Source organism: Podarcis bocagei, assembly GCF_964188305.1.
Source record: "Podarcis bocagei genome assembly, chromosome: 2".
Lineage (NCBI taxonomy): Eukaryota > Metazoa > Chordata > Lepidosauria > Squamata > Lacertidae > Podarcis > Podarcis bocagei.
The window spans coordinates 91,845,519-92,357,611 of NC_138126.1; the positions used below are offsets into that span (position 1 = coordinate 91,845,519).

Below are 512,093 nucleotides of genomic sequence, written 5' to 3' on the forward strand. Positions count from 1 at the left end.
TTTCCATTATTTGGCGATATTGAAACCAATTTTCTACTTTGTGCTTCAATTTCTCCTGACTTTGTAGTTTAACCTTGTCTCCATCCTGTTCTAAAATTTCCCAATACTTCGGCCATCCGACCTCCATATTGAGTTTCTTCACTGCTTTAGCCTCCACTGGTGACACCCATCTAGGGGTTTTATTTTCCAATAAGTCTTTGTATCTTATCCAGACATTAAATAATGCTTTTCTAACAATGTGATTTTTAAAGGTACTGTTAACCTTGTCATACCAAAGATATGCATGCCAACCAAAAGCATTATTGAAGCCTTCCAGATCCAAGATGTCTGTATTCTCGAGGAGCATCCATTCTTTCAGCCAGCAAAACGCTGCTGCCTCATAGTACAATTTTAGGTCCGGCAGGGCAAAACCCCCTCTTTCTTTAGCGTCAGTCAGTATTTTGAATTTAATTCGGGGCTTTTTGCCCTGCCAGACAAATTTCGAAATGTCTTTGTGCCACCTCTTAAAACATTCCATCTTATCAAGAATCTGCAAGGTCTGAAACAAAAATAACATTCTAGGCAATACATTCATTTTAATTACTGCAATTCGGCCTAACATTGACAGTTTCAGATTTGACCATATTTCTAGATCTTTTTTAATCTCTGACCAACATTTTTCATAATTGTCCTTATACAAATTAACATTCTTACTCTGGCTTCTCCTCAGATCGTATAAATCTTTCGCCTTTTACAAAAGCTGCATTCAGCTCCAGCTGTAAAAAAAAATACCCCGCCTCTGTTGTTATGGACTCGTTTGTAGGGCAGTAAGTACCATCATCATCATTTTTTATTTGTATGCCACCTTTCCACAGTTAAAAAAAAATGCTCAAAGGCGGCTTACAGCATAACAAGATTTACATAATTACAAAAGTTATAAACAATAAATAAACCACATCAAAAAATACACAACCAAATGGGAAACAATTTCCACATAAATCAAAATCTAAAACTAAGAATATACCATTCATATCAGAATTTAAAATGGCATAGGTAAAAAACAAAACAAAACAGAGCCCTCTCTGCCCAGCAGCAGTAGCGGCAGCAGTCCTTTATAGAGCCCATCAGGCCCCGCCCTGGGCAGGACTGTGAGTGGCAGGACTGGGGCCCTCAGGCACTGAGCAGGGGAGTCCTCCTGGGTGGTAGCCACAGCAGCAGTTCTTATAGGTCTGTCAGGCCCTGCCCTGGGCCAGTCCCATCAACAATGCCCTGTTTAAAAGGGGGAGCAGACAGCTGCAATTCTCTCGCTCTCAATGAAGTTTTTCAATGGTTTAGCAGAAACTGGCCAGTCAAACCCTCCAACTTCTCTGCATTTCAGATGTGCCCCCATCACGTCCATGCCATGTCATCTGCAATCTCTCTCTTTCTCTCTCTTCAGCACTCATGGAGAAACCACAGATGGTAGATATTCTTTCCCCTAAAAAACACCAAACCCTTTCATATTCCAGGCGTGTCAAGTGCCTTGTTTCCCAGTTCTGGGAGGACTACCATGCCCTGCTTCTGCTGAAGCCAAACTATCCAGCATGGGCAGGAAGACGCATGCCATGGGTTTTCCTCTTTCAGTGGAGGTCCATCTCCATTGGATGCCTGGTAGCACATTTGATCAGCACTGGGAGTTGGAAGCCGTTCACTCACTCCATCCTTTCTGACTCCCTAGGGCAGTGCCCCACTGAAGGTGGCAATGGGTAAGCAGAGAAGAGAGCAGAAGTCAGAGGAATTTTGGGTAGGGAGAAGTGAACAGGGGTTCTCCTCAATGCAGGGCTCACTGATCTTGGGCTTGTAGCATGCAGAGACTTCACACCTGTGAATACAGCAGGGCATTGAGATTGAAGCAGAAGTTGATTTATTGAGGAGACACAGACACATTTAAGTGCATTATTAACTCTGAGCAAAGCTGCAGCACACTGTTCAGTCAATAGGTGGGCGTACTGGTACAGCTGCCTAGCAGAAATACATAGGCCCCTGTACCTGTAGATTGACTATGCAGTGAGGTGGACTCTGCTGCTTGGAAAGAGCAGATATACAAAGAGTATATCTGGATGGATTTTATCCTAGATTGTAAGTCCTGATCCCCATTGCAACCCAGATGTTTGGCCTGCTCAAGTACACAAAGTGAATGGCACCCAGCTTGGATCCTGAAGATCACTGCAGAAGTCTCCTGTGAGAGAGTTTTCAATTGTGGACTAATCCGCATAATCAGGAGTGAAGGGTCACTGTTGGATAAAGTAGACCAAGCTTAAGGCTATCCACAAAGAATATTCAACACTACATACTTTTTAATGGACTTAATCTAGAGGGAGACGACTGACAGGCTGCCCCCAAACCAAATGACCGTAAAGGGCTACTTGGGTCACCCTGAACAATCTAAGCAGCTGAGGATTAGAGAATATGTTCCCAAAACTAACTAAACCTTCTTACAGGATCTGCTGGAACTTGATGGGAATGAAGAATTTGCTCCAACCCCCTTTTCACCACAGGGACACGGGTGGCGTCAGTCGTGACTGACTCTGGGGTTGTGGCACTCATCTCACTTTATTGGTCGAGGGAGCTGGCGTACAGCTTCCGGGTCATGTGGCCAGCATGACTAAGCTGCTACTGGCAACCAGAGCAGCACATGGAAATGCTGTTTACCTTCCCGCCGGAGCGGTACCTATTTATCTAGGTTGGCAGGAGCACGGACCGAGCAACGGGAGCTCACCCCGTTGCGGGGATTCTAACCGCCGACCTTCTGATTGGCAAGTCCTAGGCTCTGTGGTTTAACCCACAGCGCCACCCGGGTCCCTAAATTCTTAAATTAGATATACCCTAATGTGAAGGTCCAGTATTCATCTTTGGTCCTGAGGCTTTGGAACTAGAGTGGCTTACCTGTAAATCGGGATGGACCAAGGGGGGCAATGCAGTTTCCCTATCCACCCACCCCCATCAAAGAGCTCAATTACAACTATGGGGAAATGTCCTGATGTCCTGTCCCCCCCCCATGTTTTCCCTACCTGGTGACACTCTGCAGAATCTTCTTCTCATCCTGGTCCAGGCACATAGCAAAGGAACAGTTCACCCCAATAATCTGGACCTTGTCCACTTTCATCTGAGACACACTGATTTGCTGCAGAAGAAAAATCAGTCAAATTATTGGCGGTTGTTGCAGCAGCAGCAGGGAAATTCACCAAGGCTAAAAGCATTCTTGCCCACCCAACAACACCATGAGATGAAAATAAGACCCACAGGTCAGGCTACCTGGTTGAAACTCTTCTTGGACTTGGAACTCTGCCTCTTGATTACCTCTGTTGCAGTGAGAGTTAAGCATTCGGTTTTTGAATCTGGAAGAAACAGGAAAGGAGCTATATTAGTATATGGAACTTTGATAACAACACCTTCCTCACGGTAAAGTCAATTATGGTCCCTCCAGACATCCTTTTTATTGTGCATTCATGATTATTTGTGTTCTGATTGTATCAGGATGGTTATACAGGATCGTGCTTTAAATACTCTCTGTGCCTGCAGAGGTTTCAGGGCAGAAATGTTTCCAACCTGTGCATGTTCCATAGCTACCTACTGAAAGCCTGTCACTTTTCATACCACACATGTCCTGGAGGTGGGTGATGTCTCACTTTTGTTGCACTTTGTGCAAGAGTGCCCCTCCAGACGTCAATAATGCAGCAGTGTGAGAAATTGATATGAAAGCTAAGAGCTAAATGGCACCCTAAACCTAGGTTATGGGCACAACAATTGAATGTCTAGGCATGCTTCTGTGTAACAAGAATACAAAGCTGAAAATTAATGAACTGCAGCTAAAATATTATGTTCATTTTTCACATGGTCTAGTCCTTCCCCTGCCTGCCCACCCCCCTAACATTCTTAAGAGGGTCTCTTCTCCAGTCTTCAGAGAGTAGCTGGAAGTGGGGAGGCAGAAAAAGGTCCTCCTTTCCTTCCACTCTGCAGATTTAATCTGAAATCTCAGGCATGGTACCGTGCCCAGAGATCAGAAACTGCATGCGCTAATGAAATTTATTGTCACAAAATGTGCCTATAACAATGGGAGTTACTGTGATGCAGTAACACTGGGAAATAACAACTAGTAGAGCTGAATGATGTGTGGATGGTCCAGCATCAACATGCCACTAATGCACTATTACTGCACTAGTAACACATTGCAGAATGCACCCTCAAAAAAGCACCAGTCTGGAGGGACCCTTAAGAGCCCATTATAAAAGAAGCCACACATAGTTACATTTTATGGACAGCAGGGCTGCTCTGCAAAAGTTCTGAAGCTTCAGGAAGAAGTCTATGAAGGGTGCAGTCCAGTGGCTACAGTTTCTGCAGCACCTCGATACACCCCTCTCCTCATTCCCTTGACTCCAAAGCTCATCATATTTTCATCTCCCATCCCTCCTCCTCCTCCTCCTCCTCCTCCTCCACCACCACCACCACCACCACAGTATCAAATAGCAATGTGTTAGTTGTCTTAACCTCAATCCCTTTCCCTGGCACATAATTAGGGGGCAAGGCTGCACGCAGCAGACACTTGCCCGCACTTTTCTGCAGTGCCTCCCCATTTCACACCTTACAAAATCCAAGAACCAATCTGCGATGTTGTGCTAGATGGTTCGTAAAAATGTATTTCAGTGAGGAAACCCCACTCAGTCTATGCAAGCAATTAAGAGTATTTCAAATCGAAAGCCAGTTGCTTTAGTGGGCTAACAACAGATTTTCTTTAAAAGAGCTGGACCAGAGTCAACCCTGAGTTTCATGCAAAAGGTGAGCCAGAGTCCTTGCAGCATTGGCCAGAAAGTTTGTGACACCTTGTGGCCAAGTGTATTATTGCATGACTCTAGCAGAATAGTTTTGTTTTTAAAAAGCAAAAGGGGAGGGATGAAAAAGGAAGTTGCAGCATTTGGTCAACAGAAATGCAACAGGCAGAAGCAGTAATCCAGGTGGGTGGTGGTTTGGAGTCTGGCCTACATTCCTGTGCCAACTGTCCCACTATCTGTAAGAGATTTTGAAATCCCCAAGGGGCTAACTACACATGCAACAGAGCCAGATTGTGTGGATTTTGTGTGCTGTAGCCTTTTTCTTGCCTGGCAGAACTGGCATAACTCCATTCCAAATGTGCATGTCAGCAGCTTCCCTTCAATATGCTTCAGCAAAACAAGGAACCATCAGAACAAGATGACAGCATATATATATTTATATATAAATACACAAACGTGACAAAACAGCTTGCACACACACACACTGAGAAGAGCATGCTCATCTACATCAGGAGCTGCTTCTGTTGCACAGGGCTTCTCCAAATCACCTGGCCCATTCTCCACCTAAGTGCTGGGAGAAGGTAGCAAAAAGTCATGTTCACCCTAGCATAAAGACTCACCAAGCTCTTCTTGTTTCTTACAGGTCTTGCTGAGATTGATGGTCGTGCAGACTTTCTGAATGTCATTCCAGCGGCTCCGTCCACTGACTGCTCTCTGGAGGGATCACACAGCACCCCAGTTATTCTCTAGTCTGTGGAAGCATGCAAGAAAGGGGGGGCAACTGATGCTCAAAGCCCCAGCCCCATCTAATTAAAACATTCTCCAAAAGTGCTTCCAGAGTGCAAGTCTTTCGCTCACATGTGGCCTATTCATTCCCTGCATTTTGCCTCTCTGCAGCTGGTCCTCTCCTTTCCAGCCCAGCTAAAGGCCTAGGCTTGAATATTAGAGGCAAACATCAGCAATAGGAGCAAGCAGCAGCCGCTACCTCTGAATTACCTTGCTGTAGGCGATCTGTAGTGTTAGTGGGATTGCTTCTCTGTCTCCATCTATGCCCAGCCGCTTGCAACCTGGACCTGCACCCAAAAAAAGGGGAAAGAGAGGAGGTAGTACAGTGGCACCTCGCAAGACGAATGCCTCGCAAGACGGAAAACTCACAAGACGAAAGGGTTTTTGGTTTTTTGAGTTGCTTCGCAAGACAAATTTCCCTATGGGCTTGCTTCACAAGACGGAAACGTCTTGCAAGTTTGTTTCCTTTTTCTTAAAACCGTTAATACAGTTGCGACTTGACTTCGAGGAGCAACTCATAGCACGCGGTGTGGTAGCCTTTTTTGAGGTTTTTGAAGACTTTGGTGATTTTTGAAGCTTTTCCAAAACTTTTCCAAAACCGTGCTTCGCAAGACGAAAAAATCGCAAGACAAAAAAACTCGCGGAATGAATTAATTTCGTCTTGCGAGGCACCACTGTATTTTGTTACAGACAAGGGCTATGTAGTGCAGAGTCTCTTGTAATGTATCCCAGGACATTATACTCAAGAGCAAAGGGGAAGACAGGCACAACATAAGAGCAAGTTCTTCAGCAGCAGAACATGGAAGGCTTCTCAACAGAACAAACAGATGTGCAAATAAAAAAACTGAAAAGCTGCCCCAGTCATCAGCATTGCCTCTTGAGGCAGGCTGCATGTCCTAGGCTCGCCACTCCATACTCTGCTGCCACATTCCCCAGTTCAGCTGGAAGTAACTTTGCAGGATTGATCAACCTACTCTACATAGGTGTCTGAGACAGGAAAAGAACACACCCCATCCTGTGAAGATATAAAGAAAACCAGGCTCTCCACTCTGTTGCATGTTGCAGAGGGGGAGGAGAAGGAGCGGGTGATCCTCTCGTTTCTGCTGCTGTCCACAGCTTTGTTAACTTTCCCCAGCAGGAGGAGATGGCAGCAGAGGCTACCAGATAGACAGATGAGTCCAGTACAGGCAACAGGCCTCAAGCAGAGGAGGAGAGGCAAGTCCAGCGTTGGGAGTTCCCAGTAGCATGCATGTCTGTCAGTACAACTGCAAAAGGTCCTCTTGTGTAATGGTTAAGAATGGTGGACTCGTAATCTGGTGAACCGGGTTTGCTTCCCCGCTCCTCCACATGCAGCTGCTGGGTGACCTTGGGCGATTCACACTTCTCTGAATTCACACTACTACTACAGTGTTATGTCTGTATTCACCAAGAGTCTCAAAGGTGCCTAATCCTAGCAGTGTATTAATAGGAGAATACCCATCCCAGCAGATCATCATGCAGTCCAAATTCTCAATTTGCTGCTTTTTCTATGGGTTAGGAATTTGGTTTCCTCCTGCCCACCTCTGTTCTCCCCTTCACTTTCTAGGGGAATAGCTGTGTTAGTTTCTTGCAGACTAAACAGCACAAAATGATGTCACAGAGAACCTGCTTTCAACATTGATCAGATGCATACCTGAGGCTTTGATGGCCCGTGTGGCTGCTGAGTGGCCCAGCTCTAGGGAGTGGATGAAGATCTCTGTCTTCGTCTGTCCTCCAATGAAGGTGAGCTGTGGAATTGAGGAAGGAAGAGGTCAATCCAGCATTTCTTAGACACCCTATTCAGCTCAGCCCTTCTTTAGGTCAAACATTTTCTAAAAACAACCCAGTAGCTTAGGGGCAAAAAATGGGATTCTAATGAACAGAGTACCAATACACAACTTTTAAAACACAGACCAGGTCCTTTCAAAGGCATCACTGAAAAGAAGAACACAAGGACCCAGAGTTATATGCTGCTGAGGAAGTCACTCTATGCGGCATATCAAATAGGCCTGGAGGAAGGAAGCCAGCATCAGTGTGTGTGTGTGGAGGCCACACAGAGTTGGCTTCAAGAGGAGCCACAAGCAGAAGATTGTGTCAGGCAGCTGGGTCGTATTTACACAGTGACTTCATTCAGATTGTGGTTCAGTCATCAGACACTTACAAAGAGTATCAGACACTTATGTCCACCCACTTTTTCATTTCTCATTTCACGGTAAACCAGAGTTTGTTATCTTGTCTGAACTGGGTAAAATAAGATTATGACAAACCATCGCTTGCCTTAAACTACAACAGGAAGCCTCAGTTTGAACTGGGTTTCCAGTCCTGGATTGGAAATGAGCTGTGATTTGCCTAAAGATCACATGAGCCTGACAACCATACATCTGGGTCCTCTCCAAGAGCAGACAATTGTTCTCTTATGGGACCCATATCAATTTCCTATGGAGGGGTTTCCAATTTCCCTGTCATTAAGGCACACACAACATTTTTAGTAGACAGGAGTACGTGTGCGTGTGCGTGTGCGTGTGTGTGTGTGTGTGTGTGTGTGAACTGATAGTGGCCACCACATTGCAAGTTATCTATATTTGACAAATGTGACTGTTACAGAGTGAAACCAATGGCTCAGATCATGGAGGCCCAGCCTGGCCAAACACAAGGCACGGGACACGCAATTGCTTCTCATCTCTCCAGCAAATATGAAGTGAGTCTTTAGCTGCTTGGACAATCCCATGGGGCTTTAGGACCAAACTCACCTCTACCTGATAGACCTGCAGCAACACTGGGCGGGTAGCAAAACGACAGTAATAAAGGATCATGTCAGCAAGGATGGGGAGCTGCTCTGCTGTATCTTCTAGGGGCTCACCCTCAGGTTTGGCAGATTGCTATGGAAAGAGCAAAAAGTGAACAAACCCCTCATTCACACACACACAGGTCTAGGCCAAGGATGCCCTGGTGATTCAATTGCAGCACCTACTCTAGTAACTCTTTCTTCAGCAACATAAGCAACTTCCTTATCCCAAGTCAGACCATTGGTCTCTCTAGCTCAGCATTGTCTAAACTCACTAGCACTGGTTTTCCAGGGTTTCAGATAGACATCTCTCCCTGGGACTTGCTGAGGACTGAACCCATGACTTTCTGCATGCAAAGCAGGTGTTCTACCACTGAGCTCTGGCATCCTCCAAGAGCAAGAGAGGAGTCAGCATTTGAGCACCCCGTGGCTATATGCCTGAAAATGTGCACCGCTTGGTCGCAACAATTCTGTTAAAAACAGAATCGCCAACCACTGCAGAAAAAATGAGAATAGCATAAGCATTCTCAGCAGCTGCCTTCTCTTCAGTGCTTTGCTTTGAAGAAGGACTCCTTCTTCAGGCAGATACATGTAGATGGGGAGAGTGCTCCATACAGTCCCATAGGAACCCAGCACCAATAGCAATAGCTGGTGAGTTGGTGGGTGGTGATGGCAACATCAGTGAGTGGGCAGCTAGTTGGGATAGCTGAGGAGATGGCAGCGGTGATGGCAATCTGTAGCCTTGAGCATGGCCCTAGACCCACACTGACCAGCACCTAAGCTCCAAGGATGGGGGAGATGACTGAGTGTAAGCTCATAGGACACTGCTACACCACGCGGCCTGGATCTTACAAAAAGAGAGCACTGCTGTTTTAGAGTATAAGCAGTATAGAGTTCAGGACCTACCTGGCATAGAACATTTGTGGGAAGGTTCATTAGCCCAAGAACATTGCGCTCGTACCATGGATCCAGCATACCAATGTAGACCGAGATATCATTTGTGCTGCTCTCCAACCCTGCCAAACTGGGATCCTGAAAATCAAAGAAAGAAGCATAGCCCATTAGCTAGCTTGCTGCTATCAATGGCCAGGTCTTACCAGAATCGTAGCAAGAGGATGCCCAAATTGCTCCCAACATCCAAAGAGATCAAGGTTGAAATTCCTGCTGTGAAAGGTTCTTGATTCCTAGGGTGGAGGCACACAAGCCAGGCTACCCCCACTATCTCAGATAATGCAAGAAGGTTCTTTCCAAAATAAGGCACCCAACAAGCACCAGTAATAGCTAAAAGTGAAGATATTGTGTGTCCTGGTATAATGGAACATGCTCCCTGGAAGCCTGCCATTCCCCAAATGCATACCATTGATCCACAGGAACGAGAATGTGGATCTCCTGGAGAAGGAGGAGGGTAGGTCAGTGCAGATGAGGTAGAGCTACTCCTCTTCACGGGGACATAGTAAAACTGCAGTTTGAAGTACCGAGTTAACCAGGGGCAGCTGCTTTCCTGAGATCTGCAGCGAATGAATAGGACACATGGAAAACAGTAAGATGGAGACCACCTTGCTACAGTCTTCAGTCCACAGCCCTAACTAATCCCAACAAGCCTCCCTATTTGTCCAAGTCACACCCACCTGCCCTACGCCTGGCCACCAGGGCTTACAGAATGCTGTGCCTTTGAACACATGGTTTGATCTGAAACCCAGCAGGCAAAACTGGTTCACCTGACTTCATTGCAATTTCAGCTGATTGAAACATGGGTGGTCATGACTACCTATCAAACTCAGCCCGTGGGGAGGGGATATGGATCCAGACAGACCCAGTTCCCCACCCCTGTGCTACAGTCTGCTAGCATCCATCAAAAGGTATAAAAGAAGGGTACAGTACTGTAGTAGTTAGGCATACTGCAGAGCTCAGAACCCATTTCAGAGACCATTTTCATGGCATATTGGTGGCATGAAAGGGTAAGATAGGATATGAATTGATGGTGTGATGTGAAACTCCAGAGGGGACCTTATCACCCACCCCCTTGGGCCAAAGGTAGGTAAGTGGGTTGTTAAGAGGAAATCCCTCCCGTGTCTGCCTGCTGATCCCTTAACAGGGACTCAGCAAGTAGAGGAGATCACCAGCAGCCAGGAGGCTGTTCTGCCACTCACTTAAGATTGCTGTAAGCCCGGGCCACTTTCCCAGAGATGCGGTCAGAGCCAAACACGACCACCCGCAGCGTCGAGACCTTGGTGTCCTCGTCACAGCTCAGGAAGGGCCTGCGCTGGACACAGGCATTCTGTGGCACCCGGGTCTGGAAAAGGGTGGCACTCAGTGCATGCTGCGGCAGAGAGAGTGCACGCCGTGAGCGTGTGGGGATGCGCTCTTTGACCACGGGGTTGTAGAGGCTCTCGGCTCGGCGCAGCGGCAGTGAGAGCGACGCCACCTCAGAAACGTCCCGCAATTCCCTGCCCAGGATGAGCTGGCTCTTGCTCTTGAACAGCTTGATTATCCTGTTGCTCAGGCGATACCGGTGTCTGGGAGATGCCTTCTCCTCCTTTGGATCCAGGCGGCCCATCGGCTCAAGGGAGCTCTCGTCACTGTCCTCCACATAACCACTGTCCGTGTAGTCCTTCAGGCTGGAGACAAAAGTCTTCAAGGAGTTTTTAGAGGCCAACAAGAGCTCAGAGTCTTTGGAAAGGGTGGAGAGGACTGGTGCCTGCGAGTCATGGGGACTGACTTCCGACAATACGGAATACACAGATTCCTTGGAGACAGCAGCCAGGGAAGTCAACAGGGAAGTTCTTTCTGGACAGTAGCCATCAGCTTCTTCTTCCTCCTCCTCCTCCTCATCTTCCAAAACCACAGGCTTTGGGAAGTGCCCCTCTTTGTCTAGTACCTCATTCAAGATGTCTGCAAAAGGGACAGAGGTGCAAAATTAGGAATAGAAAAGGAGAAAATGTATACAGTTTTAAACTTGAGATTGCTTTTATATGCTCTGCTCTAGTAGCACCCACTGAAAGATCAGCCTTTAGATTTAGAGATGTAGTAGGGTACAAGGGTCCAACTAGAGCACAGCTGATGTTGCCAGGATTATCACCGCTTGGGAAAAAGAAAAATACACAACTGTGAATGGGAAGCCATGATGGGGCCAAGGAACATCTCCTGGAATCAAGCCAAACTTGCTTACATGTTTCCAAGCTTACCAAAGTTATCCTTATCCCATCTGTAGGTGTAACACCGGGCAACAGGGATGGGGATCAGGTGGAGTTTACAAGGCTGGACTTCCCCTAAAGAGACAAGGAACCAGAGGTTAGGAGCGCAACATGCTCCTTCAGGATGGTATGGAACTGACCACATCCAAACATGCCCAACCACACCCCAAGGAAAAACTGCCCTAATAATTTCCCACCTGTGATTTCAGGCAGCCCGGCTGCCTTTGCAATCTCCAGCAAAGCAGATTCCAGCTGCTCCTTAGCCATGGAAAGGTCATTGCTGGTGGCAGCTGCCAGCTCCTGAGCTTCTGTGGTGCTGGCAAATATCTCCATGAGCTTTTCTAAAGGTTTCAGCTGGAGAGAGAGAACAGTCAGCAGAAGATCTATCTGGTATCTTAGCATCCATTTCACACACTACACAATATACAACAGGTGGGAGGATGGGAGGACAGAGTTTAACCATGATGCATGGGCTGTGCTGCCCTTTCTGAGCAAGGAACAGGATCACACAGTTTAGGCAGGAGGATTTAAGTTTAAGTAAATATCCTGCAGTGCTGCAAGGACACACACACACAGAAAAAAATTGCTGTGGTTTTTAGGGTAAAACCAATCTACTTCCTGAACTAAATAGTCAACCTGCAAACAATGTGAGGCAAGTTATTCAGTATCCTTCCTTCTCTCACCCTTTGACCCAAGCCACTTTCTTAGCTATGCCAGTTTTGATTTATTTGCCATCAAAACGTCTGCTTCTTCAAGACTGAAAACTCCTGGAACTTAAGGATCGCTCAAGTAATCATTCCATAGAGCTATGCATCCAAGGCCCCAGGCCACACAGCTTTCCCTACCTTGAGAACTTCACGTAGTCTTGGCAGGTCACATTTGGTCCCAAAGTTAGCTTGGTAGATGTGCTCCAGGAGTGTCACCAGTACCGTGTGCTGGGAGTGCTCTGCCGTGCTCAACTTTTCAGCGACCGAGAGAAACTCCCCATCAACCTCTGAAGGGTTCAGCAACAGGACTGTTCTGTGGGGGTGGGGGATGGGGAATAGGTAAGAGAGAAGAGGCAATAGGACGGCAAGCTGTTAACAGCCCAACTCAGAAATGGAGAGACTCAACTTTTATCTGTGCCTGGGGCCACAGATGACTTTCATAATCTATGAGCTATTGGAGGGCAGGAGAAAAAATGCAGAGGCTCCATACTTCAATTAATTCACATCAAAGCACCAGCAGATGGCACAGTTTTTCTGTTTTTCTACACCCACTCCCCTTCTATGAACCAGCATGCTTAGAAAACATAGCCTGGCATTGTTGAGATAGCTAGCAGTTATAAGACTGCAGAGAAATAATCATAATCTACAACTAGCCCTCCCTATCCATGAACAACTGATAACCATAACTATATAATCTCTGATGTGGTGGTGGACTGAAAAGGGGCAGTTATAGACTTGTCTGCACCTCAGCAGACACACATCAATTTAGGATCAGACACAGGTCACTTCAGAGTCTGGGCTGATCCTGTACATATCCATTATGATCCCACCATCCACATTCCTTTCCCAAACTGTACCTATTTGAGGGGAACAGAGACCTGCTAACAACAAACCAAAATTCCCATGATTCTTTAGGGGAAGCCATGGCTGTTTAAGTGGCAGGATTCTGCTAGTGCAGTTGGGACCTACGATCTGTCAGGTCTCAAGCCTGCCTACAGTCACCCTACCACCACTGGTCTGGGAGCCATATCTTTTGTCTGGGGGGTTTCACAGCTACTCAGTAGTGATGGAAAGTCACTCTGCATACTCAGGGGACTATTTCATTTATCCTTCCTTCATATAGTCCAGGAATTTCCTCTGTTACCTAAAATAAATGCTGGGGCTGAGCCCTGGTACAAGCCAAGCCCTGAGCAACAGGAGGCCCTGGGAAATTTAAAGGAGGACAATATCCCCAAAAGCTCCTTCCCTTTCCTAACCCACAGAAAGCAGTCATGATTCCTGCATGATACTTACACAATGGAACTCTCACAGCTCTTTGCAGACAGACCCTGCTCTGCCCTAACCAGCCTTTGAAATGAAATCCCTGTTAAAAGAAAGGGAAGGTTGTTAAAACACAGTGGTGGCATCCACTTCTCACTGAGACCTCACAGAACTGGTGGGCTCAGGTGGAAGAGACAGGTGAACCCCATGGGGGCAGGGGTGAATGGAAGAAGGAATTCAGGTTGAATACCACTCTTCACCATTATCTTCTTGGATAGGGTCTAACTCCCAAACAGTTTGACACACAGTGGGTTTTTTTACCAACATTGATTTCCCCAAATGTGTAGAACTATGCAGAAGAAAGAAAGCATATACAATTTGCTTGCAGCAGTGAAACAACCCATCAGGCCAATTGCCTCTCAGCAAATCTGTTGGACTGAAGGATCCACCATGCAAGGTGAGCAAAAAGCTTAGAGCAGCTTTTCAAATTTCTCGGCCTTGGAGAAAGATAGCTTCAAGTCAGCCCACCAATGGAATTGGAAAGTTTTGCATTCCCCTGTTTAAGAGTGTTCAGCTACTGCTTCCTTTCAATAATTCACCACTGCGGAATTCTGTCTCTAGCCATTGCACATTGAGAAAGTGCTACCTACGCGATGTCCGCTACTCCAACAGTTCTTCCATGTTTCACAAATATTCTACCCATTTCCAGTGCAGCTTCTCCGCCCTTGAAACAGTCCAGCTGAAGGACATGCACCCCACAGAGCAATTCTTACTTACCCACTCAAAAACTCTCTATTGCGTGTGGTCACATGGTTTGCAAGAAAGCAATAAGATAGTAACTAGGCCCATTTCACACTGGCAACATACGTTTGAAGTGCATGGTGTCTCCGGGGTTTACACCTCACAGAGCTACAATTCCCAACACCCTTAACAAAGTACAGTTCCCAGGGTTTCTTTGGAAGGAAACTATGTGCTTTAAATGCATGGTGTGGATGAGGCACATGTTTTTTAAGGCACCAGTAGCTACTGGGCCCCTGGATATTTGCACCCTCGGGCATTTGACAGATAAATCAGATTAATGATTGGAGGCACAGCATAATGAATAAGCATACTGAACACTCTCAAACTTCAGCTTTCCTAAGAACTCCAATAGTTCAATTTAAACTGTGATGATTTACTGAAAGTCTTATAGCAGAAGCAAGGAATTGGCAGCCTTAATGAGGAAATGAAAAAGAGACACCCTGTATTTCACCTCTAATGGCATTAATAGGCTCTTCCAAGGTAGATCTGACACTGAATCTGTTGCAGGTTGAAACACAATGCTGGGCACCCAGGCACTTTCTAAGAAAGCCTCTCCATTTAATTGGGGAAACTGCTTAATGAGGAGTAACAGAAGGCTGGCTGCCAGCATGGCCTAATTAAGAAGTTTCCACTGCATAAACTTTAAGAACCCTTATGAGTGCTGATAATCAACAGGAGCAGAGTCTAAGCTCATTAAGCAGAGGCTGCACCATAGTTCACGAGCAGAGACCAGAGGTCCCAGTGTATCATATGGAAATTATCTGACACAGTTACCCATTCAAAGTCCAAGTCTACCTGAATGGATTCTCTGTTGTTACTGGAGCATTTCGATGAGCCATTCATCCCCTTTCAAGTGAAGCTGGAGGGTAGGAGAGCAATGGAGTGCAACCACATCCATTGTGTCAGGCAAATGACTTTGCACAAGAAACATTCTATCCTTGGGTGGAAACCATGGGCTTATAAAAGGTCAGAGTACTGAAAGGAGCTCTCCAGCCTCTGGTTCAAATCCTACTTCAGAAGGGGGAACCTTAGACCAGTGTTTCCCAACCTTTTTTGGGCAAAGGCACACTTGTTTGATGAAAAAAATCTCGAGGCACACCACCATTACAGCCCCGTGACGTCAGCGCGCAGCGTCACGCCGGGAGGGACGCACGAAAGTGTAAGTTTCAATTTTTTCCCTCCCCCTTGCCGGGGAACATCCAAGCTTTGGGGGTGGGGGGGGAGGAGGCAGCAAAGCGAGGCAGGAAGGAGAGCGCGGCTTGGCTGGGTGAGCTTTGGCAGGGGCAGGGAATGAGAGCCGCGAGGCGGGCGCTGCGGACGGAGGCGCTGCCCGCCGAGCTCGCAGGCAGCCAGGCAGGCAGACGGCGAGAGCCCCGCGCTGGGCGGCCTCTCCTCGCCGCCGCCACCGCCCCGCCTCTCGCCGCCCAACTCACCCGCCTCCCTCCAGGCAACATCTCGCGGCACACCAGGCAACATCTCGCGGCACACTAGTGTGCCGCGGAACAGTGGTTGGGAAACACTGCCTTAGACAAACCACTGTACTCCCATTCTTAATCCCTACAGGAAGATACTACCCTTGCTGGAATGTGTCCTCGAACTGAGATACTGCATGGCTGAAATGTAGCCTATTGTCCAAAGGTTGACACTGCATCCCTTGTTTCACACTTCGTTTCTTCTTTCTTTTCACCTCTGGCCCTGCCTACTTTTACCAGCACTGGTATGTGGCCCTTGGAAGGTTGCCATTTAGGGAATTTTGCCCTTGGGCAGAAAAACATTCCCCACCCCTGATATAAAATGCTAAAAGAAGAGTGGCACCTTCCAGATTAAGAGATTTATAGTAGCACATACTTTTGTGTGCTGGGGCTTTATTTCAGATGTGGACAGTCCATCAGCCCACCTGGATTTCCCTCGGTGGGTTAAAGTGCTTTCTTCTCTGAAATTAATATACCATATTTTTCGCCCTGTAGGACGCACCGGCCCATAGGACGCCCCTGGAATATTTTTGGGGGGGGGGGAATAAATGGGAAAAAATTTATTCCCCCCCCACCCAGGCACGGGGCTGGGGGCGGGTGAAGCCCGAGCATCCCCCGACCCCAGCCCCCAGAACGGGAGCCAGAGCGATGCCGAAGCTGTGCACAGCTTCGGCATCGCTCCGGGGGGTTGCGCGGAGCTGCGCCGAGCCTGGGAGCGCAGGCAGCTCTGCGCAACCTTTGGGAGCCCTGCGAGAAGCCGGGCTCCCTAAGGCTGCACAGAGCTTTCTGAAGCCTGGAGAGGGGTCGGTGCGCACCGACCCCTATCGCTCACCAGGCTTCAGCAAAAGCCTGTATTCGCTCCATAGGATGCACACACATTTCCCCTTCATTTTTGGAGGGGAAAAAGTGCGTCCTATAGGGTGAAAAACACGGTAAATGGCTAAACAAGTCTGCCTTGGATGCTGAAATTCCTGTATTGCAGGGAGTTGAACTAGATGACCCCTGGGGTCTCTTCCAGCTCTACAATTCTATGATTCTATTAACCATTATTTGATGGGCCTTGTGTAAATAATCCATCCAATATGGTCTATAATGCATCTTGTTTCAGAACCAATACTGTTGATATGCAAGCACTGAGTAAGCTTCTTTCATCAGGATACAGCCTTAATGCTTTTGCCCTATGTGCTGGCACCATTTGCACACCATGCAGCATGCCAGCAGGCTTATGGTGTGGGATGAAGCCACCACACTCATATAGGCATGTGCATGAAACACCCTCCAAAAATGTTGTGCTTGCTGTAGAGAGTGCCTCTACATGAACACATATGGCTACGAGTGTTTTAAAAATCAAATATCAGGATCACTGTCTTGACTATAATTGCATTGTTGGCAATAACCCTTGCCACGATGTATGCAGCCCACTCCAGTTCATAGCACAGTGTTAGCTTCAATGCCTATATGGCCCATAAATGTACTGGTGCAACTTTAGGTTTCTCAGTTATTCATCAACACCAAGCACCCCCCCCCCAAGAAGGAAGAGTCAGCACCACAGAGGGCTGAAGGAACCCTGCTGGGAGCAGACAATCTGGATCCCTACCTGGGGCTTTGAGTTCATTGCTGATGAAGGTCAGGAGCTCCTGGCAGATATTGCAGTATGGCACAGGCCAGGTGAGGAAGTCACAGTACGTTCTCATGGCTCTCAGAAGGAAATCTGACTCTGAAGGAAAGTGTGGTGTCTATAAAGAAAATAGCAGTGGCATAAATAGACCAAGAAGTGGAGGCCAGCATCTCCTTATCTTCTTCCAGATTTAGGAATTCAGCAACTTTAACCATGCACATTTCCCACTGCCAGCTTCAGCTGCCAGCGCTGTGATCAAGTTCCTTCAGCAAAATCCCCCCCGCCCCCCCCCGCCAAGGAAGCCATTGGAGAAAAAGAAGATGGGCTGATGCTACATGGGCTTAAGTTCAAGTTTCCCCTGCTGAGCAACAGTGCTGAATGCTTTGAGTGATAGCCCCAAAAGATGTGCACACACCACCAACAAAGAGGAAAGCAAAGCATCAAGGTGAAACCCAAAGTGTAATTTGACTTTGCTGTTAGTCATATAATGAAACAGAACAAATAAATAGGGGTTTTTTTGGGGGGGGGGTTCACACACATATAGAATTCATCAATGGATCCTTGCAGCACTCAGTTTGCAGTCAACAGTTAGAACTTCCTCTGTTGAAGAGTACCAATAATTGACATCAGGTGAGACAGAAGCTCTTTGGTGGTGATCAAACCGATCATTCAGTGTTACAAGTCAGCACACAATGAGCATGCATGTGTAAACCAGCACTCAGTATTTAGCTAGATAAAAATATCCCAACTACCAATGGTTCTCCTAAAAATCAGGAATACAGAGGTTGACCTGAGTCAGTAGGGAAACTCAAAGTTTAATCTATGTTTTAATTTTGTATGTATGAATTTCTGTGAGCTCTTTTGAGTCCTACATGGTGAAAAGCTAGATATAAATTTTTAAACAAAAACAAAAGGTTTTCTCATCAACTTTAACAGCCACAGAGCCAATGCCTTCAGCTATTCGTACCAGCCATGCTGGGACAACTTACACACATAACAGCTGAGCTGAAGAGCAGAGCCAGTGGAGCAAAGAGATCATAGTTGCATTTCTCTTGGACCTGCAGAGGAAGAAAAGAAAGCACAAGAGGGAAGTGAGATTCTGGTAAAACTACTCAAAGAAATGCTACCCAAACCGATCACCTGGAAGCTTTGGAGGAGAATTGATGTGTGACTTGACAAGATTGCTATTTGCTTCTCTCTAGGTAAAGTCTACTCTCCAGGTGTTACTTGTTGCAGTGGCAAGTCACTCCTCCATGGTGACTCTGAGCCCAGTCACATCATTCTTGGGTTCTTCAATCACCTTCTCCAAATGGCCCTCACATTTCAGAAGAGTGTCATGATTTCCTAGCCATTCTAAACAATTTTTTTCTGTATTTCCCTTTTTGTATATAGAAGGTGTGCCTGGCACACCTTAGTAAACATTCCTAACAATATGATCTTTTTTGATCCAGTGGTAGAATATCATTGGGTAAGCTGAGAGAGAGAGAGAGAGAGAGAGAGAGAGAGAGAGAGAGAGAGAGAAGAGGGGGAAGTTCTCACACAGTTCCTCTTTATCAAGAAGAGAAACCAAGCAGCATTTCAGCAACCAAACATGGTATATTTGCATCTTTAGTCAGAACAGCTGCAAAGGCTGCAAGTTGCACAACAGAATACAACAGAAGCTGTGTGACAGGGTCTCAGTATCACCCTAGCACAGGTAAATTGATATCAAGATCTCCAGGTCAAATTTCTTATGCTGTGGTTTTCTTACGTAAGCCACTGGAAAGCAATAGTCAGACTGCTCAGCCAGTAGAGAGAATCATCCGCTTTAAGATGTAGGACTCTGAATACTACTGCTACTACTAATCATACTAATTTGTGGTGTGTTTTTTATTATGTGGAACTCAGCGTAGGGCTAAGTGGGGCATTGCATGAGTAGAATAAGGTCCACTTACTCAAGAAGACTTCCCCGCACTCCTCCTCACATGTGCCTCCTAAATTTGTTCTGGGGTTTCCCCAACTCTCTAGAGCAGATTTAGTGGGTGCAGAGGGGCACCGGGGGGGGGGGAGTCCAATTGCACAAGGGGACCTTGGTCTGTGAACAGAACAACTTAGGTGCATCCTCCTCATTACTAATATTATTTATATCACTATCATTTTATTAATTATTACTATTATATATTTTTTATAACTGAAGTATCTCCTAGAGAAGGAAGAGAGGTGGTTAGCTCCATGAAGAGGGGAACAACCCCTCTATGGCCCTTTCTGCTCTTGCAAGGCCCTATAATGATGCTGTGGCACATAGTACCTCTAAGTGCAGTACATTTTCTTCTTGCAGGCTCTCAACAGCTGCAGATTTGTGCATGTTGAGCCACAAGACTATTTTTAGGCCAAAAATTCCTCAGAATAGCCAGGGCAGGGCTTCCATTAAACCTGCCAGGAAGTTATACTGTCTGACAACAATTTAAAAAGAAAGGGCGGGGGGAAACAGCTTCTAACGAACGGGTTCACAGGAAAACCTGCTGCATTCATTCTCTGGGCAGCAACCTTGCTGTGACCCTGTTTCAAACAAGAGTCCTGGAAAGCCTTTTGCATGCCACAAGCTGGGGTCTCCCTTCCTCAATTCCCCACTGGCCTGCCATCACAATAGCTGGGAAACAATGGAGGCAGGGAGCTCAGCCTGCCAAGCAGCTCCCAACATTCTGCCATGTGAGAGACAATTGCTCCCTAATGGGGAGGTGTTGGACAAAGCAGGAAGTAGGAAATCTCCACTTGACTCTGACAGTTGCTGACCCAGGTGTTCTAACTCATTCATTGTCCTCTTTTTCCCAGCAGTGAAATTCAAACCTCCAGATCCAGCATAACAGAGAGCGGAGCTGGGCTCAAGTCAACCCATGATGCTCAAGGACTCTGAATCCCATAGGATCCCATGCACAGTATCTGCATTGCCACATAAACAGCAAGGTCAACACCGGCTCAAGACATTCTGCTGCAGGGTGGGGAGGCAGTGGGGAGCAGTAATACAAATGGTGTCTTGTGCCCACTCCTTGCAGCAATGTGCAAAACAAAGTAACTGGCAAACTGCTGTCCTTTAAAAGTTCCCAGAGACTGCTCCTGAGGCCAGAGTGTTGTTTAGTCGTTTAGTTGTGTCCAACTCTTCGTGACCCCATGGACCAGAGCACGCCAGGCACTCCTATCTTCCACTGCCTCCTGCAGTTTGGTCAAACTCATGCTGGTAGCTTCAAGAACACTGTCCCACCATCTCGTCCTCTGTCGTTCCCTTCTCCTTGTGCCCTCCATCTTTCCCAGCATCAGGGTCTTTTCCAGGGAGTCTTCTCTTCTCATGAGGTGGCCAAAGTATTGGAGTCTCAGCTTCAGGATCTGTCCTTCCAGTGAGCACTCAGGGCTGATTTCCTTAAGAATGGATAGGTTTGATCTTCTTGCAGTCCATGGGACTCTCAAGAGTCTCCTCCAGCACCATAATTCAAAAGCATAAATTCTTCGGCGATCAGCCTTCTTTATGGTCCAGCTCTCACTTCCATACATCACTACTGGGAAAACCATAGCTTTAACTATACGGATACCTCACTCTAAAAAAGGGGGTGAGGAACCTGAAGCCCTCCAGGGACTCCAACTTTCATCCGCCTCACCCAACATGACCAATGGTCAGGGATGGTGGGATTTCTGCTCCAGCAACATCAAGAGGGCCACAGGTTCCTTGTCGCTACCCTAAAGACATGGCTGACTCCAAGCAGGATTCAACCAACATCAAGTACAGGGGCAGGTTGGTTGGATGGGGGTGAGATTACTGCTTGGTTTATTAGTAGATAGGTAGCCGTGTTGGTCTGCCATAGTCAAAATAAAAAAAAATTCTTCCAGTAGCACCTTAAAGACCAACTAAGTTAGTTCTTGGTATGAGCTTTCGTGTGCATGCACACTTCTTCAGATACACTGAAACAGAAGTTGCCAGATCCTTCTATATAGTGAGAAGGTGGGGAGGGGTGTTACTCAGAAGGGTGGTGGGAATGGGAGATAGCTGAGAGAGCCTGTTGACGACTCTTAACGACTGTAATAGGTCTTACAGGAAAAGGCAAGGGGTGAGAAGGTGAGAAATGGTTTAGTGAGAAATGGTTTTGCTGCCACATACACCCGGACAACACCATTACTGGCCCCAACAACATCACACATACCATCTCGGGACTATTTAATTGCTCATCGTCTAACATTGTGTATGCCATCAAATGCCAACAGTGTCCTTCAGCTCTTTATATTGGACAAACAGGCCAAACCTTACGCCAAAGAATAAACGGACATAAATCTGACATCAAGAATCACAAAACAGAGAAACCAGTAGGAGAACACTTCAATCTCCCAGGACATTCTATACAAGATCTCAAAGTAGCTGTTTTACTACAAAGGAATTTCAGAAATAGACTGGAAAGAGAAGCTGCTGAATTACAACTCATTACCAAACTTAAAACCATGGAAAGACCTGGGCTGAACAAAGACATTGGATTCTTATCTCACTATACATGACTAAACCATTTCTCACCTTCTCACCCCTTGCCTTTTCCTGTAAGACCTATGACAGTCGTTAAGAGTCATCAACAGGCTCTCTCAGCTATCTCCCATTCCCACCACCCTTCTGAGTAACACCCCTCCCCACCTTCTCACTATATAGAAGGATCTGGCAACTTCTGTTTCAGTGTATCTGAAGAAGTGTGCATGCACACGAAAGCTCATACCAAGAACTAACTTAGTTGGTCTTTAAGGTGCTACTGGAAGGAATTTTTTTATTTTGTGCTTGGTTTATTATTACCTGTAAAATACTAAACATTTAAAAAGTGGGACATATCCACTTATGTGTGGGTTCCCAGGGTGCAAAAGGGGGGGGGGAGCAATTCTGTGAGTGACAAACTGACCTAAACACCAGATTCTGTTTCCAACATACAGAGCAATGAGTTACAAATGGCCACAAAAACTAGCAACTTCCTCCAGGACATGTTGATGCCATTTTGGAAAGAAGTACTCCCATTCCAAGGTATTGTGTGCATCTACTCTCTTGCCTTAAATTGTTTTAACATGTTGAAACACCATGCAGAGCACAGAACTTGGTCAAAGGCAAACTGAAATCAGCAGCAAGCTGGGCTGATGCACAAAGCAACCAGCCACTTTTCATTCTTATTTGTGCTAGAGGTATTCCAGATTCTTAGAGAGAGAGAGCGCACATCAGACTGAGCAAGAATTCCCTTTGTACAAATATTCTTTCCTCTTGCCCTCTTTGATTTACCTCTTGGGTCTTTTGCAAGATTTTCTCCAGAAGGATGAGGTAGTTCCCTGCATCACGACTGACCAACTCCTGGAGACTCCAACAATTCAGACAAAGCCCAGCTGCCAAAAAATGAAGAAACAGGTCACGTTCTGAGCATGGCACGAATTCCAGAGCACTCAGTGTCCTAATTGCAGAAGACAGATGTTCATTGAAATTTTGAGCTAGATGGGATATAGGCAAAATGAAAGAGATTCATGGACCATAATGAAAGATACGAGATGTGTGTGGAGTAATTTAAAAAAAAAGATACAGTGCATGAGCTTTCTTTCTCAGTAGTCACCTACTATCTGGATCCAGTTCTTCAAGAGAGAAAATGTATTTACCACCCTATTAGGGATAAGAACAACCTGGAATACAGCATTAGGGAAACAATGTATTTTTGACCTACACCAAGTATTTCCAGTTGTGCTTAATTCATTAGCCTGCAACATTTCCAACAAATCATGTGCACTAACTCTTAGGGTAGAGCTGCCTCAAAGTTTCCTATGGCAACATGTCCAAATAATATAAGCAATCCATAATATACATAATTCATTGAGTCCCTGAGGTGAAGCAGTAAAAGCAAAGAGCCATTGCAGCCCATAGACAATACTACTCCCCATCTTCTTCCTGCTACAGGATCGGTGGCAAAGTTTTGCATCTCTTTTGCATCTTTGCAGTTAAACTGCTGGTCCTACATGGAAGGATTCAAAGCGAGAAAGAGACACACACACTGATGCAGTGTGTGCAAACCACACAGGGATGGGCACCACTGTGGCAGTGGCATACAGGTTAATGTGGTTAGGACTGGGGAGACCCAGGTTTAAATCCCCACTCAAACATGAAGCTAGCTGGGTAGCCTTGGGCCAGTCACAGTCTCTCAGTTTAAATCAACCTCACAGGGTTGTTGTAGGGATAAAATGGAGGAGGTGGAGAGAGAAGCATGTGTCCCACCTTGAGCTATTGGGGGGGATTTAAGTATTAGAGAATAAGAATCTAAATGGTAGATAAGGGCTTAGCAACTTGGCAACCTCAAGATAATTGGAAGGACGCAGCTGTTACTTGTAATTGCTTTTAGAATGTTGTAACTTGTACTTGTGTTTAGATGTTTTAAATTATAATTGTTTTTAGAATGTTTCAATCTGTTTTTGCTTTGTTTTTGTTTGTACATTGTTTATCTGTTTGCTGCTCTGTTTGCTCCTTAGGGGGGAAGGGCAGGGTATTACGTTTCCGAGCACAATTCAAAGTGTTGGTGTTGACCTTTAAAGCCCTAAACGGCCTCAGCCCAGTATACCTGAAGGAGCGTCTCCACCCCCATCATTCTGCCCAGATGCTGAGATCCAGCGCTGATGGCCTTCTGGCGGTTCCCTCATTGTGAGAAGCAAAGCTACAGGGAACCAGGCAGAGGGCCTTCTCGGTAGTGGTGCCTGCCCTGTGTAACGCCCTCCCATCAGATGTCAAAGAGATAAACAACTACCTGACATTCAGAAGACATCTTAAGGCAGCCCTGTTCAGGGAAGTTTTTAATGTGTGACATCTTAGTGTATTTTTTGTTTTTGTGGAAGCTGCCCATAGTGGCTGGGGAAACCCAGCCAGATGGGCGGGGTACAAATAAAAAATTATTATTATATTATTATTAATTCAATTATTATTGTAATTCATCATCATCATCATCATCATAGCAGGGTCAGCATGGAAGGCAAATTCCAGAGCAGCTGGCTACGCTCCTTGCTGTCTCTTCCTTAACTTCTGGTACCTTAGTCCTCCCCCTCTGGTTTAGCAAAATAGTGCTAGATCAGCAACAGAGGAAATTGACACTGCAAGGCTGTATCCAGATGGCAACACACTGCAGCAGCACAGCTAAAAAAAAGTTGGGTGGCAGCAGCACCCACATTTGCGGCTGGCAGCTTAAGATGAGCTTCAAGAGATGTTTTTCTTGGAAAAGAAACAGTGAGTTCTCTTCTGAGGACTGCTTGCCTTCTCCAGCAAGTGCTGCCTGCGTAGGGTGGCACTGATGGTTAGCATTTCCTCTCTCAGTTCTCTGAAAGGCAAGGGCAGCTCATGGCTTGCAACCAGCAATTGCTGTGAAACATTACTGAGATGCTGTAACCACCATGGCTCCACGTGTGAGCTGCACATGCCCCATGCCCACCAAACCCTGGAGCAGGCCAATATAAAAATGTGAACCTATAAAGCTGCTTTCCATTGCATCAAGTGGTATCACAGCACTTTCAAGTGTTGCATGGTGTAAAGTAAAGGTAAAGGGACCCCTGACCGTTAGGTCCAGTCGTGGCAGACTCTGGGGTTGCGGCGCTCATCTCGCTTTATTGGCCGAGGGAGCCGGCGTACAGCTTCCGGGTCATGTGGCCAGCATGACTATGCCGCTTCTGGCGAGCCAGAGCAGCACACGGAAACGCAGTTTACCTTCGGTACCTATTTATCTACTTGCACTTTGGTGTGCTTTTGAACTGCTAGGTTGGCAGGAGCTAGGACCGAGCAACGGGAGCTCACCCCGCCATGGGGATTTGAACCGCCAACCTTCTGATTGGCAAGTCCTAGGCTCTGTGGTTTAACCCACAGCGCCACCCACGTCCCCCCTTGCATGGTGTAAATGTTGCCAAATATCTTCCTGCCCTCCACTCTGTTGTAAGAAAGAGGTTGGAGCAAAAATCAAGAATATTGAGGCTCAACTCCCCCCCCCCATCCATAAAAGCCATGTTGAAAACTAAAAATTGAGGCTGTAGGATCAGTAAATTGGCAACATGGCTGCATAGCCCCAGTTAGCTTCAGACTTCTTTTGAAGCAACTTCGCAAGCTTCCACTCCGAAGCAGCATCTTCCTCTGCTGCCCTTTGGAACTGGTTTTTGTGATAGCCCTGGTGCTTCTGAAAACATGTTCCATCATGTGGGGCAAGAGCTCAGCGCAATGGCCTGGTTTCCACACCACAGTAAGTCAGAGCATAGCTTAGCAAGACCACATGAGAATACTGGCTTCCGGAGATCAACATGCGCTCATTTGGCTCCTCTTCCCATGCTTTTTAGGTCAATGGAGGAAAGCAACAAAACCAAGGTTAGGCTTAGCAAGTCTTCCAAACCCAGCATTGTGGTTAAGGTCTCTCCACCTCAACCACAATCTCCTATAGTTTAAGGCCATGGTTAAGGAGGAGACACACAGCATTCGAGGTCAAACCTTGATGTAGCTGCTGCACTGCGCTGACCTAAAAAGCCCAGGGAGGAGCAGAGCAGCTGCAAATTCTTCCTTGGGAGCTACTGCATTTGCACTAAACCATGGTTTGCCTTAGTGTAGTGTGCTAATGTGGCCACTGTTCTACTGATACTAGAATAGTTGGGAACATCTGTGATGTTCATCTTATTCCCCAAACTATCAATGAGACATTTTTTACTAGCAGGGGGTTGGTTAGGCTTTTAAGCTCTTTCACTAGGAGGAGGAAAAATCAAGGGAGTTTGGGTAAGAAGGAGGATTAACGTCAGTTCGTTGTTTAAATGTTGAATTGCTTCCCTTTTCATTGGTTAATAGTTTGACCACACATGAGCAAACATTGCTATTGCAATAAGAATCACTAAAGAGTGGGGGAAAGCCTCCAAATATATTTCAATAACAAACTGAAGAGGAAAGAAAAATCATCCTGGTATGGTGATGGGGTTAGTAACTTACCAGTCCAAGTGCTAGCAGAGAAAGTGCTTCTGCTGAGGCCATGAAGGCACCTCTCCAGTGCATGGTGGATCCTGTCCTCTGTGCACGTCGTGTGCTGCATTTTAATTCATCTCCTGTAGATATAAAAAGAAGTAAGTCAGAGTTAGCCACACACAAGTGGTAAACATAAATCAAACCCAGTTTTTAGAATCATAGAATCATAGAATCATAGAGTTGGAAGAGACCACAAGGGCCATCGAGTCCAACCCCCTGCCAAGCAGGAAACACCATCAGAGCACTCCTGACATATGGTTGTCAAGCCTCTGCTTAAAGACCTCCAAAGAAGGAGACTCTACCACACTCATCGGCAGCAAATTCCACTGTCGAACAGCTCTTACTGTCAGGAAGTTCTTCCTAATGTTTAGGTGGAATCTTCTTTCTTGTAGTTTGGATCCATTGCTCCGTGTCCGCTTCTCTGGAGCAGCAGAAAACAACCTTTCTCCCTCCTCTATGTGACATCCTTTTATATATTTGAACATGGCTATCATACCACCCCTTAACCTCCTCTTCTCCAGGCTAAACATGCCCAGCTCCCTTAGCCGTTCCTCATAAGGCATTGTTTCCAGGCCTTTGACCATTTTGGTTGCCCTCCTCTGGACACGTTCCAGTTTGTCAGTGTCCTTCTTGAATTGTGGTGCCCAGAACTGGACACAGTACTCCAGGTGAGGTCTGACCAGAGCAGAATACAGTTTACTCCAATTTTTAGTTTACTCTAATTTTTCCAGTTGGTGTCTAGTCTGCTTCCCAATCTTCTTCTGCTCATGATCATGTAGGATTTTGAGTTGCCAGAAAAAGGGAAACAGTTGCCTTCATTTTGACTCCTCACATAACCCAACAGGAAAGCTTTGCAACAAGAGGGTAAATGAAAATCCACAACTCTGCACTTCCTATACGTTCAAAAGGCATCAAGATAAAAGAGAGGAAAGGATCCACAGCTGAGCTGTGTTCTACCATGTCGTTGCTCCTGTTCATACACATCCATTTTTTATACCAGGATTGGGGAACCTGTGTTCCTCCAGATGTTGTTGGACTACAACTCCCATCAACACCAAACAGAATGGCCAATTGAGCAGCTAGAACTCATGCAATCAGAATTTCAGGGCTACAAGAATCTTTGAAGTGACCTTTGAAGAGTCAATTTCCTTGCATTTTGACAGGAATCACTGCATCAAAGGGTTACCAATAACTTGTGCAAGTTAGACAAAGAGTACTTCCACAGGAGAGGTGCATCTAGGACAAGCAGCCAACATGCCCAGGTGGCTTAAAGGTCTCCATACACACACAACACAAGACCATCCTTCTATGGGCAAGTTTACCACTCTAAGATAGCACCAGTACAGAAGAGATTGTGTACCCAAAGGAGCTCAGGATAGAATAACTAGAAAAGGATATATGCATCCCCACGTTCTCTCAACATCTTAATCACATTTTCATGCAAATGTCAAGGAAAGTGGTGATTGAACAAGGGGCATGATTCACACCCTGAAAGTGGCCTGGAAATAGTCTTCTCTTATGTCAGTTCCTTATGGGACACCACAAAGTGTGATCAGCAGAAGGCTTTCCTTCCCCAATTGGTCACGCACTGGCAGGAAGTCTGACCAGTCCTCATAGCAAATTTGGTCTCTCTCAAAACCCTGGGTTGTGCAATCGAGAACTGACAGCAGAGATAGGACAGGACATTCCCGTAATGTGCAAAAACCACAGGATGCAGATTCTGTTCCTGTCATCGTTTCCTAACATGATGCCACCAGAGACTCCTGCCTTTACAAATCAGGAAACGGCTTAGATTTCTATATAAAACTATATAATTATATTAAAGTCATGGCCATGCTCACAAGGCTATGCCTTACTTATAATTAGTCTGCATGTAGCTTTTTTGCTGCCAATTCCCTCCTCCCAATCCCACTTCTGCTATTTTACTGCTCTGTTCTACAGATTTTTGTAAAAGAAAAAGAAAAGGTCCTGCATTGTTCTTTCCCCCTTCAGATCTTATGTTAATCTTTGCTTTTAATTGAATCAATAATATACGCACTACACACAGACTGCCAAAGGCTGTTAACGCCATATCTGAAGGTTTGGTGCACAACGAACCTGCAAGATCTGCACTGAACCTCTGTGTCATCTTCCACTACAAACAGAATCATGCCTGGCTTGGGTATCATGTTGAACAAGCATAGAAGCATTTGGCACGTGGCTTCCTGGGGGGGGGGGAGGCATTTTGCACCACACCGGCTAGCATTAGTCATACTTGTCATTGCCATCATTTCAGGCCAAAAAATAGGAATGTGACAAATTATCAGTGGGTGACTGGCGGAGGAAGGGGGTGCGGTCCACCCCAGGTGTCATCCCTGAGGGGGGTGACATTGCTGTCCTGTCCCCTGGGTTGCTCGCCGCAGGCAGCGCCCCCCTGGGATGCTAGCCCTGTCCCTGGGTGCACAGCCTGTGCGCCGCTCCGGGTGCTGGAGCAGCTAGCTCCGCCTCTGAGTATAGTTCATACATCTCCTAAGTGTGGTGGTTTCCATTTCCACCCGCCCACCTCTCATATCTATCCAGAGAAGACTCAGAAAGGCCTTATTTATACCTGAAGTGGATAGTTGCGCCTTGAGAAATAACCTCTCTGTAGTCTCCTCATTTCAAAGAGTACTGGAGCAGCATGGAACATTGTCAAAAATCTACAAACACCCCACTTCAGTAATGTGATCCATACTACATAGCACTGAAACCTATTCATCACATCTCCAGGTACAACCTGCAACATCAAAAAAGCCATTTAGAGCTGGGGTGTAAAGTGCTATAGACTCCAGCAAGTGCCTGGTTCATTCTAGGACTCAAAATTGGCAGGAACTCAATTCTGCTGCCAAATTCCAGCCAATGCAGAATTTGGCAGCATATATATTCCCAGCTAGTTACTCCCAGCACCATTCAGGGGTTACTAATTATTCATCAAGGGCAATTGGCCAGAGTTCATGCTGTTGCTAAGTTGAAAGCAACTGTCACCACTCAATCCCTTTCTTTATAGCCCTATAGAGATAGGAAGAGTCACAAGCAAAACCAAGACAAGCTTATGCATCCCTTAGTTAAAGAGATCCAGCGATGGAGCCCCTTAGATATTTCTCACCTCTGTATTATATCTTTTTAAAGCTTTTGAAAAAAGCTGCTGGAGTAAAAAGAACTAACTAGGGGTTTTTTTTTGCTGCAGGTTGTTCAAACCAAAGGGAGATTTATGTAGAGGGGAAAGGCATAAATTGGTAGTAGAGAGGTCCAGAAGGTGGCAACACTGAGAATGGGCCTTTTTGGCAGTGACTCCCTGTTTGTGGAATGCTCTCCCCAGGGAGGTTTGTCTGGCACGTTCACTATACATCTTTAGCTGCCAGGCGAAAATGTTCCTCTTCAACCAGGCCTTTGGCTAATTAATATTCTACAGCCTTTTAAGTAAGTGTGTGTGTGCGTGCGTGTGTGTGTGTGTTGGGAGGGTTGCTTTTGTTTAAATTATTTTGGGCTACTGATCTTTGGATGAAGGGTGGTATATAAATTTAATAAATAATGATAATAAACAATAAAATAGTTGTTATTATTACTACTGGGCCAAAATAAGCAGCTTACAACTATGCAATCAGTACATAACTAAAACACACAACAATTCTATTGGGGCAAAAACCAGTTACAGGGGAAGTTCAGTTCAGGGGAATGCTTGCCTAAACAGGTGGTGCCTACAGGAGCCAGCGGAATGCCAATACTGATAGGGCCCCTCTTATTTCAGCAGGGACAGCATTCCACAACACCAGTGCCACCAGTGAATATAAGTTTAGGAATATAAAGGGAGGGAGAAGCCACTAAAGTGTCTTCTGTATAGGAAGTAGCCTCAAGGGTAGGTTCACACATATGCTTTCATTATTCCATCAAGGAAATATTTCCATGTATGAAACAGTCAGATAGTTCACACTGAGTACCACCTCAAACAGAATACCCTGCTGGGCAGTGAAATGTCAAGACATGTATACACATGTGCAAAAAAGCATTAAGCGGGAGGAGGAATAAGATTGATTTTTATCTGTCTTACCCACCCACTTCCTGGAGATGGCAAGGGTAAAAAAGGGAAAGTTGTGTCATATATGGTGTGAATGTCAATTAGCAAAAGCAGGTGGGGGAATTATCCTATAATAGTTGTTATTAGACAAGATCTATCCTGGCCCATATGTCTGCCTGGGCTAAACTACATGGGTAGCTTAATTCATCAGGAATATAGCCTTGTACATACTTAAAACAACAAGAACCTTATATGCCAAAATATGGTGACTAGAAGTTATGCCTTCAAAAAGTGACACAAAAGACATGGGAATTTGTGCTTACAATGGAATTAATGGATTATATCAGAAAGAAAGAAAGAAAAATATCAATGGTAGGATTCATAACAAAGGGATCTTGTTTTCTGAATATAAAAGGATTTGCTGCTTTCAACCACTCACCTAAGTTAATATTTGACTTTATTTATTTATTTATTTTGGTTTTGGTTTTTTAAAAGAAAAGAAAACCACATGTGTGAGGAATATTATCTATCACCTTATAATAATAGAAATGAGTTATATTTTATGTTAGAAATTACTTGTATTTAGAAAAGATTGTGTTTTGTTGGTTTTCAGTTTCAATTTAATTTTTTTGCATTTACATTTACATTTCAAGTAGTTCTTACATTGAATGCCTAATGGATGGCGAGAAGAAGGAACATTGGCAGCATGACAAGTGAAAAATGGGTACTCCTGCAGAACTGTTGCAGAGCAGAATCTTGCTGATAAAGGCCCTATCTACAATTCACTTATACACGCTGATGATAAAAAACAAAACAAGGAAACCAAAACGGTACAACATAGGGCGGGTTTCAACTTTCTGAAATCAGCTAAATCAAAAGGGTTCAAAAGTCACCAAAAGGCTGGTAGAGAACAGAATGATGCCTTATATTACAGTGGTATCTTCTATCATACAAGTGTCCCTAGAAACCCAAGGGAATGTTATGCCTGATTCAAGTTTTTAAACAGTTGCTTGGTTCTGGGCAAAGAAGAACAATGTCCATACAAGCAAGCTTTCCTGAACCAAAAGATAAGCAAGGATTCCTCCAGATGATCTTTACAGCTTTCCCAGCTTTATGAATAAGTCTCTGCTACAGGTGTCTACTTTGCATTGTTTTTAAAACACTTTTGTTATATTTTTGTGCTGCTTTTAAAAGCTGTTTTTAGTTTATCCTGTACATCACTCTAAGACACATGTGTGGAAGCCGATTAATAAGAATAATAAAGTCATTCTGATCTGCTTGTACAGGTGTTACATTGTATCCAGTCTTTTTAAACATTCTTTCCCATTAGTTTGTAGGGATATTATACGACAATGAGCATTCAAGCTGCATTCATCGTTATTTGCTTGTGTCTTCATGTTAACCATTTGTTCATTCCATACTTTCCAGTGCATTTGACCATTACTTTCCCAGCTGCAAAATATCTGTTTCTTTCTTTGTGCTAGGGCAACAGAATGCTTTAATCCTCTTCAAATTGCATAAACCCACTATATTGCAATTATATGCAATATAATGCCATTACCAAGCAAATTTATTGAAAGATGGGTCCTGTTCATTGAATTTAGGAATCACAAATGAAACACCTCTTTATAATTTGTTCACACAGCCCAGGGCCTCCATACACACTGTCCAGGCTTGCACCCTGGAGAGTTCACTTCATAGCTGCTAACACAGCAAAACAATTCAGGAGGCTGCTGTTATGAGTTACCAGTCTCTGCAGCCACAGCAGGCGCTGTGATTCTCCATCCCTGGAGGCGCATTCCAGTCTCTCTCAAGGTAGTTGGATGCCAGCGACAATTTTAATTTTCTTTCACACTGAAATCACTTCTACATGTTCTTTAAAAAAAAAACTTTTCCTTGCTACTATTTACTTTTTATTATTGAACTGTGTTTTTTTAATGCATAAACTCTAATTTCCTGATATGTGCTTGAATTGCTCCCACAACTCAATACTGACATTCTAGAGGCATCCAGGTTCCCTTTCTACTCAAACCCACCTCTTTTTCAGCCACTGGTGTGCAATGAGCTAGGTGTGGGTAGTCAAGTAACAGCGGTGGACTCATTCCCAGAGTCGTTCAGTCGGTGGGAGATTATGCTCAATCCCAAAAATGTAAGACGCTAAACATGACTAGCCTGAAGAGCTAAAGAAAGAGATTACCCAAGGTTTAGCTCTTTGTGATCCCACTCATGCAGAAACTCCTGAATAATGAGGGCCAACAAGTATTCTTGGCTACTGTTCAACAATTGATGATTTTCTTTTCCCTAGGAGATTTGACCCCCCCAAAATATAAGCCTTTTCCAGGGGCAACATAAACACACCTTTGTATGTAGATTGACATTTGCTTACCACAGTCACATGCATACAGAACTCCCCTAGACTAGCTGTTCTTTTAATATTTCCATTTTTTTGCAGAGTATGCACACTCAAGAGGTTTATGAGTTCACAAGTCTAAAGTCACATTATGTTAATGCGTCAACTGATTAACATTCTTCCCTAAAGCAGGACTGGCTCATGGACAACCATGTTTTATGAACCGCACTCAAAGTACAGCCAAAGCATGTACTGGAGGATGGAGGGCAGAAATGAGCAGCTTTGGCTTTCAACCCAAGAAAGCATCACCATTGCTTTGGTGAATAGGCCATTGGCCTACACAAAGAAGACTCCTGGGGGCCACTACATTGATGCTGATTTTTCATTAAGTAACATTATTATGACATGATAGGCCTGCCATTCTGAAATGGAATAGTTAGTCTGCTGCATAACACAGGGATTCTTAAAGGGATAGGCCTCCTATAAAAAAACTGACAACAGAAGTCTTAATTCTCCTCTTATCTTTGAACTACGCACTCCCTATAAACTAGCTGTGACTAACCTGGACTCCAGCTTCCATCAATCCCAAACAGCATGGTCAGTAATCAGGGATGATGGGCACTGTAGTGCAACAATATCTGGTGGGCCAAAGGTCAGTTATCCCAATACAGTGGTACCTCGGGTTAAGTGCTTAATTCGTTCCAGAGGTCCGTACTTAACCTGAAACTGTTCTTAACCTGAAGCAGCACTTTAGCTAAGGGGGCCTCCTGCTGCTGCTGCACCGCCGGAGCACGATTTCTGTTCTTATCCTGAAGCAAAGTTCTTAACCTGAAGCACTATTTCTGGGTTAGCGGAGTCTGTAACCTGAAGCGTATGTAACCTGAAGCATATGTAACCCGAGGTACCACTGTATAAACCATGATGATTAAATAAATATACTTCACTCACAAAATATAATTTTTAAGTAAAGAAAGAAAGAAAAGAAAGTAGAGGGACTGAGCTTATTTCTAAATTGCAGCACTGGAAACCCATCTTCTGGTCAGAGATTTACTTGGAAGAAGCCATAACAACCACAGTCAAAGCCTTGCCATTTATCCCTGCTCTTGCAAATTTAGCTATCGGGAAGCAGTATTTTCCAAGTCTAGACTCCACAGCATCAGACTTGCACATGATGAATGCAGTCTATTTCCTAATTACCTAGAGTATGTTTTTGTGTGCATATAAAGTTTGCTGTCATTAAGTGAATTGAAAGAGGAAACACAACAGGAAGGAGAACATGGCTAGGGATAATATCACCACTGCATAAATTCCTTCTGCTGAAGGTAAAGCAGAACAGAACAGCAAGGCTTCAAAACTCCATACTGGCGATTAAAAGTATTAGCTCAAGGTTCAGAACCAAGTGTCTGGAAACTGCAATCTTGACAAACCAGGCGAATAGTGCACATGTGTGAAGAGTGTGTGCTACCTTCTTACAATTAGCAAAGGCCAAACCCACTAAGTAAGAGATACTGTTGATCCTTCTCTATGAAAGCAAACTCTATGGTCTCTAAGGCCAGGGTGAGAAACTTTTTTCAGATCACAGACCACACATTCCCTTCCAGGGGCCACCTGCCAGTGGTGGTTCAGGCCAGAGGAAGAAGTGGGCGGAGCAACACAGCCACTCTTACATTTGTACAGTAGGCTACATTCCAGCTACACAACACTCAATGGCTTCTATATAGCAGGGATAGTCAATGTGGTGCTTTCCCGATGTTGCTAGCAGTGGCGTAGCGTGGGTTGTCAGCACCCGGGGCAAGGCAAGTAATTTGCACCCCCTAGCCCGTGGATTTGCGCCCCCTAACCCGTGGATTTGCGCCCCCTAACCCTAACCCCCAGATGTTGCGCCCGGTGCGGCCGTCCCCCCCTGCACCCCCCACGCTACGCCACTGGTTGCTAGACTACAATTCCCAGCCTGCATGTTTTGGGGGCAGACATACAGTACTACTTTGTTTCCAGTTGATGCATGTCCTGCAGCTTCCTGCTGAAATCTTGAAACTTGTTGTACCACAAATGTTTCAGGTGTGTGTTGCTTTGAATGCACTACAGTGCAAGAGTGCCCCTCCCAATGGCAATAATGCAGAAACACTGGGCAACCATCTCAGACCAACTAATAAAGTAGACTGATAGGTGGGTGGTCCAACATAAATACTTAACTAATGCAGTATTACTGTATCAATGACATGTTGAAAAAACAAAATGAACAGCAATTTGGAGGGGCCCTAACACTGAATTGTGCCTAGAGAAAACACAACAAAAGTCACCATTGTTGACAAGGGCTAGAATAGCACCTACTCAGGAAAGTATTATTAATATAACACTATATTTGGGGTGTGGGTGTGTGCTGAGAAGCTATTTTAAATTATAACCCAAATGCATGAGACTACATGAACAACTTTTGGACATGCATGTATTATTCAACTTTTAAAGAAGCATCCAGAACACAAATCTTTTGGTTCATAATTCCTGGACTAATTTTGAGCTCTTTTGCTTTAAAAGTGAAGTGAGGGAAATGCACAGAAAGCTGTTTTGCCCCCCTTTCCCTAGCCCAGGACAAAAGCAAGGCACTGGGCCAACCGAGAAAGACTAATCAGGGTGCAAATAAGAGACTGTTCATCGCTAATCCACAGCATGGTCCATGGGGGTTGAGGGAATGGATAGGCCCCATCCTGCAAGCAGGAGACTTTAAAATAAAAAGGGACAGGATCCTTGAAACATCTCGATATGCTCTTGCCTGCTCAAACTAGACAGAGCAGTGCTACAATTGCCTTTTATTCCCACCCGCCACCAAATGGCCATCAGTCAAGATTGAAAAACCATAGGAGGCCAAAAGAGGAACCCTGAACTGTATAGCCTTTTGAGAAAAACATTCTCTCTAGATTCTCTGTAACAAGCTACTGAACTGAAGATGGTAGTTCCAAAGAAACTGACAAATGTGGAACTAAGATGTTAGGCTTTTGACCACAACACACACTCACCCCCCCCTTCTTCCCCTTACCTGTTGGCAGTCCGTCTTCAGTCTCTACTAGGTTGTTGCTACTGCAGACACATTAAGGAGAGGCTGGGTTTTGCTTTGTTTTTTTGCCTCAAAGCAAACCAATTAAACCGAATGTCTCGATACAAACAAGGCTTTGTTTATTGCCCTGAGAGGCAGGCTTTCAGTGCAATCACTCTTCTGTTCTTAAATACAAAGAAACGCGTTCATCTCTGGCATAGACTCCATTCACATCAATGGTTTATTACTAGGATTTAATGTGGCTCCAAAGACACACGGTAATGAGAATATAAGCACGCTGGTGAGATCCCTTCACCTCTCACTGGCCTGCATTTATTAGGAACAAGGACACAACGTACAAAATGTGTATCGTTTGGCTTCAGGGACTGCCGAGAGGTTTTCATGATTAAGCAGCATCCAAATAGTGTTAAATAAAATCAGGAAAGAACTGGCAATAGTGGAAACACCACCTTCTCAATGCTGTTGCACAAACTCATTGATCTGAACAGAGCATACACATGTTGCAAATACCATATGCAAATCTGTTCCAGAATCCAACCTGAAAGGAGACTTTTTGAAAGCTAGAATGAACATTAGTGGACACTGTAGCAGCTTTGGCAAAGAAGAACAGCTACGAGATATATTTCCAGTGACACAATTTGTTTCATTCATGTGCCTGCACCTGCGATGCCACCTTCCAACTAGCACAATAACAAGTATGCTCGGTGGGACAGGGCCCCACTTTTCCTCCTCCCTTCCAATGCCATTTCCTTTTGTGCTTCACCTTTTAGATTGTAAGTCTGAGAGAGTAAGGAGTATGATGCTACTGATATATGTTAAGCTGCTCTGGGAGCTTTTTTCCTGAATCATGGAGTGGAAGTATTTTAGCTTTGATTCCTGCATTGCAAGGGGTCAGACTAGATGGCCCTTATAGGATTCAAACAAGCAAATAAGCGAAGGGTGAGGATGGGTGCCAGACCCCACCATTCAGACTTTGCAGCATATGCACAATGTTGAGCAAATACAGCTGTGCCTCATGGATCGTCCTCTGTTGGCTTTGGCAGAATAGGCAATGTCAATAGTCTTCAAGGAAGACACTTCCAAGTTCAGGTTGCATTGTTCTCTTCACGGAAAGAACCTCCTTCTTGCTTTCCCATGCAGGCATTCAAACCTTGCCTCCCAACTCTCCATGGATCAGGATGCTTGACCAAGCCAATTTAATTTACTGGATCAGGATGCTTGACCAAGGCAATTTAATTGGCTTGAAGGCCACTAGAAGGAATTAACTGGGAGGGAATATCTAAAGCAGCCTTCTCCAAGCTGGTGCCCTCCAGATGGTCTGGACTACATTAGCCATGGCCAGCTTGACTGGGCTGGCTGGGGCTGATGGAAGCTCAGGTCCAAACCACCCAGAGGCCACCAGGCAGCTGATCTAAGAGATTTTCAGCAAGACTATTCAAAACCTTAATCTAAAGACCTACCCTCCAAGGTTGCTGTCTCTCCCAAAACCTGCACTGAAAATTCCTCATTCTTTCTGTACAGCCTCATTCACATTTGTCACCTTGTTATAATATAAAATAATAATAATAATAATAATAATAATAATAATAATAATAATAATAATTGTTGTTGTTGTTATTTTTAATTTATATCCCACCCATCTGGCTGGGTTTCCCCAGCCACTCTGGGTGGCTTACAACACATAAAACACAACAAAACATCCAACATTAAAAAAACAAGATATCCTATACAAGCAACAAACAGACCAATAAAACAATAAAATCAATAACAATAATAACAAGCAGTTTACAGTTATACCCAAATTAAAGTAACCGCCAACCCCAACTAAACGTTTAACCAACACCAACCCAAGAAAAATGAAACAGAGGAACCAAAATTAGAACCATTTAAAACATTTTAAAACATTTTAGCCAGTTGCCCCAACCCAAGAGTTGTTCCAACAATGTCCCAGTGGCCTCTTTTAGCTGTTCAGGGTGAGTAGTGAGCCCCGAACCCTAGGCCAGGTGGAAATGGGCCTTTCAGCAGGGAGCAGGTCTTTCTTCCAGCACTCAGGCACCATGCTATCAAGATTTTGAAAAACATAAAACCTTTGAACAGTATTTACTTCACCAGCACACGCCATAAGCACATCTGAAACCACCCGGGGTGGTGCATACATAGTTGTGGCCAATATAGGAAGGATGAGGCTTACAAGAATTTCTTAGAAATGCAGTGCACTGTGAGCCACATACTTCTGCACTCACGATCAGTTTTATCCTCATGTTTCCTTTTCTCTCACTTGAAGAAGAGGAAATGGTTGAAAACTAAACAAATCTTATACAAGACAGAAAAAAATATAGCTCGCTCCATTTGCAGTAACAATAATGACCTACTTATCAGTGTGGGCATAAAAGACAGGAAAAGATTATAGAAAGTGAATTATGAAGTAGATCACTGCAGTCTTTTTTGTTCTGGGAGTTGAATTGCAAGGCTCAGAGACATTTGGGGGAAATACAGTCTGCAGGCAGCTGCAGCCTCTGTCACCAGAACCAGGTTGAGCATGGCTGGTTCACCACCCCAATGGAAGGGTGAAAGACCATCATCATCTGGTAAAGTTACTGTGTGTGAGCACACACACCTGCACAAATGCATGCACACGTATGCAGGCAGGCCAGTAGGCACCTTGCCAAGGATCCCCTGAGAAAATCCAGTCCACATCCAGTACATTATTTGCAGTGGAAGCACCATCAATTAACTTTGCTCAAGCTTTGAGAAAGTCTAACGTATGGATGAATTCCAGCTTTGCAACCTCTTGCATTATTCCACATCTCAAGCTGCCCAGAGACCTTAAGATCAGAGACAGAGTATCCACAGAGCCCCAAATGCTCTGTTGTTGTTCCTGTGCACTCAGAGTCTTAAATATGCTCCTTTAAACACACAGGGACCAAAACAAAGCAATCAAAAGGGCCTGTTGGAAGTTTGTTTACTAACATGCAAGTGGATTTACTCTTTCACAGATGGACCGATAACCACTATCCTGACAATATCATTACAAATGCCAAAATACATATATGTGTAGGTCCTCTAAATTAACACAAGCTCAAATCAGATGATACATCTCCCCTGGTCCAGCCCAGAGCATGGAAGGGAGAAAGCATGTGCAGCTGCTCCACATGCACTGTGTGTGTTAGCCCTGCCTCCTCCATATGGATTGTGTGAATGCCACCTAACCATCTTTCAGCCAACAAACTTGGGTGAAAAGTCATATGGACCATTTGCTATGTGAAAGGAGGAACTCAACCACATGATTTGCAGCTGTGTGTGTTGAACTGTATGCACAGATGTCAGCATTTGTATGTTCTGTTCCCATATGTAGCTCAGTGTTACGAGCATCTGCTTTGCATGCCCTGGCATCTTCAGGCAGGTGGCAAATATCTCCCATCTGAAGCCCTGGAGAGCTGCTACCCATAAGTGTAGAAGACAATAATGTGCAAGATGGACCAGTGCTCTGACTCAAGGCAGATTCGTTTGTGCATATGGGGATGGAAAAGGAAGGGCTGGCATACTGGGAGGAGTTGTGTGCACTCCCCCCTCCCCCCCCCCGTCCTCATTGAGCTGGATCGGGGAAGACATATCCAATGCATTGCACATATTGCCACAAAGCAAAAACAGAGTGCAATTTATTCCAAGGAAAGAATTGCAAGAATTAAGGAATGGGCACTGCTAGTCAACAGGGAGTCTCATTCTTAGGTGTAACCCCTTGGCTACAAAGGAAAGTTTGCCTCCTATATCCATGTGCTCCTTCAAAAACTGAGTTCTAACATGAAATGTTAACTCTTTGATTTGATGGCACCAGAGCCAGATAGCATGGTTATTTATGCATTGCCAAAAAAGGTGAAAAAGACAAAATACATCACAAAAAAATGTGTTGAATTATGTCTGGGCATAAATCTAACTTAGCCACACACCCTCTACTTATCATTCTGTGTGTCATGCCTGAAACCAACAGGTAACAGTATTGACCTCTTTCACAGAACTGAAGGAATTAATGTTTGCCAATGGCTTTGTATTTTTAATGTGCTGCTAAAACACCAGTTTAACTGATCATTAATAAACTCAGGTGTAAAGGGAAAGGAAAGATTCTGGAATCCAGAATTCAAGGTTGTTAGGGGGCTCATTTTGTTTTGTTTTGTTTTTTAAAAAAACTTGATTAAAATGTTATGGGTCATTTGAATAAGGATGTCTTGCAATAGCTTATTTCATCTGTGAACAACCAGGATGGGAGATGGTCTTACTGTGTTTCAAAACTGTGTAGCCATGAACGTTTTTGAAAGGAACTAGAAGCTGACCTCATTACCGTGCAAAAAATTATTCATGAAATTGTTTGTGAAGCTGACAAATGTGGATTAAACTTTTTTTAAAAAAGAAAACAAGCACAAACAATTTTAAAGAGGTTGCATTTAACCCACAAGAACCACTTGTCGTAACCAGAGCATCCTGCTATGGGTACCTCAGAAGCAAAATATGGCCAAATCATCAACCCATGAAGTTACTGAAGAGCTAATTGGGTTAAACAAACAATGTAAGTGCAGGGGTGGATACATGGAAGTGGGAAGAGGTATCTCAGAAACATCTGTGCATATAGAGCTTCCGTGTGAAGAGAAAATTGATTTATATACCTATAAGAAGGGGGCAGAAACCTACTTCGTCAGATGTGAAACTTTTCTGCCTAATGCTTTATTTAAAAAGTTCTTTGGATAGCTGCCCCTCCATTTTTGTCACCAAAAATTTGCTTCAATTTCTGGCAGAAATGCAACATAAAGAACAGAACAGGGTTGCTGTGGCTTAGTGGTTTTATCTGCTTATTTCTTATATAAATTTTGACTGGAAAGTAGGTTAAAATTGTATCAATGGAATAATGCCATAACCACCGCCCAGGTGACATTTGGTTGTGGGCAGAGAACTGATGATAGCACCAAAAATGACAGCAATCTATAGCAGCAATAGATGATTATCACACAAGGTTATTTGGAGAACTATGGAATAAACCCTGTAGTTTAGAGAAAAGTCCAAAACATTCTGAAGTCATGTGGAATTGTCTGAGTCAGACCATTGACCCATTCAGCTCAGTGCCGTCTACACAGACTGGAAGAATCTTTTGCATGGGAAGTAAATAATTCCTCTCTCACACAAAACACAGACCTGAGAAGCTGTAGACAGAAGATTTTAAAAGGTTATCTGTTCACTTACAGATGAGCAAAAGCATCTCTAGTTAATCACAGAAGAATCTGAAATGTCACAAAGGAGTTCCACCTCAAGGCAACATCAGGTGCCATTAAGCAATTAACTCGAGACTAGATCATCTGGGCACATCCCATTGGCAGAAAACAAGAGATGGTACCTCAACAGGGCCCACCCTATAATTTGCCATAGTAAGATGGCACCTGTCAGGCAGATGTCATGAAAAAGCAGCAAATTGTTGGGTTATTCATTATTGTTGTGTTTTTACTGCTAGAATAGGGAAGAAGCACTGGTAGGTTTTTCATCCAAATAACTTGAGTGACATTGGGTACTAGAATGAATTTGAAGGAATTAGCATTTATTGCATGGAACGCGGGTGGCGCTGTGGGTTAAACCACAGAGCCTAGGACTTGCCGATCAGAAGGTCGGCGGTTTGAATCCCCTTGACGGGGTGAGCTCCCATTGTTCGGTCCCTGCTCCTGCCAACCTAGTAGTTCCAAAGCATGTCAAAGATAAATAGGTACCGCTCTGGTGGGAAGGTAAACAGTGTTTCCATGCGCTGCTATGGTTCTGCAGAAAGAAGCAGCTTAGTCATGCTGGCCACATGACCCAGAAGCTGTATGCTGGCTCCCTCAGCCAATAAAGTGAGATGAGCGCCGCAACCCCAGAGTTGGCCACGACTGGACCTAATAGACAGGGGTCCCTTTACCTTTACCTTAACATTTATTGCAGCATTGGCTAATATGCACCTTATGTGTTGGTGGTGGGAGACTACGTTTACTACTCTGACTCAGACAGAAAAATCTCTTGCACCAGCAATGTCACAATTGCATCCCTCATGCTACCATTTTGGGGCAACACTAGCCAGTCACCAGGAAACACACAGGCATCAGCTGTATATTTTTCTGACTCACTTTCCTATGATGTGACTATAGTGTTCATAGTGGGAAGTGGGGGGGGGGGAGAGAAACAGTACTCAACAATCAGAGAAAACCCCAGGAGGAAATACTGCCATACAACAGTCAGGTTTCCTTGGTGACAGCAATGGTGAAGAAATCTTTGACTCTCTTAGTTCTGTGGATCTGACTAACTCTTCCACAAGCTGCAAGGTTATGGGACATTAGTTCTCTCATGCTCATAAACTGTTTATTGTGCTTCCATGGAGGCCCATCAAATGGTTGCTTCATCAAAAGTGATCCTACCAGCTTTCCATACTTCTGTATTTTATAAATACAGCAATTGCTCCCACATAAACCACCTTCAAGGGGAAACACCGAATTCTGTGCTGGGAAGTGTCTGTTGCAGTTTCCCAATCTGGACTATGACTTCACATCCCCCTTTGGCTCCAGCCTCTTCCAATAACAGCCTCCACTGTACCAGGCAGGTGAGGACCCATGTATTTATTAAGAAGCCAAGACTGTTAAGACTAGTCTATGGAATGTCAAAATGGCCAGTTTGGGATTAATGCATCAAAGTGCATACTTATTAGGGCAATCTTACCCACCAGAGCAGCCAACCTCTGCAGAAAGCAGTGCTTGCAGTCCGTGGCAATCCATGATATGTTGACTCACTAGAAGAGGTTCCTTCTGGAAGACAGAGACCTGGACACTGGCATCCATGCCTTAGTGATTTCCCATGTAGATTACTGTAATGTGCTGTACATGGGAATGCCTTTTATGATGGTTCAGAAATTCCATCTAGTACTGAACGCCATTACCTAACCACTGTTGGATGCTTGTTGTGTGATCACATAACTCCTATTTGAAGACATATGCAGGTATTAAAAGGTTTCTTTCCCCATGTCCAATGCAAGGTACTTGGTTTTAACATTACAATGCCTTAAGTGGTCTAGGTCCACATTATCTAAGAATCTTCTCCTATAATACTTTCCATCAAGCATGTGTATCTACAGATTCAGCTCTGATCCGGGTTCTATCTTTTCTGGATGCTATCTTCTGCTAGACTCAGGCATCTCCTAGAACAGTCAGCATTATTCTCTGTACAAATAGACAGGAGGGAAGTGTGTTTGTTTGTGTATGGAATGGAAGAAGGGTGGGCTGGGGGAATCCAACAGCAGCAACCAAATGATAATTTAACATTTTGCCCATTCAGTTCCTCTTTTTCTCCCCACTTCTGCTTTTCATTTCCAGTGCACCAACTCTGCTGACAACAAAGTTCACTTTCTCAATTGGTTTCAAACAAACGCTATCCATTCATAACTATGTGCAGCCCAAGTCCCAGATTAAGTTCTGCTGTACAAGCATCATGTGTTCTGTGGCAGATTTGACTTCTTTTCATTCTGCATCACTTCAAGGGAAGGGAACCTAAAAAGAAACTGAATTATGAGTGCCCAGTCTCAATATATGGAAAAGAGGCTGGTTGATTAAGCACCAATACAAGTTCCAAAACCTATAGCTGGATTTGGGGGAACAGGAAAGCATGAAGAAATGTGTTTAATAATTTACTGTCATAATCTGAAAGTTGTTGGGTGGAAAGGCAGCACATCAGCAGTCACAAAATCACCATTACCCATTAACTCAACACAGAAGACTCAGAGTGATCAACTCCTTAGACATTCCCATCTCCGGCTACTGGTCATAACATCTGGAGGGGATCCTGGGTTGTATTCAATCCATTAATTTCAATGGGGCTACTCTGAGTAAAGGTTAGGTATTTACAACCCCATGTTGGCTATTCCTGAAACAAAATCTTCTGAGCTATTGCCTTATCTATGCTTTTACTGTATTTCCAATTACAATTTGTTTCATTTATGCTTATATCTGTTCTTAGCACACATGCTAAGAGCTTGCACGAAAGTAATGCAGATGTGTTTCAGTAAGAATACTTGACTACCATTTGACCAACATGTCACCAGTCGGATGACCTTTCTCACCTTGTCAAGTGTTTGACTCTACTGCACAGATTATTGCAGAATAAATTAATACAACCTATAGGTGGAAATAGGGTAAGTGCTACAAGAGTTCCCCATTTTAGATCCATGAAGTGTTGGAAGGTATGACATCTCAGAAATCCACAATTGCACAAGGCATGCAAAACTGACACATACATGAACTATGTGGAAATGACTCTTTCTTGTGTAGTACATGTTCATCTTCCGTCGGATAGAGGAAAGCACAAACGTACAGAAGCAGCTCACAAACTCTGAGAGATTCTGTACACAGTGCTTTTAATCATTTTTGCACCTGGACAGCCCAGATTTTGTACCAAATGCAGCTAGATTCTACAACTTGTTTAAGTAAGGCAATTCTTTACTGAAGGGTGGTATATAAATAAATATGTTATTTTGTTTCTGTTAATGTTCTGCTGAACTCTTGGCTCAAAACATTTAAGAACAACTGAGTGTATGTAAAACACACACACACACACACACACACACACACACACCAGACATTACCAGTCTCCCTCCTTATGAACCAGCCAAGACTGCATGCACCAAATTCTACATGCTGCACTTCTGTATCACAGAGCACATTCAGCATCACAGTGATGAAGTGTAAAGATTTTACTGACTTCAATATCATAGTGTAAAGAAGCAGAGCTTAGCAATTAATCTGTTACTGGAGAAGATCCAGACATTCTCCCTCCAAAAAGCACACCTGTCATTCTATTGCTGTGAGAGATCACACCATCATTACAGGGGAAAAACCTCAGTGCTTTGTTACAGAAAAACACAATTTCCCTTCCTTTTTTATATTGCTATCGCCAAATGTTGCAGTTGTGCAAATGGCATGAACACATACTGTCTATAAGGAAAATGCGGACCCAACTCTTCCCACCTCCACATCGCAGTGGTGGTAAGATGCCATGAACACCCCCCAGCTTCAGCAGCCTTGGAAATGTTTCTAGAGGGGCACAAGCTCCCATCCTAGATGCTCCAAAGCCACAATCACCTACCTTTGAGGATTATCTGGCACTATTCTAGGATACAGGAGATGTGTGTGGCCACATCCTTAACAGCAGCCACTAGAGACACTTCAGAGGCCTGCACCCCAAGGCAGAAGCGGAAACTGGTTTGCAGAAAGAGTAGAAGCAGAAGTAGTCAAAGGGAGGGGACCAGAAAGAGTGAGAATATTACACAGATTGAGCTTTTAGATATATTCATCCAACATGGAATTTCCAGGTTGCTTCTTATTTTTCAGTGTTGCTAAAAATGCTTTTCAGCTGTAGAGGCTGTAAAGCTAATACACACACAGGCACACACATGACCCTGCGGGGAGCACGACAAATATGTTGGAGGCCTAAGTGCAGCTAATCCATAGAACCTATGAAGCACAGTCATTGTTATGCCACAGCCCCATTCCCTGCACCTGCCTGTGGAGACATTTAGTCATCATCACAAAGGCCTGTTCTTAATTCCAGGAGCAACCACGCTACCGTTGGTTCCACGATCGGATACACTGGTGGCTTTATTGCCAATAGAAGCATCTGGACACCTAACATTTAGGAGCGTGTGTAGGAGAAAGGAAGTGAGGCTGTTGTCATAAACGAAAGGAGTCTCTCGCTTCTCCAACATTCTTTAAGGCAGCCATAACAGAGAGTACCACGAGGGTTACCATGAAGAAGACAGTTCCCCATAAGGTAGGGTTACTCAAGGTTAAGGGTTTGATGACATGTGAATAGTTTCTTATGTCTTGCTATTAACAGACTAAGCCTGCTTCCAGACAGGGGACTCCTAATGCTACCCAGACATCCATTCCTCTGCTGTGATCTGCAAGTGGAATTGCAGTTGACTCTCCACGCTCTCAGGAGTGTCAAACTTTTTCTGTGTATACTTCCCATACCAGTGGGCACACCCTGGCTGCTGTGGACAAGGCCATTTGCAGTTTAGAGAACACTCACTATAACCCTGGTGGTGGTGGCTGTCATTTTATGAGCTTGTTTTTCTTGTAAATAAATATTTTAATAATGATCACCAACACACTTTTCTGGCTTTTGTAAATGAGAGAGGTTTAGGGTTGCTATAACCATACCGCTATGATGCTACAGTCTAATGACACATACTATAATAATGCTGTAGCAGGGCAGAGGGCATGGACACCTGTAGAGGAGGTGGGCTGAGGCGAAGGAAATGGGTGGGAGAGGACGAGGCAGCCAGATCAACTGTCTCACCTCGTTTCATGGGCTGCCTGGCCCTGTGCTATATATAGTATGATGGTGTTATAGTGCTATGCCTCTCTTAATAATAATAATAATAATACAGTGGTACCTATAGATACGAACGGGATCCATTCCGGAGCCCCGTTCACATCTAGAGGTAAACGTAACTAGCGACGGCACGTCTGCACACATGTGTAGCTTTTCACGGCTTCTACGCATGACGTCATTTTGAGCATCTGCACATGTGCAAGCGGTGAAACCCGGAAGTAATGTGGTCCGTTACTTCCGGGTTGCTGTGAACAAAACTCGAATGCACTCAACTCGAAGCGTCTTCAACCCGAGGTATGACTGTAATAATAAAAGTTATAGCCAAAGATGGAAGGCACCTACACCATCAGAGATCATACTTCTCTTCCATTTTTCTGGGTGGGGAAAGTCAGACTTTTTGTGGTTTGACAAAATGGGGAGGAGCCACAGAGAAAATGTAGGATGGCATCATAGGAGAACGGCATTGTGTGGATGTAAGTGAATGAAGCAAAACTATTCTACCCTGGAGTAGAAGCAACCCACATTGAATGGCAATATCTCACATCTCTCCCCAAGTATAGATCAAGACCTTCCCAGGAGAACTGAAAGGAGGAAGTAGAATTTTAATTGTTGTTGTTGGGTTATTTTGCTTTATAGTTTGCACCTTTTTATTATGCTGGGAAACTACTTTGGGGCCTTTTGGTGAAAAGCAGTGAATAAGTTCTATTAAAACACTGATTGACTTCAAACCCTTTCATCCCAGGCAGGTAAGGGTGGTGGGGATGGAAAGATGTCTCTTAATGGAAGAAGCAGCATAAAGTAAGAAATTAAGCATGTGTGCATAGATAAGGATGACGGAAGCAGATGTGTGGGTATCAGTAAGAGAAACCTTAATTTCTGCACGCAGAAATATGTACTATCACCATGAGCAGTTATAAGCCAGCAAAGTGTGTATTTTTGTTTGTGGTGGGTTGCTATGTCTTTGTGGTTAGATTAAGATCTTGTGTTTATAAGCCAATAGCATGACTTTCTTTGTCTTGCTGGGGGCCACTAGCACCCAGACAGTTGCTAAAAGCCTCAGTGCACTGCTCCCAGGATGGTTTTCTTGCATTTGTGTTACCAGCAAAACAAATTGGACAGTACTCATTCTATAAAGCAGCATCAGCTATCCAATGGGTCATGCTGGTTGTGCTCATGGAACTTGGAGTGCAACATCATCAGGGATGAGGGGGGCACAAGTTTCACATCTCTGGCCTAAATGAGCTTTTAGAGAGGTCTTTAGCAAACATCCCTATATTTTATTTTGCAAACCCATGCTTCCTCCAGACTTTTATTTATAAACCCTTTCTTCATGACCATAATGTCACAGGATTTCATGTTTTGATGCAGGAAAAAAAAATAGGGAACTTCCCCACCCCCAGACCACTGGCAGAATGAAGTAATTTCTCAGTATGCTGAAAGCGTTTCTCAAATCTTTCCCCAAACTGCATGATATATGCAAAAATCCCCTTCATCTCCTGCCTCACATAAAATGTCCAGCTTACATAGCCACTGATGCCCACCCTATAAAAAAAATTAAGTACATCCCAATGCACAAACACCAGTGATCGTAACTTAAGACAGTATTCCAAGTGCATATATTGCACTTATATTTATATATTTATACTAAGTCTTTAAGATATTAGAAGTTTTTTATTTTAAAAAATCATTTCCTAATGGTCCCTAATGTGGAATTTGTTCATTAACCACACTGGCATTCTCTCATTCCTAGTACCACCTTGCCTCAATTGCAGTCTGCATTCTAGTAGCAGAGCTTCTATTATGGTAGTTTACAACAACTTCTCCCAGCTTTATAGAGTGAGTTGTTGTTATTAATTATTATTATTATTATATTATTATTATTAACTGAATTTATATACCACCCTATAGCCGGAGGTCTCAGGGCAGTTCACAGAAAAGATCACAACATATAAAATCAGAATAAAAACAACAACCCAATAACCCTCCCTCCAAAAAAGAGCCAAATTTTAAAAGGGTATAGGATGTCCATCAGATCAACCAAAGGCCTAGTTAAAAAAGAACGTTTTTGCCTGGCACCTAAAGATGAAGGCGCCAGGCGAACTTCCCTGGGGAGAGCATTCCACAAATAGGGAGCCACTGCAGAGAAGGCCTGTTCTTGTGTTGCCACCCTCCAGACCTCTCAGGGAGGAGGCACACGAAGGAGGGCCTCACATGATGATCTCAGGGTCTGGGTAGGTTCATACAGGAAAAGGCAGTCCTTGAGGTACTGTGTTCCTGACAGTGGCGTAGCGTGGGGGGTGCCAGGGGTGCCGGCCGCACCGAGCGCAACATTTGGGGGGGCGCGTTTGGCCGGCCCTCCTCGAGGAAGCAGGAACCCCACAGTCCTCGGACCTCCTCCGAAGGCTGGTGGTGGGGCGGAGAGACCTCCTCCCGCCGCCAGCTTTCGGAAGGCTGCTCCGAAGCCTGGGGGTGGGGCGGAGAGACCTTCTCCCCGCGCCAGCCTTCGGAAGGCTGCTCCGAAGCCTGGCGGTGGGGCGGAGAGACCTTCTCCCCACGCCAGCCTTCGGAAGGATGCTCCGAAGCCTGGCGGTGGGGCGGAGAGACCTTCTCCCCGCGCCAGCCTTCGGAAGGCTGCTCCGAAGCCTGGCGGTGGGGCGGAGAGACCTTCTCCCCACGCCAGCCTTCGGAAGGATGCTCCGAAGCCTGGCGGTGGGGCGGAGAGACCTTCTCCCTGTGCCAGCCTTCGGATGGCTGTCCTGAAGACTTGTGGTGGGAGCAGTGGCGTAGCGTGGGGGGTGCAGGGGGGCCTGCTGCACCTGGCGCAACATCTGGGGGGGCGCAGAAGAGACTCGAGTGCTAAAATCCACGGGTTAGGGGGCGCAAATTACTTGCCTTGCCCCGGGTTAGGGGGCGCAAATTACTTGCCTTGCCCCGGGTGCTGAGAACCCACGCTACGCCACTGGTTCCTGAGCAATACTCGGCTAAGGGATATTAGCTGTCAATATGAATAATCAAACAACAACATATAATTGTTCTTTGTTATAGCTACACCATACATTTAAAGCACTCTTATGCCTTTTTAACTGTCAGGCTTCCACAAGAATCTTGCATACTGACCTTGCAGACTTACAATCTGACCTTAAAAGGTAAAGGTACCCCTGCCCGTACGGGCCTGTCGTGTCTGACTCTAGGGTTGCGCGCTCATCTCGCTCAAGAGGCCGTGAGCCGGCGCCATCCGAAGACACTTCCGGGTCACGTGGCCAGCGTGACGAAGCTGCTCTGGCGAGCCGGCACCAGCGCAGCACACGGAAACGCCGTTTACCTTCCCGCTATAAAGCGGTACCTATTTATCTACTTGCACTTAGGAGTGCTTTTGAACTGCTAGGTGGGCAGGAGCTGGGACCGAACGACGGGAGCTCACCCCGCCGCGGGGATTCAAACCACTGACCATGCGATCAGCAAGTCCTAGGCACTGAGGTTTTACCCACAGCGCCACCCATACACCCTTAATAATTCCTACAGTTCTCCTGACTGTGAAAGTGGTATAAGAATGCTTTAAATGTACAGTGTGGATGTGACACTTGTATGGAAAAGTTCACATTAAAAAAATATTTAGATCAGAACGATGTATTAACTGGAGAGCCAAATCACTTTCCCTTTCAACTTTCTTTTTATCAATCTCCTCATTTGAGGGAAGATTCCTCTTTAGAAGTCAAATGTGACTGTGTTGAACTTTCTTGGCAATTGCTCACCTGCATATAATGTGTTGAATTTGATAGCACTGTGGTCACTGTTCCCAATCAGCCAAAGAACACTTGCACATCACTTAAGTCCTGAGCACTGCTTAGGATTAAGTTCAAGGTTGTCTCCCCTCCTGCTCTCTTCCATTGCATTTCTTCACCTCCATTCTTCTATGTTAGTAGCAACCCTACCATTACACCTTCACTGGCTTTACAACTGTTGTCTTGCCTCTTCTAATCAGCATCCACTCCTCTTGGTTCTTGAACTTTGCATGAACCTCTAGGTAGAAAGCCTAAAGTTTGACCTATATAGCTCAACTATTAACCACTATTCTACCTCAAACCTATTGGCTGGCAGGTCATTTCCACAGCTCTGCAAAAGAAGATGAAAGTCCAGCTACTTAAAGATTTAAACATTTCTACCAATGCAAAGGAATGAGTCTGGTCCAGTTCACCATTCTCAACCCTGTGTGAGCAACACAATTATCAAACATGGGCAAAAACATGTGTTTTACTACACAGACTGCATCTCATGCCCCCATGTATTAGCAGATACTGTGAGAAGAGAAGTGTGGCAATGGGGATTAGCTAAAGAACTAGATGGGGCTGGCTAACCACCAGCTCTCCATGTGCTATTGGACTCAGATGATGGAGAGTTATAGTCCAACAATATCTGAAGGGCCACAGCCATTCCTGGTCATAGGAAGCCGTATTATAAGCAGCCAGATCACTGGTCTGTCTAGCTCAGTGCTGGTTTGCAGAAGCTATCTGGGGTTTCAGGCAAAGTTTTTTCACCCAGCTGTAGCTGAACCTTCCAACATTGGATGGACACGAGTTCAGAGGCAGGTTTAGGGAAGGTCAACCAGTTCGCCCACACTGGTGGTCACCGAGCTGAGAGGGCACCATAGGGGGCACTGCAACAATGACTAACAATTGAAAGCAAAAGGAAGGGGAGCACCAAATTTTGGCACCATTGCACACAACACCACTGAAATTTTTAAGTCCGAAGAGGTGTGGGGGAAAAACTTTTCCCTATCCACTTTCTCTACAGCCTGCATAATGTCCAGAAGAAGAAGGTGATCTAGCCTTTTCTCTTTGCAATGAGGCCCCAATTTAGTAGCCCCACAAGATTGCTTTTCATCACTGACTGTGGAAAAAATAGGAGAATATAAGCTGTACAACAGTATCAGGCAGCAGATGTCTTTCTAATAATTTTCCTCTACAGAATGTTGTTCACTGTTGGCTCTTTTGAAGGTGGCAGGACATGAGCATGTGCCCTTGTTTAGTGGCACAAAAAAGACAAAAAATGTTTCTTGCCTCAAGATGTGATTTATATAGTGCACTACTGCATTTTATCATTTTGTAGACCTTGGCAAGGACAACTCTACCATTAGACAGAGCAAGGCAACTGATTTGAAGTAAATAATAATAATAATAATAATAATAATAATAATAATAATAATAATAATAAACCCAGTGAATTGTTATTGGCCCCATCTGCACTATACATTTAAAGCAGTATCGTACCACTTTAATCAGTCAAGGTTTCCCTGCAAATTCCTGGGAACTGTGGTTTATTAGGGGGTTTCCTAAGAACTTTCAGCACCCTTAATGTTTTTATTATGTTTTTATATAGGCTGTAAACTACCCAGAGTGGCTGGGGAAACCCAGCCATATAGGCAGGGTATAAATAATAAAATTATTGTTGTTACTGTTATTATTATTAACAAACTGCACTTCCCATGATTATTTGGTGAAAGCCATGACTATTTAAAATGGTAAGCTTCTGCTTTAAATCTATAGTACAGAAGAGGCAATTTTTTTCATTTCTGCTCTCAGGGAAAGAGGGAGCCAATTGTGGGATATTCTGTCTCAGGTGCCAAAATACCTTGAACAGTTTTGGAGACTCTGAACCTTGATTTTAGGATGTGAGAACATTTGTTGCTTCACCTCAGGTAGGAAAATGTCTTGGGCCAGGGTCTGGAGCCTGGCCAGTGTAAATCCCAGATCTGCTCTCCTATGAATCGATAAACACCAGGAGTACAAGGCAAACTATTGCATCAATACATGTGAACTGTTTTTAAAAAACAGCCAATATGTTTCATGAATGCAGATGGCTAAAAACAATGGAGGAAATAGAAGGAAGTGGCACCTGGAAGGATGCTTGTTTTGTTTACACAAAGTTCCAGATCCAGGATACAATCTAAATAGATATACTATGCTGGTGACTTGGAATAACTCCTCAAGGGAACAGTCAACATCAAGCAAAAACAATGGGAGGCATTTTGAAAAATTTATAACACCGTAACTTGAAAGTCATAATTGACAGTTTACAAAATGAAGATGTGATAGCGCAGAAGAGACAATGTACACAAACCTCTGTAGCAGTGCTCTGGAATTTTTTGCTCCATTGGTTTTTGTTCTTAAATATATAGGACAAGCAGGTGAGTAGAAGACATTCCCGATGTCCAGTGAGTTTCACGGCTCCTTCCCACGAGGTTTCCCCACAGTTAAGTCCCATAGTGATGGACCTGCTCCCAAGTTGCATGCATAAGATGCCTGCTGTATTCAGGCAGCCAGATTCAATTCAAGGGCAGAGACTAGATGGTTCAGGAGTGATAGGAGATAGCTCAGCTTGCAGAGCATGAGACTTTTAATCTAAGGATTGCGAGTTCAAGCCCCACCTTGGACAAAAGATTCCTGCATTGCAGGGGGTTGGACTAGATTATTCTCATGGTCCCTTCCAACTGTATGTGTCAGGGGTTTAGGAGCAGAGGCACGGGCAAGGGAGGAAACAGAGAGCGAAGGGGAGGAGGCAGAAGAAAAGATGAGTGATGACGACGACCCGAGATCTCCTAGTCTTTCTAGTGAATCAGAGGATTCACAGAAAGGAGCACCAGTGGCCAGGGCAAGGGGGGCACCCCAGGAAGATAGAGCCAGAGGGGACTCAGGGGGGAGCAGCTGGAAATCGGGACCAGCGTCACCGCCAGGAAGCAGGGAAGAGGAAGGGAGCCAGGGGGGAAGCGCTGGCAGCTCACCACAGGAGGGAGGGCATGAGTCAGGAGTGGCCACACCTCCATCGGGGAGCGAAGAAACGGTTAAGAGGAAAGTGGAAGGTTGGGCGCGCGCGCCAAGTTCAAATGCAGAGGAAGGCGGCGCAGTAAGCAGCCCCGAAAGGGAACCAGGTCCTAAAGCCCGGCGCAAGGAGGCAGGAGGGTCCGGGTCAGCGTCAGAAGAATCCCGGAAGGAAGAAGCCCCGGGGGGTAGAGGGACCCAGAGGAGGACAGTCAGGCGGAAAAGGTGGAGCAAGGCTAGGATATTAAGTTGGTGCACACGGGGCGGAGACTCAGACGGAGCTTCGCCGATCTAGCTACTAGACGTAGAGTTTGCGCGCAGCAGCGTGAGAATGGAAACTGTAATTCAATAAAGACTTTTACTTAATGATCGCTGGCTAGCGTGATCCTCTGTGAGCTAGGATCTTCAAGCAGCTCTGACAGTAAGCTCCGTCTCATCATTGTGGGCATCTACAGCCTCGAGGAGGGGAGAGAAACAGGTGCCTACTAGCGAGCTCACGAACGGCAGACGACATGACGGCTGAGCAGCAGATAGAGGACCTCAGAAAAGCAGTGGCACAACTGAACGCCGAGGTTCTCGCATCCAGGAAGAGAGAGGAGGAGGCAGCTGCCGCCTGCAGGGATCTCCAGGTCAGGTTAGACGTGCTGACAAAGCAGACACCCCGGCAGGAGGGAATTGGGTTGGCGAGACGGACAGGCGGGCTAGTCTCTCACTTCGATGGGAACCTGCAACAGTATCCCAACTTTAGAGCCGACGTACTGTGCGCACTGCAACTGCTGCATAAAGACTTTAGAGATGAACAAGAGAGAGTGGGGTTCATCATGTCCCATCTGCATGGGGATGCGAAAGCATGGCTACGCAATTTATGGAGAGATAAGGATCCGGCGCTCCAGAATGCGGATGCCTTTATTAAAGCGATGGATGGGTGCTTTTTATCAAGTATTGACGTGGATCTTGCACGGAAGGAGGTGCATGGGCTGAGACAAGGGAGGGCCAGCGTCAGGCAGTATCATGCCCGCTTTTTCGCCTTGGTCAGTGCCCTGGAATGGGACAGAGATTCGGCTCCGGTAAGAGACCTCTTTTGGGAGGGGCTGCACAACTCGATTAAAGATGAGATCGCGAGGGGGGAGAGACCCCGAACCACCCAGGAGGTCGTGCAGAGGGCACTGGCAGTGGGGGTGAGGCTGGAAGGACGTCCGTGGAGCAGGGAAGAAGGGCGTGGAGGGCGCGAACCAGCCGGGGGCCCCTCCTTCCTTCCCAGAGAAGCAGCGCGGGCGCAATCCACGCCTCCGCCAGGAGGAGGAGCCGAACCTATGGAGGTTGGAGGTGCAAGGGCTCAGTCAGCAACCAGAGCCCTAGCACCGGCAGCAGTGAAAGCGAAGCCTCCTAGAGGGAACAGGAAGTGTTACGTCTGTGAGGAACCAGGGCATATGGCAAAAGAGTGTCCCCAGAGGCCCCACAAGCTCACTGCAGCCTCGGCAATGGTGACTGCAGCAACGCAGCAAGCAGGACCACAGCAGGGAAACGACGCAGTCTGGCTGGAGGAAGAGGCACTGGGGCCCAGCCAGACGTGTTAGTGACGCAGTCCCCAGAGATTTTACAGCCCGTGAACCCCCTCCCGCCCAAACCAGTAGTGAGGCTCACAGCATCTCTCCAGCTGCCCAATGGAATCACCATAGACGTGCCAATCACCATCGACTCAGGCAGCAATGCGGACTTTATAGGACAGGACTTTGTCGACAGGCACGCTGTGCAGTTGCTGCCGGCCACACTGCCCCTGCAGGTTGTCACGGTGGATGGCAGGGAGCTGCTCGGGGGGCAAGTGGTGAAGCAGACGCCACCAATGGTGATGCGACTTGGGAATCACAGAGAAATCATCAGCTTCAACGTCACTCAACTATCTGACACGCCCGTTGTATTGGGCATGAGTTGGCTGGACAAGCACAGCCCAACGATGGCTTGGTACCAGAGGCAGCTGACCTTCGGCTCTTCCTTTTGTGCTGAACACTGCATAGTGCCCAGGCAGGAAGGAGAGGAAGAGGAGTCACAGCTGCTGCTAGGCACGCTGCAAGCGATTCCCCACAAGTACGCTGAATTTTTGGAAGTTTTCTGCGAGAAGGAGGCAGACAGGCTACCCCCTCACAGACCATATGACTGCAAAATTGACCTGCTGCCGGGGGCGGCGCTGCCTAAAGGGAAACTGTATTCCATGTCAGAGGACGAACTGCAAGAACTCAAGGAGTTCATTGATCATAATTTGCAGCGCGGCTTCATCCGGGAGTCCAAGGCAGTGGGGGGCAGTCCCGTATTCTTTGTTAAGCAGCGGGACACGCCCCAAAAGAGACTCGTAGTGGATTACAGGATTTTGAACAGTGTGACTAGGCCATCGGACTTCCCCATGCCCCGAATTGACGACCTCCTCGCGAAGGTACGGAAGGGCAGAGTGTTCACCAAGTTGGACCTGCGGGGGGCGTACAACCTCATTCGCATGCGGGAGGGTGATGAGTGGAAGACAGCCATGTTCACGCCCCTGGGGACCTACGAATATAGAGTTATGCCTTTTGGATTGCAAAATGGCTCCCACGTTTTTCAAGCATTTATGCATCACGTGTTGGCGGGACTGCTCTACAAGACGTGCGTCTGTTTCTTAGATGACATCCTGATCTTTTCGGAGTCGCAGCAGGAGCATGACAAGCACGTCAAGGAAGTGCTGAGCAGGCTAAAGCAACATAGGCTCTACGCCAAGCTGGAGAAGTGCCAATTTGACGTGACGGAGGTGGATTTTCTGGGCTACAAGCTGTCTGACAAGGGGCTCGCCATGGACAGCGCCAAGGTTCGAGCGGTGTTGGATTGGAAGAGCCCGCGCAACCGGAAGGAGGTCCAACGGTTTGTCGGCTTTGCGAACTTCTATCGCAAGTTTATCAAGGGCTTCGCGATGCAGACGGCGGCCATCACTGACACGCTTAGCTCCAAGAAAAAGAAGTTCATTTGGACAGAGCAGGCGGAGCAGTCCTTTCAGGCACTCAAGCGTCTCTTCGCGTCGGAAGAGCAGCTGCTTCATGTCAACCCCAGCAAGCCGATGAGGGTGGAGACAGACGCTTCGGACAGAGCCGTGGGGGCGGTCCTGCTGCAGAAAGACCCGCAGGGGGTGTGGCGACCGGGAGCGTTTTACTCCAGGAAGCTCAGCAAGTCCGAGCAGAACTACACCATATGGGACAGGGAGTTGCTGGCAATTCATGCAGCGTTCAAGGCGTGGAGGCACTTTCTGATCGGCGCCAAGCACACGGTGCAGGTTTGCACGGACCACAAGAATCTAGAGCACTGGCGCACGGCACAGTTCCTGAACCAGAGGCAGATACGTTGGGCTGAGTTCTTTGCGAACTTCGACTTCCGAATAGAGTATGTCCCGGGGGACACCAACATCATGGCAGACGCTCTCTCCCGTAAGCCACAGTATCTGGAGGACGCAACACCAGCGGCCGCCATGCACATCTTCGCACCGACAGTGTGGGCGTGCGCCGCGGCGACCGTGGACCTAGAGGCGGTACGGCGAGCGTTGCAGGGGGACTCCTTCGCACAAGCAAAGATGGCAGAGGTGCAAAGGGGCAAGGCAGCGGCCGACGGTTTCCAGCTAAGAGATGGATTGCTCATCCGTAAAGGGGCCATCTACGTGCCGGGAGACGAACTTCGAGCCAAGGTGCTGCAGCAGCTGCACGACGCGCCCACGGCCGGGCACTTTGGCAAGGAGAAGACGGTGGAATTAGTAGCCAGGGATTTCTGGTGGCCTGGAATGAGAGGGGAGGTCGCAGACTACGTGGCGAGGTGTGACACCTGCCAGAGGGCCAAACCAGTGCACAAACCGCCGGCCGGACTGTTGGAACCGCTGCAAACTCCGGTCGAACCTTGGGAAAGGGTGGCCCTGGACTTTGTCACGGATCTGCCCAGCTCAAGGGGCAAGACGGCAGTGCTGGTGGTGGTGGACCTGTTTTCCAAGATGGCGCATTTCATTCCGTGTGCTAAGGTGGCCACGGCGGAGCAAACCGCCAAACTGTTCATAGACCACGTGTTCAAGGTTCACGGTCTGCCACGGTCTATTCTGTCCGACCGGGGGCGGCAGTTCATCTCGAATTTCTGGCAGAAGCTGATGGGCTTCCTGAACGTCAAGATCAACCTGGCGTCGGCGAGACACCCGCAGACCAACGGGCAAGCGGAGCGGGTCAATGCCATCATGCAGCAGTACCTGAGATGTTATGCAAATCAACAGCCTGCGACGTGGGTGGATTACCTGCCGCTTGCCGAGTTCGCCTACAACAACACGAAGCACGTGTCCACGGGGGTCACGCCGTTCTTCGCCAACAACGGGAGGCACCCCAGAACCTTCCCGGGACTGGAAAGAATGGGGGAGGGGGAGCCGCAGACAGCAGATGCGTTCGCGTCGGAGCTGCAGGAAGTCCACGATCAGCTGAGGCGCCACCTGGAGCTGGCCAAGCACGCATACAAGGTACAAGCAGACAAGCACAGAAGGGTTGGAGAAGAGCTCCACGTGGGAGACTGGGTTTGGTTAGCAGCCCACGCAGTGCCGGCCAGGTCGTTGGCCAAGAAGAAACTAGGGCATAAACAACTGGGGCCCTACCAAGTCGAAGAGCAGGTCAACCCGGTAGCTTTCAGACTGGCACTTCCGGAGGGTTCCAGAATGCATCCGGTATTCCACAGATCGGTGCTCACTCCCTACAAGGCACCGCACAGGTTCCAGGAACCCGGAACGGCGCCGAGTCCGGCCAGAGACAGAACAGGGCACGCGGGAGTGGCACAGAAGGAGCGCATCAACGAAGTCACGGAGATTTTGGACTCCAGATGGGGGGAAGAGGGGGTAGAATACTTTCTCGCCAAGGAGGGCACCCCGGCCAGTGCGAACAGCTGGGTGCCGGGCTACGCCTTAGACGAACCTCTGCTCAAAGACGAGTTTCATGCCCTCTTCCCACATAGACCTATGCCAGCAGACTTTTTCGACGACTGGCTTTTCACGCCCACGCTTTCGGCCAGCACGTTCCGGGGGTTCGACTCGGACGAGGAACCGACACGAGACGTCCGTTCCCCGGAGGGGTCACCCTCGGGATCCGCCTCAGAACCCTCGTATTGGTGGGACGATAGGCCAGAGGAGCAGTTCCGCAGAAAGTGGCTGGAATGCTCAGGACGCGCAACGCCGCCAGGAGGAAGTGAGGGAGAGACGGACATGGACATTTTCGGGGACGACCCTGGTTTCGAGCACGGCGGCACAGAGATGGAAGCGGAGGTGACCGTCGTCGACGAGAGCAGGGAGGAAGACCCGGGAGAGTTCAGATGGAGGCCCGCCACGGGAAGCGACCGATATCCGACGTTCGTCCCTTTGCAACAGCAGCCCCCAGCTCCAGCACCGGAAGGAGGGGAGGGGGGAATGGGGGGCTTCGAGGGGGGGACGGATGTCAGGGGTTTAGGAGCAGAGGCACGGGCAAGGGAGGAAACAGAGAGCGAAGGGGAGGAGGCAGAAGAAAAGATGAGTGATGACGACGACCCGAGATCTCCTAGTCTTTCTAGTGAATCAGAGGATTCACAGAAAGGAGCACCAGTGGCCAGGGCAAGGGGGGCACCCCAGGAAGATAGAGCCAGAGGGGACTCAGGGGGGAGCAGCTGGAAATCGGGACCAGCGTCACCGCCAGGAAGCAGGGAAGAGGAAGGGAGCCAGGGGGGAAGCGCTGGCAGCTCACCACAGGAGGGAGGGCATGAGTCAGGAGTGGCCACACCTCCATCGGGGAGCGAAGAAACGGTTAAGAGGAAAGTGGAAGGTTGGGCGCGCGCGCCAAGTTCAAATGCAGAGGAAGGCGGCGCAGTAAGCAGCCCCGAAAGGGAACCAGGTCCTAAAGCCCGGCGCAAGGAGGCAGGAGGGTCCGGGTCAGCGTCAGAAGAATCCCGGAAGGAAGAAGCCCCGGGGGGTAGAGGGACCCAGAGGAGGACAGTCAGGCGGAAAAGGTGGAGCAAGGCTAGGATATTAAGTTGGTGCACACGGGGCGGAGACTCAGACGGAGCTTCGCCGATCTAGCTACTAGACGTAGAGTTTGCGCGCAGCAGCGTGAGAATGGAAACTGTAATTCAATAAAGACTTTTACTTAATGATCGCTGGCTAGCGTGATCCTCTGTGAGCTAGGATCTTCAAGCAGCTCTGACAGTATGATTCTGTGATAAAGAGGTAAGGAAGGAGAAATAAACATCCAAAGAGTGAGCAGCCAATTAGATCAATTCCCCCCTGCAACACAAAGTCTGCAGACACTTGACACACAAAGTGACTGCAGCATGGAGCATTTAGGGAAGAGGGATCCAACATGAATGTACAGTTTCATGTATGGCTGGGGGAAGAGAGAGAAAGATAAATGGCAGGTGAGGCCCAGCAAACCAGAAGGAGACAACTTTGTGTGGAGTGTCAGCATCATGTTAAGATTCTCTTGCTTTAAGACCACTTTTTCTGCTTCATATGGGCAATCGTTTAGCCTGTGCACTCATTTAGGTAAAAATTGTAAGAGGTTTTCCAACACTCACTAGAGCTCAAGGTAGTCAAGAGTAGGACATAAATCAACACACCTCATATGTTCATCCAACTCAACTCTAAAATGAATGAAGCTTTTGTTCCCATGACTGTTCTCAGAAGGGTATGTATGGCTTTGACTCCCTTGAGACTTAAGCCTTTCTTTGGACTTCAAAACTATTTTCATTTAGAGATAGTGGATGTTCATCCTGCTCCCCCCCACCCCCCGTCCACATTCTTCTTTACTTACAGGGGAAACATATGTATTGCAAAAAGCAAACAAAATTAAGGCTCTAAAAAGCATTTAGAAAATTGACTTCATTCACTGACTTCCAAGGGTATTCTGTACATTTTCTATTTGCTAAATGGGGAGGGGGCGGGGGGGGGGGGCAAAACATGTGTTTTACCAACAAAGCTTCATAGAGGACACTATAAGAAGGGGTGAAGTGGGGGTGGAGGGGAGAATTGTGCTACCAAAGTAGCAGTTGGCAGCTGGGTTCTTCAGCACCATAATGGCAGTGTAGAAAACTGTCTCATTATGAAAGCAGCGTACCCTCCCGAGTTCTCGTTTCTTAATGAAAGCTCCACTTTTAGCTACTACAGAAACTCACAGCCTCCTCTGTGATACCAAAGCTTCATATAAAGCCACACTGTAATTGAAACTAGTATTGGTTTCTTTAAAAAAAGGATAGTAGCATCAGTCCATAAGCACTTGAAATGGCAAACGCCTTAAGCAAGGAAGCCCAAATTCAAAGCTTGACTGTATCGTTTATTTAACCTGATTTTGATTTCGTAGGCCCCTTACACAAAATTAGTTCTAGGTCAACTCACAAAAAGAAATTGACAACCATAACAATAAAATATGGAACACCAAAAATAAAGAGATACCTGCAAGACATCACCAGCATTAAACCAATTCACACTAAATGTAGCCCGTCACATACCACCAAACGCCTAGGAGTAGGGAAAGTAATGCTTGGGCCAAGCGAGCCTCAGTGAGGAGGAACCTTCAAACTGTAGCATCTAAAACTGTTGTTAAGTGTTTGTTTCTTAAATGCATTTCACTTCTAGTTAATATATATGCAGCAAAAGCCTGTCCATGTTTACTTGGAAGTAAGTCCTACTGTGTTCAGTGGGACTTACATCCAGAGAAAGAATGCATAGCTTTGTAGCCTCAATGTTGCAAATAGATCTTTGTTGGTGTCACATTCCAAAACTGGACAGATCAGTGGATACAAGATGATCTAGAATAACAGTAATAATAATAAAGTATCCTTGCCATGGCTACATGAAAAGAAGTTTGAAGGCATGACCCTGACTGGTATTTTAAATGAACAATAAAATACAGTATTTAAAGGAGCAAAGCGAGCTCTATATCAGGATAAGAATGTGAACTCCTCAAGAGTTAGGCAGTAAAAACTAGAAGCAAAGTCTTGGGGGGGGGGGTTGCACCCCTCCTGGAATTTAAGGTCAGGTATCTATGTGGTTTACAACCCACCAATGATCATTTGATTATATTTCAAATTAGTCAAACAACTGAGCTGTGGAGGAGGGCTGATAAAACAAGATAAGGAGCTGAGGGGAATGGGCAGGCTAGCAGTGGAAGACAATGAATGTGGAATTTAGACAAAGCACTTGAGACCAGAAAACAACACTGCATTTCACAACCTCTTAAGCAAGCTGCAAGAGCAAACCAAGCTCCGGGCACCCAGGAACAGACTGGCTAATGCAATACACATTCAAGAGTGCTTCTGTATTTTTTACACCAACCAATTGACTAAATTGGCAAGGCCAATTCCCATATTAATAATTATCACACTGCAAACAAAAAACCAAAAAACCAAACAAAAACAAACAAAAAAGCACCTTATGGCAAAGTGGGGGTGGGGGGGGCAAATATAAGAAACATAATCAACCTTTCTACAAAGTAAAGAAGTCATTATCTTTTTACCATGCAGATACATTAACAGGTATGCGTTAACATTGAATACCATCTGATTCTTCGAAGGCCACATCATGTTATTTTTTTCAGACATGTCCATCAGCCTGGTAATAAGCAATGTGATTATATACTCCCTCAATAATAAATTGCCAAAGTGAGGTTAGAGTGCAATCCTTAACCCACTTATCTGGAAGTAAACCCAACTACACTGTTAGGAACCAACAGATACACACACTTGGAGTAAGCCCAAGTGACAAACAATGAGTCTCACACCTGAGTAGACATGCATAGGATTGCACTGTTAGTGCCCACACTGGAAGTCACCACCTGCACTAACTTCCTGAGGCATATAACACAGGTGTGTGGAGAACCTGTATAGGACTCCAATTCCAATCCGCCCCAGCCAGCACAGCCAATGGTCAGGCATCCCCTGAGTTGTAGCCCAGTGGCATTTGGTGGGACATCAGTTCCTGGTATAATGGAAAGAGGAAATAACCAGGTGGTCCTTCACCCCAGATGAGAAAGTACACATCCGCACCAATCACAGTTCTAGATGCTGTGTATACATATACATATGAAGCACATTCAAAGAACTTCCCTTCCCAGCAGAAAATAATCTTGGCAATTGTAGTTTGCCACTCACAGAGCTATAATTCCCAACACCCTTAAACTACAGTTCCCAGGATTCTTCAGGGGTGGGTGGGTGTGCTTTAAAAGTCTAGTGTGTACAAAATGCAGAGTATGAAGTAGCCTGAACCTTCCATATTTTTCCTTGCACCTCTACTGACAAATAAATACACATTTGGTTACATTTTAGGGAAGCAATGTATTTAGGATCCCCCCCACAAGATATGCCCCAAGTTGATTTTGCAACACATAAGGGGGGGGGGGAGCTGAGAGCTAGAAGAGGAAATTGAAGGAAGTGCTGAATATAGTTTGCTGGGCTCTCATCAGGGCTGTAATTCTGCAGAGTACAGAAGGGGAAAACTTGGATTCTGGTTTTGGGAACAAGATTCAATTTCTCTAGAATCTTTCTTTTAAAAAGAGCGCGCTTGCAAGTTTCTAGTCCTTACGGACGGAAGGTAAGCTCGCAAAGTTTGCAGCAAACTACCTTCAGAAATCTCAGAAGGGGACATTTCAGTCAGAGGGGAGGGGCTGAAAAAAGAGTTCCGGTAGTTGTGGGGAGTACGCCCTCCGTGCCTTGAATAGCTCCTTCCTCCCTAACCGGAATAAAACGATGCAAAGCAGTAAACACAGCAAAATGGTGCGAAATGTACATTTTAAAAAAATTAAAAAGTTGTTCCCGTGGGCTCAATGTGCAAGATTTATCCGTGTCCGCGTTTCTTGAGCTAGAAACTGGATTGAACTGGTGCAGGATTCACACCCTGACCCTGACCCGTTCCCCCTCCCCAACCCGAGAGAAGCAAGTCCTCTATTGGGTTCGCAGGGAAGCACCACGAAGCGGGCAAGCAGATCGCCACCGCCGCCCCCCCCATCCATTCCCCGTTATTCATTTCCAAGAAATGGTACGAGGCAACGCTCACCGGTGAAATTATCCATTTTATATTCCCACCCACCCTCAAAAAAAAATATCTCTCTCTCTCTCTCTCTCTCTCTCTCACACACACACACACACACACACACACAAAGAGGGGCTTCAGCAGAAGTCTGGAGGAGGACCAAGGATGTTGCAAGATTTCCTCACCAAACCGGGGCTCGACTCGATGGCCTCTGCGCTCCCTTCCCAAGGCAGAGGCGGCACCCGTGTGGCCCCGAACCAACAGGACGCGTTTCTGAAACGGAGACGCCTTGCCCAGGCGACCTCAGTCAGGATGAAGCTCCACTGACAGCCGCCGGGCTTCTCAGTCCGCCTCGGAGCCAGCCAAATGCGCCCCCCCCCGGGCCCCCTCCCAACGAAGCCTTGTCACGGAGCCGAGAGACACCGGGACGCGCCCTCCCGCCACTTTGGAGTAGCCGCAAGCTCTCCAAGCCCCAGCTCAGTGCTGCCACGACGACCGACCTGCTCTGGGCGCCTCCTCCCTGCGTCTCGCCCATCCTCGGCGGCAGCCCAGCAGCAGCGGCGGCGCTTCAAGTCCTCGCCATCGCTGTCCCGCCGCGAGCAACACTCCGCAGGCGTCGAGCTCAGCTGAGGGAAGAAGAGGCGCGAAGCGGCCGCCCCGGGCTGGCCCCGCCCCTTCCCTGGGCGGCCAGGTGGCGGGCGGAGGAAGCGAGCCGGGCGCCCTCGGAGCTGCCGGTGGGGCTGAGGCGCGAGGCGTTGTTTGTTGACCGACTCGGTCGCTATCTCTGCCGCCTTCCCCCAACCAAGTAAACCCGCCCTTTACTTCCTCCTTCCCCGCCGCTGGTTTCAAAATGTCAGAGGGTGAAGTGATGTAGCGCCCGGCCTTCTTCTGAAGAAGGCTGCTGGTCGCCACAGTCTGAGGCGCACTTGACTCCGAAGTCAGCCCCGCTGAGTCCGCTGGGGTCGACCTCTCTCCTTGGTCGGTAGCGCTGCAGCCCATAGGTTTGATGAGGCCCTAAGCTACTGGAGGTAATGGCGCCCTTTATATGTCCAGCGGTCCTTTGTCAACAACAAATTGTCGCTGGTTTTTCTGTTGAATATATGCTATGTGGTGATTTATGGACCTAATCGGTATCTAAAGCCATTTGCACATGTTGCCATGCAACCAGTCCATGAGGGAGGTAAAGGGACCACAAACAGGAGTTTGCCACCCAAAATAACAGCCTTGAACTGAATTCTTCCTTTACTGTGAGGGATATAAAGGTAAACGTAAAGGGACCCCTGACCATTAGGTCCAGTTATCACCGACTCTGAGGTTGTGGTGCTCATCTCGCTTTATTGGCCGAGGGAGCCGGCGTACAGCTTCCGGGTCATGTGGCCAGCATGACTAAGCCGCTTCTGGCAAACCAGAGCAGCGCACGGAAACGCCGTTTACCTTCCCGCCAGAGCGGTACCTATTGATCTACTTGCACTTTGATGTGCTTTCGAACTCCTAGGTTGGCAGGAGCAGGGACCGAGCAATGGGAGCTCACCCCATCGCGGGGTTTTGAACCGCTGACCTTCTGATCGGCAAGTCCTAGGCTTTGAGGAAGCCAGTGATATTTTAGCAGAGCAGGCGGGGCCCATTACTTACATCACAGCAACCTACACAACACAAAACACTGTTGCTGTATGTAGGTTTTATTTTATTTGTTTTTTTATCTTTTATTTTGGAAATGTACATCCAGGTTTTTTCCCTTAAATTTTTTGGGGGCCCCCCAAGAGAGTGGGGCCCTAAGCTATAGCTTGTTTAGCTTATGCGTAAATCCGGCACTGCTGCAGCCTGAAAACAAACGTCCCTTGACGACACCAGAAAGCATTTGAGCTTTTGGTTTGGTGCCATAAGATTGCACGATGCTCTCTCAGTCGCTACACACTCTACCTTTCCCCGCAAAGAATTCTGGGCACTGAAGTTTGCATGCCAGGGGGTTGGACTAGTTGACCCTGCTGGGGGTTCCTTCCAGCTCTACAGTTCTGTGATTCTATGGTGAAATGTTGCTGGGAACACTTACCCTGAGAGGGGGTCAAACTATAGGGCCCAGAATTCTTCAAGGGGGAAGGATGTACAGTGTGTGTGTGTGTCCCCTGCCTCAAACTGAAGGGTCATGCCCCCAAGTCAGAGAAGGAGGGAGGAGGCATGTCATTCCAATGCAAAGATGATCTTGTGCTATGGATGTGGTCACCACCTTGGACAGCTTTAAAAGAGGGTAAGACAAATACGTGGAGTAGAGAATAAGGCAATGGCTTCTAGTGAGGGTGGCTGTGTACAGCCCCCAGCAGCGGAGACAGTATGCTTCTGAAGACCAGTAGGTGGTAATCATGAGGAGGAGGAGAGGGTGCTGTTGTGCTCACTTACAGCTTGTTTGCTGCTGTGAGAGCAGAGTGCTGGACTACAGGGGCCTTTGATTTGATCAATGAGGGCTCTTCTTACATGGATTGTTTAAGCCCTTATGGTGACTAAGATACGTTGAGCCTGGAAGGATGACTACTCACTGTCTTACTATGCAATAGTCCGAGGACCTCACTGCTCTGGCAACATTCAAACATATTTCATATGGGCATCAATCTTGTGTGGATATCTGCAAGGCTTATATTAGCTCATGTTTCATTTAAGATCTGTGTACTGATGTGGTCTACTGTCATTGTTAGTATTGTTTCATTATTATTATTATTATTATATTTTCTGTTGGCTCACTCTCTGTTCTTTAATTTTATTTCTTCTTTTCCTTATTACATATGCATTAAAAAAACAACAATTGAAGGATGCTGGGCCTTTGATCTGATCAAGGAGAGCTCTTTTTATGTTCCTGTGAACAATGCGGATATCATTACTTTTCTCTCTCCCTCCCTCCCACCCTGTTCAACATCCAGCCTGAGGCCTTTGGAATTTTTCAAAATAAAAATGGCAGACTGACCCTTAGCCATGCTTGTTCAATGTAACCTACCTCTTCCTCTGCTTAGCTTATTTAGTAGCGCTCTCTCTCTCTCAGCAAAGTTTGTTTATTCAGCATGGCATGTGGTGCATTGGCAAATAGCACCACAGGAGATGGTGTCATAGTCCCTACTGTGAAATAAGTAGTGGTGTTTCATCTCTACTCCACTGCACCACTGCATACCATGCTTCTGATCTGCATTGCTTGCACTTGAGCCACATTGAGGATGAGTGTTGCTAGGTGCTTAAAGGACACCATGGCAGATTTGCACAAATGTATAGGGTGCAGAGTTGTAAAGAAAGAAGGGGAGTTTTAAAACAGGGGGGAACAGGCAGGAGATCTGGGGTCAGCTCTTGGGCTTTCATGGCCACTCCCTAACATTATCACTGGTGCCAGGTCCCAAAATATCTGATTCAGTCTGCATGTGTTTCTCTTGTGTGGTGTGCAGCAGCAGAGGAACTTCCTTTAATTCTTCAACCTGTGCAACGTGAAGCTTCTAGAAAGCATGCAGTTCTGTGAGTTGTGAAGTCATGTCCTGAATGTACAGCACTGCTAGTTGCAGAGCTTTGCATGGTCTGCTCACCATAACCCACAAGTCGGCTCAAGGGAATTACTCCTTGGCAGGTTGCCAGCCGAAGGGGATTACCGAACATGGCCGTAGGCTCTGGGGGCTTCATGCTGGGAGGAAGGAAGTGCAGAACAAGGAGGAAGGTGGTTTTCCGGGCCATGTGCACTGGCTGGGAGCTTGCTGCAATTGTCAGCGACAAAAGATGTAAACAAGGTGGCATCTATCCTTAAGCTGAGCTATAGAATTGGCATGGTATGATCTGGGCTGTGTCTGTAATCCCCCAGGAAAAAACAACTCAGCAACAGAATTAGCTTCCACACCTCTACAAAGAATTATTCAAAGCAATATGCACTCCCATAAGAAATCTAAAATCAATTTCTTTTAAGCAATTCCTTCTTTCATTAAGGAGATTCCTTCTTTCATTAAGGAGATTCCTTCTTAAGGAGACTCCTTCTTAAGGAGATATATACAGTACACACACACACACACACACACACACACAAATTCCACCTGAATACTAAAGCTGGTTTTGAGTTTTGCATTTCCTACTAACACTTTTATTTGTAAATGTAAGCAAAGCTTATGAAGTTAACAAGACTGTCTTTAAGATAATGATCAAATGGCACCAATCCAGCTAAAGCTAGTAATGACTAGGTCCCACTGAAATTAACGAAAGCAGTTGCTCATGACTAATTTGCCCCACTTCTTTCAGAAGGGCTTAAAAGGAGAGTGGATGGGGGGGGGGGAGAATACGCCTTGCAGACCTTTCAATAGTGGTGCAGAAGAGAGAATTTCAGCCGTTGTGTGTCTCAGGACAAGCTATACCTCTTAAACACCCTTATTCTGCACAACCATGGCAGGTGCAGGAGTGCCATCCCGTTTTTTCACATGACCACCCCAGCCGCATCTGAGACCAGTATAAGTAACTCAAGACGTACAAATTCATCATTTGTTCCTGGTACTCACGTGGCATGGCTATTGGCTCTCTTGGCTTCTTCTTTTCCCATTGATTTCCTTGGCCCCACAATATCACAGAACCATGAATGGTATTTTTCTGTAGAAACAGATTTGCATAAAACATAGCCCTTCTCTAAGCAAACCTATCCTTAGAAATATGCAAAGTCGGCATCCAAGCAATAGGGAGAACAAAGAAGCAGCAAATATTTCCCCTTTAGTCATATTAATTAAGAGAGTGCACTGTTTTTCAAAGAGTGAGGCTGCACATACACCGTACATTTAAAGCACACACACAAATGGCGCAAGAATCCTGAGATCTATAGTTTACACTTCACAAAGCTACACTTCCCAGCATCCGTAAAAAAAACCACAGTTCCCAGGATTCTATGCAGTGGGTGTGTTTTAAATGTTATGGGAATAGCCTCAGGTGATTCTAGCATCCAGGAGGGCACCTGTTATAGTTTCTCCATGTGACTGAGCCACACTGAAAGAATGCATGTAGGGGTGGGCTTGCTTGAAAGTGGCCAACATGAAAATCTTCCTGCCATGGAAAGGAAATACAACATAGAAGAGGCCAGGCTAGATGCTTTGGCTCAAGCTATTAGCCTGTGAATGACAGCAGTGGGGTGAGGAACCCATGCCCTACCCCCCCCCCCCCCGTGTTGGACTCCCAACTTGCATAAACTGCAGCCAGCAAAGCCAATGGCCAAGAATGATGCAAGTTGGGATCCAGAAAAGTTTGGAAGGCCAAATGGCAATCCTCCCCCAATCCCTAGACAGCATCTTAAAAAGGAGAGACATCACCTTGCCGACAAAGGTCCTTATAGTTAAAGCTATGGTTTTCCCAGTAGTGATGTATGGACGTGAGAGCCGGACCATAAAAAAGGCTGATCACCAAAGAATCGATGCTTTTGAATTATGGTGCTGGAGGAGACTCTTGAGAGTCCCATGGACTGCAAGAAGATCAAACCTCTCCATTCTTAAGGAAATCAGCCCTGAGTGCTCACTGGAAGGACAGATTGTGAAGCTGAGGCTCCAATACTTTGGCCACCTCATGAGAAGAGAAGACTCCCTGGAAAAGACCCTGATGCTGAGAAAGATTGAGGGCACAAGGAGAAGGGGACGACAGAGGACGAGATGGTTGGACAGTGTTCTCGAAGCTACCAGCATGAGTTTGACCAAACTGTGGGAGGCAGTGGAAGACAGGAGTGCCTGGCGTGCTCTGGTCCATGGGGTCACGAAGAGTCGGACACGACTAAACGACTAAACAACAACAACATGGCAATCCTCCCCCAATCCCTATACAGTATGGGAGTATGTGTACTGCCTGAGTTGTATATGCCTCAAAGATGGTCCCTTTTCCTGTGCTTGCTTATGGCAGCTGCTCCATCTCCCATGTGGCAAGCAGGTCAAGCAGCAAAGACTGCTTCTCGGTGATTGCCGCTCTGTTGTGGAACAGCATTCCTCACAAAGTCCAGCTCAAGCATTTCCCAGCAGCAGCAATGCAATATCTCAGAATGCAAGCAAAGCATGTTGCGGCCAAGGATTGGGAAGGGGATTATGGTAACAGCAGGGTTTTTACAACTTAGTTAAAATGTTGTCAGCCCAGGCCGAGCTTCCTGAGACAGGGCAGGTTAAAATTCAAACACATAGATGAAAATGGGTCGAACCAAAATGCCAAATAAGGGGAATTCAGAATCAATGTAAGGGTCTCAAAACAATCAAGAAGACAGTCGTTTGATAAAATCTCTTGCACATGCCCTTTTAATATAATGTTGTTAAGCTCTATATGATGTGGGCCTTTCTATGTACGTAACTCATGGGGTTTTATGTTATGAGAGCTGACTGTCATTTCCCCCCCATTACTTTAGTGGAGGGGCAGGCAGAAGAGAGTTCAGGATCTACTTTCCCCATCTCTCTTTAGCAGGCAGAAGAGAGTTCAGGATCTGCTGCTAGCTCTTTGGGTGGTTTGCAATAGGTTGGCAAAGCTTTCTCATTCCAAATCCTTTTAACAATAGCAGCAATAAAATCACCTTTGCCAGCAGGCTGCTGAGATGAAGAAAGCTAAACAGGAATGTTGTTCTGTCTAAAAGGACCGAGAGCTTAGTTCAGAGAATAAACCCCTAGGTTCAGAATGTGCTCAGGGATACCCTGTTGTTCTTGAATACCAACTGTGCATCTTTTGCACTAGGCTCCCATTGGTAGATCTTGGCGTTCTAATAATAATGCAAGCCTGAAATCAGTCTCCTCTTCCTTTGGTAGATGGATCAGATCTAGTAAGCAGCTTCTCTCTCCTACGGGGCCTTTGTCATCAACAGTGTGTACACTAAAAGGAGGAAGCTGGTTTCACAATGTGGCATGATGTATATTTGCATAAGAGCCTTCTCTTTCAGCATTAGTCTCTTCCCTGTACTATGCAACAACTGGGGACAATCCAATATTTTTTGCTGCCTGAGTTGAAGGACCAGATGGTGATCCTTCCCTCCCCATTCTATGTATGGAAGCCAACTGGACTGATGCATGAACCTGATGAACACCTGAGGAAACACGCTAGTTTGGCGAGAAGTAAAGACATGTCATGTAGCTTACAAAACTCTTTTCTCTAAGAGAGAGCAATGGCCAGAGGTCTTAGAAGGAACAAGATGCTGCAATTACCTCTCTTTGCCTCATGGTAGGGCCAGCTCTGCAACAGTGGAAAGAAGCCAACGTTTGCCTGAGTCAGGTCTAATGAGATAATCTACTGACTGCACTGAGCATGAGTTGTTGTTGTTGTCGTCCCCTGAGGCGGAAGTGAAAGCTGCCCATGAAAAACAATGGAGAAGTCCATTCTGTTAGAATAGCTGTGACTAGGTAGCAGCCTGTCCCCTCATTTAGCCAAAGGGAGCAGCAAACACTGGAGTTTCTGTCTTCCACATTCTGTAAACCCAGAAGTTCCCCCTCTAGGCAATGGAATGAGTCACTCCGATTTTTCTTATATCTATTCCCTCACTATTTTGTAAATCTTGGAAACTTACAATGTCATTTTTAAAAACAGCAACAACAACAAGCATTTTTAAAAATTTTAATTTACAAACTATTTGCATTGACAAGATACACCTGCTGAAATTCCCCTTTTCTACAGAACAATTCAGGGCGGCTTCATTTGCATCTTCATTGGCCCTGCTTTGTACCCCCAACTCATTTTGTCTGGCTGGAATGTGTCCTTGAACTCAAATGATGCCTTTTGCTTGTCTGGATGGAGGCTAGAGAGTGTGCACAGAAAATAGCCTACAGTACAAAGGTAAAATTCCTATCTGTTGCTCCACCCACTTTTGCCTCTGGCACTGCCCACCATTGCCATTGCCTTGAAGGGAATGCAGCCCTCAGACTGAAAAAGGTTCCCCAGTCCTGTGATCAAGGGAGACCATATTCCCCAAGTTGCTGGCCGTTTCTTATATGGATTGAACCTGCCTGCTAGAGACATAGAAGTTTTGCATTTGGGTTGTTCTATTTGTATAGAACGGGATGCGGGTGGTGCTGTGGTCTAAACCACTGAGCCTAGGGCTTGCCGATCAGAAGGTTGGTGGTTCGAATCCCTGCGACGGGGGGGGGGGGAGCTCCTGTTGTTTGGTCCCAGCTCCTGCCCACCTAGCAGTTCGAAAGTACATCAAAGTGCAAGTAGATAAATAGGTACCACTCTGGCGGGAAGGTAAATGGCATTTCCGTGCACTGCTCTAGTTTCCAGAAGCGGCTTAGCCATGCTGGCCACATGACCCGGAAGCTGTCTGTGGACAAACGCCGGCTCCCTCGGCCTTTAGAGCGAGATGAGCGCCGCAACCCCAGAGTCGTCCACGACTGGACCTAATGGTCAGGGGTACCTTTACCTTTTTATTTGTATAGAACACTTTGGGTTGTTCTATTTGCTCAGCATGCATTGACAAATATTCGAGAATTTGCTTTGCTTTGTATTTCTAGTCTGTTTCATATGTTTAATAAAAAAGTAGTTTTACAAAGGGAGCAGAGCTTGCTAACAGCGGTGGAGTATCTGTCTCATGGAGTTATGGCCAGCCCCATCTATATCAATGACCCTTCCAGCTTTACAGTTCTGCTCTATATAGGAAATGTGCTTGCAGAGATGCCAAAGCAGAATAGGAAGCAGAGATTACATGATAAAGGTCGCCATCTGCTGGTACTAAAGCACTCACAATGCGTTTTCAGAAGCCCGGGAAGCCGCTATCAGCTGCTCATGTACAAGAGAAATCAGGCTCCTTCTGGGCTGCATGCTTTGCTTTCCACAGATTTATCCTGCCCTTGCCTTCCCTCCTTTCACACTTTGTTTGATGACAGGGTAACTCTGCATAGCAGCTCCCTGTTTGAGACGCTCCCTTCACTCATCCATAGATAACTGCAAATAATGGGCTTAAAGCAGAGTTGAGCCACAATGTTCTTAGAAGACATTTATTTCCCCTAGAAAATTTCTTTTCTTTTCCTTGCAAACTTTGATGGTTGCTTTTAAAAATAATAATAATCAGTAAACATAAAGTGTTGTCTTCCAAGGCAAATGCATGCATAGATGTTGAGTCTTGTATGCAGTCATCTACACAACATTAAAACAAACTTGTGAGTATTAGAATCCTGCACATCATTTATTTGTAATATATGGGGGAGCAAATTTGGAGCTACGGAAATCAAAGGTAACGTTACTAACAGTCTCTGGTATTTCTACCACTCAAGTAGCAAAGCAGCCTCAAAGGTGCTGTCCAGAGTGCTAGAGATTCAGTACTTCTCCTGCCCAGAAAGCAGAAAGGCTGAGGTGGTCAGATGGCCTTTGGGAGAGAGAAAAATTAATGTTCTACAGCCAGGTCTATACAGTCCTGGATCAAGGTGGGGCAAGTGGGGGACATGTGCTTCAGCCAGCTGGCTGGAAGACCATCAAAGGAACATCCTTCCCTGGCAATGATTCAGGCAGACAATCACCTCTTCTAATAAGTGGTACCTAAGGCATTACCAAGCATGTGACATAACTCTTTCCTCCACACTGTATTGTTTTCAGGGTATGAATCCTCTTTTATATTCCTGATCAGGCCCTGATCAGGATGCAGCATGGCTGGCTACAGCCCATTCACGTCTTCTAATAAGCAGAGCTTCTTGCTATGAATAAACTAAAGATTGTTAACAAAAGAAGTCAATGCACAGTGCAATTTCAAGCTGCCACTGAAACCCTAATGACCCCAAGAAGTAGCCCTGGTTCTCTTTCCCTTAATCTCTTTATGGCATGCTGGATTACTACATTTCTCAAACATTTGACTAATTAGTTCAAATCAACACCTGACATTGTGTGTGTGTGTGTGTGTGTGTGTGTGTGTGTGTGTGTGTGTGTGTCAGTGTCAGTCATAGACACACACCAAGTGGTTATTGACTTCTGCATTTGAATTTCACACACTGATTTTACACCAGGGGTAGGTAGAAGGTAGGTTGGAATCTCTGGGCTATTTTTCAATAGATCACCAACAATTACCAACTCTAATTTTCCCAATGAGACTGCTGAAACAAAGGAAACTTGGGGGAAACAAGGATTGAGTTTTTGTGTGAAATGACTGGGAGCCTCTTTCCAGTACTGAAAATAAACTCTTGGATTGAGAAACACTCAGAGGTGCTCTGTTCCTTAATGCTAAGTGTGTGCCTGCTCCTCTTTCTAAGCCACTATATTACACTTAACATCAGCAGATAAACCACGGGGCTCTTGGAGAAAGAAAACAGATCCCACAAGCTTGAAATCTGTCCAGTCCTTTTTTACACCAATTTTTGGGGCATGTGGCAGCTGCCAGATCCAGGCCTTTAGACCCCTAGTAGCTGTAAGAAGGGAGAATTTAACCAAGTGCTGCTTTTGGTCTTTTCCAGGTTGATGGAATGACACTAGAGGCAGTAACTTGCAAATAATAATAATAATAATAATTCAATCTGTGTGGCTCTTAGTCTCCCTTCTCAATAATGAAACACAGCTTTTCATAGGCTCTGCTTGACATGGACTCACTACAGTTTTTATACATTTTTGCCAGTCTGAGTGGGTCAGGTACCATCTGTATTGCATTTTCATTACATTCTCTCTTAATTTATAAAAGGTAAAGAGACCCCTGACCATTAGATCCAGTCACGGATGACTCTGGAGTTGTGGCGCTCATCTCACTTTATTGGCCGAGGGAGCTGGTGTACAGCTTCCGGGTCATGTGGCCAGCATGACTAAGCCACTTCTGGCGAACCAGAGCAGTTGTGATGGCCTGGGATTCCGATTCGGAGGATGAAACAGAGGAATCCCAGCCTGCACAGGAGTCCCCGCCTCCAGGGCCGGCTGAACTGGGGCAAGGCCTAGAGGCTGAAGAGCCTGCACCTGTGGCAGTGCAGCAGGAGCTGGCCCCAGGTGAAGTCCTCCTGGCCCCAGAGGAGCCTGATGACTCAGTGGCCACAGGTGAGCCTCCTCCAGGGCCCAGTAACCCTTCGGCCTCTCCTGATCTGCAGAGGCTTAGGGCAGAGAGGCGAAGGGAACTAGTTGCCCCCAGGAGGAGTGCTCGCCTTAAGGCCAGAGTAGGCGGGGCTCCTGGGGGTCGGGACCGCCCCTGACCTTAGAAGAGGATAAAAGCCCACTCATCCCGGCCCCAGGTTGCGGGAGCAACGTCGTTGTTGGCTTCGGACCTTCCTGTGATCCTGATCCTTGCTCGGCCTCCTGTTCCTGACTAACCGGTACTCCTGTTCCCTGCTCGGCTTCCTGTTCCTGACTATCCAGTACTCCTGTTCTCTGCTCGGCCTCCTGTTCCCGACCATCCGGTGTTCCTGTTACCTGCTCAGCCTTCTGTTCCAGCGTTCCTGTTCCCCGCCCGTCTCTTTGCATCGGACCTCGCCCCGCTTCGTGTGGACTCTGCTACACTCACGGTACCTTACCCCCGGGACCAGCACAGTTTGCTCCCACCCCACCCGCACTCCCCCTTCGTAGGGGTGCGTTCGGGAAGAGCCAGAGGCCATGGAGGACCAGGCGGCTGCACTGGTGACTTTGGCCCAGGAGAACCAGGCCTTAACTCACACCGTGCAGCAGCTCAGTGACGCGGTCGTGGCACTTCAGCAACGCTTAGAAGCCCTACCGGCTCCTGGGGCCGACGCCCCGACTCCTGGCAAGTACCCAGTGGCTTTGCCTGAGAAATTTGATGGAGCCCCGGCCAGCTTTCCTATGTTCCTGGCCCAGGCCAAGCTATATATTCAGGGGCGAGCCCGGAACTTTCCTGACGACCGCACCAAGGTGCACTTTTTGATTAGTTTGTTAAAGGACCAGGCGGCCAAGTGGGCGTTGCCGCTACTCAGGCAAGACTCCCCCTTGCTGGCAGACTATACGGGGTTTTGCAATCGTTTGGAGGCCGCGTTCGGCAACCCCCAGAAAGGGAGTCAAGCCAACCGGGCGATTCGGTGGTTGAGACAGGGCAAGTCCACGGTGGCCGCATACACCACAGAATTCCGGCTGCTGGCACAGGACTTGACCTGGAACGACTCGGCTCTCCGGGACCAGTATCTCGAGGGGCTTTCAGATGAGATACTGGACCAGCTGGCCATGATGGAACGCCCCACCACGCTAGACACCCTTATCCAATGGAGTCTACAGATTGACGATCGGCTAGAGGACCGGCGTCAGGCTCGGGACCGCCGGCACCTCCAGTTCTTGGCCCCAGTGTCGACCAGCAGCCCCACGGGCCCAGCTAAGTCATTGGAGGAACCTATGCAGCTTGGGGCAGTGCGGCCACACCTCTCCCCCGCAGAGAAGTTGCGGCGTCGGGAGGGGAATCTTTGTCTCTATTGTGGCGGAAGCGGACACTATGCAAGGTCCTGTCCTGGGAAACGCCAGCCGCAGGGAAACCACCAGACCCCAGTAGCTGATGGCCCTGGCTACCGGGGGTCCCAAACAGCACAGAATGGGGCCGCACCAATTGAATTACAACACCTTATGGTTCCGGTACATCTATACCCTCCAGGAGGGCCATGGATTCTTACCCATGCGCTGGTGGATTCGGGCGCAACCCGCTCTTATATGGACGCTGCTTTTGCTGCCCAGCATCGGGTGCCACTGCGGAACAAGCCAGAACCGGTGCAGGTGGAGGCAATCGACGGACGGCCCCTGCGTTCGGGTGCCGTCACTCGGGAGACCCAGCCCCTGGCCCTGTGCCTCCAGCAGCACCGTGAGATGCGAACTCTGGATATTGCCTCCATGCCCCGGTTCCCCCTGGTGCTTGGGATGGACTGGCTGGAGGCTCACAATGTGCGGATTGACTGGGTCAAACGGACTGTACACTTCCCAGACCCCAGTTCTCCGGCTGAGACTGAGATGCTAGCAGCTGCGCCCACTGAGGAGGTTGCTGCAACGCTCCCCGCTGAATACCGGGACTATCACGACGTGTTTGAGGAACGGGGGGCAGACCAGCTACCGCCGCATCGGTCTTTTGACTGTTGCATAGACCTCCAGCCCGGAGCGCCTCTACCGGTGAGTCGCTTATACTCGTTAACCGAGCCAGAGCGCGAGGCTTTACAGGACTTCTTGCGCAAGAACCTGGAGCGTGGGTTCATTAGGCCTTCTACCTCGCCCACTGCTGCGCCAGTGCTCTTTGTTAAAAAGAAATGTGGGGAGCTCCGCCTTTGCCATGATTACCGGGCCCTGAACAAAATCACCATCCCGGACCGGTACCCTTTGCCCCTTATTTCGGAGTTACTGGAGCGGGTGCAAGGGGCGCAGGTGTTCACCAAGCTAGACCTCCGGGGTGCCTACAATTTGATTCGGATCCGCGCCGGGGATGAGTGGAAGACCGCATTTGGGACCCGGTACGGACAGTTCGAATACCTGGTTATGCCCTTTGGTTTGTGCAACGCGCCTGCTGTGTTCCAACGGTACATCAACCACGTGTTCCAGGACTTGCTAGACAAGTATGTGGTGGTGTACTTGGATGACATTCTGGTTTACTCCCGTGACCCGGCGTGCCACGAAGGCCATGTCCGGACCGTGCTGCAGCGCTTGCGCGAGCATCGTCTATATGCAAAGCTCAGCAAGTGCGAGTTTCATCAGCGGTCAGTGGACTTCCTGGGTCACCGACTCTCACCAGGTGGGGTGCAGATGGATCCTGGGAAGGTGGCAGTGGTTCGAGAATGGGCGGCACCTCGGAACCGCAAGGACCTACAGCGTTTCCTGGGGTTCGCCAACTATTACCGAACCTTCATTGCGGACTATGCTCACCGCACCACCCCGTTGACCCGACTACTGCGCCCCAAGACGCCGTTTTCCTGGGACAAGGAGGCGGAGGAGGCGTTTCAAGGGTTGAAGGCCTGTTTCCAGAGAGCGCCAATCTTGCAGCATCCGGATCCTTCTCGACCCTTTGTGGTAGAGACTGACGCCTCCAGTACGGCTCTCGGTGCCGTCTTGTCTCAGCAGCACGGACCGGAAGCGCCACTTTTACCCTGCGCCTTCTATTCCCGCCAGCTCCTCCCAGCGGAGCGTAACTATACTGTGTGGGAGCGGGAACTACTGGCCATCAAGGTAGCCTTCGAGGTCTGGCGCCACCATCTTGAGGGGGCACGACATCCGGTGGAGGTGAGAACCGACCACCGGAACCTGGAGTACCTCCAGACCACCCGCAAGCTGAACCAAAGACAGATCCGGTGGGCGTTGTTCTTTTCCCGGTTCCAGTTTCGGATCCGCTACATCCCTAGCTCTCAGAATCAGAAGGCGGATGCTCTGTCCCGGAAACCTGAAGACAACGCAGACACGGTACAGCAAGCAGAACCCACCACGATTCTACCTCCAGCTGCATTCCTGGCCACCCAGGAGGCGCAGCCACTGCAGGTTCGGGTGCGGGAACAGCAGCGGGTCGACGCTTGGGCCCAGGATCGTCTCCGGGAGCTGGCTGAAGGGTCCAGTCCACAATATCCGGGGCTGGTCCTGCATCAGGGCCTGCTGCTGCACCACGGTCGTCTGTACGTCCCGCCGGGGCCACTACGGCTGGAGGTTCTCCGGATGGCCCATGATGCCCCAGCAGCGGGGCACTTTGGACGGTATTGGACCACCCATTTGGTCAGTCGGGAGTTTTGGTGGCCCCGCCTGAAGGCTGACGTGGCTCGCTACGTTGCTGGTTGTGATGTCTGCCGTCGCGCCAAGGGTCCTACCGGGCGACCCCCCGGCCTACTTCAGCCATTGCCAGTTCCACCGCGCCCTTGGCACACGGTTTCATTGGACTTTATAGTGGAATTACCCTCGTCTCGTGGCTGTACCTGCCTTCTGGTTTTCTCCGACCATTTCACCAAGATGGTACACTGCGCTCCCTGTCTATCTGTACCCACAGCCAAGGAAACTGCGCAGCTGTACCTTCAGCATGTCTTCCGCCTGCATGGACTACCTGAGCGCGTGGTGTCCGACCGGGGCGTTCAGTTCACATCCCGGTTCTGGCGAGCATTACACCAGACCCTCGGGACAGAGGTCTGCCTCTCGTCAGCCTACCACCCACAGACCGATGGCCAGACGGAACGGGCGAACGCGGTGCTAGAGCAGTACCTCCGGTGTTACTGCAGCTACCAGCAGGATGACTGGGTCGACCACCTGGCATTGGCGGAGTTCGCCTATAACAACGCGGTGAATGCGTCCACCCAGCAGACCCCGTTCCAGGCCAGCTATGGTTATCATCCACGGCTGTTTCCAGAGGTGCTGCCGGCATCCGCGGTCCCGGCAGTGACGGAGTGGCTTCAAGAGCTCCAGTCCCAGCAACAGCTTTTGGTGGAGCAACTGCACCAGGCCAAGGAAGCGTACAAAGCCCAGGCCGACCGCCACCGCCAGGTGGGGCCGGAACTTCGCGTCGGTGACCTGGTTTGGCTCTCCACTCGCCATCTCCACCCCTCTCGACCTTCGCGGAAGTTGGACGCCCGCTTCACCGGCCCGTTCCCTATCGTGGACCAAGTCTCTCCTGCGGCATTCCGTCTCCGGTTACCCGCAACCCTGAAGGTTCACCCGGTCTTCCACAGGTCCCTTTTGAGTCCTGTGGCCCCACCCGACGAGTTCCACCCGAACCGTCCCCAACCGCAGCCAGTGTTGGTTCGGGGAGAGCCTGAGTACGAGGTGGAACGCATCCTGGACTCCCGATACCGCAGGGGAAAGCTACAGTATCTCATTGACTGGAAGGGGTACGGACCGGAGGACCGTTCCTGGGAACCAGCGGCCAACGTCCACGCACCTGCCTGCCTCCGAGAGTTCCATGCAACGTACCCCGGCAAGCCGGGTCCGGACCCTCGGTTGAGGGGGGGGCCTGGGAGGGGGGATGGTGTGATGGCCTGGGATTCCGATTCGGAGGATGAAACAGAGGAATCCCAGCCTGCACAGGAGTCCCCGCCTCCAGGGCCGGCTGAACTGGGGCAAGGCCTAGAGGCTGAAGAGCCTGCACCTGTGGCAGTGCAGCAGGAGCTGGCCCCAGGTGAAGTCCTCCTGGCCCCAGAGGAGCCTGATGACTCAGTGGCCACAGGTGAGCCTCCTCCAGGGCCCAGTAACCCTTCGGCCTCTCCTGATCTGCAGAGGCTTAGGGCAGAGAGGCGAAGGGAACTAGTTGCCCCCAGGAGGAGTGCTCGCCTTAAGGCCAGAGTAGGCGGGGCTCCTGGGGGTCGGGACCGCCCCTGACCTTAGAAGAGGATAAAAGCCCACTCATCCCGGCCCCAGGTTGCGGGAGCAACGTCGTTGTTGGCTTCGGACCTTCCTGTGATCCTGATCCTTGCTCGGCCTCCTGTTCCTGACTAACCGGTACTCCTGTTCCCTGCTCGGCTTCCTGTTCCTGACTATCCAGTACTCCTGTTCTCTGCTCGGCCTCCTGTTCCCGACCATCCGGTGTTCCTGTTACCTGCTCAGCCTTCTGTTCCAGCGTTCCTGTTCCCCGCCCGTCTCTTTGCATCGGACCTCGCCCCGCTTCGTGTGGACTCTGCTACACTCACGGTACCTTACCCCCGGGACCAGCACAGCAGTGCACGGAACACCACTTACCTTCCCACCTGAGTGATACCTATTTATCTACTTGCACTTTGATGTGCTTTCGAACTGCTAGGTTGGCAGGAGCAGGGACCGAGCAACAGGAGCTCACCCCGTCACGGGGATTCGAACTGCCAACCTTCTGATCAGCAAGTCCTAGGCTCTGTGGTTTAACCCACAGCGCCACCCGCGTCCCCTCTTAAATTATAGCATGCCGTAAATTTGATATCTCTTTTCCAGAGCCATTCCCATTGGCTCATCATAATATTTTCCCCAAAATCCTGGGCCCACTTTACCATCGCTGTCTTCACTTGCTCCTCCTTTACCTCCCGTTCTAGGAGCAAATCATATACCGTAATCTGGAAATATGTTTACTTTTAGATTGGATTAAGTACTCATCCAGTCTTGAAATTTCTTTCTCAAATCCTTTTTGTTTATCTTTTGCCAATCTCTGATTAATTTGAAAATATTGCAGCCAATCATTCAAATATTTTTTAACTTCCTTATATTCTTTCGATTTAAGTTTGTTATTTTCCTCTTCCAATAATACCTTATATGTTGCCCAATTGTTATTCATATTCTTTCTCTTTACGGTCATGATTTCTAAGGGTGAGGTCCACCAGGGTGTTTTGGGTTCTAGGATCCCTTTATATTTCATCCATATTTTATACATTGATTTCCTTATAATATGATCCATAAAACTCTTGTGGACTCTCAGGTTTTCATCTATTAAGTATGCATGGCATCCAAATTGAGTGCCTACTCCCTCCAGATCTAACACATCAGTATCCTTTAATTTAATCCACTCCCTTAACCAGGTCAGACCTGCTGCAGCATGATATAATTCCAGGTCAGGTAGGGACATGGACGCTGCTTTTCAGTCTACTGCTTTTCAGTTTGGGATGCTCTGTATTCTCACCCCAACTTTAAGGTGCGCTATCTGAATCATAGTACTTCTTGAACCCAAGAAGGATTTGCAAGGCAAATGGGTAAATGGGAAGTATAAATGACCGACAGTAGTGGACTTACCCGGCTGTAGGAGCAAAGGAAAGCAAAGGAAGAAAAAGTAACCAGCCACCCTCTTTCCTCTGCAAAGGAAAGTGTGAAGCAACTTGCAGTTTACCTTTAGGTTCCTCTCCTTTTCCTTTTGTAAGCAACTTTTCTGGCCCATCTATACTCAGGGTGGAAATCAGCAATACAGCCAGAAAACACATCAATACAATGCAACACAGCAATGTCTTTTTTAAAAGCAGAAATAAATTAGAACCTAAACCAGTGCAGAACTCTACGACTAATGGCACCATACACATTTCATTTCATTGCTCAAATTGTTGCACTCAAGGCATTCACTATACTGCTATGTTGCAATGTTCCACTAGATGTCAGTGTAACCTTAGGATAAGGGGAAGCAAAGAGAGCGCTCCCCATTACCTAACAGATGTGGAATAAAGCTCTGTCACTGCTGTTTTGATCACACGGGAAAATAATGTTGCCTATGTACCCTGAAAGAGAAGTTGCTGAGACTTTATGTGATGTTGGGCCTCTTTTACTTGAATTAATATTGTGGATTTGGGGTCCAATGACCTTCTTCCTGTTATATTGTGTTTCTTGTTTTCTGTAACCATGTGAATCAGGGATGTAAATCAAATAACCTGTGGCCCTCCAAATATTGATGGACTCCCATTATCCCATCATCCCTAGCCACATCCCAATTGTTCTAGCACGACAGGTCCATTAAATCTCATACACCAAATCTTGTTTATATTTGTACAGAAAATCTTCACTGAGTTCCCTAGGAGCCAGACTTTCATAGGATACAGTCCAAAACAATTCCTTTTTGCTTAACAGTCTTTCATCACCACTGACCTTTTCAATGGATCACAACATAATGTTATTGCATTTACATTGCTCTTCAAGAAAACGTTTTACTAATTGAGGCCCCCTTCTTTGATGCTGCAAGTGGCCTAGATGTCTTTCCTCCATAGATCTGTGGGATAACCAACCTCATAGAACCAACATGCTTATGTCTAATTAATGCGTGAAGTCTAATTAATACCATGAACCAGGACTTTGAAGAGTTTGTAAGTAAACAAAATTTTAACTAACCAAATGTGTGGTCTTTTCCTATGCTGGTGGCAGAGGGAAATTATGGAACTCGCTTAAAAGGGCGTATTTCAAAGGTCTGACAGCCTAGATTTTCCACGTGCTTCTTTGCTGCATATTTTGTGACTTTAAATATCTGCTGGGGCTCTCTCACCCAAGAGTACCTGCTCCAAACCTGGGTTTTGGCATCCAGATACACACACACACACACACACACACACACACACACACACACACACACAATCTTATTGTGGGAACATGCAATCACAAAAACAACTCCTACAAGTCAGAATGGACCATGGACCTAATTTCATGGATGGTGTCCTTGTGAGCCTGGTTGTGTGAAACAGAGTGGACCGAAGATAAGTATTCTTGAGACTTCTATATTCACTATGTATCAACCAATCTTAAAGATTGTTGGTTCTTTTAAAACCACCAAGTGTTTTTTGATGTCATACGTGGCAGGTCTTGTGCTACATGCCATTTGGAACATATGTGCATTTGTAAATCTTTTTGTGACCTGGCTGAATGGAAAAAAAATACATGAAATTCTGTTGTTTGCTATTATCATGAGTAGACAGATGTTGGTCCTATTCAAGGCTGATTCTACAACCCTTGATGGGTAACCTTTATTATAAAAGTGTCATGGTAAACCTTGTGGTTCTTTCATGTTCTCCTGATTTTCAAACCATTCCAGAGCTCCTCTTCTTTCTACTGACTTTAGTGCTTCCCACCAACACCCTTGCTCATTTCAGTCTCTAACCAGGCTGGAAATCAGATTGAAAGGGGTAGAGAAGCATTTTGCAGTCATGCTGCCGGCACTGAGTGGAGCTATATGTCAGGGTAATGCTACAGATAAAGTCTCATTGTTATCTGGAAAGGCCATCAAGGAAGTGGGTGCATGGGTTCCTGCATGGAGCAAAGGTGATGTTCCCTAATCCTAGCTAAAACTCTGAGGCCACAATCCTATACTTACCTGGGAGTAAAAAGGTAAAGGAAAAAACCCCTGGACAGTTAAGTCCAATCAAAGGTGACTATGGGGTTGCGGCGCTCATCTCGCTTTCAGGCCGAGGGTGCCGGCATTTGTCCACAAGCAGTTTTCTGGGTCATGGGGCCAGCATAACTATACCGCTACTGGCTCACAGAGGACTGTGACAAATGCCAGAATGCACGGAAACACTATTTACCTTCCTACCGCAGTGATACCTATTTATCTACTTGCACTGGCGTGCTTTCAAACTACTAGGTTGGCAGGAGCTGGGACAGAGCAACGGAAGCTCTCCCGTCACGGGTATTCGAACCGCTGACCTTCCTATCAACAAGCCCAAGAGAGGCTCAGTGGTTTAGACCACATAAGCCCAACTGAACTCAATTCAACTATCTTCCAAATGGACACATAGAGGATTTTCGGCGGCCGGCTCTGCACAAGCTTTGGGGGTCTGCTCCTCACAAGCGACAGTGGCCAGCTCCTCAACAAGTCAGAGCAATCTCCCTCCATTTTCTAAATTTGGAGTTCCCAAAAATAGGGGTCGTCCTACACATGGGGGCGTCCAATACACGGGAAAATACAGCAACTTCTTAAGAGAAATGCACAGGTCTCTATCTACTCTGTAGTTCCACAAACCCATTGCTACAACACTGATGCAGCTACTGCTATTTAATAACAATGCTTGCCATTGTTTTCTAACCACATGCCTCAAGGCTCTTTTTAATGTTGTTCTCATAGTCAAGATTGGTGCATGTGTGTGTTTCCATTGCTGAGGGTTACCAGAGCAGGAAGCAGGTCTCTCTCTCCATCTCAAGACAATCTGGGGCATTGACATAACTCTCTGCGGGTCACTTGACTTGACTTGGGTTGAACCAGGTACATTCATAGAATCATAGAGGTGGAAGGGACCCCAAGGATCATCTACTCCAAACCCCGGCAATGCAGGAATCTCAAATGAAGCATCCATGCATCTATTCCTTGCATGGACATATAAAAGTAAAGGGACCCCTGACCATTAGGTCCAGTTGTGGCCAACTCTGGGGTTGTGGTGCTCATCTCACTTTATTGGCCGAGGGAGCCGGCGTACAGCTTCCGGGTCATGTGGCCAGCATGACTAAGCCACTTCTGGTGAACCAGAGCAGCACACGGAAACGCCATTTACCTTCCCACCGGAGCGGTACCTATTTATCTTCTTGCACTTTGACGTGCTTTCAAACTGCTAGGTTGGCAGGAGCAGGGACCAAGCAACAGGAGCTCACCCCATCACGGGGATTCAAACCGCCAACCTTCTGATCGGCAAGTCCTAGGCTCTGTGGTTTAACCCACAGCACCACCTGCGTCCCATGGTCATGGACATATACCTCAAGCAATTGATTCATACAGGAAGTGTTTGAGTTGAAAGAGATTGAATCCCTTCAAAATAACTTTGTCAAGCTCCTTGGAGTTTGAGTTGGCAAACAAGGCCTCTTTCAGGTGACTTTGTTGTTTTAAGGAAGATGGATCGGGTAGGACGGTGGTCCCCCAAGAAGTGATGAGGCGTGGGCAAGCTGCTGTGTTTGGGCAAGAGAGAGGTGAATAAGGGTTATCAAGCAGAGCCAGGAATGGAGCTGGCCCTTAGCAAAGGAAACAGCAGCATACTGCCAGTACAAATATGAAGCTTTTGTTCGTTCTGCTTGCCTGAGTTGCATTGGGTTAATTTGCTATTACCCAAAGTACTTGACAGCAATGATTAGCAAAGCCTGCAATAACAGTGAGAATTAAGAAAGTGGTAAAAGAAGGAAGCTAAAAAGCAGCTCCTAGATAAGGTATCATTCATAGGAAGTGGATGGCAGGATCAAGGGCTTGGGGAGTGTTTGGCAGCTAAAATATCCTGGCAAGTTGTTACCTACAGCTTTTACACATTTCATTATTCAGAAAGTGCAAATACACCTCTTCAAGCTAAAGCCACAATTATTGCTGAGGCAAAGTTAAGCATGCTTGATGGTTAATGTTGTAAAGTATAGATAAGTATTTGGTATATCCTGGGTCAAGGCTAGAGCTTTGGCAAAAACTCCCCCCTTCCCCCCCCCCATCTTTTTGTAGTTCCTGGTGCTTTGAACAGGGCTGCATTAACCATTATGCTGTCATTCCAGACAACCTGGGACCCGTTGCAATAGGATGGTTGTTTAAAATAAAAAGTTCTTTCATGTGAATTAACAAGTTTATCCTACTCCCACTGCTGGCATCCTTTAAAATTTCCCACAGCTCAGAACGGCCATCCCATCAGGCTGCCTTAGTGGGAGGGATGGGAAACAGGGCTTCTCGCATCAGCTTTGCCGAAAGACCAGCTGCATCAGGCACCTCCTACCCCTGAACTATTTCTACACCGGCTGGTCATGATAAGAAATGCTCTTTGACCATTAGTGTCTTAGTTTGCTTTCTTGGTCTCTTCCCTCCCTGTTCTTTCCCCCTTGCTTCTCACTTTTGTTAGATTGCAAGCAGGCAGGGCCTGTCTTATTTTAATTGATTGTATGAAAACCATTCTGGGAGCCCTTTTGGCTCTTCAGAGTGGGGTAAAATGCTCTGTTTAAAACAAATAATATAGGGTGGCTGTTCCTTCAGGACATCATAGAATTGCAGAGTTGGGAGGGACCATGAGGGTCATCTTCTGTAGTCCAACCCTCTGCAATGCAGGAATCTTTTTGCCTGATGTGGGGCTTGAACCCGTGAACCCTGAGATTAAGAGTCTCGTGCTCTACCGGCTAAGCTACTGCAGCATCAGTGGCCATTTTTTCTAATTGTGTGGGAAATTAAACTCTGCTTACAGAAGGGGCTGCTTGCAACTTGGCAGCAATTTTTGGACTCAGAGATAAGCAGATGTTTGACTGCCTGAGAGACTCCAGGAAGAACAAAGAGCAGCATAGGTATCAGGCAGGTCAGTGCCTGCAGAATAGGATCCCCTTCGTAAACCAGAGCGGCATGTTGGGTTCAAGTTGAGAGTTCAGTAGCATTCTTTAGTGGAATAATGGAAAATAACAAATAATGTTGCCTGACAAATTTCAAATACATAAACAAAAAAACTTTGACAATGGTGTATCTTGACTTGATGAATTCAGGGTGGACCAAGTTCCGATGCTTTTAATAATGGCATAGAAAGGGGAATTTCAGCAAATGCAGCTTCTGCTACCACTATGACAGTATCCATAGAAGTTGCACTTTCCACAATTGTTCTTTCCATGCAGTTGTTGTTTTTTAAATGAAGAAACTGACTCAGATAATCCTACCCATCCCCATCATCAAATTATCATGGTCGAAACCAGCCATTCAGGATCAAGCAACACACTGAGGCTGGCATCTTAAACATATAAGTAAATTCTATTGATTTGCAATAGATTTGCCAGGGTTTCTGATTCCCAAAGGTTTAACACAGCAGCAACAAAAATGCTCCTCCTCTCACTACCTATAAATAAATAAATAAATAAACTGCTTATGTTAAAAATAATGCATAGGTTATATTTGAAATCTCACCTCCTAAAATTATCATATATTTTAAAAAGCATACCCAGCATTATGCTGGAGAGATGCAAAGAAGAGAGGTCATACCAACATATGTGATGGACATGAACTAAGATAATAAGAATTTGGAACTATGTATTTCAGGAATTGAGCAAAATAATAGGCAAACCATTGGAGAAACTTAACAGTTATCATTACTAATACATGGATACATAGATACATTCACTGTGGATTGGTACAACTTTATTGTATACACCAACACATCCAGCAATAACAGGATAATTCGGGAAGCATATAGAAGGATTTGGACTGTATGAGAACACTAGGACCGTTCTTTCAGAACCCAACGCTGTTGAATACCCATCTCTGACAAATCCATCTGGAAGATTAAAAAAAGAATTGTATTATGAAAAGCAATAAATATCCTGTGGAAATGCATGTGGTCATTTATATGTATGTTGTTGTTGTTGTTTTGAAAACCCAAATAAAGAAATAATAAATAAGACAAAGATAACAAAAAGAATTAGACTGCTAAAATAAGGAAAGCTTGGGAAGGGGAAAATCTGGAATGGATTTCTATATGAAAGAACTGTGATGTGATGGCCTGGGATTCCGAGTCTGAGAGTGAACCGGAGGAATCCCAGTCGGCACAGGAGTCCCCGCCTCCAGGGCCGGCTGAACTGGGGCAAGGCCTAGATGCTGAGGAGCCTGCACCTGTGCCAGATCCTCAGAGGCAGGCACCAAGTGAAACCATTCTGGCCCCAGAGGTGCTGGAGGACTCAGTGTCTACAGGTGAGCCTCCCCCGGGGCCCAGTAACCCTTCGGCCTCTCCTGAACTGCAGAGGCTTAGGGCAGAGAGGCGAAGGGAACTGGTTTCTCCCAGGAGGAGTGCTCGCCTTAAGGCCAGGAGAGGCGGGGCTCCTGGGGGCCGGGACCGCCCCCGGCCTTAGAAGAAGATAAAGGCCAGGCAGCCCGGTCCCAGGTTGCGGGAGCAACGTCGTTGTGGAGTACCTGCTTTTACCCAGACCTAGATCTGCACTCCCAGTGTGCCTGTTCCACGCCCGGCTTCCTGTTTCTACTCTCCGGTGTTCCTGTTCCTTGCCCGGCTGCCCGCTGCTGACCTACCCGTGTTCCTGTTCCCCGCCTGGCTTCCTGCTGCTGCCCTACCAGCGTTCCTGTTCCCCTGCCTGGCTCCCTGTTTCGGACCTCGCGTCTCATCTAGTGTTCGTCTACCCTGCCAGTGACTCTGGACTGAACTTCAGCTACGGTATTAGTACCTCCCCCCCCCCCAGGACCAGCACATGTGAGTTCAGTTCTGACACTGAAAACAAATCCCTGGGTCAAGAGTGTGCTCTGACAATGCAGGTGTTGGAAGAAGGGAGAATGTGATTGGTGGCTACGGGATGGAGCGAAAGTGGAGTTTGCTCTGCCAATTTCATTTCAGGAAACTCTGGTGCAATATTTCAAATATGAGGGGACCTCCAAAACTTATTGATATCACAAGCTATGCACCATTTGGATCCTTTATATTGGAACATTTATCATAGCAAATTACGCCGAGTTATATAATTTACACCAACCTTTTGTCTTCTCTGACATCTCAGGATGTTTCAGAAATGAATTTTCATTTCCATACCAAAGTTATAAAGATTAAAATCCTGGTTTCCCCCTATGAAAAGCCACCACGCTAATCAAATATTTGTATATGTTCCACCAGTGCTGCGAAACCTCCTGCCCTGGCTGCTATTGGATGAGCTGCCCTGATGTCAGCAGAGGGAGTGACATCAGGGCAGGAAGCAGCAGAGAACTGAAGAAGCAGTAAGGCAAGGGATGGAGTGGTGAAAGAGGAAGAGGGTGGGAAGAGAAACAGCCACAGTAGGAAGAGGGGAGGGGAGTGGTAGGAAACACAAAGAACAAAGTTTATAGAGAGAGAGAGAGCATGTGTGTCTTGAGGAAGATAGGAAGCTGAGTCAGACAAAATGAGGTGTAGTCAGTGGCAGCAGATGTGATGAAGGTAACCCTGGTGTCATGGGAGGCAAGTGAGCAGGGAGGAAAGTGGGGGAGAAAATGAGCTCAGGAAAGAGAACACACATGTCCATTTCTGGAGGGGCAAGAAGGGCAAAACTTCAAGCATGTTGCATTATTTTATTTATTAAAGCATTCCATCCCTTATTTCAGCCCAAAGACATCTGGAGGGCATCTCACCTCCATAATATCAAAACCCATTCAATATACATTGGTTTAACATCATTAGAGCCAAATATTGGGCTACACGTCTCTGATGTTGACGTCTACATCCCAAAGCTCAAGCACAGTATCTCCTTCCCTCTTTTATCTCCAGGACAAAGGTGCGTGGGGCCAGTCATTGTCACCCCCATTTTAGAGATGAAAAACTGAGGCTGAGGAATCACTCGAAGTAATGCAGTGGCTGCGTGGCCGAGCTGGCATACACTTCCTGGACCAACACATTCACTCCTGGATTTCATTTCCACCTGGACCGAGCCAAAAAGAAAAATGAAAAATCGCCTCTCGAAGAGTGACTTTATTAGTCGCTGTCCTCTTCCTGCCGTGCTGATGGGACCGTCGAGCTTAGTCTTCTTACCTGTTCACGAGGTGGTTTTATAGACCTACCATTAACTGATGATGCGCCTGATAATGTGATGAGGATCCTTCCCGCTGCCGAGGCTGATAAACCAGCTTAGGGTCACGCTTAAAACGAAGGTAATCTGGGAGTCGAAAGGGTGCCACTGCTCTGCTTTTGCTTTTTTTCTGATGCAAAGTATGTACCTGAAAACGCAGGCGCGTTGTTATCGATCCTTGAAGGCACTGCGGCCTCACGCCCTGATCTTCGGGAGCATCTTTAGATCTCGGATGCATCTTTGGATTGCATCCTGCTAATCCCCTGCTGGTCTAGCCCCAGGTGGCTTCCTTTCAGGAAAAGCAACGTCGGGCTTCCCTCTGGCCCTTGCGATTGTTTTCCAGGCTTTCTAGGCCACCGGGTTTTTGGGGTGTGTGGGTGGGGGGTGAAGGAGAGAATCAGCACAAGACCGGAAGGGCTTCCTTGATCTCGCCGCAGCCCCGACTACCTGCGCCTCCCCTCCCCCGCAATTCTCAAGGATCATTCCCAGACTCCCCCCACGATTTCAAAGAGGTGAGAAAATGACCCCGACGTAGAGGCCCCGACTGAGAGTGGCTTGTTGCCAGACCACCCAGCGAGCCACGAGGACAGGCGAGGATTCGAACTCAGGATTCCCCAGGTTCTAGTGATTCGTCTGTTGATCCAGCTTTCCGGGCCCCCTCTCTCTGTCTCTCTCTCCCCACCCGCCCGCAATTTCTGCAAGAGGAAATCGTGGGGAGGTCTGGAGGCAGGCTCCCTTCCCAACTCCCTCGATTCCCTTCGCGTCCCGGTGGGTCCACAGCGCGGATGAGCCCCAGAGTGTTCACCCCTCCCCTCTCTGCTCGACATCGGGAGTGGGGACATTTGAAGGGAGCTCTGCAGCGGTTCTAGGAACGCAAAAGAAGATGCGGACCCCCTCCTGACCCGAATCCCCCTTTTGGGGGCGAGTCCAGATCGGCGAACCCCGTAAGCGCCCCTCCCCGAGAAATCCCCTGAGGAGGGAGGCCCTAGATCATCGCAAACGCGATAGGACGCCAGACACGAAGGACGTCGGGGCTATTCGGGTGGAGACCCCCGTGGGGGTGGGGGCGCGATCCGGAGAGGGATACCCCCTTCCCCAGCGTCTACGAGGGTATTCGGCTGGATCGTGGTGGGCTGACTGGGAACGAAGGCGCGCCATCTCCCCTCTCCTCTCTCATACTAAGGGCTGGAGGGGTGCTGAGTCCCTTTTCCTGTAAAGGTAAGTCCATGGCGGTGAATCGTCGGCAGCCAAAGGGCGCACGGGCGGCGTGGGAATCCCGCTTACCCCGCTTACCTTAACCCCGGGGGCTGCTGATCGGGGGCAGGGCGGTTCTTTGGGGGAGAAGAGACGGCAAAAGGAGATCCACCCCAGGAAGCAGGATGATCTGGAGGCCCACCACGCGGGGCTCCGTCGGCGCAAGTGACCGTGTCCGGGTTGAGGAAGCGCCAGCTATTCCCACTACCCCGCCTCGCTTCCCTCATTAAGACCTCGTTGGTCCCAATTGCGAGGTTCCTGTTTCCCTAAGGCGGATCTCTTTTCCATCTCTTTTCTATCCTTCGGCGCACGCCTCGCATTGGCTTCTTCAGCCGAAATGTGGAAGCTGCTTCGCTGGTCCTTAAAAATACTTAGCTCAAATAAGTTAAGCTTAAAAAACCCACACACCAACCCAACAGGATGGGGCAGGTGTTCTTCCTTCCCCTACCCCCGCTCTCTTCCCCAGCCGATTCGCACTAAAACGACCCCAAGAGGCAATTTTAACCCGGGCCAAAGTGCCCTAGATTTCTCTTTTCTTCCCCTCACCCCCACCCTCCGCCAGTTCTTCTTCTTCCTCCTCCTCCTCCTCCTCCTTGTCCCCAGTGCGTTGATTCAGGCCTTGGTAATTAATTTGGCATTTCAGAAAAGCCCCTGGTCTGGATAAAGCCGCCATTCATCCCCCCAGCCTAATCTGAACACAATCTGGAAGAAAAGCTTTCAGAGAGACAGAAAACGCCTTTCGCTTCGCGTTCAAAAGAGCTGTCACTCCGTCGGAATATATCGCTCCTGATTATTTCGAACCGGGGCTCCTGCCTCGCCTTTGCGCCACGAACTTTTCTCTCTCTCGTTCCTTAGCCAATAATTATTTCTTTTCTAACCCCACCCCAAAAAGCCACCACCCCATTTAAAAAATAACTTTGCACTAATAGTTTTTAGAATATTTAGGCTTTTTTCTTTTACAGAAAGGGAAAAATGCCTTCTCTCCGTAACTCCTTTCTCTTTTTTTGCGCTGCCTGTGGACCAGAAAGAGAGGGCCAAAACAACAAACCTCGGTAGAGGGAGTTGAAAATAAGCGTGTTGTTTCAGAGATGAAAAGAAGGACATGTGCAAAGCGGGAGGGGGGAGAGAGATCACGTCCGAAATCCGGAATTCAATTCAAAATGCGTTGTCTTTCAAAACAGTTCAGTTTAGACGCGCGCACCACTTGAAGGCTGTGATTCCGTTGCAATCAATATAAGGCAATGTATTGCATATTGTGTTTAGCATAGTTTCCTTCGTGGTCTCCCCCCCCCCCCCCGCCCAAATACAACAACATATTTATAGGGGTTAAGTATTCCGATTTCGTTCCATTGTTTTATCAAGTCTCCGAGGTCCAAAAATGAGCCACGTTTCACTTTACTCTGAAAGGTGAAGCCGCTCGGAGGGGTGCGGGGAGTTAAGTATAGGGCCTCCTCTTCCCCATATTGCGGGGAAAGTACCCCCCCCCCAGGCAAAATTAAGCTCATCCTTCTACCCCCTGGAAAGTATAGGTCAAAAGGGCTTAGTTTGAGCTGCGTGCTCCGCGCTTTCCCCTCTTTAATGGCGAAGCTGCGGCGTAAGAAATCACCCCGATTGCGCGCACACACCCCCGAGGGAAGAGAGTGATGGGTTGGCAGCTCCCCCACCCCTGTCCAATCGCTGCGCGGAATGGAGGGTCTCTAACCCGAAGCAAAGGGGCCTAAGCAGAGAGCGCGCATCGGACGGCAAGGCTGACCCCGTCACCCCTGGGCCCTGCGGCAGCAGCAGACGAGGCGCTGGTTTCAGTCGCCCTTGATCAAAACTCGGGGAACCCGCGTCTGGACGAGGGGAAAATGGGCACGAGGGAGGAGGGATAAAAACACCCAGAGGAGAGAGGAAGGCTTGGGGAACGCGGGTGAAATTTTATTATTGTTATTATTATTATTTGGGGGAGGGGGCGTGGTAAATCTGATTAACGCGGGATCAAGCGCCAGAAAGTTTGCTTCCCGCTTTTCCCTCAAGAAGTCCTACCATGCAAAAAGCCCTTCCTTCTAAAATACTAAAACACTCCAAAGAGAACAATACGATCATTTCCTTCTCTTCCTCCCCGCTGAACTCTTACTCCTTCGCCGTTGCATCGTTCCCCACCAAGGGAACTCTTCAAACCGAGAAATCCCGCCGGCCAACTTTGCCCTGAAGCCTCTGGGACAGATCAAAACGGAGGTCGAGCTTGTGAGCCACTGAGCTGCGCTTCGCGGAGACCCGCCGTCGCCTAAAGAGAGAAAGGAGAGGTTTCCATAATATGTGAAGAGACCTTATTGGGAAAGGATTGGGGAGAAAAGAGCGGTGGCGGGGCCCGGCTGAGAGACGGGTCGGGAAATTCTGAAATATTGGCAATGGGGTACATCCATGCAGATAAAGATGCCTTCGCACAAGCAGGTATCCCACCTGGCGCCTCATACGTCACTGATCTTAGGAGACACTGGCCTGGCGACAACAGGCGTGTTGTCACTGTGCTTCGCCCTCAGTGATGGCGCTTGGTCTTGGGTAATTGTTCTATGTATCCAAGACGCGGCTTGACCTGATGGTCATCATTCAGTGCAAAACACACACGTGGTGGCGACTCCGTCTAGCTCAGGGAATACCCTCCCCACCATGTTGCTGGACTGCAACACCCATCACCCCTGAGTACAGTATTGGTCATGCTGGCTGAAGGTTGATGGGGGTTGGGAGTCCCGCCACACCCGGAGAAGCACAACTTCCCCACCTCTGGTGTAACACTTTCTTGAGAATGTGGTGGTAGCTCCCTTGCCTTGGAATTGACTAGATTTTTGTTGTTGTTTTTTTAAAAAAAGAATATACAGTGGTACCTCGGGTTAAGTACTTAATTCGTTCTGAAGGTCCGTTCTTAACTTGAAACTGTTCTTAACCTGAAGCACCACTTTAGCTAATGTGGTCTCCTGCTGCTGCTGCTGCTGCTGCTGCTGCTGCTGCGCCGCCGGAGCACAATTTCTGTTCTTATCCTGAAGCAAAGTTCTTAACCCGAGGTACTATTTCTGAGTTAGCGGAGTCTGTAACCTGAAGCGTCTGCAACCTGAAGCATATGTAACCCGAGGTATCACTGTAATAGGGTTGCCTTGTGGAAATCATCTTAATGCTGCCCTTGAACTGTTTCCTCAAAATGAAAGTTAGTTTGGGCTTCCTTGATTCTGCAGCATAAGGATTTTAGCAAACCCAGCAGCAATTGGCCTTAAGGTCTGGCAGGTTGACGATTGTGCATCGTGATCCTATGCATATTTACTGAGAAGTATCCCTTACAGTATTCTGTGGAGCTTACTCCCAGGTCCAGAGGAGGGCAACCAAAATGGTCAAAGGCCTGGAAACGATGCCTTATGAGGAACGGCTAAGGGAGCTGGGCATGTTTAGCCTGGAGAAGAGGAGGTTAAGAGGTGATATGATAGCCATGTTCAAATATATAAAAGGATGTCACATAGAGGAGGGAGAAAGGTTGTTTTCTGCTGCTCCAGAGAAGCGGACACGGAGCAATGGAGCCAAACTAAAAGAAAGAAAGAAGATTCCACCTAAACATTAGGAAGAACTTCCTGACAGTAAGAGCTGTTCGACAGTGGAATTTGCTGCCAAGGAGTGTGGTGGAGTCTCCTGCTTTGGAGGTCTTTAAGCAGAGGCTTGACAACCATATGTCAGGAGTGCTCTGATGGTGTTTCCTGCTTGGCAGGGGGTTGGACTCGATGGCCCTTGTGGTCTCTTCCAACTCTATGATTCTATGATTCTATGATTCTATGATTCTATGATTCTAGGTATCTGCGCATAGAATTGCAGTCATATGCAGAATAGGTCTAGGAGATATCCGGGATTCATTGTTGAAGATTACTATAGAGAATTAGGTGCATACACAAATGTACCTATGTTTTTGCTGCATAGGCACTAACCTGTTTGTAGCACAAAAATGTAGCTTTTTGCAATCCATAAATGTTTGTGCTGGTCGTCATCGATCCTGCCCTCCTGAACCCTTGATTAGGTTATCTATGTCTTTTCCTCCCTGTGCAGGCCCCAGCTGAATGAAGAAGGAAATGGTGATTGCCTCTTGGTCTACTCTACGCACACCCACAAGGTCATTGGGAAGCTAGGGAGACACACAAACAAACACTGCATTGTTGGACACCCCATTGGGTAATGTAGAATAAATATGCAATGAGCTCTTATTTTCAGAATGAAGCCCGTTCCCCAAAAGGGGTTTTTATGGGCAAAAAATATGTGATAGATCTAGGTTATGTACAGACTAGGTAGAAAAAACAAATATTCCGTCTCCATTGATTCGAGAGTGAAATATTGTGTTCACACCACCTAAGTTGGTATTTATTTGTTTTCCTCACTACCCTGTAAGGGGTTAGAAATAAGAATAGGGGGGAAAGTTAGGGATCTCAATCCAGTTAAATCATACTTGAAGTAGAACCATTGAAATTAATGAACTTACTTTGATTTCAATGGGGTTGCTCTGACTAACATTAGCTTTCACCCACAACTCTGTAAAGTGGTTAAGCTTTGTCTGTCTCAGTCAAAGAATTCACACTTTATGGGGTTTGAGTATGTCTCCTCTCCCCCAGTAAGGTTTCCACAGTGAAACCATGACACCATCCAATCCAATATTCCCTTCTGGTGGTTCCCCTCCATGGACCACTTGAAAATTGTTGAGGCTCTTGGCAGTCCACTTAATGATTCTTCTGCCCATTGCAGCAGTTGTAATGTGCTGTGGTAGATGTTGTGTGATTTTTAATTGCATTTGTATTGCTTCTTTTAATTCTTATGTAGTATTTCATTGTCTGGCAATCTGAACTCTAAGGAAATCGAATTGTAAGTGTTGTTTAGAGGCATCAAAATCAAATTGTAAGTGTTGTAAGTGTTGTTTAGAGGCATGCCACAAAGTCCACCTGAATGAAGCTTGTGGACCACTGGTGGTCTGCAGACCACAATTTGGGAATCCCTGATTTTTTTTCCTAAAGTGGTCACTTCTGGAAGTCCACATGAAGGTCCTCACACAGTGTTTGTCCTTAGCTCTCCAGTTCAGAGGTCTCTGTGCCTGGAAGTTCCATTCCCACTATCATTCATCAATGCTCTCAGACTTCCCCATGAATTTGGAAGCTCTATACCCTATGAATTTGAAACCTGAGAAAAGGAAAGAAAAGAAAAGAAAAGAAAAGAAAACCCTAATTCAACCTAGGGGCCATCTCCAGATGGACTGCAAAAACAAACAAACAAAATCAATGATTAAAGCACAAATCGGGGGTGGGGGGCACTCATTAGCCCTATTAAAAGGCTAACAGTATAGGGTAAGATGAGACCAGCAATAAAAAATAATTTGCAGCACTTCCTGAGTCTTTGTTAAAAACAAAGAAAAATCCACTTACAAATATGAGAGTTTTGCATAAGGTGTCTCTGTTTCCTTATGACAAAATAAGTTATTTGCCAAAAAATGTGTTCCGAAACTAGGCGGATTACAGCATAGAAATGCCCACTCATTAATATTATCAATTATCAATTATCAATTATGTAGAGGAGCATAATAAAAAGCTAACTTGATCATTTCCCCCACTTTCTATGTCATTATAGTTTACTTATAATCCCCTTCAAAATAAAAAAATTCCTTCCAGTAGCACCTTAAAGACCAACTAAGTTAGTTCTTGGTATGAGCTTTCGTGGTATGAACTTGGTATGAACTTACAACACTTACATGTATCTGAAGAAGTGTGCATGCACACGAAAGCTCATACCAAGAACTAACTTAGTTGGTCTTTAAGGTGCTACTGGAAGGAATTTTTTATTTTGACTATGGCAGACCAACACGGCCACCTATCTACTTATAATCCCCTTGTCTTTGGAATGTTAGTACAGACCATTCTGTTGAAAAAAAGCCCTGGAAATAGGAGACCTCACTGCTCTGGTACCTCTACTATTATATATTTGCTGGCAGGTGAGTAGAAATGCCCGTTGGTTTTATTATTATTTTTTAGGATTAAAAACTGCAGGTCAAGGAGACTCTACCACATTTGTGCCATGTAATCCTTGGCATGTTTACTCAGAAGTAAGTTCTGTTGTGTTCCACTGTGCTTACTCCCAAATAAATGTGTTTAGGAACTTAAAAAACCATGGCCAGCTAGTTTGGGCCATGCTATGCTTTAATGCAATCGGAGGTGGGTTTAGGGAAGCACAAACAGTCACACACACACACACACACACACACTGGACACTGAGCTAAGGGGGGCACTGCAGGGCACCACAAGTATGACATTGTGCATGTGCAGAATGGAAGGTGAGAGAAAGGGGGACACTGAATTTTGGCCTCACACAGGGAGCCGCTGAAATTTGAAAGACCGAAGCCCCTGATGCAGTTAGGGGCTCAAGTCTTCTGTTGTTAGATATGGTAAAATAGAAATGGTTGTTGGGTATGCTAGTTGGCAGTGGCGTAGCGTGGGGGGTGCAGGGGGGGCCGGCCGCACCGGGCGCAATATCTGGGGGTTAGGGGCGCAAATCCACGGGTTAGGGGGCGCAAATAACTTGTATTGCCCCGGGTGCTGACAACCCACGCTACGCCACTGCTAGTTGGGGCTGATGGGAGTTGAAGTCCAAAATACCTGGTGAGCACCAGGTTTGGGATGGCTGATCCTGATCACTCTAGTGGTTATTTCCAGCTACTTTGTTATATGATGAGACACAAAGAATGGTCTAGGTCACAGGCATGGCCAAACTTGGCCCTCCAGCTGTTTTGGGACTACAATTCCCATCATCCCTGACCACTGGTCCTGTTAGCTAGGGATGATGGGAGTTGTAGTCCCAACGGAGCTGGAGGGCCAAGTTTGGCCATGCCTGGTCTAGGAGCAACCAATGCTATTGAAGCTAAGCAGGTGTGGATGTGGCCTGGAGAGGAGGCTCCTGGGAGGCACAGATAAGTTGCTATGAGTTTTCAAAGGGGAAGGAAATAAATGCATGGATAATAAAGACAATCTAGGGCACCCTGTAATATAGAAACAATTATCAGTAGTGCATGACCTATGCCTAGATTCAAATAGTAGTAATGGTTAGTAGCCATTTTGGGTATGTTGCCATTTGAGTTTTCAATGGGATTCACGACTTTGCTACTTTTGCTATCCACTGCTATTTCTCCCCTCACCCCTCCTTCATCCATTGCCATTTCCAAACATCTAGATGAAAACTGGAAATGGGATGGACACTTGAACAGGTCGTGCCAGACCAGCTTTATGTTCCTTCTTGATGGGAGAACCAGTTTGGTAGAAATGAGAAATGAATATTAATTACAGCAGCAGCCTGCCTCCCCTTCCCTCTTTGGCTCTCAGAACCACAGCTTTGTTTCATGATGGTAACCTAGGGAGGCTACCATCCCTAGAGAAAGTAACTTGCCAAAGGCCATCACCCAGGGAGCAGGGATTTGTATCTGCCTGTCTCTTATCTTACCCCAGTGTTTTGCCCACTGCTAAATCACACTGGCTGACAAGGCCCAGGACCCATTCCCTCCTCTATGGCACTTAGTTCAGAAAACCAGGGAGAATTGCATGCCATCCCAGATAACCCACTGCCCAAAAGTCAGATGTATAAAGAAAGAACTTCCCCCATTCTTTCTTTCACTTGTGCATTTGATTGCAGAGGGCTTTGACTCTTGGAATCTTGCAGCAAATAAACAAGGCTCATTACCTAGAGCAGCTGCTCTGTGAGAAAGTTGCCACCATTGGGCACAATATATAAAATTGTTGTTGCTGCTTTGCACAGTTCTGCCCTTTCAAAAATTAGGGAAAATTAAGTCAAAAAGTTAGCAGCATTAAGTGAGGATACAACTGGTCAATTTTGCATTCCTACAAAATTTGGATCTTTTTTCCAATGTGAGTGTGACACATTGGTATTTATTCAGTTTTGTCATATTGCTGGCTATCCAGGACATTTTGAATTTCAGTCCTGTTCCTGTCTTTTGTACTCATGTGATTGACTTTTCTTTTCTAAATCATGGCCATTTATTAAAAGTAGCCTGTACAACTTTCGGTGGAGTCCATTTCCATGCAAGGCATTTAGGATCAGGGTGCTAGGCTGCAATCCTAGACCCACTTACCTGGGAGTAAGCTCCGTTGAATTTACTGTTCCTCACACCAAAGCTAACTTCTATATTAAAATGTATCTAGTGAGCAGCATCTGCTCCACATTTTAAAGCATCCAGCCTCTGGCTGATGGACCAAGCCTTTATAGTTGCTCCTTGTCCCCCCCCCCCTCACCCCCTGCCGTTCACCCCTGTGAACTCTGCCATTGCTAGAATTTTTAGAGGGTTATTTTTCTCTCTCCCTTTGAAAGGGTAAAATATGGCAAAGCATTTGTTATATTGTATCTGTTGGCTGCACCGCTGTTGAGGAAGCATGGGGAAATTCATGGTGTTTGGACAAGACAAACATTGTTTCATCCCTAAACAAACCTCCCTGGAGGTCAGCTTGGTTCATTCCATTGCTGCAGCCAAGAAGCAAAGGGGCATCCAGATGATGTGAAAATCAGACCTTTTCAGTTGTGGAGGGGGGGGATAAAATAAAACCCAACCCCTCTGCAAGTAGACAGGCAGACAGGAAAGCAAGAAAAGGCCTCTATCCAGTTCCTGGTGCCTGATTCCCATTGCCTGACTCATGCAGAGAGGAGCTGACAACTGATCTAAGGACATATATTAAGAAACGAACCCTACTCAATTTTTAAAAATCCAGTGCAAGAGGTCCAGGGGATGCACTACAATGTTCTGCTGACTCCTCATTTATATATCTATCACCTCAACATAATCCAGTCCATCCTAGTTTACCAATGGCAACATTAAACTGGGCTTTCCTGCTATCAGCTCCTTTTGCACTGAGAACAAGGGTAGGGAATCTCAGGCCTGGGGGACAAGTGTGGTCATCTGTACTATGATAATTCTTCTTGTTTCTCTGAATGAAAGATCGAGGGGTGTGGGTGGGTGGGTGGGTGTAAACTAGCTTATTGAATAAAAGTGGGCAGAGAAACAGATTAAAATCATGTTTATACAATAAGCTAGTTTACACACAGGTATATTGACATCTGCACTCTCAAACAGGATAGGGTTTAGCAAGTAACTTCAGCAGTAAATCACATCATTCCAAACTGCAGGTTTAGGTTATTCCTCCTTCAGGCTGGCAATGCAGAGAGTGTAACGAAACCATTAGTAAACCACTCTTGTTTAAGAGCAAGCTGCCAATGCGGACACACCAGAAGGTAAACACTTTCCTATCAAAATAAATTATTGCTTGGAAAACATAGGTAATGAAAGCAAAACCAGCAAAATGAAAACTTGTAAGGTGGGTCCGTACAGTCTTAACATTTTCCCCACACTGTAAAAGAGGGACAAAGGCTGAGAGAGGGTTTCCCTAGTGAATTCATAACAGAGGTGAGATTTGAGCTAGAGGCCTCCCAGTGGCTAAATAGCTCAGCTATTTAGCCATACTCTCACTAAGTCCTTTCACTCTGGAATACTTCTGAGCCAGACACAGGTCAGAATAAGAAGGAAATAGCAAAACTGGCTGCATTTCATACAGTATTTGGTGCAGTAGAGGAGTAGCTGCCACACCACCTGATTGCAAAGGGGTTGATGGTGAGCTTTTTCAGAGATTACCAACCCTGGATATTTTAAGATGGAGGCAGAGGTTGCAGAGAAACCCACTGTCACTTACCTGTGAAAGATGCTTAATAGAGAATCCTGCTCACTGTGCACTAACTGGTACTAGAAGACAAATGTAGGTCAAATATAAAGAAGGGTAAAGGGACCCCTGACCATTGGGTCCAGTCGTGGCTGACTCTGGGGTTGCAGCGCTCATCTCGCTTTATTGGCCGAGGGAGCCGGCATACAGCTTCCGGGTCATGTGGCCAGCATGACTAAGCCGCTTCTGGCGAACCAGAGCAGTGCACGGAAGCGCCGTTTACTTTCCCGCTGGAGTGGTACCTATTTATCTACTTGCACTTTGACATGCTTTCGAACTGCTAGGTTGGCAGGAGCTGGGACAGAGCAACGGGAGCTCACCCCATTGTGGGGATTCGAACCACCGACCTTCTGATCGGCAAGTCCTAGGCTCTGTGGTTTAACCCACAGCGCCACCTGCATCCCTTAGGTCAAATATATATTTTGTTAAATTTAATTTTGCAGTTAAACTGTTTTCCATTCGAATATACTATCCAGTTGTTGTCCCCTCCCCTTAACCTTAATAGATGTTTTTTGGTATAATTTGGTAGCGGAATGTTGCATGGTCATTAAACGAAGAGTTGTGGCAAGCTAGTCAACTTCTGAACACTGGCTGTATGGAGGTACCTAGGCAACCAGTGGAAGCTGATACCACTTTGGGGAGTAGTGGGGCTGACCTGGGCTGCAGCAAGGGTCTGCAGTACACAGAGCTGGATTTGTGCATAAGAAAAGTTGACTACAGTTAAGGCCGCAAATTATGCCTCTAAATACAAACAACAACACTAATTGTCAATATTTTAATAATAATAATAATAATAATAATAATAATAATAATAATAATAATAATAGAAACAGGAAAACAGACATCATTATTGCATCACAAATATATATTTCATGGCTACACCATTAGTTGATATATTGCATTTAAACTTGTGCAGATTTAACTATAATATGGTTTCCATATTTGATAAGTAAGAAATCATAAGGTATATCCATTTGAAGTTATTTCATATGCAAACAGGCTTGTGGCAAGCTACATGCTTTAGCTAGCTTGCTAGTTTTGGGCTGCATCCTCAACTATGCACTAGTATTTATGCAAATGTAAAATGTCATTACTTCTATTTTTATTGCCCTTTCTGTTAGACTAATACACATCTTTTGGGTAATGCTCTGGGGGCCTCTTCAATGCGACACAGCTTAGGGCCTCAGTGTGTCTTAATTCAGCCCTGGCAACAAAGCGATGGCTGTGTTGGCCCCAGAGACGAGGCTAAACTGGGCTAAAGTATGCTGCAGAATAAAAACCCCAGAGACGGAGGGATCTGGCTGGAGTGCAATACAAATATCAGAGGGCATCTCTTTAGAAAGGCCTGGGTATGAGATTTCTTGAAATGTCTGGGTTTTGTGAGAAGAGAAGTGGGAGGGGTGAGAAAGGATTGATAGGGATTGTGGGCAGGGGGTGGGTGTAAGGAAGGGGTTTGGGGATATGGGAGGGCTTTGAAGGGTTAGGGTCCCCGGGGACAAATCTGAATAGTATGAGCTGGTTGCACAATTGCAAAAGAGAGAGGACTGTTATCTAGAAGGTGCTGATGGCTCAGCTATAGTGGGGGTACTTGCTCAAATGCCATCATCACCACCTCCTTCCTCAAAGTGACCTTTCCATCAAATTAGTTCCTTGCTAGAGGTTTTGTGGAACTGGTATTTTTACATGGAAGACTCACACTGCTCCCCCATTACTACCCTCTGTAGCTTCCAGTGGCCGATGCAAGTTCGGTGGCAGATATGATGTTTTAATAAATTGTGGATAGTGTGTCAAGTTGATGCTAGGCTGACTGGCTGTTTTTATGCTGGCTTTTTGACTACCATAAAGCATGGCTGCATTTTGATATTTTTAAATAACACTTGTATTGATGTGGAGGGCAGTTTGCTATTGTACACTGCTTTGCGAGTATCTTTTCTTTAAAAACAACTTATAACTGCCTACATGTTGAACTAAATTGAAATGCATACCTCTCATACAGTCCTTTAGCATCTGATTCCAGGTGATCCCCCCCCCAAAAAAAATAGTTCCCAAATTGGCATATATAAGCACTTGTTTTAATATAGGCGTAGACCCCACCTGATCTGGGGCTCCACTTGCATGTTACTCTTGCAAGTGCCTGACCCGAACCCAGAACCCTTCATGGTGTCTGAGAAGCCTTAGGCTGTAATCCTAACCATGTCTACTCTGAAATAAACCCCATAGAATTCAATGTGTAGGACTTATTTCCAGGTAAGTGCATGGGGATGGGGACTGTAGCTTTAGAAAGGAACGCCATGTCTGCTTAGAGTGGACCAATTTTGTTATTATTCATAACAATATTTAAATTCCAGTGGGAGTCCCAGCTTTTGGAAAATTAAATAATCTAAAAACTATACCATTGGAGTTTGACCCTTACTGAGTGATTAGGGGTTTCAGGGGGAAGGGGGTCAAAGAGGTGTGACGGGGGAGATGCTTAGGGGGTGAGTTATTTTTCCCAAAAGGAATAGGATTATTGGGCTCCCCAAGCTGTTACCTGAACTCTGGAGGCAAAGTGGGAGGAGGAGAATGGGGAATACATTTGAAATCACACCAGAGAAGGCCTTCTGGATGTGCAATAAGAGCTGCGCCAGATTTCCTTATTCTGTTTCTTAGGCTGCGATTCGCAACCCGATCCTGTGCGCCTTGCGTCAAAAACTATTCAGCATCGCGCAGGGTTGGACGCGATTAGCGTCTTAAGCCCTCTAACAAATTGATGAGTTGAAAAAGGTCCTAAGGTATACATTTCCAAAAAAGCCCGAGGCATTCTTTCTAGGAATGATAGGAGAAGAAATTAATAAAGACGACCAAACTTTTTTTCAGTATGCGACAGTATCCGCAAGGATACTGTTAGCACAGAGTTGGAAAACATCTCATATCCCAACGATCAGCGACTGGCAGAACAAATTAATTGAGTACATGGATACAGCAATAATGACTCAAAAGATCAGGCAACAGAGAAATAACAAATTTATTAACGACTGGAATAAATTTCTCTCATACATGGAGTTGACTTTGGGAAATGTAAAAATTACAGTGGGTACGATATAAAAACCGCGAGGTACGAACTACGACTAGATGAAGACACTGCTGAATATACTGTTGAGTTATGGCTCTCGACGTGGTGGTGGGAAGTCAGATAGTGAATTTGATTTGTATAAGATATGTGTACCTAAGTAGTAGGGAACTTGAAATTGGTTTTGTATTCTAAATTCTTTCGATATACTTTTTCTTTTGTGTTTGTTTTTATGGATGATGTAATGATGTATTTATGTTTTTTTAATTGAGGTAACGCAATAAAGTTTTTTCTAAAAAAAAAAAAAAAAAAAAAGCCCTCTAACAAATTGCACCAACTTCCTTACTTAGACGAGGGACAGCAATGCCTGCTTGGAGCGAGAGAGAAGAATAAGGGAGGAAAGTCTCTGATTGGAAGTCTTCGCTATAGCGAAAGCAGGCAAAAGACCCTGCAAAGAGAGGAGGGGAAGGGGGGGGGGTGTTGCCCACCCGAGTGCAGGTTCAAAGAGGGGACAAAAGTATTTTTTTAAAAAAGTTCTGCTACGTACATATGTGCCTTCCTTCACCCAATTTTCTGATTGCTGAACAGCGCGCAGCACAATATAAATTGTGGCTAAAGCAGAAAAATTCCGCGCGCCCCTTCCAGCCACCCACAGGGTGTGGGGTGAGGTGGAGAGCCTCTTATTTTAATATTATGGATGATACCCTTTCTATAAGGCCAATATACTGTATGTGCAGGAATAATATTTGAAGAAATGCCATCCTCTCCTTTGGATCGGTTCTAGTTGTTAGATGTTTTCCTTTCAAGACTTTATTGCGGACCGAGAGGGGATGGGGAATTTGCAAAGACCCGTGGAAGGGGTAGATGCGAGTGCAATCTCTTTTAGTAGTTTGCATGCTTCGTTGAAAAACGGAGTCTCGATCAGAGTCGTTTAGTTTCTCTATTATTGTTGCCTGGTTGTTGGTGTTTTTTGGGGTTTGTTTGTTTTTTGGTAAAGTGTGGATATTCCTGATAGCCAGCATATTTGCACCTCAATGCTAAATGAGCAGGCTTTGACAGAACTCCTATAGATTTAAATCGAACTGCAAAAGCAACTCTTAACGGCAGGCTTCACAGTTCTGAAAACATCCAGTTAGCAGCTCAGATTCTAGAGGTAGTTCATTTGAAGTATGTTTTATTAACCCAAACGGAACGCTGGCTCCACTAGCGCAGCGATGCACACCTTAACGATCGGAATATCATTAGAATAAACGAATAGTTTACCTTTAAAACGAAGAATCCGTCCTGAAAATCTGAGAGTGAAAATATTTGTGTTTTTCATAGCAGCTTCATAGGCGGGATGGGGAAGAAACGAGTATCTAGAGGGGCCCATTATCATCATCATCATCATCATCATCATCATCATCAATTGAATTTGTATACCGCCCTTTATTCTCATGGGAAACGAAATTAATTCTACAGTGCCTGAGTAGAGAAATGTTAACAATGGCTTTCCACTAAATATTACAATTTGTTTGTTGTTGTGGAAATAGCGGCTTTCTCTAAATCAAGAAACGCACTTCCATTGCTCGTAAGACTATCATCAGCATGTAAAAAAACAAAAAAAAACTAGGCTCGCGTTGTGCAAAAACTCGGAGCTCGAGCCAATCGACGTTAATTACCTTTTAGCCCCATCGACTTCAATGTGAGGAAGTTAGCTGCCTGTGTAAGGCTAAAGTCCTACAAGCTCCTGTAAGGGAGACACAGACCTGTCGTAATATGTAGCCTAGACCCTAGTGCGCTCAGCAGGTCCTGCTTCCTGCTGAACATGCTTATAGGTTCCCGCTTCATGTCGCCCGTTTAAAAGCAAATGGATTTCAAAGCACTTAATTTTGGCAGGATCTCATTATGTGTGTGTGTGATACTTTTGAACTTGTTTGTAATGCGTTTTGAGATTCGTTGCTGCAAGTTAATTTATATATTAATGAATGAATAACAAACAAAAACAACATCATCCAACTCACAGTTTAATTACAAAACTCAGTTATTATTGCAGAAGTTACCCTGGATAGGAACCGGCCAAAGGCCAGACTGAAAAGAAAGGCGCTTGGCCCCATATTCTGCATCTGTAATCAACGAATTAATTCATAGATCGCTGTGGCAGAAGGAAGTTTGTATGAAAGTAGGAACTCGGGCCTATTTAGAATCATAGAATCATAGAATCATAGAATCATAGAATCATAGAGTTGGAAGAGACCACGAGGGCCATCGAGTCCAACCCCCTGCCAAGCAGGAAACACCATCAGAGCACTCCTGACATATGGTTGTCAAGCCTCTGCTTAAAGACCTCCAAAGCAGGAGACTCCACCACACTCCTTGGCAGCAAATTCCACTGTCGAACAGCTCTTACTGTCAGGAAGTTCTTCCTAATGTTTAGGTGGAATCTTCTTTCTTGTAGTTTGGATCCATTGCTCCGTGTCCGCTTCTCTGGAGCAGCAGAAAACAACCTTTCTCCCTCCTCTATGTGACATCCTTTTATATACTTGAACATGGCTATCATATCACCCCTTAACCTCCTCTTCTCCAGGCTAAACATGCCCAGCTCCCTTAGTCGTTCCTCATAAGGCATCGTTTCCAGGCCTTTGACCATTTTGGTTGCCCTCCTCTGGACACGTTCCAGTTTGTCAGTGTCCTTCTTGAATTGTGGTGCCCAGAACTGGACACAGTACTCCAGGTGAGGTCTGACCAGAGCAGAATACAGTGGCACTATTACTTCCCTTGATCTAGATGCTATACTCCTATTGATGCAGCCCAGAATTGCATTGGCTTTTTTAGCTGCCGCGTCACACTGTTGGCTCATGTCAAGTTTGTGGTCAACCAAGACTCCTAGATCCTTTTCACATGTACTGCTCTCAAGCCAGGTGTCACCCATCTTGTATTTGTGCCTCTCATTTTTTTTGCCCAAGTGCAATACTTTACATTTCTCCCTGTTAAAATTCATTTTGTTTGTTTTTGCCCAGTTCTCTAATCTTTAATTTAGAATTAAAGAAGCTACAAGAAAATGTGCTGCTTGGGATGATTTGGAATAATGTAACAGGGTGCTAAGGGGCGCGCTAGTCCTTGGCAGCCGCTGGAGCTCGTTTTCCTGCGGTGTTTAACTACAAGGCAATCCGCCCTGCAATTTAGGAATCCCCAACTGCCCTTGCCCCCTCCTAGAACCCGCATACTAACTGAGTCAGCTCCTACAAATAGTTTGCCGAGCGCGTTCCGCTTGTCATCCACAGCATCCAGCGACTCAAATCGATGGGAACCTTTTAACTTCTCTCCGGAGTTTACTCGGGAGTTTAATCCCAGCGGAGATCTAAGGGTCTCCCAACACGCCGCCCCCCCCCCCTTATACATACGTTACAAGCACCAAAGTAACACACGGCGAACCTTGCAAGATTGTATTATTGCCAGTTACTGCAGCTTGCACTGAACGCTCGGTCAGCGGCTGAGCTTTTGCATAGAAATGTCGCAGACACTGACTGTACCTTCGGCTTCACTGTTTATACCTTTCCCCCGGTCCCCATAGCCCTGTAGAAAACATGCCCTGCTCCGTCAACTGTGCATAACCCTTCATGCCTCACCCTTCATGCATCAGGTGCAGCTGTGGATTCCAGTACACCAACGTTTGTGTCACAATGCCTCTAATTTGGTTTGGTGGTGGCAGCCGGGGAGGCGTGGGTTTTTGTTTTTAATTATTATTGCTATAGCAGACGAACAAGGCTACCTTTCTGGCTTTTTCTTCTTCCAGAAGTCTGATCTTGTAGTTTGTTTTCTGCCAGTTAAAAACACCCGTCCATCGCTATCCTTAGCCCTTTCCACCCGTAAGCAAAGCTTCGATCAGCTGGCGGATCTCAGCTTACTCTGTGTTTATGATTTTTGTGTGTGTGTCTTTCTGGAGAGAGTAGGCGCATCTCCCGTTGTACAGGATCCTCCGTGCAGGATACGGGTGCGTGGCTAGAGCACAGGCACCAGGGTGTCCCAATCCAATCTTCCAGAGGTAGTGGACAGACCCTCGCTTTAAAAATGTGGAAGATAACTCTGCTCCCAAGCAATTTCAGTTGGTTAGCTGACCGACTGGCTGGCTTGAAGAGAAAAGACAAGGACCGGGGGACGATAGACTGACTAGGACTGTCAAAGGGCAGGCGTGCGTGGACCTCTTCTGCAGATTAAGGTAGCTGCATCTCAAGAGGAAAGCATTCTCCTTTCTTCTTGGTACATGTGCATTCCTGCCTACAGGCTTTTCTGCCTTCACACAGTGCCTAGTCAACTTCATGCTCTGTATACATACACGAACAGAACAAATATAAATCTCAGTGCATCACTGTATGTCCGCTTGTGAGAGTGACCAGCCGTTGTGTCAGAAGAGGATTTCTATTTTTTATTTTTTTTGTAGACGCTATGGGCCTCGCGGCTCCACCTTCATCCTTTCACCACGCCCATTTAGAATCCTCTCCCACCTGTGGCCATATCACCCCCCTTCGAATGAAACAGACGTGACAACCTATAAAGAAAAGTACCTCTGAGCATGTACAGAGTGCCTTCTCCTCGCCACTGTCCCCCACCCACTTAAAATGAAGGACCAGGTTTTCCTTCTAGGCCGGAGCTCAAGGATCCCAATGCAGGTTTGGGATCCAGCAAGGCAGCCCTTGGAAAACTCCGTTTTAAATCTCGTGCCCGGTTTGAACCTTACTACGACATTGCGGACCTTTCCTCCCCTGGGAGACTCAGTTCCTCTTCTGAGCTGCCATCCTTCCGCATTTCTACTGCATAGGCGGAAAAGAGACCAGGGCTCTCGCGCCTTTAAAAGTTGCGTGGAAGAGGGAATTTCAGGGAGGGTCGGTTGTCTTGTAGAAGAAGAAGAAGAAGAGTTTGGATTTGATATCCCGCCTTTCACTCCCCTTCAGGAGTCTCAAAGCGGCTAACATTCTCCTTTCCCTTCCTCCCCCACAACAAACACTCTGTGAGGTGAGTGGGTCTGAGAGACTTCACAGAAGTGTGACTGGCCCAAGGTCACCCAGCAGTTGCATGTGGAGGAGCGGAGACACGAACCCGGTTCCCCAGATTACGTGACTACCGCTCTTAACCACTACACCACACTGGCCCTAGGCAGGTGTGCTGCGGGTGACAGAACTGAGAAAGCAACGGATCAGCACTGGGAGTGAGTCACTTCTAGGCCCTGGGCTGTAGCGAGGGATCTAGGCAGGGCGGCTTCTAACAGAGGAATCGGTGCTAGGAGTCGTCACTTTCTGATGTTGCAATAAAACTTATTTCCCGGCCAACAGCGCCAGAGAAGTAATCTCTCTGGAAGCGAAGGTGAGGTGCTGGTGTCCAGCTTTCTCGGAAGAGTCTGGAGAGCGAATGGACTTTCTACGTGGGCACTGGGAATTTGCGTGTGTGTGATGCCTCTTCATCCTTTTTCTTGGCGAGTCGCTTGCGGCCTTTGAATGGGATCCCAAACAAACGGATCGTGGTGTGCGCAGTGCGTGTATTCAGTTTTAACACTTCATAACACGCAGTCTGGGCGAAACTAGGCTGGCTAGCCACCGCCAAACACAACCCAATATACAAAAGTACTTCTCTACAACCACATATACGAATACTGTACGAGAAATTGGCGATGGAGCCAAGACTTCACCCTCTGTATCCAATGAGTCCGACAAACGCTCCATAAGAGTGAGCGAGGTGCTTGTGGGAAGCTAGGACTTGTTAGGAAACGACGGCATTTCGCCACACAGGTCTGCCCAAAGAACAGAGATAACACCGGAATTCCTCCCCAAGGAATTGTAATGAGCACATAATTGGGTGCACAATAAAAGGCAGCTGGATTTATTATGCAAATAATAGACGAACAGCAGGAAGAGCTGGTAATAGATGTTCTTTAGACAGGTTGACAGGATTCGACACCCTGGAACAACCAGGGGTGTGGGTGTGTCGCTCCAAGTCGGCTTTAAACATCGGAGGAATAAAGGAAGGCAAGAAAAAAACACCGGGTGGTGGGAAGAGAAAGTAACTCTGACGATCCTCGCTGCCAAAACACTGTCGTTTTGCCTCCAGCAAGGAAGAAGGCGCTGGGTATTTTAACAACTCGCACGAGTTTGCCCCGGGAGGTGAGCAACAGATACGCTTGGTTCACTCGGAGGAGGGAAGAGGAGGGCGGCTGACGGCTTTCTCGAGCCCAGCTGGATGGCTGCGTGTTTTCTCTGGCGCAGTATTTTCGACTAAGTATTTTAGGCTGGTGGGAAGTTTGGCAGCCCAGCGTGACCGGAGGTAGCTAAAGAGGCCCCTGCGTGGTATCTTTTTGGACACGGGAATTCGGGGATGTCTGATTTACTAAGCGAGAATATTTGCCCCCCTCCCCCCGCCCCAGGCGGCTAACCGGCTTGGGATTCACCCAGTCCTTCCTTAGAAGCTCCACCAGCAGGAGCTGAGCCCCAACAGCAGTTCGTCGGGACGAAGCCCAGGCTTTTCCCTTCGCGGGATTTCCTTCTCCACGCAAGCCGGAGCGCGAGGCACTTCGGTCTCCTTTAGGGCAGCCAAGCTCGGGTTTGGCCGCGGGACAGGAGCTTCACGCGTCGCCCTCCTTCCCAGCCGCGCCGCGCCGCGCAGCTCGGCAGCCCGCGCTCGCTCACCCGGTTTCCCCTGCGCAACGGCTCTTGACTGCCCAGGCTCGACATTCTGAGCTCGCGGGGAAGGAGCCACCTAGGAGGGCCCGATCCTGCTGCGGCTGGCCAACTCCCCCTCCCCGGGCTCCTCCCCCTCCGGCGCCGCCCCTTCTCCCTCCCGCCGCGCGCCCTGCCAGCCCCCCAGTGGATGTCGTCGCTTCTTCCCCCGCGCGAGCCCACGGGGTGTCACTCCTCCGGGATGACCTCAGCCCCGGCCCGAGCCGGGAGCGTCACTAGCTCCGGGCATCCACGGAGCCTGGCCGCTCGCTGGGGCCGGACGATGGGCAGCGAGCGCGACCCCTGAGCCACCGAAGCCCGCTGGCTGCAGCTGCCGCCGAGGAACCAAGTCCGCCACCCGCGAAACGACTGCCCGCCCTCCAGCAGCTGCGGCTGCTGCCGCCAAACCAAGCAAGGTAGCTCGGAGGGACCCTAGGAGGGCGGCGGAGGGGAGCTTCGAGGCGGGAGGGAAGGGCGGGTGGAGGTCTCCTTAAGAGAGTCGTGGCTGCCTCAGCTCTCCGGGAAGAAGAGACACGCCGGGGCAGAGCCCACGTCTTTGCGCGCAAAAGGTTCCTTCTTTCGCGTCGCCAGGTAGGGCCCCGAAAGACCCTTGCTTGAAACTCCAGAGAGTCACTGTGCGGCGCAGCATTTTTAGACAGATGAACTGTTGGTCGGTCTGCCTTTTTACGATCCTCCGGTGCGAGGGACTGAGTCCTGGGTTGCGCTTCCGGAGAAGTTATCTCGCTCGAACCGATCAGGGACATCCCCGCCGGAGGCTGCAGGATGCTTCCCGGAGATGGGAACCTCCCGCATGCCTTGTTCCAACTTTTGTGGGCCGGACGTCGATTTCTCTCTCTCGGCCACCAGTGTGCCCAGATCTCGAGCTTTTCCTTCTTGCTAGGGTGTGTGTGTGTGACGCTGGGGCGAAACTCAGGCGGCATTTTCAAAGCAGCCCCACGCTCAGTCGCCTTCTCCTAAGCAGGCGAGGACAGCGAGTTTTCTCGAACGAAGGAAAGAGCAATTTGCTCCCCTGGCCATTACAGTTGGAATAACTGAAAAAAAGCCTTTTTCCCCCTGAGCCGTTTTGGAGTCCCATCTGCCGCTTTCCGTTTCTCTCTCGTTAAGAGATATGTGCAGTACGATCCTATTCATGTTTACTCAGAAGTCAGATCCAGTGTCTCCAATGGGGCTTACTCACTAGTAGTAGCAGCAGCATTCGCTGAATGGCTCCGTTTTAAACCCCGGTAGGTTGGACGAACTGGGTTGTGGATGGGGATGAGATGAGCCCTCTCTCTCCTCACCTTCCACTTTCCCTCGTTCATCCTCTGACAACCAGAACCACAAGCCTGGTGGTAAGCCATATCGCTTGGTTTAGTGTCGCATAGAAGCGAAGGCAATCCTAGGCACGCTCGCTTGGGTGATTTCCACTGAGAGAGCTGAACCACGCACAGGTTCAGGCTGCAGGGTTGTGATTCCAAGGCGGATATCCTCTAAAACTTTCCCGGAAACAAGCACCACTGAACGTAGTGGGACTTGCTTCTGAGTAGACCTGTTTAGGATTGCCCAGAACGCCACTTGCAATGGAAGTCCCACAAGCGATTTTCTGCTGTTAGTCCCTCGCATAGAAGGCACCACCAAGGCTCCTGCGTCCTGAACTTCATTACTGTTGCGCTAGATTTACCTAAGAGAAAACCTACTGGTTCAGATGCACCAGAAATACCTGGGTCTTATTTACGCAGTAAAAAGTTCCAGACATTATGGGACTGCCCACGTGCATGCGTTTCGAAGACCTGAATAAATTGGGTCTGCCGGCTGATATTCTCCCGCCCAATTTTCCCTAATAGCAAAACAGTTTAATGGTTGTTAAATATTCTGCCTGCATCAAAATGGGGTGCGCATGTTTGCTTTAAATGGCTCTGGATCTTTCGGGGCAAGGCAAGAGTGAAGCAAGGCGCTCTCTGTGGAACAAAGGTGTGGGATGGGGACCCATATTCAGAAGGGCTAATAGCAGGTGTCTGTGAGGTGGTCGAAGTGCTGGCATGCGTTAGGAAAACTCAGTCTGAAGGCGCCCCGTCGTCCATTTAAAATGGAGTCTTACTGGTTCCGCAGAACTTATTTCCAGCAAGTGGGACTTCAATTGAAGGTAGCTTGGGGCTCTCTCTCATCTGCTTTCTCGCTTGCCGAAACCGCCACACACCCCTCAAGCCGCTGGATAGTTTGCCGCGGAAATCCGCGCATCATCCAAGCCCCTTGCGCGGGCGCCCATCTCCCGGATTGCAAGGGGGTTGCTTGCTCGGAGTCGATGGATCCTCATCCTCATGGCTTCAGCGGAACGCCTTTCCATCTCCTCCTCCACTGTTTAGCTCAGAGGATGTTGCGCAGTGGCGTAGCGTGGGGGGTGCAGGGGGGGCGGCTGCACCGGGCGCAACATCTGGGGGTTAGGGTTAGGGGGCGCAAATCCACGGGTTATGGGGCGCAAATTACTTGCCTTGCCCCGGGTGCTGACAACCCACGCTACGCCACTGATGTTGCGGGCAAGATAAAATCTGTAGCATTTTATCTTGAATCAAGTTCTCACTCTCAGGCCCCATTCGCGGTACAGTATATATTTAAAGTAGTAGCAGCAGCAGCAGCAGCAATGCCATTTACCTGCGAACCGTAGTTTAAAGGTGCTGAGAGATATTGGGAGACCCCAGTTCACCACCCAGAACTACAATTTCCAGAGTGGTTTAACAATCAATCGGCAACTCTGGAAATTGTACCCCTGCGAGGAGAACAGGGTTCTCCTAACAGCTTTCCACGCCCTTAACAGGTCCCAGGACTCTTGCAGGGAAACCATGGCTGTTTAAAGTGCTATAATACAACTTTATATGTGGTGATGTGGCCTTCATGACACTCGGTTCATGCAGCAGAGACTTCTTCACCTTCTCTCCCGCTTAACTAAGAAGCCTTAACGGACCTTACTCTCGAGTCGACACTTCAGATAGTGTGCCACGTGCCACTTTTCTCTAGCGCCAGCTTTCCCCCCCCCCCGGACTACAATTCCCTTCATCCCTGACCACTGGGCCTGTTAGCTAGGGATGATGGGAGTTGTAGTGATAAACGTCTGGAGAGCTCACCTTCGGGAAACTCGCAGGTTCCAAGGATGAAAGTTGAGACTTGATAGGAGAGCGAGAGAAACGGCCTCAACTTAAAACTCGGCTGACTCAGCCCCGCTTAACCTGGGCGGGAATCTCCCTCCGCGTTAAGAGGCGGGCGGTGCTGCTTGTCCGTCAAAAGTGGGTCAGCGGTTCGCGCGCTCTGCCTGGCAGGTTCCTCCCCGCGCGCGCGCGCGCGCGCCCTGCCACACCCACCGCTTCCCACTCCGACCGTCACTTAATCCTCCGGCAGGCGCTGGGTCAGCTTGGAAGGCGCCCACTGACCGCTCCTGCTCTTCCGCCCAAACTTGTTCATTGGCCAGCCCAAGCAAGCGCCAGTCTAATTCAACCTCAGTTGTAGCACCTGTGACGCTGACGCGCTCTCTCTGTCTCTGTCTCTCTCTCCACTTTACCCGCTGCAGGTTCGCTTTCCCACCCTTTCTTCCCCCTCCGCGCGCCCTCCCGCGGCGAACCGGGATGTCTCCGGCGGGCTGGGAGGCGCTGGTGGCTCTGGCCGCCGTGGCCGCTTGCCTGGCGGAGGGCGTGCGCGGCGGCGGCGGAGGCGGCTACGGCGGAGGTGGCGGCGGCCTGAGCATGTTCGCCGTGCAGACGGCTCCTCAGCCGGACCCTTGCTACGACGAGAACGGGCACCCGCGCCGCTGCATCCCGGACTTCGTCAACGCCGCCTTCGGCAAGGAGGTGAAGGTGTCGAGCACGTGCGGGCGCCCCCAGGCGCGCTACTGCGTCCTGGCCGAGAAGGGCGACGAGCGCAGCCGCACTTGCCACTTGTGCGACGCGGCCGACCCCAAGCGCGCGCGCCCGGCCGCTTACCTCACGGACCTCAACAACCCTCACAACCTGACGTGCTGGCAGTCGGAGAGCTACGTGCAGCACCCGCTCAACGTGACGCTGACGCTGGCGCTGGGCAAGAAGTTCGAGGTGACCTACGTGAGCCTCCAGTTCTGCTCGCCTCGCCCGGAGTCCATGGCCATCGCCAAGTCGATGGACTTCGGCAAGACGTGGGTGCCCTTCCAGTTCTACTCGACGCAGTGCCGCAAGATGTACAACCGGCCCAGCCGCGCCGCCATCACCAAGCAGAACGAGCAGGAGGCCATCTGCACCGACTCGCACACCGACATGAGGCCTCTGGCCGGAGGCCTCATCGCCTTCAGCACCCTCGACGGGCGGCCCTCGGCGCACGACTTCGACAACTCGCCGGTGCTGCAGGACTGGGTCACGGCCACCGACATCAAGGTGGTCTTCAGCCGCCTGCACACCTTCGGCGACGAGAACGAGGACGACTCGGAGCTGGCCCGAGACTCCTACTACTACGCCGTCTCCGACCTGCAGGTGGGCGGGCGCTGCAAGTGCAACGGGCACGCCTCCCGCTGTGTGCGCGACCGCGACGACAACCTCGTGTGCGACTGCAAGCACAACACGGCCGGGCCCGAGTGCGACCGCTGCAAGCCCTTCCACTACGACCGGCCCTGGCAGAGGGCCACCGCCCGAGAGGCCAACGAGTGCGTCGGTGAGTGAGGAGGAGGGACTTCCAACGGTTTCTCCTTATGAGCATCCTAATAGCCATGTACCCTCCAAATTTCTCTGATGTAGAGACGTCCTAAGGGGCATTCCAGGATCAAATCAGAAACCGGAATGGCTTCTGTAAATCTGGGGCTGTCCTTGGGAAAATAGGGACACTTGGAGGGTTCTGGTAATTGCAGCTTCTTCACAGGTGCGCACGCAGAGAGCCAGGTGTGAAAGGGGCTCCTCTGAGTGGCGCAGTGAGAAAACTGCGAGAACGTTTGCAAAACCTAAGCAGGAACTGGCAGGGTTTCATATTGGATGGGGGCATGGATTTATGTTGGGGGGGCGAGGCAGGACACACACCTGTCCTCCTCCTCATCTGTCTTGATCTGCCTAGCTCTGTCTAGCAGATTCAGAGTTTAAAGTTGTTTTAAATTACCCCAGGTGTTAGAAAAGTCTGTCACAATCTTTCTACAGTTTTGTAATTTTAGTTAAGTATTTTTTATTTATTTACTTGATTTAGGTGAGAGCAGCTTTCCCCTGGCTATGGCCATGAATGGAGGCTACACCAAGTTGAGATTCCTGCATTGCAGGGGGTTGGACTAGATGGCCCTTGGGGTTCCTTCCATATGAGGGGCTGTGGGAGGCCAAATGCTGCAAGCCTGTTCAGTGGAGTCTGTTCACATCTTTTGGGGGTGGGCGTGGGGGCGCTGCTAGTCGCCAAAATATACAGTGATGTGTCTGGCAACAAATGCAGTAGATTCCCTCCCACCCACACTGCAATAATTGCCTGACCCATCTCAGATAGGTGGGATATGTCTGGGTTTATGCACTGGAGGCTTCGTACATGCTCAGAGGCACTCTGCTATGTTAGTTTGTTTATTGGCGATATCGCTTACATGTTGTCTGCAAACAGAACAGTTTGTTTTAGCTATGAGTTGCAAGTCTCTGATCTGATTCTGAGCCTTAGTATTAAAACCAGACTCCGGGATTGAACCTTCTGCTGTCCTTGCAGGCAGATTAATACCTTTACTATAATGCTAAATGGGTGAGTGATTTGTGACCTGGCTCTTCAAACTGGCTGGGAAGTCAAACATGCTCAGCATGTGCAGAAAGGGTCTCTCCTGTATTTCTTAATAGGTGGCTAAACCCTGGTTCAAGTAAAGCCACACACCATTTTGAGGCTCCTCTCCTTCCCACTCTTTCCCCCAATGTCCTGTGTGCTTGTAAAACACAAGAGACAAAAATACATTGACGCAGCTTTTCCCAGTGAGGAGGAAAACTTGACCTGCTGAATTTCTAACCCTAAAGACAGTTGTTAGTGGTGCTGCGGTCTTATTCAAAAACAAGCTGAAGTCCTGAACCCTTGGAGTGTTTCGCTTTCTCCCCCACCCTTAATCCCAGGTTTTTTCAAAGGGACGATTGGATTGAAGAGAAGGCACCTTGGCAGTTGCCCAGTGATGCTCTTTGCTCCGCTATTCCTGTGATCCATGGAGGAGCATGTAGGGATGCGCTCAGGGATATAAGGTGATTCTGGCAAAGCTGTGAGAAGGCAATCTTTCTCACAACGCAGTTAATCCCGTGTACTTGTTTCCTCAGCTCACTCGGCTTCAGTCCAAGTATTTCGGCTAGTTAAAATAAGCCTGGCAGGAAATTAATTTCCAAAGTTAATAGGTCCCCTTCTTCAACATAGTCTTGGTATGCCGAGGAACAAACTGGTGGAAGAAAGGCAGGGCAAACAGTAGGTTTAGCTTGTGTGACCCCGGCTGGCCCCTCACCTCACCCAGCCACGATGTCTCTCCTAAAGAAGGAGGCTAGGTCAGAGCAGAGTGGGTCTTTCCCTTAGAAAAGAGGTGCTTGCAAGCCGTTTCCACCAGATTCCTGTGGGTCGGGCCGGTATAGGAAGCACAGAGCAAAGTGGCAGGAGGGACTCTCTCACACTGTCTCCCCAAAGCGACTTTGAGAAGGGGGACAGAGCTAGAGTTTAGGGGGAGTAAAAGATTAGGGAGCTCTAATGGTTTGGTGGAAGTCCCAACAGTGGTGCGCTGCTTTGAAGAGAGCCAGTGTGGTGTGGTGGTTAAGAGCGGTAGTCTCATAATCTGGGGAACCAGGTTCGCGTCTCCGCTCCTCCACATGCAGCTGCTGGGTGACCTTGGGCCAGTCACACTTCTCTGAAGTCTCTCAGCCCCACTCACCTCACAGAGTGTTTGTTGTGGGGGAGGAAGGGAAAGGAGAATGTTAGCAGCTTTGAGACTCCTTAGGGTAGTGATAAAGAGGGATATCAAATCCAAACTCTTCTTCGAAATCCAACCCAAGGTCGAGTTTGCCCAGCCTGGTGAACTCTTGTACTGCCTAGATTTTGAGCTGAGCCCTTCCTTCCCTCCTTCTGTGCCGCTGCCTGGTCACAGGGGCCAGGCGTTGCTGTGGGACTCTGCTAATTCAAAAAAGAGATACTATCTGCTCCTTCCAGTCCAATTTCTTTGATCTGTGATGGGCGGGCCTAGGCAGGCACAATATTTGGTCCTCTTTTGCTGTAGTCAGAAAAGCACAGAGGGAGGGGTGCAGTCGGAGGGACTGAGAGGAAGGCTGACTGGCCTCAAGCGACCCCTGGATAGAGAGAGGAGTGGGGTGTATCGGGATTATCTTACTTGTTGTGCCAGGTGTATGCTGTTGCTGGGGGAAATTGATAAGGTGATAAAACATCACTTAAAAATGCTTAAAGTGTTCTGGGGGAAATGAAACACTTTTTAAAACTCAACTTTATTTCTTTCTCAGTCTCATTGCTAAGCAGGTGAATTTGAAAGCAAACGTTGACTGGTTTTAATGCATTTTGTTTAGGATTACTGTTGGAAGAGGGAAGCAATTCAGGTTGCCAAGGAAGGTTTTCATGGAAGCCCTCTCCCCGGAAATAAAGCTTGCTTCCAAAATCTTCAATAAGTTTACATGTAATTAAACTTCGGGTTGAATCTTTAAAACTTGCAGCCTTCACTCCCCATGCATAGGGGTTACAGCTGAAACACACTAACCTGGTAACAAGCTTCCCTGAGAAGAGACACCTTCTGAGAAAGCAAAGTTAGGGACCTGCTCTAAGGAATACTGTATCGGTTTTAGTAACAATAACTATATAAACAGAGTACCATTAAGAACATTTGTATCTATTTGGAACTAGTATCTATTTGGAACTAGTATCTATTTGGAACTAGTAACTATATTTCAACACTTTTCATTCACATACTGATGACAGAATTGTCCAGTATTTGAGCTGCAATTACTGTACCTGTAAAACAACTATCATTTATTCCTGGGAAACACGAGAAACATTTGAGTTAGGGGGCAGGTTATAGGCCATCTAGCACAAACTGCTGTTTATGCATAAATACAGAGCTAGAACCCCTCCTAATACGTGTATGTGTGTCAGCTATCTTTAAAAGGAGAGCCACTATTTATTCAAAAAGGGAGAAACTGTAATTTGGATAGAGAGTATTTTAAATTTTCTGAGGGTTTTTGTTTTTTAAAAAAAATGTGTTGGAGAAGCTTTTTCTTGTTTCTGGATTTTGTTTTCCACAGGCTGTCACATAACAAGAGAATGGTAAAGGAATCATTTCTTTGCTAAATGTGTGATTGTATCCTTAAAAATCCCCCAAAACTCAAAACCTGCAAAGGAGTCTTAAGTAATTATAAAACGTTCACAGATGGAACAGTTCAGTCATTGCCCGTTCATCGCCATGACCCCAACTCATACAGTCCCTTTCTTTTTGATTTGTCATTGCTTTGTGCCCTGCTCAAACATTTCCCTTCCCAATTTGTCATACTGTGGAAGGACCAAACAGGTTTCTATCATTTTTTAAAAAAAAATGTTTTTATTAAAAGATGTTCCATAAGCAACAAGAGTACATACAGTGTTTCTATTTTAGAATCATACTGTCTTTCATACAAGCCACTTTGACATATATATTTTTTTTACTCTTGTCCACTGGTCATTCACCCCTTTGAGTTTCTTAAACCACAAGGATGACTCCAAGGGATTGTGGGTGTTATTGCAGAATATTTCCGATTACTCTGTTCGCTCCCCTAGGTTTTAGTCACACTATAGCAAGGTTCTGTGCAGCATAGATTAAATCCTTGCTTCTGTAATACCGGAAAAGTAGTTGGATAATACAAAAAAAGGAGGAAGAGTTAGGCTCTGGGTTGCAGGATTGTGCAGGAGGGCTAACACTCTTCCCCCGTGCCATTTTGAATTGCTCCCAGAACTTCTCTTTGCACCTCACCATATCAATTCAGATGGGGAAATGGAAAAGAAAGACCGAGTCAACCCTCTCTTCCCAAGCTTTGTGGCTCTAATCTGAATTTTCCCTCTTTCCCTTTTCAATAAATCTTAACTTGTTTGCTTGAGTCCTTTAACTGGCTGATCACCCATGAATTCCAGTGCCTTTCTTTCCTGTATAATCCAATGCAGGAAAAAGTATAGGGCTTTTCCACACTCTATGTATGACTCATTTGTCACTATTGGATCATGTTGTTTAATGGGCAGTGAGTGCTGTTTTCTTTGGCCTTTGAATGATTTGCAATTGAATAATATTGCAGAATAATATTGCTGCACAAGTGCAGTTCCATTCTATTAAATGGTACTCAGATGTGATTTTAAAGATATTTCTCATGTCTTTGTCTTGCTGTTGAACACCAAGTTTGTTAACAAAACAAAATATTGTCACCATATGGCTGTTGTTTGGCTCATTGAGATTTATTCCTTTAGAAAACAGATACAGCTGAATATGTCACAACAATGTTAAATACAGACATGCATGGGCTCTTGCAAGATTGTTTGTTGGATTTTTTGTTCCTGTTGAGAGACATCAGCTCCCACATTTTGGTTAAGTTCTTGTAGTGGAGTATGGTTCAATTTGCCTTTGAGAACATACTTGTCTTGTTTTGCTAATATTACATAGCCTTTGGTTTGTGTTGTGAATCAAATTAAATGATTCAGCATTGCTATAAATTGTTCTGGAGATTTGGAAGTTGAATCTGAAGCTGAGCCAGGTCTGAGTTAGCTGATAGTATTACCAATTTCTCTTCCTTCATATTATTGATGTTTGTTTATATTATTGGTGAATGTTTTCTATTATGGTTTGCAGCCTGGCAAATTGTAATGCCTTGGGCTAGTACAACAAACTTAATGATTTATTGAATTAAACAACAGACACATTGCGTTCTTTCTACTGAGATGTTTCACAACCCGCTTGGGTTCAGAACCTGAAGGGGTAGGGAGCCTTTTCCAGCCCCAAGATTTCAGCCCAAGATTGCATTCCATCATGGACATTTGGGCACCCTGATCTGAGATTCCCCACCCCTGCCGCAGACATTACACTCCATCTTACTATTACTGTTTGGTGTGTGTGTGTAGAGAGAGAGAATGAATGCACAGCAGTATACTATTTCCAGCTATTGCTAAAATTCTGGAGTGGAAAACTTGGTTTTCCTGTTCAGTGTTCTCAAGTAGAAATTTGCTCTAGAAAAAGTCTAAAAGAGAAGGACATAGCTGTGACGTTATTATGTCCCTTGGTGATATAACAAGATTTTAAATTCATCTGCAGCTTTGAGGTACAAATGATGTATACTTAAAAGATATCATCTGGCATATATGTGTGTAGGCCAATGAAAAATTACTAATTCCATTCTCCATTGCAAAAAACCCATAAATGGGATTATATAGTAGCACTATCTATATAATCTAAAGCAACACACATGGAGCTCCATGCAATCTTCATAAACTTCCCATCTGTGTCTCATGCATGCAAACAAAAAATTGTTCCTACAGAGTTCAGGCTGGGGAGGTCTGTTGAAGAATATTTCCAAGGGGCGGAGAAACTTGTTTTCCAGAATGAGATGCAAAGTTTGCTGATGTTTTAATCCACTCCTGATGAAGAATGTCCTACTTGGGCGTTTTATTGCTGAAAACACTTAAAATACTTACTTGCAAGGCAAATGCTTGCAGTGCTTCTCAAGTCTGTGGTTGGGCTCGAGTTTAGGAAAACTAATTCAGCGGTCACAGCCAGAGGCAATAAGCATCTGTAATTTAAAACCACAGCAAGTCAGGGTTGTGAAAACCAGCCCCTTGGTACTACGTTGTATTAGCTCTACCTATGAGATCAATTGATGTTAATGAAGCAAAACGCACATATTGAGCATTTCCCTGAGCTATCAGAGCTTTGAGGCCCAGAAGATACATGCAACACAAGGTTATTTAAGGTTTAATGCTCCTGAGTGTGCAAGTACTGTACAAAATAAATAAAAGATTTTTTCAGGATAGTCATCTGATTGATCACAGAAGGGATTTATGAAGATAATTTGTTCTGGCTCTTTTTAAAAAATCATTTAACTTTAATTCATTATGATTTGGAATAACTCGTAATGATCTGTCTGAACATATCTTTGCAACTCTTTGGCACTGGAGCTCAGAGTGTTGGAACAGAAAACACAGTAAATGCCCAAAACTACTGAGAATAATGAACTGCAGCAGCAGTTCAAAGTTCAGCATAAAAAATATACAACACCAATTCTGGGCAAATCCTGGGCAAATAAAAAAGTTTTCAACTGATGCTGAAAAGCTAATAAAAATGGTGCCAGGCAAATCTGTCTGGCAAGGGAGTTCTTGGGACATCCTCCAGTTTGTCAATCCTGGGATATGACAGAATCTTGGGAACTGGTTGCTACAGAGAGATCTAGTACCGTATTTTTTGCTCCATAGGACGCATTTTTCCCCTCCTAAAAAGTAAGGGGGAAAGTCTGTGTGTCTAATGGAGCGAATGTGTGGTCCCTGGAGCCAAATTGCTGTTGCCCTGCACTCCTGGGCTGCACTTTAGGGGGGGGAGGAGCCACGGTGCTCTGCCGGCAGCCTGCGCTTTCCCCTGAAGCCCCAGCAACGTTTGCAAGCAGCAGGGAGGCTGTGCGCTCCCGGGCTGCTCTTTGGGGGTGGGGGGAGGAACCACGGTGCTCTGCCGGCAGCTTCTGCTTTCCGCTGAAGCCACGACAAGGTTTGGAAGCAGAGGGAAGGCTGTGTGCCTTTGCCCCACGCTCCTGGGGTGCTTTTTGGGGGTGGGGGGTGGGGAGCCACACTGCTCTGCCTACAGCCTTTGCTTTCCCCTGAAGCCCCAACAAGGTTTGCAAGCAGAGGGAAGGCTGTGTGCTCCTGGGGTCTCTTTGCCCCGCGCTCCTGGGATGCTTGGTGGGGGTGGGGGGTGGGGAGCAGCAAATTGCTGTCTCTCAGTGCCTCCTAATTGAACTGCAGAGGATTGCCTAACTGGATTCTGAGCTTCATTTGAAGTTTAAAAATATGAAGTTTGGGGATTTCTTCAAGTAGCAGTTTTGCAGAAATAGTCATAAATACATGCAAAGCATCTCCACAAACCATTAATAGTGAGCTCAGCTAAAACTGAGCAGGCATCTGGCTCAGGAACAGTTTAAACTGCACAACTATAACCAGACATCCTGTGTGTTTGTGTGTGGACCATGTTCCTAGCAGCTAATCTTTATTGCTGAAAAGAGGCACTGATATTCCACTCCAAATCTATAATTCATTATACAAATTCTTACAAGTACAGTCCACCTATACTAAACCAAAAACATTGTGTTGGTATTGAATGGAAGCTATTTATCTGCCCTCTTTTCCTCCTCTGTTCTTTGCTCAGTCACTCCATTTTGAATCTTCCTTTCAAAAGAACCATGCCTGTTTTGAGAAAACTTCAGAGATTTAGGAATTGGAGCGCAATCATTTGATCTCTTTGCTGTTCCTCCATACTCCAAGCACTTCTCATTTGCATAGCCCTGGTTTCTCTCCCTGACTATTAATATTCTTGATTAATAATAGTAAAATGCTCAAATTTTAGTTTTTGTGACTGCTGCCAATACTGACTTCCCAGTGATAATGAAAACAGCTGCATTATAATGGAATGTCTGTCCTTTTTCCATTCTCTTCATTATATACCGTGGCTCGCTTTAAAGCAGCAAAGTGGACAGGAGTCACACACTTTGCTGTTTTAAATAGCTTAGTACAACATTTGAGTCAGATTTTTTTTCTCTTGTTTTCCTGCTCTAAAAACTTTGTGTGTCTTTTGGTCAGGAGTGTCCTATGGAGTGAAAAATACGGTAATAATTTTCAGCATGCAAGTTGTGTACAGACTTTATCGCCTTTAGTGCCTTGTGAAGACTGCAGTTTGTTTTCACATTTGAGAACCCTGTTTTTTGGGGTGGGGAGAGAGATACAGCTTTTGTTTAAGTTGCTTTAATTTTGTGCTCTGCTTATCCTGTGACATCTCAAAGGTTTTGCTTCCCCCAGTGCTTAGAGTACCAGCATCTGAGGGGCTAACAGGGTCACGTTATTAGTGATATGGTCTTGGTGGGAAAGGGCATTTTCAGTCCCTTGTGGGAAGTCCTTAAGTACCCTTAAAATGTGCAAACACTCTAGAGCTGTAATTTATCTCCTTTAGCCTGTAGCAGCTGCAGGAGGGGCACTGCTGGGATTCTCATTAACACTTTTGGGAAAGTGGGAGGAGATGCAAGCAATAGCACTGCTTTCTAGCCCGGTCAGCCTTGGCATCCTTGCAATGAGACAATGTAGAGGGGTTATTTCCTAATATGCCCACCACATTATTATTATTATTTAAATGTAAACAATGCCATTCTCTCATTTCATTAGTTTTAAACTTCATGAAAACAAGTGCATTTTTTTGCAATGAGCATGGCACAGATCTAGGAGCTGATAACGGAACCAACACACTTATTTCACATCCGGATTTGATGTAGATCAGGGTGGCATTTAAAAACTACGGTAATTCATGTTTACATTTGGAATTATTTACATCTCAGTGTCTGAAGAAGGCCAAAGCCACCCCCCCCTTTGGCTTTAATATCTGTCGTTAGTCACTGTAACAAGTATACTGGTTTTCATGATTATCAGTATCCTCCTAGGATTCAGAACAAACTTGTCTGAAGTGCTATTTGATGCTTTAAAAGTATTCTATATTAATAAATATTGTGTGTGGGTATTACTCTCTCTAGGCAAGTAATGGTGTTTGCTAAACTCTATAGCAAGAGAGCCTGATGCTGATGTGAGATCAGCAACCATTTTTATTATTTGATTTTTTTTAATGTTTGATATTGTTAATTGTATTTGCCAGAGTCCATGAAAATGCAACCAAAGCACAAAAAATGCAGCCTCGTTTTAGTGGTAGCCTATAGATAAAAGCCATAAGGGGAGAAAATGTCAAATATTCACCGGGGCCAACTATCCATGCTGGTCCTACTTGGGCCAGCAAAAAGAGCCAAGGGAAAATTTATATACAAATCCCATGTAAGGGGTTCCATCAAAAATAAATAAATGGGGGGGGGGGGAGTTTAGACAGAGTCCAGCCCAAAGGCCAAGCAGAACACCTCCGTCTTGCAGGCCCTGCAGAAAGATGTCAAATCCCGCAGGGCCCTAATCTCCTGTGGTAGGGCATTCCACCAGGCTGGGGTCAGAGCTGAAAAGGCCCTTGCCCTGGTTGAAGCCAATCTAACCTCCTTGGGGCTCAGGACTTCCAAAGTGTTGTTATTCATGGACCTTAAGGTCCTCCACAGGGCATACCAGGAGAGGCGGTCCTATATATACGAAGGTCCTAGGCCGCATAGGGCTTTAAAGGTCAAAACCAGCACCTTAAACATGACCCTGTACTCCACCGGGAGCCAGTGCAGCTGGTAAAGCACTGAATGAATGTGATCCCACGGCAAGGACCCCGTAAGGAGCCTCGCTGCGGCATTCTGCACCCACTGGAGTTTCTCGGTCAGCTTCAATAGCCCTCTCCACCATGAATTTGTCTAATCCTCTTTAAAGCCATCCCACTTCTGTGGGAGAGAGTTCCATAGTTTAACAGTGCATTGTGTGAAGGAGTACTTTCTTTATCCATCTTGAATCATCCAACACTCAGCTTCATTGCATGTCCATGAGTTCTAGTGTTGTGAGAGAGGGAGAAAACTTCTCAATCCCCTTTCTTCATGTTCTGCATAATGTTATAAACTTCTATCATATCACCTCTAACTCTCCTTTTCTCTAAACTAAAAAGTCCCAAATGTTGTAACCTTTCTTCACAGGGGAGTTGCACCATCCACTTGAGCATTTTGGTTGCCCCCCCCCTTTCTGTTTTCCAGATGTATCATCTTTTCTGAGGTGAGGTGACCAGAACTGTACAGAGTATTCCAAATGTGATCACACAAAAGATTTGTATAATGGCATTATGATACTGGAAGTTTTATTTTCAGTTCCTTTCCTAATGATCCCTAACATGCAATTTGCCTTTTTCTTGGCTACCATACACTGGGTGGACATCTTCATTGAACTATCTACTCTGACCCCAAGTTCTCATTCCTGGACAGTCACCTCCATTTCAGGCCCCATGAATGTATTCATGAAATTAACATATTTTGCTCCAACACTTTGCACTAGTTTCCAGTGAACTGCATTTGTAGCCACAAGGGGAAACAAACTATAAACAAAACAAGGTTGTCAAGACGAGCTCTTTTATGCTTTAATTCTCTCAAGCTCTAGAGAACAAGCTCTATTGATTTCAGTGGAAATGTCTTTATAAATAAGTGTATTCAGCATTATACCTTTGGTTGCCATAGTTCAACAGAAAGCATACACAGTTAGAACATAAGCTTTTGTTTCCCTTGGTCATATAGCAAACAACACTTGCCCTTACCTTCTGCATGAAACAAACTTTATTCCAATTAGGTATCATTCCACCTATTGCTTCTAATGAAAAGCCATACCCTCATCTACAGGGGAAAACAACCTTTGCTATTTCAGGTTTAGCTAATGACTGTATGGATCATGGCATTATTTTATTCAGTCAAAAACATTTCTGTTGCACTGGGGATTGAATGAAGGCTTGCAACTCAGTCTTATGCATGTTTATTCTGGGGAAAGGTCAGTGACTACCGGTAAGTGGTAGAGCTTCTGCTTTGCATGCATATGTTCCCAGGTTAAATCCCCAGAAGTTTTATGTCAGCAGATGGCCAAGAACGAAACCTTTTAATGCATGGATAGGGAACCTGTGGCTCTTCAAATGTCCACCATCCCTAATCATTGGCCATGCTGGTTGCAGCTGATGGAAGTCAAAGTCCAATAGCATCTGGAGGCCCACAAGTTCCCTGTCCCACTTTAAATCTTCCCTACATACCCCTCCAACTGCTTTTTTATTCATGGGATAATTTTCCTATAAAATATATGGGTACAGTGGTACCCCGCAAGACGAATGCCTCGGAATACAAAAAACTCGCTAGACGAAGGAGTTTTTCGTTTTCTTAGCCGCTTCGCAAGATGCATTTGCCTATGGGCTTGCTTTGCAAAACGAAGCTTGCCCCGCAAGCTCCGGGGATAGTGGGGAAGTGCAGCGCGTCTTCCCCGCTGTCCCCGGACCTCTTTTGAAGCAAGGGGCGGCGGGGAGAAGATCGCTTCTCCCCGTTGCCAGCCCCACAATCTCCGGGGACAGAGGGGAAGGCGCGCACACCTTCCCCTCTCTCCCCGGACCCCTTTTGAACCAAGGGGCGGCAACGGGGAGAAGCGATCTTCTCCCCTCCGCCCCTTGCTTCAAAAGAGGGGACAGAGGGGAAGGCGCGCGGCGCTTCCCCTCTGTCCCCGGACGGTCTCCATAGGAACACATTGATTGATTTTCAATGCATTCCTATGGGAAACCGTGCTTCGCAAGACAAAAAACTCGCAAGAAGAAAAAACTTGCAGAACGAATTAATTTCGTCTTGCGAGGCACCACTGTAGTTTGGTCAACCTTGTGCATCATTCTTGGGGCTTGCCAAGCCTAGCAGCAGTCCCTTGCTAAGAGCAAAGTTGCTTCTCACCCTATCCAAAGAGCAGAGGTAGTCATTGTGGACTCCGACTCCCATCATCCTTAGCCAGCATGACCAATGACCAGGGGTGATGAGAGTTGTAGTCCAACAACATCTGTAGAGCACCACATTGACTACCCCTGCCAAACAGCTTTTGGCCTGTTCTGTTTTTTGTTATATCCATCGGTTGTTTACTCTCCGTTTCCCACTGTAGGATAATAGATAGTAGTTTCAGTTCTGTATAATGTTTGAGATTGCATCATGAAATAAAAATTGTTTTGCTTCAAAGGACATTGCAGAAATAAGCTTGAAACGCTGCCTGGAAGGGCAAGGGGCATTCCAAAATCCAGTAAACCAGTCACTACCGTACCAGTCTTGTGGCAGTTATTGCTTTGTTAAATTTTAGAATGCCCTTTGCCGTTTCTGGTGCAAGCTTTTCCTTTTGCAAATTGTCAGAACAGCCTTCTTTCATGTACAGTAGAAGCTTCTCCCCCAAGGAAAATTGCAGCCTGATCCAGGCTGGGACTTCAGGAAGGAGCAGAAGGTTAAAGACAGACAGAGAGAGAGAGAGAGAGAGAGAGAGAGAGAGAGAGAGACAGTGACAGCGCCAGGGTTCCAATCCAGATCAGGCTCACTACACTGGAAGTTTATGAAAGAAAAAGCTTGCACTCAAAGACAAACCATGTTATTAACGTCATATGTGGTTTGGTCCACAGTGAGTGAGCTCCAGAAGAAGAAGGAATTCCTAGGAGCCAAAGCCAGCACATTCTGCAGTGAGCGCTTAGTGTTTAATCAGAGATGATGATCAAGACAGGAAATATTATAAGAACTTTTTCTAAGATGAAAGGAAAAATTATTACTGTAGCTATCATGATTATTCTGCTGAGCATCCGCCTAGTTCTTTGAACACAGAGCAAGTTTCCTGCCCTAAATTACTGGCAGTCTCGAGTTAATTTTTATATGAACATTGAGGACAAATCAAAAGTTATCACTGAGAATTTCCAGAGGAGTAGTTGTATTGCTGCAAAAGCAACACAGAGTCTTGTGTTATTTTAAATACTGTCATACATTTTATTATAGTATAAACTCTTATGGATTAGTATCATCCAATTCATCCAATGCATTCATTCTCATACTTCCTCCCTCCCTCCCAGTGGGTGTAAAATAGGAGAAGTGTATAAAGGGTAGAGTGGGACACGGGTGGTGCTGTGGGTTAAACCACAGAGCCTAGGGCTTGCTGATCAGAAGGTTGGTGGTTCGAATCCCCACGACAGGGTGAGCTCCCATTGCTCGGTCCCTGCTCCTGCCAACCTAGCAGTTTGAAAGCACGTCAAAGTGCAAGAAGATAAATAGGTACCACTCCAGTGGGAAGGTAAATGACATTTCCGTGTGCTGTTCTGGTTCGCCAGAAGTGGCTTAGTCATTCTGGCCACATGACCCGGAAGCTGTATGCCGGCTCCCTCGGCCAATAAAGCGAGATGAGCGCTGCAACCCCAGAGTCGTCCGCGACTGGACCTAATGGTCAGGGGTCCCTTTACTTTTACCTTTGAAGTGTAGAGTAAATGCCATTGGAGTGCAAAAGTACTATCTATCAGAATTCATTTGCATATTTATGTTGCATTTAACTACAGCCCCAATCTGCATGGTGCTATTTCATAGGGTTTGTACTGACTTTGTATCTGGCAGTCTCTTGTAACTGCTGCTGAATTCTAAGTGAATGCTGTGCTTACACAATAGTGGGGCTATTCTATGGTGCCTGTGCACATGGAAAGAAGCAGCCTTTAAAATAGTGTGAGTTTCCCACAAGAAGTTGTGCCGTTTCCTTAAACTTGTTGTGTATCACGCCTGGGGCCTGCCAGTCTTAGAATCCCAGACCCTTGGGAAGAGCAGTGGCTTCTGGTCCACCCCAAATAGCATCCTTAGACATTTAGAACCCACAGAACAGCTGCAGAGTTTTTGCCTCCCTCTTTTGTTTGTGGTTACAGCCTCCCTCTTTTGTTTTCTGTTACAGCCATCAGGTTGTTTACTCTCCCTTTCCTCCTTAAGGATAGTAGAGTCAGTTCTGGCTAATGTTTGAGATTGCATCACGGGGAAAAAATTGCTTCGCTTCAAAGGAAAAGTGGGGAGGAGTTTGGAAGCATTTCTGGCAAGCTTGAGGATGGATGTGTAGATATTGAAAGCGGGTTGGCAGCAGGCTTTGCACTTTGCACAATCGAGTCCTGACTGTGTGAAGTCAAATACAAACAGTGGCTTGTGTTTGCACATAAGAGCTTTGTGGATCAGTATCCCAGGCCCTATACTTTACATCATTGGATCTGAGAGCAGAGGTTTGCTGGTGTGAGTTTGGCTAGAGTGGGGCGGGTGGTGAGGTGGGGGGGGGAAGGCTCTGCTGAGCATTTTGAAATGAATTGAACTGTGCAAACATTCTGCTGAAAAGCTCTCAGGGTGATGCTTTGGAACAGATACCCAGCCCCTTGCTGAAATTTAAATAGCAACTTTCACGCTGCAGCAAGCTGAACAAAAGAGGACAAATAAAATAGACCCGAATGGGGTTTTGTTTGTTTGTTTTTGTAGCTTAGCTAATATTTCAGCAATTGTTCTGGTCAGGAATGTGAGGAGTTCCCTTCAGAATTAATTTGAGTGAAACATGAGAAGGCTCAGTGTTGGGTAAATGCCACCCATATTTCTCCCTAACTCCCACCCCCAAATCTTGATGCATCAAAATCTTAGGCTGTGAAATCGTAAGTCACAGTTGTTCCTTGCTACATTTCCGAAATGTTGGCATTTGGATAGTCATAAGTCAAGAGCAACCCAGCACCTGCACATCCATAAAAAGGAAACCAAAATATTTGACAAAAATTGGATTTAATCTGATTAAATATTGTAGTTGCTTAAGCAACTATCTTTAACCAGTCTATCATTCAGTTAAATTAAATGTAAATATATTGACATATTTCTAGACCCTCAGTATTGGTTGTCTTTATGAGTTATTGAAGGAATCACGAGTTAATAAAAAAAGCTACCACTCGTTATTAAAATGAAGCATAGTATTTTATATTTCTTTTTCATTCAATATTAAACTTATTAAAACAATCCCAAATACAAACAAGATTGCCTTAACTTTGCAGCCTCAGTAATTAAACTTGGGACCAATTAGTTAATCTAGTGAAGCTTTAGTCAATTAACTTGAATAGAATTTGCAACATTTTTTTAAAAAAAATTATATTTAGCATCAGGCAAACTTGTCAGGTGGTACAGATAATTACAGTGGAACTGAAATCACTGGGATCAAGGTTTGTTTTGCCTCTAACACTCCAGGACCTGCAACCAAGGTTTGTTCTTGGCTTACTAATCATGGTTTGTTAGAACAAATAAAGCTGCAATCTCTGTATCAGACAAACATGAAGACAGAGGTCATGGTTTATTTTCTCTGTGTGCAGAGGTGGATTTAGAGGAACATGACTGGTTTGGTTGCCCTGGACGTGGAGCCTTGGGGGTGCCATAGGGGGCTTCACAACTATTATGCAGAATGGGATGTGGGAGTGGTGGTGGTGAATTTCAGCGTTGCAGAGGTCCATTGAAATTTGACACCCCAAGGTCTACCACTCCCTGTGTGCTGGTTTGGAGGAGGGATACAGCCCTGAAAAGTGTGTTCACAATAAACCAGTAAGTATGAACTCATCTGCCTCTCAGGTGTATTCAGACCATTCTTCAATAAGAATATACAGTCGTACCTCGGAAGTCGAACAGAAACCGTTCTGGAAGTCCATTCGAGTTCTGAAACGTTCAAGAACCAAAATGTGGCTACTGATTGGCTGCAGGAAGCTCCTGCAGCCAATTGGAAGCTGCAGAAGCCCTCTCGGACGTTTGGCTTCCCAAAGAACGTTCAGAAACTGGAACACTCACTTCCGGTTTTCAATTGTTCGGGAGTCAGAACATTCGACTCCCAAGGCATTTGGGATCCGAGGTACGACTGTAGTGCAATAGGTGAGGAAGCATCTGGTCAGGTTTGGTCCAACCAAGATAGCTACAGTATGCAAGGAATTGTAAATAATTCATTACCACGACAGAAGGAAACAAGGGCCTTTTCTTCTGACTCATATTTTTGTGAGTCAGTTTTAAAACAAGTTTTCCAAACAATTACAGATCAACAGATACCTTCACATTGACTGACATGCCGAGGTATTAATAACAAGAGCTAAACTGGGTCCAAAAACGTATGTAAAGGTTCTTTCTAAATAGCTTCCTTTGTGCCAGAAGCCAATGGCTTTCCGAGGGCCGCGACCTTCAACTGAGTAGCAGAGCAGTTGTCAGTTTAGCACTGGTAGATGGTTTCCTTCATGCTAGAGCAGTGTGTCTGAATGTGAGAGAGGATGTGCATCCCCTAAAACAGCTCTAATAACTGCTTGTTTAGTGGATAATTGCAGAGGTGACCAATTAGGCATATACTGTCCTATTAAAGTGCTGGAAACAGTACAAGAAGCGAGCAAGGTTTGCAGTGTGAACTGAGCTTCCGAAACCTGCACAATATCCAGCTTCAGGGTTCTAATCCTTGGGTGCTGTACGAAGTCTGGAAAATTTAAGGCACATTAATGCTGGAGGACGGAAATCTATAGTAAAAAATAATAACTGCAGGGAAGCACGCACACAAAAATGTTTTTTTTCCCTGCTAAATGTTAAAGTTGAAACATTCATGCGCTGCAATCTCCTCAAAAGAAAATAAGGCTTGTTTCAATACAGCACCTTAAGGACTGGTTCAATAGTTTTAGCAGGGCTGAAAGAATTGTAACTGCAGTCATGCAAAAGAAAATGAAATGCTTTAGGTTTTGCGACAACATATTTGCTTTGATTTAATGTTGGATATACACTACACTCTGAATGGAGGGCAAAACATAGACCAATGTATGATGGATTTTAAAACTGTTGGCACAACTTTTGGGAGCTGTCTGTATTATTTATTTGAAATCACAGCACATAGCATAAGGTCAGACAGATGTAAGATCCAGATTACTGTAAGAGCGATTTAACTCCAGAGCATGCACTGGATGTAAGCGTAGAAGAAATAGTAGCCACAATGCAGTTGAGAAATGTGTACAGCAAGGGAGAAAAAGTTCAACGGCAAAGCCGTTTGACAGAAACAGGTGAAAACCCATGGGTGTACTGAATTCTTCAGCTTTGGAAGATGTATGAAATATGGATCTTGTCATAAATTTTCACAAAACAATGAATTTCAAAACTGGCCCAAGGAAACAAAGCTCATGCAATTGTAAGTAAAACATTGCAATGGGAGCCACTTCAAAATTCAAGATTCAAATACCAGATTACTCTCATACTCATGGGGGTGGGGAAGGAAATGCAGGTGTTTAAATTTCATCTAAATTTCACATATAAAGTCAAGACAGCTCAGTTGAAATTTCAGGTAGCAGTATACTTTGCCTAAGGGCTATGATTAATAATAACTTTGCAAAAGGAAAGTTTCCTGCCCTCTGCTCTAGCCTGTGTACCTCATCCTATAGTATTCAGTAGGGACTCTGAAAAGACTTTGCAGGGGGTGCAGGCAGCTACAATGGAGGAGGAGGGGATGGGAAACTTTCCATCGGCAAACTTCTTTTCATTCACTTTTCTTAGGATCCAAGTATATGTTGGCAACAGAGTTTGGTGGCACAAGATTCCACCAATTCACCCATGAAGAAAGTTTCTATGGAAAAAAGCCACACGCCATTGGTTGCAATTTGGATGAAACTCGAGTCAAATATTATTTCCAACACTACTGAAATATCAGCTGCTACAGATCAGGCAAAGAGTTGATAATCCAGGCCATACACTTCCCCACCCCCATTTGCTCTGTAGGGATAGCAAGATGGCCTGGTTAAGTGAACATAATACAGAATTGTTTGGTACAGTATTGTAATAAATGTAGGGGTTACTCGTGCGCAAGTTGGTGCCACTCCTGGCTAGTTTGCCTTGTTAAACCTTTTCTGTCTGGACAGCCCTACACTTCGTGGCTGTTCAGTCGCTGGCAGAATCCATCAGTGGGCGTTTCTTAAACCTTTTCCAGCATAAAAGTTGTTTGACTCCAAGTCTCCTCCTACTCTCCCTGCGCGGAAGTCTTCTGCGCAGGGAGGGCGTGGGTAGCGGAGGACCCGTGCTCTCCTCGCTGATCTCCGGCGAGGAGTCCTGGAACCCCCTCGCCGATTCCCCCATCTGCCCCCCTTTATCCCTGGTGTTACGCTGATTTCCTTCCCTAGCTGGTGAGCCGCCTCTCCCCCTGCTGGGCCCTTCTCCAGCATCGTTTGAGAGCCGAGCCTCCGCCTCTGGCTCCGATGTCAGTTCCCTGACAAGTATATACCAAAGGCATTGTTTGGTATAGTATTAGGTCTAAACCTGGGCTCATAGCTTGTCTTGCTCTAGACAAGCCATGGGCCTCTAGCCAAGGTATGTTCTATGGTTTACCACCACATATGGAGGGCTGAGGGTTCTCCATCCATCATCTATCCGAGAAATTTCCAATATGCTGAACATTCAGGTATAATGTTCATTGTTTATATGTTTCATTGATACCTAAAGAAAAACTTTTAGATTTTCTTTAGGTATCAATGAAACATATGAACAATGAACATTATACCTGAATGTTCATCATATTGGAAATTTCTCGGATAGATGATGGATGGAGAACCCTCAGCCCTCCATATGTTACTCTTCTTCTCCCACCATCCTGGCCATTGGCCATACAGTGGTATCTCGGGTTACATTCGCTTCAGGTTACATATGCTTCAGGTTACACTCCGCTAACCCAGAAATATTACCTTGGGTTAAGAACTTTGCTTCAGGGTGAGAACAGAAATCATGCTCCGATGGTGCGGCGGTAGCAGAAGGCCCCATTAGTTAAAGTGGTGCTTCAGGTTAAGAACAGTTTCAGGTTAAGAATGGACTTCCAGAACGAATTAAGTACTTAACCTGAGGTACACTGTACTTGCTGGGGCTAATGGAAGTTGTTGTTCAACAACATATGGAGGGCCAAAGGATTCCACCCCTGTGGTAGACACTGGCCCATATTAAAATCCTCCTTCTGTGTTTGGCAATCCAGAATTTACTCTATTCTCTCACATTAGATCTGAATACAAAAAATTTGCATTGGCCAAAAGTTAGATTATGGTCTACTGGTAGATCTCATAGATGGGGTTGATCATCAATTGTTTAACAACAGCAGAAATTTTGTTTCCAAATTAGGCTGCTGAAATAAAGGAGGGTGAGAGAAAACTAGGAATAGATTTTTGTATGAAAGGAATGTGACCTCAGTTCTGATGCTGAAAACAAATTCCTGGACTAAGGTGCAGTCAGAGATGACTTGTTCCTTAATTCTTTGGCCCCAGATGGTAGCCCTTGGCATCCTAGGAAAAAACAAAGTAGGTCTCTCAGGCTTGAAGTCTACCCGTTGCTGTACTAATGCATATGGATGTGTGCATTTCTTAAGGCAGGAAATGCGACATGTTTCCCCCTCCATGTTAGGAAGATAATGAGGAGGGGGATACTCACGTGCAGATATTTGTGTGTTGCAAAATATTCACCATGGCTAATTTTCGATATGCCAAAACATTATTTTCACAAAGCTGTGCTTTGGGAGGGAATGAGAAACGCAGTGACTGTACGAAGTTATTTGTTGCCTGCTGCTTGTTGATATTGTGTATTTAAGAATGTTTTAATTCTGTATATGGCTATAATACATATGGTTATTGTTTTATTTGCATTGTGGGGTGGTTTTTCTTTATTCTTGTATTCCTGTCCTGGGACCAATTGGTGAAAGCCAGGTTGCAAATGCTGTGAATAAACAAATACATTTCTCCAAGTGGAAAGTGGAAATAAAACCCCTCATTCCTGGCAGGAATGTTGGAAACCCACTTTTGCACTGTTGTAAATGAATAGTTTCTGTGTGCAGGCTACATGGCACAAGACCATCTCTGCTTGAAAGTGGATGGGCATTGCTTTTCCCATCTCAGAGGTAGCCTTGGACAAATGCATTTAACTTCCTACCCTTCAGAATTTCAAACATTTCCCAAAAAACTGCTAACAACCAGCATGGTTGGAATTGTTTGTTTTACAATCCCAGCACGCTGTGTCTGTCACGAGGAGTTTTGCTCATTATATACAAAAGCGTAGAGGGGTGGTAGGTGGAACTGTATGTTTTCCAGAAGAAGTGGACAATACAACTTGTATGAATGAATGGCTGTTAGTGCCCCTGGAGCGGACAATGGGGGGAAAACTGCCGGCACAAAACGAACAGGCTTCCAGGCTTCTCAGCGGCTGAGCCATTCTCCTGAGAGTTTAATTTTTTGGGAAGCTTTAACATCACAAGCTTACCCAGCACAGAAAGAAAGAAAGGTCAGCTAATCCCTCACAACATCTGAATGAATTCAGGCCCAGAAGTGAGATTACGCAGATGGGATGAGGACGGAAAAGCTGCGTGGATACAGGGACCCTTCCCATAGCCAGACATGCTTTCTAAAGAAATTGAGCTTTTATTTAAATTTTCTTTCCCTGGGAAGAGGAGGAGGGGGTGGATGGCTAGATGCATTGAGGGAGATAAGGGCCCAAACCACTCTCTCTCTCTCTCTCTCTCTCTCTCTCTCTCTCTCTCTCTACCACCAAGAAGCTCAGACTTTCAAACACTGACCCTCTCAAGGCTGTATGAAACCCAGCATCTCAGGTGAACATGGGGATCAGCCAGGAGGAGCAGCAGCAGGAGAAAGGCAGAATTGCAAGTAAGACTCCTATATGTGAGATATATAGCTTTAGGGTAGCATATATGAATTCTATTTTCAAATTGGATGAATTCGTAATTCTCATGCCTGTTTTGAATCAAATCATTGGTTTATTATGGGCTGTATAGCACAGTCATAGAAGTAACAGAACAGTTGATAGAAATAAGGCTAGCAAGTTTTAAATCAAGCTAAATATTTTGTTTTAGTACCCTGAGGCCTTCCCTGATAGGTAATCAGCTGTTTAAAACTTCCATATATTTAAGTGGTTTTTAATATATGAAGTTTAACCTTTCTTCTCTGGGATATATGAAAACCCTAGTTGACATCAGCTAGAAATGATTTAGAATGCTTTATCATCACCATCCATTTATATCTCTCTTTAGATGTGTAATCTCTATGTTGTGCTTCTGCACACAATGTCCCTGAGTTGTAAGTCATTCCCATTTTACAGATGTGAAAGTGAGGCTGAGAGATAATGATATGCCCAAGGCCACACAAGGAGTTCCTGGCTGAGCTGGGATTTAAGCTCCATATTTGAACACTGGTCTTTCAACACAGCATCTAGTGTCTACTGAATCATGCTTTCTTAATCATCAACAGATAGAGGTAGACATTTTAGACCATTCACTATTCTGTGAAACTGTGGTGTGATGGTGAGAAAGACAACTGAAGAACCAGAGGACAAGGTGGAACTTCCGTACAAGGAAGTTCACAACACTTAACAGAAAAGGTGGGTGCTATAGGAGGCAGGTGTTTTATATGTTTTTAATTCAATTTGCATCCTGCCCTTCATCTGAAGATCTCAGGCACTTCACATAAGTAGCACCCTACGGTAAGAAAGGGAAACCCACTCTCTATATAACACATTATTTGAAGGCTTGTCCCACTGCTTCCCCCCTAGAAAAAACCACTCTTTAGCACTCAATTGAAGCAAATGGCAATTCAGGTTTCCCTCACATTTCCGTTTGTTATGATCTATTTGCTTAAAAGAGTGGGTTTTCCCTTGGAAAAGTGTGGGGCAAAGGGAAAACTGCTCAGACCCATGCCTAGAAAGTGTGAGTCAAGCGGAAAACTGCATGGGCCCATGTTTTCTAGCCACGGCACAAGCGGAAGTGTGGATGAGCCCCGAGTTATATTTGGATTGGCACCATTTGTGTAGTCCCAAGAAGGAAGTTCTTTTTATGTGTGGCTTCTGTGGAGGGACCTGTGAGCCATGAGAACTGTCCAGTGCCGTGCAGACATAAGCAGCCAGCTCTATTATGCTTTGCACCCACAATCCATTGTGAACCCTGGGGTGATGACATGACAGCCCCACTAAGGGCTCTCTTTTCTTCTGCAAATCAACTGTCCTTCTCAGTGCTGGAAGAGCTGAGTCCCATTGAATGGGGGAGAGAGGCACCCCCCGGGGTGTGGATGCACAGTGGATGAGCCATGGTAACCTGGCTGCCAGTGTGACAACACAGACACCCAGACCTTAGCTGTTCCTGCCAGGCTCTGAGTCCTCCCCAGATTGGGTATTCAGGCAGGAGGGTTTCTCTCCATTGACCCTGTAACACTGTTCTGCATGGGAGAATTCTCTTTCTTATTCTTTCTTTTTGTACCCTCCCACCCCACACTTTTTAAAAAGGAAAAAAAACCCCACAGTACCAAACATTTGCAGCTGAAGGGCATTTGTTACCCACCAACAAATCATTAATTTAATTCAGCCAGGATGTACTTCCCCATACAAGGAAGCCTTAATCGGGAGTTTTCGATGCCAGGGTGGAAAGGGAGGATTTTTTGCTACCTTTGGACTAGCTCAATCGCATTCATTATGTTCTGATATGACTGCATCATTTTGATCAGTGCCCAATTACGATTGGTGGTGGACCTCTGGCCATAATAGGTTTGAGTGTTACATATATGCATGCCTAAGACAGCCCTGCAAATTAATGGTTTGTGTTGTGTGTGTGTGGTGCTTGTGTTTGGAAAGAGTGTTGGAACCTAGTCCAGGTGTTCCGTCTTGCTCCCTAATGGCTAAATCCTATTATGACCTTGCCGATAATGACAGCAGTTGTTACAGTAAGTGTCACACTTTTAAACCAAAAATGAAGAGGTGCCAGTACTGCATACCCTTGAGTACCCCCTGAAAAACAAAGCACTGGTGGCACTCTATTTGTGGAATTCCCTTTTTAGAGACCCACCTGGCACACATATTGTTATCTTTTTGTTGTCACATAAAATGTGTTTTTATTTTCCCAGGCATTTTAATGTACAGTGGTACCTCAGGTTAAGTACTTAATTCGTTCCAAAAGTCCGTTCTTAACCTGAAACTGTTCTTAACCTGAAGCACCACTTTAGCTAATGGGGCCTCCTGCTGCTGCCGCGCCGCCGCCGCTTCTTATCCTGAAGCAGAGTTCTTAACCTGAAGCACTATTTCTGGGTTAGCGGAGTGTGTAACCTGAAGTGTATGTAACCTGAAGCGTATGTAACCCGAGGTACCACTGTATTTTTCTTTTAACATGCTGCTGTTATATTTAATGGTGCATTTTATCTTGCTTATGTAACACACTGGAAGCTCTGCTGAAGGGTGATATGTCATCTCCAGGGAAGCTGATTTTGATTACACATCAGGAGAAACCTAACAGTATGAATTGTTTAATTGTGGAATACACTGCTCTCCTTTGTTGGAGATATTTAAGTCTGGATGACCATGGTCAGTGATGTTATAGTTGCATCCTGCATCGAAAAACCTGTACTGAGCAGAGTTGCTTTAGGTAACCTCCAATGTTCTTTCTGGTTCTGTAGTTCTAGAATGCTGTGTTACAAAAACTGTTTGGAAAAAAAGCTAGTTCCAAAGTCATCTTCTGCAAGTCAAAAATCTCTTCTCTGTACTGCGTGGTTTAGTTACAGTCCAGTTGGAAGATGACCACAAAGCAGTATGGTGATTGGGTTTTTCTTTGACTGGATGGCAGGACTACAGAACCTCAGTGTAGAGTGAAGAATTGCATTTCTATATGATCCTCTCTAGCTAACTTAAGTGTCTGGTGAAAGAAAATTCATTAGTCCAAGAAGCCCTAGTGTTCTCTGATGCATCAACAGCCAGAATTATCTAGGGGGTTTATTAGTCCATAAAAATGTCATCAGCTCATGAAGCAGTGTCATAAAAAAGCCCAGTAAACTTTATCACCATTTAATTCAAAATGGGAGTCTTTTGGCAAGGCATATATAAATATCAACCACTTCCCCTGACACATTCTTACAATAGTTTTGCGGATGGGGAGTGGAGCATCAAGCAGAACACCCAAGCAGTAAATACACTTTGCTGAGCAAGACACCGGTGCTAGAACTGAGCCGGGGGGAAGACATGATGGATGAGAATATTCAACAACCAGCTGAAGGAGCAACATTCAGCTGATGCAGAGGCCAAGTCATTAGGGCACTTGACTGTGTTCCCAAGGGTTGCTGATTTGTGCCTTCTTCAAGTTCAGCTCTAAGAGTGAATGCAGATGACCTGTTGTGGTCAATTCCATTTCTGACATCTGAAAAGTAAACTTAAATTGCTGCATTGGAGGTCAGTCTCTAATGTTGCACACTTCTTCTTATACAGCTATAAAGTCTAACATGACTTCCTACCAACCTTTGTTGTTGTTTAGTCGTTTAGTCGTGTCCGACACTTCGTAACCCCATGGACCAGAGCACGCCAGGCACCTCTGTCTTCCACTGCCTCCCGCAGTTTGATCAAACTCATGCTGGTAGTGGTAGAATTCTCAGCTGCCAAACTCATGCTGGTAGCTTCGAGATCACTATCCAACCATCTCGTCCTCTGTCGTCCCCTTCTCCTTGTGCCCTCCATCTTTCCCAACATCAGGGTCTTTTCCAGGGAGTCTTCTCTTCTCATGAGGTGGCCAAAGTATTGGAGCCTCAGCTTCACGATCTGTCCTTCCAGTGAGCACTCAGGGCTGATTTCCTTAAGAATGGTTAGGTTTGATCTTCTTGCAGTCCATGGGACTCTCAAGAGTCTCTTCCAGCACCATAATTCAAAAGCATCAATTCTTCAGCGATCAGCCTTCTTTATGGTCCAGCTCTCACTTCCATACATCACTACTGGGAAAACCATAGCTTTAACTATACGGACCTTTGTTGGCAACTTTGCCTAGTGGCAATTTTGCTTCATTGTGTACACAGTCACATGAAGTGCTTGGTGCTTCTTTGTCCAAAAAAGGGACAAGAAAGGACCCAGGACTGCATATATTTTTCATATGCAAATTTTTATATCGTTAGATGTAAATTTAGAACTCATTACTATACTTTTAATAAAATATATATGTGGACTACAAGAAGATCAAACCTATCCATTCTTAAGGAAATCAGCCCTGAGTGCTCACTGGAAGGACAGATCGTGAAGCTGAGGCTCCAATACTTTGGCCACCTCATGAGAAGAGAAGACTCCCTGGAAAAGACCCTGATGTTGGGAAAGATGGAGGGCACAAGGAGAAGGGGACGACAGAGGACGAGATGGTTGGACAGTGTTCTCGAAGCTACCAGCATGAGTTTGACCAAACTGCGGGAGGCGGTGGAAGACAGGAGGGCCTGGCGTGCTCTGGTCCATGGGGTCACAAAGAGTCGGACATGACTAAACGACAACAACAATATGTGTAAATATTTATCTACTAATGAGGATATTGCTTCATGTATCTGTGGTGTGCTCACTTTTTTTTTACTACCTTTGTTACTTTTTATTATTTTGGTGGTATTTGTTGGTTTAAGATACTTGCCTGGGATCAGATCCAGTTGAATGCTGGACGAGAGATTTAACTACAAATGACTAAATGAGAAGATCTTATCCCATCACGTTTTATACAACCTATACTACTCTGAGATTGCTCTGGAATGTTCTGCTCTCAAGACAGCAGGTCAGTTGGGCTCCCTCTGGTGCCAGCTATCTAGCCCTGCCCTTTGAAGTTGCTGCTTCCTTAAGCACTTCTCAGTAGCCCAACAGACACATCATTCCCACTCCAGAGTAAGCCTGTGGGCTATATCCTCTCTGCTTACAGTCATTGCCAATTTCATTATGTCCTGGTCTAAGTATTTGAACTGATTTGAGCTTTATGAATGAATTTAAATGCAAAAGGTTAGAAATACGGTGTTTATTTTAAGATGAGGCTCAAGAGAGCCAGAAGCAAAAGGAAGTCCCAGAGATGGAGCTACCTGGATTGAGACTTATAATTTTAATATGCAAAGACTTAGCATAGAGGATCAAGACTTGGAATGTGACTTTCACCCAAAGGAGCTTAATGTCTCTTCATTTGATTGACTCACAGAATTTTAAGGATTATTTTTTAAAAATGTAATCATAAATGCTCTATGGGGGGCGGGGGGCGGGGAGAGGAGAGAAAAGGCAGCAAACCTTAAGTTGTAAGCATCGTTCTCTTCTGTATCTACATGTCCCTTCTTTGAATTCTGGCCAAAACAACAAACACACATACACACTTCAGAAAGTAGTGTGTTCAGCCACGTACAGCATATTTCAATTTCCCTACTTGCATGCGGTGTCCACTGAGAAGGCCCTCTGCCTGGTTCCCTGTAACTTCACTTCTCACAGTGAGAGAACTGCCAGAAGGCCCTTGGAGCATCTGGACTGAACAATGGGGGGTGGAGACCCTCCTTCAGGTACACTGGGCTAAGGTCGTTTAGGGCTTTAAATATCAGCACCAACACTTTGAATTGTGCTCGGAAATGTACTAGGAGTCATATTTTCTTATCGTTTTCCTGCCCTGTATTTAACTTTGGATCTCCCATGTTTCTCTGTGCCTCCCACCATGAGAATAATGATACATTAATAACACAGATAGTTATTACTTATAATATTAATATTATACTGTTATTGTACTACACATGAATAAATAATTATACTATTACTCCTACTATATAGGCATTATATGGGTATGATTACAGCAAATAATAACCTCTGTTAGCAGATTTATATGATCACCCATGAGATGTGCCCTCGTAAAAGAATAAAGTCTCATCAGGGAAAATGGCAGGGTAAATACAACAGCAACAACAACAACAAAACAACAGCAACAATGTATTATAGTAAGATACAAGGTAATAATTGAAAGCTTCAAATAAACTTCTGTTTTTTTGACAGAAATAAATACAATAAATGAGCTGCTCAATAAAACAAAACATGGTTAGCATAATGACAGCTCAGATTTTGTTGGTTTAAAATGGTAGTTTTTAAAAGACCCAGGTGAATACAAAGGTCTCCACTTGTTTCTTTATGGTCTTTTGGGCACTAGGTGAGTATCTCCAGGGAAGCTATTTTCACAGCTAAGGAAGCTACCACTGATAATGCCCTCTCCCAGGCAGTCACCCACCCACCCACCATCTCACTTGGTGGGGACACACTGATCAGGGCCTCTGAGCAAAGAATCTAAAAGATTGGGTAGTATCAGGATAATGAATTTGTACATGGTTAAGATTTCCAGACAGACCAGATGGCTGCATGTGAAAGGCAAACATGATGTCAGTGCTTAGCTCATACCTGGGAATGGGCTGAGACGTGCGTTTGGCTCCATGAGTGTGAATTAAATTTTCAAAGAAAGGTAAGAAAGGAACAATGTAAGGCAACAGGTGGTGGAGAAATGCTAATAATGTGAGAACTAAAAGTACACATTTTGGAAAAGCTCAAGGTCAATCATTTACGTGGGATACATATGTTCTGGCAGGTACTTTATTGTGAAAAAAGCCCCCACTTCCTTTGTTTCGTTATGCAGGATAGTATGTGCAGCCTTATTCCATTCCACCTTATTCCCTAGCCCTTTCCAGATGTTCTTCCCTAATCTTAATAAAGTCATATTGGGTTAAATATAACTTGGCACAAATTGTTAGTATTGAATTGCATGCTAAAGTAAACTGGTCAGTGCTGAGGTACTGAGTCTATGGAGGCAGAAGTACCGGTACTTCCCCTAGTTCTTTTTAGGTCATGAGTGGGGAGCCTCAGGCACCTACTGGGAATAGTGCACAGTGGTGGGTTGGAATCACAGCTGCAGTGGAGGCCAACCAGAGTATGACTGTGGTGGCAATTTAGCCTTTTTGCTATTTTGGCGATTCAGGTCCCACTCCTGTGCTGGTCACTCATTATGTGCCATGTCCCTTTTAATGGCAGCACAGTCCTATGGGCTTTCTGTACATACTGGAGAAAATAAAGGTTCAACAAAGTCATGGAATGCTCAGAAAACTTCTAGACTTGACAAGTTGGAAAATGCTAAAGCTCTTGCGCCTGGTCCATTTGGTTTCATAGCATGAGTTGTAAAGATTAGTGTCTGAGGGATAAAGGGGTGAGGGAGGGGAGAAAAGATGGAATTAATTAACAGAACTGTGTGAAGACACGATACATGAACATTTCTTCCCAAAACCAATGAGGAAAAAGTTGTGCAATGGCTACATCAGAAATGCATCATGGGATGGAGCCACAGCTAATTACATTCTTCAGTTTGTATGTTCATTAATATTAATTTTCATTTAATATTCACTTTAGTGGCAGATTTAAAACTACAGTTGGTGAAGCTTTGAACCATCTATAGTAGTATTTCCCTGAAGCCTTTAAATGAAACAGAGCTTGACTCAGGAAATATTAATACGTGGGTGGGGTAGGGGAATGAGTACAGGCTCCTAAATTATTTCAACTTCCTACATTGTTTTCAGTTATTTAGTACTTTGGCCATCATATTTATAGAACTATTTTTTGACACAATGAAAACTCAACTTGAAACACTTAATCACCAGGGTTCTAAGAACTGCTCAAAGTACATTCTACAATAACACTGGAGGTGGCATGTTGCTTCTCTTAAGGGGGGGAGAGAGAGACCTAAATAATCTCCAGCCATTCCAACAAGGAGGAAAATGACTACCTTTGCTAATACTATAGGGAAACAGAAGACAAGAGTGTGGCAGGAAGCTAAAATATGGAAGAAGTCATGGCTCTTGGTTGCTGTAAAGCTGGGCCTGGTATTCTGCTCATCTTGAGAAATGCAGGATAACCTGGGGCTAGTAGAAAAGAAGACATGTGAAAAACTTATAATTATCCATACATTATGACATTAGGAGGAGAGGGCTGGTCAAGCAGCCTTGCCTCACTTTTGGAGGCAAGATTTAATAGCTCTCCTTAGGTCGTATAGGTTCCCTACCTCAGAACAGTGACATAATGGCAGATTAGGAGTCCCCAGGATGCCATTGAGATACTTAGGCTTTCTGGGACCAGCACATGCAGGCCACTTCTCGCATTAACTAGAATCTATTGTGCAGTTCATCCCTCCCCTCTGACGCCAAGCTTTCAGGAAATCCAAGCTCTTCCCTTCTTCAGAAGCCAAGCATTTGTGTTGAAGTGGACTTGCTGACAGACTGTCCTTTTATGCACAGGATGGGCTCTCCGGGATCTTTTCCTTAATGCATTGTAGGGCTTCTGAATGGTGGCCTGGAAAAGGGTGGCTCCTGGGGAGTGTAGGGTTTGGGGAAGCCAGAGGCCCTGTTGCATGGAAGAATAATAGCCCAAGCCAGCAGGTGGGACATGGAAGCTGTTAATCTGAGCCATTTTTCTCACTTTTCTAAAATAATTATCACTGGCAAGGCATGGACTCACTGCCTTAGAGACTGATATTATTCACCCCTTTTGTGAACTATACCACATTTGAAATGAGGAACGAGCCTTAACAGCGTGTGCCTCCTGTTCAACCCTTTCCTACCTCACTAGGGAGCTGAGACCTATTCATTCCAGTCTAAGCACCAGATTTGATTCTTCCTTTATCTGTTTTAGCTCCTTAACAAATATCATAAAATAGGAGAATAATGATCACTGATTGCCCAGGGGCCCTTCCATATGTGTGAGGCACCTGAGAGCAGCTTACAAAAATTGGCAGTTAATTCAGTAAATGTCTCATTTGTGTTCTACATTAGTTATTAAAGACTGAAGAATGGAGGGCGCCGGTAGAAGTAATGCAATAATAATCATCATCATGGATTTTTACCTTCTCAAAAATTGAGATTTCCATTAAGTGATTAATATTCTCAGATATCCCCATCTATAGAAATAACATGCCCAACATTATACAGTTGGTGTAGCATGGAAAAAAACAACGTTGCACTAGACTTAAGAACATAAAAAGAGTCTTTCTGGATCAGACCAGAGACTTATCTAGTCAAGCATTCTGTTCTTACAAGCGTTTGAGGAACAATGACAGCATGTGTTTTCCTTTTACTCTTTGGACATAACACATTGAGCTGAAAATGAAATATATTCTTACAGCTTGGTGTATGTTAGGTGCATGGAAAAAGGAGCTCATCTACAATTAGCATGCAAGCAGAAGGGACAAACTATTTGAGCAGGAGGAAGAAATTACACCAGTAGGATTCCTGTTTTGGGTGACCAAAAATGATGTTTCAGTGCTTCTGGTCGCTGCAACCCCATGTAGGGTACCACGTCAGCTGCATCAGCAGGAATAGCTCCCTATACATTTCTGTGGGTGTGTCCCATGAAACTGCTACAGCGCCAAGTAAGAAATGTGGGAAGCTAACAGAAGGGAGGATTAAAAGGAGGATTCTAAAGAAATAGAGAACTGGGAGCCCAAGTTTAGTCCAAATTGAGTGGTAGGAAACAGTATAAAGGGAGCATTCTCAGTCTACCAAAGGATAAGATCACTGGGAGTTGTTTAATGCATTAGCTGAAAAAGGACTGATTAATGTCTCATTTTTATTTTTATTTAAAGAACTATCTCTGTGTAGAAAATAATTCTTCTACTAAGGCTAGGCTATAACTCACCAGAAGTCATCACTTACCCTTCTCATAGACAATTGGTCTGTTGGTTTTCTTCTCTGTCTCTCTCTCTTAAAAAGTGCATACTTTCTAGATTCAGTGCCAAGAGAACTTGTATTTTATATATTTATTAACCAAACACCAACCTCAAATATGAAAAACAAGCTATTAGCTGACAGCTTGCAAAGAAGCAGATGTGATTAAGTGCTATAGTACCTATTACTGGAATGTTGCACTTTTCATTCCCCACACATTATGTAGTGAAACTGTATGGAGTTGGAACAGAGTTGGAAAGCTTTCCTGGCAGAAACAGGAAGTAGTAACCACAGAGTAACTTTAAGCTCTCATTGCCATTTCACACCATAGTCTTAACTTATCCACAGGAAAAGTAACATCATGTATTGAGCTCACTTTGAGTAATCAAAGTTCTATGTTTTGAGGAAATTAGATTCATTTTTGTGTGTGTGAAAAAGACAGGAGTTATCAGATGAGATATATGAATGAAATTGGGGGTGGGAGCAGTAGATGTGTGAGGCAGAGATAGTGACAAGAGGTTGCAGGAAGGAAGAGGGAGATGTCATGGATGTTGAGGTATTGAACACTAGAAACATAGTGTACATCCTTCTAACTTCAGACCTTGTAGAACAACGTCTTCATGTTTAACCTTTTTTTTTACTGTACTAAAGCAAAAGATAACTGAATAATAGCACAGCTCTAATTCTCATCCATTATACAAATACATGTTGAATTATTTCTTGGATGTCGTCTGCTAATCAAGGAAGGTTTATGAGCAAACTTCTCTTTGCTCCAGGAGAGAGCAAAACAAGGAGAATGATTTTATTTTTATTCTCTAAAAGATGCTCTTCCACAGTCAAAACAGATGTATAGATTTATCTTGACTCTTCACTATGGTGTTTGTTCCTTAATCTCAAGGGAAGAGCAAGAATCTCAAAATGTAAAGAGGTCGGTAACCTACGATCCTCTATGCCAACTGCACCAGCTTGAAGCTATTTCCATGCTCTATAAATTTTATTGGGAGATCAGATTCCGTTGTGTTGTTTTTGTGCGGGGGGAATTATTTCTTTCCCTCTTTAATGCACCATGAAGGTCTTGTTAAAAAGCACAGCTCCTCCTCATGCAGATTAATCCTCCCAAGCAGGGTGACACACACTAATGATATTTCCAGCAGGGTCTGTCCCTAGAGGCTCTTGTTGCAGCTGCTTGAAGCCCAAGTACCGCTGAAGGAGACAGCCTCTTGGATGACTGAAGGGTTGCTTTTGGCCGTGGCCTTCGTTTGTAGTGGAAAAGTGCCTGCAGGAGCTCAGGCAGCCTGTGCCTCTCAAAGCTCCCTAGGATGGAGGCTGCTCATGTCTCACACTCTGCTGGGACATTGCTGTGGGAGGTAAATGAGTGATGATTCTGGGCTCTTTGACAGTGGTGACTTTCGCTTCCAGGGGAAGTTTTGTTATGTGGAATAGCCCCGCCCCCGTTCTTTAGCCTGCTCAAGACCTGACCCTCCTCTTTATCAATAAACAGGTGGTTTTCAATGAAAGGATTCAAAAATCTTGTTTCCTTAACCTAATAGACTGCTCTCCAGCTCCTGCCAAGATTCTAATTCTCTTGGAAGAGTGCAAGCCATCATGGCTTCTGTCCAAAAGAATTGTTTTAATGAACTAACCCCTTAGTCCAAAATCCAATGGCAAAGCAGTAATGGATGGTAGATCCATCTCCACTCTTTTTCTTCCCAAAAGGTCAGGCAGCTGCTTGTCTCTAACAGACATGCCTGTGCTTTCCTTTTGCCGTCATCTTACTATGCCTTGTTCCCCAAGGATCAGTCTATCGATGGTTATGGTGCATGGACTTGGGTTCATTTTTGCCATAATCCGGTTAGGGTCATTCTAATATCTGCACTTCTCACAATAGCCAAAAAGCATGCCTGGGGAGATGCCAGCTATGTAGGGTAGCTGGCAGTGATACACTACCGGGCATGTTAAACAACCTGTGTTGACTGGCAGAGAGTTGGCAAATTTAGTGACCTCCAAGCAGGAACAGATACATGATGACGTGAAACAGAGAGGGTGAGTGGAGGACAAGTATGTGTGGGTGGGTAAGGAGGGATGCTTTGGGATTTAGCACCGGCTTCAGAGCTTAGCAAAACATCCAACACTCAATGTAGACATCACTTGCCTAGGTTAGCATGAACTGCATGCAGGATTGCTAGTCTGGCTGACATGGAGCTGTGCTCTCCTGTGAGGGTCCATGCCATTGCAGCCAAGAAATATATGTGGAGTCTAGGGTACAATGAAGGGGGAACAGTGGGGAAAGGAAATTTGTTGAAAGATGGTCTCCACGTCATCTAAGGGGAATTTATATTTAAACTGGCATGGGGTACTTGTTTTCACTTAAGCAGAACTATGAGCAGACATCTCATAACTGCCTCCAATGTGAGGTCTTGTTCATTTTGGCCAACACAGCTACACAGTTGAGAGGTGGGGGTAGAGGGAAGCTGCTGACAGTTTCTAGGGGTGGTATTTGGTGGGAGGTAGGTGAGAAAGAAAAGCTGGAGCTGGAGCCAAGTTACATGAAGCTGCTTGGGCTGCTTATTGCAGCCAGTGTGAGGGACACACTATAAGGCTGATGTCAGAGGAACTAAGCTACTTCACATTAAATGAGGATTTGGCCTGAGTCAGTTACCATGACTCCTCTGTCATCCCCCCTGCTGCTCCTCCCCTGCCTGGGTGGTGAAAGATGCTGCTGGTTTAGTCTTGAGATTTTACCCTTTTGTCTTTCTGTTCTTTTAAAACAAAACACAGGCCAAAAATTCGTCCAAGGTTGGATTAGTGTACGCAAGTCTGCAGTATCTCCCAGCCTACTTTAAACCCTTCCAGATCAGGACTGGGTGTGATGCTCCTGGGTGGTGGGGTTATGATGTAATTACACTGCAATCCTGTCAATGTCTTCTCAAAAGGAAGTCCAGTTAAGTGCAATGGAACTAATTTCTATGTAAATGTAGATAGGATTTCTGTCTATATCTATTCCTCTAGCAAATCTCATCCAATGTTTGAGAAGCGAGCAATTATTATTAGGTTAATTGATAAGAATGCATTGAAAAATCTAATTCCTATTAATTTGCTGATACATTAATGCTAAAATATGCAAATAAAGTACCCTTCTGTCTTATACACTAGCACTAGTTTGATAGAGATACGTAGTTATAACTATGGTAGTTCCACGTGTGAGTAAGATATGAATTGTTAGGCCTTTTATAGTTTACCTCAGGCTTCCTCAACCTTGGCCCTCCAGATGTTTTGAGACTACAATTCCCATCGTCCCTGACCACTGGTCCTGCTAGCTTAGGGATCATAGAAGTTGTAGGCCAAAAACATCTGGAGGTCCGAGGCTGCAGAAGCCTGGTTTACCTGGTAATTACCTCCTGAAAGTACTATCACCTACCAAAGTTTGATTGCCCAAGGTTCAACAAAGGGCTTTCCTCCCCTTTTTCTTTTTTTACTGTGGCACTCATTTTATGCAGTGAGTTCCCAATGGGCATCAGGCAAGCACTTAATGATGTGATGCCTTTGCAGACAGCCAAAGACCTTTCTGTTTACCCTGGAGGTTTCCGACTGTTAACATTGTGGTTCAGGCTGTATGTTTTCTTCCACACAAGATGATTGCAGTAGTGGCGTTTGTGGTAGGCTGGAGCTGCTGTTTTGCACTGGCATCACTTAACCTCTTTGTGGGTAAGTAGTCTGCAAGCAACAGGCATGAGAGAAGTGTCCCTGGGTAAGAAACATGGCAAATTGCAGACAAACAGATGTATAAGTTTTGGTGCTTTACAGTTGATGCAGGCAGGGAAATGAAGAACTCAACCAAATTAGCTTTCCTTCCTGTGGTTTTGTTTGGGCACCTAGTGGCTTGGTGGAAATGCACACAAGCAGCAAAGGGTTTATCCAGAGCTGCACAGGACTTCCCCTTCTCCTCCTGTCCCCAGGCTCCCTCCCAAACCTCTCTGAACAAATTTTGAGGGTGCACAGGGGACTGCAGAGGAGAAGAAGGTGAAGTTATGTTGTACAGGCAGAAGTCTTCTGCATGAGTGGAACAGCAATGCTGGCATTGAGAATTAGGCTGGATTCAGGTACTTGGTGCATTTGAGCTGGTGGCAGGTAGAGCAGATGCTAGGGAGAGAGTTTGGCAAAACAAAGGGTTGGTAGGTGGTTTGATGGGCTGTAGTTCATTGGTAGAACATTTGCAAAAGATCCTTGGTCCCATCTCCAGGAAGGGTTGAGAAAGATCCCTGTCTGAAATCCTGGATAACGATTGCCAATATTAGTGTCAATAACACTGTGCTAGATGATCCAGTGGCAGTTTCCCAAGTTTCTGTGGCTGAAATCTAATTGTTGCTGTAAATGTGAGCCAAGATATGGAAAGTATGTATTTTATGTTCATATGTTCAGTCTGAATATATTGCAGCTGGCTGAGTTTCAGGCCTGACTTTTATGTTTTCGGTTATGGGTCCCCCCACCCCGACTCTGCATTCATTTTCTTTGGGTCTCCTGTGAAGTTACTCTCAAACCATGCAAAGTTCATACTGAATGTTTTCTTTGAAGGGTCCTGCCCATTTTTATCTTTTAATAATTCTTTCTTTGTGGCAAAATCTACTTTGCTATTAGGAGTTTAATTTCTTCATACTGTGCAACACTGTTCACAGGTGACTGAAACAACATGCAGATCTATGCTAGCAGTTTTAAACATTATTTTGGTGATGTACTCCTTTACAATTGATCTAATCAAGCTTTCCCTCCTGCCTCGACCAAACATGAACATACAAGCAGACCTCTTCCATCTCTGTAATACGCAGATCTTTTGCTGTCTTTGTAACTCCACATGGCCTTTACCACTTGTAGCTGAGGCTTGGCAAGACTTCTAGCAGAATTAATGAGCGGCTGGGAAAGAATAAAATATTATGGACCGTATCAAATGCTTTCCTGCTGGTGCATGCTGCAGGAGCCCAGGATAGGCAGAGTCCCCAGCGCCTAAGTTGGCTTTACACAACGATCCCTTCCATGCGCCAGAATTTTTTTAATAAAAAAACATTGTGGTTTACTCTTCACTGTCACAATGTTGAAGTCTGGCATGGGCTTCACCACAGCACTTGCAGTAACTCTGAGCATGAGGAAGGAAACGAATATAATTTACTGAGTGCTAACAAAGAGTAAAGAGATGGCAGTACACATTGTATTTCCTAAGGGCCCAGTCGTTTGTAAACACAGCTCAAATGCATTTGAACACCAGACTGTGACAAAGAAGAAGATAGTTATGGGATGAATCTAAAGAGACATATTATCCAGAGCAGAAAATGGAGAGTTTTAAAGCATTCCGTACGCTACCCAAGTGTGTTTGTTATACAGAGCACAATATTAGTTTTGTCCAGGTTTGGCTCTGCTGTTAGGCAGAGTGAGGCAGCTGCCTTAGCCAACCAGTGTGTGTTGAGCAGTGACAGTAGTCTGTGCCCTCAGGTGGATTCCCCTCCATTGGAGGACAGAGCTATTATGCATGCTGTGCAGTCAACCCTCTGCTCCCTGAACTAGCCTGCTGTCCTCAGGTGCTGTGAAAGGTCCTGGCCCCATCTTGGGCTGGCCTCATATTTATCTACATCACTGAAATATCACCATGGCCTCTGGGCATAAGAGCCAACTCCTAGGGGCCATAGGGGCTTTGGACCCCACAATTAAATAAAAAAGGGAGGGGGTATATTGTTAATGCCTGTGTAAATAGCACAGAATTATGGTAAACTGTGTTTTTGAAATGCATTCAGTGGTAATAAGTGTGGAGAAGTGAATGTCTCCTTATTCTGCATATTAATTTGGTACATCTCTTGACCAAATGCAGACATGCTTTCTATACACATTTATTTATTTTTTCAAGTATAATGTCAGACCAGACAACCTGAAATTTCCTCTGAGTATGAAATAAGGTTTCCAAATAAGTGTGCTCTAACCACTGGTGTTTGAAGTTGTGTACACATAATGTTAGCTACAAACCATATCCATCTTGTAGTTTCTATTGCTGTTTGATTGGTTTTCCCTCAAACCAGATTCCATTTGATTTGAAAATGTAAAGCATATTCACTTCACAGTTAAACTGAGGTGTGTATATTTGAGACAGCCATTGCACATGCACAGATCACAGCTTCGTGACTAGGAATTTGGGAGTGGGGGGTGGGGACTGCAGTCACTGGAAAACCAAACAAGTAAAGTGCATTGGGTGAAGATATCCTCCCTCCTACAAGTGCAGCTTGAAATGCAGCTGGGGAGTGCGGGAAAGACCTTGCTCCTTTTTAAGATGCTAATATATGCAAAGTGAGATGAGAGTCCTCCCTCAGGAAAAGGACAATACAATCAAAGAAGCTGATTTGAGACTTGTTGGTGGTTTTTGGCTTTAGAAAAGTTCTGTTTGCTTGACAAAATCCCAGCCCCATTTTGTTTCTGCATGAAACATGTAATCCGGCCCTAAGATTTTACCCATGCTCAAGTCATTGCCAGTGCTGCCTGTGGGAGTAGCTGGTGGAATATCATCTCCCCCATCCCCTTGACACATTGGCTTGCACCCCAGTTCAGCACATTGGGATGCAGAAGTGGCACATTTCCTTCTATTTAAAATTTCCTATATTGCTCAAGGTAATTCATAAGTTCTTCAGCTAACCTCTGTAAATATGAATCTGTATTTTCCCCTATTCCATTTGGATAATGTTAGAAGGGTGGGTTCTGAGGCTAGATTAGCTACCCTAGTGTTAAATGGACCCTGTTGCTCAAAGTGCAGCATTTATACTTCTACAAATGAGCAAGAACTAGATAGGTGTAACAGTTTTCAAGTAGGTATCTAAGGTTGAGGTGGTAACATTGGTGCCACTGCTATATTTTTTATAGCACCAATAACTGCCTGTACCTCCGAGTACAAAAGCATACTCCTGTCCTGAGGAGCTTATAATCTCACTGTTTTAGAAACGCATGAATTTTGGTAATATGTATATATTACCTTCTCTCCCAATTGAGAGAGAATATTCTCAAGATACTGAACTGTGTGCCAAACTGATACAAAATTCTGCCCATGTGTGGGGCTTAAATGAGATATGTGCAAAGTTGTTCAACTCTGCTAAATACCGAAGCTGGATCTGCTTGTGAAATGCTCAAGATGAGCATTTTCTCTTTTCTTTCTGTTCTAGGGCCCCTTGCATGTCCCAGAAGCATTTATTAACCAAACATCTTTAAGTGATTTGGTGCTTAAAGTGGCGTAAGGACAAATACTGACGTCTCTGCAGAGTACAACTCTCTTTACACATGGAGGGTGTAGGGAAATGCCAGAGAATTAGGAAGATGACTTGGCCTGTGTAAAAGCCCTGGCACAGCAGATCAGTTAAAAACAAGGCAGACGCTGGCAGGTTTCTGCTTGCACCAGCCCATTCAGGTCAAATGTGAATTCCAGGATATTCCCACTTGCCCCCCTTAAGATCTAGCTCCTTGGTTTATTGTGTATTGTTGTTGAAAACAGTCCTCCTGTTTGTGTAAAGAAATTCTAACTGGGTTTGTGGTTGGGAAGGAATGCACTGAACCAGGAGTTGTTTTGAGGTCAGAAAGCCTTTCGCAGACAATCGATGTTATTAAAAACATCCACATGGCGGGGAAAGAAAACCCCTCTCCCTCCCACAGTTCAGGAAATGATTTGTCAGTGTATCTCCCCAGCAAAAAACACACAAAAAAATAGATAATTTTAAAAAAGTTATTACATGGGGGATGACAACATTTATTAAACCAGATAATTGGAACCGAGTGAAACTTAGAATGTTTTGTCATGAAAAGTGCTTGATGGACTCTTGCATAGAGCTTTGCAATCACTATAATAATTTGCAACACCTAGCTGGAGAGAGCCAAGTTGAGATAATATGTATGGTGATGCTTAAAGGATAGCACACTGCAAAGCTGCCAGTGGTGGAGAGTGTGTCCTTTTTAGAATCTGGGCTGCCCTGGGAGCTTCTGTGGGGCCCTGCTTTATGTTACGGGGCCCCATCACTTCACTTGAACTGCTGCAGCAATACATAATACTGGTGGCATTGTGCAGAACTTGTTCTGCTCATGCTTGCAAGGAGTTGCTGTGTAGGTGGTCTTATGCCTTTTCTCTGTCAGGGAGATTCTGTCTGGCTGCTTGTGGCACAGTTCCAAGCCATACAGCCCACCAGAGAAAATGCAGGAGTGAGGGAGACAGATTCTCTCCCACAACTTCCCTGGCAGTACTTTGATCTGCAGAGTTCTTCCGTCCAGTCTCCACTTGGCTGAACTTCATGACGAGAATCACTCTTGCTGCAAAGTCTATGCATATATTGCACAGTGTGACTTTCAAGCAATTTCTACAGAAGAGAGTAATAAAAAAATAGCATTTTTAAACAAAAAAGGGAGAGGAGAATCATATTGGTTCTGATGCCCTGCTTATATGGTTGGCATCCTCTGTTCTTGCCAATGCCAGGATTTTGAACTAACTTGGAGGTATCAATCTGCAAGGCAGTGGAAAGAGTCTCTCCCTTGTTTGTTTGCATCAACCTACATTGATGATATTTCTCTTGACTTTTTAAGTTTTAACTAAATATTTTAACTGCATCTTTAGGTTAGCTTCTCCCCAGTAACATGAGCACTGCAGAGAAGATTTCATCATGGTTGAGAGAAAGTTGGATCCTTCACAAACTACAGACTAAATGATGCAATGACGCCACGTTGCCATAATCCCTCCCTTAGATTGCATGTAACACTTGAGGCTGAGGCTTTGATTTCTGAGTCCTTATGTGAACTAGGCTGGTCTGAGATTCCCACTAAGATCCATTGTTTGACTTGCTCTATGTAAGTCAGTGACCCTCAGTCCCAGTTACTCATCAGTTATCATTGGATGGTTTTTAATTTTGTAACTTAATATATTTCTTATTTTAATTTAATTATTAAATATTTTAAATGATTAAATACTGAAATATTTTTTCTTAATTTACACCCATTGTCTTAATAATTATAATAATATGCCTTTTTATTTTACTTATCCTTTTTGTCAAAGACTGGAGTGATGATGAATGTGGGGCCTGCAACAAAATGTTGCAGTGGATTCCCCCGTAAAGCTCTTAGGACTGTCTTTCAAATAAAGACCTCAAGATAAATTTATTACTTGATTTTAGACACTTAATGTATATTTTCTAGTAATTTAATCTGCATAACTTTAAATTAGGCTAAAATAATGCAACAAGTTAATTTTAGTCTTATGTATATTTTATGGGTCTTTTTAGTTAAGAAAAAGAATTCCTTCCTTTCCTTTCCCTCCACAAATAAGAAAAGTCTTTATTGCCTTATTCTGTCCAGATAGTGGCAGCATAAGTGGGAGTAGAGTTTATGGGAGTGGTTTTAGGATGTATAATGGTGAACTGCTGGAGGTTTCTGCTCACCTACTTTTCTGGAGTTCTTGACAAATGCAGCCAGATGGGCGGGGTGTAATTATTATTATTATTATTATTATTATTATTATTATTATTATTATTATTTTTCCCACGTTTCATTTATTATATATATTTTAAAGCTTATTACAGGTTTACCAAATATACAAAATTAAAGATTTCTGTAGGTGTAATCCTACACTTCTGAGGAGGACATCCCACATAGGACAGTGGTTCTCAAACTTTAGTTTCCAAGGAGCACTTGAAAATTCCTGAGGGTCTTGGGAGGACCACTTAATGATTTTTCTGCCTGTTGAAGCAACTGGAATACACTGTGCTAGATGCTGTATGGTTTTTGATTGTATTTTTGATCACTTCCTTTATTTCTTATATATACAATATATTTCATTGCATTAGAATTTGAATTCCATAGAAACACCTCTTAGGGTGGGCGATTAGGAACATGTTGCTGTTGTTTCTTGTGAAAAAGTATTTTTATATATTTGTGTATTCATTTATTTAGAGAACTGATATCCCACCCTACAAAAAGGTTTTTCCAGAGCAGCTTTGCAAAATATAAAAATAATATATAACCTATTAGACTGCAATCAGTATCAGACTAATAACAGACAGAAGCAGGAGAAAACTAAGCCAAAAAACTAAATTTGTTAAATTTGTTAAACTGCATGGGAATGCAAAAGGGGTTTTTGCCTGGCCCTGAAATGATAACAAATTGTCAGGTGATTCTCCCTTAATAGCTGAGGAGAATCTACCTCATTTCAGATTACAGGGTGTCCTGAAGAGGGCCCCCAAGGAGAACTTGAAGGCAGGCAGGTTTTCTTCAAAGAGCCTATGGGAGAGTTGCCAGAATTGGTGATTCATGGAAAAATTGCTACAGATTTCTAGACGACATAATACTGATAATTCTCCTTACAGTATTGTTAAGATACAGAGTGATTGCACATTTATAAGTACTAAAATTGTTACTGTTATTACTGCCTTTGTTCTTTCAATTCTTCCCCTCCAAGAACCTGCAAGCTCAAGGGTCATTGCACCTGACACTCTAGAGCTTAAACAGATATCCTTAGTATCTGCTGTTCCTAGCCTGCTCTGCTTTGTGTGTTAGGGAAAGCTCAGAATTTCCCTGGTTTACATGGGAAAACAAAGCTTCTCTTGAGCACCTTCCACATCCTTCTGCGTTGCTTAAGCTGCCCTGAGGGGAAACATAAGTGATGGAGCTAATTGCCTGCAATAAACTAATTAAATGACTCTGATATAAATCTTTTTTGGCACACTTGGGAATCCAGTAGCCATGCCATCATGAAGCAAGCGGGTCTTTCTCCATGCTTATCCCTCCTTCCACCTCAGTTTGTCAGCATCAATTATCTAAACCTGCTCTTTTCACTGCCTGCCTTTCTTGTGCCTTTTCTCTATGCATGGCACTTGTTTGTTGTTGACAGGGAATTGGGAACCCAGGATTATAGACATGGGGCTGTAGGTGTTACAGCCAATAACAGGCTTGCAGAGTTCAAAACTCTGACAAGAGCACCCACTTTAAGCATTCTACTGCTTTGAGATACTGCATGTTTTAATGCAAAGAGATATTAGCATTTAAACAATCAAAGGATATGACCAACTTTAAATGCTTTTCACAAAAGCATGGAAGATTAAATATATCCACGTGCAATTTAGCTCATTCCTGCCACCCCAAGGTTGCATGAGCTATACACTGAATCACATGCACACCATTCATCTTCCTACCAGTTCCCAATTAGCTCATTTTATTTTTATACCAGAATGCTACAGGTGGGTAGCAGGAGCAAACAAAGAACCATATGTCTGTCAGATGTGCTTGCACAGTTGATTCTAGTAAAACAGCTCCAGATGGCTCAAGCAAGTGAGCAGGCGAGTCTAAAAACAGTAGCAACAGGTCACTAGTTAGGTTGACCTTGAGGGTAAAATTGCTTAGCTTGTTTGAAACTAGTTGTGTAGGCACTTGCTTTGAAAGCTATCAACATTTAAGGGAACGTTTCCTGGTTATTCTCCTTACTATGTCACACTCTTCTGCAACTGTTTATCTAAAGAGATTATAAGCCATGTTTGCCAAGTGAAGGACTTGTACCAGCTGTTACAGAGGTACCTTAATTGGGGAAGGAGGCACACACCAATGGCTTGTCTGCCACTTCCACAGTCCTGCTGGCCAGGATATAAGGTGGGGCCCAGTTTTCCAGCATATGCTGTTGCATCAACTCCAGGCTGACACAGCACAGGGGCCTGGACTGTGCCCCTCTCCAGGAACAGGCCCTGCTTTGGATCTAGCAAATCCATCACTGCCAGGGTCGGCCCCTGCTCCCCAAACATTTCATTTTGCGACCTGCTATCAGCTACTCCCAACAGGAACACCACCAGTAATAGCATGTGCTCCACTGCACTTTTTGGCAGGAGCAATGGGGGCTTCTTTGCTGGCAGAGCCTACCACCATCACCATCAGAACCCCACAGAGTCCAACAAGGGGTACCTCCACCAAACCCCCACCAGTAATGTGGGCCAGAAGTTAGGAGTTATCTGCACATTTTGGTATGGTGTCAAAAGGCAGCTCTCTTGCATGATTTCTTCCTGCTTTTCCCCCATCCCATTTATGGGAGACTCTGTATATGGTCTCTGACAATTGAAATATTACTCTGTAAGGGTCCCTTCATATATTCCATTTTCAGTTGAACACATTAAGATGTTTTAAGAGTACATCCGTAGTGTAACTGTGTCAAACCGATGTGTCATGCAGGTACGTAGGTCAGGGAGCTGGGATGGGCTGTATCTCTATGTTGATGGAATATTCAGTGTTGAACTCAGGTCTTATTCAGAGTAATAATGTATGGTATGGTCTCTGCACTCCCGCATCCATACACTTCATTCAGCAAGTATCTTCTCAAAACATTCACACAGTACATTGACTGCACCAGTCATACTGCATCTTCTTTCCTAATGGACAATACAGTGCGTGATTGGGGCAGAACAGGTTGCTTTGCTGTCTTCCTGGGACAACCATGGCTGGTACTATGTTGCTGGAGCTACCAGTGCCCAGTGGCAGAGCAAAATGTTCCCTTTTAAATCTCTCCTTGCAATCATATTTATTTTCTAATATAGTGATTACATTTTCTGATTGCTCTATTCAAATGTATTCAGAACTTTTAACCAACTTCTATGTTAACTCAACAAGAAGGTGTGTGTGTATTCCTCAACTAAACTGATGTTTTGGTAATTTTGGTTTCATGAAGCAGCAATCCTTTTTCTAATTCTTACTCACCTTGAAGTGTATTGGGTACAGGGTGAACACTCTGTGAATCCCTAAAGGAGCAAAAGGCAGGTAAATCCCCAATACAGGGGTAGCCAAACATGTGTAAGATGTTGCTGGACTACAGGCTCCATCACTCCGACCATTGGCCATATTGGCTGGGAGTTGGAGTCCAAAACATCTGGAAGGTACCATATTGGCTACCCCTGGCCTAACGAAAGCTTGCTTGCAGTTCAGAGCTGCTGAGATCAGAGTGCTGATGTCCATAACAGAGAAAGTGCAAGCTCCCTTGTTATAGGGGAGCAATGGGGCTGAAGTGGACACAGTGGGATGGGTACTGGATATGTACACAGCAATCACCTGCCTCAAAGATGCCTTGGTAATTCTAGAAATGATTTGGTGAGCTTTTATCATTGTTTTAGTTCAAGAAAGTGCAATCCCTGGCATTTCTAGGTAGGGTTGGAAGAGACTTCTATCTGAAATCCTGGAGAGCAGCTACTAGTCAGTGTAGAAAATACTGAGCTAGTTGGACCAACATTCTGATTCAGTATAAAGCAGCTTCTTATGTCCCTATGTTTATGTTCAGAGGCAATATGCACTACATGCCTGTTGCTGGGCACAAAAGTAGGGAAGAGCTCTTGCCTGCATGCCCTGTTTGTGGGCTCCGTGAAGGCATTTGGTTGTCTGGGAGAAGCAAGGTGCTGAATTTGATGGACTTTTGGCCTAATCCAGCAGGAGGGGTTTTATGTTCCAGCTTGTGTGTCTTGTGTTTTTAGTTTTGCCTTGGCCAAGTTTAAAGATGCTTTCGACATGCAGATACTGTCATCAGTTTCAGTGTCCGCTAAAGCCCTTAGTCTGGATCAGTAAATGCTGGACTTGCTTTGGATTTTGTTTTTGTGTCTTGCCAGAAGGGTTTGCTGCAACCCCAGAATTTGCTCTGGACTATGATTTAGTGCTTCATAAAACAGTCTACCTCAGTCCAAAGCACTTAAGAGGCTGCTAGATGTTGTATTTCTTTTTATTGCTATAACTGTTGCCCAATTTGGTATAAGTGGATGAAATGTGTAGGCATAATAGGCCCTCCTTCTCTTAAGAGAAAGTCTTAAGGGAGGGGGGAATTTATCTCTCCTTTGTGCTTTTCAAGCCTTTCCCTCCCTCTAGATAAGAGTACTCTGTTAATGCTTAGAGGCACCTGAGTTGAGGGCTCTCCTACTCCCTGCCTTAGGCCGCAGCCTTGTAATATATTGCAGAAGCAATGCTGATGTGAGATGAAAAGGAAAAGGTCTAATGGGTTTTCATGGGGAGGGGGGCAGAGTGGGGGGAGCAGGAGGGAGTTGGCAAGCAAAGGACTTAGTGGGGGCAGGAGTGGAGGGTTGGGGAGGTCCAGGGAGTAGGGGTTGGTGAGGTGGGAGGGGTGGCAGGGGTGGCGAAGTAAGCAGAGGTGCAACCTCTTGTAATAATACAATGACTTAAGGCAGACTTAGCTGATAAATAATACAGGAAATATAATATATCACTTTGGATAGACTAAGGTGTGTGCATGCATGTGAAAAATTCACATACAAACACACACTAAGGATTTAATAATGTAAAGTAGACCACGGCTGAATAAAATCACTTGAGACAGACTAAATAAAACAGATTACTGAACTTACATTAACTCTTCAGACCAGAACTATTCAAAGGGGAAAAGCGGGGGTCCACTGACTCTAATAAGAACAAGCTAACAACGGAAGATTTAAATGTGAAGAAAAGAACTATAGGATTTAAAAAGAAAGGGTGGGCAAAGGGAGGGACTAGGCTGGACGTAAGGAAAAGAAAAGTCTCACTCCAATTACTCCACTAGAACTCTTTTAATAGCATTCTTCTTTCTCAGAGGCAGAACTTCTGAAAGAGCCAGAAGCGCATAAAACCAAGGCTGTTTATTTACCTCAGCATCCCTGCCCCAAAGCAGTGGGATTGGAGAGTCCAGGTAAAATAATTCCTTCTGATGACAAGCTTTGCCTGTCAGTCACCATGGAGCTTTCTCTTCCCTTTCACCCCATGCTAGATACATTAATAGAATTAGGGAACATGAGTAACTTAGGTACATTACATTAAATGAGCGTACTCTGAATAGAACTTATTTGGATGCAATCCTTTAGTTTCATGTTTAGCAGACACTTGTTTGTAGCATTGTTCTGATACCCAAATCACCAAGACATCACAAAATGCTTTAGGGGATCCTTGCTTTGGTTTGGGACACCTTATACAGACCCTGCTTCACTTTTAGAACTCCTGCACTTCAGCTTGGGATTCATCTGCTGCATACTTCTCATAAATACTATCCGATCAAGATAGTATTGGCCGTTGCTAGTATGATTTTGGCAATATCTTGCATTGGAAAATCAGTGAGGAAAATATAGAGCGAACTGGTCAGCAAGAGAACAACATTGGCAAGTAGTTTTTAGTAGTGTCGCCTGGTCCATTATTGAGGGTGTAAGTTCCTTCTAGGGCTCAAAGATTTCCTAAGTTTTAGACAAGAGTATTCATAGACACAGAAAAGGTGGTCCAGACAATTTCAGTGTGGTATGTAAAAGCATGGTAAGTATTCAAGAGACAGAAAAGAAATATAGAGCAGTGCCCTCCATGACACTGTTTTGCTCTGAGAGCAACATACCGCATTTTTCGCCCTATAGGACGCACCGGCCCATAGGATGCACCTATTTTTTGAGGGGGGAAATCAAAGGAAAATATTTGATTTCCCCCCCAGGTTTGCGCAGCCATCCCCAAGCTAGAAGAGGGAGACGGAGCACTTCGTCTCACTCTTCTGCCTTCAGGGACAGCCTCCCAAGCCTCTGTGGGGCAGCGCACTGCGCTGCCCAGCAGAGGCTTTGCGCAACCATCCCAAGCTAGAAGAGGGAGATGGAGTGCTCCGTCTCCCTCTTCTGCCTTCAGGGACAGCTTGGCCCACTATCCCCCGAGCTTGTGGGGCTGGCGGGGGGAGAAGCAGGCTTGCTTCTCCCCCCGCCAGCCTCCAGATCAGGTCAGGGAATAGCGGGATGGCGGCGCTCCGCCATCCCCCTATCCCCCGAGCTTGTGGGGCTGGCGGGGGGGAGAAGCAGGCTTGCTTCTCCCACCCCCAGCCTCCAGATCAGGTGGGGAATAGCGGGATGGCGGAGCGCTGCCATCCCGCTATTCCCCGACCTGATCTGGAGGTTGTGGGGCTGGTGGGGGGGAGAAGCAGGCTTGCTTCTCCCACCCCCAGCCTCCAGATCAGGTCGGGGAATAGCGGGATGGCGGAGCGCTGCCATCCCGCTATTCCCCGACCTGATCTGGAGGTTGTGGGGCTGGTGGGGGGGAGAAGCAGGCTTGGTTCTCCCTCCCCCAGCCTCCAGGTCAGGTCGGGGAATAGCGGGATGGCGGAGCGCTGCCATCCCGCTATTCCCCGACCTGATCTGGAGGTTGTGGGGCTGGTGGGGGGGAGAAGCAGGCTTGCTTCTCCCACCCCCAGCCTCCAGATCAGGTCGGGGAATAGCGGGATGGCGGAGCACTGCCATCCCGCTAGTCCCCGACCTGATCTGGAGGTTGTGGGGCTGGTGGGGGGGAGAAGCAGGCTTGCTTCTCCCCCCGCCAGCCTCCAGTTCAGGTCGGGGAATAGCGGGGTGGCGGCTCTGCGCCTCCCCGCTGTCCCCAGCTTTTGGGTGCAGGCTGCTGCCCGCAAGCCTTGCGAGCCCACGGGACATCCCGCCGGGCTTGCAAGACTTGGGATAGCTTCCTGAAGCCTGCATTCGCCCCATAGGACGCACCCAGATTTCCCCTTCATTTTTGGAGGGGAAAAAGTGCGTCTTATAGGGCGAAAAATACGGTACTTGGAGACTTCCATGTAAAGCCTTAAAGCTGCTTTGCTTGCTGTTTTCCCTTTTCTCCTTCTCTTGAAATAATTTTGAAACTGTACTACCAACAAATTCTACACACTCAGAAGCCAGCAGAGAAATTAAAATAAGTTTGAATTTATTTAATCATGGTTTCTGAAATTTTATTGGATCTATAACCACACAGAGTTTAGAAGCATTGCATATTTTATATTTTCTCCAAGTTTAAATTTACAATTCAAAAATTCAAAAGCGATTTATAAACCAGGTTATCACACCTGCAAATGACCTATGTTTCTTATATTATAACATGAGTCCAATGTTGACCCTGGGACTGCTGCTTCCTGCAGTGGGGAAAAAATGCCCATTGCTTATTAATACCTGTGAAATCATTTCCTGTAAATGTAGAAACTAATCATAGTGTAGAACTGTGAGTGGCACTTTATTGAAAAGAAGAGAGTCAGAAAAACAGCCAGAATGCCTTAGTACACACCAGGTGGTGACCTCGGTGCTGAACATGTTGCCTGTCGCTGGCTGATGTGGCTTTAGTGAAACATCCAAACAGCTGTGAGGTGTTTGCCCTGACCCAGGACTTGCCCTGACACCTCCCTGTAATGCTTTTCATATCCTAGGCAAGTTGGTGATAACTCTGGCCAGGGTGTCAGTCAAAGAAGCCATTGGGTCTCCTTCTCCCTTAGATCTCTCCTAGATAAAGCCCCTGGGCATAAACTGGCTGTGTTTGCTGAAGGGTCAGCCAGCCCCTGTTCACAAAAGAGTGCTCTGTCAACAATCCTCAAGGGGCGCTAGCATATCTGAGCAAACAAGCTCTTCACACCTGTTTAATGTTTTGAAAGCAAAGCCTTGGCTTGACAAGCTGCATCCAAGGCTGATTCCTTTTTGAAGATAGCAAACAAAAGGAAGGAAAGGGAGGACTGCTGATTTTAACACCCTGTGTTTCAGAATTGACTCTGGCAACACAGAGACTTTCCCTTTGCATCCATTCATGTTGACTTTCCGTGGTGCTATTCCGGGGTGGGACCTTGGCCTATGTCTTGCAGGTCGTTAGCTGATTGATCTTTTCTTGTTTGGATATGCTAGTGTTGGACTGAGGGATATGGTGAAGCATATATCGCAGCCCCACAATTCTCTCATTATTCACTGCATTCCCAATTTATGTTTGTACTCTCATAAGCAGAACTATGAGACTGGGTGCCTTTTCTTAGCTTACCAATTAAATTCCGTATGCCAGACGTGCAGTTCTTCTGCTCCTCATACTGTATTGGGTTCTAGAATTTTTGAATATCTTCACAGATGTGAAGCAGTGACCTTAGGTAATGAATTCTCACAAATATAAGGATACAGATTTGGCTTAAAGAGTCGTGGTGGTGCTGTTTTTATAAAAACATTGCTTTCGTTGATTTAAACTTAACAACACGACAAATATTATCAATAGCCAAAGCAAGTAGCAACATACATGTAGATCAGCATGTCAATCAGAAAAAAGTAACAGAGCCCATTACAGTACAACAGTGATATTGAAAGTTGGTGCAGAATGTCACAGGTGTGAGAAATCGTCAGTGTGGAATGTGTTGCTGAGGATTGACGGCCACTGCATTCCTGTGAATAAAGCTAATAAAAGGGAGCTACACTGATGGAATGAAAATGAAAGAATTAAAAATAGCCTTTCCTTTTATATATGAGGGATACATTTCATTCACAAAATGGTAAATTGTTTATTTAGATCATTTTATTTTGTTAACTGCTTTGAGGTTTGTTTTTACAATCAAATGGTTATATACATTTTATTAAACAAAATAAATTTTGAATCAAACCTCCCCTCCTTCAATATATCAAAAGGGGGCTATTTTTGCAATCCTGACAATGTACAGATTTTAAGGCAATGGATTTTAAGTGATGGAAAACTCAGAGATGCAATTAAAAATCTTTTTAAAACCCTGTCATTCTAGCATCACATGTACAGCACGTGAGCTATTCCTATTCTGATTTCAGCTTCATTGCCTGAAATGTGTTCAGCTTTATACTACCTGGGTTAATAAATTTGTCTCCTGGGGAAAAACCCACAAACCTCTTCAAAAACGCTTCTCTACCAAAATCATACCTGTATGTTTTTCCCTGCTGTGAAAATAGTAGCTTGAGGAGCAATTTTCACTGAGCATGGAGTAAAGAATTAACTCCTCCCTCCACATTATGGTTTTGAACCTCTACCCTGTTCACAAATTGCTGGCAAATTTACCCACAAACACTCCTGCCATGTTCCTCATCAACCTTGGTCCCCGTTTTCCTTTCCTTTCCTTTCCCTTCCTTTCCTTTCCTTTCTTTTTTGAAGGAAATTCAGTATCTTCCACTGGCAGTTTATTCTTCACTGTTTCACTCACTTTTTACGTTCTGTGAATTTTTAAACCTCTGCTTCTTTTTCTAACTAATAGGAAGAAGAGTTTCCCCCATTCTTTATTCTGATTTATCTATTTTTACACATTTTCTAAATATTATAGATGAATAGAAATATATTCTAAAATATAAATAGGTTTTTAAAAATATATCTATCATCTATCTATCGAGCTAGCTATCTAGCTATCTATCATCTATCAGCAATTCTCTTCTCTCTAGGTAGAACACATCCAGTCCTTTCAGCCATTTATTATCTCCAGTTGTCTTTGTTGCCTTGCATAGTAATACCAAATCTAAAAAGGGGTATAGATGTATTGTCATGTTTGTGGCGCCTTCCCCTCACATGTTGCATTTATTGCCTTCTCTTTTCTAGCTTTTTTTTGTAGATTATGAATCAAAAGGATTTGCTGGGATGTAGCTTACTGGACAACAGTAAGAGCCACATCCATTATTTGGCCAACTTACTTGCCTTCAGCTCTCCCCACTATTGGAAAGGCTGTAGCCTTTGGACTGAAAAAGGTTCCCCTCTCCTTCCCCATACTAACTAATCTTATAACATCAAGTATACAACACAAGTACATATACACACGTGCACTGAATCAGACCATTGGTCCGTCTCTAGCTCAATATTGGCTGCACTGACTGGCTATGGCTATGCAGGGTTTCAGACAGATAATTCTTCCCAGCCCTACTGAACCAGATGCTCTACCACTAAGCTGCAACCCTTCCCCAGACTGGTTTTAAAACAGTCACAGATATTTTTCAAAGCTTCATGAACTCACTTAAAGAAAGAAACAAACGAAGTGTGCATTTTAACATTCTGAAGTTTTCAAATTTGGATGAATAATATTGACAAATGCAAACATTTCAGAATTCATTCAGGCCTGCCCCACTTAGTGAGAGTCCAGATCCCACCCAGTTACTCCTTCCTTTCTCATATGATCTCTCGGGGGTTCTTAGTGTCCCAATGAACCTTTAGCGTCCTGTTAGAAAACTCTATCAAGGTTGACGTGCTCAGTAGCATCCAGCGCCTCTTGCATGGGGTAGGGAGTAGGCATGTGGAAAAACACAAAAGTTAAGCTTAGAGGAGTTACCACAGCAAACTCAACGGCTGGTCCTTTTTCTCTGATAATCAGCCACACTAGATGTCTGTGGAAAAGCATGAAACCCACATAATGGTTCTCATTGTTCAATATCCTGCCTGGCTCCTGAGACCCCCGCCCCATGCACACACTTTCACAGCAGGAGAATCAGCCACTGAATGATCCTTATCCTGGGCAAACAAATCATCTCCCACCCCCTGCTCCCAAGCTCCACCTTGGAAACTGGAGATCAAGCTTATTTTGGCCAAGTTGTACTACTGCAGCACAAACACTTGGTTTTGCTCTGTTGGGCAGAAACAAGCAGCTTGACCTGCCAACTGTTCCCTGGAGCCAGCTCTACATCTGAGGAAAAACCAGTGCTTCCCAAGAGCTGCAATCTGTCAAGCCTCTGTTAGCATGTCTGGCACATCAAGAGGCTGAGCTGAGGTTTGTAATTCATTGGCATCAGGAGGAGGACCCAGTAAGTGCTCCCAAAGAGCTCACACTGTGTTCTGTTTCCCTAGCACGAGTCAGGAGACCAGGCAGAGGGAAAGTTAGGGTTTTGCCAAGCTGACTGTGTGAAAAAGTCATTTCTGGTGTGTTAGTGGACATCTTTTGAGTCCCCACCCCCCACCCCAAGGCTGCAAGATTCATCTATAATGGCACAATGTTACACATCAGGTGAAGCTGCCAGTTCCCTCTCCTGGAAGCTGTTGTAACACCCATTCATTGGCAATACTTAACCACTGTACTTGGAATGAAGTGACATTTCTGCATTTACAGGGACCTGATTTTTGAGCTACATGCAGATTACATCTTAGTATTCCTTGCTCATTAAACTGCAGTAATTGTGGACCACAGACCCAATCTTACGTGTTTAGTTTGCTCACCTATATGAATTGGTTATTAGTAGATATCAAAGTGTGCCGGCAGGTTATCTCCACATATAGAATACAGTTGTACCTTGGAAGTCGAATGGAATCCATTCCTGAAGTCTGTTTGACTTCCAAAGTGATTGACTTCCAAATCGTGACTTCTGCAGCTCCTGCAGCCAATCGGAAGCCACGGAAGCCCCATCGGATGTTCAGCTTCCAAAAAAACGTTCGAAAACTGGATCAGTCACTTCTGGGTTTTGATTCTGGGTCCTGTGTGAGTGCCTGGAGGCGGTTGGAGGTTGGATGGCGGCTAACAGATTGAGGTTGAATCCTGACAAGACAGAAGTACTGTTTTTGGGGGACAGGAGGCGGGCAGGTGTGGAGGATTCCCTGGTCCTGAATGGGGTAACTGTGCCCCTGAAGGACCAGGTGCGCAGCCTGGGAGTCATTTTTGACTCACAGCTGTCCATGGAGGCACAGGTCAAATCTGTATCCAGGGCAGCTGTTTACCAGCTCCATCTGGTACGCAGGCTGAGACCCTATCTGCCTGCGGACTGCCTCGCCAGAGTGGTGCATGCTCTGGTTATCTCCCACTTGGATTACTGCAATGCGCTCTACGTGGGGCTACCTTTGAAGGTGACCCGGAAACTACAACTAATCCAGAACGCGGCAGCTAGACTGGTGACTGGGAGCGGCCGCAGAGACCACATAACACCAGTCTTGAAAGACCTACATTGGCTCCCAGTACGTTTCCGAGCACAATTCAAAGTGTTGGTGCTGACCTTTAAAGCCCTAAACGGCCTTGGTCCAGTATATCTGAAGGAGCGTCTCCACCCCCATCGTTCTTCCCGGACACTGAGGTCCAGCACCGAGGGCCTTCTGGCAGTTCCCTCACTGCGAGAAGCCAAGTTACAGGGAACCAGGCAGAAGGCCTTCTCGGTAGTGGCGCCTTCCCTGTGGAACACCCTCCCACCAGATGTCAAAGAGAACAACAGCTACCAGGCTTTTAGAAGACATCTGAAGGCAGCCCTGTTTCGGGAAGCTTTTAATGTTTGATGTATTATAGTATTTTAATATTCTTTTGGAAGCTGCCCAGAGTGGCTGGGGAAGCCCAGCCAGATGGGCGGGGTATAAATAATAAATTATTATTATTATTATTATTATTATTATTATTATTATTATTATTATTATTATTATTATTGATTGTTTGGGAGCCAAACCGTCAGAGTTCCAGGGTGTTCAACAACCAAGGTACAACTGTATAGTTTGAGCTTGAATCCCAACAAGATGGAGGCTCTGTGGATGAGTGGTTTTCAGGTCTGTGTCAGTTGGCTGTTCTGAACAAGGTTGCACTCCATCTGAAAGAGCAGATACATCACTTGTGGGTATTCCTATACATCTTTGTCACTGGAATGATATATTTGTCACTGGAGGCCCAAGCTAGGTGTGCTTTCTGACATCTTCAGCAGGTGTGACAACTTCAACCATTCCTTGATCAGGATAGCTTGACTAGGGTAGTCCAGGCATTGGTAATCCCCATATTTTTGTGATTGGAAGTTGTTTTAAACTGTTTTTTTAAAAATAATATATTTCACTGTTGTGATCTGCCCTGGGACCTTTGAGTGAAGGGCAGGTAATAAATAAACAAATAATATTGAATTGTTCTGTGTGATGCTTTCCTTAATGGCTGGTCCAGAAGCTGCAGCTGATGAAAACCTTTGCAGCAAGGTTGCTAAATTAATGGATGATTGGCCTATTAATAAATGCCTATTATCCATGTTGGGACGTGGGTGGCGCTGTGGGTAAAACCTCAGTGCTTAGGACTTGCCGATCGTATGGTCGACGGTTCGAATCCCCGCGGCGGGGTGAGCTCCCGTCTTTCGGTCCCAGCTCCTGCCCACCTAGCAGTTCGAAAGCACCCCCAAGTGCAAGTAGATAAATAGGTACCACTTTATAGCGGGAAGGCAAACGGCGTTTCCGTGTGCTGTGCTGGTGCTGGTTCGCCAGAGTAGCTTCATCACGCTGGCCCAGAAGTGTCCCCGGACAGCGCTGGCCCCCGGCCTCTTAAGTGAGATGGGCGCACAACCCTAGAGTCAGACACGACTGGCCCGTACGGGCAGGGGTACCTTTACCTTTACCTATTATCCATGTTGGCTATGGATACTCAAGGCAATATGGCTTCTTCATGCGCCCCCTCCATGAGAGGTCTGAAGGGTAGCAACAGGGTAATGGGCCATTTCTGCAGTGGCTCCACCATTTGTGGAATGATGGCCTGTCACCATCAGGTGCTGGACAAAAACTTTCCTGTATAACAAGGCCTTTGGCCTTTAACTATCTGTGGCCTTTTATAAGTGGATGGAATGTTTTTAATGTTTTGGTTTTAATGTGTCTATATGGGTGTTGTTTGCTTGTATGTAAGTTGCTTTAGGTTGCCTTGAGAACAAGAGAAAGGGACAGCTGTCACTGTCACCTACATGCCTTGACCGTAGGCTTCCTGGAAGCATCTGGTTGAGCATTCTTGGAAACAGGATGCTGGAGTTGGTAGATTTCTGGTCTAATCCAGGAAGGACCTCTTTTATGTTGCTTAACATCTTCATATTGAAACCATGGCAGCAGCCGTAACATTTCAAGCTCGGGGCTAAGGTGTGACCTTAAGAGTGAGATCAAAAATGAAAAAGCTCATAGCTCCCAAACTGTAGTCATTGCCCAGCCATTGGCTCACCCTGTGAGTCACTTCTATCCAGACTGGATTTGCAACATCCCATGGATAATGTGGTTCCTTTTCCAAGGTCTTATCCAAAGCTAAATAACATGAAAAGAGAACTGATTTTAATCTTACATAAAAAGAGCCTGTTGGATCAGGTCATTGGTCCATCTAATCCAGCTTCCTGTTTTCACAGTGGCCAATCAGATGCCTGTGGGAAACCTGCTAGCAGGAGTTCAGCACAAAAACACTCATTCCTCCTGTGATTTCCAACAACTGGTATACAGAGGCACACTGCCTCTGAGAATGGAGTTGGAGCATGGCCGTCATGCCTAGAAGCCATTGATAGCCTTATCCTTCATGAATTTGCCCCATCATTTTAAAAAGACACCCTAGTTATTGACCATCATTGACTACTGTAAGTGCTGGTGCCGGGCTATTTTGCGCCTTAGGCAAGACTAACTACTTGCACACCCCCCACACCCCAAATTGCTAACTTGAATTTTCAAAAAATGGATGTCTTGCAGAAAAAAGAAAAGCGAAAACCTTGAAACTGTGAAATTTATTTTAAATTGCAAGAATAAGTAATACAACAATCATTGATTATTTTTCTCGTATACAGAAGACAATGTTTTAGCACACAGGTCGTTTTGAATAATCTTGTGAATTGTGATGTTAAAATTTAAGTCTCTTAAAAGTTTCAATTTCAGGCACATCAATATCTCACTTTGTGTGCTGTGGCCTTTGCAAATTTTGTCACCAATTCCTTCTGGTCGAGTGGTGATGCTTGGGCATGTTCAGCTAATATAGCTGCCAAGTCAACTAGTCTCTTTCACAGTATTGCTGAGCATTAAAAGATTGCATCTGAGAAAAGCTTGCTGGAGTAAGATCACATTTGCTGCTCAGATAATAAAAGTGGGCAGGGAATATATAGCATTTCATGTATCTCTCTTGGCTGTTCCAGATTTGGTCCCCATGACCTCCAATGGTGAGGGGAACCAGAGAAAGGCTGCAGAGATTGGTTGAAGTGCATAACTCCAAGGCACAAAGGGGAGAATTATTTTTTAATACGTCTAAAAAAATGTGGGTAAAAGAATAGGTAGAAACAAATAATTCGGAAATAAGGTGATGAGAATCACAATCAAAAAAAGGTCTGCCTCTCATTATGAAATACAAAGATTTGGAAATTCTAAAAAAGAAAGTTTGATAGCATCAGCATGTGAGATTAACAAGAACAACCAGCAACAAATCTAGAATATAAAAGCCTTGAAAATATTTGGGAAGCAGGTAGAAGTTGTGTGCAGAGAGGTTCTGTTATGCCTGCAGCCAGAGAAAGCTGCAACAAAGATCTTAACCAGATAAGACTGTGATTGTACAGACAAATAGCTTAAGCGGACAAATTGTTCCCAAGTGGATTCCAATTGAGTGCTAAAAAAACATTTTGCAAGCCCTTAGGCATTTATTTCTAACTGGACATGCTGCTCTTCGCTTCCCCAACTAAAATAGGGATTTAATGCATTAACCTTGCATCAGGCTTGGCATCTGTATTATCTATAAGCCTAGTTTGCATGAAATGCTAAGCCAAACCATGGTTTAGTGCAAGCCAATTTGTCACTTGCAGGAGTGAACATCACAAAGTCTGTGTACCTCTCCCAGGTCCTCCTGTTGTTGTGCTATCAAGGTCTAAGACATGGTTTGGCTTAGCATCACGTCCAAGCCTTGGCATGTCATTTATCCCCCCTGGACAAACCACAAGGAGTTAAAAGAAAACAAAAGAACCCCCCCCCCAAAAAAAAAATATCTTGGCTCATATTGGACACAACCCTAAGCCAAGCTATGGTTTATCCCTGGGTAGCAAGGTAGTAGCAGAACTATAGGAGTGCAGGAACAGCCCATGTGCCCAGCTATGTAAGCAAGCAAGCATTTTTAGCAATATAATTGAGTGGGAAACTGTGGGAGGGGAAAGTGTCAAGCAACGCCAATCTCTAATTTGCTGCTTCAAATACCCACTTCAAAAAACTCTATTTTCTTAACCCCTCCATATCCACCCACCACATTTAAATGTGCAAAAAGCCCCTTGGCTTAGGAAGAAAATATCTTGTCAGATGCCACCCTGAGACTAATTTCTAATTGTTACATTTGTAAATCAGTATGTCTGCATTTGAACATCCAGAAAATAGGTGGGGTGACTATATTGGGGAAGGGGCAGTATAGGAGGCAATCTTTACTGACAGGTGGGATTTCTAGCCCTTGCAGAAAAGTTAAGAGAGCTGGAACATCCTCACCAATCCCCAAATCTGGACATGGAACTGCAGTGGTTGTGCATGAGCTCTTCTCTCATCATTCTGGAAATATACCAGGGCTTAGAGGAATAGGGGATTTTTGCTGGCTGAGTGGGAAGTGTAGTGCAGCTTGATTCTTACCCAGCCAACAGGGAGAGCTACCATGTGTTTTTGCTGCCCTTGCTCCCTTTAAAAGTGAAGGAAGCCTGATCACTGCCTTCTGGCACATTGTCTAACTAAGACCCTATTCCCCACTCCCCTAAGGTTGCTTTGGGGCATTGCTTAGTTCCTAAAGTCACCAGAAGGACAAGGAAAGGATTTGCCTGACTTTCTGAAAACCTAATCACTATCCCTTTCAGCTAATACATTTCATTCAGAGTAAGCATCTGATTTCCAATGTGTACATACATTCTCCATTTACCTGTTTTGTGGCAAGGGAAGGTAGCAAATGTGTTTGTGTTTTTTTTTAAAAAAGTGATGCTGTCTTTTAATTGCATTTTCCTATTCGCTAAAATATTGCAAAAGAGAAAGTAGATCTTTAAAGAAAAAAGAATGGGCCATCACCACCAACAAAGTGGACCTAAAAGAAAATAAGGCTCTCGCCAATGGGAGAGAAGCCAGTCTGATCTGTTACAGGAATCATGAAGTATGGGGAGGAGCCTCTTGTGAGACTTTCTCATTTCAAAACACTTAAAACTATACAACTTTTAGAAGACATCTGAAGGTAGCCCTGTATAGGGAAGTTTCTAATGTTGGATGTTTTATTATGTTTTTAATAGTTGTTGGAAGCTGCCCAGAGTGGCTGGGACAATCCAGTCAGCAGAGTATATTATTATTATTAGGAGTAGTAGTTGTAGTAGTAGTAGTATTACACTTGTGAGATGTAGATGCACTACCCCAAAGCAAGCTGCTCCACTCTTCTGGAATTGTTTCCCCCCCCCCAACTCCTGTGGGTTCCCTGTGTTCCCTTGAACAAAATGGAACAGCTACAGAAGCAGTTGTTCAGCAGCAGCATGTTTACCAGAGCCATTAGAATTCAGCAGCTAAGGAGGAAAGCCATAATTGCATCACGTCCGGCCTTCCAAGGGAATGGTACATGGGAGCGATAGGATGTAACTCTGCTCCTCCTGGGCCTCTTCCAGCCTTTACTCTTTAGTTGTTTCTCTTTTTTATTAAATGTGCCAATGGCATTCATTCTCTTTTTTTGGAAGTTACTGTAATGGTAAGAGTATTTCTTAGCAAGTCCAATTCTTCCACGGGGCATCATAAAGCACAGCAGGCTAACAAGCATAATTGCCAATGAGTGCTGGCTGGAGGCCAGGCCAACCCAGCGGCAGGATTTTCAGAAGCTGGGCATTCAGGGACAGGGCGAAGACAATGGTTTCTAATCCATCCATCTCCACTCCTAATGAAATTAGAGCCTGTATGAGCTGCCGTTCCAATGGTGCCAGCATGGTTTGCAGGGCCTGGTTTCTGCATACAGGTGCATGGTGAAGGCAGGAAATAAGCAGCTACAAGAGTGTCTGCTTTGGATCTAAAGCAGCTAGGATGTGTTGTAATGTGTGGTACAGGACAATGGTGGCAGAACCCCAGACACAACAAAACCCCTGCGAGTTGGCACAGTAGAGCAGCCTCCCAGTGATTACTTGAGCGATAAGGAAGCAGAAACCTTGCTGCATTCCAAACCAGGATTAGAAATAAGAGAGGAGACGAGATGCAGACAGCTTTTCTGCCAGGCTGGATACTTTATACTGTTTTATGAGTGCTTTGTGTACGCGGTTTAGATATTTTCTAAGATGGAGCGTGCATCTATAGGCAGGAATTCAATCACTACAGCTGGGGAAGGAAACCTGTGGCCTTCCTGATGTTGCTGGATTATAACTCCCTGCAACCAGCCTTGCTGATGGTCAGGGATGATAGGGGCTGTTGTCCGGCAGAACCTGGGCCCCCACAAGTTCCCCAACTATGGACAAAAACCAAGCAGGCAGGGCAAGAATGGATGACACCAGAGCTTGCGTGAGAGAAGGTGAAGTTCTACTCTTGCTGTTACTTCTGTTACTTTCTTGTGGGCAGAATAGAACAACAAACTTTGGCTACAGCTTTTTACTACAGTGTTATCAATGGGACTTTTAACCTTGACTAATTGTATCTGAATTGTTGTTTGCTGGTCTGTAGCACTGATAACAAATCCTACCCATTGCATATGGCCTATTGTGCTAGGACTGAATTTAGTAGGCTAGGTTTGGTTGGTGTGTGTGCATATGTTGGGGGAGAACCTGACTCACATTTGCTCTGGGATCTATAAATCCTCTCCCCAGCTCTATGCCGAAGGAAAATAATCAACATTTTTATTGGCCCAGGTCCTAACATATTTTCTCCTCCCTCCCTCCTATGCCTGGAATGGTTTTTAAACTTTTAAAATTGGGTAGCATTTCCTTTGCTAAAAACGCTACTTCTTACTTCAAGCGACTGGTTGGTTGCTTTGGGATTGAAGGGCACCTGTTTAAGACCCAGCAGACTTCGTAATATTGGTAAAAGAAACCAACATGTATTATGTAATTTACTTTAAAGTTTTATCACAAGATAAAAGCAAATAACTCCTCTTTCTTCTCAGTTGCCATAGACGTGGCACACAGATAAACCTCTGGGATAGCTCAGTTGGTAGAGCCTGAGACTCTTAATCTCAGGGTTGTGGGTTTGAGCCCCACACTGAAGCAAAAGATTCCTGCATTGCAGGGGGTTGGACAAAATGACCCTCTATTATTATTCTTTTAACAATATTCTATTATTATACTATTTCAATAAGAGATAGTTTGGCAGTCCACATTAGAGTTATATAATAATAATAATAATAATAATAATTTATTTATACCCCGCCCATCTGGCTGGGCCTCCCCAGCCACTCTGGGCGGCTTCCATAAAAACCAGAAATACAGTAAAATGTCACACGTTAAAAACTTCCCTGAACAGGGCTGCCTTAAGATGTCTCCTGAATGTCAGGTAGTTGTTTATCGCTTTGACATCTGCTGGAAGGGCGTTCCACAGGGCGGGCGCCACTACCGAGAAGGCCCTCTGCCTGGTTCCCTGTAGCTTTGCTTCTCGCAGTGAGGGAACCGCCAGAAGGCCCTCGGCGCTGGACCTCAGCGTCCGGGCAGACTGATGGGGGTGGAGACGCTCCTTCAGGTATACTGGACCGAGGCCGTTTAGGGCTTTAAAGGTCAGCACCAACACTTTGAATTGTGCTCGGAAACGTACTGGGAGCCAATGCAGGTCTTTCAAGACCGGTGTTATATGGTCTCGGCGGCCGCTCCCAGTCACCAGTCTAGCTGCCGCATTCTGGATTAGTTGTAGTTTCCGCGTCACCTTCAAAGGTAGCCCCACGTAGAGCGCATTGCAGTAGTCCAAGCGGGAGATAACCAGAGCATGCACCACTCTGGCGAGACAGTCCGCAGGCAGATAGGGTCTCAGCCTACGTACCAGATGGAGTTGGTAAACAGCTGCCCTGGACACAGATTTGACCTGTGCCTCCATGGACAGCTGTGAGTCCAAAATGACTCCCAGGCTGCGCACCTGGTCCTTCAGGGGCACAGTTACCCCATTCAGGACCAGGGAATCCTCCACACCTGCCCGCCTCCTGTCCCCCAAAAACAGTACTTCTGTCTTGTCAGGATTCAACCTCAATCTGTTAGCCGCCATCCATCCTCCAACCGCCTCCAGACACTCACACAGGACCTTCACCGCCTTCACTGGTTCTGATTTAAAAGAGAGGTAGAGCTGGGTGTCATCCGCATACTGATGAACACCCAGCCCAAACCTCCTGATGATCTCTCCCAGCGGCTTCATATAGATGTTAAAAAGCATGGGGGAGAGGACAGAACCCTGAGGCACCCCACAAGTGAGGGCCCAAGGGTCTGAACACTCATCCCCCACCACCACTTTCTGAACACGGCCCAGGAGGAAGGAGCGGAACCACTGTATAACAGTGCCCCCAGCTCCCAGCCCCTCAAGACGGTCCAGAAGGATGCTATGGTCGATGGTATCAAACGCCGCTGAGAGATCCAGCAGAACTAGGAAACAGCTCTCACCTTTGTCCCTAGCCCGCCGGAGATCATCAACCAGTGCGACCAAGGCAGTTTCAGTCCCATGATGAGGCCTGAATCCCGACTGGAAGGGATCCAAATGGTCCGCTTCTTCCAGGCGTGCCTGGAGTTGTTCAGCAACCACTCGCTCAATCACCTTGCCCAGGAATGGAAGATTTGAGACTGGGCGATAGTTGGCCATCGTGGCCGCATCTAAAGATGGTTTTTTAAGAAGCGGTTTAATAACCGCCTCTTTCAGCGGGTCTGGGAAGGCTCCCTCACGGAGGGAAGCATTCACCACCCCACGAAGCCCATCGCCCAGTCCTTCCCGGCTAGCTTTTATAAGCCAGGATGGGCAAGGATCCAGGAGACAGGTGGTTGGTTTCACTCGTCCAAGCAGCCTGTCCACATCCTCGGAGGTAACAGGTTGAAATTGATCCCACTCAACTTGACTAGACAGAACTCTAGCACTCTCCCGCCCCGGCCCTGCTCCCACGGTGGAGTCTACTTCTTCCCGAATCTGGGCGATTTTATCTGCAAAAAACTTTGCAAAATCATTGCAGGAGAACATGTGGCCCGTACTGGGCCCCGATGTTGCAGGTGGTTCCGCTAAATTGTGAACCACCTGAAAAAGTCTCCTGCTGCTGTTTTCTGCAGATGCAATAGAGGCGGTGAAGAAATTCTTCTTCGCCGTCGCTATCGCCACTTGGTAGGCTCGACGTTGAGCTCTAACCTGTGTCCGGTCAGATTCGGAATGAGTTATCCGCCACCGGCGCTCTAGCCGTTTCAACGATTGTTTCATTGCCCTCAGATCCGTGGAAAACCACGGGGCTGTCCGGGCTCCATGCAATCGGAGAGGGCGCTTCGGAGCCAAACAGTCAATAGCCCTGGTTAACTCCACATTCCAGCGGGCCACCAGGGAATCGGCTGAAAGGCCATCAACATGGGATAAAGCATCCCCTACCACTCTCTGGAAACCATTTGGATCCATTAAGTGGCGGGGGCGGACCATCCGAATTGGTCCCACCTCCCTGCAGAGGGGATGGGTCGCAGAGAAGTCCAGTTGCACCAGGAAGTGATCTGACCATGGCACTTCTTTCATTTCGCTTTTACTTAGTGTCAGATCACCAACATCCATAGAGGTAAACACCAGGTCCAAGGCATGTCCACGGCTATGGGTTGGGCCAGACTTATTCAGGGACAGCCCCATGGAGGCCATGCTTTCCACGAAGTCCCGAGCGGCCCCTTGTAAGGTCGTGTCGGCATGGATGTTAAAATCCCCTAGGACGACCAGGCTGGGTGTCTCCAGGAGAACATCCGCCACGACCTGAAGCAGCTCGGGCAGGGAATCCTTGGTGCAGCGGGGAGGTCGGTACACCAAAAGGAATCCTGTACTGCCCCTATTGCCCAACTTCCAGAACATGCACTCAGAAAACTGGGTCTTCCCAATAGGACGCCTGGTGCAAACTAATGACTTCCTAAAAATCACTTCAACCCCCCCTCCCCGCCCACGTGACCTGGGTTGCTGTGCGTAAGAGAAACCTGGTGGACAAGCAGCGGCAAGGACAGGCCCATCTGCTTCATCCAACCAAGTCTCTGTTACACATGCCAGGTCAAATCCTCCATCCATGATCAAGTCATGGATGGCAGTGGTCTTACGAATCATTGACCTGGCATTGCACAGCAGCACCTTCAGGTCACGTGGGTATCCCTTGCTGATTCTAGTATCCATCCGGACAGGACCAGACCCGGAGGCAGGGATAGTCCTCAGACAACGACTAAACCTGCCTCCTCTGTAATGACATGGTCTGGTCTTAGCGTAACTCCTCCTCCTACCCGTGATCACTGAGATCGGTTGTCCCAGTGCATCCCCCCCTGTGGAACATGCCCCAGCCATTTTGTGGGCTGGGGCCCACTCCCCGGCAGCCCTGAACCCTCCCCCTAAAAACAAAATAACACCTTAAACAAACAAACAAAACCAATAAAACAATACAAACAAAAAAAATGTAAAAATTACAAAAACATCAAAATAAAAAAAATAATAATTCCCCAAGCCCAACCAAACATCCATCCCACCCCCACCCCCCACATACAAAAAATCCAAAGAAAATTTTTAAAAACATTTTAAAAACACTCTGTGCCTCTCCGGCAGTAACAACTGTCCTAGTGAGGCCTGTCAGGCCCCGCCCCGGGCCAGGTGGTAAGTGGCAGGGAGGAGCAGGGCCCTCAGGCACTCACTCAGGGGACTCCTCCTGGGCAGCAGGCAGCAAGCAGCACGCAGTCCTTGTGAGGCTTCAGGCCCCGCCCCAGGCCAGATGGTAAGTGGCAAAAGCAGGGCCCACAAGCACTCACTCAGGGAGTCTTCCTGGGCAGCAGGCAGCAAGCAGCACGCAGTCCTTGTGAGGCCCCAGGCCCCGCCCCAAGCCAGATGGTAAGTGGCAAAAGCAGGGCCCACAAGCACTCACTCAGGGAGTCTTCCTGGGCAGCAGGCCGCAAGCAGCACGCAGTCCTTATGAGGCCCCAGGCCCTGCCCCAAGCCAGATGGTAAGTGGCAGAAAGGAGCAGGGCCCACAAGCACTCACTCAGGGAGTCTTCCTGGGCAGCAGGCCGCAAGCAGCACGCAGTCCTTATGAGGCCCCAGGCCCCGCCCCAGGCCAGATGGTAAGTGGCAGAAAGGAGCAGGGCCCTCAGGCACTCACTCAGGGAGTCTTCCTGGGCAGCAGGCCGCAAGCAGCACGCTGTCCTTATGAGGCCCCAGGCCCCGCCCCAAGCCAGATGGTAAGTGGCAAAAGCAGGGCCCACAAGCACTCACTCAGGGAGTCTTCCTGGGCAGCAGGCAGCAAGCCGCACGCAGTCCTTATGAGGCCCCAGGCCCCGCCCCAGGCCAGATGGTAAGTGGCAGAAAGGAGCAGGGCCCTCAGGCACTCACTCAGGGAGTCTTCCTGGGCAGCAGGCCGCAAGCAGCACGCAGTCCTTGTGAGGCCCCAGGCCCCGCCCCAAGCCAGATGGTAAGTGGCAAGAGCAGGGCCCACAAGCACTCACTCAGGGGAGTCTTCCTGGGCAGCAGGCAGCAAGCAGCACGCAGTCCTTGTGAGGCCCCAGGCCCCGCCCCAAGCCAGATGGTAAGTGGCAAAAGCAGGGCCCACAAGCACTCACTCAGGGAGTCTTCCTGGGCCTATGACCACTTAACACACCCACCCACCCACCCACCAAGAAGCTACATTGCAATTCTTAGGACTGAAATGTGATAATTAAGCAAATATAATGCCTTAATCTCCAACCAGCTGTATCAGGTAAATAAAGGAATAGGATTTTTCTCTTTCAAACCAAACTGAGAAACGATGAGCCATGAGACCTTCATGATCAACCAGGAAGTCCAGGTGTGGATTTGCAGTGTTTGTTAGACATAGATGCATCTGTCAATTTTGATGTATCTTCATTTCTCATTATTTATTTGTTTATTAATGAATGAATGAATGAATGAATTGATTCCTATGAAGCATCCAGAGGTGATGCCACAATACAGTAAAATCATATATAAAGCACTTGCATATATGAAAACAGTTTCAACAATTGCATATATAAAAGCAATTTCACATCCAATGCAGATACTGATTAGGATTATTAAAAAAAACCCCACACCTTCACTTAGAAAGCTTGTTGAAAGAGGAAACTCTTCAACTGGCACCAAAAGGACAGTAAGAGCAGCACCTGTCTTCTTTGTAAGCCAGAACCTAAATGAATGAGTGTAGATAAATCTTTTCATCCAAGAGTACTTGCAGCTGTTGCACCACAACCCTTTTGATCATACTGGATTAGTGTGAAATCAAAATCCTGGTGACTTGGTTGACACCAGAATTTTCTGTGGGAATGAAAATTGGAGCCTTGTGTAGTTCGGATTTAATTTATAAATTGTGATTTTGAATTGGTACAAACAATTTATATGCTTAAAATGTGTCTTGTGTTTTCCATGAGAAAACAGAAACTCAGGTATTCATACTACCTTGGTTGGCCCTGCCAAACATTTCCAGCTATAAGTTTTCTTGTATTATTTCCTTCTATACTCTGAATAGCAGGGATGTCAACTTTAGGGCTTAGGACACGCTTAAGGTGTTCTCAGGTTTGCTCAGATATATTAAGGACAAGTATGTATCACTTTTGTCAAGGGTAATCCTAAATGAGTGCCATAGTCCACAGGCAGCAACATTTCTTCTCTCTCTCTTTTTTTGTCTCCTTTCTTTTCAGCTTGCAACTGCAACCTACATGCCAGAAGGTGCCGTTTTAATATGGAACTCTACAAATTATCTGGTCGCAAGAGTGGAGGTGTCTGCCTTAATTGCCGCCACAACACAGCAGGTCGTCACTGTCACTACTGTAAGGAAGGGTACTATCGGGACATGACCAAACCAATCACCCACAGGAAAGCATGCAAAGGTATGTGTGTCAGGGTAGCAGAAGCCAGGGGAACAGCAACAGGTTTACTAATGCCTTTCCTTCTCTGCCCTATCTGTAAGTGTTTTCTTTCCAACAGTCTTTGGTATGTTCATTCAGAACTAAGCTCCACTGAGTCCAATGGGGCACATATTTCTGGGTAAATGTGCATAAGATGGCAGACTTATTGTCTGCTTCCAGCCTATTTAATATTACAAATTGCATCGAATTCTCTGGACTCTTTTGCCTCTCCTCTTTTTCTTCTTCACAGCCACACTCATGGGTTGAGAGTGGGGGAATTAAAGGAAAAAGCCAGGCACAAACAGAGCAATCACACCTCTTCAGAGCCTGATTTGTGTCTACACAGCTGGTCTTATGGTACTGATAAAGGAGCTACGGCTCATAATCTTGGATATACTATCCATTACTGAGCTTACTATAAAGAACTGAAGCTGAAAAAGTGAGTTGCTTATTATACACTGATCCCTCTATGTGGCAGCTTAGGCTTGCAACACTTGGAGGAAAGGGTCTTAAGGGGGGGGGGGTTTGAACACAAACTACACGTTTCTAGCAGTCTATCATGGGAAAGAAGACATATATTGCATGAAAGGAGGAAACATACTAATATCCTAATTTTAAAATGGTTCCTACAACTTTTCCCCCCTGTCTGGCATGCCGAAAAAAGTGTAGCTATCTAATGATGACAGTGTTAGGTAGACACTGTTTTTGCAGGACCTGGATCTTGGAGTCCTCAGGGCTGGCTTGTCCAGATGTACATGCTCAAAAGCAGGGATGCACTTAGGTAATGTTAGTCTTTGAACTTAATAGTCTTAGGTGCCTAAAACCCCCTCCTTCATTTTTTGTAATGTGTGTTACTTCAATGATTTCACAACTTGAGAAACCTACTGTTCTGCATTTGGGAGCCATCCTGTTCATTCTACTGAACAGGGCCCTGGATCTCTGCTCCCAGAGTCTTGTCATGATGGCACCATGCTTGAAAATCTATTTTTGTTCCTCTTTAAGTAAGCAGCACAGCCCCTTTTGCAAGCTTGGGGTGTTATTCTGGTTAATAAAAAACACACTGAATCATTTCATGGTTTTAATTCTGGGTGTCACTGGTGAAGCCGTGGGTATTGATTGATTCTGGTGTGGGGAATCCTAGGCCACAATACACCTCTCTCTCTCCCTCTCCTACACTGCCCATGCAGGCTGTCCATCAATATGGCACCTGAGGATTATTCTGCTCTCTAGTTCTGGCTGGCTCTGTGACCAAGAATCACAGTAGTAGTGATAGCAGCAGCAGCAGCAGCTTCTCCCTACCTTTGTGTTCTCAACAGTGCTTTCTTCCAGTTTTTCCCTACTTTTGTTCAGGATTTGGATGATTCATAGTAGGTGAGGGAGAAACTGTCAGGAACTAGAGCTGGAATCTTACTCCTGAGAGAAACAATCCAGCTTCGAACCTCTCTCTCTCTCTTTTTGCCTGTTGGACTGTGGGAGAATTGGAGCAGCCCAAGGGATTGACCCCAGCTCCGCTTCCATGGGAGATGTGTGAGCTTGTGCAAACCTTTACAGACCTCCCTCCCCTTTGAAAGGTATGGAATTTAGCTGTATGAGAAGCTGGTCCTGCAACTGCTATTACAGGAAAGAGATCTGGGCAGTTCAGTTCTGAAAGCTCCACTTGTCTGGACTATGTGCTATGTCCAAGAAACCATAATGCTTTCAGGATTTTTAAGGGGGGGGGGGAGAGAGATCAGAAGTCTGTTTTGTTCAACTTGTCACAGCTTATCAGCCTTTCCCCCTCCTCTTCGCTCCCCCCCTCCTCACCATTCCCGCCCTTCAAACGCATAAGCACAGGCACACATGCAGAAACGTTGAATGGCTCAGAGCAGCTATTCAGAACACGTGTGACTAGACAAGTAAAAACAAAGAAGTGGAAAAGGGACCTCAGACATAGGAGAAGAAAGACAAAGGTGTGAATGGATTGTTGAGGTTATTCAGATCAGCATATGGGCCTCTCACATCAAAACAAAAGCTCGCCTTCCCTCCCCTTCCCACAGGTGTGCATACCAGCAAACACTGGGCTCCATTCAATAGGCTTAGTATCTGGGAAGACAAAGACTATTTCTTTTGCAAATACACATAGACACAGATCTACCATGCATACACACAGAGAGACAAATATATCCCTAATCCATATGAAAACAGCTTTATTATCTGGACAAAATAATAGAAAGCTAAAATTTCCCTTCATTGAGTGGCTCATCATTCAGTACTTGGCAAAACCCTACAAAGCAAAGTAAGTTTATTTACAATCAAGGATTTTATTTATCCGTTACTGAGTTTCTACCCCAGATTCATTTTCCAAGATGATGTAAAAATGTGCAGTTGCACATATGAAAACTGGAGTTCAGTGGAAAAGAAACAGGAACTTAAAAGACAATGGCAGCCAAGCCATTCCTACAAAGCCTTTGGGGCAACCCAGATAATAAGAATAACAACAGTAATGATAATGATGATGATGATGATGATGATGATGATGATGATGATGATTTCTTCCTGTCAACAGGAGGATTTATACAAAATCTACTTATCTACCTATGTGCTCCATCTTTTAAAATTTGAATGTTTGCTATGCATTAGATGCAAAATCTGTTCAGCATCAACAGAAGAGATAAAAGGCTAGATAAGACAATGCTACCCACACTAAAGTTAAGCATGTTCTGTCTCCTAACTGTAAATGAATGCAAAAGTGAAGGGGAAGGAGGCTGTAAATCAGTGCATTCAGAAGGTTCCTGGTTTAATCCCTGGCATCTAGGCATCTCTACGTAGGGCTAGAAAAGATTCCTTACCTGAAATCATGGAGAGCTGCTTCCTGTCAGTACTAACAGTACATGACTAGATGGACCAATGGTCTGACTTGGTATAAGATAGCTTCCTATGTTCCTAAGGAGGAGTGAGGTATGGGAGGTAAAAACTGTTAGTAATGTTTTTTTGTGTATAGTAGAGACAGGGAATTGTGAACAGGGAAACTGCAAAAAACTTGCATGCTGGAAGCTCCTCTGAGACACCCCCACCCCCGTCTCATAGCTTTTAGCAGATGTTGCTTTTTGCTTTTAAAATGTTATATTTGGAACCAGGAGGGCTAGAAGTGAAAGCTGAGAATCTCAGGAATATGGCAATAGAAGCCAATATTTGAAATTCATGGAATAACTGCAGCCATATACAGTGCCCCTGCTTATGCTCTCCAATCTCTCTCTCTCTCTCTGCTTTGGGCAAGGCCTTGCATTTCAGCTAAGTGTATGTCTGTGGGAGGGAGATGTATTGTGCACCCACCTCATTCATCTGATAGAAAGGAAACATGCCCAACTAATGTGGGCCACTCAGAACAGCCTGAACCTTTTGAATAAGCTGGAATTTCAGCAGCAGGGGAGGGTGAAACAGCCACATCACTGAATGTGGGCACTAAGTAAGGGGAGAGGGGGCGAGAGAAAAGATCTCTTGACATCATTGCTTGGCAGGTTCGGAATCCACAAGAGCAGGCAGATCTGAAAGAGGAAAGAAAATCAAGCCCGTAGTTGGGAGGGAAGCAACTGTGACACAACACAGTTTTAATATTTTTCAAGCTGCTCTGCTTTCCTGAGGGGGATAGCATGCTTATTGGCAAATTGCTGGCAGAGCACTGGGAAAGTATGTTTGGTAATGAAGCTGACAATTTAATTCTGAGTAAGTAACTCAGCTAAGTAACAAAGGCTGCACGCAACAAAGAGAAAGCTTAACACATGGCCCCTTTCCTAACACAGATGAAGGGGCAAGAGAGATGCAGAGAGAAAGAGGTACAAGAACTAGAGGTAAACCAACATTTCTCAGAATATATTTTTTAAAAAGAAAACACCCCCACAACACACACAAATAAGGAAATACAGTGGTACCTTGGTTCTCAAACCCAATCCATTCCAGGAGTCTGTTCAGCTCCTGAAATCGTTCGAAAACCAAGGCGTGGCTTCTGATTGGCTGCAGAAGCTTTTTGCACTCAAGTGGAAACCGCATCGGATGTACAGCTTCCAAGAAACGTTCGCAAACTGGAACACCTACTTCTGGGTTTGCCGCGTTCGGGAGCCAATTTGTTAAACAACTAAGCCGTTCGAGAACCAAGGTACCACTGTATCTGCAGAATTTTCTGTGGCTATGGGTTTCCCCCACCATTTATTTAGTGACATTCCCCACCTGCCAATGCCCACAGAACTATCATAGGTCTAGGTCGTTGTTGAGGATGCAAAATGTTGACTAGGCTGACAACTGGGTTCGAATAAGCATATGGCTGCTTCAAGGAACTTATACAGGGCTTGGCACCTCTTCAAGCAAAACAAGATTTGGATCTTGGATTTGGATGTCATACATCTACTACCAGCTAGAATCAGGTTCAGAGGGAAAACAGCACCCATATCTTCGGAAATCTTAAGGAAGATAGCGGGTTCATTGGCTTCCTGCTATACACCATCAGAACAACAATATACCACTAGTCACTCTAACTCAATGCACCTAAATCTGTTATAGGGATTCCCTCAACCCTCTGGAGCTTATTTGGGAAGGGTGCTGTGTGCATGTGGGGGGAGGAGAGAGGGTGGACACCTGTTGCACAAGTGGAAATCCTCTCATGGACAGAATGTGGTCATTGAATATTGCCCAGACACCTTTGATTTCCTTTGTCTTTTGTAGAATTAATTAGATTATCCAAAATCCTTGGGTTGTTTTATCTCTTCATTTGTGAGGGTCTTTAGAAATGTTGGTGTAGGATTTAAAATTTTAATTGCATGTTACTGGTTGATTCTTTAATTTTTGCAAACTACTCTGGAATCTATTTACAAGAAGGGTCAGTTTAGAAGCTCCATAGCTAAATAAAACATTTGCCTCAAGTTTCCTTGATTTTAAGGAACCACTTCTAAAGTACTGTACTCAAAATTTCTGTTGAATGGTTTGCTTATTAATGTCCTCATAACAGTGGGCTTAATTTCATTAATTTGCTTTAAAAAGTAGTGCCCTTCTCTCCTCCTCTGAAAAAAAAATTATCAGTGCTGCCCAATATCCGTTTTTCCACTGACACAACAGCAACATTGTTTTTTGCCTGCTTATCCTAATAGAAACCTATTTACATTTGACTGTGCAATGAATGTTGCTAGTATTACAATTTTCAACTGACATTCTCTCTTCTAGATGGACTGCAAAGAATTCAAGTTGTTTCATTTTGTTCCTTTAAAAAACAATGATGTCATGTTTGTGCAAGATTTCCAAAACTCTGCTTAGTTTTGTTTAGTTTTTAACCAAGCAGGTGGAAACTATTCAGCTTGGGCCAGGTTAATGTGGTGGCTAGTGCAATGGGGATCAGCACTTAAAACTTGTCTGTGGCCCAGTGAAACAAAAGTCTCGTCCCAACATAACCTGTGCTCCTGACTCTATGGATGTGATTAAATTTCCATGCAGTGGGACAGACATTATAAAACACAGATCTTAGTCATGCTGTACCACCCAGGGCCTGATGATTGATGAAGGATTGAGCACTGAACATTAGACTGCAAGAGTTGTGGGGGACCCCTATACTTTGCTAATTCAGAGTCTGACACTGCATCGCTCAAGTTCCATCAGCCGCAGAATATTTAATCCATAACCATAAAAACCGTAACTAAGTGTTTGTCTCCTTTACATCCGGCTGACTGTTTGCTTTGTGAATATTGTTTTGTGAAGTTTGCCAAAAGTCTGGAAAATATTTTCTGTTGAAGTTTATGATTCGTCGTATGAACCTCCCTTGATTTCAGAATGTGAGAGCAACACGTTGGTGGATTTTTCTTCCCTTTTAGCCATGTGAGCCACAGCAAACACATCTGTCAAGGCTAACGGATGTAAAGAGAATGCAGCGCTAGGCTACAGGTTGGAAAGCCCTGGCTCAATAGCAGCTCAACACTATTTTGCTGTGGTTCCTTATGGTTGCTTTCTGTTATTTAATGCAAACTGACTGGTGTGGTATTTTGCACGAGGGGGAATTCTTCTGAGGCATGGGCTTTGTCAAAGAGTACTCTTGTCCATCTAGGGATGTTTTGCTTTTGGGACATTTAAAAACAATCGTGCTAAAACAGTTTTGTGAAAAGTTACCTTCGAACAGTCTGAGCCATATCTCTACTGATAATAGTATTAATTTCCACTTCATCAGATAATCTGCCAGTAGGCTGATTTTCATAGAAATATGAGGTTTGGACACAATTCAGATTAAGAAATTAACCCACTTTCTGCATTTGCCATCAGCTTTACCAGCAACTCATCTTCCATCCTATATAGCTGAGAATGTTTCTTCATAAGACTTGATTCTTTCAACCATTTACTCCTGATTCATTTGCACTTGCATTTAATACATTTAAATCAATGCATCTAATGAAATGTCAATGCCTTGTGAGAGTAAAAGTGAGTAACTGCCTGCCAAGCAAGCATGCAGCAAAGTTCATAATTCTTGCAAGTATTTGTTGGCTGATATGAAGTAACTCCTGCCATTCTGTTAAGAGGCTGTGTGGGGTGTTTGTCCATAATAATGCAATTTCATCCATTTACTCTAACAGACATGCTGTGCTAAACTGCTTTCCTTCATCCCTGCGCTTTCCATCTGTCACTTCACCATACTATCTGAGCTGGTATTTCTGAATAGGCAATAGATTCACTGTTAAGAAAACACAGAAAGACTGAGTTACTTTGAAGGTACACTGGAAAAGTAAATTTGATTTGTTTGTTTCTGAAGTTGTATATGTCTTTTAATTCTCCATATGTACAAACAGTTTTTCTTCCTTTTAAAAACATATACATGATAGATGTTCAAAAATTGAAAATTTATGAAGGTCTGTTGTTGTTGTTGTTGTTGTTGTTGTTGTTGTGTGTTTTAACAAAATCCTAGTTGACAGAACATTTAATTCCAATTTTTGATCTGAAAGTAACATTGTAGTCTTTGTAGGTACAAACAGGAGCTCAAAAAGGAAGAGCTCTTTGCTGCAAAAGCTTCATAAGTGAATGGCACATGAACAGAGTAATTTCAAAAAAGATAGTTCCATGACCTTTAAAACATTAAATTAATGAAGGATAGGAAAAAAACGAATAATGCAATCCCTTAATTTCAGCAGCTTTCTTTAAAAATCAGCAGGCAAAAACAAACAAAAGTAAACAATTTAATGGAATGTGAACATTTTTATTGGAGGAAACGAAAGACATATGAAATGGGTAATACTTTTCTTAAGAATCTAAAATGGTCAGATTAAATAATTTTTAAATAAATTGCAACTTTATCACTTACAGAATTATGCTGCTTTGTCACTTGTCTGTCCTGCTAGCTTTTTGTATAGAAAAATTTAAGCAGGCACCCTCAGCTCTGCACCATTCAGAGAAGCCAATACTAAGCAAATGGAAAAAGGAAAGGAAACCTTTCGCTAGACCAGCAAGTGTGATGAGCTCCTTACTGCAACTTGGAAAGAAGCCACACAACAGGAAAAGAGATGACAGATTGAGTAGGGATATCACATGAAGTGGCAGGGTTGGGATCATGCCAAGGCCTACTGAAGCAGCCTGGAAGCAGAAAAGGAGCCAGGCTGCTGTATGCTACTGGGTGGTCAAAGGCAGAAATGAAATGCCAGTGGTTCAAGAAGGCATCATGTTTGAGAGATGAAGGATATAATTCATGTCCCATAAAATTAATGCAAGAAAGAGTTGCGTTATCACTAGAGTGGTACTATTGGGACTTAGAAATGACCCAAAGCTCCTGTTCTCTCTCTCTCTCTCCTGGCAGCTGTCCCTGCCCCATCTCACCAGGAGGATTAATTTCTAGCACAGTTTCCAAATTAAAAGGGAAACTAACCCCAGAATCCTATAAATGCCAACTTAGAAATAAATCCTATTGAGTTCAATTGGGCTTACTCCTGAGTAAGTATATTAGTGTTGCACCCTAAGTGCCTATTTTAATCTTACATTGTATTCTCAACAGTCAAACCGTTCATTGAACATCTACCTCAAAATAAGCAACTCTATTTTTCTGCTCTGTCTGTTCTGTTTAGAAGAATGTTTTCATGCAGAACCCTTTCTGTGGTCAAATACATTTATAGCATTGATCCAGGAATGGCTACACAACTTCTGCTACCAATCTGTTCTGTTGAAGTACTGGACATGCTGTTGGGCAGCTGTCTACGTAAATATGGAACCCTATGGAAACATATGCAGTGTAGGTGGGCAATTGCAAGCATGAGACTGCTTCTTGTTGCATATGCTGAGTCTGTGCCACTAGCAAATGTTCCACATCCTGTTTACATATTATGCATTATTGGATTGTTTATAAAAAGGGGCCTTAAAAAAAGGTAGGCTCAGCTAAAGTTTTGGATTTGTGCCTTAGAAACTGGAGACAAATATGATTTTCACCTTTCACAGCTTTCTCAAAGAGTTCCTGAAGCAGGAGGTGAAACAGGAACATTCACCTTCCTGTCCTCCTAGATAAATCATTGCATTATTTTTATTTCCTCACTCCTCCATATCCGCCCCCATCTTCTTAAAAAGAGTGAGGTTGATAGGGAAGTTCCAAATGACCTTTCTATGTAAAACCTGTTTTGTTGTATTTGGAATTGGTTCCATAAGCCCCTTTGATTAATTTCAACTCTGATATTTACCAGGCTACTGATACCAATGTAATTCTATTGAAACAGAGCCCCTGTCGAGTTTTATAGTATTTCTGTAAAACTGCTCTGCACACTGGGGAAAGGATTTCCATGCTTTTGATGAAAAAATGATGAATGATATGAACCATGAATGCACTCAGGCTCCACTTGCCAATATAAACCTATTGGGGAGCAGTGGAATTTAACATATGGAAAGGCGGCAAGTTGGCTTAATGCAAGCTAAACTTTTAATTAAGGATGCCAATCTTCCTCCTAAATGTCTGCTCCAGAGATTCTCAGCCAAATTTTGAGGCTTCAGTAAAGAATCATTGCTCAGCTTGCTCCCCCTGGGGAATCAATAGCCGCTGCTCCTTCTCACATGCACAGAGAGATTTGAGTTTTGTGAAATGAAATAAGACCAAGCCTTAACCAGTTTTCTTCTATGAACAGCAACATTTTGAATTATAGTGAGCTGAACCTCGGCTCACTGCATGACCATGGAGCAGTCTGCTTCCTTGGGTTTCTTTCTATGGAAAACAGAGGCAAGACTGGCAGGCTCATAATTTTGATATATCCAGATCAAATACACTTTGCTCAAGTTCTTTCTTTCTTTCTTTCTTTCTTTCTTTCTTTCTTTCTTTCTTTCTGTCAAATGGCTACAACGGTCTTAAAAGAAAGCCCAACCTTTAAGGGTTTATAACATTTTAAAACAAATTAGCACAGTTCACTGAGAAAAAGCTCGTGACATTACAGTATATTATATCTCCATGGTAACAAACAGCACTCCTGAAATATGCTTTCAAAAGATAAATGGTTGCAGTTAAATTTGAGGTAAGAACAAGTATTGTAGTGATCTGGTGCCTTGGAAGCAATGCTTTTCCAGCTGGGTTAAAATAATTTAAAAATCAGTAATACCCACAGTTAACAGTGTTTTATCCCAATTGAAAAAGCATTGTTTCCAAGTCGTGATGTCACTACGACACTGCAGTTTCTACACTGAATAACTTGGGAGTAAGTCCCATTTGCCTCAGTAGGGATTACTTGTGACTAGACAAGTAGAGGATTGCACAGCTATTCAGTATGTTTTGTATATCATCATTGTGAAATCCCTCAGAATTGCTAACAAGCTACAGTTTTATATTTGTAGTCTCTTGTCTATTTAAAGCTTTTGTTGTTTTCTTTCTTCTTCGTATTTGCAACATAAAGTTGCACTACATGCTTAGGGGAAAAGAAAGCTTAAAGGTAAATCATATGCAAATATGAAAATTATTTCCATAGCAATAGTAGAACAGTGCTATTTGCATAGAAAGCAATGCTAATCAAATATGCATTATCTGCCGTAAAAGAGAGAGAAATAAACATTGCAGGAACAATCCAGTAGATTTTAAAAGGTTGCCTATTGGATACTTTGGAGCCACAAATCATTTCTACAATAACCAGTAAATGCAACATAGGAAGCTGCCTTCTGCTCTGTATTGTGACTGGCAGCAGCAGTTTCAGGCGGTGTGGGGTGGCAGGTCCATTTCAGCCTACCTGGAGATTCCAGAGATTGAATTTGGGACTTCCTGCATGACTCCCACTGATCTACAGCCCTTTCCACGTCATTGTAAAATTATTTGATTTTGTTAAATGTAGATCATTAAAATCAAGTAATGGTTAATTATTTAATTGGTTCTTTTTTTTTTACCCAGACATTCTAATCCTTTGCTTAAAAATCTCCTTGTCTCACTCCACCCCAGTCACGCCACATCCTCATCTCTGTTTTTGCTATATCATGCTTGGGGCAAAATTCTGAATGCCCAGCAAGCACAGAGAGCCTTTTCCCAAAGCAAGCCATCTGACTTAAAAGAAGAAAGTAGCTGGTGTGAACCTCAGTCCTATGCAGGCTTACTCAGATGTAAGGCCAGTTGAATCCAGTGGGACTTACAGGAATACTAATATTGCAACTTTAGTATTGTAATTTTCCCAGTTACCGTATTTTTCGCTCTATAAGACGCACCAGACCACAAGACCACTAGTTTTTGGAGGAGGAAAACAAGAAAAAAATATTCTGAATCTCAGAAGCCAGAACAGCAAGAGGGATCGCTGTGCATTGAAAGCAGCAATCCCTCTTGCTGTTCTGGCTTCTGGGATAGCTGTGCAGCCTGCATTTGCTCCATAAGACGCACACACATTTCCCCTTACTTTTTAGGAGGGAAAAAGTGTGTCTTATAGAGCAAAAAATACGGTATTTTAAAAAGGTCTGGTTTCCAGTTTCCCTAAATCTGCTCCTTCAACACACGTGTATAATAGCACTGACTTGCTGGCACGAGGCCACAGCATGCTTGAAAATGCAGGAAAGAGAAGAAAAAGAGGAGGAGGAGGAAAGAAAAAGAAGAAATCAACTTCTGCTCTGAAAAGCACAAACAGAAAGTTGTGGGGATTTTGCCATCAATGAGCTACAGCAGCAGAGGCCCCAGCCACAGCTTCGTGAACATTAATTGAGCAAACTGAAAGTCTGTCTACATGCAGTGATAACACTACAGTGAAGTCATTCTGATGCCAAGAATTCAATCATGCTGCAGATGTCTTGAAGCTCCAGAGAAGCCAGTGGTTTCATACACTTCCACCCAGATTACATCTAAGTCCAGTTTTGTGTCCCAGAAAGGATCATCCCATCACTTTCCCTTTAGACTTGTTATGGTGATATTCTGGAACCTCAATTCTGGCAGGTGGTCTCTTCCCCCACAACTTTTTATCCTTTGTCTCAGCAGACTGGGGACTCTGACTTTCTGTTGCTATAAAAAATACAAAGGCAGTGAATTTCCTTCTTCAGCTGAGAAAAGAGTATTACGTTTAAGTCTGCTTTCCCCTGCACTCCAGTTCAAAGATTCTAGGACATCCTCTCCTGGATTTTAGGAATTTATTAAAGCCTGTCGTATTTCCCCTTCCCTGTCAAATGTTAAAAACAGAAAGGCCTTCGGGGGGTGGGGGAACAAGGATGAGGCTTTCTGTGGTCCTTCATAAAGGCCAGAAACACATCTGGTCATAAACTGGACAAAGATTTCTTGGAACTGCATCTGACCTCCGGTGTGATTTCCAGAACATTGTGCTGACATATCTGCTAGACATCCCCTGTGACACAGCTCAGTCAAAAAATGGATGAGAACTATTCAGGGGTTCCCTGTTTTTGTGATCATATCTTGGTGCACGTGCTTGCAGCTTCTAAAGCGTAGGAGCTCTGCACTTGCACAGATGCTCTCATTTGTCATACCTTTGGTATTTGGCTTCAGGAAATAAGATTATTTCACAGATGAAAATGTAAACAGGGCCCAAATCAGCCACTGCCCAAGAAGAGCTGTGGTAGAGAAGGGAGGAGAAATGCAAAGGGATAGTTGTGGTCTCTTGATCAGAAGGGCTGCTTGTTTATTCCTACATGATGGGGACTTGTTTTCATGCTCATCGTATTTAGCTGCTTCAGGTAGATGATCAAACCTTGGTTCAAAATTTCTCTGATTTTGTGGGCTTCAGAAGTGTTGCTTCGTATCACCTTGTGGAATAAAGTTATCAACTGAACAAAATGAAATTGAATCACTGATTAAAACCAGCAGCAGCAGCAATACAAACTCAAATGGCAACATCATATGTCATCACAATGCAAGCCACCATGGCAATAACAGAAGGCAAGGTGTGGTCAATCAAGGAGAATTTCTAAAGGATAGCCACATTACAAACTACAGTATTCACCAAAGAGGTTGAAAATTCAAGTACTGCTGACCTCTGTTTCCCCCCACAAACTCTAAGAATGAACAAACCAAAAAATTAAGCATTTTGCTGTAACAATCTTCACAAACTACCAGTGATTCTGTGTACAGTGCTGGGGCAATTTAATAATGCAGAAATATGGAATCTCACATGAGGACAAAACTATTAATAGAACACAGTCATCTGAAGAATCATAACTGAGACCATTGAAATGTACAGGTGATTCAAATTAAGGCACACAAGAACACTGATGTGGAATTTTAGAAGCAATGAAAAGGACTTGTGAGGAAACACATAGCAGCAGAACCTGAGCTGCAGCTCTGTGCACACTTTATTGGCAAAAGCCCCATTGAATTCAGTGGGACTTAAGGATCCATAGAATTTGGCTAATAGAATGACCCAAAGAATGGAGGAAAAGTTGGACAACCTTAGCTGACAATTGTGAGGTGCTAATGTAACACTGTGTGAGCCACAATGGTTCTAGCTCCTTGCATAGTTAGGGAGTTCTGAGAGTTTGCATGTCCCCACCACTTCTGTAACACAACTTGTGAGGTGGGTTGTACATACATACAAGCATTCACCACCACTACCCTTTGTTGAGGAGAAAGGGTTGAATGAAAAGTGTATAAATTAGGCTTTGGTTAATTAAACAACATATCACCTTTTAAACTGGGAGTTTTGTTTTTGTTTGTTACTATGGTATTTTTGTGTGTGTTTTAATATTGTAAATTGCCCAGTGATCCTCAGATGAAGGGTGGTATACAAATTTAATTGATGATGATGACGATATTGTTGCAGCTTAAACCCTTATAATTATATTATCACTAAATGAATGCAATATGCTTAGAATTCAGAATCGTTGCTCGTTTCACAGCCAGTTATACACAACTTTTTAAAATATACACTGTGATAAAATATAGATATGAAAATGATGCACATAGCACACTAGTGGTGGTGGGGAGACTCCTATAAATAGTAAGCCATAACCATACAAAATGACACAGGATTGTTTTAGAACATGAAGACAAATCAGCACATACAAGGTATATGAATACACATACCATAAAAGCTAAAATAATGCTTACTTGTGAAAAATATGTAAGATACATTTAGGCAAATGATCTCTGATACTGGTAAATTGTGTTTCTTGAGTTCATAAACTTTGTCTCCTTTGACAAAGTATAGCTTCCTGTGTAACAAAAAGCTGTTGATCTTATAAGAATGTAAATTCCTTCTGTTACTCCTTCACTGTTAAATGGTCACATTCTAAATCAATATCTAGCTTGACAGAAGATTTAGTCTTTTCTGTATCTTTCAATACATTGACACACAGAGAGATTAGTGTTTGGAAATTATTGTGACATATTTAGTGAACTGGCTTGACCGACCTGTCTTTGGACAGGCATGTCTCAGCATGTTCTAGCATTGTTGACAGATGGATTCTGGGACTTCTAAATGTATGACTATGAACATCTTAGTGACAGAGATAGAAAGAGAAACAACAACCCTAGACCATAAACTCAAGGCTGGACTTTAATTTTATTTCCAAGTGTCACATTCATTCACTATTTTTGAGGTTTGAATCACACCTCTGTGTCATTGAAAATACGAATGTTTCAAATGCAAAGCAAGAAGAAAAGAAAAAAGAAGTCCATCTCAAGAGGGAAAACCTAGATTTAATAAGTGAACTGACAAAAATAAGTAAACAATGAGTACTGAATGTTCTTATACATACCTGCTACTGAAACATATTAGATTCCCCCAACAAAGAGCCATGCAACCCCAGTAAAATACTTATTCACAGATAATTTGATTGTCATGAGCTGTATCACTGGAGATTGACTAGTATGATTGACAAAGATTCAATAGCTCAAATGTCAAGCTTATCTTAAAGACTTAAATGAGAAATAATCTGAATTGTGTAGGCTCTGGTTCAGCAAACAGCTAGCTCTAAATGTTGAATTAAGTTTTCAAAAGGTGGGATGACAACATTTCATAATCCCATGAGTCCTGGCTTAGTAGGCAGCTTAACTCTAAAAGTGAAAAGAATGCAAGAAGAATTAATGTTGACTGGTTATGATGGTTATATGCATCCTCTGTGCTTATTTATAGAAGAGGTGGAGCACCTCAGGTCCAGGGGGTCAAATGTGGCCCTCCAGACCTCTCTGTGTGGCCCCTGGAACTCTACTCAGGCCTCACCCATCACTGGCCCTGCTTAACACTCAGTATTTTTGCCTGGCTGGAATGTGCCCTTGAACTCTAATGCATTGTTTGTCCTGTTGGAGGACAGAGAGGAGTTTATGTTTTATATATAGAAAGTAAAATTTACATTTGTTGCTCTGTCCATTTTTGCCTCTTGCCCCTACTGGCATGCGGCCATCAGAAGGGTCACAGAATGGAATGGGGCCCTTGGGCTGAAAAGGTTCCTTGCCACTGATATATAGGAACATAGGAAGCTATCTAAAACTGAGTTGCACCATATAGCTAGATCATGTACCACAAACCGGCAGCAGCTGTTCAGGGTTTCAGACCAGGGTCTTTTTCAGCTCAATGTGGAGGTGCTGGGGATTGAACTTTGGACCTTCTAGCATGTAATGTATGTGCTCTACAACTGAGCCATAACCCTTTCCTGACTAGATTGCGAAGGCAGTATGCCTCTCGAATGCCAGCTGCTGAAGGAAAGGAGTGGGGTTATTGCTTTCATGCCTTGCTTGCCTTCTCAAGAGGCATCTGGTTAGCTATTGACAATTTATGGCTGTCGCTTGTTGGCTAATGATGGACCATTGGTTTGATTCAGCAGAGCTCCCCCTGAATGCTCTTCAACAGGAATTTAGCCAGGAGAATTCACCACAATCTGCTGAGTTTAGTTATTGTTCCAGCTACAGAACAGGTGTTTCAATGACCTCTAGAGAGAAAAGGAAACCCTTCCTCTTCTTCTTGCTCCCACCAGCTGTGATGATTGGAGGTTGATAGTGAGGCTGGAACAGAATATTTCCTGAAGCACTGAACAAAGAGCAAACGTCTGCTTCAAAACTTTTAAATTCATTTTAGGCCACAAGTATATTAATAATCCTTGTGGTGTAATGTAGTAGCTGGCACTGATTGTCCATCATGTTGCTTTCAGATTTTCTGGGGAAAGTTGCTGTGCTTATAGAGCACTGCTATAATAATGAGGCGATACCTGCAGTCCAGGGCACTGGCTACTCTCACCTCATTCCTATAGCTTTGCTACAAAAAATCTTGCTGTCTTTGGATACTCTTGCTAGTTGATGATGCTTGTTCTTTTTGGAAAATCCTTCCTTCCTCTCCAGCTCCTCACCTCTGATCCTCTTGTTGTGTGTTCCCCCCACAGCATGTGATTGCCATCCCGTGGGTGCAGCTGGAAAAACCTGTAATCAAACCACAGGGCAATGTCCCTGCAAAGATGGCGTGACAGGCATCACTTGCAACCGATGTGCCAAAGGTTACCAGCAAAGCAGATCTCCCATTGCCCCCTGCATAAGTAGGTGGATGCGCTTTCCGACATTGGTACCATAACGTAATGGATCCTAAATCTGGTCTGCTTACTAACACCTGATTGGATAGACTTAATTAATTTAGCTAGAGATACTGTTGGCCACTTTTCACATTGCAGTTTTCATGGGTAGTTGTTACAGATCCACATTGTGAACCTAAAACTTCAGGTTTTAAGGCACATTCACTTCCACCACTATTTCAACTCGCTTATGCAGTGAAAATGCACAGTGAAGAGCTGGGGCTAATAGCAAGGAAAGACGTATATGAACCTGGAAACAGATAGGTTTGGTGAGTACACAGTGAAACTGTGTAATGTATACCCATTAAAGCTGTAATTTGTGCAGTGGCCCTGTGTGTTGTATGTCCAGGTTGAATTTTGCATGTCTCTATGTATATAAATATATGGATGAATTATACATATATCTTATTGATCACACTAGTAAGGTGATGCGAGTACAAGTTCCCACTTAAACAAAAGGTTTCAAAGTTCAAAACATGATTTTCTGTGTTGCAGAACCATTTTTTCTAGCAATGCCAGCAATAAACTATTACCGTTTTTAAATTATGTTTGATTAAAATCATGTTTGGGCGCAGTCAATGTTTTCCTCCTAAAAGCATTAGCCCGGGTTCCATCATTGTTCAGAGCAACTTTCATACCAAAACAGTTGGTTCTGTCTCTGTCATACAGAGAAAAAGAAATCAAAGACCAAAGCAACTTTGAAAAGCCAAAAAGAAACACAGAACAGCCATATAATGGCCATTACCCTGTTTCCTTAATACTAATGCAAAAATAAATAAGATCATGGTTGAAAGAATCAAGTCTTTGAATAACTTCTCAGGATGCATTTCTGATAATCTGGAATAGTCATGAAAATTTCATACTCTTACACTGTTATGGAGTATTTATGGTCTGAAGGCATATGATGCAGGAACCTCGCTGCAGCTGCCCTCTCCCTACAGCTTCTTTAAAATAAGATAAAAGATGTGAGAAACATCTGATCATGGATCCTCTTCATCACATACAGTATGAGACTCTAGAACTCACTACAAGGAACTGAAAGGAGATTATTCCTAGAACCAAATATGGCTCCAGGAAATATATGCCTTTCTCTTCTCTGATGGAGTCCTGATTACATCAAAATCATTGGAGACATTGTTCTTGTTTGCTATGATATTTAGATGGACACAACTAGATGTGCTTGATGAAGGCAAACTCTAGGTTAGCGCTGCACTAAAATGTACATCCACACACTTGCTGAACACCCTCTCTGGTCCCTAAAGGTTCATTTGCACAATCACTTTTTTCTGACAACTTTTGAACTTGTCTTGTGAAAACGTTCATTCCTGGAGAGAGTAACAACTTTTACCTTTTCTTGTTTATCCTTCCCTTGTTTGCCTTTTCTTCTTTACCACAGAGATACCTGTTGTTCCTCCCACCACTGTGGCCAGTAGCACAGAAGAACCTGCAGGTATGTTATACTTTTTATCCTGTTCAAATTGTCAGGGGGGTATCCTGTTCCAAAGACAAGATAGGTCTGCTGACCAAGTTATAGCAACAACAAAGTAAGCAGGTCTGAAACTTATTCAAGGCTTTTTCCTGTAGGTGAGGGGGAGGTCATAAGCGTAATATTTTGTGTTTTTTTCATTTAAGAATACAATAATTAACATTAAATGTCAAGAACGGGTTGTTACATAGCAAAAGAAATAGTGTTTGTGTAGTATTGTGTAAAAAAACAGGCTCTGGGAAATAATTAAGTACATAGATTTAAACTGCAAAAAGACATGGAAAAGGCAAAAAAATGTGTGAAATGAATGGCTAGCAATCCCAGAAGTCTTTGCACCAACCTTCGAGGCTTGTGGAGAGTTGGAGTTTGAGAGAAAGCTTTGGAGGGAGTGATTGTGGTGGAGTTTGGCAGATTTTGTGGAGTTTGGTACTTCAGGAGACCAGTCTGCCCCCCTTGTCATTTTTTTCAACATCATCCTCTAGCGATGAGGAAAACTGAGAGCCCCCATTGCCACCATTCATGCCATTGTGGTAAGTGCTGCTGGCTTTTTTAAGGGGTTTTTACGAGTTTCCAGAGGTTTAGAGGGTGTTTACAGGCATTTTAGATGGTGTGCCCCACTATATGTGATTTCATGTATATGTGGAGTACCTGGGAATGTAAACCCTGTGTAAGTGAGGAGACGCCTGTAATGTATTACCTTTGGTTGGGTATTTTACAGTCTTGTGGGTAGCCTGACCTTGAGCAGAACAAATTTGACAAACAGATGGAAGTAAAGAACCAGCTATTTAAATATGTTATTAATGTATCTTTTAAGGAACATTAGCATTGTGGTACTCATTTATTCTTGTCGTCATCTGCTACTTTCAGTTTAGGCTAAAAGCTATAGAAGTGCAAGTTTTTATTCTCTTTTCACAGAAAATTATTTACAGGGTAGAGAGGGAGTAGTAAACACTCAAACTTGCAACAGTATCTCCTGGATTCCTAAATTTTAAAAAATTATTATTTATTCATTCCCCTGCGTATATCATTTTCAATGGAACAATCCATCTTTTCAGAAGCAGATTGCAGCACAAGGCGCCTTCTCTTTAAAAGCACAAGGAAAGTTCAGCCAAACTGAACAATCTGATTGGCGGTGGGTCCCTAAGTGCATGATATCCCTTCAGTAGCAATTTTATTGACATTTTTAAGCACCACTTTAGTCAGAGAGGATGAGCTCCCGTATTTTATCATTTTTATTCGACTGCCTAGCCCACTTGGGAGTGTGGCACCTTTCAGATTCCATCATTGCACACTTCCCCAGAAGTCCACAACACTGTCTTGGCTACATGTCACTTGGCATAAGCGCAGGTGATAGCACAGCCACCCCTAAATGCAATCTGAGGGCTGTCTGAACATTGCAATCCAAAAGAAGAAATCTGGATAGAAGTTATATGTAGCAGCCCACTGGACAGAATCACTTTGCCGCACTTCTTCAAGAGTGTGTGTTGTTGTGGATAGAGTGCTCTGGTCAGACTGCAACATTCAGTTTCAAATCCTCAGTCATGAAACTCGCTGGGTGACCTTGGGCCTGTCACTTATCTCGAGGTTTAATCTGCCAAACAGGGTCGTTGGAATAATAAAATGTGGGAATGAATGCTAATGTGGGGAATCAAGCTCCTTGGAGGAACGGCAGGATATAAATAAATGCTCAAGTTGAAAGTGGCTCCAAATCTGAAAGAAAAGGGAATGTATATTTTGTAGAGAAATCTCAAATGGATCACAAGCCAAGACCAGCTTTAGTGTGAAAGAGAGAAAACATTGCCATTGCTGGTTCTGCACCAGGGTTTGCTTTAGTTATATAACATCTGCATTTGACTGGAAAAGCAATTAAAATTCATTTGCTTTTATAAAATTGCTCTTTGCCAACGTTTTGAGCCAGCAGCCTTGCTGAACATTTTAAGCTGAGCAACCTGGACATTTTCTACTTCTCTCTCATTTTATAATTCTACTCCTAGACCTTATCTTGCTGCTGGAGGGTAGCAATGGGCAGGTGGGCAATTCATGGGATAGCCGTGTGGCTGCTTAGGCAAGGATTTAATCTCTCACGTTGGTTATTGCAGTGCATCTTCAAAAACACTTTGGAAGTTTGGGGGAGTATGATATGCTGCAGTTCATCTTTGACAGGTTACTCATGACAGGTCTTGGTAAAATTGCTTCTAGCTTTGCTGGCTTCCTGTTAGCTTCTGGGCCCAGTTAGCAGTATGAGTGACGAACTTTAAACCAGGGTACAGGCTAGGTCAACTACCCCCAGCATTTTGGAACTGAACATTTTGGATGGGTGCTGCAGTCCATCTGAAATTTTTGGGTTGGGGAAAACTTTGTCTTAGGGCCTGTATATCCTACTGATGGAGGCCATCCTGTGGAATGCTCTGCCAGCAGTTGGCTCCTTTGCTGCCATTTTTCTGGCAGTTTTTAATACATTGCTCCTTCCTTCCTTCCTTCCTTCCTTCCTTCCTTCCTTCCTTCTTTTTTCACAGTATAGTGAATAACCAAGGAGTTGGTTTCTGCTGTTTCTTTCTACAGTTATGCTCTAAGTGTAGCTGCACTGTGGGGATGTGCCTGTTGTCCTAGTATTGTGCTTTTGTTAGTGGTAGTACTGCAGGTTCTATAATGATTGTGCACTGCTTTACTTGTCACTTTTGTGGTAGAGACTCAATATATAAACTGAGAAATGTTGCCCCAAAGATGTAATGATTCCAGGGTGTGTTTTTGCTTTTGCTTATATGCCTGCGTATGTTATGGCTGTTGTTTGTTTGAGTCATCGCAATCTGTTTGCTTTGTAGGCACTTTTCTGTGGTCCGTTTGCTCTGTTCCTGGCACATTGGCCTCTGGCTTGTGCAGCAGGTATATCTGTGGAGGGCTACTGAATGGGAATATAGCTCTGGCTTCAAGCAGAGGATTGCATTGTTGGACGAGATGACTAGAAGATGCTCTGACATTCACTCTGAAGGGGCTGACCAGGCAGGAATTTGGCTGAGAAACAGGCACACCATCCATGTCTGTGTGAGGGATGTGTGTGTGTGTGTGTGTGTGTACGTGTGTGCATGTCAGAGAGAGAAGAGGGGGATGGATTGATGAAGAGAAGGGAAGGAGAAAGAGAGAGAGAGAGAGAGAGAAAGAAAGGGGGAAGTGGGAGTGGCTATGCCTACTTTTTGGCCTTGGCCCTGACCACCAGTGGTATGCAGCCCCCAACCAATATGGCCCCCAGCCCTGAAGTTTGCCTAGCCCTGATTTAGTGCATTCCAACTGTGATTGTAGACATGGATTGATTCAGCTAAACAAACCTTCATTGACTTAAATGAATTATTCCATATGGTAAACTTGGCCTGTGAGCCACATTACGAAGTTCAGCACGACTTACCTCTCTTCTGGTGCACCAGCATCCTGCCTTGCCAGTTTTCCCTACCAGTTGCTGTTAGCGTCATTCACTTCTGGCTGCAAATTCTTTCCTGGATTATAGAATTGCTGCTGCTCAAAAGGCTAATCTGTATACCCTGGGCAGCTACTGGAAATAATAACTGGAAAAAATTCTTTGCTCTGTTGTAGGGCTAGGGTTTCCTGTAGGTCTTATCACGTTCCTAGGATTTCCCACAAAGTATAGGAGCAGAATAGTGTAAGATATGACCTGCTCTATCTTGGCTATCTGTGTGCTTCATTTGCAGCAGCTGTGATATAATGCAGTTACGCAAATGCTTGGACTGACCTAAGCTGGGTAGGACAACAGCCCAGAGGCCATACTGTAGGGAACATTCTTTCTCTGCCCCTGGAGATGGGCTGCATTTGGCCTTTCGATTTCCTCATTTTGCAGTTCCATAAACACTTTAGCTGAGAGAAATGGGGATAGGAGAGAGAAGGTGGGGAGAAAACTCTGGTAATTTTCCTGATAATTAGGAAGGCGAACCACTGTGACTCTGGAATGGCTATGTTGACTGACATTGCCGCTAGCATTGTTATACTTTGTAAAATACGAATTCATGTTCTAAATTAAATACATGACAATTCAGATTAGAACGATACTATAGGTTGGTGGTTTAGTATTATTTCATCTGACATGCAACCAGCACAATTTCCACACACACACCCATTTTTTTAAAAAACTTTTAACATGAAAATACATTTAATTAACATTTGCAGTGGGGTTGTCATTTTACACAGGATCAGCTACATGAAGGATTAGACCTCTCCAGAAAGTTGTATGGGCTGTTGGGAGTAGTCATAAATCCCACTGTTTGTTGATAAAGTCAATGAATGGGTGTCATATAGCATAGAATGAGTCTTTTTTGTGGTTTCCCCTGCAAACTGGGCATGGCAAGTTAGTTTTTCTGACAGGGCTACCAGCCAGACTCTATCTAGCCACTTGCAGGGAAGAAACTAGGCTTTATTTCACCCGGGTCAAAGACTCACTTTGGTACCCCCTCCCATGCGCATTTGTGTACACACACAGAGAGAGACAGGGAACCTCAATGGCACCCCTCTGGAGGCTTCACCCAGGGCAAAAAAAACCTGGCTACCCCCATAGCTATGGCTCTGCCACTTGTCATGTGAAAGGTGTGCAACTAGTACAAATATGCATGGGGACGCTCAATCCTATGCTTGTTTCTTGGTAGTAAGTTCCATGTGGGAGGAAGTTCCAGTCATAAGGAGCAGCAAGGGGAAATGTTACTTCAGGTAGCAACCTTTGAATGGCTGAGGATGGTAGAGCTTGACAAAATGATCTCTTGCAAAATATGTGCAGACAAGGACAGATGAGGCTAGGGAAGGTTTTGAATGCTGAAGACAAGAAGGGACTTAAAGATGAGGGCCAAAAAGTCAAAGTTTTGAGAGAGCTTAATACTTTTGGGAGGCAAAGGGAAGTATCAAATAGAATACCAAGGCTTTGTGCCTGGTCAACTGGGTGGACGGTGACAAAGAGATGATGGCTTGGGAGGAAAGATGAGAAGTTTGTTTTTAATCACGCTGAGCTTGAGACTATGTTGAAGCATCTAAGCAGAAATATCAGAAATGTAGTTGAAAATGCACACAAAGTATTCCCTAGCGGGGAACCTTTAGCCCTCCAGATGTTGTTGGATTACAACTTGCATCATGCCTGACCATTTACCATGGTCATTATCCAACAACATCTGAAGGATCACGGGCTTCCCATCCCTGCCCCTATTGTTATCACGTTGCTGGATTTTGTTGGATTCCAGTTTTCTTGCCTTCTGAAATGTGAGGTACCTTGTGACACCTCCATTTGAGCTCTGATATGATGAAGCAGCAAAGTGGGGGAGACAGATGCTGCTGCAGTGGGCTCTGAATGAGATACTCCGGTGCTAAGCAGTACGCTCAAGCTTTAATAACAAAACATCTTGGCTGCTCCTTGTCCTTCCTGCCTTCATACCCTAATGGGAGAGACCCTAAAATGGCATTCAGCAAGTTAACACTATCCCCTTGCTTTCAGCAAGAACACATCACAATGGAGCCCCCTTACAATGGAGGGAGCCGAAGGTCATGACAAGGGTTAGAAGGCGCCCACCGGGGGCTATGACTTGCTGTCAAACATAAAGCAAAGTCCTTTGTACACCCCACCACCACCTCTGGGTTTGAGCCCTTTCATTCTGTTTTGGTTTTGCGGGTGGATATGGCTGCTTTTCCACAATAGGGTATCTTGATAGAAGCTAGAAGGGAAGGAAGCAGGTGTGGGTACCCTTGACAACTGCATTCCATTCTCCTCTGAAACACTTACATATAGTAGAAATTCTTCATTGTAATTTAAAATAGATGTGCATTTTTAATATGCCACTTTCCCACAATTCTTTTACAGTACTATTCTAATTCCCAACAATTGTATCATCGTTTAGGGGTGGGGGTGAGAGAGGCGTTGATGCATGATTTAAAAATAAAATGTTTGTTCTGAAGGGAGGTCCCATATGTAAATTTACTCCCCAACTAAGCCCAAATAAACAGTAGGTGGGAACCAAAGATGGTATAATGATTTCACTTCAAGATTGGCTTTATGAAGTCACAGCAGTTTACACTTTTAGCTGTGGGGTGAACCAGGAAACATGATGAAATTTTGTGTAGTGAAAATCTATTGAGCAGAGTCTGCCATCAGTTACTCGTGCAAGTCCCTTCTCTTAAACTGGTAGTATTACTCTGGATTTGCTACTCTTGAAAGTGCAGTGCAATATGGATGTGCTCCAGCTCTTCTCTGGAGCTTGAAGCTCAGTACAGAAAGGAAGTGGATCATCCATATCTCACACCACACTTCCAAGTGCCTGGATTGCCTCTGAAGTTCAACATAGTTGTTTTATTACCTGTATGCCTTGTTTTTGTTCTGTGATGGGATGCAAGTTAACATACACGGATTCACAATCAGTGTGCCATGCAGGCACTGACAAGGATCAGAACTGCTTTGCTTAATCAAGGTTATTGTATCATGTGCCTCCAGACTGTTTTCTGGAACAAATAAGCGGTAAGACACTGCCCCTCCCCTGCTAGTGAAGGGTCAGGAATCTGGCAATCACACATTTTAGCAGGCTAGCTAGACCAGACAAAATGTGCAAGCCCCTGATGGCCAGGGCTGAAGTACTCCCAAGTGCAACCCACCTTCCTTTTTTGTTCTCTTAAACCCAGTTTCAGTGTGATGGTATCACTTTCCTTTCTGGAGCCCCAGCAGTATGTTCTCTGCTTCTAGAATCCTCTGAAGGGTGAATAAGAATTTTAAAGAAGTACTGCTGCCACTCAAGAAACAGAAACTTCTACAGTCCCCGTGGCATCCAGTTCAACTCATTGTCCCACTCGATGACATACTATTTTCTGTCTATCCTTGGACAAGTATTTTGCTGCTTCTTTTCATATGCTAAAGTCTTACACAGTTGGACTTGCATTGGATTGAAAGATGGGAGGTGTATTCCAGCCCTTGGAAGGGTGAGCTGAATACTTGGGACAATTGTTGTTTAGGGGTAATTTGGGGAGCCCAGGGAGCATGAGCTCAAAGTTGATTGTGTGCTCCCCCCTCTGCTACCCGCCATCTTGCAAGGTTTCTAAAAGATTTAACTCACCTTTAACTTGTTTCTTATTCCTGTTTGTCTTCCCCATCATCTGCAAATGACAGGCAAGGCAGAAAATCTGCTGTGTTCAGACAGTAGGAAAAATCTCATCAAGTTGGTTTCCTATTCCTGCTTTTAACTGGGCAGATCTGAAATCAGCAGGGTTGTATTCCTTAAAGGGAGCTGTAATCAGGAACTCTTAAATTTGCCAGCACACAGCAGTTCACAAGTACACCCTCTCGAACTATCATTGGGCAACCCATGAACAAGAAGAAAACTCTTTCTGCTTGATTATAATACTGTGGTGGCTATGAGTATATTCTCTTGGGCTGTAAGGCTGCGGGGACAAGGAGGGGCCACAGACAGATTTATTAATGGTGCCTCGGCTCCCACAGAAGCCTGCCCAAGTCTTGATTTCCGTCCTGGCAGCCCCAAGTGAGAGGCTTTAATCTAATTTCATGCCTTATTTGCGCCAATTTGTTTTTCAATCAATCTTGCTCAGCAAGAAGAAAGGATATTGCTAGGGGCTTATTTGTTCGGTCTTGTTCCAAGGGTGAGGTTAATAGCAGTTATGCTTTGCTGGGATTGCTGCAGGGTTCATGGAGCTTTACTTGTTCACTTCAGCTCCCTGTTTGCATCTGGCACATCCTCTTCTGCCCTAACTTTACATACCAACCACGCTTTACATACCAAGGGCACTTGAACCAGTTTGAGCAGCAGAACCCTGCAACTTGACTTCAGTAGGACTTTTGTTCTTAAAATAGATTATATGTCTCTGCAATTGTTGTTGTTAAATTTATTACAGGCCCTTCACCAGCAGATCCCAAGGCAGGTTACAAATAATTTAAAATTAAGAATTAGGAAGTTTCAGTTACTAATAAGAAGCACTACAAAGCCGTTTAAACACTATGAACAGACCAAGAGCCGTGCCAGGCGTGCTGTAGAAGTGGGAAGAGAGAGGAAGCCAAACTTCCCCTTTCCATTCTCCTAGATCTCATCCAAAGGGGTGTGGTGCATATTCACCCCCATGGGTGAGCTGGGTGTTCTTCCACTGCAGGAACAAACACAGTGGGGAAAATATCTATGAAGGGCAGGGCCAATCTACCCTGCTTTGTGTGAGACATGGAAGCATGGGGAGAGGAAGTGTGCTTCTTTAGAATATCCAGTGTGGCTCCAAGGGAGCTGGTATCAGTGAATTAGCATTTGTCAGCACAAAAGCTGTAACTCTGCTCAAGTGAATCTGTAGAATTATCTAGCCAACCTCCTCGGAATCACCTTGAGCATATGAACTGCACCTGCAGCAGAATGTAATTTTGCATATACAATGTAATTTTGCATATACAACCTAGGACTAGCAAAATAGTGTCACCACGCAATCGCTTTGGGATTCAGGGAGGACCACTGTCAGGTTTTAGACCCTGTTTGTGAGAGCTAGTGCTTTCACATAACAGTCGGCTCTGGTTACTTGTATAGCTTGTTATAAATGACATGTCTGCACAAATGCTGCCCAGTTTCAAGACCGAGGCAGCCTTGCACACTTTAGGTGATAATGGGGGAGCAGCTGGTACGGGCCTTAGCTAGTGCCAAACTGTGGAGGAAATCCATTTGGTTTAGCCATTGTCTCTACCGCTACAAAGCAAGCAAGTAAAAACCAGATGGCTATTGAACTATGTTCTTGTTTCTTACTTCCATTCTCCAGCTGCTAGAAGGTTTAAGGAAGTCTGGACATGTTTAGCCAGGCCAATAGTAAATAGATATTTATTTGTTTGTTGCTGTTATTTATGTATTAAGCATTTGAAAATACTGATAAGCCCTGTACAAAGAGTAGAATAGACAAATCTCTGCAATAATAGCATTCATTCTAACATGGGCATGCCTGATATATACCGTATTTTTTGCTCTATAAGACTCACTTTTTCCCTCCTAAAAAGTAAGGGGAAATGTGTGTGCGTCTCATGGAGCGAATGCAGGCTTCGCAGCTATCCCAGAAGCCAGAACAGCAAGAGGGATTGCTGCTTTCACTGCACAGCGGTCGCTCTTGTTGTTCTGGCTTCTGAGATTCAGAATTTTTTTCTTCTTTTTTTCCTCCTCCAAAAACTAGGTGCATCTTATGGTCTGGTGCGTCTTATAGAGCGAAAAATACGGTATGCTATAGAAAAGGAAGAGTAATGTTTGACATGTCAAGTGTGATGCTATTCTTGAAAATCAAATATAAAAAGATACATTAAATGGTTCCAGAATAGCATTTAAAAAATTGAATAACAGAAACAGACAGTACACTAAAAAATACACACAAAAACATTAACAACAAAATAATTTATACAAGTCCCTTTTGATAGTAAAGTAAAAAAAAAAATCAGAAGTGGATGAAATGGATTCATCTATAAAATTTTAAATGGGATATAAAAACACAATGTACATTGAACAATGAAGGAAATAAAAAAAAGAAAAAGGTCTTGCCTGTTCACCGACTCCACCAAATAAAATAAATTTTGATGGGATTTGCTACCCATGTGATTGTGATGTCATATATTTAATAAATAACCCTCTAAACAGAGGAGACATTTGACCCCTCAAATATTTGACCCCTCAAATATTACACCAGACTGAAAATCTTCATGTAGTTGGTTTATTGTCTTTCCTCCACCACTGACAAGACTTTCGCTCTTTTAAAATTTAAAGAGAGGTATAATATCAGTCAAAGGAACAAATAAAACTGAGTTTCTCTTCAGCCTGATGTGAGCCCTGTCTGTCAGTGCCACATGATGACATTCCTAATCCACACAAGGCATACTAAGCAGTTTACACATGTATGACGTCACACGTCATAACTTGCATAGAGGTTTCAGGTTAATCCTGTTCTTAGAATGCCTTCTATGAGGAAGTTTCTTCTTCTGTGAAGTAGTTCTCATGTAACACACAGTTAGCGTTCTGTCTGATAGATCCACCCAGGCTTTGTGCTGAATTATGGTACCAAGGCAGAACCACTGCATGCCATTTTCTGCAGTGGGAACAGCATCTCCAGCCCCAGCCCCTCAGTGACCCGTCACCTTAAGGTTGCAAAGATAAAGGCAGGCTCAATCAATGAAAGGCTTGAAGCAGCAAAACATTTGGAGGAAATTGTAGCTACTTGGCAGAGAAAGCAGACACTGGCTCTGCAAAAGCATTTTTACTGTCACCCATGGAACCATTTGCTGCTCTGAAGTTGATCTTGAAGATATTAAAACCAATAAACTCACTCCAAGGACAGATTGAGCCTGAACATAAAATCATAGAATTGTAGGATGGGGATGGGACCTGCATATCACTGAGTTCTTGTAGCAAGAGTAAGGAACCATCACTAACTGATTGGCCTACTTTATCTGAATTGTATTTTAACATGGGAGATAGAAATGGTGCCAGATATTCTGATAGCAAAAGCAATACCCCAGGTAACCTACCTGTGAGGTGTTTCCTGCTTTAGCTTTTGACTTCTCATTGCACCCTTTTCCTCCAGCACTGGCTGCATGCTTATGGAGGGCCATGTCGCTCATATTTGTGTTTTGGAGAAACGTCTGAAAATGTTCAGATGGTTTACCTGGAAATGGCTGTTCTCTCTAACTGGAATTTGTTTTGGGATTTAGTGGAAACCTAAAGTCAACCCTCGTGTCTCATTCCTTTTTAACACTTTGATGTGATCAGCTATGGAGAATGGGCAATTTTACTAGTTCTTTTCCTGCTCCTCAGAGCAGGATTTTATTACAGTTTTGGCCCATTGTTCAATGACACCATTTCTCCTTCTCCTTCTCTTTCTCTTACATTCTATACCTCATGCTGAAATTGTGGCCTGCTGCAGGATTTGGGGTCAAGCAGCTTCTTATAAAGGGGTTTGGAGACCTGGCTTTGCAGCTGGAACTCAAAGCAGCTGGAGCATGCAGTTCCACAGAGACTGGATTAACTTGAAATTATGCTGTCTGTTGACTTGTTGGCCCATATTTTCACTATGTGTGTTGTACTGTATAGAGCTTAGTAGCTACCCAAGCAAATGCATTGATCCCTTTTTAATGAAGTGTGCGCATGGTACCCACTGGTAGTTTTCTTGTCATCTTTAGCTGTTCGATCTTCTCAGGAGACAGGTGCTGCCTGCTCCTGCACACTGGGTGTGACGTAGTAGCACAAGAGAACAAGGAATTTTGCAGGCATGGAAAATGTCTAAGCAATGATCTTATTTAGGGTGTTTGATTCATCTAGCTGTAGAAACAGAGCCAACTCCTCCAAAAGATCAGCTCTGAAGTCTGCTTCACAGGTAACTTTCATGTGACTTGGAGATTATTTGTAGTGTTCTGTCTCACTCCTCTCACTCTCCTAAGCATGTTATCCCGCTTAAAACTGTATGGCAAATTTTATGTTGGAGCTCATAATGGGAAAGCCATAATAGTTGCCACACGACCCGGAGACATCATGTCTCTGTGTTCTCCCCATCCCAGTTTGTTTCTCTGTGAGATACGTTGTGTTCCTGAATCAGACACAAGTGCAACAGTGCTGAATAGTTCTGAGAAATCAAGATGATGATATTGATGATGACCATTCTGAGTGGGCAACTGGTGAGCAGCCATGAGAAATGAACCCCAAGAAATGTGAATACATAGGGAAATAAAACATGAAGCAGAAGAAGGAATAAAACAGATGTGCTGTGAACAATATGAACCAATCTCCCACAAAATACAACCAGAATATCATGTACTGCAAACATGTCCACTTTGTCTCTCAAGCATCTGGCATTCCATCTGGGATGATGCATCCCAGCTGACACAAGAAGTGCACTTTGTCATAGGCTCCAAATAGCTCTAGCACCGTTGCTCAAGAAGTGTTTAGTGCTGTGAGGTTTTAGTGCCAGGCATTCTGATTATCCTATGATCTCCATCTCCACATGAACACCATCCTGTGAGCACAGACAGCAGCATGCTGGGAATTCCTTGTTCAAGGATTAGTAGATCATAGAAGGATCAGGGCAGGGAGGTTTTTCAGGCAAGGCTGTGTGTCAGTTGCTGCCCAGCACATGGAAACCCCAATGGCGGGTTTTTAATGCTGTCCACACTGTGCAAATACAAGAAGCACTAAAAAAGGTGAGCGCACTGATTTGTGAAGGAATCATTCAGAAAATAACTAAGCTAACAGATAGGAAAGGGGGAAAAATGCTCCTGACATGTTCTGAAGCTGCAAATGAGACAAAACAGCCGCCACACCTTTTTATCCTGCTTTAAGGATTTTAAAATTATATATATTAAAATTATATATATATTAAAGGTACCATTTCCCAAATCTGTTCTGTTTTGACTGGACAAGAGATTGCTGGGTTTGAGGTTGCAGCTTGCTTGTTTGTTTAAATAAGACTTAACATTTTCTCCAATCTGGGTAGGTTTATGTGTGTTGTGTTCCCCTGTGGTACCCCAGCTCCTGGAGAGGCTTGCTCTTCTTACAAACTACACAGGTGGGCTTCCACCTGCTGAGCCCCGGTACTTTGGCCTTGGTCAGGGCAGTAGACACACTCCACAAAGCTTCTCTCACATTCCCACCCCCCCAAAGAGTGCTTGGTCCAAACAGAGAGAGAATCAAGATGCAGAAGAGTGAATATGCTGTACATGCCTTGTGTTACAGTGAAGGAAATGGGGGATAAAAGCATCATCTACTACAGCACATCTGTAGTCCTGTTTTGGTTCTGTGCATAGATGCTGAGCCATAATGCAGCAGGTTAGCAACACTGTCCTTAATAGATAAACCTAAATGCTCTCTGTTGTTGCTAGATAGTTTCTGTGTCAATTATGAAGGGGCTATGTGTAGTTTGAGGCAAGCAGGAATACTAGTGAAAAGTATTTGGAGTTGTACTCTTCCACCCTTCTCAAGCGTTACATCGAGATGGCAAGTGAAATTGCCATCAGTGAAATCTTAAACAAGTCTTCAAGAGATGCCTGAAAGTCAAAAGCAAGGGTGTATGCGGAATCTCTGTTGGAAGAGTATTGCTCAGCTTGAGACCAGTGATGCTAAACAGTTAGAAGCAATAACGCTAGAAGTTCCATGCAGAAATAAGGTTCCGTTGGGGTATTGCCAGTGTACATTTCATTTTCTCAAGCAGCAGTCCAAGGCCTAAAGCCTGGGAGATCACTCACCACCTCAGTATTGTATGCAACACTCTGAGCCTTGCCTTGGTTCCTAGGGGATCAGCCAGAAATATTAGTGATTTATCAACTCAACTGAGACAATGTACTTTTATTGTCCCAACAAAGGAAATAATAATAATAATAATAATAATAATAATTTTTTATTTATACCCCGCCCTCCCCAGCCAAGGCCGGGCTCAGAGCGGCTTACAAGCAATAATAAAAACAAGATGAGTGATTATAACTTAAAAACAAAAATAAAATACAACATTAAAATAATGGAACATTAAAATATTAAAATGGAGCCTCATTGCAGGAGAAGGAAAAGAAAAAAGAAAAAGGGGGCGGAGGGAATCAAATTGGCTCCAATCCAAAGGCCAGGCGGAACAACTCTGTCTTACAGGCCCTGCGGAAAGAGATCAGATCCTGCAGGGCCCTGGTCTCATGAGACAGAGCGTTCCACCAAGTTGGGGCCAGTGCTGAAAAGGCCCTGGCTCTGGTTGAAGCCAATCTAACTTCCTTAGGGCCTGGGACCACTAGGGTGTTGTTATTTATGGACCTTGAGGCTCTCCGTGGGGCATACCAGGCGAGGCGGTCCCGTAGGTACGAGGGTCCTAGGCCGTGAAGGGCTTTAAAGGTCAAAAGCAGCACCTTAAATCTGACCCTGTACTCCACCGGGAGCCAGTGCAGCTTGAAAAGCACTGGATGAATATGCTCCCATGGCAGAGACCCTGTGAGGAGCCTCGCTGCAGCATTCTGTACCCGCTGGAGTTTCTGGGACAGCTTCAAGGGCAGCCCCGCGTAGAGCGAGTTGCAGTAGTCAAGCCTGGAGATGACTGTTGCATGGATCACTGTGGCCAGGTCGGGGCGGGAAAGGTAAGGGACCAACTGCTTGATGCGGCGAAGGTGGAAAAATGTCGCCTTGGCTGTTGCTGTGACTTGCACCTCCATGGAAAGGGAGGCGTCAAGGATTACACCCAAACTCTTAACGGAAGGCAATGGCACTAATTGGGCCCCCGCAAGAGAAGGGAGTTGGTCCCTCATCCCCATGCTATCCCGACCTAGCCATAGGACCTCTGTCTTTGAAGGATTTAGTTTCAATCGGCTCCCACGAAACCATCCAGCCACAGCTTCCAAGCATCTGGTCAGTGTGTAAGGGGCCGAGTTGGTGTGGCCATCCATCAGTAGATAGAGCTGAGTGTCATCAGCATATTGATGACAGCCCAGCCCAAAGCTCCGGATAATCTGGGCAAGAGGGCGCATAAAGATGTTAAAAAGCATTGGGGAGAGAATTGCGCCCTGCGGCACTCCACACACCAAGGAGTGGCGTGACGACATTTCCCTCCCTAGTGCCACCCTCTGTCCCCGACCAGAGATAAAAGAGCACAACCAGTTACGGGCTATGCCCTGTATCCCCACGTCTGCAAGGCGATGGTCCAGAAGATCATGATCGACCATGTCAAAGGCTGCTGACAAATCTAAAAGGATCAGCAGTCCTGACCCGCCTCGATCCAGTTGTCTACGAATATCATCTGTTAGGGCAACCAGAGCCGTCTCCGTCCCAAAACCAGGACGGAAACCGGACTGAAATGGATCTAATGCCGATGTTTCCTCCAGAAACCTACCAAGCTGTTCAGCAACCGCTCTCTCAATTACCTTACCCAGGTATGGAAGATTTGAAACTGGGCGGTAATTGGATAGGTCTAAGGGATCTAATGAAGTTTTCTTTAAGAGTGGACGCACCACTGCTTCCTTCAGTTCCCCTGGGAATGTCCCCGTGTCAAGGGACAAATTGATAATTTCAACCAGGGGGGTCCGCGCAACATCTGGACACTCCCTAATCAGCCAAGACGGGCACGGATCAAGGAGGCAGGTGGTGGGCCTACCAACTTGGAGGAATCTATCCACATCAGTAGGGAGTATCCGATCGAAATGGTCCAACACTGGACCTGAAGTCAGTCGAGGGGCCTCCAGTTCAGTCACTGTGTCTAAATTGGCAGGGAGGTCACGGCGGAGCAACAGGACTTTCTCCGCAAAAAAGCTCGCGAATGCCTCACAGCTGTGGGTCAAATTTGTGCTTAAATTTGGTTGTCCTCCTAAGGACGTTATTGACCTAATTATTCTAAAAAGTTGTGCCGGGCGAGAGCTAGCGGATGCAATGGAAGCTGCAAAGTAAGATTTCTTAGCAGCTTTCATAGCCATCTCATAGGCTTTCATAAGCGTCCTATAAGATGTTCTTGAGGCTCCGTCACGAGTCCGTCGCCATAATCGCTCTAGCCGTCTGAGATCCCGCTTCATTTTCCGGAGCTCCTCAGTAAACCAAGGGGCCCGGTTTCGACGGGGTCGCAGAGGACGCTTAGGCGCGATCTCATCAATGGCTGCCAAGAGCCGGTTATTCCAGTCCTCAACAAGGTCATCTAATGAGTCGCCAGGAGGAGCAGGGTTCCGCAAGGCTTGTCGGAATCTATCAGGATCCATCAGTTTTCGCGGACGAGCCCAAATAGGTTCGCCACCCGAGCCGGGGAGGAGCGGGAAGTCAATCTTGGCTTTTAAAGCGTAGTGATCAGACCATGGCACTTTCACAGCAGGGAGCATGATCACATCTATGCCAGCCCCAAAGATCAGATCCAACGTGTGGCCTGCTTGATGAGTGGGGCCCAAAACAAACTGGGAGAGCCCTAGTGTTGCCATGGAAGTCACTAGGTCTAGAGCCTGTGAGGAGGGAGCGGCATCGGCATGGACGTTGAAGTCTCCCAAAACCAGTAGGTTTGGGAACTCCAAGGCCCAGCCCGCCACCACCTCCAGCAGATCTGACAGGGTGGCCGCAGATGTGCTGGGTGGTCGGTACACCAGCCAGACAGCCAAGCTCTCCTTGGTGCCCCACACGAGACCAACACATTCAATGCCAGAGATCGCCGGTGATGGCAGAGCTCTGAAAGAGCAATCCTCCCGGAATAACAATGCTACTCCTCCCCCCCGACCTACAGTCCGCGATTGATGGAGGACAGAGAAACCTGGGGGTGTTATCTCATGTAGGGAGACTACTTCGCCTTCCCGTACCCAGGTCTCCGTCACGCAAGCCAGGTCAATCCCCTGCGAGACAAAAAAGTCACGCATGGTGGCAGTTTTGTTGCCTATGGACCTGGCATTGCACAGCACCAATGACGGAGGTGTGTAATCCTTGTTTTCCCTACCCTCATCCCTTGGGATGGGGCGTAGATTGGAAGGGGTTCGAGGATCAAATGGCATGCAGAGGGAAAAACAGGAAAAATAAGAAACAACATTTCCTTCAGAAAGTGCATATTCTTGGGTATTGGGGAAAGGTAGAAGTAAACAAAAAGGACTGCACAGAAACATGAATTTGAACTACAATTCCATTTAGAACTTAAATGAAAGCTTGACTTATTATTCAATTATACATCTTGATATATTATACAAGTAGCTTTGTTTCAACCCCAAACTGACCCAAAATTGCTTTTATCATCTCTTGGTTGAAAATGTCTGTCTTACTTTTCTTTGTTGCTGCTTGCAAGCATGCTCGCAGCTTCTGTTGATGGATCAGTAATTGGAAGCAATCAGAACAGTGTTCAACACAGTGGATGGGGGCTCTAGCCAACCTGGTAACACACATTCAAGCTTTTGCTCATTGACTTGGGATAGAGAATTCAACTTTTCCTCCAGGACTTGGAAAATGACTATAATAATGCAGCCCTACTCTTACAGAAGACAATGGCAAGACCCCCATTGAATGTAACTGAATTGCAGCCTTTGCTAGTGGTGAACTAACTGAGGTTAGGTGAGATGAGTCTTTTTTTTAAATATATTGTCAGTAGATCCACAGAACTATTCCATAGTAAATAGTTCAAGGACAAATGTATTAGTGTGAGATGGGCCCAGAACAATTCACTGTATGGTAAAAGATGGACCAGGAACAACAAGGAGCGTTAGTCAGGCTGAAAGAAGCACCCAACCCTTCATGATGTTTGCTTTATAGCAGTGGGCAGATAGCTTTAACCGTTCGTATGGGGCTGCCTTCCTTCTCCATTTCTGGTCCTTCTAATTCTGATGTGACGGCAATAATTAGAGCTGTTGAACTGTATTTGTATTGAACTATATTTAATCAATAGGCAAAGCTCTGCATTAGGCAGTGGTGGAAAAGAAGGGCAGAGGGAGGTTGTAGGTGTGAATGTGGTGGGGTTGGACTTTTCCCTTCCTCCATTGCTCATGAGTATAAATATGAAAATTTCTAAGTATTTTTATTACCTTTATCTGTACATCCTGTTTCCAACACAGTCAGGTAGGTAATTATACTATATGGATTTATAACCTTAAAGGATGCTGTTCTGGCTTGGAAGGAGGGATTTCAGTAAATAATATTACTGTGGTTGCTCATTTCCATTGTATAGTCCCTATATGGTCATAGGGCCTCTCATTCTAGAGCATACTGCTTGCAGACAAGCAAGAGGTGAATATGATCAGTCATAGATAGGAGACCTATGTTAGCTGATTTGAGCATTCTAAAGAAAGAGCAGGACATGAACATATAATGAACCATAATATTTATCAATCACTGCAGAAAAGCAAGTTGCCCATCATCATATGTTTTCCTACCAGCAAAGTATAATTCCTGACCCATCTGTGCACCAATTGGATAAGCAGGAACACTGCTGTAGAAACACTATACTCTGGCATACCTGGGAAACATAGTGCAGGCTGAGCTATGTGCAGCCCAGCCTTGCCAGAGACTGGAGAAAGAGAGAAAGAAATGCCACAGCAAATAACAGTTTTTCATGCTCAGGGTCAAGCTGCACTCCCAGTGCTCAAAAGTGGCATGAAAATAGTCCTAGCACAGCCAAAGCAGGATGGAGGCAGTGCCAAAAAAACTCAACACAGCATTACAATTAGTGGCACTGGAACACAGGATGATGTTCAGGAGGAGTAAATCCATCGTATCACAGCAGTAAGGCCCATAGAAATGAAGCAGTCCCACTGGGGCATTTTATTTGCACACTCCAGTAGAGTGGACGCCAAAGGCTTTGCTAATGCTTCATAGGCTGCTAATTTCCTCCCTGACCCCTTTTGTTGAGGAGTGACCCCAGCCAGAATCCCTTTGCAATGAATGCCAAAGCCTGACACAGGTCTGGGTTAGGGGGTGACAAAGAGGCCTCTGTGGGCTTTAATCAGACTCCAGTTTGCAGTTTAAGAACTGGGGGGGGGGGGGCTGTGGCTCTCTAAAGATCTGGGTGGCACAATAAGCGAGGCCCTGGGGTCTCCCATGGAGGCAACCAGGTTGTGGCAGCCTGCAGAGGACAGCTTAAAGAATTTGTCAGGCGGGGATAGGAGGGGAGGGAAAGGGAGAGGAGGATAGCTTCTTTTGTGAGTTACTTTCTTTAGAAAGGAAGGTTTTCAGTGAATGCCCCCATTAGATGACCCAATCAGGTCCTGGCAGATGGATATCACAGGCATGCTGCTTATTCATAGCAGGCTACAGCATTCACTGTTCCCTTCTCCCCTCACACACACACTCCCTTCTTTTCATTCATTTTAAGACTAATTTGTTTTGTTAATGTTTTCTTCTGTCTCTTCCTCCTCGGCTCCCCTGAAGACTGTGATTCATACTGCAAGGCATCCAAAGGGAAACTGAAGATCAACATGAAGAAGTATTGCAAGAAGGACTATGGTGAGCTACCGTCCCTCTTCCCCGAGGGCACCCTAGAGTTAGTGTGCGTTTGCCTCTGTTTATGTCAGAAATTTCAATTTAAGTTCAATTTATTTTCTGAAATGCCATTGGATTCCTCCGTAGAATTGATGGGCCTGGGCCTGCATTTATGGTAAGCAGGATTTGGGACACTTTGTTTCTGGAGAAGCCCCTGCCAAAGGGTGCAGCAGAGGGGCATAAATACTGGGAAGGCGTGGGAGTGGTGTGGCAGGTAGACAGTTTGGTTTTGCTCAGAGAGCTTCAAATGACCACTCAGTCTTGTCACTCACTGACGGTCTAACTACATGATGGTAAATGCCTCACTGGCAGTTTGGTTGGTGGTTTTTATCTAATATTTTGTGTATGTGTGGGAAGGGAGAGAGACCTTCATGCTGTAGGCCAAATTAGGCCCATCAGTCCAGCCAAACATGGCTGCTTTGGCTGGCCACACCCACCTGCCACTCACACGATAGCATATGACATCAGGTGCAGGACTAGCAAAGCCATGACTGCCAAGGAACAATTGGGAGTGCACAAGTGTTTGGCAGCAGGGACTGTCTGAATCAGCATGGAATGCAAACTCCTTTGTGGTCAGTTCCACTTTGGAACTTCAATCCAGAGTGAAGCCAGGCCCCAGCAGAAAGCAGCAGGTCTTGTATTTTTGGCAGTGTATTCTATTCAAAGCAAAAAGCAAAAGTGTGAGAGAAGCAGAAAAAGTGGGAGAAGGAAGAGAAACTTCCTTGTTTGCCAATTTGCAAAAGCTGCTTGATGGTTTATTATTAATTATTATTATTATTATTATTATTATTATTATTATTATGCATTCCTTTCATGTGATTTGTCAGTGGTTTTCCAGCGAAAGTCAGCAATCACGTAATATGACATCAATTATCCTTTGCTTCATCTGAGGACACAGAGATGGTCACAGATGAGAAACCTAACTAGTTTGCATTTGACAACCATTCATGTTAAAATATGTACAACTGTGCATAAAACCATAGAACTGGAACTAAAAGGACATCAATGGGAACTAATAGGCTATTCTGTACCTGAGGCATGCCCAACCTACTCATAAGAGTATGGTGTTTAACTTTGCTTACTGTTTAAGAACACTGTAGAAGTGATCAGGAGATATTTGACAGTGTTAAGAGTTTGTGGGTGCTAGACACCTTAAATTCCTGGATTCAAGAATCCTGGAAATTGTATTTACCCCTGAAAGAACTGTAGTTCCTAACACCCTTAAAAAACTACCATTCCTAGGATTCTTTTTTGGGGGGGAGGGTGTGTGTGCTTTGAATGAATGGTGCATATGCAGCCTAGGTTAGAATTCTATACAACACCAGTTCCCTCCCTTGAAAAAAATAGGCAATGGTAACCTCTGAGTATTTATCCAGATTATTGCTGACGGTACCTTCTTTGCTTAAATAGTGGTACAAAAATCTATACAATTTGAGCCCATTGGGCATATCTGAGAAGTCTGAAGTTCAAAATAATTGTTATCATTAACACTATTTATGCATCTGCAGATGCTTGGGGGCAGAAGCATTTAAGGTTTGCTCCTGAGCAGCATTTCTTTCTCCCCAGATTGGGAATGTCCTTCTCAGGCTTGTGCATATCACCCTTCTTTCTTCTAGCTCCCTTACTATTGGTTTTACTGGTAACAAAATCAATCCCTTTCTCAGCCTAATCTCATTCTCAGGCTAGTCCTGGCCATGGTCTGTTTATATTCTAGCAGAACTTGAAAATGTAGCCTTTAAACTGCTGGTATGCCTATTGGTCATGTATGCACATGATGAACTATGCTGATTGCTGGCGGTCTCTGGAAAAGATTCCTCTGCCTCTCTCCCCCCCTCTCCCCGTTTCCTCACTGAATCAGAATTTCCAGCAGCAGCACATTCTGCTCATTTGAAACTTAAGGCACACTTTGGATGTGATTGCAAATGCTGAACTAAATTCAAGGTAGCATGCCTTCGCAACTTCTTGCCACAAGGGAATTTCTGGCAGTAACTCAGTTTGTTCTGTTCAGGAGACGTGTTGGGATTTTGCTTTGTATCTAGGCAGCTTATTGCAAATTCATGGGAGCAAGATTGCACCAAATAACAGGCAAGTAACAAAACGGCCCTCTCCTTGTACACAAAATCTCCTCCCACTTCACCAGGCCATGGCCACCTGCCCACTCCAGCAAAACAAAATTCCAACTTGCATTTGCAGAGATAAACCCTGAATAATTTATCACATCCTTTTCCCATGGAAGGACAGTGTGCAGACTGTGCATGTATGTGACATTTAGTGAAAAAGTACTGTTGTTAGTTTCTTTGCCAGTCCCCCATTGAGAGGGTCAAATGCAAAAGCTTGTTGCTTCGACTTGCTTTTTACAAAAAGGCAAATGTGTTCTGAAGCCTAAATGAGAAAGCTCCTCCTCCCTTTCTTCCACAATAAATATTCATAAGCAGGGCTACAAAGAAGAGTCACATGGCTATGAGCAAACATGAGTTGGGAGGCTATATCTAGCACAGCACACATCTCAATGCCAGCTCTAGCCTTTTCTCTTTTCTTTTTTTTTTGGAGCAGGGGGGAGAGGAGATGCCTTCAGTAGGCCTACTCCCTGAGAGATCCCACATCACCCTTCCTTCCATCTCCACTGCTCATTCACATACTCTCCCCCTCTCTGGACCCAACCTACAAAACCACCTAGAGGGAAAGCACAAGGCTGGATATTCCTACATCTCCTCCTCCCCTTGTTACTGCTTGCATACTCAGAGAGGGCAGGTGAAGGGGCAGTGACAGCACTGAGCAGCAGCAGCATGATCAAGAACCCTGGGGGAACTGCAATGTGTCCCTGAAGGTGCCCAAATAATCCCATCTCTGATGCCAGTCCTGCCTCCCCTTCAGTAATCAGTTCTGATCTAGCTTAGAGCCATCTTGTACTTTCCACCTTCTCTGTCCTCTCTTGCACTGAGGTGTGATGTTACTTTCTGTTTTGTTAAGTTGCCTCTGCTGTTACATAACCTTACTCTCCCTAGGAAAGTAAAAGGCAATGTTTCATAAAATAGGAAATGTCATCTCAGTTTCTTTTTGAAGCTGAGTAAAACGGGGGCGGGGAGGTGCCAGGAGCCTGTTCACTTAAATTAATGCCTAAGGCTAAGGTGTTGTGTTCTCAACTCACAATCTAAGCCCAGGTGCAATTGCTCTTTTGGCTCCTCTAGAATCCATTCTTTTGAGACTGCAAGCACTATACCCCATTGCATCTCAGTTTTTGGGTCCCACCTATGGACAGGAGGAAAATTTAAATGCAGGTATTTAAATGTTTCAAGCCCCCTCTCCCCCCAGTTTTAGAACAGATTGCAGATAGGAGTGCTTCAAAATCAAATGATATTCAAATAGGCATGTGAGACCTTGCACACACGATTGTGAGAAAAACTCCTGATACGCCAAGTAACATTCACGTACTAGTAGCATGAAAGCTTCTTGCAGCCATGCCTTTAGGTGAGGGCAGCACAGTGTTCAAAACAGTCCAGCTGCAAAGAAAGTGCAGAGTGGGTTACAGAGAGGGACAATAAAGGCTTTTTTGGGACTTCCCAGCAGGAAGCCAATTAGGAGACTGTTTTCTTCAACTTTATGGAATGATAGCAGTTCTGAATATCCTAACAGGTCCTAATTAGATTGAACATGGTTACTTCCCTTGTGAGCTAAATTGGGGTGCTATCATCTGGACAACTAGCTTCTATAGAACTTTTATCATCATTTTAATTTGCAGGCACAAAAGGGGGAGTGTGTCTTTAAAAATACAAAACAAAGAAAAATCCTGTCTCTTACTATTATTTATACCTTTAAAAAAAAGATTCATAAGCAAATTTAATTCTGTTCAAATATTTGGAGCTGAATAATGCCAGAGGGTACTTAATTTCAACCACCTTTATTTTGGCTCAAACCAAAATTGCTTTGGTTTGCCTCTAAGTTGAATTAATTAATGACTTTGCTTAACTTCAACAGGAAGGCTAGGGGGGAAATGAGCTGGTATACTTGGAGAGTCTGTGAGATTCTGGGACGTTTATAAGTAGCTCATTGCATAGCCACAGAATACTAAAAGGCAGGGTTTGCCATGAGACACCAGTGCTGAAGCCACTGCTTCATGGGCTATGAAAAGAGGTGGCTACTTATTTGCTTCCTTCCTTTCAAACTGCAAAAATGTTAACAATTTCCTCCTAAAAATCTCCACTGAATCCCTCCCTCCCTCCCATAACTGCTTTTATCTTGTTATTTTATTCATAACCATTATGTCCCAATTGCATTTTAAGAGTGCCTTAACTTCAGTGGGCACTATACAAGCTCACTATCTAAAAATATTCTGTTTTGTGCTGTGTTTTAATCAGTGTACATATGCACTCATGCCCGGTGCTAACTTGTAAAAAAAGGGTCAAGGGGAAGAAATACAAACTGAGAACTGCAACATACAGCACATGCACCAAATTAATCCCAGAAATTCTTCAAGTTAAATCGGAAGGCAGACAGAATGAAATGCTGGGCAGAGCCAAACCACAGCATAATAATGAAATTGAATGGGGGGATGTTGGCGGGGCGGGGGGGGAGAAGAGATTTGCTCATCCCTAGATTGTACTCATTTCTCATACTGGGCACGTCTGATGTCTGGGCTTGAGGGAGATGTGGGTGAATGCATAAATAGGCATGTGGAGAAGGTAAAGCAACAGCACTAAGTTTGGGCCGAATCTGGTGGGGCATGGAGACACCTTTACACTCCCAGGTAACCATCGCCTTCTGATCAGACGAGTTTGCATCCAAAGGGAATAAACTACCCTTGCACCATAGTGTGCTTGCGCAGCACCACACCTGGACTGGGAAAGGCAAGAGATGGTTTCAGTTTCCTGGGCTGTTTAATCTCTTAATTCTTATGCATTGTTCACACCACTCCTTCTCCTCTGCTGCCTGGACACACATTCACCCCCCCCTTCATCCCCAGACAGCAGATGGAATGTCAGCGTCTCAGGCAGGCAGTCACTTTGATCTAGTTCACTTCCATGCATTTGTAAAATATTGTAGACTTCTTTTCCAAGGTGCTTGGTCAACAGTGATGCCTCTGGTTATGGCCCATTAGGGTCACTAAGCAAATGGATGAAAAATAAATAATAAATCATTTGAGGCCCTATTTGGTACTTAACAGAACCAGCCAAACAGGACTTCCCTTTGACTCACAAATCACCAGTAGGAACCTAGCAATTCTCACTGCCTTCCCACCAATCAATTGTCATTTTTATTTATTTTTTGGGAAGGTGCAGGGGTGAGGAGTGAGTCTGGGGGTTCCTATCCCAAAAAGTGATATCACCGTTCTGCCACCTTCAGCCATCCTTGGAAAAATCCTTCTTTCATGGAGACTCTGGTTAGTCATCCTTTGTTGAAAGGCACTTTGGCAGCAGTACGTGGAAAAATAAAAAAATATGTTTTCAAAAGACCTTTTTTTAAAAAAGTATTCCACATAGAAACCCAAAACTCCTGAGGATAGAGCTGAAGAGGGAGAGGAAACATATGCTGTTCTAATAGCTAGTCTTCCAAACATTAATATGGTGAAACCATATTTCTGAGCTTTGGGGGAGTTTTCTGGGGTGGCAGTTCATTCATGGCGAATCCTGGGTGTAACTGCATCCATATGTAGTGCATGGGTATCTTTGTGATAAAGGGAAGTTGTGCGAAAATGTGCCCTGCCAGGGTGGCCATAAAACTGGGTAGAGGGGGAAATGAATTAAATCTTGCGAAGGAAGAAAGTGACTGGATGGGTCACACCCTTCACAAAAAGCAGAGATTAAACCTCGTAAATCTTCAATATTAAACTCAGATGTAACAGGTAAACCCCATAAGCCTTCTAGCCCCACTTCAAAAGTAAGATTTTAATAATAATAATAATGACAAACTTTGCTCCAGAGAGGGGTTGAAACTAGAATGACCTGGTCTAGGCTTAGATGCTTTCAAAGAATGAAGGACCATATCAAACATATTTGTTCAGGGCCTGTGGACATCTGGAGAGGATGGGAAGGTGAACGAGGGGAACTCTCAGTGAATTTATTGAATTTTCCTCTGTTACTGTTGTGAGTAAGAAAGCAACTCCTAGCATTTGTGGGGAGAGATTGTCTTGCAGTCAAACCTCTGGGCAATTGCAATCAGATATTGTCGGTCCAAGCAATAATTCCTAAAGAACTTAAAAGGTTTTGCTACATGTCTGGGAATTTCACAGTGAGCAAGATTTCTTGGTTTGTGTGTGTGGCGCTGCATCCACGTTACAACATTTAGGTGCAGTTAAGAGCCCTCAAATAACGTGTTTATAAATGCGTAACTTGTAACGTTGCAGAGGAAATACAAGAGGTTTGTGCCTCCTCCCTGATTGTGACCCTTGCCAGTTTCTCAGCTGCCTGAAGTGCTGTGATGCCACCTGGTGGCTGGTTAACAGCACAGTGAAGAACAGAGCCTTGGCCCCGCACTAAAAGGATATGCATCTATCCTCAACACCGCATTTAAAAGCCCTGTAAGAATGGAGGTTGAGAAGGCAATGGCAACCAAACTCCTACAGGGCAGTAGGTAAGGATTTGGTGGATTCTGTTTTCTATTCTTTATTGATGCAGTCCTTTCTCTGGAGACGTCTTTCCAGCACCACAGGTGTTCCTGGCTTAAATAGGCCGTATCCTAGCTCTGCTCATTGCTCAGCTTATTGTCCAGCTATTTCCCAGAAGGCTTGGGCTGTGTAAATTGGCCATGCATGAAGGTTTTTTTTCTGCTGTTGTTTTTAAATTTCCAAGAAAGATGACTCCTGGCTGACTTGGCCTTCTCCTCTCTAAACAAGAGTTTAAAAGAAGAGTTTACAAACACCAAGTCTGCTGCTTATTTTAATTGCACAGTAAGGGCCGTGAGCCGATGGCAGCCTGGGGACCCCTGGCCTCTTCTGCTCATATACTCCCAATGGTGCATGCCTGAGATATTTTTAGCAAGGAGCTGGACACACGCCACACTATGTCGGAAACTAGTGTCATCGGGGGCCCAGGCAGCAGCAAGCTCAATGTGAAAGCTGTGACTCATTTTATTTTGTTCTCCCCCTCAGGGGGTACATTGCTAGAGCACAGCAGGCTTGCAGAGCTGCTTACGGGGCACCTGCTGCTTGCTTCATCCCCTTGCCCCCAGTTACCAATCCCAATCCTTTTGCCCATCGCATTTTTCCTGGTGCCAGGGCTCAGTCTAATCCACTTTGCTTGTGCTGATTTGACTGGGAGGGGGGCTTTGTAGCTCACAGCACAAGCTCAGCCATGAATGGAACAGAGATGCTGCCCCTGGTGGAATTTTCCCTCCTTCCCTGCTGAGAGAGGTTACCAACCCTGTTAACCAGATGGCTTGTCAGTTCTTTCCTTTAACCAAATGCTGACTTGTTCTCTTTCTACTCTGGCAGTCTACTGAAGGACGTGCCAGCAGCTGTAGGATTGTCTGTGTTACTCTCGCAGGGGGGCAGAAGGCTAAAACCAGCATAATTCAGGATAGGTTGTCCTCATTTTAACTGAAGCCAGAGCCCCCCTCCCATCACACTTTACGGTTTAGCAGTAAACTACTGCTTCCAAGCATAGCCAGCCTGCCTTGTATCATTTTGTGCAGTACAGCTTTGCTGGTAGAGAATCGGAGTGGGCCTGTGGTTTTGGGGCTGAGAAGCAGGCATAATCATTGTTGCTGAATGTTGCTTGTAATTTTTCTATGCGGGCTAGTCGGACAGGTCTCTATGAATATAGGAAGCTGCCTTACACAGTCAGGTTTTCAGGCAGGATTCTTTTGCTTCTGCACCTGGAGATGCCAGGGATCGGACCTTTGTCTCTTGGGTTTACAATCAGCAGTGCCGCACTGGGACTGCAAGGTGAAGCAGGGAGGCTGCATTACAGTGCAGCATATGCTTTTTAAAAAAGCAGTTCACTGATGGCAGCATCTTGAGATATAATCCAAGTATAATTAAAAATATTCAGTGCCTTACATTATCAGTTTGAGACTAGGGTTGCCGTATTTCAAACATTGAAAATCCGGACAGAAAAGTTGTTGCGTTTCGGGGGGGGGGGGTTGGCCCAAAGTTGTTGAGCTTCTTGGGCAAAACCACTATTTTAATGGAAAAGTAGCAACGTGGGATGCCATACGTCCTGATTTCCCCGATTTCCACCTGGACGCTGCTGCCAACTGCGGTATTCTGGATATGCCTGGGAAAATCTGGACATATGGCAGCCCCATTTGAGACAAGTGATCTCCAAGCAAAAGAAAAGTCAATGCCAAAATGTTCATAAATTGATCTGTCAACCAGTTGGGGGGCGGGATTTGCATCACTCTTGGGTGTTTGGGAAATATTTATAGTGGTCAGATTCATATAAGGTTTGCTGATATTTCCTAGAGCAGGTAGAGGCCCAGATGTAAGAAGAAGCCATTTAAAATTATAGTGACTCCTCTTAGTGCTAAATAGTGAAGTGATGGAAATGAGACTGATTGGATTATACTCAGCTTCTCGATGAAGCAATTTCACTCACAAAGGAAACAATAAAGAGGAATGTCAAACTCAAATGGATTAGAAGGCCAACTTCACCACCCACCACATACAGATACCAGACTCGCTTAAAAAGAAACAAACCCAAAAATGCAGTTCCACCTGAATTTGATACCAGATCATTATGTGGAAGAAATAAAAAGTGTTTGCCTCTGAACTTTCTCAGTGTATTTCCTTCACTGCAGAGCAACCTGAACAAGCCCCAACATATCTAGGATTTAAGGAGTAAGACTTCCAAGCTTACAGGAAGGCTTGAACCCAGCACCTTGCTTTTCAGAAGTTAACCCTTGGCTCCCTCATCCTCCCCCCAACCCCTCCATCCAATCCTTTTGAGTTTGGCACTCCAGAGTTAATTAATAGCCATTATCCCTTTTCCTCCAGACCAGAACCATAATTTCCTCCACCTGCCCCTCCTTACTGAATACTAGGAAACCGCCAGCTCCCACACTAAGTAAACTCCGGTGCATCTCATTTTCCTATACCTGCTATCCATGTTGTTAATGGTGAGGCCCGTGGAGGTTGTTGGTATGGCATAAGAATTCCTAATGGCCCTATTCACACAATTCCCTGGGTCCTGGTTCCGTCGTTCTGATCCTGACAATCTAAGACATGGGAATGTTAATTTTGAGAGTCAGCCTAGGGGAAGAGTATAATTGTGGAGTTAAGGAACATGAAATATGCTTGAGTTTGGAACTTCGAGTATTTTAACCTTTGTATGATTTAAAGTACGGTCGTGATTTTTTCACATCTTTATTGTTTTATCTTTTTGTAAACCACTTGAGGGTGTATGAATTTTATGAAATAAATAAAATAACAAAGAAACACAACCTTGAAAAAAGAACACCAAAGATCCAAATCAGTTTAGCTTCACTGGGTTTTAAATTGAACCTCCTATAAATACCCCTTGCTCTCTTTATTTTCAACAACTTGAAGCACTCCAGCCAACAATCACCCTACTCCCACCTATCAAGCAATGCTCTGCTTTCCAAAATGATTTAAGATCTTCCCCCTTGTCACATCATTTACTGTGGGTGTGACTCTTCTCAGTTGTCTAATCTGGCAGAGGAAGAATTCTCAAACAGCCACTTCCCTTTTCAGCAGTACTTAGCCTACTTAGGATGGAGCTGAACAGTCGCCAGCTTCAATTTTCGCATCAAAATTGTGCTTTTGACAGCATAGGAACTTTACAGATTGATTGCCCACTTTTTTTGTGTGAAAGAAAAATTGTTCTCAAAACAAGGGGAGTTGCTCTGCAGCCCAAGAGGGGTGAAGCCCATGGATAAGCCTGGAGGAACTATGCAACCCCAGCTGAAAGTGAGTCTTAAAATGGACCATCCCGGGAAGCTGTTCAGTGCCACAGCAAGACTTGGAAGGGGCACACCAGAAGAAGTTTGTGGGGAGCCAGCTCTTGGTCAGTCCTTTTGGAGACTTACATGAGCACTGCTCAGGTCTTTCAGCTGAGTTTCCTCAACCTTTGTATCCATTTAGGGTAAAGGTTCTGTAGCCTATAAGGAAATTTAATAAAAGTAATTGGTGCACAGCATATATCATATTTATTTTAAGCAAAGCTGTGAATGGTTTCTACTCAGCATTACTAACACCAAACATTGAGATTTTAGGTTGGGGCTGTTTTCCTCACCATGAAAATCTTGTGGATTTGAGATGATTTGGTTAGTCTAACAGTGTCTACGCTTGTGATTTGATTCACCCATCTGTAAACTTTTCGCCGGGTCACCCGATTGCCCTTTCATTTCTGTATACTATCACAAGTATGTCTAGGAAGGCAGGGCATTTTTTAAAAGACCCTTACTGGCTGCTACTGGAGATAAGGCAGTAGACTGGTAGTCTATTCATCCTACCCAGTGTGACAAATCTTGCATGCTTATGAGCTAGAAGCATTGGGTTAAAAGGTAGGGACTCTGCTCTGTGGGGATGCATTGCAGCGATATTCTTTTCACAGGCTAGCCACAGTACATGCCAAAAAACCAAACAGTGTGGCAAAGTTCTTGGTGGGTTTTAATTCCCTTCCCCCCAATCTTTTGCTCAAAATGAAAGGGGTGCCTTTTGTTACCATGGCCACCTTTCATGACTTCAGCCAAACAAGACCCTGACTTCCTTCACATTTTATTTATTTTTTTTAAGTTCTCATTGAGCCTCAAATCCCTAGGTAAGGGAAACATGGAAACGGTTACCATCATACTTAGACTTGGAATGTGGGACACTAGCAGAGACCACAGAGGTCAAGATGCCCAGCATGAAAAGAAGGGAGAGTTGGACAGGGAGAGACTTGTCTCCACAGGCAGAAGAGAGCTGGATACATTATTTCCCAAATGCCAATTTGCTTAGGGCAGGCACATATGTAGTCACAGGAAAGAGTGATGAAGGGTTAAGCAAAGACTGGAACAAAGTAGTTAACCAAACTGAAAGTGACTTATTACAATCAGGAAAAATGGGATGGCTTCTCTCTTTCTCTCTAATGCACATTTCGGTCACAACTCCAGAAAAAAATAGGCAGGATCAAATGAAATCTGAATGCAATACAAGTAAGGGCAACTCTTCTCTTAAAACTAAACCCATCTATCGAGGACAAACAGACCAGTTACTTCAGTGACAGACAGATGCTGATAGTCCCCCACTGTCCCTCCAATGACCTTCCAGTATGGGAACACACTCTGAAGTACAGGCAACTCCTCTCATCTGCTGATTATATACATACAGTCTACCCATTTGAAAATACTGAATACTCGATCCCATTTAAAATATATACATAATGGGTCAATTTCTAAAGAGAAGGCATTGTAAGGGAATCTGCTACATATCACACTTTTTCTAGGTAACATAATGCAGTTGGGCAGTTACATCCCCAGCATCCCTCTATTAAATCAGTTACCCCATAAAGGACAGTAAGAACATTTCTATCATGTAACTTACAAGTCTGTCATTTACAGCAATGTGACGTCCTTCATGCATATTTCTGGATTGCTCTTGGTTAACCACTGCTGTTCAAGCAACATTTGCTTTGTCCTTGAGGGGAGAATTGGGGTGTTAAATTGATTGTCCCTGTTCTTGGCTTTCTGTTCCCAGCTGTCCAGATCCACATCCTGAAAGCAGATAAGGCTGGAGAATGGTGGAAGTTCACAGTCAACATCATCTCTGTGTACAAGCAAGGGACAAACCGGATACGGCGCGGTGACCAGTTCCTTTGGATACGCTCCAAGGACATTGCCTGCAAGTGCCCGAAAATCAAACCCATGAAGAAATACTTGTTGCTGGGCCACGACGAGGATTCCCCTGACCAGAATGGCATCGTGGCAGACAAAAGCAGCCTTGTTATACAGTGGAGGGACACATGGGCTAGGCGACTGAGGAAGTTCCAGCAGCGGGAAAAGAAGGGGAAGTGCAAGAAAGCCTACGGGGAGAGAACTGGAGATGGGAAGAGAGACTGAACATACTGCTTTGCGTAGGACTTGAAGCAGACGCGAATGGGATTAGGGTCACTGGCAAGAAGCTCACTTTGCATTATGTGTGACGGGGTGGGGGGCAAAGGAGGGATTAATAACTTCTGTGAGACATGCCAATTATGTACCTCACAATACAGAAAAAACACAAAATGTAGTGAGAAGTGACAAGTTTAGAGAAGGACAGCCACGCGAGACCCTACTCACCATAGTAACAAATGTTAGGCCAGTTACTAGTTCCCATCATCCCCTTTGACTTTCCTTCTCTCTTTATTTCTGTCTAATCAGAAGAATGACCAACTGCCTTAAGTTCTCTAACATCAACTAGTCTTAAAGTCTAGGCACAGAAAGGACTCAACCTGTCACTGAAGCAAATATAAAGAGAGATGTTGAAGTTGCACAGAAATTGCCCTTTGAATACATCTCCTCCAAAGGAGATTAAATAATGTTCTTATTGGTTGGAAAGATGGAGCATATGGATCATGGCTTGAAACCAATTTCTGGGGCTACAATCAAATGAACAGCAAACAAGCAGCCTGAGTAGCTCATCCATTATCTGTCATGCAGCATTTAATGGACTGGGTCACCTCTTTATAAGAATCTAATCAAAGTTCACAGAGATATAAGCTACTTACCCTGCAGACAAGGCAGTCAGTAGAGGGGTATGCTTTCTTGAAAATGCAGCCCCAGACTAAGGTCTTATTGCCTGACTTTAAAAGGCACTCTGCTAAGGAAAGAAAGCTGACAGCTATGAAGCATTGATGGAGCAACTGAAATAATAATTACTTAATAGCAATATCTGAAAACATGACCACCACCGATCTAATGGGTAATCTAAAGAATTAGTCAAATATAAATGACTCGGATTTTTAGGAGTTGTCCTTGCACTGCTGCTTTTGTGAATATAGCCCTATCCTGAGACCACTGGATTATTATTATTATTTTTAAATGCATTCACTAGGAAATGAAATAAACCCTGTCTATAATTTTAAGTAGTAATAACTTCTTTAGACACCCACTAGACTATCAATACTCATTTCAAAAGCAGAAAGCAAAAGTTACCATTGATAGATTCAAACTGACTCTACACACACACACACACACACACACACACACACACACACACACACCTCTACCACTTTTGTGCCTCTCCACAGCAATGGTTATTAATATAAGATCCATTCAGTGCTTCCTCTTTTACCAGGAGGGTTGCTGAGCTGCAGACAGTCCTATGTGCTGGCTCTGTCTGCAGGGAATGAATTGACCAAGATGGGTACCATACCTGCTCCAGGGAAGACCAAGTGGGAAAAGACACAAAAGAACAAAAGTGTTGCTAATGCTTACATGGAGCAAGGAGTGTCACTTCGGACAAGAAAACTCATGTTTGTAAGAACCCAAAATGTATGTTTTGCAGCCAATAACATACCTAGAATAAAGGGGATGCCCTCTCAAACACTCCCACAGCAGCTCTCTACGCTTTCCTTCCCCTAACTTCCATTTGAAGCAGATTTTTGTTCCACTCATGCAAATCTCCCATCAGCCCTAACTTGCAAACTAGGACTGTCTAGGCAGGCGGTTCACGCGTGAGCTCAGGGACGCCTGCTCTGCAAAATACAAACTTCCCCAAGATGTTTCCTATTAGGAAATATGGAAACATCCTTTTAATGACATTTTCCAGTGGTTTTGCCTTGTTTTATAGCAATTGACAATATTTATATAATGACATAAACTACCATAAAACAAACTGTAGCACAAATAGGTGTAAAGTGGCCAGATGCCGGGGAAGCGGAGAATAGGGGGGACAGGAGTTAGGATCCCTGGCTGAAGGCAGGGGGCGGGAACGAAGTGCTCTGACTCAACTGCTCTGCACACTGTTGAGAGTTTCTGGGCTCCCACTTCTTTATATGAACCTAGTTGCTGAAAAAGAAATATGCAGAACATTCTCACAGCTGAGGTACATTTATCAGTGTTGTTCATACTGACTCTCACTTTAGATTCAGAGGGAATTAGTTTACCTACTAAAATAGAAGACAAAAAAGAGCCAAGCCAACAACTGAAGCAAAAAGTGCTTGTCGCCATGTCCTGTTTCAGCCACACACTGCCCTGATCTACTCATACTGTGAAATTAAGTAGCATAATATAGATCGTGGGGTTCTATATTTTAGAGTGACACCCTCCATAAAATACTCCCTGAGTGTAGAAAAGTAGCACAGCAGGAAGAGCTAGAACCGTCCTGACATGCTAGTTTGTTTCCTTTTTTTTAAAACTTGCAGGGAATTTTGCATGCCGGGCAGCATTCAAAATGGTTATTTTCTCACCCACAAGTAGTACAATCCATTTTACCACCTCCAGATTCTACCGCCTAATTCTGCTGCATGACAGAACTAAAGTAAGTAACTCCAGAAAAGCTGCATCTTATTAGGGCATTGGTTTTCAAACTTCCTATCTTCATGATACCTGTTCTACACTGATTTGTCCGCTGAGGAACTGTGCACTCTGTTGTTGTGCAATGTCTGCCATGATCGTGGGGCCTACCTGAGAGACGCTCCCCAGAGCCCACCCAGCATTCTACTCAGTCTGCCGAGCGAAGAGGATCTGCTCATCAGGAGAAACCCTGAATAACCTTCTAAGGAACTCTAGGATTCCTAGGACCACAGTTTGAAAACCATTGCTCAAAACTCTTCAAATGCCATCAGCTTTCTTGTATTAGCAACATGTTGAAGTGTACTGTATTGAAAGAGCGGCCTGTAAAATCTTAGCACTGATAGAGACTCTGAATGCAGGCCCATCAGTGATAAACATCAGTGGTGAGGTAGGTACTCCTGTATGGAACATTCATTTTTTAAGTAGTAATTGGGTTTAAAGCTGAACTGAAACCCTCTGTTTAGCTTCACTTTTGCTACTGTTGAATTTTTTTTTTTATTCATGCTTTCAAACGTCCCTCTCAAAATTTCACCTATTTTTCATATAGGACCTAGACACTAAAGAAAACAGAGAGCCTGGTTTTTATTTTAAAATCAATGGAACGCAGGGGTTTTACAAGTCACACAGCCTGGGTAAAACAGGGTATAAAGATACTCTGCCTAGGCTGTAACTTAGTCAGGTTCAAACTCTTCTCTGAGCTGTGCCCTGTGGGGTAGCTCAGTGACTGCATATTTTCTGTGTGTCCTAAAGGTAACAGGGAGGAGGAGGGGGGCTTTTGTCTGAGTTCTCATTGGTGTTCCAGCATTGAACAGAAAACAATTTGATTTTCATATAACGTGCTTAGTAGTCTGACAAAAGATTTATCCTAGACTGAAAATTCAGAACGAAAAATCAAAGCTCCTAATAATCCATCTCAGCCTGACGAGTGCACCCTTCTCTTTGACACAAACCTCTCCTTCCCCGCTTTCCATATGGAATTCTCTGGCTACAATACAGATCTTGGTGTGATGTCGTTTCCCCTTGACAGTTCTGTTCTGCATCTTAACTACACAGCAGCACATATATATTCCTGTGAGCATTCAGGAGCCAGTTCTATGTTTGGTTTTGGGAATTAGTACTGATAACCACTAAATGATTCCTCAAAACAATGTTTACAAGCAGATACCCTCAGCGTGTGTCCAATCCCCTATAGGACAGCTGGAAAATGGCCTGTGCTTCCATAGTGGACACCGATATCCGAGAAAGCTGTAAAGGCGGATGGAGACACCAAGATAGCAAAAGGCAGCCAAGGGGAGGGGGCTTATAGAGAAAACCAAGAATGCTGACTGTATAGTACAAAATGTAAAATAGGCTAGAACTCAGAAATTGTATATTAACCAGAAATGTAATATTTTAGATTACTTTATCCTCATCCCAAATTAGTAATAAGAGACTTTTCCTTGTCATCTATATTGGCAGGGTTTGTTTTGCACATCCCACATTTAAAAAATATACCTATCTAGGTGTACTGCAATGGGCATATAGGAGAGTCAGAGAGACTTTCAGCTTCCATCAGTAAACTATGAAATAAAAGGAGTTATATTTTTGGGGGGTAGGCTTACATTCTAGAACCCCTCTCTCTTTTTTCTCTAAAACAGAAATACAGCAACACAGCCTCAGCATACTTGGGGCTACTTATTTGGTGGCGCTTCAAATCTTCCTACACCATCAAATGTGCTCAGGAGGTAGTATATGGTCAGAATTGTGTCTTACATTTAGGGTTGTCCTTTTTATTCGGAGGCTAACACTCAGTTAGGCAACCTTTCATAACAGAGAAGGTCAATAATCCTTTCCTGTTGGTTTCACAGCCAAAATTTAAGGGACTAGAACTCGGCAAGAGCAGCCCAGCAACGGTGGTGGTTAAGGAAGCAGAGTGGCAAGCCGTAGTTTCCTAAACTTTCACTCAGAAAGTAAGGACAATGCACACTTAAAATCTAAATAACTAATTCTTTTTTTTGCAGTTGAGAAAATAAGTAAAACTATCACCAAATTTAGTATTTAAATGAATCTCAAAAAAGGAAGTTGATGCCTTGCACCTGCTCTAGGAGTGTCACACAGCAGCGGATTGTCAAGACTACATTCAAGGTCTTCTTGAGAAACATTCCAAGCTCTACATTGACAGGGTAAAAGGGCAACACAAAGCATTCTGAGAAGCAGCTGAAATGCCAAAACAATCACCACTCATGAGTAGCATTGAACAATGGCTTCCTCCCCATTTTATGTTTTGTTTTAGCTGGTTCATTGTATGCTCATTCCCTTGATCATCTTACCTTTTCCCTATTACACAGGAAAAAAAATCAGCTGTGTTTTGATTATTTCTGTTAATATCATGAATTGTAAATGTTGTTTAGTTATGACTATTACATATAGTTTTGGGGCAATGTTTCTTTACAATGCATACTAATATATTATGGTTATATATATGAATATATTTAATGACATATGGGGGAAAAGTTGTGGATTTTCTTATTCCCCCTCCCTCCGTTTTCTTTTATTTGTTAGATGGGCTGACAACTGAACCAGGAGCAGCATGTAACTGTGCAGGATCCATTTGATAGGACTAAATCCAGACATCTGTCAAATAAACTCTTGTAAACTTCTACTCACCTTATGCCAGTCTCTTCTGTTGAAACAGGATGAACAAGTTGGGCTAATTGCCATCAACTTAGCTTTGAAAGGGGATTAGGCAAATTCATGGATGATATAAGGCTATCGAATGCTGCTAATCGGGATGGCTGATCCTGATTAACTCCAGGATCAGAGGCAGTCTACCCCTAAATACCAGAGCTGTGGGAAACAAGTGAGAGTTAATTATTGTGCTCATATTCTGCTTGTAGGCGTCTCTTAAGCATCTGACTGGTCACGGTGAAAATCAAGATGCTGGACAGGATAGGCCTTTGGTATGATCCGAAAGACTCTTACATACTTAGCAGTGTGATTCTGTGAGCTTCGGGGAATACAATATCTTCCTCTGAAAATAAGCAAATATTTCTTACAACTCTTCCCTCTAAGGTTTCGAAAAGTAATGAAAAACACCAACAATACTAGATCAGAAGTGGAGAATCAAGCAAGCACATCAGCATAAGCTGTTTTTATGTGTACTGAATTTTGCTTCTGCTGTAACTACAGCCTTTGTGAAGTTCTGAAGCAACTGCATTTTTCTTTCACCTTCAAAACACCCTTAAGGTTGAGAAAGCCAATTATTCTGCATATATTTGAACCAAGGAAGGAAGTACACTGGACACCAGCATTCTCAAGCAGAAATAATTGGGTATTGTTACTCATTATCACAGATAATAAGTATGTTCTGCTCTTGAAAAGGTGGTCCCACTGGGAAGCTTGGAAATACTGCTAGGTTTTTCCAGTGGCAACACCAATCTGCAACTGTTGTCGCTCCATGGGTTAATTGGAGCTAGAACTTATCTTGACTAAGTCCTTTACTACCAAGGAACCATGAGCAACTCCTCTCCAAAATCTGAAGTTAGGGATAGGCTTCCTGCTCAAAAGATGACACTTTCATGCATCATTTTAGAAATGAAACACTAGATTTCCATACCAGCTCTTCTGGAAGCCATGGGGGAGTACCAGCCACACCACAGGTAATGGAAGAAGCACCCAAGTCTGGTGATGTCTCTTGCTCTTTCCTCCATCTAATCAGTACCAGACAGTTCTACCAACTTGGGTTCCAATACAGATCTGGCTGAATGCTTCTCCTTCTAGAAAAGCTGCTTTACTTACTTTTTGGCTTTCATTTCTTTATTACAACTTAGAAAGGGGGATGGGGGGGGGGAGAACAATCTATGGAAAAAACCACTTTCAGCCAGCCCCCAGGTTCAAAAGATAACCTCCAGTAATAAGCGACACAAATGTTTGAATAATCTTCGGTGGAAAGTGGTGATGTTACTTTCCAGAAGAACGCAAACAGAATCCATAGTTTTGCTGACCATGTCTCACCAGATTCTGCCATGTTTATGCGATCACTGCATGACTGTGCATGATAATTCTTCTTTGCATTCTTTGCTTGCTCTGTGATAAGAGCGTTGCAAGCAGAAAGTCCAAGGTTCAACCCCTAACCTCTCCAGGTAGGACTGACAATGTCGCCTGCCTGGAGAGCTGCTGCCAATACTGAACCAGATAGACCAATGGTTTGACTTAGTAGAAGGCAGCTTCCTATGTTCCCATGTTGTTTTTGGCTATTGTAAGGGAACATCCATATGGTGGGCAGCTCTAGAACCAACCACCTCTATGGAGTCTTAAACAAAAGGGCTATTGATTGCACATGCACCCATCTCCTTCCAGTGGATCATGCAGTGGTTATCTTTTTGATCTAGGATCTCTCACCTTTGCAGTATACCACCCATTCCCAACAGTGGATTAGAGGTTCACTATTTACTGTAGCATGGCCAAAACAACATGCTCTGGAGACTGAAGTATTGATTATAAAAGGATTTGCACAGCTGCTTCCTGCACTGTCTTGGATGTGGGCACACACGTCTTAATGCAGCTTTCTTTAAAAATCTACTGTTCTCATAGAAACATTTCCCAAAATTCATGCAGTCAACAAATATCAGAGCTTAGGTGGGTTGACAGCCAGAGGCAGTCTTTAAAGTTCTTTAGATTTCAAACTTCCCTGACCCACAGGAAAACAAAACAAAGAAAAGAAGGGCAGAAAATGAAATAATGATGTGCCCAAAGAGTAATACAGAAATTAAGTGTTTTATTCCGTCTTGTTATTGTAGTAAATTGATTAATCAAGTTGGCACATATGTAGCAAAATAATGATTTCTGGAGGTGAGCAAACATTAAATAGCGACTTTTTGTATTGCTACTCTCAACTATTTTAATTTTTCATCTAAAATATAGATTTTGGAGCTTCAGGTAATCATGTTTCTTCCCTGCTATTAATGTAGTTAGGAGGAAAACTACACAGCACAGCATAATGTGTTAGTGTTTGCATTTTAGGATAGAAATATCATCTGATTTTCCAAACAATACCAATTTGCTCCTGTCTATATAAATGTAACAGCAGTAACTGTTCTGTTTCAAGCCAAAGATTATCCAGGATTTATGTGCATCTGAAAGGTTTGTGCAAATATCCATGTGCAACAGAACATGGATCAGAGCAGCAGTTTGCCTGAATACCACCAGATCCACTGCCCTGACATTCAAAACCAAGATGTATTAATTTCAGCTTCAAAGATAATGTTAGAATGAAAACTCCAATATCTTAGCTTGGCATTCTAGAGATTAACTGTAGATCCCACCTACCAGAGACAGGTGGAATTGGAATTAATTGCATTTATGCTTTGATGTTTGTTAGGAGATTCGCCTCCTACCAGTAACATTCTCAAAAATATCAAGTCCTACTGGACAGAGATTTTTGCAAAATGAATTTCTCCACCAGCCGTGCTTCTGCCAGTGCACTGAGAACGAGTCAAATACAGCCAAGTCCACAGAAAGTGTCAGTAATGAGATCGAATTTTCCTTGCCTCAGAGTGCTATGGCTCCAAAGTAATAGCTCCATTGGTTATTTTGTGGGCCACACAGCAACGACGACTATCGCAATCAGCAGTAGTACGATCACCACCATCATCCCTGAAAGGAATCAAAACAAAACCTAATTATCTCTGTAATTATTATAAATCTCAAATACAAAATTAAAGTTTCTAGAAGAATAACTTCACATCATAAAATAGTTCTTCCCATGTAGAAAAAAGTTTCTTCCCGTGTAGCTGCCGTAATACAAGAAGGGGCATTTGTAGATTCTGCACAAGTGCCGCTCACTCAGCCCTAGTTTGAAATGGGAACAAAGCTCATCTCCACTAATGAAGGCAATATGATTGTAAATTACATTAGAAGCTTAAAAGAGATTTGCACATGAAAAATGCCATATGAACATTTTCAGTAATTAGCAAAACACAAATGAGTTCTGGAACTTAACTTCTGATCTCAAATAACTCGGTCATCTGAGCCACTACTATTCTCATCCCACCTCCCTGATGGCTAATTTTACAAAGAGATGCTGTTTAACCAAGAAGGTAGGCGGTTCGGGCCCATATCCAGGGACGGCTGTGGGCAGGGTGTCTGCGTTGCAGGGGGTTGCACTAGATGACCCTCAAGGTCCCTTCCAACTCTATAGTTCTATGACCCCAACAAGGCTACTTTTATGTTTAGCTGGTGTTCCGGTCCAATTGGGAAGTCTTAGCTTTAAAAGAAAACTAAAAATATTTGGAGATGTGATGGCCATTTTGTATGCCACCCTTCACTATCCTTGTGCCCTACAGATGGACTACAACTCCCATCAGCACCAGGCAGCAGAGCCAGATGAGACTGGGGCTGATGAAAGTTGTAATCCAAAACATCTGGACTGCATCAGGATGGTGAAGGCTGTCCTGTGCCATATGTAACTTGGTTCTTTAGTGCACTACTTATGCTGAAAGATAGGATGTACATTTCTCTGCGACGTAGCTAACGCCACAGTCTTTGCACAAGAGGAGGAAAACAATGAATATTTATACTTCAGTTGTCTGCTATGTTTCTCTGTGCCTTTTAAAAATCCTATACATTTTCATTGCTAGATTCTATGTTTTAATTTAAAATCAGTAGTCAAAAGATACAAGATTCTTTGAGAATGAAAGCAGATCAAGATCATAGATAGAAATTTGTGATACATAATATTTCTAGGGAAACTCCCTCAAATAGCCTGAGAGGTAGAATTGTTAAAATATAAGAGGAAGATGAAAAGGAAGGGGGGCTGAGATTGAAATCTGGAGGGAAAGCCAGACTAGTATAGCTGGATGGAAAAGAACAAATTTGAGATCTATGCCTCAAAAAAGGGAAGTAGTTACTTTCATGATGGCTGAAATTAGGCCTCCAAAGAAAATATGCAAAATCGTGCATGGCAAATGTAAACAGAAATGTACCCCTGAAATGAGTCACTCGGGTCTGTTTTACTCACTCACATACATTACAGAAGGACTGCACAATGATGGGCACTGTCTCCTGCCTTGCAGGGCTTCCAAGTGCCAGAGTCTTGCCAAGTTAGTGAGCAGTTCTCTTGGTGCTTTCTCAACACCTTGGGAATGGGTGATAAAGATGCCCAGGCAAGTTGCTCTTGCTATGCAAAATGTCACCAGTTTTTGAGAGCAAAGATTGGCTGCAACCAGAGAACTGCCGTTCCATGTTATTCTTTTTCATTTTCCTGTTGAAGCTCCAATTAATTAACAGAGTGTCCAGACATCAGAGAACAAACTGTAAGACACAGAGAGCCAATATGGCCCTGCAGATGTTTTGGAGCTCCCAGCAGCCCCAGCCACAACAGCTCATGGTCAGGGATGATGGAGTTGCAGTCTAAAACATCTGGAAAGCACCAGTTTAGCAACACTGAACTAGAAGATGAATGCATAAATCTAACCGAAACCAGTCTGCTGTTGCTGTTAAAGAGACACTTCCCCCATGCACTCCCCCTTTCCCTTTCTGACATTTTCCTGTTGGGTAAGTGATCACTTTTGCAGTCACTTAAGTCAATATTCCACACCATCAAAGTAGCTTATTTGTAAATACCCTCACCTCTCTAGGGAATTGGTCTTGTATTACTTTGTGGCAGCCTGGCTCTTTCACCTGAGTGATGTGTCAGTGTAAACATTTCAAGTGTACATGTGGCCTCCTGCACCAAGGAAACTGACACATTATTACTTTTGACCTCCTTTTTAAATGTTACAGCTTGGGAAACAATGTTAACTCTTTAGTCCACTTTTGTTATCAAGAGCAGGCTTAGGTGAGTGGTTGCTGAAGACTCAGAAAGTTGCATCCAATGGTGAGGGTCTGTATGTAAGCTTATTGGATTGGCTGTTAGCCCAATTCCCAAATCTCAAGGAAGGAACAGGTTTTTCCTTATTCAATTGTCTCCAAAAGACCCCACCACAGAAGTCAGTCGTATTCAAACCATAGCTGTCAACGTTTCCCATTTTTTAAGTGAAATTCCCTTATTCCGAATAGGATTCCTCGCAAGAAAAGGGAAAAGTTGACAGCTTTGATTCAAACCAGTCAACATTCTCTTCCAAATTTCCCTTTACAATTCCCACTAGGCTTATGTGACAGAGGTTCCCAGTAGGTCACTTACACTTTACACATGGGGCACTGAGGCTGAGAAATAGCAACCTTCAAAAACTATCCAGGAAGCCTGAGAAAATGTATAAATACCTAGGCTTCCTAGAACAAGTTTGGCACCAAACAGAGAGTCAAATCTGTGATAAAAAAACACATACCTTTGCACCATTCAATTTCAGAAGTTGGAAGTTGAAAAGATGTGATTACTAGTATATAAATGGTAAATGTGATGCACAGATGGACAATAGCCCCAGACATGATGATAACATACTGAAAAAAATCCATTTTAAAAAAGGCAGGTTTAATGGAACTGCTTGATTACTGACCAAATTATGGAAACCTAGTAGCAATATTTCATTAAAGGATCTTTATCACAAGAACTAAATAAAATAGTAAATGCTTATTTATAAGTCACATTTTTTAATGTAAATATCTGGATTGTTCTGGAAAGTAGCACTGCTACAAAATCCCACCTAGCATACAGGGCTTTGTCAAAATTAACACACCATGCAAGGCATAAGTGAAGTTAATGTTTCTCCAGATTTAAAAGTTGGAAGATAAAACCTATTTGTGTAAGCTACCGATACATTTTCTGTGTCTCCTGTGGATGCCAGTGTGAACTAAAAATGAAATTTGCAACACAGTTGTCAACTAACAAGCGCCGAGTAAGAGACAGACGCTCTTGCTACAATTCTGCCTGCCGTTAGCTAAACAAAGGCAGATGTTGTGCAACACTGCTTTTTAATTCATTTCTCTTTTTAGCAATTTTATGTTTCTGAACCATATAAAATTATAATGTGGGGTTTCAATTAACGACTGGGCCTGAGCACCTCCATAAAAATCTCAAGAACCTATATGACAGGTAGGTAAAAAACCCCTGGACAGTTGACTATGGGGTGTGGCGCTCATCTCGCTTCAGGCCAAGGGAGCCAGCTTTCCGGGTCATGTGGCCAGACAGCTTTCTGGGTCATGTGGCCAGCATGACTAAACCGCTTCTGGCGCAATGGAGCACCATGATGGAAGCCAGAGCACATGGAAATGCCATTTACCTCCCCGCCACAGCAGTACCTATTTATCTACTTGCACTGGTGTGCTTTCGAACTGCGAGACTGGCAGAAGCTGGGACAAAGCAAGGCGAGCTCACCCTGTTGTGTGTATTCGAACCACTGACCTTCTGATCAGCAAGCCCAAGAGGCTCACTGGTTTAGACCACAGCGCCACCCACTCCCTAACCTGCATGAATTACCAGTTCTGGTCTAAATTTATAGTGTCACATAAGTGCAATATGTTGCTCAGGTCTGAAGTGCAATTTGTCTTCCATTTTTATCCATATTTTAACTGATTTAAAATGCTTTAAGTGATTTATAATACTTTGATAAAATAGCTGCAGTTTCCAACTCAGGCTGTATTGTAAACAACAGTTCTTAGTGCTAAATCAACGCCTGTGCACATTTTAAAACTGTCATTCTTCTAGGCACTGTAGACATCCCAAGTGCAAGACAGAGTCTGCCCAGAAGGATTACAACCTGCACCTTTGATTTAATAACATCTTCCTCCAGGGCCACCATCAACTTTATTGTATGAACCGTTGACCCCAACAGCTCCTCCAAGATCAAACAAGGCAAGCTGCATTCTTTAATCACGGAAACACCTGAGACTGTTTTATGCATTTATTTATGATCACCATTCCAGTATGAAAGATTAAAAATGATTAAAGATATAATCACTCTACAGGAATGTCAATCAGATATAAATGTGTGCAGATACAACAGTTTCAAAATCTTCACAGCCCAATCCAACAGTTGGTAAGAAACTCTCTTTTCTTTTTCACTGAGACTGGCTGGCAAAGTAATGAGAAGAAGAGAAAATAAAAAGCAGAAGTCCATGAGAATTCCTGCATGTCAAACTCAGTCAGAAAAAGTGTGTAGTGAGTTTTCAGTCCAAAATGTTTATTGTCTCTATGATGAAATAATCCCTAGAGTTTATGGTCCCAAACCACATGCATAACCCAACTGAATGAGAGGAAATGAGATAAGTGTTTCCCCTCATCTATCATTGTTAGACCTCCATTTCTGGTTCCATCATATATATATATATAATCTGTTGCTACTTTTCTAAAAGAGAAATCAATGCCAGATAATATGCATCGCTATTTCCAAGTGGAATTTCAAAGACGGCCTATTTTCTTTCCAGAAAGAAGAGTTGCTTCAAACCCTCCATTTAGAGCAAACCTTTCCAATCAGGATTGCTTGCTTTGAGCATATTTTGAAACATTTCCATTTCATGTAGCCGTCCAGTCAAAAGATATTACTTTGTCTCTCGGTGGTATTTCCACTCATACCTCTACCCTTACAAACACTCAGGTATGTTCATAACTACTACTTGATAGAGCCCTGTTAGCTTGAAAATAAAATGAAACTAAACAAGAGACAACAGACATGATTCAGTGACAAACATATAAATAAAAAGCATAAGCAAAAAAATTACTCACAGGATACAAACTGCCTCTGTGTAGCGTTGTGGGAAAAGAATAATTTGAAATGCCTATAGCCCACAGTCTGCAGCTCCAAAAACATAAGGAGCTCCCACTGCTGGCTATGAAATGAGGGAAGCTGTGAGCAAATAAGGATATTAGTTGACCAAAAGTGTAATCTCAAGAGCCTCTGTCTATAATATTTGAGAACAGTCCTTGTGGTCTCGACATGAGCAAATGTTGTTTCCATCTTCAAAAGATTCCAGCTAAACATTGGGAAGAGTCTCTTGGAAGGTGGTGGACTCTCCTTCCTTGGAGGTTTTTAAGCAGAGATTGGATGGCCATCAGTCATGGATGCTTTAGCTGAGATTCCTGCATTGCAGGGGGTTGAACTAGAGGATCCTCAGGGATCCCTTCCAACTCTACAATTCTAAGACAATCCCATTTCCTCCTTGGCCACCCCTCACAGAGGAATGAAGAGGAGGAAGTGTGCCTTTTGACAGTGATGGCAGACAAAGGGCTGCAGCAAGAGGAAGCACATGAAGGCCTGATGGCTGGCCTGCTCATTTGCTCAGCCAGGTTCCCTGCTAGGACCCTGGGCTTTCCTCAGTTTGTTGCTTGTGCATGTGAATGAGCTAACAAGCAAGCAGGTGGGTGGTGGCAGTGACAGGGGAGCAGGGAAAGACCACTTGGGCCACTCAGCTACCTGCTCGTTTGCTCACTGCGACGATTTACTCACTCTTTCCACCTGCTCTCGTTGTGCTGCAGTTCACATGGCCGCCAAGAGGCAAACTGCTGCAGCATGATTACCTTTTTCTATAGTAAGATAAGGCAATAACTAAAGAGATGCACAGTTTGGTTACCTCCCTACCCTCAATAATGCAGAAGCATGCTGAGATAGCAGCCAGGAAGCACTGAGATGCAAGTGCTGCTTGTATTAACTAGCACCCTCACACTGGGACTGTACCATGATTTTGCCGTCATGAAAGCCCTTTCCTGAGCCACAACAATTGCTCAAATTGGAACAGTGAGTACCTCCAGTTGTGAGTTCAGCAACAGCCACTTGAGCATGCTCTCAACCAAGCTACTGCAACCTGGTCTCTATTCCCCCCCACACCAACAAAAAAACCACCCACCCATAAATGTGGCATAAACTGTGGGTTAAACCACAGAGCCTAGGGCTTGCCGATCAGAAGTTCAGCAGTTCGAATCCCCACGATGGGGTGAGCTCCCGTTGTTCGGTCCCAGCTCCTGCCAACCTAGCAGTTCTAAAGCACGCAGTGCAAGTAGATAAATAGGTACCGCTCTGGCAGGAAGGTAAACGGTGTTTCTGTGTGCTGCTCTGGTTCGCCAGAAGTGGCTTAGTCATGCTGGCCACATGAACCTGAAGCTGTACGCTGGCTCCCTCGGCCAGTAAAGCAAGATGAGTACCGCAACCGCAGAGTCGTCCGTGACTGGACCTAATGGTCAGGGGTCCCTTTACCTTTTACAGAATAGACATTTTATTTAGAATTATTGTCTTCTTCGTGCACAACATATGAGCAGGCACGTAGACATTCCAGCAAAGGAAAAAGTGAGCCCTAACTCAGGTGACTACATCAGCACAACAAAAAGAAAGGATATTTTGGGAGAAATACACTGGCTAGGTTTTTTCCCCCATGTTAATGCAAAAAAGGTCTATACCCAAATAGAAGGGTATATTGAAAATATTAGATCCTTATGGGCCTTGTGGTCCCTGGAATACTTCTACATTCTTGATCACAGTATGACAATGAAAGTGATTTCTCTTTAATGCATTCAGTTATTGGAAGACTAAAAATATCCCCTAGGCCTGGTACTGCTCTGTTCTCTTTTACCAAGACACATCTTCATCCTAATATGTTGCATTTCAAAGACAGCAATAAACATTTCAGTATGGGTTACCCAGTCCCCAGGCTCATATTCTCTATTTCCATCATAGCCCTGTTATCACATATGAAAAACTCTTAGCTCCACTGCCATCATAAATCAGTTTTTGAGAAATTAAGCATGAAAAATTCCAGCTACATAATTTTTCATCTTGAAGAGAACAAACCTATGAAGCAAACAGATTTTTGTGTGATGGATTAATGCACACATCCCATGGGAAATGCAGATATTAAATAATATATTAATAATTCCACTAACACACACACTTTGAGTTTATGCTCTGCCTGATAATACATATTCACTCTTCAAGACAGAATCTAATGTTTTATACAAAGCAAGAGAACACAAGTGCATCATCTAACCCTCAGTATTTATGTTCCTAAATCCTCATTTAAGCAACTCAAGCCGTCCTATAGCTAGGAGGATATACATTTCTTTTCCAGTCCTGCGACTGTTGGTGAACCCTTGTCCATCAGTTCCGACACAAGCCTAATGCAAGAGAGGCAAGAGACTCCAGCATCTCTGACTGAATACTTGGCAATGAGAATCAAACAGACTGGGATGCATTCCCCTCCACTCTCAAAGCACACAAGTGAGATTTTGCTGAAGTATCCGAACTGATTTGTTTCATGCAACATTCCTTCACTTTTCATTTCATCAGGGCTGAAAGAATGCACAGATCATGCCAACTTGGCTTCAAGAGCCATAGAGCTCAATCTAGCCAATATGAGCTCGCACCTTATCTTTATTAAGTTTTAATTGCATCAGACATTGCTGGCATGTTGTCCTCATACCATAAAACAAAAAATGGGGTCCCTCTGTCACCCCTTCCCAGCTCACATCACGAGTATGATCTCACACCTCTCTGACTCATTTTACAGGTAGATGACTTAAGACCAAATATATCCTACTCTGTGTCGCACCCCTGCAGCCCTACTGGAGAACCACCAACACATGCCTAACTTTCTAAAGTGAAGCCCCATTAGCGCCTTTTGCTGTGCTTCTCTTCAAGGCTCATTGCTGAAACTTTGGCGGTAGCACCACAAGCCTCCTGTGACCTGTTACTAGATCATCAATCCATGTCAAGGAATCACTGATCTATAAACTGGGTAACAATGCAATTTAGAGACATCTGGGACTCCAAGAACACACCACAATTTTATTAGAAAAAAGGGATACAAATGATACACTCAGCCACAGTTGCTTGCGTCATTCCTTTAAGCTTGCAAATTTGATCGCAGTTGCCTAACAGCTTGTAACAGCTGTTACAAGTCTACTGCCAGAATTGCTCCATGCTCATGTTGCACACCTGAATGGAGTGTCTCGAAATAATTCACCTTAAATTGGTTTCCAGAATACCTAAGTAACTCAAACCAGTGCTAGTTCTGTATATTATGATGTGGCCCAGGGTGCACCATCCTGTAATGTTCCTGGAAACTGGGATGATTTTTAAGCATTTAAGTTCTATGTAAAGTTTTCAGACATCGTGATTATGTACAGTCTAATAAATCTGCTGAAGATATTAACACTTCTTGGGCTGTTTTTCGCATGAAAATGCAGGAATTATTTTACCACTTGACAGCAAATACAATGCTTCTAACCATGATTCTAAACTTAAATGAACAGCACAAACCTAAAGCACAGCATTGTAAAATAGTTATGGAGTAGCATATATTTGGTTTACCTGTAAAATGAGCCCTGTGGGTATGTGTATCTCCTACATACACAGGTAGGCATTTTTACATGCAGTGAGTTGGACTTTCGTGAGACATGATCAATTATCACCTAAAGGTCACTCAGCTTGCTGGTAACTCTCCACAGTTGTTATGCAGATGTTTAAAAAGTTAAACAAGAGTATCTCCCAGTTAATTTCCCCCAAGAGAAAACCCTGATGTACTTATCCATACTCTTCCTGCAAATCCATCAGCCTTGGAACATGGCGAACACTTTCCCCCAGATCAGAGAATAGTTATTAATATGTTGTCTCTTGAAATTTGCTGTAAGGCCCATTACTGCACTTAAATGAAGGGTGTTTTTCAAGCTCTCTTTCTCACTTAACCTACCAGTAAACATGGGAAACCATTAGTTCAAGCTGCCACAATTAACTCTCAGCTTTCCCTTCAAAGGCTTGGAGAGTCTGAAGCTACTTATCATGCAAACAGCCTAGGAGCCTCTTTCTCCTTGTGAGGCAACAGGAGGGGAAAACTACTGAGTTAAGTAGATTATTGGGGAAGGAGTCACACTCAGCTGCCCTATGAGATGATTAGACTCTGGGAAATGCAGACTCCAAATCTCCTGCTCCTGACAGTGAACATTCATCAACTGCATTTGGATAATCTGCTATCAAGAACCTTTACAGAAGCTTCCAATACTCTTCTACCAATGGTATGGCAAGTGGAAAGGAACACATTTATTTGTGCAAAAGAAATCATCGCTAGCTGCTGCAAAAACAGCCTTTTCAAAAATGCAGATGCATCTCTGGCTAAATCACTCTGATAGATCATGTCCACTAAAGACACACATACATGCCCTGGTAAGAATGGGTGCTTAGAAAAAACTCTGTGTCTGTCTTGACACCAAGTTACACTTCCTGATTTTACCAGTTCTTTCCTCCTTATAATTCAGTCATGAACATTATCAGCCACAAACTGGAGCCCAAATATTCTCCTCCCTTTCCTGATTTTGTAATTTTCAGCAGTCCTCAGTAGCTTTGGTTATCAAATTCAGTTAAGAGAGAAAATAAGGGAAGAGTGTTGCCCCTTTCCTCTCAGCCTACTTTCTTCCTTACACACACTTTTCTCTTTGGTATGTTAAGCGTGCATGAGAATTATCTGTGGCTGAATAACTGATGAGCCTCTTTATAGGTTTACATGCACAGAAGGAAGCTTGAAGCATAGCATGATGTGAAAATAGCCCACTACTCATGTGCTATTCAGCAGAAACTGTTTTACAGGAAGAGTTCAACAAAATGAAAGGAGATTATCCATGAGAAAGTAGATAGGAACAGAAAGTGTTCAGATAAAGTTACTGAGAGGAAACCTAAACAACCAACCCTAAGCTACTTCCTCAGTCCTTTGGTGCAAACTGCTAAGGACAAGTGCTGCAGTGAGTCCAAAAGGGGAGCCTTGCCTGATCAACAACAAAAGAAAACCAAAAGGCTTCCACAAGTGGATCATATAGTTGTTATAAAACAGCCACAAGAGTGCAAACTGATTATTTAAACTTGCAATTGAACTTTCCATACCTCATTCATTCACTAACATCCACTCATGGGTTATCCCCTTTTTGCAGATATAGAGAAAGAGGGCCAAGAGGTAGTGACTTGCCGAAGGGCTTCTGGTGTCCAACATTTAATCCACTGAACCACCTTGTTCAGTGATGTTGAAAGAGCTTATGAGAGGAAGGGATTTAAACACAGGGAGATGTAAGCAACCAAACCCTAAAGTAGGAAGCTGCTATTACTCGTACAGTTTAAGCAAAGCTATATTGCCAATCTCAGTTCTGCACTGAAAAATCTTCAGATATTTAAAGAAGGATTTGCTCTGCTCTGCAGTAACTGAGGACAGAAAGATGCTCATATGGATTCAACAAGAATGGATGGAAGAAATATGTAGAACATGTATGTATTAAAACTTTGAAAAACATTAGTAGTAGTAGTAGTAGTAATGAACCCCAAGGTTCCAAGTCATACTCTAATACCTATAAAGCAGCCCCTCTCAACCCTCGACTACAACTGCCATCATTCCTGATCACTGGTCCTGCTAGCTAGGAATGATGGGAGTTGTAGTCCAACAACATCTGGGGACCCAAGGTTGAGGGAGGCTGCTATAAAGTATAAGGGATTTTGTTTTGGGCACTCACCCTTAGTTTTAACTAGGGTTGCCTCAGTTAATCAGAAGTCTGACTGTTTCTCTCACCCAAAATTTTTTTAACTGCAACTCATTCCAAATGCAACTCATTGTGGAAACTGCATGGCAGCAAATTAAACCTATGAATTCACCTCATAAACCAGAATCCAAAATGACTGTATGTTAATTCGAATCTCTGCCTAATCCTGTTGTTTTCTCCCTGCTCTACAAATGGCAATAAGTTCTAGAAAATGTTAATCCATGTGCAAATATTCTTCTCTTTTCCTGTGTGCACAAGTATCGGCAGAGAGAGTGAAGGGCTACAGCAACTCAGCTTGAGAGTAAACTTAGAAACTCCAGCCCCCGATGTTCTATTTTTAATATTGCTATGAAAGAACAAAATTTCTCAATACGAACGCCTCCACTAAATGCCTCCCTCTCTTTGGAAAAAGAAATATACAGAGTAGGAAACTCTCCTTAAGATCCAAACACGTGGAATACTTTAATATGACATGTGTTTATTGAATTACCTGTGACCTAGCCATGCAGGGCTTCATAAATAACCACCATGAATTGTTCTTAAAAAGCAAGCATGTAACCAGTGGAATTTTTAAATATGCAGGCAGTGTCTCAGACCTCATCATACAAGTAAAGTTTTGCATAAGCTAAGCTTCCAGGCATGTTCACACAAAGCATATTATAGAACTCAAATTCCTAAGATTATTCAAGTATGAGTGATGACCCCCCCCCCACCCCCAGCACCAGGAAGATCTTACCTTCCAATAAGAGTTGCAGCAGCTAATATTGAGTGTAAGTGGAAAAAGCACCCATGGCCACTAGGGACATTTCTAGGTTAGGTATCTGATCTGGGACACGGGTGGCGCTGTGGGTTAAACCACAGTGCCTAGGACTTGCTGATCGAATGGTCGGCGGTTCGAATCCCCGAGCGACGGGGTGAGCTCCCGTCATTCGGTCCCAGCTCCTGCCTACCTAGCAGTTCGAAAGCACCCCAAAGTGCAAGTAGATAAATAGGGACCGCTCTCCAGCGGGAAGGTAAACGGCGTTTCCGTGTGCTGCGCTGGTGCTGGCTCGCCAGAGCAGCTTCGTCATGCTGGCCACGTGACCTGGAAATGTCTTCGGACGGCGCCGGCTCCCAGCCTCTTGAGCGAGATGAACGCGCAACCCTAGAGTCGGACACGACTGGCCCGTACGGGCAGGGGTACCTTTACGTTTACCTGATCTTTTAAGTGAATATGAATGGAAGGAAGCACTGCATCTTCAGTCTTGTCTGCCTTCTGCTTAAAGTCTATTCCACGTTATCTAACCACAAGAGCTTTTAGACGCTGATTCACAAGTGGATCTCCACTCCCCAAAACAGCAACAAGAATGGTGGGGAAATAGACTGAACAGCTGTTAATAATACCCTCTTATACCCGTCAGAAAGGAAGCAGAATCACACCAGAAGGATGCTACTGTCAAATGGGATCAGCAGGTATAGTAGCAACAGCTGAGATTGTCCACTACAAGCAGAGAAGTCTCTGGGCTCAAATCTGGCCTAAAGCCAGAATGAAACAGATTTAAAACTATCAGTCTTGTGCAGGAATGCACAGAGTTAGACACTATCATTGTGCCTCGTGAATGGCAAGTTAAGAGCATGGTCCAAGTTTCTTCTCAGTTGCTTTTGTAGCAGAGACATTACCCCTACCTTGAGGGTAGCCAACCTGGTCCCCCTGCAACTCATCAACCGCAGACAGCATTGCCAATGATGCAGGGTGGTCAGACCATCTGGAGGGGAACACAGCAGCTGCTCCTGACCTACCTCATCCAATCATATTCACAGCCTATGCGATAGAGGATAGAGAGTCCTTCAAGTGCCTATCCAGGCCACCTCACTATTCACCTGTTCGACTTCTCTCCCCTGAACACAGTCACAACTACCAAGACCTCTGATGAACTAAGAGGCAAGATATGGTCACTTCTATAGGCATTAATTCTCATGCAAATGAATAGAAAGGGCTGGCCTTATGGCTTATCTAAAACCATAACCAGGAGTTTAGGCTTTTCCTGGAAATGGAAGGCCAGCCATTAAGCTTTGGACAACACTCTCAAAGTGCTAGGATTTCTCCTGTGAAAAACCAAAATAACAATGAATCTTTTTTGTTAATCATTAAAGTATTAAAAATAAATCTGACTCCTCTAGAAGGGAACATCATAGCTTATAAATTGTATACCTGGACTCATTAATATCTGGGTATGAAACCCCAGATATAGTCCCACATACAGAAATGGACCCAGTGTTGACTCCTTGAGGAAAAGTGTTTGCCCTTTGTGGTTTAGCCTCTGACCTTCCTTAAGGCTAAACAATCATCTGCTGGAAAGTGTTACAAAACCTCTTCTACCTCCCACTGGCTTTTTATTTATATACACACACGCACACATATATAAAGGTTGGTTACTCTCCAGTTCCTAAGAAAGACTCCCTCCAGCTCCTCTCGCTTTCTCTTGGGGATGTGGGCTCACTTCTCCGAACAAGAGGATGACCTCCAGCAACATGGGGCCTGCACTTGCTACTGTCTTCAGTTTGGCAACCCAACACAAAGGCAGTGGGCCTGGTATATACAATTTTGGGGCCAAGCTCCCTATTCACAGAAACAGGCTCCCCAAGAGACAAAGCCTGCAAGATTCTTAATTAAGTCTAAGTGAAAGACGGCCTAACCACATCCTGCTCACATCTTCTGAGTACCTTCATTCTGGACTTCAAACAGCCACAGAACACTGCCCATCAAGCACGCCAAGGCATTCACAGCCAGCAACAAACAATCCCCCCCCCTTTAAAATATAGAAAGCCTAGTCTTCGGCACTGCCTCTTCAGCCTGCTCTCTTTTGCTGCTGATTTTAGACATGTCTCTGTTTTGTAAAACAGGAAACAAAGGGACTTCTTGTGTGTCAGAAGCCCTCCAGAGGGTCTGCATTTCATTCCTCCCTCTCCAGGCAGTGTCTGGAGAGCTCTTTAGCCCATTTCGTCTCATTAACATTTCCATGAAGGATCAAAGAATATATTAAAAAAATATCTAAGTATTAAGTACAATTCCTGCTAGGGAAGCCGCATAAACAGATACGTTTAAGAAACCTGTGCAAATTCCTTTGCCTGACCCATTTCTTTATTAGATAATTGTCTCTTCGCAAGAACAACAACAGCTTTTCTTTCCATTGAGCTGCCCTTTCTACAAATCCTGTGAAAATCTTGATAAATACATTCCATTGAACACCCCCCCCTCCCCAAAACCAGCAAACAATTTCTGTTTTCCAAGCTTCGCTGTGATAATGTCCCTTGCAAACAGAAACCAATTATTCCCTGGCAGTAAGTCACCCGCAGTATGAATTGCTGTAATTTTGCCCCTTTTAGCAGCTGCTCAGGGTGGGCTGAGAGGTGGCTGTGGTAATGAAGCACGGATGAATACTAAAGAAGCACTGAGGCATGGCATCCTGTGGAGCAGCAGTGTTTAATTTTTCCTAAAGTACTTTCTTGCTCCAGGAAGCAAATCAATGAGATTTATGTGTCAGAAAGGGAGCTTTCTACTGTATATTTGCATTCACAATCCCAACTAGAATACGAATTTCTATGCACCTGACTAGCTTGTAAAAAACTTTCACCTTATGTTTTAAAAGTGCTAACACAGCCCTCCCCCTCCCTCTCCACAATTCTTTGCTTTCTCATTAGAAATGCCCAGCAACATCCACCAGACAAAGGCACTGCAAACAAAGTGTATGGAAAGGAGTGAGAGGGGGGGAAATTAGGGGAAACAAAAAAAGAAAAGAAAAGAAAAGAAAGACGTGCAGAGGAATTCCTTTTTTCACTGATCTGTGGAATACATTAATATCCCAAACTGTTGGCACAGACTCGAACGCTCAGATGGGTGACAATGCAAGCAATGACTCTGAGTCTGGGATCTTCAAATAAACCTCCGCTGCTGTCATGGCCACCGGGAAAGAGGCTGAGGGCAATATTCGCTGACCTTCATTTTGTTGTTTCACCAGACCTAACTGCTGGACCTTTGTTTGCCTGTTACTAGGAGTTCCTCTTTCAAAAATGTCAGCATTTCCTAGACGATACAAGAGCCAGTTTATTAGGTAAATAAACCCACCCTAAAGCAGTCTCTCCTGCTCCACGATGAGAATCCACAGAGAGCAGAGACAAGGAGCAAATCTGAACCCTCAAAATGAAGGGAGAGAGAGACCGCAGAACTTTGGAGCGCATTTCAAAGCCAAATATGAAAAGGCCATCAAATGTTATATTGAGCCATCAAGGAATACGACTGGGAAGACTGAAAACTGCAACAGAGAAGACCTTTCGAGTAACCAGGGATTTGTGTGGCTTATGGCACTTTCCATGAAACACATATGCACCACAGAAGTCTCTGGCCCCGACTCCGCAGACCAGGATGAATGCAGGGAAATGATAGGTGTCCCTCATTTCCAAATATTACAGTCCCATGTACATCTACAGGACAGGCATCACAGATCCACACTGTCACTCACCACTGTTTTGGCAATCAATTACTTTGCAGTTGTATTTCTTTGGTGAAAGCGGGGGAGGGGGGCATTTACTCCACCCTTCCTTCTTTTTGAGGACTCCAAAGGGAGGATAGAGTTACTGAACACCATCTACAGCAGCAATGAGACAGTGAAATCCACCCCACAACACTGTGGATTCAGATGCTTTCCTCAAGATTGGCCTCCTCATTTATTTGAAAAAATGGTCAATGCCTCGGCCCCAGATCATAGCCCAACAGTAGGGCTGCAGTTGCACAATGAAGAGCAAACATGAGCTGGTCCCTCTCCTCTACTACACAAACAGGCCCTGAGCATGAACAGCCAACTACGCAAACTATTGGTTTATGTGACTGTCCCGCCATTTTCTTGAGGTTCAGAAATGCTACAGATCAGCCCAGCATGTAATCAGGCACTCATGAGGAAGGGCGAGTTCACATCGCACATGGTTTCATGTGGTGGAGGGAATGATATTTGCACTGCTCCTAATGGATCTCTCAGTTTTGTTTCAGGTATGAAAACAAAGAAGGAGAGGGGGGAAGGAAAAGCAGCAACAGCATCAGACTGGCTGGTTGGATATGCAAAATCTTTCAGGTGGAACAGGGTATGTTAACCAAGGTATCTTTAACCAAGAAAAAGCACCCTGAATGTCCTTGCTTTTAGGAATGAAATACTATGAATCCTTATCATCTCTATTTTGGAGGCTGACGTGCACCTTAAGATTGCCCTTATAAGTGGAGAAAGTCTTTATCCTGGAGCTTTCCACTATCCTTCCATTATCTGCACCCTATATTTCTGCTGCCTAGCATCTGCTTTTGAAACACCCGTCTTTCTGGTGAAGGGAATTAAAGAGCTTCAGAAAAATGCATGCAGAATCAGGAAAGCGGGCCACATATGATTTTCACCCAGCTCCCACAAAACAAAACAAACTAAGTCATGATCTCAACAGAACCTCAGCACGATAGCCAATTGTATTTTTTTTCTCTGTTTTTAAAGGAAAATTAAACAACCACCTAAAATCACAGGGAAGCCTCCACCGACTTGCAGGATGTGCTATAAAATAAACAGCAGGCATCAAATTCTGATTATCACATTTCTGCACTTTTTCCAGAAATATCAAGCAGTGATTTAACTCCTGGACACGTATCCTTGGAAACCAAACTATAAGCAGCTGCCCCTGGATGTTCACACAATGCCAGGTTTCCCCTCTTTGTATTCAAATATAACTAATTACTTGGCCTTTGAAATGATAGATGGTTGAGGGGGCGTCCCGGGGACGCACCCCAGCCCTCCAATGGCAGAGCCAGATTGCCGGGTCTAGCAACAGCTGCTCCAAATCCCCCACGAGGTGAGAGCAGGCACCAGAGAGGCTCTATTTGAACAGCTGCATATGCAAATGTAATTAACTAGGTGTTGCTGGCCTCTTCCGCTCACCCAGCCTGCATAGGCATGCTAGACTCCCCTTACCCATTTCTTTAAGGTGAAAGGCTGGGGGGGGGGGGGAGACACAACAGTATTTTCTCACTAGACATGCCAAATCCTCTTCTGAGTTTAAAGAAAGAGTAAATAACAAGGATATAATTATGAGTATCAGATCCAAACTGCCTACCAGAGTAGCTCACAATCCTGCGTCTTCTCTAAATTTTTAGATTTCTGCTCTTGGAAGCCTAACGAGACAAAATATTAACTAAGCTCGGGGTTTATTTTTCTTTGGGGAGACTGTGGGAGTTGGAAGGATTTTAGTGTCCAGACTATTTCTTTCTGAATGCTTTCACCATGGACTTCTGCCAAGTGACAAAGAGGTTGCTCAGTGATTAAAGCATTGGGATAGAATTCCAGAGATACAGGTTTAATGATAGCCATGCCATGGGGCTGTTTGGGTGACCTTGGCAAGTCAAGCAACTTATCGTTTACTCCACTTCACCAGAGGAGAAGGGGAAAAGGAGAGAGTGCATCTGATGGTGGTGGGAGGTGAGCATATTAGGATCTGTGATGCTCTTGACAAGATATAAAGAAGAAAGAAATATGTATGAAACGATGCTGTCTTGTGAGCGTCCACTGCTGCTTAGGGTCTTGAACTCTGCAAATCATAGCATGCTGGGCATAATTATCTGAGCTTCTGATTAACATGCCACAGCAGTTGAAGTCCTCAAAAAGCACAAACATTTTGACAGGCATAAGGGGATGATATATGAGAGAAGCAGTCCCAGAGTCTGAATCTGAAATAAATGACAGCTCAACAGTTACAGGGCCCCAGTGCAGCCAAAGGCCACTGTTGGTCACCATCCAGACAAGTTATCTCTATGTCTCAGGGCCAAATTAGACTGATCTTAACTTCATAAATGAAGTTAATGCATATTTTTATTATGTAAATAGCAGCTGAAATAAGAAACCACCTCCCATCTTACAAGAAGAAGTTACTATGTTTTTATGCCCCTTCTCCAAACTTGGTCCATTGCTCTGCTATCGGTATGAGGTGTCACACACACTTCATGGAATAAGATCTGCCAACATCACAAACCAAATGGTAGTAACATCGTGGAAAGTGATTCCAAATACCCAGATATCTGGGCTTAGGGAACATGAAAAGGAGCAAAGAGCAAAATGGAACAGTTCATAAACCAGGAAAAAAGTTGTTTCAGGGAAATCATCTTTTGGTTCAGACCCAAGGCAACTGTCCGTGCAGTTATTGGAAAGAACGCTGGCACAATCTTCTGGCAAACCGGCCACAGGAAAGGCTGACTTCATGTCACACTGAACTAAGCTCCCCGCAATACTAAAAATAAAGCGGATGGAACTTTCACCCGTCAGAATATATATACTTTGCATCAGCTGAACAAACCTGATTACTTGCAGCCCTGAATTTATCAAGCCAATTGACTTTCTGAGAAAAATAGCCAAAGAATGTGGGTACTGCACCAGAATGATGAATAAGGTGAGAGCTGGGGGCATACTCCTACTTTCTAGGGACATTCTTTTAGGATGTCATCCACATTTTAAAACCCCCGCAGATTTATTTAAAGTTTGCAGCAAAGTTTGAGGAACACCGTAAAAAAATAATATTCCTGTGAGAAGTTAATACAGCGCAGCGCATACCGATTTAGGTGATAGAAATTAAAGCCATGATTTTTGTTCTCCCCTAAAGACACCATAAAAACTAAAAGCAAAGAGACATCTCGCTGCGATGCCCCCTTGTGGAACAGAAGGAAATGGGAGGTTTTAATACAACCCATTCCTATATCTTACCATTCATATGCATTTCTAGTGAGCTGGAAGAACTGGCAGGGAAAGAGGGGAAAGCGTGGAGGATAGACTAAGTCATCTTTAATTGTCCTTGGAACTATTGGATGAAATATACCTTTGTTCTCTGACTCTTAGCATTTCATAGAGCCAGGTTGCTAGGTAAAATCAAATCAATCTGAAAAGCAACTGCCATCTGCTTGATGAAGGGGGAAAAATATCACTAGCCTACACTATATGATTTCACGACTAGATACGGGAGCAAATCCCTGCTTTCAGATTCAGAACTCAACTACACAGCAATCTGTAGGGCTTTAATATCAAATGGCTGACTGCCACCAGGCCTAAGATGTTGATGCTAATAATGCTAGCACAAACTCTATGCTTCTGAAGCTCCTCCCGCCCCCCGGTACCATGGTAAAGTTGCTAATAAATAACAACAACAACATTTATAGCAACATCTAAAGCCAGGAGATCAAACATTTTCCATCATCATCCCCTCCTCCCCGCAGAGCCATCATGAACCACCACTATCTTAACCAAGTATATTATGTTTGTTAACTATTAATTTCCATTTACTGTCCGTGGCATTGAAGTCTTTTCTGCCAGACAGAAGGATGGATACAAATACTTCTAACAAACACAGAATTATTCTTTCTAAGTGCAGTTGAAGAGTCTAACTTGATGGCCTTCCTTCTTTTTTGCTTAAGTCATTTAAGAGACATTCAGTAAATTAAGTGCACTGTGAACACAAAACTCAACAATGAAGATCAAGGATTCCCCTGCCCCACACAATTGGTTTTAGATCTAAGTCTTTTGAAATTTAACACATGCAGTTATCTGAAACATCAAGGAATCATAGAAGAGTATTCAGTTGTATTTTATCAGCCTGACCAGTGTTTCATACTGTTTTGCACTAACCCAGGGTTTCCAAACTTGGGTCCCCCGCTGTTTTTGCACTACAATTCCCATCATCCCATGATGGGAATTGTAGTGCAAAAACAGCTTGGGACCCAAGTTTGGGAAACCCTGCACTAAACCAACGTATTATATGGAAACGAAATGGTACTAAATATCCTATACCTATCATGTGCCAAGAAAATAAAGATTTAAAATTATGTACACATGTGGCTTAACCGGCAACATACAGTTTATTACAGACATAGGCAAACTCCGCCCCTCCAGATGTTTGGGACTTTAATTCCCATCATCCCTAGCTAACACAACTAGTGGTCCGGGATGATGGGAATTGTAGTCCCAAATGATGTAGGGGGGGGAGTTTGGCTATGTCTGGTTTATTATGTTTGACAATATGGAAAGTGCAATAGTAGAAACAAAAATTGCAACATTGGTGGCCTTCACAGAAGAGAACACTGCTTTGTAGGGTATCTGTAGGCACAGGCATTTTACCAAATGGAATCACTTCTACAAATAACTCCCCTTCTCTATATGAGGATACTAATTTTACTCCTCTTCTATCATGTCTTCTTTTTCTCTCTCCTCACACTCTTTCTCAAAAGCAGTAGCTGCTTAAACCATGCTTAATTAACTGCCATTAACCATTACAAGAAGGCAGTGAAAAAAGATTTATACTGCTTCAGGCCAATAATTAGAAGCTACAAAATGGCTTCTAATTAAAAAATATATATTTAAAAAGTAGACCTTTAAGTCAAACCATATCTTACCACAAGAAGATGATTTTCTGTCCACTGTCATTACACGTTTGGTTTGGTTGCGCAGCTTGTTGTCGGTATTTTCTACTAAATTGGTGATATCGTCGATGATTTCTATTAAAAAAAGAGATATTGTTATATAGTATTAATATCCAGGTTTTCCACCATCACACCCAAACAAATGCAATGTTATCATTCCATGGCACCCTTCCAGCAACCAAGAGCTCTGCAGCTTTGATCTAACTTATTGGCATGGCAGCCCTCTGAGGAAGGTTAGACAGATGGCTGTTTTAAATGTGACAGAAGCCAAGCAGAAGCCAATAAATACAATTTCTAAGGCTCAGTTATAACTGAGAATAAAAACTGAAGCATGATCCTGTTTAAGCAGCTTCCTTATAGAAGATCTCTCTTACAGTTGTACTTCTTCTCTCCAATATTCCATTTTCCCGCACAAATAATGACATCATGACTATATGCAAGCGCTAACTGCACTTCGGCGTTAAAAAACAACAACATTATTTGCGGACTTCCGGGATAGCGCGAACGGGTAATGGCGGATTCTCTCCGAGCTCCGGAGGGAATCGGCTCCGTCGAGGACGGGTCTTGCCGTGCCGGCGACACGGGGACCCTTAAAAACCGCAGGCGCGGAAGCCTGCGGACTTCGTGACTCGGTGGGCACCTTAAGCGCCCTCCCCGACCCGCGAAGAGCCTTTTTAAAGGCTGCGGAGTGGACTGGGGAGCGGCGTGGTGCTGAGAGTCCATCGCTACCTCGGCGGAGCGAAGCCGCGAGCCAGGACCGAAGAGCGCTATCTTTCTTCCTGAAATTGGACTGGAAAATGTAACCCGTGAGTAGAAGGAAATTTCGGCACTAAAAGACTTTATTTTTGAATTTAAGTACGATCGGGGGGACGTGTTAAAAAGGAAGTCCACACTCCCCCCCCCCCACTAAAGGACCTAAAGCAAAGAGAGATCACTAGGTCGGAAAAGACGCTGGTGTTTAAATAGATAACTTTCATAAATTGGATTAAGAAGTATTTGCGCTGGAGAGGAAAAGAGAGGAAAAGAGAGGAATTTCAGAGGTCTTCTTTTTGGGTTGACCCCCCCCCCTAGACCCGGGAAGTGCCCTGTGTGTGAGCCCGAGAAAAAGAACAAGGAGTTTGACAGCTGTCAAAAGAGCTGTCAAACGGGAGATTAAAGATTGGAACTGTGTTAATAATATCTTTTTGGATTAAAAGTGCTACATTAAAAGTGAACTGATTGGAAACAAGGTGACTGTGAACAACAAAGTAACGGACTGTTGGAAAGGAATTGATGGAAATCCCCCTGGAGGGAACTAAAGACATTGCAATGGCTGCAGAAGGAAAAGTATGGGCGGAGATAAAAAGAATGTTTTGTCTTGTGGGAACTCTACAAGAGCACAGTACTCTCATGACTGAACAATTGATGACCTTCAATCTTGAACTAAACAACTCTGTCGATGACACAAAGTGGATGGAAAAAAACTCTGCAGCTGCAGAAGAAAAGATAATCTTGGAGCTGGGGGAAAAAGAAGAAGAGAGAGGAGAGGAAATGCAAGTGAAAAAAACCAACCAAGAGCCTGTAACCTTTGGAAACAAGGGAAGTAAAGAAGATGACCAGTGGATTACAAATCTGCAGAAGGAGAGAAAGATAAAGGAAGAAGCCCCTGGAATAACTCGAATATTGGATTATAAAAAAACAGACATTTATGATCGGGACTTCTTCTTTAGGTTGGAGTATGGGAGACTGATTGATCCTGGCCAGAAATTGCTCTGGGTTGACTTGGAAAGAGGGAAATACGAGGGGTGGATGGCAGAACCCCCTCGAGAAGAGAAGGTCAACAAAATGGACTGCCAACAAAACTGGTGGAGAGAGACCAACTGGGGCTTAAGGGCCTCGGATGTGAGAAATCCGGGCTAAAATGGTTTCTTTTCTTTAAGGACATTGGTTTGGGAAGGGACGGAAACCGGGGAAGGGGGGAGGGGAGAGTAGAGTAGTGAAAATCTGAGATTTAGAAAGGGAATATATGATTTTTGGTTTAACATTTTAAGGAGGGAATTTGTGGGAGAGAACTTAGGCCGACTCTAGAGAAAGTATTTAATGTATAAAGCTGGATAAGCAAAATTGGGCCAAGAAAAAGTAATAAACTTTAAGAAAAGATAAGAATAACATTTAAGAGACGGGAGAAAATAATTTGCTGAGACAATTAAGGAAATTGGAAGGTGGAAAGGGGGTGTGGGGAAGTCAAGGAAAGAAGGGAATGAAAGTAAGTTTATGAAATTATACGTGTTTTATTGTGTCTTTTTATGTTTGTATGTCTATCAAAATGTGAAAACCCAATAAAAATTTTATAAAAAAAAAACAAAAACATTATTTGCTTATTTGTTTCCAGCTGAGATTCAAGGTGCAGGTATTGATATATGTGAATAGCAAACTCCACTCTCCAAGTCTGGATTCACGTGTATTCCCTCAAAATGGGGGGGGTGCAGGGGAGGGGGAGAGAATGAGCATGTTCAGTGGACACAGAATGCTGGCTGACTGCTGAAGGAAGGCAGGGGGCAGAATGGAACATTGTAGGGAAGAGGGATAAAGTGAAATGAGAGAGGAAAGAAGGCACAGCTGCCTGGCATCCTGGCACTCCACACTTAGCACAGGTCCCACTTGCACTGAGAAGTGTAAGAACATAAAAATATATATAGAAAGTGGTTATCATTCCAGTTTCTTCAGAGATGGCATATCCAGGTGAAAAAGTCATTGATAATGGCAGAGAAAAACGTCTCCTAAGGATGCCATACATCCACTGAAAACTCATTAGGTTCACAAGGGTGACGCTGTATAAAACAGCTCCTTACAGAATGGTTGGTTTCCATCACAGACCTTGCAATGGGTTCAGAGTGAAAAAACAAGGAAAATTATTAAGTAGTACAAAAATTAGCAAGCTGCCAACATCCGAGTGAAGTTTCAACATGTTGTCTTCCAGTTGCAAGCCTCTTGCTCTTGGCTATTGGTCAACGTTTTAGTAAATTCAATCCCGTCTTCACATATACAGTCGGTGTGGCAGGGGTGAGGCCAACTGACAGGTGGTAGGTTATGAAGTAATTTATGAGCAAAAGCTTCTACTAGTATGTTTGCTCAGTTCGAATGATGAAAATTCAAAACTGATGACTTTCACAAGTTACACAGCCACATTAAAGTAGTTTTAAAAACAAAAAATAGTGTCACTGTCTTTGAATTATGTTTTTCTGGCTTCTGGAGCACAAAACAGAAAACTGTTCCAGAAAGAACAACTGCCAAGTGTATATATTGACCACGCCCCACTTTGAGTCCATTTACATTCAATAAAAAAGAGGAATTGTACAGCATTTTCTTGAGCAACCACAGTACTTTCAAGGCCTCACTGCTTAAACTACCCCTGTAGTTTGTACATTATAAACACTTCACTTTATAAACAGTTACATCTATGGGGATGGTTTACATTTGGAATACCAACCTCTCTGCTCTGAAAACCATACAAATGATATTGTATTTTATTGTATTTCAGTAGCCAAGAGTGTGAGCTGTGAGCCACCTGCTAACCTCACCCACAAATTCACTAGATAGCCTTGGGCAAACTAGCATTCCTCTCGGTGCTAAGCCCTACCATCAGTAATAGAGAGGGAAAATACTGCTGTACCTTACAAGGGTGTAGAAAGGATTGCTGAGATTATGTGAAGTGTACTGAACTCCTGAAGTGTTCCATGTATACTATACATTGCATAGGAAAGCTCTCATTCATGGCAAGGTGCCACTGAGGTTTCCAGGTAGACCAGACCTGGAAGTCCCTAATCTTTATGAGCCCAAAATATGCAGTCTGTGTGAGGCACTGATCAGGAACCCAGGACATTACAAAATGTTAAGGAAAAGGAAAATAAACAGCCTTCCCTTCCATCACTCTTCTTTAACATGAATTCACCAGGAAAGAATTTGGAGGGGGAAATGGGTAGAGAGGGAAAGAGAACTCTGTGAAATTCAGGGCAGATGGGCAATGAAGAAGGAAAACTGGAAACTGCTCAGCTTAAGAAAATAACATTTTTGTTCTGTAGGAAGTAAAATGCTCCTTCTCTCCACCCCCATGGGAGAAGGAAGATTTACTTGGTTACATCCCATCCTGAATCAGGGTTTCTGTCTGTGTGCTACTCAGGTGTGCCCTCTCCCAAGAGGCTTGCGAGTTTTTATACTTCTGAACCACACACAGAGTCCCAAGCATGGCGGGATTCCTATAGCACTCAGAAGAAAAGCAGGCTGCTTGCCATATAACCTCCTCGTATTTGTACTAATTGATTTTCTGATTTATTTAAAATATGTAAAAGCCTTACTTGGATTTGGCAGCTGCCTTAAAGAACACGCTTCACAGATCCTGCCCACTGAGTAAGCCAAATACAAACTGCACTTGCAAAATGCAGAGGGGAATGGATTTAGCAGCAGCGCTGGGTACAATCGCATCTTAGCTACAGATTAATAAGACTACAGGAGAGCAGGATTTCCTTTATTTCAGTTCCACCCAGCCTTTCTTCCATGTGTGAGGTTCCAAGCCAGGCTTTTATTCGAACTTGATGATGTTACAGCGTGACGCAAGGCTGCCACTGCACACCAGGTGCCACGGCCGGTTGGGCATTGTAGTTCAGCAGGTTCCCCATCCTAATATTTAAAAATTGCAGGTCTGGGTGATGTGGATTGAGAAACAGATGAACATGTGAAAGCGAAAGTGTATCTGAAGAAGTGTGCATGCACACGAAAGCTCATACCAAGAACTAACTTAGTTGGTCTTTAAGGTGCTACTGGAAGGAATTTTTTTATGTGAAAGCGATTAAGACTACATTAGTAGCAGGAGTTCACTGTACTAATATAGTGGCAAGAGAAGAACACCCCACACCTACCATTTTGGTTATGACGGAGTACACAAATAAATTGGCTGGCAAACCAATGAGTGACAAGGCAGCCAGCCTCTGCATGGATGGTATTGGCTAGCTGGAATCAGGACGCCTGGAAGCCTCCCATGTGTGCTTCCTCGCTCAAATCCCTTATATTTATTCTGGAGGTACACAGTGTAAAACCCAGCTTCTCCAAATAGATCTATATCAACAGAGTAATGTATATCTGTAAAATATATACCACAAAACTAGTCATTGGACATGGCAAATATATGTATACTGGAACCGGGTTTAAGAAAAACATCTCAAAACCTGAAGCCCAGAACATTTCATATCATACCAAGAACATTACAGTATGATGAAGCTTAATCTGGAGGCAACCCAGTCTCCATAGCCGTTGCCACCATCCAAGGGAGCACCTTAGAGTGAAATGCCAAGGAAATGAATCACGCAAAGCACCAGGCTACACACTTCAAAACAACGCAACACTATGCTCAATAGAAGAAAGCAAACATTGTGTATCATGCCAGTGATGAAAAAGATTGTGGCCAATGTGCACATGCGAAGCAGAGCACTTTAATACTGAGCACCAAATGGAATCTAAAGCCCAAAGAAAAATCTAAAACCCAAAGCAAATAAAAGCCATAAATTCTCATCTATGCCCAAATAATGGGAAAGTTTAATAAATGTCTAAGAGGATGCAACCTATAAGCAGCCCTTTACACAAGAGCTAGTCTCAAATAATAACAAACGGAAGCAAGTTGTGCTGCTATAAACTTTGATTTCCTCAGCAAATGCTTAGAGGCAACGGTCTTGACATCATGAGAACGACCTTGCTAGATTAGGCCAAAGGCCCACCTGGCTCACAGCATCCAACATGAGTGCAACAGCTCTCTCCCCCATTGTGATTCCCAGCAACTGGTATTCAGAGGCATACTGTCTCTGACAGTGGAGGTAGAACATTTGGTAATGGCTAAGTTTCCTCTTTTCAAGTCAAATGTGTGTGTTAGGTTTTCTTGGCAACTGTCCATTTACATATATATTGAATTTGATAGCACTATGGTCTCTATTCCCAGTCTGCTCAACAACATTTAATCATGAACCAGATCCCCAAAACTGCTTAAGATTAAGCCCAGGGTTGTTGCCCTTCTGGTAGCCTCCATGACCAACTATTCTAGGGCACAGTCATTTAGGGTATCTTGAAATTTTATCTTTTCTTCATGACTGGAGCACATATACACTCAGTCTGTGTGAGGGTAATTGAAGTCACCTGTTACTACAACATTTCCTCTTTTGAATGTCTCCTTGATTTCATTCTCCATCTGACTATTTACAGTGGTGCCCCGCAAGACGAATGCCTTGCAAGACGAAAAACTCGCTAGACGAAAGGGTTTTGCGGTTTTTGAGCTGCTGCGCAAGACGAATTTCCCTATGGGCTTGCTTCGCAAGACGAAAACGTCTTGCATTTTTTGCAAGATTGTTTCCTTTTTCTTAACACCCTTAATACAGTTGCGACTTGACTTCGAGGAGCAACTCATAGAACGCGGTGTGGTAGCCTTTTTTGAGGTTTTTGGCAATTTTTGAAGCTTTTCCAAAACTTTTCTGACACCGTGCTTCGCAAGACGAAAAATTCGCTAGATGAAAAAACTCGCAGAACGAATTAATTTCGTCTTGCGAGGCACCACTGTACTAGATTTAGTAAATAATAAAATGTTTGTGAAAAGGGGGTTGTTCATTTGTTTTTGTTCTTGTTTCCATTATGTATTTTGAGTTCTGCTTTTGTATTTTTATGTTGTGAACCACCCTAGGATTTTTGGTATACAAATCTATGAATGAATGAATGAATGAATATCGCCCTGAACATTTTGTTCAACTACATCTCAACTAAAGCATTCATGACAGATGGCCATCCAACCTCTGCTTAAAAACCTTCACCTCCCATCAACCCTAGCTTGTATAGTCAATGGTCAGGAGTGATGGGAACTGAAGTACAGTAACATATTGAGGGCCACAGGTTCTCTACCCTGAAACTAAAGAAATTATTTATATTTGCAAAATTATTCCGGAGAATGAAGAAAGAATAACTACATACCATCAGTTACAGCAATAATCATCACTTAGAATGAGTACTTGGTGGAAAGAGTAGTGGGGCAAGAACTGAGCTCAGAATCCATGAATATTAACTGGAGCCCTTGCTCTCCAACATGCACCAGGGATTTTCTTTTCCAGCTGCTTATTTTGTTTTATTCAAACAAAACACACAAGCATTAATTTTAGTTGTATTTAATTGAATAATTTCCCAGGAGAATAGTTCAGGAGAGTTTTAGAGCAGCTTGTTTCCAAAACCCATTACTGACTGGCATATACCACAGCATCTGCGTGCCAACCAAAATAGGATGCTTTAATGTTACTGGAACTACTTTCGTTCCAGATGTGTTGAGAACTCCTGGTGATATAATGCAGGCAATAGCTGTATTTACACAAGGTAGTATTTTGAGTATCCTTTTCCAGTTATCTTGGGTAAGATAACAGACCCCTTAATTGGAAGCATTTGAATATAAAGCGAGGTCACTTGTTTCTCCCCCTCATTCTTAAAGTTTTCCTTGCTTTGCTTTTCATTAAAATTGAATGTGAGGCAGACCAACAGTTAGCAAAGCAACAGATCATAAAAACATGAACATCTGCAATCTGAAAGACCTTAACAAGAAACATTGCATGGGCCACTCCAACTCATGGGGGCAAAATGTTGTGGTCGTGTCACCTTATGTAACTCCTCAAAGCAAATGAGCCAAATTAGACATCTCTGCACATTTTTTTAAAAAATGCAAATAGGAAAGGCTAGTTGATAACGATCACAATTTGTATTGGGAGGGACCCCCCCCACCCTGGCTGTCAACCTGGATCCAATGGAGAATTGCTTTCCTATGCAAATAGCAGCTTTAGCAAAATGGTTATCATGAATGCAGTGGAGGAATAGATTAAATTTCACATCCTTGCCTTCCATGATCCCAAAAATATACAGGAAGCCCCCCTCAGGTGCTAATTGAATTTCTAAAATGTACATATTAAATGAAAAGATGCATGCAATATTACATCTAGTTTGGTCCTTAGATGTTCAACAGAAGCAGAATTAGGACTGCAGTGGTGCAGTTTTGGTACTTGATTACGGTTTAGGGTAAAAGAGAACACGACTTGACCAAAGTGGCTTTCTAACATGCTAGGCCAGGGGTGGGAAACCTTATTCAGGTCACATTCCCTTCTAGGCAACCTTCAGGGGGGCATATGCCAATGCTGGGCAGGACCAGAAACCAAAGTGAACAGAACAATAAATGTCAACCTTGCCTTTGCACAATAGACTATCTTTTATGCACATTCCTCTCTATTCCCATCCAGGCAAGCAAGCTGCATTATCAGGGATATGTTCTAATCTAGTCAGACATACATACTCGAGGAGGATGCAAAGCAGGGCCAGTGAAGGGTGTGGCAGGGGTAATATACCTAAGAGGAGTGGTGAATATAAACACTGCCTATGTTGTTACACAGAAGGTTTCCCATTAAGGAAGAGGCTTGGAAAGAGATGGGGAAGCAGGATAGGAGTTGCATGAAATTCAAAGGCTGCCTCCTTAAAGGACCTTAGTGGTTTTTAGCACACAAATACATTCTGTGACTGGCAGAGTTGAAAGCAATTACCCTCTCAAGATCTAACTAGATGGGGCTTTAGGCACATGATGTAAGAAGGTGCTTGGACTGGTCACATCTTGTCTACAAAAAAGCAAAAAGTAGTGGAAGATATTGCATGGGATGAGGGCTAACAATTTGGGGCATTCCCCTGCTGATAACTTCCTTCTCCCCAACTGTTATTTCCCCACATTTTTAGAAGTTATGAGTAAGAGCATTTTCAGAGGGTATTGTTTTTGGTAAGAAAATGGCATGGGATGAGAAGTAAGCCATCTTCCCACCACTTCATGGCCCTATCAGGATTAGGGACCTTTTTGGCTAGTCTGAGCACAGTTTAAAACCATGTGTTTAAAGTCATGGCCAGTTTGAGCCTCAATAATTTGTTTATGGGCAGTAGCCATCATCCTGGTGCCATTCTCCTTCCAGCTGAAAAGTTAAACCGAACCACTGGCCTGAGTACTGTACTGTCAGTCTCTGGTTCCTGCCATTTATTTCAAGCAATTGTACACATTTATAATGAAGCCGCAGCCTGTTTTGTTTCCAGCTCTGTGTGCATCGTTTCCCCGTTCCACTCTGTTCCCACTGTGGACACACAAATCAAAACACAGACAAATACAAACAGCAGCTGCAACAAAAGTAATTTAATCTAGTTTAAGCTAAAGAATCAAAGGGAATTAGCTGCTCCAATCCTTTTTCCATCCCAAATGGGATGTGGATACCTTAACTTTGACTGCATTCTATTCTAAGCATTGCTTACCCCAAACTGGTACGTGAAGTCATTTTGATGAAAAACAAAATCAAAATATGATTAATTCTAATGCTGGTTTGAAGCCAGTTTGAAAACATGAATAACATCTGCCAACAGGTAAGAAACAACAACGGATCTTCTGATACTTCCTAGTTTTGCATAACTGTCCTGCCTATGTCCTCAAGACCTATAATTTCCCTCCTGCTGTAGCATGCATATGAATCTAAACCACAGGTGTGTTTGCATTCTGCAAAACTCTGGGCTTCGGACCTGGAATAAAATTAGCACCTAATATCAATATATTCTGTCCATATTTCCTACACTGGACAGAGTATGTGCATATTGCATCCCAATGAAGAACTACTGGACCCTGATAAGTAGGGAACAGAGATGTACATGTAATCCTTTAGTCATTGGGCCATTAAATCTATGTTGAAATGATACTGTCTCCTGCTGGATAGCCCTTCATGAACTATGAAACAAGGTGGCCCCAAAGCCAATACACACATAAACTTCAATGGGCAACGAGAGATTCAGTCCAATAAATCCCCACTGCCATTCTGAGCTGCTGGCCTGTTTGGCAATATATCACCAGTGAAAGGACCATTAGAAAACACTCACTGGTCAGCAAGACACAGATGTGAACTCCTCTGTTTGACCTGCTTGGCACTGAGTGATGAAAGCTATGCACTGATTGATAACTCACAAAAGGCAGGAATCCTGCTGCAATACAAAGACCTTGCCACATGGGAGTACAGTGATAGCATCTCAAACACCTTGCAAGCAGTTTACTTTAACTAGATCAAAGTAAACACCATTAGTTGCAGAACCAAGAGCTTTAAGTCACTGATCAGAGCGCTCATACTATTCTTCCCTGCAAGAAAAGTCACTGTGACAATTATGTGTGCTTGAAGATAAACCAAACTTAAATACCTCCACTTTCAGAAGAGTCTCAGATTCTGGAAATGCCTGAATTACAAAGGTGAAGACAAGTAAGAATAAACCTGGAATTCCTGAAAAATTAGAGGGGAACTAATTTTCTTTTTTTAAAAAAAAAATCCAGACTTAAACAAGCACTGGGATATCTATATATAAAAATGGATAGGACCTCATTTGATACCTCAACTGAAGGACATACCCAAAATGCCACTGAACACACAGAAAGCTGAAATTTAATGCTCACATATTCCAAAACACCCTGACTGTTAGTAAAGTCAGAAAGGAAGTTCATACATCTCCCCCTCAAAACTTGGGGATATGAAGTCTGGGGATATGAAATCTGTCTGAACCGTGGGCAGCATGCCAGCCCAGCTCCTAAAGCAATGACTGACACTGGAATCAATCTCTTTCTGGGGGAGGGGAATTTTTTTTTAGTGAGAGCAGGAAAGCAAATCTGAAAATGGGGCAAGCTGTATGCACCTTTGGGGAAACTTTCCCTTTCACGTGCTTTAACAATCCTCAGACTGATAGGGGACTATACTAGTACTAGTATATATCTAAAGGGATTAAGTGCTTAATATTCAGGTAACCAGATGCTAGATTAAAACTCCTATCAAGTGTGTTTATTCTTACTTATAATATCTGTTTTCCTCTCCTATTTGCTACAAAATGGAAACATGGACAGTTTAAAGAGTTTAAAAGCTTTAGGAGGTGGTTGGGCCCCGAAATTCATTCTATGACACCGATCATGACATGACTATTGAAGGTCTCTCCTTTATTTGGGAAGCCATCTAATTATCTGTGCTCCTGGAGGCCCCCTCTGGCACTATGTAGTCTAATTTTGCTCCCTGATATACTGAGGAGCTGCTGCTGCTGAAACAGATGGGCAAGGCCTGAACAGTATGTGACATAAATCTCACTACTTCATCTTCAGGAGTGTCACTAGTAGTTTCCCAAGTTGGTGAGGCTCATTTGTTAACAACAAGAAAGAGAGAACATTGTGGGGTACTCTACCAACAGAAATTCAGCAGGCACCTTCTGTTTCAACTTTTAAATGCCTGCTGAAAACTTTTCTATTCTGCGAAGCCTATGCAGGCAATGAAGAACACATCTTCCCACAATAGTTAATTGAAGACTGATTTTAACTTCCATATGGTTTTAACTGTACGGTTTTATGTGTTATTGTTGTTAACCGCTTTGTTTTTTAAAAAAACGAAATAGTGATATATAAATATTATTATAAATAAACAAACTACATATGATGATACTATAACATTCTCATTTAAGTCTACACATTAGCCATAGGACTCTAGTTAACTTTATTTTTTATAGTTCAGCACTTGGTGCTCAGCAATATGTTTTCCCTTTTAAAAGTGAACCATCACATCTGAAAGGAAACAGGAAATAAGTTTAGGACTTCAAGTGACATTTTGAGCCTTCAAAGAAAAGGGGGGGAAATCACACATACCTAATTTAATCCTTCATTTTCTTTTTTTAAGGAAAGGTCTGACATCTGGACTGACAATCTGCATTCCAAAGTTTCGGCCCATCACAAATTGAAACAGCTGAGTTATAAATCTTTAGGAAGAGGGTGATTGGTCATGGAAAACAGCAAACGTGCACTTAAAAACAAGTGTAGTTTGGAAAGAAGATAAAACTCACGGTACAGCTAGCTTTCCCTGGGACAACTTCTCCAAAGGACTTGCGCAGATAAATCTTGCTCTTGAAAATAAATCCTGCACCTGACATCAGTAACGCTACATCTGATCTCACGGTAGCTTGTTTCTTTCTTGTTTTTAATTCGCAACAGGTTTATAATAAGAAAAAATGAAGCTCGGGACCTCTACATCTGGTTGCTGAATGAATGCCACATATATTCCTCCTCATTCCCACTCTCTTATAATATATACATTGCTGATTTCTCAAGAGCCCTTTCACATATTATTTTTACAGCAAGGAAAAACTGATATTTGGCATGCAGTCTTGATAAAGCTGAGTACTCATCTCCCACGAGCAACCCAGGGCTCCAGACTGCTTGTGCCACAAGCGTGAGAACAGCTCTTATCCCTGACATTATTTCGCAAGCCCAGCACCCCTTGGTTTCACTGGCAAATTGGGTTAGATGGGGTGAGCTTGTTGCTTCAACATTACCATTACAGAAACTAAAATCTAAATTGTAAGTAAATGTGATTTAATGAGAGGTTCTAAGTCTTGGCATATATCAAGCAAATATCCTCTTCATTAGATGTGAGTTGTAGAATCTAATTTTTTAGGTAGGATTATCTAATTTAACACTTGGATCATAATAACCTAGTATTGGCAACTCCTCATTAAAAGCAATGTTGGTACCTCTTATTCAACCACTTTGGAACCACATGCTATGACTTTTGTCTTTACTTGCATAAAGTGAGACCACCCTCCCTCGTCTCATTCTGCAGACACACCATTACCAAACTCTTGCCCATTTTATGTACAGATAACGAGTGCAACATAAAACATCCCTTATGTGCTACAAACCAATCACAAATGCCATTTAATATAATTACAGCTTAAATGAAAAGTATAATGATCCTTACAACTTCTGCCTATCAGCAGAGGAAATGGTCCTAAACTAGGGGAACTTGCATTCATAGGCCACAATATACTGTTTAGAATGCAATCCTTTGAAGATCAATAGGGGAAAATTAAAAAGGATGATTTTGTGTGGTGGTTTTGTGAAGTTTGTTTTTAGGAACAAAAGGTGATGCACACCAGCTTGATATGCAAAGAAGTGACCTCATCGGGCTGTTAACCCAACTAAAAAGCAAGATCATCCCATGCAAGAAGATGTGCTGCTTAAATGCAGTTGTTTTGGACTTTGAGTGGCATCAGCATTAACAGAATATCAATGCAAACTTCATTACACAGGCAGAACATGGCACATAGATTTCAGTCTTCTTCAAACAGTACAGCCACATTGAAAAGTGGAATTTCAGACTAGTGTCTCACGTTTCCCCCCATTTATGCTCAGACTATGGTAAGGCTTGCTGATGTATTGCTAGAAACAGTGTCTGTATTATGAATTCATACAACAACAAAAGATTCCTTGTAAAAAGGTAGCCGGCAGTGGAAGAGAAGAAAGGGTAGCACTTTCAGACTTAGCAAGAATTGGAGAAACAAGGCCACACATTTTTGCCTTCACACTTTCAAGTTGGGTCACATATTTCTATTCTTTCGGGGGTGGGGGCTGTGAAATGAGCAACATGCTTTAAAAGATACTGAAGTGTCAATCTTAATTTTTAACATTCTAATTATTATTTAAGAAGCTTAACTGTTGTGGGATATGGAAATAGAATTTCTTTTTTCTGTAGTTCTAGAATAACTAAGTTGTAGAAGTCCCCTCATAGGCAGACTGCAATGTGTGGTCCAGCTGGTCAATTGTCTATGGAGCACCATTGACCCCCGATGTGCAACAATATTCTAGAAACCATTTAGCGGCATGTCTCCTCAGGTATACAGTGTAAGTGCCTAAGCCATCCTTATATGCTATTAATACTAATTTTTTGTCTGATAAACAGTGAAACTCAGAAGGTTGCACTTCTGGCTACTAAGCTGAAAAGAGGTTAGTATCTTCTAATTCTATAGCCCCACACAGGCAACCAACTTACTAAGTGGTAAGGAATTTTCTACCATGCTTTGTCTTAGCTGTCTGGATACATGAAGACATGGGTTTGGAGGCAGTCAATAATGGCTGCCAGGGTAGTTACCTGACACAGATGGAACCAAAAAGATATTCCTTCTTCAATAGTCAAATAATTGAGGGAGGAAGGCAGAGAAACATTTTTATTGCAAAGTGTCATTTTTATTATGTTTTGGAATTAGAAGGGAAAAGACAATGCACAACCAAACAAACTGAGTGTTGAAGAGAAAAGGAGGACTATTAAAGCCCTATCTTATACAGGAAGCTTCAGAAATATAATCTCCAATTTAATATACAGTGGTACCTCGGGTTAAGTACTTAATTCATTCCAGAGGTCTGTTCTTAACCTGAAACTGTTCTTAACCCGAAGCACCACTTTAGCTAATGGGGCCTCCTGCTGCTGCTGCGCTGCCGCTGCACAATTTCTGTTCTCATCCTGAAGCAAAGTTCTTAACCCAAGGTAATATTTCTGGGTTAGCGGAGTCTGTAACCTGAAGCGTATGTAACCCGAGGTACCACTGTAGAGCTAATAGGGTAACTCGTCTAAGCTGTTTGACAATTTTATTTAGTGTGCATTTTGAATTTAAAGATGTTTAACTGGCTACTTTTACTTTATCTGCTCTTTGTGCGATATTGCTTATTTGTAATTTTTCATTGTGAATTTTAAATGTTTATGCTGATGTAGTTATTTTAAGCACGTGATACACTTTTTAATGGCATTAATGTGAGATCCCTGTCCTACAGAATTTCTAAAATGTGGTGCAGTTTTTTCTGTCACACATCTGACTGTGGGGTAAAAGATGAGAGCCCTTTCTCAATGAGACTTCCCACATTTACCATTTGGTAAATTGGTGAGCCGAATCCATGGCACGTGACACTGAGAGGGGGAAGATATTTCTCTGAGCTAATCTCATGACTAGTGTATTTTCCCCCTTAGGGAACAGAACCCAACTATTACTGCAGGCCAGGGGTACAGCATTTACATGCAGAAGGTCCAAATTTATTTCCTGATAGGCCTGGGAGAGACCCCTGTGAAATCCTGATGGTTTTGTGAGTTCAGTTTTGAGACTCTCTGTGGGATGTGCATACAAAATATTGCTTTTACGATGCGAAAGTACACAGAGTATATGCCTTCACGTGTATTACTTAAAGCACAATCTACTTTTTTAAATGTCCCAAATTCCCCACCCCAGAAAAAATCCTCTAAGAGAGAATGCTTTATTGGTGAGGATATATTAAGTATCTACTTCCTGAAACAAAGAGCTGGGAATTAGTGACAAGACACTGCAGCGATGCATGGTGGAGTTCATCTTTACTCCATGGCAACAGAACAACTGACTGACTAACTAATTAGGGGTGGAGCAAGAGCAACCACAGAATCCTACTAAGCCAGCCATGGTCATCTTTACTGCTGCACTTCAACCCACTTTTAAAGAAACAAACAAGCTTCCCCACATTTATTACTTGGCAGGTTGATCATCTGCATTCACCCCATGTCTCTATCTCCCATTAAATTAACATGCATCAAGTCATTCCAAAAGAGCCCTGAGATGCACTTTGGGATCCAAGTCTATGAAAAAGTAGTAAACCAGGGGTATCCTTCCGGAAGCCAATTCTCCCTAAATATATTACAGGATATGAAGCTGAGATGCCAGCTGCTTTGTAAGCCTGGAGCACAGCTCTAGATTTTCTCAAATGCTGCTGCTAGGAATGGGCTCCTTCCTAGGCCAAGGAGATTCTTTTCATAGGGGTGCATCCCAGAAACATTCAGTGGATTTTCCATCTCATCTTTGTACAAGGTGCATATGGCGAGGTTTGGCATCCTTTGGTGGCAGTTCTCCAGGAATTAGGGAGCTGGACTGGACTTACTTGCACCTAGATCATTTCCAACTACATTTGGTCCATGTTTTCAGAGCAGAAACAGTGCAAGGGTCAGTGTGGTGCAGTGGTTAGAGTTTTGTATTAGGACCTGGGAGACCAGGATTGAAATCTCCACTCATCTATGAAGCTCACTGGGTTACCTTAGGCCAGTGGCTGTCTCCCCCCCCCCCCTAGAAAAATAGGTGCCAGTACTCACCATGAAGTTGTTACAGTAAGTGTCACAACTTTTTAACCAAAAAAAGAGGTGCTGGTACTGAGTGCCCTTCCCTTGAGTACCCCCTGAAAAAAAGCATTGCTTACAGGGTTCTTGAGGACAAAATGCGGAGAGAAAAACCAATGTATTTGAGCAATGTGGAGGAAAGGTGGGGTATACATCAAAATTTTAAAAGAAACAGGTCATACAATGGAACCTCGGGTTACAAACACTCGGGTTACAAACACTTCGGGTTACAGACTCTGCTAACGTGGAAGTAGTACTTCGGGTTAAGACCTTTACCTCAGGATGAGAACAGAAATTGCGCGCCAGCGGCATGGCGGCAGTGGGAAGCCCCATTAGCTAAAGTGGTACCTCAGGTTAAGAACAGTTTCAGGTTAAGAACAGACCTCCGGAATGAATTAAGTTTGTAACCAGAGGTACCACTGTGCAAGATAAAATGAAAAGAACACAATCATGGTTGCTCAAGCCTTGATTTCAACCACTGGATGGTGAAAGGTATGCATAAATGGCAAAACTTATAAAAGAGGCAGAGTATGCCCAATTGTCCATTCCTGCATCCTACATTTTGACATACCAAGAGTTCTAGACTAGATCAGAAGGAAACAAATAAGAAATTATAGAGCATAATCAATGTCTATAGATATCAGGAGCTCAAAGAAACTCTTCTCTTGTCACTGACTGTGTTGACTACACTGGCTTCATACTTCTGCACCTCATGTCTCCCAGAATGAGGAAAAGATAACATTCACCTGTCTAGCAAAAAACCATTTGCAAACATTCAGGAAAAGCATTAATCCAACAGGTGGGCCAAGTGATATATCATGAGCCTCCTGTCAGTAAACAGATATGATTAACGACCACACTGCCTCATTTTACTGAGGTCTGACTGCTAACTTCTCTGGCGCATTGCTGCGGTTCTCACAGAACAGTTCCCAGCACTCGGCAGACTCTTCATAGCAGCTGTTAAATGAAAACTTAAAGAGTGTATTTTCAATAAAACAAGAGGGATTTTACCTTCTGTGTCAGAAATGATAAATAGTTTCCAATGAGTTCCTGCTGGGAACCAGGGCGCTAATGCTAAGCCAATGTGAATGGGATCGTTATGGAACGGCAAGTATGGCCGTGCATTTGGCCCATGTGGGGAGGACCACAGCGCCCCAGCCAAAAGCTCCAGTGCTCCCAGCAGAGTCACTCAGCAGCCTCACTCTCTTCACCCTTCCCCATCCAGTCAGATTATATGGAAAGCACCAGGGGAGGTAATGCTAAGTATGTCAGGCTGTGTCTGCTCCAGACACAATAATGGAAACAGGAAAGCTATGCATACATACAGATACAGAGGCTGCATTAAGTAATAAGAACCAGAAGAAACAACCCACTCTGCAGCCAGGACAGCAGCACTGTGTGGAAGGATGGGAATTCTGGGCCAGGATGGAATCAGGTTTTGAAGTGTGCAACATGGCTAGAACTTGAAACGGGGATAATAATGCATAGAAGACTGGTGACTCTGACTAAGAAAGAGTACTGATCTTATGTTGTCCATCTTGTGTCATCTACAAAAAAATGTTGCTGATTAAACTGCCTTACTCTGCCCTTAGTTCTACAAAGGGATTCCACTATCTGTTTCCTAGAATATGAGAAAGCTCTTCCTAAAGTAACTGTGGGGACAAAAAACAGCAAATAAATGACCGATTAGCAAAAACTGGAGTCAAACCCTGACACCAGCTCGTCAGGACACATCAAGGAGCACAACTAAAGACGGAATTATAGACTTGTGATGAAGTTATACATTTAAAATCCTCTCTCCGGAGAGGGCTGCAAGAATGAATAGGTCTGGTTTGCACAGTGGGGATCTAAAGCAGGAATAGGTAACCTGTGGCCCTCCAGATGTTGGAGGGCTACAACTCCCATCATCCCTGATCATGTTGGCTGGGGCTAATAACAACTAGTGTCCAACAACTTCTTCATCATCCTTGAGTTGGTGTTAAGAAACAATTGTCTAAATTGCATTGGCTGTTGATGCTTGCCTGAGTGTGGAGCATAAGAAGAATTCCAAGCTATAAATACTTCATTTACCTTTGTATATGGGTATAGTGTGGAGCAAAACTGGAATACAGGACTTGGATATGCATTCCAGTCACTGGGCTGAGCTTCTGGGTCCATGTCTTTCAAAGTGTCTTCCTGTCTTTGTTGCCCTGTCTGTTGCCCAACACATGCCCTTCTTTGCCTTTCACGAGCCATTGCCAAAACATTGTTACAGAAATAGAAAATCTAATTTGGATTATCTATGATGCAGCCTTTGAGTCGTGATTTTACTAATTTAGCCCAAGGAGAGCTTAGGCACATTTAGGACACCCTGAGAAGGAGAGTTGGACACATTTAGGAGCACCAAGGACACTGAAAATGTTGAAACAGATGCACCATCTTCTTCCCACTGAGCTGGCGGCAAGATTAAAGAGCTCACATCCCTGATTTTGGCAAGCGCAAAAGCAATTCCCTTAAATGCAGGATGCGCTTATAAGCACTTTTGTATATTGTATCTAATCAACATGCTCTCTGAACAACCTGGAGATATGATTAGACTCTGCACAATTCAAGCAGCTGATGTGATGACAAGAAGAAAGCTGCCAGTTCTCATTTCCCAAATAGGACATGGTATGATTGCTTTTCCCTCCAGTTTGCATAGACCTAATTTAATAGTTAGACTGAAAGATCCTTTTAACTGATTTTTTAAAATCATCCATCTTTATCATCCACAGCACAAATCATCACAAGAAGGCTATCAAAAAGGCCCAGTAGTCAGCTCGGCATAATTTGAGATGAATACTGCTTCATGCAATCCATGGCAAGTCTCACTAAATCCTTCTGCAGAATCAAGTACAAAGAATACATTTAGCAATTTTACTGTGCGAGAGACGCAGGTCAAGCACTCTGTTTGAGTGCCCAAAGCGTAATTCTTGCTCAATAAAGAACGTAAAATACTGTATTCTTAAGAATCTGCCACATTCATATTGGGGGTGAAAAGAGGCCAGTGGTATTAATTCATTAAGACAGATTAATGCGGCCTCAGCTCACCCGCCCCCAATTGCATAAATGCAATTATGACTTTCCTTGATTGGCTGCCAATGTGATATAAGTCTAAGAGAAATGAACCTTTTCTACTGAGACAGAACAATAAATGGGTTTCCTTGAATACAGTGGTTGAGGAATCCAAGTTCCTGACCTCAAATGTTTTACTAGTAGTGCTCTATGCAATAGGGAACTATCAGAATGACATTTGCTGAAACGCGGGTGATTTACGATATAATTGGTTCTGCACATGTGCCAAGAGTAAAACTCCTAAACCCAACAAAAATCAAGATTAATTACTGATTAACATATGAAAAGGGAATAGTGCGATACAGGTGGCGCAACAAGCTTACTCCCCCTCTACAAACTTGTGATTAAGGAAGTTATTTCTGAGGTCATATTAAGCCCAATGCATCTTCCCCTGCACTCTCTCTGGGAAAAGAAAGAAGGACTGTTACTCAGCTTTTTCATTACATGCTCTGGACTTCCATAAACAAATGCTAGGTGGCTTTTCAGAGGCAGAGGCAGCAATGGGTGAATGAGAAGTCAGAATGGGGAAGGTGATATTAGTGCCTAGTCTTTACAGTACGGACTGCCTATGTTGCGTGGGCAAATTACTTACAGATTATTCATCCCAGAAGTATAAACTGTGAAAAACGGAAGAAAAGCAGCTTCTACTTACTTACTGCTCCAGAACAACCAGTTTTCACTTTTCCTGCCATAAAAGGGGGTTAGTTAGCTGCAACTGCATCATGTAGTCTGCAATATAAATGTCCAAAACAGAATTCAATTGCCAAAGAGCACCAAACTGATCCTGAGTATGTGGCGGAACCAGGTAATGCTAAAGTGCCATTTACAGTGGTGCCCCGCAAGACGAATGCCTCGCAAGACGGAAAACTCACTAGATGAAAGAGTTTTCTGTTTTGGAGATGCTTCGCAAAACGAATTTCCTATGGGCTTGCTTCGCAAGACGACAATGTCTTGCGAGTTCCTGCTGGGTTTTTTCCTCCCCCCCCCTTTTTCTAAGCCGCTAAGCCGCTTATCAGCTGATCCGATCAGCAGATAAGCCGCTAAAAGCCGCTAATAGCGCTAATCCGCTAATCCTTCAATGGGCTTGCTTTGCAAGACGAAAAAACCGCTAGACGAAGAGAATCACAGAACGGATTCTTTTCGTCTTGCGAGGCACCACTGTACTAACCCACCTTGGGGTTTAAAAGTGAGTTTGAGAAACATCAGAAGCCTAAAATGCCAGAGTTCTTGAACAATATGAAAAACGCTAACATCTTGCCCAAATATTTTAAAGTCCTTCTATATCCCTTTTGTCATATTTTATTTGTAATGAAACACCTAGCACTGCAAATGGAGTGCTCTACGAGTAAAAAAACAGTATTATAAGAGTCAATGACATTGTGAAAAGCCATCAGATTCTTATCACCCCCACTGGTTCCAAATTTGTCAACTGAGAAATTATGTAACCATGGAAATTTTTAGAAAAGGAACCTTGTAATCAGGATTTGAATACAAAGTTCTAACAACAGACAAAACTAAGGGATTACCATCAAAAATATACCGTCTTCTAATGAAATAAGTGTTACAGAAAAAGGAATTTTTTTAGAAAGAGATGGGTAAAATGACTGACACTTCTATGCAGATGGACATCTGTTTTTACTGGCACAGCAAGCAATGCCATCTGTGTCAGCTTTAGCTTTTTTATCAACTGTAATATAGTTGGTATTTAACCCTAAATAAATTAAATAAAACTGATAAGAACAAAACATACGGAGGTTGAAAATGTGGACAAATAGCAGCTGATGATCTCCATATGTGATGGCACTGTCCCAAAATTCAAGAACGCAAGGATTCAAACAGAGAAGATATCCAAAGGACAGTTGGTTATGATTTAAAGCTGAGACCAAAGATATGACTTATTGTATACTGCTTAGAGAGCTCTTCAATTGAGCGGTTTATAAATCTTCTAAATAAAATAAAATCATATATGTGAAGCGGGTCCTAACAGATGGTGACTGACCATGAGTCAACAGCTCAATGAAGATCTTGTTGTGAAAAAGGCAAAATAGGGTGGTTTTTCCATAACAGTTAGACAGGTAATGTTTTGTTTTGCCCTTAAATGGTCAGCCCTTCCATCTAGGACATTTCTACTTCCCACTACACAAGAATATGAAAAAATGTCCTTGCAATCTCCTAAGATTCCCTGCTATTATTCTAGCTCAATCATCTCTTCCTCTCTAAATATCACATCAATATATCACTAGCAGTCAAGCAAAATAGTAAAAAGCCTAAGTTATTGCAAGCGTGCAGTGGAATGGATTTGGTAATCATCAAGAGAGTGATTTGTATTAAAACAGCAATATAGACCTCTAGAGGAAGCAGCAACTGCCTTAAAAAAAATTTAAAATGACACAATGTTGATTCTGTGTTGGGGTAAGAACAAAGAGGGTAATGTTGCCATTTCCAAAACTGTTCTTTAGCTGCTTTCTGGTAAAAAGAAATCATTTCGACTGGATGCGTAGCTTCCTCAACCCTGAAGGGCTGGAGCAAGGGACAAAGTATTAGTACACAAGAAGAAACACAAAGAAAGATATTAAGATTTCAGAGATTTGTCAGCGGATCCACAGCCATCACAAAATAGCCAAAATGCAAGTATTTTATACTACTTCCAGAGCACACACTACAAACCTGTTCCTCTAGAGAAGGGAGTGCACCCCCTCCCAGAACAGGTTGTCCTCCTAATTTCCAGACACAGGACTTGCCTGTCCATCCCAGCTCCATCTTATCAGGATTCAGCCTAAGTTTACTGATCCTCATTCAGCCCATCACTTCCTCCAGACACTGGTCCAGCACTGCACAGCTGCGACTACTGATTCAAACAGAATGGAGAGATGGAATGGGTATTATCTGTATAAGGGTAGCGCAGAGACCCAAATCTTTGGATGACAGCAGGCCAGGAGAGCAGCACAAACATGCAGAGGGGGACCCAAACAGTATAGTTACAGAGTGTCAATTTCTCCCAAATAGTATCTGAACTATTTCATAAATGATAGACATTAATTGGAAGCAGCTGCAAGATGATTCATTCTTCCATAGATAATTACATATACTTATGTGAATCATTCATTTGGGTAATTTCAAAGATTCTTTTTTTAAAAAAACCCTTTGGGATGAAGCAAGTTAAGCCAGGCAACAGGTCTTTTACAAGGAAGCTGTGTGAAATGGCAATTGCACTAGCTGTCAACATATATCCACTTTAAGACAGAGAAACACTGACAATGGCAAGAGGACTAATGTGGCATGCCTGTCAGGTGTTTTTTAGTTGCATTCAAACTGGTCTGTACCCCACAGTTAAGCCTATCTTTCAAATCTTACCTCCAAAAACAAATAAATAAACAAGGGAGCATTTAAAATGTAATATCCAACCACTATTTCGATTTTAAATATTTTTTCCTGTTCTAATTTTATTAAGAGCAATTTAAAAAGGGAAAAAATTCCCCTCTGATTATTGCCTATCAGATACATTTGGAAATGCACAAAATTTAAGCATGAAACCAAGATGTGAAAGGCTTGAAGCTAGTTCAAGGACCACATTCCAGAGAGATGCACCAACCACTTCTGGAAAGGGGCTTGTAATCTCAGCAGCGGTCCTCCGATACACATGGCAAGCCCCTTTTGAAGGTTGGTAGACTTTCAAAAACAAATTGGGATTGGCAGTTAAATGTAAAAACAAACAAACCCCAAACCCTAAGGATCCTGACCAATTGGTACAGAGGATCAATCTGTAGAAATAACAGTGTGTTGGGTTAAGATGACAAACCATGGAGTCTTCAAATACTGGTTTTAGAATATGAAGAGGGGAAAAAACATTCATTTTTTCAAAGCTACAATAGAAATGGTTACACTGGTATAGATGGCTGGTTCACTGTCAGTATTATTTTATTAACATCTGGTGGCAGTTATATATTTTGGAAATTCAATTCAATATATTTAACTTTGCAATTCCTTATTTCAAACATTACTTTGTTGTATTTTAAGGGCATCTCTATTCTTAAAGTACCTCTGACCCCAATGGCTATTATCAAATGCAGTATGAACTCTCAAGCACATACCGCTAATATTTCAGTGTTTCACAAAATGTTCATCATTACCCCCATCCTACCCACAAAGGGGGGGGGGAGGTTTATCAATGCTGCTAGCAGTTCCATAAATTTTTCATCTCTACTCTAGTAAACAGGACTCAAATACATAAAATGTGGGAAGGGTAGTGGACAAGGTCATTGACTCATTTTTCATCCTCTAATAAATGAGGCCTATCCACATGGGGATGGGTGGAAAAACAGGACAGGCATTTGTTTGAAGACCTGGAATATTCTCTCTACTTTCCAACACATTGTTTACAAGACACTTTCAGAGGTTCTGCAGAACTCAATTCCAGCAGAACATAGGAATCTAACTCTGCACTCACACCAGGCGATGGAAAATTTAAGTTTTTGATGTTACATGTAAAATAGTTTTCTTCATCCTACCTTCTCTCCTAACTCCACCCAAATTATTTCCCTTTTTCGCCCTAGTACCACCAGTTGTTTATGTAACTGGAGAAGAGACAGACCTTCTTCTTCCCAAGTGATTTAAAGTGCTCCAGTGTTAAAAGTAAAACAGAGAACACAAAGATGTTAAAATATTAATCATCTTGTGCAGCATCCACTGGGAGTAAGTGAAAAATGCAGAGCTTTGCAATTTGTTGGCCTCACTTCCTCACTAGGCACAAAGAGACTCCCTTTCCTGCACATATGGAGAATACTAGGGAAGGAATTTACCTTGGGGGCCATTTTCATCCATAGTTCAGTCTTCCATGTGAAAAGATCATAGCGCCCATCCCTGAGAGCTGGTACCTATTTCAGAATGCCTTAACCATGATTCAGAACATACACCTTTTAGGAGGTACTAGTACAGTACAAAAAAAATGTATATTGAAAAGCTGAGAGGACATCAAATACCAGTGGTATTTGACCCCGGTTAAGTTAGCAATAATGTACAAAACAAGTCCAAATACTTGTTGGAAATGTAAAAAAAACGAAGGTACCTTTTATCATATGTGGTGGATGTGTAAAGTAACTAAAATTTCTGGGAGATTATATATAATGAAATGAAAAAATGTTTAAAATATATTTTGTTAAAAAACCAGAAGCTTTTTTTATTAGGAATTATAGGTACCGAGATACCAAAGGACCAGAAAAGACTATTTATGTATGCGACAACAGCCGCATGGATGCTATTAGCCCAGGGATGGAAGGAAGAGACAACCCCTACCAGAGAAGAATGGCAAACCAAGTTGATGGACTATGCTGAAGTGGATAAATTAACTGGGAAGCTTAGAAACCAAGAAGATAAGAACTTTAAAAAAGAATGGGGAAAAGTTTATAATTTATTTACAAGACCATTGTAAACAGGTTAAAACATTGGCAGGATTTTAGCCACACTTGTGAAGTAACGGAAAGTATGGACAATTTGGAAGGATAAAAATTTGGACAAGTACTGATATGCAGTTGTAAATATTATTAGGACCCATGGAAGGGATGAGGGGAAGTCAGGAGATTCAGAGTAATCTTGATATTTGGATCTTTTTTTGTTGTATGTGTGTGTGTGTGTGTGTGTGTGTGTGTGTAAGAAAAGCTGAGAGGGTGGTAGATTGCTTGTGTATTCCTGATCTGGGAACATGAAGCGCAAGATAGCTACAAGGCTCACACGCGCTCTGGTTGTCTACACGTGGAGGCAACTGCTTCATAGTGAATGTGTACAAGTTCCATGAAGATTAGATTACAATTGTCCAAAGTGACGTTCCCAAGAACAAGATGCAACTCTCAGTCAACCCCTACCTCTTAAATTCTAGGCAATCCCCAGCATAAAATTTAAAACCCAGTGCAATGTCCTACAATTAGACATATACAAAAGAGAAGTTAGAAAATAATAGATCCGAAACAAATGAGTAATGCAGACACCCAACCAGACACACTGGCATAAAGAACTATCTGAAGGACACATGAGGGGAAACCAATCTTAAAAGGTCACAAAACCATATTCTGCTTTGCAAATTGAACTCACCTCTTGAATTGCACCAAGAAGCAGATCAACAATGAACGCAGACCACAAAGATCTGCTGCGATGGGATCCCTGCAGCCAAACTGATCAAAGTGCAAATATATAATATATACATTCCACCACCATCTGCAGCTAGACAAGAACAATCAACTATTTTCTTCAGAAATACCAGTGATCAGAACTGATCTACTAGGAAGAAAGTAAGTTGGTAACAATGTACCATGAACAATAGGATTTCACTGCAAGGTTGAGTTTTCAAATATTCAAGTTAAAGGATATATTCTCCTCCTCACTCATCCCTAATGAACTGTATAGTTGAATGCAGGGGGTTTTTTTTGAGGAAATGGAAGGATTGGAAGGGAGGATTTTGCATGCTGAAAATGACAGAATAATAGATTGGACAAACCAACAGCTCTGGCCAGTATGGCATCCTCTATTCCAAAAAGTGCTTATAAAACAGAAGATAAGTATTGTATGTGGTGTTTAAAAGCAAGAAAAATAAGAAAGGCTCTGGAAAGAAAATATTTGCCACTCTCCTCCTCAAAGCATTTTATTTCAAATAACCTCTGCTAATTGAGGGAAAAGATGAAGGATTGTGTGGGGAGGAAGGGTGGTGACTGACAAATTAAGATTGCATGAAACGGCTGTTCACTCTCAAAACAACCATTTCTGCTTCCAATGAGAATATTTAAATACCTCTTGAATTTATAAAGCATTGCAGATTCCTGAAAAACTGGAGGGAGACCTTCTTTTGCCTTCAAGTTTTAATTTAGGATAAGGCAAAGATGAAGACTCTTTCAGACATCGTCGGGATGCCAAGTCCCATCAGGCCCAGCTGGCATGGCTGACTGTCAGGGATGATGGGAGCTGTAGTCCAAAAATATCTTGATGGCCACAGGCTTCCTACCCCTATAGGAATGGTTTAAATTATATTTAAGGGGTCCCTATCTTTAACGAGATCCAGCATTTAGAAAGGCAAATCATCATAAGGTATAGTCCCTTTCCATAACTCGTTAAATCCTTGGATAAATAGGAAAATCTTTTCTATTCCAGCTCAGTGTCAGGGCTCTTTCTCACTGAGCATACCTCTGCAAAGCAAATAGCCCAAAGGTCACTGCTTGGGTTTTCCAGTTTTCCTTTGAGCTCATCCACACTGTTACAAGGCAGAGAGAGCATCTCTTCTGGAATGAATGTGTGTCTTCTGTTGGGTGTAAGTAGCTTATACCCTTCAAGCCCCGGCACCACTGTGAATAGAAAAAAGAACACATGCTGCAAGATAAACAGCTACTCAAGCTTTATCAGTATGGATTCTCAGAGGGCTAGAAATAGAGCACGATCTCAGTGGTTATGGGAATTGCTACCTCATTATTGAGGTGTGAACAGCAAGAATTTAAGAGTGTTTATTACCACTCACTCTTCACGTAAAACCAAGCATGTTTGTACTGGCACAGATCTGCTAATTAGATGCACACTGAATGCCCCCAACACAGATTCTGCCCATGCAAAGTACATTAAACCCAGCATTTGACCTTAAGATGGGTTCAGTCCCCTTGGCAGCATGCTAAGTGGCTAAGCTGCAGAATAAATATCTGTGCGAGGCTAATCCTCTTCCACAAAGAAATATCAGTGGGTCATTTTGGATATTATTTCTTCCCAGGATCATAGTGGGAATTCAAAACCAGGATTTCCTTGGTTTACTTAGGATCTCCTCCCCAAAGTAAGTGAAGCAGAGAGGGTGATGGAAGAGGGAGCACTGAAGACCAGGGCCCACCCTCATCTCACATGAACACCCCCCCCCCACGAGCTGTTTCCACTTAAAGAGGAGGAGACTAATGATATGGGTTCTGAATTAAATTAAGGGAATACATTGGCAGGGAGCAGTGTAAGTTTCTAACAACTGAGCACAAAAGCTCATTAAGGAATAAGCCACCATGAGCTGTGAAAGCAAAAGGGCGAAATGCCTATCCTCTCAACTGGCCTTCCCTTTCTTCTCCCCATTTGGGAGATGCCAAAGTCTGGCTGTACGAGCGGTTAAAATCATTGTAACCTTTAAGACTTAAGTAGTGAAGAATGAGCAAGATAAGCAACTGGAACCAGATGGAAGCTGTATGTAAATGACACCATCACTAGTGGCATACAGCTCTAATGCACTATTTATAAACTCTCTGCACGCAAGTTGAAGGAAAAGTAGGACAGGTGACAATCAGTCCTTCTTAGAATATAATACATAACACTTTGCACTTATGAAACCCACTTCCCCTCCTACCACTGCAGATACACAATAGGAACACAACAGGAATCTGTGCTAGTTCAGCTTTGTCTACAATGACTGAAAGCAGCTCTCCAGTATTTCACACAGGGTTTTACCAGCAGCCTTCTGCACCCCTCCAATCTCCACAAACCTTAAACCAATCCTGTAAGGAACGTAATTTTCATTTTCCTCATATTACAGATTAGGGAGCTGAGGGTGAGAGATGGTGGCTCATCCAAGGCCTCCCTAGCAAAGCTGTGGTTGAGGTGACATTTGACCTGAGGCCTTACCAGCTCACTCTATTCACTATGGTACATTAGCTGTCATATAAAACCTTAATTTTGGCACATCAATGAACTTACTAGAAATGCATATACAGAAGCACCTTGGTTGTCAAACTTAACCCGTTCCGGAAGTCTGTTCCAAAACCAAAGCGTTCCAAAAACAAGGTGCGCTTTAACATACAAAGTAATGCAAAATGGATTAATCCGTTCCAGACTATTAAAAACAACCCCTAAAACAGCAATTTAACATGAATTTTACTATCTAACGAGACCATTGATCCATGAAATGAAAGCAATAAACAATGTACTGCAATTACTCAATCAATCAATCAATCAGTAGCTGAACTGGGTTCCACGCAGTCACAAAAACAAAACAAAAACGCAAAATAAATAGCAAAAACAGACAGTCCTCAGTGTAACACTCAAATTGGAAGTGTGGCCCTCAAATCAGAAGCGTAACACTCAAAATGGAGCACGTTCGGCTTCTGAAAAAATTTCGCAAACCAGATCACTTACTGCCAGGTTCTGGTTCCAAGTTCTTCGAGTACCAAGGAGTTTGAGAACCAAGGTACCACTGTAACTGATTAGCTTAATGGAGCAAATTGCTGCAGTATCACAGGAAAGGTTAAAGATTTTTTTAAAAAAATTAACTTTAAAACAAAATATCCCATTTTACATAAATAATATATTCCCTGGAGGACTAGTTTTTAACATCATTGCCTGAAGAAGAGTTTGGATTTGATATCCCGCCTTTCACTCCCCTTCAGGAGTCTCAAAGCAGCTAACATTCTCCTTTCCCTTCCTCCCCCACAACAAACACTCTGTGAGGTGAGTGGGGCTGAGAGACTTCAAAGAAGTGTGACTAGCCCAAGGTCACCCAGCAGCTGCATGTGGAGGAGCGGAGACACGAACCCGGTTCCCCAGATTACGTGACTACTGCTCTTAACCACTACACCACACTGGCTCTCTGAATAGAGATAAAAGATTATGCACAACATATTCAGCTCCTAATTTTTTTTACACTGGATTAAAAAGCAATCTGAACTCTCCATTTGTAACTCTACAATTAAATGGTTGGTAGTGTCAACTGAAGCTTTTGGTACAAGGAAAAGACTTTCTACAAACCATCAGAGAAGAACGTGAGGATTAAGACTGTTGCAAGGAACCTTTTTTTAAAGTAACCTAACTTTCCTTTCCCCCTGTAATTATTATTAACAGGAACCATTCAAAAGCTTTTCTATTTCCAAAAACAAATCTCTTGCTAATGTCAATAATTGTAGTTGCTATATAAAGTGTTTTACAAGATACAGCTGACGAATAATTATTTTTCCCTTATTGAATATGTTTTTAGTAGGAAGAAGCCATACAGTAATGATGAATAAAACCAGCTTGTTTTTAAACTTCAGCTTTAAAATTTACTTGGGCCCAATTAAAACATTATTAGAGTTCTTTAAAAAGTACCATAGGATATTTTTACGTCCCCCAAACTCTAGAATAAAACTCTGCAACTTTTTTTCATAGGGAAGTTGCTCCACCCCCTTGGTCATTTTAGTTGCCCTTTTCTGAACCCTTTCCAACTCTGGAACATCCTTCTTGAGATGCGGCAACCAGAACTGTACTCCAAATGTATTCCAAATGTGGTCGCGACACAGATTTGTATAACAGCATTATGATATCAGCAGTTTTATTTTCAAGTCACTTCCTAATGATCCCTAGCATGGCATCCGCCTTCTTCATGACCACTGTACACTGGGTCGACATCTTCATTGAGCTGTCTAATGAAGCTACCTGTCACGGGAAATGGGATTGCTTGTGTGTAAACCTCCAGCTGTTCCAAACTGCTTAGAAGTTGGTGGTGTCTTTCCCTGACCGAGCAGCCTGGGTGCTGGTGCTGCTCAGTCGCTGGACGAATCCGTGAGTGGGCGGCTTCTAAATTTCCTCCAGCATAGAAGCTCCTTGACGGATAATCTCCGCCTCCCCTCTCTGCGCGAAACCTTTCTGCGCAGAGTGGGCGTGCCCAGGGGTGGCCCTCCACTCTCTCCACTGTCCTCAGTGCCAGAGTCTCGGAGCCTCTCCTCCAAGATGCTTTCCCCCTTTTCCTTCTTCCTGGTGTCACCTGGACATTCTTCCCCAGATGACGCTCTCTCTCTACCCTTACTCGTTCCTTCTTCTGCAGAATCGGGAAGTACCGCCTCTCCCCTCTGCTCCGATGTCAGTTCCCTGACATCCACCTCCCTCCCAGAGCCCTCCCCTCCCCCCGTCCTTCCCTCCGACGGTGACACAGGGAACCCTCTGAAAGAACTCTCCTCTCCATCTGACGATTGAAACACCCCTCTCCATTTGCTGCTGTCTCTCTCCTCTTCCCAATCTCCCCACTCGGATTCTTCTTCGGGCCAACCCCCTCCCTCCTCGTCGGAGGCTGGAAAACCCGCAAACTCTTCCTCCTCACTGGTGGTGCCAAATTGCTCCCTCCAGAATCTCTCTGGTGGTTTGGGCTTTCTCGGGTACCTTCTATGAAACTCCTCCTGCAGGTACTCATCCCTCATTTCTTCTGCTGGGACCCATGCGTTTTCCTCAGCTGGCTCCCCCTCCCATGCCACCAAATACTCCCTCCTCCCCCCTTTCCACCTGGAATCGAGAATCTCAGCTGCATGTCCACTGAGTTCCCTTTCCTCCATCTGTGGATGCAGGGGTGTTTCATTTTGCTGACCCAGACACTCCCTTTCCCCCCTGAAAGGTGTGAGTAGGGACCTGTGAAACACCGGATGCAGTTTCATGTGAGATGGCAATTTGAGCCTAAAGGTCACCGGATTGACTTGCTGAACTACTTGGAATGGTCCCAGCCTCTTTGGCCGTAGCTTCTTGCACCCTCCCTTGAAAGGCAACCCCTTGGTGGACAACCACACCTGGTCCCCCACTCCTATGTTTTCCCCCTCCTTGCGGTGCCGGTCTGCCTGCCGCTTATACACTTCTTTGGCTCTCTCCAGGTTTAACTTAAGCTGTTGGTGTAAAGCCTGCATCTCCTCCACAAACTCCTCCGCTGCGGGAACACTCCAACTTCCCTCCCCTTCCCCAGGGAAGGCCCTGGGGTGACACCCGTAATTAGCCACAAACGGGCTCATCCCTGTGGACACATGCTCTACATTATTGTATGCAAACTCCGCCAACGCTAATTTGTCCACCCAGTCCTTCTCCCTCTCGTTGACATAACAGTTTAGATATTGTTGCAGCACGCTGTTTGCTCTCTCTGCCTGTCCGTTGGTCTCCGGATGCCTGGCCGTTGTGAACACCACCTCCACGTCCAGCAGACTCATAAGTTTTCTCCAGAATCGGGATGTGAACTGCCGGCCTCTGTCGGATAAAATCCTCAAGGGGGCGCCATGCAACCTGAAAACATGCTCTACAAACAACTTGGCCGTTTCTTCTGCAGTCACCGCATGCGAGCACGAAATAAAATGGCACATCTTTGTCATCAAATCAACCACCAACATAACTGCCGTTTCCCCCCTGGCTTTGGGTAAATCAGTCATAAAGTCAATGGCTACCACCTCCCATGGTCTCTCTGGTGTAGCTAAAGGTTGCAGTAACCCCGCAGGTGCCGACCTCTCCCCCTTTGCTCTCTGGCAAGCCAGGCACCCTTGTACATACTGCTTCACCTCCTCCCTCACCCGTGGCCACCAAAACTGCCTGGTGACTAGTAACATAGTTTTATGTTGTCCAAAATGTCCTGCCGTGGGGTTGTCGTGCATCTGTTTAAGTATTCTGTTTCTCAATTCCCCCTCAGGTATGTACAAGGCCCCCTTATAGTACAACGCTCCATCCTTTACTTCAAAACCCTCCGGCGTTTCCCCAGTGATATCAATTTCTTGCATTTTGGCCTGTGCATATTGATCCTCCCTCGTCAACCCGGCTAGCTCTTGCCTCCCGACGACCACTCCCCCACACACCCATTTGTCCTCGGGAATGACATGTCGTGCTTCTGGTCCTCCCTCCCCTTCCTCGTATTCAGGCTTGCGTGAGAGGGCATCTGCTCTGACATTTTCCTTACCGGGCACGTACCTAATTTCAAAATTAAACTTGGAAAACTCTTGAGCCCACCGCACCTGTCGTTGGTTGAGCACTCTTGCCGTTCTACAATACTCCAGGTTCTTGTGGTCAGTACACACCTGGACCTTGTGCTGTGCGCCTATGAGAAAATGTCGCCACCGTCGAAAAGCCTCGTGAATTGCCAGCAGTTCTCGATCGTACACTGTGTAGTTTTGCTCCGACTTGTTAAGCTTCCTGGAAAAGAAGGCACACAGTTTCCACTCCCCCCTTGCCTGCTGAAGCAATATCCCCCCTACAGCTCTGTCTGATGCGTCGGTCTCTAGCCTTATCGGCTTTCGCAGATCCACGTGTAAAAGCTGCTCTTCCGACGCAAACGCCTCCTTGAGCTTTTCAAAGGACCTTTGGGCCTCCTCCGTCCATACGAACTTCTTCTTGCTGCTGAGACAATCTGTTATGGGTGCTGTTAAATGAGCGAAGTTCTGGATAAACTTCCGGTAAAAATTTGCAAACCCCAAAAACCTCTGTACATCCTTCCGGTTCTTGGGAGGCTGCCATTCTATCACGGCCTGCACCTTGCCTGGGTCCATGGCCAGACCCTTCGCTGACAACCTGTAGCCCAGGAACTCAACCTCTCGTGCATGGAATTGGCATTTCTCCAGTTTGACCCACAGCTGATGCTCCTGCAGCCTTTTCAGCACTTCTCTGACATCTTTCACATGCTGCTTTTCATTCTCTGAATAGATGAGTACGTCGTCCAGAAAAGCCACACAATTCTTGTACAGCAAAGACCCCAGCACATGGTGCATGAAAGCTTGGAAGGTGCTCGATCCCGATTGTAATCCGAAGGGCATAACTAAGTACTCAAAGGCTCCTAGAGGGGTGAACATGGTGGTTTTCCATTCATCCCCCTCCCTCATCCTTATCAAGTTGTACGCCCCACGAAGGTCCAGCTTGGTAAAAATCTTCCCCTTCCTTACCCTGGCCAAAATGTCATCAATTCTGGGCATTGGGAAGGTCACTGGTTCCAATATTCTGTTTAAATTATGGTAATCAACTACCAGCCTGGGTTCATGAGAGTCTCTCTTGTCCACAAAGAACACTGGACTACCCCCCACCGCCCTCGATTCCCTTATGAACCCTCGCTTCAGGTTCTTGTCAATAAACTTCTGCAATTCCTGCATCTCCCTATCTGACATGGCGTACAGCTTGCCCACTGGCAGCTGCGCGTCTGGGAGCAAGTTGATCTGGCAGTCAAAGGACCTGTGGGGGGGGGTAACCGATCCGCCTCCTTCTCGCTGAAGACTTCTTCCAAGTCCGTATACTGAGGTGGTACTCTCCCTCTTTCCCCCACCACCGTCCCTGCCACCCTGGCTACTGCCATCCTCGAGGTTTCCCCTCCGTGGCAATGCTCTACGCAGTGAGCTGACCCAAAGGTGACTGTCCGCTGGTGCCACCCTACCACTGGGTCGTGCAGTGCCAACCAACTCATTCCTAATATGATGGGTGGACCTGCCAGGGTGGCTACGTGGAAGGCAATAGTCTCAGTGTGTCTGGAAACAGTCATTTTCATGGGAGGGGTCTGGTGGGTACATCCCCTCCCAAAAGTTCTCTCCCATCAATGGTGGTTACTTGCAGGGGACGTTCTAAAGGCACCACTTGAAGCTGGTGCTCTAGCGCAAAGTCCTTGCTAAAGAAGTTGCAAGAGCTGCCTGAATCCAGCAGCGCCTTCACTTTGATGGGGTGTCTGTTTGGGAGTTCTAGCACCACCTCAATTGCTATGGCTGCTCGGGGAGGGTCTGGTCTGGGCACTACTACTGGTTGCTCGCCTGGCTGCTGTGCCCTGCTTCCTGCAGCCAAGCCTTGCCGTTTCCTGGCTCCTCCTTCTTTTCCTCCTCACTCCCCACAGCCCCCACCATTCCTCGCCACGCCTTCTTCTGAGGGCATGCTCTGGCAAAATGTCCCAGCTGCTGGCATAGGAAACACTTCTTATTGGTTTTCCCCTCCTTCTTACGCACCTCGCTGGAGTTTGAAAATCCGCGCGCGCTCGCTCCTCCAATCTCCATTGGCTCCTCGGGCGGCACTGCAGACGCTGGCATGTCTGGAATCCGGTTCTCCTGCCAACGCTCAGCTCTCCCTTCCCGCCTTTCCAGCGCGCGCGTCTCTTGTCAGACTCCCACAGCGAGCGCCAACTTGGTCAGCTGGTCCATCGATTGAGGGCGGGGCGAGCGGGAAAGTTCGTCTCTCACCCAAGGGGATAAGCCTTCCTCAAACAACATTTGAATAGGTTCCGAACTCAGATCCCACCCAAGTTTATGGATCAGCATAGCAAACCTCGACCAGTACTCTCTCACTGACTGGTTCCCCTGTTTGCACCCCATCAGTTCTTTGCGTGTCACACTCAATTCCACATCACTCGAAAACATGTGATCCATCGCTGAGAAGAACTTTCTCAGGTCCTTTAAGGCAGCGTTCTCCGCTGCCATTAAGGGCCGAACCCAATCTCTGGCTCGCCCCTCTAGGTGCCCCACCACGAAAGCAACTCTTCCCCCATCGTCGGCAAAGTCATCGTACTGCAGGTCCAACGCATACTGCACTTCTGTTTTAAAAGCGTTGTAATCTCTGGGGTTCCTCCCAAACTTCTGCACAAGTCCCAGTACTTTCCTTGCGATGGGGGTAATCTTCCCCTGGGCGTCATGCGGCCTCCTTTCATCCAGCCGCGCCGCTAGTAGAGCCAGTTGCCTCTCCAGATCTCGGTTTCTCTCCTCAAGACTCTGTCTGCCTCCGGCTCCACCTCCTGCGCCTGCTCCTTCTGTTTGACTCATGACTGTTTCCCAGTGCTCTTACACACAAGCAACGTAAAGGACTCACGGATTGCTGTCACGGGAAATGGGATTGCTTGTGTGTAAACCTCCAGCTGTTCCAAACTGCTTAGAAGTTGGTGGTGTCTTTCCCTGACCGAGCAGCCTGGTTGCTGGTGCTGCTCAGTCGCTGGACGAATCTGTGAGTGGGCGGCTTCTAAATTTCCTCCAGCATAGAAGCTCCTTGACGGATAATCTCCGCCTCCCCTCTCTGCGCGAAACCTTTCTGCGCAGAGTGGGCGTGCCCAGGGGTGGCCCTCCACTCTCTCCACTGTCCTCAGTGCCAGAGTCTCGGAGCCTCTCCTCCAAGATGCTTTCCCCCTTTTCCTTTTTCCTGGTGTCACCTGGACATTCTTCCCCAGATGACGCTCTCTCTCTACCCTTACTCGTTCCTTCTTCTGCAGAATCGGGAAGTACCGCCTCTCCCCTCTGCTCCGATGTCAGTTCCCTGACACTACCCAAGGCCTCTTTCCTGCTAGCTCAGACCCCATAAACATAAATATGAAAATAAGATGGTTTGCCTCAATATGCATCACTTTGCACTTGTTTACACTGAACTGCATTTGCCATTTTACAAACTCAAACAATTTAATATCATCACCAAACTTGGCTACCTCACTGCCCACTCCTAGCTCTAGATCATTTATCAACAAGTTAAAAAGCACAGGTCCTAATACCAATCCTTGGAGGACTCAATTTTCTAGGCTTCTCCACTTGGAGAACTGTCCATTTATTCTTATTCTTTGCTTTCTGCAACTTAACCAATTTCTGAGCCACAAGAGGACCTCTCCTTTTATTCCTTAATGGCTAAAGCTTATTGAGAAGTCTCTGGTGAGCTGCTTCGATGACAGCTTTTTGAAAGTTCAAATACACTGTATCAAGGAAGGCACTAGTTCATGGAGAATTAAAAATCCAAAGAGCTAGATTAATGTTAAAATAGGCCCCAAAAAATCACAAAATAAATAACCACATCTATATACCAAACCCATATAAAATTAGTCATTTCCTAGACATGTAAGGAAACGAAATGTTTGAGGTAGTCAGAATTATCAGCTTTATAAACTCCTTGAGATGCAAAATTGATGCCAGCAACCAATGACTCTTCTCCACCACTAGAATATGTATTGTCCAAGGTATTTCCTATTACAAAACAGAACAGTACTCTTTTAGGGTGTCCCGCTTGAGGTTATGCTCCTTAGATATTACACACAAATATCTTTATCACCCTGAGTTACTGTAAATGACAGGATGTGACTAAGTGACTCATTACTTTGTGGTTGCTAGATTCTGAGTGCCCAGATTGTTCCTGTAACACCTCATGGCAAAAGTCAGACCTAGGCTGTAGGCTCCATTGCCTGTCTCTGGTGTGATTGTTCATGCTTGGGTTGGGTTACACATCCTCTTGGAAAAGCACTAAGTAAACTAGGAACAGGCAAAAGCCTCTTCAATGAGATCACTAGGATGCAACTGACTCTCAGTACGTCAAACTCTTAGCCTTTGGCATGCAATGTCCATTACTGGGGCAAAAAGCAGGTTACCCATCATTACAAAATACTGGGGGGGAGGGGGGAGAGCATTTGAAGGGTCAATTCTGGTGATACAATGCTGATGGATTTGCTTTCTTCAACTGGAACAAGGTGAACAGGAATTCAGAATATACATTTTTTGTGGATTTAAATTTATAAGGTGCTCTGAAATAAGGTAGAGGCAAAAAATTCAGCTGGCAACGTATCTTCCTTTTCAAAATTAATCATTTGCTTCCCATTCATTTTGGTTTTTCTCTGCACATGATAAAGGGATGCAATGGTAGCAGTGATATAATGCAGGAGAAATGGATGTGGGACATTTTTATTCAGTGGATTTATGTTTGGAATCAATTTAGAGTTAGCACACCTATTCCAGCTTCAACAGATTGACAGATAAGCTACGTTAAAAATAAAAACCAGAAGACACTTGCATATATTTCATATTTCCCACTTAAATTATTTTACACTTAAATATCAGCCTTTCATGAGACTAGAGCTTAGATATGACAGACCTGCTATTAAAGTAAAATCAAATGAGAAGTAAGTTTTAATGCTCATTTTTCTCTTTGTGTGTACAGTACTTAAAACTTCTTATTTCTTTTGCTTGAATGCATATCTTCAAGATGGATGAAGGAATGCTTGATATTCCTCTCTTCCCACCAAGAATGATGTGGCTTACTTCAGAATTGTGTCATCATGGCAATGAAATTTCTTATAACTAAGGGCATAGCAAGATGTCACAGGGGCACAACTGATGGCTTAGAATGCAGGTCATGTCACAAAGCTGTAAAAAAAGGATGCGTGGGCAACAGAACCATACTTCAGCCATTCCCAAAGGAGAAAAACATTAAATATACCACAGGAATTAGAACATTCACAGAATCAAGAATGTACTTAAAGCTCACTCTTTAGAAATATATTGTTTGCAACACTCTGTAAATCACCTTTGGTGACAATCTTGTTCTTCAAAGAAACAAAAATCAAAAAGCATCTGCTTCCTATGCTGTCATCGCCCACAACATTAATTTACTATTAATTAATTTTTATTTCATTTATATTTCACCCTTCTTGGAGCAGTAAACACTATAATTTGTACCATCACTGATCAGTAGTTTAGGGGGACAGTGTGCGACCAGAACAAGGCACATAGTGAGTTTTGCGGGGGTTTGAACCCGGCTCTCCCAACTCCGGCGGTGATATGGAAATATGATGGGTAGTTCGATTCACTGCGGTTTGCATTACAGTCATTTACCATGCTCTTGGGGAGCAACGAGATCTACGGGAGCTAGTTTCATAGGCTTGGCAGTGCTGCTTTCCTGCAGACCATTACAAATTCATCTGGCTCCAAACACACACAGTTGCTTCTACACTTGTCAGAGATTACATATTATGAAAATGGCCTCAATACAGACCAAAAATACACAGATGAGGGAACTGTGTCTTCTGTCCAAGACAGATCACTGAACGATAATTTGTGCAGATACTGAGTTGATATTAATCAAGGGCGGAACACTTCTGGAAAAATATGTGCTCCACATCGCACACGAGGCTAATCAGAGACCCCATGTGCAAAGTTCTGATTATATTGCCTAGGAATGGGAGTTCTCAGCACTAGTCATGGAAGAGACCCAAACTGAAGTTCAGCAACTCCAACTCTGACTAAACAAACATACACATGAGCAGCAGAAGGTATTCACGTGATATGCACTGTGAAGTTTTGGTGAGATTTGGTATCAGTGTGGGCAGATCATAATCATTTTACCTTGATTTATTTGTTTGTTCTTTTGTCAGTTTAAATCTGTTCCACCAATGGAACACTCCCCCGGCTCTTTTTACAAATGCTGTTTTATGGTGCTCTTTTAAAGTTATGTCAAGACAGATTTTTTTTTAAAGTCTCCACATCTCTTCCCTCCTAAGGCCTTCAGTTTAGTAATCTCAGAACAGCTGGGGTTTAAATCTGTTTTCTCCGAGGACTGAGATTAGAGAAATGCTTTTTTTTTTTTTAAGTTTCCCATTTCAAATCTGGCAGGCAAGTAAAGTTGTTGTAGGCTAGGACAACTTTTGTGAATTTTAATTTTCAAGGCTGATCTCACTCCATCATTCCCGCAGTACGTAACAAATTAATAAACCCAGGGACATGTGAGCAGGCAAGTCTGTTAACTTTTGTGCAATGCTTGCCAGGGCTGAATATGCACCTCAGAAACCCTGGAAAAAACAGGATCAGATTGGGAGCAGAAAGGGTGAAAAACAGGGCATGAGGACCCAATATGTGCACTTGACCCTTAGTCTACTAGTATTAATGTTTGATGTTTTATCATTTTTTAAATATTCTGTTGGGAGCCACCCAGAGTGGCTGGGGAAACCCAGCCAGATGGGTGAGGTATAAATTTGTTGTCGTTGTTGTTGCTGCTGCTGCTGCTGTTGTCGTTGGCAGTGACACCTTCTCAATGAAGAAAGTGCTCAGCAAATGGGGAAGTATCAGAGCTGCTGCCTTCCAGTCACTTAATGTTCACGCAACCCTCTCTAGAAGCAGACCAGATGGATCAAATCTTTGCAGAGATGACACAGCTGGAAACATTTGAAAGTTCTATCATACTGTAAGAAAAAAGAAAAGCTCAAAAATCTATAGATTTGCTCCCATGGGGTCATCTCAACAACTGAGTGAGTGCTACAGTATGGTTTAACTTCAAATCTGTCTCTCATACTAGTCCAGGAAAAAGAAAAGGGTGTGCATCGCCAGACTTCGACAAGCTACATTATAATGCAGGATCCAATTGATCCCACTGAAACTTCAGGATGTAAAATACAGCCGGGTGTTTGTATATAACTACTTGCCTGGGACACCACAAGGAAAAACAAGGCATTCCGATCAGGTGAGTGAGCAGACTGGTGGCGAAGGAAGGAAAGTGTCTACCTCTGTAGCAAGAATGAAAATACAGTCGTTCAGTGGAGGAAAGACTGATCACTCTTATCCCTCACTCACGAACCTGCTGCTCCTAGGCACTGAGGAAGGAGCTTCCTGAATATCCCCTGCTGGAGGAAAGCAAATCGCTTCCTCTGCAGCTGGCAGCGAAACCAAGCGAGCTTCCATGCTGGACTGGTAGAGGATAAAGCTGAGCCTCTTCCCCCAGGGTCAGCATGGAAACCATGTAGGCTGGCAGACAAGGGGCAGAGACAACTGCCCCTGCTTCATTTGTTAGGAGACTTTAGAATCATAATAAAACCTAGCCTGCAAATGTTGTGATCCATGCAAAGCAAGCAGCGCTAAGGTGAAAGAGGCCAAAACTTTTAAAATGCCAACACCCTGTCCTGAAGGAGAGTGCATGCGCTCCTTTCTGTGGCCTCCTGCCAGACCTGCCTCCTGGACTAGGTGAAACAGGAGGTATTAGACTGCTCTGGCAAATCAAGCTGGGGGGAAGGTGTCCGTGAAGGTCCTGGCTCAGGGTCCACACATTTCTGACTGCTAGCCTTAAGTTCAGTATTGTTCAGTTCCTCAGCCCGTGGGTGGTGCAAAAGCCAAAGAGTCGATCAGTTCATCCTCCCAGATCTGAGCTCGAGGCTGAGGCCATGGCAGCTAAGAGGCTACTTTTCTTTCATTTTTTCTTTTTTAAAGTCAGGCTAGCAACTTTTCAGGGCTTATAATGGCAAGGCTGATCTAATCGTCAGCCCTAGATGTGATCATTTAAACTAAAAAAGAATATGTAAGCATACTCCCAGACCAAAGGACAAACTATGGGTAAAAAATAATGCTAAACTGGAAAAGGTGCGTTGCACAGTTCCAAGAAAAAACGAAAAACCACCAATCATGCGCTCCTCAAGGTCAAGAACCGATCATGCACTAGGCATTTTTCTGTCCTGTGCTGCCACCTACTGGCTCAGACAGGAATAATCAAACAGCTAACCGTACCTAACCTGCTTAGGTCTCTCTCTGCTCTCACGGAAGGCTCCCTTGAGAAGCACAAGTATGAACTGACACACAAACACCCTGCACCAGAGCTACATGTTGGTGACACACTTTTTAGACATGCATCATTTCGCGGCACAGTAACTCAGTTTTACTAGCAAATCGGAGGTTAAACTAAGCCCTTTCCAGCCCTGTGAGAACATGAGGAGTGTTCGCGTGACACACCTACACACTGCAGCCGACACACTAATGTATCCCGACACACAGTTTGAAAGGCCCTGCCTTACACCTACCTACAAACAGAAACTGTAGCCTCTTGAGCGAAGGGACTACTGTTCCTGGGACACTGCTGTAAATAATCTGTCCTCCTTTTACAGCTCATTTTCTAGATCTAAGAGGCAGACCCCCAACAAAGGCACAGGGACCAAAATAAAAGTACCCTGAGGCCCAATTCTATGTCCAAGGGGCATCCACACCAATGTACTCTGGTTAATTTTGCAACTGATGGGAGAGAAGGGGAGGCATAGTAAATATTTTATGACACAGTGGCATCCAGGGCCATACCACACCATACATGAGATAATGATCCAGGCGGACATGGGCAGATTGAGTAACAGTTTTGAAACAATTCTTCACTTTTTAAAACTTCTCTGAAATCTGTACTTTGATGACATAAAAATTCAGCACTCTCTCTTTCCCATTGCTCGGCCTGAACCCAATGCTAGGAGTGGGAAGCAAACTCTGTTGTCAATTCACTTTTATACCATCACACTTAGAAATGGAGATGATTAATTGTGGCTCTTCTATTACTGTTCGGGGAGGGGGGAACTATCATTGGGAGTGGTTAATAATGATGCAGCAGAGATGACGCGCCGAAGGTTTTCAGTAGAACAGAACTATGAGAAGGTACAACACCGAAAATAATGACTGTGTGCTCTCTTGAACCCATCAAACTCTGAAAGCAGGACGGTCCTTACCATTCTGTTCCTCTAACTCATTCCCAATTTCCTGCCCCATCTGTTTTTGACGGGCTAAGACAGAAGAGAGAGCATCAAGACCAGCATCTTGCTCTGCACAGGGGAGAAACAAAACAAACAAAAAAAAAAAATCAAATTAAATTCCAGCGTTCTGATGCTAAACCCCAGATTTATGACCCACGACAGCTAAGCAACATTATGAAAAGTCTGCAACTGAAGTGTTAAAAGCTTAATGACCCAAAGACCTCACCGATGGCACGACAATGAATTCCAAAGCAGACAGATCTTAAGAAACTAGGGTAAAAGTGACAGTGCTGGGTAGTGTCTTAGAAAAGAAAGTTTAGCCAAGAGTCCCAAACCCTTCAGAAACTGGATTTGCAGCTGCTCCTCCATCGTAAGAGCACTGGATGTTTTTTTATTTTATTTTGGCACACTCATATAGTTTCCTGATTAAGCCTTTTTGATTTTCCAGGGAAGGTTTAACACGACTGAGAAACAAATAGGTGATGCAAGCACCAAGGAATCCAAAGGGTTTCTCAAGCTGCGTGTTAATGTGGCGTTTATGGGGGGAGATAATCCAACTCTTGGCAAGGGGAGCTGCAGCCAGCACAGCCGCAATAGAAGTCTCCCTCTAGTCTTACAAAATGCCCCCTATTGTAATCCAGAGCACATGGCATTACCACACCCTTGGTCCCAATGGCACTGAATTACACTCCAGTCGTACACAGCTCTCTTTTGTACTGGAGCCCTCTTGGAGAGTTGCTTTTGGGGAGGTCCTCCAAAGACAGCACAATCAGCTACTGTGGGTAGCGTTTTGCAAAGGGGGAGGGGGTTCTTTTACAGGTGCCGGAGCGGGAGAGTTGTGTGCCAATGGCTGTTTAAGCAAAGAGGGCAAAAGATTAATGGCTAACTGATGGCTCAATAGATCTTTCTGCAGAAGCCGTTATTTTTATTTTTTTAAAAACTCCCTACTTGACAGCATATACAATTGCTTTGAAATGCCCCCAAAGTGTCCACGAGGTTTTAAGACAAGAACTACAGGAGCAGAAAGTTGTTGTGGAAAAGCTGGCTTACTGGCATCAAGACGCTGTTTCCCATACAGATGGCATAGCCAAGCACCACACCATTATGACTGCTGGTGCATGGGAGAGCGTTTCCAAGGCCAAAAATACTCCTCCTACCATCAGGGAGAAGGACGTAGAACTTAATCAGCAAAAGAGGCCTCACAACTACTTCACATAAAATCACTGTTCAAGAAAAAGCATAGAGCCTAGGAGACAGAAATGATGTCAATGAGAGGAGCAGGAAAGGGCTATATTCTGCATGGGGAACTGGATCTGGCTGGCAATGACACCAGGTGGCCTTTTTTGCTAACAGGGGTCTTCGTACAGCAATTTGAAACAGGCCCCTGAAGAAAATCAGTCTTCAAAAGCCCCTTTCAAAGCACTATCTTCCAAGCCCTTTTTAGACACTGCTAAAAAGCTGATGGGCAGTGCCTGCAGACCCACTTTTGGCTGAGCCAGGACTTTACCTGCCCCACACCTGACATTGGGTGTAGGGAAGGCGGATGTCCCTTGACATGGCCTTGAGGGGCAATCAGGAAAGCCCAGAGGACCTAATTGGGTCCGTGGGTCAGAAGTTCCCCATCCCCAGGCTATTTGGCGATGGAAGCCTGGGCATGGGGAAGGACTCGATCTACTTAAACAAGAGACCAGGGTAGATCTACACAACCTGTGGCTCACTATGCCAATACAGCCTGCTGGGTTTATGCTGCTGCCTGACAGTTGCTTTGACAGCTCTGTTTTAAGGTTCAGCACCTACAGCAAAGGCTTACCGAGCCCCAAGTAAGCCACATTTTCTTGGTGGGAGACAAGCCACACCAGCCAGTTCTAACCTCATAATGATGAGGCAGCCCAGATCAAGGTGCCAGACTCTGGTTGTTTCAGGCTAAGAGTGGTCTGCAAGATAAAGTGGGCCAGTAAAAATTTTCATCCCTCACAAACAAGCCTGGATAAGAATGAGGTTTTCCTATCTACACACTGACATACGTTAGCCTGATTAGTGTGAAGTACGTCCAAGATCTTCCACCAGCAACCAAGGGATGCAGAAGACTGATATCTTCCAAGGAGCCTAGAAAATTCAGGAACTGAAACTATGCTGCCACTTAAGGCTTGGTGCCTAATTATCTGAGGCAGCTTAAGGAATTCCGGTTTAACAAGCCAGCTCCTAGCTACCCACAGAATTGTTTTTCAAATGACGAGTGTGTGAACTTAAGCAGAGAAATGCCCCCTGGACTCAAAACAAACATTTAACAAAGTGCTCGAATGTTTTGGATGGTCAGGGACAAAACAAGCTGGACATCAGAAATCAATACCTCCATCCTATACAAAAGAAGGTGAAGGTGGAAGATTTTCTGACCTAGGTCACTGGAGTAAGAGGATGCAATCAACACCAGTGGCTATCAACCAGGAGGCCTATGTAGAGGTTCTAGGATAGGATTAAGGCTTTAAAAACCAAGAAGGATGACTTACCTTCTATAATTCTCTGTTGCTGCTGCTGGATTTCATGAAAGCCAAGCCCTCTTGTTTCCTCAGGCTCCTCCACAAGCCATGGGTTTACAACACCTTGTCTGACCCCTCCAGCCATTAGGCTAGACCTGAAAAAATATATTTTTTAAAAAAAGACAAGCTTCAACATTTTAAAATAATTTATTCAAAGGAGGGGGGAACCCCAGCAAGCCTGCCATACAGTTTCTGAAGCCTCAACATAAAAAAGTGCAACTGCATCTCCAAAATTGCACACATACAAAATGTATGAATGACTTTTTTTGCATATCTGCAAAGAGCACAACATATGTATATTATGAAACATACCCCCACTTTTCTTCTTGCAATATATTTTTATACAGAGGAAGGAGTTGCAACTGCAGACTTTGCATGACACCAAAGCCCTTTTTTCCCTGCAGCTACAGCTCTGCTGCTCCCTACTTAACAGATGGTGCTGGGAGAGGAGAGGACCCAGAAGGCAGGGTGGCTGCTGTGGTATCTGGCCAGCAGACCAGACTTGGGAGAACTCCCACTGAATTCAGAGGGACTTGCATGCAGAATAGTGAACAGGCATGCACTTAACCTGGAGGTAGGATTTTATGCAGCACTGCAATATTAATATAAATGAAAGACAGAGACAGGCCCTCATATTCTGTTGAAGTGCATCTGTGTAACAGAAGAATGAAGTGTAATGGATGAAAACCAGGATCTCTACCAAATTCATTTCTGCAGCATACAGAAAATGTGTGAATTTTCAGTATGAGAGAGACACCTGCTGGCTAAAAGTGCAAGTTGCACAAGCCCTTCAGATACATCAAGACTGGGGTATTTGTGACTCTCCAGGTGCTGTTGGAGTCCCATCAACTCCAGGCAGCATGGCCAATGATCAAGGAAGATGAGAGTTGGGGGAGCAACAGGTTCTCCATGCCTTAGATACATTTAACCGCTGACTATAAGCATATGCCATGCTAAAAAAAAGGGGGGGGTCACTTTACATATAAAGAGTGCCCTGTCCACCAAATCAAATACCTGTCTACCAAATGAATTACATGTTAGTGCTTGGAGTTTACAGAAGGACTGGTGGATCACTGGCACATCTGCTTTGCATGGAAAAAATGCCAGGCTCAGTCCCCAGCACCTCCTGATAGGGCTGGGAGAGGCTGAAAGCAGCATTGGCCCTCCAAGGTCTACTGAAGTGACAAACCGGTGCCTCGGCCCTGTCCGTGAAGCTATTTTTAGTAGCTCACAGCTCTTTTCCAAAACTGAATACTTCCAAAACTGTTTGCTGTGCTTTTCTAAGGCCTTCTGACAATGGTGCTACACCAGGGGGAGAAGCAGCACTTTTCCAAAGGTAGTAAGAGGCATCCAACATTTGAAGGGCTTTCCTCGCCATCTAAGGAAGAGAGGAACCTCTCTTTTTAGACCAGAGCTGCAGTGTGGAGGGACCTCTCCTCCTCTGCTGGCTGTGCATGAAAGTGTGCATTGGCCACATCCACCCCAGCATGTGGCCCTCAGTGGGGTGGTCTACCGCAATGTGGCCCTCAGGCCAAATAAAAACAAGTATCTGTCTACGGCAGGGGTTGCTGAGCTAGATGAACGTATGATCTACCCTAGTATAAGGCAGTTTTTCTATGTTCTATAGCCAACTGCCGTCTCACCTGTTCGGTATCCACCAGACACATCAGTTAGATAGCAGATAGCTGTATTTTTTTACATTGATCAAATCTGATGATCAATGTATATGAAGAAGTGGACAGGCCCTGCTACCACAAATTGGCAAGGCCTTAAGATGCCACAGCATTTTCTTGATCTTTTTTTTTAGCAAATAGAACAGTTCTTCGTTTACAAATCCAAATAAAATGAAATTTGGGGGACCCAAATCATTGATCTCTAGCTAATAAACAACCCAGGAACCAGCTGTATTAAATCCACTCTGGTTAAGTTGGCCATTCAATTTGTCACCTGTTACACATGTCAGCCACACTCACTAGGACAGAAGGAGCCTAAAGGTCATTTACCTCCTTGTTTTCTCTTTAATTAAAACCATCTTCACTTGCAGTTGAATTAAAACTACTACAGAAGAACTAGGGCAGGATTCAGTTGCTCTGCAGGGGGTTGGACTAGATGACTCTTGGGGTCCCTTCCCAACTCTGTGATTCTGTTATTCTAGTTCCACTAGCAGAAGCCAGTTTAAGGGCTCTACCTGGTGCAACAGAACATTCCTCAGAGTACAAACACCCCACAAGAAAAAATGGCTCTAGGGGGTTGGAGAGAAATCCCAGAACAGCATCTATAGGGAGGGTGGGGGTCGTTCTAGCTGGCAAGCTGAAGAGATTGCGCTGGCAAAATGACTGCTAAAGTACTCCTCTAGTCTTCACCAGCCATATTATTACTGTGTGCCTCAAGAGCTCACAGTAATAATAAGCAAACAAGGCAGGCATGTGACATGCGGGGAAAATATATTCATATTTAGCAAAACAACCCCCATTAGCTTCAAGAATATTGTGTAATTCAATATAATGGGGACATTTGTGTTTTTTAAAAAGCCAACTCCCATAGGGGACATTTTTACTCCTGTAAGGGGCCCAAATCCCCATTAAACGTTGTCAAAATAAAAAGGTGCAGCTCTCATCAGTGTCTTCCCAAGAGAAGATGGTCTAGCCAAATCCTCTGCTCCAAAATCCACAGCTGTGGCCCACTAGCTCAAATGAGAAAAACCTTTTGCCATTTGAAAATGTCAATGAGAGAGAGGGGTGTGTGTCATGTAGTGGCACAGTTTTACCCCCAACCATGCTTTCTAGTTTTGGTTGCGGCAAGTGACCTGCTAGCATTTTAAAAATAATCTTTCTGACATGTTTGGTAGCTCTCTTCCCACCCAGGGCAGCCCAACTTCCTCTTTCTTCTGATCTTCCTCTGTTTCATTTTGGCAGTGTGAAGATTAAAGTTTATCCAATTAGCCACCCACTGCTTTTGCCAAGTTAATCACTTAAATCTTTGAAATTGTCACAGCACAGTGGAGTGTGCAGATAGCTTTTGATTATAGGAGCAGATTTAACTAATTAAAAGGCTTAGCAATGTGCCCAAATATAAAGGAAGCTGGAGGGTTATAATCAAGGGTTGTGCCTCTACTTAACAAACAGCAGCTTATCTTCCCAACTGCATTGTTTCACTGGTTAATTCTTAGAAAATTTCCCAAGAAACACAAATTAGTCAAACAGACCTTTCCCTAGACCACGGCCACACATGAAGGCTTTCAAGCCTTAGAACAATCAACGTGAGTGATTTTAAAACAAAAACACAGGTCATGTGACATTGGTCTATGTGATTAATCACATTTCCCCTTGTGAATATGGCAGTACAGTAATAATATTTGAAGTGTTTTGAGTGCTTCAATCTGGATTCATAAATTGCTGTAAAATGTGATTGGGGGTTTCCAAAAAACATTGGATACGAGGCCCTTGGAACAATCTGCATGGCAATATAGTGAATTTCCCCGTTTCCCCCCCAGTACTGGATGCTGCTTTCATTTTATTTGCTGTATTGGTGCAACAGGTGGCATTAGGAGGCTATAGAACTGGAAGGGATGCTGGAGGCCATGTAGTCCAACCCTTGGGCTCAATGCAGGATCTGCCACGCAGGATGTAACTGAAGCATCCCTAACAGAGGGCCACCCAGCTTCAGCTTAAATATCAGCAGCAAAAGACAGCCCTCCTCCTCCTGAGAGCGTCTGTTCCACTGTTGAGCAACATGTACCGTTATGAAGCTATTTCTAACAGCCAAAATCTGTTTCCCTGCTATTTCCACCCACTGTTTCTAGTTCTGCCCTCTGGAGCAAAAGAGAACAAGTCTGCTCCATCTTCTACAAGAGAGCCCTTCAGTTATTTGAAGACTGCAACCATGCGTCCTCCTTTTATTCTCCAGGTTAAATGTAGCCTGATTATTCAAATGTTCCTCACAGGATGTCTCCAGACCCATCACTATCAGAGTCACCCTCCTCTGGACATGCTAATTCCTTTTTAAAATGTGGCACCCAGAACTGGACGTGGTACTCCAGATGAGGCCTGACCAGCGCAGGACAGAGTGGCATTATTACTTTTCTTGAGTAGCATAACTCATAATTGCATTTGCCTCTTTAGCGGCTGCATTGCCCTGTTGGCTCTCTCAGCTTACAATGCACACAGAGACACTCAGAACCTTTCCACATGTCTTGCTGTCAAGCCAAATCTCTCCCATCCTGTAACTAGTGTATTTGATTTTTACTTGTATTTTTAAACCCAAATGCAGGACTTTACATTTATCTCTCTTGTCAGTTTTGGTCATGCTCCAGCCTGTCAAGATAATTTTGAATCTAGATTTTGTCATCTGTGTCCTTAGCAATCAGATTGTTGAGAACCATTAATTGCTTACATCTCTTAGGCTTGTGGTAAGGGCTTTGCAACATTTAGTATATGTACAAGCACACACACAATAGGTAATTCAAAATACATGATACAAATATTAAGCGCTCTACCTGAAGCCAGTCAAAAGCCAGCTACAAGGAAGCCTGCTGAAAGACGCTCAGCTTGGGGTCTGGCCAGGGTCCAAGGGTGGAAGACATTTCTACAGTTCTATGCTAGCTGTGTAAGAAGAAGGAAGCTCCCATGCAGATGGTTTTAATCACGACTGTGGCTAGCATTAGTTCGGGTTTTCAGTTTAGGAAGATGCTAGCTTCCTACAGGTGACATGCATCATTTCATCGCCCTCTTCATTTTATTTCCTTTTACCAGGGTAGCAATACACTCTCCATACTTCCAGTGACACCTCCCACAACTGCAGCTACTGAAAGCTAGAGATAGGGACTTTTCTCAAACTGCATTATAAATGCCCTACCATACAGGTTCACTCTCAGCATTAGCAAAAGCTGCATTATTAGTTTCGCAGGAAGTGGGTGGGTTTGCTCTTTTTGCCTTCTACTCTGTCACAGGATATCAACCTCCATTTCATTACAACTTCATCCATTTAATAGATTCTCTGATTAGGAGTCCAGCAAAGGGATCACCGTCTCCTTGGACGCAAGGAAAGTATTAAGTTTAATATCTCACAATTTCCTGGACCTCAGCTTTGCCCCTAATGACATCTCTAGGATGGTTCATGAAATTGGCATTCTACGTGTTAGATACACAAGTCTTCTTCACATTCGGATATTGCATGGTTAATTTAAAGGCAACTGAACAAAATGGTTTGGGTCGGGAGAAATAACTGCATTGAAGCAGCTATGCAAATGGCACAACCCTTTCGGATACTGAGAACTGTGTCCTAATTAAGTCTGACAATGCCGGAAGGTAAGCTACTTGGGTGCCTCATAAAGCAATGCCTTGATCTGTATCGTGGCCCAGGTTGTCACTTAAAATAAGAATTAGAAGTACTAAGGCCACTGTACCACACCAAGAGCACTCGCATTAAAGCAGATTTCAAAGGATGTAAACTCACCGAATGGTGACCAAACGTAAACGGAGATTAATTTTGAGAATGCTTTCACAATTGCACACCATGAGGACAATAAGACATGTGATCACTGATGCAAGAAGGTTAATGAAGGGGATGACTACGGGATAGGACGGGGGGGGTGGAGGGAGAAGTGCGAAAAAAGCTCCTGAAAACGTGGGGTGTACTTTAAGGATGGATCAGATAAAAGAAAAGTGATGTCTGCATATAGGAACAGGAAGAGAGAAACAAAATGCCTACTCACAGTCAGACCAAACTGTCATGACCCCACTATATCCAACCACACCCACATCACACAACTTCTAAATTCTGAAAGGAAAATATGAAAATAGAAATATGCATGGGCATGATGAAATAGAATTTGGCTTGTAATATAGAATGGTTGGGCTTTTCTAAGGGAAAAAATAGCAATAATTATAGACCCCTAAGGGAGGAGCCATAGCTCAACAGCAACTACAGCCAGATTGGAAAGATCTAACTATCAGGTTCAAGTTGGAATACATTTTCTTTTAAAATACACATGCAAAGCTAAGAGTTACAACTTTGGAGATTCTTGGCTGGCCAAGAGAAATCCACAGAAATTTCCATAGCCAACAATAATTCCAGCACTAGCAGTTTCTAACCGCCATCCACCTTTTTTTGGCACACTAACGTCCCCAATATTTCATTTATTTTTGTTTCAGAAAGATGAGGATAGGAAAGGAAATTATAAAAAACTTGAAATGTAAGAGGAATCTTGTTTACGCTGCAATTTGTATTTGTGGGTTCAGGGATGGAGGAAGCAACAGTTGCATGCTCCTCCTGGTGGCAATTCAGTAGTACTGAAATTCCCAAGACAATGTTGCATAGGCCAGTGTTTCCCAAACTTTTTTGGGCAACGGCACACCTGTTTACTGAAAAAAAATCTCGCGGCACACCACCATTAAAGCCCCGCCCCGTGACGTCAGCGCGCAGCGTCACGCCGGGAGGGACGCACGAAAGTGAAAGTTTTTTCCCTCCCCCCTCAGTCCCTCGCTCGGAATTCAGCTCGTTTGGGGCATCGCTCCGGCTGCTCCCTCTCCCGCCGCGCAGGAGCGATGCCTCTCTCTGGCTCTCCCTCCGCGCAGGCTGAGGGAGGGAGGGAGGTGCGCGTGTGACCCGTCTCTGCTGGGAGACCAAACCCAGCGAGGCAGAGTCGCGCGGAGGCGCCCAGGCAGCGCTGCCGGCTGCGAGGAGGAGCGCCAGGCAGCAGCAGGAGGCGCGGCCTCTCCTCGCCGCCGCCGCCCCGCCTCTCGCCGCCCGACTCGCCCGCCTCCCTCCAGGCATCTCGCGGCACACGAGGCAACGTCTCACGGCACACTCGTGTGCCGCGGAACACCGGTTGGGAAACACTGGCATAGGCTCACTTTATGCTGTTGCTGGAGCATGAAATAAACGACGACTCAACTCAGATAATCCATCAACATGGAAAGCACTGCCCGACTGATTTCTCATGCTGAGTTAAACTAGCTAAATACAAAATCCAGCACACAGGAGAGCTGGAAGGATTTGCACTGCTTGCCAAGGGATTACAAGGCCAGAAAAACAATTAATCGATTAGACATTCTTCCAGAGTTTCCTCTTTCAACAACACAGGCAATCCAAAACACATTTCCTCCACCTGAAATGTCTTGGGTGATACATATATGCTTTAACTATTTCAAGCTTCTGTATAGAAGATATAAAAAGAGAATGGGATAGATCATCAAAACCCAACCAGCAGCTGGAATCATTTTCAAAATTTATGTTGCTTCTTTTTTCCCTTTAGCTTAGGACAAGTGGGAAATTAATCAGGATATCATCATTAATGTTAGCATATAATCATTAAATATTACTAAAAGATGCATCAATGTAATGTAAAAAGCACATCTTGAACCAATTTGCAAGACCAATACTATGTACCACCACGCTTCTCCTTCCAAATTTTGTAGTGTGACTGGTTTTCTTAAGGCATAGATCTCTATAGTTCCCTTATTCACAGTCCAGAGCAACACTGCAAGGACAAGGTATGCACTGCTGGGAAATTCCACTCCATAGATCCCCCTGTAGCTCTGGACCACATAACTGCCTTTCTTTTGATTGGCCAGTTTTCCTGGCTTGTGCCCTAAGGACACAAAACCACCCTGCCTAGACAAACTATGTGCAACTATCTCTTTATTTCTCATTTATCTCCCTCATCCATCCCTGACACCATATGACTCTTAAATTCCAATACACGCTTGCTTTCTGTGGCCATTGTGATGTGAAGTTTAGTCTTGCGTGGCTTCTGAGCCCATCTCTGTTAAAGTCTGCTTTGGCTTGACCTTGGCTCTGAACCACTTAAGACACTCAGCCTTTTAGCATGACTGGCTTTGATGCAACCTTCAGCTCCATTTTTTTTATTTGATTCTGAGTGCAGATGCTCCATCAAGTCTGGGTACCTGGTCAAGGTACTCAGAGAATACATGAAAAACAATATCCTGAAGGGGAGCATAACTGATCACACACAAAACAGGAGGGGTCTGTGTGAAAATAAGGTACAGCAGAGGCAGGGAACCTGTGGCCCTCCAGATATTGTTGGACTCCCAACAGGCCCCAGCCAATATGACCAGTCATCAGGATGATTCCTGGGGTACAGGTACACTGGTGCTTCATAGCTCAAGAGAGAGCTACTCTCATGCATTTCTCATTTATAACTGTACCTTATCACATCCGGTTCTGTCCCCTCATTTTTGAAAGATGCCTGAAGATGACGATGTCGCGTGAGGAGGTCATCCACTAAGTTCTGCCGCCTGTCCCCTTCAAGTTGTGTTCTGCAGGAACTGGGTTAAGGTTGATTGCCAGAAACAAATGACTGAACATCTAGACCTCATACTTTTGGTATTAAATCACAAATCAAGTAAGTTATGACTTCTTTATCCAGTCAGGAAGAACCACATGCGTACCTATCAATACAGGAAAAACCATACTAGATCTATACTGGAGAGGCCAGAGTTAAAAAATATCTAAGTTCTATTATGACTAAATAAGGATATGAGGTTATCTTGTCCTAGGCAGAGAACTGACGACAGACTACTATCATTTTTATAACACTTTTCCATGTGTAAAAAGTACTTTACAACATTTACCTCATTTTATAAGTCTATAAGACACATGGAACGTTTTAAAAACAAACAGCAAGGTGGCAAAAGTCATAACTGTGCAACTACTTATAGCAGAATTCAGACTCACACATGCAACTACCTAAGTGAGCATCGACTTCTAATAAAACCACATGGGCACAGCTTTACACAGCCCATTCAGTTGCGTGTGTAAAGTGGGCTCCAGTTGGATCTGACACAACATTTGCTGCAGCCCATTTAGTTAGGAGTGCCTTGAAGAAGTGCTTGCACATACAGAACAAACCCTGGAAATAAAATGAAGACTGCAAACATTTCTTTTGTACCTGGGTTTTTCCCAAGTTGTTGGGGATTTTCTAAACACACATATATAATTTAACGGTCTCGTTCCTTTTCCAAAACAGAATGCTGACCCACTCTTGTCTCACTGGCCTTCCTGGTATACAGCTGTTTACATGGATACATCTGACGTGTTGATACAGAGTGAAGCAAGAGGTCCTTCAGACGCTCGGTCTTTTCTTTGAGGTTTTGCAACAGTGACCTGATGGAAACATTGAGCTGAAAGGAGACAAGAGCAAAAGGGAAATAAGTGAGATCACCTCATCAGTGCTGCATTGAATTTGCAGATGAGACCATCCAGAAACACACAGAAATAAGCAAATAAAAACAGAGTATAGCTCATTATTACCCCATCAAAGTAGAGAAGAGTTACCTATGTAGGATAGTTTTTTTAAAAAATCCTATTAGAACTCCAGACAGTTAACCGGAAGGTGCACTTACAAACTTACTCATGTATCTGAGTTGTTTTTGGCCCCACTGATTTCCAGTTAAACTACTGCTTTTGTGAACCAATGCCTTCTACAGCTTTCAAAAAGCAAGACATTCATGAAAAAGGAAGCCAGCTATACACAACAGGCTTGGAAAAGACCACTCAAGTTAGATCATTCCCCCCACCCTTAGGATCCAGCAAGAAACCCTATCCATTTTAATCAAAGAGCAACAGTCGGCCCTTGTTACAATACTATAGTGCCAAGGAGCCGCAGTAGACCCTGCATTGCCAGCCTGGTAAAGAATGCCAAGCATCTTGGGAACAGAGAATGACCAGAAGAGGGCTACACTACATCCATCCACAGGGAACTGGTAATTTGTGGGGAATGTGGTGCTAAGCATTCATCAAGGACTTCATTCTGGTCAGAATCTCAAGCGCACTTTTGAGGCAATCTACTGAAAATCAAAGAGCAGCAAGTATTGCTAAGGTGACATAAGCTGACAGCTAACCCTGTTAAAGTCCAGGAACTCCCCAGAATTTCATGTCACTTTAATCCAAGGTAATGAAGCAATACCATCCACTCACAGGACCTTTCCCAGGTGACAATTCCTTGAGAACTAGCAGCTCCCACGACCATCCACTATATTGTAGCACAACAATGGAAACATTAGCCCTGTCTCATGTACACATTTGATTTAAAAGCAAAAAAGGGGTGGATGGCAAATTTCACTAATGCCCCTACACTAAGTATGTTTACTTGGACGTAATACCCACTGATTTTTTAAAATGGGATTTACAGTACTTCCATATAAATCTTAGCTTCTTAGGAATACAGACTTGCTACATCAGGGCAAAGTGGTTGGAAGAGGTTAAGAAAACAAACAATTTTCAGTTTGAAGTCACAATCCACTAGCTCATTTCTGTAAAACAAGACCAGTTTTAACTATAGGACTTGTGCAACCACCCAACTGTGCTCTTATGTTACTGTAATCCATAAGGGAAACATTCTTGAGAGATTTGCATCCAGTGTGGACTTACATTTGCTTTCCACATTTTAAAAAAAATGTATACATTTTACTGAGGAATGTTTCCAGTCTTTCACTCTAAGTATTAACTACCAACAAAGCAAAGAGATGAGGAGGGGAAGGACTAGGAATAAGAGTAAGTTTTCTTTTGTCTCTCATTCAGAATGGCAATAGAAATGCTTGATTTTTTCTCACTACATTTTTTAAAGAACGTCTAAGCGCATGAAAGTGGCAAAATCCCAGAAAAATAAGACACTGATGACATTTCCCCTACTTGGCAAACATGGGAAAAGAACATTTTTCTTCATTAAAACATTCCCTGGCCACAGACAACATGACTGAGCTGCTTAATGTTTTTCAACATCAGCCCATAACATCAGTTGTTATGGCAATAAATATTGCAATTGTTGGAAGCCTGTTTGCACTGGACTCAAATGCTGGCTTCCTACCTGCTCACTGAGCAAGCGACTGCAATTCTACTCACGTACAAACATGGAAAGTTTTCTTCAGGGAACCATTCGTCTACTGAGCAGTGTATTTTGTAACATGAACCACTGTTCCTACAGTATGGGGAGAGCGCAAAGGAACAATAGGTGGCCTTGACACATCTGCACTTGGTCACTGCTCTAGTCACAGACACACATTTCAAGATGTGCATCTTTCTTTCATACTTCAGGTATCTACTAAGTGAAACACAGCTTTGTGAAACAAATGCTGCATGTGAAGTAGTCCTAAATTATTAGGGCTCACCATACCTTCTGGATTCTCCCATCATCTGAAAGTGTAAAGGATTTTACAATTTTACACGAAGCAAGTCATTTCAGTCCAGCTTACTGAATATTTTGTGACCTGAGCTGGGCCTTTACCTGACAGCTATGGCTTAGCTTCCCTATTTCAGGATTAATAATACCATGGAAATGAGAACCTCTGCTTTGTCCCAACACTGGGTTTGTTCTGGTGCTGTTGCCTTCTCTCAGGGGACAGCCGAAAGCAATGACGTGACTAACAGGTAAAAGAACTGCAGCAAATGTCCAGCTCACTCATTTTACCTGACAACAATACAGTTTCAAAGTGCCATGTTCATGTTCTGAGACAGGGGTGGTTATCTTACATCAAGAGCACCCTCTTTCCAACTGATATCATAGTCTGTATCCCACCCTTACAAAACCAAACAAAATATTATTGTTTCAAAAATATTTATTCCAATTTTTATCTCACTCTGTCACTAGGACCTAAAATAGGTAACTATAATTTACAAATCCAGGCCAATGCGGAGGAGTGGGGACAGAATAAAATAGCTAGTTACTAATCTCTTCAAGCTTGGTCTGTTAGAGCACTCAGCCCCAAAGAATCTGATGAGTCTTTTAAGGATAGGAGCTCCAGTGTTATAAGGCAGCTACCAAGATTACCTTTCAATAGATTTCAGGTGCACACAGCTTGCTCAGTCAAGAGGACACTGGCTGCTGATCTTTAAAAGATGTAAGAAAAGGTAAAGCAAAGCTGGAAGGTGGTCCATGAATTATGCAGTACCTTAGTTGTACTTTCACCATTCCTCTGACATCGATTGCGTTCTTGAATTTTTTCAGCAACCTCTTGGGCAGTATGGCAAGTGGATTCATACATCGACAACCTAAAACAAGTTAATATATTTTAACTAATATACATACATTTCTGCCCTTATTGTTCATCAAAATATTCAATCTTTCACCACTGCCCCATGATCCATAAAGATGCCTATTTCAAGTCAAGCTGATTGTTTCTGTGTTAGGTTCTGAGGTTATGCAGCACCATGCATGTTATGATTCCATAGCTGGCAGTGCATGGATGGAAATAGTTCTATACCCTCCAGGGTGAGAGCCTGGGCTCACTCCAGGGAGAGGTGGGAGATGAGTAATTAGATCGTTCAGTGAGAGTGGGACACAAGTCCAATACTGCTTCATGTATTAGAAGTGTATCTTATTGTGTATGCTTGGCAATGACCTTTTGTGTGTGGGTTGAAAGTATGAGTAACTGATAGAGGTAATGTTTGGTGTAGCAAATGGTTGTAGTGGTTGTGTGAAATGGATGGTGAGTGAGATTGAATGAATGACTGCACAAATGCTGTGCTGTTTGAAATTTTATATTATACTGCCTAGTAGTTCACTCTGATTTTATATTATGTTTATGGATTTTTTAAATGTATTTTGTGGTGCAAATCATTTGATGTGGTTTGTGGAACATATTGTATATGTAGACTGCTTTCAGATATTTTAGGTAGTAAAGCACTCTATAGATGGAAACAAGAAATAAAACAAATATGGACAGCTTATACATAAAAAAATTCCTCCAAATTTAGAGCATAGCTAAGGAAGCTATCCCAACAAACATCCTATAGAGAAGCCAATATATTAATTGCCACCAAGTTTTAGCAAGTAACAAGACACAGGATGCTAAAACACCACTGAGGATTTTTAGCACATGGTCACAATTCATAAACAGCACCAAGGTAAGATATTTTATTTCTATTCCACCCTTCCTCCAAATGAGCCTAGGGGGCAACAAGGCCCCACCTTTCAAATCTGCTCAGGGGTCAAAAGAATCCCTGGAACAATGTACAATCAGTGTTTGAAACAGATATGAAAGCTAGGAGCTAAATGGCACCTTAAACCTATATTATGGGCACAACGATGTAATGTCTAGGCACACTTTTTTATAAGAATACAAACAAAGCTGAAAATGAATGAACAGCAGCTAAAATATTATGTTCATTTTTCACATGGTCTAGTCCTTCCCCAACCCACCCCCTAATATTCTTAAGAGGGTCTCTTCTCCAGTCTTCAGAGAGTAGCTGGAAGTGGGGAGGCAGAAAAAGGTCCTCCTTTCCTTCCACTCTGCAGTTTTAATCTGAAATCTTAGGCACAGTACTGCACCTAGAACAATGGGAGTTTTAAACACTGTGCACAATGTACTGGGGAAGAAGACTGTTCCATTAGACAAGCGGAGAGGCTTGTGCTGACTGAGCAATCTCCTTAGTGCTACACTGAATTCACATGCAAACACTGTGGTCAACTTCCCCCTCTCACAGTAATTATATGTGGTTGAAGGAAACATACAGTCAGTCAACCTAAAGAAAAAATAAAGCATCTCACTTGAGCTATTGTTATTGCCCTGGTAATAATCCCTGTTCAAGTAAAGCAAGCTATCTTGAATAGAATTCCAATCCCTTGTCAAACTTGGGGAGCATTGCCTTGTATCCCAAGCGCAATGCAAAAGTCTTAACCAGAAGTGTTTTATCCAGCACAAGGAACATATAATATATTTAGTTTTTTAATTCATTCTATCTAAATATCTCATAATAGGCAAACAGGTTAGGGAATCCCCATCCCCAAAACAGATTGAGTCTACTACAAAGTGTGTGTGCTTAACGGAGGAGAAACTTGTCTCCTTCTGTTGCAAAGTAGTACAACTATATTACACCTAAGCACTTGCCGTATCAAAGGAGGAATCAAACAAGGAAAAGCTGGGGGGGGGGAGATGGAAAGAAGTCATCGCAGCAAAAGAATAATGGATACAAAAACTTATGGAATATGCCTAAATGGTGAAATTTACTGGAAAAATATGAAATCAAGATAACAAAATTTTTATAAAAGAATGGAAATGGTTTATTGAATATTTACAAATAAACTGTAAACATATAAGAACTTTGACAGGATTATTGTAATAACCTGCAGTTTTATAAGAGTATATATTTAAAGTAGATGAATAAATGAGTAAATTAAGTTAATGTGGAGGGAAGTTCAGTTTTGCAATGCTGAAATGATTGTAAAATTACTGAAATGTACAAAACTGAAAATCATAAATAAAATAATAATAAAACAAGGAAAAGCTACACATGTGTAAATTCTCTCTGTTATGCTACTATCCAAGTACAACCCTTCCTTTGTATCCACGCTAGGTGCAGGCTTTTTTGTCTTCTATTGCCACAGCACCAAGGTGGAAGAAGCTGCACCTGTGAAAATTCTCCCATCTCTACAGCAGTAGCCCCACAACTGATTCCAAAGGAAGGAAATAGGAGGCAAGAATGGTGAGGACAGAGGAGGAGAAACCTCATACAGTGGTACCTCGGGTTAAGTACTTAATTCGTTCCGGAGGTCCGTTCTTAACCTGAAACTGTTCTTAACCTGAAGCACCACTTTAGCTAATGGGGCCTCCTGCTGCTGCCGCACCACTGGAGCATAATTTCTGTTCTCATCCTGAAGCAAAGTTCTTAACCTGAAGCACTATTTCTGGGTTAGCGGAGTCTGTAACCTGAAGCGTATGTAATCCGAGGTACCACTGTACTGTATTGCAGGGGGGAAAGGGGTGCTGCGTTTCTGGGCTGCCACTCCCACTGTCCCTAACCATTAGCCATGCTGGCTGAGGTGACAGGAATTGTGTGCGGGGGGGGGGAGGCTACCACAAGCACCTGGAGGGTCAAACTCTCCCCATCCCTGCCTTAACAAGGCGGAAGGTGAGAGGCGGTATGCAGCACTATGCCTTCAGGCTGCCCACGCCCGGTTAGCATTAAGTGGAAGGGGCAGGACGCGCCTGCCCTTCTCTGGCCGATATCAGGCCCAGAGTGAAGCCCCCCCCCCTTCCACCCCTTGGGTCAAAGGCAGCAGCCCCGAAGGGAAACGCTCCACGGCTTCAACCTGCCCCGCCCCCCCTCACACACACCCATTTACCAGGGGTCCGGAGCCATGGCGGCGCCCGGCCACCCAAAAAGCCTGTATTCCGAGTTTCGTGCCTGGAGCCGTTCCTAGTCAGGTCAGCTGACAACGGCGTCCGCGAAGGCTCAGGCGACCAACGAGACGCAGGAAAGCGCGACCCTCGGGCGCATTCGACGGAGGGGTCGAAGGGCGGGGCGTCACTGAAAGCGAAAGAGAAAGGGGCGCCGGGTACAGAGGTAGAGGGAGAGGGCGGGAGGGGCAGGGCAAACAGAAACCGCGCGTGCGCGAACCTGCCCAACAACTCGCGCCCAGCTTAAGGGGACCACCCTGCAGCTTCTGCGATGCAGCAAGGCTTCTCCCTCTCCTAGACATACATAGCTGTCAACTTTTCCCTTTTCTTACGAGGAATCCTATTCGGAATTAGGGAATTTCCCTTTAAAATGGAAACGTTGACAGCTATGTAGACATATAGGGCGTTAATACGGGCTTGAATGCCTACATGCGACTTGTCCGTGGGCATCGCCTGGTGAGGAATTCTGTGCGACGCGGAAAACTTGCACATTGGTTGCATTGGTAACAATTAACAGCGTAGAATTCACTCTACCTGTTTTGTGTCCTCTAGCAGTCTGGCGCCACCGGGTTAGGCTCTCGCGGCACTGACTGAAATCACTAAGGGCTTATCCAAACTTATTTACCCTGTTCTTTCTAGGCAAGGGTCTGAGCCGTAAAGCTCAGTGTCCCAAGTGTGTGTGTAGGTGGTTGTGGTGTTTCTCTTTTCTGCTGCTTTTGCCCTGGAGCTTTCCCCACTAAAACCCGCTGTTTAGCGCTCAATCGGCGCAAACACAGATGTGGGTTTTATGTGGGGTGTTGATTGAGTGCCAAATAGTGGGTTTTCACGGGGAAAGGTCCAAAGCAAAAAAAGAAAAGGAAAAGGAAAATAAAGGTGCTCAGAGATGGAGCTTTAAAGCGAAGACCATGCCTGGAAAGAGCGGAGGAAAGGTAAATGTGGATAAGCCCTAAGGATTACTGTTATTTATACGAATCCTGCTGGCTCATTTGGGATAGCACTGACCATACAAGAGCGATCACTGCAACTATATCTTGCAGGAACGTGGCTCATCTTGCTATTATATAATATCCCTTAAGTTTTTTAAACTTTGTTCCTTTTTATGTTATCACAGCTCCATAGAATACTGCAGATCATTTTTTTTTTTTTATAAAATTTTTATTGGTTTTACAAGTTGAATTATGGACATTGGGATGCAGAGAGGGGGGGTATGGGGAAGTCCAAGAAAAGAGGTTTATGAAAATATGTTTGAAACTATTCATGTATGTCTGTTACTTTTTGTGTTTGTTTGTTTTTCTTAGAATACTGCAGATCAAGGGCAGGGAGCCTGGGTGTTGCAGATGCTGCTGGGCCATTGGCCATGTGGCCTGGAACTGATTAGAGTTAGATTCCAACATCTTCGTTGCAGCTGCTCTACCTCTGCTGTAGATTATTCTTAGTTCAGAACCACTCAGTCTACAGTTCTCTGCAGGACACACACCAGTCTTGCTTCACAGTCTGTCTTTTCTTCTGGCAACCTAGGCTGCAACATCTGAAGAGACTGCAAAGCTTGCATCATCAGTATTTGAATCACAAACACGCAAGGGAGTGATCAGTTAAAATTGTTGCCACACACTTATTTTTAATTATGTTACTCCATTGCTTCTTGACAGGTCTAACACTCCTTTACAAATGACTCTACTATCCTCTGGTCCTGAGGCATTTATGTTGCTTTCCTGATTGTTATTGCTGTTTGGTAATAATTGTTATTATTGTTTTTTAAAATTACATGTGCTAAGATCTGCTAATCTAGGGCTCACAGCCACCATAACAGAGGCTAATACATAGTGTGACTTGGCCCTTGTCCTGTGCTTTCAATAGCAGCATGACATGCCGAAATTTAGCTGGTGAAGCTTTTCTTGGCATGGAGATAAACTTAAGTGATGGCACAGGAAGCATCCCTGCCGGAAGAAAGCAATGAACTATGTAAAGTGTATCCCAAATGATAAATATGATTTGACTTATGCTGCTGTAATAATTGTGAGCTGCAGACTGCTGCAGAGAAGAAAATTTATGTTCATTAATAAAAAAAATTGTGTGTGTAATAGAAAACTAAACACAAATAAATGTGGGGTTTTTTTGATAATTTACTATTGCTACTAACCAGCCCTGCAGAAAGATAACATTATTGTGCCAATTAATAAAAATATATTGACATTGTTTGTTTTCTGTTAGGTGGTGTGGCTGGTGCAGTGCACACAAAAATAGAGTTGATAAAGGGACAGGACAAAGACTAAGGGAGTGGGCACAGTTCACTAAATGTGGGTCAGGAATAGGGAGTATGAAAGAAGGTCCTTAACATGTACCATATGGCACCAGTCTAGTTAAACTTTGATGAGTCCCCAAATGCTTTGTAGAAGAAAGGAGGAGAGTTGATGATTTCAGAAAGGCAGTAGGAGTGCCACTTCCACTCTCCTCCCAGTCCCCCTCCTGTTGACAACAGCCTAACATTACTTTATCTCCTGCTCAATTTATGTGCATCAAGCTGTTATCAAAGGCACTGTTGTTTTTTAAAGTGATAATACTAGGCAGAAGAAATGCTTACAAGGATTATTTGATGCTCATGCATCAAAAGAATAAACAAATTTATTGCTTCAAACACAGCCGCATGTTGTGCATTAAGAGTGGTTAGCATCCAGATATCACTGAAGGCTGAAATCCTATGTATACTTACTTGGGATTAAATCCCATTGAACTCTAGGACGGGCATCTATGAAAACATGCACAGGTTAGAGATACAGGAGAGGATTGCACAATTCATTAGTTGCAAACAGCATATCCTACTCTGATCACTTGAAGCTTCAGAGTCACTGCTGTGGACTTAGACTGGGGAGGCTTGGATTCAGATCCCCACACAACCAGAAAATTTACAGGGTGGATTATGTCCCAACCTACCTTACATTACAACAGAGGTTTCGTTAGGACACAGCAACCTTTTCCTGAGCCTGATGTCATTTATGTCCCTAGCTGTGGGAAACTTCAAGCAACAGCTGTAATGAAGAATCAAGAGCACACACTCTGCTCCCAATTCTTCCTGTGAATAAAAAAATCTGCTTCTTTTTCAATTCAGTACCTTTTCATGTTGCCCTGTATGGGATACTCCTGGATTACCAGGTTGTTGTGAGGGTAAAAAGGGGAGAACCATGTATGCCATCCTGAGCTCCTTTGATGAAGGCTGGGTTAAATAATGAATAATATTGGCGTTCCTTAATAATTCTGCAATAAGAGTTTTCAACACATATAAACTTAACATTTACAGCCATCCATGGCAGAAATGTCCCATGCAAAGAGCTTAGCTCCATGTGAAAAGGGGGGACAGTAGGCCATGGAGGGGGATGTACACTGAAAAAGGTTCCTGTTGTGTGTGTTCAGAGTAGAGTGTGTAGTCCTCATGGTGTTTGGAAGTGGTGCATTATGCCAGTCACTGAGCACAGAAAAGGGTTAAACAAGCATAAATGGATACCTATTAAATCATAGGTGTCAAATACCCTTTGTATGTGAAACTCTCACACCTTATCTTCAGTAAGCCTCCTGTTTCAGCTTGATCGTATCATCATGTGGCAGTCTGCTTAAGTACATTCATGACAATCAAGAAGTTAATAATCATTAACAGCATTTTGGCATCTCTCTGGTGCTTGAAAGCAACCAGTTAAGAGTTTAACAGCAGCAATGTTTACAGAAGTGAACTATATCCTCAGTTCACATTTTTTTGGCATCTGTTGCCTTGCAACATTCCCATCCCATTGCTCATTTCCTGTAATAAGGTAAATCTATGTTATTTTGCTGATGCTTTAGAAATAGGTAAACAAGTGAAAGCAACTGCTTTAGAGTGTACAGTACAAAGTATTTTACACTTACAGCCACACTCCATGTTACAGTAAATGAGTTGCACTGGGTGGGGGGGGGGGGAGCTGCCAAGAGGACCTCTGATCAGGATCATGGCCTGAGAAAGGGAAAGGGACCTTAACTCTCCCTCCTCGTCATGGTCTCAACAAAACTTACTCATCTGAAGCTGCTACTTGTATTGAGAGGGAAGGCTGTAGCTCAGAGATAGAGCACCTACTTTAAATGCCGAAGGCCCCAGGTTCAAATCCTGATATTTCTCGGTAGGGTTGGGAAAGACTTCTTTCTGAAGCTATGGAGAGCGTCTGCCAGTCATAGTGAAGATCTTTCCGCACCCATTTACCCACAGGACAAGTCTATAGGGCGGGGAGGCTTGCAACTGTTAACGGAAAAATCTGAGGGCTCCCTTGGACAAAAAGTAAAGACACCAACCAGGATAACTTGGAGCAAAACAGCAGCCTGTAGGCTTGGCCTTTATTGAACTGTTGCAACAGGGTATTCCCTTCACTTGCAAGAGAGAGGAAAAGACCCAGAACAATGGCCTGCAAGACCTTATAAAAACTTTTGAAATTCCCCTCCTCTAGGTCAAGCCCACCCCCAGAAATATCATGCATACATTACAGAAAGGGTTGACATCATGCATACATTACAGAAAGGAGGGGTTGAGGGAGGAGTTGTGGTGGTAACCTGAGTGTCCAGTCACCTGGCTTTCCCCTTGCCCATGAGTCACTTCCAGGAGACAAAGGGGAGTTTGCAGTTTCCTGCCCCCAGAGGGAAGATCTGATTATTGTCCTTTGTTTCAGTCCGTGCTGAATCCACTACCATATGCAAGTTCTTTGTCATTATGATTGTCTTCTGTCTGGGATTATCAGGACTGACATAGCAACTGGGCAGGGCTCCTGTGGATGTGCTGGTATGCTGAAGGGATTATGGCTGACCAGAACCAAGCCACCCCCCCCTTTGATAGTCCTTGTCACATGGAGTAAAATAAAATGGAACAGTGCAAATCCGATGTATGGTTGATTTTCTATGAATTTATAACAGAAATGTGGCGTATGTAGTGTGTGAGTGTGTGTGAAGTTTGTACAAACAGAATGATTGGGGTGGGGTGGGGGGTTCCTGCTACAATGATTGGGGTGTGGGGGGTTCCTGCTACACAGCTAATGGTACGGTAAAGGTACCCCTGCCCGTACGGGCCAGTCGTGTCCGACTCTGGGGTTGTGCGCCCATCTCGCTTAAGAGGCCGGGGGCCAGTGCTGTCCGAAGACATTTCCGGGTCACGTGGCCAGCGTGACAAGCTGCATCTGGCGAGCCAGCGCAGCACATGGAAACGCCGTTTACCTTCCCGCTAGTAAGCGGTCCCTATTTATCTACTTGCACCCGGGGGTGCTTTCGAACTGCTAGGTTGGCAGGCGCTGGGACCGAGCAAAGGGAGTGCACCCCGCCGCGGGGATTCGAACCGCCGAACTGACGATCGGCAAGTCCTAGGCGCTGAGGTTTTACCCACAGCGCCACCCGCGTCCCAGCTAATGGTAGGTGCAACCAAAACCCAAAGAGGGCAGAGCCGCCAAGCTTGTAACTCTCTTACTTCTTTCTCCCTCTTGCTCAGTGTGGTCCAGAGATCAAGAGTGGGGCCACAGCATCTGCTGGGCCACTTGAAATGAGTCAGGGGGGTGTAACTGGTTACCCATCACTAGTGTAGACAATGCTGAGCCATAGCTGTCAACTTACAGATTTGAAAATAAGGGACCAGCAGCCTCGAAAATAAGGGATTTTCAGAGCACAGGTATGTTCAGCTTCTGAGCCCCTCCGAGCCAAAGGCAGAAAGCCCAGCCAGCAGCCAAACAAAGCGTCAAGCAGTGGTTCCCACAGCGCAGCAACCCAGTAAAGGGGATACAGCAAGGAAAACCACAGTCACCTCTCCGCTGGGAAGCACTGAGCAAAGGCGAGTCCCCAGGCAATGCGGCTGATTTGATCGGCACAAGGCACGCAAGCTCCACCCCCCAGTCGTTCTTAGACTCCTTATTGGGTGAGCAACACAGCCAAGCAACACAGTTGGCCATCAGGGAGGGAGGAAGAGGAGCTGCTTCCTTTGAAACCCGGGAAATTTAAGGGACATCATCAATATGGGACAGCAGCGGGACACGGCGCTCAGATAAGGGACTTTCCCGCCAAATAAGGGACGGTTGACAGCTATGTGTTGAGCTAGATGACAAAAGGTGGTTGATATTATCCAACAAGCCTTCTATGAGCCACCTCCTAGATGTAAATAGCACCGCACAGCACCTCTATCAAGAAGGAGGCTAGGTCTATTGACCTGATAGCTGACAACAGGTCGTTTGAACGAGCATCTCCCAGTTTGACAATTGAAGCCCAGCAATCTTAATCCACTTCCCTTACCTGATCCTCCCTCTGAACTGAATTCATGACTAGTCTGTTCCTATTCTTCCATGTATTCATAAACAACCTTTATTTTGTTTTATTTAGGCATTTCTGCACCACACAATCGGCTGTGTGCTCTGGACGGTTCACAATTGAAAATCAATAAAATGCAAGTACAGGACTAAGAACAATCCATGCAGAAAAGCACTGCCAGCTCAAAGTTAATAAAAAGCAGCATGAAACCACCCAACAGCATAAAATCAGTAAGCAGCACTTAGGAAATAGCAAGCGGAAGGCAAAATAGTTCTAAGGACTAAAATAATGGGATGTAATATTTATCTGGAGAGCCATTCCATAATGGGAGACTTGATTTGAAAATTCTCTTGTCTTCTTAGCATAGGAGAATACTGTTTACTGGCTTTGGCAAGGAGCTCTTTCTGGTCAGTCTATTTTTGGACTTCCCTGCTCTTCCTCATTAATTCTTCAATAAACGATTTTTCCTCACACACACACCCTGGAATCACAGAAACAGTGAAGCTTTTCCTTTGCGTGTCCATCATAATTTACAGAATGCAGGATGATTTGTTTTGGTAAACAAAGGGCAGGATGCTGATTAAGCTTCACAGGACAGGAGCGGCATGATTAATCCAGAATGAGTGTTTGCTCACTTGACAGTAACAATAGACACATCAACCACAAGAAGAAAAATCTTTGGTGCCCTTTTCATGAGTTAAATGACAGTATTTATTTTACTCATCAGTTTTTACATTGAAAGCTGAACCTGAGAGATTATGACACACCCAAGGTCACACAATGGTTTGCACATAGTGATGTAAACCATGCTCCATTAATCTATGGTTTATTAAGCCATGGCTTAGTGCTCTGTGTAAATCTAGCCCAGCAGAGTAACTATTGTTTATTAACTATGTTTAAAGGTTGCCCATTAAACAATGTTTGTAGTTGGTTCATAAACCTTCATTAATGTTAATCATAGCTTAGCGTTACATGTAACCACCTCTTTAAAAAGGAAATTATAGAAGGCATAAAAAGTATACATTTCCTACTGAGCCACCACTACCCGAAAGCTACAGAACTGTGACTAAAGGGTGGTGACTTTTTTTTCAAACCCTCCCAAGGCTCAGCTATTATCATTGGTGCTTTTAATTGCTCTATGATGTAATAAACAATATTTAAGTGACTGATGCCTCAGCTTTAACTATGGTTACCATTAAAACCATGGTTTAGTATTCTGTGCAAACCAACTCAATGAATCCATGCTGAGCATGATTTATTCATTCTATTTTTATCCCTCCATTACTTTAAGCTGTGCAAGCCCACAGAAAAAGGTACCATATTCAAAAAGACCAACACAACAATGCAACAACAGGAAGCCCTGGTTCTTCCTTTTAGCCTTGGCTTGAAAATTTGAGCAGTGGATTGAACTTTCATGTGCCTGATTTAATATGTGATATCAGGTCAGGAAAGCTATGTGTCATTTGCCTAAAACAGTTTGGTGGGCCAACCTTCAAGGCCTGATGGATGACTGGGAATTTGAACCTAGATCTCCTTGGTCCTAGAGTCCAACACTCTAAACACTACAGCACAGTATAATGGTATCATTCAAGGCTCTTGTCCCAAGCTAGCTACCCAACCTTATTTTACCCAGAAGTTAAGTCTCACTGAATTCAATAAGATAAGCAGATCCTTAACCCAGTGTGCACTGGACTTTGTGGGGAGGGGGCTTTGCTGCTGCAGAAGCCTACACTGGACCCATAGGAAGCATGGTAGAGCACACACTATTATTGCTGTTGGCCATAATCATTGTGGGGTCCTGAAAGAGCAGGGGCAATTGTGGAAACAACATACCCAACTATGCCCCCTCCTGGCTTCCACCCTGGCCAGGCTGCATATGTCCCTGTTAGGCGTGCTTCGTTACTTTCCATAAATGTGCATTGAGCTGTATCCTACCTACAACCAAGCCCACTGGATTCTCCATGCCACTGTCAGGACACGTACATCATGAAACACTGATCAACTGATTACTCTGCTAGTGGCAGTAGTGTCTTCTCTCTCTCTCTCTCTCTCTCTCTCTCTCTCTCTCTCTCTCTCTCTCCCCCCTTGTAGTAGAATTGGTCTTAACACACCATGCAGCAGTTTTCTGTTTCCGCTTCACTTTTCTGAACCCTTTAGCAAAGTGGACTGAAGAAGATGCTGGGCTCAATTCCTGTCTTTGCACATTTGACATGAAGTAATCATGAAATATTCATCATGTTCAGCTGCATTCCTCATTGGGAGGGAATGGGGCCTCTGCATATTTCATTTCTTCCCCATTAAATTTTAAGAAAGAGTGATCCCTTGCTCACAATTCTTTAATTAGTTCTTTTTATCCACCTCCATTTGGCTTGCTTCGATTCATTTAGAAGAAGGCAACCTTCCAGATTGCTGCATGTCAAGAATATGCGAGGAAGAATGCATTTTGGCACTCTTCTCAACGTAGGCTTGGTCAGTGGCACTTACTTCTGAGTAAACATGCAACAGGTCAGGATGCACATGATGCAAACTCAAGAGTGTAGCTGCAGCAGCAAGAACTTGTGGCGCAGAAATTAGTTTCATTGTTTGGGGCCATTAGGTAGCAACAGGTGCCACTTTTATTTAACTAGTCTCATTCCTGTTCTCTTATCATCAGCTTGATCTATAAAAATTAGAAGATGATAGTGTTTATCTCTACAGGCTGTGAAATGCTCAGCCAATTAACATGCTGTTAAAGGCACAGACATATACCAGACTGTGTTTTTCTGATCAGCTCTAGGGCTAGAAATGAATGGTTTAAAAATGTTTGCAGGGAGAAGGTTGTGCTGTGATTAGGAGGGATGGAATACTGCTGCACACCACCCTAATCCAGATTCCAGGGGTTTCATGCAAGTACCCAGGGTTTGGTTTCCTCAGAATGAGGTACAGCAGGGACTGTGGTATCTCTATGATACATGGTTTATTTGTGCATATATACAACCTGCAGATTGATGTATTACACGCATTAACAGCAGGAGGGCACTCTGATGGTGAATAATTCCCAGTCATTACATTCCCATCTTAACAGTCCCACCATCTTTCTCAGTGCAAGTATAGCAGTCACTTCAGAACTTGTCCTTCTTTCACAGGTTGGACAAAACTCAAACAACAGCCCTGCGCTTATTGTATTCCACTCAAAATTAAAACTGTTTATACACGTACCTTTAAAGAATACTGAAATTGCATTCTTTGCCTTGGAGAATTCTGGGCACTGTAGTTTACCTCTCACAGAGTTACAATTCCCAGCAACCCTTAACAAATTACAGTGCCCAGAATTCTTTGAGGGAAGGCATGAGCTTTGAATGTGCTTTAAAGGTGTAGTGTGTATGCAGCCTGTGTAAACAAAAGGCCTCCCCTGTGTAGCTCTGTGGTACATTTATAACAGCTTTCCCCTTTGTTTTTATACACTCTGAACCTCACAGCTTCGTCAGTTAAAACACTTGGCATTCACTGTTCACATGATTCTATTTCTATCTTCAAGTAGAAACAAAGGAACCAGCGGGAAGCAGTTGGAGAGCCAGTTTTGTTGTTTATGTTCCATCCTTTCAAGGACGTTTAAACAAGGACAGAAATTGAGAGACACCCCTACTTCCCCTCCCCTCTCCTCTGTATATTGGTATGTTTGTTTTTCTGGTACACATGGGACTCGTTTTCTTGTGATATTGCAAGGACCACACAGGGAAATAAAGTTTACCCTTGGAAAAATAAATGAGCCTTTTTAATGGTCCTGATGATATTTTGATCAGTATCTTGCCTATTTACATCCTGCTTGACAGAGAGGCATATGGCAGGCATGAATGAGTGAGTAGGTGGGGGAACATTTTACTAGTGTTTACACCAAATAAGCATCTCATTCGGGGAGGAGCTGGCTGCACAGGAGGCCTCGGGCCCAATAAATGAGGCACAGGAGCAAAGCTTCAACCAGGTCATTCGAGCAAGGACAAGGGATGCTGCAGATTGGGCTGAGTTATACCAGCCCCACTGGGGTCCCCAGAGCAGATGTCCCTTTGGACAAAGCAAGGGCAAGGAAAACAGCAAACACCATGATGGGTGAGCTAAAGGAAGGCAACCTGGAGACCACACAAGGTAAGACATCTCCAATCAAACTTGCAGATCATCAAGAAGAGTCAGCCTAGATTTTACTGGTATCTATATACCAGAAGGTGGCTTGAGCAGCCCAGACTAACAAGCTGTTCACCTGGATGGAAGTGTTATTTGCTCTTTACGAGTAGTTAGTTGTAATAGTGCATTAGATCCAGGTGTTGCAGGGTTTTGCATTTGGCTGGGGTAGACCTGATGTCTGTTCTCTTCCTAGGGCTAGTACACAAACTGTGTGGCCACAGTTTCGCCACACCTGAACTACATACAGCAACCCAGCAACTACATACAGCTTTAAAGCTCCAGGCATGCTCCCTGAGATGGGCTAGACAGAGGGAAGCATGCATTTACAGGCTGTTTCTATTTCATTTCATTCTTTTATTATGCATGTTTTATTTGCACAATAGGTTTACAATGTGCTGTACTAAAGAAAGCAAGACTTTCAGCAATTCAGCTTGTGTATGCATTATCAGTTTAAAATGCTAGTCGTTCTTTTTCTTAATTCAGATTGAAGCTGGTTTGGAGGAAATGAATCAAATTGCAGCATTTCCCCAAGAAATGACAGTGTGTACACAGCTTCAGTCTAACCAGGCCCTTATTTCTGGATAGAGGCAAGGCATGTAGATATGGCACAAGCAGGATGCTTTCTGTTGTATAAGCTAGCTTTACTAACATAGTTTAAAAAGCAAATCCTAACTACAGAACAGCACAAGCTGCAGAATATAATGTTATCTGAGATATATTTATTTATCCATGTGCTGTTAAAAGACAACAACACCTCCTAAAAACACTTAACCACAAGTTTCAGTTACTGATGAAGCCACAATTTTTCAGCAATTGCAAAACATTCCCTCCAACTACTCTTAGGTCATCGTTAACTAACTCTTTTTAGCAATTGCACAGTATTTCCCCCAGGGGGACTCAACTTCAACAGCAGAGCTAAAGAACTTGCCCACAGCACACATTTAATTTCAGAGGTTTTCATCTAATGCAGGAGTTTTAGGCACACCTCGGGTCTGTAGACAACTATAATGACCTTCCCTGGCACAGTTTAGCCTCTCCAGTAGTCTCTTTTATCTCTTGATCCATTTTCTCCAACATGTTTTGTTTACCTTGCCTTTTGTATATGATTTCCTTTGCCATGTAACTCTTTTGTTCCCAGGACTTTCCATATGGTTTATCCCAGGGATGTGTAAGGACCCCCCCCCTCTGTATCATTCCCACCACAGCTGCAAGCCTTTTTTCTTCATTTCTTTCTTGCTCTCAGTTCTTTGGTTTCTATATTCTGACCTGCTCCAAGCTTTCCAAGTGATAAGAACAGGGCCAGCCCCGTTATAATGCAAAGTAGATCTAGCCAATTAGGGAAAGAGAATGTGACATACTCCTTGGTTCATTTTAAGGTGTGTCTGTGTGTGTCTTCCCTGGTGAAAATGTCCTTGCCGCCCCATAGAATGAAGCTCAGAAATCCAGGATGATAGCGTAACTGCATTTATGAATTTTCTAACTCCAGCTTGTTTGTTTTAAATTTGCATACCATACATAAGCGCTGACTTACATGGAACACTGGGTGCCCAGGTACCCACAAATTTTTAATGAAGCCCCCCCCCCCCAAGGTTCCACTCCACGGAGTGAGCATACTACAGGGCCTGTGCATGTGACGTTGGCACACCCCCGCTACGTGCGTGAGTGATGTCAGCATGCTGCGGGTCATGCTGATGTCTTGTGCTCATGCTGCAGGGCGTGCCGACACTACACAGGCACACTGCGATGGTGCCAGCATGCCCCAGGCACCCACTGTTTTGGGGCCAAGGTGGCGCACCTGATACCACCCTTCATCCGAAGATCTCGGGGCAGTTCGCAGCATAAAATGTGTATTTAAGACGTGATTCTCCCCCCTTCCCCGAAACTTGTAAGAACGAAAGAGAAAACCTTCCCGATGCAGAGAAATCCATCATTATTATACCCATACAGTGGTACCTCGGGTTACAGATGCTTCAGGTTACAGACACTTCAGGTTAGACTCCACTAACCCAAAAATAGTACCTCGGGTTAAGAACTTTACCTCAGGATGAGAACAGAAATCACGTGGTGGCAGTGGGAGGCCCCATTAGCTAAAGTGGTACCTCAGGTTAAGAACAGTTTCCGGTTAAGAATGGACCTCCAGAACGAATTAAGTTCTTAACCCGAGGTACCACTGTATTGCTGGGTGTGGGGAGGTTGAGAGGATATGGTTTATATCAGTCCTGCACCCAGTGTTGCTTTACCCACTTTACTGGAAGGACGGCAAAGTTAAGAGTGTTGTATGACAACCCCGCTGTTGTTATTCTGGTTTGTTGCTGCTGTTGTTAAAGGGAAATGCAGGATGGACTGTGAAATTGGTTGTAGCAGCTGAGAAATTAATTAAAGGTACAGGGGTGAAGGGAGCTAGGGGGAAAAGTTTCAGTTGTGGGTGGAAGGACATTATCTAGATGCCAGACATAGACAGAAGGTCTAGCCATTTAGAGAGAGAAATGGGCGTCGACATGGTGCATAAGTTTCTTGGAGGCCAGGCCTATCCATCTTGGATGACTATTTGTCACCAGATCTATCAGAAATGGTAGACATGTTCTTTGATGTCAGTTCTGCATGCATGTATACACCCCCCTGCATCTAAAATATTCCTGCAGACACCAGTGAACTGGAGTGTGTCACTTTCCCAGACCCTGAAGGATATTACATCCCCAGGCTAGAAATAAAAAGCCAGGGATCAAATACATTAACATTATTTTGTTAAGTGCCTGAGACCCATCATTTGGGGAAACCATAGCTACAGACTCTGTAACTGCAATCAGGGCCTCCAAATTAACACCACTCTCTTCAGCTCTGAGGAGAGCAACAACTTCCAGATGGTTTTTTGCATTTGATTGTCACTCGCTACTCTCCCCTCCCCACCTTCTTTCCCCAAGCAATGAGCCATTGCAGCTGACACCCGTGTTTCTGTTCTGGCATTTCTATTTCTGTAGCATCTCTGCAGTACAAATTAATAATATAACAATGCTATAAATTGTTAGGCAACAGGTGTTAACTGAATGCTAAGCATTAGCACAGTTTAACTTGCAGCCATTATGAAGGATTCTGGGAAAACAGTTCTGGACCTTATCAACTCCAAACCTACAACAGCAAGTGTGCACTGAACTGTTATCTCTCCCACCTGCAGGACCATGCAAAATCACAGTGATATCACTCCCAGTATATTTCAGCTTTAACTATTCAGCTTTTGGAATTACTCTTCCCAATGTATCTTCTAAACCTAATGCAGGGATGAATAGCATTAGGACCTGGGCAGCCATTCTTGGAGGCATGCTATTCGGAACAGATTTTAGTAAAAACTTGCAAGTTCTTACTCTATCATGTCATCAGAGATGTCAACAGGATTTCCTGTAAACAGTATACTGTATAGGGATTAGGGTCCCTGCATCCCAACCCCCAATCTATTGACAAGAACTGCTGCTTAGGCAGATAGATTAATGTAACCTAGCCTAATTTAGAGGGCTGTTGCAAATGTAAAATGGGGAGGGGAGGAAAACATACACAATCTTGTGCTCTTGGGTAGAAAAGCAAAATGCAAATATATGCTACACAGCACATAGTTATCTGAAGAAGCGTGCATGCACACAAAAGCTTATACAGTGGTACCTCGGGTTACAGGTGCTTCAGGTTACAAACTCTGCTAACCCAGAAATAGTACCTCTGGTTAAGAACTTTGCTTCAGGATGAGAACAGGAATCGCATGGCGGTGGCACGGTGACAGCGGGAGGCCCCATTAGCTAAAGTGGTACCTCAGGTTAAGAACAGTTTCAGGTTAAGTACGGACCTCCGGAACGAATTAAGTACTTAACCCGAGGTACCACTGTATTTGGATTTGTAAATGAAGAACTGTTCTCTTTGCTAAAAAAAAAAGACCAAGAAGATGCTGTGGCATCTTAAGGCCTTGCCAATTTGTAGTAGCAGGGCCTGTCCACTTCTTCATATACCATCAGATTTGATCAGTGTAAAAAAAATACATCTATCTGCTAGCTAACTGATGTGTCTGGTGGATACCGAACAGGTGAGACGGCAATTGGCTATAGAACAAAGAAAAACAGTTTCAGGTTAAGAACAGACCTCCAGAACGAATTAAGTTCTTAACCTGAGGTACCACTGTACCCAGAACAAACTTAGTTGGTCTCTAAGGTGCTACTGGACATTTTAAATTTTTATTTATTTATTTTGACTGCATGAGACCAACATGGCTACGTACCTGAATCGAGAAGCACATAGTTAAATTATGGAAGAAACGCTCATGGGAAGCAGTGTTGGGATGTAGATGGTCATCAACTTAGATGGAAATAAAAAGAGGATTAGATAAATTGATGGAACATAAAGCTACTAGCCACAATGACTAGGGTATGCTTTCATTGTATGCTTCTGAATACTAGTTACTTGAAACCATAGGAGGGGAGAGTGCTGCTGTCATTTAGGTCTTGTGTTTAGCTTCCCACAGACATCTGGGTGGCCACTGTAAAAACAGGATACTGGACTAGAAGGGCCACTGGCCTGAACTGGCAGGGCTCTTATGTTCTTACATCATTGCATTCACACACATCACATAAATACTGCAACACTATAAAAGTAGCCTCCTTGCTCTAACTGCAGTGTTTCACAATCCAGATGTTTACAGCAAGATACCCAGGCAAACAAAAAGTTTGACAACTCTGATAGCTAACAGACACAGAAAGCTGTATACATTATTTAACAATACATTGCATGGGGCATTCCAACCTAAATTTTATTTTATTACTTGTGTTTTAGCAGATCAGGAAGCAGGATCAATTAAGTATTAAACACACTGTGATTAATGTGACCTATATTCACCATGATTTCTAACGTTTCACCGGTTTTACGTTCTGTCTTCTATTTTAGAAAGCCCTAAACTCCATCATGGGGAGAATCAGCAAAGTAACCCATCTGTTTATTTTATGGCTGTCATCTGCAGCTGCAGGCATGACATCTCTTTTCTCCTGAGGAGGCCTTCCCAGGAAGTGGGTATTAATTGCCTGCCTGCCTGCCTGCCTGCCTGCCTGCCTGTCCCCACCTCTCTCTCATTTAAATGATAATCTAACTTGTTACTTGAAGAAGATGCAGTTGCCTGGCTCAGATTGCATGATATTATTCACGCCTTGATTGGCTTTTCACAAGCCTGCCTCTGGAACACTGAACGGCCCATATCATCAAGCAGGTGGTTACCCTTTTGCCCATGCCAACAATTTCACATTAGGAGATTCTGATTTCAGATCTAAATGGAGTTGAAGCTTTCTGAAGGAAGCCTATGGAATACTTCCTAGCTTCCTGAACTCCCTACTCCCTCAGAGAATATGTGCTTGGGTGATTTTAGGCTCCAAATACAGTCTGGGAAAATGCACTTTGAAAATCCTGTTGCTATGCAAATACCGTATTTTTCTCTCTATAAGACGCACCAGACCACAAGATGCACCTAGTTTTTGGAGGAGGAAAACAAGAAAAAAATATTCTGAATCTCAGAAGCCAGAACAGCAACAGGGATCACTGCAGTGAAAGCAGCAATCCCTCTTGCTGTTCTGGCTTCTGGGATAGCTGCGCAGCCTACATTCGCTCCATAAGACACATTTCCCCTTACTTTTTACGAGGGAAAAAGTGAGTCTTTTAGAGCAAAAAATACGGTAGTTCCTTTTGCCTTTTCGTACCACTTTAAGATAAAGCGTGGTTTATAAATCAGTTTTAGAATACCATTTATTCATTCTAACAATGCCTAATGATTTTGATTTCCTAACCAACAAACCTATGTTTATATGTAACATAATGTGTATATGGATCTACATTCTCTGTGCCGGGGATTAGAAACCCCTTTTCAGCCCAAGGGCCACATTACTTTCTGGGGGCCACATGCTATTTCTGAGCAAGGCCAGAGGCAAACATGGGTGGGCCAATGAATTGAAGTTTTACCCTTGGACAGTAGGCTAGTTTCTACACACGCTCTCACACCCTTTATCTCTGCTCCACCCAAGGAAGTAAGAGTTAAAAGACACATTCCAGCCTGGCAAAAACACTCAAGGGGGGTGAGAAGCAAGGCTAATGGTGGGTATGGCTTTGAGAGAGTCCCAAGGACCAGACAGAGAGACTAGAAGGGCCACATTCAACCCGCCAGGCCACCACCCTTGCTCTATGCTTACTCACATTTAAATGTTTTGTTGTTCTACCTTTTTAAGTAATGATGAGCAGATAGTTTTTATTTACATGAGAGATGGAAGCATCCCCAAATACCTAGAAGACTAAATAAAAGCCTGTGAGGTGACAAGTGATAACTATGACTGGTGCTTGTGTTTAAATTTTAAGTGTGGTTGCAATTCCCAAGAGACTGGATAAAATCCCAGTGCTTTTCACCCACAGTTGTCAGGAACAGTTTAAGCAATCTGCCCGATGGTGAGATGTGAATCGTGCTGAACCATTGTGCTTTTGCTCCACAGAGACCACCGATTTATCTAAGGCCTCCTTGCAAATCCCTTCGGTGGTTGCGATGGACATGGACGCAGCCTCCTGCTTATGCTGTAGCGAATTTGTGGACCAGAACAAGATGCCCAAGCTGAACGAGCAGCAGGACAGTCAGGAGCACCTGTTTGGCAAGTCTATGAAGGAGCTCAAAAAGCTGGGGAGGGAAGGGCGCTGGGCAGGAAGTCACGCTCTGAGGGCGCAGGCTTATCAGCATGTAATCCAGCACATACCGTGCAGGCTCATGACCCCTGACGCCGAAGTCTACAGAGATGTTGCCAGCAAGCTGTTTGAAGCCCCGAACGAGAGCTTCGACCCATTACCTGAATTCCTGGAAGGAAGCATCATGCCCGAATACTGCCTCTCTGAAGAAGGGGTAATTGCAGTGAAAAGGATACTCATCTGCATTTCCAGCTTGTACCCCGACATCACCTACTGCCCCCTGCTTCCCGCTGTGACTGCCCTGATGCTCCATTACAGCCAAGGCGAGGCCCAGTGCTTTGAGGACACTTGCCGGCTCCTCTACTGCAACGCTCCCCACACCTCCTACATTGACCACTCCTTCCTCACCCACGAGGCTTCGTGCATGACCTTTGGGGACCTGGCCAACAAACACTGCCCAGCTGCCCACCGCCTGATAGCGAGCTCATCGGACAACATCTTTGAGGTGTATTCCGACTGGCTGGTCTGGCTTTTCGATGGCCTCCCGTTCGATTATGTCATCCGCATTTTTGACGTGTACCTTCTGGAGGGGCAGAAAGTCCTCTACCGGATCGCGCTGGCCCTGCTCAAGCAGTTCCAGCTGTCCGTGGCTTCGCAAGGCTTGGAGGTGGTGGATATCAAAGGGAGCTTGTGGGGTTTCATGCGGGACATTCGTGAGCACATGACCACCGACAAGCTTCTGGAAAAGGCGTTCAGCATCCGGCTTTTCTCCCGCAAAGAAATCTGGCTCCTTCAAATGGCTAACAGGAAGGCATTAGTGGAGAAAGGAGTGACCGCAGTGCAGCACAGGTACAAAAGGCCATGAGGCACTATCCAGTTAGATCAGTCAGTAGAACATGAGACTCTTAATCTCAAGGTTGTGGGTTCAAAAGATTCCTGTATTGCCGGGGGTTGGACTAGATGGCCCTCATGGTCCCTTCCAACTCTACAGTTCTATGATTCTATGAAGGATCTCCTTTACATCCTACTTTAGATATTGCACATTCTCTTTTGAGAAGCACTCCACCAAACATTACGGCTAAGTCAGTAACAGAGCACTCTACAGTACAGCTACAGATGACCAGAGACATTCAGTCCCCATAAGATAATCTCATACAGATTTTTTTTCCTGCTACCACTATGGTCCCCACTTTAAACAGTCATGACCTGCGACTAAAGAATTCTGGGAGCTGTAGTTTGTTAAAGGTGCTGAAAGTTGATAGCAGCCCCCTATTCCCTTCCTAGAATTACAATTTGCAGAGTTCCCTGGGGATTGATTGTTAAACCACTCTGGAAATAGTAGCTCTGGGAGAGGAACAGGACTCTCCCAACAACTCTCAGCACCTTTAACTAATTACAGCTCCCATAATCCTTTGGGAGTGGAAATCATGACTGATAGTGCTTCAAATGTATGGTGTGATTGTGGCCTCAGTATAGAAGCACAAAAAGGACCAGGATTGTCCCAAGTGACAAAGGGATTTAGGAAGCACAAAGGCACATGGCATTGGTAAAGTGATATTTCTGGGTCAGCTGCTTTAGAATTAATCTATACCACATTGCCAATTGTTGTATTCGTTCTCGAAAAAGTAATTGCCTTGACTAATTTTGGATCTCATTCTTTGGAACTGACACAACAGTCTGTTATGTCTACTACCATTGGACATAACATATGAAGAGCTGGCTGTGAGTTGGTTAGTAGTATCTTTGGAAGAAAAATCTTTGTCCTCAGGATCGGGATCTATGGAGCTATTTACAGTACAGGATTAATTATTTTTTCCCTTCTCTCCTCTGCTGTACAGGCAACCATTTCACCTCACTGTGAATGCCCACAATTTTTCTTCCACCATTGTTACTGCTCAGGAAATGCGTGTTGTCTGGTCCTGGATCCCTGAACGATTTTCTTTGTTCTCACCTGTCCGCATATTCTCAACTTCAGAAAATGGATACAGCTTGCAGAGGTAAGTTGGCATCCGCACAGTGAGTTTCAAACCATCAGAATTCTCAACAGGATAAAGAAAATGAACAGAAAGGTTAAAACATTTGGGGCTTTTTAGTTTAGTTATAAGGCAAGTAATGGGAGACATGATAAGGTTTTATAAAATTATGCATGGTGAGAAGAAAAGCTTTTTTTCATCTCTCCTAATACTAGAACCTGGGGCCATCCAGTGAAGCTGAATGTGGGAAGTTTCAAGAAGCATAAAAGGAAATACTTCTTCACATAGTACATAGCTAAACCAGTGGAGAGAGATTTTTCTCTCTCTTCCACAGAAGACTTGGGACTATCCAGTGAAGACTCAGGGCAATCCTTTGCACAGTGCATAGCTAACCTATGGAATGACCACTAATTTGGATGGCTTTAGAAGGAAATGAGAAAAAAATCATGGATATGGGTATCAATGGTTACGAGCCACAACAAGGCTTGTTCATTCAGGGAGGCTTGGGGAATAATTCAGGGTTGTGGAGGAAATGAGGTACCGGTAATATCCTGTGAAATGTGTTACTTTGCCTTGGAATGGTGCATTGTGTTTGGGTTTATTATGTATTTTGTGTTCTCACTTTGTATCTTTATGTTGTGAACCACCCTGTGACCTTCAGATGAACAGAGCAGTGCCGGTTTTACGTATAAGCTAAACAAGCTATAGCTTAGGGCCCCACTCTCTTGGGGGCCCCAAAAAAATGTAAAGGAAAAAACACCTGGATGTACATTTCCAAAATATAAGATAAAAAACAAATAAAATAAAACGTACATACAGCAACAGTGTTTTGTGTTGTGCAGGCTCCTGTGATGTGTAAATAATGGGCCCCGCCTGCTAGCCTGCTCCCTAAAATATTCAACACAAAAAACAGTGGCAATTTGTTGTTGACAGCTGGACATACAAAGGGTCCCATTACCTTCAGTAGCTTAAAAGGTAAAGGGACCCCTGACTGTTAGGTCCCGTCGTGGACGACTCTGGGGTTGTGGCGCGGCACTCATCTCGCTTTACTGGCTGAGGGAGCCGTTGTACAGCTTCCATGTCATGTGGCCAGCATGACTAAGCCACTTCTGGCGAACCAGAGCAGCACACGGAAACGCTGTATACCTTCCCGCCGGAGCGGTACCTATTTATCTACTTGCACTTTGATGTGCTTTCGAACTGATAGGTTGGCAGGAGCTGGGACTGAGCAATGGGATCTCATCCCGTCGAGGGGATTCAAACCACCGACCTTCTGATCGGCAAGCCCTAGACTCTGTGGTTCAACCCACAGCACCACCTGCATCCCTTCAGTAGCTTAGGGCCTCATCAAACCTAAATCTGGCCCTGGAAAGGAGGCACACAAATTTAATAAATAACAACAAGTTATCTGTTGGAGGCAGTATGCCTCTGAATGCCAATTTCTGGGAATCACAAGTGTGGAGACTACTGTTGCACTCATATTTTGCTTGCGAGCTTCCCAGAAGCAACTAGTTGGCTACTGTGAGAACATGATGGTGGACTGTTGCTTATTATTTAGGGCATTTATCTAGGCTTAAGAATTAATGTGAGAATGTGCCCCAATGAATTATTATTATTATTTTTGCACAGGAATTGCCATAGGGATAATGTTTGTTTAAAACATTTCTTCAGCCAAAAGGGCTCCCAAGGTAGCTGACATGAGATCGATAATAGTGTGTGCCCTCAGACTAGCATGACACAACGTGATTAAAAGGGAATAAGAAAACTCCAGGAGCAGTTTTTAAAGATTGTATAAGGATCAGTTGGGGTGGAAACAGTTGAGGAAGAGAAGGAGCAAAATGGAGCTGATCTCTCTGGAGTGGCCCTGCTTCCCTTCTCTTCCTCTGCTGCAGGCTGATGGAAAGGAAGTCTTCCTATGCTTCTGACCCATAACATTTATGTTGCTTGGAGAGAAGTCTTCTGGAATCAGGACTGACTAAAAGCAAAAGGCAAAAAAAACTGGACAATATCATGTTAAGATTTCAATGCAACACACAAATAAGCGAGGGGAAAGACTGCTTAAATTTGCTCCATGGATCATTTGGAGGCTGCTGCCAGTGTTGTCCTCCCCCCCCCCCCACCACTGTTTTGAAAATGTGCATGCAGAAGCAGCTATAGGGATGCAGCTTGCTAATGTCAGAAGGGTCAACCATGAATTTGTGATGACTACCTTGGAAAGTTCCCAGGACTCGCTTTGCAGGCCTTGCATCTCATACTAGCACCTGGCCATTCTGTCATTACAAAGAGATGGGCCTCGAGCTATTTTCTATTGACATTTCCAAAATAAAAGAATGTAAATATTGAAGTCTGGCCAGGTACACTGGGACATATGTAACAACAGCAAATCTTGTTAGAAAACAGCCCTGATGGTCTGCTTGGTAGAAGTGTGAAAGCTCCCCCTGCCCTCTCAGAAGATGTATAGTAGGATCTGATCAGTGTCACAGTCCTGGGGCAAATAATAGTTAAGACACACCCACCTCCAAAGAAATATACTTTCGCAATCACAATTAAGCCGCCTGATTTCAGACCTAGGAATCATATGTCAAGATCCTGCATGCACCCCTGAGATTATGTTGTGCTTAAAATTTTATCTGAGCAATTACCTGCACCACTGAGCAAAAATTCTGGCTTCAAACTCCACATAGCATGCCAGCTTTGCCTGTTGTTACACATCCCTAAACAATACTGAAAATGAACGAAGGAGTGTTTTTGCCACCTCTCCTTTATGAGTTTGCAAAGGCTGCCTGTTTAACACAGCAATGGTAAGCACGAGGAGATTGATGACTGTCACTACGTACTGCTATTCCTCCAGGTATTTAAACTAGTAGCATCCAAACCTATCGAAAGTGATACACAGACAGATTTCTCAGTGATGCATGAAAACACCAAAGGAATGAAGTTACATCCAACTTCTGCAGAGACCTTGCAGTATCAGTGTTGCAACTCCATCTCCTCCCTGCATTACTTCTTCTTTCACCAGCAGTGGACTTAGTCCAAAAAATCCTCCCCCAAACCCAGGCAGGAGGATGCAAAGCATCATGGGGTCCAGCCAAAGAAGAAACAGAAGAGCATAGAGTGCAACAGGCAGTTTGGGTGGCTTACACGAGCCTTTGGCCTGATCCAGCAGGACTCTTGTTCTTAATGTGGAAAGCATGCAGTGGATCTGGATGATTATGCAGGAAGCCTGTTTTGCTTGCACCTTGATGCTTTCATTGCCCCAGGCTTCCTAGTAATGCAATAAAGTAGAATGTACTGTGCTGACAGGTCACAGTCCATTCGACTTCCACCTCAGTGCTATAATGGGATTGCTTTCCCTGACATTAGTTCATCCTTCTTCCATCTTTGTTTCTTGCAGGTTTTATTCCTGCTGTGAAGGCTATGAACCAACGGTACTGCTGTTAAAAACCACACTGGGGGAAGTAAGTCTCTTCTGAGCATCCAAGAGACCTGTGGGTCGGGCCTTTCTTCTATGGGTCTAGGCTGAAAACGCAAATAACAGAAATGTCAGAAACCATCAGCAGGGTACTCTGTAAACTCTGTAAACAAGTCCCAAAATTCTCTGCTGAAGGATCCTCGCTGAATAGTGAACACAAGCATTTGTTCGTTCATATCTGTAACTCACTCTGATGCCAGCCAAATCGGGAAGAGTGGCGATCGTGGAGGCAAATTGAGATCTGGGTCAGAATGGTTAGGAAGGCTATAAAGAGCATCTGTTTCGAGACACAGGACAGTACAGGTTACCTTACCCCCAGGTGAAAGGGATGCTTCCAAACAGTACTGTTCTTTCAGAATTGATAGAAGGCACTATTACTTTTCTTGGGTCACTCCTAAAGACAGCAATACTGGGCAAGCAAAGCTATTTTGTCATAACAAATGAATGAGTGTATTTATTCGTAACTGTGCTACTTTGGATGTCAGTTACATGCCAGTTGCATATCTGTTTCACTCCTAAGAAAGGAAAAAGAACCATAACTGAGTTCTGTTCCACCAAGTTTTCATACCCAATAGCGAGCTGCAGCCAAGGACAACACATTGCTTTCCACTCACAATCTTAAGTGTACACTTCAAAATGTAACACGTGAAATGGTCCAGGCTTTCCTTTAACTAAAGTGACATTGACACATTATGGGTGGTGCTTATCTTCATGGCTGGGTACCTGAAGGAACACTTGCTTCCACCTCAACCTGCTCAGGCCCCCCCCTCTGTCTATGTCAGCCTTTCTCAACCTGTGGGTCCCCAGATGTTGTTGAACTACAACTCCTATCACCCCTAGCTAGCAAGGCCAGAGCTCAGGGGTGATGGGAGTTGTAGTCCAGCAACATCCGGGGACCCACAGGTTGAGAACCACTGGTCTAGGTGATCAGAGGTGAGTGAGGAGAGGCCTTTTCTGTTGTGGTGCTTTGCCTCAACAATCTTCTTTCCAAGAAGGCTCAGCCTCCAGGTCTTTAACGAAAGTCCTGTCTTTTATGGTGCTCTTTAAAGTTTTTAACTTTTTAATGTTCTGGTTTCATGCTGTTTTGCTTAAAACTTTTTAAAAGAAGGCTTGAATTATAGCGTGTCATTCATGTTTCTTTGATTTGTTAGACACCCCATATCTGCATGTCATTGAAGGGAAGACACATTTTAAAATTTAGTTTAATTAACAGCGAGAGATCACAAATTACAAACCTTAAGCTCTCTGTCAATCCAAAGTCCCTATCCTAATATTTGCTCCAGTTTTATCTGCTTATTATGCTGTCATAAAATGGCTGAAAGACTGTGATAGTATCTCATTTTGTGACACTACTCTATTTGGTACATAGCCATATCCAATAATGGCTGTGCTGCTCCAATTAAAGCGTTCAAAGGGAGTGACCCTATCAATCTTCTGTGATAAAATATATATATTTGGCTCCTCAGCTCTTTCTGAGATCCTCTAGGAATGACAAATGACAGAATTTATTGCTTCTTGCCTCTTCCTTCCATACAGGTGTGTGGAGCATTTCTGTCCTCTGACTGGAGCGAAAGGAAAAAAAGTGGGGGGACATCAAGTTTCTTTGGCACAGGAGAATGCTTTGTTTTCACAGTGAGTCTAAAATTTATTCCCACAATGGAGATTGGGTTGATTTTACAATTTTTAAAGTCCTTTTATTCATTGGCCTTCAACTGGTAGATCACAGCCTGACCAATACTGGATCACAGTCTGAACTAAAGTGGGTCCCGCCAGCAGCACCAACACCATATAAATAAGCAGTAAAAATTAAATGTGGGCCTCAAAATGCATTTTCAGGCTAAAGTTGAAGCCCACTCTGCCTATCCCAAAATGTAGCTGTGAGTCTCAACACCCCTACTAGGTAAGGCGGCCAGCCAGCTGTAGAAGAGAGCAGGGCTCTACCTGTTGCAATTTCCTCTTCTGCGCCACATTGTTCTGAAAGCGCAGCATGGCATGTGAGCACAGTGGGCTTCCTGCATGTAGTCAGGGATGACTGGGACTGCAGTCCAAAATCAGCTGGAGACCCAAGTTTGGAAAACCCTAGTCTAGATTATCTTGAAGGTTCCCTCCAAGCCTTAAATTCTATGTGCACTATGTTCATATTGAGGTTACCAGGTGCTCAGTTGGAACCAGTTCCCTCAAGGAGTCATGCCCTGGGGCATAGCTTTCCAATCTCTGTGTTGTGACACTTTAGTGTGTTGCCTCCAGTGTGTAGGTGTACCGCATGAAAACTCCCTGCGCGCCTCCCAGGGCTGGAAAGTTTGACCTCCAGTTTGCTAGTAAAACTAAATGACTGTGTTGCGAAATAATGCATGTTGAAAAAGTGTGTCACCAACATGAAAAGTTTGGAAAGCTCTGTCCTAGGGGAAGGGCCACAGCTCAGAGTAGCACATAGTGCCAAGTTCAATCTCTGGCACCTCCAGGGCTAGGAGAGACCCCTTCCATAAACCCTGGGGAGCTGCTGCCAGTCAGATGGGCTCAGGCCCTATGTGCTCTCCTGTTCCTGTGCTGCCCTAGCAGAGCAACCGCAATGGAAAAATATACTTGATTTATGTCATTTTGCTTTGAAAGGTTCACCCAGAAATGGAGAGATATGAGTGGGTGTTCATCAAGAAGCCGGAACAAGCTAAAGCTCTGCCTCGATCCCCACGCCCGCGCTCTCCATCTCCCTTCTCTTCCGAAGGTCACTCAACAACCAGCTCAAACCACCTCACTGTGCCAGTGTTTGACATGATTAAATACCGCCTCTCTCCATTCCTGGCTATTCGACACTTCAAGCTGCCTTCCAAAACAGCCTCCATGTTCATGTCTGGAACTCAGAAAGAGATCATCATAGGTAGCTATGCTTCTACTATGACACTATAGCTGTCCCAGAGACCATAGTGCCACAGACATTTCTGGCACCCAGGACTGGCCCTATCATTAGAGCAGGAAAGCTGCCTCAAGCAGCAGTTGCTGGCAGGGAAGGGAGGCAGCAGTGGCATGGTGTTGTTGGGGTAGAACTGAATGTGCCATGTGACCTGTCCTGCACGAACACCTAAACATTGACCATGCTGGTTGGGTCTGATGGGTGTTGCAGTTTAGCAACAGATCCCACATCCCTGCTGTTAGGGGTAAAGGATAAACCAAAACATTTCATAGAGGAACTGAGCACAAATATTATCAACTTGACAGCCTACCAGTGATGTTACAATGAGGCCTGACTGCTTGCATGCAGCAATATACACCTATGGACTACACTATTTGCATGCAGAATAAGGCATTAATCTAAACTGAGAGAACTTTGTGCTCATATATAATTTAGGGGTGCTGTGCTATACGTGAGCAACCTAGCAGCACATGCAGCTTGAGAATACTATGCCTACTGATGACAGCCACTAGGAGGCTACATGATCACATTAGCACAGAAAATACATTCCCAAGTACTTTGGCGTAAGATAGGCATATGCCTTTCCAGTTTAAAAGCTTATTTTGGAGCTCCTTGCAAACCGTGTTGAAATTTAGGTCAGGTTTAGTCTCTGGAAATGCAAGATTAATCCCTTCGCTGTCTTTCACCAGTTCAATTATTTAGACGAAGCCATTTGAATGGTTGTTACTATGTTTCAGCAGGTGGTTTGCTGACAGAGTAACTATAATGAAAAGGAACTAGTTTTGCAAAATACCAAATTTGGGGCCGATATACCGTACACACATTTCTTTTCTGTGCCCCTGCTATATGCTGCTGTCCTCCAATCAGAGTGTTTCAGATTTAACTTCACAGCAATGAAATCTGCTACTGATCATACAACAGAGGACAGCATTTCAGTTTGCTTTTCACAGCTCACAACAAATCTTTGTTCATTTTCCCCCAGGTGGTGGAGGAGGCCAAGCTCTGTTTATTGACGCTGATCTGCATCATGGGAGAACGGAGCACTGCGAAACATTTGACAACCCTCCTCTCTGCCAAGAAAACTTCCAGGTGCAGCTTCTAGAAGTCTGGGGCTTTCAAAACTCCTGATAGCACCAATGAGATGCAATATTTCAGGCTGGCATTCATCTCCACAGCACTGGGCATGACAACTGGTAGTGAAAGAAATGACACAAGGTGGTATCTGGAGATGTCAGGAGCAGAACATTTTCACACATTTTGGAAACTGTCCACTAATGTGAGACTTTTGGCACTAGGCTTTCTAGTGAACAATACGAACAAAGGGAAATAGTCCCAACCAACTATAAATAAGATGAGGGGAATTGGGATAAAAATGTGAATAAACTGATGTAGTAGCTATAGTACAGTGGTACCTCGGGTTACAGACACTTCAGGTTACAGACGCTTCAAGTTACAGACTCCGCTAACCCAGAAATAGTACCTCATGTTAAGAACTTGGCTTCAGGATGAGAACAGAAATGGCACGGTGACAGCGGGAGGCCCCATTAGCTAAAGTGGTGTCTCAGGTTAAGAACAGTTTCAGGTTACAAATGGACCTCCAGAATGAATTAAGTGCTTAACCCGAGGTACCACTGTATATGAAAAGTATTTTAATAAGGTGGAATACCAGCTAAAACAGGGGCTGGCAACCTAAGGCCCATGAGCCACAAGCAGCCCACAGGGGTTGTTTAACCTGCTTGGCAAGCCCCTGCGCGCTGCGCTAAACTGGCACAGTGTGGTGACTCGCTTCTGCGGTGCCGAAAATCGCGTCCGTGCATGCGGAGATGCTGAAAATTGTGGGTGCATGTGCTATCTGGCCCACAGAGGGATCTCCGCTGGAGTGAACTGGCCCAGGTGTGGTAAACCTTGCCGACCCCTGAGCTAAAACCAATGTATGTCTCTAAGGCTTTCTGGTGATAATAAAAAATATATTATTTTACCACAGGGATGAGAAACCTGTGACCCTCCAACCTGTTGTTGGACTCCATCTCCTACAACCATGACCATTGGCCATGTTGTTGAGGCTGATGGGAGTTGGGAGGCCACATCTTCCCAACCTCTGCTTTTTGTCATTTGCTCTGAAAACTCTTCTACTTAGATGTCTGAAAGGTTTAATTTTAATGAAGATACAGAAACAGTCACATTCTGCTCCCTTTTATTAGACAAACCGAAGGGAAATTTCCAAGGACTCCTTTTATATTGGATTGTTTGGGGCAAAGATAGATGGTAGCTTAATAATAATAATGCCACATACTAGAGCAAAAGAACAGCAGGTTTTTTTAAATGTGTTTAAAAATCATTGAAATAATAAATTCTAAGGTAATGTATATCAATCTATTTTTTTGTGTATGATGCATTTTCCTTCAGGTATCTTTATATTTTGAAATATGTACTGTTTTTCAAATTTTGTTACAATAAATAATGCTTTTGAAGCATGTTCCCACATGTGAAATGTTGCTGCCATGTGCTCCATTTAACACATCCTCTTTTTTCCATTTTCACTTCTCCACACTGAGTGGGGAAGGGAGGCTCTTAAGATAATATTTAATCTTTGTATGCAACTCATAACCAAATCCTTTGTTTCCCAGCTATTTTATTTTATTCTTGATTGGGGTTTTTTTGGTCACCCTACAAACTTTACATAATTCCCACCCCAAATGCAACCAACCTGTGTAATATAAACTTTGTTACAGTGACTTAATGATTACTGTCTGGAGCTTTCTTTCTTGCCCCATAAGATTATGATACTATTAAGCAGAGGGACGAACAACTGTCTTTAAAATTACCTGACTCTATGAGAAATAGTATACATTGGCTTAACTGTTGTGCAGGGTGGCTGATTTTGCCAGCAGAGGGGGAGAGAGAGAGAGAGAGAGAGCGCAACCAACATTGTTCCCTTGGCCCTTAATTCTTGCTTCTCTTTTTAAAATGTAATTCTGGAGAATAAAAGGTCACATTCGTAAAGCTCCTGTTACATTCAGCAGCACTTGTTATGCACACCTGTGTCGTTCTGCATCTGTACGACAGACTCAGACAGACAAGCAGGTAGCCTCTCCCTATGGCCGAAACAAGAGTTCAGAATGCCCTTGAGCCACCACAGACCTTCTCAAGAAAAAGGCAGGAGACACCTGGTGACTGGGCTGCTCTCTGGACTACCTCCCACCGCACCAACACTTCAAAACAGTTCTGCAGTTCCTCTGGGCATCATGCTGGATATAATCAAGAAATGCCAGCAAAAGATTTGCCATAAAATGGCCCTTTCCTCTTAAAGAGTGGCTACTTTTAGACGAGGGATGAAAACAGGGAACCTACTTTCCCAATTCACCTACATCCTAAAGATGAAAGGAAATAAAATTGTCTCTGCCCTTCAGGGCTGCCAATCATTCCACATTTCTTCCTGTGCTGATGAATAAACAATGCTATGTGCCATCTCACTGTCATCAAAGATGTATATTTACAACAAAGAGATTGGTAGCATGGTTGACACCAGACACCAACAAGCATCATTGTTGTTTAAAATATAAAAGTATATAGCACATTCACTAAAGCACAGAGTCTATATATATATATAGGTAGCATTGAGATACACAACACTTAGTAGGTTTTAGAGCCTATCTGTTAAACCAGATGCTTTCTGGGATGGCAAACAAGAAGAGTACCTGAGGATAAGGCTTGTTGCATCTGAGAAGGTGGACTCTAATCCATAGAGCTTTGTGCCTTAATAAATGGTTTAGAGTTTAAAGTGTAACAACAAGACTCTTTCCAGTTGTTTTCAAGCAATTACCACAACTACCATTCTGGAAAATGTGTTCAGTATATATGTTCCTGATTGCACCTCTGTTTTCTTGCTCTTATTTTCTTTATCTATCGAACACATAACTGATCAATATACCCAAGGTAGCATAAAAAGGCTATGGCAGTGTAAGGTAAAATGACAAAAAGCACAAATAAATGTAATGAAGGTCATAACTGAGTTTTTTTAAACTATGTGATTATGGTCAGGGGACAGATACAGATATAATAATTCCATCATAGATCATCTAAAAAGGAGTTCCAGCACACTGATAACCAGAGAGAGAAATGAGCAGGAAACCTTGGGGGTGAACATGGGTGACAGAGTAGTGATGGGGAATGTCTCTTGCAGGGATATATCAGAATAAAGGACCAAAATAGCAGGGTAGGGGAATGCAATGAAAATACTAAGTAAATAAGTTTTGCAATGAAAGTGAATGGCAGCCAATAGAGAGAAGTGAAGATCTGACATGATCACTTTAACTCAGCATTCAGCCACTTCAATAAAAAATTGTTGTGCACATGGTAACTAGAACTTGCATCTCCTGGAAGAGTATAATTTAGACAACACGTGTTAACTACTTAATGTACTATTGGGATACTTTAATACATTCTAATGCAAGCAGACAAAAACAAGTATCTAAATGGACTCAGTGTCTGAATGCTTGGGAATAAGCTGCTTAAAGGGATTGTTCCAAACTGCACATTTTTTGTGTGCACAGTTGTAAGATATGGTTGACTTAGGCTGTTTCCAAAGGGGGAGTGTGTTGCTGGATTTCCTGGGCGTACCAGAAAGACTTCTTAAAATAAAATTGATCTGGTTCAGAATCAAGAAATGAAGCAGGGTAGTTGTTAGGAATTTAGTGGGAATAAAGTTCTAAAAATGTTTAGTTAATGCCTAGGAATTGGTGCGTTGCAGTATATGCTCTGGGGGACAGGTGAACTACATCAATAACGTTGACTAGAAGCAGCATTGGCATTACCTGACCCTCTTACTGGATGCCCAGAGTGCAGGACAGAAAAGGCCACATAGATTTGTCTGTGCTTAATAGCATTCCCAGAAGAGTTAGCCTGTTTCCCTATGCTCTAATTCAGTAGAACTATAAATGTATAGAATTTACCCTAGCATAAATCCAGCAAACAGATATATTCCTATCCATTTATTCTACACCTATTGCCAGTGAGGAACTTCAAATGTTACAGTATATGCATATTGTTGCAATTACTCCAGAATGTGTCTGTTCACCAGCTTCCCACACACATCTTCTGTCACTTTATGCAACACCAAAAGGCAATGTCCCTGAAAAGGACAGGTACCTTTTCTGCCAGGGGACCTCCCTCCCTATGCAGTGAAGCTGATGTTGCAGGCTTCTGCCTTTGCTATTGTTGCATGTACCACCATTACCTGAAATATTAGCCTGGCAGAAGAAACTGGCACATGATGTGGACTCTGGGGATCAGATAGGGTGATTAAAGGCAGACAGTCACTTAAAGCGCTAATAGACAACTTCTTGAGCTTGGGGAGCAAAAGTACCCAATTGTGCCCAATTCCTTCTCTAATGTTAGACCAGACAATGTCTAAAATGTGAGCCACAAATCCTCAGAATAAATCCTAACGGCCAAGAACTTCTGGTGAAAGACCAGAATTTTGCAAAGATAGTTAGAAAAGGCAGCATGAAGTTTAAAAATGGAAGCCAATTTGGAATGTCTCTGCCTATGAGATGCTTAAGGGATAACGTTCTTTACAAAGGTCAGCGTGGCAGACCAGTTTGAGTTCAGCACTGAGCAGCGTGGGGGAAATGTATGTTCAAATGCCCGCTCAGCAATGAAAATGCAGATTCAAATATTTAGCCATCTCTCAATCTGAACTGATATCCAATGATTGCAAACTTAACCTTTTTAGAGGAAATGCCAGGCATAAATGTGGCAAGATTCGAAAGACTGCTAGGAATGAAATACTGTGCACCTATCCTGTGGAAAGCAGGCATGATCAACGTGACAGATTGACAGAGGCAGGCAGTAGCCACCAACCAATAACTAACCACACCATCTCAGTTTAACGTGGCATGAACTGAGACCCAGTTGAGGTAAGTACACATGGGCAGATAAGCACATGGATAAGTGTCAGTTCCAGATTTTGGGAGGCCCTTGGGCAAGATCCCAGTGTGGTCTCTTATCATGAGTGGGTCACTCTTCTTGCCACTGTCCTGAGGAGCAGAAATAGGTTGTCTGACCCATTAGAGCTGAAATGCCTGTCTGCATGTGTGTCCCTATTCACCTGCTTGTGTGTGGATATCTGTTTGTGTTGTCTGCATATGTGTGTGCATGCACAAACATTGCTCACACCCACTTTTGCCTTGGTCACAGTCACTACTGGCATGCAGTCCTTGAAGGGTTTGCCAACAACAAATACAGAAATTTTAAAGCACCTTAATAAATATGCAGTGAGAACAGTGATGTATGTTGATGATTAGACTGTGTTTCAGGAGTCCCCTAATGAGTAACTGTCATGCTGCACATTTCTTTTGCATCATGAAGCTGACAACTTGTAATCTCAAATGATGCAAAACTCTGTGCAGCTGAAGAGGAAAAGGTAAGGGAGTGGTGCTTCTAGGAATAAGGTGAAACTGTGAAGCTCCCTTGTTATTTATACTGTTGTATGCTGCATGTTGTTATAGTTCTATTTATAATATCAGAATTTTTTTGTATATTTGCTATTGTTTTGCTAAATTATGATTATGTGTTGTTTGCTATGTTAGTATGAAATTGTTTTTGTAGTGTTTGTTTGAAATGCATCCATTTCTTTATTGTAAGCAGCTTTGAGAATGATGATCTTTTTTGTGGAAAAGCAGCATACAGATATAATGAATAAATGAATGAGGTTGTCTTTAAAACCCAGCCTTTGCCTTTCTTGACTCTGCTGTGTGTATAAAATCAAAACAAAGCTGCATTTATCCACATAGGGGATAAAAACTACAGGCGTGCTACATGAAATTCAAAGCTTAATAATACAGCATCTGCTTTGCATGCAGAAAGTTCCTGATTCATCATCATCTTCATCATCATAAACTTTATTGCACTAGCCAAAGGTCATGGCATCATTCACAAAGAAAAAAAAAAGAAAAACAACAAATAATCATAAAAACCATAAAAACATCAGGCACTGCAAACACAACGAACCACGGTCACGTCTCCTGGAAATTATTTGTTGCATACTATATAATAGCAGGGGGTTCTCAGAATAGCAGGGGGTTCTCATGTGCCAGCTTGAATGTCCAAATCACTTTTGCAATTGACCGCTATTTTATCTAGTTCTTTTCTCCTGATCTTCTTAGCTGCCAACACATATAGTACCACTTTATAAGTTACGAAGTCATCAGTATCACTCAGCAGCCATTTCACCCTTTCCACCCTGTTCAAGTGTGTTCCATTCATAAGCAGGGGTTTTTATAAATCGGTCTCTTGGTTCTATATATAGCGGGCATTGCAATAAATAGTGGTATAGGTCCTCTATGCAAGGTTGCCCACACAGACAAAGTCTCTCTTTGTACTGTACTTTGCTGTACCGAACACCCACCACCGCCAAGGGCATCGATTGGAATCGTAATTCTGTAAAAGCGATTCTTGGTATGGCAAGTGGGAGCTTCGTCAGATAGCTAGCTTGGATGTGGTCTGTTTTGATAAGTGGGAACCATGGTGAATTTTTGGTAGAGGCAATCGTGGTTAAATCCCTTTATGCATCGGACCTGAAGAGACAATCTCTTAGGTGCCTCTTACCCTGCTGGAAATGCCCCATCTGGAAATCTAGGGAGTCAGTGCCAGGCCATAGGAACAAAACTAAGCTACAAAGAACAATGGTCGGACTCAGAGTGTCAGCTATTAGAAATGCCAGTTAATTTTCAACTACTATTTGGTTCCGATTCTTATTTTTTACATAGGACTCAATTCTGACAAACAAATCATGGCCAAAAAGGAAATACTTCAGTCCAGCTCTGCTAGTGTTCATTTAACTTCAAGACAATATACACTGTTAAAGTAGGTGAGATGCCTCATTCATATTTTGCATATGTCCGGCATGCTGTGAACACATATGAACAACTATATAAGGCCAATATGACCACTAGCTTGGTCATATTCAGGCCAGGTGGACAGTGGGACCCATCCATCTTCTGATGCTGTCAAGATATTCTAGTCTGTAGCCAGTTGTTCTACTGAGTGCCAGGAAGGAATGGTTTCATGCTGTTCTAAATGGCAGTGGAGAGGCATGTACACCTTCTTTGTATTATTGCTTTTCAGTTAAAATATGGAATTAATTATTACTGACAATAGATTTCATCACAGGTGGAATAGTGAGGGATGGGAGATTAAGGCTCACTTGTGCTAACATGCTAGGCACCTGTAAACAAGTTGAGGTGGAGGGGGTGGCTGAGGACCACTCTGCAGGTTCTAGGCAGCTGTGGGAACCAGAATGTGCTGTGGTTGAACTATGTGCTCCACCAGAGAGGGCCAGATTCAACTAACTTGGAGCAGTAGTGGAAGCCTGTGCAAGGACTTCCACTATTACAATGAGCCTTTTCTCCTCCCCCAAATCTATTCTGGAGGTTTGGGAGAACCCCCAGAACAATGCACAGGGAAGGAGAGATTTGTTTCATCTGGCAAGCAGAAATGCTTGCACTGATGGAACAATCATATTAGCACAACATTGAATTCCACTGAATTGTGACCCCTCTCACCACACACACAGAGCTTCTTTGTTAAATATATGTACATCGGAAGAGACATGCTGGATCAGACCAAAAGCCAGTCTAGTTCAGCATTCTGTTTCCAGTGGTCAACTAGATGCTTATGGCAAACAGGACAGTGATTCCCATCAACTGGTATAGGCAGTAGGCTTGAAGGCAACTGTGCCATGGAGAGCCAGGCCAGTCATGCAGGCAGCACAGACATCAAACTCCTTGCCTGCCCCATCCTTTTTTCTTTCACACAGCTGCTGACATAAATTGATTTTTTCTGTAGTTAATCAGATAAAAGCCGTGGCCTGCTGTATTCCAGGACTACTGTTTGTCTCCTTCTTGCCTGACACTAATGTGCTCAATTTCTCATAGGTATGACCAGTGCTCCGTGAATTGAGAAACACACCAGCTCCTTAACTAGGCTTAGAAGGCAGAGCCAGGGCAGATACAGGCTGTTCAATCTCCACAAACCACACAGACTCCTGATGAGAAAAAGTGTTCCTTTAGTCAGAACAGGTACAGATGCCTGATAAAGTAGGACACACAGATACACACACCAGCACTTGCCAAAGATAGCATAATTGGCTGCCTGTCCTACCTTAGGAAAAAACTAAAAAAGTGGCAGCTTGCCTGAAAGTAGGGCAGGACCTATCAAAAGCAGGATTCTCTACCCTACAGTAGCTAGAAGGAAAGGAAGCAAGTCAACTGGAAGAGAGGGGGGCGGGAAACAGATTGATTCAAGACACTTTAGTTTATAAAAATGATTGCTTTGCTCCGTGCAAAAGGAAAAGCTCCCAGAATGTACATTTGACAATGAACCACCCATTCCAGCTAAGAGCCTTGCCACATTCCAGGGAACCCTTAATGACACTTTGGGTGAATTTGTTAGCAGTGCCCCTATAAATATTTGATCCTGGCATTACTCACTCAACAGAATCCTAAAAATATGGAAAAAGGCAGAAGCTTACATATTTTCGTCCATTTACAGCTTGAGTATAGTAGCAGCCCTCAGAAGCTGCAGTGATCCCAAGAATCATTGCTACGGCCTGAGGAGAAGAGTGGTTCTCCCTCAAAAGATTACTTGACATTGGAGCATTTTTCAAACGTAGGGGTTGAACAAGCTAGGTGTTCTGCGGCATCAGTGAGCAGAAATAAGAACTTGTCTAGGACCTGATTCCAGCCAGGATTTAGCTTCTAGCATGTCAGGCTTTATTTTATTTAATTTGTTTTAATTTAAATTTTGACATTTATATACCACCCATTAAAACAAGGCCTCTGGGCAATTCACAAAACAATATAACAGCATGCTGAAACACATCAAAGCATAATTGAAAACCAGATTAATACAACCAAGATGAAAACATATAAAGCATCAAAAGAAGTCAAAATCCACATACAAAACCAGCACAGAACATTAAAAAAATAAATACAAAGAGATTTACACTGTCCCTATGGCATTCTCATATCTCCTAATTGTTCTCCTCTCCCTGTGGTAGCTAAGGAGATTAAAACTTAGTATATTGGTACAATGGCATCTTGTAAGAAACAAGTCATCCTCACTAGGCCTTAGCAGAGCAGAGCATATGAGGCTCCTTATTGTTTCATTGGGAGTGATGGGGCCCTGGAATTTCCCTGAAAGGCAAGATTTAGCTCCTCCAGATCCTATCTCAGAAAATGTTGAATCTTGTTATCAGTGCCTGCAATATTCTATTTATGCTTTGTTCAGTTATTCAACGTTCTGAAACCATTTGGAGGCGATTTGGACAGACCACGGAGGATGAACATGAGCTTTCTAAGGCTGTAACCCTCTATCACTCACCTGGAAATAAGGTCCCATTGAACAGGTCTGGATACACATAGGATTGCACTGTAAGTCCCAGACTTCTAGTTTCAGTGGAGTTAAGGGGGGTACCTCCAGTTCAGCTTCCTGAGAGGGACCAGGCTCCCCCATGATACGAGTAGGTGAATTTGAACAGGTGAGAGGAAGCACACATCAATTATGTTTCTTTGGAGCTATGAAGTTTGTATAGGTTATGTATTCTACTCCACATTTCTACATGGCAACATTATAAAAGAAGATCTTCAAAGAGCTGCAAGAAACCAATTATTTCCCCCTAAACAGAATCTTAGCGCTATTGAACTCAATGGGGCTTACTTCTGAGCAAACATGTATTCACTGAACTGTAAATCTCCCTGTCTGTATAGCTGATCAACATTTAGTCATAATTATGCCATAGAAAAGAGGAGACTTTTGTTTCCATATGTATTGGGGAGGTGACTGGGAGCATGACTCTGAGCCCTTCTGCTTCACACATCAACAGATGTCATAGTACATAGACAAAACAAAAACACAAAAAACACAAAGTGCTGCACCAACAAGTACAAAATAACCCCTCTGCAGCACCACAGATCCAACTCAATGGTGCAACATTGGAAATGGTGTAACTGCTACCTGGGCAGTTATCTTTCCACGAGGGCCAACATTGATGCCAAAATCCAGCACCGCCTGAGCTCTGCGAGTGCGGCTTTCTCCCAATTGAAGTGCAGAGCGTTTGAGGACTGGGACATTCTCAGGGAAACCAAAATGCTTGTTTACAGAGCTATTGTACTACCAACCTTACTGTATGCTTGTGAAATATGGACCACTTATAAACGCCACCTCCCACTCCTTGAAATATTCCATCAATGATGCCTCTGAAAAATTTTACACATCACTTGGAAAGACAGGCAAACTAATACCAGTGTACAGGAAGAAGCAAAGATCACCAGTGTCGAAGCAATGGTTCTTCAACATCAACTTTGTTGGACTGGTCATGTTGTGTGGATGCCTGATTATCGTCTTCCAAAGCAACTACTACTGTATTCCAAACTTAAAAATGGAAAGAGTAATGCTGGTGGTCAACAAAAGAGGTTTAAAGACTGTCTCAAGGCAAATTTTAAAAAATGTAGTATAAACACCAACAATTGGGAAACACTTGCCTGCGAGCGCTCCCACTGGAGAAAAGCCTTTACCAAAGGTGTCATGGGCTTTGAAGACACTCAAACTCAGGACCCAAAGGAGAAAAGTGCTAAGAGGAAGGTATGTTTGGCAAATCCACACCGTAATCAACTCCTGCCTAGAAACCAATGTCCCCACTGTGGAAGGACGTGTGGATCCAGAATTGGCCTCCACAGTCACTTATGGACTCATTGTTAAAACTGTGTTTATGGAAGACAGTCTTACTCAGCTACGAATGATTGCCAAAGAAGAAGAAGACATAGAGAGGGAAGCACTGTTTAGGGAATAAAAACCCATTCCATACTTCAGACTATGCATATGTATTCAGGAGCACCTGAATATGTGGTTATTATGTGGTGTAAAAAAGAAGTAACCATAGCAACCTTTCAAAAAGCTTTTAAAAGCAGCCTTTTTAAAAGGTCTCCTTAAGCAGTTATTTTATGCATCCTGCTCTCCTGTTTTGAATTTTGAGGACGGTTTTAACTGCTGCTGTCCTTCATAACTGAATGTCTATTTTAATTTGTTTGTTAGACAGTATTGTTCAGTGATATTGTTTACATATGATTTCTTTTTAGCACCAATTGTAAACTTCCCGGAGAGCCATTTGGTGGCAGAAAAGCAGCATAGAAACATGGAAATAAACAAAAACAACCAGAGAGTTGGGAAGGAGGTGGGAGAGGCTTAGAGGCCATTTAATCCAATACCTTGTTTTGAGCAGAAAATCTAGAGGGAAAAACATATCCAGCCTCTGCTTGATGACATCCAGTCATGAAGTCTTCCCATCTCTCCAGGTAATTGATCCCATTGTTGAACAGCCCTTGTTATAAAGAACTGTCTCCTACTGTTCAACTGAAATTCACCTTAGGTCTGTTGCTCTCTGTGGCAGCAAAGAACAAGTCCATTTGCTCTTCTCTACGCGGCAAGGGCATCTGAAGAGTGACATCACATCTCAACTCTGGGCTAAGCATACCCAGTTCCTTCAACCTTCCCATATACTACTCTATGCGTGGTTTCCTGGCCACAAGCCCCATAAAACACAACTCCACTAATTTCTGAGTAAACGTGCATAAGATCACACCATTTTCAAACTGACAAAGAACACTTTTGGAGAGGGGGGAGGAGAACGTAGAGAAAAGCTGGCCTTTCCCACTCTTTCTATGAATCCTTCTTTGAGATTTGCAGCTTCTCCTCAAGGAGCCGAGGGCATCGCCTCAGAGCAGGCGCAGGGAACCCTGCAATTACCCATGTATATTCCTGGACTCCAACTCCCACCAACCCTCTCCACTGGCCATTGGCAAAAGGCGCTGTAGCTGGGAACTGAAGTTCAACTAGGGTTGCCACCTTTGTTCTGACAAAATACAGGACAAGGCAAGGCAGAGCGGTTGGGATTTTATTTCCATCTAGTGTTGAAGTGACTTCAAAGCAATCCACTGCAACCTATCGCAGCCTAACAGGACGGTGCCTCTGGAATATATCACACACACGTGTGTGCGGGCACACACACACACACACACGTGTGTGCGGGCACAGACACACACACGTAAAATTGTAAATCTGCCTGTGTTTTGCAACCCAGAGCTTAAATCCGTGACCTTTCACGCCCCCTTTTCAAACATATACATTTGGAGAGGAGAGAGAGAGAGGGGGGAAGACCTGAAATTCAGGACGAACAGTATCAAGACCGGGGTGCGGGGCAGGTGGCTACTGGCAGCCTGGAGAGCCCCTTCCGCACCCGCGTCTTAACAGCGTGCTTGGGTTATTATGATCTGGTCAGAAGGAGCCCTCGAGGTCCCCACTTAGGTGTCTGCAGGAGGAAGGAACTGCTATCCCACACAGCTAGAATGATGTCCGCTCTCGCCCGCCAACCGAGTAGCTTTGCGGGCGCCTCAAAAGGAGAAGGAACCAAGAGACGCGTCTCCTCCCGTGGGCCGAAGCCACGCTCGGCTTTCTTCGCTTCCACCAAAGAGGCGCCAGCCCGTGCGCGCGCAGAGGTCCTGGGGCAGAGGCGTGTGAGAGCGCGCGGGCCTCCTGCGCGCCTGCGCGGTTTCCTTGGCGACGGCCGTACACAGCCCCTGAGCACTGGAGGAGGAGGCCATGGCGGCCCTCCCGAACGGGGAGAGCGGGCCCACTAACGAAGATCTGGAAGGCCTCCAGCTGGAGGCGATCATCGGCTTCAATGGTACCAGGCGAGAAGAGGGGCGGGGAGGTTGTGGCCTGTGCCTGAGTGAGGTGAAGGGGGCAGGGGCGCTGCGTGCTCGCTCGCTGAAAGAAAAGGTGCCGGGGCTCAAAGTTGGGTGCCTGGAGAAGTGGGACGCCCCGGTTTCGGAAGCTGGTGAAGGGCCGTCTTACCCCATGCCCAAGGGCACCTGCCTTCTTTCCTAGCTGTAGCTTTCAAAACCGTCTCTCAGAACTGTGGAATGGCGGGATATAAGTATTAAAAAAAAATACTTCTGCACGTGCATATACCGTACTTTACCCGCCAGTTGTGGGGAAGGGGGGTAGTGCTAATAAATCTAGCTTTCCCATTTCCATCCCTACATTTCCCATTTCCATTCTTGCTGCAGCAGCAAGACGTATAATTGACAGCGGCCGAGAGAAGTGGCCAAATCCAGTTTTCCAAGTCTCTCAATCAAGAATAAGCTTTCCTGTGACAAAGCTTGTGCCTCTTATGATTTTATACCAAACTGCTTTAACTGTTTTGTGCAATGGTTATTTTGTGAGTTGCTCTGAGCATACCAAGGGGAAAGTCTAACCAACACACGAAAATAAAATAACGTTCTGGGACGTAACCTCAGTGAGCTTTGTTTACAGTCTATTGGAGTCTTTAGGGTGCAGTACCAAGAAATGAGAAGTGAGTTGGTTCAGGGGTCTGGATATGGAGGAGTGATCAGTTGCTGGGCTTTATTTGGTGTGCTTTTAAAGTCCTCTTGGAAGCAAACCAGATGCCCTCTCTGGCTGAAGGCATTCTCTGTAAGTCTAATATATTAAAGGAGGAGCTTCAGTTCAGAATACTTGCTCACCTTGGGGAACTTTCCATGAAAAGCAAACAATGGAAAACCAGCATTGGCGACTGGGCATTTTTTTACAGAAAGTGAGTACAATAGTTGCATTTTAAAGGGTTTAGTGGGGACATAAAATGTAGAGTTCAGTTCACAGAGTGAGTGAGACTTGTGAGTTTTGATTTGGAGGAAGCACAGAGTTGCAGGAAAAGATTTGAGCATCTATGTTTTTCAGCAATCCTGTTGCGGTTCAGGCTGCGGAATGGGAGCTCCTTCAGCATTCTCCCAGAAGCCACAACTGGGGGGAAAAAATAGGTTAAATATTTAAAGCAACTGAGAACCACAACCTTCTATCTCTTAGATCTCTGCCCAAAGGTAGGGCGGACTGGGAGCCAATCTGTATGGATCAAAAAGGGTCTGATCACAGAGTTCTGCCTTAAAACTTTAGGCTAGATCAAACTCTGTATTCAGTTCAGTATATTCCCTAATGTCTGGGAAGAGCAGAGTGGAATGAGAGATTGGGAGAAAATCTGAGTGGCAGGAAGCATTATCAAACACTTGTGAAGTGCAGAGCAGTCTGTATGCTGAGCAGCGTGGGTTAGCATGGAACAGACATCCTGTGCTCATACGGTTTTATCATGAACTGTCATTTACTGCATGTGGAAAGCAAAGTAGAAGGTATCTAAGAAGAACCCTCCCTCACCTCAGTGCAGCTAACTAATGCTCAGAGTTCCCTAGAGTATGACTCTGACTTTCTCTTTCATGTCCTTTCTTTGCTTATAGGGCATGTCCCCTTTGGCCTCATCTGCCACCCAGATCGAGAGCACCTCATCTACCCTTTGGGCTGCACAGTCATTGTCCAAGGCATAAATATTCGCACTCAGGCTTTTCTACATGGTCACACCAACAATGTCTCCTGTGTCACGGTTTCTTCAAGTGGATCCTATGTGGCTTCTGGTCAGATCACATTCATGGGATTCAAGGTGGATAAGGACACCTTTTAAAAAATGTATTGGACACCCAGTGGATGCTGCAAACAAAGACCTAGCAAAAGCATGGTTCTGATATCTGGTTTCTCAATACTGGCCTGGTTGTTTAGCCTTTAAGGTTGTGTTGTGCCTACTGGTTTAGGTCCCATAACATTACACCCATGAGCAATACTTCTGAACAACCTTGTTTTATTTACTTTCATGTGGGCCCAGTGCAGTTGTAAACATGCAATTCGGAGGGGGATGTTTCAAGCCAAATTTTAAACAACAAGGAAGATGTTGAATTTCTGATTTACTTCATAGCATACCATGTGGCCCTGAGCAAATCACTTCAAGCAAGAGTGTCTAACCTGTGGTTCTCCATGTTGGCTTACAGCTCCCAGTATTCCTGACCATGCTGCCTGCAGCTGATGAGAGTTGGACCTCTAAAAATATCTGGAGGCCCACAGGTTAGCCATCTCTGCCTTAGAAACTTTTACTTCCTTATATGGAAGCCAACAGTGTTGCTTAATTACTGTGTAAACACCTAGACTGAAGACTGAATAGAAACTTGACAATACTTTAAAAATATGGATCACGTCAAAGCATTCATGTTTTTCAGCACTTCTGCCTTGTGTCGATACATTCTTCTTGGCCCTGCCATTTGCCTTTAAAGTGAGATATGCTTGTGTTAGGTAACTGATTCACAGCAAGCTCTCTTACTCAGTAAGCCTGTAGCTGATCTGTAGGGCTGTTTAAGATGAGTTGTTTATGGCTTTTTAAATTTCATGTCTTGCTTTGTTCCAGTATCTTTCACATCACATGTTTTGGAACTGACCTAAGTGTTGTTAATATGCTGATACTTATTTTTGTGTGTTCCAGGCTGATATAATTTTATGGGATTACCAGAAAAAAGAGATGTTGACTCGGCTATCACTTCACAAGGGTAAAATTGAAAGTCTAGCATTCTCTCCAAATGACCTTTACCTAGTATCGCTGGGAGGTCAGGATGATGGAAGGTAACATTAATTGAAAAGTGGCTTTTTTTTCTTTTTCATTATATAAACCAGGAATCAAATGTGAAGTAGATGACAACCCCTGTCTATGCCTGTCTGTCTATGTCTGTTTCCATTTATTTGCTTTGAGTTCTTTTCAGAACAACTCCAACATTACTTTTCCCTACTCATGTGTTTCCCAACGATGCATGTGTGGAAGCTGGGAGAAATTAGCAGATGATGTATTTGTAATTTTGAAATGAGGCTGATATGCACAAGTGACAAAGCTGCTGCAAACTGGTCTGTCAGTTAAATGAGTCAAAATCATGTCTGACTGTTCTAGTTTTACTGTTTACACTGTTGGCCTTTCTATCTCTAACTCTTCACACAAATGTAAGAGAAATATAAAAATAAGGGTTAAGAGAATCAGCCTTCAGTCTTTGTGAGTTAAGTAATAAAGCAGACTAAAATATAATGCCAATGGTGGGTGGGCTCCTGGAGGCCTGGACACACACACACATATTATTCACAATGGTGCTTGTTCTACCCTAACACTCCTGATTGACGCCAGCAAGTCTCACAACATCTAACTACTAAGTACTGTACATTAATACAGCAAAATAAGTTAGGCTGGACACCCCCCACCTTGATCTCAGTCCCAGTAAAGTGTATCTTCCCCCACCAGGTTTGGGTCCTGATAACAGTGTATCTGTTTGCAACACCTGAAATATTGGCATCAATATGTTTTGTGATGTTGCAGTGATGTTGTAGTCAATAGCCTCAGTCCTATTCACTGGCAAAGTTAAATTTACAGTCTAATTCTAAGGTACTCATGTCCCAAGGAATAGTCCAGATGAGATTCACTTCTACCCAACTATCTTTTGAGTGTTGGGTTTAACTTAGGGAGGGGGAGTGTTTCAAAATGGAAAAATCAGTTTCTTTAAAACAGCTATGTAACAAATGATGTCAAATGATGGTTTAGCGTTCAATGAGGAGTCAAGGAGCTCTTGTTCTCCATGGTTTTCTGCCTATCTTCCTGATTTGAAACATTTTATCTGAACTGGCAACCTATAGTTTGTTCCTGCCCTGTAAATGGGAATCAGAAACCAGCATCTGAAAGCAGCAGGTACAAGGGGAGGAGGATGGAGCACGCAAGACTGAGGCTCCTTGACTGCTTGTTTTTGTAATGCCATGCCATGGTTTGTTGTTATGCCTGAACCCAATTCTATGTGTCACGCTTCTAAGATTCTGATTTTGTGCATACTTACATTTGAGCCATAATTCAGTGGGAAGTTCTTCATTGTATTTTATCACGTTATGCTGTAAGCTGACCAGAGAACAATGTTAAATGAATGGATGACTGGCTAAAAATTATTTCCCCTTTTTGGCAGCGTGGTGGTGTGGAGCATCCCAAAGAAAGAGGCCATTTGCGGTAGCCCTGCTGCTACACGTAGTGCTGGGAACCCTACCACACTGGTGTGTTCCAACTGCAGGGATGAAATGTTCATTACTGCTGGAAGGTATGGCTTTGTTTGTGACAAAGGCACCCATTTCATTTTAGAACTTCAAACTCTGCAAATCTCTTTCATTGTACAAAAGTGAATGGCAGGAATGCTGAATGAGGAAGAGAGTGGCTTCTCCTTCAGTGTTCCTGAGTACAGTGGTACCTTGGTTCCCAAACTTAATCCGTTCCAGAAGTTTGTTTCAAAACCAAAGCGTTCTCAAACCAAGGGGTGCTTTCCCATAGAAAGTACAGTGGTACCTTGCAAGACGAATGCCTCGCAAGACGAAAAACGTGCAAGACGAAAGAGTTTTCCGTTTTTTGAGTCGTTCTGCAAGACGAATTTCCCTATGGGCTTGCTTTGCAAGACGAAACGTCTTGCGAGTTTGTTTCCTTTTTCTTAAAGCCGCTAAGCCGTTAATAGCCGCTAAGCCACTAAGCCACTAATAGCCGTGCTTCGCAAGACGAAAAAACCGCAAGACGAAGAGACTCGCGGAACAGATTAATTTCGTCTTGTGAGGCACCACTGTAATGCAAAATGGATTAATCTGTTCCAGACTTTTAAAAACAACCCCTAAAACAGCAATTTAACATTAATTTAAATATCGAATGAGACCATTAATCCATAAAATGAAAGCAATAATCAATGTGCTGTACTATAAAATAAATAAGACAGGATTAAAAATAAAATTATTTTTTTTCTTTATGCACACTGATGATAGTCATTGTTTTGATGGGGGGCTTTTATCCATTTCTGCAGTCATACGATCAATCAATCAATCAATCAGTAGCTGAACTGGGTCACAAAACAAGTCACAAAAATGAAGTCACAAGCCACAGTCACAAGTCAATCCCATAAAATGAAGAACAAATCACAGTCAAAAAAACTAAAAAAGCCACACAAACAAAAATGCAAAAAATGAGCAAAAACAAAAGTTCCAGATATCACCTCTGTGTTGCATGGGTGCTTGGGACTCAGCAGCTGACAGACTCAACAGGAAGCCTCTGATTAGCAGCGGGGGAACTCAATTTACAAACTGAACACACTCAACAGGAAGCGGAACATGTTCAGCTTCCAAGGCAAAGTTCACAAACTGGAACACCAGCGATCTATTTCCAAGTTGTTAATAAACTAAGCTGTTCTAAAACCAAGGTACCACTGTAGTAGTAATGATGGAATGGTTTTGGATTCCTGACAGGCATTTCCACCAGTTTTAAACTTACCAGTGTATTGAGAAAGAGCTAAATCTTCAAATTTTGCGATTAACAAGAGGTTGTACAGCAGACACCTCCTATAACGTTTACAATGGCCGGGCAATGTAAAATTGCTCTGCACTGTGGCCTTTTAATACTGGAAGGAGGGTGTTTTTGAAATTGCTGGTTTCTTTCTTTCATCACTCATGGTATGCAATCATCTGCTTTAATAGAGAATGAAGCAGAGGAATCAGTCACCTGCCTTTTTGTTGGGGCTTGCTGTATCTTGAATGATTACTACTTATAGCCAATTGCAGGCAGTTTCCATAGAAAATAATGTAGTATGTGGGAGCTTTATGTTATGGTCAGAAAATATATTTATTTTCTCTGAAATGATCTAATCAAGCAACCAGTTCCACCTTCTGTCCCTGGATAACAAGAGAATAGAATGAGTTTGTGTTTAGCTTCTTAATACACTGCAGTGACACATCGTTAGTTGGCATATACTTTTCCAAAGCTGCCAGGCATTGGTAGGTGGAAGACAAATAGTAGATTCACCTTTGAATACTATGATCAAGAAATTTGTGTGACATTTTTTTCTATTTAGAGTCAATTTTGAAATATGTTTTTTGGCTGCAGTGGAACCATTCGCGTATGGGAATTGGATTTACCCAACAGAAAAATCCGACCAACTGAGTGTCAAACAGGGCAGCTGAAAAGAATAGTGACATGTGCTATGGTAAGCAGACTGCTGATCTAACAGTTGGATTGCTTTAGTGAACTCCGCTGTTGTGTTTTACTTTGCTGTCACTTGTTTCATTGCTTGGTAGTATTTTTTGGCAATTTAGTCTTTTTTTAATTGTGCCAAGTACAAATATTTTTAGAAGGTGTGGGGTACGATTTAATAAATTAAGTAAATTTGTTGGCATCCATCTGTCTCCAAGTGTGTAAATAGATAAGCTGAACAGCAGTAGTGTCTGAGACATAAAGACACAGAAGAACTCCTTTCCCCCTGTGATTTCCAGGTCCTATGTGAGATGGCATCAAATTTCTATCCTATATTACTCAAAAGAAATTATGACAATGAATTTATGACTACTTGTCATCTTAAAAGGTGTGGCGTGTGCTTCTAATCTTTCACCTCTTCATTCTTTCCAGATGACTGATGATGACAGTTATTTTTATATTGGGACATCCACTGGTGATGTCCTCAAACTCAATACAAAAAGCACATTGATGAGTACCTTTGGCCCAGTGAAGGAGAAATTCAGCCTGGTAAGTGGCTGCTGTGCTCCACCTCTCACTAGCAGAGAGTGTAGTCATGCAGATAGTATAGCAACAACCAACTGTTGTAACCAGTGCTATATTTCCAGAAAAAGAGGTGCCAGAACCATGAACATCTCCCTTGTTCTCTTATAATGGCAATGGCACCCACCTGAGAGGTTTCAGAACTGAGTTCCGGCTGAACAAAAGCCCTGGTTGTAACAAACATTTAGCAGGTGTCAGGTGACAAAGTGCCAGTATAGTTGCATCTGATCCTGTGTAAAACTCCTGACTTTGGGTGGACCCTTCATTCTGAGCAACTTGTTATTTGGGTGTAGACTGAGCTTACCTCCGCCTTGCCTTTTGGTATGTATCTTCAGGGAAGTTTAACCACTTACCTAGCTTCTTTTCTCTGGACTACCTGATACTTGGGCATCGACTTGTTAACATCTCCAGTAAACTATGGTATGTCTAAGTGTCTATGGGCAAATCTCTCCCAACCTTCGTTTCCCACTGTAAAATGGGATCCCTAACAGTAAGTATTAGGAATATAGTAAACTGCCATATACAAAGTCAGACAGTTTGTCTACCTAGTTCAGTACTGTCATGCTAACTGGTGCTAGCTGCCACTTGATCCTTTTAATTGTTGATGCCAGGGTTAGAGATGGGTCCTTCTGCATGAAAGACGTAACCCAAAGTTAATATCTCAGAACTGTTGTTAGGAGGAATGACAAAAGCACTAGTATTATGTATAGTAGAGTACAGGAATCTGGGCATGGGTTTCCTGACATAACACCTAGTAGGGTGCTAAATTTGTTCATATTTCTAACTGCTCCTCTGCCTACCTGACCAAATGGTAGCATCTTTGTGTGGGCAATTTTGAATACCTGGTGAAATTAAGCTGTCCTTCCCAACACTCTCATAATTATGTCAGCTCTTTTCCTCATTACATACACTGACTCTTGGCTATGTATCAGAATTCTAGTCTTTACTTTTTTTCTGTTTGCTCTCTGTTGACATTTTTTCTCGATCATATCTGTCCTCCCACTCATTTTTTCCTATGCATCCCCTTCATCCTAAGTCAGAATTGCTCCAGATCTGCTCTTGACTTCCCTTTCCCCATTCTCCCATTCTTTATGTCTTGTGCTATGCTGATCCTGTGATTAGGAAAGCTTCCCCCTTCTCTCCTCCGTTCTTCCTGAAAACCTGCTTCATTAGCAAAGCTTTTCCTGAGTTACTCTAGACTCACCCTGATTTGATATTTCACTCACTGCTCTATGATACTTGCCTTTACATCATGTGCCTTTTGCAGATTATAAGCCTTCTAACTATGACTGTACAGCATCTGCATTGACTGGTACTGAATATTAAATGGTGAGAGGAGTAGCATCTCTTCTCTACAGAAGGGAGTAGGAAAATACCATGTGGCTAGCAGTGTGATTATCTCCCCTCTCCATTCTAGTCTAATAAATTATGTCAATGGATTGGATGTGGACTGCTCACTTGGAGCACCTCAACTTGTACTCTCCAGATGTTGTTGGACTACAGCCCCCATCACTCTTAACCAATTGTCTATGCTGGTTGGTGCTGATGGGGGTTGTAGTCCAACATCTGGAGGGCACCAGCTTGTGGAATGCTGACCTAGAGGAGTCTTGCTAACATAATCTATATGTGTTTTGCTCTATATCTCTTTGTGTGTGTGTTTTGCAGGATATGACTCTTGAGGCATTTTAAGATTAAACACATATTTCTATATGTTTATAGAGGATTAAACATGTAAGCTTTTGTGGACTAGAGCTTTGTTACATACATGAAGTAATAACTTGAAGGAAGGTACATTATTCTCTCTGCTATACTCATGGTATTTCATATAGATCAGGGGTCTGCAACCCGCGGCTCCGGAGCCGCATGTGGCTCTTTTACACCTTTGCCGCGGCTCCGGGGCAGATACTAGCGAGGGGAGGAGGCGCATTGTGCGCCCCGACACTCCCCACTGTGGCGGGCGCTGTACTGGCTGTGTCTTCGCATGGGGGCGGTGCATGCGTTAGTCACGCACTGTCCCGACGTCACCTTCCCGCCCGCTGTCAGATCGCGGCTCCGGAGATATATTTGTTTTAAATGTCACAGTGGTTTTGCGGCTCCCAGTTTTTTCCCCCTTCGGAAACGGGTCCAAGTGGCTCTTTTTGTCTTAAAGGTTGCAGACCCCTGATATAGATCTAGCCACAAAAATGTGTATGATGAAGTAGGCTCTATCCAACAAAAGCCTATGCCACAATATTTGTTTTAGCTTCTAAGATGTCCTAAGACTCTTTTTTAAAAATGGTACCAGGATTCATTCCTTTATCTTTTTCATCCCATCTTGCAAATAATTACAGTGGTACCTCGGGTTAAGTACTTAATACGTTCCGGAGGTCCGTACTTAACCTGAAACTGTTCTTAACCTGAAGCACCACTTTAGCTAATGGGGCCTCCTGCTGCTGCCGCGCCGCCGGGGCACAATTTCTGTTTTCATCCTGAAGCAAAGTTCTTAACCTGAAGCACTATTTCTGGGTTAACGGAGTCTGTAACCTGAAGCGTATGTAACCTGAAGCGTATGTAACCTGAGGTACCACTGTATCGCCTCCAGGGCCTGTGCTCATATCGTCATCGTTGTCGTCATCATCATCATCATCATCATCTTCATCAAGCAGCTTTGAGACAGCTTCCAGTCATAAAATAAGAAAATAAAAAAATATTCAAAATCACAATGGCAAGCACAGTAAAACAACTGCAGTGTACTCAGACAGAATACAATACATGATCCAATCAACAAAGTCAACAATACCCAATCACTTGAAGTCAGTGGTGCTCAATGTGCATGACATCACACTAGGGACAATTACTTTTTGTAGTGAGTAAATCAGTCATAATCTTTATTCAAAGGGAGATATATATTTGTTCATCAACTGTAATTTAGGAGCCTCATGTTCTGTTCTTTATAAGTCTTTTGCATAAATGACAAAATCTGATGACAGATGCAAAGCTTGGATGGTTCTTAACAGTTTGAGATGTGCAAGTTAATTCTTACTCATTTGCACAGACTAGATAGAAGAAGTATACTGTCCTTCAAATATTCTTTATTCTAAAGCCAGGCAGTAGTTTTCTAGAGCCAACGAAAACATTAGAAAGAGATTCTATTTCATGATCGTGTACTCCATTAACATAATGTCTGAAGGACCCAGGATATGCTACCTGTTAATGTATGACACACATGGGCCAGAGACATGTTAATGGTTGATTTGATATCATAGGCCTATAAAACTGGAGCAGAACATCACAATCCAAATAATTGACATGAAGCAATATCTCCAGTCACCAAACACCTGTTAAATATTATTTATTTGCTATATCTTCACCTCTTCTTTCTCTAGTTTTCAGACTTATGAGAGATTCAGCCATATCATCAGAAGCACAAGACAGGCAATTGGTTTAATTAAAAAAACAACCCTCAGCTTTCAGATACAATGTACATGAAAACATGTTTTCTATAAAACATTGTAAATAGCACACAAGGAGACTCATGCTGGTTTCTGGAGCTCAGTACTTTATCAAATTTGGATCTCATTAGCAGAGCTTCCTAATTCATTTTAAATATAACAAACTACAGTAACATCTACTGAATGAAATGCTACAAAAAATTAAAATTAAAGCAAGTAACCTCATTCACATAAATCCCTTTATTTATTTAAGTTTTGAATATATTCCCCCATTAAATATGTAGCTGATTGTTTCCAGACTCCAAGTCCAGTCTTTAAGATCTTCAGGATAGGCCCTTCTTTCTGACCCTTCACCAGGGTAGCTGTTTCTTGAAGTAATGTGTGAAAGGGCCTTCTTTGTGGTGACCCCCACTTATGGAATGCCCTTCCCTTCTGAAATATAGCTGGTACCAGCCTTGTTTACTTAATGGTGTTCAGCTGATCTGTTAAACAATGGGGGTCAACTATAGTAGGTTTAAGACAGTTTAGAATAATATGTGATGGTTTGGACTATTATCTTTTATCTGCTTTCGTTCTTTGACTGGGATCTTGTTACGGAAAAGGAGCAATGTGGCAGCGAGCTGCAGCTGGCTGGAAAGCAAAACATGATGGGAATGTTGGGACTGTACTGTGGGAACAGAGGGACAGTCTATTCACAGTGCTGAACACCGGATTTAGCTCAGAGTGTAATTTGACCTGTACAGGAAGTACAGGAGGTGGAGTTACTCTCTCTGCTGTTGGAGTTTGAAGAGAGCAGACGCGTTTCTCTGTAATGCTGCAAAGACAGAAATAAAGGCATGTAAATACATTTCTGTCTATCTCTTTCCCCTCCCTGGGGGGAGCAGGGAAGACTGGTGTGTCCTTCTCACGCTGAGGAGGATCGCCGATCGCGACCTAGCCTGTATCCTGCCGGGAAACGCAGACAGGGAGGTCAACAAGGAGATCAAGCCGGGTGCCTGGAGAGTGGCCAGTTTCTCCTCAGAAGGCTTGAATTTCCAACAGATCTTTTTAAAAATCTTTTCATGCTGTAACGTGCCCTGGGATCATTAACTCGATGAAGGGTGGGCTTCAGATTTAAAAGAAATAAAACAAAACAATTATATTGCCATTTAAAACATTGGGATTTTTTATAGTTGGTTTAATAGGAAATGCATTGAAGCAGGCAGCAGAGATGTTCTCTACCGAGTTATCAATACTGTAACTATCTGGATATGGTTTTATTTTCAACTGACGATGAAAGATGCTTTGAAAGCAAAGTAAGGAAAAAGGCATTTCATTATAGACACATTGCAGCCTGAATTATTCAAGTAAAAAGAAAGAATTGTGTGTCTTGGAAAGGGGTTATCAGAGATATTGGGATGTTTACATTTGAAAGCAATTAGGATGGATGCAGAGCTTCATTTTCCTGCAGGGAAATAAGTGAGCTTTATTTGGCTTGGAAGTTATCTCTTGTAATCGGAATCAGTCATGGCTGTGATTTCTTTGTGTAACAAGTAAATAATAAAAGAAAAGTTAAGCCATCCAGCAGCCTTTGTGTTTAGCTCACAAGGGAAATGGCAGGGTGTAAAGTGGAGTATTGCATCATTAATATGAACTACTGAGCATTATGAATAACAAGTGTGGATTATAAAGCAATCTGCTTTCTCACTGTGATTCAAGGTACAGTCATCATAGGCAGGCCTTGTCCGTCTGAAGATTCTCTTTTTTGGTAGCTGTTAGTTGGTTTCTGATATGATTCCGTTGCAATAATTGGAACTTGCTTCCAAGTCAAGCTGTTTAGGACTGAGTGATGTCAGCAGTCTATCCAGGAAAATTAAAGCCCTGACAGGATTGTGTTAACACCACACATTACCTAGCAAGGTAGTGAAAACCTGTCATCATGAAACTTCTCAAATGTAAGAGAGTTTATATGTAATTGTGCCAACTGTGTGGTTTTTTTTTTCCTTCTTCAAACCAAGTCCTGTCTTAGGAAGTAGTATCCTGCAACATATCAAAAAACAGAGCTGATGTGGATTTGATATTTGGACACTTGTAAAGTCCCATTGACACCCCTAAGAAAGATTTGTGTTTAAAAGTAATCCTGCTTCTGGATAATAATTTATAGAGAGAAGGAACACCTACCATTTGGCTAATAATTTGTTCCACACCATTCACAGATGTTTCTTCTATGCCTCTTTGTTTTAGAAGGGCATTACATTTGGTAATTCGGTGGGAATTTCTGGAAGGCAGCAGAAATCACGTTTTGGGGGCATTTTCCTAAAAAAAACACCTCAACAATTTTTTGGGATGTCTGGATTTTTACTTCTTGAAATATGGCAACCCTACATCTTGGAACACTGAAACAATATGACATTTTCCAAACTGTTGCCCCTCCCCCCCAATATGTTTTTGACTACAACTCCCATCGACCCCAGACAGCAAACCTAATGGTCAGGGATAATGGGAGCTGTGTCTTCCAGATGTTTTGGACTGTCAGTTTGAGGAAGACTATGAGGTTGTGTTTACCCAGACTTCACAAGAGCTCTGCTCATAAATGTTCATGTGATTGGCTGCATACATGACAGGGGTGATGAACCTGTTATCTTCAAGATGATTTTGGACTACAATTCCTGTCTTCCCTGATCATTGGCCATTCTGATTGGTGCTGATGGGAGCTGAAATTCAACTGTCTTAAACTACAATAGCTCAAGGCTCATGGAAAGTTCAGCAGTGCCCCACCAAGATGCCAAGGCAGGAACTGAAAGCACTTGGAACACTTGCAGGACCTTGGATAGTTCCAATATCCTTCCATGGTATCTTTGCTGCCTGCTGGTTTTTGAGGGACCTTGTTCTGCAGCCTTTTACCCCTATGGAGCTGGAAAGACAATGATGCACTGGGGGTCTCCTTCAAATTGGAAGAGACTGGCAAGGCTCTGTCCCTTAGCTGGGGCTGTGCTGTCCTGGAAGTTCTTCTGTCAAGGACAAAGCTGAAGTCTTGTTCTTCTCTGCCACACAACTCATAGTCTTTGTGAGTTGTGGGTCATTATACCAACAACATCTGGTGGGCCTCAGGTTAGCCTCCTCTGCGATACAAATCAGACCTAAGATTGCTGAGGGTGTCCCATAGTGTTTGGCAGTAAAAACCTGGAAATTATCAAGGGAGGAGGAGAATCATCCATTGGTTCCCTATGCTGAAATAAATGCAGAAATGACAAATGGAGACATTTTGGGAAGAAGATAGAGGGCTGCATAAACTATTAAGCTGGTTCAGGAAGGAAGTTCTTATGTGACTGCTAAATGAGCAATGAAACACTCAGAGAACACTCTCTTATCATGTAAATAATCTTAATGAAGACTTCTCGTCGTGATCTTCCTCTTACCTGCTTCACAGTCCTCCCTTCTTCATTGTCATTCAGCATCCTACATGTCCTGTCTATCCATTCTCAAAAGCTCATCCTGTTAATGTCCACCTCCTAAATTTATGTCTATATTTTCATGAATTAGATCTTAAACTCTAAAAGGCACTTGACATTTTATGTGACTTCTCAGGAAAAGGCTGACCTAAGTGCATGCAGTGTGAAGGGGAGACACACACCACCACCCAGAAAAAGATGCAGGAAGAGCCTGCTGAACCTGAACACTGTGAAGCTCCCACTTCCTGCAGATTCACACTTTGTGTTGGGGAATGCACATTTTATGTGCTTACCACAAATACTAGTGGACCACATAAAATGAATGTGCTTGTCTGTCCAGGGAGGTGGTGTTCAATCTGATATGAATAGAGCTGTAAAAGGTGTTTCTTTCCTTGGTTATTTTTACATTGCTGAATAACAACAACTTTCCCTCTTTTGATAAGTCAGCACTGGTAAAAGAGTAATCTTAATTGCATACACACCACCTCAGATTGCAAGGCAAATACTCTGATCTGTCCAATCATCCTGCACAAATACAGTGATTTGGCTAGCATATAAGTGTCTTAATCCTGCTTTTTTTCCCCCTACAGGGAGTGACATCTTTGCTATTGCTGAAGACGGGAGACTTAGTCATTGGTACAGGAGCTGGAATTGTAGCTCTTTGTTCAGAATCAAACTATAAAGTAATAAAGTGAGTTTCTGAACATTCATTAGCAAGGATATTAGTGCACCCTGGTAGTTGCATTCAACATGGAAATAATGTGTATGATTACATTATGCCACCTACTTTTTCCGTGGGGTGAAGTGAGTCAGTTTTGAATTTATTAAAACAAAATTTGAATTTTATTTTGAATGTCAAATACATTTAGTTGCTACTTTGTAAGCAGAGAAACTAAAGAATAGAGTGTTGGTGCTCTTAGCTAGACCACTAGAAAAGAGAGCTTTTGACTGGAAAATGAAATTAGAAGTTCCATTTTGTCAAGAGAGCTTCAGACCAAAATCACTAAATATGGATCTTTACACAAGAGTTGCTAGCTTAATTTGATGGCTTTCAGTTCACAAAATCCAATGCAGAACTATAGATTTGTTAAAGTGTATTCTTGTCATCCAGTTGTGCTCAAAAATAAACCAATTTTATTTTTCATCCAATTTCAGTTAATAGATTATGGAAAATATCCACAGCTTTTCCCCGGAACATGATTAAAAAAAATCACAAAGAAGCATTAATAATAACAACAACAACAATTAATAGGAGAAACAGGAACATTAAATGCTTCCTAATCTCTCAATTTACAGACCGAGTACTGAAGCCAGGTCCTACCATGGGCTATTGGTGGAAGAAAGGATAACAATGCCGAAAACAAACATTAACTTAAACAAGCAAGGCCTGGGTAGGATGAATGATCTTTTTAAAAAGTCATTTTCAGTACCAAACTTTCTTTTGGCTTTACAGAAAAGTTCAGCTGGAAGGTGGTGTCACATCCATCACGCCACGAGGGCAGGGGCACCAGTTTTTTGTGGGCACTGAGGAGGCACAGATTTATCGGTTCTCATATTCGGACTTTAGGGATGAGCTCATAGCCACCTGCCACAATGAGGCCATCCATGATATCATTTTTCCATAGTAAGTATGATCCAAAGAATCTTGTTAATCCTGCATATATGTACAAGGTACAGTGGGTTTGGTAGACAGCAATCTTAATCTTTTGGATGGTCCTGTATGTTCAGTGACTTGCAAAGGGGGGCACTTACTTAGGGTTAACAAAACCAGCTAGTAAACTGTAGGCTCTAGCCTGCAGGAAATTCCAGGAAGCAGGACAGACAAGAAAGCAAATGGGGTTGGAGGGTTGTAGTCTTAAACATCTGGTGTGCACTAGGTTGTGGTTTTACTATCTGATTCTTTGTAGGTTTTCTCTCTGCTTTCTCTGCATGGTTACAATAGCTCTGTCTTGGAGCTTTGGATAAGACGCCCTATGCTGACACTGCACAGAGATGTATCATAGCATTTCTGCTTATGTTATTTTCAAAGACATCGGCATGCAAACCAATGTATTAAGATGCATGGGAAAACATAATGCACACATATGTTTTCCCAGAAAAGATGTGAGCACAGCCAGCAAAGAAATAATGTTGGAAGCAACCCTCAAATTGGTGGTTCTTTCTAATAAGCCCAAGGTCTATTCAATCCCAGTGCTCTGGGTTTGGCACATTCTGGGGAAAAGAAGAGAATTTAGAGAATAGAATACTTTGGGCAAGGATGAATGGAAAGAATCAGCTGGATACTCACATAATAGGAGCTTGGCGGAGGGGGGGGGTTTACACTCTTGCCAGTGCTGCTCTCCAATAAAATTTGCTTTGCTCATTGATGTTTCAGCAAATATGGCCCTCACATTCTCTTACCTTTCTGTAATGACTAGACACCTGCCAAATTCTGCACTGCAAGTAGATTTATACACAGATTTATATGCACAGTCTTCTTCATGTTCTTTCTGGGTCTGCAAGGCCTTTGGAGCATTTCTGTGAAAAGATTCCATTTCATTTCTAAGGTGTCCTTTGCATGCAGCCCCCAGCTTCATGGAAGCTATTTTTTTCATGAAAAGTTCCCCTATAATTGGGGTTGTATGTAATTGATTCAGTCAGGTGTGCAGAATCACACTGATCCCATGATACAGATAGGTAGCCGTGTTGGTCTGCCATAGTCAAAATAAAAAAAATCATTCCAGTAGCACCTTAAAGACCATACCAAGAACTAACTTAGTTGGTCTTTAAGGTGCTACTGGAAGGAATTTTTTTATTTTGACTGATCCCATGAGAAAGACCCACTTCAATTGCACCCACCATGTGGCCAATCTGTTCATGGAAATGTGGGAGCCACATTGGGAGAAATCTGATCCCAAGTAGCTGGGACATTCATCCATTCATTTTATTTGTATGCCACTTTCCCACCCAAAATTCATGCTGAAAGCAGCTTACAACAAAGAAACAGGGATGCATTGCAGCCAGTTGAATGGCATTTTATTTATTGTTGCAAGTCTGACTGCCCTCTTTTCCACCTCTAAAGCGCTGAATGTAAATTAATCCATGGCTAGCACTGCAGTGGCAATGTTGTGTTTCACAAGGTGTTTTGCTTGGTTAGATTCTGGGTGTGCCATATGCTGTGCTGTCTGTCCTAGCTCATCATCTGTTTGAATTCCCCTCATGAATAGGCAGGTGAATTCCCATTTGCTGTCAGTACTGAGACCGTGACATTTCTTCGAAATGATGGTTCAGTTGCTGTCTCCTGCAAATGGAGCCTGGCAGTATGGGGCAGAAGGACACGGTGGGTTTTGTAGGCCACAGCTGTCTCCCTTGCCCTACCTTTCATGCAATGTCAAACATTTTGCTAAGTTACATCAAGACGAGTGCTGGGAACAATTGCAGGTCGCCCTTGTCATCGGAGTGCCCACAGACATATCTTCTGTTTAATGAGACAGCCCTGTGAGGTTTACAGTAATCTGACGCTTGCGTGTGATTCATGCCTCCTGTGTGAGAGCTGTTCAGATGAGCTTGATGGAATGGCTATTGTTTGCTTTCACTTGAATTACTCATCTCTTTTCTCTTTCTGAGCAGGATACAGTGCAACCTGTGAACTATTCTTTTCTGTCTTGACTTATTCTGAAATACTTCAAAGTGATTGTAGTATTCTACTGTTCTGTGTATAGAGGATGGACTGCTTGACTCTAGTATGAGATTGACAGAATAATGTTATTTTAAGCAAAGATTATGAGGGGTTATTTATTTGTTTAAGGCATTTATATACCACTTGATCATTATTATTCTGCTGGAAGCCATCCAGAGGGGCTGGGGAAACCCAGCCAAATAGGTGGGCTATAAATATTATGATTATGATTATGATTATTTCTTCTAAGTGGAATGGAAGTAAAGAGCTCATGGGAGTAACGAAACATGACTGGAAGCTAAGGTGTGATAGCCATGAAGGGCACTGAAATGCAATGTCCTCAAAGCTGGGGCGTTAACATAATTAGCACATGCTTAGCACATTCTTAGCACATGTCTCTCTGTTTGGGGCATTTGTGGGCCTACAAATGTTGCTGCACTGCAATTTCCATCATCCCTGACCATTGGCCATGCTGGCTGTGGTTGATGGGAAGTGGAGCTCAACAACATTGGGAGGGCAACAGGTTCCTCATCCCTGCTGTAAGGGCTTTCAGTCCAAGTCCAGCATTAGGGAAAGGGTTTGCCCTACCCCAGATCCAGCAACTCCTTTGAGCAGTCAACCTGGAGGTTTTGAACATGTGGAGGGGGAAATGTAACAAGTCCCTTACCTTTTTCTACTCACACCTGCTCCCTAGAGCTGCTGCTCTGGTTTCCATCAGAATTGCCCGGAACTAGTAATACACCAGTAGCACCAGTCAAAGTGGCAAGTAATAAGCTCACCCATTGAGTCATGGTATTCTACATGCTTCATATCTATTATCTTCTCTCACTGGGCAAATCACCAGATCTGTGACATTCAAGCTCTCATCCATTTCTGAATTACCTTGAGAGCCAGTTTGAAAGTGGTTAGATATTATTCTCCATTATGGTCATTTAATTATCACTGTGTGGATTTGCTATAATGTGATTATAACATTCACTTTTGAGCTGGACTTAGACACGTCAAGTTTCTTCTCAAAATGACTATGTTGGGCGTTCTGAATGAGAAAGGCCTTCAGGGGAATATGGCCCAGTGGCTCAGCTCTGGCATTTTAATACTATGGTTATTGAGAGTTAGCAGCAATTCTGTTTGAATCTTCCTAAGCCAGATTCTCTGCCTCCCACAGTGGTACATCTGACTTGTTTGCCACCTGCTCCAAGAATGATATCCGTGTGTGGTATACACCTGAAAACAGGGAGCTGCTACGAATAACAGTCCCCAACATGACCTGCCATGCCATAGATTTTATGAGGGATGGCAAGAGCATCATTTCAGGTAAATACATTCTGCATGTTCCAGTTTATTGTAGAATTGTATCCACAGTCAGTTGCCCTATGTTTAAATTGTCCTTCTGTCATTAGATTCTGCCCAGTGCTTTCTAAGGTCTTTGTAGAACTACTGCTGTTGCCTTATGGGTAATTGAGCTACAATTGTCCACTGCATAATTTGGAATCATGGAACGGAGAGAGAATAGTTTTGTTGAATCCCCACAGACCTAAACTCTGTGGCTGCAGCTTCTTACATAGAAATCACCTGCTGAAGAGTGATGCTGTGAGTGCCATATCTTTTCCTTAGCATTTTCCTTGGCGAGAGCAGGTCATCAAAGCCATGTGATCTGGACATTGGCGAGCTCTGTAGCAGAACTGTGTGTTTTCTTGCTGCTTCCAGCCATAATGACCGTGAAAGTAGCAAAACACCAGGTGAAGGAAGGAAAAGTAGAAGAGACTTAGCAAAATCTTTCTATATTATTTTAGCATGGAATGATGGGAAGATCCGTGCCTTCACCCCAGAAACTGGGCGGCTAATGTACGTGATCGAACATGCTCACAGCATGGGTGTGACGGCTGTGGCTACCACAAGTGATGGCAAAAGAATCATCAGTGGTGGAGGCGAAGGCCAGGTAATGAGCCCTCAAAGTCCTTGGATCTCCTTTGCAGATTTCACCAACTTTTGTACTGATGGATTCCTACCTACAACACATTTCTTTTTAATGAGACACATGGCCAGTTGTGCGCCATTGCATGCTGAATAACTCTGTGGTGTATATATCCTGTGGCAGAGCAGACCCAAGAGCCTATGAAGCTCAAGCCCCACATTGAAATTTCATTTCAGCCATGAATGCTTTCTCCCAAGTAGCCTTAAGCAGACCAATTCCTCAACTATAGTCCACATTATAACAGGGGATAATGATACTGGCCCCCAAATATACGGGATATTTATAGATTGCCAAGATAAAGCACTTAGAGAAAGACACTATATAAATGCATTTTCTGAAGATTCCGCTTTTGGGTTACAGGTGAGAGTATGGGAGGTTGGCAAGGAGACGCGCAAACTGGAAGAGGTCATGAAAGAGCACATCTCTTCTATTTCATGCATCAAGATCAAGAAAAATAACCAGGAGTGTGTCACGGCCAGTATCGACGGATCATGCATTATCTGGGATCTTGTGTAAGGCCCTTCTTGCTTGGAATCGTGGCTGTCTGCAGCCACAGTATTGTGCTAATTTCTTCTTTCAACTAAGAGGGTTATCTTGAAGAGACAAAAAAGAAAAGAGAAAGCAGGGTGGACTCCAGGGACTTCTGGGATTTCAGTGCATGCCTCTGCAGCTGAAGGGGACTTGGCTATTTTATAAATCACAGATCAGTAGATCAGGGTCTGAAAAGTAAGAGTTGTTGGTGGAGGGCTCTGCTTAAACCTAACAATACGTAACCTCAGAAACACTGGGTGTTTTTCTCCCCACCCCCAGTCGCTTCATGAGGCGTCAGATGATCTTGGCCAACACCTTGTTCAAATGTGTGTGTTACCATCCTGATGAGCACCAGCTTATTACAAGTGGCACAGACCGGAAGGTGAGTAAAGGTAACACTGGGACATGAGCCCAGCAAGACGCGTTACTGCCTAAGTACCCGGCTGCATGTCTCAGACATCTCTTGGAGTAAATGTATGAAATAGTTGCTGCACAGAGGAAGGCTCTCTCACACAGGTTTTCTTCTGGTTTCTAGATTGGTTACTGGGAGGTGTTTGATGGGTCCCCAATCAGAGACCTGGAGGGCTCCCTGTCCGGTTCTATCAATGGGATGGATATTACATCAGATGGAATCGTCTTTGTCACTGGTAACGTTGAATTTTAAAAAATGAACCTTATACTGGAGAGGCATTGTTCTCCTTCTGCAGAGATACTTGCTCCTTTTCTCATTCATTCCTGACAAGATCTTGTGCTATTGAGAACTGAAACTAAAGAAATCAGATATACTCTGTAAAGGCCAGAAAGAAAATGAGATTTGACTTTGAAAAATGTGGTGGTGGGCTACTTCTGAAAGGCTGCAATCCTATACTCATTTACCTGGGAATAAGCTCAGTTGTACTCAATGGTGCTTAATTTTGAGTAGACTTGTATAGGCTTCTATGATAATCATTATCGTGAATGACTGCACTCTGAGGTCCCTGTTGAAATCCATTGTTGGATTAGGGAGTTGCTCCCCATAGTCTTCATTCATGTATCATGCTCGTGGCTCCCTTCCTCCATTCATGTTGCACAACGTACACTTCTGACTACCATTTCCCAGCCCATTTTAGCCCCAAAATTCATTCTATATATACCCTTTCTCTGAGTATGGATCCTTTTGGTTCCAAAATGGCACTACCCACACACAAAACAAAGGTATCAGCAGCCTTGGGGGAAGTCAAAGGTTTGCATAACTACAATAACTCTTTGGAAAATATCCCGAGGAGAGAGGAAACCCAAAGCAACTCACTGAGGGCTGAGTAGACTTAACTGGCTCAGAGTGCTGACTGTTAGAGGGGATGAAGTGGTGCAGATGACTTAATGATGGTGCCGATGGTTCTCCAACCTTTTGGGGCCTGGGAGTACGTTGGGAAAGCTAAGAACCTCTTCCTGCACCACAAAATAATTGATCAGACAGACAAAAGACGCAATGCTCAGAATCACCTCCTCCCCCCAAAACCCAGGCAAAACATCCACGCCCTCCCAAAACAAAAACATGGAAGAGGAAAGCAATTCCTCCCAACAAAATACCCCCAATCTTTTAAAAATAAAAATAAAAATTGGGAGAGCCTTGGTAAGCATGAAGGGTTGTGTGTTGCCGAGGACATGTTGGTGCTGATGGATTAGAGACTCCTGAAATACATTGCCATGGGTAGGCTGCCTGGAACCTTGAGCAGGAGCTCTCCAAACTGCAGCATTTTGTTGCAGCTGCCCCTTTTCTTTGCTTATTCCTTCAGTGGATTGCTGGCAGTCTTTCACAAAGTCTAACCTTCCTTTCTTCTCTCCCCTTCAGGAGGTGATGACCACCTAGTGAAAGTGTGGGATTACAACGAGGGTGAAGTGATGTTTGTTGGGGTTGGCCACAGTGGCAGCATCACCCGCCTGAAGATCTGCCCTAACAACAAATACATTGTGAGCGTGAGCGCTGATGGTGCCATCCTTCGCTGGAAGTACCCCCATGTCCACTGACGCCTAATAGCAGCAGCCGCTAGACAAAGATTCCAGTTCTGAACTGTTCTTTTTTAAGTTGATGTGCTTTTCAAAACTTAGAAGCCCTTGCTGCTCCTAAGGGAGATAATAGTTCACTTTGTTTGAAATAGTCAGACCTTCCTGTAGTATTATTGTCCATAGATCCAAGTGCCTATTGTCTGCATTGGTTTCAGTTGGTGCTTAATCACATGGCGCTGTGAACCCCAGGCCTGGCACATTCGTATTTATGTTTGTGATGTATTCTGTTTGAAATTTCAGTTCAGAAAACTGTGTCATGTCCCCCTCCTTCACAATGTATTCTGTGTTGTGCAACTCTACCGCTCTGTGTGCATCTTTAATTCGCCTCTGCTAAAAAGACAAAAAGCTTAGAATCATAGCAGCAATTCCACATTTGGAAAGGCTCTCGAAGGCTATTGTGTTCAAGGATGCAGTGATGCATTGGAATGCTAACCCCAGCAGTCCCTGTCAAGATCAGAGTGTAGGAATCTGCCTTATGTGGAGATAGAAGATCGGTCCCTCCAGCTCAGGATTGTCTACATGGACAAGCAGCAGCTCTCCAGGTTGCAGATAGGAATTCTTCCTGGCCTTGCTTGCAAGCTTCTGCATGTGTTCCAACACCACTGGCAGACCTCCATTTTTGGGGCCCTGAAGCTTGGGCAAATCACAACCCCTTTACAACATCTGTGCTATTGACTCTCAAACTTTGGGATTGTTGAAATATATACAACAAAAAAAATAAAATAATCACTTTCAGTTGTGTGACTCAAACTGGGTCTACTAGACCCCAAACTTTTAAGCTGTGTGGACTATAGTTTATTCTGAGGCCCCTCCAGAATTAAAGGGCCCTGAAGCTTAAGCTTCATTAGTTCATAGTAGATGCGCCCCTGTCTACCACTAAACTACAGTCCTTCCTCTTCGTTAAGATACTTGTCTCCTCTTGAGATTTTGCGGAGAGGGCTAAGCCCTTCAGAAACTTATTTCATTTACCAGTTATTACTGAGTTTGTTTATTGTAGCCATAATCCAGAACAATTATGATTAGGAAGCTTTTCCTAATATTATCTTCATAAAACTATCCCACTTCTTTTTCATATGTTTGAATTCAGAAACCCAGCTGGATAGGAAAGGGGACTGGAACAACACGCCCTGCTGTTGCTCAGAATGCTTGAGGTGCATCTGGTTTGGCACCTAATCAGGGGCGCCGACTTATAAAAAATATTGGGGGAGCCCGCGAAAGCTCATGAATAATAAATAAGCTCATGAATATGCAGATAAAGTGGCGCCACCTCGTGAGCGAATAGGGGAGAGCGTGCTGCACCTATTAATCAGCTCCGAAGGAAATTGGGTGGAGCTTTTGCTCGGGAGGGAGGGCAGGAGGCATGCAGCCCGACCCTGTGCATTTTGGGCTGGGGGAGGGGCGGCCGTGGCGCTCTGCTGGAGGGGCGCCCGAGATTATTGGGGGGGCGGAGCCCCCCCAAACGAATTTTTGAGGGGGCTCGGGCCCCCTCAGGCCCCATGGAGTCGGCGCCTATGCACCTAATAGTGCAGTTTTTGACTTGCAGCCTCTGTCTCCTTGAATATACCAAGCTGCATGTGATCCTGGAAGTCTACTTGCCATTCTGAATGGGACTTATTATTGTGACATATTGTGCATGCATCTCTTAAGGTATCATAAAAGCCATTAGGTGCTCACTTTAGACCAGCAATGAGGAACCTGCGGCCTTCCAAATGTTGGAGTCAAGCTCTTGCCAGTCCTAGTAGTTGGGGTGGGGTGGGGGGTTTGCAGGGTTCCCACCCCTGTTTTCCACCAAACAACTCTAAGCATTTTTTTCTACCTCCTATGGAATCGTGAAATGACCAACAATCCTGGTGTGATAGGAATCAGCAGCAAGTTACTTTCCTGTGACCTGTAAGCTAAGCTCCAGCTATAGCCATGAAAAAAAACTGAGAAGATGGCTTCTCAGGACCTGAAAAACTCTTTTCTCTGAGGAAGTACAGAATCAACATCTCGCCTGTTCTACCAGCATTTTGGTTCTGTTGTCCCTGCAGTGCTGGAACTGCTTTACAATGGTTGTCACTCCTGCTCACTGTACTGGGAGATTAGCTCTGTGAACAATCTAGCTTCTGGCACAGACCTGAATGAGGAATAAAATTGCAGAGTGTGATTGTATTACTGCTAATCCACCCCTCCGGGGGGGGGGTGAATACAAGGAGACCATGCAAGACAAATGCTGGGGCATGGCGCCAAATGACGGCATGTGATTATTTTTGAACATGAGGGGTATTGGGAATTATTCCTACTCATGTCAGGTATCCTCTCATAAATCCCCCCCATCCCTGATCTACAGTATCTTTTCCCTCCTGTGGAATAAAGTCAGAGCCTGTAAAAGCAGCTGAACCCATTTCACAAACTCCAGCTTTGTCAGTTCAGTGGATTTGTCTCTCAATGGTAAGATTAATCCAACAAAATTCCTGGAAGAGTCTTACTCTGTTTCAGGCCTGCTGTGAGGCTGCTCCTTTTAACATATATGGTGATCATGGAATAATCCCTGCTTGCTGCCCATTTCCCCAATTATGAATGAGCATCCATCTCATTGCAGCGTGCTTCTGAATAGTTCCGACATGGGGACTGCCTTCCTGTACAGCAGCAAGCACATTAACCACAGTGGGAACTGTTTTGCCATTTGGTTTTTAACAGCAGGTCAGCAACTTTGACCCAGTTGGAGACAGATAATGAAGAGCTTTCCTTATACCCCAGTAACAAATCTGGGCCGCAGCACTTAAGGCTGCAATGTGGAGATTTGAATGCTTTCCCCTGCATATAGAAAACTAACTGTTGGGGGAAAGGGGCCTTGCCTTGTCATCACTCTGGCATGCTATTTTCCACTTGTCAAAGTGTTTTCTAGCCAGCAGAATGTAGTGCAGAGTAGGCTGCCGTTGGGTGGGGCATTTCTGAAATCCAAAAAGATTTGGGGATACGGCCTTTGCATTCACCCACAGTTAGGGTCAACACACAAAGCAGTCTACTTCTTATAACTTTCATTTCTGTGTCACATTTTAAAAAACAAGTTCCAGGCATGTGTATGTTGGTGATTTTGGTTCTTATGCTTCAGGTGCTAAACTACTTTAAGCTGGATTTCCTCCCAAATAGCATCCTCACTAACTGATTCGCAGTATTGCCTGAAGGTGAGAAGGTGAGTTTATCCACCTGTGTTCATAACTTTGGGGCCATAGCATCAAATGGTTTCCAGGTACAAAACGGGTTCTCCATCAAGCCCATGGAGGCAGCCTTCATGCAATCTCACACCACCTCCAACAAAATTTCAGTGGAGGCTGTTCGCGCAAGCTTGCTGCTTTGGTGAATCAGCCCCGGTGTCCTTATTTTTGTGCTATGCTTGTCCCTTATCTCAGAACCTCTGCCTTCGTTTTCCTAATCCACCTTCCTCCACATGCTTCACATCATAGCATCATCTCTGGAGCAAATGAGATTGACTTTCGCTTCTTGACTCGCAGACCTGACACACAGGAGGGGGCGTAAAATGATTTCCAGTCAATGTTCTTCCTCGCTAGCTCAAGGTTCCCTTGAGCTCCAATCTGAGGCAAAATTGTGGTTTTATTGAAGCTGGTGGCTAAAAGCTTCCATTATCCTAAAAGACCCCAAGTTTTTGCTACCAACCGCTCAGCGGGAAAATGTGTGTGATTGAAGGTGGGGCAGGAAAGAAGGATTTGGGCAATTTGATCACATGACCTAACAAGAAGCACAGATTCCTCCCACTGCAGCTCAATTCTCTTTGCTGCCTCTTCAGTCACCATAATCTTGAGTGGGAAAGCACATTTTGTGTACATCAAGTTATGTAACTGCACCCTGTAACAATGAAAGGTGTACAGGGGTGCTGTTATTCATTGTACCTGCCAATGCATCCGCTAGAGGGCACCCAAATGCTTTTCTTCACCGCCTGGGAAAAGTTCAGATTTGGATTTTTACATATTAAATCTACTTTATGCCAGCTGCTTTGTAAAATCAATTCTGCTGTGGGAGACTGCTGGGAGAAATTTTTGTGTGTGTTATAAGCCAGACTGCCACTTTGCCTCTTCAGGCCTTCTTTGGATTGGGTTTAAGAAGGTTTGTATCATTAGGAATCCTTCGCATTTCTGCTCTGAAAAGTTATTTACACTCTCCGTCATCATGCACACTACTGTTTGGTCGTTACTATTATCAGTCCTGTTTAACAGATAAGGAACTGAGGCTGAGAGTTCGTTGGGAGTTCAGAGTTTCTAGGATTTGGTATTAAACTTAGATTTGTATCCATGTCTGTATCCAGTGTTTCCATGGCATATTCATATCACAGAGACCTATGAACACTGATTCTCTTAAGTGTGAGATGGGTTTCCCTACTGTTGTGCAAATGATTCCAAAGAGATACATTATTTGCTATGTAATTGATTTATTATAGGCATAGTTATACTCCATCTGTCAAACATTCTCAAGGCAGGTTGCGAAGTTTCAAGATCCAAATTGCCTCTTCACGTCCCTAACTCCTCCTGGCTCCATTTTCCCTTTCTGAATGCCTTGACCTGAATACCTTGATCTTCCACCAGCACCCATTCCTATTGGTACAATGTGAGCACTTTTTGTTCCATTCACTGCTGGCCAGTGAAACGTTTTCTATTTTAGGTGAGCTTTTGTTTCCTCTGGGCAGGACTCACCTGGAGAACCTCAACTCATGTCGTTATCTATCCTTCTCCTATTGATCTGATTCATGTCATTCATAGAACTAGAGTAGATTCTGCCTGGCAAGCTTGGTTTTGACTTGTTAAAGAGTATTTTTATACTATCCTTCCAGCATATTCCCAGACATTTTACAAAATGGACAACACCACTAGTTATGAAAATTAGTAAGATAAATCCATAAAATTATTTTTAAAAACAGCATAAAGCAGTCAGTCTAGGGTGAGTGGAAGCAAAGGAGAACATTACTTTTGCACTGGGTAGAAGAAACTTTGGCAGGTGCATTTTCCATGCAGAGGAGAGAGGAAGCCAAGTGTGTCCAAAACACTCTTTTCTACCTAATTGTTAAAAGGACTGTGACCCTACCCACATTGCTTCTAGCCAGCTTCATCCAGATGCAAAGTTTCCTTGATCATGGATGGTCTTTTGTAGAAAATAAGCAAAGTGGGCAATCTTGCAAAAAACAGGGATTGTGGTTTGGAGTTGTTTCTGAAACCATTTTTTTATGCAGGCACATAGCATGGCTCCTGCTAGGCAGATTGCATCGCTTAGTTTAGTTGTCCCCATGGTGTAGTCTGGTGAGGACAGCAGGCAGGGGACCAGCAGGAGAGGGAGCAACCAGGATGTATGGCTGTGAGCTTTTGATGTACAATGAAGGTAAATTCATTGTCCTTTGGAGTACTAATGGGGATGGCATGTTTAGCCATCATTGGGGAGGTTGAAACGGTTGAGAGAGGAGGGCTCACTGTGGCAAGACCCCAGCTTTAACTGGGTATCCCCTGCATTCAATTGTTTTTATATGTGCACTGTAGCACTTTGCTTCCTACAAAGATCCTAGATTTTTCCTTCTGAAGGGGTGAGCAGAACTAAGCTGGGAAAGACAAGCTCTGTGGAGCTGAACAGGTGGCTCCCATGCATATTCATCACTGAAACCGCCACAAACATAGTGCATAAGTTACCACAGCAGAAGGGTAACTGAGCTAGCAGCTGACCTTTCATGTTGAAAATCAATGAAGCATGTCTATGGCTGTTCCTCAGGTTGATAAGAGCTCCCAGGGAAAGCAGCTCTCACCTGTCTCACTGCCATTCATACCTGCACCACCTCCATCTTTTAATACAGTTACCAGCTAAACTTGCTTTGTTATGTATAATTTAACTCCGGCAGGAAGCTTTAAGATAAAGGAGACCGTTGCAGGCATCACTTTTAATTTCAGGAGATTCTTCCTCGCTCAAAGATGTGACTGAATTATTAGCAGGTTGCAGCAAGCTGTACTACTTGCCTTTGGGCCAACAACTCTCTTAAGAATGCACCAAATATAGAAAGTCTCAACATTCCATTTGCACATACAAGTAATTCTGAATGTAATGCTAATGTGGCTATTCCAGACATTAACTAATCCACACAGTTCCCTCCTCCCCATTTGCTGGCCTGAACAAAGGCACAGAGGTTAATCCTATTAGAGATGGGTGCTTTCAGAGATGACATTCTCTGCTCACCTGCATAGTGAAGTGGGAAATCCCATTCAGCTGGAGGGCAATCAAGAAGCAGCTGGAACATCTTCGACTGAAACTGAATTGCCACAGGCTGGCACACCCATTGTAAGAGCACTGTCAACGGGACACAAAGAGTAACTTTATTCACTACCAAACAGAAAATCAGTGTGTGTGCGCTCAGGTGAGAATTAAATGGAGCCTGGGCCAATTTTCAAAGAGTTCAAGATGGTTTAACATCTGTCAGCCCTGATCTAAGTCAATTTTGTGATGTAACTTCTGCTGTCTGCTACCTAGGTCCATGTGCTTTGTTTGCAGTTTAATATTCCAGGACGTGATTTTAAGGTTCACAAGTAGACATGGAACCTGTTGATAATCCTGGCTCTGTTCTTTGGAAAGGACACTGGCCACACCTTCAGAAAGAAGACAAGGGGCCCCTGAATCTTCAGGGGGAACTGGCAACTTTGGTTGGGAACAGCATAATCAATAGAATGATCATGATCACTAGATTCATACATTCCAACTTTTTCCTACACAAAACCGGGATGCGAGTCATGTGACCTGCGCCTCGCTCTCACTTTTTTCCTGGGGCAAAAGCACAGGGCAAGAGCTCGAAAGATCATAGAATCCAAAATGGCTGTCAAGCTCTTGTGCCAAAAAAGAAATGTCCTGTTTGTTTAAGTGTGCTTAAAAGATATGTAGCTTTAGGATTGCACTAGTACTGTACGTTGAATGTAATTTGAGTACAAAGTCACAAATCAGCAAATAGGATTTAGAGGGAGTGAAATTCAGGTTGCAGCTATGCAGTCAATACTTTACACATCTTCTCAGAAGTAAATGCTACTGGGATCAATGGGATTTACACCCAGGAAAAAGTGTGTTTAGGATTGGAGCCTGAGTCCTGTATATTGCATCTGCTGGAAATAATCCGAGAGCCAGTCAAAGCTGCTCCATATTTATAACACTGAATTGGAATATTTATCTTAATCTCTTGCAGAATTGGGCTCCTGCTGATCTTTGAAAATAGTTAAGCAAAATAGAATGTTTAGAGTTTATGCATTTTGTGGGTGGTGGGGAGGGAATGGAATGAAAATCCTATTTTAATATCATTCTAAGCAGCACATTTTAAAATTCAAATTGGTTTTTTCCAAAGTTAAATGTTTGGCATTCTAACGAATTTAAGGGATATCAGTATTTCTAGGCTGGTTTTTATACATATTTAATGAAAATGCTTCTGTTGCTTTTGATATACCTGAATTATGGACCCATACCTTAGAAAAGGCAGACCTAGATGTTTGTGTGCATCTGTTAGTAATCTCCATAGGAAATGGAAATAATTCAGTTTTTTATATATAAAATCCGTATATTCCACACGCTTACTAATCAAGTCTGAGTCTTAAGTAACTCACTAGCTGGCTTTGTGCCCGCAAACATAGAGATAGGCATTGTCAAGGTAGAAATCTGGGTGCTGCTTTTAGTAGCTGGTCGGCTTATCTGACTATCCTGAACATTAAAAATACACATCTTGGGACTCGGTACCCTTGAATGGGGTTCATTAAATTCCATTTAATTTTGGCATTTCCACTGAGAAATGCAAACTATTGTGGAGAACTGAATGTTAGATTTAGGGTTGCCATACAGCTGCAATTTTCTGGACATATCTGGAATACTGCAGTCAGCAGCAGTGTCTGGGCAGAAAAACACAACTTATCTGTCCGGATTCCCTATTGGAAAAATGAGAAACTGAGAGAAATAGAAACTGACCGATTCTTCTCTATGTGATTAACCGAGAATCCCCCCCCCCACAAGTCACAAGTCAGAAATGCCGTTTAAATGACTTAAGCTGTGGATTTAAGTCTGTGTGGAGATAATTTTCTAACCAAAGCATGTTTTAAGAAGATCGTGGAAAGTATAAGAGCTTTGGAATGACGCAGTAAAAAATACCGTCGCCATGTTGGCAAGTTCTGTCGGAGGACTTAAGCCTGGGAGGAGGAACAGAGTCGTGTTTATATTGTGGGTGAGCCTCTTCAGGGGGGCTCAAGAGCGACAGATCTGCAAGATTAATGATGGAAAGAGTGATGTTATTTATGAAAGCAATGATATATGGAAACCGTCTTGATATGAGGATTGGACGAACGGAAAATTCACACAGGATTATAATTGGTGCTTACCTGCTTAAAGAGATTATGAGAAGAGATCATAAAGGAAAAAAGAAAAATATACGAACAAGATGAGATGTGGAAACAGCAAGATAAGACTGGATAGAATTATGAATATTATTTGGACAGATTTGTGGATATTAAGGCAGCAGCAAGAAGATGATCGGAATCCCCACTCGGAACTTGAAATATGGGTCCCCTCAACAAAAATTTAAAATTCGGCTTTTGTAATTCGGAATTTATGTGATGTGATGTGATTTGATTTGATTGGTCGGTTAATAAAAATTATTTAAAAAAAGAAAGAAACCGACCGATTCACCCTTCCCTACTTGGAATAAAGGACATTGAGAGAAAACTATCTGACAGTCCCATCTCTGTTAAATACTTTACACGTTGTTCTCTGATATTTTGTCAATATTAGCTCTGCACAAGTACAGTGGTACCTTGGGTTAAGTACTTAATTTGTTCCAGAGGTCCGTTCTTAACCTGAAACTGTTCTTAACCTGAAGCACCACTTTAGCTAATGGTGCCTCCTGCTGCTGCTGCGCCGCTGGAGCCCGATTTCTGTTCTTATCCTGAAGCAAAGTTCTTAACCTGAAGCACTATTTCTGGGTTAACGGAGTGTGTAACCTGAAGCGTATGTAACCCGAGGTACCACTGTAGTGCATTCTGTAAGATACTAGCTGGAAAAAGGTAACATAACAGTGCAATCCTAATAATGTATAAGTCCTACTGAATTCAATGGAGCAGCTTACTTCCCAGGTAAGTAGGGTTAAGACTGCAGTCAGAGACTGTGTATACTCTGTGTACGCACTACACCTTTGAAGAACATTCAAAGCAATCCTGCCACATAAAAAAAGAATTCTGTGAATTGTAGTTTTCCCCTTACAGAGCTACAATTCCCAGCACCTTTAATCTTCAGTGCCGAGGATTCTTTGATGGGGGAAGTGTTCTTTAAAGGTATAGTATGTATGTGGCCATTAACAGCTTAAAACACAGCAGGCCACATTTTTTCTCCATTTAGATTGAACTCACATGTGCCATGTGAACCTGAGTAACAGCTCTTCTTAGTTTTTGAATCTGTGGAGGTTAAAGATATCATTAATATTGTTGCCTGAGACATGAGGGTGAGGGAGCTAAGCATTCCCCAAAGAATTAAAGTTACATCAAAAGATGTCCTTGAAGCTCAACATCCCTGGGAACAAACTGGAAATGTTGAGCGCTGCGTACGTGTGTGTTTAGAAGTAAAAATGCTGTAAGACTTGTTCTTAAACAGAAACCCAAGTTCACATTTGCACCGCCCACCTTTGCAGCATTTACACGAAGTCATGGTTTTATTTTAACTCTCCTTTAACAAAGGGCCTATTTAGTCATCGAATTCCAGTCATGTTTGGTTTCTCTGGCTATCCTTCCTTTCTCCATTCAACTTCCTTCTCTGGTTTCTAGGCCTTGTTGATTGCCAAGGGGGGTGTGTGGAAGCGGGGCATCTTCTACCTGCTTTCAGTGATGTGAGACACAAATCCCAGGGGGGGAAAAAATTCTCAGACTTCTCCTCTCTCCCCCCCCTTTAATCTGCTTTTGCTTGAGTGATGGGAAATATCTATCTCAAAATCTATCCATCACAATAATTGCTTAAAGGTAAAGGTAAAGGGACCCCTGACCATTAGGTCCAGTCATGACTGACTCTGGGGTTGTGGTGCTCATCTTGCTTTAATGGCCGAGGGAGCCGGCATACAGCTTCTGGGTCATGTAGCCAGCATGACTAAGCCACTTCTGGCGAACCAGAGCAGTGCACAGAAACGCCGTTTACCTTCCTGCCGGAGCGGTACCTATTTATCTACTTGCACTTTGACGTGCTTTCGAACTGCTATGTTGGCAGGAGCAGGGACTGAGCAACGGGAGCTCACCCCATTGTGGGGATTCGAACCACCGACCTTCTGATCGGCAAGTCCTAAGCTCTGTGGTTTAACCCACAGCGCCACCCACGCCCCAGAATAATTGCTTAGTAGTTACATTACTTTCATGGACCTGGAGAATAACAGATGGCCTTGCTGTCGCTTTCCCCATGTGATGCTGAAGTCATACTTCTCGTCCAGGCAATAAAAGGCTGGAGACATCAGAAGGCTTTCTGACTGATGAAAAGGCACAGGGTGGTGGTGGTTAGCCTTCCCTCCCTTTACAATGCCATGCCTAGCCATCACACTCAGGTAAGTTAGCCCCACAAGTGATGACAGCAGCAGGAAACACAGGTCTCACACTAGTGTTTCCTGCAGGAAGAACCTAAACTATGGCTGTTCTACAGGTCGTTAAAGGTCCACAGCTTAACATGCATCTGGGAACCCTAACTGGCACAGAGTCGACAATGTATGATGCCCATATTTTACAAGTATGCTGCAGACAACACCACCTGTATTACCCCTAAGTTATTTGCATACCCTCCAACATTTATCTGATGAAAATAGGGACGTCCTATTTCATCACCATCATTATTATATTATTTATACTCTGCCCATTTGACTGGGTTGTCCCACCCACTCTGGGCAGCTTCCAACATATATAAAAACATAATAAAACATAAAAAACCTTCCCTATACAGGGCTGCCTTCAAATGTCTTCTAAAGGTTCGGGGTGTGTGTCATATAATAATAATAATAATAATAATAATAATAATAACAACAACAACAACAACAACAACAACAACAACAACAACAACAACAACAACAACAACAACATATTATTTATACCCCACCCATCTGGCTGGGTTTCCCCAGCCGCGCTGGGCGGCTTCCAACTGAATATTAAAAACAATACAGCATTAGACATTAAAAACTTCCGTAAAGAGGGCTGCCTTCAGTTGTCTTTTAAAAGTAAAATAGTTGTTTATTGCCTTGACATCTGCTGGGAGGGCGTTCCACAGGGCAGGCACCACTATCGAGAAGGCCCTCTGCCTGGTTCCCTGTAACCTTACTTCTCGCAAAGAGGGAACTGCCAGAAGGCCCTCAGCGCTGGATCTCAGTGTCCGGGCTGAACGATGAGGGTGGAGACGCTCCTTCAGGTATACAGGACCAAGGCTGTTTAGGGCTTTAAAGGTCAGCACCAACAGTAACACATAACTCCATTCCCATATTTCTCTGATGAAAGTAGGGACATCCTAAGGAAAAGCGGGACATTCCAGGATCAAATCAGAAACTGGGATGGCTTCTGTAAATCCGGGACGGTCCATTGAAAATAGGGACACTTGGAAGGGTGAAATACAAAATGAAAGACCCTCCCCTTCCAGCTTTTTGTCGTTGCAGAAAGAGCCTTAAACGGGACAAGGGAGATCTGTGGTCAGGTCTCGAAAGATACCCCACCCCCCTCCGTTAAAAAGCAGTAACACCCATCCTCTCTCCAGGTTTGGATCAAAGATTCAGTGCTGGGGCTGGGCAGGAATAGGAAACAGCAGGCCTGGGAGCTAAATGTGGCCCTCCATGGCTTTGTATCTGGTCCTCCTGGTTCTCCCGATAGCAGTCTTCTTCCCTAGGCCACACCTATCACGAGTCTGGCACCATGCCCTCCTGGAGCGATGTTGTCCGGGCGGAATGTGTCTTTGATCTTCCTTCCTTGAACGGAGCTTTAAGAGTGTGCAGAAACCTCCGATGGTAGGAGTCACAACACTTACTCTTCTCACTTTTGCCTCTGGCCCCACCCACAATTAGCATGCACGCCCCGCCCTGCCCCAAAGGTTGTTCACTAGGGACCGGTGGCTTTCAGGCTAAAAGAGGTTCACTGCTTCTGGGGTTAACCCCTTTTTCTTTGTGCCATTACTTTAGTGGTCCTGAGGCTGCTATTAGCTGCAGAGGAGAGCAAATAACAGGTACCCCGGCAGGTTAGCAGTTCTCAGACCTGAATTCCTTGTTTGTTTCTGTAAAGCCATTGCATGCGGCGTCTCTTAAAAATTCATGTGAAGCAGTTTCTAACGTTTGCACGATTCCACAAAAGCAAATCCAAACACAGCAAACTTAATTCAATGTCGGTCTCAAATCCTGCTTTGAAGCCAGCTTTACTCGGAATAATTCAAAAAGTTCGGAGCGCAGGGGGTGTACAAAGGCTCTTTGAAAAGGGAAATATTTAATTGCTGTCAACCCTCGTCTGTCTTGACCAGAATCCCTAAGGCAGGTATAAAAATCCACCACAATAATCATGGTGGGGTTTCTCTCCCATAGACAAAAAGGGGAGAGGCTGTCACTGTTCATTTGCATACTTTTTATTTTAATTTATGCATTCTTTTTCCTTTTCCTTTATTTTTTCCTGAATTTTCCAATACATATATTGGCCAATAAATTTAAGCCAAATGTCAACTGCTGGGGGGGTGGGGGGTGGGACAGAGATGGAAAGTGAAATAAATGTTTGTGTTTCATATAATCTTAATTCACCAAGTTTCCTATGCTTGAGAATTTGTATTGTTTTCTCCAGTGTTTAAGTAACTGGCCTGGCGTGTATTTGTACTTGATTGACTGTCCTCTCCAAGCTTAATTTCTGCACTGTGCCCCTGCAGACCCTCCAAGTGTCCCTATTTTCCAGGGACATCCCTGATTTTGAGAAGCCATCCTGGTTTCTGATTTGATCCCAGAATGTCCTGCTTTTCCTAGGACATCCCTATTTTCATGGGAGAAATGTTGGAAGGTTTGGATTTATCCGACCCCCAAGCTGTCCGAAGGCAATCGTGTATAGGGAAGGGTTTTTTTTAAAAAAATGTTTAATGTTTTATTATGTTTTGTTATATGTTGTAAGGTGCCCAGAGTGGCTGGGGCAACCCAGTAAGAAGTGTGGGGTATAAACAGTAAAATTATCATTATGGAATGGGACGGCCCTATTTTCACTGGAGAAATGTTGGAGGCTATGCCAGTGTGGTGTAGTAGTTAAGAGCGGTAGACTTGTAATCTGGTGAACCGGGTTCGCGTCTCCGCTCCTCCACATGCAGCTGCTGGGTGACCTTGGGCCAGTCACACTTCTTTGAAGTCTCTCAGCCCCACTCACCTCACAGAGTGTTTGTTGTGGGGGAGGAAGGGAAAGGAGAATGTTAGCCACTTTGAGACTCCTTTGGGTAGTGATAAAGCAGGATATCAAATACAAATTCCTCCTCCTCCTCCTCTTCCTCTTCCTCTTCTTCTTCTGAGCGTTTTGCTTTGCTCACTTTCTTGAACAATCTGCGCTCTTCTCCTTTCTTCATATTCTACCATGGATTCACTGTCCCCCATTGGGTTAAATGATTTTTAGAAACTCCAAACCCTTGACTATATCATTATTATAACTCAGAAAGGTTAACTAGGCCATGTACTGCAGATCAAAATGCACATATGCATTATAGCATAATATGTGTGTGACTTGACCTGTTAGTGTGTGACCTGGTTCACTCTCTTAAAGTACCTGCTCGGCATATTATTTTATTTTCTGTGCTGTTTGTGACACAGTTGTAGGGGCCACAGCTAGGTGGTAGAGCAGATACACGTTCTGGGCATCTCAAGGTACAGCTGGGAAATACCCCTTTCTCAAATCCTGGAGAGCTGCTGCCAGTCAGTACAGACAACACTGGGTGAGATGTGGGGACCTGGTATCATTTGCAGACGGTACCACTTGGTAGCAGGGGACTTGTGTTGTTGTTTAGTCGTTTAGTCGTGTCCGACTCTTTGTGACCCCATGGACCAGAGCACGCCAGGCACGCCTGTCTTCCACCGCCTCCCGCAGTTTGGTCAAACTCATGCTGGTAGCTTTGAGAACACTGTCCAACCATCTCGTCCTCTGTCGTCCCCTTCTCCTTGTGCCCTCCATCTTTCCCAACATCAGGGTCTTTTCCAGGGAGTCTTCTCTTCACATGAGGTGGCCAAAGTATTGGAGTCTCAGCTTCAGGATCTGCCCTTCCAGTGAGCACTCAGGGCTGATTTTCTTAAGAATGGATAGGTTTGATCTTCTTGCAGTCCATGGCACTCTCAAGAGTCTCCTCCAGCACCATAATTCAAAAGCATCAGTTCTTCGGCGATCAGCTTTCTTTATGGTCCAGCTCTCACTTCCATACATCACTACTGGGAAAACCATAGCTTTAACTATACGGACCTTTGTTGGCAAGGTGATGTCTCTGCTTTTTAAAATGCTGTCTAGGTTTGTCATTGCTTTTCTCCCAAGAAGCAGGCATCTTAATTTTGTGACTGCTGTCACCATCTGCAGTGATCATGGAGCCCAAGAAAGTAAAATCTCATAGGCAAAAGCTCCACACCATAGACGTAGCCAGGATTTTTGTTAGGGGGGCAAAACCTCAGTTCGCTACATATTTTTATTGATTTTTTGGGGGCAGCTGCCCCTCCTTGCACCCCCTGGTTATGCCCATGCTCTACACTGAACATCAACAGTACCCTGTGGCTCCACCTGTATGAGTTCCCAGCTTCATCCTGTGCTATTCCTTGATCCTTTGTATTTCAAGAGCTGGCAAGGCTAGAATGGGATTGTTTAATGACCTGCAGACATAGAGGTATGTAGGGCAAAGACACTGTCCTTCTGTGTGTATGTGCAACTCCCCCTCCCATTCCTTGCAATCAAAGACATTCAGGTGTAGCAAATAAGGTGTAGCATAGATTTATATGTGCCTTGCTTTAAACTGCATCTGCCTGGCAAGGCAACTCGGTTTCGTTGGGGTATTTTTAATCCCTCTTCCTTCACTCCCCACTTGCTTATCTTCAAAGTATCAGCCTTATTCTCCTCAAACCAGAATGCAGTTGACGTTCTATGGTGGTTCTGCCTGGTCCCCGTGGATTTCCTCTGCGGGTGGTTGATTTGACACAGGCAGCTTCTTTCCTACGTCATGATGGAAGATAGCTTCTTTTCAACTAAAATGCTCTTTTGTAACAATTCCCAATTGAATGGCATTTTTCTTCTGAATCTCGGCAAAGATCAAGATGCAGAAAGTTAATTATCTAAGAAGAAATACATTTTCAAAGGTAATAGAATTTGGATTTCTTTCTTTCTTTTCCCCTTGCAGAAAAAAAAAAATCCCCACACAGATAAGATGCGGGAGGACTGTTTCAGTGCATTGACTTTTATGACATAATCCTGTAATCATTTCCATGGAATCCATTGCTAATCTCTGCCACTGGATACTTAGTTAATTTATTTACATCTTTAGCTTGCCTAGTACCAGAGGCATGAATCAGTAAGCAATATATTTTAAAACATATGAAATTGTCACATTAAAATGAAACAGATCAAGATTAAACATTGTCAAGTCTCTCCCCCCCCCCCCCGCAGGATCTGGTGCCTTTATCAGCTATGTGTGTGAGAAGCGAAGATTCTGCATGCAGATTTCTCCTCATTCAACTGGTTTAATACCACAGAAATCCCACCAGAAAAAAGAGTCAGCAGCAACTCTTCTTAATTTCCTTCCTAAACCAGCATTAAGCACTGACACCAAACACCAGTGTGTGTAAAAGGTCTTACAGCAAAAGCTGTGGATTGGGTTGCCTGACAGGTGCCCAAACTGCACCTTTGACATGCTCCTTTACCTGACAGGAGGTTGCCATATCTGATGAGGGATGTGTTTGAAAGTGCAGCTGAGAGTGGCTATTGCTGGCCTGATCCATGCTTAAAAGCTCTGCTCAGGCGGGAGAAGTGAGGGTTTCTGTTATGTGTGTATTGTCCCCACCCCTGTCTTAAAGTTTTCGGAAGATGCTTAGGCTCTGGCCTCTCTCTCTATGGCATAGCTGTCAACTTTTCCCTTTTTTAAGGGAAATTCCATTATTCCGAATAGGATTCCTCGCAAGAAAAGGGAAAAGTTGACATCTATGCTCTATGCGCCAGATTTTGGCAGGGGAGGGACAGACACCAGGAATGCCTTTGTGTGTCTGCCATGTTGATAGTCACAAGGATTCTTTCAGGAGGGAGCATGACCTGTCAGACTGTACAGAGGGATCAGATTATGCCTTTCGGCACCATGGATGATACTGCAGTATCATTTTAGCAACCAGAAAAATGACGGCGAAAATGCCCCATTCTTCACTGCAAGAAGCACAAACAATGAAAATAGCCAGAAATGGCAGCTGGCTAATTTTCTTCCTGGTTTTAAATCACACTATGTACATCAGGGATGGGGAAGCTCAGGCCTGGTACAGTAGTTGAATTTGACCCTCAAGGCCTCTCTATATGCCCTTTCAAATGCTTCCCAGGCCAGTATTTTTGCCTGGCTGGAATGTGGCCTTGAATTCTGGCAACGCCTCTTGCTTGTCTGGCTGGTAGTCAGAGAGAAGTGTGTGTGTAGAAACTAGTCTACTGTACAAAAGCTAAAAATTACATTTATTGCTCTACCCACCTTTGGCTCTGGTACGTGGGCCCTGGAAGACTGCCCAGAATGAGAGAATGAAGCCCTCAGGCTGAAAAAGGTTTCTTCACCCCTGACACACTTGAACTTATTTTTCCAGCTCCGTGTGCTAGGAGATGATGACAAAAGCCAGGAATTCCATTTGGACAATGGAAGCCTGCTGCCCAGTCCAAAAAAGTCTGGTGTCTGGTAAGAGTTTTGGGTTTGGATGTGGAGGACCTTGGCTCAAAGGGAGAGAAAACCAAGTGCTCTAGGCAGGCATGAGTCACAGCGCCTCCCTGATTCTAGAAGCAACTGCTGCTCGGGGCATCTCCTGTTTTGACGGGAAACTACAATGGCCCCACTTCTCACCCCCCCAGGGTTGTTATGGGAACGAACATAGTAAGGAATGTGCATTATTAACTGACAAACAAGCACAACAACAACAATTATACAGCAGTGGATAATAACAGTAGAAAGAATAATACTACAGCACCACAACGATAATAATCACAGGCAGTGGCATATTTGTTACTCAAGGAAGTTTGAACCTCTTTGGTGGCATTTTAGGATTACCTCTGTGACTAATTGCCACTTTAGATCCTGGAGAGTCTTCTGCAGGGGGCTTGCCTAAGCAGCCTACCAGGGGTCTTTTAACTCAGCTTCTGGGAAATCTTAGTTTGAATTATGATGTGGACACCATATATTATGTAGCCATCAGCATGCATCACGAGACCTTGAGTTTTGTAAGTTGTGCAAACAGCCCCAAGCCAGCACATTGTATAATGATGTTCCCAAGGCCTTTTTTATGACACCCAGGATCACTGAATGTTTTTTCCTAGACCAGAGTTGACCTAAGTTCTATCAATCAGCCGGAAACATTCCTAAAACATCAATCGTGCAGCAGGGCAGTGTCTTAAGAGGGCGAGTACAGGGTGTCTGCAGGACACCCTCATTATAGTAAACAGTAAGGTAGTCTCATTAAATGGTGAGTTAAACAGCAGCAAACAAAATATTTCTCTGCTTGGGAATTAAGCCAGATCCTAAGCAGTCCTCCATTAATCTCTTGTGCTGACCACCTCTTGTTAAGCTAGACCCTGAAAAACACCAGGTGAGCCTAACAGCATTTTAAGAGTCTAAGTAAGCCTCATCCTTCGATCTTTCCCTGACGTTTCCTTAACGATGGCAGTAGCTGGCTCTCTCCATCTTTCTTTCACAACTTTTGCGCCCCATTAACTATTACTTTCTGCATTATAATTGAACATCCACATGATGTAAAAGTCACTTCTTGAAAACTAGTGGAACACAGAACATGTTTAGTGTTCAAATCTGTGCTATTTGATTTCAGACCACCAATTTGCCCAGAAAATTAACCCAGAAAATTGTGGGAATAAAGTGATGAAATTTGGATATACAGTGGTTGTTTTGTTGTTTAGTCGTTTAGTCGTGTCCGACTCTTTGTGACCCCATGTACCAGAGCACGCCAGGCACTCCTGTCTTCCACTGCCTCCCGCAGTTTGGTCAGACTCATGTTTGTGGCTTCAAGAACACTGTCCAACCATCTCGTCCTCTGTCGTCCCCTTCTCCTTGTGCCCTCAATCTTTCCCAACATCAGGGTCTTTTCCAGGGAGTCTTCTCTTCTCATGAGGTGGCCAAAGTACTGGAGCCTCAGCTTCATGAGTGACCACTCAGGACTGATTTCCTTAAGAATGGATGTGTTTGATCTTCTTGCAGTCCATGGGACTCTCAAGAGTCTCCTCCAGCACCGTAATTCAAAAGCATCAATTCTTCGGCGATCAGCCTTCTTTATGGTCCAGCTCTCACTTCCATACATCACTACTGGGAAAACCATGGCTTTAACTATACGGACCTTTGTTGGCAACCTTTGTCTCTGCTTTTTAAGATGCTGTCTAGGTTTGCCATCGCCTTTCTCCCAAGGAGCAGGCACCTTTTAATTTCGTGACTGCTGTCACCATCTGCAGTGATCATGGAGCCCAAGAAAGTAAAATCTCTCACTGCCTCCATTTCTTCCCCTTCTATTTGCCAGGAGGTGATGGGCCCAGTGGTACCTCAGGTTAAGTACTTAATATGTTCTGGAGGTCCGTTCTTAACCTGAAACTGTTCTTAACCTGAAGCACCACTTTAGCTAATGGGGACTCCCGCTGCCGCCACGGGATTTCTGTTCTCATCCTGAAGCAAAGTTCTTAACCCGAGGTACTATTTCTGGGTTAGCAGAGTCTGTAACCTGAAGTGTATTGTAACCTGAAGCGTATGTAACCTGAGGTACCACTGTACCAGTATATAGTTCTTTCCTGCTGTTTTTTGTGGGGGAATCATGGGGAAACAGAAACACACATGCGCAGAGAGGGTGGGGAAGTAGCATCATTGTCTGATGATGTTCACTGTGTCACACCATGCCCACTGGTATGGATGAAATTTATTGTGGCATGCCAATATCATCACTCAAAAAGGCACAGTTCCATAATGCAACAGGTTACTGCAGTGTGACTGGAGCATTAGAAAACAGGGCAGGATGATAGAATTGTAGAGTTGCAAGGAATATGAAAACAATTATAATCAAGAAAACAAACACACTATTCCACATGTCTGAATGCACCTTTAATCTGGCTGCAAGATTAGGCCCTAGAACAGCTATATTTGACAGGTACGCTGACTGACCTATTTGTTAGGGGAAGGATTGATTGAAGAGAGGCGCTGGCTCCATGCCCAGAGAGAATCTCTTCTCCTCACAGCATTGCTACAATAAGGATGACATGCCTATTATGGAAGGTGGCCTCTTCCGCCTTTCTAAGCTGCACAACCTGACTCAAATCAGTGTGCTACATTATGGTCTGTAGCTTCTAACTATAAAGTTAGAAGAGGGACTCTGTCCATCTGAGAGACATCAGCATTTCCCTGACAACCAGATCCAGGTTGCCATGCTTCTGCTCTGCTTCTCCCTCTCACTCACACACCTGTCAGTCACTCTGCGCCTGACTTGACAGCAAAGAAACCCAGTGCCTCCGAGCAGCCTGGAGCTGACACCAGGTAACAAGCTCTTCTCTGAGGCCTGACCTTGTGCCCAAGCTAGTGATGAGGCTGCCTGGGTCTCATGCAGAACAGGCACCGAGTCATATAGGCCAGACTTGATACCTGCTATGAACGTTTTATCTCTCTAGCTCACTGGGAGCTTAGAAGACCAAAGCGGGAAGAAAGCTTGCTTTTACTGGTGAACGATATAAAGCCTAATGTGTGCTACTGTGACATTGCTAGAATGCTTAAGATTACATGCTATTTCTCCCCCCCCCAATTCTGCTGTTGAAAGACAATGGGTAGCTTAGCAATGCAGAGATGTGCTTGGTTTCTGTGCAACTTTTGCTCTTGCACCAGAATTCCAGTTGGTTATCATTTGAGACTTTCTTATGCCCCTGTTTTTCAGTTCGGCGACTACGCTAAAAATATTCTGGGTCACTAGTTGGGAGGTTTTCCCCCTATGCTTTTAAAAACTGCCATTGCTATTGCTTGTGCTGTGAAAATCACAAAAGCCAATGTTTTTCCTCTAAAGCGACAAAGCCACAGAAGACTGCATGTGTCACACCTCATCTTGTTCCTTGGCTTGTTTCTCCCCCCATCTTCCTCCCCACCTGCTCCATATGGAAGGTGGCTGGCTGGAGGGAGCTGTGGAGAAGCTGACCTGGTTGGGGTCATTCTCTTCTTGCTGGTTCCCTGGGTCAAGTACTGGCAAGTAAACAAAGATCAAGACTCATGACCAATAAATGGCCACAGGACTATATAGGGGCAGGAACTGGTAATGATAGGAAGAAGGTGGAAGCTGAGTAAAGGCCACCTAGTCTCCTTCTGGTTTCTTCAGCTCCTTTTGGGAGATCGCCTATTCTCTGCAACCATAAAGAATAGAAACACCAACTTTTCTTTGGAAGACGGTTGGGGAACTGAGGGCCAAATGTGCTCCGCCAGGACTCTGTCTGGCTCTTCAAACTCTCCCCAGGCCACACCTTTCACCACATCTGCTTAGCACCCTCCTTGGGTGTTTTTGCCTCGCTAAAACATGATCATGCATCTTGTTTGCCAGATGGACGAGAGAGGAGTGTGAAAGGTCACGTTTGTTGCTCTGACCACTTTTGCTTTTGGACACACCCACCAAAAGGTTGCCTGGGAGGAAAAGTGGTCCCCGGGCTGAAAAATGTTCCCCAGCCCTGCCTTAGAATAAAACAGAAGCTTTCTCAGAGCTCTTCAGAAATGACCTGCTTCAAAGATCCCCCCCCCTCGCATTTTGCAATGTAATGGGACAAAGCATTTTTTGGAGACATTGTGACTTGCCCAAAGCAGAGCTGGGATTTGATTTCTGCCTCACCTCCAATATTTATATCAAACACTCTTATTTGATGGTCGCTCTAATTGACAGAGCAATATATTGCTAATGGAACACATCTGTGCTGGTGAGAACGATGCTGCCTTTTTTATCCACGCACATTGACCAGACCACTTCCGGCAAGGGAGAGAGAGAGAGGCTGTCAAAGGCAAGCAGGGGCTTTGTCCATCTACAGCATGGATGTTCTTGATATGCTGCTGCCAAGTGATGCTCTGCTCTGAGATGAGGTAAGGCTTCTTCCCTTTGGCCCTGTAAAGCCATACTAAGGGGTTCTGCCCTTGAGTTGAGGACTTGGCTTTTTGCAAATGTGAAGGGATAGCAGCTGGAGCTGGAAGTGCAAAGGCTGAATGCCTTCCTTCTACTGCCACCGGATTTTATGTCTGTTGTAAAAGTTCCAGAGGACGGTCAGCATGCAAGTTTCCAATGAAAGTGAATGGGGGTGGGGGAAACTGGACTGGGGCCAGTCTTTGCTATATCCATTAAGCAAAGTGTCATTAGGTTCTGGTAAAGCAGCAGATTAAAATAAGAATAATGGGGTGATGATGGTGCTTCATAGAACATGGCCTCTTGTATACCACGCAGAAACAGGGCAATTTGCATAAGCTAATAGGTGTGCATGTGAATACAAAAATTTAGAAATGCTTCTTACAATAGACTGTGACCAAGTGACCTGGATCTGTCTCTGCTCAATCTGCTGCCCAGGTGCTCACTGTTGACCAGCAACTTCAAGGCCCTCCTTGCTCCCCCTTTTTAGGGTTCCTTTTCCAGCTTGCGGCCAGGCAGCCCTTTCAAACAGAGGGCTTCTCCTCTGTAATTTACCTACATAGGTTTGCTTTTACCTTTGCTGAAAGTGTTGGGGCTGTCCACTCCTTTTGGGGCCGTTTTTCTTTTCATTTAATACAAGCAGTGCAAGAAGAAATGGAAGGTGAAAGCCAACACAAGCTGTTCCTAATACAGGAAGGTATCAATAGGAGCAGGAAACCGTCAGCTGTATCTGTGTGTCAGGAGTAGGAGTCAGGTGTAGGTCAGCGGTAAAAAACATGGTGTCAGCGAAGTTAACTTTTTATTCAAAGAAACCGAAACAGTGCAGGCCTAGTAGTAGTAGTAGTAGAAGAAGAAGTTTGGATTTGATATCCCACTTTATCACTACCCTAAGGAGTCTCAAAGCGGCTAACAGTCTCCTTTCCTTCCCTCCCCCACAACAAACACTCTGTGAGGTGAGTGAGGCTGAGAGACTTCAAAGAAGTGTCTGGCCCAAGGTCACCCAGCAGCTGCATGTGGAGAAGCGGGAAAGCGAACCCGGTTCACCAGATTACGAGTCAATTGCTCTTAACCCAACAACTTTTCCCAGTAGGTCTTGCCCTGATGAGGCAGTTGTGAGGACTGTAGGTCCCTGCCTTCCCGCAGCTGCCTAAGTTGCCTCCTTTCCTTTCTGCTCATTTCAGAAGACCTTGCAGAAGAGGAACTATTGATGGATTTTGCACTAGATTGTGAAAGGGATCCATGGTACTGCAGCCATGGATATTGTGTGGAGCCACTGTCTAGTTTATTTCTTATAACTATTGGTTTCTTCAGGTCACACAGTTTGTGTGCCTGGCCACACAGTTTGGGAATGAATGACCACACTATAGTATTCCCATTGCCTAACTGCTTAGGAATTAACCTTCCTCCAGTTTTCAGCCCTAGATCATCCCCTTCCCCAACAAATTCACATAATGTTCAAGGTCCTCTTGAATTCTTAAAGAACTCAAGGGGAACTGAGAGATCCTGGTTTTCAAAGTGAGATTGTCTGTCTCTAAGGAGGATCCATAAGGGCAGTTTCCCAACTTAAAAAGTGATCTTGTTTACAGTGCAGGACTCAAGAGGCAAGTCCAGTTGAGTTCAGTAAGACTTCTAGCCACCTTAAAACACTCTCGTGCATCCCCATCTTATGAACAATATAACTTGTGTTCATATGGAAGGACTTCAAGCCCTCAGCAGCCAAAGTTTTCAAACATAATTGGCTTAAGAGCTGAAGCCAGCTCAGCCCTCACTGATCATAGGGATGGAGCTAATGGGGACAGTGATGGCAAGCAACTGCTGCACCCTAATCTGTGCAGGCAAATTGGCCCTTATCACAGATGGTTTATGTTTTATGCAGGTGATGACTAGCAAAGTAGTTGTTTGACTACTGCGTGCCCATCTTGCAACTTAACCAACCAACATTTAATGGGTTACTAATGTGGATGAACTACTAACATACATTATGCCTGACCTGTGTGGCAATTAGACACACATCCTTGCCGTATGCTGAACTAATCCATGTAACCTATATCTCCAAATGAAGTTCTTACTGAGCTGAGCAGTTCTCCTATCAGGAATCAGCACAACAAGCCTGTGTTGTAGGCCAATGTCCCCATCAGGCAAATAATGGCCAAGGCTGGTAGTGGCTTTCCTAAGGCATCCTATGACTTCATGGCAGAGGTGCGGCTTGAACTGAAAACTGCATGGATTCACTGACATTGCTATCCCCATATGTCTACTACTTGTGTGCATTTTCTAATCTACAGGGTGAGTCATATGTGTAAAGGATTCATGGGGGTTGCCTGAAATCCTTGTGTGCACTAACCCGTTGCCTGTATGCAGCTGCTACCACCCACAGACTTATTTCTGGCATACTCTTGTAAAACACCAGCTCTTCCACCCGCGGAGCAGTGTAATATTTGAAGCAGGGGAGCTCACAGGGGTGGAGCTAGCATGCTTACTTTTTAAAGAATGCCCACATCAATATCACCCCAGCTCTTCTGTGGTGGGGCAACATTGGCATGGGAACTGATCCCCACTAACTCCTCTCACAAGGTCTGCCAACCTGGTCCTAATGGAGCAGTGCGGGATACATGGATCTGGTAGGAAATGGCCTTTCACATGCCCTTCTCCTTTATGAATGGACTCGTACCACCATAACCCTGTGCACAGTCATTGGGACCAGTAGGATCACTCTGCACCTGTGAGTTTGTGGTGGTGTGCAAAAACACAGACCTGCTCTGTCTCCAGTTGGCAATGATGGCCGTAGGGTAGGAACCACAAACCCGAGGCTACGGTAGGGTACCGGTATGTTGTCGTTGGAATGTTGACATCTTTCCTAAGCTGGAAAGAGATGCCCACCTCCACCTGGCACAGGCGAAGGTGGCGAGGCTGGCTTCTCCAGGATTCCCGGTGGCCCACGGCCGCACGCTGCCGCAAGCTAGCTCGCTCTCCCCGCCTCCCTAGCCGCTCCAGTCATCTGTGGAGCACCTGAGCAAAGGAGGAAGAGGGACGAGCCAGGCTGCAGGTAGTGCCGCCGCCGCCACTACACTCGCTGGCAACACCTGCCTCCCTTCCCCACCCAGCCTGCCTGGTCCAGGCGATCCTGCTCCGTGCGCCTGTCGGGCTCCAGCAGACGCCGCTTCTTAGCGGCAGCAGAAGCAGCAGCAGCAGTAAAACCTCGCCTGCGAGAACCGCCGCCTCCCCGCTGTTGAACCAGGCGGGCGGGCGAGCTCCCAGCAGAGGGAGGCGCTTGGCGCCGCACCTCCAAACTCAGCGCGCGCGATCCACCCCCTCCGCCGAGTTTACTTCCCCTGTTCCCCAGGCTCTGGCGATCCGCGGGCGGCGACCCGAGGAGGCGGGGAAAGCGCCGTGCCTTGGGCGCAGGGGCGCAGCAAGATGCCCGCCTGCCCCCGGCCATGAGCCCGGCCCGCTCGCCTTCCCCGCCTCTCTGCCCTGCCCAGCCGGCGAGCGCGGAGGGAGGGCGGAGAGGCTCGGAGCGCGCAGGTAGCCGACGACAACAACAACCGGGAGAAGAAGGCAGCAAGCGCCGGCAGCGGCGGTGGAGCGGGTGGCCGTAGCCTCCTGGCGCCGATGGGCGAGCAAGAGGCGGGCGAGAAGCCCGGGCCCGGCGCGCCCGGCCCCCCGGACGGGGTGGCCGGCGGAGAGCGCCCTCACGCCGGGGCCGGGCGGCGACGCCGAGGAGCCGTGCGCGCCCTGAGCAGGCTGGCGCGGCGCCTCTTGCAAACTTTGCGCGGCGCCCGGCAGCAGCAGCAGCAGGCGCGGCGGCGAGAAGGCGCCGAGCCCGAGGACGACGAGGGCGGCTTCAAGCGCCCGCCCGGGCCCGAGCGCGAGAGAGGCCAAGCCAGCGGCGGGGGCGGCGGCAGCGGCGGTAGCGCCCGGCTGTCGTGGGGCGCGCAGAGTCCCCTGCCGGCGGCCGTTCCCGGGGACCCCAGGCCGCTCACGCCGGGCGCGCAGGGGCTGAAGAACCACGGCAACACGTGCTTCCTGAACGCCGTGGTGCAGTGCCTGAGCCACACCGAGCTGCTGGCTGCCTTCCTCCTGCTAGCGCTGCCCGACCAGCAAGGGCCACCCGGACCTGGAGCCGGAGCCGCCTCCGGGGAAGTCACCCAGCACTTGGCGGCGCTCGTACGCGCGCTCTGGACCCTCGAGTATACGCCGCAGCTCTCCGCGGACTTCAAGGTAGGGGGCGCACTTTTGCGCGGGATCTGCCCCTCTCTCCGGGGGGCCACGGGAAAGAGGCTCCGCGTCTAACGCCGGAGTCCTTCTCAGCCACCTGTAGGCAGTCTTCGACGCTGCCTATTCCCCCCCCCCATCCCCAGTGTGACCTGCTGCTCCGGATCTGGCTCCGGCGAGCGCCGTTGAGCGGTCTGACCTCAACTCTGCCAGGCGCTGCGGGGACGCTGGACTGCTCACAGGTGGATTGCTAACCGTCACGCAGCTTCTGCACTTCGAGATGTGCTCCTTGGTGGCAAACGGCTCCACTGGGCAGAGTTAGAAGGATTCCTTCACTCTCTCTCTCTCTCTCTCTCTCTCTCTCTCTCTCTCACTCACACTCTTCTCTCTTTCTTTTTTCTCCAGCCACCTGTTTAGTCACACCGCACGCTTTAAAGCAAGCTACTGTGCTGCAGGCGGATTTGGCAATGGGGCCAGGTTGACTGCCTAAGCAGGTGGAGGAGTTGGAGGGCATTGCTAACAGATGGGTACGTGGTGCCACATCAGGGATTTTTAAAAAGAAAAACAGAAGTGGGAGAATAAAATGCTCTTTTGTGTTTTTTTATGAGGAATTTCTAGATTGTTTGTGATCTCACCCTGCTCCAAGTTCATACTTCCAGCAGCCTGAGCTCTTCCTGTTCTATGTAAGCATAGTGTTTGCTGGTGTTGTGACAACTTGGTCAGGTCCTTGCCCATAGCCAGAGATGGGGAAAATGCTACTTTTTATCTTGAGGATTTTTAATTTAATAAATAAATTTCTGGGAGGGTAGTAAGAGAAACATTTGTGTGTCTGATAGAGCCTTTCATAAAGAATCTCACTCCTGCTTGGCTCCACCAGACACACAAATGCTTCCATTATCACCCTCCCAGAACCTCTCCCCCCCCCTTTAAAAAAAACCTCATTCCCTTTCTCTTTTTTCTGGGCAAAGGCGCTGGAGGTAGGGATGTGCTGGAGAGGGTTTTGCTTGCAAACGTTGCACACCTGGGAAGCTCTCCTGAAGTCTGTGGTGCTGCTGAACATTTGTACATTGCTCAGCATTTGTGAGCTGTGCTTTGAAGTTGGAAATGAAATACTCATTACTAAGCAATTGCTGTAGGACTGCCTCCCTTTCTCCTCCTCTTCCTGAAACCCCATTTTTCTATCGTGAGGGCCATGAAGCTGAATGGGTCACCCTAACTGGGTGTCTCCACTGCTGGAAGTTCAGAACTGTTCTGGCGAGCGTTCTGGGTTTCCCACCCAACCAGTTTGTTGTGATCCCCCAGCTAGGTTCACAGCACTTTGGGAACAGTCAGGCATGATACTCTACACTATGTCAGCACTGCCTGCTTGCCTTTAGGTGGGTTCACACTCTATGGGGTGAGGAGCAATTAATCTGGGGAAGCAGACTTGGTTCTAGAACTGCTTAGAAACACCAGCTGGTGTTTCTAAGTCCACAATTTCCTGCCTGCCACAGGGCATGGTTGCCTGTATATCAACCCCAATCTGACTGGCAAGAAATAATAACGACAATAACAGCAATACTATATTGTCATTTATATGCCACCCATCTGTCTGAGTTGCCCCAGCCACTCTGGGTGGCTTCCAACAAATTAAAACATCAAACACAGTAAAAGATCAAACATTAAAAACTTCCCTATTCCAGGCTGCCCTCAAGATGTCTTCTAAACATCAGATAGTTGTTTATTTCCTTGACATCTGATGTAAAGGCATTCCACAGGGTGGGCATGGCAATGAGGGTACCGCCAGAAGGTCCTTGGAGCTGGATCTCGGTGTCTGGACTGAATAATGGGGGTGGAGATGGTATGCAGGGGTGAAGCATTTATTTTTGGGTGGGTGGGAGTCCCAGGTGTTGCTTGCAAGTGGACTTCCACCCATCTCCTAATCAAGTGATTCACAGACGATTCAGCCACTTCATTAGGGGGCTGAGCATGGTCCAGTGTGCTGAGCCAGTGATTTGCCCTGGTGGCTTGTTTAAATGCCTGTAGTTTACTGAAGAAAAGACAGATGAGTGTGCACTGTGGAGGGTTTGAGTAGCAATAGTGAAAGATAGGCCTCTCTTCCATGGGTGGAAGGGAGAGGAATTGCCATTGGAATTTTTTGTTTTGTTTTGAGAATGCCTTCCCTAGAATAGTGGACCTAGGGAGCTAGGATCAGGAGGTTCTGTGCGGTTGAGGGATTCTGATTTATTTTTGTTGTTTTGAAGCTGCTATCTGGTTACTTTTGTTGACAGATTGTATTTCTTCAGAGGTGAGCCTTTTCTCCTTCTCTGATGCTCACATTTGGCTGCTGGCTGTCAGAGGCTTCTTTGAAGCAAATGCCTGAGCTGTAGCTTTGGCAAATCTTGTGTTACTAATTCAGCTCCTTGACAGTCCTGCTGATACTAGAGTGGAGTGTGTGTGTGTGTGTGTGTGTGTGTGTGTGTGTGTGTTTCTTTCCCTGTTGATGCAGCAAGCCACTGTCAAAGGTGAAATTGTTTCAGCGTCATCTGGTTATTATTATTTTTATACCATGCACAGGGTCTGTATGCTAAGAAGGAACCCCAGGTGGATACTGAATTATAGGCGAGGCTTCTGAATCTTTCAGCACTTTGCATTTTGTGGCGGTTTCTGGAAACATAGATTTCAAATTCCATTTGGAGAAAATTCTCAGAGTGGAATGTGAAACAAAAATGTCTCAACACTGAACCTTAAAATGTGGCATGCGGTGGTATAAGGAAGGGGCTAGATTCAGCCCCTGATTCAGCCCCTGAAGATGATGACATACTCTCACCTTCAGACGTACGGCATTTACAAATTAATCATACTGAAGTTCATTTAAAATTCCTGTTTTATGTTGGATGCAAAAAAGGTTTGGGTAAGGAGAATGGTGGTGGAAAGACGATGTGCTGGGCAATGTTGGGTGGTGGGTTTGAGCCCCACATTGGGCAAAATATTCCTGCATTGCAAGGCTTTAGACTAGCTGACCCTCACGGTCCTTTCCAATTCTACAATTCTGTGGTTCCGTGGAAAGAAGCTGGGGCAGCCACGTCCTCACTCAATGATGGCAGCATCAAGATAGTTGCTTACTTATGGTACATCTTGAATGTGCCATCATAGCTCTAACACCACAAAACCCCCCAAAAACCCCAGTAAGGCACACTTTTGTGGTGCCTCAAATGCATCACTGTGGTGTCTGTTCACACACACGTATCAATGGGCCTTCTCAGTGGTGACTCCACACAGTGGCGTAGCGTGGGGGGGGTGCAGGGGGGGCCGGCCGCACCGGGCGCAACATCTGGGGGGGGCGCTCGCACTCGCAGCTCTCTGCCCCTACCTAAATCCACGAGTTAGGGGGCGCAAATTACTTGCCTTGCCCCGGGTGCTGACAACCCACGCTACGCCACTGACTCCACACTAACGGAATGCTCTCCCCAGGGAGGCACCCTAGTTCCATCATCACATATCTTTGTGCACCAGGCCAAAACATTAATTTTCTACCAGGCCTTTGGCTTTTAATTATCTGTGGCCTCCTTCGAGTGTGTGTGTGTGTGTTTAACTCTTCCTTTTAAAAATATAAATGAGTTTTGGATTTTACTCTGTCTCAGTTTTATGCTATTTACTTTTCTTGTTGTAAGTTGCTTTGAGTTACTTTTTGCAAAAAAAAAGTGTCTAGTAAGTTTAAATAATAAAGATAAAATGTTAATAACAGTAATTTTCAATAAGGCTATGATTTATGTTTGTTTGTTTATTTATAATGTTGTGAAAACCAATACTTTTTTTTGAAAAATAATAATAATAAAGATAAAATGTTTAGTAATCAAACAGTGTTACTAGACAGAGCATGCGGGTCTACAGTTTGCAGATGCTCTCCATACTTTCAAAAGGAGAACTTCTCAAGTTCCTCCTTATGTCATCAACATCTGTACAAAGCATAGTAGTGGAGATGCAAATTTCTAAAACTAGTTGATTCTCCATATTGTTTTCCCTGCACTCTTGTTACAAGTTGGTAGCATCATGCCACTCAGGCTGCTGGAGGAAATTTGAATTCTCTGTGAAAAGCTGTGAGCTTCCTGTTTGTAACTACAGTCAATCATCATGATACCTTTGAAATATCAGGTATTTCTTGGGCACACATACCTGACACTCTAATAGTCCCTGGTGAGGCAGGTATCATGTTGCCTCAGATTCTCAGTATAGCCCTTTAGGGCAGGTATCTTCAATTTTTGGCCTTGCAAAAGCTGTTGGACTATATTTAGTTCACATCCTCCCTGACCATTAGCCATTCTGCCCAGGGCTAAAGTTCGAGTCCAACATCACCTGGATGGCCACAGGTTCTCCACCTTTGCTTTTAACCTAAGCTTGACAAATGGGCCATAGGTTGTGGAATTGGCAATGCTTTTGAATGGTTGTAGAGAGTGGCTTGGGATGTGGAACTTGAAACATGGCATGATCGTTCATATCTCACCTCTGCCATGACTTTACCAGGGGCTCTGAGTGCAGCATCTGCGATATGGTGATGACTTACCTGAGATTATCAAGGACAAAAGTGTCAGTATCTCCTGTTGATGACAACAGGTGGTGGGGATGATGATTGGTTTGCTCTGTTGAACAGACATGGGTTTTTTGTGTGATGAAGGCTGCCATGCTCTGCAATATTATTATGGTTGTACACTACCCTAGTCTCCATCTGTACATGATTCCAGGTGCTTACCCAGGGTTTGTGTTTCCTTTCAAAATGAGGGCAGTGGAGACTGTGGTGTCTTTCTGATATATAGTTTTTTTACAACCTGAGCCTATGATGGAGGGGTTCACAGCATTAGCACCTTAAGAGGGCCTTGCTCCCCCTGAAGCTGTGGCCTTGGATTCAAACAGATATCAAACATTGCTCTGTCTCTCTCAGTTCCTAGTTTGATTCTTTGCTTCTAACCCTCATCACTCCAGCTCTCTGCTCTCAACTCTGGCTTTGTCCTTCTAACTATCTGCGGGCTGAGGGAGGGGCCCCACCTATTTGCCATCTCACACAGAGCCCTTTTCCTTTGTTCCCCTTAATGGCCCATCACCCAGGCTATCGCCTTTTCAGGAAGCTAGCCTGACTGATCTTTTAACACTTGCTGGATCCAGGGGTTAGGAGGGTCTTGGGCATACAGCCTATTCCCCCTCCTCCAAATCATAACATTATTATCATTTTACTTGGGGAGGGAGTGACTTCCATCGAACACAGTAGGGCTTTCTTTTGTTTAAGCCTCCATAGGCTCCTTTTACAATTGCTGACACACACACACACACACACACACACATTTGTGACTGGATCGTCACAGATCTAGCTAACATTGCAGAAATAAATAAGAACTTCCACATTGCCCAGTGTCACCTCACATGCAGGTTTTCCTTGGCATCAGCCCACGCATTCATCTGCCAGCCTTTGAGAATTGGGTAATCAAAATGATGTATATATGTTCGTGAGCCAATTCTACTCCCTGCTGGCTGTCAGTCTGGGAACCCACCAGCTTCTCATATATGCCAGGCGGACGTGGCTTCTCTTACTTGAATGGGAGCTGGGAACCAAGCCGTGCAGAGGGAGGATTTCCCCTGAGGGGCCTGGTATAAAATGGGAACATAAAACTTAGGACCTCCAGACAACACTTCACTTTTCTGAAATGTACCAGCCAGACATACTTTATGTGGTATTTTTTAGCTGAGGGTTTGAGTTTGGGGGATTAAAATTGGATCGCCATCTCCAAAAGCTGAAAGAAGAACGCCCTTGTTCAACCTCAGTCCATGTATGACAGTTGTAGCTGCTGGTGGGTGGGAAGGCACTTTAGCGCGTACACACCCTCTGTTTATTTATTGTGAGGCTGAGTAGTGATGTGTTTGTGACGGGCTCTGTTTCTAGGAAACAGCAAGGCAAAGGACTCCGGGAAGGAGACTGTGCAGGGAAAAGACGGCGAGCGTAGAGAGTCCTGTTGAGAAAATTCCTCTTGTGCCGGTGCCATCACAGGCAATTTTCGCATTCCCGCAGAACAGAATCTGCCCTTTTCCAGTTCCACTTGAGTCTGCCTAGCACACTTCTGGTTTACAAAAGGACTTGGGAGTGTAGGGGCCTCATTGAGTCTCTCTCACAAATCCCCCTGTTGTCTGGTCAGTTGGGAACCGATTGCTACAAGGAGCCTCTTTGGTAACCTTACCCTGGGAACACCCGAGAAGATCTTTTTCCATTCAGCTCTGTTCCTGATGATCAGGTGGAGAGGAGGGAGGCTTCAGGCTGCTGGCAGACAGGCAGGGGACCTCTGGCTGCTTGGATTGAACTGGGTTGCTCCTGTAGCAGCCTTTTTAAACATCCAAGCGCAGATGCTGAGTTTGAAGCCCTCTTCAGTATCCAGTGCTCTCATTCTGCAGCAGCATTTTTAACCTCAGGGCATTTCAAGAGTGAGAGCGGAATCTTTATCCATCACCTCTGCTGCTCTTGAGCCGCCCTAGATCATCCCTGGGCCACTTTGCACTTTCCACATAAGTTTGCCTCAGCTATGCTTAGTCCCCATGATACAGTAGAAGTGGGTGGGGTGCAGCTCCAGGACTTACAGTGGTACCTCGGGTTACATATGCTTCAGGTTACAGACTCTGTTAACCCAGAAATAGTACCTCGGGTTAAGAACTTTGCTTCAGGATGAGAAGAGAAATCGCGTGGAGGCGGCAGCAGGAGGCCCCATTAGTTAAAGTGGTACCTCAGGTTAAGAACAGTCTCAGGCTAAGAACGGACCTCCAGAACGAATTAAGTTCTTAACCCAAGGTACCACTGTACTTTCTTTTCAGAATAGGAACTATGAAATCATCAGCCAGAGATCCTCTGGGCTACCTGGGTGCAGAACATCCCAATTTATCCCTATGAGGTAGGCTAGGCTCAGATGGTGATTGAGGTCCAACTACGGTCACACACTGAATTTCATGGCCGATCAGAGCTATGAAGCCAGATGGACTCCTCAGCCCAAATGCTAACCTGGTGGGAGGGGACCTTTTTTGGCCCAGAAGGCCAGATCTTTCTCTGTCCTCACCCCTGTGGGTGAACATTGACAGATGGGCAGTGCCTTCAACCTTGCTTTCTGCAGGGTTCACCTGAGAGATCGGGTTCCTCACAGGGAACTCAGCTGCACAGCTGACCCAGCTGCGTCTCTTCCTGGCCGATACCTGATGTCACATATGATGTCAGGTGGTGGGACAGGTGGGCATGGTTTGTGGATCACCCTTTGCTAACTGATCATTCTATGACTATCAGCTGATCCTAACAGACTGAGTAATGCGGTGTGTACTGTCACTCTTTGGGTGTGTACACAGCTGTCTTCATTTTTGGACTCTCCTGGAGAACAAGGCTATAGACTCTTCTTAGGGGTGCAGCTGTGGAGGCCATCACAACAAACTCCTGCCATTCAAAATTTACAACTACACCACTGCTTAGACTGAGAAGCCCACATTCCAATTGTGCATTCCACTGTGCTGCATGAGTAAAAAAGGTAAAAGACCCCTGATAGTTAAGTCCAGTTTCGAATGACTGTGGGGTTGCAGCACTCATCTCGCTTTACTGGCCGAGGGAGCTGGCATTTGTCTGCAGACAGTTTTTCCGGGTCATGTGGCCAGCATGACTAAGCTGCTTCTGGCGCAGCGGAACAGCAAAACCAGAGCAGTGCATGGAAACACCGTTTACCTTCCCACCGGAGCAGTACCTATTTATCTACTTGCACTTTGATGTGCTTTCGAACTGCTAGGTTGGCAGGAGCAGGGACCGAGCGATAGGAGCTCACCCCATTGCAGGGATTGAACCGCCAACCTTCTGATCGGCAAGCCCTAGGTTCAGTGGTTTAGACCACAGCACCACCCACGTCCCCTGTATGAGTACCAGAAGGTTAATCCAGTACTGTTTCTTTAAAAAAAAAAAAAAGTTTAAAGAGCAACAAGGGTAAACACATCCTATGTATACTCTGCAGTTTCAGGAGTGTTTTGAAAAAAATAGCACAGCTTCCTGGCTGTGCAGCCTCCTGTTGAGAACCCAATACCCCTGGGGGGCAAAAATACCCCTCCATCATTGCCAGAGTGCAGGTTCTGGAATAATCCTTGAAAGGGCTAACTATCACTTTCTGCCCCACTGCTACTTTGTGGAAATATGTCCTTTCGAAGATCTGCTTTTCTTTACAAAACCCAGCTACCAGGGCAATATATTTATATCCCACCTTTCTAGTTTATTTAATAAACAGTGCAGGTGCCAGGCACACGGTTTTGGAAAAGGTATCCTACCAACAAGGCACACAACTTAAAAGTCCCTGTCTCCAGCAGCTTCCCACCTAAGCTCCATTGGTGGAGATACCTGGAGTAGTATTTCTGACGATGATTACAATGGGTGGGCTAGTTTCAGTGGGATAAGGTAGTCGGGTAACATGTGGTTTGCTCCTCAGAAAGTAGAGTTATTGGGGCCAGAAGGATTTAAGACCTGATTCTCACAGGCCTTCATTGGTAAATGGAGACAAATGAGCAATACTTTTCTTGGGTTTCTGAAATGCTGTTCCCACATTTGAATAATAATTTGCCTGTGGGTGTTAGGAACCTCTGTTCTCATTCTCAGGTATTGTGAGGTGAGGGACATGAAAATAAGGGTTGTGTAGATGATCTTCTCTCCCTCAGCTCCAAACTGTGTGGAGCCATTCCCCTTCTTTCAGTGGCTTCTGTGAATAGTTGGTGAATCCTGTCTGGCCTACTCTGTCCTGTGCTGAAAATGGTACATGTTGTCATAGCAATTCAGCTGGGACAATCAGACAGGGCTAGAGGAATGGCTGGCTCTTCCTTGCTCAGCCCAGAAGCCTGCCAGTTTGGTCTGGTCTGAGATGGTTTGGCTCATGTTTATTTATTGCCCATGTTTCTGCTGAGCCCGTGCCAGTAATATCATACTTTTCATCGCAATTCTGCCACTACCACACCACTGACCTTCCTTTTCATTCTTCAGCACATACTTGATCAGTAATAAATGAGGTGTGTGGGGGAATTAAACAAAGCCCACAGCAGGCATTCAGATCCCAGACTTCAAGAGATGAAAGCAACAGTCCTTTTCAACTCATTTCGGAAATCGGTTAACCAGGAGTACCTGAATTTGAGGCTGTTTACTCCCACGCACGAACATGACTAAAACCCACATTCCCTCACTTAAGTCACAGGGATATAAGAGCAGCTGAAAGGAATGGTTCCTATACAGTGACAAAGAGAAGCTTATGCCTTAATAAAATGGTTAGCCTTTAAGGGGCCACAAAACTCTTCTAGTGTTTATGCTGCAGTAGACTAACACAATTATCTTTCTGGGAATTGCTAATGTGAGTTGCCACTCACCATTTGTTCTACAGTTATATATTCATGAGTTGGAAATGCAATGTATAGTGTTCTGCATAATTTTGGTATTCTCTTGACACAAGCATAGGCAGTTTGGGTGTGTTATTGTCTCCAGAATGTTGGCCTTCAGCTGGGGAACCAGGACCCACTTCTTCAGGGATAAGGAATCAAGCCTTCCAGGCCCCTCTTATCTGGCCATTGGGACTCTTCCCAGGTCACATACCCCCCACCCCACCCCAACGTTGTTATTTCCTAGAGTGCATTTGCCTGGCTTGAATGTGTTCTTGAATTGTAGACATGCTTCCTGTTTGCCAGTAAGGAGGTGTGTGTGAGAGAGGAAGAGAGAAAGAGAGAGAGAAAGAAAGAGGGTGTCTGTGCGTCACCAGTTGAGTGGGGATTGGAACCCTGGTCTGCCAGGTCCAACCATTACACCATTGCATCTGCCAACATTCCTTCTTCCAGATGTCCAGAAAATCATTGATAGAAAGTCTTTAGGCTGGAAGCTTTTGAGTGTGTGTGTAGTGCCTACTTTAGAGCAGTACTTTTGCCAGAATTCAACAATTAAGGTTGCATAAATTTTCTTTGGAGAAACAGTTTTATTTCCCGCCCCCCCCTTCCAGCTCAGATTGAAACACTTCAGCCGCTCACCGTTTGGCCATGCCCACATTGAATTAGCAGTCAGCTTTCATCAGCCACATCTCCATACTGCCCCTTCAGAGATTGAGAAAACCAGTCACCTATCTTGATGAAGGGGAATTTAACCCCCTTCATTCTATCTGAAAGTGGGATGGAGACAAAATGGTGATGGAATAACCAGATGTGCTTAATTTGACTTCTACATTTCTTGCCTTTCTTAATGTGGGGGTGGGGGGAACTGCCCTAGGTTAATATCTGCATCTCAGGTAGGGGCAGTGCTTTTTTCCCTGGGGGTACACATACCCCTAAACATTTTGTGAATCTAAGTTTGGCCTCATTGAGGGGCAGTATTTCAATATGAGTAGGAAAATGAAAGTACCCCTAAACATTTTTTAAGAAAAAAAAGCACTGGGTAGGGGCACAGGTATAGGAAGAGTTCAAAAAGTTGGCAAGCCTAAGTTTTTTAAAAAGCCCAGACACTTCACCACCAGAAATTTCTCATAAAAATAATTTCGGCGGGCGCCATCCCTTTCCCCTGCCTCCTGTTTTCCCAAATTAAATGTTAATTTGCACAGACACAGTAGCCTCTGCGTGTAGCACGAAGCAGAGTAACTGACCTGCCTTTTTGTGGGTTGTGCAGCGCAGCAATTTCTGGTGATTGCTGCCCACTCCTTCATGATGTATAGGCTCGCCAAGGGAGGCTGCTGAGAACAATGTTTTGTTATAGTAATATTTCCCTTGCAAGTCTGGGTTTAATTTCTGTTTAATAGGATAGTTATTATGCAGCCACGAGGCTTCGGCGATGAGCTACCTGCTGAGGTTTCACTACATGTTACAGATAAGTATCTGGAGGGCAGATCTGTTAACACTCAGTTGGCTATATAGTTCCGTTAATAATCAAGGGCTTGTTAGCGTTTAATTGCTCTTCACTACCCAAAGAGCACGGGAAAGGGCCTTGCTTGAGGAGGAAGCGGGTATGAACTGCTTCCACAGGCTGCCCTCTGGGCTTTTGGACTGTGTGTGGCAAGATGGCTGCTGATGGATCTGGTCTCCTAGAGCAGAGACCAGTCACTTGTGGTCCTCCAGCATTTGTTGGACTCCCAACTTCCACCAGCCACAGCCAGCATGGCCAGTGGTCTAGAATGGTTGGAGCTGGAGTCCAGCAACACCTGGAGGAATGAAAGGTAGAGAATGCTGGTGATGTCTCACATCTGACCTCACCTGTTAGAGGGACCCTCAGGCATTCTAGTCTCACCGGGTAACGTGTTACATCAGCAGAATCCCTGGGCTTCTTCTGGCACAACTGGGCTCCCCTCTTCTCCCCCTGCACACCCAAAAATTGGCTCAGAGGGGTGTTTTGGGAGAACACCCAGAACACTTGGGGGCAGCCAAGGGGGGAAATCATTCCATCTAGGAAGCAGCAATGCTTGACAAGAACGTTCAGCAGAGCACAACACTGAATTCCACCCACTATGCTGAGGGCTCCTCGAAGGGAACATTCCAATTTTACCTCAGGCACGACTTTTGTTCCAGCAAGTGAGTCCTGTCACAGGGGTACAGGGTGCAAGACATTATACTGCCTGAGGTGGGAAAATCAAATGGTGTTCTCTCCCCCCTCTCTCGTCCCCAAATCTCACTGTCCATATATGCTGTACTACACACAATAAACGTAGACACCTTCACCAGAGGAGCTGTGCAGAGGTCAAGCCAGGATCTGGATATGAAAGGGGTAAGCTGTTGATAATGCACCCAGACCAGGAAGGCTACGTCCTAGCTGAAATATGAAGCCGTCTATAGCTCTGCCAACGACCAGCCTGGGAGAGTGGTGCCAGTCCACAGCCTGAGGTTACAAAGATGCTCCAAACTGCAGTTTTGATGGCTGTCCTCATGGGCAGCCATGCACATCACTGGTGGCTCCTGATAATGTCAAGTGTAGGCGGAACATCAAATGCCGATTGAATCCCTTTCCTTTGGAGTTGGTATGTGCCACACTTCTTAGCCCTTCAGCTGAGAAGGGCTGCACCTTCTCCCCACCCTCACAATGCTCTTCAGAAGCCTTCACCTCCCTGCTGTTCCTGGCTAGTACCAAAATCCTATGGGGAGTGAGAGAGTCTCACCTTCCTGATTTTAGCTCAGCCCATTTCACTGAAGCTCAGGTGTGGTGTGGGCAACCCTGTAACTAGTGCTGCTTTGTACACCTGCATTCCAGCACAGCCTGGCACAATGCCCCGTGCTGGGCACACATTCTTTCTGTGCATGCTTTTTGCTGCATATTTCCAGGCTCTTAGTATTCCTGTCTCGGCATACTGAATGTCACACTTAAACAAGCATAGCAGTATTTAGGGAGCAGCTTGCTCTTGAAATAGAGTGTGTGGGAGATGTTAGTGTGGAGAGATGGGGGAGTAAGGGGGAATAGACCTTTTGGAGCACAGGAGATAGATCCTTAAGGCGTGGAAGTGCCCCGGATTGCACAGGAAAGGGTGGTGGTGGTGGGGAGGCAGCCTAATTCTGATCACCAGATGCTGAGAAGAAACAAGGAGTGGCCATCACATTCATACCTTGTTTGCATGTGGTGGCCAGAGGCATTTGTCCGCCTGCCAGGGAAGCGATAATGTGGGACTAGATGTACCTCTTCCCCCCTCCTTCTGATTTAGAAACAGAGTGTTTATTTACATTCTTAAAAAGGTCATCCCTTCCGCGATTATGGCATCGGGGTAGGCTTGGAGACTTAGGCTGTCACATTAGAGCATCATAATCTCTAGCAGGCTAGTGCTTTAGGTTTCTTCTTGCATTGCCATTCTGCTTTTTCAGTACCTTTCTTGGGGACAGAACTGATGGGGGGAAACCCATGCAACTCTTGGCCATCGTGCACAAAGAGAGCTCTGCCTTGGGTAGCAGTTGCATTTGCTGGTTGCAAGTAGGGTTGATACTGCTGCCCTCCCAATAGGGCACCTGTGGCTTTAAGGGAGGGGTGGGAACTATGGGTCCTCTATTTTTTTTTTTTTGCTGGACTACAGCCAGAGCCGTCTTTCCCATAGGGCTTAGTGGTGCATCGCACCAGGGCGCCGGCCTCTCAGGGGCGCCCCAGCAAGTGGGGGAGTGCTGGGGCTTTGCCGCCGGCCTCCACTTTCCCTGCATGCCCGCCAGCAGTGCCCCACCAACCATACAGTTGGCGGGTGTGCAGCTTCCATCCCAAGTATCCCAAGCCTCTGCAGGGATCGCTCTCCTCCTGAGGAGGCTTGGGAGGGGCGCAACTTCACTCCCAAGCCTCTGTGGGGATCGCTCTCCTGCAGTGGCATAGGGGAGAGTTGTGCGCTCCCTATCTGTGGTAATTTGGGGGTGTTGGGTGGATATTCGCACCCCGGCGCTGCATCTGCTAAAGACGGCCCTGACTACAGCTCCCATCACTCCTGACCAGTCCTGTAGCGTGGGTTGCCAGTGCCTGGGGCCGTGCGGAGGGGTGGGTGGGAGAGAGGGAAATGGATGGAGTACACATGCCCAACAGTGCGGCGTCACCCAGGAGATTATGGCTGCAGAGATAAGAAAAGAAGAGTCCTTCCATTGTCTGGAGAAGCCACTTCCTGGTTTGCATGGAGAAGCCGTTTCAGCAGAGCACAAAAATTGAAGTACACAGCTGTCTTGAGGCAGCACCGGGTATTGATAATTAGTGCCTCCTGGGCTACCACCCCTGCCCCCCACGCTACACCACTGCTGGGGTAGATGGGAGTCATAGTGCTGAAGCATCTGTTAGGCCACCACTGCTTACCAGCTTCATGAGAGACAGACCACTGCTTTTCCCAGCATAGATGGGGGCCCGCAGTTCTCCTTGTGAGTTTGTGCCCATCCCACAGGGGTGGCTTCATGGGTACCTGGGGCAAGCTCATAGTGAGTGGCTTTTGGCACAGGAATGGTGTGTCACAGGGAGGTTTTCCAGTTTTTGTTAAGCTGGGCAAGGTGATGTTCAGAGCTGCAACTGACTAGACTCCTCTTCATAGCAGAGATAATTGGCTCCTTCGAAATGTCCCCTTGTCAGCAAAGCACAGCAGGAAGTGGCTGGTTTTGCTTTGTGATCTAGGAGGACTTCTTTGCCCAGGAGCTGCAGGTAGGGCACCAAAGTGTGGCCTCCAAGAGGAAAGAGCAAAGTGGCCCTGACAGGCAAAAGGGAGAAAGATCCTGAACTCTTCTTGTCTTCGCCCTCCTGGGTTCCCAACAGTGTAGCTTTGGTTGTCATGGTAACTGTTGGGCAACTCAGAGGCAGGCAGAGAGCCTGTGTTTGTCTCCTGTAGATCCGACATTGGGGATCAATTTAGCATCCTCTTCTATTGCTGCAGGGATAAACCGTGTCGTCCCAATTCTTTCCTTGTGAAATATAAGCAGGGGTCAAACTGCAGAGGGGCATGATTTAGGAAATGGGTAGGTCTGGGGATTATTATTATGATATTTGAAATGTGGAGTGAGCAAGTCTGGTTTTGGTAAGTAAGGTGAAGATCACTTGCACAAAAATGACATGGTAATGGTGTTCACACATTGTGGGATAAGCTTTTCTAGGGCACGAGCATGGTGTAGCTGTTAAAAAGCCAGTGTGTTTTAGTGGTTGTCCTAGACTAGGAAGACTTAGGTTCAAATCCCTGCTCAGCCATGCAACTCAGCCTAACCTACCTTACAAGGTAGTTGTAAGGATAAAATGGGCAGGGGGGAAGCTGTGGATGCCACCTTGTGCTTCCTGCGGGAAAGGTGGGTGAGAAACCTAATAAATAAATTGAAAACTTTTGCTAGATTATCTGCAAGAATTGGACCTATTTTTCAGCAGGGGAGAAATACAGTGGTACCTCAGGTTACATATGCTTCAGGTTACATACACTTCAGGTTACAGACTCCACTAACCCAGAAATAATGCTTCAGGTTAAGAACTTTGCTTCAGGATGAGAACAGAAATCGTGCTCCGGCAGCACAGCGGCAGCAGGAGGCCCCATTAGCTAAAGTGGTGCTTCAGGTTAAGAACAGTTTCAGGTTAAGAATGGACCTCCGGAACGAATTAAGTACTTAACCCGAGGTACCACTGTAGTCGTCTTTGTAGCTTCAAGAGCAAAAAAAGAAAGAATAAGGACTTGTGTCATTATGTAAAGAAACCTACTGCATTAGGTATAGAAATAGGTTTGATGTGTATTGCGTGGCTCAACACGATTCTGCCTTGGAGAAGTTCCTGCTTTGTTAAGCTAAAAAGTGAGGAGGAAATGTCAAACTGAAGAGTAGTTCAGCTGCAGGGTTTCTTTTTCGCAACTCCATTGTATTGACCAGATTTACAACTATTCAAACTTATTACACCCAGATGCTATAGTGAGGGAAAAAAGTATTTGGTCCCCTGCTAAATTTGCCTGTTTGCCCTCTGACGAAAAAATGACCAGTCCATAATTTTAATGGTAGGTTTATTGTAGCTGTGAGAGACAGAATAACAACAGGAAAACCCCCAGAAACCCAGAAGACAAAAGTCAGAGATTGATTTGCTTTATAATGAGTGAAATAAGTATTTGGTCCCCTATCAACCAGCCAGATGTCAGGCTACCTGGTTTCTTCACTTTATGTAACAAGCTGAGATTAGAAGCACCTGCTATAATGGAGAGGTCTTACCTGTAATCCCAGCTCGCTACAGTACCTGTACAAAAGACACCTGTCGACAGAAGCAATCAATCCAGCAGATTCCAAAGTAGCCACCATGACCAAGACCAAACAACTGTCCAAGGATGTCAGGGAGAAGATTGTAGAGTTGCACAAGGCTGGACTGGGCTACAAGACTATTGCCAAGCAGCTTGGTGAGAAGGTGACAACAGTTGGTGCAATAATTCGCAAAAGGAAGAAACACAAAATAACTGTCAACCTCCCTTGGTCTGGGGCTCCATTCAAGATCTCATCTAGTGGAGTTGCAATGATCAGGAGGACGGTGATGAAGCAGCCCAGAACTACACGGGGGGAGCTTGTCAATGATCTTAGGGCAGCTGGGACCATAGTCACTGTGAAAACAGTTGGTATCACACTACGCCGTGAAGGACTGAGATCTTGCAGAGCCCCTTGCAGGCCCATCTGTAGTTTGCCAATGCACATCTGAATGACCCAGAGGAGAACTGGATGAAAGTGTTGTGGTCAGAGGAGACCAAAATCGAGCTCTTTGGCATCAACTCAACTCGCTGTGTTTGGAGGAGGAGGAATGCTGCCGACCCCAAGAACACCATCCCCACCATCAAACATCGAGGGGGACAAATTATGCTTTGGGGGTGTTTTTCTACTAAGAGGACAGGACACCTTCACCTCATCGAAGGGACGATGGATGGGACCATGTATCGTCCAATCTTGGGTGAGCACCTCCTTCCCTCAGCCAGGGCATTGAAAATGGGTCAAGGATGGGTATTCCAGCATGACAATGACCCAAAACACACGGCCAAGGCAACAAAGGAGTGGCTCAAGAAGAAGCACAAGAAGGTCCTGGAGTAGCCTAGCCAGTCTCCAGACCTTAATCTCATCAAAAATCTGTGGAGGGAGCTGAAGGTTCAGATAGCTGCACATCAGCCTCGAAATCTTACTGACTTGGAGAGGATCTGCAAAGAGGAGTAGGACAAAATACCTCCTGAGTTGTGTGCAAACCTGGTGGCCACCTACAAGAAACGTCTGATCTCTGTAATTACCAACAAGGGTTTTGCCACCAAGTACTAAGTCATCTTTTGCAAAGGGATCAAATACTTATTTCACTCATTATAATGCACATCAGTCTCTGACTTTTGTCTTCTGGGTTTCTGGGGTTTTTCCTGTTGCTATTTTGTTTCTCACAGCTACAATAAACCTACCATTAAAATTATGGACTGGTCATTTCTTCGTCAGAGGGCAAATGGGCAAATTTAGCAGGAGATCAAATACTCTCCCCCCCCCCTCACTGTACCTGTAGATCTGGTCCAACAAATGTTCTACATTTTTTTCCTACTCCACAAGGAGTAGGCCTTGTGCGAGTTTTGTGGCTGCCTTTGCCTAGCTGAGGCTACCTAGATACATATAGGGCAGTAGAATGGGGAAAGCTTTGAATCCATGGGGTACCATCCCACATATTTCTATGGCTACTTCTTCCTGTGTCCCTTCCCTTTAAAATTTCCTCCCTGTCCTTGCCTACCGCTGCTGCTGCCCTTGCTACAAATAACACCATGTTCTTTGAATCCTGCCATCTTGGAGCCGGTCCAGATTATACAGCAGAAGTCATGCAAATGTGCTCTGCATAATTCAGACTGAGCTCTTGCTTAGGTTACAAGCCTACATCTGGGCTGTGCCCTTTCTCTTATTTCAGTCAAGCGAATGAGTGACTTTTCCAGGGTTACTCAGTGTGACTCTTAGGGCTTGTTCTCACTCAGGTGGTAAACCTTTGTTTGGACTGTACCACTTTGACTGCAGTTGGGGGCCTCCCTTGATGGACTGCTTCTCCATATCAAACAGTTCCATCCCCACAGAAAGTGGGTGTGTCTGGGAGAACACTTCTGGTTTACCTTCTCTCTGATGTGCCAGCCCCCACTTGCACTCTGAAGTGGTAGAGTCCAAACATCTTGTTTTGATGAGGCCTTATTCTGATTAATGTGATTCTGCTGCTCTTGGCTCTTTTTATTTACCCACAACTTAGCCCAAGCAGAGGGAAGATGTCAAGGAGGATCAAGGCATATGAATATTTTTTTACCCTTCCATGGCTAGGGCCCCTTTCCTACACCATACAAAATATTAACTTTGAACTCTTGTTGTTGTTTTTTTAACTGCAGAATGTCGTATCTAAGTATGGCACACAGTTCCGTGGAAACTCACAGCACGATGCCCTGGAGTTCTTACTGTGGCTGCTGGATCGTATGCATGAAGACTTGTGTTCGGTGTCTCTTAATCAAAAACTCAAGGTGTCTGGAAAGGTCAGTGCCTGGCAGGGGATACCCTGAAAACTCTCTGACTTTACACATCAGATTGTAGGAATGTGCATAGAGTAGCTTTTGCATCTCATTTCTAATAATAATAATAATAAGAAGAATTTATTATTTGTACCCCGCCCATCTGGCTGGGTTTCCCCAGCCACTCTGGGCGGCTTCCAACAAAGATGAAAAATACATTGAAATGTCACATATTAAAAACTTCCCTGAACAGGGCTGCCTTCAGATGTCTTCTGAATGTCAGGTAGCTGTTTATCTCTTTGACATCTGATGGGAGGGCGTTCCACAGGGCGGGCGCCACTACCGAGAAGGCCCTCTGCCTGGTTCCCTGTAACTTCACTTCTCGCAGCGAGGGAACCGCCAGAAGGCCCTTGGAGCTGGACCTCAGTGTCCGGGCAAAACGATGGGGGAGGAGACGCTCCTTCAGATATACTGGACCGAGGCCGTTTAGGGCTTTAAAGGTCAGCACCAACACTTTGAATTGTGCTCGGAAACGTACTGGGAGCCAATGTAGGTCTTTCAAGACCGGTGTTATATGGTCTCGGCCGCCACTCCCAGTCACCAGTCTGGCTGCCGCATTCTGGATTAGTTGTAGTTTCCGGGTCACCTTTAAAGGTAGCCCCACGTAGAGCGCATTGCAGTAGTCCAAGCGGGAGATAACCAGAGCATGCACCACTCTGGTGAGACAGTCTGCAGGCAGATAGGGTCTCAGCCTACGTACCAGATGGAGCTGATAAACAGCTGCCCTGGATACAGATTTGACCTGTGCGTCCATGGACAGCTGTGAGTCCAAAATGACTCCCAGGCTGTGCACTTGGTCCTTCAGGGGCACAGGGAATCCTCCACACCTGCCCGCCTCCTGTCCCCCCAAAACAGTACTTCTGTCTTGTCAGGATTCAACCTCAATCTGTTAGCCACCATCCATCCTCCAACCACCTCCAGACACTCACACAGGACCTTCACCACCTTCACTGGTTCTGATTTAAAAGAGAGGTAGAGCTGGGTATCATCCGCATACGCAGTCCAAACCCCCTGATGATCTCTCCCAGTGGCTGCATGTAAATGTTGAAAAGCATGGGGGAGAGGACAGAACCCTTAGGCACCCCACAAGGGGTCTGAACACTCACCCCCCACTACCACTTTCTGAACACGGCCCAGGAGGAAGGAGCGGAACCACTGTATGACAGTGCCCCCAGATCCCAGCCCCTCAAGACGGTCCAGAAGGATGCTATGGTCGATGGTATCAAACGCCGCTGAGAGATCCAGCAGAACTAGGAAACAGCTCTCACCTTTGTCCCTAGCCCGCCGGAGATCATCAACCAGTGCGACCAAGGCAGTTTCAGTCCCATGATGAGGCCTGAATCCCGACTGGAAGGGATTTCTCCTTCATTTGAGGGGCGTTCCCTCCATGTGTAAATAGTTCCCAGGTGACAATGGGACCGGCTGCTAATGTCACAAAAGCACTGGTGTATTGACTGTTTTTTAAGCTTTGATTTTATTTACGTTCTACTGATTTTCACTTATGTGAACTACCAGGAGGTTGTATTTAATTGGGTGGAATTTAAATGCCAAACAGTCAATGATGGCTTCACTAAAACAGAGGGAAGTAGTTACATTTCCCCAGTTCCTTAGAGAGATAGTGGGTGCTCACTCCCAGGTGAAAGGCTGCAGGTTTCCCAAATGCAGTCTGTTATCTTCCCCTCCTGCTCAGCTTTCAGACTTTTCCTCTCCCTTCCACACTGGGAAGTGGTTCAAGAGGAGATGGTAGACTGACAGACCGGAATTCCATTATCCCAGGAGCTATCTGTGTGCCAATGCAATTTGGTATCTGTAGATATGTGTCTGCTGGTTTCTGCGTCACAGTGCTTTACACACTTCAAGTGCTTGGGTCAAACTTATTTCCTGCATTGCGACTTACAGCACACACATTCTCTCTCGCACACTGTTATGCTGTGTCTGAGTAAGAACATGATGGATACCCATCAACACAAGCCTCTGGCAAAACACACATTTTTCCTTCCTCTACCTGACTCTTGCCTTAATTATGGGGCTGGTACAGGGAAAAGCTGACTGAGGTGGGACACGTCATCCTGCCTTAAAACCGGGACAGGTTTCTGATGGACTTAAATGTAATAACCTTTCCTTTGGCTTCTTTACCCCCTTAGGGCCTACAGGAAGGAGGCTGTACCAGGTTTGATCTTTGGTTGTACAAGGTTTTACCAGATGTGGACATCCAAATCAGTGATTGAATAAAAAAGGACATAGAGTCAGTGTTTTCTTCCCTGTGAATGTGGGCCTGCAGGTGTTAGGTGGGGGGTTAAGGTGGAACTACCCTGGCTTTGATTATCAGTATGTTACCAAGTTAGAGCTGTGGCAGTGCCAGGCTGTTCCAAAGTAGCCCCCTCTCCTTCTTTCTTGTTCCATTCCTCACTTTTCATCCTAAGGATCTAGCCTCTGGTTCTCCATCTTAGCCACTTGCTCTTATTAGTGGCATAGGGACACAGGTGGCACTGTGGTCTAAACCACTGAGCCTCTTGGGCTTGCCAATCAAAAGGTCAGCGGTTCAAATCCCTGTGATGGACTGTGCTCCCATTGCTCTGTCCCAGCTTCTGCCAACCTCACAGTTCGAAAGCACACCAGTGCAAGTAGAGAAATAGGTACCACAATTGCAGAAAGGTAAATGGCATTTCCGTGCGCTCTGGCTTCCGTCATGGTTTTTTGTTGTGCCAGAAGCAGTTTAGTCATGCTGACCACATGACCTGGAAAGCTGTCTGTGGACAAACGCCGGCTCCCTCAGCCTAAAGAGAGATGAGCGCCGCACCCCATAGTCGCCTTTGACTGGACTTAACCATCCAGGGGTCCTTTAAAGGTAAAGGTACCCCTGCCCGTACGGGCCAGTCGTGTCCTACTCTGGGGTTGCGCGCCCATCTCGCTTAAGAGGCCGGGGCCAGCGCTGTCTGGAGACACTTCCGGGTCACGTGGCCAGCGTGACGAAGCTGCTCTGGCAAGCCTGCACCAGCGCAGCACACGGAAACGCCGTTTACCTTCCTGCTGGAAAGCGGTCCCTATTTATCTGCTTGCACTTGGGGGTGCTTTCGAACTGCTAGGTGGGCAGGAGCTGGGACCGAACAACGGGAGCTCACCCCGCCGCGGGGATTCGAACCACCGACCATACGATTGGCAAGTCCTAGGCGCTGAGGTTTTAACCACAGCGCCACCCGCAGCCCGCCAGGGGTCCTTTACCTTTCCCTTATTATTGGCATGTGCAGAATCTTGAAGTGCCGGGGCTTCCTTTCAGCACCTGGCATCCATTTCCTGGATACATTTTGGTTCCTTTCTGGCTGGAGATGGGTGTGTGGCTGAGAACAAAATCTCCTCCAAGATTACTAAATGTGCCACCCAGGAAAGTGATGCCAAAGTATTAAAATTCGGGTTGCAAACTTCAGTCAATATGTTAGTTGACCTGTGGCTTTCTAGATGTTCTTGGACTCCAGCTCTCAACAGCCCTGGCCAGCATGGTCCAATGGTCAGGGATGATGAGAGTCAGGGATGCTGGAGAGCCATGGCTTCCTCAGCCCTGATCTGAAGCAGCAATGGGGAACCTGAGACCCTTCAGATGTTTCTGGACTACAGTTCCCTGATTACTGAGCATCCTGGCAGGGCCTGATGAAAGTTAGCATCCATCAAAATCAGCAGGGCCTCAGGTTCCCCCAGATCAGGTTTTGATCTGTATGGTTGGAAGTTATGAGCTTGTTCAAATCTCTGAGTTGGTTTTGGTTCTCCTCAAAAGTTTGCTCCCTATTTTGTGGCATTTTTGTTGGTCCTAATAAGGATATTTGTCACTTTTGGATGTTTTCCCCTGCCGGCTATTTACACTTTTGGATACTACTCGGTCAAGACCAAGCTAGATGTGACATGTGGAATGTGTGCTCAGATCTCTGGCCACCTTTTTCTTTGGTTAAAATCATCCAATATGTGTGTGTGCGCGTGCGTATGTGTGTCAATATTTCTATCTCTATCCATTGTATCTATCATCTATCTATCTATCTATCTATCTATCTATCTACCTATCTATCTATCTATCATCTATCATCTATCTATCTGTCTATCATCTATCTATCTATCTATCTATCTATCTATCTATCTATCATCTATCTATCTATCTATCTATCTATCTATCTATCTATCTATCTATCTATCTAAACTTGCACATCCAAACTCTCTCAGTAGTTAGTGTGCTTCCCCTTAGGCTGTTTCCTTCTAATTGTCCCACAAGCGTACATATTATATACTAAGTACTGTAATCAGTGCATTTTCACTCCCTTAATTAGTGATCTTGTTAATGTATGTTCTTATGTTTGTTGCCTGTATTTTAAACTTTATTTCAAAATAAAATCCCATAAGTGGGATTCAACTAATGAGTCCCACCAGTGGAAATGCTACACAAGGACTTCTGTTTGTCCAGCAGAACTTCTTCCCCTCTTCCCCCCAATGTTCCCCACGATTGGTTCTGGGGTGGGGTGGGATAACCCCCTGGAACAGTGCACTGGGGGAGGTGAAGGGGGATTGTTCCGTCTGGCAAGCTGAAATGCTTGTCCTAGAGGAATGATAGCCTTAGCACAACACTGAATTCCTCCCCATGTTGTTGTTGCTTAAATCTGTGCCAGGCTGCTGGTGATACTTTGGTAAGGGATGTGGGGCTGATGGAAGGATGATTAACCATTTGGTGCTATGCCATATCCCTAACTTAAACCTTCCCCTCGCCTGCTGTTAGCCATGGAGGTGAAAAAGGCAGGTCCATTATGTACCTGACCTTGAGACCCCTCCGAAGTTAGGAAAAGCTTTGGTGTCAGCATTGAAACCATGGAGGAAAGAGGGGGGAAGCATGGAGGAAAGGCTTCAGTCCTTCTCTTCTAGTGTGATGGCCCTGATCCAGTGTCCTCTGGTGGCTTTTAACCTACTTATAAAAAATATTTATTTTGTTTTATTTCCAAACCCAACAAACAGTATTTTCTGACAGAATTTTTTCCTTTTTTATTATAAAAAATATATTAATTTCAGGTAACAAAGCATAGCCACACATTTCCTCTTTAGGTATATATGCAAAATCCATTTAAGATATTTCTAAATGATCTTCGTCCAATATACCGGTACTTTGCAGCAGTGTTCTATTCTTGTCCTGTGGCAGAGCCCACAGAGCAAGGCAAATCTGTCATTTCAGCACCGAGGAGAGCTCCTAGTGATCAACTTGTTCCCATAAGGTTTTGAAGTGAAGCAAGGCCTTGTGCGCCTCCGCCTGTAAGTCCACCTCTGCTAAGCTTAGCGCCTTTGGGGAGAGCTAGAGTCTTTTAAAGCAGCCTTTCTCAACCTTGGGATCCCAGATGTTGTTGGACTCCCAACTCTCATCAGCCCCAGCCAACATGGCCGGTGGGTTCAGAAGTTATTGTCCAACAACATCTGGGGGCTTTCAAGTCACTTGATGTAATGTTCAAAGGCAGTGGAAGAGATATTGTTTTAATTGGAGCTGTTCAGAATTGGGGGAAGAAGTTGAGTCCAGTGTTACTAAGCGAAATCTATAGAGGAGGCCTTCCATGAATACTCATCTACCATTAGGGGCCTTCATTTTTCTTTAAAGTCAGGTTGTGGGTATTGGGGCACAGGGACTCTTAAATTTTTAGTTTCATGTAACCATTAAAAGCCAGGTAGTCAATCAGCTGATAATTATTTGATATATGGACGGCCCTAACTGAAACAACAAGACAAATACAGCCATACCTTGGTTTTTGAACAGCTTAGTTCTCGAACGTTTTGGCTCCCGAACGCTGCAAACCCGGAAGTGAGTTTTCTGATTTGTGAACTATTTTTGGAAGCCGAACATACAGTGGGGCTTCCGCGACTTCCAGTTGGCTGCAGGAGCTTCTGGCAGCCAATCAGAAGCCACACTTTGGTTTCCGAACGTTTTGGAAATTGAACGGACTTCTGGAACAGATTCTGTTCAACTTCTGAGGTACGACTGTAGTTTTTATCAGTGGAATCCTCAGGCTTCAGTTAATAGTTCACATGGTGACAGATGACAAACTTGCTGACAGATGTATCTCTAAGCAAGTTCTGGACTTAATAACAAGCTCTTTGAAATCTGAGGAGAATTGCCTACGAAAAACAGCACACCAAGGACTGCACCATCTTGCCCAAGCAATGGCTCAACAAATCCATTTCATGGAAAACTCTGCAAAGGCCCGGCTAACCACTTTGACCTTCCAGGTAGACTTGGCCACTTCCGGATGGATCATAGAGTTAAGCCGAGTAGATGAAGGAAGTCTTTCTCTGCCTCTCTCCTCATTGTGTGAACCCCCATCAGAATCCCACTACTAATCTGCCACTAATTACACTTTCAGGCAGCTTTCTGGAATGGACTGGCAGCTGCTTTGCTGCTGGCAAAAATAGTATTTATTTATTTTTTAAAGCAAGCTACAGATTGTGCCTCTCTGTCTGTGGCTTATGCACACTGAGCTGGAGTTAGGGGGTATTTCTTCAGATAGTGCAGAGACTACACTTTTGAGTGAACGGCTCCTGTGTGTTGTGTTTTGCTGAGGACAACTGTTTGAATAAATGTTCAAACAGTCCACACCCTCCCTGTTGGGAGAGAGATCAGGGAGAGGGTATTAGAGCCCATCAGTCAAAAGACTTGCTTTCTGTATATGATGGGAGCCTCCCACCTGTCCTGTGAGGCAGAGCAGATTGAGATGTCCTTCTTTGTCCTATTATGCAGCAGCTGCCATCACTCTCTGCTTTCTTAGTCTCAAGTCGGGAGAATCTTAGGACTTAATGGATTTCTTCTGGGGAATGGGGTGAATGCTCTTATGTTTAAAACTTTCAAAGGCAACCCGCATTTGGCACGGGGGCAGGCCATCTCCCCTCACCCTGTAAGGCACAGCATGGAATTATGTACAGCCACTTACGAAGGGATTTCCAAAGGCATTCTTAACCTGTGTGGTGCCACACAGCACTTATCTCAAAGCGACTGTAGGACTATATTAAAAAACCTAACCTTGGGCTTTCCCATGGATGATGCAGCAAGCTTGTTTTCTACTGCTCTGGAGGGTAGGACCTGAACCAATGGATTCAAATGACAAGAAAGGAGACTAAACATTAGGAAGAACTTTCTGTTTGACAGTGGAATGGACTACTTCCGAATGGGGTGGACTCCCCTTCACTGGAGGTTTTTAAACAGAGGTTGGATAGCTGTCGGTCAGGGATTCTTCACTGTAGAGGGCTGGACTAGATGACCCCTGGGGTCCCTTCCAACTCTACAGTTCTATTATCCTATGACCACCTGATAAACTGCAAGCAGCCAGACCATGCAGAAATGTGGACTACTCCACATATTTTTATATATATGTGTTTGTTCAATCCAAGCACTGCTCCAGGTGGTGCAAGTCAGATACGTTTGCTCCAAAATGCAGCAGCTAGCCTAGTTATGCCAGTCAAGAGATGGTTCAGAGGGTTTGGTGTGAAACTTAGTATACTGTAGTGCCTTGGAAATGGGTCCATTTAGGGGACTGTACTGGTTACTTGTCGAAGAGGGAAGGGAAGTGAGAAATGGTTGCATTTCTCATTGGCCAGAAATAGGCAGATTTTCCACTTGGAACCTTGATATTTGTATTTTCAGGAAAGTGTAGGATCTGCATGCTTTGCTCACTTCCCGGTAATGTAGGAAGGAGTATTTAGGACAGAGATAGGAGTACCTAAATGTTGCACACAGAAGGGCTGGCTATTTCCCCTACATGGTATGGTTTTGCTGTACATTTATTTATTCTGTGTACATTCCAGGATTTGCTAGGAGAGTGGCAAAACGGGGATGTAGACTGCATTTAGGCAACACTCCCCAGAGGGCAATGGTAGCCTGTTCTACATGATGGAGATAATCACAGTGTCCCACCTTATAGGGTTATTGTAAAAATTACTGAGATAAGGGATGTAGAGTTAAATGGACATTCAAAAATCCACCATGTCAGTGCCAAGTAGTTCTACCAAGTGCCACTATTACTGCAAGACTATCTTGCCTGGTGGCAGTTTCTACAGCTAAGTGAGCCTGGAAGAACCAGAACTTCAGAGCTGGGCGGAGGAGTAAGAAATATGCATGAACATAGCCAGGATTTTTTGGGTGGGGGACAGGACTTTTGTTAGGGGGGCAGAATCAGTATGATTCATCAGCTAGTTTAGTATTTCTATTTTTTTACTTGATGTGGGGGCGGGGGGAGCATCTCCCCTCAGCTATGCCCATGGTCCTAAGGTTCTCTCCTGCTGCTGGAAGGGGATGTTGCAGATGTTTGGGAGACTAGTACCAAGCTGCTATTGCTGATGCAAATGTCTCTAACAATCATTCTTTAAATTTTCCGTGTCTGTAAATTGAATGAAAGACACACATATGCACATATAGTCTCTCTCTTGCTTTTTAAATATTACTTCAACAGCATTCCAGAGTGACACATTCCAGGGTAAAAAGAGAGTGTTCTTGACATCAGGTTATCTTCTCTTGACTTTTTCAAGTATGCAGTTGGATTTTTTTAAGCACATCATATAAATTATACTGTAATGAGGAGTATATTTGGCTGGTTCTCAGTTTATAGCATGTCCTTGCAACTCTTACCCTCTTATCTGATCTCCACGTAAACATCTTGTTTCCTCCCTCAGTTTTCTAATACTACCCTTTTTCCATGCGCTCCCTGGAATCTCCAAAGGATCTCCACAAAGCAGCTCTGTTGCCTGTCCCAGCACTAAGCACCACAGCGCTGTGATCAGAGGTGAGCCCTTTGCCTGCTGCCTGTGTGTAAAAGGGCAGCTGTGGAATGAGGGTGAGGAAGAAGGCTGCCTTTTACTTTAAAGAGCAGGCGGAGGGGCTTATTTCCAATCTCAGCACTGTGCTGCTTGGCACTAAGAAGGGAAGTACGGTAAATGATCCCTCTGGCTGCTCTTCAGAGAGCTCAGGGAGTGGCAGAGGGATTCTATCTCTTGATCTCAGCACTGAGACTGGGAGATAAAGGACTCTATCTTCTGACCAGATTGGGAGATGAAGCTGCGAGGCTGGTAGGCTACTTCCCGTGTGTCTTTGTGAGCCAGATTTCATCTGTGGATTAGCCACCCCTGACCTAGCACTATATCATATTTTCAGTTGGGGCTATTAGGGATGCTACAGAAAGAGGGGAAGAAATAATCGGATCAACCTTTATCACATAACACCCTTCATAAATATATTTATCCATCCTTGTTTTAATGCTAATCAGATGCATTTGTCTAGACGGCTTGTCTGCATTTGTGACAGGTGTCAAAGTGTGATTGGCAGCTACCCCTAGGCAAGGATGAGAAACTACCAAAAAAGCACAAGCTTCTCCTTTCTTCTCCCCCTGGCAGGTGGCTTAGAACCTGCGCCCCAGCTAGGTGAGGCTCCCCTTGGAATCTGCTAAGTATGCCAGCGGGCCTGTTGCCGTGAGTCACTGCACACCAGGGTAGACAAATCAATAACCGTAGACACTAACTGCACAAAACACAGCTTGGAAATATGCAGCAAGAAACCAAGCATTGTAGTGGATGCTTCTCGGCTGCATTGGGCTGAGTGTGTGATGAACGCCGTCCTCCTTGCATTATGTGATGCAACACAGTGAAACTGGAAGTTGGAGCAATGTACTATTAGCAAAGCAGATTTAATCTGTACAGACTGCAGTTCTCTATGCAGGAGTAAGCCCCGCTGAACGCGGTGGGGTTTACTTCTGAGTAGACATGTACAGGAATGCACTATTGTTTGCTTTTCTGGGACCTGCTCAAATTGTGATTTGCCCTGGTATTTGGATAGGAGGTGTAGGAGACAAGAGCACCAACTAGTTGTCAAGGGGACAATATATTAATATTATTATTAATTAACTTTATACCCCGCCCATCTGGCTGGGTTTCCCTAGCCACTCTGGGTGGCTCCCAACAGAATATTAAAAATAAATAAATATTAAAAATATTAAAAACAATAAAACACCAATCCTTTAAAATCTCCCTATACAGGGCTGCCTTCAGATGGCTTCTAAAAGTCAGGTAGTTGTTTATATCCTTGACATCTGATGGGAGGGCATTCCACAGGGTGGGCACCTCTACCGACAAGGCCCTCTGCCTAGTTCTGAATGTTTCCCATGGCAGATGCCTCTTGCACGGGAGGTAGGGGTCCCATACTGATCTGGGTTTTTTTTCTTTTTAAATGGAAAGCAATATATAGCCTGTTGTTCAAAGGCTTATGTGCCCTCATTTTAAGTAAAATTGGGACTTGAAACAGACTCTGTATCCCTCATCCCCTGTGTTCAGCAGGGAGGCATAGTTGGTGCTTACCTGTGACAGGGCCTTCTTAGTGGCAGCTCCTCATCTGTGGAGTGCCCTGAGTCTGTCTCCCTCATTATTAACATTCATGAGGTTAAAAAGCTTTCCTGTTTACTCATGCATTTGTTAGCTGTAATATACTGTTCCTAGCAATCTTGACATTATTAGCTGTCGCAGTATGTTTTTAGATGTTCTCAATGTTTTTTAAAATGACTTTTATTTATTTATATTTTATTTTCAATTCTGTTATTTTGCTACTTGGCTGTTTGCCACCCTTGGTAAATAACACTGTAAATAACACTGGGCAATTCCTTTGACTCCCATTTGGCAGAAATAGCAGGAATATGCTTCCCTTAGATATCTACTTAGGTAGTCGTACATGAGCAATGGTATAGCCATTTTTAAATGTAAGCATTCTTAGCTGACTCTTGAAAACTGGTTTTCCTGGTACAGTGGTACCTCGCAAGATGAATGCCTCGTAAGATGAAAAACGCGCAAGACGAAAGAGTTTTCCATTTTTTGAGTCGTTCCGCAAGACGAATTTCCTTATGGGCTTGCTTCGTAAGACGAAATGTCTTGCGAGTTCTTGCGAGTTTGTTTCCTTTTTCTTAAAGCCGCTAAGCAGTTAATAGCCGCTAAGCCGCTAATAGCCGCTAAGCAGCTAATAGCCATGCTTCGCAAGACGAAAAAACCGCAAGAGGAAGAGACTCGCGGAACGGATTAATTTCGTCTTGCGAGGCACCACTGTAAAGGCATCAGTTGGCACACAAAACTCTCTTTTTGATTGCTTTATTTATTTATATTAAATCTATCCTTCAGTTGTGAGTCTAGAAATGATGGAGAAAGGGGGCTGACTTTTCAAACAATTCAAATTCAAACAATTTTCTGTATGGGCACTGCAAATATGAGAGAATGAGAGAGAGAGAGAGAGAGTTACAGAGGAGGTGGGAGGATAACTGCTACCACATATTGCCACAATAGCACTTCAGGGAGGGAATTGTATTATGAGCAAACTCTACGTTCTCTAGGAAGCTGCTGATTTTTTCCTTAAGAAAAAGGCATCTTCTGTGAGTTGCTACAGCCTCCCAGTGATGATAGGCTTGGCTTTGATGCAGTTTCCCCACAGAGAAACGTCTCTCTGTAAGGAAAACAATAATATCAGAAGAGGTGCTGAAGAACAAATCTGGTTTGGGAAGTGAGCCAGAAACAAGAGGAAGGGGCAGTTGCCGTCCCCCCTAACGAGCTCCCATCATGTAATAAGCCTAGATCTTGGCAATTGGTTTACATCTCCAACAAGATCCCGTATCTCTGTGCTTTGCTTTTCCTAGCAATGTCAGGCTGGGCACATTGCACCTTCTGAGGCTGAACGCACTGTAATCCTACATGCTGAGATAAATGTTTGATTGTGCAGCCCTTATCTCTTGCTCTGCTGCTGGCTGTGATTTGCTCAGGTGGTTCCTTGGGGAAGACAGGAGCGTGTGCTTCCTGGAGCACTGCAGGCATGTGTGTGAACTCTCTCTCTCTCTCTCTCTCTCTCTCTCTCTCTCTCTCTCTCTCTCTGCTCTCCTCCCACCTTAAATAGAGTGGCTTCTCAGCTGTGACAGAGCTCAGGCTTTGGAGTTGCCTTTGAAGCACCTGTGGACACTCTTCTGCTTACTAGGTCTTTCCAGCTCAGGCTCTCACAGTCCCATCAGACTGTGGTCTGATGGGCAGAGGTGGCATCCAAAGAACTCCTTTAGGTCCTCTGTATTGGGTTATTTTAATTTCAGGAAGAATGCTTAACCTTAGCCACTGTAGATACCTACAATCTGGCATGTTTTCACTTCCCTTTCATGGGACGAAGAGTACATAGCTGTAACTAACAGAAATTCACAGGTTTTTGTCTGTTGGCCGTTGAGGTACTCGTCACATGTGAGGCATCCCCCCCCCAAAAAAAATAAAAATCATTTTCTTAACTCATAGTAAAGATAGATGAGTAGATCAAATGCAGCCGTCAAAAGAATGTAATTCTCTGCCAAGCCAGAGCTGTTCTGACTATGTCATGTGCCTTCTTAGCCTATGCGCTCTCTCCCACATACATTTTTCCCCTGCATGTGTTCACACCTCTCTCTGTCTCCTTGCCATACATAGATGCTGTCTGTGTTTCTCTCTCTCTCTCTCTCTCTCTCTCTCTCTCTCTCTCTCTCTCTCTCTCTCACACACACACACACACACACAGTACCCTACCAAGAGGAAATCACCTGCTTTTGTGCAAGATACACGAGGCTGCCTAGCAGCTGAAGCGAAAATTAATTGGCACTTATCTCAGTTTGAAAATGTGCCTTTTGTCAGAGCATGCGGCGAGCACTGAACTCCTCCTGCACAAAGCACTGTGTTTCCCTAATTGCCACTGGAGACATCAGCCTCGGGGGAAGAAGCTCTTAGAACCTTACTTTACCACAAGTGGAGGGTTTTTTGGGGCGGGTGGGAAAGCTGGAGGGCAAATAGTCATGAGGTCAATTTGAAGATTCCTGCAACAGGCAAATCTTAACAGTAGGACACCAGTCCTTGGCGTATATTCCAGAGCAATAATTGGGATGGGGAAAGGTATTGTTACCATAGCTGTCAACTTTTCCCTTTTCTTGCAAGGAATCATATTCGGAATAAGGGAATGTCCCTTAAAAAAAGGAAAAAGTTGACAGCTATGATTGTTACACGCCACCACGGTAGTGGAAGATTCCAGGGGTTCCAGGCACTTACCCAGGGTTTGTGTTTTCTTTGGAACTGAGGCACAGCGGAGACCATGGTGTCTTTATGATCTGTGGTTTATTTTCGCATATTTACTAAGGCTGTGATGGAGGGGCTCACAGCATTAACACTGTGAGGGTCTTTGCGTCTCCCATGGCCACAGTCTTGGGTGCCAGCAGAAATCAGCCATGGCCCTCTGTCCCTCTGCTCCAGCTTGCTGCGTTTAACAGACTGCAACTTTTTCCTCACACCCCAGCAAAATGCAATTCTAAAAACAGCTCCTCTCCTTCCAACTCTAAAACTCTACTTCAAATGCTCTTGTGTTTCTAACTAATTCTGAGTTGAGGGAGGGGCCCCTGCCATTTGCCCTCTGGCACGGAGCCACTCCCTTTGTCCCCCTAAGGCAGTGTTTCTCAAACTTGTGTCCCCAGCTGTTGTTGGACTACATTTCCCAACATTCCTGTCTGCAGGCCCTGCTAAATAGGGCTGATGGCAGTTGTAGTCCAACAACATCTGGAGACCTAAGTTTGAGGAAGACTTTAGCAGGCCATTTCTTCTATGGGAACACCCATCACCACATTGTCGGGACCCAGAAACATGCCAAGCCCCATGCTCTCGTGCCAGCTGCATGCCTACTTCTCTGGCCACGCCCTGGGTTCAGAAAGCACAGCTGCCCCAGCTGCATTCCCAGATGCAGGAGAACTGCATTCAGTGCTGGCCCACCCACGAGGCAAGGAGAGACAACTGCCTCAGGTGGCAGGATCCACGGGGCAGCAGATGTAGATCTTTATTCCCATCTTGTTCCTGATGTAGATCTTCACTCACCTCTTCTTCTGTGGTGGCGAAGGGGGCCACCATTTTGCTATTCATCACAGGTGCCAAAATGCATTGGCCTGGCCCCCGCCACATCATTGCTTCACATCCTTTAAATAGCCACCTCTACCCTGGGCAGATGGTAGAATTCATTAGCCATCACTGATCCTTCCCTTGGCCTGATTGCATTGGCACTCTCACAATGCGTGGCTTATGCAGGGCTTCCTTCCCAAGCTGCTAATTCAGTCTCGGAGGAAGAAAGGGGGGTGGGGTAGATACTTTCGCACCCACGTGGATTCTTCAATTGTAGAGTGGGAGCTCTGATTCCATGCAGTCACTCAGCAAGAGCTCCAGGGCTGGAGGAACCTTGAGATAAGCCTTTTAGAGAGAGAGAGAGAGAGAGAGAGAGAGAGAGAGACAGACAGACAGACAGACAGACAGACAGACAGACAGTAAAAGCAGATGTGCTCAGCCTTTAAAAAGAAGCGGGGAGTCCTTGGGACTCTGAGGCCAACAGCTTAGGTAGTGAAACCACTGCGGGTTAATTTCTGCTCTCCTACAAAAGTGGCCACGACACAGCCTCCACCCCCCAAAAAGGCTCCCCATCTGTTGGTAGCTTCACTACTCCAGTTACCATCTCAGCCTTTTTATTTGGCTCCTTTTTATTGGGTCTCTTCCAATCCTACTTGGAGATGCTGGGGATTGAACCTGGCGCCGTCCCCATGGATGGACCACACCAGGCAGAAGAACTGCTTGGAGAAGGTGGTACACCTGATGGAGATGATGGGCATAAGGTACCAGGAACAGGCTGTTTTTATTTATTTTTTAAAATAAGTATAGGCCGGATCTTAGTGTTTGTATCTAATGGAGGGAGAGTTCGGTGTAAGTAGCAACCTAAGCCTCTAAGAGGTCACTTTCGATAGATACATGGACTGGAGAACCAACCATGGAATCTAGAGCATCTGGGGTGCTAGGTGTGACACACAGCTCAGGACTGGCTATAATTCTGCTGTAATGAGTAACATCATTTATAAAGAGTGATATTAAAGACTTGACACAGCTTAGGTTCTTTAGACTGGAGGCAGCGTAGCAATGTTGGTGGTCATTAAAGCAGCCACCCTGAGCCATTTCCAGGACTCGGATGGTCCACCTACCTGTTCAGCAACTCTGAACAAAAGTAGTTATATCTAATAACTCTCTGCAGCTGTTTCTTTGTACAACAGGGAACCAAGTTTGCGAGTTGTTGTTCTTTTTGCCAGCCAAAACATACGTGACCGAAATGGAACAAGCTGTACGAACTTAAAAGACACCAAGTCATGAACTAAACTTCCTGCTAAAACTTTCGCTTAATATTTATTCTGTGCGCTTCTGGCCCTCTCTTTGAGCAGATTCCTATCTTGTTCTCTTGAAGCATGGTTTTTTCTCTCAGTGGCTCTTCATTTCTGTGAGAGCAGGAATCATGGACTGGCCACCTATATTCTCTTAGAGTAGGGGTGAGAAACCTCATGTTGTTGGACTCGATGACTCCCCATCCAGTAATGAGGGATGATGGGAATTGTAGTCCAGCAACACTAGGGAATGCTGCAGGCTCCTCATCCTTGTCCTAGAGCTGGTCGTTCTAGATTCTGATGGCTGAGAAGAAGCCATTGGGCCTTCCACCTAAAAGTGACCAGATTAAGGCCGGGCATTTTCTCTCTGTGTGGAAAATCTCTGCTTTTCCAGACACTGTCCATTGTGCACAGTGACCTTCCTGATTCCACTGGCTCTGACAAGGGCTTTGTTTTGAGGGAAGTTCCCTGAATGGCATTGTGGAACCCATGACGGCACTTGTTCCACACACCTTTCTTTCTGGATAGCACACAGCTTTCACAGTTTAGTAGGTGCTTGAAAATGTGTGTAGCCCTTACATGCTTTTTTGTGGAGCCTTGGTGTGTTGTGTGCTAGGCTCTTGGTGTGTGAAGGCAGTCCTGTTCAGGGAAGCTTTTAGTGTGTGATGTTGTATTGTGCTTTTACTATTTTTTTGTTGGGAGCTGCCCAGAGTGGCTGGGGCAACCCAGTTAGATGGGTGGCATATAAATTATTATTATTACCTGGAACCTGAGGGAAAGGAGCTGTGGAAAAAGACCCGACTACTCAAGTGAGGTGGGCGGGGTTGCCCTGAACGCGCTGGGACATATGCGTACTCTTAGGTATTTGCATAGTGGTAGCTATCATGTCAGATTAAAAAGTTAAGAGAATTTGGCTAAAGACCACCTTAAAGTTCCTTTTCAGTGAGAGTCGTCATTCCAGGCCAGTAATCCCATGCAGACGCCAGCTATCATCAGCCCCGCAACCTCGCTCCCACTGTGTGTGTATGCACAAGCTCACATACGCATGTAAAATGCAGGCAGGTGGGGGTGTTTGTGTTCAGCTGCAATGCGCCCAAATTACCTCTTGCTGTGTAGTAATTAGCTAGTATAACTGGCGTTATCAGCCTGGTTGTTAAAACGTGGATGGGCTGTAATTTGGTAAGCTGACTAATGCATCTTGCTGACAGCAGCTGACATGCTGTTTGCGCACATACTTTGCATTTATATTTATTTATTTGTATTTGAATGTAGAAGCCATTGTTTGGCCAGAGCAGCTCCCAAAGCAGCATGTGACAATTACAAAGTACAATATGTGCATATTTGTGTGATGTATTGGTAAAACAGTAAACACAATAAAATCAAGCAGCATAAAATTGAGAGGCAGAAGCAGTTGGCATCAGCAATAACCAACAATCTGGCAAGGGAGCAGATCAGCCCATGATGCAGGCCTGTTAAAACAGGATGATCTCCACCAGTTTCTTGAAAATTGACAGAGAAGAATCTCCCAAAGGCTGGTTGCTACAACGAAGAAGGCCCTGTCCTGCGTATGCAACTCCTGAGGACCTCCACGGGCAGGCGTAATCATATGGGAACAAGCAGCAGGGACTGGGGAACCAGTAGCCCTCCAGATGTCACTGGACTCCAACTCCCATCAGCCCCAGTCAGCATGGTCAATGGCCAAAGATGATGGGAGTTGTAGTCCAACAGCATATGGAAGGCCATAGGTAAGGTACCTCTGTTTTAGAGCTTTAAAAGCAGCACTTTGGATGTGCACAGAAACAAACTGGCAGCCAGTGCTGGCCCTCAGCAGTGGCCTGCTAACAGCATTCTGTACCACCTGCAGTATCCAAATGCCTTTCAAAGGCGGCAGCCACATGTAAAAGTGTATAACGATAGACTCCAAGGAACAGAATGATAATTGAAAGGCAAGGGGATAAACAATGTGTTGTTGTGTGGAGTAGTAAGCCTCAAGGGCAGGGAGTTGCACAGGAAAGATGGTATCCTGATACCCAGGGGCGCCGACTTATAAAAAATATTGGGGGAGCCCGCGAAAGCTCATGAATAATAAATAAGCTCATGAATATGCAGATAAAGTGGCATCGCCTCCTCGTGAGCGAATAGGGGAGAGTGTGCTGCGCCTATTAATCAGCTCTGAAGGAAATTGGGTGGAGCTTTTGCTTGGGAGGGAGGGCAGGAGGCATGCAGCCCGACCCTGTGCATTTTGGGCTGGGGGAGGGGTGGCGGTGGCGCTCTGCTGGAGGGGCGCCAGAGATTATTGGGGGGGCGGAGCCCCCCAACGAATTTTTGAGGGGGCTCGGGCCCCCTCAGGCCCCATGGAGTCGGCGCCTATGCTGATACCACACCTCACTTTGATGGGAACTAGCATATGGAGCTGTAGTAAAGATCAAGCCTTCAGTTCTTTTTACTGGAGGACTTTGACCATTTCAGGCAACAGCTTGTGGTGTACTAATGGATACTTGTCTCTCCACTCAGCCTGTGCCATCTGTTTCATCATTATAACAAATGTACTGCTTATTAGGGCTGGGCGACAACTGGTTTTCAATATTGTGATATATCACCAGCTAAACATCGCAATATATTGCCATATCATGATATCTGAAATAAGGAAGGCACCACTCAGAGATGAGCAGGACAATGTCCTGGCAAATGCTGCTACATAAGGGTATAAAACTGATAAATGATGATATTATCAATCACCTCATGGACACTATCAGCAGCAGGCAAGCCAAAATGCATCCCCATAGGACTTTGGGTTTTGGGCTTGGCTACCAAATGGTGGTATTCAGGGCAAGCCAGCGTATGGTGGTGAGTCATAGTGAATACAAATAATCTGGGACTGCCAGACTGCCAGCAGACCTGCTAGGCGACAGAAGTGGTAGCAGCCTGGTGACGGCAGAATCAACAATGGCAGGGAAAGGGCAGAAGCAGCAGCCTGGCAGCAGTGGCACAATAATCAGCAGCCTGCGAAGCCTCGCCACAGGAGTGGGCAGCGGCAGAAGTGGCAGCCGCCTGCAAAGCCTTGTCGTGGTGGTGATTGTGCCACCGCCATGAGGCCTTGCAGGTTGTCACTGCTACTGCCGACACGTACCACGGTCATTGTAAGCTGTTTCTGCCACTGCTGCTTCTCCACCCCCATCCCAGGTTCCTGATCTGTATTGGTCCGCCATGCTGGCTCTTGGTGGAAGAAAACTCTTGTGAGCCTTGCACTCAAGGGCAACCCATGTGATTGAAAGGTGTTATGTAGTTTGGCTTTGACAATAGGGAATGAGCAAGCCCCAGCCAAAGGAGCCTTCAAACCAAGATTTTGTTGACATCTATTAGTTAAGAAACCCAAGCAGGTAGACCATCCTGGAAACACATTGGAGTCTGAGAGGGCTAGGCATCCCTTGTCTCTTAGTGGGTGCATTTGTATTTTCAAACCTTTAATATTTAGGATCACCACAGCATGCAAAGCTGGTGGTTAAGTTTCTAAGATTGGGGCCATGCACCATGAATCAGTAGGCAAGATCAGGAGTAATTTTATTAAAGCAGGGATGAAACTAGGCTCATTTTCACCCTGGTCAAAGACCCAGTTTTGTCCCCCCCCCGGTGTCTTTGCATACACACAGGCTGGTGCCCCTTTGGAGGCTTCACCCAGGGCAAAATCTGCCCCCCCCAAGCTACGGCTCTGATTAGAGGCTGTTTATTTGGAAGTGGAATGACAAACAGGCAAGATGAAAGAAGTAATCGCAAAGTCAGAGGTGTACCTAGGGGTTGGCAAAACCAGCCCCTACCAGGGGTGCAGGCCCAGGTGGTGGGACACAAAAATCACCTGTCAGGTATTGGAGTCCTCTCATGACATCTGGAGTGCCCCCACTGGCTCAGAAACCCAGTCGCTGCTTTGCCTACAGAAGGAATCTCCAGCAGGAAAAGCTGCTACTGCTGCAGGAGGAAAGGAAAGTGGCCATTGGAGTGGCTTGCAGGCAGAGAGCCACATCCAGCCCTGAAGAGGCATGTTCCTCCTGTCCAGGCAACATTGCCTGCTCCTTAGATTTTTTCCCCGGGGGTCTGTGTCCCACCAATATAGCTCCTTGCTGGAGGTGCAAGGGACCCTAGGTACACCTCTGCACAAAGTATTAGAGCTGACTTAAACTGCCTTAAGCTAAAGGTGTTATGCAATTTCAAGAAGGAAAGGACACTCCGTCTTGTTCCAGGAATGGAACAATTGTTATGGGCCCGCGGCCAGGCAGTAACCCAACCCCTTCTCACCTACGCACCTGTAGCTCGGTTGTGTTGGATGTGGGTCAAGCTGACGGGAAGACAGAAAGTCCCCTTTGAAAGGGAGCAAACACAAAGTGGCATTCAGCAGTGACCTCCCGTAATTGTGTAATTTTGGGCTAATCTTGGCTAAACTCCCAAAGGTTGTTTTGGAGATTGTATCTCCAGGCAAAGCTTTGCTAAGCATACAAAAGTCAGTTTCATAAGTTGTCACCAGCCACTGTTTTCTTGCAACCCAAAGTTGTATCTAAGCAATAAAATGAAGCAAGACATAACTGCCCAGTGGTATAAGGGGCATCCATGAGACTTAATTCAACAGGGGATATATTTAAGGGTCTAAGTAAGTGACAGGAGCGAGCCAGCAGGAAAGTACATTGAGCAAATTGGAGTTAACTCTTTACTAGAAAAAAAGAAAGAAAGAAAAGCATTTGCACAGGATGTCAGGCCAGCTGAGCAGAGCAACTCTTCTCTGGCAGGTCTTGTCCCCATGAAGCAGTTGCAGAGACTGAAGGTCCCCACCTCCCCACAGCTGCCTAAGTCCCCTTCTCTCCAGGGTTTTCCCCAAGCACTCTGACACTATGCCTGTATGAAGCTAACTTCTCCTCTGCCCACTTTCTCCTGGTTCTCCTGGTTCTAGGAGACCATGGGGGAGGGGAGCTTGTTGCAGCAGGAGAGGGAGACACCTGTGTATCTTCAACAGCCAGATTCATCTCTGCCTCTTGGCCTCCCTCCTCTCCTGTTTGAGCTTTTGCCTCTGATTCTGGACTTCTCTTTGCAACAGTCTCTCCAACTCCTCCCTCACTTAATCCCTGTTACCTCTTCAGCCTCAGACAGCTTCTCCAAGTCTTCACCCTCTGACCACTCATCGTTATCCCACCACCAATCCCCTGGCTCTGAGCCGCCTTCCCTTGAGGGTTTCCCAGCTGGTTCCTCCAGCCAGTCTGTGACAGCAAGTGTCTATTCCCTGGTCAGAAGGGAACACTTTAAGGTGCGGAAATCCTCCGCATTCAGTTGTGTGAGCTCCCAATTTGCAGTCTGGAGTGGTACACCCCGGCTTGACATAGTCAGAGCTAGGAAAAAATGTATCAAATTCAGATGCAAAATTGAAGCCATGTCCAGATATTGTGAAGTTCCAGATCCGGCCAGATAAGTACTGTATTATGTATTAAACACTGACTCAGTATGAGGTAGTTTCCTATGTTCCTGTGAATGGGGAGGGAGGAGGAAAAAATAATCTCAGGCAGCAGTATTTTAAATTATAGTTCTTATAATGACCAGGTGGGGTGGAAATAATTCAGGAAGCCAGCTGATCTCTCAATGGAAATGACACAGCTCCTCTCTGTGCTTACCTACCTGGACCTTTAAAAAAGTGGGGCATGATTTGCTTTCTGTTCAGGTGCCAGGGTGTTCCTGTTTTTTGAGTCATCCCTGGACTGGCTCAAGTGACAGCACTCTCTGGTTCTGAGGTGACCGTTGTAGAAGACGCCTCTTGGGTAGATGTCGGTGTGACTTGCCTCTCTGCAGCGTAAGGTCTTCTGCATGCTGTAGTGACTCAGGTGATGGTGGATCTGCCATCTGTACACTGGCATTGTTGCAGCTTAGCTGGATGGGGCAGGATGGCGGTGGGGTTGGGCGTGTGGGTGGGGTGGGCATGTGGGCTTCATTGGCACATCTGCAGAGTTCCAAACGTGCTCCACCCAAATAAGCATTAAGCAATGCTGGTGTTGGGAGGGTGGCTGCACCCACACTCAGCTAAGTTTCATCTCTTGAATTCTCCCTTAGGAGAAAGTTCTTCTTATGGAATGTGGGCCATGCAGAAAGGCTAAACTCTTCTGTGACCCTTTAGGAGTGCTGGTGGTCAGATGCAAGAGAGGACATGCATCTTGGTGTTCTAGTGGAGAAGTGGGAATTGTCTACTTTAAAGGTGCAGGACCCATGTCCTCTTTTGCATCTGATGAAGTGAAGGCGGCTTTAGTTCTCTGCTGTTTGTGGCAGCTGTTTGATGGCTGAGGCTGTTTCCACAACACAGGAATGCCAAAGTTTAAGGACTTGATAAAATGGAGGGGTGGAATAGCCATCTTCACCCCTCCCCACCTCAACAAATGACAGTCCAGGAAAAAATGTAATAGAGAAGTGAGGAGAATCTTAAAGGATCTTGGTACACCCTTAAGAGTATGGCACCTTGCACTTTAATTCTCCTGATAGTCCTTTGGAATAAGTCCCCTCTACTCAGGTCTCATCATGAGAACCAATATTAGGTCAACAGTGTCCAAGCTACCAACCTTCTGAGAAGCCTTACCACAGTGAGATGCTTCTAGAGGGACCCTTTGCATTGCAGGAAGTGTGAGGTGCAGTCAAGAATCATACTGTTCTCATGGGCTTCATTGTTTACTTGCATGAATTTTACTCTGCAGCACACCCAACACCCTCTTCTGCTTCTTTGCATGGCAAGGGGGACTTGATAGGAGCAAGAGATCTTTCAAATACATTGTCCAGAATTGTGAACTTTTGCTTGGAGGATCCCCTAATAATAATCTTCCAAAGAACATAACCATTAGGTTTTTCTTTAATTTTTAAAAATGTTTACTTCACTTTATCAATAATAAAAAACTCATCTTGTGTGGCTAACAGCATGATTTGAAAGATGACAAAGCATTCATTAAAATACAGAATAGATAACTGAGTTCTTGCACTTCTCTTTGAGCCAATGTGTCACCATGTTAGGAGATCAACTCCCATTTTAGGGAAATCTCCTTGCTTCCTAGAGTCTGGGAGCTATTACCCTCCTATTCTGTTGTTCTTCCTTGCGTATCAAGAGAAATTCTCGCCTTTGCTTTCATAGGGGGGGCACTTTTCCAGACAGGGCAAATGGTTTGATTAATAGCATCATGAATTCTTTTCCTTCCATCCTGCTACGTTTGAGAAATCCATTAAAATGTTAAATCTCCTTTGTCTTAATAGGAGGGGGCAGGTGCGGGCAGCCTTGCTTCCTGAGCCGTGAGGTCACTGAGGCCCAATTCAGATTACTATTACAGCCCAGCAGCGGCTGCTGAAAAAGCCTGCTTGCATGCTCAGAGTGCCGTGTCACAGCAAGGGACAACCGTGCAGATCTCCCAGATTGTACAGTGACTTCCCATGCTGGTAGCACTTAGATTAGTGTGTTTGTGTAAGCCCCAGGCAGAAGTGTCACTGGCATATGCTTCCATTGCAAAATGGAGCCTTGACTATGCAGAAACAGTTTGTTGGAAACAATAGCCGCAGAACAATGGTAATGTAGCAAGGGTGGGGGACCTGTTCTTCCATAAGCCAGTGGCCAATGGTTGATGGGAATGTTGGTCCATCCACATGGAAGGCTATAGTATAGGATTCCACTGACTGGTCCTGGACTCGGGTGGCAAAAGTTGCTTGCATGCTTCGGCTTAGTATACATTCTACTAAGAATAGGGCTTGACCAGGTGTCCCTTTCTAGTCCCTAGGGAGACCAACCAGCCTGCTTTATTTGCAGATATTTTTTTTATTTCTTTGTTGTCACACTCTGTGCAACAAAATGTGTTTGTCCTGTTCTGGGACTGGCAGGTGCTGGCTCAGCCTGCTTCTCCCTGATTTAATGAGGAGAGAGTGAAAGATTCCCAAACACCTTGAAGCTGGTAATTGAGCTTTTGCACCCTCTTCTCTCATCCAAACAACTTCACAGAGCAGGACAAAAAAATGTGTATGTTTATGAAAACCCATCAAAACAGAACCCTGCCAGAATTCTTTTTTTTTTTTAAATGCCTGTTAGCAAACACGGTCACCTAACCAACTCTCTCTATTTCCCCTTTTAGATGTGATTTTGCTGCTGAAAGGGAGTGGGAGATGTGAAAAAGCGAGAGAAATGTGGTAGTGATGGAAGGGCAGGGAGAGAAGGTGGGAGGAAAGCAGGGACAACGAGCTGGAAGAACCCACATTTTAAAACAGTGTTCAGAAGGCAGAACTATGATGGCGGATTTGGCTGAGTGTCCATTGGGAGAATGTTTGTTTTGGGAAGTGTTTTCAGTGGCAGGTGGAATGTCGGGAGTTGTAGTCCAACAAGATCTGGAGGGGGGGGGCAGGCTCCCCAGTCCTGTAACTCAACTGTGCTCTCTTATTTTCTCTGCAGCTTCCATCTGGGCAGGAAGAGGGCTCCAATAATGCAAGTGCTCAGCCAGCCGCCCAGCCACTAAAGGGCCAGAGCTTTGTGCAGAACCACTTCCAGGCACAATACAGGTAAAAAGGGACCAAGTGCTATTCATTGCATTCCGGCATTTTGTTACAGTACTTCGAAAATGGCCAAGGATTATGTGCAAATCCATGTTTCAGAGCACCTCTAAGGCAGAACATGTGGGAGATGCTGCAGGCAGGCCAAAGTCCTGGAGAACCTGAGTTAAAGCTAAGGAGCATAATAGCTGACTAGCAGAAAGTGCAGGGTGAGCGAGAAACAGTGGTTTAGCTTGGACATACCAGATCTGGCTTGCCTCCTTCTCAGCAGCTTGCAACAGCAACTGTGACAGTGTAGCACTCACAAATACAGTGGTACCTCGGGTTAAGAACTTAATTCGTTCCGGAGGTCTGTTCTTAACCTGAAACTGTTCTTAACCTGAGATGCCACTTTAGCTAATGGAGCCTCCTGCTGCTGCCGTGCTGCCACTGCGTGATTTCTGTTCTCATCCTGAAGCAAAGTTCTTAACCCGAGGTATTATTTCTGGGTTAGTGGAGTCTGTAACCTGAAGCGTCTGCAACCTGAAGTGTCTGTAACCCGAGGTACCATCAGTGGGTTAGTTTTGGAGATAATCAGGTGACTGATTCTGAACTCCCTGCACCACTGTGGTATTACTCTCTTCCTTTGTCCATCTGAGCTGCACAAAAAATTGTAGGGACATGATTGGACTGCAAGCGCACCCTTGCACCCGTGCAACTGCATGCACCCCTGCTGCAGGTTGTGACTTCAACAGCAAGTATTCCCCTTTCAGAAGAAGTGTCCCCCTTTCCTTACACCACCCCAGAGCAGACGGAGAGGCTGGTGAAGTGTGGAATGGAATAAAACGTGGCACGGCTCTGTCCCTTTTGTGTGGCCAGGGGTGACTCGCCTTCGCACAATCTTGCAAGCCTAGCAGCTCCCGACTCTTTCAGCCACCCTGAGCTGGATGAAGGCCGAGGGAAGCATTGCAGCCGTGCTTGCCTTAGAATGCACACACATGCACGAGGCTCCTGCTGCTGACACTGCTGTTTTGTGTCTCTGGCGGTGGGATGAAAGAGCTGGGAGCAGAGTGAAGTTTGAAGCTCCCGGTGTGAGGCTGCTCTCGAAGATAAGGCATTAATGACTAGCGCTTGCCAGAGCTTTCCATTGTAAGTCTGTCTCCCCCCACCCCACTGTGCACTGAATAGGGTGAGCCCTTGCTCCAGGCCACAGCAGGAGCAGGGACACAGCAGCCATGCAAGCAGACGAGGCTCCCACATTTGTCTTCCAATCATCAGAATTTAGTGGAAGCCAGTGCTGGACTTGCCTCCACCTTTCCCAGTATCTCAAGGGCATTGGCATCTCTTTCCCAAAGAAAGGTTGTGCGAACGGAAGGAGAACATGTGGATGTGTTAGCTGAGCATGCTGCCATCCAGACTTATCACTTGTGTTCTGATTCTTTTGTTGAAGTAACAGGTGTCACTCAATTCCACAACGTAGCACATCTGTAGGGGTTTCTTCCCATTTCACTTGCTCAGTCCCTTCCTCTGGGTTCTGCGCAGCAGCTGACCTGTGGCAACTTCCACATCAGTGCTTCCCCCTACAACTAGCCAGCCAAAAGGGCATTGTTGTAGTTGGGACGGGGAGCGGGGCACACACTCTGCTTCTTATATGGGTGGCTAAAAGGAGCCAGGATTTGCGATCAAGTTTTTTCTTCTTCTGACCTGCGAGTAAAATCTGAGCTTTGCCTTTGAGGAATGCAGTGCCCCATCCTTTCCCCCATGTGGTCTTTCCATCTTCTTCTTGAGAAGGCATGGCAAGGAACCTGGAGACACAGGGCTTCTGGATCACTTCTAGAGGATTAGAGGTCTTTGGCACGTTTGCACTTGTTAATCTTTAAGGCACCACAACACCCATTGTTGTTGTTGCTGCTGTTTCTACTCTGAAGGGCAGAGTAGAAAACCAAACTCCAAGCCCTGGAATCTGGAATTCTAGCCAACTCAGCCAACTGTGAACTTGACCTGCTTCAAAAACTTGGGCTCAAATTGAATTAGCTATATTATTCCCACTGCTGTGGCCCAGATGCCCGGTCAGGCCAGCAGAGGTACTACAAGCAAGGTACGTATCTCTGAATTTACAAAATATCCAGGAGCGGGTTCTGAATGTTTATTAAGAAATTTGGAGACACTGTTGCAACAGACATTTCAGTCTCACTCGTGCTTTCCTTTATCATGTGGCTGCTGAACATGCATAGGTTTGGAGGTAACAAATTCTGCCCCTGATCTGCATGCATTCATTCAAGGAGAGCCCTGTCTATATTGCTTCTTCTGATCTGTGCACATTCTGCAGCCAGGGAGCCTTGAACAAGTATATTGTGGCGGGCTCCAAATGTGATAATTGCTAAATCTGAATTCGACTTTGCCCTGTTACAAACTTCAGGTGGAATTAAGCATTGTGCGAATATGATCATTCCATCAGTGTGAGCATTTCTGCTTGTCCAATGGAATGATTTCACACACACACACACACACACACACACACACACACACACCTGTGTTGCTCTGGGGGTTCTCTTAACCCCCCAGAGTGGATTTTGGGTGGAGAGGAGGAATCCACATTGTACTAGTGGGTGTCTTTGCACTGGTTTCTGCCCCTTTGTTTTTCCGGATAGTATTCAGAAAAGCAAAAGCGCACATAAAAGTGTTGAATAAGTCAAGACAGAACAGAGATAGGAAGAATTGTTTTGCTGCTTTGCCTCTAAGCTGCTGAGTAGGATTTCCATAAGAGGAACTGAGCTAAATCAGACCAAAGGTTCATCTACTCTAGTAACCCACTTCTCACAATGATGAACGAGATGCCTCTGGGATGCACACCAGTTGGGCATTGTTCTCACCTGCTTCTAGCAATTGGCATTCAGTGATACTCTGTCTCTGAATGCAGACGTTCCATAAAACTATTATTGCTCCTATCCACTGATAATTATGGAATTCATTCATAAATTTATTTAATTTTTAAAAGCCATCTACAAGATGAATAGGGAACCTAGTGCCCTCTAGATGTTGTTGGACTCCAGCTCACATCAACCCCAGCCTGCCTGTCCAGTGGTCAGGGATGATGGAAGCTGTAGTCTAACAACATTTGTAAGTCTACAGTTTCCCCATCCCTGTTGCACTCACTAGTTGCATGGCCACACATTCTTTAATTATTTTTGCATCGTGTGAAGAAGCACTTTCGCTTGTGTATCCTGGCTATCTCTCATGCTTTTCTGTGTTTGCTTGTTAAGCCTATTTGTTCTGCCGCACATATAATTCTATGTGTTTGGATATTTTCTTGCCAACAAAACCCCATTGTTTCCTGGAGAATTGGACATACACATCCAGTCTTTATTTGGAGAGACTCCAGTCTTTACCAATGAGGTAGGAAGAGAAACAGCTATGATGCTGTTATCTAGTACCTGTGATAGGATCAACAGCTGCTATCACAGCATGACCAAAACTGGAGCAGCTGCTGTTAGCTAGCACCACAGATCTTCAGGCCAGTATTTTCCTTTGAGTATTGTGCAGTGCTGCCAGAGCTTGTGTGAAAATATGGAAACATATCCTGGCTTGGCTCCAGTTTTCTGAGTTTTGAAGTGCATCAGCTGGGCTTTTTGGTCCATAGAATAAGGCTTGGTCATCCCTATTCCCGAACCACATCTGCATTGTTTTGTTATATTTGGAGAACAGAAGAAGTGCCTTGAAACAACCAGCAAGCAGAAAGTGTGTTTTGGAAAGGTTAAGAGCCCTTTGAGATGAGTTGTGCTTAGAATATAAGGAAATCTCAGATGCTGGCAAAATCTTTATGGAATTAGAGTGATGACACCTGGACTTGTCCTCTGTGCGGCACGCAAGCTGGTGGAGCCAGTGACACTTTTGGAGCCAGAATGAAGCTGACAGCTGTTAACCAAAAAGGCTGCTGCATTAAGGGGCCGGAGCATGTCAAACAGGCTTTAGTAGAGTAAAGTGGCTTAGAGATTGCAAAGTTAAATTTATTCCAGTGCATGTGGACCTCTACAGCTTGTGCTTAGAGGACCTTATGCAGGGAGAGAACTAAATGAAGCAAGTTTTCTCAGTGGTGCCTTCTGGAGGATGGCCTCAGTTGAACTCCACGCCGTATTCCAAAAAAACCTTGGAAGTCTGTGTCGACAGCAATGGGTGCCACTTCAGGGGCAAAAGCAATCATTATGGGAGATCTCCCCTTGCCAATGGAACTGGAGCAAAGTCAGATGCTCCATCTGTCTGAGTGGCCCATCCATTATTGCTGGTTCTACCTGTCACTTAGTCGGCAAACCGCCCATCACCAGATTTGCAGAATGCCTTGTGTTAGTTGGGGCCACAGATTGCGCTGTCCAAGGTGGTTTCCGTTGCATTTTAAAATCTGGGCAAGTGTCATCTGGCAGAGGATAAAGTGTGTCACATTTGAACATGTGACTTGTGTTAAAACTCTCGTTCAGTGGTGGACGACCCAAAAGTGATCTTCCTCATAAAGATATCTCAGGGGGAAGGAAATGAAGGCTACATCTGTTTGCGTGTTGCCTGCTCAAGACATCCAGTTCTGGGTACAGTGTTGGGTTGAGTGGAAGAGCTCATCTCATCACACACTGAACAGTGCTTGGGTGTGTGAGTGATTGTGTGGCCCACTGTAATGTGTGCTCTGTATTTTTGCCTAGTTGGCGAGTGACTTATATTTATTTAAATATTATAATCTGCGCCTTCATAAAATATATCACACAAAAATATAAAATCTGTAGAAGTATGCGTGAAACATAATCCAAAGCATGAATAGATATTGGTTGGTTAAAAAGAGAAATGCAGATTGTGAAGGACTGTCTAAATAATACAGTTTTCACGTTTCAGGAATGGTTCTTGCCAAACCTCTACTGCTAAGGAGCTCCACAGAGTAGACATCTGTATTCCCCCACAGATCCTGGCAATGCACAAACCTTCCCTCCCTTCCCTCATAATGACAGATATTTTGCTAATAAACAGATAATAACTAGTTCACTTGTCACACCCTCAGCCCAACAGAGGTGTTCCCAGGGCTGTTGACACCCTGTTACAGTGGCGCCTTGCAGCTATTGCTTCCTATGAGGTGGGGAATTTGCATTAACCCCATTCCCCATTCTGGAAGAGCAGAGGTGGGAGACAGGAGAGGCCAGCCCCCCAATCCCCCATGTTCATTCCCAAGTCTCAGACTTGCACTGCTTTGCTCCGCCGTGTGACATTGCAGCCATCTCCATGGCAACCCGTTGTAGTGTTTGAAAGGGTGGCTGGTGTGGTGGTAGCTAGGCAAACGCCGCCGCAGGGGCACACGCTAGGCTCCAGGAAGCCACTTTTCCAGCACCTTACTTTCCCCGGCTGATATCCATGCAAGCAAGCATTTCCACCTGGAAATGCGCTGAGATAAAAAGGCACCCTCACCCCACCCTGCGTTGCTTTGCATGCCACACGCCACTTCCCAGCTTGCATCCTGTGAACAAAAACAGCCTTTCCGGCAGGAAATTGAAATGGCCCCGTGTGACAGAACTGGCCCCTTCCTGAGCTCTGGAGAAGTCTCATTTTGACGGGCTTTATTTCCTAGCGTGAGCCATCACAAAAACTAATAGAAGTGCAGGGCAGTTGCTCTACGTGGTTTTCTGCCTGTGCTGTGTGTATATATACACCATGGTTTTGTGTGTGCTCTGCAAGGAGCATTAAATTCAGTAGCCTGAGATTAGCAGAGGGTGGGGGGGCGGGTTTCTAGCCCTTATGGCAATGAAGGTGAGTTTAATTATTTTTGTGGGCAATGGTTGGTGTAATCTCAGAAGCCAGGGAGACAGGTTGGTGTACAAGGGAAGGACAGGCAGCTAGGAAGCAACAGGGTGTCATTACTCTTTATATCTTTATGCCCTTCCATGTGCCTAGTGGAGCTGAACAATTATTGCGGAAGAGAAATGAACAAATGCACACATTTTATCGGTTTCCAAAATTGAAAGAAGTTTAGGTTTTCATTAAAAATAAAAAGGAGCGCCCAGGACTCCTTAAATAGTCAACACAATTGCACCCTTGGTTAGCAGAGGCTCTGTTGTTTTGCTCCGGACCACCTCATTAAAAATTGCTGCAAATCTATTCTCCGATAGCGCCTACATGTGGTGGTTGCAATTTCCATGGTATCTGAGGCAGTTTTAAGATTCCATCCGCCTTCTGCAGTGAAGCAGAAGAAGAGCTTTAGATCTCTCCTCGCTGAGCCAGCCTCCCCCACGCCCAGCCTAACCCCATGTGCCCCCCCAAGGCCCCCTTTCCCATCGTGCTGGTTGGCAGAGAGAGACACGCCAGGCATGCCAAGTGGCTCTCCACTCCCCAATTAATCCCTTTCCCATTAATGCTTATTAAAAAGGGCTGCTTTCATTTTCAGCCTGCCAACCTCAGATCTGTGCGTCAAAGCCTCTCTATATGCAAACGATCTATTAATGGTGCAGTGCTGCTCTGCTCTGAGCTGGCTGGTGAAGGAATGGAAAAAGTAGGGCTCGGAGTTTGGCTTGACTTTAATTTAGGACGCGAGTGTGTGTGTGCATTTTTGGGGGGGGGGACGTGAGAGCGAGAGCTCGGGAGGTGAACTGGCTATTTCCATTAAATATATATAATATCCCTGCGGAGCTTGGATAGAGTACTTCTTCAAAACTTGGTACCTGAGCGGGAATGGCAGCAGGTGGGAGATTGAGTTTGCCAGGGTTTCTTACTCATGCGTGGTCTTTGGGTGGGGGGTGGGGGGAGCCGCCACAGCGCCATTGATAGCCATTCTTGTATTCTGGCACTGTGATCAGGGAAGGTAAAGAGAGCCCCGCTGGATCACTCCAAAGTTCCTCCTAGCACAGAATCCTCTTTCCCACAGTGCTCAGCCAGATGCTTCTGCGCAGCCCAGATACAAAGGGAACAACCCTCTTCTGTTCTTTGACCTCCCCCCACACTCCACCGCCCGCCCAGCAACTGCCTCTGAGCTTGGGGTTGAGCTATTACGGTCAATAGTCACTGACAGACCGATTCCCCCTCTGCGAATTTGTCTAATCCTCTTTCGAAGACATCTAAGGTAGCGCCCGTCCCCACATCTTTCTGGTGGCAAATTCCATTAGCTGTGTGAAAACAGTACTTTCTTTTGTCCGTCCTAAATCTACCCCTTCATCAGAATCATTGTGTGATTGCAACTTCTAGAAGGGGGGGGGGAGATGGATCTCTCTCCCTCTCTGTTTCTCTTTCCGTGCATAATTTTGTTTTTTTTTTTTATAAATTTTTATTGGTTTTACAGAATTTTAGAAAACAAACAAACACTTAAAAAGACAAACATACGCGTATAATTTCATAACATATTTTCATAAACCTCTTTTCTAGGACTTCCCCATACCCCCCCTTTCTGCATCCCAATGTCCATAATTTTATAGCAACTCCCAATTATTACTTTCCAACCTCTGTCATCTTAGTCATCTCTGTATTCTAACCTTATATCACTGTATCCCTTTGTTCCTAAAAACCACAACACTCTAACATTCATTAAGTTTATAATAGTCCTTAAGATAACTTTTGAATTTTCTCCATTCTTCTTCCGCCGTCTCTTTTCCTTGGTCACGGATTCTGCCTGTCATCTCGGCCAATGTCATATAGTCCATCACTTTCATCTGCCATTCTTCCAGAGTGGGTAGATCTTGTGTCTTCCAGTATTTTGCGATGAGTATTCTTGCTGCTGTTGTAGCGTACATAAAAAAAGTTCTGTCCCTCTTTGGCACCAATTGGCCGACAATGCCCAAGAGAAAGGCCTCTGGTTTTTTAGGAAAAGTACATTTAAGTACCTTTTTCATTTCATCATAGATCATTTCCCAGAAAGCCTTAATCTTCGGGCATGTCCACCAAAGGTGATAGAAGGTACCTTCAGTCTCTTTACATTTCCAACATTTGTTATTGGGCAGATGATAAATTTTTGCCAGTTTGACTGGGGTCATGTACCACCTGTATACCATTTTCATAATATTCTCCTTTAAGGCATTACACGCCGTAAATTTGATACCGGTGTTCCATAACCATTCCCAGTCATCTGACATGATATTGTGACCGACATCCTGTGCCCACTTAATCATAGCTGATTTAACTGTTTCATCCTGTGTATTCCATTTCAGCAACAAGTTATACATTCTGGATAAATTCTTAGTACTGGGTTCTAACAATTCGGTTTCTAATTTTGATTTTTCCATCTGGAAGCCAATTTTCCTATCCTGTTTGAAAAATTCCATTACTTGATGATATTGAAACCAATTTTGTACCTTGTGCTTCAGTTTCTCATAACTTTGCAATTTGAGCTTATCTCCATCTTGTTCCAAGATTTCCCAATACTTCGGCCATCCGACCTCCATATTGAGTTTCTTCACTGCCTTGGCCTCCACTGGTGAGACCCATCTAGGGGTTTTATTTTCCAACAGATCTTTGTATCTTATCCAAACATTAAACAATGCTTTTCTAACAATGTGATTCTTAAAGGCACTATTGACTTTGTCATACCATAGATATGCATGCCAACCGAAAGCATTATTGAAACCTTCCAGATCTAAGATGTCTGTATTTTCGAGGAGCATCCATTCTTTCAGCCAGCAAAATGCTGCTGCCTCATAGTACAGTTTCAAGTCCGGCAGGGCAAAACCCCCTCTTTCTTTAGCATCTGTCAATATCTTAAATTTGATTCTGGGCTTTTTGCCCTGCCAGACAAATTTCAAGATATCTTTCTGCCACCTCTTAAAACATTCCATCTTATCCAGAATCTGCAAGGTCTGGAACAAAAATAACATTCTAGGCAATACATTCATTTTAATCACAGCAATTCGGCCTAACATTGACAATTTCAAATTTGACCATATTTCTAGATCTTTTTTGATTTCTGACCAACATTTTTCGTAGTTGTCTTTATACAAATTCACATTTTTAGATGTCAAATAGACCCCTAGGTATTTCACCTTCTTAACCAGTGTCAACCCTGTCTCCTCTTGAAACTTCTCCTTTTCTGTATCTGTTAAATTTTTTCCTAAGACTTTGGTTTTTTGTTTATTCAACTTAAATCCGGCCACCTGGCCGAACAGTTGGATTATTTCTAAAACCCTTTTCGTACTAGTGTTTGGCTCTTGCAAAGTCAATACTAGGTCATCTGCAAACGCTCTTAACTTGTAATGTTTAGCTCCGACCTGCACTCCTTTGACCTGCTGGTCTTCCCTTATCATATTCAGCAACACCTCCAGGACTGAAATAAAAAGTAATGGGGAAATTGGGCACCCCTGTCGTGTTCCTTTTTCTATCTTAAGTTCCTCCGTCACTACATTATTTACAATCAATTTAGCTTTTTGTTCGGAGTATATTGCAGCCATACCATTCTCAAAACCTTGACCTACCCCCATCCCATGAAGATTCTTTATCATAAAACTCCAAGAAATATTGTCAAAGGCTTCCGTGCATAATTTTGTAAACCTCAGTGCCATTCCCCCCATTAGGCATTTTCTAAACGGATCCCTCCCCCAATACTTCAGCCTTTCTTCTGTGGGAAATGTGCTCTGGCTCTCCGATATTGAGGCCTTTCCTTAAATGTGTGTGTGAGAGAGAACTTGGAGTCCTACTGCAATCAGAGACATCCATTCCCCCCTTTGATCTTATCCACCAGGACTCTTCTTACAGTTAAGCTATGGAATTTGCTATCACACGGTGTAATGATGGCTGCTGCCTTTGACAGCATTAAAAGGGGATTAAGCACATTCATTGGGATAAGGCTATCTTGATGGTTATGTGTTAACTCCAGGATCAGAGACACCATGCCTCTGACATGCTGGGAATCGCAAGTGAGGTAAGTGCTATTGCACACAGGTTCTGCTTGTAAGCTTCCCATAGGAATCTGGTAGGCCACTGTTGAGAACGTTAGTGGACCAGATGGGCCTTTGGCCTGATTCAGTGGGGCTTTCCTTATAGTATCATAGAATTGTAGAGTGTCGGCAGGAACCACAAGGCCCATCTAGTCGAACCCCTTGCAATGCAGGAATCCTGCTCCCACAGCTTGGGCTCGAATACATGGCCCTGAGATTAAGATGCTCTACTGACTGAGCTGTGTTCCTCATTAATTAAATGATGATGGTGGTGATGATGATCTAGGAGGCCAGATGTCAAATTCTGGAGGGAGGGGAGGTGGTCTGCTTCTCCTGATGGTTTCACCTTGGCAAAGTCAGACTGCCAGTGCATGCAGTGTGGTTGTGTGAAAGTGAGTGGGAGCAAAAGAATGCAGATAAAAATAGGACTCGGTGTCTTTTAAAATAATATTTCAAGGGTAGCTGCAAAGAAGGAGATAGGGCAAGCTTTAAGTACAGAGCAAAGTGGCTCCTGCTACACAATACCTGACTCCCCACCCCTCCATAACAAATACCAGCTTCCTAGAGGGCAGATTCAAATGTAAATGATGGCGGTAGTGGGGGGGTTAGACTGTCTCCCAGTGCTGTGCCCTTGATCCAAATCTTTCCTTCTCCCCTGCAACACCTTTTAACAAAGAAAAATCCATTGGCCAATCTGATCTCCTGTCACATTTAGTTTGGCCATTAGTCTCGAGATGTTGGCTGCAGTTTCTCGATGGGGGGAGGCCAAGCATTCAAACACCTTCTCCATTTTTGTTCCTTCACAGGTACAAGAGCTGAGCCTTGTACATGTATCTGCTAGAACTCTGTTTAGTGCAATGCATTGGTCTAACTGAATGTGGATACCATGCCAAATCCTATGTTGTGTAATGCACGGTGCCTCCATGCCTACAAATGCATGTCCAAAGGGAGTGTTTTGGGTCATTTCTGGTACACATTTAGCAAAACTGTGCTACAGAAAAGCAGATGCAGTAGTGCTTTTGGGTGGCATGATATGATGAAGGGTGTTACCTGCGTCCTTCTGAAAGCGCACCTGTATATTTAAGTGAGACTGCACCACTGATGAAAAAGGGACTTACCTGAAGTATCCACATAGGTGAAGATAACTTTCTATTATTAAGGAGTAGCTGATTGTTTTCCTTTCTAGAATGGATTCAGCCCTGCATGTTGAGTCTAACCCTCACTTCTTCCTTTTGGGTAATCTTTTATTTTTATGTCACATACTGGAGCCTGAACTCCCAGGTAATCTTGTTAGGTGCAATCCCATTAACTGGCTAGGACTTGCACCACTGAGCCAATCTCATTAAAAGCTGGTCTCACTTCTGATGATCGGCTCTGTTCACTGCTGAGGAAATAAGTCTGCTTCTGGTGGAATGGGCTAGCCCTGCTAGGTGGAGGGCTACTTGTGGAAAACCCACTCTTTACTGCTGAATTGGAGCAAACAGCACAAATTGCCGTTTGTTCTGATTCAGCATTAAAGAGCAGTTTTCTTGGGGAAAGCAGTGGGGCAGAAAATAACCACTCTGACTTTAAAGGGTGGACCTGTGCCTAGAAAGAGCAGGGATGAGCCCTGCTCGCAGTATTGTAGCTTTGGTCTTTTATCTGTTCTTTGAAACCAAGGGTATGTATTGATATGCATCAAGGGGATTGCTTCAGTCAGCCACAAATCATCTTGGTGAAGCACAGAATGTCTCCATCACAAAAATGGATTTGGCGCTATGAGGCTACAAACAAGTGTCAGGAAGAAACACTATGCTGGATGAACAAAATGCGATTTGGTTATTACAGTGAACTCAGTGTTGGATGTGAGCTGAGGGGTCAGCTTTGTTTTCCAGCATGTGTGTAAAACATGTTCCCACCCCAGGGCAACTATGGGAGAGAAAAGTTTCATTCAGCGATAAGAGCTTCGAAATATTTTGTAGTATCTACCCTGTAGATAAAAGAATCGCCGGTTGTGGCATGGAACTGGTCACAGTGACATAGAGGATGAGCATGAGTGTAGTAACCAAAAATGTTGTTGCCTGGGGGACAGGGAAGAGTGTATTCATTTATGGCAAGTCAATTTACAGGGATACAAATTTAGAACTATTAACTGTCTGATCTTAAGCTCCTCAAAGTGACTTCAGTATCATGCTGCTTTTGATAATACTTGTAGACTGGGTGCAGATCTTCCTTGTGGTCATTCTTCTGTGGGGAGTCTACTGACTCAACCCTCTTTTTGTAGAACAAGGGGCCCCCTGGGCAGCCCTTTGGCTGGAGCAATGCGGCTGTACCTGTGAGATTAAAATGGTAAATCTAAACAAATTTAGTGGGAAGCAAGTCTCATGGACCTCAGCAGTGTTTATTTCCAAGTTGTTAATGGGCAAATTTGACAAGGGGTGACCTTCTAGGACCTTAGTTATTCTGCATTCCACAAGTTCTCCTTTTAAGCCTTGAGGCCAGATATGAGCTTCAGACTTCTAGAATACAAAATGTGAGGTCAGCCCTACATTTTCACTGGTGTAGTTATCCCTTGACGTGGGATCTGACAATGTTTCTCTCCCTCCCTTTCCAGGTCCTCCTTGACTTGCCCTCACTGCCTAAAGCAGAGCAACACCTTTGATCCCTTCCTGTGCATCTCATTGCCCATCCCTTTGCGCCAGACCAGGTATGCGAGCCAAGTACCCACACTTTCTCTCCCAGATCCTAGCTAGGGAAATGACGAATCAGTCTAATCAGGTCTGTGTCTCTTCTGCATGCATTGACCCGTAACTCCCTTGCACCCCACTTCTGCATGAATTTATGATTTCAAAGAAAAGCTGCATGAAAATTCACATTTTAATATTCTTTTTAAAATGTATTTTGAAATTTATTTTCTTTCAAAATGTGCATGCATTTTGATATGTTCTTGATCCGCAAACTCCCTTTGAGTTCAGTGGGGTTTACTCCCATGGAAGTGAGTCCAGGACTGCAGCCTGAGTTCCGATTCATACATTAGTCTGGGAGGGGGAGGATTATCAGGTCAGCTCCTGGTGAAATTAGCAAAAACCAAATTGCTCAGGCATCCCTGGTCCAGCCTCTCTGAGTAGTGCCTAGTAGTAAAGATCAGTGAAGTGGTCTGTTATCCCCCCCAGGCAGATTTCTTCATCAGCCCCATTTCAGGTGCAGAAAAGCCTGCATATTCTTAGTTTTCCCCGAGGAGAAAGCAGACTGTCTTTTTGTCCAACCAAAGCAGGACCTTTCCCCTCTCAGAATCAGTGCATACAGACTCCTCTGCACATCTATTGGGAGTTGGCAAGGCAACTGCAATGGTCACCTACAGAGATAGCCCTATTCACTTGCACTTTTGAGTCATTTCTGAGGGTTTTCCCACTCCCACCCAGCAAAACATTGTCTCTCTCTGTACAAGTTGGCTCTGCAAACACACACACACACACACACACACACACACACCAGCCAACAGTAACTAGTCCATGCTGTCCATTTATCTGCATGGTTCTACTAAGCATTAAAACCAGGAAAGTTTTTAAAAGTCTTTAAAAATGCTCCCAAGATGTAACCCATCACCATAACTTGCAAGTCCTGGGGGAAAAAAAGATATTTTCCTCCATGTACTTGGTAACTTTACAAGGATGTTGCGTTGAGTGGGAGTGAGGAAATGCCCCCCCCCCAGTAGGTACATGGGACAGCCATCTTTATTTCTGTATACTTTCCCAGGAAGAGACTTCACTTTATGATGTTTGGGTGCTTACCAGGAGTGTTGGATTGTGTTCATAAATTCTATAGACCCACCCACCCGCTCAATCTTCACTCACTCTCCATAGATTAATCCACATTATTCACATTTATCTGTTTTTGATCCACAGATGGGTCTGTTGTTCCTCCGCCCCAGTGGGTAGTTTCACTCCCAAATGCAGAGCTAACTCGGCTCCTCTGACATCTCTTTTCTGATGGTGCAGGAGTACATGCGGAGTCTGTCCTGTGCAGACTGCAGATGAGCCAGTAATGACTTTCCCCTCCAGCTAAAAACTTGCAGTCACAGCCAGTCATCAGCTTCCAGCAACGGCGCTCCCAGTTCTGCTTGCCATGGCTGATGCTTGGTGCATCTTTTCTTTAATAGCTAGAGGGCTTACCCAGGCCTCTGGTAGGCAGCTCCCATTTGTCGGCTGTTGCTGGAGCAAAGGAAGACAGAGGATTGCATGCAGGGGAGAAGAGACCAGTGTATCTAAAGCAGGCATGGGCAGACCTCAGGCTTATAGGATCTACTTTGCTGTTAGGCTTTTTTTTTGGACTTTTATTTACTAGAACCCTGAGATCTACTTTGGGAAGCCCAAACATTAAAAATTTCACTGTTCAGGGCTGCCTTCAGAACTAACAATAATTTTATTATTTATATGGGTCCCAGGGCTCTGGGTGCACCCTGTATCTCACCAGGGTGGGGCAGGACTGCCATTTGGCGGCCATTTTGCTGCACCATTCTAAGTTCCCTTTCCCGGCCCCTTTCCCTCCAGGCCTTTGAACGTCACCCTTGTCTTCCAATCCAAGAGCCAGCGATTTGTGCGTGTGGGCCTGGCTGTGCCTCTCCTCAGCACCGTGGCAAAGCTGAGGGAAATGGTGGCAGAGGAAGGCAAGATTTCACCTGACCAGGTAAGCCAGACTTGTTCCTGCCCCCATGCTCTGGGTGCCCTTGTTCCCTGCGAAATGCATACAGTGGTACCTCTGGTTAAGAACTTAATTCGTTCTGGAGGTCCGTTCTTAACCTGAAACTGTTATTAACCTGAAGCACCACTTTAGCTAATGGGGCCTCGCCACTGCACGATTTCTGCTCTCATCCTGAAGCAAAGTTCTTAACATGAGGTACTATTTCTGGGTTAGCAGAGTCTGTAACCTGAAGCGACTGTAACCTGAAGCGACTGTAACCTGAGGTACCACTGTATAAGCCCATGAGGTTTTCCTTTCTCATATACTGCCTAAGTCCTCAAGCCTTGCAAGGCCCTGACCATTTCACTCTGCCGCTGCAGGTGATCCTGGCTGAGCTGGGCCAGTCAGGATTCCGGTGCTCCTTCTCGGACGACGAGGACCTGAACACCATCGCAGAGGGTGACAACATCTACGCTTTCCAGGCTCCTCTCTCCTTCAGCAGGGCCAACTCTTCCCGCCTCTCAGGTGTGTCCTGCTGTGGCGGCTGTAACACATTCTGAATGTCCCTCCAAAAATGCCCATCAAATAAGCTCTGGAGAGGTGGCCAAGTTCTTCTCCATCCCCAGGCCCCTGGGCCTCTGCTCTTGTCCAGCTGGCTTCCCCCTCTCCACATGGAGGTGTCTGGCACTCAGAGCTTCAGGTACTTTTGTATCAAATGGTGAAAAGTTGAAGAAAATAATAATTCCCTCCACTGAGTATTTATCCCCCCTGCCAATTCCATATTGTGCTCGGCCTGAGGGCCAAACCAAATATCAACACCACTAGAGCTGTGTTCTTAAATCCAGATTGCTGCAATAACATATCTGCCAAGTGCCCTGTTTTATGGATGGCCCCATTGGCTTTGAAGGTGCCCCGGGGTCTGCCTTCGCCCCAGGGTTCATGTGGATTCATGTGGCTGGTGGGCAGGTGGGCAAGGGCAAAGGTGAGTGGAGATTGGGTGGGTGAGGGTGGGTGTCCTGCTTTGCCCTCCCAGAATGTTGCAGGGTATGCAATAATATAGGAAGCCGTTTGTGGAGGAGCCTAATTTAAGGGGCAAAAAGTGCTTTCCTCAGCCTTTTTCCTTTCATCCCCCCAGCTTGCTGCTCGAGTCACTTCCAGTAGTGGGACCCCCCCCCCAACTGGAAGACAAGGAGTAAGGGAGAGGGGCTGTGGGGGTGTAAATTGAGAGAAGAGCTTCTCTCACCCACACATCTGTTTTATTCCTCAAACAGGGGCACCCATCTCCCCCACCCATGTTCTTGGCCATGGCAGCAGATCCAGGTTTAAACACACTGATCTGCTGATGCCCATGTCTAGCATGGCCTTGAGAAAGCCAGGCGGCCGTGCGACAGCCATGTGTGACAGACAGAATGCTCCTTTATTCAGTGACCAAGCAAAGATACTGCTGCCAAAAGTAACAGCCTCAGAGCCGGGCAATTTACTCGGCACTTATTAAGAATGTAGTACCTGTGCTGATGTTGTGAAGGTTGGGATGCTTTGCACAGCGGCATTCAGAAGCCAGTGAGGAGGAGAGGAGAAGGAGGAGGAGGAGGAGATGCCCGATGCAAGAGGAGAGAGTTTTCCTGGCTTGATGGGATCACAAGGAGGCCAGTAACTTTTAACTGAAGACTGGCTCTATCCATCAGCCTGCCCTTGTCTCCTCCAGCCAGCACAGATTAGCCACAGTCACAGCAAATAGCCTCAGAATGAGTGGGCTTTAGGGGCGCCGAGACTCTGTCACTTTAATGGCCTCTTATTAAGATCTACAGTCTTGTGATTGCATCATGAGGCCTCTGGGAAATACCTTTTCCCTGCAGAGTCAGAGGACCTTCTCCGCCTCCGCTGGCAGCTTTACTACCTAGCTGTGCAAAAGGCATTTTTCCTCGAGCCTGCTCTTTGTTTGGCTTTCGACTGGCTCTGGCAGACTGTGAAGAGGTGATGCACCTGTAAGGCTGAGACGCAGTTGCCGGGACCAGGTTTGAACTGACAAAATGGGACAGCTGCTTCTGAGAAGAATTGGATGGATGCTGTTGCATTGATCAGCCCAGGAACCTCTCCTGTGCCCTTGGTCCTGTTGCTCAGCCTCCTGGCCTGATTTCCTTCTGAGAGGTTTCAAGTGGTTTAGCATTGAACACACAAGTGGGTATTGTTGAAACTGATGCAGCGAAAGCTTTCTTGCTCCTGCTTTTCTGCAATAAGTGTGTTCTTCGGTTCCTTCTTTTTGAGGGTGTCTGGAGAGCACGTGTGGTATAGCCCTCGTCTGCTAGGGTCATCTCAGAGTGCACATTGTTTGAAAGCACCTGCTTTGCCAACTTGGGAAACTTTGCACATCATGGATGCTGCAAGGTTTCACCAGGGTTATTAACCTTCTGCATACAAGGCGAGTTTGATACATAGGCGCATTCACAAAAGTAGCTCCACACACGCATTCAGAGGTGGCCCTGGGCCATTTGGGAAAGGTGATTTCTGAACAGTGAATTGCTCAAAGGATGCTTTCAGACCATTGCTATTTTCAGGTGGGATTCAGATCATGTACCAGGAAATTCAGGTTGATTAATCAGGTTGATTAATGAATGAATGTTAATATGGTGCTCTTAAAGCAAACTGGCTTCCTCCCCCAGATGGGACCTTTTTGTAATAAGCAAAGTGGTAGAAAAATAGACTGGGAAGCGTAGGATAAAAGTTGTATGGCATGTTTTCTAACTTCCCTGCAAACAAATAAGAAATGAATGCTCAGTAAATCAATGACATCACATAACCTCCTTGCAAACACTTGATAAACCTGTTAATTTTTCTGAGTGTTTCAATGCTGGGAGACACCACAGTTCACTAGAGCTTTTTTTCTCTCCCAGTGTTTGTTTGCTGCAGCTATTTTGCCCCCTCTCCACCCCCACTTCCCATCTGTTCTATTCTTTATGATTCCTTGTTGTGGCAAAAGATAAATAAAGTACAACAAGCTGATATTTTGCAATGAGTAACTGGTGCGTATTGTTCTGTATGCAGTTGGGTTTTCTTTTCTTTTCTTTTGCACCAAATATGCAAGGTCATATTTTATCAGAAAAAACTCTTACATTTTAGTATGCTTTGTTTCCCTAGTCCTAACTTGTTACCAATATGAATCACAGAATCATAGAATTGTAGAGTTGGAAGGGACCTTCAGGATCATCTAGTCAACACCCCTGCAGTGCAGGAATATACGGGGACTGAACCTGCAACCTTGGTGTTATCAGCTCCATGCTCTAGGAAGCACTGTTTGGACTACAAAGCTATAATCCAGGTTAAAGGCAGCATTAGATTAGGAACACTTGTTAAAAGAGAGAGAGAGAGAGAGTACTTAAAAAATTACGGTATAAAAGAAAACTTCTTGGCAGAATTAGACTAAACCTTGCATTGTATAAATATAAGTTTGTAGGGAAGTTAACAGAAACTATATAAGAAATATGTAACTGTGCAGTATAAGATAATCAACAGATAAAGTACAGCGAGACTAATTGGAAGTCATTTTTAATTTCTTGTTTTACAAGTTTTACAATCGTTCACATCACTGGGAGTACAAAGGATGTTAGTTATAAGAATTGTGTTGTTTCATATATTGCTTTGTTGTTGTTTAGTCGTTTAGTTGTGTCCAACTCTTCGTGACCCCATGGACCAGAGCACGCCAGGCACTCCTGTCTTCCACTGCCTCCCGTAGTTTGGTCAAACTCATGCTGGTAGCTTCGAGAACACTGTCCAACCATCTCATCCTCTGTCCTCCCCTTCTCCTTGTGCCCTCCATCTTTCCCAACATCGGGGTCTTTTCCAGGGAGTCTTCTCTTCTCATGAGGTGGCCAAAGTATTGGAGCCTCAGCTTCAGGATCTGTTCTTCCAGTGCACACTCAGGGCTGATTTCCTTAAGAATGGATAGGTTTGATATATTGCTACTGTCTGTCAATTTATAATTGGTTTATTTGATTGTATATTTGTTTGTTGGTTTGTTTGCTTTCCTGGCAGAAATGTATCTATTTTAAAACGATAAAGATATATATTTAAAAAAAAATAGATTAGGAACACTTGTTACAGGATAGGCACAGACCAGCTTTCTTAACCTGGGGTCCTCCAGATACGTTTCCCCCCAGCATGGCCATTTGGAGGGCACCAGGTTGGGGAAAGGTGCAATCCACCCCTAAGCCTGCTTTACTATGGTGTTCTGGCTCTGCCTTTCAGGCATTTGGGGAATGCTGTGCTGTGAACTAGTTCATGACATACAGCAGGAAAAGATATGCCCATACCCTCTCCTGCACAGCATCCCAAGGTTTCTCAGTTTAAGCTTGAAACACTGAAAATGGTTGAGGTTTGTAGCGTTAATGCAGCTATGTCGAACCATTCAGGAAAAAGCCCATGGGAAAAATGTCTCCTTTAACGTAGCTGAAATGGAAGCAGACGTGATTTGGCTGTTTGCAGTTGCTTTCATTCCAGTTATTAGCAGGCAGATGAAAGAGAGGTGGCAGGCCTGAGATGAGACTGAGAATGATGTTGGATTCCACCTCCCATTGGCAGGTGTCTCAAAGAAGGTGAAAACCCCCAGAGTTCCACCTCCACTTTCAGAAGTTGCCTGCTCCCATACAGTACCAGTTGTTGGGAATTGCAGGTGTTTGTGCATTCATCTCCAGCTTGCAGCCTTCCCATAAGCACCTGTCTGGTCAGCAGGCGCTTCTTCTCTTCTTCTAGTTCCGTGACTACTGTGCAAGCTCAGGCAGGTGTACCTGGGAAAAACAACAACAAAGAGACAGATCCCCTCCTGCAAACACATTAATTGCAAAATTAATTGCAAAACAGGTAGTGAGTGAGTCTGTAGAGCAGGTATAGGCAAACTTGGCCCTCCAGATGTTTAGGGACTACAACTCCCACCATCCCTGACCACTGGCCCTGTTAGCTAGGGGTGATGGGAGTTGTAGTCCCAAAACATCTGGAGGGCCAAGTTTGCCTATGTCTGCTGTAGAGCAACAACATGAAGCATCTCCAAACACACACACACACACACACACACACACACACACACACACACACACACACCACAGTCCCTGGAAGATTCCCCTAGGCATTGGAAGGTAGTGGCAGCATGAACCCACCTGTGCCAGCTCAGCCAAACTCTACGGCAAGGGTCTTGTTGGATTACAACTCCCATAATTCCTGACCGCTGGCTGGGGTTTATGGGCGGGTCACTGGACCCCTAGAGTTTGACTGAAATGACACAGGTGGACTCATGCTGCTGCTAATGTGCTGTGCGCTTTGGGTACCTTTTGGGGACAATGATTTTTGGGAACTCCTGATGTTGTTGCTCTAGAGCAGCAGTTCTCAACCTGTGGGTCCCCAGCTGTTGTTGGACTACAACTCCCATCACCCCTAGCTAGCAAGGCCAGAGCTCAGGGATGATGGGAGTTGTAGTCCAACAACATCTGGGGACCCACAGGTTGAGAACTGCTGCTCTAGAGACTCACTTGGATTGTAGAATTGTAGTATTGGAAGGGACCAGAGGGTCATATGGTCCAGTCCCCTGCAATGCAAGGATCTCAAGTAGATCACCCTAGGTCACAGAAGGCCACCCATCCTCTGCTTAAAAACCTCCAAGGAAAGAGACTCCACCACCTCTGTCCATTGTCGAACAGCTCTTACTGTCAGTCAGTTCTTCCTGATGTTTAGTCATAATCTTCTTCCTTGTAACTTTGAATCCATTGGTTTGGGTCCTAGCCTCCGGAGTAGGAGAAAACAAGCTTGCTCCATCCTCCGCATGGCAGACCTGTGATCAATACCGTTTTATAATTAGTGTGTTGCCAAAAGGGGACCCATCTCTGTTTTGTGACTAATACAAGAAGTTATTTTTAGCCTCCCATGGACCTGGCAGGCAGCCAAGCCATCCGTGCTTCAAAAGGTCAGGCTCTGAATCGAGATAAATTGGTTTTACAGTCTGCAAAATGCCACTAGAGATCCAAAGAGCTCCAAGTCAGGGAGCTGGGAGGTGTTGTGAATCCTGGAGTGGCAGGAGGGTGTAGCCGAGGGTAAAAGCCCGTAAAGAACGAGAAAAGAAAAGAGAGGCAAAGGGGAACGATGGTGCCTCTTCTAAAGAAACCCAGAAGTTTTGGGGGGAAACAATAATAAATATTCGGCATGCTTCCACCTGCTCTGTGTAGAATCATAGAGTCATAGAATTGTAGAGTTGGAAAGGGACCCTGAGGGTCATCTAGTCAACCCCCTGCAACACAGGGATATCAACTAGATCATACATGACAGGTGTTTTGAGTCTGTTTCAGTGTGTGTGTGGGGGGGGGGAGGAAGCATTCAAACATGTAACTCCTTCCTTCAGCCTGAAGTGGAGCCACAGGCCAGAAAGGTCATTACTGCTTCATTCTGTTGATTTGATAAATGAGCCAAACGTGACTTCCAAGTTCATCCCAATTTTTTTTAATGTATTTTTATTAAAAATTCTCTTGGTTTACAAAAAGTATGTGTTCTCTCTCTCTCTCTCTCTCTCTCTCTCTCTCTCTCTCTCTCTCTCTCTCTCTCTCTCTTTCCAAGTAACATTTTTTTACAGATCAGTTTTGTTTGTTGAGACACTAGGAAGAAAGGGGGGGGGAGAGGTGGAGAGGGGGAGGTGAGTGGGGGTGGGGTCAGGTCCGATTTGAGAATCCCGCAGCTGTGAATTTTGAGATACTTCCCTGGATAATAATAATAATAATAATAATAATAATAATAATAATAATAATTCACGATTTATACCCTGCCCATCTGGCTGAGCCTCCCCAGCACTCTGGGCGGCTTCCAATCAAGTGTTAAAAACAATACAGCATTAAATATTAAAAACTTCCCTAAACAGGGCTGCCTTCAGATGTCTTTTAAAGATAAGATAGCTGCTTATTTCCTTCACATCTGAAGGGAGGGCACTCCTCAGGGCGGACACCACTACTGAGAAGGCCCTCTGCCTGGTTCCCTGTAACCTCACTTCTCGCAGTGAGGGAGCCGCCAGAAGGCCCTCGGCGCTGGATCTCAGTGTCCAGGCTGAACGATGGGGGTGGAGACGCTCCTTCAGGTATACAGGATATGGACTTTGCAAGGCTGAGGCTTCAAGAGGGCAGTTTGGTGGGGAAGAAGCCAGGTGCTGAGAGGAGATTGGGGATGAGCTGAGCCTTGGCACTTATGGCTACATTTTGGGATGGGTTAGCTTTATATGCAAAATGAGAAGGAAAACTGGAGACAAAGTGCCGTGGCAGTGATTTATTGCCTCTCCGGGCTAAACAAGAGGCCTTAATTGAAAAACATCAGAGGAGACAGCGCACGCAGATCTGGGAGATGAAGTTCATGGCAATCCTGCCTTTTGGACAGCCCTGTTGCCAGGTGGTTTTGATGAATTGCGCAGCCCAGATCTGGGGAGGTGGACAGATCGAGTTGCAAATTGGAGGTGCAGATTGGACTGATTATGCGTGAGCGTTTATTGCTGGTGATAATAGACACCAACTTGTTGAGAGTGTTAATATTTATTCTTCCTTGCGGAATCGCAGATCTGGAAGGGATTAATCTGAATCATTTTGTCAAACCTTTGTTCTAAGGCAATATGTCCTATATCTTATGAATTTTGGATGATCTGTGTCTAGATTTTCTATGAAAGTTCTGGAAATTGAGAGCCCGCAAATCTCGAGTCACCGTATTCCCTTGCTATCTATTATAATTAGGAAGCTTCCCCCCAACCCTGAACCTCTCATGGGTTTTATTTACCATGGTATGGGGGTGGGAGGGAGCTGGGGGCACTGTTGTCCAGTGGTTCCACTCCTTCCTCCTGGGCCATGTCCAGAAGGTGGCGTGTGGGGATGAGTGTTTGGACCCCTGGGCGCTCACTTGTGGGATGGCTTGGGGCTCCATCCTCTCCCAAATTGTTTTCAACATGTATATGAAGCCATTGGGGGAGATCATCAGGGGGTTGGGGTTGAGTGTTCACCAATATGCAGGTGATACCCAGCTCTACCTGTCTTTTAAATCAGAACCAGTAAAGGCAGTGAATGTCCTATGTGATTGTTTGGAGGCAGTTGGAGGGTGGATGGGTGTTATTGGATTGAGGTGGAATCATGACAAGAAAGAAGTACTGTTTCTGGGGACAGGAGGCGGGCGGGTGTGGAGGACTCTCTGGTCCTGTATCGGGTAACTGTGCCCCCAAAGGACCAGCCTGGGGGTCATTTTGGACTCACAACTGTTCTTGGAAGTGCAGGTTAATTCTGTGTCCAGGGCGGCTGCCTACCAGCTCCATCTGATATGCTGGCTGAAATCCTACCTACTGGCACACTGTCTCGCCAGAGTGGTACATACTCTGGTTATCTCCTGCTTGGGCTACTGCATTGCGCTCTGCATGGGGCTACATTTGAAAGTGACTTGGAAACTGCAGCTAATCCACAATGCAGCAGCTAGACTGGTGACTGAGAGTAGCTGCTGGGACCACATAACACCTGTCCTAAAGGATCTTCACTGGCTCCCAGCACATTTCTGAGCACAATTCAAAGTGTTGGTGCTGACCTTTAAACGGCCTTGGCTCAGTATACCTGAATGATGTTAAAAGCTCATAGTTAAACCATGGAACTCACTCCCCCAGGAGAAGCTGATCACCACCAACTTTGATGGCTTTAAAAGAACATTGCACAAATTCATGGAGGGTTGGGTTATCCATGGATAGTAGCCATGATGGCTATGCCCTGTGTCCATGACTGAAGGCAGCTATGCTTCTGAGTACCAGTTTCTGGGAATCGCAGGTAGGCAGAGCACAATTGTGTGCAGGTCCTTCTTGCAGGCTTCCCAGATGCTGCTCTAGAATGCTGGGCTAGATGGACCATTGGCCTGATCCATCAGCTCTTCCTATGTTCTTCTTTAAGCCATTCCCAAAGTAGTTGTCCAGTAGAGGAGAGGGATGCCTTGGGGATTTACTCATGTGCGTTATTCTTTCCTTTTCCCAGGTTGTCCCCACAGCCTCCCATCCTCTCCCAACTCTTCTGAGCCTGAAGGCCAGCGCTTGGCTCATAACGGGGCCATTTCATCGGAGTTCCTGCACCATGGTGGAGGGGGCAGGATCCTGCTCCTTGTCTGTAATGTGGCTGGGGCAGGGCAGCAGGCCGTGCGGTAAGTCCTGCCCAGCAGGAAAGCTCTTGCTGGAACGGTTAAGAGTTCTGCCACTGTGGCTCAATGGCAGAGCTTCAGCTTTGCATGCCAAAGATCCCAGGTTCAATTCCTAGCATCACCAGGTAGGGCTAGGAGAGACTCCCTGTCTGAAACCCTGGAGGACCGCTGCCAGTCAGTGTGGACAATAACGGAGCTAGATGTACCAATGGTCTGACACAGCATAACACAGTTTCTTAGGTGCCTTTCCTGAAATGGGCACTTGACCTGTTGGCCGTCCCCTGTTACTCTCAGGCTCGCAGAGGCCTTTTCAGAGGGATGGGACTTCAAGCTTGGGAGTTAGTTAGTTGCTTGGTTTTTTTTGTTTTCTAGATCCCAGCTTGCTGATTAGCAGCTCTGAAAAAGCCGGAAGCAATCACAGAAGCAGCAGCTGGGCTTGTTAAGAGCAGTTTCCTTTGTGTCATTTGGCACAACATCTGGGCTGTGTAACATTAATGCTGAGCTCTGATAAAGCAAGCCTAGTGGCAAGTTAATTGTCTCCACTTGGTGACGAAGGGGCTTGGAATGGAAGCGCTGTCGCGTCAGCCAAATCAAGCTGTGCAGCGGGTCTGGAGAAACAACCACCGAGTGTCCAGAGCTGCGCTTTGGACCATTTGGCCTGCAGCGGTGTTCTGCCCGGTGTGCCACTTGTTCCTTCAAAAGCCCATTTCTTTCCCATGCTGGAGATGTGGATGGAGGTGGGGGGGGGGGGGAAGAGCTGCACTCGGTTTACCAGCCACTGATGGCTGCGAGGAGCTTGCGGGAGGGCGATTGGATGCAAAAGCACTGTAGGCGGGTAATGAATTCACATTGCACATCCCAAATGTCATTAAGTAACGCTCTGCATGCTTGCAGTGGCTAATAAACCAGTCATCGGCTGGGAAACGGCTTGTAACATGCTGAGCTTTATGGAGGGCAATTTATCTAGCAATATTTCCGTGTTACGTAGGCAGGCCTAGCATGTCTCCCTCTCCCCTCCTCCCAACCCAAGTGCTTTTGCAGGGACAAGAACTATATGGCTTGATTCCTAGAACTTTTGCCTGTCCTTTTCGTACCCCATTTATTCAGCCAAACAGCACACACAGATTGCAGGGCTCAGGAAATGGGGTACTGATAGTTGTCAGAACAAGAAAAGAGCTTATAAGATGCATTAGAGGAGAAGGTAGCAGGAACTTACTTGAATCTACACTTTTGGTTCTGTCACGTTGCCGCAAATGGGTGGTGATGGTAGCCATGTCTCCTATTTTTTCAGAGGACAGTCCTCTACATGGGGGGGGGCCGTCTTCTCTTTGAAGGGTCATCTATTTTACAGGAACCTGAAGATGGGGCAGCAGAGGTCATGAAGTTGCCCATCAACAGTTAGCAGCTGGATAGCAGATTAAGCAGGCAAACAGGTCACTTGTGCACACGCCATACATTTAAAGCACATGTCTTCTCCCCAAAGAATCCTTAGAGTTGTTGTTTTCCACTCAGAGAGCTACAGTTCCCAGCACCCCTACAGTAACTACAGATACCAGAATTCTTTGGGGGAAAACATGAGCTTTGAATACATTGTCATGCCCATTATGTTGCATTTCTGTTTAAATCAATAGTAATCATTTCTGAATTTGCATTTAGAAATGTAAATGTGCATATGCAAACCTCTTCTGGAGATGCATTCCCCACCCCTTTTTTGGCAATGTGTGACTAGCCACCCTAAACTGGAACTGGAGGGTATATGTCTCCAATAGATCAAGTGGTTTGCTTGTCCCCCCCCCCCCCTTATTTGATTTTGAAGGGAGAAAGGTTTTCCTGGCTTCTCTTCCTATCATTTCCATTAATTCTCTTTGTAGCTCTTAGGAGACTCAGTCTTTTGAGTTCTGCAAGCTGACCAAAGGAGCCTGGAGTTCCAATCTGTCAAGTCTGGCTGAGAGTTACGCTGGCACCACCAGAGTTTTGAGTGCCCAGCTGTCAACTTTCAGCCTGGGATCAAGCAGTTCAGATCAAAAAGTGCAGTCTCTTGAATCCCTAGGTCAAATATGTTTAGATTCATAAAGAAATAAATAAAATACTTTCAAAACAAGCAAAATAGTTTTAGCATGGAAAATAAAGAAAGCAGAAAAATACACACACTTTTTTCTGCTCCTGGGAGGGATATATGAGACCAAGTTTCATTTGCCTTTAGTTGCAGAACTAGTAATGGGCTATGTGGAGTTTTTTTGGGGGTTTTTTAACTCAAAAAGAAAATATTTTGCCAAAGAAAGTTAGCCTTTACAGTAGAAGACTTGCCTGCCCCAAATCTTTCATGCAGACTATCCGGCCAGCCTAGGCTTTCCCTCAAATAATTATCTTGGCTTTGAAGTGGAAATAAGATTTAGCTTTCCATTTAGTCCATTTGCATAGTCCCTAAGCCCGCCTGCCCTCAGCCTAAATTTGTTCAACTCCTTCCCACCCATTTCATAGTAGACTGTGGAGTACAAGATCTGATCACACCTGATGAGAATGATGAAAGTCCTGAGCAAATATCTGCCATAAAATGCAAAATTTCCAGACATGACATTTTGATTGGCAATAGATGACTTGAAGCATTTCCAGGTTATCCAGCCCACCTGTTTTTATATCTCACAGGTGACTAGCATGCCAAGTTTGTAATCTGCTTTGGAAATGGCCAAACAAGATTTTCTAGAACACTGGGGAACTGGTCGAGTATTATGCCAGAGACCCACGCAAGATCATTTATTTGCATAGATTTCTCATAGTATGTTTACCTCTTAGTTTACCCCTCTTGCAAAACCGATTAAGTTATTTCAGAATTCTCTTAGTTTGTGCTTTCACGTCTCATCACGACATTGGATATTGCTTCGGGAGCTTTCTTGCACCCAGTAAAGCTGACTGATGCAGAGGCGAAATGTACAACAGGGTGAGAACACAGAGAGAGACAGTTTCCCTTAATCCTTTGCCTGCACTGCCTCCTGCTGGTCTTGCACCCTTCGTCTTGATGAGCTTCCCTTTAGTCTACATAGAGAAAGCTGAGATTGGTAATGTAACCGCCACCACTGTCAGCCATTCAAGAAAACATGAATGCACAACCAGTCACCCCTTCATCATTCTTCCCTTCTCAGGCAGTATCAGTTGGGGAGAAGTACAGAGGAGAACTGGCTGAACAAACATAGGGAATATAGGAAGCTGCCTTATAGCAAGTCAGGCCACTGAATCCACCCTGCTCAGTAGAGTTTGCACTGATGGGCAGTGAGCCTCCAGGGTTTCAGACAGGGGTCGTCTCCAGCCTTTCCTGGAGATGCTAGGGATTGAATCTGAGACCTTATACAAGGAAGGTTATATTCTATCACTGAGCTACGGTCCTACCCCAGGTCAAGCAGCACGTTGGTGTGAATGCTTTAAAAAGTGCAGGCATTTATATTAGTGGCTTGAGTGCAGGATGCTCTTTTCCTACCCAGGAACAGCAATGGGCCTTTAGTTTGCCGGCTGCCCATTGTCCAGGGTCAGCAGAGGGTCGCCTGAATGGTAACATTCCAGTTGGGTAGCAGCCTGGGAAGAATATCATCCCAACCTCAGAGATGCTGCTCTGTTATCCCCTGACATCTGAAATGTAGTTGCATTTCCCGGAGAGCAATGGGCCTGGGCAAAATGATGGGTGATGGAGGAGGAGAAGTGGGAAATTTAGAGCATCTTTCTTGCTGAACTCTGGCAGTCGGCTATTCTGAAATAAGTCCCCGTTGGCATGATCAAATTAATGTGATGTTGAATTCCACCCTTCATTTCATTGGGAAGTAACTTTAAAATTTAGATACTTCTGCCAGTGAGTGAGTGATGTCTTGGCTTCTTTTGTATCACTAAGTGAGCAAAAGGCACCTGAAGGCTAGTTTCTTTGCACAACCTACAGCAATTCTCTAATGTGTTTTTCAGGTTTGGCCCACCTTTACTGATGCGGGAAGACAGAGCCATGTTGTGGGATCAGCTGCAGCAGTGCATCCTGGGCAAAATGCGCTATCTGATGAGAAGGGAGGCCCAAGTACAGGTGAGTCCATCCTGCTGTCCAGGCACTGTTGCATCTGCCCTGTTTCTCCTGCTCCTGGAGAGTAGGAGAGATGCAGTGTTTGAAGGGCAGCAGCTTCTTACAGAACATACTGTACTCTCAGCAAAATTAAAGCAGGAACAGAGTGCCAAGAGTCAGTAAGCATGCCAGGGAGCTCTTGGGTCATCCTAACCCCAGCCTCAAATCCCTTAGGAAGCAGCCATCGTTCTCCCAAGTCACAAATCATGATGGGGCAGGGGAAACTGCCTCCACTTACAGGCAATTATTGGCCTGTAGCTGTAGTTATTTGTATCTTTCTTTTCCATTTCAAATTGTTTATTTGCTTAACTACCCTTCATCAGCAAGAATCGTGGGGCAGTGTAGAGAAATATGATTAAAACAAGAAGTTCCGTCGAAGCACACAAAAACGTAGTAGTGTAGAACAATAATCTGGCCTTCACCTTAATTAATGCAACCAAATCAATGCAGAACAGCATCAAACTCTCCCAAAGACCCAAGTGAAGAGATGTGACTTACGACTGTCAGAAACTCAGTAATGAGGGTGACAACCGAAACATCCTGGGTGGGGTCATTTTATGGGCAGGATGCCACCACTGAAAAGTCCCCGTGCTGCGTTTTGGGATCATGAGCAGTGCTCTCCCCCTCCCCCCACCGGCAGCAGATTTCAGTACCTTGGCTGGCAGGTACCAAGAGAGGCACTCCTTCAAAGTATTTGGGCTCAAAGTTGTTTACGGTTTTTAATCAGAACCTTAAATTGGCCCTGGCATTGGCAGCCAGTGAAGGTTGCACAGAATTGGTATTATGCGGTCCTTTACTCTATATAAGAGAGCAGGTCCCTGCCTCAAGAGGCTTACAAACTGGAATATAGATTGACAGTAGCAAAGAAAGGACAGAGGAAAGGAAAGGAAGGCAGGGGAAAATGTGCTTTATTTCCATTACAAATACTTGGGCTTACTTACAGCAGGGCACAGTGACAAAATTATAAACTTTTGATCTAGTTCTGAAGACACTAAATTCCTCATAGGGGAAAAATGATTTAGTTTAAGTGTTATATTTGTGTGTGTCTGTTACTTGCCTTTTGGAGTTGCTCTAAGTGGGTAGCATTTTAATTAAATTACAGCTTATTAAATCATAATTGGTTGCCACAAGGGACCTAAAATTAAACTCCTGTGCAAAATGAAGATTGATTATTGCATCCAGATCCAGGGTAGTCACTTGTAGATGCTTGGCAGGTCTTTTTCCCTGGCATGATTGACACCGTGTAGTACTCTCGGAGGGGAGAGAATCCTGCTTCCGGCCTCCTAATCCCCTCTGTTTCTTCCAAACCGAACATTTGGAAATAAAAACTGCGGCAATAAACACTGCCGATTGCATGCAATGAGTGGGAAAAAAGCATTCTCAGGGGTTGTATGTTTATAAATAGACATTTCCTCCCGTCTGTGTTCACGCTGAATGTTTGGCAAGGACTCATGTTTCCCCTTTTATGTTGGCTGGGACAGCAGAAGCAGTGGTACCCTCCTGGCAACAGTGATGTGCTCACTGGGAACAGGGATGGGGTGAAGTGAGATGGTGGCTGCAAGGTTAGGGGAGGTATGGGGCAGCAGCAGTGACAGCCCCAGAGGTGTGCGTATAGGGCTGTTGTCCCAACGCTCCCTCAACCTCACCACTGCTGCCTCGCCTCCTTCTGAGGAGCATCTCTGGGAGGATGCCACTGCCTCTGCCACCCCACCCCTCCATGAGCCCCCACTGCTACACATGAGCTGCCATTATGAGGCGTGGCAGGGACTCCTGCATGGTGTTTCTCTATGCCTGCGTTGGCGGTGATAGTGGTAGTCCGCAAGTGCCGCACAGCAGTTTGTCCCTCTACTTTTTCTCATAGGAGCGAGTAGACACCATTCATTTATATGGGTGGAAGCAAAGCAATGTACTCAGGAAGGTAATTGGAAGGGATGACTAAGCTGGCCCCTTGTGAACACTGTGGCTGGAGTGCGCTCTCATCTTTTTGCTGAAGGCTTTGAGAGGGGAGCTGTAGAAGAACCGATGGCTACAGCAGGCATTTCACAGCGTTTGATCCTGATGTGTGGCCCAGCTCTTGCCTGCCTCTCCTGTGTTTCCGGGTAGCAAGTTGATGTGGTTCTTTGCAGTCTGTAAAGTGTTGTGTGCTCCTGTCTGGATGAAGATGTGCCAGGCATATAGTTCTGCTATTTTTTATTTTTATTTCAGCTTCTATAGCTAAATTATCTAGTCCAACACTGAAAACAGTAGGCGTTCCTTTTGGAAGAGGTGCTCTCCAGATTCATCTCCAGAGCCGATCATTACCAGTGTAATTTGTGACTAAAAGTGGAGGGTGGTGGTTTTGTGCTCATCAACACCAGGGGCCTCAGGGTAGCATGAACTGGGTGCCAAGATTCTCCTTGCCTCCCGCAAGCCCTTTTAGCCATTGCTGCAAATGTGGGTGTTACAGAAAATAATGTTCTACTTCATTAAGGGTCCAGAAACCAAGCCTTATGAGGAATGGTTCAAGGACCTGGGTATGTTTAGCCTAGGAAAGAGGAGACTGAAAGGAGATATGACAGTCATCTTCAAACAGCTCTATGATTCTGTGATCATTACAGCTACCTCAGTGCCCTGGAAATTACAGCATCCCAAAGTCTTTATGGGAAGTCCAGTTGTTCATTTATATACGTTTGGGACCTCGGTTCTCTCTGGAAAACTACTCACATCATGGCTTGTTCATCCATCCTAGTAGTGCTTATGGGTTGTCTGTGCTTACTTGGCAGTGAGTGAAAAACACTCTGCCCACGCTCAGTGGCATTCTGTTATCACTTCATGTATTTTGGGATTAAGGCCTGGGAATAGGGGCTCCCGGACTCAACCCATGAAGTGGTATGCTTCAAAGTAAGAAAGAAGGGGGCAATGAGAGAGAATTCTAAATGCAGAGAGATGATTTCCAGGACATTCTGTTTTCCCCTAAGACCCACCAAACCCCAGAAATTCCAGGTACATTTTATAAATGAAGGTGAGCAGCCTGCGGTGTATCATTCATTCTCCTTCACTGGTTATCTTTTGGAAGAGCAGAAAGAAATATATTGCTATTGCAGACTGTAGCATTTCCCATTGATCTGTGCAAGTCCATTGTCTGGTGGCCCATAGTAATGAACTGTTGAGAAGAAAATAATGTCCCTACTTAACGCGCCTCGTCAGTGAATCAGGGCATGGGGACAAATTCATCCTTCCTGAGCCCAGCAGCTGCCTTAAAACATGCCATTAGCACGTGCACAGTTTATGCTGTTTCAAGTTACCTTCACTCCGCCAGTCTAACTAAAACTTGGCTACCTTCATTCCTTCCCAATGATGTGTCTCCTAGGATGGACTCGAAAGTCAAGCATTGCTTGGGACGGTTTGGCAAGGAAAGAGTGGGCTGAAAAATAAATAAAAGCAAACAAATAGCTACATGGCTGTCCTTTTAAATCTGACCACATGCAGAATGCTTTATGTTGTGAGGCTGGTATGTGCAGCAGCTTCAAGCCTATGGAATTTGCAGTAGACGGGGAAGATTGGATTTTAGACATGGTCAACTACTTCCATGGGAAGTAGTTATCCTCACAGATCCAAAACAATCAGGGTGATTTTCATTGTTTTTATTTGGACCCACCCTATAAGATGGAAGGGCTGTAATTCAGGGGTGGAGTGTATGCTTTGCGTGACCCAGGTTCAGTGCCTGCCATCTCCAGATAAAGGCTATAAAAGGTTACTGCCTGAAATCCTGTAGAGCCACTGCCAGTCAGTTTACCAAACTAAACGGACTGATGGTCAGATTCGGTACAGCAGCTTCCTATGTTTCCATTCGTTATTCTGAATTTGGCTACAAGTGAATATTCAGCAGATCCTCCCCAGATTGCTTTGCTTTGAGCATCTGACATCAATGGGGTACATGTAATAGACCTGTAACTGGTATTTTATTTCAGTAGCTAAATGTAATTACAAAAGCACCAAGCAAAAGTCACCAGCCGCAGGCTTGGTGTTTACAGCGAGCTGTCCTTTAATGGCAAGTGCCTGCACAAGTGAGAGCAACTGGGCATTTCTGCTGTGTGCGCTGCATTCCCTCCCCCCCCCTTCCCCTGTCAAGGCGGCAGCAGCAGCAGCAGCAGCAGCAGCTCATCTTGCAAAAGAGTCACGGAGAGTGGTGAGCCAGCAGCACGGTTCATCCGCAAGGGAGCCATCCCATAGCTGCTTGACATGAAATATTAAGATGGAGCTACCTAGCAAGACTGTGCCCCTTGCAGGAGGCGTTGAGAGCCAAGACGTTTTCCCCGCTGCGGGCCAGGCAGCGAGTGGAGGTTTGCGGTCCATGAAGTCTTAATGAATTGGCTTCATAATAACCAGCTTTGAAACGAGCAGGCCAACTGCTACACCTTGGCTCAAAGACTGTGCGAGAACTCGAGCAGGAAGGCTTCCGCGTGGTCGTCACCTTGAAATGTGAAGGGTGAGAAGACTCACAGAGGCAGGCAAATGTTGCAATGCAAAGGCCAGAGTGGAATTCACCATGTAAAAACGCCTTCTTCTGGAAAGGGAGCAGGTTGTGTCTGGTTTTTGTAGAAGCTTCCAGCACTTCGGTGGGCCATGGGGCTTTCCTGTACTGCTGAGGGTAGGATTTTACTCCTTGTTGCGGAACAGAGCCTCTTCTCCTCCAAGGAGAAATCAATGGCCACAGCCCAAAGCCCACAAGAGCCAAAATCCCCTTGTAAAGCTTGCAGAGCATTATGCAGTCCCCTAAGGATTTGAAGGGAGGCTGTTCTAAATGCAAACAGACCTCACAGGTAAATAACAAGACCATGACAAGCTCCTGAGGGGCAAACTTGTGATTTTTAACATGTCACGATGAGAGCCCCTAGTAACTGTCAGTTGCATGAATGGGCTGCACATGCTTAAAAGTGCCTCATAGAATCATGGAATTGTAGAGTTGGGAGGGGCAATGAGGGTCTTCCAACCACCTGCGACTGAAACCTTTTACCCAACATGGGGCTCAAGCCCACAACCCTGAGATTAAGAGCCTCATGCTCTACCAACTGAGCTATCCACAGGTCTGGCCTTCCATATCTCATTCAAATAGCTGTTGTCTTCTTTCTTGAGGAAGCAAAGGATTTAATAAGGTGAAGAATCAGTCGGGGGGTTGGGCAGATCTGTGGCAAAACAAGAAAAATGGACTTAGGTAACAGGCGTTGATTGATTGATTGATTGATTGGTTGGTTGATTAATTGATTTTTTTTTTAAGAGAATAGAAAAGGCAAATGTTGGAAAGCTCACTTGGAACCCATATATATAAGGGTCTGCTGAATTCTGTTTCAGGGTATCTGAAGAAGTGTGCATGCACACAAAAACTCATACCAGTAACAAACTTAGTTGGTCTCTAAGGTGCTACTGGAAGGAATTTTTTAATTTTGTTTCGACTACGGCAGACCAACACGGCTACTTACCTGTAACTAGAACTAGAACTCATGGACATTCCATGAAACTGAATGTTAGAAGATTAAGGACAGACCAAAGGAAGTTCTTCTTTACATAACACACGGTTAAACTGGAATTTGCACCCACCCAATGAAATGATGGCCAGCAAATCAAATAACTTTAAAAGAGGATTAAGCATGTTCATGGTAGGTAAAGCTGTCAATGGGTATTGGTCACAAAGTGACACTCACACACCTCCCCTTCCTGATGTTAGGAGAGGCTGCCTAGTACAGTGCAGGGTCTCAGTTATACACCCCACACCCTGCCATCTTTTGTGTGTTTCTGCTGAAAAGGAGGCCATCTACATCAAGAGCTAACAAGCCCCCTTGTAACTTAATGCAGCTTGTTCTGGGTTCCTGGTTCCAAAGAGCTGTTTTCATTAAATTAGGTTTAATTAAAACATGCAGGTATTTAATTAACTCTGTGGCCCTCTGCTGCTTTCATGGCTGCCCCGGGGATATTTATAGAAGTGCAGGCAATGGAGCCAGCTGGCCTTTTGGAGGCAAATAAGTGGGGGGCGGGTCGGGTGTGGCTCTGCTGCCCTGCAGCTTTGAAGACCAGACATAAGAAAAGTGAGAAGCAAGTGACACGTGAGCAGAGCAATTTTTCTTATCCTGTATATCGAGACTGGGAGTAAAAAAAGAGGGAATCCTTAAGCATGTCAGGAAAAGTGAGATAGATAAAGGCAGGGCTAAGGGCATTTGATTATCTGAATAAGAATGACCATGCAAAATTTGTTATTGGGTTCCTCCTAAAAATACCTGTCTGGAGTTTCTAGGTTGCATGGTTGCAAGGAGAGCAACGTGTCAGCAATATATCGTGAAATGTCTTAAATTGGGGTGGAGTAGTAGAGAGAAATTGATCAGGATTTCCAGTGGGCATGGGGGCAGAGCGTATGCAACCTGCAGAACTATTTGGCTCTGTCCCTGGTTAACAGAAGCAGAGTCTTACACAACATAACTAACCAGTTCGCATAATGTATGTTTTGAAGTGACCAGACACCACCTGTTGCTCAGTGCTGGTGGTAAAGTCTTGAACTTCTGGACAGGAGGAACAGGGGGTGCAGATACCCGTTCCAATGAGAGGTTGCCCTTTCTAGTCCCCAGTGTGTCCAGGGTCCTATGTTTGTCATGTCGAGGAATGAGCTCTTAGTGGGAAGTCCTGTTCATTTCGCACTAGGGAAATGAGGAATTCAGTAAATACCAGTTGGCCTGGAACGTACTGTCTCCTGGAACTGTGATGTTGATTAGTTGACCTTTGTCAAATATGTTCTCCATGTTTTTTTGGTACCCTGGACCCTGCTTGCAGATGGTGGATAATTGGGGCTCTGTCGTACTCACTCCAGAGACACTGCCTATTTTTTCTGAGCTTTTTGGACTTCCAGTGTGGCATTCTCTTCATGGCAATGTACAGTTTTATTGGCTGATCTATAAACGTGGGGTCTGCTGTTGCCTCCTCAGCTCCATGCGGATAGGAATGTAATGAAGCTAATTTTGAAGCGACACCAGCTCCTGCTGGCAGAAGCTGGGGATGAGGTGGGGAGGAGGTGCGGGAGGTCAGAGTTGCTGGTTACTCCCTGCTCCCATCCCCAATACAAGCGGTGCTGAGGTGTGGGGCACATCACTCTTTCTGACACCTGTCCAAGGGGCGGGTGGATTATAATCTGAACAGTGTCAAGATAATGGACTCATATTCGTCCCCTCATCAGGTCTCATTACATTCTCTGTCAAGAAGATGAGGGAGCTGGACACAAAACATAATGAAATCTGGAATGTACTGGCTAATCATACTCTGGTTTTAATGACAAAACAGCATTATGGAGCGGGAGGGAGGAGTAAATGAGTCCATTTGTATGACAACAGGGAAATTGCAACTGGCACCAGGGCAATTTTCGGATGGAGCGGGAGCCAAGTGAGATGGTCGTCGTCGTATGGGATCCATCTGCCTGTGTGAACATGCAATTTACTTTAAGTGCGTTATCAGACTCACACTCTTTGTGTTAGATTAATTAGTCCACAGTACTGATCACCTCCTATTTCTGTTTGGAAATGGAAATGGAAATCACAGCTCCGCTCATAAGCATGCACTGGAAAACTAGAGGAAGCTTTCTTTTGCCACTCTTTCTTCAACCCTCCCCCCTTGATAGTATGAACAAAAGGATGCTCTGAGTTTTATTGTCTACTAGCCACACACCTGACTTTAGGATGGGTGGGCCTAAGAAATAGATGTGAAGAGGATCTGTAGCCCTCCAGGTGTTATTTGGTTATAGCTCACATTGTCCCTGAGCAGTGGCAGTCACACTGGCTGGAGCTGAGATACTATTGCATGGTGAACCGTTTGAGTCTTTGAGAAATAAGCTCCATAGTGAACTGTTTGAGTACTAGAGAAATGTGTGCCTCAACAACTACAACAGAATTATCCAATCATCTCAGCATAGTCAGATTCAACACTCTTGTTTTCCCTGCAATTGCTAAAGAGGTGCAGCAGCCCACTTCCTTGCAGAAGAAACAGACTGTGTTAACCATTCCGTAGTAAGGTACTCATTGAAAATCTGCTGGAGACACCTAGATTTACTCCCAAAGGATATGCGACACAAAAGATTAGCCACACAGCGCTCTTCCCACAGTGCAGCTGCCTCATTGTTTTTGCCCTTGTTTGCCCCACCCTGAGCCCCTGATTTATCAGAAGTCTTTGCCAGGGAGAGCAGATCCTTTGACTCCTTCTCTCTCCCCTTCCTTTGTCTTTTTCAGGCTACTCCGAGCCTGTTCCAGGTGCGAGTGGTTGGCGGCTCTGCGCTTTGCAGCTACCTCTCTCCCCAGGACAGCTGGCCTCTCTATCATCCAGCGGTGGACAGGTAAGAGATCAGACATAGAGATACTGCTAGAAATAAGTGACTGGAGGGATCCTGTAATCAAAAGAGCAGAGGACTGAGGACCTACCTATTCTGTTCTCTAACTAGTCATGGATCCTGTTTACTGAGCTTCTTCTTCCCTAACTTTATGCAGCAACCTCTGTTCATCTTCCTTCCTCCTGGGCTCCAAGAAGAGCTCACTGTCGTAATAAGGAATTACAGTGGTACCTCTAGTTATGAACTTAATTCATTCCAGAGGTCCGTTCTTAACCTGAAACTGTTCTTAACTAGAGGCGTGCTTTCACTAATGGGGGCCTCTTGCTGCCGCTACGCCACCAGCACACGATTTCTGTTTTCATCCTGGGGCAAAATTCTCAACTTGAGGTAATGCTTCCAGGTTAGTGGAGTTTGTAACCGGAAGCGTTTGTAACCTGAGGCGTTTGTAACTCGAGGTACCACTGTATAGTGGTACCTCGGGTTACAGACACTTCAGGTTACAAATGCTTCAGGTTACAGACTCCGCTAACCCAGAAATATTGCCTCAGGTTAAGAACTTTGCTTCAGGATGAGAACACAAATGGCACGGTGGCAGTGGGAGGCCCCATTAGCTAAAGTGGTTGTTGTTGTTTAGTCGTTTAGTCGTGTCCGACTCTTCGTGACCCCATGGACCAGACCACGCCAGGCACTCCTGTCTTCCACTGCCTCCGCAGTTTGGTCAGACTCATGCTGGTAGCTTCGAGAACACTGTCCAACCATCTCGTCCTCTGTCGTCCCCTTCTCCTTGTGCCCTCCATCTTTCCCAACATCAGGGTCTTTTCCAGGGAGTCTTCTCTTCTCATGAGGTGGCCAAAGTATTGGAGCCTCAGCTTCATGAGCTAAAGTGGTACCTCAGGTTAAGAACAGTTTCAGGTTAAGAATGGACCTCCAGAACACATTAAGTTCTTAACCCAAGGTACCACTGTACTGCATTTCTTTAGATTCTTAAGCTTCCCTCTTCTCTGAGTGGGTATCAGTGTGCTGGTGCTTGATGGCACGTTCAGGTAAAACTTTTAACAACAGACGCAGGATGTTAAAACACCACACCTGATATGAAACATGATCCAGAATAAACAAGCTCCAAGAATGCTTCTGGATGATGCTGAGACAAGTCTCAGAGGGTTTCTGTGGTTGTGGGACAGCAACCAAAGTCGCCTCTCTAACATGCATTTGATCTAAACTTGATGCATTGATGTTGGCCCCAAGACCTGTTTAGCCTAAGCTGTGTACACACTGTACCATTAAAACACATGGCATTTCTTCTCTCTGTGCTCCTCCCAGCAGTCATTTCTCTCCTGGTCACTACTATGGACACTGCTATTGGCTGTGTAAATGCAAGAACCTAGGAAGCTGCCTTATACTGAGTCAGACCATTGCATCCATCTAGCTTAGTAGTGCCTACACTGGCTAGCAGCAGCTCTCCTGGATTTCAGACAGGGAGTGTCTCCCAATCCCACATGGAGCTGTTGTTGAGGATCGAACCTTCTGCCTGCAATCAGGTGTTGTGTTGCACAGAGCTATGTGTGACCGTTTCGTGCTGGTTACCTTCCTTGACTTGACAAACCGGGCAGGTGGCCATTTTAACTGGGGTCCTGCTGGGTGGGTGCAGCTAAATAGATGGTGGGCAGCTAATTTCCTTCCATGGCATCTTCCCTGCTTTCAAACTCCTGGCACCAAGGCTGCGCACCAGGCCTGGCAGTCCTGAAGTGGCAGCGCCCAGCCGGACGTGCATTGCTGTCGATCCATCGCGGAGGGGCCGATGAATTATTAATGCCTTGCCGCTGCTAGCTGGATTCTAGTCAAAGATAATGTTAGCTCAGATAATGTCCCCAGGAAGCAGAGAAGTGAATCGGCTGCTGTCACCGTGCGTGTGTATGTGCCACAACCCTTGCTAATTGCATTGCCCCCTGGCTCCCAGAGCCTTCTATGTGGATCCCCATTGGGGAGTTAGGGGCATGGAGTTTAAATGGAAAGAAACAAGAACCCAACCTAAGCATCTCTTCTCTGGGTATGGGCACACCACAGCAAAAGGCTGGGGGCTGGGGGCTGGGGGCTGGGAGCTGCCTGTTACAGGAAAGATAAAAGGTTAAACTTTGGCTCTGAATTGGAGCGATGAGCCTAGCCTGCCCCTATCCTTGCCCTTTAGGGCTGCAGGTACTTGAACCTATTGCTAGCTATGCAAGTAGGCCTCCTGCGCCTGAACATCTTAAAGCAAAAATGGGGACATTGTGGCTGCTGTGGGGAAGAGCAGACCCACCAACGGGTCTCAGGGCTTTGCAATGAGGAAGTAGTCAGATGGCTAGAGGTGTACACTAGTGACAGCACGGCACCTGATTCCTGCATTGCAGGGGGCTGAAATAGACGACCCTCAGGGTCCCTTCCAACTCTACAATTCTGTGATCTGTGTGTGATGGCAAAGAGGCTTTACTTCCCGTTGGTTAATCTGTAGAAAGAGATGTGCTCTGGTTTTGAAGCCTGCCAAGGAGTCGAGCAGCCATGATCCCTGATCTGGGGACCCTAGTTCTTCATTTCAGATTTGCAGTTATTGCCTGTGTGTTGTTGTTTTTTTCAATGTCACTTTGCACCTGATCAGAGATGAATTCTTCATTCTTACTTTAGCTCCTCCCGGGCTGAGCCCTAGCACTAAAGACATGCACATAATTCCAAATACTTTGGGAGGGAGTCGGACAAATGGGAAAAGGCCATAGTTTACAACAACAACAACAACAACAACAACAACAACAACAACAACAACAACAACAACAACAACTTATTATTTATATAATATTAGAATATTAGTAATAATAATAAAAAAGCAATAAAACACCAAACATTAAAAACTTTCCTAAACAGGGCTGCCTTCAGATGTCTTCTAAAAGTCAGGTAGTTGTTTATTTCCTTGACATCTGATGGGAGGGTTTTCCACAGGGCGAGCGCCACTACCAAGAAGGCCCTCTGCCTAGTTCCCTGTAGCTTCACTTCTCGCAGTGAGGGAACTGCCAGAAGGCCCTTGGAGGAGGACCTCATGCAAACTAGGGTCTGGCTCCATAATACCCACACTGTAGCCCTTTGCACAAGCATGAACAAGACAATATGAGGCTTTTGAGGAGGCAAACCTCCATAGCAGGATTCCAGAAGCAGGAGCTGATTAATTGCCAAACACTTCTGAAGCAGTTTGGAGTTGGGGATCTTCAGAGACAAGCCCCACAGGTCAAAGTGACATGGAACGTACGGCAGTAACAGAGGCTTAGATGCTTCCTGGTGCACTGTTCCCTTTCCCTGTTACAAGTGTCTCAGTAAGCAAAGGAACACCAGATGAAGCTTCTTTGAAACCATGGGTTTTCTCCAACTAAGCTCATCTCAGAGCAGACCCATTGAAAGTAATGGACCTACGTTAGTCCTGTTCATTAATTTCGATGGGTTTATTCTTTCTGAACCAAGATTCTCCAGGGCTAACTGGACTCCCCATTTTTTTTCCTGGGATACACCTGTCTGAATCATTACATTCAAGGCTACTTGCATTGGAGCCTGCAGCATAAATCTAATGGCTCCATCTTCCTGCAGAGCACTTCAGTTTGGTGGTCCTGGTGGTCCCGCACATGTGAAGCTGGTGATCGAGTGGGATGTGAGCACCAAAGAATGGTGAGTGTGCATTGCAAGTAAAGGTAAAGGGACCCCGGACCATTAGGTCCAGTCATGACCGACTCTGGGGTTGCGGCTCTCATCTCGCTTTATTGGCAGAGGGAGCCGGTGTACAGCTTCCGGGTCATGTGGCCAGCATGGCTAAGCCGCTTCTGGCAAACCAGAGCAGCGCATGGAAATGCTGTTTACCTTCCCGCCAGAGCGGTACCTATTTATCTACTTGCACTTTGACATGCTTTCGAACTGCTAGGTTGGCAGGAGCAGGGACCAAGCAATGGGAGCTCACCCCGTGGTGGGGATTCGAACTGCTGACCTTCTGATCGGCAAGTCCTAGGCTCTGTGGTTTAACCCACAGTGCCACCCGCGTCCCATGGGTTGTGTTAAATCTCCCTGGCCTGCCATCATGGTGGGCACAAGTGTGGCTCCTTAAAGGACTTTCACTCCGCCCCCCCGGAAATTCAAATGGCGTTTGCACTGCACTGCATCTTCTTTGCCCTACATTGACAGATCCCTGAACTGGGCTGAATGGGGCATTTGCCGCATCAGCACAATTTGCCAAATGCACTACCTTCTGTCCGTAGAGCCCTTCAACTCTAATTTCCATTTTTCACCAAGGGTGCGCACCCCCCCCCGCCATGCTCATGCATTGAGACTGTGTTTACACAAAGGTCAGATGCATGCCATTCACACAATTTCTGGCCAACTGGGCAGAGATATTATGGATTAAAGCTCTGGATGGGAATTGAGAGGAACAGGTGGTTGGCTTGGGCATGCGTGCATTATGTGGACCCATTTGCCTATTCATAGTAGAGTCACAATCAGGTCTGAGCCATTGCTGACCCCATTCATTTGCATTTTTGCAGCTTGTTTGGCAACATCCAGGAAGAAGTGGTTGAGGATGCAGAAAGCGTGAGGCTGAAACAGCAGCTCCACCAGCAGCAGCATAGTTGCACCCTGGACGAATGCTTCCAGCTCTACACCAAGGAGGAACAGGTATCCTCGTATGAGTGCTGGGATTCAGCTTGTTTATCATTCATTTATTGCTTTTGTCTCTGAGGTGTGCCAGGTGGCATACATAGTTCTCCCTATCCTCATTTAATCTTCCCAACAACCCTATGAAGTAGGTTGGGCTGAGAGGCAGCGACTGGCCCAAGGTCAGTGAGCTCCATGGCTGAGTGGGGATTTGAACCCTGGTCTCCCAGGGTTTATCCTAAACCACATGGACACTCAGTTGTGATGGAAACAACTGAAGCAGGTCTTTCCCTATTGACTGGCAGATGGCAAACAACGGAGACCCTGTGATCATCATCCGAGCCCCTTCTTTATGTGGCTCCTCCATGAGAAGTTCAGAGAACGGCAACACGAGACGGGGCCTTTTCTGCAGTGGCTCCTTGCTTTCGCAATGCTCTCTCTAAGGAGGCACGCTTGGCACTCCTGTTACATATCCTTAGGCACCAGTCAAAAAGGTTCCTCTTCTCCCAAGCCTTTGGCTAATTAAACTATATACAGTGGTACCTCGAGTTACAAATGCCTTAGGTTACAAACGCTTCAGGTTACAAACTCCACTAACCTGGAAGAGTTACCTCAAGTTGAGAACTTTGCCCCAGGATGAGAACGGAAATCGTGTGCTGGCGGCGCAGCGGCAGCAAGAGGCCCCATTAGCGAAAGCACACCTCTAGTTAAGAACAGTTTCAGGTTAAGAACGGACCTCTGGAATGAATTAAGTTCGTAACTAGAGGTACCACTGTATAGTCTTTTAAACTATAGGGGATGGGGATTGTTTTTGTTCGTTACTATGTTGTGCATATTGTAAACTGCCCTGTGATCCTCGGATGAAGAGCAGTATAGAAATTTAATTAACAGCAACAGCATGAGCAATAGAGATGGGAGTGCTCATCTTGTTCTCCCAGACTCTGTTTGGTTCAGGGGTGTCCTAAATTTAACATGACTAATAAGGGTGCATAGAAGAGGATGCGGGTGGCGCTGTGGGTTAAACCACAGAGCTTAGGACTTGCCGATCAGAAGGTCGGCGGTTCAAATCCCCGCCACGGGGTGAGCTCCTGTTGCTCGGTCCCTGCTCCTGCCAACCTAGCAGTTCGAAAGCACGTCAAAGTGCAAGTAGATAAATAGGTACCGCTCTGGCGGGAAGGTAAACGGCATTTCCGTGCACTGCTCTGGTTCGCCAGAAGTGGCTTAGTCATGCTGGCCACATGACCTGGAAGCTGTACGCTGGCTCCCTCAGCCAATAAAGCGAGATGAGTGCTGCAACCCCAGAGTCAGCCACGACTGGACCTAATGGTCAGGGGTCCCTTTACCTTTACCTTTAGAATATGCCCATCAAGCAGTGTTGCCACCCACCCCTCTCATTCAAGTGATTGCTGAATCTGTGCTCCAGTGTCTAACAAAGCCCTTGGTGTCTGTTTTCTGTTCTCTCTTTCTCCCCCCCCCCATCCGCAGCTGGCCCCTGACGATGCCTGGCGCTGCCCTCACTGTCAGGTGCTCCAGCAGGGCATGGTGAAGCTCAGCCTATGGACACTGCCCGATATCCTCATCATTCACCTGAAGCGCTTCCGGCAGGTGGGCGAGCAGCGCCACAAGCTCTCCACGCTGGTGCACTTCCCCCTCCGCGGGCTTGACATGGCTCCCCACGTGGCCAAGCGCAACCGCGGCAGCAAGTGGGGCCCCTGGAAACACCCCGCCCTGGAAAGCGGCCAGTGCAACTTCCTCTACGACCTGTATGCCGTCTGCAATCACCACGGCAGCATGCAGGGCGGCCATTACACAGGTGAGTGCCCCACTGGTGGTGGGTGGTGGAAGTGCAGGAGTCCGTATAATTCTGGGTAACTGCTGCTTAAGGAGAGTAGTTTGCTGGGATTTGTGGCAGAAGGGGGAATCAAAAAAAATCCTGCTCCAAGGAATGGTGAATTCTGCAAAATGAATACAGGTGTCCCCTTGCTCACGTGTGAATGAATAAACGTGCGGTGCTGGGAAATAAGTAAATGTTGTTGTTGTTGTTTAATCGTTTAGTCGTGTCTGACTCTTCGTGACCCCATGGACGAGAGCACTCCATGCACTCCTGTCTTCCACTGCCTCCCACAGTTTGATCAGACTCATGTTTGTAGCTTCGAGAACACTGTCCAACCATCTCGCCCTCTGTCATCCCCTTCTCCTTGTGCCCTCAATCTTTCCCAGCATCAGGGTCTTTTCCAGGGAGTCTTCTCTTCTCATGAGGTGGCCAAAGTATTGGAGCCTCAGCTTCACGATCTGTCCTTCTATTGGAGCCTCAGCTTCACGATCTGTCCTTCAATAAGTAAATAAATAAATAGCTCAATTCAAACCCGGAAATGGCAGGAGGAAGCTGGAGAGCCCTTGTGGGTCTCAAAGAGACCCTCCCCAGAGCCTGAAGAGGATGTCAGTGAGGGCGCAGGAAGCCCCAAAGAGATTGGAGGCACAGTGAGGCATTGTTTACTATCGTTAAATGAATCTTCATTTAGATCTTTGCTCTGCATACCATATTGGCCCGGATATAAGCCGCACCCAAATATAAGCTGCACCTTTAAAATTCAAGGGGGGAGGGGAGGAAAGAAAAAAAGACAGTACCCGAATATAAGCCGCTCCCTTAAAATTCCACAGGCACTCATACCCATAAATGGCAAATATAGAAGAAAATTCTACAGGTACTAGAGAGGACCTGCAAGTGAGTTAAACACCTGTTCGTAGCACCGTAAATGCAAATAAAAAAATCAATACTGCACTGTAAAATACAGGGAAAGCAATGAATGACATTTGAATTACCGTATTTTTCGCTCTATAACACGCACCCGACCATAACACGCACGTAGTTTTTAGAGGAGGAAAATCCGTAGGCATGCCACCCGTAGGCATTCCCTCTATAACACGCACAGACATTTCCCCTTACTTTTTAGGAGGAAAAAAGTGAGTGTTATGGTGCAAAAAATACGGTAATTACACAATAGTCTCAAGCTCGCAAATTGGCAGTAAAACTCCCCCCTCCTTTTTACCATATGTCTGTTTAAGTAGCGATAATGTAAAAGCCAATTTTTGTAAGGTTGTGAATTTAAGCCGCACTTTAACATTTCATGGTCGGAATTTGGAAAAAAAAGTGTGGTTTATATTTGGGCCAATACAGTATATTTCATTTTGTTTCTGCTAATTGCGGGGCAGGAGAAGGTGCTCAGATCTCGCTCCCTGGAAGCACCTCTTATCTCATTTCTCCCAGATGTGTTCAGGTTTATCTTCAGAGTTAGAAAACTAGAAATCTCTTTTGAAAAAAAGAAAACCAAGGCGGTGGGAGGAATTCAATGTCATGCTAATTTAAAGTCGCTTAGCAGTGCACTAGTTTGCACTAGCAGATGCTAGTGCAAGAAAAGGCATAGAAAACCATCCCTGGTTGTGCAACAGAGAACTACTGTAGTCCTGATACTTCCTGGTGCACAACAAGCTTCTACTTGCACAACTATTGCACTGCATTTTGAATTGCACAAGCTTTATATTAATCCTTACACTAGCAGAACAGCCCTTGTGCAGGTGGTTGAATCCAGGCCTGAGATTCTTAGGATGCTGAATACTATCCATGACAACAAATGTCTCTGTGTGAGACAATCACAGGCATGTGGATACAAGTATGTTTATCTAGCAGGAAATAAATGTGAAGCTCCAGTTCTGTTTGCAGACTACCTGCTTGGCCTGATCACATGCTAGAAAATTATCCCACTGTCCAGCAACTTTTCCTCTCTCTAGTGAACCCTTTGGCCCTCCAGATGTTGCTGAACTACAACTCCCACCCCAATCGTCAGGGATGATGGAAGTTGTAGTTCATCAAAATCTAAAAGGGTCAATGGTTCCCCATGCCTGCAATAGATGCATTTAAAGCCCTCCATCTGAGAATAATCATTAGGATTGGTCTGGATCTCTCTCAGCAGCTTCAATATAAACCACACGTTTGGAGGAAGTTCAGTCCCACCAGCCAGTGTCTCTGTTAATGTGGTTGTCTACTCTGTCCCCAGCCTACTGTCGCAACACCTTGGATGGTCATTGGTACAGCTATGATGACAGCACTGTGGAACCTGTCTTGGAGGATGAAGTCAGCACTCGTGGTGCTTACATCCTCTTCTACCAGAGACGCTGTGTGGTTCCAAGCTGGTCTGGTGGAAGCTCTGTTAGAGGTGCGTAAGCAGTGCTTAACCCATACAGTGACACTGTTCCGGGCATTTTATCTGTTCCATGTCATTTATTGGTGGAATTGACAAACACACAGAATTCCAGCAGACACGGTATTGGATTTTAGAGCATGAGTCTTGAGACTCATGCTGGTGTAAGTCAAAGATGTAGGCCTCATTCAGTCCAAAAGAAGTCACTGTAAACTTGCTTTACCTTGATGTGAGACCATTGCAGGACTCGTTGGGCAAGCCTCCACTGCCCAAGGGGTTTCAGACCTCCCCAACCCCCAGTAAAAGCGAGATGAACTTGAGAAAGTGCCAATTCATTTCTCTAAAACTCAGGAAACAGCTTGGCTGATTTCAGAGCTAGTCCCAGTTCAAATCCACATCTTTGAACCTCCCTACCCACTAGGTTATTTTTCGTCCCCCCCAAAATAGATTTTATTAAAGTTTGAAAAAAGATATGCAAAAGTTAATATCAAATACCCAATATCTTTTTAGAATATCAAAGATAAAATAATCTAAATAAAAACACAGAAAAGAAAAGAAACAAAAAGAAAGAAAAGAAAAGAAAGAGAAATATATAAGAAAAATGTTATTTTTCTAACAGAAACGTTGCCGTTTTGGAGTGCCATCAACACTTTTCACAATGTATATTGGGTGTGCTTGCTTTTGGTTTGTTGTTGAAGCATGATTCCCAAAGCAACACAAAAAGTCTCTGGACCTGAAAATGGACGTGAGATTTTGGTGGGTCCTCCCCCAAAGCAATATTTTTTTAAAAAAATTCCCTTCAATATGTCAGCCAATAATTTTCTCCTTTCCGCTGTCCCACTTCATCTCTAGCTTTTTAGTTGCTTTTACAGGTTTGTAATGTTCAGCAAATTCTTGGCTTACCTCACTCCAACCAACCCAGTCCTACATTCACAACATGGCAAGTTTTAGGTGACCAAGAGAAGGCCCATCTGGACCTCTGGTTGTGCAAAGCTTGCTGCTTCCCGTAATCCCTGGCTGACTTTGACAGCTGCACCTATTTTGGGGGAGTCCTTGGTGGAAGGCTCTCCCCAGAAGACTTTAATTCTGTGGATTTCTCTTGCAGGTTCCACCAGTTCCTCTGTCTCGGAACACTGGCTGGCACGCCTCAGCGGAAATAGCAAGCGAGAGAGCCTGGTGTCCCGGAGCTCTGCTACCTGCCCATCTCTGACAAAAATGCCGGACTCGCCTACCCTCACCAATGCTAGCAGCTGCCCAGAGAAAGGTGCCTGATTCATGCTATGCTGCTCACTATACACCTAGGCTTTCTGGTACAAAGTCCACCTCATTCCAGCTGGCAGACCAGGTCCCTAGCCTTTGTCAGTGTTGACAAGGCTTGCAGGATGCTCCCTTTGCTGAATGGCTCTCAGTGGCAACCCATGGACTGTTCTGCTAGTGTAAGGATGAATATAAAGCTTGTGCAATTCAAATTGCAGTGCTATAGTTGTGCTAGTGGAAGCTTGTTGTGCACCAGGAAGTATCAGGACTACAGTAGTCATCTGTTGCACAACCAGGGGTGGTTTTCTATGCCTTTTCTTGCACTAGCATCTGCTAGTGCAAACTAGCGCACTGCTAAGCGGCTTTAAATTGGCAAATTTGCCACAGTCCTTTTGAGCCAATCTCCAGCTCTGTGTTTGGTCCATCCATTTGCCCAGCTCATCCTGTATCCAGATAATGGGCAAGCTTCCCACCCCTCTGAATCCCAAATCAATTGGCTTGGAATGAAACCAAGCTGTTGCTTCTAGAATTGCGAAACAGCTTATTTGCAAGCCAGTCCACATTCAGACTGAGCTCCCCACTCTTTGGAACTTATCCCCGAACACGTCATCCAAGCTTCTTCCCCATCCTTCCCTCTTTCACTTACCTGGTTGGTGCTGATGTCTGCTAAAGGAGGGATTTATCTACCTTCTAGTGCCTGGTGTGCAGCAACCAGGATGTGTAATTTTCTCCAAGGGCTGTCATAATATCAGCAGCCAGATAAATGGTGTTTTTTTTTTGAGGGGGGGATATTGGAGGATTAATGGGTGAGTAAAAAGGAGATGAATTTGAGAAAGGTCAGCTTTGATTAAAATCTGAGCCTGAGAAGAATTCAGGAGTTCTAATGTCACTCAGGTCCAAGAATACAAGTCTGGGCAACGTCACTGTTTTTCTAAACAAGCTTACACATTCCTGTGTTGGGAGTGTGCGTCACTTCTCTGACTTTAGAGAGTAACTGGAGCTCCTGCCAACCATCTTAATTTTCTTTTCTAGGTGGCTTTGAGTCACGACCCCTGGTGCGCGGTGTTCAAGGCAGGAGCATCAGCCTGAAAGCTTCTCCCAGTAAGGCCAAACTGGGAGCCCCCAAGCCAGTGCCCTTGCGATGGTCCTTCATGTCCAAAGAATGGCCAGCAGAGCCTTCTGGGGAACTCGTGGAATACCTGGAATCTGGCCGCAGACCACGGTTCACGAATGAGTCCATTGTCCCCCTCATGACCAAGGAAGGGGAGGACAGTGGGCCTTCGGTCGCCAAAGCAAAGCCCAATCCTCTGCTCGCAGGCGTGGGCACCACAGAGAGCACTGGCAAAGTGCCCACCAGCTTGGAGAACACAAGCAGCATGAAAAGAGCTGGGAAGCCAAAGGAGGATGTAGGCGAGCAGCCCCGGACTCCAAAGAAACTGGTGCTCTCTCTCAGCACAGTACCTCCAATGAAAGATGAGGAGCCCATGGGCAAAGTGAACATCAATGGGACCTTGCGCACTGGGACAAACCTTCCCCCATCCAACTATCAGCCCAAGAGCAGAGGAGCCCAGGACCAAAAGCTCATGTCCTGTGTTGGGGAGAGGGACACTGAGGGCGAGAAGCAGCCAGAGGGGAAGCTGGCTGTCTTCAGAGTTGGCTTCCTGCGGAGGGACCCTAAGAGACACAGTGAGTCTGAGAGACATGGTGCTGCACCACCAGCCATGGCATCCTCCCGGTCATCTCTCTCCAATGGTACATTGAGTTCCATCACAGGCAGCAGAGCAGTTGGCTCCGCCCTGGGCCGCAGCTCCACGGAGGGGCTGCCTAATGGGCGGATCTGCCGTTCTGAGTTGGACATCAAGCGTGCTCAAAGCTCCTGCAGCAGCAAGGGAAAGAGTGACTGGTTGCTGAGCAGGTCAACCTCCTTCGGCAAGGCAAACAACAGTGTCTCCTTGCAGGGTTACACACCACCGCTAACTCTAGAGGGGGTTTCTTGTGGCACTTTCCAGCGGGCAAGATACCACACGGCATCTCTGGGCAGGAGACTAGCTGTACCCGAATCCAGCTTCTGAACTAGCCCGTGATTTCATGTGGAAGTACTGAAAGAGTGCCAACCCTGGGTGCTCTGGAGGTGCCAGGGCCTTTGGAAAGATCTGTAGATTGCTGGAAAGTTTCGCTGGTGCTTGGTGCTTGTTTCACGGGGAGTTTCTCAAGGGGTGCTGAGTGACACCATTGCCTTGCCTGGGAAGGAAGACGCAACAGGGATATTGTGAACCATGGGGTTAGAAGGGGGGCGGGGAGAGAGGGATAGATCAGATGGGAGAATCTTAGAGTTAAAAGTATTTATTCTGTACCAAGAGATAGCTTTAATGATGCTAGCGAGAGGATGTGCTGTTTTGTGACGGCATTTATTTTGGTACCAGGTAATGGGGAAGAGAAAAATATGGGGAGAATCTAGACATTGCCCTATGCAATAATACCAGCTTTTCTATTTTCTGCAGGCCTTTGGGTTTTACAGATCTATTTGTTATTAAAAATGTCTCAAATGCGTGATGAGCCTCAATGGTTTGGGGGATCAGTGGTGGACATGAGTGGGTTAATCCAGAGGTTGTCTGTTCACTTGGATGTTCTGGCAACCGGGAGGGCTAATTTCGGTTTTTGTGTTCCAATCCAAATGGATCCTGACGCATTCTTCTCGAAGCCTTTAAATGTATAAAGTACACAGTATAAAATGGACTCTGGGGGCAACTCTGTGCATTTCCTGGAGCTCCTTCCTACACACCAGAATGATCAAACTAGAGCTGTCTTAGATGTGAAATGTTTGATGTGGCTGCTGCAATCCGAGTTCCTGCTATTAAGTTGCCTTGCTTGTGGCTCCACTTCATACGCGATTCTTACCTCAAGCAACCAGATATGCCTGCATATTCTTGCCTCCAAAAGGTCCATTAACTTCTGGGTCTACTCTTAGTGTGAGACAGTGATGAAATAATCAGACAGATAGTTAGCACTGTGGGGTGGAATGATGAGAGAAGGCTTTGGATTAGAGAGGTAGAGCTGGGAAGCCATCAGTATGGGGGTAATACTCAAAGCCATGTGATCTGACAGAGACTTCCAGGAGGCCAGTCAGTTTTATTGCACATAGCCAAAGGCTGCCACAATGTACACAGAATTATTTGACAATTAAAAGAAAATATACTGAATTGGTAAAAAAAGACTTAAAACATTTAATAATAATAATAATAATAATAATAATAATAATAATAATAATAATAATAATTCTTCAAACACCCCCCCCCGCCAGGGACCCCAATGGAGGGGTGTGTGTGGAAGCAGAAAAACAAACCACCCCATAGAAAGGTTGGGTGAGTGTAGGCAGGGAGGAGCACAAGCCGAGGCCGGTCACTGAAACCTAGGGCATGGGAGGAATTGAGTAGGAGTAGGTGATCCGCTGTCCACAAAGGGGTTAGGGAGAATTAGGACAGAGATCTTTGGATTTGTCAGTGTCTAAGGTGGTTGGTGATTTTGGAGAGTTCCACTTCAATGGAGTGCAAAGAACAGAACCCAGACTGCAGGGAGACAAGAGAGAGAGAGAGAGAGAGCAAAAGAGGGATGTGTCAGAAGTGTGTCATTATGGTGCCTGTGCAAGCAGTGCAGCCTGCGGAATCCAATTTATACTGCTGGTGTGGCCCCCCCGCTGCACAGTCCTTTCTAGAGCTACAAAGCAAGCTGCTGCGCAGACATTCTTTCAGAGGGTGTTGGCATTCTTAGGCTTTCATTGCTTCTGCCTAGTGTGTTTCTATCTATCTATCCCCAACATCTGTGAAGAAAAAGCTGTACACCTGAATGACAGCCCTAGTTTCCCAGACTCCCTGGAAAATGTTCTTAAGCGTGCAGGAGAGCATGACTTTGGACTCATTAACTTGCTGGCACAACCGTGTCTCTGGCCGAATGTAAGCGTCCCCTTACCAGGCTGCTGCAGGCTGAGCTTTGTTGACATGGGGGATGGAGTGAGCCATCTCCCACTCCCTGGGGGCTCTTTTGTTAAGCCATTGCCTAGCAACTTCAGCAGGAGCACAGTGAACTATGGCGTCCTCCCAGGCAGCCAGCAGCTTTTTATACCACACGGATGATTTCACCTTTGAAGAGAGGACTTCAATGTATCAGTTGCGGCTGGAGAGGCAGAGAGTGGATGGGAAGGTTTGTGCCTGGGATGAGCGGGAGAGATACTTCCAGGGGTCCTCCAGCCCCATATTCACCAAACTCCCTGTGGGAGCCTAAGGACCCCAATCTTAACATGTGAGGGAGCTTTAAATAGGGCTAGCTATAAAACCCGTTTGGCTGTTTGAAAAAAGGGGCAATTCAGACAAGTTTCTTTAACTGAAGTCATGGATGTTCTTAGATGATGGAATGCTCTGCACTTCCTCTTGACGTAGGAAGCAAATTCATATGAAATCTTGGGTGCCAAATGTAGGTTTCACTGTTTTCCAGCCCCCAGAGCTGCATACACTGTCATGTAGCACCTCTGTTTTTCCAGCACCTACACTGGAAAACCAGGTAAGTTTCGTGAGGCTTTGCAAATAAGTGCACACCCACTTTGGTCACAAAGTCCATAGTTTGTGTGCAGTCTCTGTGAGATGTCATGGTTTCTTTGTTTTGTTTTGTTTTGAAAAAAAACAACTTGTGTACATGGCTGAATGAGCAAAAATTGGAGACATTTGGAGCAATTAAGCGAATATATATGATTGTTTGTTTGTTTGTTTGTTCATTTTGGGGGAAACACTGTGAATGACCCTCAAATATTTTGATGGAGTACATCTAAAGATCTGTACTTTCTTGGGGGACAGTGACAGAAGGATGCTTATTTACACGTGTGAAAGACTCCTTAGCACTTGAGTGTGTCTCTGGCCAGTGCATTGAAATGTGACTGTGTGTCATTAGAGAATCCCAACGTCTGATTGGCCACCAGGCAGAAACCACTCTTGAAAATTTCTAGTCACGGATTGGCTGCTTCATGTTACCATTTAGATTTGCATTTCTGTGCCAAAAATCATTGGTACCTACATTATAATTCCATGGCTGAAATTTGCCACTGTTGGCACAAATATGTCTTCCCTCCCTGTTAATGCTGCTGTAGATGAACTTAGCAAAAAACGGATCTCAGGTAACAGCCCAACTTCTACTCCCAAAAGTATAGCTCCTGCCTGCCCATAAGTTTTGAAATGTCACCACAAGGCTCAGATGTTATCGTTAGAGGTCAAGTGTTGCCTGAGCAACAGCTGCCCCATGCAGCTAGCCTGCCAATGCCAAATGCCAAAAGACAATGCACCTTTGAGAGAAAAACGTGCATGCCTGACACTGCTCCTAAGACACCAGGAGCCACAGTTGTCAACAAACAGCTTTGTTTGGCCTGAACTGCCTCATGGTTGACGCAGAGTGTAACATTATCTGGATAGATTTCTATGATTTATTCAAAGCTCCCCAAGCTCCATCTCCCAGAATCAGGTTTTTAGAAGCCAGGCCACTATGTCAAGGTTTAAAGCAGGCACCTCAGGAAAGGGGACTTATGAGAAGGAGACCGAGATGTGGGAGAAGCAGGAAGCATCACCATCTGAGGAAGAGAGAACAAACTTACTTGATCAGCTCCTCCATGAAAAAGTGCACAGTGGGACAAAGGAAACAGTGAGTAGAATCATAGAATCATAGAATCATAGAATCATAGAATCATAGAGTTGGAAGAGACCACAAGGGCCATCGAGTCCAACCCCCTGCCAAGCAGGAAACACCATCAGAGCACTCCTGACATATGGTTGTCAAGCCTCTGCTTAAAGACCTCCAAAGTAGGAGACTCCACCACACTCCTTGGCAGCAAATTCCACTGTCGAACAGCTCTTACTGTCAGGAAGTTCTTCCTAATGTTTAGGTGGAATCTTCTTTCTTGTAGTTTGGATCCATTGCTCCGTGTCCGCTTCTCTGGAGCAGCAGAAAACAACCTTTCTCCCTCCTCTATGTGACATCCTTTTATATATTTGAACATGGCTATCATATCACCCCTTAACCTCCTCTTCTCCAGGCTAAACATGCCCAGCTCCCTTAGCCGTTCCTCATAAGGCATTGTTTCCAGGCCTTTGACCATTTTGGTTGCCCTCCTCTGGACACGTTCCAGTTTGTCAGTGTCCTTCTTGAATTGTGGTGCCCAGAACTGGACACAGTACTCCAGGTGAGGTCTGACCAGAGCAGAATACAGTGGCACTATTACTTCCCTTGATCTAGATGCTATACTCCTATTGATGAGGCCCAGAATTGCATTGGCTTTTTTTAGCTGCCGCGTCACACTGTTGGCTCATGTCAAGTTTGTGGTCAACCAAGTACTCTAGATCAGGGATTCCATGTACCTGCTTAATTCCTCACTGTGGCTGAGTGTGTGTGTGTGTGTGTGTGTGTGTGTGTGTGTGAGAGAGAGAGAGAGAGAGAGAGAGAGCAGGACTCAAGTGTGTGATATATTAGCTGTGAGCATTAGCTTGGGTGGAGTGGGCGGGGTGCACGGGACTGATACCTGTGTTCAAAATGACACTGCTGAATGAACATTTTGTGGATACAGTTTGTAAGTGTGTGTCCGTTTTGCCCACTATGAGTTGTGTGGTGTAATATTAGACCTTAGAAAGCATCTTTTTGTACCCCTGATGAAAATGGGTCCTGGGCCACTATAATCTGTTGCTCTACCAGTCTGCTTCTTGGGACTCAGTTAGCCCTTGCTTGGTATCAACACAGTCACTGCCCTTGTTTTATCCCTCCTAGAAGCAGGTGAAAGTTGATAGTTTCGGGAGAGCACATCAAAACCTCCTGTTCGAGTGATGTTCACTGTTCACTTATTCATCCTCTACTTTTCTGAGATTGGAACCAAAAGGAATCACTTGGAGAAGTGGCAGAGGTTTACTTCTTGTGGCCCATGTCTTCTGTGAATCATCTACAGTGTATCCTCAATGGTTCCAAGCAGAGTGACCTACCAGGAGAAAATCAAACCCTTTATGCTCACATATTCAAACACACATCTATGCCCCTCCTGTCAGTGTTGTAACATGCAGTCTGGCTGTTCCTATTACTGGTAAGTGAAGGGCCTATTTTCTTAGTAGGTGTCCTAATTCCAAGCATAGGCCTAAATATTCAAGCATTGCATCCAATTGAATTGCAGCAATATGGCTCAGCAGGCAGCCTTTTGGAAGCCATAGAAATTGGAAGTGAACTTAGTGTGGAACTCATCTTTTTTTTTTTAAAGGTATGATTACTGAATGAAAAGTGTTCTGTACAAGGAATGCAATACTGATACTAAATGTTTCCAAATGGCAGTAGTGAGGCAAGTGAGCCATGGATTAGTGGACATAACTTGCTTGACCAAATATTTTCTTATCTAAAACAGTGTCATTCTGTTTTCACCTGGTAAAGGTTGAAGGGTAAATTACATCACGGGCCATTTCCCTTTGATCTTTAGCATTCTACATTTCTGAGAACAAAACCAGCCACTTAAATTGCACTTATTGGTGGATTTAAATGTACACAAGATGAAAATGGGCTATTTCCTGCTGTGTGGTTGAACACATGAAAATGAAAGACACAAAGGCATTGGAAAGCAGGGGTGGAGAACATCTGGCCTGTGGACTAACCTCAAGGGCAGTCCAGCCCTCAAGTTATGAATGCATGGACAGCTGTGGCCATGTGAGACTGAAGCAAGTTTAAGACGGCAATATAAATATCTACAGTATTTAGAAGTGATTCCTACTGAACTCAGTGGGGTTTATTTCCAAATAAGCCTGCTTAGGTTCAAATTGCAAGCACCTTTTCCGAGTTTATAAGTCCGCTTTCACCAACCTAGTGCCTCCAGATTTTAAATGGTTTTTATTGACAGAGTTTCATAGACAACAAAGGCACATATAACACCTCTGTTTTCAATGCACAGAGTCCTATCCACAGGTAGGTGTACATTTGGTGTGAGACGTTGCTATCATAGGCACACTGAGGTTACGGGGAGGGGAGAAAGAGGGGGAAAGAAAGATGCTTTGGACTGCAACTCCCCTCAGCCCCAACTAGTCAGGGCTGTCATAATGAATGCCTATTTAATTATAACACAAACACAGACTTCAGGCTACGCAGCAAGGCTTCATTCACAAGAGCTCATGCATGAGCATACTTAATCATGCAAGCAGAATAAGTATTTTGAGTGAAATGTCTTAGTTTACTCAAAGGAAGTCAAGCAGAAAATAGATTGCAGGGAGGCGGAGGGAAATTTTTTAGCACTAACTCTATTTCACCCTCTCTTAAACTAAGAAACAAGGTGCAAAATCTTAAATTAGAGCCAGTGTGGTGTAGTGGTTAAGAGCGGTAGACTCGTAATCTGGTGAACCGGGTTAGCGTCTCCGCTCCTCCACATGCAGCTGCTGGGTGACCTTGGGCTAGTCACACTTCTCTGAAGTCTCTCAGCCCCACTCACCTCACAGAGTGTTTGTTGTGGGGGAGGAAGGGAAAGGAGAATGTTAGCCACTTTGAGACTCCTTTGGTAGTGATAATGCGGGATATCAAATCCAAACTCTTCTTCTCAAATTACAGTTTGTGGTAATCTTACAACCTCATGCTATTGTCTGTCCCAAAACCTTTATAGGTGCAAATGACATTAAAAGTGGGAGCGCATAACCTCCCCAGTATCACCATAAGCACAAATAATAATTAGGAATGTGCAATAATAGATGTTGCAGAAAATGGCAGGGCAAACAAAGAGATTCTATTGGTCACAACCAGAGATTAATAACGGAAGAAAGGTACCGTATTTTTCCATCTATAAGATGCCCCCTATTTTGGGGGACTCCGATTTAAGAAAATGGGGGGTGGGAGATGGCCCCCATGTATAAGATGCCCCCCAATGAAAAAAACCTAGTCCTATACACAGAAAAATACGGTAATTTTTATAACAATATCAAAAACAACATGTTTTAAATATCTCAAAATGTAACTCTTTACACAGCTGATAGTATGCCTTAGTTTGTAGCTTCCGATAACAGATGCTTTCTTTTTGTCCTTTAGAAATCTCTTCTCCACCGGCTGATTTTCCTGGCCAAGATCTCACCAGAGCTGGCTGACAAAAGGGATTTAGCTGGTAAGGAAACATCCTCCTGCTGGCTGCTTCATCTTTCTAGATAATTCACAAGAGGTTCTAGAATGGGGTGAGACAAATGAATGAAATGGGCTGCCCATTGCCATCTTGTTAGCCATATTGGTGACTAGGGCAAATATTAGAGGCCTTTGGGAGGCTGCCTGGAGGGGGGGGAGCACACGAGTTTGGAAACATAGGAGAAAGGACTGCATTAAGCTAAGTCGCAGAAGCCAGCACAAGTATTCCCACTAGTGCAGTGGGACTTCCTCCCCTCTCCCCTCCCCCTCTCCCCTCCCCCTCTCCCCTCCCCAAATCTGCTCCAGAAGGTTGGGAGAACCCCCAGGCTGGCAGGAGAAGGGAAGGCATTCTGTCAGACAAGATGAAATGTGTGTCTTTGAGTACAAACCAAAGTCAGCAAACTGTTTTTGCCTACCAAGCATAAATGAGATGCTCTTTTTTAGCTAAGGCAATTGAAGCAAGTTACACGCAGGGAAAGTGTTAACCTGCGCAGCACTGAAATGAAAAATAGTAGGAAATTTTGTAGGGTCGGTCGAAGAGAGGCAATGCAGAATCCTTGTAGGGCTGTCACTGAGTCACTGGGTGAAGTGTTAGGATACCTCCATATTTTAACATGAGCTTCAGATTCATAGGTTTTCTCAGATTAATTAAAAGAGGAGCTCTTTAAAGAAAATGCAGATATTAAGAAAGGATTGCAGGCATTGGGCTTTCTGTTCTACAAACCCACACCTTTCTTTCCTATTTCGCAAGCCTGATTTTAGTTTGGCTTTACAGCAAGGAGGGCAGGGGATGGGCGAGCCTGAGAGGCCGGGGGGACAGGTGTCACCTGGCTGTGCCCACTGTATGGGGGTTGGCATGCTATTCCAAGAACGAGTCAAGCCTGCCTTGCTTCTCCTCAGAGTACTGGGAACAACTGTTTGCGAGTCTTCAGCGCTCCTATTACCAGAGCGAGGGGGTCACAGGCCTACTGCTGCTCTACCCCGCATATGTTGTACACATACTGGAGGTAAGGTCTCTTGGTGAGGTGGTTCCACTGTTGAAAGATATGTTGGGATAGCTCCATTGGTGGAGCGTGAGACTCTTTAGTCTCAGCGTTGTGGGTTTGAGCCCCACGTTGGGCAAAAGATTCTTGCATGGCAGTGAGTTGGCCTACATGGTCTTCACGGTCCTTTTCCAACTTTATGATTCTATGGTTATGCTCAAGGTTATGAGTGACTTTGTCACCCACATCCTGAGGTTGCTGGATCAGTCCTTCGTGCCTATGGCCCGTCTATGAATTTACTGTTGTCTTGACTCCTGCCCCAAAGAAGAGAACACACATTGGCACAAGCTGGGATCCAAGCATTATAATCCTGCTCTTTCACCTCTCTCACCACCTCCCACTCCATCTTTCCCCCCAGCCAGAGCCCTCTCCCCACAGGTCCCTTTCCACCAGTGCTTGGAATGGTACCCTTTCCATTATTGAGGTAAAGGCCATAACAAGGAATGAGGAGGTGAGACGGTGGCTCTGGAAAAGCAGCTCCTCCATGTGCTCAGCAGCCTTACTAAGGAAATCATGAGAGGGCTTCCTTTTCCAGAATCTGTCGTGTTTGTTGGCTCCATTGGTGAGGTAGTCTCCTTGGCAGTATCTGCTTTTTTCTTGTTATCAGACATCCTTGGATGTTGTGAAGTCAGCCTCTCACTGTTCATAACCACGGCAACGGACAGCCTAGGAGTCCTTAGCTGGAGTTGGCATCTGGACCAGTTTTAGATCAATGGTTAACTGTGGTGTCTTGCTCCTTCTTTCATTGTCTTGGAAACCTTACATCACAATTCTGCTCCTTTAATACACACAGCACAACTTGTTGCACTTTCACTTCCATCTGAAAAACCTGGGCTCGTCCACCCTTCCGTTTGTTCTGTGCCCAAAAAGCCTGGCTCCCAGCAGTTTTCTGCTTCACCTGCACTTTCTAGGCATGGGTTCAAGCAGTTTCCCCCTTGCCCCACTCCTTTCCCAGGGAAAACCTGCTCTTTAGTACTGAATCGGAGCAAGTGTCAACCTGGAGAAAACCACTTTGCTGTTTGCTCCGATTGAGCACTAAAGAGCAGTTTTCCCTTGGGGGGGGGGTTGCATGCAAAATCAGGACTGGGTTAACCATTAAGCAAAATAAGCATGTGCTTAGGGCATCAAGGGAAGGGGGACACCACAGAAATTTTCCATTGCTGGGTTTTTATCATTAATAGTCACAAATTACTCAGCTGAGCGTTCATTTTCTGAGTTGAATTATATTAAAAATTCCAACAGAACAATTATGCAACAAGGCAAGCTGGATGTCTTATCTCTACTAAGTATAGAAGCAGATGTGTTATGCAAGATTAGTTTTGAGGATCTGATCAAAGACTTTGCAATTAGAAAAAGCAGCAGAATTTTTTTTTCAATTATAGATAAAGTGGAAGTATACAAAAATAAACATTATTTTCCATCTTACTGTTGGTTTTGTTCCATTTTGAAAAACAAAACTTTATTTTATGGTTTATTATTGTGTACACACACACACACACACACACACACACACACAGATATTTAAAGATTCTAATCTGGTCTTGTGCAAAATGTTTGCTCTGGCACTGAGCTATAGCCCTTTCCCCCAAAACCATCCAAAAAAGCAGGCTATTTGGAGCCTGTTGCACTTCTGCAAAGTTGTTCAAAATGAGTGCCCCTGCTTTATTGCTAGGTTGCATTTTTAACCAGATGTGTTGATTTTTCTTTCAGTCATCCAGTGATGTGCTTTATGCTGTCCTGCGAGACCTGAGGGATATGGAGCAGCAGCAGAGGTGAGCAGATGGTGGCAATTATGTGCCCTCTTCAAGCCTAGGGCTGGTTGTCAGGAGAGCAATTTTGATTAACAGGATTTGATCTGATATACTAGCAGTGCAATCCTCTCAGAAACACCATTAAGTTCAGTGAGGCTTACTCCTAGGCAAGTAGGCATGAGATCACAGTCTAAATATACCTTTCTATCTTGTAGGATGCAAGGACTGAACCCCACAGTCAGTGGCGTAGCGTGGGTTGTCAGCACCCGGGGCAAGGCAAGTAATTTGCGCCCCCTAACCCGTGGATTTGCGCCCCCTAACCCTAACCCCCAGATGTTGCGCCCGGTGCGGCCGGCCCCCCCTGCACCCCCCACGCTACGCCACTGCCCACAGTGCTAATGTTTCTGTAGGCTTCACTAAGGGAACTTCCAGCAATTCCTGATAGACTGCCATACTACATGACCTTGGCCCTTGCATGGACTCTTGGCTTAGTCTATCATACAGGGGTGTTCTGAGGATGAATGAAGATCCCCCCAAACTTTTTGGAGGAGTAGTGGATAAAAACTCCAATACTAATAACACATATTCTGATACCAAGAGGCTGATGGGCAGTTGACATCTTTACTTCTCACTGATTCAAATATTGTGGTGCCTTTTATATGTGAATGAGCTTAACAGATTTCATATCACGTGAGGGAAGCAATACTTAAAATTCAACATTTTGCCTAACTACACATTATATTTATGACATGATTAGCAATCATGTAGTGGGTTTAATTAAAAATAAAATACTAGGCATTTGTGGTGATGGTGGTGGTAGTGTATCAGCGTATCCTTTTCCAGCTGTGATCTTAATAAAAACGGTAATCGGCATTGGGGGGGGGGAGTTCCTATTGACATCAATGGGAAGTTTTCTCTTAGTACTAATTGCCACATGGGGTGAGTGTGCATGAGACCTTTATGGAGATTGCAGTTGGGAAGAGGGGAGGTTTAAGCCTCTCTTGACACTGTAGTGTCAATTACAACGTGATATTTAATTGTAAAAAACCACAATGTGATTGTTAATCACATCATGAACCTGTAGTTTGGCCTGAGTTACTGAGTGGCAAGAGTTCATATTTGCATTTATGAACCTGCCCTTAGAAAACATCGGGCCTGGGGTGTCACAACCTTGCAGGAGCTCTCTGGTTCTGTGGATGTCAGTGCACTTGGCTCAGTTTCCAGCTTTTCATGTTTTGAAGCTTTTATTCTTTGAAGGAGCTTAAGGAATCCCTTCATGCCTATGAGAGGAAGGCTAGAGTTAGAACCTTTCATGGTGGTGATGTATTTGTTTAGAGCTTCCGACTCTGCTAAATGGCATTATGTGATACGTTGAAATGTACCCCCATACAGCTACAAGCACCATTAAGCTACCAATTGACAGGATTCTTTGTGGATGGAGACATACTTTAAATGTATGCTGTGTATGCAGACACAGGCCAAATCCTGCTGCTGGGTGGAGGGGGTTTGTTTGCCCCATTACCTTTGTTTCTGTCCTGAGAGGTACCCCACCCATCAATAGTTGTTTTTCTCTTGGTTTCAAAAGAAAGTGCAAGCTCTGAGCTGTGATTTCTTGACCTTTGTTTCAGAGTGTTAGTCCTGGGTGCCAAGATCCTTGTCATGTCCCACAACCTCCCTTCCCGACTCTTCCAGCAGTGGAACTACAAAGTGCTGAATGTGCCTGAGAGATACCAGGAGTACAGTGCAGCCCGAGAAGAGCCGACGGAGGCTATCATCTGCGAGTGCCTCACCACGCTCCTGAAACTTGGCAAGCATCTACAGAGGTACCCCAAGGTATGGGCCCTTGAGCCATTGCCAGAATGGGTCTGACACTCTCCTAGCCTGTTCTACTATTGTTTTCACTGTTTTGGTACCTGCAGAGCATGCATTATCAGTATGTCAGGCGCTGCACGCACAGAGACTGAAGACCGCCACCAGCCATTTGCAATGCAGCCTAGTAGTGCCTGATATGATGGAGGTCACGAAGAAGAGATGGGAGCTTTTTTTGGCCACGGAGGAATGAGAGAAAGAGTGGCTGAAGGAGGCATGGCAACAGCTCTCCAATTTGATGGTGTTGGTGGTGATAGTAGTAATTTATATACTGCTTAATGCCAGATTAGGCTTCCGCTAGTATAAAAACCAGTTGCACAGACTTTTAAACATAAACGCTCACAATTAAAATACAACAGTAAAAAAAAATTCCTCTTAAAACATTAAAATATAAGCATCCATAATTAAAATATGCAACAAAACAATCCCATTAGAACAACAGCAAGCTACAACAGCATCTCTTCCTCAAACAGCTTGGGAAACTGATGCCACGCCATCAAAAAGTAAGGCTGGGATAAGTTTCATCTCTAATGCAGTGGTATTTTTCTTTTCATTGTCCCTTTCATTGCACTGACTGGTAAGTGACCCAAGCGTCATAAAACGGGACAGGTCAGCAAAATATTCCCACCAGCACAGTGTTCCTATCTTCATATAGACCATGGGATTCACCTGATGCTGAGTTCTTAACTTCTTCTCCAGAAGCCCAAGAACCTTGAAGATGCCATCCTGGAGAAGGTCCCAGAGCTCATTGTTCCCCAAGATACCATCTGCCACCTGCTGGAATGCCAAGAGTTACTGAGTGCAGCTCAGTACCTGCAACTTTATGACTCCCCTTTGAACATTCTGATGGACTCAGGTATGGACCAATCATGGAAGGCTAGGGAGGAAGGCTGGGGATGGGCCCATAGCCCATTTTGTGGGACAGGGGCCTAAAAGGCACAGGTAAGAGTATTTAGGGGAAGGATGTAGAACAACTCCTTGGAAAATAGACGATCCAAGGGTATGGTCTGAAGGCACATGAGACTACCACCATGTTGCTGGAACTAAGTGGGTTTGTTTCTGGTTGGTGCCTGGGTGACTACATGGAAACCACATGTATACTGCTTTGGGCTTCATGGTGAGAGAAAGGCCAGATTAGTCTGTAAGAAATCAAACAAGCCAGGTCCTAGGTTTAATCCCCTGCATCTGCAGGTAGGCCTGGGAAGATCCCTACCTGGATCATGGAGAGCTGTTGCCAGTCAGTCTGATTTGGCAAAAGGTAGCTCCTTGTATTAATATTCATTGCAGAACTATCACAACATAAATACTGTAAGCCCAATATGTTTAAAGTGGTTTGATTTGATTAACTATTAATTTGATCACATTTACAAACAAGGGCTTAGAGTTTAGCTGTTATCCAAATACATTTGCGCTCGTTCCCCAGAACATTGGAAGGCAAGGGTACTTCTTAGGAGCAAATGGGTAGAATACACTGCCCTATTTTCCTGTGATCTCCACCTGTGAAATGGCCATGGAGGCTAAAAATTCAGGGAAGGAGACTGGGGTATTCTTTAGGGGCCCCAGCAGCAATTATTTAAGGTCCCCAGTGTTCCTACTAGAGATTCTTTTATGTGGATGCACCAAGGCATGAACTTGGGTTTTTCTGCATGCAAATCATGTCTCTAATGCTTGGGCTAGCTGCCCAGCCGCTGTACTTACCTTAAAGGCAAGTGCCAAGACTGATCTTTTTTGCTGTTGCCTTTTTCAGCTGCTGAGAGATGTCCTTGTGAAGCTGAGTTAATAATTATTTATTTTTTAAAAAACACCTTTACTCGGGCACCCAGGATGGGCAGCACCTGTGTACACAGAAGTACTTATAGCAGTACCTTACTGCTGTATTGCATGAACACTTTGGGAATAAACTTTAGCTGTACTGTGAACATCCATGTGAATGCAGCCTGCATCTGAACCTCAAATCTGGGAGCCTCAGGATATGCCACAGGCACCTGGCTCATCAACCCACCAACATGTGCTGGCTAGAAATATAATAGGTTATATTTTGAGAACAGTTGCTTAGCTTCTGAAAATCTAACCAATTATATATCTTAGGAGAACAGACACTTAGGTGTCGCAGCATCCTATGGGTGCTTGCTGTGTTCAGTCGTACTTTCCTCCAGGAAAGTGCGCAAGAGATGACAGCTTTAGCTACCTCAAGCCCCTCTGCTGTAAAATGCTAGAGCAGAGTTCAAAGTGGAAATAGGTACTGCCTTGCCCAAGGCTCTCTACAAAGCATTCAAGGCAAGGCTGGTGTACTTGCAAAAAGAAGGCGCTGAGCAGCCTGCTGTAACAAAACAATTAAATGCAAGGCTTGGGAATCAGAGGACTCAGCTGGTCTCTAAATCTGCCTCCGCCCCTCTAAGGATATTTGCAGGTATCCTGGAGGATTCTTGATAGCAACAAGCTTTTTGGCTTGCCTGGGTCTAATGGCAAAATGCTAACTGCCCCATGTAGTTAGCGAAGCTACTAGAAGAGGGCAGATGTGAAATTCAAAAGTGGGAAACTTGACAAAACTCTGGATTTCAGAGAGATTTGCACAGATTCTGGTTGTGGTTTGTTAGTGTGTCTTCCAGGAGAAATGTTTGGCCAAAGGGCACAAGATACTGGAGAAAGGGTTTTTAATCTAGGTGATTTAATTTGCCATCTAAAAGCAGAAGAGCTGTAAAGTAATAAAGGTAACCAAAAGATGACTGTCTTTTGAGCTCAGCCCCTTGGTCCTTCCAATTAGAATAGTGTTGTGTTATTTGGAGGGGGGGGGGTTGCATCAGTTCTGCACATGGAGAGGTACAACAGATGGCTCCACAGAGATGGGACTGATTGTGTGTTACAGCATACCTTTCAATACAGTGGCAATTAAGTTATTTTTAACTTGCAGAATAGTTATACCTTTCCTCTCATCATGTAATATGTTATGTGCACCAGTGGATTTTGGTTCTGTGTGCCTCCAAGTCACTGCTTAGTGTGGTGTAGTGGTTAAGAGGGGTAGTCTGGTAATCTGGGGAACCGGGTTCGCGTCTCCGCTCCTTCACATGCAGCTGCTGGGTGACGTTGGGCTAGTCACACTTCTCTGAAGTCTCCCAGCCTCACTCACCTCACAGAGTGTTTGTTGTGGGGGAAGAAGGGAAAGGAGAATGTTAGCCACTTTTCTTTCGCTTTTTTCGGGTTTTTTCCTTCGGGTAGTGATAAAGTGGGATATCAAATCCAAACTCTTCTTCTTAGCAGTAGATTGGCAGCCAGGAGGTGAGCTGGGACTTCAATGGCCTACCTGGCTTTTTGGGGGGAGGGGAGAGTTAAAGACAAATAGAGTAAGGTTACCAGATTTTTTTTCAATGAATCCCGGGACACTTTTCAACTTCAGTAAGAATGTTAGGATTTTGTCAGGGGACTGATTTGTAAATCTGGGGACTGTCCCCAGGAAACGAGAACGTCTGGTAACCTTAAAATAGAGTAACTGGATGCAGGCAGGGCAGAAGGCAGCAAATGAAACAGGAATAGCAACTATCCAGGCATTGCCAAGGAATCCTATGGGAAACCTTTCCCTGTGCTGCTGGGAGATCTGCGGACAGAAAGCTCACATGCTCTCAATTCTTGGTTGAGTTGTACACACACACGTCAATGAACATATGGATGGACCAAATGCCTGTACTGTATCTAGATCCATGTCTTGTGCTATAGAGCAGACACCCCTATTCTTCTTCCAAGTTTTATGGGGCAAAACAGCAGCTATGGGGAAATGGTACCATGCTAAGTTAAATTTCCTCCCTCTCTCTGCTGTGGTTCCTAAGTGATTCTATGTCTATACCTATGAACTAATTAAAACAATCTCCCATATAATGTCCAATTGAATGATCTGAGAGGCAATGGATCCTTCATTGCTATAGAAAGAAGCAACTCTGTAACCCAGATTCTCCCCCCACCCAACCCCTGAATTTTAGGTTTATTTCAGGCAATGTGTATGTAAAAGAGATGGTGAGTTGAGCTTCTGGCTGCCATAGGAAGACTTTGCCCTCGAACCTTGCTATCTCTGTGGCCTCTACTGATGTCTATGTTTGGATTTAAACATGAGTCAATTCCACACACTAAGAAAACATGTGGATTTATTTCACTGATTACGAAGCAATACAAAGAAAATGCCCCTTCAAAATTTATTTGATATTCTCTCTCTCTCTCATCCCTTTTCACTTGCCAAGAGACACATAAAAGGGTTTTCACCTTTGGCAGGGTTTAATTTGAAATCAGTCAATGCTGCCATTTATATAGCCCTTGTTTTGGTTGAAGGCCTTGTGTTTCGAAGCGATGATCCCACATCAGTTTAAGTTCTTCACGCACAGCGTAAAGGTACAGTACAGCAAATTGTATGCTTCCCACTGCATGCAGGCACTTGCATGATGCTTCCCAGTGCATGAGTATAGTCTCAGGCCACTTGTTGCTAGACCAGACTAACACCACCTGCTTCATACAGGAACAACTTTTAGTCACCTGTCACATTAACATCGCTGCCTGCTGCTATAGAAGCAATCGCTTTTGAATTCCACTGCTCTGCATAGTATTAATCACATTGCAATAAGCACAGGTTTGTGTGAACATGCAACACTGTATGCCTGGTATAGAGATTCCTCTTCCAATCCCAAAACAAAGCTGCTAATCCACTTCTGTACCACAGTGGAGGAAAGCTATGGAGATAGCAGTTTGATTATGAAGATTAGCTTATTTTAGAGATGGGAATGCCTCCATTATGTGTTTCTTCTCCTCCTCAGAAGGCCACAGTGCAATGCCAGTTTAATGCTTGTTCCTTCCCACACTCCTTATGACGCTTATCAGATGCTTCAACACCAGTGATGTTTTCTCAGTCTCCCTTCCCCTTTGGCCAGCTAGCCTGATGAAGAGTTCTGGAGAGCTCAAAAGCTTGCATACAGCACACTCTTTTTTGACATCTTGGTTGGCCTAATACAAACTTTGGGATTTTTTCTTAACACCATTGCAGATACCTTAACATCTTTAAGATTGCTTCACTAAATGAAGAAGGGGAAGTTGATCTCCAGCTTGTTGGACTTCACCTCCCCTTATCCCTGATCATTGGGCTAGCTGGGCCGATGAGAGTTGGGAGGCAAATGGCACCTGGAGTTTCACAGCTTTTCCACCGCTACACAAAATGCTCTGGATCAAATGTGGTTGTTAGTTAGCTGTCTTGCTAGAGGAACAGCAGAGAATCTCGAGCTCATAGTGATCCCTGGAAAAGGTCTGAAAGCAGCATTCATCACAAGGTACGAGCTCTTGGAAAGCAGCTGGGTAAACTGGGAAGACAGACTAAGCTCTCTTGGCTATACAGGATGGTATCTCTTTTTGTTTTTTTTTAAAAATAAAGGACCTGACTCTTGCCATTAATTCTTTTACTCTGTTCACACCAACTGCTATTCTAGGGGCTAAGGTCACACTACATCACTCACTCTGCTTGTGGAAGTATACTGTGTCAAAATTCATGTATGTTTGTTCATGTATGCTTGTTGTCGCCTGAGAAATACAGAAACAAGAACCACCAAGATGCATACCTGTTGTGCTCCAAGTGGCCTTACTTTGGGCAGCATCCCTGTGCTCCCATCAAAGCCAGAGGACCATCACATTTTGCAGCTTACACGTTTGCATTCTTAAAACAAAGTATGGGACGGATGCAAGCTTACTCTGGGCTAGCGCCTACAGAAGTGTCCAACACTGTTCCCTTTTGTATGCTAGGGCCATTTAAGTGCAAATGGCCTTTTCTGTCAAGTGCATCAGCCACAAACACACCTTCCTATATAGCTGGATCATTGCTTTCCTGTTTGCTTGAATTTGTAAGCCGCTTTGAGCAGCTCCTTTGTGAAGGGAACAAGTGAAGCATAAGCCGCTCCTTGTTCTTTTATTGAGTCACAACCCCGTCTTGCCAACCCTTGCCCCCAGTCTGTCTAGCATAAATCTCCAGCACCTTGAGATGGTTCTAACACTCCACTTCTTCTGTCTCCAAAACAGAGACGACATGGCCTTTGGCAGAACGGTTAAAATTGCATCTTGAATGGGCTGCTGCAAAGAGAACCCACTTTCAATAAGGAAAAAAGACTTGGGACAAAATGTATTGCATTTGGAGCAGAGTGGTAGTAGCAGGAAATCAAGACTGAATACCTTAAGATTTGATTGAGAATTCAACAGCAAAGGAGGTGTTTTAAAGTGATCACTGGGAAGCATGGGTAGGATGAAAGGAGACACAGTTGAGCAATTTTTTCATCTCACTTGTTGTTTTAGTTCACCGTTTGTGGAAATATTGAAAATCTCTAGCGTCGCTCAGAAATCTTAGGCATTCCTTCAATTCAGAACCAGCATCTAAATGGCAATGTTTTCAAAATAAAGCATGATCTCACTTACTAGAATGGATTGCAAGACAGTGTGGTGCAGTAGTTCGTAGTTTTGAACTAAGAAGCTGTGAGACCAGCGTTCATATCTCCATTGGCTGATATGGGACAAGTCACCATTTTTTAGCTTGAACTACTGTAAGGAGGATAAAATGAGTAGTGGAGGAGAGGAAGTTCATACTAGTGGGGTAGCAGAGCTGAAAACAATGCCAATATATTTCACATTTGGCAAACCAATGCAACCCTTTGGTTTCAGATAGCCCATGAGTCTGAAAAGCCCAGGACACAAGTTCTCATGGCCCTCTAGTGGCTATGGTGTCTCATTTACCAGACGTAATGTATTTAGCGTTCCACTCTGGAAGTGTATACTCAATTCTGACCAAGCTAAGCCTCTAAATTGTATAGAAACGCCAAAGGAACTTGGGGAGAGCTGCCATTGTCAGCGGCTATTCAGGGAGCCTGCCACAGGTGTCCTTAAGATCCAGAACAGATGGGACATGCAACGACTAATCATGCCACCTTATTAAGAGCGCAGATGCCTCTTGTGCCTAATGAGTTATTTGCTTTGGGCTTTGATCCTGGGTCCGTCTGATATAGCAGGAACATTGGCACTTGGGATGGAGCACACACACACAAACAAGGAAATCCCCATGGAGCGAGAGCAGATGCCTGCAATTGTGCTTGGCAGGCAGCAGATGGGTCCTGGGCTGCTGCCACTTCCAAGAGGAGGAAAAAAATAAGGCTTCTTTATGGGGCAGAGTTTGCTTCAATTGCCACCTGATCAGCAGCTCTGCTGAAATGACCCATTACTAATTGTCAGTCGGTCACACTTTGGGCGAAGTTTTTTTTTTTTTTAATGCTGAACATGCCAACTACAGCTTTTGTGGCTCGAATTTTCCCCACTACACCCTACAGCCAACAAGGTTTCTGTAGATATCTGTGCTCCTGGGTATCTGCAGTTGGTAACTTGAATAAAGGAGGAAATTGGGGTGTAACATTTTTTTTAAAAAAGTTAAGATTTACACAGTGACCACACACTGGTGGCAGCCATTGGGGGTGAGAGGAAGCTGTTGGCTTTTAAGGAAGGAGAGAGAATCACTGAGCTCTCACCCTAAAATAGATAGGGTGGCAAAACAGGGGTCCAGGGAGCAGGTCAGATATGAGAGGCACATTGCTTTCCCCACAGCTCCAGCAGCACAGAAGTTATTTAGGGATGCAGTGGTGAAATTGAAAACATCTCTCAGCAGCCCAGGATACATTAAGTGATTGCACATGTGCCACTTAGAGCACTATCAAGGCTCCTTGCACACATATGAAATACAGAAATCCATTTTTAAAATGTATTTGTAATATGTTTTCTTGAAAAAGAAAAGAAAACCCATTGACAGGGATTCAGGAAAGTAGCTTTGTAACTGCATTGGCATTGCTGCATTTTGTATGGGTGAGTCACTTGTGACCTAAATGCATTTGATCTGATGGGCATTTTTAGCCAGCTCTCCATTCACCTTTTCAGCCTCCTCCTGGTGGTGGCACTGTACACATAGGAAACGGATTTTTCCTACATTTCAAACCTGGGTTGGGGAACTTGTGGTCCTTCATATTTTTCTGTAGTATAATACCACTCCTATCATCCCTGGCCACTGGCCATTCTGGTTGGGGCGGATAAAAGTCTTCTTCCACTAGGAAAGTGGTCCTTTGATCAGGATGAACAGGTGTGTCTCCCTTACTCAATGCCTCTTCTCCTCAGGTGATCATCTGCTGCATGTACACTTGCTTTTAGCTGCCCTTGTCCTAAAGCCATTTCCCACTCAACATGAGAAAGTTGGGGGAAAGCCTGGCCAACTTCACCAGCTCCCTATCCCCTCCTTGCACCTGCACTGGCATCATGAAATCATTAGCACAGTGGGTTAGACAGGGAATGCAGGCAGGGAGAGAGTTAACACTATCAGACCATCACCAGCCATCTCTTCATCCAAGAGCAGCCTCAGGACAATACAGACCAGTAGCAGAGGCAGCCAGCTGTAGGAATGCGTTTCTCCCATTCCATCTGGAGAAACAAAACTGTAACGGATGAATGGTGAATATGAATATGTGCACCACTGTGAACCCGGAAGTGGCATGGAAAGAGGCAAAAACAGCCCTAAATGAGCACAAAAATGGTGGTGTGAAAACAGCATCTAGCAATCCCACAAGCATTTGCACTGACCTTTTGAGGCCTGTGAAGAGATGGAGGGAGTGATTGTGGTGGAGTCTGGTGGATTTTTTTTTGTTTTTTAGGGGGTTCCAGAGGTTTAGAGGGCGTTTTCAGGCTTTTTCAATGGCGTTCCCAATATATGTGATTTCACTTACATGTGTGGTGCCTCAGGATATAAAGATAAAGGTACCCCTGACCGTTAGGTCCAGTCACGGACGACTCTGGGGTTGCGGCCCTCCCCTCGCTTTACTGGCCAAGGGAACCGGTGTACAGCTTCCGGGTCATGTGGCCAGCATGACTAAGCCACTTCTGGCGAACCAGAGCAGTGCACGGAAATGCCATTTACCTTCCTGCTGAAGCGGTACCTATTTATCTACTTGCACTTTGACGTGCTTTCGAACTGTTAGGTTGGCAGGAGCAGGGACTGAGCAACGGGAGCTCACCCATTGCGGGGATTTGAACCGCTGACTTTCTGATCGGCAAGTCCTAGGCTCTGTGCTTTAGACCACAGCGCTACCCACGTCCCTTACCTCAGGATATAACCCCTA

General features: G+C 44.8%; 7 protein-coding genes and 1 long non-coding RNA gene across 20 annotated transcripts; 5 read left to right on the plus strand and 3 right to left on the minus strand.

The window, feature by feature from the left end:
- Positions 1 to 811: 811 nt before the first annotated feature.
- On the minus strand, positions 812 to 63,737 carry PIK3R5 (phosphoinositide-3-kinase regulatory subunit 5). 4 transcript variants are annotated; one of them, XM_081184457.1, is made up of 19 exons: positions 63,581 to 63,737; positions 26,394 to 26,506; positions 22,698 to 22,798; positions 18,418 to 18,486; positions 17,408 to 17,546; positions 13,571 to 13,640; positions 12,416 to 12,590; positions 11,768 to 11,924; positions 11,562 to 11,645; positions 10,527 to 11,268; positions 9,734 to 9,884; positions 9,283 to 9,408; positions 8,342 to 8,470; positions 7,246 to 7,339; positions 5,784 to 5,860; positions 5,408 to 5,501; positions 3,274 to 3,356; positions 3,030 to 3,142; positions 812 to 1,840 (listed from the first exon to the last, which is right to left on the minus strand). In XM_081184457.1, exons 2-19 carry the CDS (start codon positions 26,491 to 26,493, stop codon positions 1,693 to 1,695), a joined length of 2,652 nt encoding a protein of 883 aa, XP_081040583.1. In that variant the 5' UTR covers positions 26,494 to 26,506; positions 63,581 to 63,737; the 3' UTR covers positions 812 to 1,692. The 4 variants fall into 4 exon arrangements, with proteins under 4 accessions (XP_081040583.1, XP_081040586.1, XP_081040584.1 ...); XM_081184460.1 differs by lacking the exon at positions 63,581 to 63,737 and adding an exon at positions 63,266 to 63,283; XM_081184458.1 differs by lacking the exon at positions 63,581 to 63,737 and adding an exon at positions 44,997 to 45,116.
- A 25,773-nt stretch (positions 63,738 to 89,510) lies between these two features.
- On the plus strand, positions 89,511 to 232,544 carry NTN1 (netrin 1). 5 transcript variants are annotated; one of them, XR_014005283.1, is made up of 8 exons: positions 109,717 to 109,974; positions 113,118 to 114,223; positions 178,931 to 179,119; positions 194,882 to 195,031; positions 196,461 to 196,514; positions 215,363 to 215,437; positions 227,106 to 230,291; positions 232,445 to 232,544. XR_014005283.1 is itself a non-coding variant. In XM_081184476.1 (7 exons), the coding sequence occupies exons 2-7, from the start codon at positions 113,173 to 113,175 to the stop codon at positions 227,465 to 227,467; spliced, it is 1,881 nt and encodes a 626-aa protein (XP_081040602.1). In that variant the 5' UTR covers positions 89,511 to 90,023; positions 113,118 to 113,172; the 3' UTR covers positions 227,468 to 232,544. The 5 variants fall into 5 exon arrangements, 4 of the variants coding, with proteins under 4 accessions (XP_081040602.1, XP_081040601.1, XP_081040603.1 ...); XM_081184476.1 differs by lacking the exon at positions 109,717 to 109,974 and adding an exon at positions 89,511 to 90,023 and having other exon boundaries at positions 227,106 to 232,544; XM_081184475.1 differs by lacking the exon at positions 109,717 to 109,974 and adding an exon at positions 108,734 to 109,006 and having other exon boundaries at positions 227,106 to 232,544.
- On the minus strand, positions 224,756 to 227,111 carry LOC308581808. The gene is made up of 2 exons (XR_014005295.1): positions 226,953 to 227,111; positions 224,756 to 225,526 (listed from the first exon to the last, which is right to left on the minus strand). It is a non-coding gene; the product is annotated as an uncharacterized lncRNA (long non-coding RNA).
- Positions 232,545 to 234,639: 2,095 nt separating the features above from the next.
- Positions 234,640 to 314,660, minus strand: STX8 (syntaxin 8). Its single transcript, XM_081184500.1, has 8 exons — positions 314,482 to 314,660; positions 311,309 to 311,408; positions 308,448 to 308,542; positions 307,568 to 307,678; positions 299,370 to 299,494; positions 296,839 to 296,931; positions 255,757 to 255,858; positions 234,640 to 235,537 (listed from the first exon to the last, which is right to left on the minus strand). Exons 1-8 carry the CDS (start codon positions 314,496 to 314,498, stop codon positions 235,470 to 235,472), a joined length of 711 nt encoding a protein of 236 aa, XP_081040626.1. The 5' UTR covers positions 314,499 to 314,660; the 3' UTR covers positions 234,640 to 235,469.
- Positions 314,661 to 324,762: 10,102 nt separating this feature from the next.
- On the plus strand, positions 324,763 to 341,449 carry LOC308581789 (TBC1 domain family member 24-like; the record flags this gene model as incomplete). The annotated part of the gene is made up of 7 exons (XM_081184473.1): positions 324,763 to 324,952; positions 331,486 to 332,518; positions 333,508 to 333,666; positions 337,037 to 337,100; positions 338,651 to 338,746; positions 339,725 to 339,989; positions 341,005 to 341,449. 7 exons carry the CDS (start codon positions 324,763 to 324,765, stop codon positions 341,148 to 341,150), a joined length of 1,953 nt encoding a protein of 650 aa, XP_081040599.1. The 3' UTR covers positions 341,151 to 341,449.
- A 12,169-nt stretch (positions 341,450 to 353,618) lies between these two features.
- CFAP52 (cilia and flagella associated protein 52) lies at positions 353,619 to 375,920 on the plus strand. Its single transcript, XM_081184478.1, has 14 exons — positions 353,619 to 353,763; positions 355,367 to 355,566; positions 356,434 to 356,570; positions 357,938 to 358,066; positions 359,881 to 359,980; positions 360,400 to 360,516; positions 368,002 to 368,102; positions 368,865 to 369,035; positions 372,235 to 372,383; positions 372,863 to 373,008; positions 373,405 to 373,556; positions 373,855 to 373,957; positions 374,111 to 374,222; positions 375,407 to 375,920. Exons 1-14 carry the CDS (start codon positions 353,679 to 353,681, stop codon positions 375,580 to 375,582), a joined length of 1,878 nt encoding a protein of 625 aa, XP_081040604.1. The 5' UTR covers positions 353,619 to 353,678; the 3' UTR covers positions 375,583 to 375,920.
- A 24,302-nt stretch (positions 375,921 to 400,222) lies between these two features.
- USP43 (ubiquitin specific peptidase 43) lies at positions 400,223 to 491,664 on the plus strand. Of its 2 annotated transcripts, XM_081184445.1 has the most exons (15): positions 400,223 to 401,179; positions 418,975 to 419,115; positions 442,792 to 442,898; positions 455,343 to 455,435; positions 457,279 to 457,414; positions 457,789 to 457,933; positions 466,417 to 466,579; positions 470,522 to 470,633; positions 478,910 to 479,013; positions 482,611 to 482,688; positions 483,552 to 483,681; positions 485,146 to 485,473; positions 487,716 to 487,874; positions 488,965 to 489,123; positions 490,149 to 491,664. In XM_081184445.1, the coding sequence occupies exons 1-15, from the start codon at positions 400,571 to 400,573 to the stop codon at positions 491,186 to 491,188; spliced, it is 3,504 nt and encodes a 1,167-aa protein (XP_081040571.1). In that variant the 5' UTR covers positions 400,223 to 400,570; the 3' UTR covers positions 491,189 to 491,664. The 2 variants fall into 2 exon arrangements, with proteins under 2 accessions (XP_081040571.1, XP_081040572.1); XM_081184446.1 differs by lacking the exon at positions 418,975 to 419,115.
- A 719-nt stretch (positions 491,665 to 492,383) lies between these two features.
- LOC308581800 (testis-expressed protein 47-like) lies at positions 492,384 to 509,379 on the plus strand. 5 transcript variants are annotated; one of them, XM_081184495.1, is made up of 8 exons: positions 492,385 to 494,795; positions 498,186 to 498,258; positions 499,173 to 499,279; positions 501,026 to 501,087; positions 502,695 to 502,899; positions 503,635 to 503,791; positions 507,250 to 507,309; positions 508,975 to 509,379. In XM_081184495.1, the coding sequence occupies exons 1-7, from the start codon at positions 494,640 to 494,642 to the stop codon at positions 507,285 to 507,287; spliced, it is 798 nt and encodes a 265-aa protein (XP_081040621.1). In that variant the 5' UTR covers positions 492,385 to 494,639; the 3' UTR covers positions 507,288 to 507,309; positions 508,975 to 509,379. The 5 variants fall into 5 exon arrangements, with proteins under 5 accessions (XP_081040624.1, XP_081040621.1, XP_081040623.1 ...); XM_081184498.1 differs by lacking the exons at positions 507,250 to 507,309; positions 508,975 to 509,379 and adding an exon at positions 506,918 to 507,241 and having other exon boundaries at positions 492,384 to 494,795; XM_081184497.1 differs by lacking the exon at positions 507,250 to 507,309 and having other exon boundaries at positions 492,385 to 493,313.
- Positions 509,380 to 512,093: the final 2,714 nt, after the last annotated feature.

Coding starts and splice junctions, on each gene's coding strand:
- STX8 (XM_081184500.1), bottom strand. Junction 299,495..307,567: donor ACAGAACCGGATGTGATAAG/GTACAGTTATAA, acceptor ATATTTTTTCAG/GTCTAGCCTAATGGCTGGAG. Junction 296,932..299,369: donor GCAACAGAGAATTATAGAAG/GTAAGTCATCCT, acceptor TCCCCTGTGCAG/AGCAAGATGCTGGTCTTGAT.
- LOC308581800 (XM_081184494.1), top strand. CDS start 494,640: ATGTCAAGGTTTAAAGCAGGCACCTCAGGAAAGGGGACTTATGAGAAG. Junction 498,259..499,172: donor TGACAAAAGGGATTTAGCTG/GTAAGGAAACAT, acceptor GCTTCTCCTCAG/AGTACTGGGAACAACTGTTT. Junction 501,088..502,694: donor GATATGGAGCAGCAGCAGAG/GTGAGCAGATGG, acceptor CCTTTGTTTCAG/AGTGTTAGTCCTGGGTGCCA.
- NTN1 (XM_081184476.1), top strand. CDS start 113,173: ATGTCTCCGGCGGGCTGGGAGGCGCTGGTGGCTCTGGCCGCCGTGGCC. Junction 195,032..196,460: donor TCCCATTGCCCCCTGCATAA/GTAGGTGGATGC, acceptor TCTTTACCACAG/AGATACCTGTTGTTCCTCCC. Junction 215,438..227,105: donor GTATTGCAAGAAGGACTATG/GTGAGCTACCGT, acceptor TTCTGTTCCCAG/CTGTCCAGATCCACATCCTG.
- PIK3R5 (XM_081184457.1), bottom strand. CDS start 26,493: ATGCAGCACACGACGTGCACAGAGGACAGGATCCACCATGCACTGGAG. Junction 13,641..17,407: donor CAATGAACTCAAAGCCCCAG/GTAGGGATCCAG, acceptor TTCTTTTAACAG/GGATTTCATTTCAAAGGCTG. Junction 8,471..9,282: donor CCACAAATGTTCTATGCCAG/GTAGGTCCTGAA, acceptor CTCTTTCCATAG/CAATCTGCCAAACCTGAGGG.
- USP43 (XM_081184445.1), top strand. CDS start 400,571: ATGGGCGAGCAAGAGGCGGGCGAGAAGCCCGGGCCCGGCGCGCCCGGC. Junction 483,682..485,145: donor TCTACACCAAGGAGGAACAG/GTATCCTCGTAT, acceptor CCCCATCCGCAG/CTGGCCCCTGACGATGCCTG. Junction 487,875..488,964: donor TGGTGGAAGCTCTGTTAGAG/GTGCGTAAGCAG, acceptor TTTCTCTTGCAG/GTTCCACCAGTTCCTCTGTC.
- CFAP52 (XM_081184478.1), top strand. CDS start 353,679: ATGGCGGCCCTCCCGAACGGGGAGAGCGGGCCCACTAACGAAGATCTG. Junction 356,571..357,937: donor GGAGGTCAGGATGATGGAAG/GTAACATTAATT, acceptor CCTTTTTGGCAG/CGTGGTGGTGTGGAGCATCC. Junction 358,067..359,880: donor ATGTTCATTACTGCTGGAAG/GTATGGCTTTGT, acceptor TTTTGGCTGCAG/TGGAACCATTCGCGTATGGG.